This window comes from Agelaius tricolor, unplaced genomic scaffold, assembly GCF_023055355.1.
Source record: "Agelaius tricolor isolate 1412-34295 unplaced genomic scaffold, bAgeTri1.0.p SCAF_6, whole genome shotgun sequence".
Taxonomy (NCBI): Eukaryota; Metazoa; Chordata; class Aves; order Passeriformes; family Icteridae; genus Agelaius; species Agelaius tricolor.
Genome location: NW_027269266.1, coordinates 43,171,004 through 43,747,719, shown reverse-complemented (window position 1 = coordinate 43,747,719; position 576,716 = coordinate 43,171,004). Strand labels below are relative to the sequence as shown.

Sequence of the window (576,716 nt, the reverse complement as noted above, 5' to 3'; positions counted from 1 at the left end):
CAGATCTGAATTTTGCAGTAGAATTGGGCCACCTTTTGTTAAAAAAAAAAAAATTGGGTCAATTTTTATTCTGATTTTACTGAATTTTATTGCAGGGACTTGCAATCTTCAGTTGAATTTTGTCTTCTTCATAAATTCAATAAGCTTTTTAAAGATATATTTCCTATTAGTTCTGCTTCCAGAACAACCTGAGGTTTGGAAAGACAGAGGCAATCAACAATAAATGAGACAAAATAATTGCTTGGATCTTTCCTTTTTTTTTGTTTTTTCACTTTAAAACCTAATTTTAGATCTCAGCTGAGGCTTAAGGTTTGTTAATTTGCCCAAACTGTTTTCTTTCTTCCAGTAGAACAAACCCAGTCAAATTGTGTTTGCCCTTCAAAACTTAGGTCTTAGAAGTGCCCAGTGCAGAGTTACTCAGTGTAATGAATGTAAACACTGGGAAGATTACTTATTTCTTTGTACATGTTCTTTTGAGCTGGAATTTGATTGCACCACTTGAAGAATATCCTCTTACTGTATAAAAACCCAATTATGGAGATCTGATCCTCAGCCTCACTTCAGGGGATGAGTGCTGCAAAGGTGTGTAGCTGTAAAGCGAGCATGTCATGTCTTCTGCGAGGATGCTGTGCTCTTTTGGGGTCACTCTGTGGTGTATGCTTTGAGATGGTGGACCCTGGTCCAGATATTTCTGCTTTTTCGTGAACACAGCTTTTGCATAATCTCAGACACCCTGAGTGGCTGTTGAAGGGCTTGGCCCTGAAGAGATTGTAGCTGCAGCACAGCCAGAAGGTGGATGAACCTCTCTGCTGCCCACCCTGGTGATCCCAAATCAGAGCCCCTTTTTCTGTGAAGGTGCTCATCACCTCCAGCTCTGTCTTTGTGCCCTGCCTACCCTGCAGCCACTGCTTTCCTGTGCAGGGACACCCGGAGGGGACCTGCAGGTGTCTGCACTGGCACTGGGGCAGCATCCAGCCCAGCAACACCCAGCCCAGCTGCTCCCCTGCAGATGTGTTGCTGCAAGCCATTCCCATCCACTGCAGCTGCCTGGCAATTGCAGCCTCTGCCATGATTGATATGGAAATAGGTGAATTAAAGCTATCTGTTTGCTGAACACATGCAGACACATCTCTCTCTCTCAGACACACTCACACACGCAAAGCTAGATAAAGAAGGGACCAGAACTGCAGTGTCATGTCCTGAAAATCCACTGGGGAAAGCTCAGTGCCTGATCTGCCAAAATTCTTCCATTCTCATCTCGACATCCAAGAAAGAGGCTGGTGAAACCAGGTGGTCATTTTTCCAGGAGGCTTGGGTAGAAGACAGATGATGTCTTGGTTGCAGGCTGTTAAGACACTTGGGAAAAACATGGCATGCCCTTCAAGGCTTACCATGCCATGCATGGTAAATACATGCTGCATTTTGGTAAACCCTGTTATCCAGCCTTAAAGTTTCTCTGGCTTTAAATAGTCTCTTACTGAAGCACAGACCCCAGTCCCAGGTACTACAGAAGCTGCAGCCCATGCAGTGTGCCTGGCTGCCTTATCCAGGCTGGAATAGGTGTTGGAAAGATCTCCAGAGCACTGACAGCCTTTCACCGGGGACTGGGCACTGTGCACACACACCATGACTCTGATCTCTTCTGGTCAGAACCTCTGGGCATTTTCATAACTCAGTGGGGAATCCTGTTCTGTTTTCTATCTATCTGCAGAGTAAAGGCTCCTTTTGCTTGCCCTTCCCCCAGCAGTATGGGTGGCTTTGTTTAGAAGAAATTATACAATTGAATAAGAGCCAGTATGAAAGGCCAGATCTTGAATGGATCCATGGGCACGACTGCACTGTGAAGTGAGGACAGGCCTATCTCTGTGAGACTGATCTCCTGAGCATGGAAAACAATAGGAGGGCAGATGTAGCCGTGGGGCTGCAGAGTGAGCTGTCAGAGGGACACACAGAACCAGGGATACACGCTGTGTTTTCCAGCTGCTGGGAAGCTCAGGCTGTGCTGCTGGTATCTCTGCTGATGAAACCACGTCCTGGCCAGATGTCCCTGATTTTGCTGTGAAGCTCTCACTGTTGTGGGAGAAACTCTCTTCTCCCCTCCTGTTTCTTTCACTGCTTTCATTCCCAGTTCACTAAATTAGCCCTGTATCATCTCTTGGTCACGTCGCTCCTTTCTGAATTCACACCAACAGCAAATCAGGATGGATGGAAGCTAGTTCTAAGCACTCACATCAAAGCAGAGGCATGCAGGCACATACCCAGAGCTTGCAATGACCACTGCTCCTATGGGGCCACAGCTGCCAAGAGCAGGATGGATTGGCCTGGTCACTGTCCTGCATGGGATACAGAGCAAAGGCAGCCTCTTGGGTGGAAGGGGAGGGAAGGAGAGATTAGATCCTGCTGTAAGTTTTTTTGTTAACATCTTGCTGAAAGCTGCAGCAGATGTTGGAGTTTAAATTGCTTCTTCACACTCTTTCATTTTTGTGCTCAGTTTTGCTAGAATTTTTGTGAAGTCACAAAAGGCAATTAAGAAAGGCAGAACCAGATCCTGAGCTGGGTATGGCTGTTGCACCAGATTGCCCTCACTGAGGGCGCACAGTCTTCAGTCATGCCAGAAGTACAGCAGACACAAAGTCTGAGCATGCAGAGGGGACACTGTAGATCCCCACCAAAATCAGTATAAATCTTCCTGTCAGAACCAGGGACAGGATCTCACTGAACTTACTCAAAAGATGATAGGGAGAAGAGAAATTGTGTTAACCTAAATCTTCTTGCATTTTTAAGATTAAAAATTTAGTCTTCCTCAAATCCTTTCTGAAGATTTTTGATTTAGTGTTTCTTTTGCCCTCCCACTCAGCTGCTGCTGATGGGACTGTCAGTCTGTCCCCCACATTAGCCAGGCCTTACACAGTTTCTCTGTCAGGGAGGAAGGAATGCTGCTGGGGAGCAGCCTGATAACAAGTCATCCATGATCCCTTCCTATGGGCTGTCCAAAGCCTACTCACTTGCAGATGCATGCTTTGTCTTTGGCATTTCCTGAAGCCTCAGTGAGCCAGAGTTAATCATTCCCTCTCCTGCTTCTTTATCCTCCCCAGAATGGAGAAGCAAGTGAGGTCCAGTCTACCTTGAAATCTTAAAAAGCTTCAGGTGGACTTCAGGAAGAGAGGAGGTCCAGAGCAGAGTTGGGTCCCACAGAGATACAGGATATTTATTGTGGTCCAGTTTTCTTTTCTTGGCAGCTGCTGACTTTTGCATTGATACAAAAGGGAAACAATTTTAAAAAGCCTAGTAAATTTTACACCACTTATTATACCATAATTGTGATGCTAAGTGATTCTAAATTACATAAAGGATCTAGAAAATCAGGTTTTATTTTCTATCAACTTAGTTTTTTTAAATAGAGTTTATTTGATCCTAACTAGGCACTGCCTGACATACCACATTATTTTTAATAAGCCAAAAATCTTCTCCAGGATTGTTGTGACTGAAGAATTAATAAGATAATGTTTCCATTTTAGGAAATCCCCTGAAAACAAAATATAAGAAAGCATAAAGCCACTAGTCTCATTTTTGGGGATCTTTATTGCCCAGGGCTCCCATCAGTCACTGGGACTGGAGGCAGCACAGCTTCTCCCAGATGTCAACTCTACCATGCTGAGGGGTTTTACTGGCGTGGATTGAATGAGAGACTGGCTCATAAAATGAGGGAGAGTTTACCCCAGAAATTCCCATTCCTGTATTAGTTCTGGCCCATGAGATGTCTCTCAGGCTGCCTGGCTCCCTGGTGATGGAATGCCTATGGGGCACATAAATGAGCCTCTCCAGCTGTTTTGCCTATCCCTGATGCTAGAAAAGCCATTTATTTGCTTCTCTGAAGAGGCAGCAGTGGAGACCTGAACCTTCAGCGAATGAGAGAGGAATTTATTAAAAACAAAGGAAGGCTGCAGGTGTAAAATGTTTGTCATGCTAACACCTGAGCAAACATATTGCTGCACCCTTGCTTATCTCCTTCCCACTCACTGCCTTTATTGGCCCCTGTGTCCTGCTAACTGCAGACATATTAATCAGGTGGCCACATTAGAGCAAAGTCACTGCCTCTGGATTGTCTTATCTGGACCATATAGATGTGTCATTATATAGATCAGGGCCAGGCCAAAGCAGTTTTTTATACCTTTGTGATGACAGAGCTGCTCACAGTTTCCTGTTTGCATCAATTTCCTGTGCCTCAGAGGGAAAGCCAGCCTCCTCAGGGACTAGCAAAGTCCTCTGTTGTCCCATCTCTGCAAAAATATGTACAAATACATGGTATTTTAATCCTATTTCAGCTTTATTTCATAATTTGCATTCCTTTCCCCACAAATGTCCATTTTCTTCTCCAAAAACCAGTTTGATAAAGCAAGGTCTGGTTTTTATGCCATACATTTTGCAGTCCACAGTTGCATTGGTGTATTTGCAAATATCTCAGTGATTTCTGCTGTCCTGCACTTGTTTGACCTTGATTTGTTACTGGCTGTCCCTTTCTTTCCCACTTCTGTGCCATGAAGAGGTTCCTGTACTGGAATGAAGCTGCCCACATGCACAGGGAGTGGTTTGCCCAAGGTGGGATCAGGACAGGGTGGAGGAGGAAGGAAGGGAAGGCAGCTGGTGCAGGCAGCACCACATTACTCTCAACACGGGACTGCATGGTGTAAATGCCTCCTTCCTGCTTGTCTTCCCTCCTCTGCCACTGCAGGCAGAAGCCTTGTGGCTGTGACCTCAGTTTTGTTCTTTCTCTCAGGTCCTGGGCTTACCCTCTAGGGCAAGGTTGGACAAGATGGTCTTTGAGATCTTGTCCAACCTTAATGGTTCTGTGATTCTATCCATTGGATTTCGTCTGCCTAGCCCACAGCCCTGGAAGTTGTGTCAGTTTCTCCCTTCATGAACAAAGCATAAAACTGATTTTGCACATACTGAAATCCCCAAATCTCTTCCTGTTCCTGTCCCCTTTTTACATTTTTGATGACAGTAGATAAAAATGGCATGCATACAAGCGCTTTGAGAGTGTCACTATCTGCCTCATGTACTAGAGGCACATCCAAAGCGCTTTTTTGAAATACAAGATGCTTCTGTGCTAAAATGAGTTTTCTGTGCTAAAATGAGTTGCAGGCACCATGACAGCAGCAGACTGCTATGCTCTAGCTGGGTTTCCTAGTCCTCAGCCATCAGAGAACCTCTGGAGAAGCTGACACGGTTTTCAATCACCTTTTTCTGTTCCTTGTTCTGTTTCTGGTTCATTAAAATTAGAGGTGGATTAAAGGTAGATCCTGGGAACTGAGAGTCCTCATGCTTTGGAAATCTCTGAGTCACAGCTGAATGCAGGAGGTGAGTAAAGGGGTCATGGCTGAGTAAAGGGGATGAGGTCACAAATCGATGAAGCAATTTTCTTATTTTTTATAAACAGCCAAGAAAAACACAGCAAAATCCTCACAGCTTAATGCATGGATTAGGACTCGTGTACAACATACATGGTTATGATATTCATAATCAAAATAAATATGTTTACCAGTTCTGTAAATCTCTATAAATTCTTCTTCCTCTTCTGCATGTAATATAATTCTCCAAAGACTTGAAAATGTGCATGGTGAGTCTCTAATGCACATTTTATTTGCTGATTTCCCGTGGCTCCGTACAGACATTTTAACTTCAACAGAACATCTCAGCAGGAACTTTCTTATCAGGATTTCTGAGACTCGCAACTGTATTCAGAACATCCAGTAAAAAGATTCCTATGTCTCTGGAGACATCCCCGCTTAAAACCATATTTGCTTTCCTGGCAGTTTCCTCTGAGAGAGCCTTTGAATACGGGGAACAGTGCCATGAGTGTTAAGCTTTTCTCTCCCCATTGCTACAACTCCAGCAGGCGTCGAGTCTCGTGTGCTTGTACTCGCCACGCTGCCGGGGAATCTGGTGTGCTGCGAAAATGACTGAGATTATCATGACAAAAGGTTCCCTACACCTTTTGTACCAGGACCCTCTTTTGCCCTAGGAAATGTCTGTGTTTCTGAAAAAGGCTTAGCAGTAATCTCGCTGCAAATTGTTCTCTTAAAGGAGCCTCTCCTGTTCACAGCACCCTGCGCTGTCAGAGGGAGTGCACGGAAACAGGTGAATCGTTTCTGGTGAATTTTGTGGTGCTGATTTCTACCACAACAGTGGTTTTCTTTAAGGGCTTTTCTGGGATAAAATAGGATGCGAATATCCGACATAAGCTGCTAAACATAAAAGGAAGCTCTGTCCTTTGTGCAGATATGATGTAGTCTCCTTGCTCCTTTCTGTCACTTGGCTCTCCATATGTGGAAGTCTGATGGCCCCTCACTATTGTGAGTGTCATTACAGCAGTCCACGAAGGCTGCAGGTGTACACAGGACCTTGCACTGTAGGTATTTCATAAAGCTCCCAAATGAGTGGAGAGCCAGAACGCACTTGGGAACTGCTAATGGCTCCATAAACTTTGAGGACATAACTTTGAGTGGCTATTAAGTGACAGGGAGGTCCCCAGAGTGATTTTGGTCATGTATTCATTCCAATGCAATGTGTACATCAGCTATTTTCGGCTTGTTTGCATAATAAACGTCTCTCACAGATTTTTGCCTTTTAAGTTCCCCCCTGAGTGGCATTTATGAAGAGTGAGATTGTCACTGTCCCTGAGAAGCCTGCGAAAGGGTGATGCTGTCACTATTTCAATAATGGCTGTGCACTGAAAGCAGGTTTTAATGCCTTCAGAGAGTTCTTTTTGGAAGGAGGACACCCTGTAGCCTCCACCACACCAAGGCAGGCAAGTCCTGGTTTTCCATGCAGTGGAGGTGGGGGGCTAGAGGGAAACCCTGCATCAGTCTCAGGAGAGAGTAAAGCACCTGCATTCCATCCTTGCAGGTATCTATGAAGCAGAACTCAGGTTTATGAGCCCAGAGCCTCCATCTCTCAGGTAGGAAATCATTCCCTTTAGATAGGTGTCATCTCGAGCTTTCAACTCTACTATTTGCATGAAAAGATCTCATCCTGCTGTCAAAACAGCCAAGTCTTCACAATTTTTACTCCATCACAAACTAGTAAATATGAAATGTATTCAAATGCAGAAGGCATTCTGTTACCTCCTTGCAGAAGCTGATCAATATCTTTTCTCTCAGCTAGTGCTGCTTCAGTTAGCAGCAGACAGGCTGTTGGATTTAGCCTTCCTGGGCTGACTTTATTTTTAGCTGGGAGTGGCATTTTTCCTCTGGAAGCTTTCCCTGCCTCACATCACGCAGTGAAAGCTGCTCGCTGGCATAACACTTTCCCCTCCTTGCTACTACATTCCCTCTGCTGACGTTGTAGCCTTCAAAACATCAGTTTGCTTATTAGATTACCATGCTGCCTGCAGTGAGGGAGAAAAAAGCCCTAGAGCACAGCTTGGGCTGAGCATCGTGCCGGGCACCTGCCTGCAAAGGGGCTGATGGCACTGAGGACATGGCAGGACAGCAGCTGCAAGGGGCTGCCGTGGCATCTTGGCAGTGCTCTTGACCCCACCAGCACCTGGGACCCTGCTCTGTGCTGAGTCAGAAATTTTCCAGTTCAGGTCTGCTGGAGGGAGGTGATGGTGTGCAGTGTATGGGTGCAGACAAATTATTTTTGTTGGAAATCACACGGGAAAAAAGTTTTGCTACTCATCTGAGGATTTTCAGGGGCAACACAGCCAGCTCTGATGAGAACTCAGTTGGTCCTGAAAAAAGCAGTGTGAGGATGTGCTGTGGGGGACCCCCCACAGCTACCATATGTCTGGGATTTTGGCCAAAGTCCCCAGTGGGAGGAGCAGACCCCACAGCCTGAGCTGATGGAGACAGGAGAGAAAAATGGAATTGTCTCGTGGTTTGCTCTCCATGTTGAGACCATGAGCATTCCTCAGCAGGGCTCATGCTGGTTTCTGTTACTCCTCTGATAGAGTTTCCACCAGCTCCACCTCTTGCAATGACTCATAGTTCAAAAAGCACACTTCTATTAAAGAAAAAAACCAAAAAACAATGGGGGAAAACAAGAAGTCATCACAGCTATAAAGAAATATTTAACTCCATTTCAATATCAAATAAATCTTTAGATAGCGCTGAAGTCCCCTCCATCTCTTAAATCTAATGACAGTTTGTGGTGAACTGATTTGTGCACTAACCTATCTGTTCCAAAATTTCTGGCTTTCAATCTGGAAACTCCTCCCTTCCCTTAAGAGCTGTGTCTCCAAGTATTCCCTGCACAGCTGCTGGCGTGTCCAGTGTCCACTGCTGTGATACAATTATGCACAGTAAATATTAGCACTAAGGAGTACTGAATACTCAGGTGCTGGGCAGAATTAATGCAGTTCATGCCTCCTCTGTAGTCCAGGCATGCTTCCTAAGAGAGCAATGATAACATCCTGAGCAGGCAGGTAATAGCAGGCTTGGTATGGAAAGATGCACAGATGATCCTTTGTCCCCACCTCTAAACCCCACCAAATCAGATGCACAAACTGGCTGCTGCTGCTGCCTTCTGGAGGAGCGTGCTGCAAGAGCGAGAGTCTTGGCAAGCAGAGTATAAATCATCCGTGATATTCCAGCCTGTTTGAACTTTGCACTCTCTTTTCCTCACTAGATAACATTATTGAAATCCTAGTGTTAAAGACCTGCAAGGTCATAATGCAAAACTGAAAGGAAATAATTCTCCACATCCCTGACAGTCTCTTTGGCCAGGAGGATCTCCAGCTAGGGTCTGTGAACACATGAGCCTGTGTGTTTTAAAATCTCTGCGTTGTTGTGGCCAGAAATGCCTCTAGGTCCATATTGTTTCCTGCTTCTTCCATAGTGCATGCATGAAAACTGGGGGCTTTCTTTATTATTTGCTTACATGAAATAAGCCCTCTTGAGCCTGAGCTCTCTTTCCAGCTCCGCTCTTCTGAGAGGAGTATTTACTCCTGCTATTTCTCCCTAAGACTCATGCTCCTTTAGTATTTAGAGGAGTGAGAACTGCCTTCTCTGTCACATGGGATGAACTGATGTAGTGGTTCTTCATCTCAGTGTAGGGGGGCAAGTACCCACCCACAGTGGTGAAATGGCAGCCACCACACATGTGTAACATGATATGTTTGGCTATGATTGTATTTTAGCATCTGTGAAAACAAATGCTGCAGGTCAACAAACTCTGAGGCTTGGACACTTGATTCAGGAAGGAACATTAGAGTGGAAAATGTATTTCCTTTTGTGGTTTTCACCAGCTCACAGTTAATTTCTCTTTGTCCCAGTGTCACCGATACTTTTGTCACTTCCCATGTCACTGATATTCCCAAATTATTCTGAGAAACACATGATATTGTGCAAGCACATGCTCCTGCTTACTTAGAGCCAGCCCTGATGATTAGCCAGACTGTGGGCAGCACAAAATGTCCAGCCTGCTGCTGTTTGCTGTATTGCTCCAGAGGGGAGAAAAAAAGCCCTGCTAGACATCATCCTCCCCCCCAAAATAACCCAAACCAAAAATTAAAATAATAATAATTAATTTAACAGCACGCTCCATTAGGAGTATATTTGTGTTCTTAGAGGGCTCCATGATGGAGTGTAAATGCCTCATTAATATTGGATATATCAACCTGGGAGCAGAAGCAAAGTCAGAGAGAATAGTGACTGGCAATACAATGAGTCCACCAGACCCCATGCAGGGACGTTTCCTTTCGTTGCTCAGCTTGCATTCAGATACAGCCTGCTCTCCAAAGACGCCATCTGTGCGGGTTTCCAGCGCCTGGGCTGTACCTCTGAAGCACAGCCTGGCTGGATTCCTAGGGCTTTTCAGGGCTTTTTGAGCAGGGAGAGAAGCTGTGGGCAGGCTGAGTACAAGCCAGACCCCGGCTGACCTTGACGCTCTGTCCCACAAGCTATAAATACTGCTTTCTTCTCGGCATGCTGTGGCAAGAGTTGTCCTGCAAGAAACAGCAATCCCTTGGTCTTCTCAGCTCTCCAGCCCTTCTGATCTCCAGAAGTAACTGCTGGGAAATCTTCAATACCATGCTCTGAGCCAAGCCTGGCAAGTGGACCGTGATGCTTCAGGCTCTTTCATCCCAGCACAGAGCTGAGGTAATTCAACCATCTTGGTGCTGCTGTTTAATGGCACCTTTTCCAAAGAAATGTTGGAGTTTCTGGAGAGGCAGAGGTGGATGAAGATCACAAACTGGGGGTGGTTACAGTGAGCACTAAGAGAGGGACTAACTTATGTAGGGAGCAGAGGAGGATAGATGTTACAAGAACAATCCTTGCTCCCTTCTGGCTCTTCCTGGGTAGTAGGGAGCAGATAATTTCTCTGCCCTCTCCCGGGATTGTCTACTGGAGAAGACTCCATCTGGTATCTCTTTTGGTAGGACTCAGATGGTGGCAGTGGAGGAAATACCCAGATATTATCTGCTGTTTTCAAAAGCTCTTTCCTTCCAACACCTGGAGAAAGACTTTACACAAGTAATATTTCTTTCTTGGGCTCAATCCAAACTTGTGCACTTCAGCTTCTTCTGCACTGGGATCTCTGAGTTCCTTGGAGTGCTCTGTGCTGAATGAAGTATCTAAACTTAATTCTGTTTCTCTCTACACACCTGGATCCTTCAGGAGGAAGAATTAGTGGGAATCTCCTGCAGTATGGCTAAATGATGATGCATCTTCATTGAGTTATTCCTGCTCTTAAACAGGGCACAGAAACATGGCATGCTCAAGGGTAACCATGTTAAGTTTGGAACATCTTGTCCACACCTGTGACCTACTCCCATGTAAGTGGTGATGGTTTTTGTGGGGGTTCACAGAGCCTGGGCAATAATGTCAGTAGGGCTTTCCCAGTGGTGTGGGCAGTCCTGTTTTCTGCCACATGTGAACTTTTCCTGAGCACTGCCACTGCACTTGGCCATAGTCCTCCCCTGTATAAAGCCCTTGTAACAAGGCCTCTGAGGAGGAATCTCTATTCCTTGCAAGATTAGCCCTTTATGAATATGTAACAGGTTACATTACCTTCTTGAATCTGATATGCCTAGCATAACTAAACTTCTGTTGTATATAATGGGAAAGTTTTAGCGGAAAATAGCATTGCTGATGTCTAACATCCTTCTCTAATTAACAAAGATAATTTTCTGCAATGTATGTGCACCTAATTACCATTCCGCGTGATCATTAAGATGTACACGCAGTTAGCAGGAGCCTTGCTGCTCACTCATCTGGAGAAACCTTATACCCCAGAGAGGGAAAGCATGGCACATGGAAAGTGCCTGGAAGTCCAGTATTGTGCTCTGAACATGCTCCCATCCACGAATGAGATTCAGGATGCTGCTTTGCCCTGCCAAGGGGAATGCAGCCATGAGTGATCTTGGGGCTCACCTAATAAACCGAGATACAGATCACCAAGTCACTGATGACTGTAAGCACTCAGTGTTTTTTGCTGAGGTGTTTATGTACCTCTCACTCTGTTTTCTCTGAGGCTTAGAATGACATCCATCCTCTCCTACATTCCTCATGAAGCTGGAAACTTCTATTATCAGGCACACAACGACTCAGGCACAGTCTGTTCCTTCCTTTGCTGAGCTGACTGCTATCTGACTGTCTTGCAATCTCCCCTCTGATTAATTCAGCTCTGGCAGGCAACTGAGTGCTTCTTGCTCGGGCTGAGGTGCTAAGTCTGGGAAGGGGAATGCATTGTGCTAATCATTGCCATATCTGACCCGTGTCTGGTTTCAATAAGGTGATGGGGTGCATGAGAAGGTGACTGTTATGCTCAGAAACGTGGGAAGCATTTGTGGTGAGCAGTGAAACAGTGCCAAGATAATAACTGGGAATGGCTTTATTTCCAGGAGCTTGTAGTGGGTCACAGCACAAATCTATAAGGTTAGGTTTTTCCAGGTACACTGCGTTGGAGTGTGACAACACCTTGTAAATGCTGACTGACAGGACACCACAGCCTCAGTGGGAGGAGGGGTTTAGCGGTGCCAGCCAGCACCATGTCCGAGTGTGACTCTGAGACCACACATGGCACCTCAATCCCTGGGCTGCAGAGCAGCTGGCAGCTCGCTCCTGCCCCATTCACCACTTTTTAATTAGATCTCTGCCATTAGTTGGGAATGGTGAGCCGTGTGAGTTAAAGGTGAAGAATACATTTATTCAGATTCCCACAAAGCAAAAATTTTCACTTTTGGAGAAGACTTATTATGGCAAGCACCTTTTTTGCTGGAGGGAGAGAGTGAGCTAAGGCAAGGAAGGAGATGCTTGTGCCATACTTATTAGTTCAGAAACTCTGGATGGCTGAGACCAGCTTCAAGAGCACATGGGAAAAGCAGATTTGCTGACAAGTAAAGATCACATGCCATTAGTTATTTTCCAAAGCAAAAGAGACAAATGAACATTCAAGGCTTGTTTCAAACCGTGGTGAAGTCCAAAAGAGTATTTTCTCTAGCATCAGCAGGTACAGGAGCAGGTTGCCTGTAGAGTCCAAGAATGACCTGATCTCAGTTCCTCTTTGTTAGCTTATTTATTTATTTATTTATTTATTTATTTATTTTTGCTCAGGAGGTGCAGAGGGCTTTCTGCTCATAACGAGTGCACAGTTTACTCGTCTCACAGTGTGCTTGAGAGCCACAGTGAGTAACTTGAGAGGGTTTGCAGTCACTTCCACCCTCACGAAGGCGGCTGCAAAACCCCTCAGGGAGCTGCTGGAAGAGGCGCTTGTTTCACAGCTGTCTCTCCCTCCTCCTCTTCAGCAACACACAGACTGAAAATCCCACCCTCGGTGATTCAGATCAACAGACGGCCCTGTTATTTCTCAGACTGAAAACTCCTAACATTTCCTGCTGACAGCTATTTTGGGAATATTAAGCCTGAATGTTTTGGTGGAAAGAGAATTCAAAGGGCCACAAGTGCAGGGGAATGAGTGAATGAACCCAAGCAACTCAACAACACTAAAAATTTTGTAACGCTTTTTTTTAAACACAGAGGGAGCTTTGATAGCTCACATGGCAACAAAGACTTTTGTCATGCAGGCTTCTTGGAGTTACTGTGAAAGCATCTCCATTGTGCCAGCATTCCGTTTGCGGCGTGAGATAAAAATATTCGTAAGGCTCATCACTTTTTGACATCTCCACTCCAACATTTCCTCCCCAAAGCGGTGTTTGCAGACAGCTCCGCCGTGACTGCTACTTCTGATCTTCAGCCTCACCCAGCAAACACGCTTGGAGCACATGTGCTGATGCAAGCCCTACCAGGAGGTGGAGGAACTTACAGTGACAGCCTGAAACCAGTGGGGATAGCTCAAGGTGTGTGAAATCTGGCCTCCAGTGAGCAGTCATTACTCCTCACGCTGAAGCACAAAGGAGCTGAGTCTGTCTATGAAACTACATTATGCTACAGCAGTGGAAAAAATTTGGTGTCCTGTGATCACAATTACACAGGTGCTGGGCCGTGCTGGAGACCACTACATGGTTTTGCTTTGATTTTAAAATAGCAGCTGGGCTTTCAAGTCACTCAATTAAACAAAATCTCCGAATTTCAGCAGAGGTAGTACAGGCACTGGATTAGGATCTGTGTGACTAATTTCAAAAGCGTAGTTGTTTTGGAAAAAAAGGACTGTGAAAAATGCCAATCACTTGTTTTTAAAATTTTAAAAGTTTAATAGTAATAAAATGGCTATTAAAATAGTAATACAATTTGAATAATAATAATTTGGACAATTTGAATTAGGACAATATGAGACAATAGCAACAAAGAGTTACAGACATCCAGGTACCTTTTTCTGGGCAGCACAAGCCCAAAAATGGACACACTTTAACAGAGGATTAACCCTTAAAAACAATAACCTGTTGCATATTCATACACTTCATACATGATGCATAAATTCCATTCAAGGACAGTATTCTGTCTGGTCATCCTCAACTTCTTCCTCATAATCCTAACGGTGTCGTCCTGCCTGAGTGAGGCAGGAAGAAGTTCGTTTCTCCTGATAATGGAGCAATAAATTCTTTTTCTCTGAAAGATTAAGGTGTCCTGTGGCTGCTATCTCAGTGCAAGTCCTTTCTTTAGAAAAAAAGTACCCTACATAGCATAGTTTCTATTTTAACATTTTGTTACAACCTAAAACTATATTTAACACACTACTTAAGAGAATAAATACATTACTTTCTAACACAACACATATAATATTCATTTTAATATTTGCGAAAAGCCAATCATAAAATACACATTTTTCACAGTACTACGCTTTATATTTCTCTCTTTTTTCTACCTTCTGCCTCAAGATCTCAAGGCAGAGGAACATTTGTACAAATTACAGCTAACCAAGAACATACAATATTTATCCGCAATAACTGCTTTTACTTCAGGAGTTCTTTGGAGCAAAATGGTGCATATAAATTTGCATTATAGAAGAAGATTCAGCCTTTCTAGGCTCGTGCAGGGAAGATGCTGCCCTGCTAAATATTTCCTTGTAGTTAAAAGGACTTAACATCGCCCTGGTGCCCAATTGTGAGCTTGGGTGGATGACATCGTTCACATGGGAATGTTTGAAATCCAGTGTGCAGTGTAGTAACAGGGAAGTTACAGTGCAAATACAGGAAGGTATCAGGACAGGTGAGAGATAGCTACTCACTTCTCATAGTTTAGGAAGATTTATTAAACCTTATCAAAAATACAACAAAAGACTGAATAAAGAAAAAAGGTTACAGTGCTGGGAGCAAAAGATTTTCCCCACCATGTGCTCAGCCCCTTCTCAATGCAGGTTTTATCCTTTTTACCCTTTAACCCCTCCCAAAGTTCTGCCCATCAACCTCTTCTTCGCTGTCCAGTGGTGGAGATCTCTTCCTCAAATCCTCATTGGAGGTCAGGTGTTGCTGTAGTGACAAGCCAGCCCTCCCAGATGTCCCAACTCCTGTTGTCCCTTGATAACCACGTGAGGGGGTACAACATAACTATAAGTCTATAAACTTTTCTTAACCTATATACATGATATTTGTCCATTAATTGTGAGAGTCAATCATCACATTACTCATCTATCACAGATACATGGGGCTTGCTACTGCCTGAGAGTGCAGAGTATGTCACAACCATCTGGAAAGCCACCGGTTTCCCAAGCTCACTTTCAGCCTGCAGGCATGTCCTTGCACATACCTCATGGTAGGACACATCCATCCTCACAGCAGATAGTGTGGCTTGTGTAGGTGAGCCAGTGGACAGACCACAGTTTGTTGACATGCCTGGAGAGTCTGTAGTCTGGAAAAAATTCATGAGATGATTCTGAACTTGAAGTTGCTGTATGTAGTACTTTCTTTCTACTCAGCAGAGTTGGCTGAGTAGGAAAATGGAAAAAAAGAAAAGTATGTAAAAATTTGAATTTGAAAGTCAGTTTTGATTTGATTGAGTTCAGCAGTCCTTCTGTGTTTGACTTCTGCATTTATTTGTATATTCAAACTCTACAAGAACAGGGGCTTGCCAAGTGAATTTTAAACAGAGATGTTAAAGTACTGACCATCAGTGAATTCCGAATAGTACATATTCTTGTAAAATTTACACTGTTCGGTTTTGTTACCTAACTCCACTTACCAGGGAATAGAAAGGGAAATAGATGGATATAGCAAATATTGCATATTATAATTTATAATGGACTGCTCTACAGGGAAGACACTGTTTGCTGATGTTACTATTGAACCTAAATAATGAATAAATTAGAGAATGATGCAAATTTATAGAGAGTTGTCAGATAAAGGTGAAACTCATCATAAAAAATATTAGTTGCAAATGGCTTGCTGAGCTTTAGCTCTTACTCCTGTGTCTCTGAGGCACCTTGACTACTCGCAGGCCAATAACCTTCAGTTCCAGCACGGCAGACTATAAACTCCTCTACCTGACTCATAGAATCAGAGGAATTTTAATTAAAATATTTGTGAATATTCATGCCCTCCCTCAGCTCCAAAGTGACCTCAGAGCAGGAGGGGGCTTTCATTGTCAAGGTATTTCGGTCATTCTCCTTTCACCTCTCTTGCTGCTGAATATCACGTGAAACTTAATTTTGCATTGTGTCAGAGTAACAGCAAGGGACTTAGTCCATTAAAGGTCCTACATTTTGGATGGTGAAGCTCATTTGTGCCTCTTGACTCTCAGTACAGCATGGGTGGGGTGAAAATAATGTGGAAATGTCTAATGTAGAGTAGTGGTCATTGTCACCTGGAAAAGGGAGGCTTAGATCAGTGATCACTCAGCCAGGGCAGAAGGCTGCAATCTCATGTCAGTGCTGATGGGCTTGCTCATGTAAGCAGGCTGCTGGTAGCATAACATCTTTTGGTTAAGGTCTTTTGGAAATGGGACATCTCTTCTGTGTCAGAGACTTACAGAAAAAATTAAAAAAAGCCATTTTGCCCAGACACTTTGAGTTTTAAAGCACTGGTGTAGGTCCTTAATTTCCTGTCATTTTTCCTCATTATGTTTGTGACACCTAATTATCACATGGATGTGAATTCTGAAGCGGCCCATGCCCTCTCCCTGCCTATTCCTATTTCAATAAAATAAAGATTATAATGTCTGCTGATCTCACAGGGGTTCTGTGAGGGACCATTTTATGGCCTTTTGTCTTTGAAGAGAAGCTATAAAAGTTCATAATGTCTTATTAGTGATGCAGATCAGTTTGGAGTGTCCACAAAGGCTTTTCAAGACATTTTGTATTAAGTGTTTTGAACCAGTGAGGGGTCCCCGTACTGTGTAGTGCTGCAGGTTAAGGGGATTCATTCTACCTCAAGCACCCTGGGATGGGAGACATGGGTTACTTTGTCTTCACAGACACCCAAAAACAGTCTGTTGGAGGAACCAAATCAGGCCACTCATTATTCCCACAGTTACCTTAAACCTGCTTCTCTCCCTGTTCTTATCAAGGCCTGGATTTTGTTTTATTTTATTATTTATTTTAATTTTTAAATTTATTTTAAATTTATTTTTATTTTTTATTTTTAAAATCCCCCTGTCTGTGAACAGTCTCTAAGGGAGGCACTGGGTTATTGTCCTTTTGGCTTTCCCATTTGAGATTGAGCTGAGATTAGCCAGGGCATAACTCCTGCCTCGGTTGCAGTGCCTTTGCTTTGATGTAAATATTTCTGTTTTAAAGTCATCATCTCTCCCCAGCAGCTGCCAACCATATGCCCACCCTCACAGGGTATTGTGTCCTGAGATTCACATGGGCAGAATAAATAGACATTTGCTCAATTTTCTCACATACAGGTTTGGCAAGACCCACCCCACCCTTCCATACCCTCTTTGGTCTGGTTCGCTTTCCCTCTCTGCCTGACTTTCTCCTGTAGGAGCCTGTTGTGATTTCTTCAAGCTCTTCTGTGACCTGTGGCCTAAAAGAAACACAAAAACAAAATCTGAGGGAGAGTTGCTGTTATTGTGTTATAGAGACTGTGATTTCCTTTGCTATGTTTTGCCACTTTCTTGTTTTTCGCTTTCCACCTCTGCTCTGTGTGAGATTACAAGACTTCAAAAGCATTTAGCTATTATCCAGAATATAAAATCTCAGCATGACCTGCTGGTTAAATCATAATCCACTATGATACAATATGTGCCATCTCTTCTCTAGATTAAATCTAACCAGGCAAGAGGAGCCTGTAGCATTTCTTCATCCATCCTGCAAACACCAGCCTGGTGGGAACAACCAGGACCACTGCTGAGAGCATTCTGCTGCCCATCTCTGAACAGGATGTGTGGGAGAGGTGGGATCTAGTACAAACAGCTGAAGTTCTGGTGTGAAGGAGAAAGCAGCCCTGTCTCCTGCTGTTTGCTGCCTTTTTCTGGCCCTACTGCTTTCAATAACTCCATGGAATGCTGCTGTCTGGTGGCCTGTTGCAACCACTGGAAATAGGTGTTTTCTTTGTGAGAATCATCAGGGAGGTGGGGAGCAAACCTTTGTTCTCACCACAGAATAACACTGGGTTGCCTGGATCTAGCTCCTGGCCCTTCTTAACCAAGATAATACCCACCTTCTTTGAGGAGTTTTTTTCCTTTCCCCAAAAGCCAGTTCTCAAAAGGAAAATTGTTCCATCTTTAGTTCTAGCAGGTGTGAAAGCTTGTTTATAAATCAGCAACCCACACAGCATTATGAGGGATCAAACCTTATTCTTTCAAGGTCACTGAAATTGGCCTATCATAGTGCTGGATCTTGTGGTGTGCAGTCATAGCCCATTTTTAAATATTTGGATACTGTCTCTCAGAGCAAGCTTTTGGCTGGCTGTGTGAAATGCTCTGCACGAGCTTTCAGAGAGCATCCCACTGGCAGCATCTGCTACATGTTCCCACATATAGGCCAACCACAGGGGCAACCCTCCCCACCACAAAGAGAAGGCTGAAATCAGGCCTTGGTGAGGTCTGCACGAAAGCTTCTGCCCCTCTCCCAGGGTTTGCCAGGGCACAGTGACAGCAGGGGACTCACCCTTTGCAGGAGCAGCTCTGCAGCTGGAGATGGAGTCAGCCATCCTGCAGGATGCAAGTGCAGCTGCTGAGAGGAGGCAGGTGAGGAAGGATTTATCTTCTGCAATCAACAAAGGGGCTTTGGCTTTAGAAAGGTGTACTGCTTTGGAGAGTACAGGTACTGAGAGCTGGCAAGGAGCATGGAGGTGGAGTCAGTCAGCCTTAAGTAAAATACAGGCTCTTGGGTCCATAGTGGTTCAGCACCATTAGTCATATAACAGGTTTGTTTTCTTCTCTGTCACATTTCCACAGTCTGTTGCATCCAAATACTACTGAAGAAATGACGTGACACAGTATCAGAAAATTTTTCCCTCCTTGTAGCAAGAATATATAATAATCTCTCTGGAAAGCACATCTCAGACTATTTCCAAGAACAATAGATGCTTGTAAGGCATCCAGTGAGGTCAGAATAGCTGGAGGCTGCAAGTCCCATAATAACTTTTTGTGCTTGCATAGTGTTTCATTTTCAGACTGATCTGAGTAGGATACAGGAAATAAACAGATTTTTTTTTTTTTTTATTGACTACTTCTCAAGTCAGTGGGATTTTTTTTGAAAACCAGGACTTGCCATCTTAATTATCACACTGGTAAAAACAGGATCATGCACAGAAACAGGGCTCCTCCTCTTCAGAGCAGACCGTGGGAGCAGAGGGAGAGTACTGGGAGTGGAATGGTCTAAGTGGTGCCCAGCTCATTCTGGGAGTGGAGCCACCAGCAGGTGTGGGCTGTAAAGGTGCTCTGGTCTCTCTACTTAAATGGTGCATGATCATTTCTGGTGCCAGGGAAAAAGAAAAAAAAGATTGTCACAGAAACTCATGAGACCTGACTATTCTTTATTATGACTTGATTAATTGAAAGGGAGGCCCTAATATTTAAGATCCATTTTGCTACCCATCTGTGACAGGAAATCCAGGTTTCACTTAGCCTGGCTTGGGAAATGAGATGATGCTACTAGACATCCTTCAGGCTGGGATTAGGTCCCTAGTGCACTGTGTTGTTTTCAATGGTGTGGACAAAATCACAACAGGCTCAAAATCAGTGCTATTATATATTGCTGCTAATTAAGGTTGCACAGACTTGGATTTGAGGAGGATTTTGAAGAGCTTATTTGTGTTTGCTTTTCTCCTGAAAACCATTTAAAAAATTTCATTAAGCTATATAAAACCAGATCATAATGTACAAAATCATATTTGCTGGAGAGGGTTTTCAGCACTCCCTAGGAAGAAGTCATTTATGATAATCTGAATTACCACAATTTGGCAGGAGGAGAAAGAAATGAAGGAATTTGTACAATTCCAGGAGCTGTTTTCTGACTGTGCCACTGTCACCCACACTCTGGGCAGCTGCCTTGTGCTATCGGGCAGAGAGAACTGGGTGCAACAAGACACTGCTTTGAACAGACGCCAGGTAGCCAGAGTTATGGCACTTAAATCAAAATTGGGGTTGTGCTTTTTCCCTCTACATGATTTTCTAAAGAGGCTGGGTTTCTATGTATGTGCTTTGGGCCAGGGGCCTGGTGCTGTATTCTACGGGGCTGATGTTGAATAATATTTAGTTGAAATATACAGTGCTTCTAGTCTCAGAAAATACTTCTATCAGGAAGTCATTCATTTCAGTGTCAGGACAGGAAAAACAATTCAGCAAATATTTTCAGGAAATACGAAAACATAAAAAGCAGATGTATTTAATGGACCTCACAGTAACATTTTCAGCCCAGAGATTTTTATTTTGCACTTTCTGTGATTTGACAGAATCTTTGACAATTGGAGTATTTATTGGTAAAGAAATCCACTTTTACCTCCTTCTTCCCTCTCCCCTCCAATACATCCTTACATATATCTTTACATGCATACTTGCCATCCAAGTGTGAGGACACATATTAGGGATAAGGGAATGCTGAGCTCCAGGGCCTTCTCTGTCTGATTTGCAGTTCTGAAAGGAAACTTCACTGTTGAGCTTTAGGATATTTTTGGATACTGTCTTTTCTGTTGAAATTCTTTCACTCAAGTTAAAAAGACTTGAATATGCAGAGCAAAATGTGCTTGAATATTTGGACCAAAACCTGACACTCAGCTACCCTTGCTGGAAAAGCACCCAATTCTTCTCACCTTGTCTGAGCCAATGAGTATTTACCCATTTCAGTCTCACTCCACTTTCCAATGCTTTAAATTTCCCCTTTCTTTGTCCCTCCACCACAACCAATTTATAGCCCACTGCCAAAAACTGGGCCCACACCGTCTCTGCCCACACTGTCTTGAGTGTTTCAGATCATCTTGCATCCACTCCATCCCACAGAGTAACCCCACATTTCCCATCTACCTCTCTGGAGCCTGACCTTATGCCAAGGTTCTTCCGCAAGTGCTTCCTCAACCCATGCCCCAACCCCTTCCCCAGGCTTTTCTTCACGTGACTTTTAACCACATCCTGGACCAAAAATCAGGCATCCAAGGATGCCTGCTCTCTGGATCACTTCTCCTTGGTGGTAGTCACCTTGTTCCCCTGTGCATCTCTTCACAGAACTTACAGTACGAGGCAGAAAGAGTGGATGGGGCCTTTCATGTATCTCCTGCTCATTTTCCTTGCTCTGGGGGTCGTTCAGTATGCTCCATCCCTACTGCAGAGAGGGCCTGAACCATAGACCTTTGGAGGTGAAAAGGAGCAGCCTTCTGACCACCTGCATCCTCCTCAGTATGGGGAATAACCCTGGAGCCCAGAGAGGAAACCAGCCCTACACTGACCTTCTCTTTTTTCTTTCTAAAAACAGGTTTTAGACAGCTCAAATGGATTTTTTTGTTTTGTTTTGCTCTGGCCATCTCACTGAAAATATCAATTATTTCCACAGCCACAGGCACTCTTCCAAACTCCCACTCTTCATGACTAGTGCTCCTGTGGAAATTTATGGATTTATTAGCACAGAAGATTCAGCCCCAACTCTTTGGTTTCTATAAACATTTTCCTCTTCTTTATGGCTACTTTCACCTCTTCAGAGCTCAGTGCTAACAGCACTGCTCATTGCACATCTGCACATGTGCTACCTGGGGTTAAAAGCTCTTGACCCAGCCATGACCCAGCCACTCCTCTTTCTGTTGGAGCTGTGCCATTCTCGGCCTTTCTGCTTGATCTTTGTGTAGTCCAAGGTGTAATCCAAGGTGCTCTTTGTGTAGTCCAAGCTGTTGCCACCGTTCCTCAAACACCTAAATTGCTTTTATTTCTTACAGCTGACAGAGGCCAAAATACTTCATGCTACTAACCATCTCTGTGTTTAGCCTAGCACATTGTAGGACTACCTTGCCCTTAAGGCTGCCTTTCCAGGACAGGGCACAGCTGGAGAGTACTTGGCCCTACCTCCTGGTGCACAAAACTGTAGTGGAATGGCTGGGATTAAGCGTGGCACACCTCGCGGTAAATTCCAATGTGTTGGCAAACCCTCCTGTCCAGTTTGCTGCCAGTAGGAAAGGCACAGCCAGCTACCAAGGGAGCAGAACACAACATGGATGTGGGACACCATCCTCAAAGGCTCAAACAACAGATGGATCTTTCAAGGCTTAAAAGACCTTTTTCCTTGGGAGATGAAGGTATGTATTTTAACAAAGTTCCTCTAAAGTGCTATAAAGAGAAGACCAAAGCCATCAGGGAGGTCCTGGAATTCAGAGGCTCCCCAGAGCATGCAGAGCATGTACTATGTGAATTTTGTGCTTACAGCTGGATGAATGCACAATTCTTTCCTTCCAGAGCAGGGGTGGCCTGACATCTTTAAACCTGGACTTGGTATTTTGGTCAGTTTATGCCATTTTTGATCTCTGTGTCTTCAATTTGGACTCCATATGAACCACCCAGGATTTGGGAACGGCATTCCTCAAACACAACCAAGGATCTGGAGCATAATATCCTGATGAAAAAAATTATGTGTTCCCTGATTAGCACATGCTTATTAATGGAATTATTTTTTTCTGTGGTTTAGAAGTCTAGTTGAAGTTTGACTGCAAACTCAGTAGTATGGTTGGTGGCACATCATCTGTGCTGCAGAAGTCCATAAAAGTACCATTTCTGCCACAAAAATTCACCATGAAGTAATGTAAGTTTTTCCAGCACTTTTGTTCATACTACACTTTAATGCATAATGCAGGTTTTTTTATTCATTAGATAATAGATACTTCACGTAATGAAAATTCATTCTGTGTAGCAGAAATACCAAGAAGAAGTGGATTCTTATAGCTGTTCAAGGGCTCAAAAGTGGATACTTGTATGCTTTCATGTTTGATTCTTGTTCCACATCACTTCAGAAGCATAATTTTTGTTGACAGAAAATTGGCTAGGCTTAATAAAACAAGGTATTTCTATATCAGCTTCTGAGTTCTTTCTAATGTGTTGTCATTTTAGGAGCTAATTGACTTCATAGGCAAGTTACATTGGGACCAAATTTTCAAAGGCTTATGGCTCTGTGGAAAGATAATCCATAGGAATAAAATTTAAATAATACTAGCAAAGATTAATCTGTTTTATTTCCCAGGTCTGCAGGATGCAGAGCACCAGTGAATGTTATTTTAGGGAAAGAAAACACATAGTTAAACTCCCAGCTCGTGTGATTCTCCTGGCTGTCACACATGGGTGGCACAGGGGCCATTTTGTCATGTCAGGAGAAGCAGAGACTCTCAAAGCACCTTCTAGCTGGTGCAACAGGAAGCTGGAGAGATGACCCACTAGATGTAATTCCAGATCCCTTTAGAGGTTTACTGCCTCCATCTCCCATTGGCAGCTGCACAGTTTCTGAACCTGCTATCTCCAGAGGGACCTGAGCTCCAAGAGCTGAAGTTGCTCAACTCAGGGGAAATAGATACGCTCATTCCCTTGGATGCTACTGCCTCCCATTTTGTTTTGCAAAGAGAAACAAATCACCCAAGACTTCAGAGTCAGGTTGTCAGAAGATATTATGCAAATTACCAAATCACATGGGCTCATATTTAGAGCAGGCAAGTGAAAAGAGAGAAGTGTTTAGCTGTAACATAGTCTGAATTAACTGCCTGACTTTGAGACACAAGATTGTCAAGTGTCTTGCTCACTCAGATGACATGTAAGGTTGGAGGATACAAATCATGTATCAGAACTGAACTTTTCAGTATAAGCAATTGTATGCTCTATACATATATGTATGTGTAAAGAAATTAGGACACACACACACACATGTATACTGTTCAATTGTGCCCTCTTGTAAGGTCATCCTCATTGAAATTATCATGTATTTCACAAAGTCAGGGATTGTTATCATTTAAAAAACACTCATGCAGTCCTTCCTGTCTCATGACATTCAAACCTGTGGGCCTCAAGAGCATTCCAGCAAAGCTTTGGAATGGGAATTGGCTACATGTACTGTTTTTTCTACTTTCAGCAAGAGACCCCTTAGGCCCCTTGTTTTACAGATTTGGGCAACTTATGTTTTGGATTACATTTCTTGCTAAATGTCAGAGGCAGCACAAGGATGATTATTGAAAGGGCAGTCACTGCTCCCAGGCCAGCACTTCCTCCTTCAGACAAGAAGATCACTGCAAACTCTCCAGGTTTGCAGGTAAAAAACAGAAGTATGAAGTGCATAGGCTCCAATTTGAGATCCTCCGTGCTTCTTCCCTAACTTGCTCAGCAGCTCTGGAAACATGTTTGGACAGAATGGGGAGTCATTTCTGCTCAACCCCTGCTCAGTGTTGGCTACCCAGGGAGGCACTTTTCTCTGTTTATCAAAAACAGAAGTCCCATCTCGCAAAAACTGCAGTGCCTGTGTGAAATGGGAATGAACAGGACTGAAGAGAAGCAGCCTGAGGTCCAGAGAGATCAGGATGAGGCACAGGAAGAAAAGTCACAGTGGCAATTGCCACTACGGTGCAGCAGTTTGGGGTCCTGCTGAACTACTGATCAAAACCACCCTGTAAGGAGAGGCAGCATCTTCTTCTTGCAGCATCACCCTGCCCTGTGAGTATGAGAAAGCTGTCTGTCCCAGGAGGTCACCTGGCAGCAGGTCAGGTTGGGCAGGGGATTCTGAGCATGGTGGTCCCTCATCCACAGGGCTCTCCTCTTCCAGACAGTCACACAATTACTGAGTGTTGTGGCCACAGAGCTGGATCCTGCTTGTGGTCCTGTGTGCTTGGTCACATCTTGAGGGTGCTGTCTTCTAATGGCTGAAACAGAAACAGGATCAAGTCCAAAAGGGAAGGAGTGGGCATGTTTCATTGAAGTTCCACAGGTTCACAGAATAGTAATACTAATAATATTACTAATAAAAGTGTGCTGGAATTACTGGATTTTGCATATCAGATTTTCCCAAAGATTTCCACACATATGTTACAGTGAATTACAGCTTATTTATATGTTCTGTAAGTACTCGAGTTCACAGGCAGGCCCTGACTTCCTGTGAATGATATAAAGCTGCCCACACCCCCAGTGCAACCTCTGAAACAATTTGTCAGTGTCTTCAAATGAAAATGTGGCAAATACTCCCAAAACTCCCATCAGGGACTGTATTCTGCCTCCTGTGCTGCAGTCAAATAGCAAAGACTCCTCAAATGGGTGGAGGAAAATCTCCTTACACAAGCATTGCACATATTGGTGTTGGTCTGTCACTTCCTCACACCATCACATCCCCACCTCCCACCCCTCATTGCTCTCTGTAACCTGGAGTTAAGAAAACAGTTCATCAGATAACTCCAGAAAAGGTCACAGCATTTGGTTTAGCATTTTACTGAAAGAATAAGCAGCCTGGTTCTCTGGAGTGCCAGGAATGATGATCTGGCGGCCTGTGCACAGGAACAGAAGTTATAAATTCCTAAATCTTAATCCCAGCACTGACAATTACTTCTCTGGCATCCTTGAGCAAATTGCTTAACCTTTCTGCTTCTGCCTCTCTCCACTGCAAAACTGTGAATTCTGCCTCACCAGTTTTTTTAGGGAGTTAATTTTTTAATGTGTGGGTTTAATTGTCCATCTGCTAGTGCTGGTTGTGTTCTCTATGTTTGTCTGTGTCTAACACAGTTGATATCTGCTTCATGTGGATGTTCAGAGCCTGATGGAGAAACCTCAGACAGCAGTTTCACCTCACAAAGAGGTCTTCCAGCAGGCTTGGGACAGGAAGAGCAATGATTAGAGGAGGCTAAAGGAGACCATTGACCTGCCAGATTGCCTTTCCTGTAGGAAAATTTCCTGGTTGTTTCAGAGTGGGGGGAGAGGGGCATGGGCATCGCTGTTGATGTTTTAGACCATAAGGATCTCTGCCTCATTGCCTGCTGCAAAAAGTGGGGTGTGGCTTGGAAGGGGAATGATGCTGTAGATGAGCAACATGGTGTGCATGCTGCAGATCTGCTGCCAAATGATAACTCAAAATATTTAACTTTTAAGAAGTGTGGAATCAGGCCCTTCATGACAGTTGTACTCTGAAAAGACGAAGAGTGAGGCAGCGGTGTATGCTCGGACAGTTTCACTTCTCTCCACACTCACCTATCAATGTTACTTTGTGTGCCATTAATTAGACTTTAAAAGTCTATACTCTATCTCCCCTGCCATAACAAATTAAGTGTGAAAGATTCCAACAAAAAAAAATCACTCAAGTGATCTCAACATTAACAAGCTCACTTTTCCTGACAACTTGGATTCAGCAAAGTGCTTCAGCATCTGCCCAAAGTTCAGCATGTGTTTGGGTGTTCTGTAGCTCTGAGGTGTTCTGGGACAGTACCAAGTGAAGGGCAAACCTCCAAGGTTGGGTTGCTCAACCTTCCAAATTGATGTTAGTAGTTCTGCCCTGGGCAAGTTACTGTCTCCATTCCAGTGGCATTGTTTGCCTAAACAAATAGATGGTGGGTGCCTTTCATTTGTCACTGATCTTCAGCTTAAGGGCAAGTCACTCATTTGGAACCCAAATTTTCCAGCTCAGTGGCTACGTTTTTGCTTCCAATCTGGCTGCTTATATATGAATTTTTAGTTAGGCAGGAGATCAGCTCTGAAAACTTTGGCTCCAGGCAGCAACTGCATTTCAAATAAGCTAGCCTGAGCACACATCACAGGAATGTGCTACACTCATAGCTGGGGATGGGGAGAGCTCTCAGAGATGCTACCCAACTATTTTTGGTTCCAACTTGGGTCATTATATACTCGCTCTCACATTCTCAAACTTGAAGGACATGAGCCATGAAAGTGGAAAGCCTAAAAGACCGAAGTGTAGCCTCCATTAAAGCCAGCAGTTCCCCATATCTCACTCAAAGTTCTTAACACCTTGAAGGGTCAAAACTGTATGCTATAGAAATATTATCTGGAGCTTTTAAATATTTTGGCTTCCAAACCTGGCCCAAATATGAAGAACAAATGAGTTCAAAACAGGAAGGAAAAAAAAAAAGATCCCAAACCAAAGTGCTCACATTTTCACTGGATCTGGAGGGGTTTGACTTGAATTTTGTTGGATGGAGATAGTTCAGCTGTGCTTCTGTTTTTATTCCAAGTGTCTTGGTGCACTAATACAAGAAGTAGCATGGCACAAAATAATCTAAATTTCTGCCTTCAGAACAAAGCCCAGGAATATGTGCTGCCATAAAGATTCCTGCTGTGCAGAGGTCCAAGGTCTGCCTATATCTTTATTGGCGAGCTCCTGCAGGAACAAAGAGCAGGCAAAGGCATGACTTGAACCAAGTTGCTTCTCACTGCTACAATGAGAAATCAGTCCCTGCTGCTGCCAATTAGAGGGCTAATTGAGAAGTGGATCCTGAACCCATAGAAAATTGCCATCTGAAGGAAATTTCCTGCTGCTGTCAATGGTGCTGTGATACAGAGCCAGGCAAAGGCTGAGCTAAGAGTTGCTGGGATAAGCATTGTGAGGGAAAGTGCTGCTTGAGAAGAAAAGTATGATACTTCAATATTTATGCAAGGTTTAAAGAGTATTTGAGATTTGGAAGAAAGCAAGAATGCAGGCTTGCTTTCTTGATATTCGGGAGCTCGTGTCCCAAAGACCAGCAGCAGGTTATGTCTAAAATTGCTGGGTATTTGTCATTAAAAATTTCCTGAAATGTGGCATGCTGGACTTTTCCCATAGCCAAAGCATTTCAGGCTCTTTCCTCATGAGGCCTAAGATAATGTTATTTATTTATAAATTCTTCCAGAGTGTCTATTTTGTATTAACCACTGACCTTTGTCACCTTCCCTCTCTATCTACAGCCTCACCCCAAAGCCAGCTGAGCTGATTAATTGTTAAGACCTCACTCAAATTCAGGACTCCCATGTGAAATCAAAAGATTAAATCTAAGTTAAATCTGATTGCCCACTGGTGCAACCTCACAGAAATTGTTTAAGCTTAAACTAGGGATGAATTTGTCTGAGAGTCATTATTGCTTTGGTTACTTGCATTTCTTTGCCTGAAAGACATTTAATAATGTTTATTTGTGGCAAAACAGTTTTACATCACAGCAAATATCTGCCATAGAAGGAAAGACAAGCAAACTATCCCAAATTGCCAGGAAGCTATAATCCTCAGGGAATTTTCTCCTATCTGAATTGGAACTACCTTAGTAACAGAGGGATACTTTAATAGGAAGGAGTGAAACAGATCTTCCATTGTGATCAGCCATGCAACTTCTCTCTGTTCTTGGTAAAGTAGGGTTGAATCTGAACATAGGAATATATCTGGATCACCACCCAACCCTGTACCATCATTGTGCCTTTCAGAAGGGTTCCTTTTTTCCCCAGATGCTTTTCCAAGTTTCTTTGCCAGACTCTGCACTTTCATCCTATGACTGGCAACAGAATCACAGCAAACCAGTATGAAGAAAGAGGATTTTCTCCTAGGATTCCTGACCTGAGCAGAAATAGGCAGTACTGGAAATAGTGCAAACCCCATCTTCCTTGAAAACTTTCCAGCCCATTTTTGCAGACTGTAGACATTTGGGCAGTACAGATGAACTCTGGATAACCACCCAAATTTTTGGGTTTACCCATTGCCTAAAATATCACAGACTGAAGGGCACTGTCCTGAACTGAGTCTCCAGGCATTTTGAAATATACCCAGCCCTGGCTGAAGTGATCATTATAATCTGGCAAGGAAAGCAATCTGGATTCCAAACTGTAGCTATTTTTAAAATCATCTTGCCAAAGCCCTGTTGGAGACTGAAAAAACCCCCATTTTAGCCTGAAAAGGATGATCAGTAATTTTTTACTCCTGATGTAGCATTTGTTTGTAAGAAGCATATAACTCTAGGTAAATTGCATATATCTTAGCAACTGTTAAGATTTGTAATCTTCCTGTAGAGTCCAAAATAATGGAAATAATGTTTTAAAAAGCCTCCAAACTCTGTTACAAATTTTAGCTACCACCTACTCATGGCCTCCCACGCACTCCAGGAAACCAGCTAGATTTCCCAGCTGCTCTGCAGCAAGCTCTTTACAAGCAAGAGTACAATTATACTCTAAACAAGGCTAGAGGTTTCCCTTACAGATGACTTTACTATCTTTTCTCACAATACAATAGGCCAAACATGCCAAGCCATATGGTGGGCACGTGCACCAGTGTGGTCAGGTGAAACAATGGTAAGGAAGTCTGGTTGCATTTAATGCCTTTGGGGATTCCCTTCTCCAAAAAGCTTGTTATCCCTGAAAAGAGACAAAATAAACTGTTCAAGGCCAGGTTGGATGGGGCTTTGAGAAAACTGGTCTAGTGGAAGGTGTCCCGGCCCATGGGGGCTGGGGTTGAAGCTGAATAATCTTTAATGTCCCTCCCACCCCAAATAAATCTGATTATGTGAGCAGCAACATTAGAGAGCAGCTTGCAAAGGTGGTAGTGGGCAGGCTGTTGTCATCAACACCCGTCCTGGGAAAGCCATTTGTGTAAAGAGTGAGAGAGAGCAAGGGTGACAGGAGAGCATGATCAATGCAAAGAGGGGCTTAAACAGAAATAAGTGAGCAGGGTGTGAAATCCAGAGAAAGGACACTGTGAGCCACAGTATAGTGATTGAGAGTAGAAGATGACAGCAGTGTCACCTGTTTTCAAGGGTGCAAAAGGAGGGACTCAGGGGCAGGGGTGGCTTCCTAGCAAATCTTTCACTGTTTTTACCTTCTATTTGCATAAGACAACGATGGATTATCTACATTTAATAGAAATTTATGACCCAATGAGTGATATTTAAAAGACTCAATGATGCATTTAATAACCAAACATTCTTCCTGATTAGTGCTCATTTGATCTCTTGAGGATAGTGCTCCCTCTGACTGAGATTTTTAAAAAATGCTTTTGTCTCCCTATAGTTCATGCCAGAGTCCAGGGAAGCTACAGACATCCCAAAATCTGGGGAATTAATTTTCCCAAGAATGTATGAATGATATACCTTATACTTCTTTCACTGTTCTCTCTCTCTCATAGCATCCTTTTAGAGGGATGCAAAAGTTGGAAAGAAGAAATCCTGCTGATTCTTCATTAAAGTTGTTTTTTTCCTTTCTTTGTCAGTTTTATGAAGACTCTTCGAGCATTAATGCAAATTCTTAGCCATTTGCAAAGGTGAACAAAATTGATCTCAAGTAATCTGCATGAGTTTAGAAATTTAAATAAAACCAAAAAGGAATGAGCTTGTGCCACTTGGCAGAGGCTGTGTTTCTCCTCTTCTCTGACTCACATTTTCAAAAATATGTTAGCTTGGATTCTCAGCTCTCTATCTCAGAGGCAGAGAAGAAACAGAGATGTAGAGAATGGGAAAAGAAACACTATTTTTGACACTGAAAATTCAATTCTAGAGAGACTACACCTTGTCTACTACTTCTAGTCCTGAAGATAATCAGGAATGTGCAGTATCCTAGGAGAATAGGATTGCTGTGTGTCTCTGGTCACATCTCTTCTTGTTATTCCTTATGTTTTTTTGGAATTCCCATTAAGGAGAGGCAATCAGCCTTCCCCTTAATCTTGCAAAGGTTTCTCTTTTCCACTCTAAACCCCTCAAACCCATTTAAATTGGTTTCAGGGAAAGGGGCAGGAGTGTACCCAAGTCATCTATCCCACTGCTGGCCTGAACTTACGGGCAAACACAAAACGTCTGCTGCAGTCCAGGCAGTGCAGCATTTTTAACCTTCTGCTGTAGGAAGTCTGAAAGCAGGATTTGTATCCAGAGGCCACCAGCTGATGAATGGTGGCTGTTTCCTTCTGGTTTACTCTGTGACTACCTTCCAAAGTTAATCACCATTTGACAGACATGGGCAAACAAATCTTTGCCCATCTCAACAGCCTTGTGTTCTCCTTTAGCGTAGGTCACTGTGACTCAGCAGGTGAGGGAAAACACTGAAGTGCTTCTTTAGGTTTTCCTACAAATCACCCCATCACAGAGAGGGATTTGACCACCCACAGCAGAGTGGGAGCTGGTCCCCTCTGCAGAAGGCCCTTGTCTGCATGCTGGCTTCGATCCCTTTAGCTGAATTCCTCAAAGAAGAGTTTTATAGGCAAGTGCATCAATATCGACCAGATCAACCTTGATTTAATAACCATTCCTCAACAGCAAGGAGAAAATGCAACCTCCCTGAATCCCCCCTGCCTTCTCCTCCATCTCCAGTGAGAACCTGCTGGCTGCAGCAGTGTGGGAGCTTTCACCCATTTTATTTAGCAGAGACCAACCTCCAACACCTGCCTTTCCTTTATTCCCTCATAAGAGTCACAAAACTTTTGATGACCTTCCCTTTTGCTCCTGAAGAAAGGTTAACAGCCCTTGGGGCTTTTTGTTTTTCCTTCCCCTTCGAAAGTCAGCTTAGTTTTAATGATAAAAATAAACAAGACCATTGAAACGTCCCCATGGATCCAAGCCTGGTTTAACTCAGCAGAAGGGCACTTCCCCTCCTTTCTTTTGTCCATTAGGCCTGCCACTGAAACCTGTACTTGAATTTCAATGCTTTTTTTATGTGGGCATGGTTTATCTCCAAGTTTATCCTGCTAAGTTTGCTTCTCAAGCTCATTCCTTATTGCATCACAATAAAAGCATTATACAACTCATGGCTCCCTACAAAAAAAGTTTCTCAGAGCAGTTAACATGAGAAGTCATTAATGAATGTTGCAGAAAATACTTGTATTTTCTGTGTATATGCAGTTTATATACTGTGTTATTCTAATGACCTGTAAATAAAAAGCTGTATATTTCTCCACAGCTCGATCTAGAGCTATACATAGTAATGCCCAGTCACAGAACCAGCCCTGTCGAGTGTGTGACAGATTGACACATACACAAATTCATCCTTATTTGAAATACCAAAATAAAAGTGCCTTCTGTACTTTCTGCAAAATATTCTACCTTGAAATGGGTCCAGTTAGTTTCACTGTAGATGCAGATGAATTTTCTGCCATTTGTATTGCTGCTTAAATGTATTATTCATTCAGGATGATTGATTTGGTGTTCTGTCCACGTTACTAAAATGCTACTGTCTGTTTGTCTGTCTGCTAATCTGCTTTGGCATCTTACAGAGACAGACCTATAGAAAACAATTTTTGTTTCTGCTGAAGTAGCGACAAAAAAAAAGAAATAATAAAAAAGTAACTGTTTGATCTTCAAATTCATATGCATAAAAAAATCTATACCACTGAGATGACTGAATAGCCAAAAGGACAGGTTTTATATTCTGCCAGTGGTGTGCTAGAAGCACGGTGCATTTGTTTCTGCCTGATTAGTCGGATGCTGGGGCTGGGGAGCCAGGAGGAGACATGGCAGCAGAGGAAGGAGATGCTCTCTGTAAGATCATGACCTCCATTCCAGTGTCATTTCACACCTCAGGCACTGATCTTGTTACATCTCATAAGCTAAGCAAGGTCAGCCCTGGTCAGGCTAAGCGCTTGAATAGGAAACTTCTAAGGAAAAACTCAGGCACTGTGGAAAGCAGGGCTGGTGGCTGGGTAGGTGACATTATTCTCTTGGAGTTGGTACAAAAGACGTGCTCTTTTAAGAAGCCTCTGTGCATCTGCTGTGGCTCTGCTCCGGCAGCTAAAGGCACTGCCTCTCATGTGAGCCAGACCCAGAGGCTGCAGCAGCTGAAGTTATTAACAGTATTTCTTCCCTTTCCCCCCCGGAGCAGAGGTGCTAACCCCACTGGCTGCCCAAGCTCCACACTGGGTGATTACAAGTGTCCCCAGAGCTCCCCGCTGCAGTTCCCGTATCAGAGGTCACACTTCATCTACTGCTTTGGCAAGCTGGCCCAGGCAGCATTGCTGGCAGGCTCCATCCCCAAGCAACCTGCAGCTCGGGAGAAGGGAAAATGAACATATGTGCTGGGAAAGAAAACTCTGCTGCTTTGGAAGGGTGCTTACTCATGAAAGAGAAATAATGAAAAGCCAAGGAATGCTCACATGAAAATCAGCCTGGTGCCACCAGCTCTCCTGATCTCTTCCCTTGTGCTCCCAGTTGCAGTCTGTCTTCTCTTCTGAGGAGTCTTGACTTATCTGGGACACAAGCCCCTGTGATCCCCACTGTCTGCTGCAAGAAAGAGTGTTACACCCCTCGTGTCCTGGCAGAAAGCTCCTTCTTGCTGTTCTTGGGTGAATGCATCCTATTGCTGTAGTTTTTGACAGCAACATCAGGATTCTGGAAAGAGAGGAGGACAACTGTGTTGTGCTTTCCTCATTGAATGTGATGCAGGACACACTGCTAAGAAAACCAGATGAGAAAAAAACTCTCCCCAAACCCACAACTCCAATGCCAACTACACTTGGAAGTGTGCAGCTATATGGTACCATGTTTAGAGAGATGACTCATTTGGGTATTTAATGAAAATGTAAAACCCTCTTAGCCTTATTACAGTGGTCTACTAATTTACTCTATTTTGATGCTGCATCTCATGCCTGAAAGTGCTCTGCTTAACATTTCAATTGTGAATTTTCTGAAGTGGAAGATGTTTCCTAACCCTACTTTCCATCTCTTGGTTACAAAACAAGTGGTGAGATGAACACTCCATCAAAGTCCTAACAATTAAGAAATTCAGGCTAGCAAAACTAGAACCAGCCAAAATATTTTTGCCTGGTCTTCAGATTTAGTTACCTGTCTTTGTTACCTTGGTTCAGTGTAAAGAAGTGCTTTAGAAGACAAGGGCTCATTGCTGTCTCTCCCCTGTTGGTGTTGGTGGGCACTCCTCTGCTTGTTTGCCCTTTGAATGTGCTCATGTCTGAGCAGTCAGACACAGCCATGGGTGCCTCCAGCTGCAGGCACAGCACAGATGGCAACGTTGCTATTGGTCCTAAATTCTGAAACCCTGAACTTCATGAGCATTTCAGACCTAGTGCAGGCTCCCTGGCTAGTGTCTGGAGTGATTATTCACAGCCCCATTGCTGGCACAACAAACAAACAGTCAAAAACAGCCCAAAATTCCACTTGAGGGTCTTTAGAAATACTCTTTGTATTTGACGTCTGTTTTCCAGGCTGTCTATAACATGCCCTGCCCCAAAATGGCATTGGGGGAGCAATAGTCATTTTCTGTGATAGATACTCTCTCAAATCCCCTACATTTGTGTTTGTTGCTGTTGTGATTCTTCACCTGCTGCCCTTTATCTAGCAAAGAGAGGTGAGTTCAAAGACTGCTCTAGAGGTCTGTTATGGTTTTAATGATGAGGTGAAGTTGGAAGGTCTGGTGTATTATGAACTTAATAGGGCATTCTTCTCATTTACGCTGACATCCTTTACATGGAGTTGTGAAAAGGACAAGGCATGGACAACTGATCACAAGCAATTGATTTATTAAGAAATAAATGCCCCTTAGCTGTAAGTGAAGGTCCAATAAGGGAAACAAATATTTAATAAGCCCATATAATCCCACTGGAGTCACAATGGCCTTACGTCCCCATTGTCTTCTCCCACTTGCTTTATTTTGCTACATGAAGCCATCACATAAAAAATGATAATGACAATAAGTAACAGGGCTGTGTGAATAAGTGAGATTTTTATTTTTCCTGGATATGCTGAGAAATCATGAGAGAAATTAATTTGCAGCTGTCCTGCAATTAAATCTTTCCAACATTTTTTGGCAATCAATTTAAGTTAACTGTAGTGTTTTCTTCAGCCTCAGATTAATTTTTTTCTCTGACTTAAGCATCTACAAGATTTTTTAATTATGAAATAAATTGAAAGAAGTTATCAGAAGTGGCAGAACTTAGTGGAACAGAAGTGGCACTAATTTTTTCTCAATACCAGAATGAAAGCTTTAGATTGTTTTTACTGAATTTTGGTTTGCAGCAGCACAAATCCACTGAAATTTTCAAACTATTTTATTTTCACCAAATCACTTGTTTTCTCTGAGGAAAAGGTATTGCTATGAAGGGATTTGCCACTCAGTACTTGTATTCCCAGTGTTAATGATGTAGCTGTTTATCCCAGGCACTCCATGCTCCTGTAGAAAATCCAGAGTGATATGCATGAGACTGATATATACGCACAGCAAAGAATTTTATTATCAAAAATTTTGGAGAGGTATGGCTCTTCCTTTTGGGGTTTTGGAGTAAATCTGTAGAGATGAAACTGATGCCTGAAGGACCAAAACTACCATATTTTTCTTTTGATGAACTTTTTGTGGTTTTGAGATTAAAGTACCTCACAACTTCCATCGCAGATATTTTCTGCAACAATTCCAAAAAGCTACACATTTTGAGACAGGGGTATAAATCCATCTGTGCCTGCTTTCACAGAGACCAGGACAGACTATTTTAAGACTGTGCTAGAAGACAGACAATGCATTGGGGTTGGTCAGGAAACAGAGTCAAACCTAGAGCTCCAGTTTGCATTGCCAGACAAAAATAAGTAGCTGAGTAGCTACAAGTTTTAGAGGAAACAGTGTAATACATTCATTTTGTTCCAGGAAGTGATGTCCAGCTATTGTAAATGGGAAATGGTTAAACCTAATGGGGAGTGCAACAGGGAGGAGTCTATAAGGGTTTGTACAATTCCCCCAGTGCCTTCTGGATGAACCTGGCAGCTCACCTCCCCTCTGCTTCCACCCTCCCCTATTTATTCCCACAACACCCTTTTGTGTGTGGACCTGAGACACTGAGAAGAAAAACAACCTTGTAACTTTGTGAAAGTCACGCTGAAAACCAGGAATACATCTGTCCCTTAGGCTTTCTCATTGTAGGCTGGCATGCAACCAGGAGACCTGTTCTTTTCACCAAGATTTTGGGTCTGCCACACTGAATAAATAATATTATTTTGGACTGCCTGCTTATTTGTCCTTTTACAAACCAGTAGGGAAAAAAAAAACCATGGCAGTTTGCCTTTTTCTTTCCAGAGGTGCTTCCTGCAATAAGAGCCACCAGGTCTTTGTCTGACTTTCCTTAACTTGACATTTATTTTACCAAAATAGTGGGGCAGCCCACCTACTACAAATAGGAATATGTAAGGGAAGACAGACAGGCAAGTAAATTGAAGGGTTAGTGCCTGAACAGCTGTTTGATAACATTAATGCATTATGACTGCAATAGAGTAACCTTTGAAGAGGGTCATCAGGAGCTCAGCCATATAGGAAAAAACACAGCTGGACCTGGTATACCATACTAATTAAGCTGGAAATGTCTGAAACAGCAGCTACCAAATGAGAAGAGGGAGGCAATGGGAGAATGGGGCTGCTTCTATAGTGAAGATTCCAGCAGCTCTTCTGGAGTAAGAGCTGAGCCAATCCAGGGCTAAGCAGCCACCCATGCAAGGAGAACGGCCATGACAAAATTATTAATTTGCATCCCAAAATAGGCAGATTTGCAAAAAGTGTGTCCATCTCCTCATGGTCACCAGACTCCAAGAGAAAGATGTTTCTGAGCCTGAGGAAGAAGCAGAGCCCTGTGACAAAGTGATGCAGAGCCATGAAGAGAGTGTTCTCTTTCCCTACGGACATTTTTTTAGATGCATTTCTGGGCAAGGAAACCTGGCAGCCAGGCAGGCACTGAAATTGGCCGTAACTTTGTTCACAGTGGGACACGTGCTCGCGCTGACCAGCAGCCGCTGGATCCACCTCTCGGTGTGCCTGAAACAGAGCTTTTCATGTTCAAAGGGGACAGAAGGTTTGAAGGTTTGGAAGCTGGCTCAGGGTATGAAGGTGCCTGTCTCTGATCTTCATATGCCTCAGTTCTTCCAGGAAAACCCAAGCCAATTGCTGTTTTAAAAGGATATTTAATTTTAAAACCTCCCCCATACCCGTTATTAAGCCAGCATGATTTTCAACACAGAAAAGGTTTGTGCCACATGAAGAGAAAGTAAGGAAACACAAGGAGGACCCTTGCATGCACTAAAAATAGCATGGGGGGGGCACCACCAAGGAAGTCACTTCACAGGAGACAGGAATTGAGTGGCTTCCACTCTGTGAGGCTTTGCCGAGCCCAACTAATTAATGTTTGTAAAGCACTTTGAAGATGAAAAGCACCAATTTATCTCTAAGTTTAATTACTTGGATCAAGTTACTTTAGACTTTCGCTAGCTACCTTCAAACACCACTGAACTCTTCGCTCTAAATCGTAAGCAATCTCAAGGCAGAGTTTCAGAAGTCAGAACCACAGCAGTATCTTGCAATGATGGCACTTGTGGATGGAGGGTGGGCTCAATTTATACACCTTGACTTTGACTTTACTGGACCTGGGGTTCTCAGACACACTTAAAGAAGGGTTCCTGTTGAGTTCCTAATGAATTTCAGCCACTTTTAAATTTACAGTGAATAATTAGGGCTTTTTTAAGGCTGGCAATTAGAAGGAAACCAATTTTGGATGGACTGACATTTACACTGCACAATCACGTTTCTAATACATGTGATTAGCACCAGTGATGGAACAGGAACTCTTGATAATAGTGTGCGTGCTAGCTGGTAACAGATATTAAACACATGAATACCAACGCAGATGTAGATGTACCAACTGGAGGAAATGCAAAGAAAATAATCACTTCAACAGCATATTCCATTCTTGAGAAGAGAAGGCTTTAAACAGACAGGAATAAAATCTTTGAGTAGATCATCAGGTGAGATAAATGAACATGATGCGTTAGACTGCATACTTAATTTTGAAATGGACCAATACTGTTCACACTCATATGGCTGATATTCTCTCTTTCCTTTTCCAGATTAAGTAGTTAAAAGATTCCTCATCACATTACTACACCTGTCTTTGCAAGTGAGGCATTTTTCTTCTTCAAATAGCATCCCCAGGGGACATTTAATTCTGAATGATTTTCTCATTAAAAATATGGTTCTACTCATGAGAAACAGAATGTCCTAGTAAAATAGGGCATGTCAGGGCCAGAGATTTATGGGTTCAACACCACTATTGAAATCTTGATTACTGAATAGAAGTATCTACAGAATTAATGATAATTTTGGGATCTCCACTCATCTCAGTAGGATGCTGCTCATCAATTTCTGATGATTAGATAGGAAAGCGTTCCTCATCACTTGTAAACTCTAATCACACGCACAACATTAAGGATGAAAAAACATCATCAGGCATAGATAACTCAGGGGTTTGCCCAAATTGAACTTGGAAATAGTGCAGGAAACACTATTTGCTGCATCCCCTCTGTACCTTCTGATTTAGCTGTTGACTAGAGAGCTGAAACATGGAGGTTTTCGCTAAACCTACCATTTTCTCAGGAATATCCTGAGAGACTTTGCAAGATTTCCAAGCTAGCATTTAGCTCAGCAAGGTTTGCACGCATACAGTACGGAAGCTCTGGAAATTTGGGGACCCTTCTCCTCTCATTTGCAAGAGACAGCACCCAGGAGTGTTTTCCATGAAAGGTGCTTTTAGGGTAAAAGCTGATTGCACCCACAGCACTCACTCACCTGGGAGCAGCTGCTCACTGGCAATGGACAGCCAGATCTGACCTTCTGCTTTTGGGAGGAGATTCAAAGGCTCTGACAGGGAAGCCTCCCTGAAACAAAGAAGGAAATTTGTGCACAGGAGCCAATATTTGTTCTTTTCCTTCTTTAAGGGAGACCCTCTTCTGCAACACTGTGGAGAGAGTTCCAGTTAGGGAACTGAGACTGGATCACTTTTTTAATGCATGCAGACTGTGACTGGGGTCTGCTCCAGCAGCCATGCACTTCTGCCATGGGCAGTGGATCCATACATGTGCATTTTTTTACATCCTTTTTATCTGCAGTGCAGGTTTCCATTACACATTCTGCACTTGTTTCATACACACACAATTCCTGTAGAAATCAATGGAAGTCCTATGTGCAGAAAAGCCACAGAAAGTGCAGCAGAGATTTGCACCATGGATTAAGAGATTTTCAGCCCTGATCAAAGAAGAATTTTGTCCGAGGTTTGTAAAGCACTTTTGAATCCTTCTTGATGAAAGGCTCTATAAAAATGTAAAGCTGCTGTTGTTGTTAATGTTCCCTTGGCACACAACAGGAGGAAAGATGCTGAAATTAAAGTCACATATATTAATATTGATTAAGAAATAAGCAAATTCTTCAAGAATTTGATCTGCCTTTCATTATGTGCACTTGATCTTCCATTTTCAAACAGGGCATAGTTATGTCCTGGAAAATCACAGCCTTGAACTCCACCAAACCAGAAGTACAGATTATATATTATTATATATAATTTTGGAAATCTGTCTGGAATACACCATAAAGCAGGAATAAAAGAAAAACTGTAAGGACATTTGTATTTGTCAGTGTCTCCCCAGACAGAGCCCCGAGGATATGATATTCTTAGAATAAAGCTTTCATTTCACAGTGCATCAGTGGGAAAATTAACAAGCTCTCCTCATGCTGTTCCATAATTCATTTTCTTTGTTTTAGATATTGAGCTGAGCTGGTACAGTAACTTAAATAGATAGGGGAGATTTTAAGCACAGATTTGGATTCTGGCTGGTTTGGGTTGTTTAGTTTTGTTTTGCTTTTCTCCTCCTTTATCCTGCAACTTCCTGGTATCTAAATAAGAAGTTGCCTCAATTTATTTTAGCACTTGCCTTTTAAATGGAAAGTGCCAAATGCTGCTATAATAATTTAAAATACATCAGAGCAGGCTCCCTTCAGTTAGTCTAAGGGGTGTAAGCTGCATCTCCTGCAGCACCAGAAGCAGTGTTCAATCCTCAGAGAGATTCTCCTTGTCTCCACCAGTGGCAATAGGGGCCCAAGATACCCCAGAGCTCAGAGAGAAGTTCCTTGGGATGAGATCAACCACCACTTTTGCTCCACCTGAATCTTAATTAACAACAGACAATTACCTTGAAAGACAGCAATTTTTGCTGCTGTTTTCTGGAAACTTATAGTTACATTTTTGCAGAAAATCACATATACTTCTGAAGCAAAGGTGATATTCCTGACTCTGCTTTCTGCCAAGAAACTCCTTCTGTCCTTAGAATCCTGTGATTCCAGAAACCAAAAGGGGAGGCCATAGCAAAGCTAACTTTTCTCACTGAGAAAACAGCTTGAACAGCAAAAACATCCAAAAATTTGAGAAAAATCTTATTCCTTCCTCCAGCTCTGCTCATTCACGTGTTGAGTAAAAATAAACTCCAGCAGAAAACTCCAGTTTGAATGTTTAAATATGTGTTAATAATAACAGGAAGGGTGGAGAAGGTGCTGTGGTCCCTAAAGCTCCAACACTGCTTCAGTAACATCACTCCTTGCAAGCCCCTCTGCCTTCACAGGAGCAGAGATGATCAGCATGTGGCTTCCCTCAAATATCCCCAGCCAAGTGCTTGCCCACTTGCCAATGGAAGATCTTCTTGTCATGTTAGGAAAAGATTACCTACATCTTTGTCCTGCAACAACAACAGCAACAACAACAAAAAAAAAAAAAAAATTCTGGGGGCAAGTGTGATATGCCTGGTACACAGTAGCCTGCTGGGGACTCATGCAGCTTTGGCTTGGTTCTGACCTTGTTCCTTGGCTATGCCTGTACAGCCTTTCAGAAAATTCAGTCCTCTAAAAGAACTGTTCTGTCCTGCTAGGCCACGAACAGCAACTGAGCTAGAAGAACATAGTCTGAGGTGCTACCTGTCATAAAATAGAATCCAAAACAGAATTGCCATTTCATACTTTTAAATGGTCTGGTAGCTGAAGGGAGGCATTGACCTCAATGCCTTACCACCCTTATGCAAAATTTTGTTAGTCCTTAGTGAAAACTAACATTAGTGGCCAAATGCATAGAAAATATCCTTGTTACTAACAAAAGGTTGAGTTGCAGTTGAGAGAGCTGGCAAAATTAAATGCATTCTCAGGGCATGTGTAGTAGGAAAGCCATCCCTGTTCCCCACAGATAACCCCAAAGACTTCCTTGCTGCATGCCCTTGTCTATCTGCTTGCTGCTGGTAGCACATCCCAGTGTCAGGCTGCTGGGTTTATAAGATGGCAATCTGAAACTGGATGAAGCCCATGTCACTGTGAAGTGAGAAAATTCATTCAGCTGGTAGTTTTCAATAAGAAGAGATGCTATCTGGTCCAGAGAGATCTCTTTGCCTATGCCCATCTATACAGTGGCATTATTGCAACACAAATAATAGTGGAGGCAGTGTGTGGTGAAAATGTATCTTCCCTAGAATAAACTTCCTCCTTATCACAGCTGGTAATACAACTGTATTATTCTGGCTTTTGGAAGTGATAAGCCTGTTCTTGCAAAAGAGCAACTGCCCTCAGTTCCCAATGGCTTCTGGCATCAGCTGGCATTGTTCAGTGCTCCGTAAGAGTGAAGCTCTGTGGGAGCTCTCCCAGGGGAGGATGAGGGTGCTCTGATGATGGTCACCCCCTGGGTATGTGACTGCAATGCTGCTCATTCAGAGGGCCATGACCACAGCTGTGACCCCAGTCCATGGTGGGGTTTGCTGTGTGCTGGATCTGGTTCTTCGCCATCCTGCCTACAATCAATAAGGAGCCCTGCCTCAGTCTGCAGTGCACATTTCTTACTCTGCAGCCATGAATATGACAGACAATACCCTCTAATGTCTGACACCTGTGCTTATATAGCTGCGCATACTTTGAGTGTTTACATAAATGTTGAAGAACCCCATTAAATTACTAAAAACAAACAGGCTCCAAAAGTAAGAGAAAGATGAATAAAAAATACTGTACTGAAATTTTCAAGTTCAATGAATCTGCTTTGTGCAACAATCACAACTAGCCAATCACAACCCCAGTATTCCCTTTGATGCGTATAAAATGTATTTTTAATTTCACCAGGCTGCTGCGCACTCTTATTTGAAAGGATATTCGAAAGACTCTCTGGGAATTACTAGATTCCCTAGTTTTACTACCTCTGTCATGTCACCTCTTAATTTTCTCTTGTGTAAAATGCAGTCTGAACCTCCTGAATCCTTCCTTATAATGACCTTTCCTTGCCTCTGAACATTATCATCACCTTCTAGACATCTCTCTGACAGTCCGATTCTTTTACAGTGCAGGAATGAGTGTTGCCAGACATAAACAATAGTACTGAAGCCAGCATGTCCTTACATTTACAAAAAACATTATAGTGTTTCTGATTACAAAATATTTACTGCAACCTCTACTACAAAGCCATGTCTCTGCCTGTCCTGGCAAGGCTTCATGCCCTACCAGCAGCCTTATTTAAACAGGGGCTATTGGGACTGCCAGTTATTTTTGAGCAGAAGAGATGACAGCACCACAAAGCATCCATGACCTGACTGCTGGAATATCTCCTGTTAGTGAACGGATCTTGTTCGGTGCTGGCTTCTCACTCAGAGCTTTGTGCTCCCCTCACCAGATGGATGTTGGCAGATGGCAACACTGTTTTGCTGTTTAATTATTTAAAATGCTGCATACAAATCTACCTTTGGCATTCAACAATAGAACAGGGTGTTTGTTGCCTATATCCCATCTTTGATAGGCTGTTTCATATTTCCCTCTTTATAAGACTGTGGAGGTAATTCTAGTTTGGGTACTTACACACATACCCTGCTCTGCAGTGGGGCTCCCATGCAGGCGGTTTCACACTTGCTGTTGTGGACTGGGGCTACCTGAGAGACAGTACCTGGCTGTAAACCAAAAGGACAGTACATCATCTTCACTTAGCCACAGAATCCTGCAGGTTGGAGAAGACCTCTGAGGTCATTGATGACCTTTGATCAAACACCATTTTGTGAACCAGACCATGGTACTGAGTGACACGTCCAGTCTTTCCTTAAACACCTCCAGGGACTCCACCACCTCCCTAAATAGCCCATTCCCAAGTCTAGTCACCATTTCTCTGAAGAAAATTTTCCAGATGTCCAGCCTGAATCTCTCCTAGCACTTGAGGCTTCATTCTCCTGTCTCTGGTTGCCTGGGAGAAGATGCTGACTCCCACCTGGCTACACCCTCCTTGCAGGGAGTCGTAGAGAGTGATAAGGTCACCCCTGAGCATCCTTTCTCTAGGTTAAACACCCCCAGCTCCCTCAGATGCTCCTCATGAAACTCTCCAGACCCTTCACCATCTTTGTTGCCCTCCCCTGGACTTGCTCCAGCACCTCAGTGTCTTTCCTGAAGGGGGGGCTCAGAACTGGGTGAAGCACTAGAGGCATGGTCTCACCAGTGCTGAGTAGAGAGGGAAAATGTGTTTGTGTGTTCATCTGAAAGGTCCCTTTGTCTTCAATCACCAAGGGACAGAAATCTGTCTTTTCAAGAAAAACAGGAAACAATTTTTAGTAGTAGAGGTTATTAAAAATGATTGATATTTGAAGCTGTTGGAAGAGTTGGCAATGATGCCAACTTGTCACCAACCTTGGACTGGGGATTGTCCACCCTGTTTCTCAGGACCATCTTCAGTAGAACTGGAGGCATGAGTCTGGACTGTAATCTCTAACAGGAGGAAAGGAGCTTGTCATCAACACTGGAAGTGACGTGCTATGATTTTCTCTGAATCAAGTTACTATTTTTACAAATTTTTGAGCTTCTGTCATCTCCCACTTCATCATCTCCCACTGATGACTCTTCCCTAGTCATCAGCCACTAGCATTGAGTTTTTTCTACTTAAAAAATTGCTATAAGCTTCTTGTTTTCTTGGCTTGAGGGTTCTGTGAGACTGCAGAATGCCAAGTCCATAAAACTTCAGGTCCCAAACCCTTCTCCCACTTACAACAGCCCACAGGGTCACGACCCCTTCTGAACCACACCTTGAATTCATGCAGTCCCTAAACTGCCAACTGCATGATCCAGATCAAGTGTGTCCCAGTGCTTTTTATGTGCTGCTGGCTGTGTGATGGAACTCCCAGGATTCAGGTCTTGCCACACTGGTCTGTGTAGAGGCAGCTCTGTATGGAAGGGCTCAAATCCTTGGGGTGGAGGACCTGTTGTGCTCAGGGTGTTTTGGTTCAGGGAAGGAAGAATGATTGGGGAAATGGGAGGGGAGGAGCATTTCAAAGCACCACATCCCACTAATTGGCCAATGGTCCAGTGGGGAATGAGAAGGGAAGAGAGGCATTAGTGTTGAGGAAAGAACCCCTTGGAACAGCTTTTATGGCAAAACCCCACAGGTTAAGCAGCAGAACTCCAGTTATCCTGCAGATTATTTTAAAAGGAAAAGCAGCAGCAACAAACACATTAATACAACTTAGTGAGATAATAGCTACCCCAAGCTGCACTTATTGGAAACAATTGGCAGAGCCTGGAATATAAGGAATCACTTCCTGCAGCAATTTCCTTTTATTAAAAAAGCATTTAGAGCATTTACAGGCTTTTCATTTCTCAAGGATCTATTTTTAACTCTGTGTTCTCCTTAAAGACACAGCACAGTCCAGCTGAAGCATGGCTAGGCCAGATGGAATTTGCTCAGAGCACAGATGTTTGCCATCCCAGCATCACTGCAGAGGCTTTCACCCAGAAGATGCTACTGAAATCTTCTCAAAGCAGGAAAATTCAGGCAAACCACCGTGTTTTCCAATCTAGGCACAGAATTACAGAATGAGTAAAGATGGAAGGGATCACAGTGGATCATCTGGTCCAAACTCTCTGCTCACATCAGGGTCATCCTAGAGCAATTCAGGTGGAGCTCCTGTGGTACAATTTCTACCCATATGTGCACAGCAAGGTCAATTCAAACACGTAGATATGAAAGTGCAGTCCTTCAAAAAGGCAGTGACTTAAATGTTGCATCCTCATTTCCAACACAATTAGAAATAGTTAAATCTTCAAGATCCATCCAATTTCAAAGCATCACTGAAATAAAAATCACAACCACCTCCACTGAAGGCCTGGTATTCATTCCCTATTGGGGCTATCAGCAGCAATTGTGAGTTTGCTTATTTTATTTGTTTATTTAATAGTACCTCGGTCCAACACAGGGATTTAAAAAATGTTTGTTTCTGAAGTACTTGAAATGAATTTTCATTTCTGTTTTGTTTTCTCATGTGAGAAAAATAAGAGAAAAAAGTGATTTGGGTCAAAATTTGGGTCAACTAAAAATAAAACATTTTCATTGTATAAACAGCAGGCTACGTATATTTTGATTTAAGTAGCCTTCCAGCCTAAGCATGTGTTTGAAACAAAAATAAATTGAACATCCCCTTTAATACGGAGATAAGATATTTGTTCTGGTGTTCCCCCTTTTGTTTTGAAGAGGGACAAACTGAAACACTCTTGATATGTGACACAGTTGCACAAATGTTTTTGCCCAAGCTTTGATTTTTTTGTTATCAAGAGAAACATTTGCCCACATCTAGCTTCAAGACTTTAAAGAACAGAGCTCCCTTCTCTCTCTTTGCTGCATGGATCATCTCCTGTGGGTTTTCTCTCTAAAAAAGCAAGCCTTTGGTTATCAACAGCAGGATGGGATGAGGTGTGCATCATTCCTCTGCAAAGAGACTCCTTTCTGCACCTCCACCTGTCCCCATAAGCATCCCCATGCAGGCTGGGCAGAGAAAGGGCTACCAGGACAAGGAGGTGGTGCTCAGAGGGGACAGAGGAGTGTCCTGTGGAGCTCCTGTGTAACCCAGAGTTCCATGGCCCTGCCACGGCAGCACTGCACCCTCTGCCTCGTCCGTGGTGGGGCTAAGGGGGCTCCATCAACGCTGCACTGGTGAGGAATGAGAGCCCTCAGCCAGCAGGACCTGCCCCTGCCACAGCTGGGACTCTTCCCCACCTGCATCCCTGTCCTGCTCCATGGAGGTCCCAAACCTTCTCTCGTGGTCTCTCCCAGGAGGGAACAGAGGCCAAAGTGCAGCTTAGGCAGGAGAGGCCCAGCAACACACACTGAGTCATTTCCCAGCTATGCTATGAGCCATCATAGGAGCCAGCCCTGCTGTGAGGATGGAAAGAGGAATCAGAGACCACAAGGCACACAAACACAGCACCTGGATAGGGCTGGAACAGCATTGCCAGGTCACTCTTTTAGGGTGTGTGCTACTCCAAAGAAAAGCTTTTTTTCTTCTGGTCAGAGATGACCTTTCCTTTGTGTAAAGTTTTGTTTTAACTTTAAAATTGTTGATTTGGTGTATTGAAAATAGTTGATCTGATATCTATTAGGACAGACAATTTTTAGCTACCCCACTTTAGCTCAAATTGCCTCTCCTACTTCTCAGATCAGTGTAATTTGGAGAGAGAGATTATCCAAATGGTGAAGAAGCGAATGAGAAGTCCAGTAACATGTTCATTTTCTTGGCAACAGCACAACACTGTTCCCATCTTTGCAGTCAGAACTGGTCAGCTTTCCAGTGCGTGTGCCCAATTATAACTTGCAAGAAGCCATGTATCTCATGAAGAATTCAGTTAATTTTCAATATTTTCGGAAGTCCTGTTAATGAACAATGCACTTTTTACAGGTCTTTCATCAAGGAGTTAATAACCAGATGAAGGTTCTCTTTTCATCAGTTTCTAAGTGATGCTCCATTCGATTGAAGAAGATCAAAAATGATGATCAGAAAATAAAAAGGAAGTTTTAAAGGCAGCCTTTGTACAACACTTTAACTGTCTCATTCCTGTTATTTCAGAAGTATTTCACTGGGTTTCTTTCAGGCTTAAAAAAGTATATAAAATTCTTGTGAAGTGCCAGTACTTGCCTTCTTCTTACTTTAATTTTAGAAACACTTGTGTTAATGGTGGCCAGCATACCTCTGCCAGATAGTAGCCCAGGCCTAAGTGAAAGCAACACCAAGGATAGCAAAACTGTTAGGATTCTGCCATTGCCTCCCACACTGCCTGTGGTCCTAATCTTACCTCATACCCCATGCCAGCCTGCAGGGTCCTGTCCCACAGTGACCCTGACCCATCTCACTGGCACTCCATCAGCTGCTGTGTCACTGGGGACTGGGTGCAGGCACCTTCTGGGGCTCTGCACACCAGGGGAGGAGGGGAGAGAGGACAGCCCTCATGCAGAAGTTCCTTTATCTTTAGTGTAGAAGAAGAATATTGTCCTTCTGCATTTAGTTTCACCTGAAAATTTCCTCTTTTCTTCAATGGTCTCTTGAAAGCCCTCTGTGTAAATTTTCCATCCCTGGCTCATTTTGCCTTTTTCCATTTGCTAAGCCCTGATTGATTGCTTTTAATTAGAAATAGGCAAATTTCCTGTGAAGATGTGAGATGCTGCTTCCCTGAACCCAGCTCAAATGTGCACCTGCTTTGCTGAGCTCTTCACAGCACAGCTTCACCCTTTTGTCCCCTCTGCCACTGTTCCCTCTGCATCAGGGGAGCCAGGCACCTCATGCATGCACTCCTCTCTCTTATCCTTCCATCTAACCAGGGTTCACTCCCTTTCTGCATCCCACCCTCACTGCAGCATCCATAGCAAAACCCAGTGCAATCCTCCTGCTGCCACCAAAAGAAGCTCCCTCTCTGAAATTTCCTGCAGTAGTTAAATGTTGGCCCCCTGTCCCCTGGCAGGCATTTGCTTCATAGTGGGTCATTAATCTGTGGCAGCTAATAATGAGTGTTTGATGCAAGCTGGCATAACTAATTGAGACACTGGATGCTGTCATCCAAACAACCAAATTATAATTTCTGTCCAGCCAGAGATGTAGCCCTGCTTCTCCCTTGCAGAGAGGGAAAATGAGGCAGAACAGGACCAAAGACATGTTGCCATCTTGAGCTATTCCATCCTGTGGTTTGAATTGTTCCCCTGAAGTGAGTGCTGACATTTAAGGGAGGTTTGAATCCAGGAGTAATTTGGGTTTCCAGAACTCAGTATCTTATAACTTGTAATCATCCTACATAGTGAAGCCTGCAGAGAATCAGAAAATGATGAATTTAATTTTAGACCAAGTTTATCGAAGCACTGGGCTTTAAGAGAAGCACTGTACTTTTGGGCAAACTCAGAACACTCAAGAAAGGGACATTTTATTGCAGGTGCTTTGCACACTACCTTTGTCAGGATCAAATAAGATGAAAAAGGGGACAGCTAAACAGGGATTGACATTACTACAGATTTTACAAGATGCTTGATCCCACTGTTCTAAGGAGCAGTTATCTTAAGATCTGATTCTTAAAATCAGTTATCTTTTCAGCAGGATGTATAAATAGATCAGCAGAAGAACCAGCTAATGACTCACTGTTGCAAATTAAATGGAATTTGTTACGAATATGATTCATTGTAACTTTCCTAACAAATCAATTTTTTTCAATCACACTGTAATTCAATAATAATATTTAGCATTTGTGTGGTGCTTTCAACAGCTCATGAACTTTCCAAGCATTAATTGTCTGTGTTTCACTATTGTGATATTGTGAGCTGCTGAGTTGGGCTGTCTCTCCTATATAGGTGAGAACACTGACACCCAAAGATCTTAAGTAAATGTTTTAGCCTCTTGAAAGTGTTGAAATTGAAATTACTGTTTTACCTTTTTTGGTATCTATCCTCAGACATGGTGCACAGTGGCTTGGAGTCCTGAGCATCCATGATGGTTTTGTTCTGTCATGGTAGAGCTGGCATTTAAAAATCACCCCCTTCTGTTGCAGAGCTTGACATCCCCTCTTTGGAAGCTTTGCTCACCACCGTGGTGCTTATCCAATATGATTCTTCTTCCTGCCTTCCCCCATTTAAAGGCTGAGCTCTGGAAACCTGGTATCACTGTCTGCACTCAGGGACAGTCTCCCTTGCTGCACCCCATGGACACATCCTGCTCTGGCCCTAACCTGCCCCCTTTGTCCCCTCTTCAATGACAAGTTCACATATTCCTTTGGCAGCTCACATCTGTCCAACTGCTGTGAATTTCAGCTTGAGCTGCTCATCAAATGAATCCTACAGAAAAATGAAGCCTTGCATGCCACAGACGAGCAGGCCAGAATAAGGGCTTAGCTTTCAGGTAGTCTGTGCCTACAAAATGGACATGGATGTCATATAGGGACTTTTAAAAGCACAGAAGCAGAAAAGCTACCTGATGGTTACTCATTTCTACTTCAGAAATCTGAAAATACCTCAAGGGCTTCTCTAGGACCTATGAAACTTTGCTTTAAGCAAGATGACATAAGGTGAGCTACTTCTGGATGTGAAGGCAGAATTAAGACAAGCTTTGTCCCACTCCCATCTCCCATGTTCACCTATGAGATGATGTATGAGAGGTGGATACTGGAGTGCTGGTTGTGGACCCCTGTATCTGACAGCACCAGATGAAGAGGAGCACATGAAGCTGCTTATACACACTGCTGTAGGAATCTGTCATCTGGGTTCCCATCTACTACTGTGCAGCACTGTAAGCCTAGAAGACCTGCAATGCTCCAACTACCTTATCACAAATGAGCCCAATCTCATCTCTTTGAAATCAGGATGTGGTCTTTCACAGAGCACACTATTAAATTACAGAACTCACAATGCTGCAGATGCCAAAAGCAAAATAATCTCCAAGATCTGTTTAAAAAATCATGGAAGAAATGTTCACCAAGGGCAACAATGATGTGGACAGGTTCTATAGCTCAGGGACTCACTGAATCATAGACTTACAGAAGCTGGATCTTGCTGGTGGGAAAAGGTCTTTTGTGTATGCCCATTTACTTATTACATTCTTCAGGTGCTTCCTAGAGGCTGCTGTCACAGACAGAAAGCTGAGGCAGACACACCTCAGGTCTGGCCTTGGACAGCTATTCTTGTGTTATGGTTTCCATAAGGATTTGGGTGGAATCCTGGCTAAAATGGGGCTATGACTCTAAGAAACTGATGGTCATGATGTCTGTGGAGTAGAGAAAGAAAAGCTGTCAGTGTAAAAATAATAATTTATGAATCATCATTCACTGTGTCACATGAGAGGAAGGAAATCCAGGGGTTTGCTGCCTGGTTTGATTTTTTTTAAACTAAATCCCTAGTCCCACCCCCCTAGTTTTCTGCCAATGCATATGATGATCTTCAGTCAATAAATAATAAATAAATAATTTGTGTTTCCATACACAAATACCTGAAGTACCAAAGGACTAAAACCCACATAGAAATTTTCATTACTGTGTTTACCCCCTTACCCAGTATCTACCATTTTGAATTGCAGATGCATTGCTAGCTGCCCTTGGTTTCTTGTCTTCTTGCTCGCATCCTCTGTGCTAAACACAGGATCACTAAGAGCAGAAAAACATGTTTGGCTCCCTGCTTATGGCAAAACACTGAACTGATGTCTGGTGCTTCCCACTGAGACCTTTTCACTATAAACTTCACAGTCAAATAAGTCACCTTGATGCCAATATTTGTCCCTGTTCCCTGATGCAATGCATAAATCATATTGCTGTTCCTTATCAGCTTGTAGCTCTTGCTTAATGGGCAGCTCTGCTGCTTCAGCAGGGAATTAGCTAGAACAACATTACAGTGATAAAGTAAGGAGAGCAAGCATCCATCAGCAGGTCAATTAGTAATGTTAAAAAGGAAGCTCTGAAATAAACAGTACAACATTGGTTCTTGTGCACATGTTCAAAACTGTTGGTTGGTGAGTATGAAATGAGGGAAAGAACAAATAATCAGGGCTATGTTCTTTTTTAGATACATGCCAAAAACCTCCCTTTAATAACAGTATCTCTCATGGCCTTAGCAGCTTTTATCTCTAAACTCCTTAGATGATATCTGCAGTCACTTTCAGTGAAGCTGGATTTGAAGCCTACTCAGTTCTTATCAACCATGGACAAAGCTCGGCGTGCTGACACCAAATAGGCAGAGCTTTGAGTTCAAACCCCCACCCCTAAGTCACTCCTCACACACTCACCAAGAGAAGTCAGACTCCATTTGCACTCCTTGAAGCAGCAAGAAGCTTCCCAGGCAGTGGGACATAGCAGGGCCAGGGCAGGGCAGCCAGGGACAGCTCTTTGCAGAGCTCCTGAGAGCCCATCAGGCCCTGGTGTGCTGCAAATTGGCTGGAGTTCAAAGCCTGTGAAACAATGGCAGCTTTACACAAATCCAGCTAGAGAGCTCTAAATATGCCTAAAATGGTGTTTTATAGTCACTGACGAGGATTTGTCTAATATGGAACCTTCAACATTTTGTTGGAAGGATTCAGAGTGGCAATTTTATTTGGGTACAGGTGACAGCATGCTCTGTCAGTCAGCATCATGGTGATGGAAGGCAAGGGAATGGCCAGCCAAGAGCAGCAACATCCCCTGGAAATGCCCTGCAAAAAGCCATGGACATCACTGACATCAGTGAGGAGCTCAGCCTCTGTGTGTCAGCAGCTATGGGGAGGAGCAGATCGGTGACATAGTTTTGGTTGCAATAACCTTCTGGGGGAAAAGAGGTGACTTACATAAATTTAAAACAAAGAAAATTAGCTGTCACATTGTCACCACAGAGGTACAGATAAGCAGGGGACTCCCTAAACTTTCTCCAGCACCAAAATCATTGGAATTGCCCCTTTGTTGAACAGTTATTTTCCACAACACTGTTCATTAATGTTTTGATTCAGAACTCTCTACACTCCCAGACACTTTAAGTATATAAATGACCTGAAATTTAATTGCTAATTTAGTGGACTATAAGACTAAAATCAGGAGTTTAATTTCCAAGCTAGCCCATGGTTATTACTCATTGCATCATTAACACAGCATCAAGACTGACACAGCAATGCCATGTACATTCCCAAAATATCAAATGCACTTACATTTAAATGGCTGGAAACCAGGAAAGAGTGAGTTATGGCAAAATCAATGCATACTCTGGAAATAAGCTAGATGCACAACTACTGTAAATTAGCATGGCTGCAGTGACCATAACAGAGTTACCCCAGTGTATGCCAGCTGAGGACCTGATGTCTGTTTTTTTATTTCTAGGCATCGATATAAGATGAAAAATACCTGAAACACTATAGTCTCTAAATGTCTAGCAATTTTAAAATCAAATGAATCAAATTGTTGGCTATGTCATAGTGGCAATTACACTGAGTGGTTTGGGATGAGATCTTTGTCAACAAAAGTGAAAATGAGCAAACAAAACCATTGAGTGCTCCTATAAAGAGCTTCAGAAAAAAGAATACAGCATCTTTGTTGAAACATCAACCTTTGAAATACTTAAGAATTGTCAATATTGCTTCTAAAGATGCCAGATGTGCCAGAGATGGAGTCAAGCATCATAAGTCTACTAGAAAAAAATCAAACTGGAAACTAACCTGAGAAAATGTGGACAGCATCTCTGCAAATACAACGTGCAATATATATCACTGCTTGCTGCAGAAAAAAAATATTAAAAAGGCATTTATTACTAAGAGGTTCAAGTAAAAATATATTCAACCAGACATTCTGGACACACAGGCAACACTTTTAGTCATGTCTACCCAGTGAATTACTTGAGCAGGACTGTGAAGATCCAGATTATCCTCATGGACCTCCCCATGGCAGCAGGGCTATCGTGGCCACCAACCTTGCAGATACAGCAGCACACTACCAGCACCAACCACCAGTCCTTGAGGAGATGCAAACTAGTCCTCTCAGAAGCTGAGGGAGTTCATAAAAAATCTGCTAATTCCTGCATGTTCAAAAATGCCTTAGCATTATCTGATATTTTTAATTCATTTTCTTAATAAAATTGCAGGTGGTTTGCTGCAGCACAGAGCTTGAGGAATGTTCCCTAACAAAGCCAGGAGGAAATTATAGGGAAACCATACTTTCTTCCTTGTTTTGAATACATGCATTCATTTTATTGCAAACTTCCTGCTATGGTTTCAGAGCTGCCCTTTGAGTGGCAGTTTTTGGTCCTATCAGCATTTTCCTCTCCCTGTTTTCCTTTTGTCTCTGCTGAGATCAGCACTTTAAAGTCAAGGGCCAGGTTTGGGCAGAGGCTGTGAGGATGGACAAGAGGCTGGGGAGAGCCCTGGAAACCCTGAGGAGCTGGGTTCATGGGTTCATGTGCCTTTGCAAGGGCTCTTTTCACTCCTAGCTTGCTCTGGGACAAGCTAGGCAACTCCTAGTTATCAAAGATAGGATCAAGAAATTGTCCTTTCTCATTCTACAGCCTCTCTTATTTTCTTTTTTCCCCCTTTCATTTAAATTGCTGTTTTCTGCAGTTTCCTTTGGTATGTCTTTAATCTTAATTTTAAATGTCAGCTTTTTTTTTTTTCTTCTTTTTTCCCTGTAACTCCTCACTTTATAGCCTTCCCAAGTCAGTAGCAGCCTAAATTTAATGAATTCCTGAAGGTCAGATGAGCGTTTGGAGACCCATAGTTTGTGATGCAAAGCGAGGACTGGGGAATAGCTTCCATGCTACCCCTGCCACTGCAGTTGGCAGCAATCAGCAAACATCTAATCAATGGGAACAGTAGCACATTCATGGGCAAAAGATATTATCTTGGCATATAAATAATGAAAGCCTCTAAAGTACTCCCAGATGTTGGAAACAAGATTCCTTCTGGGCATGTGAAGAATTTGCTTAGAGGAAAACAGAGCAGCCACACAGAAGTAGAGGGCTGTTTCAGTCTGATGAAGTTCTGTTTATGCGAAAGCACTGCTAAAAAAAAAAGAAAATAAAAGAAATACCTATATGGCTTGAATCAGCCAAAGCTGACCTCTCGTCTGCCAGATACCTGTAAAGCAGACAATTGGTTTTATCTGGGGTAGATCTGCTAGACTGTCTTTCAAACAAAAGACGCCCTGCTTTCTTACTATTGCCAAATATTCAGTTTACAATCAGGTTTTCAATATGTCCTGGAATCCAGGCTTCCCTGAGAAAAATGAGCTTTTTGATCTTTTATAATGACAACTTATTCCATGAGATAAGGCTACAACAAAAGGAGAAAGAACAATTAAAACTAATTATTTCTCATGAGAAAAAGCTTTAATTCACAGCTGAAGCAAGTAAAAATTTTTAACTCTAATAACTTATGTTCTGACTTTTTAAAGAAAGTCAAAATTCACAGAACATTTGCAGAGTTGTGGCACATTATCCTAGCCTTTTGGCTACCAAGGTATAGTTATTTACACAGCTCTCTTTCTTCCTTGCTAGGGACACTGGCCTTCCTGATCCAGTACAGCTGCTCACTGGAGTATATCACTCATGGCAGAATGGACCAACAGCCTCTGAATGGTCTGACCACAAGTGATCCTCGCAAACACAATCCCTGTGTTGCCAGCCAAGTAGTTTTAACAGAACTCATTTAATCTGCAAATGTAGAAATTGTTATCAGTATATACTCAGCTTAAGGTATCAGCAAGAAAAAATGAACTATTGTTTAACCTTGTTGTACAACATAAAAATAAAAACCAGCCAGGGATGTCTCTCCAGGCCTAATGGACAGAGCCTGCCTCAAAGACCTTACCAAGTCAATGATCATTTTACCAAGACCTGCTCAATATCACATGCCAGGATGGGCACAATCCTCAAGCAATGTGATTTAGCTTTAAGAGCCTCTTCATGTTTATCTCTCAACAAAACCACCATAATCTTCAGAAATATAGTGGCAGGGGTTTGCTAAAGCACAACCTTTGTTTCTATAAACTAAAATGTTGCTATACAGCACTGAATATCTATTATTGATTTTTGTCAGTGTCTTTCCATGCTGGAGGACAATGGAACAATGAGAGCTGCCTCTTTTTCTCCCAAAACCATAGAGGAAGGGTTCATCTGGCAGATGAAATACAGAACTGCAACAGAAAACAAGCTCACAGAGCAATGAGTGTGGCAAGGGGCAGGACTCACACTGGCAAAGTGCAGTGCCTAACATGATGGGGACCTGATGGATACCAGGTCTCTGGGCACTGTTACCACAATGAACATGATCCTAATGCCACATTTGAGAGAACTGACTGGAGTCTTTGCAAGTTTTAGAGGCCACTGTGGTTCTTGCACTTCCAGTAGTTGGGGCGTTACAAGGCACATCCTCACACAGAGACTGTGATCAGACCCTGCAGGGATGTATGTACATCCTTTATCTCTTCTGGAAACTTCAGTGGCTCCAGCAAGGCAAACCCTGAATTTTGAAAGATTTTTCTGGATTGGGGTTTCATTTGGAATGGCAACTCCATTTTGTCACCTCCTGGTGTCAATCTCATACATTTCTTAGTAACTAAGGAATCATTAGTAACTACCAAATCTTTGCTTTCTCCCAAGCAGCAGACACATAAAGTAACAGAAAAAATACAATTCTGTCAAATATAAATAAATCCCAAAAATTCAGGCCATTGTGAACAGATGGTTCTGTTCACAGGGCTAATTTCTATGGTAACCTCTGGTAGTGCCTTCCTGTAGGGCTCTGGGCAAGTTACTTAAACCTCTTTGTCCTTGTTTTTTTGACTTCCATAGTCACAATACTTGTCTCATAAAAGAGGCATGTGCTCTAAACAGTATTTAGAAAGTGCCAGGAGGCTCTCTGAAGGAACATAATTGTGAATTAATGAGTGTATTGTCAGCACCTCCTTCAAAATTCTCTGGATCTAAGTCAAGCTTTATATACTCCATCACAGGAGCCTCAATGAATGCTTGCCCCATGGAAGAAATGACTGTCATCAGTACACAGCCAATTATTTGACATGCAGAAGAATAAATACTAGGTAATGGTGTAATGCTTGGGAATGTGTCACAAGCATATTTCCTTTGCTGGAATAATCTGTAGGTGGCAAGAGGGCCTCAAAAATAGTTCAAAGGCACTCAGGAACAAGACTTGGAGTTGTGGTTTGTATTTTTCCCAGCCTGAACTCTCATGACCCAGAGTGCAGAGGACAACTTCTGACAGCAACATGTGGAGTGCCCTGGCCCTGAGGTCACTCACAGCAGACATGAGGGGATTAGATACTGCTTCTGTTTGTGCTTCAGCCTCCACTGGCACACCTGGGGCTCCTCTCTGCCTTTGGGGTGCACAGCCAAGACTCACCCTTGCCATATATCAGTCTGGGTTTGGGGCTTGCCTTAACCATCCTTGTTGCAGTGGACAAGAAGTGGGGGAATTTGTGCTTCCTTTCCAAGGGGCTTCAATCCTGACAACAGGACCCCCTGGCCAGCCTGGCAAGCTGATGAAATATTCCCCGATTCCGTGTCTAATGCTGAAACAACAGTACTTCACTACCACACAGAAAAACAACAATAACAACAGCAAAAAACAAATTAAAAAACTCAGCAGATTGATTTAGCTGTATCAGCCAGTAATTTATTCATTAGAGAAACTGCTATAAGCCATACTGCAAATGAACTTTTGGCTTAGGTAGGAGGATTTAATTGTTCGGCTGTACTAGAAGTCCTTTCCCCACACCTGTGAATACACAGACATTTTGTGCAGCTGGGGACATGTTATGGATCTGAACTGAAAGGACACCAGAGCTGTGGTTCTGAACATAGTTTTGACATAAAAATTGGTCATTTTGAAGGAATTTTCTCTGAAGAGACTGTTCTGTCTATCTCTGCCCCCCACCCAGCACATTGTGCTTCTAAGGAGAAGATACGGGTGAAGCCATTTCAGAAAAAAAAGCCCTGACTTTTGTGTACTTCCATTTCTTTTATATTGCTGGATAATTTGATGTGACACATGGAAAAAAATATAGTGTTTTATCAGCTCTGTGTTCAAGCAGGTGGTGCTGTATTTTGTATAAAGGACAGTGCTTAATTTAAGATTTCTACCATAGCAGCAATTCTAAATGACAGCATTTGTATTAAAAGAGCTGCTCTTCCCAGCAGCAGTGTAATAAAAATACTGAAACAGTAGTGATATTATTATAGATCTGCTCCAGTAACAAAAGTTCTACTGTAAGAAAATCTCTGATTTAGAAAAATTCTTGCCGCCTTTTGTCAGTGATAAATGTCCCCTTGGTTTCCATACCGGCGCAGTTTAATCCTCATGATTTGAAAAGCTTGCAGGAAAGCAGCTGTGTACAGTAAAAGCCCAACACATTGTAAAAGCTTCAGTGGGAGCAAAGGTGACAAAATGGGTCCAGGAGCAGCATTCAGGGTGACAGTGCAGGGAAACCAGCTGGGACCCAGGATGTGCTCTCCAAAGGCCCTTTGTGTGTGAGCACACCTTGTGTGTGTGTGTGTCCAGCAGCAGGAGGGACATCCTCCCACTTCTCCCCGAGCCCCCAGGCAGAGGATGCAGTGCCCTCTGCAGGGCAGGTCCCTTTTGCCTGGGGGAAGAGTTTAATTCACTGCTTGCATGAATCAGAGGGGCACAAACACTCTATTAGCCTGCCCCTGAAGCCAAAAGCTTTCCCATCACCCGTGATTCAGCAGTAAGGACTGGTGTGGCTTCATCCCTTCTCCCCCCATCCACTCCACCCTGCCAGTGGCAGGGTCAAGGACAGGGCTGATATTGACCTCTCTCCAGTAAGATGGCTTGAGAGGTCCTCTGCCCACAGGCTGCATGGAAATGCATTTCAGAAAACCATCCAAGATGGGAAATGACTGACCTCTGTCCCATTCCATCGATGGCAACAGAGTCAGTGCAATTGGAAGCTACAGCAAAGTCATTCATGCTCTGCTATGTGATGCAATAGGACTTAGAGTGGTCCAACCAAAGCGACTCTGTGAGTCCAAGCACGTTTCTGGTGGGCTGGACGAGGGGCTGGGAGAGGCATTTTGTGCCAAAGTTCATTCATCCTTTCTCCTTGTAGTGCATCTAAGTGATTTTTTAATTACACTAATGTTTTTCTCTCATGACATTGCCTCACAGGTCACCTTGCTCTCCAATTACTGCTCATGTAAGGAAGTGCTTCTTGACACTGCCCTCAATTTTTTTCACTTTATTTCCACTTGTACTTAGCTGTGATGGAATGAAAGTACGATCTACAGCTGAAATTAATTTAGAATTCTTTTAAGAAAACCCATTTCTCTCTATTTTTAAATTTTTTTTCATTTGGTTCTTTATATTACCCTCACAAGCTTCATGTCTCAGTTTTCAAATTACCATTCCCAATTATTTCCTGAATCTGTCTGGTGCCACAGTATTTTCCCTATAATATGGTGACCAGAAATTGATGAGTAAATTGTTTCATCTTCCTCTGACGATATTTTGAGCACCAGTCTGTACAGGAAACAGTCTTTCTTTTGAATTAAATGCTGCTGGTGGCCTACCTGAGATCTTCTGTGGCTGAGAGCTAAGTTTAGACACACACTGCAGGGTGGTGAGGAGAACATTTAAACAAAGGCTGCATGACCAGACTCAGAAGTGGGTGCAGGACACCACAGGTCACTCAGCTCTTCTCATCTGTCACCTCGCTCAGTGTTCACCTGGTGCCTGAGAGGGACTTCATGGGGGTAAGAACCAAAATGAATTATTCAGAATTTATCCCTATGGATATTTCATACCTGGCCTATCCCAGAAATTTTATGTTCTGTATTCCCTGATCACCCTAGAGTCCATGTAGGAAGGCAGCTCTGAAGGATATGAGGGCCAGGGCAGGCTGCAGAAGTGGTTGCCATACATGGATATGATTTTGACCCTTCCCTTCCACACCTCAGGGACAAGAGGATAGGGAGGAAGGAGCAGGAACTCTCCATCTCATCTCAGGCCACCTAGGGTTCTTCTCTGAAGGGCACTCTGATGGTCAATTCATTAAATGGCATCCCAAGGAGCTCTCTTATCCTCTTGCTGACTCCTGAGCTGCAGAGCAGGTTAGACTTGCTTTGGCATGGAGGAAAATTGGCCAGCACTAATTAAAAGTGAGTGTCAGCTCACACAGAAGCTCCACATTATTAGTTTAAATGAAAATACTTTCCATGGACAGCCTTGCATGCCATAGCACAAACTACTGCATGCAATTAGCTTGCAGAAAAACCCGTGACATGCCAAAGGAAATATCAGGCAGGAAAACAGCAGCGTCCGTGCCCTTCCTCCATAGGAAGAGGTGTGTCCCATGAACCAGGCTGCCTTTCTGCTGACACAGGAATTGCATGCACAAGCTGGGAAGGCTCTGAGCCCAGGTCAGCCTAGATATACCCAATGGATGTATGCAATCCTGGCTCACCACTCGGAATCTCTCTTCTTGCTGAAAACCTGAAATCACAGCCTTCTTGTTATAAATGGCCCAGCTCCTTCCCAGGTGAATAGCCAAGTTCACTTGTAGTCAATCAGGTGTCTTCAAGGTCAGGTTAGCTATGTCCATGTCATTTCTGATGCATGTTTGTCTGAGCTGCTTGTAAGCATCTTCCACACTACAGACTGCACCCTGTGCCCAGACAATATGCTCCCACACCTAGAGCAGCCCTGCTATAACAAACTGCTTTCTAATACCTAGATTAAACTGTCCTTGCTGCAATTTAAAACCATTTTTTCTTGTTCTACCTGCCATGGCAGTGGAGCACAGTGGTTTTTTTTCCCAGCTTTTCAGCACAAGTCATGTTTTCAAGACCATTGATTATTAAGACTGCCCTCTTTCTCCATTTTTTCACATCTTTCTTGAAGTGCCATGCTTAAACCTGGACATAGTATTTCTTTACTACTGAGGAGAAATGAACTTTGCATTTATTACATCTAATCTAATTGATTGACCATGTTTTGATTTGGGGAAATGTCTTATTTGTGATTTTTTTTAAACCTTGGGCTGGATAGCACTGCTAGCACTGCTAGAAAGAGTACAAGAGTCTGTGAAGAAGAGGCAAGACCTGGGAAGAACAAAACCATATCACATCCACCCATTACCATGCATCTTCTGCAAAGATCAGCTTCCACCCCCAACCTACTGAGCACAAAGGTTGCTCCTTTGTGCAGGGACAACCAGTCATGCCAAGGCAATAGGAAGCAAGCCACAGTGTGAGAGAATTTATCTAAAGCAAATAGCTGCTGTGAGGCCTAAATAAGTAGTATTTGACCCACACTGCTGCCTGTGCTGTACAAGGGATGTACTGTGTAGCTATTGTGGCTGTAGCCTCCCCACATGATAGGCAAGGGCACAGAAATGGTAGCAAAGGGGAGTGTATGAATCCATGGATCTCCCATTCAGCCAAAGCCTGCATCCAAGATCATCTCTAGGTGGAGAGAGCCCTCAGAGAGAAGGCAAATGTCAATTCCAGTTCTGTGCTAGGCTCTTATATGCATGTTCTCATCCCAACACACTGTATCCTTCCTAAACATCTTGATATCAGAAGATATTTCTCCTCCAGTTCACAGACTATTGACTGCCAGTTTATGTGTGTCTGAACAGGGATGTATCTGACTCAGTTTGTCTCCAGAAAACTTCCCTACTTTGATATCAAACTATTGCCCAGTCTCATGGTACATGCGACAACACGAGTGTTAACCTCCTTAGGTGGAACAGCTGACACATACCAAATACCTAGCCATTCTTATATCATGAAGCAGACACCCAGTATTTTCTCTTAAATGCATACAAATACAAATAAATCCATGATACTTTAAAAAACAAAACAAAACCACAACAACAACAACAAAAACCCCAATCAAAACAGCCCTTTCATCCCCAAAAACACCAAACAAAAAAAAAACCAAAAAACCAAAACACCAAAAGCCAACAAGACAAAACAGTGAAGACAATAGTTTTCAGGTCTTTATGTCCTTTTTCTCTGTTTTACATGCCAGTACAATCTGGGGACATAGTCTACAGCAATTAGTAAGGGCATTGGAACAGCTGTTTTATAGCAGTGGATGGTTTATGAGTACTTGTGCAGAGCACTGCAGATAAAATGAATATGGCACTTGACTCACAGATTATCCCCATACCTGGTTAGAGCAAGGTGACCCATGCAGGTTACCATGATCAATATAGAAGCCTTATGGCAAAGTTATGTACGTACAGCAGCTCCCACATAAAACAAATTCTTCCCAAGTTGCCCATGTAATTCAGCTGCCTTTAATTCTAAATTGCCGCTTTTGTGAACAAAATGGAACAGCATTTCTGTGGGTAGTGGATGTTTTTCTGCTTTTCATCACAAATAAAACAACAGGCCACCATTTTTGCTGAGTGAGCTGTTTCCTTGCATAGCCAAGTCTCCGTGTTTTCATTGGCAGGGCTACGTTGCAGATTTTAGGAGCCACAAGGAGCAAACCATGCTTTGGACTCTGTAACATAAGCGTTAAATAGTTCTGTGCTGAAACACACTCTGGGTGCAATTAGATGCCTTTGCCATGCCCCAAAAAAGTAAACACAGATCTTGGCTGTTCACCTAAGCCCATGAGCAAGCCTGCACAGATTGGGGTTATTCATGTGGGGCAGCCCTGGAGCACAAGCCAAGCCAGGAACAATTCAGGGTCTCGCACAAATTTGGCAGGGCAGAAGATGGGTCAGCCCTGCTCCACACCCTCTCAACAACAGGATCAGCAATGGCTTGTGGCCTCATTTCCCAGCCTGAGAAAGGGCTCTTCTTGGCTGGACTGGTGCAAACCCTCATCCTGGTGCAGAACAAGCTCCTGGAGTTGCACTGACGACATGGGAAGTTTGCAGTGATGTGTAGCAGTGGCACCTGCAAAATCAAATGTATTATGTATCACACTGTGGATGTCCTTGCTATCACTTCAGTCAACCTTCTGTATTTACTTGCAGGCACCTCACATGGTTTGATGAATTTGTTTCTTAGGCTGTTTCACAGGCAGCTCAGATGGGAATTATAAAAATTTCCTGAAATGTACTTGTTCAGAGACAATATTTCATGAGCTTTAAATTACTGCCACTGAGATCAGAATTGCTCAAATGTAATCTCAAAATGTAAATTCATGTTTTGAGGATCCTCAGGTTCTTGTGTTCCTGAAACAGGCCTGTTTTCCAGATGTTTGAACTTCCTCCTACCCAAAAGTAGCCCTGCTGCTGGTTGGCAATCCAAAGTTTTCAGGCATCTTAAACTATTTTAGCTGCAATATTGATTTTTCTGGGAAGGCATCTACAAGGATTTTCCCTCAACTCCCCTCCCCCATTCAGGCACTGCCTTCTCTTTTTTGTATGCTTCGTTTTAGAATGAAGCATTCAACAAATGTTTTAGGTGTGTTGTCATAGCTATTCTTATCTCCTTCCTCAGCAGAGGGAAATCACATATAAACATTTCCAGCCTCACTCCCCTTTGCTTAGATTAACGAAGTGACCAGTACGTCACTGCTCTCAGTGATAAGCTTTGCTGCGGTTCAGGGCAGAGTAAAACACTCCTTCCATGACAGCATTATCAGAGCAAGAGCCTGGTGGTGTATTACACAGTTTCTTTGTCTGACTGTAATACTGTTTCGACATGAGTCAGTTTCTGGCACTGAGTCACCTACAAGCAGTGGAGACTCCTACCAAAAAAACCCCACATATATTTTGCTTAACGCTGAAGCTATGCCATGGCTCTTGGGATTTTGTCCCCAGCCTTGCATGGTCTGGGGTGGTTTCAGATTTTTTGGAAAGAGACAGTTATCCCAATTTCTTTTCTTTGGAGCTTGTGACATTTCACCAGTCCAAACAGTCCAAATGGGCTGCTACATTCTGTTGCTTCTATGGAGGTGGAAAAGGTCTTCTGCCAGAGAGCCTGCCTGCTGTGCTGCTGCAGCTTGTGTGCAAACAATACTGCCCGTGGTAGAGAAGCTGAGCATCCCCCCTCCATCCCATGGACACCATGTCTCTTGCTTCCCTACCATCATTAGAGAGGTCTGCTTCACTCTCCTCTTCCACTTCTCTCTTTCCTTTAATTTTGTGCCACAAATTCAGACTTTGGACTGTGAGACAAACTGTGCATTGAGAAGTGTTGGTTATCATTGTCCACAGAAGAGTGTTCTGCCAGGGAAAGTTAAGACTGAAACAGAAACAGGAACAGAAATCTCTCACCCAGGATTATCATATAGGACCCTTCTTCTGTTATTGGTGTTCAGCTCTTCAGCCTGTTATCCATCATCCCCAGCCTAGAGCAACCTTCAACTTATGTTCAGAACTTCGTTGGATGTTTCCCCTTTCATGCCATACCCATATTTACATCTTTATCTCTTTGCACATTCCATGGCAATCACCTCATTGAGCCAGCAGCAGTTTGGCCTCTGGGAATACCTAGCAGTTGCTGGGCAGCCATAAGGGAAGTGGGACACATGTGAATCTCATCGATGCTGCTGGCTGTACTCCTGCTCAGCCTGTAGAGTAATTCATTATCCTTTTCCTCATGTTTCTAAAAAAGACATTTGAATAGTGTCAGGTACTCCTCATGACGGTTCAATTTCCTGAGAATAGGTGCCCAGGTGTGTTTCCACAGCACCCACTTCCTCAAGTGGGGAGATCTCCACATACATTCAGTATCCCCACCTCATTCTCACAAGACCTCTTTGAACAATTAACCTTTCCCCCACCCTCACCTGAGACCCCCAGTGCGAACCATGGGTGCTGAGCCCAGGCCTGGTCAGCATTATCCCACAGAGCAGGGACAAAGCCATGGCTTCCACCATGTCCAAGTGTGAGCCACAGCCTGCAGAAGCCCAGGGATTGGCATCAACATGGTGAAGATGGTGTGCAAAGGTTATCTCACATCTTATGGGCACTGCCATCTGGCACGAATGCACATGTAGGAGATTAAACATGTAAAACCCGGCAGCAGCAGCAGCAAGAACAACCATTTCCATAATAGTTGTCTTTTTTTTTTTTTTTGAAGGAAAATACATTGGCCGTCTAATTTGGATTCATAAAGGAAACCTATTAATGAAAGGCTTCAAAGAACTGTCTCAGAACTTTTAATCAGTAGTTGCGTTTTAGCATGGAAAGAAAAAGCAGAGGGGGCTGGGTGGTGGGCTGTTTTGTTGTTGTTGGTTTTGTAGTTTTTTGTTTAAAGCATCAGACTATTTGAAAGGAGGCTGGGTGAGGGAGCCCAGCGGGGAGCCTCTTCTCGCCCACCTGGAGAAGAGGCCCCCTGAATGCTTGTTTTCATTAGCATGGGCCTCTCTGGCTCTTCAAAACCCTTTCCACCCGTTGCCAAGGCAACCCGGAGCCGTATTGCGGCACATGGGTGTTGTGCATCAACTGGTGTGTTGCACTTAACTGAAATAAATAACCAAATAAACATGGAAAATGGCCAGGGGCCAAATAAGGGCACTGTCTTTTATCATGGACATCTAACATTTATAGGGATTTCAAACACTCTTCTAGGCATATCGGCAGAAAGGTAGTTGATCAAAAAAGGAAAATGCATGTGCACGCACAGACAGTTCGTTTCATCGTTTCATTTTAATGGGTCTTCTGCCTTGAATAAGGTGAAAGGATTCAGGTCTAGAGTGTGCAATCCCACTTGTGAGCCCTCAGTCACATTTTCATGCCATTTGATGGCTCTCAGCTGGGCCTGGCCCTTCCGCAGAGCTTGGCTCCTACTTCAGCATCAGCATCACCATCAGCAGCTGTTTTCCCATCAGGCCCAGACACACATAGGCTACAGGAGGAGCTTCTGAGCACTGCAAAGACAACCTCCACAGCAGGGGCTGTAAGTGCGGCTTTCAGGATCCAGCTGCTCCTGGACGCCCACCCGAGTCATTTATACCACAGTGTTACCCACCACAGCCGTGGGTATGTGAGTAAAAACCACGGGCTTTGGTTTCCAACCAACCTTGTGGAGAAAGAGGGTGCCCAGGGAGACACCACAAACTGCATTTGTGATGGAGGATCAGCCCCCCAAGTCATGCTTTATGGGGTGTGAGGGGAATGGTTTCCACCACTACCTGCATGAGGTCCCTGGCACTGAGGGGTAGCAGCTGCAAAATCCCTTCAGAATATCCCAGAACGGCCAAGGAAAAACCACGTCCCTGGGAATATCTGTAGATACTCCTGCTGAGTATGGCTGCAAAAATAGTTTTCATTTAGACTCAGGAAGGGAGGTGCTGGCTGCAATTTCTCTCAGGGGAACAGGGAAGGGAGTGGGGTGGGAAGTTCTGCAAGGAACAGCATCCATTGCCCAGAACTATGCTGTACCATGCTGTACTGTGCTGTGCCATGCTGTGCTAGCAGCTGTCAGAGCAGGAGCTGGCAGCAGGAGCTTCGCAGAGGCAAGACAGTGAGCTATGTGCAGATCCTACATACTAGAAAGTGCAAGTGTGAGTCAGGGGAAGCAGCAGGGAGGAGATATGAGGGCTGCAATTCCTCAGAGGGGGCAGAGTAGACTCCAGTAGTCTCCCATTGGAAGGAGAACAATGTAGCTGATCAAAGTGTCTGAGAGGTGAAGAATTGCAACCTCTGTGGGCACTAATTGAATGATTTCTGAACATGATCCTGGTGACTGAATGTAGAACCCAGAGCAGATGCACGTCCAGAGTCCTGTCTTTAGCTAACACCTTCTGCCTCACGGTTTTGGAACAGAACAGAGAACATTGTATGATGCCACATCAGCCATTTTCCTTCTTATTGCTTCACCCTGGAAGCCCTGCTTGCAGCTTCTCCAGGGTAAGCCCCTCTTTGCCATCACACAGCCCCTTCAACAGGACCCAAATACCTGTGGTTGCCCTCTTTCCTGAGCACCCTCTGTCCTTTTGCTCCCTTGGAAGGCTTACGGTGCCAAATGCAGTGTGAAGATGTTTGTCCCACCTGGGACCTGCATTTTAAGCATGTGCCCAGGCCATACGATCTAACTGAGGAAATTTTGACTCTGTGTGTGTGTCTGGTGTTTGCCCAACAACTTCCCATGCATCCTTGTGGTGGATAGCAACATACCTCAAAAGGCTTCCTGCAGCCCCTCATCCCTCACTGCAGCCCATGGTTTTTCCCTGCTGCTCTTGCAGCTCCCCTGGCATGCAACAGCATGGCAGCCCTGTTATTGTAAGCTCCCAAGTATTATTACAACACAGATCTTCCAGATGCAAGGATTCAAAAGTATTATGGTACAGAATGTAAGGACATGGATGTACTTGGATGTCTGTGCTTGCACATGTATGTATAGACAGGTGTGTATGCACTTTATATGTTACACTTAATATTTTTCTGTTCAACAGATACAGTTGTATTTATATCTGTTTTACATATTAATGCTCAGTACATAAAATACATTTAAAATGTATATGTAGCAATCAGACATACAAAACATGCCAGGTATATGTTAAGGGCTAAGTTTTCAGATTACTTGATTCTAGTTTATATTTTCATTTAATTTTACTTCTTAAGTGAGCTGCAACATGTTTATTTAGGACTTTCAAATATGTATCTATATATAACTATGATTGCTGAAATAAATGTAAACATCATTAAAAAATGCATCACAATGTATCTCAGTGCAAGCTGTTTAACTGTCACAGTCAAAAATACACAAATGGAAATGATGATCAGTCATGGGTGTATTGCAAAAAAATATTTACTTATACAGCTATGAGAAACTGTCTTGGTGTTCAGATGCACCTGAATCTGACCCTGGGAAATGCATCTCATGTAAGCCAAAGACTGAAAAATGATTTTCCAATGAAGACTCTGACAGTTTTACAAAACTCTCATCACATTTAAAACCTAAGCCTTCAGAAACAGAAGGAGTGCAAGGAAAGTGCTGTGGGAGGAGCTGCAGCATCCACCCTATTTGGTGTCCATTTCGGGTTTGGTTTTGGTATCAGTGTTTCACCCACAACACCTGAATTAGTTCAAAACTGTGTTAGGAAAAATAGGGAAAACCTCCCTCTGACATGTACGATAAGACCTGTTTGGGATTGATACCACAGCCACACATTTGTGGTACACTTCTGGTGTAGTGTCCATTACTGAGTGGAAAAGTTGTGTCATAGTCTCCCATGTACCCTGATTTTCAGGATTTGCCACTGATTTGCTGAGGGCTTCCCAGACCATGCCTGAGGACAGGGAGCAGCCTGCAGCCAAGGACTGTATCCTGAAAGGTAGGAATGTAGACCTGACCCCACAAATGAAGAAGTTTGGGTCACAGCAGTCCCACAGGCAGAGCAGAGAATTAAACCCTACAGGCATTGTTAAAAACAAAAGAGTAAAACTTCTGAGCTGCCACAAGAAGCAGGATTGCCCAGATCCTCAAATGGTGAAAACCGTCGCAAAACCCATTAACTGCACCAGAGTTTCACTGATCTGCACCAGCTGGGGACATGGTACAGTGGAAGAGAATAGACTTATAATATATGTAATGGGGTACACCTCATCCTCTTCCCCAGCTAACATCTATCAGGTGCAGTAAGGCTGTGGTGATACACATTAGAGGATGTCCAGCATGATCTATGGAGTAGTTTAAATTGCATCAGACTTAAGGTGGCCTCTCACATTGCTCTCAATGGGGAAACTCAATAATTCTGAGCTGCTGCGGCTCTGAAAAATTGTGCCCATAAATCTCTTTCTCATATGCTCATCGTGTATCCAAGGATGATCATGGCACAGCTGCACTGAATATGCATCCTACAAAGTGTGTGTGGTTCAAAGAAGCAGACTTTGTTTTTTACACTCACTAGAGAAGCATTTCAGTTCACCGTTAAGGAACAAGCTCCATCTCACCAATCTGTTATTCTGGTAGTACACCTGTTAGGAAGGAAAAGGCATCTGGGTCTGCTCTGAGGAAAAGCAATCTCCTCTTGGTGAGCTCAGGTCCTGGAGCCTGAGAGCACCAATTCCTTCCCAGGTGAGACGAAGCCCAGTTCAGCAGTGAGGAAGAGCAGCAGCCCTATGTGCCACTTCAGCCCTATCTAAACTCGAGTGCGGGAACAGGCAGGGGGAAGAGGAGGAAACCATATGTCAGCTGTCTGTGAAAGTATCAAATTAGGCTGATAAGTAATCTTTGCTCCATGAGGAGTGTGCTGTTGGTCTAATTAAGCCTCATTTTGAGATTAGGCACGAGTGAAGAATTGCAGGGCTTGGCAGTTTATTTGCTGATTGCTCCGTGGTTGTGTTTTCCAGGCATTTTATAGGGGGTAGGATGAGTATTCTCCATTTCACATGGCTGAGGTAGTATTTCCCTGGAATGGGAAAATTAACCTCAAAATCCAGTTAATCTCAATTAGAAGGGGAAAAAAATCCATCAAAAAGCCAAACCCATCAAAACAAATCCAAACCACAGCCTTTGTGGCTCTGAGGAGGGTCCAAGGGGTAAAAAATAGCTTCCTGTGATTTCAGCAAGCCATGGTTGCAGTCCTGCTTTCCTCACCCTGTGATGAAATCAATAACAAGTTTAAGGATTAGGACACTCTGACCAGCAATGTACTTAAATACCCAAACATCCAAACAATCCCTTTGAATTCAATGGCAGCACTCATGGAGTTAAAAATAAGCATGCTGTTAAGTGCCTTCATCAGATCAAGGTCTGATTATTTACTCCATGTGAGCAGTTCCAGAGGAACTCCTGTCTTTGCTGTTGGGGTTGCTAAACTTAAGAAAAATAGCCTACAATTCCAGTTTATGTAGTGGCAAAATGAAGTTCTCTTAAAATCTTTTTGTGCCATAAAACCCATGTCAAACAGATTAAAATAAAACAGCGAAGACAAATTTCCTAAAAGAAAATAAATCTTCTATAGACAAAGAAATTTTGACAGAGACCTTATGGATGATTTCAAGTGATATTTTTAGGCAAGTCTTGTCTTTTGGGGACTTTAATTTACAATGTTTTTGAAAGTCTGTTGCTACTTCTGGATGGATTTGATATGGTGTGTCAATAAGGGGGAAGCAAAAATGAATACAAAATAAAATGTGGAGTCTCCACATTAGTTTCTGAATATTGCTTCTGTCATTTCAGGACAATTTGTCCCCATGCATCAAGTTCTCCAAGGCCTTCTGCTGCATATTATGTCCCTAATTATTTAAAGCAGCTTTAAGGAAAACACATTTGTAACCCCCGTTGCATCTGGTCACCTCTGGCCCAAACTGGCAATCACAGTTGTAAAAAATCTCAGCTAAACAAGTGTGTTAAAGTGCTTCTTTGAGTGTTTAGATCAAGATTCCTGAGTTTGGTTCTGACTGAATGTTTTCCAATATCTTTTGTAGCCTGTGAAATCTGGGGTGAAAACCTCAGAAGGAGGTTCAGAGGAACCTTCAGCAGAACCTCAGAGGAAGCATCAAGCTCCTCCAAGAACCCCAGTACTATTTGCTTCTGGTAGAATTGGACATGCTGTAAGGACAGGGTCTTACCTAATGAACAGTGCTTTCAGTAATGGCCCCAAGCATGTGCCTGAAAGGGAAGGGTGGAGGCAAGAGTGAAATATCCTTTAGAGTTAATGAAATCTTTCCTTTAAGTAACTGAGATGAGCATTTGACTTATGTTTGGTTCTTTCTTGGCTGGAGGCCTCTAACCAAAGCCAGTTTGTCCTACCCTCACATGTCAGGGCCAGGATTCATCTCACAGCACGTCAGGCACTTGCTTTGAGGCAGCTGGGGTGAAACACAGGCTCTCCTGAGGGTGATTCACATCACAGGTGGGCTGAGGTGCCCTCGGGATGTGCCTGCCTTGTCTATAATGGGAACCAAGGGCTGCCAGCACTCCAAACTTAGCCACCTCAGCTACATGCCTACAGCACAATAGGATGAATCTGGGCTTATACATATATTTTCCTCCCTTCAGGTAAAATTTCACTTTGCATTGACCTTCTGCACTGTTCCTCTCTCAAAAGCAGTCTCCAGGGCAGCATCAGGGCTCACAGAGCAAATAGACACTGCGTTGACCCTGCAGACTTTTGCCATTCATGCCCCTCCCTTGGGGGTTTCAGAGGTGTTTCAGGGTTTGCATCCTTTCCTTGAGATGCTGGCACTATTAATATTCCTGATCATAAACTCCAGAGAAACACAAACAAAGCTCCCACACTCCGAGAATAGCTCCAGTGCTAAATATAGGGGATTTTTATGAATCTATTTGCCACTTCCATTAGTCAGGGCAGAAATACATCATTGTAAGACGCCTAAGCATTTTGTCATTGCTCACTGGCTGTATCAAAACCTAGTCTAAGCAGTCATCACTGTATTTCTGATTAATATTATAACAACCACTGGCTAATCACAGAGTCAGCAGTGAAAACTGCTGTAATCGTTATCTTTCTGGCTAAGTAACCTCCCCATTATTAGTTGTATACTGCAGATTTTGGCACGTGGGGGGTTCTTTTTTCTTCTAATGTTAAATGTGAGATTTTATCCTCAAAGGAGTGATTATCTCAGAGCAAAATTGGCAAGGTTAACCACTATCTATAAAAAAACATTCAGCAGTGTGCCATGAAATGAATTACACAATATATCACTCATCTACCTGGCTTTTGAAAAAGTGTGAATATTGTGTTTGTTCAGTCTGGGTGAGTATTTTATATTAGGCTTCTTTTTCATGAAGGTAAAAACGACCTTGGTCATTAGAAAGAGAAGATATATTGAAGCGGATAGAATCAACACAGTTCCATTTCATTTAGTCCCCTCTAAAATGGAAAGAAGAGAAATACAGATTGAATTTATTTTACTATATATTGCCTCATTTGAACTTTACTAAAGCACTAGCCATGAAGGAAAGCCCTTTTCCCACCTCCCTTCCATAATCTCTTACAGATGGCATGTTAAGGAAATTGCCTTGACTTTATTGATTCCTTGCTATAAGGTTCAACTAACAGCTGGTGTGTTACTGGGGAAATATATGCTGTACTATAGTTACAGGAAGGTAGCTCTTTGACCTGGCAGTTCTGTGTACCTGTACAAAAAAGTAAAAAAAAACCCCTTGACATTTTAGAATTCCAAATTGGTACCTTTTTTTCCCTCTTAGACATTAGTAGATCTTATCTTTAGGGCCCTGTTTTAAAAATCAGTATCATACCAATCAGAGTATTTTACAGAATGGAGGAAAACAGTATCCTGCCAAGATGGAAGGGCATAGGCAGAAAACTAGCTGCTATATTCTGCCAGGTCACTATAATTTTCCATTTGTTTCTTTCCAGAAATATTTATTTTGCAGATATTATAAAAAGGCTACTGTGTAATGTAATGCTGCATGCTACTGGCCTCTCTCAGCTCAATAATTCATCATCTGGAGCTTAAGACATCTCCAAATTTAAATTTCCTGTTCAAGTGAAGTGATCAATGTGCACTCTTTTTTCTCTCTATTTTGATTTTAAGATTAATCAGTGTTTTAAAAATTCTGGGGAGTAGTTTCATCTGGCATGAACCACTCTAGCTGTAGTGGAGCCCAAAGTCCACCCATTTCTACCAGTTTAGCAGCTGGCCCTCTGAATGTGAAAATCTACATTATCACCTGTTTTATAGGTGATAATTGCTGCCTAAGTACTGCAAGAGCAGGATATTAGCACTAGTTCTGAGAAACTTCACAGCAGGTCAAATTCATCCCTCCACTGAGGAGCTGGTGGCACATCTTCCAACACATATCATCTCCCAAGGTTTTCCTCAACCATTACTCCTCTCCATTCTTTGTCTCCTCACCATAATGATCCTTTTCCTGCTTCCTGAGCAGCTGCAGGTTGCAACGCAGAAATGAAAACCTGGCTGGGAAGCTATTGATGAAGCAGAATGAAAGCATGAAGCACCCAACCTACAACTCCCACAAGGCTTCTGAAAACCAGTATAAACAGTGTGTCTCTTTTGGCCCAAATATTTCAGACAGAGTGGGTTTTTGTTTGTTTGTTTGCTTTTTTAAGTTGTGAGAAGTGTAGAGTTGCCTACAATTTAATATAACCTTAAAATATTTCTTGTTATCATGATCCTACATTGTCCCCCACAATATTTGCTGGTGTTCCCCTGGAATCTACTCCATCATGGGATATCTCCTCTCCCATTTTAAAAAATACATTATTATATTTCACCACTGGAGGCTTCAAAACTTGAAGTCTCTAAGCTTTTGTGCTTTTTCTGCCTGTCTGTAACACATTACATTTTAAATTATGTTCATCTTCCTGTGGATGCTTGTTTTAGCTCATAGTTTTTCGACACTTTGGCTAAATTTTCAGAAGAGTGCGTAACAGGGATTGATGCAATGCATGGAGATGGTTGTGAGAAAAGGGGTGTAGGGCTGGGAACAGACAAGGCGAGCCACACTCCTATGTGTCAGTAGCTTGGTATTTGTCATATGCTGCTTTGGGGTCCAAACTGTGAGAGATAGCTACTCACTTCTCATAGTTTAGGAAGGTTTATTAAACCTTATCAAAAATACAACAGAAGACTGAATAAAGAAAAAAGGTTACAATGCTGGGAGCAAAAGATTTTCCCCACCATGAGCTCAGCCCCCTCACAATGGAGGTTTTTCCTTTTTAACCCTTTAGCTCCTCCCAAAGTTCTGTCCATCAACATCTTCTTCGCTGTCCAGTGGTGGAGATCTCTTCCTCAAATCCTCATTGGAGGGCAGGTGTTGCCATAGTGACAAGCCAGCTCTCCCAGATGTCCCAACTCCCCTTGTCCCTTGATAACCACGCGAGGGGGTACAACATAACTATAAGTCTATAAACTTTTCTTAACCTATATACATGATATTTGTCCATTAATTGTGAGAGTCAGTCATCACATTACTCATCTATCACAAAAACCACTCCCTGGGAGGATTTCAGTGGGATGGATTACAGTTCAAAGTTGCATAGGTATACTTCTATTGGACTTGTCTCCACAAAATAAATATAATATATTAGTGGTATAAAGTCTCCTAAGGGCCTGATATGAAATTCTTCCATTCATCAGATAAGTTGTGTCGCTAGTAGGGAGCGTGGCTGCCCTAGCCTACTGTCAGGGCCAGATTCAAAGGCAGTATACACAGCAGTGTAATTCCTGGCTTCATTCCTCACCTCTGCAGCAGAGCTCAGCACTGCAGAGCTCACTAGCACCAGCAGGGAGAGGCATCCCATTTTGGATATAAAGCCGTTTTCACCCCCATTAATTCCCTCTACCATGCATTAAGGAAAAGTTTTGCAGCCATTTGATCAGGTGCTCCCTTGCTCCTCCAAGGCAAATCTTGGGTAGTTCCCAAGAACAGTCTGTACTCTGTGACCTTCAGCCATACCTGAAGTTTAAGTTGAGAACTTTTGTTGGCTCTGCTGATTTCTCTAGCAAAATCCAAGATGAGAAAGAAAATCTTCAAGGTCAGCATGTGTCTCTCCTCACTCAAGAACTTCCTTTGCTTCCACCTTTGTCCTCCCCAGTTACTCTAGGGCTTGAGTGCCTCACACTGGTACAGGTTTCTTTTCATCCCTTCCCACTGAGCAAAATGCTATTGCTTTAATTCTGCTGGTTGAGTAACTGATCTGCAGTGAGATTAAACAACTCCCTGCAAGCCCAGTAATAAGTCAGTAGGAGAGCAGGTCCCAGGCTCAGCTCCCATGCTGTCCCTTCCTCCCAGCCTTCTCTACAGACCAGCTGCATACAGCCCTACCAGGCTGCTCCACCACAGCTTCATCTCACTGAAATCTCTGCATATGAGGGCATACCCCAATTAGTTTCCCTTTTCATCTGCCAGCACCAGTGGAAGTCTCTCCATACCATTATAAAAGGAAGAATTCTTTTGAAACACTTTTTAAAGCTGCCTCAGACAATACAATGCTGCCTGGAGATAGGAGAAGGATTCACAGTTTTGTCACCCCAGGGGCCCAGACCCAGAGGCCACTGTGGCACCCTCATGTCACCTTATTGCAAGACCTGTGGTCCCTCTCCAAGCACAGCAAATGCCAAATAGCAGGAGGCTGGTTAAGCTTATATTACATTATAGGCAACTCTACATTTCTCTCAACTTTAAAAAAAAAAAAACACATTTTGCCTTCCACTTTTACTTTATCACTGCCTATTTGTGATGTTTAAATGACATATGACATTGCACCAAAATTCTGCCAGCGTGGCTTTGTTCCCCTCCTTCCACAAACCCCGGCAGACTTTGAAGAACAAGGAACCCAACTCTGAGAGCTGGAGCTGCTGCAGGCTGTGATATTCATGTGGCATTAGATCATGTTAACGTTAGGTATAATCCAGTACAAATCCTCTTAGTGTCACTGGCACTGTAAGGGCTGTTATAATTGCTCATAGCTTAAAACAATTTTGCAGCTTTTCTTCACCTCCGCAAGTCGGTTCCAATTAGAGGAAGGGAACTTTCTGAACCTGCGGAGTTTCTATTTAGGACACAGCCCTGTCCTGACAACACGCTGTCAGACCTGCCGAGCAGACAGGAAAACGGCCACTGTATTACAGAGACGTGACAAAAACAGGGGGAGAAGAGGAACATGTGTGCTCCAGTTTCTTTCAGAGTCTCTCGGAAGCACCTCCTCAGGAGTTTTTATTTTGCCTGACACGGCGCAGGTGGGGCTGCACGGCCTCCTTCTGCACCTCCTGCTTTTCAAATAATGTTCCTTTTTCAGAAAGTTGGAGGAAAGAGAGAAGAGAGAAAGGAGAACAAATCGAGTGGCAGCAAGGCTGTAAAAGTGCCTTTGACTGGAGGGAAGGCAGGATTTTGAGCAGTGTGAGCAAGCTCCATGCCCAGAGGCAAGAGGAGCGTGGTGTGGAGGAGATGATGCCCAGCCACAGTGGGCTTGTGCTCCCCCACACAGTGAGGTGGTGTGGGGTCACCCTAAGGGGAGCCAGGCACCAGGGCTGTGGCCACAAAGGTGCTTGTGTGGGGGATGCACACACTGGTCAGCAAACCCACCACTACAAGGACAAAGACTTGGCCTCTCTGCCCTGTTGGCAACAACATCCCTCCAATGCCACCTCTCTTGTCCCTAGTGCTCACAGCTGCATGTGTCCCATATCCATGGGTGAGCAATGGCAGGAGCAGGATGGTTCACCTGCTCCAGGCTTGCCAGGAACTGGCTGCCTGAGCATTGTAAGCAAAGCAATGTTTCCTACCAGACTGTTTAGCTGCCAGGGTCCCTGATGCCATCAGTGTTTTCCCAGGAGTGAGAAGAAACAAGCACAGGCTTTATGTGAAGGATCAGACAGCTAGAGAGAGCACCTGCCATATCTGGGTGTGCCTCCAGGGTAACAAGGGAAACCTTCTGTTGCCACATCCTTGTTTTCCAAGGAGCTCATCATAACAGCCTCCCATGCTCTTAAAAGAGTTGGCAGAAGGAATGACCATAAACATGACCCCATCACTGGCCAAATATACTCTTTCAGAGAGTTCAATCTGAGGCCAGCTTTGCAGTAGAAAGCTTGAAGTACATGGGAGCTGAAGCTTTGTTCCAGGCTGAAGGGGTGGTGCTTGAAATTGATGTGCCTCCTGAGAGCCTGAAAAACAACAATGTGCCAAGAAATCAGCTGGTTAAGTTATGCACAAGACTGGGAACCAATACAGCAAAATCAAACAGGAAAACTCTCTGTCCTCCTATGGTTCCCCTCACTTTTTGCTGAGATCATCTACTCTCTCTCTCTCTCTCTCTCTCTCTCTCTTTCTCTCTGCTTTGGCTGAAATAGCTGAAATAGCTCTGCACCAATTTGGTCAACACAGAGCAGGAATGCTTCTGCCAAGGTGAGCTGACTCAGTTTGGTGAAAAGTCCTGTGATGGGGGTGACAGAGGAGCTCATGCACCTGGCAGCAGGGATAGAGTGAGGAAGTGGAGTGGTAGAGAGTGGGACAAAACTCCCCATCCAGCAGAAACAAGGGCTGAGAGTGGCTCAGCCAGAACACATGCACAGGACAAGAAATGCACAAGTGAGCAGGTACAAAGTAAATAAATAAAGACTCAGGGGTCTGAGATCCAAGAATAAACCAAAGATTTTTGCTTTCTTTCCTTCCTTCCTTCCTCCCTATCCACCCACCCATAGTAACAGAAGCACATAAGAGGAAATGAATTTCAGGAACCAGGTCTGGAGAGGAAGACGCACTCCTTGCTGCCTCCTGTTATGCTTGGCTCAAGCTGGACGGACACACCTGGCCTTCCAAACAGGCACTATTTATACACCTCCTTCCCCACAGTGCCGTGTTCCTCTCCCCACTGCTCCCCCCAGCCTGTCTGCAGGCAGCCTGCCAGGGCAGGGTGGGGAGGAGACCCCAGTGCTGTGTGGAGCAGGCAGGGCTGGCCTCAGGGAGGCCACTCTCTGCTGCTAGCATGGGAAGCAGTCAGTCCATCACCTCCCAGCACTGGCTGAGCCTTTCCTTCTCCAGCAATCCTGGTGCACAGATATGGCTGCTGTAGCTAAGCTGCACGTTCTTTCCCTCTCTCAGCTGCCCTGGGAACATCAGAAGGGAACCTGATTTGTAGGTGCTTCCTGCTTGCAGCAGCTTTCCCAAAGCACTGATTCTCTCATTTCCCTGGTGCTGGAGTTTGTCCCCAGCCCATGGTACTCTCAGGTGACTTATAGCAAAAGTAAACCTCTCTAGAGGAGCAAAAGTAAATCTCTCTAGAGGAGAGATTGGGATCTGGATACCCCAGATTGAGGGTATCATGCTGGTTTCAATGCTGTGCAGCAAAAATGGAGCAGGTAACTTGACGCAAAAAAAAAAAAAATAGGGGGATTTAGATCTGGAAATACTGGGAAAAACTAGGAAATACTAAATGTGGCCTGTGGGATAGGAGCAGAAGAGAAGCAAGTCAATAGGCATGGTCAGCTTCATTTCTCCTTGCAAAAGAAACTGGCCAAGTGGAAGTAAAATCTAGTTAACCTGTACCAATAAATCTACTTTCCTGATGGTAACAGAAGCCTGGTTTAGAGGCTTTTCATGACTAGCAACTGCAGTGGACACATTCATCAAGAAATGGAGCCAGTCCTCCACACCGAGTTTGTGCCCCATGCTCAGCTTCCCTAAGACTTCAGAACAAAGTTGGCTAAAGCTATTTCAGCCTCTGCATTGCAGCTGGTCCAGCATCAGGACCTTGCTGGTGGATCTGCAAATCCTGCTTGATATAGCAACCAGGAAAATTACCATGGGGGAAATGAAAGTGTAAACCTGCCAAGCCAGCAGCTAGTCAGCAGTATGTGCCCATTCTTGCCCTACAGTACCTGCAAGGTGACCTCTCCATCACTGGAGGAGAGCAGTTCAGTTTAATAAACCAAACTGGATGTTTCAATCACCTTGCCTTCCTTAGCAGTGATATCTAGCAGTAAAATGAGAGCATAAAGAATAAGCCAGTAAATTAAAATGACCCAGCTCTATGATGTTGAGAGAATCTGCAGTGGAGCTCTGACTTGCTGACATGCAGAGTGTCCTCAGCTCCCAGTAGCCTCTCTGGGTGTCTGAAAGCATGCCATGATAGACAACAAATTACTGGCTTCTTTCTGCACATCTCTGGAGATTTTCCAAGAATTCCTGCAGGACTTTGTTGACTTTGCAACAGAAAAGTTCACTGTTCAGGAAACCAGTGATTCGTTCTAGGAAGAGTTTTCTTCCATAAGATTTGTTAGTAAGGGGGAAGGGAGGCTGAAGATGGCCATGTAGGGAGACAGTTACTTGTGTTTGAAACATGTCTGTTTACATGAGCAGGCAGAGTGCCAAGCAAGGATGTCCTCGTATTCTCCTGCAATTGAATCTTTTTCTTCTGAAATGCATCCCTCCCTCCCAGCTCCCAGCACATCCTCAGCCATTGGGTGTGAGACGACCTTAGCCCAGAGGATGCTCCCTCCCCTGGTTTCTCTCAATCTTAGCTCCATCCTCAGCCCCTTTCAGCATATTTTACACAAGGGAGAGTCACACATTAAAAACAATTTTTTAAGCAGCTCTGTCATTTTTACCAAAACAGACATGCTGATAAATGTGGTATGATCCTTTCCCTGTGATGTCACAGGAACATGCATTCAAATTCACTTGATAGAAACAAACGTGCTTAGACTTCTGCAAATGGGAGAAAGCTGCCTCTGAAATTATTTCCATTTTCAAGGTCAGTAAGCAAAGAGTCAGTCCATGTTCCTTGGAGACAGCCTCCAATCAGAGAAAACGGTTCCCCTGTCAGCCAGCTGTTATCTGCATAGTCCTTCTCTGCTATTTGATGTGCCACGGGCTTCTTGTCACTTGGCTGTGAGATATTTTCATCATTCCTCTAGATGACACCCTTTGCGTTCCCTCTTCCCTGGTGCAGAAATCCCAACACCTAACAGCAGCAGGGGATTAGGATGCATCCAAACCAGCTCAGGCTCTTCCTCGCACTGTTACCACAACGCTATTTTCCCAGAACATTTTTCCTATGTATCTTACAGCCTCTTTAGCACTTTTTGCTGCAAATAAATACATTGATTGTAATAGCCACTTGAATTTGACCCAGAGGGGACTGATTAGGTTCTTAATGAGCTGTGCAGGGCACATTCTCTATTGGCTAAATCTTGAGGTGCTTACTCAGGCAAATCACCACAGAGGCTCAGGCTGTGTAAAACACTTCCAGATGTGGCCCCTTCAAATTAACAAGAACACTAAGCATCATTTGTTTCAGCACCAAGAAAGGAAAACCATCCTAGCTCACTGGCTGATTTGCAGCCTCTGATCTCTCTTTCCTGATGCCTCCTGCCCTAATTGTGAAAGGGAAGGTTGAGGAAGCGCAGGCAGAGATTCTAGCACGATGTCCCCCCAGCTGCCAGTGGTCCCACAGCTTAACTCCATGCAGGCTTGAAGGTGATGTGAAGTAGTTTTAAGAAGAGAAACTCCTCCCCATGCATGCCTTGGAAAATCCCAGAGTGAGCAGGGTGCCCACACCAGCCTGTCCTGAGAAGGGTGGCAGAACACGTACTTGGCTGGGAACAAAAAGCTGCATGAGCACCCTGGCCCTGCTGGGGAGAAGAGTGTGTACATGTGTGTGTGTGGTTGGCATGTGGATCCCATGGGAATGAGGCTGTAACTTCCTGGATTGCCAGGCACTGGAACAGGCTGTCCAGGGAAGCAGGTGAGTCAACATCCCTGGAGAGCTTGGGTCTGTTTTCTCCACGCAAAGAGAAGGCTGGATTACAGGGTGGCTCTTATGCTTTCCAGGGCATGATTACACCACGCATTTTCAGTGCACTAGAGGCAACTCCCTGATGTGTTTCTTTAGCCCTGGGTCCCCTGCCAGTTTCTGTGCAGTGAGAATCATCTCCAAAGCCCCCAACACCATGAAGTGACTCACCAAAGGCATCTATCCTCCTTCAGATCAGGGAAACTGTGATATTGCAAGGGACTGTCTCCCTCGTGTATCTGACTCAAGAACCAATGGGAAAGGGAGCTTCTTATATTTACATGCCTGGAAACATATGTAAATATGGAAACAGACTGAAATATCTCACTTCTCTTACAGAACTGTTTTAATATTGATAGATACCAGGGAGAAAGTATTTCTCTTAAGTCAGATCACTCAGTATTTCTATTAATATCATAACATATTTCTATATTATCCACGGCTGGATAACTATAGCTCAATAGCTTGCACATAGAGCAGAAGTAACCTCTCTATATGTCATAATTCTACACATAATATAAACATGACAGATGTACTATAATACAGTATAAATCTGTTTAACACAGTGTATAGCCTGTGCCTGATTGTCATATATAGCAAAGTGTGATCTTCACAGCTAACACAAGTAAAAGTGTCACAGGAAAGAGCAGTGTGAGTAAAGAGGACAAATGTAATATATGAAATATGAAATATATGAATATGGCCATGGGACACCCAATATAATTGGTGTGTTGGGTGCTCCTCACTGTGATAACCACTGCTGATCAAGCCTCAGCATTCCTTGAACTCAATGAGGCTGCTTAAAGCAACCTTAACAGTGCCTCAGAAATGCACAGGAAAGTAGAAGAGATATTAATATATTGTAATGCAACTAGAGACACAAGCGTTACTGTAGTAGCAGTGATCTTACTAATCCTAATACTGTCCCAAATAGAAAACAGAGAGAGAAAGCTCTCTCCTGTCTGATTCTTTTGGTGAACAGAAAGCAATAGCTGGTCTGAAAAGTGTTGATGAGATTGGTTTCTCTAACTTTTTCTTGCATGTTGCAATTTCCAAAGAGTGGCTGCTAAGTCAGCCCCTGCTTTGCAATTTGTTGTATGAAAACAGCAACTGTTTCCTCATGTATTTACTTTCCTCTGTTATTTGGCCAGTTCAACCAAATCCTGCATTACTGAAAATTCAGATGAGTTCTGGTCAAATAATAAAAACAAATAAATGAGTATATAAATAGTATTGTGAGTAAAGGAGCTAAATTTATCTCTCTTGGATTTCTAGGAAGTCACATTTATTACTGGTTTTGAATACTTAGAAACCTGTTAGCATTGATGGGAATGCTCACAAATCCTGATCATCCTGTTGATTTATGCAGGATTGCTGGTTGTGTTTGGTGAATAAACACACTGTGAAAATGCTCAGCCAACCATCCAGTACCAGAAACAGGACTCTGTGAGTTGTGTGCTCACTCGTGGGCTAAGAGGACCATATTTTAGCTCAGCTGTTGAAGGCTTGGGGCAAGTGCTCTGCTGACAGCTTGATGTGTATCCTTATGTGCAGAAATGATCTTGATTTTCTTTGTTTTGGTGCCACATCAGGTGATTGATGCAGTACCAATGTAATCAATGACAATTCAAACAAGTGGGGGAATTAATCCAGAGTCTCCCATGACAGAAATCATGACTGGCTCACGAATGATTTGTGTCAAAATGGAAAAATCCACTCTTAGCCTTAACTAAAAAACAGCATTGCTAGAATTCAAAATTAGTTCCTTCTCTTCAGACTCCAGCAATAAGTAAGTCCCCTTCTCACACCTCAGAAAGACATATCTTTCTCCATCATTCTTGGTTCTAAAGAGTTTGACTCATGAGCTAATGTGACTTCAGGATAAAGATGGAGGATATTTAGCTATGCTTGTTTTTCTCTAGAAAAATTTTCTGTGGGTCACTGCAGCTTTAATTCAGAATTGTATTGACTGATTTCTTTCTGCATCCTAAGGAGTTGCTAAGCAACATGGATTCTCTCTCGCCATGCATTTGTCAAGACAGAGAAAAGTGGGAAGAAATAGGAAAAGATTCACCTCCTCTAATATATCTATCAAACCAGAGAGTATCACCTATCTCAGTATCACCCAGACTTAAAATATTGATATATTATTGAATTCCTGAGTGCTGTAGCTGGTTCTAGAGTCTCAGTTCAAAACCAGTGAAGGTCTGATTTTTTTGTTCTTATTGATAAGACACTGTTGAATGATGACTTTCCCCCATTAGAGCATCTTTTGCCTATGGTTCATAAATCTGCTCATAAATTAGGAATAGGCAGTGGTCTGTCATGCCAAATTCTTAGATTGTACTTCTCATGGGGAGCAAAGGGTTGGGAAATGAAGGCTTGGCTGTACTCAGCCTGAAGGTCTCTGAGATATTCAGAAAAGGCAAGTCATTCCAGGCAGTCAGCACAGCCTGAATGCTACAATTTGGCCCTGACAGACTCTGAACTTATGGCTTGGTAGCCAATGTAATAACATGATCAGTCAGAGAAGGTACAGCAATGCTGTGATGATCACCATGCACTATACCCTATATATTCAACGTAGGCTCACTATGGTTCCATGGCCATGCTGCTGGAAAGGCCAGTCAGAAGCCTTCATGTGGTCACCAAACATACTTGAAAAAAGACCAAATATATTAAATTTTGACATCTCCAAGACAGTGGTCACCAAATTTTAGGGATTTACTTATTTTCCTTGCTCTTTGGCAAAATGATTCTTTGCTGGGTGGATCTTCACTACACTGCATGTTTTGCGTCTACCTCACCTCAGAAAGGAGAGCTGGTATTTGCCACCTAGCTGTCTTGCTCTTTCAGAGGTGTACTGCAAATAGATCTCTACAAGCAATAAAGGCCTAGTTTTGTTGTGGTCGCTGAAATATTCCGATGTAACTTGGACTACAGAGAAGTGAAGCCAAATTTTGCAATGCACTGCACTAAGGACAACTAGGAAAAAATATATTGACCTTTATGTATTGATGTTATGTATAGTCAATGGAACCCTTCCTTATTCACTGAGAACAGAATTTGTGCCTCTTTGCTGCACTTGAAAGCCAGATTTTTTTCCTCAGAAACATCTATTTGTAACTTCAGTTGACAACACATATCTGAGGGCTCTCAAAGTGGGCAGCAGATAAGTGTGATTGATTGACTTTACCCCTGTTGTTTGTTATATAGGAAACTCTGCTACTCCTAAATACCCTTTGGAGGTGCAAGACCAGCAACTCCATTTGCTTATTCTGAAATTAAGATCACAGTAATGTTTGGAATACTATAATGAAAAGTTAAAATCTGCTTGCATTTCAGAAACTTTGTCAAATGGTGTATGTGGCTCAGTCTGTTTTGTGGGACACTTGAACTGTAATATTTGGAGTATGGCTTCAGAAATTCATTTCTATTATTAAATTGGTTTATCTTGAATGTATTTATAGCTCTTAAAGTCTGTCTCCTGTTGCTATTCTCACATTTATTGTCAGACACAGGACTAAAAAACATTTAATTATATACTGTGGGGTTTAATTATATACTGGGAGATGATGGTGTATATAAATGTATGATCACAAAATGTGTACACTGAGTCCCTAACTATAGAAATTAACCTAAAGCAAGTCAAGAAAAGGAAGAATTATATATGACCCCATCTGCAGATTCAAAAGAACTTGAAATGCATTCATTAGCCCACCCCACAGCATGATGAATGAGACAGAGATCCATGTTTCTTTGGTCAATTCAGTGAGGATTTCCAAATTGTCTGGAATTCTTCAAGGTGCGGAAAACCCCACCAAATTTGTCATTTCTGAGTTGAAGGACTGTAGACAGGTTGAGTGGGTCTGCAGTACAAATGCAATCACTGCACAGTGGGAAATTCCTGTCAATCAATAAATAACAAAACTTTTCAGGTCTGAAAATATGAATACAATTTCTACAATCTCAGTTCCTGTTCTTATCTTGAAAAATCAATATGATATGCAACTCCAAACTCTGCTGAATATACAATTCAATTCACAGGTCTGGTGCAAATTTCTGTGCTTATGAGCCGCTCTATTCTCAGTAGGTTTGAATACTCATACTAACAAGCCCTGCAAAAGTGATTTTGGGACCAGGCTCTATTTATTAAAAATTATGAAATCTCATTTTTTCCTTACTTTTTCAATTGTACTGTCTTGGGCTGTAATGTGCTGGTAATGTGACTGAGTCACAGTCTCTGTGTATGTATATGTATTTATATATAGCTCACTGTATTTATAGCTGTGAATCTTGAGTCTGGTACAGCAACACAGTGAACAAAGCAAATTGGAAAAGCACTTTTCTTAAGCAATAAGAAGACATGCTATCAGTGCCTTTCTGCACAATTACTGCCTGCCCCAGGCACTGCTCTAAGGCACAGAGTCAAAGGTTGGCTTTCTCAACCACTCAATAAATACTTTAAATCTCATTCTTATTGCTACTTTGACATGAAAAAGGGAGGGGAGGGGGTAGAATTAATAGGTATGCATTCATTAGAAGTTGTCACTGGAATTCTTTACCTGCTCAGATCATCCTACATTTGAGAACCTCAGAGATATTTACAAATGCTATTGAATCATGTCTCACCACAACCGTGAGACTTACAAGCCTGATCTTTAAGCCAACAGTTTTCTTTCCATGAATGTGCCTGGACTTTGGCTCAGTCACTCATTTTTAAAGGCATCTGCATTTTTACAGACAAAAAATTAGTGGGGAGGTTAATTGACTTTGCCAGGTTCACACAGCAAGTTGTACCAGCTGCGAGGAGTTGTATCCTGACTTCTGGTCTGAACTGCACGGCTGGGTTGATATTTGCCACCTCTCCTAGGAAAACTGACTAGGAAAATAATCTGGTCCAAAATCAAACTGAAAGTCCCTCTTCCCCAAGCTATTTCTTTGAGACCCCCATCTGTTGATGTATTTGAAGAGAACCAATTTTCTGTACTGCAGTTTAAACATATTAGTGGAGATATCTGCACTCCCTATTTCCTGAGACACAAGTCACTGTTATGAGGAGCTGTTGCCAGTCAGTAAGAACAATGCTCTGTTAAGTCATCCTATGTCAAATGTGAAAGCTGAAGTAATTTTACCCATACTTAAAAACAAACAAAAGCACCCAAACTTGGTAGACACAGAATGGAAGATTTCAACTTCAAATGATGTGAAAGAAATGGATGAAACAGTTACCTTTGACAACAAAACAGGGAAAGAGAAACTGCTTTGCAACAATATTGGCAATATCTGGTAGCACTTACACACTAGGAACTGCACACCACACTGAAAAAATAATATCCATTAAAACATTAAACATGCCCTATTCTTTGCACATCATGTTTACTGTCTTCTTTTTTCCTCTCTTCATAAATTCCAGAATATACAATAATGCAATGATCATATCTCATTCCCTATGGATGCAGACTTAAACCCCAACCTCATATTTTCCCCCCAAGCAGAACAACTCTGCATAAAGCTTCCTGGAGCATGGCTATATCCCAGCCAAGTGCATGGTTTTGCATCAGAGTGAGAAAGTGTGGCTGGTATTAAACATTTGTTTCTTTTTCTGCTTCCCAGTGACCAAAGTTGCCCTCTGATAGTTCCCTGAAAACTCAAAGAGAAGTTTCTATCCTGAAAATAAACAGATTGGTAGATTTAAAAAAGAAATCTATTTCATTTTGGAGCTTCAGGACGCTAAGCCAGATTTCTCAGTATAAAACCTGTTATGGAGCTACTGCCACAATACACCCAGAATGAGTATATCTCCCAGTTCAGTTCACTATAATTCTTCCCTTTTAAACCTTTCAAAATCACAGATGTGTGTGTAGCTGATGAATGTGTGCTTTTTGCTTTTTGCAGAGGGGCTTGCAGCAGTTTTAGGATGCAATGCCCTTCGCTGTCACAGAGTAAGGAGCTTTCCTGCATGGAATATATCCTCTAAACAGAGTTAAAGCCAAATCCAGAGGTAAGAGCCCCAAAGCAGCCCCTTTGCAGAGTCTCCACCAGCAGCTGGCAGGCAGTGGTGTGGCTCCATGGCCTCCTGTGCTGCTGGCACAGGGGCAGGGGCTGCCTTTGAATCACCACCCTGCTGTGACGTTCCTCACTGTCTCTGCACCAGCTTGTCATTCCACCAGCTTCTCTGAGCAATGCCACTGTGAAAATGTTATTATGAAGATCCTTCACAAGGCACAGCAGCTGCCTTAGACCTGCATTTTGGTAACATAAATCTCATGATTTGCATAATAGACTGTTTCCAATGCACCAAGACATACACACATGTGTGTATATTTCTATGCATACGTGCATCTGGAGGTACAACACCTGCACCCACGAGGGTGAGTATTTTGGGATGCAGTCCAAGTTGAAATGCATTAGCCATGTGTCTCTACTGTCCTTTATGTGTGCCTGCAGCTGCAGCTGTGTGCAGGAGTTGCTTTGGTTGCTCTGGTATCTTTAGGTTTTGACCACTGTGTGAGGCTGGACCCTAAGTCCTTTGAAGCCAGTGGGAATATTTTCATGGAAAATATGGTCTTCTGGTTTGCTTGATGTGGCTTTGCAATCAGAACTGACATGGAGAAGGGGAGGGCCCCTCCACTGTCACCAGGGTGGATGTCACCTCAGACCACAGCCAACAGCACAGGGAGGCTGAAGGAATGATTGTCATGGAAATTTCCCAAGAGGCAGAGTGGGTTTTTTCCAAAATTTTGGTCTCAGGGATTGACTTTAACAATAACCAGGAAAAAAAAAACCAACAACAAAAAACCCCCCAAAAACCCAAACAAACAAACAACAACAAAAAAAAACCAAACAAAAAAAACCACCAAAAAAAAAAAACCACCAAAAAAGAAAGACAAAATAGTTCCTGCATTTGTGAAGAAGGAAAAAGCTGAGTAAAGAAATGCTGGCTCCTCTTCATCTCTCTCTGTGGTGGAAATAACCTCTGAATTTGCTCTGTGACCTTCCCATGAACTTCTTTTGAAATCATAATTCTCATAATTCACCTGATATCTACAGCGACTGCTGCCTTCCACCTCTGGCCTCTCAGGAGGGGAAAGATGTCAAATTTTTCCTCTCTCTTGGTCTACAGAGATGCATCAATCTTTTTAGGGACTGTGGGTGCTCCTCACCCAACATTTCTGTGCAGCTGGAGCACCTGGTGAAAAGGGTGGGAGAAGACTTCTGGTGTACAGTTCTTCTGCAAGTTGAGCCACCTCCCCAGAGCTCCTCTGCGGGGAGCACCAGGAAATTACTGGCAAAAATCAGTGCAGGTGGTCCTTGCTTCTGCCAATATACAATCTACAGTTCTTCTGTCAGCACTGAAGAACAGAGTGTGCACACTGAAAAAGCACATCGTTATTACAGTTATTTTTTGTTTAAATCACTGCCTTGCTGTCTGGCCAGAGAGCTGCTAGTGCCCACTGGCAGTGGAAGAGATAGAGAAGAAAACATTTCCCCTCTGACTATGGGAATTTCCCTTTGTTTTTATCCAAAATCGTTGTAATAAATTGGAATGTGGAGGGAGGTGGATTCTCATCTCATGCAAAACCGCCTCATCCTTTGGCTTCGTTGAAGTGGCAAGAGTTCACACCCGCCGAGGACGCTGCTCGAGCTTGGCTGAACTTATGGCCAGAGCAGATTCCCTGGCACAGCAGGGGAAAGAGCCTCTGTTAATGGCTGCTGTGGGTGAGCTGCCATGCCCTGCCTCGCCATCTGGGCACGAGCTACAGATGACAATGTCCGTGCCCTGCCCCTCTGACATCAGGAAACCAGACAAGGATTATGTGCAGGAAAATTGTGCTCTACAAATGCGTGTCTCTTGGCTTGTTACACTGATGAGTTACACTTGTGACTTGGTGCAAACCTACACTGTTTGCTCTCAGATTGCCTTGAAATGCTTCAGGCTTCTAATTAACAGCAGCAGCAACAAAATGTTGTCAATACTGGTGGCATTCAGCTGCCATTCTGATGCCAGCTGCTGTGTGTGGATCTCAGTGAGAATATGGAATTCTGGGTGTCTCAGCTTCCCTGAGAAAGTGGTAGGTATATCATGATGGATGATATGTCACAATATTGTGATAGGTGACAATAGCAGCCATACTGCCCACTGTCAGTGTCAATGCAGTGGACAGCAATGATGAGGATAAGCTGTGTCCTTAGGAGAAGTTTGGGCATGTAAGGAATGTAACCTGGGTAAGTCCTTAGTTAGATGCATAAGCTGAGGTCATAGTAGAAGTGTGGAATATTTCAGAAAATAAGAAAATAAAGTTGATAGGAGACGTCCCTCAGCTGCTTCCTTGGCAGCTTTTGAAGCTGGAGAATTTTCATCTGCCCCTGTCTTCCCTCACAGGATGCAACGGGGTCTTACAACAGAAACAAATACAGATTGATCAACACAGTCCTCTGCATTTTCACTCTGTATAGCCTCATTATCTTTTAACCCTGCTGTATTTTTGATTTAACAATGGATCCAGAGAATTGGCTTTCAGTTTGCCCCAATAACTCTGCCAAGCATTCTGGAGCAAAGGGGTACCTATGAGGATCCCAGGAAGGCACATTCCCCCTGGATCTGCAGCACCTGCTTCTGTGGTCAGCCCTCACTCATGCTGGGAGTCTCACCAGCCTTGGTGTGCTCATTCCCATGACTAATTGCAGTTCACTCCATAAGGATTTAGCCTTGTCACCAAATTTACTCCAGTTCTGGAGGGCCAATGACTGAGACAATTGTTTTGTTTTGTGGGTGGCTTCAATAATGCCTTATACTGGCTGCAGAGACTCAGGCTATTAGGAGCTGGCCCTACCTGGTTTGTAATGGTTGGGTGGAAGAGACAGTATGAACTAGCTCACTCCCAGAGTGCATTTAGTGCATCACACCACATTATCTCCCATTTTCAGCTATTTGTTGCTGAAACCTTTTCTCAGGTAGTTCATTAAATATTAATGTGAAAGGTCCCAGAAATCTCTCTTACTCTTCTTTGCTGAAAGAAAGAAATAAAACAAAATTATTAAAGTGCTTCTCTTCAACCAGTGCTTTCTTTTGCAAGAGAAATATTTTATCTAGCCACTGAGACAATAATTTCTGTTTTCAAAAACAGGAAGAAAAGTATAAACAATGTGCAGCCAGAACAAATAATAGAGGGGTTTTGCCAACTACGTTCCAAAATGCACATACACAGTATCTGTGAACAAAACTGCTACAGCTTCTGATTCCTGACATTCAGGACTGTCACACCATTTATTTTAGGCTTAAGATTTATGAAACATTAGTGATGATAAAGACCTACTGCTAGCTCCAAGCAGTCTTGGAATCTCCTGCAATTTGGAAACTGTCCCCAGTGTTTATTGCAGAACAGAAGCCGGAGTGGTGGATGCAGCACATGGGGAAGCAAAACTCTCCTTTCTGTCCTTGCCGATCTTTGTCACACTTCCCACTGTTAAGAGGGTAACTTCTGCATGTGCAGTGCAGTGCAGAGTCTGCAGTGGAAAAAGACAGAAGGATTTCCCTGAAGAAAAGCACTTCAGGCCTCTGGTGCACAGGCTTTAGCAGATCCTGATGCAGGGGTATGGGATGTCTCAGCCCTTGGCTGTCCCCAACCCTCTGCAAGGAGATGCCAGCCCCACAACAGCATCTGCACATCAGCTCCTGTGCCTGGATTGCAGCCACCCAGGTTCAGCCCCAGCATGTGAGAGCAAACTCCTGAGGAGGGCAGTTTGTGGAGCTGAGAGAGTGAGAGCAGCAGTGGGACTGATGTTAACTGTGTCAGGGCAGTGACACTGGCAGAAGGGCAGGCACAAGGGGCAGGGTTGCAGTCTCATCACTGCATGCCAGTCCAGACCCTCATGCACTCTTCCTTCTGCTGAATTTGGCTGTAGTACAGGTTTTTTATTCAGATAGGGCTGCTTACATTTTCTGGGGCATGGCTCACTCTTAGATTTATGGAAAGGGCCAAATGCAGGAGGACAGGTTGGTGGGAAAAGCCAGTGGTGTATAAATCAGGTGCTTGCTGGCCAGTCTCACCAGTGGCGCATGTTGGAGGCTACGAGAACCCTCTCTGTTTACATCAAACTGCTTTAAGTGATGTGCCCTCTCCGGCCCTTCCTTGTGCCCTACACATGAGGCACATTGTACCATATTTGTAGTTACACTGGCTTGAAGCCTACTAACCTGTAAGGGGGCTTGGCATCATAAGGGCATCCCAGCAGGGCTGGCATTGGTTAGACCCAGCCATAAAGGAAAATCACATCTCCACACAAAATGGGCAAGTGCAAAACAGCGTGATGATTCGAGATAAGACCTTGTTCTCATCTCTTCAGTGGGTAATTTTCTTCTTTGTTTTTGTTTACCTGTCCCAGGCTGTCCCAGCAAACCCTAGTCCCACTGGGAGGGAGCAGTGTCTGTGCCCTGCAGATCAGTGCCTGCTGCCACCACACAACATGCAGCCTGTCACCCAGAGGAGATATGTCCTGCCACTGAGTGGGGACATTGGTGCTGGTTTAGGGACATCTCTAATGGAATTTCCTGCCAGGCAGGGCTCAGGGTGGCATTGCCATTAGCTCCTGGGAAGGAGATGGAGGGGTGACCACCAGAGGCACACAAGGCTACTCAGTGGTCACAGCTCAGGGGGAAAATTGAGGCAACTAATTTGAGATGAAGAGGTTTTGGTTTGGTGTAAATGACAGAGAAGGAAAGAAGAGGATATTTGGAAGTAACTGAGAATTAAAAAATAAAAGTGAGGAAAAAGCCCTCATCAGATTATTGTTGAAAGCTGAAGTGATCCTGGAGGCATGAAAACTATGAAAAGGTGAGCTTTTCCTCGCGCTCACTGAAAAATTGAAACTCCTCCCATGCTCACTGGAAAATTGATCCTTGTTCTCAGCTATCAATTATGTATCCATAAGAAATATTGACTCACGCCCTACCTCAGGACTTACGTAAGTGCTCCAAACACATCTGTTTGCAGACATTATGATCTGTGTCTTTGACTCTCTGTACCAGTCTCATTATAAATGATGAGCCAATAAATACTCTTGGAAAAGTTTTTACGATGTTTCGGTTGACATTTGGGAGCTTCAAAGAATCACATAGGGCTGCCTTCAATCTATATGCACTGTTCTTCATTGATTAGGTGAGCTCATTGATTTTGAGCAAGATCAAAGGTAGAAGACGACTACAGGAGAGGTTAAATATGGAGAAGACCTACTAAACCCGTTTGCCGGTTACTTGCTATAGAAGTTGCATTTCCAGTAAAGCAGTCAAAAAAAAAAAAAATATCACTTCCACTTTTACGGGATTCCAGAAATGGTCTGAATGTGTAATGACAGGGTTTCTTCCTCCAGCCCTTGCTGCTCCCAGAGTTAAAAATTTTCTTTTGCAGTTTGTTCTGCTACTGGCCATAGATTACTTCATGTGACGCCACCATCTCTGCTCCTGCTTCTCTCTTGATTTGGGCTGCCCATCTGAGCATCGTTCTACTGATCCCCTACTGAAGAGGAGCCCTCAGCTTGCAGGAAACAGGGATGTTCACAGGGAAATAAAAGCAGTCCTATTGGGCTAAAACAGAAGGGTACCTTATGTTCCTAACAATGGCCAGCGCTAGATGAATTGAAGAAACACATAGAAAGGGTAAATAAAAAAATAAGACCCTTTCCTGATGGCATCTGGCAGTCTGTAGACACCTCCTGACCTGTTGCCCGTGTCAGGAACCTTGAATATGAAAGCCTTTGATGGACATTTATCCGTGAGTTTGTCTGCTTTTTGAAATAATGTGTAGTAATTGTTCAGCCCAAATAGGTGAGATGTATTTTGCCTTTACATTGCACTCCAGACTCCTTTCCAGTCTGTGCCCACTCAGTATCCAATATTTTTTGAGCGCCATCGCTGAGTGGGTTTTTTTTTAGCTAACATCTGCATTTGGGGCTATTTTCTTCAGCTCTATTAGCTAGCATTTTTTTAAATGAACATCCTTAATTGGATCCATTTGAAAGGATATTAATCTTCTGTCCATTTATTCAATCTCCCATTCTCCCCACTGGGGTTCACAGCCCCTCTGAATCTGAGTGCTGTCAATGAATACAAATAATATAGAGTACGCATATGATCTCAGATCATTAGTGAGAATGTTAAATAAGTTCAGGTCTAATACTGATCTCTGGAGCACCTAACTTTTCAGCTATTCCCCATCTAACCATGCTGATGAGTAACAATGCCTTCTACAGCTAGGCAAATGAGGATTTGGCTTACTGCCAATCCCAAAAAATCAGGAGAAAGCAGGAGAGGAGTTGGTTTAAATCATGCTGAAAAGGAAAAAAATAAATCAACACTTTCTCCTGGGTCAAAAAAACACCTATATTCAGTTTGGATCAGATGGGGTTTTTTTTACTTGATTGGCATTGTGGTTTCACTTTTGTTTAAAACATTATCAAGTGTTTTAAAACTTGCTTAGCTGTTTAAGGGGAAGATTCTAAACAAAAAAGAGTTTTGAATAAGAAAATTAAAAAGCTGCTTCCCCAGTAGTCAGATGTTGGATTTTTAAAAGGTGGTTACTTTTGCAAGACCAAACAGCTTAGTTCATCTCAGTCAGAAAGTACAACCTGTATGAGAAATCTACATTTTTCATCTAATCATGGCCTGCTAGAAAAAGAAAATTTTTGTTTAAAAATGTCATCCATTTCTGATCATCTTGCACAGGTTTTTAATTTCTTTTCAGTTTTAATGTTTGTGGCATGTAAATGGGACAGCTAACTACAGTGATTTTTCTGAGTTGTGAACCACTATTGCTTGCTGTTATAATTAATAGCATTTATTGTAGAAATGTCTGAGAGCACTTATGTGTGGACCCAGGACCCTGTGGCTCTGGGCTCAGAAGAGGCACAGGAGAGTGGGCAGATGCATCCACCAAGAGAATGAAGCTGGACACTGGCTACAGCAGGCTGCAACACACAAAAGTTTGAGCACTTGGATGGCAGCAGTTTGGAACCTTTTACTACCTTATTGTTTGTTTCCATTTCATATAGTTAGCAGGGGCAAAGTAGTTGGAAAAAAGTAAAGAATAAAGGATAGTTAGAGTGTCTGTGTCAAGACAGAGGCTGCTAAGAGATGCAGGTATAATCTGAAGATGAGCTCAAAATCCTTGAGGTACTCTGAGTCTCTGCTTATTTTGGTCTGCATGTCTAGTGATATAAAAATATGCACTATTACTACTGTTTTTTTATTAATATGTACTACATATTTTGGATTATCAAAATTATATTATTATATTTAATCATATAATTAAAATTTAAAAAAATATAAAGCTGTTGATATTGACTTACTTTCTGTCCAATCTGTGAATTGATTTTGACTGTATCTTTAGGCTAATGTCCTCTTCTGGCCTGGTGTTAGACAGCTTTATTTTAGCTCTGAGCTTTTGGCCCTTTGGTCCCTGTTCTTAGTGAGAGCCTGAGGATCAGAGCTAAATGAGCTTTCCTCGGCGTGGGAGTTGGCTGTGGGATAGAGAAATCAGTGGTGGCTGTACAGCAGCACTCTGCTCCTCATTATGCAGCACTGCCAGGCTGCTCCAGGCTGCTCTGTCCCCTCTGGGGCAGAACGTGGCTCTGAGCCCCTTCAAGATGAGACTTGAGCTGCTGTCTCCTCTCACCCCCCTCATCCTGCTGCAGTCCCCTGTCTGCCAGCAGTGCAGGACAGCCCTCGTGCACAGGTAAGGCAGCTTACAGACTTGCAGTGTCAGAGCAAACCAAATCTAGGACACCTGTGTCTTTGTGTAAACTCATTCCTCCCTCAGCGGATGTGAGCGAACCCAGTCTTCCCAATTACTCATCCCTTCACATTATCCCTGCCCTCTCTGCAAAGTTTCCTCCTTGTTTTTCTCTGATGCCCCAGTTAAGAGGTAATGGGGTATAAAGCTTCAGGCAGAAAAAAGGAGGAAGGATGCTGGAGCGCTGTCCCAAATGGCAGACCAGAGCCTGCTGATTACATCCAGCCTGAGATCCTTGGTGTGTGTGTGTGGAGGAAGGGGAGAAGGGGGATGCTTATTAGACCGAATGGGAGTTGTGTGCTCTGCGGCCCTGAGGATGTAAGGAAGATTTGCTAACTTTGCTTTATAGTATTCATGCAGATAAGGAAGACTCTCAGTCTCCAATCATAATTCGGTATTATACAGTATACTCCCAAAGGCCATAATTACTTCCAGAAGCAGAAATTTGAATGACCCAGATAATTAGTTCAGTGCAGCTGGTCCAAAAATTATTTACATAAAAGCCAGTTTTACTTGAGGGGGAAGAAAAACAACCTTGCTACCAAAAGCAAATGACCCAGTTAGCTTCATGCTATGAGTATGAGGAGACAGAGCACGAGTGGCAACACAGGGGCCTGTGCCATCACTTCTTCCCTCTTGTTTTCAGAGGATAAACACTGACACAACTAGCCTCTCTATAGACAAACATGCAGGAAGGCAGTGAAGATACAGGAAAACTGCATGAATTTGACCTTATGCTTTCTGTGAGAGTCAGTCTTGGGGACATGTGAAAGTACATGGCATCCAGAGGAAAACATTTCACTTGCAAGAGGCAGGCACTAAGGGGCAAGGAGCAGCACAGCTCTGCTCCAGGCACTGGGGCAGCTGGCATCAGTCCTTCCATGCAGGGTGCTGATGCAACTGGAAACTAATCACTGTGGTTATCTGGGTTAATTTTTAACCAAAACCAGTTCCTCTCTCCAGCTTAGCACACAGCTGGGCAGCAGCGGGGGCGTCCGGGAAGGGAATGCCCAGCAGCAATGTGATTGATTTCTTCAGGGGGCCAGTACTGATATTTCAGAGGTTTCCCTCCGAAGTACTAGGTTAAAAAGCAAAGAAAGGGTATGCTTTTAGAAGGAGTTTCATTTTAAAAGCATGTGAGTGATTCAACCCTTTGCTGGTTACTGTGAGCACTTTCAGCATGTGCTAATGGGCACACAAACCACTGCCGGGTTAACCACTGCCGTTTATTTACACTCCCGTGTGGAGAATCCTGAGTCTTGGCTCTGCAGGGCTCTGACCCCATTCCCAGGGCCAGATCCTCTGTCCCTGACAGCACTGTTACCCTGCAGCCCATGAGGATGGTGGCTAACCCCTGCACAGCTGTCCTGTTGCCACACTGTGGGGGTCAGCCCCAGAAGCCCTTTGGAGTGAGCTGGTTCTGCTTCCCACTGGCTGGGACATCCTCTCCCCTGCCCACCAGTGAATCAACATGTGCTGCTGCAAGCATAGCAGGACACAGAGGTGCAGGTAAGTGTGAAGAAGAGGGAAACCTGAGCTGTAAATCCCCATTTCTTGTGTCCTTGCATCTTTGCCATCTTTTCAATCAGGCTGTGGCCACCACAGAATCCAAATGTTGCTCCGCAATAAAAACATGCCAGGAAAGGTATCTGTTGTGCTCAGTGTGACACAGGCAATCAGCTGGCATCATCACTTCTTAGCACTCTCTCAAGGCCTAAGTGGTTTTGCCCTTGTGGTTCTGGGAAAGTCTGCTCACCCTCAGAACAGAGCTCTTATCTCCCAAAACGAACTAGAAGACAAGCAAAGTCTGTGAGAAACAGAATGGGATGACAGCGATCTTTTGTGTTCAAGAGAGAGCACAAACATGGTTACTTAAAAAAAACAAAAAGACTAAATTGTTCTTCTAAAATGTAGAGTGTAAAAATAATAACAGTAAATTGCTTTGCATCTCACCAGCACCCCATTGCTGTTTGGTATTGCCATGGATAGCACTTGTTACTTAACAGCACAGTAAATAATCAGATAACATCCTCATAACACCACTGGATCCAATTCACCTTCCACTTACACAGCTTTTATGCTCATATGTGCCCATTGCCTTAATGGGGTTAATCTTGATTTACAGTGTAAATTGAAAGGTGAATTAGAGACCACAGAAGGCAAGTTGGAGAGGATATGATTTGCTGCAGGCCGCATTGTGATTGCAGTAACACTCACCTGGGCTGTCAGGATATCTCTACCAACCTTAAGAGCTTCACCATTGCCAGGACAGAGGCAATAGAAATTCAGGCCCTGCTGTTCTTTGTTTACAGTGAATATGCACATCTTGCACAGCACAATGTGCTGGCACGTTTCTTCCCCTTCCCTCATCCCACTCTCTCTCCCATTTGTCTCAGGGACAGTGAGAGCATCCCTCCTACATAGTCTGAACCCCTGGGGATCTTTCATTCTGCCCCTTGCTTAAAGGCAGTGCACACAAAGTTCTGGAGAAACATATTGCAGCACAGAATCCTATGAGCTGGACATGAGCTGACCTTTTGAGGTGGGCACTCAGAAAAGAGTTTACTTGAAGGTTGATGTAAACCCTGGTGCATTCCTTTTTACCCGTGCTGCAAAGTCCAACAGAAGTCAGCCTCATCCATCAAACTGGAGCTTGCTCTGGTTCATGGCTGTCATGCCCCTGACCCCAAAAGGCTGAGCTCAGGCCACCAGTATGGGCACCTTGCACCTCATATAAAAGCCTCGGATCAGCAGATGGCAGATTCTGGAGGAAAAAATATTCATGAACAGAAGGTAGTGTAGCTTCTGGCAGTATCAGGGAATGGATGAGAAAAGGGTCTTCAGGGGCATTTGGGTGAGCAAGCAGTGCCATTCTCCCCAAGCCATCCTGACTGACCCCCAAACTTGCTGCATGGGGGTCTGTTTGTGGAGATCTGCTGGGGTGTGTGTATTTGCATCTGTCTGTCTCTTTCAACACCTGAGAACCAACCAGCTCTTCAGATGCTATCAGGCAACAGCAACTGAGCTCAGCAGAGGCACAGCAGCAGAGCTGGTCCTCTGGGACGTCTCTCCTGGAGAAATAGCACAGCTTGGTCTTTTGGAAGCAGCACTGTTGGTAAATATACCCTTGTTTACATTTCAGACACATGAGGGTTTCCTCTCCTGGCTCCCCCTTGCCCCCTGCAGCAGGGCATGCTCACAGCAGAAGAGGGCATGTGGGACAGGATGCTGGGTGCACTCCTGTACCTCCCACCACACCCTCATCCCATGCCAGGGCTTCTCTCAGTGGGCTAAGCTGGCTCCCAGTCAGGCCAGCAATCCCACTGCTGTAACAGGTATTCCCAAAATGAATCAGTCAATCTGAATTGCACACTAAGCAGGTCAGGTTTGGTGACTGCTGTGTGCCAGGACCCATGCTGGGGGCTGGTGAGTGCAAGGAGCACCCAGAGGGATGTGAGGAGCAGATCTGGACCCTGCATTCACTCTGACTGCAGAGGTAGAGAGCAGTGGGTGCTTCGGGGCAGCTGCTTCCCTGATAAAACTCCTCCTGTCATGCAGCAGAAATAAATTTGCCCCTCTGGGCCAGCTGGTCCCCAGCGTGGGAAGTTCAGGAACCTCCCTGAGGTACAAACAGACATTTCCAGATGCAACAAAAATATACATAAGCATTTTAAAAGCTCACTTTAAAATTCCAGCTCTCCCTCAGCTGCTTGCCATCATCCGATTTCTAAATGAGCAGGATTCCTCTTGTGTTCAGCTTCATCTATATATATATATATATATATATATATATATATATATACCCACATAAGCATGCCCACCTCGTACACAAAGTACTCCTCATCTTCAAGTCAGTCTCACCTGAGTACAGAATTAGATCCTGTCTCCACTTCATAAACTTGCCCTCTCTGTTAGTTTATATAAAGCCATTCAATCCTGAAGGAGCTGGCATCTCACATTCCTGCCTTTTGAAAGTACAGAGCAGAGGAGTAAGGAACAAAACAGTGGGGGTGAGAGGCGATGTTCTGATTCTGCTCAGTAACATGAAACATCATGGAGTTAAATACCAACAAAATATTCAGTGTTAATGTTTAATATTACTGGGAACTTGTCACCTCCACTTACCATCTTGGAGCTGCCATTCTGTCTCAGACTCCCACGTCTGAGCTCTGGGCCTAACATGCTTTCACATTATGTACTAGAAGGGGAAAATAAAAAAAAAGCCAAGAAATAAGGGAGAGTCAGTTACTCTGTTTCAGCTACAAAGCCAGGAAGGGATTTTTTCCCTTTTCTGTTTGCAGGAATAAGATGACTCACATGGCAGAGCTCCTGAACTGCTCCTTTTCAGGGGTTACCTCTTTTATTCACCCCTTCTATAATGTTTGTGAGATGCTCTTGGTTATGTGCAAATTTGCTTTGCTGTGCTGGGTAACCAGTCTCATCCCCATTCTTATCCACCATTACCAGCCAGGACCTACACAGCTGTTCTGCAGACTCAGGAGCACAAAAATTGGGTGATCTGGGGACAGAACAGTTCCTAAAATAATATGAATTAATACTTTGCCTGCCACACTCTAAAAAGGACTTGAGGCTGATTTCCCTCATGAGGGTCCTCTTGAAAAATGCATGGATGCTGTTTCACAGAGCCCGCTTCCAACCCAGGGATTATTTCTTGGTGCAGCTTGGTGTCATCCCAAATGTCTCTCTTTCACCACTGGAAACTCAGGCACCACAAAAACAAGAAGTCAAACCTCTTCATGATCAGTGGAAACACTCTGCATCACACTGCAAACAGAATCAGGCCATCCTGCCTGTCTCTCTGGTTTCTGTAAAATGACTTATTATCCCTCTAGGCTGAGTGGTTAATGAAAATTCAAACTCTCCTAGCTTATTCCAGTTAGGAGGAAAGATGGGTGATGCAATCAGGTATCTTTGCTGCAGTTGTGTTTATTTGGAAGGCTGTACAAAACCCTGCTTCTTTAAGCACAGGAGGAGCCAAAATAACAGCAAAAAATATTATTTTCTCAACCTCTTTGTGTCACAACCTCCACCCAAAGCTGATGCCGATATTCTGCCAAAACCATCAGACTCTGTTCTAAGTTTCTTCTGCTTTTTTTTTTTTTTAGCTCTGTAATTCCCTCTACACCTTTAGCTTTTTTTTCCCTACAGCAACAAGCATGTTCACCACACCCCTGAAAAAACACTCGGCCGAGGCACTGCTGTGCAGAGCAGACAAATCCCTAAAAAACACCTGGGCTGCCTTTTGCAGGGAGCTGGAGAGGGGGGGGTGGCACATGCTTAATGCCTCTTACAGCTGTGTTAAATGAAAGATGCCTCTAGACTGTCTTTCTCACTAAGGCTTAACCCAGCTGTAACATCCCCCACATTTGTTTAATTCTCGCAGCCAAAACTTTTGGTTAAAGAGCAAACAAGCAAACAAAAGCAGGTAAATTTAGATTTTTGTGGCATTTAGTAACCAGGTCCATCAGGTTTATAACCCTCAGCTCAGGGATGTGCTGTCATGGCTCTGAGCCCACAGACAAGCCGTGGTGGCTGCAGGAGGATTGTAAACTACCTTTGCTGTTTCCATGCCTCTCGGCATCACTTTTGTTTTGAGCACAATCCAAGTGCCACTTCACTACTGATCATTTGGATACAAACCTGCAAAACATCCAGAGGGGTCAGACCAAATCACCCAGAAAATTGTCTCTGGCAGCCAGTGAGAGCAGATGCTTCAGGAAATGTGCAAGAAAAGGGCAAATTCAGATTCATCCTGCCTCTGCCATAGGCTTCCAGCCTCTGACAAGCTGAACTGAAGGATGTCTTTGTATTGTTGCATTTAACATCCCTCAAGAGTTTTTTCTGATCTCAATCTGTCCAAGCACTTTTTGATTGCTTTTTGATTTTGGCCTTCATGGCATCCTCTAGCAATCAGCTTCATGGTTTAATTATGTATGTTTGTTAGAAATTTGCTGCCTGGTCACCCAAAACCAAACCCACCCTGAGCTATTGGACACGGAATAAAATACTGGAAAATAGTAAATACCCATTCTTTGTTCATCTTCTCTCTGACATAAATAGTTTATCATTTCTGTTTATCGTGTTTAATCAATCTCACTCTCTCAAATTTATGCAATAAACTTTCAAATCTGTTTAGAGCTTTGCCATCTAAATATCCTGTGGCAATGAGTTCCCAGTGTAAGGCTCTGCTGGTGAATTCTTTCAATTTGTTTTAAATCCACTCCTTAATTCACTGGGTATCCCATTTGCACTGCCAAGAACAGTAAATAATCCCTCTGTTTATACCTTCTCCAGCCATTTGTGCCTTCATAGCAGCATGCTGCTGTAGTCCACCTTGGCCCCAGACATCTTTCTCTAGACTGAAGTGTCCTGGTCTCTTTAATAATAGATTGCTGCTAAACTTAACCATTGCTGCTGGAAGAAGTGGTGAGTGTAAAGGCAGCTTCTGTGGCTGTTCTCAGGGTTTCGTTTTCCTGCCTAGCTGACCTTAGACATAATGTCTTTCTGGAGAGTATTTAGGTCATGGGAATGTAAGATAGAGGAAAAAATGGGAAAGCCTATGTATATTCTAAAGAAGCTATATTCTAAAACATTTTGGGAAGGGGAGGAAGTGAACTTTATTTGCAACTTTAGGAAACAAGATGTGAGAAATGTATTCTTAAATTACGTTCAAAAGTAGCACATACAAGGTTTTGTCAGGCACTTATCTGAAATAATCACCAATCTTTTTTTATTAATGAACTTGGATCAGAGATGGAGCTATACTAAAGGGAGCTGCTGATTGCTCTTCTGCTTGCATATCTTTAAAGCAAGGGAAAAGAAAAGGTGGAAACTATCAATATCACTGGCTTGCAAACAAAAAGGAAGGTCAAGATGGAGTTTGCACAGAAATGTACAGAGAGCATACAATGTAGATGCAGAAGCTATTCATTGTTTCCAGGTAGACAAAGAGACTACATATTAAATATTACACAGTGACTCAAAATATTTTTATATTTATCTGAACTAATTTGGAAGAAAAATCACATAGTGCTATGAGTTTTGATATAAAAGCACTTCCATGGAAGTGTGTACGGAAAACTACTTCTGAAAGGATAAGCAGCACCAAGAGCATTTTGAATGTAATTCCAAAAGTATTTCACTCTTTATTGCTAGAAAGAGTATTTCACTGCAATTTCTTTTCAAATTTTGCCAAAATTTCCAGATCTTGAGATAAAATGTAGAGAAATCTTATTCTGAAAAACTTTAGGAGTCATCTAGGCTAATACATTCTAATTTATGCTAACACACTAGGGAAACTGATGGTGTTTATGGCTGTTTCTGAGTCAGTTGTGACTAAAACATTAATGTTGTACATAGCAGTTTGAAAGAGCAAGGAAATTTCTGCCTTGCTGTAGCCCTATACTCAGATACAACTGATCTATGATTGACTCAAGATTGTCTTGAATTTTTTGGTTTGTAGTTGCCAATTTCACAGTTTTGATGAATATCCGTGAATTCATGTTTTCTTCATGAGCTGCTCAGAGTCATATTCTCTCGAGTATTTGATAATTCAATATTTAGGGCCTGAATTCCTAGGGCAACACTAGGTATGGCTTCCTGGCTGTGTGATGCAATTTTTAGCCAAAGAAATAGAGGCTTGAAGAAGCCACCTAAGCTCCCTCAACAAAGAGAGAGAGACCTCCAAAAGTCACTGTATCCCAATTTAAACCATATATACCTGTGGGAGGTGGCTTAAAGTCCTGTGAGGCTTTGCTTCTCTCAGCTCACTGCAGCTGGACATTATTTAGTTCAGGCAAATCTACTCTATCATTTCACACATGGGATGTGAAGGAGATTTCTCACTTAGATAGTCCCCAAGGGTGTGGGGTTAGGCAGATTTATTTAAAACAGTCCAAAGGGCTGAATGCTTCCCATTTACTTAGGCTTGTTAACTTAGGATGGCTGGGACTTGGCTTACAGTCATGACTCTCCTACTTCAAGTTCAAGGGCAGAGAAGCATAGCTGATGGTCTCAAAACAAAACATATTCATGGAAGAGGTTTGAGCAGATGGTTTTTGTCGGGCATTTGTGTGGTCCACATTGGTTACTAAAACTGGGCTGGCACAGAAAAACTTGGGCTGTGAGCCTGGTGGTTGGGTGGGTTGGGCTAACTGAAAATACACCAATGTTCAATCTGAGCAGCAGAGTTTGTACACAGATATGTCAGCACCGATGTGATGGCACTGGTGGGAATAGAAGCACAAATCAGACCTTTAAACCTGAAGACCCTTAAGACCTTAAAGTTATTTATGCTGTGCATATATTCTTAGTTCAAACTGGGAGGCACTCACTTCATCTCGCTCTGGCCCCTACATTTTCTTTCCCCCTTGAGAAATGTTGAATATTGCCTATAAGAAGCAAACATTTTGGATTTTTGAGGCCTGAATGTACTTGATATCCCATTTTCTGGGGAAAAAAAAAAAAAAAAAAAAAAAAAAAAAGAGGTTTGAACAATTCTAATTGGAAGTCTAAAGAGAAAGCTAAAAGAGATTAAAAGAAGGCCTTACTGAACATTAATGCTGTGCAGGAGGAGAGCTCTGGCACACTCATGGACAGTGACCACCCCTGTCTGTCAATGCTAATATGCCATGAGGAGAGAAATGTGTCCCTTTACAAATCCTAGTGCATCGGTGATGCATTTGGAACATGCTCATCACCAGAGGACACAAGTATGAGAAGCATTTTGTTTTGCAGCCACAAATGAGATAAAACATAGCAGAAGGTTGCCAACAAAGCAAGCTCTGTGGTGAACCATTGCTGCTCCATGGAAGATCTGGGAGAAATATGGGAGCTCTTAAAATAGGAACTAAAGGGGGAAAACCTCTGCCAGGAGGAATTACCATTAATTTGGGAATTGCTGGTAGCACTCTGGAGGGGAACACCTGGAGGAGGATGAGGAAAGGTCTATTGGAGCCATTGAATGGGCAGAGGGGACAGTGTAATGAGGAGAAGATGGGCTGGAGAGCCATGATTTTGCCTCTACTATGGGTCACAGGATGTCCTTGGGGAGGCCAGAGGCACAGGGAAATGTGGTGCTGCACTGTGGGAATGGGATGGGGTAAGTGCATGCCATGGCTGCCCTCTTCTTCCTTCTCCTCTGGGGTGTGCTACCATTGCTCTTGCACACAGGGTTCAAGGATTATGGATCCACTTTTAGGGTGCTTTCCTTCACACGTTAGGCTCACATAGCCTGCTTGAGTGCCCTTCTGTGAGCCTTCCCTGGTAACTGTTGAAGCCTTTTGTTTTCAGGCACATTGACAGAGAGGTGAGTTTTCAGAAATATCTCATCCCTACAGGTTTTGTGAAAATAAAGGACTAAGTAGAGAAGAGAGCCCCTCTTCTCTTATCCTCTGCAGCACTGACTACAAGAGCTTGGCTGCTATTAGGCATCAGAAACCCACATGGATGAGTCCCTTCCTGGGCTTCATTGCTTCTGCTCCACAGGAACTCACTCACGGATTAAGTGAATTTTCTCGTCCTTCCCTTTATAAAGCTAGTGCTCCACTGTAACAGGGATAATGACATATTTCCCCTGAAATGCCATGCTCTTGAGAGCCTAGTTTGAAATAAAGATTATAAAAATGTAATGCCTAGCAATTGTAATATCATGCATGGAGTGGAAGAGAAAGAGACAAACAGATATATGGGCAGGCAGACAGATAGATTTCTTAATTGAACTCTCTGCTTGGCTGTATTTCTGTTAGGCAAGAACCACAGGTGACTAACAATAAAGGACCATAAGGAAGAAGATGTAGATTTTTTAACAAATTTAACTTATCACAGACAGGCTTTTACCCTTGCATCAGCCTATACTGAAAATCCCTAAATAATTCAAAGCATTCAAACGATCTAACATTAGCAAAGTAGTATTCTCCCCACAGGTGCTCGAAAGTAGAAAACAAGGTGGCAATATTTCCCTCTTTTAAAATACTAAGAATATTTCATTCCTCTGCTCCAGAGCACTTAATATCCTATATAAATCAATACCTACCTCACTATCTATCAATAAATGAATAATTACATTTCTGCCTATTCCCAGATGCTCTGAAACCATTTATTCTAGTCATTTAATCACAAAGCTGTTATTGCAGGGGAAATTCATGCAGACATGAATACATAAAGCCAAAAATAGAGAGCTAAGCTGAGAACTTCACCATAATAGCAGCCTCTTCCAAGGCAAGCTGCTGCTCATTTTCCCAGGAGATCTAGTAGGTATCCCTTCACTTTTCAAAACAATAACTGGCACTGTAAAGCTCAGTCAAGCAAAACAAAACTTCACTCACTTTGCTTTTCCACAGCCAACATTTGAATGCAACAGGGAGTTCCCACTGGTCTGATCAGGAACTCTCTCTTTCCCTGTCAAAGGACCTGGGGTCCCAAAATGTCCTCACACTGGAGCCTCCATTTGAAAGGGAATTGTGTAACAAGACCCATCTGTCTCTATAGAAAAACCACATTCATCTCAAATCAGTGCTCTTCTTTTGTGCTTTTTTGAATGACTGTACATCTGGGAAAACTGAAAATATTCATCTTCACCTCATGGAAATTTTGGTTTACCCACAACAACAGCATCACTCGTCCCAGTTTGCTCACTGTCCTTTTGATGTCATGTGCCTGCTGTTTGGAGACCACAGATACACGCATTAGAGGCAGGGGGTGAGGGGGGAAGTGTACACCTACAGACAACATGTAAAATTCAGAGGAAGAGTCTAGATTTGATGTGAGAGTGGTGGTTTCTCATTCACTGACATTAGCACAGTTTTCCTCCAATACTTTGGTGAAAGCCTTGGAGATGACTAAATTAGGCTATGCCCAAGTCAAAACACTTAACAAGTATTGGCTATATGAACCTCCCTCCCCCCTCAATTAAATACGTGCTTTCTGTCTGTGAGAAGCATCAGACAACTTGCCAGAGTTCAGAAAGCACCACATGTTCTCCCAGCTCCCCATCCTATGCAAACCTGCTCTTCCTTCCAGACAGGCTGGGTATGTTTACCATGTCTCTCCCTTTGTTTTTGGCTCACCTTCCATCCCTACAGGGAGCCCTCGAGCATGTATTTATTTGCACTTTGAACCTGTGCTTGCTTGCACGGCTGTGCTTTAGCCCAAGCTGGGACCTGATTGCTTTAGGGGAGCCAGGGACGAGGTTGCCTGAGCCTCAATAAAGCTTCAGTGCCTTTGCCCACAATTCCCCCACTCACCCCAGCACACCAGGCTCTCCTGCAGTTGAGGAAAAGAACCCTCCAGCAGCTCAGAGCAAAGGGTGTGCAGCACAGATGCCCATGGGCAAGTGCAAAAGAGTGTGATCAGACTAATGTGGACTGAACGTAGCTTTCAACAGCAGAAACAGCAAAACCCTTGATTCTAATGTGTACCATGAATGTTTCTGAATGTATAGATGGTTAGTATGCCAAATTTAGCTTTGGGAGGTGTCTTGCATCCTATAAATGCTAGGTTACAAAAAACATTGACAGATGTATTTGTATAAATACAGATGTCTGGGTCTTTGTGAAAAATAACAGCCTAGGATGGCTGGATGGAGAGCTGACTAACTAGCTAGCTATACACATCCTTGAACTGCAAAGAAAAGAAAGAAGAAAAGCCTTTAAGCTACACTCAACTTTTAACACCAGCTTGACTTGTAAACCCCTACGTACGCTGGGAGGGCTGCAGCCATCTCAGGTGTCATCAGGTTCCTTTTCACGGGAAGCGTGGCCCCAGATCCTGCTCTGCAGGTCTCAACTCTCCCAGCAGAGCAGGGGGATGTGCTGGGTCAATTGGATAGCTTGGTCCTCCGTTATTTGGCTTTAACCTGAGCAGCAACAGCAAAGATTTGGTGGGTATGCTTTGAATGGTAGCCAGGTAAAGAGGAACTAATGTTAATGCAAGAGCCAGGAAAGGCTTGGCTATGTCTTTTTCTAGTCTCTGTGGTATCCACATTAACACATATTTTTCAAGGGTGAACCTGAACACATCCTGTTCCTATCACTCAGTATCCAGCCCTCCACAGCTCGCTGGCAGGTCAGCAACAGCCCTTGCATCCTGACAATGTCTGTTCAGACATGATCTCACTCTGAAGATAGAACTGGACCAGAAGGTCCTTTCTGACCTAAGCTATTCACCAGTGCTAAGTTCAGACAAGTGGACATTTGTGGCACATCTCAATCCCAACATGGAGTGTGCCCTGCTAATTTTGAGTCATGGTGGGACTCAGCAGAGAATTAACATCCAATTTGCAAGGAAGGAATACTCCTGATATGAGGAGACTCCTGAAGAGATCAGGCCAGCGCTCTTGCCTGCCATCAGTGTCTACATGGATGGAAAAAGAATAAAGAAAATTTATGAAATATAAGCTTCAGCACAACTGAAGCTTCACTACTCCTCCTTGGGAGCATGTGGCAGCTCCCATCTGTGCCGGGTCCAGGCTACAAGACCAGGAGAGCCACCATAGCTTTGCAAGGCCATGGTGCCACTCCAGCTGCAGAGGGCAGCTTGGCAGGGGAGACACACCTGGCCTGTTGTCAGGAGCTGGGAGTTGATCCCAGTCCAAATCCACTGTTGAGATAGCAGATTAAGGCTAACCCTACTCAGAAATCACCACACTGCACAGATCTGTCTGCTTGTGGGATTTGTGCTAGCTTGATGAAAGGGTTGGCTCCTATCCTCAGCTGAACTCTCATGGTTCAAAGTTGTGCTGGCTTTTTTCTGTATCCTTTGGGGTGAAAAATGTCTTGCAGCTGCTGCTTATAATTCTTTCCCCTATGTTTCAACATTCTCCAGATGAATGTCACCCTAAGCAGTGCTCCAAGAGACTGCAATCATGATTGCCAATAGCCAACATCCAAACTAAAAATAAAAAGCCACAGCATGGGACTGAGACACAAGCAATACATCCTCTGGCAAAAATCACCAGTGGCTGGAAAGAAAAGGACTCGCCCTTCCAGTCCTATCTTCTGTATGCTTAAAGAAGATTCCACCTATAACCATCTTCTTCTGATATCATCAAGAAATCAAGATGGCTTGTAGAAAGCACTAAGTGAGCTGACCTTTCCTGTTGCCAAGTGTCCATGTTTAAGATCCATGAAATTTTTGGCTGGTCAGTAAATGCAGTGGAGGGAAAGAGAAGATTTTCAGTGAAACATATATTTGCCCCTTGGAGGTACCTAGGTGGCTGTTACAAAATACTTATTTTTGGCCCCAGAGCTAACACACCATCCTTCCTCCCCCCCAACCATGCTTTCAACAGCCACCTTTTGTGGCAGTTCATTAGACTGAAAAGATCCCACTACAGAAAGGAAGGAAAATATTTTCTGGGAGAGAGCCACAGTTCCTGCCTTGCTTCCTCCCAGCAGCCACAGCCCAGAAGGGAGGAAGAACTGGATGACAATGTCTGCAGGAGCACTGCTGTGTGGATGAGGAAGGGGGCAGGAAGCAGAGCCCCAGGGCTGCCTTTTCCCTGTGGAGGTGCTCAGTGCAGTGGGAGTTTTGGGGGGCACAGCAGAGCTATGCTGCAGGGGTGGGATCCTCTGGCTGTGCACCTTGGTAGCAGGGGGCATCAGCTCCATGCCTTCAGGCTGCTCTGCCTTACACCACGTGTGCCACCTTGCCAGCCTGGCACAAACAAAGTGTGACAAGCTTGCAAGGCTTCCCAATTAGCTCTCCACTACAGCTCAGGAATTGATACCTCAGGGGTTTGCCTAGTGTATTAAATTTTGCCTATCGTGCCTGAGCAGGGCTATAATATTTATTTCCCTTCTTTTTGATTAGTATTTAACACAAAAGGAGAATCTGTTCATTTGTCAGGCTGACCTTGCTCAGAATGGAGTCTGGAGACCAATCCTTTACATGCTGCCAGTAGCACATACACTTTGGCTAAGTGAAAGAGTTTTGTGGCAGCTGATCCACCAGTTCACTGCAGTGTTAGGGCTGATCTTAGCCCTGAATTTTGCACACAGTAACCTCAAAAGAAAAAGACACTCTAAAAAAAATCATGACACTCTTACCCTTGTGAAAATACATAAAAGGCCACATCTTTGAACAGCAGTGGTGAGATGTTTTGTTTGCACTCATTTACCCCATGCCTGGGAGACATGAATTCTCAATCACTATTGCTACACAGTGTTAAATGTGAAATAAAGTGCTTCATGTGAATAATAGTAATAATTGTTTCAAACCAGACACTAAACCCCCAGTCGAGGAAGGATAGAAACCTGCCTTTGAAATTAAAAAATGGCGCAAGAGGGAAGGAGAAAGATTCTAGCTTGTGTTTTCCATCCTCACAAGTCTCCTGAGCTCTCCATCCCAGTCTGGGCAGTCCTGAGCAGATCATTATCCTGACATCTTGCTCCTTGGGGGAACCACAAATCCTGCCACATTCTCATCCAATTGAAAGGATCCCCAGTTAAAACCATAACACTTGGGCTTGTTCAATGACTCATGGCCCACTGTTTTGTAAGAGGTTTCAGAGCTAGAAATATGATGTTCCAGGGGAGGACTTTTCTGGCAAGAGCAAGTAGCTGATACAATATTATTTGATTCAAGACTAGAAAGAATGGAGTCTTATTAAAGACATTCCCTTAGTAAAAAATCAGAATTTTTACTTAACATTTCCTCTCTGAGCTGCGAAGTGATAAGTACAAGAAATAAGTGTCTAATAGCTCAAGACTCAGTACCACCTTCAACCTTCTGTTCCCTCAGAGGTTTACAAAGGTCGATGCATTTTAAGACATGCCTCTTGGGAAAAACTTAAGATAATATTTACAAAGTCAATAACCGCTTTACAAGGGGCTCCCTTTTCACTTGTGATAAGACAAGGGGATTTCAGGCAGAAGCAGGAGAAGAAAAAAGTTTCAGATGTGAGTTAGGGAAGGAGCAGAAAATCCTTTATTTAGCTGATGTAATGAAAACACCTCTTCTCCTTGATCATTGATGCACAGTACCCACAAAGAGCTTTCCTGCATATACTGCTGGTGAGAAGTACTGAGATTACAAGTTTTCAGGTTGATGGGGCCCATGTGAGCCATAGGAAACCACAGATTCAATTTTTGTTTAAAAAAAGTCATGGTCATTTTCTTGAAGGTGTGGGAATTTCCATTAACTTTGCTGGCCAGATCAACACCATTGCAAGGAGGTAGAAGGGAAATTTTGAGTCCTTTCCCATCGTTCTCATTGGAGGCAGCATCTGAAAAACCCTTCCCTCCCAAGCACAGCACACACAGGATTTGAGAAGATCCCATTTCCAAATAAATCCCAGGAGAAAGAAATGAAAATCAATAAAAAGCAAAAGGAACAATATCCAAGATGCACATCTGACAGGTATTACATGCTCAGACCCAACAGAGCGTTTAGACTTTTATCTCTTGTTTGTGCTCATAGACTGATACAAGCAGAAAGAAATAGAAACTTCTCTGAACCAAAAACACACAGAACAAACTCACAAGAAGCAAAATGGTGTCCATTGTCTCTAGGCCTGCTTATTTAGTGACACTGTAGACAAATATATCATTAGTTCAACCCCCATGAGCACAGCACCTGTGCCCATGGCCCTGCTGAGCCTGCCCCTACCCTCACAAAACAGCATCACACTCGTGTTCCATTGACACAATCCACCCCTCCTGAAATTTCAGGCAAAAACCCTTGTATGAACCATCCCATGAGGCAGGGAAGCATCTTGTACAGCTAATGTGAGTTCTGGCAGACTGTTCAGCTTGGGCTATTCTCATGGGAATCACAGGATAACACATTCTAAAAATCAGATTTGGGTGCATGGTTTTCACAACTAAGATGATGTTGCCCCACAAAAATAGCTTACCATGTATAAATACTCCAAAATAAGGGTCTGTTCAAGATACAACTGCTGCTAATATTTTAGGCAGACTGGCTATGTCCAAATTCACCCTTGCCAGACTATGTGATTATCAAATCTTAACCAGTGTTTCTAGTCATATTTTATCCTAGAACATGGCTATCAGCTCATATCTATGCCTTATTTACCCTAGTATTTGAAATCATGTATGCAAACTCCCCGGCTAAAAACCAGGCGTCAGCATACATTAACACACCTTCATCCTGTCCGGAACATTCTGCAGCACTTTCCCTGCATTCCCCAGGTGCCAGGGCAGCCTCTGACCTGAGAGAGCTGAGTGCTGTGCTTCACACAGCTGCAGCAGGCTTCCCCAGAGATCACCACAGCACACCTTCTGGGCTTCTTTCTCCCATGAGGGCACAATGGAGGGGACAGGTTGTGCTTGTGCCCGCTTTCAGCAGCCCAGCTGAAGCATGGAAGTTCTAGAGGCATGAGGAGGAGCTGCCAGAGTAGCAGGAAATTCCCCTTTTTCCAAGTGACTCCTAATTAGCACCATTTCTGGAGGCAGGGAATGTAATCCCAGGGCGCAGGAGTGAACTGATTATTGAAGGAATACATTGTCTAATCCTGGCTGGCCACTCTTTTCCCTGCTCTGGAAAATATTCATCACATGCTGGCATAATCAGGGTCCGTATTTGTCACTCAGAAATGAACCAGCTGGGGCTCAGAGAAGCACTCCTGCCCAGTTGTGTTGTTTGTTGGGGTGTGTGCACAAATACCAATGTTTAATATAAATACAAATACAGGTGGCACAGGGGAGCACTGCTCTGCTTAGGAAATACACCCCTCCGAGTGCCCCAAATGCCTGCTCGGGATGTGTCTGCAGCCAGGCTGAATACATCTCAAAGCTTGTCAGATAGCATGATTATCACATCTCAGAGATCACGTTTGCCTCCCCAGGCCAGGGATTATCAGCCCAGCGAGCCCATCACTCCCAGGCTTTTAGGGGGCTATTCCCTTTTCCCAAAGCCCTGTATCTCACAGATGCCATCAAGTCCGCGCCTGCAGGAGGGGCAGCGGGAGCTGTTTCCCATGGCCCTTAGAAACACCCTTGCCTTCGCACCCCTCGTAGCTCTGAAATGCTCCCTAACACAGCCCTGATCCCTCCTGTCAGGGCTGCTCCGAGCAGAGCCCCGCCGCGGCCATCCCGGACCCTCCGACCCCACGGGCAGCAAATCCCAGCACGGCGCTTCCAAAGGAAAAGCGCGGCGTGAGCCCTTCTGTCGGGCGGAGAAAGGCTCGGGAGGCTGCAAACGCAACCAAAGGAGGCTGTGTGCATCTTATCTGGCATGCCAGAATGCCGCCTTTATGAGCGGAGCCCTGTATTATCAGAAAAGAGGCTATTTTCGGCTTCTTAGCTCAGCCTCGGGAGCAGTGGGTGAGCTGCAGGAGCTCGTTCGGGAGTCAGCAGATAGAGAGGCACAGCAGAGCAGCCGGGGGTTTCTGGGAACCGGGGTCAGCCTGCATCCGCAGCCGCCTCTCCGCACGCTTCCAGCAGCACAGCAGAGCAGGCGCCCTGGAATAAGGCAGGTGCCATTAAATCACGGTAATTTGAAGCATTTTTTGCCTAACCTGCTAAGTTACTATTTTTCTTTTCCTCCCTGCACCAGAGAAGAGAGTGAATGCAATGGGGATAAATAGACGTAGAAGATATTATTTTAATACCAGGATTATTTTAACAAATTAAATTCCACTCAAAAAGTTTAAAATTTACCTTTTTTCTACACATAATGCACTAATAAATACACTGTTATAGAATATTTTTTTTTTGACAACAGGAAACAGCTGATAAAAGAAAACCTCTTTTGTTTTGGGTTTACAGACCATTTCCCATATGTTATGTTTGCTTTGGCCGTCTCTCTGGCATCCGCTGGTAGAGATGAGAATGAGAGGAAAGCAAGGGTGTTGCTCAAAACACAGGACCCCCAAACTTTTTTACTCCTGTTTTTGCTCCTGTTGTCTCCTTCATAGGTACAGCAAAAATCTTTCTAAACAGTTCTCCTCCTCCACAAAGTGTTTTAAGATAACTGTGTGACAGCTGTCCCAGCAGAGCTCCAGAAACTCTCTGGAAATGCATCACAAACTTCCCAGGAGCACACAGGCTAGGAAGTCCATAGTCTGGAGAGAGAGGGGCAAAAAATAGAGAATAGCCTAAATAAACCAATATGCAATTGCTCCCATGTGATACTGTGCAATCCTTTTGTGCTCAGCTGGTGACTTTATTTCCTGAAGGAAACACTCCTCCATGACTGTCACGCTTGTGTCACTGCCTGTCTAACCCCCCTTTCCCTACCTGAAGAGTGAGCTTCCATGTATTTTGGGCTGTGCACATCCCTGCTCTGCTGCATGGCTGGAGGGGCCTTGCAGATGCCCCTTCACAGCAGCTCAGGTAAGAAACCACCTGCTGTGTGCTGAGGTTGTACCTCTGCCCTCTGCTCCAGCATTGGGCAAACAAGGCAGCCCAGTGCTGGGGACCCTGGAGTCCATCACCTCAGACAGGGCTCAGGAAGGCAAGGAAGAAGGATTTCTTGTGTTTTCTTAATTATGGGCAAAGAGACTTGGAGAGTGCTTTCTGTTTCCTTCTTACCTGAGGAACAGCAGGACTGTGGTGTTGGTTTTGTTCTTTCTTTTCCTCTAGAGAACCTTCCAGAGGTCTCAGAGATGGGAAAAAAGCAGGATATTGAATCATCTCTGCCCAATAATCCTTAGAGCCTGAAAGAAGGGCTCGTGTACCCTAAGCTTTTCTGTGCTTCCTGGCTCTCAAGCAGGTCCTGCAAAATCTTTGACCTTCCCGTGAACGCAGGAACCACCAAAAGGTGATGTCAAAACATTTTTGTTTTCCAGGCTTTAGGGATTTTGAAAATTGTGATGCAGTGATAAAGTAACTGCACCATGTATTTAAAATTGTCTGAGATTTCCATTGTAGACCTTAAACACGGTGCTAAATAGGGCAAGCAAAAATAGCTGTTACTTTGACAAGTGCTTATTTAAAGCTTGTTTTGTCAGCATTGCTGCCCTGGTTATGACAGGGAAGTTGTCTAGAAATTGCATAATTACCAATATTAAAGGAAAAGCAAAACAGCACCACACAATTCAATAATAGAGCAGGTCACGTTTGCCATGGCTGTTGCAGTGTCTATTAAGCTGCAGCAGCTCCATCTCAATCCATGGCCTCAGGAAAATGCTCTGCTGCTGCTCCTTGTCTGCTCTCAGCCCAGGAGACTGCTCTGCTCTGGGCACTCAGATGGCTGCAATTGAGAGTCATTAAGGACCCTCTTTTCTTGCTCATGCTCATGCTGCTGAGAGAGACCAGCATTACTGCCTTGGCTGCTCATTCTCCAGGTGTCCAGCACCTGTCACTGGAATCTCAGTGGACTCCAATATAATAGGATTGGGGACTGGAGATCAAGGGGAGAAAGAGCCCGAAAACATTAGGAGCTCCTTTTTGCACATAAGAAAATTTGCAACAAGTTCAGCACCTGAGCTTTTGTGGAACAAAGAAAATATTCAGTGTTCTTTCCCTCTGTCCCCTCCCTCTTGCTTTGCCTTTCCTCATAGTGGAAAAGAGGTGACAGAAGATGGTGTGCTCAGAGATGCTTTTATAGAGGCTTGATTTCCTATTTTTTGTTGCTTACATAGCACTCATAGTCCTTCTGACCTCCAAGGGCATTTTCAGAGGGCTTTTCCTCCTATTTTCCATGAGCTCAGCAGGTCAATTGAAGGGCCTATCTGTGTGATTGGTGTATCAGTGCAACAGTAGAAGGAAGCTCTGCAGCAAGCTCCACAGCACCTTTTCCCCACCCCCTTTCCTCCCAAGGTTTATTGTGTGCACCAGGGCAGGTTTGTCCCCACCAAAGCGCGTTAGGCCTGTCCCACTTACCTGAACGTGAGCTCAGTATCGACGTGCTCTGCACTTTGGCCCAGCTCATTTGCTTTCAGGAAAAAACACAGGGAAACTGAGCACTGAGCTCTGGCCTGCTGGTGAGGATCCTCTCTCTCAGTGCTGCTTGCCCAGTATTTTAGTGTCTAGTGCCCAGTATTCCCAGTGTCTTGCCTGGAAACAGCAAAAGTAGGCGCCCTGGAAGTGACAGCTTTGTGTTTAACATCCACCAATGAAAAACCTGCTTTAAGTGCCTTAGTCAGTGCCACATCCTGATGCAGCAGTGAGAGCAAATGTGCCATCCCATAGCCAGACTCCTAAGACACCATGTAATCCTCTCCCTTCTTGTAACCTGCTGCCTCATGGGCTGCACGTTTTTGTTTTCCAGCTGCAGGAGCACTTGGGGTGAGGACCCTACAGCCAAGGACTTTCTTTACAATAAAGTCTTCATTAATTTTAACAGCACAGACACCCTCTGCACTACATGAGCATGGGGACTTAGGGAAAAAATTAGCATCATCATTTAATTAAAGATGGATCATAATAATAAAATCTTCTCAAAGGGACTGGTGTGGGATTATGAAGAAAACGTTAATTGTGAAGTTCTTCCTATTTGACTTTGTGTCTCTGATTTTGCAATCTCAACAAAATAGTTTTAACGGTTTTGGCATGTAATTTTTTGTTTAAAAAAACTTAGGGAAGATTGGAGTGTTATCTTCAGCTTCACTGACACCTATATGTGCCATCAGAAGCTGGAATCTCTTCTATTCAAGACTGTTCTCACTTGACCTAAAGGATTAACTGGCTGCAATGACAGATCACATTCTAGCCTGCTCATTGCAGGCCAAATATTGGGGGAGTTTGGCTAAAATACTCTCTCTGTGGTGATCATGTGCAAATAGCAAATGGTAGAAATCAAATTTTAGTAAATTCAAAGTAAATTTTCTTTTCACTGACAATATAGTACCAGACTTTCAGTTCTGCTTCAAATGATGGGCACTGCCAATGCTTTCTAAAGTTGCCAGATTTTTTTTTTTCCCATGGGTGAAAATCCTTTTCTTTCATTAAGTTCAGGAGAGCTAAAATGTTTCAGCTGAAACTACCAATACAAGAAAAACCCAAACAAACAAAACAAACCCCAACAATGACAACAAAACAAATAAAAAACCAGAACCCAACCAAACAAACAAAACAGCCAACAAACCACGCTTCAGAAGAGGTGCTGAGCACTCAAAGCTAAACAAAAGTTACACAAGACTGAAAACAGGACCTTCTCCTCCAAAACACTGTATGCCTTTAATAATCCACAGTGATCCCTGGTTGCTGATGGTGTACCTTGGCAGGCAGAGGACCATCATCCTCACTTCTTTCAGCAAAGCCTTTTAGACCTACTGGTGAAAATGAACAAACTGTCATCATCCCCAGTCCCAGTGACAGTGATTATTAATACCATCTGGAAGAAAAGCAGGGCTTTGTTCGCACACAGGATTTCCTAACAATGAACCTGTGTGCGACATCCCGTACGCAAGAGCAGAGCTTCCCCTTTCTCCTGGGCCAGGCTGCAGCCCAGGCTCTGCCCCACGGGCAGCCCTTGCTGTGCAGCTCAAGGTGCTGCAAAAGGTGCTCCAGCTCTGTCGTGCCAGGCACATGGGCAGGGTTCTGCTCTCCTACTGCCAGCTGCTCTGAGCACCTCTTCGGTGCTGGGTGCAGGCAGGAGGGAGCCAGCTCCCTCTGCCTCTGCTGGCATCCTACAAAGGGATACCAGTGAAGATGTAAAACGCTGCCACTTGCACTTGTCTAGTAAAGAAGCATAAAAGCAGGTGCAAATAATACTCTATTTTTTGGCACAAAGCTCCTGGAGAGCAAACAGTCATTTGTCTGTAAATTATTAACAAACAAGTTAATACATGTTTCCAACAAGTATTTTTATTTTTGTGGCTACACAGATCCCTAGTTTTCTTTCTACAGGGCTTTTAAATTCAACAAAACAGAGGAAAACTGCTCAAGTTCAAAGTTATTGATGTTATTGTCCGTTTATTTCCATGAAGCTGAACACTGAATATTATGAAACAGCTCAGGAATGCTGGACATAAAGGGAGATTTCCTTTTTCCCCCCTTCAGCTGAAATATCTTTTGGCAATAAATCCCCGCCGGAAATGTGCTTTCCCTGATTCCCTGGCTTAATTAGCTCAAACAATGTAAGATATGTAACACTGACCACCATGGGAAACCTGATAACAAAGAGCAGTGATACAATACAAGCCTTTCAAACAGATGCAGCCAGTAGCCTGCTAAGACAAAAGTGGATTCAGTGTGGTGTCAAACCTTTTCTTCCTTCTCTGCTGCAGGAGACACCAGCACTATGGTGAGACAAGTTAATCTTTGCCATGTTTTTTCCCCTGTAATGATCTAAAATTGCCAATTCCTCCATAATATGCAGGTCACACATTAATATTTTCATCTAGAAAGAGACAGCAACTAATGCTGCAGTTCCTTGGCACTCAGGATGCATTTGCTGCTATTGCCATAGGGAAAACTATGAGAAAACTGACCCCAAAACTGGCTGCTCATGTGGAAACGAGCAGAGCTCCTGGTTGGCGTGACTGTGTGCCCTTACATGCTCCTCTCTGAGAGAGCTGAGGCTGCAGCTTCCTCTGGATTTCTTTGCTGGGCTGTGTCCTCAGCAGCCCTACCCCCCATCCTTGCTGAGCATCATCCTTCAGCAGTGGTTTGTGCAGTGGACAGTAAGCAAGAAGGATGTGCTGACTCAGGCTGTGAATATCCTTCTTCCTTGTGCTTTTCCTCACTGCTTTACTGCTAAGGGAGTGAGTTCTCCAGGACCAACCCCTGCCCAGGGTTGGGGTACTGCCGCAGTTGCAAAGCTGAAGGAAAAGTGGAAGATCAGGAGCATGAGCAGTGGGTGAGCAAGGATGATGGCACTGCAAATAGAAATATAACCTCTCCTGCAGACAGGCAGAACTGGAACTCCACCTAGGCCAGAACAAAACTGATGTACAGTTGGGGTCTGCATTGGTGCCCACAGTGTGGATGGTCCCACCATGTGGTAAAGCTCTTCTCCCCTGGTATTGTTAAAAATGCTAGAGGAGAAAAATTGCAATAGCCTTTTGCCTATTTTTCCATTTATAGTTTATAACTTTTGAGTTCAGACTCAAAATAAAAAAATAATCTATAAAATCATTTGTAGATTTCTTTTCTCTTATACTTGCATTAGAAGCTTACCACAGTCTTACCACTTCTGCTCCCCAAAAGACTCGGTGGACATCAGAGCTCTGGCAGTATTACAATGTCACAGAGACACATGTAGGCAAGTGCAGCAAACAGAGGAACAGGGATTTCTTAATCAGAGTGTTTATATTTGCTGCTTTTTTTGGTCTTGTCATTAAGTGTGTAACTCAAATGCCTTCCAGGAGCACAGTGAAATGACTTTGGCCAGGTCCACCCAGCAGAGCTCCACTGACTCAGCAATGTCCATTGGGGACGTGAAACCGGTCAGAGAGACAGCCTCCATCCATGCCCAATGCTCCAGGGCCAGACAGGGCTGTGCTTTACTGGCCCAACTTGTTTCACTCATGCACAGGTCCAGAACTGCACTGCTGCTGAGTGCATGTGCCCTTCCCAAACACACCTAGCTCTTCTGAGCAGCTGAGAAACTCTAAATCCAGAATGATTCTTTCAGGAGGTCTTCTAGACAGAACAGATAAATAGCAAATGCAACCAGTGCAGGACCTAACGGCTTGCATATTCCTAGTATACTATCACATGGAGTTAAGAAAGCCCAACAGCCACCTCTTGATCTTCTTTGTTTGCTGTAAAGAACCAAAGGTCACAGGCTCACTTTTCTTCTGTGGGCTGCCTTTGAAGTGCAGGTGTCACCAGTGCTCTGCAGGCCCCCACGCAGAAGGTCCCATTTGATCTGAGTCCGTAGGTGGCTGGTTCTTTTTGGCCTCTCTGGTTATCACCTTTGTTTCACAAGGCCAGTTGCAATCTGACTGATCTGTTAAACAAATTAGATTCATCCCTCTGGCTCTGCTAAAACTCAAGTGTAGCCCTCAGCTGGGTAAAGCACAGACACTCCAGCTTTATTTATATTAATGTAATTATAGATAGACCTATATTGTAATGGCTAACTTGCACTGTAGGCAGAATAAACAAATGCCTCTTTGGTGATCTGCGCATCATGGAGTTTTTTTAATTATAGCCTGCATGCTCACTCTAGACCATACCTAGAAAATGTGGCACTCTTAATTGTCAGAGACGGTAAATGTTGCTCATTTTCCAATATATCAAAGCAAGAGAGTCCACAGAGTATGAAATTATTTTATACGCCAGGCATGAAAATATTTCATGCAGCTATTATTAAATCTCAGTCCCACAAATGTCATTGGCAAAATTGCCAGTAACCAGGAGAGATAGCACTTTGGTCTAGGAGGCTATGTTTGCATATGTAGTGAGCAAAGTGGAGAAGCCTAAGGCAAGGAAAAGAAATATCAGGAATGTACAGGAGATCATGAAATCTACCATGTCAATGGTGAGTGCTGGGCAGCCACACATGGCCTGCATCTTGTTCTCCAAATGAGTCCCATACACAACTGCAGCATCACTTACAAAAAGATCCCACTTCATGGAGTCTTACTAAATACTACTTACTAGGCACAGCTGTGCTTAATTTCTGCCTATATGGCCCTTAGTTTCAGCAGAGATTTTGAAGATGTTCCCATTATCACCACAACTCTGGAAACAAAACTTACATGAGAAAGCAAAGATGCAGAGCTCCTTCTTCATCAACTTTTCCAGGCAAGCAACCGACTACACTGGCAGGAGGAGAACACCAAAACCCTGTTTTTATGTGGAAGAGCTGGTGTGAACATTTTCTTTGGTTTGCTTCCAGAGGGGATAACAGTCTTCCTGGGATTTGGGCCTGATTGTTCACTGTTTTCTCAAAAAGAGCTCCCCCAAGGCTCTGGCAGAGTTTGGTTTGTAACTTCTGAGACTCTGCCCCTGGAGTTCTGCCAAGCCTCAGCATTTGAGCGATACACGCTCCCATTTAATGGGAATCTACTGCCCCTGTCCCGAACACACACTCAGTTTCAGGCAGGGGGTACTACTCTTTCTTGGAAGATTTCTGCTTCACAGACACACAGCTGCTGCCTGTGAGCAGTCACAGGGCTGTGGGATGCATTGGCATGCGGCAGATGCCTGGATGCCTCTGGCACAGCAGAACCTCTGCATCCTATTGCTCGCGTATGGGGTGGCTCCCAACCTCAGGGTCAGTGAGATCATCTGCACCCAGCCTGCCTGGAACTGGAGAAGCAGCCAACCCTCCAAAACCCTGCACAGCACTCTGCCAGTGTCACCAGGCTTCCCATGCACTTGGCATGATGACTCAATTAAACCAAGATTTTCAGTCTGCTGCCTGGTGCTTCGTTGGCTCAGGCTCACTTAAACAGACATCTCCATAAGGTCAGCTCAGGAAGGGAAGGAAACACGAGCCAGAAAAAAAAGAGTGGTTGCTCAGGGCACTTTTGCCAACCTAATAGAAATGTGCACAGGGCAGAAGCAATCAAGCTTCACCCCTGCTTGTTTCAGCTGGTCACACAAAGCGGAGAAATGTCAAGAAAGGTTTTGGATATCTGTAGATATAAAAGTAAAAAAAAAAAAAAGGCAAGAAATAGGTTCCTAATCTAATAAACACATATCAGTATTTAGTCACTAAATTACATGATGTGATTTTGCATCCAGAGGAATATCAATTGTGTTCTTCTTGAAGATTGCAGCTGGTTAAAGGAAGACAAACACATTGAATCATTTTAACTGACTTACGTTACTGGGGAAAATAGAATATTTCAGTACTCCAGCACTAACGCACTTAAATTTACAGAGGCTAGTCAAGATGAAGATCTGTTGCAGGCTTACAAATAATCTTTCTGGAGATACACACATCTTCACCTGGTATACTTCCAATCTTTATTTACCATGTAGCCAGAAAAAATATTTTGCTGGCTGGAAAAGTGCAGGCAGCACCCAACTTGCACAAAAACTTCCTCTCTGGTGGCACTACCATGGCACTGGTGCTGCAGGAGGCAGTGGCTGGTGTAGTTAGGAAAGAAGGCCTCTCTAAAGCCAAGGTTCCTATCTGAATTTTTTCTTTCTCTCTCATTCCTCCCAAAGGGATTCTTAAGGTTTCATGAGATATAAAATAGCTTGGCTTCTTCTCTGTGAGCAGAAAGCCTCATCCTGTCCCTGTAAGTTTATGATCCATCCCTCAGTATTTGCTAGGCCTAAACTCAAGAGATGGCCAAACACTGACACAACATCAAGGAACATGCTTCACTGATATGCCAAGGAGTCAGTCCAAAGTCTCTGGGCTGAACATCCAAATCTTTCCAAACATCAGGCTACAAATTCTGTGGCTCATGGCTGTGCTATATATACATATATGCTTGTATAGCTATTTTCTGTTCCTGCCAGCTTGCATGTCTTTTAATAATGAAGTCTTCCACTCTGAAGGGCAATCGATTGTCAAAGAAATTATTTTCAATGGGTTCAATTTGTTTGTACCTGTCTCTGGGTAAACCCAGGACTCCATTCATACTGCTACCACTGTATTTTCAAAATTAAGCCGTTTTGCATGAATGTGGCAGAAGGACAAAATCAATCTGCCCCCCATCACACTGTGTGAATAAATCTGGGGCTATAGAATGATGCCAGACTGTGTATTTACAGCAACATTTAAGCATTTTCTTATCTCCCTTGAAATTCAAGCATGTGCTTAAAAACCTTTGCACTATTGCATTTTTCAAGGTCAAAGTATTGAAGGGGAAAGTGGCCAGAGAGCTGTACTCATGTAACAGGTCTTATACACAACTCTAAAAATTTTGGTAGATCAAAAAGCCTTTCACTAATTTGGTTTAACTGATGAACTAAATCTTGGTATTCCTTTTTGTCAGCTGACATTTTGAGTAACTCATGACCCCAAGATAGATGGGATGATCAGAAAAATGAAGAATGCAGTTGATGAGATTTAGGGCCCTCGTTATGCAGGTTGGCCCATGCAAGCAAAATGCTAAACCCTAATGATATTTCAGTATGGACTGTGCAAGCTCCTCTTCCCCAGATCAGGTCTGAAACCAGCACAGGATTCATTCCCTTATGGCATTGTATTGATGTCAGCAGAGAGTAACCTTAAATAAAATTGGGTTCTCATTCTCATTCATTGACTCAATGTTGTTATTACCTTCCAGCTGTTTGTTACCACCCATCTGCCAGGCTACCACCTCCTGACAACAAAGTCGACAGGAGGGAGCTGGTGTCTGAGCCTCAGCCAGTATAATTTAGCCACTGCACAGTCTGGCACCTTAGCATGAACCCTCCCTGCTTGGTGGCTTGAGCTGAATAGACAATGAGGCACAGCCTGGTGTGGCTGAGGGGTGGGTACAGCCTACCCACTATTACTTCTGTCCCAGAGGGGTAATTGATGCCAAAGTCCCCTTCTTATGTAGGGGAACAAACAGGTGCAAAAGGCAAATGGAGGGGTTCAGTGCAGTACTCCCAGCCACGGCCACTCAGATAAATAAACGCAAGTGCGATTGTGGGCCCCACCACAGCTCCCAGTGAGTGACCTCCCATTCCCCCACTCCTCCCACCCAGCCCAGCCCACACCAGTAGAACAAGCAGCTGTGGCTCCCAGCAGAGCTCTGCTACCAGCCACGGCACCAGATTGCTGAAGGCACAGCCAAACTTGCACCAGCAGTGCAGTCTGCACGCAGAGGCTGCTATCCCCGTTCTGCAAGGTCCCACCCACTGCTGCTGTTTTACCCCAAAATCCCTCCATTCCAGATGTGTCTGTTCCCATCAGTCCTTTATCCGTGCTCACCCAGCTGTGACATCCACAGTAGCACTCACCCATATTTTCAGGCCAAGGCTTGCCCTTCAAGGAGACTTCTGCCAATTGCTTAAAAAAATACAAACTCAGACAAAGTTCTACAGTTTTGGAAGCTGCCATACTTTCTGGAGTTATTACTAAAGAGTGGCTTAGAGGATTCTTATTATGGAACCCACATTTGGATTTAAAATGTTCTTTCCATTTTCCCAGCTCAAGTTTGGAGTTTTATTTTATTATTATAATATATTTTTTAATTATTCTTGTTCACTATTACTTAGCTGTATTGGCTACTAGGTTAATCACTGCTTGGAAACGTCTGTGTTAGATCTGGTCTGGATAAATATCAAAAGGTTTTTGGATACTTTTCCAAAAGTTTTGAATATGCAAAATTGTCTATATTCCTGGAAAGGAATGGAAGTTAACATATGAAAGAGGAAGAATCAGACAAAGCAGGGCAAATTAAAGGACAGCCTCTAGTACCTCCCGTCTCTGAGAGAATTTCCCTAAAACTGAGACACAGCATCCCAGTGATTCTGTTCCTGCATAGCTTGTGTTAATTTACAGTGTTTGTGCTGTATCATTCCCCTTTGTTATCAGGCTTTCTGTAATGGTCAGTGTTACATATCTCAAGCCATGTGAGCTAATTAAGTCAGGAACCACAATTTTTGGAGCAGTATAATCATCTCAGACTCTGGCTGTGCTTACAGAAAAAGAAAACTAAATTCGCTTTTGAAACTGGGTCTGATTTAAGTCTTCACCCAGACATCTGTATGAGGCCTCTTCAACAGAAAGATCTGGAGAAGGAGGAAGACCTAAGGTGGAAATCTTAGAATAAAATACCTGTTGGTACTCAACACTTTTCAGCACATCTCAAGTAACTTCCCTGGAAGAAAGCTAAATGGCAGTGTCACAAGTGCTGTAGCCAACAGCCACCAGTGTGTCCCTCCCTGGCCAGTGAGGTGCCTCCATCCCTACCGTGGTGGTCCCCAGTGAGGTCGCACAGGACACCTGCCCAGGGTAGCTGGGGCAAAGGAACAACTCTGCGCTTACCAGCCCACTTGGGCCTGGAATGGACTTGAGTCTGGATCTGGATGGATTTGGCTGTGCCAAGGGCACACCAGGTCCTCTCAAACACAGCATTGTCATGGTAGAGTGGACCCCAGCAGAGCACTTGGCTGAGAATACTGGGTTAGCACATGAAATGCTGAAGACTCTTAAGACAAAGAAAACCAAGTCTGAGAAAATCTTGAACACTTTTGTAAGATTGAGCTTTTGTAAAGATGGGGGTGTGAGATGCACTGGATCAACCCGGAAAGCAGATTTATCTGGAGCAGTGAAAACTCTTACAACCAAATCTCCCTGTCTGTCTGGGGAATACCAACTTTAGCAACAGCTGAAGAAGGAAGGGATGGGTCTCCATGTCATGGAGAGAGAGTCACTCTCTGGAGATCCCCTGTTACAGCTGATGAAGTTACACAGAATTGTTCTGAGAAAATTTATGCCCAATTCTGTCCATTCACTATGGCTACAGAGGAACATTTGGACTTGAATCAACTTTTTGAGGAGCCACTTTTGGAAGTATTCAGATATTGTATCAGTTTTGCTTTCTGTAGAAGAAAAGGATCCATGAGGACTGGCAGTTTAAAATCATTTCACACAAACCCACACTTTTTGGCAAAAAAGTTTGCACCACAAATTTACCAAGGTCTAGCATGATCTAAGTGTAATTGTGCAATTTCCTTGTAAATTCTGGATTTATTTTAGTTATTTCTGCATAGGAATGCCAAGCAATTAACACCACCACCATCCACATCCAAAGTATAAATGTTTATTTCACAAAATGCTCAAGCAGAACTGACATCAATTAACCATATCAAATATTCCATAGCTTTTCTAGCTTTTTTTTTTTTTCCTTACACACACACATATTTGGTTCTTAATGCTGGGAAATGCTCCATACCAAGCAATGTGCATGCAGGGATTATAAACAGTCACGGTGTGATTTGCCTGCTGATACACAGTTAATTCTGCGGCCTCTTTCAAGTGAATTTACACCCTTCCATCTTCATGTAATGCCTTTGCATAAGAACTTAGGACACATATCAGTTTGATTACATTAGAAAATGCAATCCAATCTGATGAATTAATCTGAAGTAAAGGAAATTGTGATGCCAGGAACTCCTCTGCCTTCTAAAACGGAGCTGAAATGTGGATTATTTGTGTTTCAATATACCCAGGCAAAGCAACAAACTGTGTTCAACTTCACAAGGACAACTTTAATGAATTTTCCCTCTAGGTACAACTGAATGGAGAATTTTTCCATATGTAACAGACACTTTCTTTTTCTGCAGCACTTTTGTAACTGACAGCATCTTTGTACATTATTTTAACTTTTTCAAGAACAGGACAGAATTGCTTCACCCATTAGAGAATGTATAGTTCAATTGGATTAATTTTTTAGCTTACATCAGAGGCAAATTGAGTTTAAAATAATTTACATATAGCCAAATAGAGCATTCTGAGTTGAGAATTAATTGTAATTACTAAATTAAAGTTTTCTCCCAGTCAATCTTACACCCATCTTACAGAGTACTCCCATACTTGTTTTCCTTGAGACTTAATTATTGTACACCCTAAATATGTCATCTTCTAATTCTCATTTGGCTATGAATAAAAGTTTAAAGTATTTACTTTCTGGATTACGAAGGAGAAGATTTTCAATTTCTCAGCTGTATATTTGTGAAAATATTTGATCTTAAATAACATATTAGAGATTAAGCTGTAATGAATGAAATTGCCATTATTTCCACTGCTGATGAGAGAGGTGGAATTTAAATTCAGACATGTTGGCAATTTTGAATTCCTTCCTCCCCCTTGAAAATCAATGAAAATGAAATCCATAACTTATAATCCACATTTAGAATTGTACTTAATAGCTGATGACATATGATATGACCTATGGGAAGAAAATAACAGAAGGACTCTCAACTTGAAGAAATTTGAGCATAGACATCTAGGGAAAATAATCCAAAACTCAGTTATTCCTCAGAAGGGAAAATGAGGAAAGTAATGCTGAAAGAAGCCTGAGGGTGATAGTAGAGAGTGTATTAAATGTGACTGAGAAAAAAAAGAGAAAGGGAAATTTTTGGCTGCAAATTCAAAGACATCACCTCCTAGAAAAGGGAAGAAAAGATTCCACTCCATATGGCTTTGGTGTGACCACACTAGGAATACTAAATTCACTCCTGGGTACCTTATTAGCATCTAAAAGGGCAGGTTCAGTGGAGAGCAACAATAGTGTCTAAGGGATTGTCTGGGCTGACTTTATGGAAAGATTAAAATAGTTTAGGGGTGGATAGGGGCACCTTTTATTCCCATGGAGTAGCACTTTAATTTTTATTCCATCCTTTTCCCCTACATTTTAACAGGCCTACTTACAAAGCAAAATATTATGGGCAAGTGTGTAAAAGTCTGGCCCTAAAGGTGTAAATATTGGCTAAGCAATGAATGGGAAGTTCCAATAGACATCTGTGTATGTCAGAAGGGTCGGTAACACCAGTGGGCATAACTTGCAACAGGATGATATTTGTAATGACAAAAATAAAAAAAAAAGAATGAAAATTTATTGACAGTTCTTTTAGGGTATTGATTACTTTCATAAATGAAATGATGCATCTCTTGATACATTTAAAACTGTGCTTGTGGAGCAGAAGTGATTGCACTCAAGAGAGCAATCCTACTCTGGGCAGAAGATGGAGTGGATGGCTTACTGGGTCTGTCTCTTTCTACTTGCACTGGCTTAGAAATCTTAACAAGAGATAGGGTGTTACAAGACACGTAGTAATAAATATGCCCCACTGTCTAATGCAGTATTTGGCCAAAGCCCAGATAATTGCTGAAGTACACCTCAGGGCCTCATAATGACTCTAGAGCTAAATATCTTACAGTCTCACCTCTGCCTGGCTGGAGCAGTGAAACATTACACTGTGCAAACAAGAAATCAGTCAGTATTCCTAAGCTGCAGTCTCTAATTGTAATGTTGGGGAGACTATTTGGATCTGCTAGAAATGGTGTTTAGATCAGTTTTGTGCAGGGTTTAAGTCTACTCCCTGGAACTGCTGCTTTCAGAGAGTTTCCCTGCTGTGCCCTCTTCATCTTCCCCTTCCTTCTTATCCAGGCCCAGGATTTCCATCAGGAGGTGTATCATCACCACTGCAGTCAGGACAAGAAGTTCAGATCCTCTGGCAGACAGACAGACAGACAGATGTGGTCCCCTCTGACTCTGCAGTCACTCAGCAGTGACTGCAGGTGTTGGTCAGAGGGCTCCTGCACCGAGCCCCAGCAGCCCCAGAGCACTCACTGCAGGACACTCATCACCTCCCCCAGAAACCCTCTCTCCTCCAGCACTCAGAAGGCTTTGTTAGCACCTTCTGCTTTTTGGCAGAATGCTTTGTTTTACCTTCATAGATCATTAAATCTCTATCGATTTCAAGCAATTGGTTCTCCACGCTGTGCAGACTTTGTTATAAATTACTGATTGGGGATGTGAGCTGCTTTGGCTCCCCATCTGGTGCATTTAGCAGCGATTTTCAGTGTACACTTCTCACATTACTCTAGTCCAGCCTCCACAAAGCAGCAAAGCTAACTTAAGCACAGAGGTGAGCTTCCACTCTGGGGCATTGGCTGGGGAAGGGGGTGCAGTTGCTGTGTTGCAGGTGGCAACAGATCTCTTGTTATCTTGGGTATTAGACTCTCACAGAGGCGCTTGCCCAGTGCAATGGTCTGATCTTGAAATAGAAAGAGCTTTTCCCTGGAGCTCCTCAGGCAGCTGATCACCCTCTCAGAGAGGCCCACTGGGATTTTTCATCACTATTTAGAAACCAAAATTATGCAGACTGGACCTTAGTTTAATATTGTATTAGGTAAGTGCATTGTCATCCTCCTGTGACAAACATTACATCATCTCTTTAACCAGTAATATTGTTAATGTATATATTTTGCTAGGCAACAGACTGATAAAGTTTTTGGCCTTTTAAAGTCATACAAAATATTTACCAGCTTTGCTATCTGAGCACTACAAAGACAGTCAGCTCCATGAACATGAAATGGTTCACATTCAGTTCAAGTGGTGTTCTGTGTGCCCATTACACACACACATACACACACACATATATATATGATTATGTACAGAAAATTACATACAAAGGCTGCTATAGAGAGGGACTGTATATGTATAAAATCATTATAAGTACTTGTCTCTCACACAGTCCTCAATGTATGTGAGTGCCAGAAACTACATTTGACAAACTACAAATGACATTCCACACTGGAATGATGCAAGGAAGAAATATATTGCATTTATGGAAATCATTCATTTTCCTTGTCTGGGAACCTCTTGAATATAAATAATATTTTCATTTATAAATTTCAAAGTGCTGTCCTAAGAATGGGTAAGAATCATTATCTTCATTTGACAGCTGGAGAAACAAAGAGCAGACTGTTTTAAGCAGCAGTCTAAGGTCACATGGAGCAAATGAAGTCAAACCTCATCTCCTGAGCCTGACTTTCCCTTGAGAGAGCACACCAGAGAGCACACCACTCACAACTTTATCAGCTGAAACTCCTCAGTGGGTATGCTAATAGTATTGGCAACCCTGAGCCTTCACAGATCATGACTGAGTTTTCAAAGGAGCAGGAAATTTGCTTTAAATGCATAAGATTAAAACCTCCAAATAAATAAACTTGTGTTTCGTATATTTGTCTTCTGTTATCTGAGCCTTTGGATTATGCTAAGGAAATAGTTTCCAGGTATTTCTACCACCAGAAGATCCAGATTTCTTTCCTTAAAAAAGGGGTGGGTGTGGGGAGGCTGGGAGGGGGAAGGGCAATAATAAGCAAACAGCTCTTAATACTGTAGATAAAATCTGGAGAGTTCTCAAAACAATGCAGAGATTATACCTATTTCTGGCACATGCTAAAGGCTGCTCTCTTTATTAAGTGATCTAACCTAAAAGAAGATCTTGGTTTCAGATCCCAGTGATGACTCCAGAGAATGATAAACGTCCATCACCACCTCAGTCTGGATCCTCCAGACCTTTTTAAAAGTGCAGCAGCTTGGGGTAGAGCTCAGATTATGCCACAGGAACTGTGGGTTTTTCTGAGTTGTTTTAACCCAGGAGCTGATGTGGCCAGAGCACAGCAACTCAGAGCAGGTCACACACCAGCTTTTGCAATCAGAACCATTCTTCTCCCAGTATAAGACAATTCATGATGTTCAGATTGGTAATGTAGGACCAGAGCTGCCACACAGAAAGTTGGTCTGCCCTGAGCTCATTCCTCCTGCTGAAGTTTGCTGGTGGGTTAATTCCATGCTGTGAGGCTTTACATCAGATACCGTTTATCGGCATCCTTCTTAATTTATGCCAGATGAAATTCACAACTCTGAAGCAGTGATGTTCAGTTTAAGGGTTTTTTTTCCCTCTTAAGACCTGTCTTTTTCAAATGTCTCCAAATTAGACAATCACTAGGGGCACTGATAGTTGTTTTCCTTTCAAGTCAGAGGCACTATTTGCTTTTTCAGTTCCTCAGTTGTTTTATCTCTTATTATGTTGAATCATTTTGAAAGCTATATCTTCCATTTAAAAGTCATATCCCATTATCTAGGAGGGAATTTGAAAAGGTCGGTGTTAAAAGAAAACACAAGCTAAAACAACCCCAACACTCAAGCCTTCAACACTAACTAACCCATACGATATTGAAGGTTAATTAGACTTTAAGAAAATGCGCAGGCAATACATGTGGCATGCTACTGATAAAATGACACTGCTTCTAATGAATTAAATTATTGTAGAACCTCAATGAGGCACTAGTGATGGGCAAGCCACTGGAAAAATTTTAATGTTTCTTCAGGCTGGGACCTCTTTTAGCTAATAAACAAAACAATAAAAGTATTTTTGTGTGTGGTCTTCAACAATTGCAGTTCAGTTTTACTCAGTCTTAATGCACTTGCATATATGTTGCACAAAATAACAGCTGTAGGACATGACAGCCCTGGAGATACTGGGTGGTCTCTGAAGAGTGTGAATTAGCAATGGGGTTGAATTAGTTGTGGGGTTTTTTATGGGAAGCACAAGATATTCCAATTGTTTCTTCATGTCCGCCAGCATGAAGGTATTGAAACAGACGCAGTAAGTACTGGGTAGAAGCACACATGGACATTTGAAAAACTGAAATCAGGTTAAACATATTATTCAGCTTTCATTTCTCTCCCCAAGTGTTAAAATTGCATGCTGGTGCACATTTGCTGGAGCATGAAAAATAAAGCATACGTTGTGACTGGATCTCATTTTTAGCAGAAAAGATCTAAGTGTGTGCCCTGTATATAAAGTGGGCATATAATGTGCTCTGCTAATAAATAAATCAATCTGATCTGAGAACTCAGTTCTTGTTTTTCAGATAACTTGATGACAGACTCTGGTAAATGCAATTGCTCAGATTTCTTCATGCTGCAACCCTTGAAAATGTTACAAACGCTTTTACAACAGTAAGTCTGAAGACACAGCAGCACACAGAATCCATATTGCTAACACATGAATGGCCTCTACCATCTGCAGAGCCTTCAATCAACTCCAGTATATTCCTCTCAAAGACAGACACAAAAAGCATTTGACATTATCACTATTTAATTAGCTAAAATTTCACTATGTGACCTCCCAGACAACCCTCACCTTTAGAGGAAAAACGCAGATCTCATCTATTTGATGAGATCAACAACTTTGCTGTTTCTGACAACCCAGAAATCCAGACAAATGAAAATCTTATATCTGAAATAAGTGGGAGGAGAAGGACTCAGGTAAATAAAGAATAATTAGTTCTACAAACTTTGGTTTGATAGCATTTGGATGCACTAAGACATATGCTTCTTGAGAGCCTGCTGGGGAGCAAAAGTCACAGATACTCACAGATGTGTAATCACAACATGAACACAGTTCTGCAAAATGCTTAATCTAAAGGAGCAGGCAACATGGAGTCATCACAACCTTAATTCAATTTCTTGAAGATAAGGCATTAAAATGCCTTAAACCAGATAATGTTGCCTCCCATTTCAGTTGATCATTAAACTTATTCCATCTGTTTGGGGTTGCAGCCCTGACTGACTCCCTCTGAATAGAAATTGATGCATGAAAGCATCAGAGTCAGTTCTGTCTGTACCATAATTAAAACACACACAGAGATATCTGTTCAGAGTGTTTCACCAAATAAAAACACCTTTTGCACACCTTCGAAACACATCCCTCTTTTAACCCAAGCCCTTAAAAGGGTGCCCTTGTCACTGCAAAACTGAAGGAAACACTGGAAGTTGGAGCACATCTTTAAACAGTTTCCAGGCAGTGTGTTTCAGCCTGGAGCAAAGAAGGGTCTGGTAAGCTGCCTTCCATCTTCTCAACTATTCTTATCTCTAGTTCTGTTTCTAAGGTCAGTAAAAAACATACAGAAGTGATTATGCAGGAACTAGCTCTGAGGGATTACACTATTTGTCAAAGTAGTAACAGTGAATTCAATATGTGTAAATCTCTTCTCCCTGTGCAGTAGAGCTGTGTTCTACTGCACAGGGAGAGGAATACCAGTGGGATACTGATAGGAGTCATTTCCTAGGCAGTTTACCTTTGGGGGAAGTTTGTGGTTGATATAATAAGAAACCCATTTTTTTAAGAACCCATAAGTTGCAAGGGACAGTCCCATGGACGCTTTCTGCCAACAAAACTAGCTGATTTACTTTGCATTTTTATCAGTGACCCGGAAAAAAAAATGAAATCCTTGCTAAGAAATTTGGCAGATGACACAAAGACTGGGGGTTAAGAAAGAAGAGAGGTCACTGATGAGGGCTAAGCTATTAGTAAGCAAACAGCACATTTCCTAATCCACCCCAATACAAAGATGCAAAGCAGCTGTGACTGTAGCAGGTCATTATAGAATATGACTCTGTCCTGGAAAGCAAGGACAGACTGATCATGGAGAATACCCACTCCCTGAGGAGTTGCATTGGCCAAAAGACCGACTCTTTAACACATGGGTGAGAGAATTTTGGGATATGGAGGTTGTCTCCGGGATGTCCAAGAGCACTTTAGAGCTGCCAGAATGTGGGCTCCCAGTGAGGAACACCAGCCTTCCATCCTGTGGTGTTCCAGAGGCTGCCATGTGCGTGTGTGAGTCTGGTCAACAAGCCAAACAGCTTTAGCCCACCACATCACCTTGTAAATGCTTCAGGCCAGTTCCCCCCATCCTGGTGTCTGCGGGCTAGAAGGGTGTTAATAAGCTGTAAAGCAGAGTAGGTGCAGGAAATTTTCCTCGTGCAGTAAAAGGCCAATACTTTATCATGGGGAAAATGAAGGATTGGATTTGTAAGAACAGAACTTCACACTGGGCTGTGTGGTGCAGAAGATGGAGGCTGACGCCACGCAGAAGCTGCAAGTTGAAACTAGGCAAGTTCAGACTAGACTTTGGAAGTGCTGATGTTTGACTACTAGAAGAACCTCCCAAATGTTTTGCTGGATTCCCTGGCCCTAGCAATTTTTTAATTTGAGATTAGATTCCTTTTAGAAGAGCATCAGATATGCTAAGCAGAGCAATATCTTTTCCACAATTTGATGAAGCCTTCTCTGATTTTTCCTTTCTCTTCCCCCAGTCCAGAAAATTTGATCTAGAGGGGGCACTCCCGTAGGAGCATCAGAGATGATTTTGTTGACTTTCTTTCCAAGTGGATGTTTCAGGAGACAATCATAGGCTATGCTAGGTGAGGTGACAAAGGAATTCAGCTCCCATGTCATACTATATTACTGGGCATGATAAGGATTTCAGGCAGGCCTGAATGGAGAAATCAAGCCAGCTTTCTTCCTTCACACAGACCAGGATTAAATCTGGCACTTCCCACTTGAACAAAGATATGTATTTTGCAAATATTTTTTGGATGAGAGCAAGAGTGCAAATATGCAACTATCTGAGGGCCCCTCTAGAATGCAAAATGTCATTTGGGGCTGGGGATCCAACAGAGGCTCACCTAATAAAATCAGGGGATGTTAGTGTATATAGGAATTTAGTTGTCTGTACATGACTATATGAGGCTATAAATAGGCTTTTGGAAAGCTTGAAAGCTTACACAGTTATTGCTTGTTATTTTAAAATGTTAGTGTGGGTTTCAAGCTCATGAAAGAAATGCAATTGCTGGTGAAGACCTGTCTAGCCACACAAAGGAGAAGCAAGAAATTCAGGTTCTTCCATCCCACTCAGCCTTGCCATGGAGGAAAGACCAGCTCCTGGTAAGTTTTGGTTTTTATGAACAATTTAGCCCTCAGGGCCCTCCAATGGTCTGAGCCAACTTGGATGCCTCCTTTGTGATACAGATATATGTTACCAGCCACTCATTTATTTTTCCTTATTTTCCTTCTTATTCTTAAAAAAACCCCAAAACTGCTGTAGCACAGCATTTGTCTGAGATTGTCTAATGCTCCCAGGGACATTTCCAGGACCTTCCACCACACCTGTAGTTATTGTATCTCACTGGAAAGACTCAAGGGAGATACTTTGGCAAAATATGTCTCTTCAAATGTGCCTCTATGCATTGGATGGTGAGATCATCACTTTAGGGCTGGTGGTTTCTAAAGAATTTGACTAATGTTTAATCAAAATCCTAGCAGGTTCACTCAGCATTTGAGTGCCCCCTCCCAGCAGCGCACAACTAGAGCCCAAATGGTTCCAGCCTGGCTCTTTGCAGATTCTGTGTCTTACTGTGAAATGTTTTCACATTAATTCCAGCTAGGAGGAAAAAAATCAAGCTGTTCAGGAAAATATCCTTTATTTTATCTTTTACTTTAGCTTTTATCATTAGAAAAGGGCATATGTTTGGTTCTGGGCTGGATGAGTCAGATGGAGCCGATGACCATTAGCATTCCATTAAAACACTGAAGTAGAAAAAAAAAACAACTTCTTGTAAACATCTGATTTTAAAAAAGTCACACACCAGTGGTTAGCAGCTGACATAAATTATTAGCAATAAGCTCTTTTGCATAGAAATAGGTTTATTACCTATTTATTACCTATCTTTTCCAACCTAAACAATTCTATGATTCTATGCACTTACAGCAGCTGGTGTGAGCCTGGCATGATGTCAGCAAAGACCACCTCTCCACCTGATCCTAGGAAAAATACCAACAAGCCAGAGTGTATTCTCTTCTCAATCCCTGGATAACATATTCCCTTTGGCCCCTGCAGGAGTTTTGTGCGTGTGCATGTGCGCAAAGTATGGTCCCAAAAGTGAAAACCAGTCAATTTTGCATTTTCAGCTGGCAGACCTGTGAGCAAGGATGGGGCTGCCTTCAAAAGACTGGGGTAGAAGGGCTGTATTTTGCTACATCACTGAAAGCTAATAGAGGCTATGCAACAAGGAAATAATAAATTAATCACAAGTCACAGCCATATGAAGTCCTTGGGTAAAATCAGATTTGTTAGAGAGTGTAGTGGTTTCTTTTGGATTTTGTTTGTTTGTTTTTTAAAAACAACAGAAACTTGCTCTCTGCATGATGCATTGCCTGCTCCTGGGTCTGCCCACACGCAGATTTCAAAGCACATTTGTGGCTTGTTGAGCCCTTGTGTTGTTTGGTTGCTTTTTTTGGTCAAGGACTTTTCCGTGTGATTACACTCTAAAAGTGTGCCATAGATTACATGGTCCATAACCAGGTTACAAGGAGAGAACACAGGTCTGCATTTAGGAAAACATCTTTAATCCCAACAGGAGCAGCTTCAAACATTCAGCCTACAAACTTTCACATTATTGACTCGGTTAAATGTAGGGACAATTCTGGCAAATGTCAGGGATGTTCACAGGGGAACAAAATTGCTCATAATTAAATTTAAAAGTAAAATAAGAGAATCTGAAACAGAATCTGAAAGCTTGCAGAATTTGGCTTCAGGTATGAAAAACACAATGCTGGAAGGTTGGTGAAACAAAAAAATCCAGTAATTTTTGCATTTATTCTAAAAAACCAAACCACATCAGATTTTGTCAACTCTTTAGTTAAAAGAGGATGAAAAATACTGACTATAAAGGAGGTGAATGAAATGGCCTGTGAGGCTTTATAGGTAATACAAAAATCATTATTGAAACAATAATCCCCTCACAGTTGAAAATATTGACCTTTGCTGAAGAAATTCACAAGTCCTGAACACAGTGCTTGCTGCTTAGTCCAATTTCAAGTCAATTGAAGGAAGCAAAATACAAAGAGAAAGGTCATATTGACTTAGTATAACAATCTTAATGAATCTTGGCCCTCTGTTTTGCACTTCCAGTGGAAATATGAACTCAGTGGCTCATTCCCTTCCTCTCTGTGCTGATTCCAAAAATACAGGTAGAAGGAATATGCTTTTGCTCAGCTTGATCCCCCAACAGCAATGTCTCTGTTTAAACAGAGCCTAAAAATCAGCCTCCTTATTTAAAAAAAAAAAAAATTACCAAAAGGAGCTGTTGTTGACAAGAAAAGTCACTCATATTTGAATATTAAACATTTCCAGCACTGTATGTATGAGGGGAAAGGTAAGTAACTCGAGACTCACAATCAATAAGGAAGAGACCGTGAAGGATTGCTGTACAGGGAATATTTCTCTGCCTCCCAATAGCATTTGTTCTGTGCTAAACCAGAGTATTTTTGGGGAGTTCTGCTGCTTATAGGTGTACCAGTCATGGACCAGCACTCAGTTGAGTAAGATACTGTATAAATGCAGAACAGAAAGATAAAACCAAGCGAAGAGCTCAGAGATGGATGCAGACAAAAAGCTGGGGGAATAGAAGGAAACAGTGACATAATAATATTTGAGTCCTTATTTCAGATAAACAGTGACAGACACAATGACAAAATTTTTTTGCATTTTTTTTAAACCCGCTGCTTCCTCTGTCAGCCCCAACCTTGCCATTCCCCCAGCCTAAATGAAATAAATCAGTCTGTTAATAATGACTGAGCTGCACTGGCAGCCAAGGTCGGAAGTCTAGTGAAAGACAAATGGTTAAAGTTTACTAAGCAGTTACAAACCACCAAAAACAGGTCTTAAAATGGGAAGTGTCAGGCAAGCCCTTAATAACAGGTAATACTACCAGCCCCACCCATAATTATGGTACTTGTCTCCCCACCCTCTGAATGTCACTCGTTTCCATCAATTGCAGGCTTCTCAGAGCACAGACTGTGCCTTGGCAATGTCTGCACACTGCCTTGCAAAAATGGGGTGATGTTTTTTATCTGAGCTTCTCAAAAGCTGCCACAATACATGTATTAAACAATAACAGCACAAATAATAGCAATAATAACAAAACAGGAGTATCAGCTCTGTGCACATCCAGCTATGCTGATGCTATCATATCCCCTGTACCGTTTCAGGCAACCTTGAAAGACTGTGTGTAGATGTATTGAAAAGAATATATTTACAGAACATCACATAGTCCCCATTAGGAGATTTTTATGATCACATTACTCTGTGCTTTGTCTTCAAACGGAGACTTCACCGGCTTTTCCACCCATAAGCAAGAAAAAATACTTGCCACACTCATTATCAGTCTCTTGGTTCAGATTTTCTCTCTGATGTACAGCTGCTTCATTTTGTTTCTCAGCTCCAACAAGACGTATTATTGTCACCTTTTCTGTAACAATTTCCTTATACTTCGGAAACCAGGCGACAGTCAAGGATTGTACTACGAGCCTGAAACTGGTACATACTAAGAAACGTTTTAGATGTAAAGAGATGGTTAAATATTTTTGTTTAGTTGCTATTTTGCACATTTACTACCATTTGGGTTAGAGGGCTTTTTAAAACTATATCAGATAATTATATTATCTTACTCACAAGCCTTGTAATTTTTTTGCTCTGTTTAGGGGGATTTTGAGTGAATGCAAATCACACTGAAACTTCTATACTTGCTGATTTGATACAGGGTGCTTTTTAAACATCTGACTCAATGTTCAAGAAAGAAAAAAAATATATATGGGATGGATTTTCAAATAAATAGGGGTTTGTGAAGCAAATTAGGGAGGATTTTGAGAGACAGTGCCTCAGTGAACAAGCTCCTGTGTATTTGTAATATTATAACTCACAAGTCACAGTAAATCAAATGTGGTGCTTTGATTTGTGAAAATATGCAAGAATATCCTTTTAACTATCTGATCAGCTCCATACCAAGCCCTCACACTACCAAAAGGTCAGAATCCAAAAGGGTTAAGTATTGACTGACAAGAGGATGAAAGGGAAAGCAACAGAATGTAGGTGTATAAAGGTCTGGAGGGACATTCCTAAAAGTCAGTATCAGTTTTTACACTTCTTGCACAGGACCAGATATGAATTTCAAATAATGAATAGATTTAGATCATCTGTACTTTCCAAAAACGTGAAACTCATATTTATCTGTGCCAATGCCAAAAACTTCTCTTCTTTTTTCTTGCTCAAGTCTCCATTATTTTGAAAATTCATGCCAAACAATCATTATTTTTACTCTTTTTTACCTGTTTTCACCTGTTTAGAACATCATACCCTCTCCTATCTTTGACCATATAATTTGTACAGTCACTTACTGAATTGTGCAACCCAAAAGTTTACAAAACAATACATGGGTGCGATTTGCTAGTCATCCGGTGTGTCAATTTGTTAGAAAGAAATGGATTTGAAAGCAAAAAAATTCTTGAGTGTTGGCTGTTTCCAGCACCACCAAAAATGCTTTGTATCCTAAATGCAACAAGCAGGTTAGTGAGTTACATAAATGGGGAATGTGCCCCTGCCCCTCAGTTCAGCTACAGCAGAGCCTTCAAAGAGACTATTGCCCTGTTAAAGGACCTTCCATGGTGGCAGCGGCAGGATGAGAGACTCACAGGGTGAGGGGTTGCCTAAAAAAGGCCCTTGGCAATTTGTGTTCCACTTTCCTTTTCCTAGGGGCAGGATGTTTTGGTAAGAGAGAGTTTGCTGGCAAGCTGATCCTCCCTGGAGTTATGGAGATCTTCAAAGGAGATGCGCCAGCAACCGATGTCCCCCCTCCCCCTGCTGGGTTTTTTCCCATTCATGCTGTGGATCTCCCCCACAACAGACCTCCTGATCAGCTCCTTCTTCTGTCCACAGCACAAGCTCAGCCATGTTCCAGGCTTTTAGCAGCACACACCACATCAGGAGGCCTCACCATGTTGTTTATGTGGCAGAATGGTTCCACTATGCAGTGGTATTAACCAGCTTCAAAAAAATAATAATTTGGGAAGTTGTGTAGCTTCTAAATGGGAGCAAGAACCTGACAGATGAGAAAGACAACAGCAAACAGAGCAAGACTGGGAAGACAAAGGAAGAAGTTTATGAAGAAATAGCTACTAATCCAGCCTTTTGACTTAGGGCTTCCCAGAAACCATAGAACCTTTTTCTCTGTCCTGCAGGACTTCACATGCACCAGGGATAAATAAATCTGTTGGCAAAGTTGGCAGAGCCCTTTCCCCACTCCTGCTCTAGAGATTTTGGTGCCCAGAGCTAAAAGCTTTACCCAAAGACACTTTCCAAGACATCCCTCTGCACTATAGGAAATCTGATGCAAAGAAAGAGATCCTGATTTGTCCAACCCTGCAGAAGGGTGAAAAAGAGCTCAGGAATTGTAAAGCCATGTCCCAGCTGAAAACCCTCCAGCCATAGAGCACCTGTGGCACAGCCCTCTCTGGACTGGCAAGTGAGCTGGCTCAGGATGGACTGCAGGGACCCCTGGGCACACAAGCAGTACCTCCACATGATGTCTCCCCTCCAGCCCTGTGGATGCTGCCTGACAAATTATAGCCAGTGATGCTGCTGTAAATGGCAGTATCTTTGGGAATAGCTTCATTCAAATCACACTCCTCTGGCAGTGCACAGGGAGAAAGGTGGGTGGAAAAAAAGAAAGGCAGAGCCAGCTCAGTAGCAAATATTGACTCAAAACAATAACAAAACATTATTGTACAAACCTAAACAGTGAACAGGTGAATCTGTGGATGAGTATAGCCCAGGAAAGGGCTTCAGACTCATGCATTCATGTTCATATTTCTAGTGCTAAAGAATATGCTTGCAGAAATGGAACCTGCGTAAGCACAGGTTGCAGAAACTTAAAGGAGGTAACTAAAAAAAAAGTAATTTATAATTATGCAGGAGTGCAGATATTACCAGATATAATAAAGCACTAATGCAATTGCTCAGTTTAGGGCTTGTTTGTTAGTTTTTAATGAGGATACTCCTGCTGGCATTCCTTAACTCTCAACAAATGTTTTCTGGATTGGGTGCTCAGCATCAGCAAGGATTGATCACACTCAACATTCACAGTAAAGCTTAATCTTGAGTCACATTAACTCATAAACAAAAAATAATCTCTAATTTGTTACAGTCACATATACAGCAATACAAAGTTGACAGCCACACTACCTGCATTGTACAGGGTATCCCACAATTAACTACCTGTATTTCTCCTCTTCTTCATTTTTGTTCTTTGCTGAGGGAGGAGTGGTTTATGATGGAAAATCAACAGCTTGTTGCACCTTCTCTCCCCTCCATTTAATTCATCAAGTTGCATGTACTTTCTTAAAGAAGCCAGCCATGATTTCCACCATGTAGTGTTTTGTTGTGCAAAATTGTTCTCCAACACTTGCATTTCTGCTGGATGGGCCTAGGCCAACCATACTTTCTGAGTTTTCCTGCTGAATGCCAAGCAAGCCATCTTACTTGGCAGACAGCAAATTTGCAAAGCACCTGCTAGCTGGAGTGAGAGAGGGTATGGAGTACTCCACTAGCTGCCTGAATAACCCCAAAACCTGTCCCTCAGTCCTGCTTCAGACCTCCAGTTTTGATTTGTATTTTCCTACCCTGTGTGATGTGGTCCTGATAACCTCAGCCAGGAAGTGCTTGGGTACCTCCAGCAGCATGAAGCAGTTAGATGGATGCACAAGTTATGAAATATTGATCCAATTCCCCCACTGAAATCACCTACCAGCAAAATATGGATATCCTTTGAGAACATGAATAGCACCGTGACTCTTAAAAGCAAAATACCAGGAATCAGAGGGAGAGAACCTAAAGAACCACTAATTTGTGGCACCAGCTTTACTCAGGAGAAAGGAGACGCTGACTGCGCTGTGGAAATACCTGCAAGGAAGTTTGCGAAAGCGCATTTTCACCCTGTGCTTCATATGCAGAAATGCTATACTATTTACTTACTTGGATGATGACTGGGAGACACATTAGCATGAACTATTATGGAGATGAATGCCTCAATTTTAGGAATTCATATCCCAGCTGTTACTCTGAGAAAATTGCTATGGACATAGATGGAAGCAGAGCCCAACTAATAACTTAAAAATCAGATCCCTGGAGTAGACATGAAGAAGCTGCAGAAAATGAAACAGGAGTTTGATACAAAAGCAGCCTTAAAACCAGAACCATATTCACTAGTGTGGTGTATACATCTTTGTTTAACTGATTATACGTTTCCTTCATTGGGCAAAAGGGATTTGAGACATGCAAATTCTAGCTTAGGGATGAGTTGTGTAACGTCACATTTGCTCATGAGTAATCCCATTGACCTCCCCAGGCCGCCCCGTGCGGGCAGGCGCTCCTCACCACCGCTGCGGGGTTTCGGTGCATTTATTTCTGCATCGGCACCACCCTGGCGGGCAGCACCGCGCCTGCCCTGCCTCGGCAGCGGCGCTCCCCCGGCTCCTCCGAGCACCACCACAGTGCCGCGCCGAAGCGCTGGGAGAAGTGTCCTGGCTGAGCCATCAGTTTGATTAGTTCTCTTAGGATGCGCACGATAGTTTTTTTTTTTTTTTTCCACGATCGTAGAAAGAAGGTTTCAAGGTTATTCTGTGAGAATAATCAATCTGTTAAAACACACAAGTTCCCTAATTACGTTTGCAAAGAAAACAGGGAAAAAAGCGGCGCGTGTGCTGTGGCAGTGAAAAAAGCTAGTAAAGTCAGCACAGCTGAGCCCCTAATTTTGTCTTTTCACCCAGTTTCAGACAATTAGGTCTGTGAACAGTAAAAAAATAAAGGGGAAAAAAATATAAAGAAGCACGTGGTTAATTTTAACAACACGGTGCCCAAATGAAAAGAGACCACTTGGCTTCATCTAACTTCCCATCTTCATAGTCTGAAGAATGCTGCAACACGCTACTAGTACATGCCAGTGAGGTAACTAGTAACTGGCTTCCATAAACACTACATTTACCAGAAGAAAAAAAACCAGTAAAAATCCCTGCTTAGTTCACCGCTCATTATACAAGCCAAATTGCAAAGAGATTTTTTTTTTCTCTGCAATGAAGTAAATGGAAGAGCCAACACACACAAATATGCATCTGTTACTAATGAGATGTTTACAGCCCCTGCCTTGCCAATTGCACGTATGTAATACCTCGCTGCGTCCTTACCTATAGAGCTCTGGTTAAGAGACAATAGGTGCAAATTAATGTCTAAACAGACATTATCTCTTCAAGCCTGGACATGGCTTGAAGCCTCGTTAAATATTTTTAAATGCCACAGCTTTCTACTAGGGTTTTAAAACCCTTTCTTCCACTCTTTGCTGATGGTAAAAATGTTCGGGGGACAGGACAAGATATTTATAATAACAGGACATTTTGCTCCGCACTTTGTTTTAGCATGCGGGGGGAATAATAATTGTATTCAGACTTGAAATGGCTTGGGTTACGCAGTTCAGAGCACAGGCACCTGCAGCAAATTAATTTGTTGTAGCACATTTATTATCTCATAGCTTCTATTTAGGCTGCAGCTGTTGCTATTATGTTAATAATGTTTTTTATCACCACTGTATACAACAGGTTATGGTAATAGAGAAATTTTGGGGTGTGGGGTGTTGGTTTGGTCTTTTTTAAAATTTTATTTCTCAGAAAGAAAAAAGATGGGGAGAATATAACACATAAGCATTGATCAGGCATTTAGCCTTCTGTTTATTAGCTGATTTGAAAGAGAATGGGCAAGAGAAATTAGAAAAGAGTAACAATAGACAAAGATGGCGCGTGCAGAATTTGTGAAAGCAAAAAAGAAGAAGAGATGGAAAAAAAGAAAGAAAGAAAGAAAGACCGAACACCGCAGTGCTGGGGTGGTGAGTGTTCGGGTGGGGGCGGGGAAAATGCTGCAGTTTTCGTGAAATAATAAGGTGGAAAAAAAGGCATACAAAGAGTAGGTTTTTCATTGTCTGTAAAATATAAACACAGATGAATTCTGTCTTTGGTTTGTTCATGCTTTTCACTCTGCACAGCAGGGATGTTCTTAAGAAGTTGCCCTCTGCGAAATTTCACTAAATGGAAACCGTGGACCCTGCATGATGCGATTATAATCACACCAGCCATTCTTTTTACATAATTTTTTGTTTAAAATCCAGTAATGCTTCTTGTTTTTAAAACATATATCTATATCTATACACGCATCTAAAACAGTGCTGGTTTACGTCCCCCCAGCAAAGTGCAAGCTGAAGCTATAACTGGCTGTATCCCATCCGCAAATCTCCATGGACTCAAAAACAATATGAAAATTTTTAGCTGACAAGAACATGTCTGCTGCCTGCAGTCACTGCAATAGCTCACCATGTTGCCTACTAACCAAAAGATCAAAAATTATCGATTTCATGGCGCTGCGTGCTTGGGATAGAAAAGCTACTTTAAAATTTGCATTATTTAAGAAATGAATTAAGAGAAAAGACTCATGTTTTCGAGCACTTTGGAATGTAAAAAATGGCTTTATGTTTTAATCTTATCAATGATTTACTATAATTCTATTATTTTTAGCAGCTGGGGTCTGGAAATGATTTTTTTTTGCCGATGAATTTAGGATTTTGCCGCAGTATACATCTGCAGTCCCAGAATCCTCTGGTAAGATAATCCCTCCTGCGATGGGGAAACGCCTTTAACCTTTTCGTGAATGAAAAATATGCAACCATTTTGAAATAAAAAGGGGGAAAGAATGATGATTTCTAAGAGCTGGAATGAAATTTACAGCGAATTGAAAGAGCAAGGAAAGGAAAACATACTGTAATCGCGTTGTGGCGTTGGAGTTTCTAGCTGTTGTCTCCATCGCTCCTACCCTTTCTCCAACGGTGTCCGTAAACAAGCCTGGAGTATGGAGTCACCCATAGCTCGCGCGGGTGAGAAATCGAGAACCAAGGTGCTCAGAAACACAGCGCTTCCGCGCCATAACTGCACAAATGTTACAACCACAACCTCCATGCTGCAGGCTTTAAGGAAAATTTAGATTACCGGTCATTGAAATTCATTTGGCCAGTGGATTCGTAAGATGGCCAGGCTGCGTTAGGGGAGCCAAGCCTCTAGAAAGCACGAGGTGTTTACAGCTGCTCGGGGCTTTCAGCTGGAAAGGGAGAGGGAATTTTACTGCGGCATAAGGAAATTCTGAAGCCCTAATCCATGTACAGCCTTGTTGAAATGAAACTACTACCCTGATCGTCTCATATTTTCAGACTGCACGGTAATTAAGAAAGAGTGGTCTGAACAGAAAAATCGTGTCTTAATGATTTACTATCTTATGTTTTAAGATTATATATTAGAGCCAATTACTCGAAATAAGGAAATCTGGCCTAAAGCTACTGAAAGAAAAAGGCAAAATTATAGATCAGCTACCTTCTTAAAGACAGCTTCCTATATGAGTACAGCTATGTATTTAGAGCATTAACAATTAAAGGGTTACAAGTCTCGGAAACCAGGGGTTTCATGTGGACAGAGTTTGATTAGGGAAGCAGGAGGTCAGTGTCACACCTCTGCAACTGGTATTGCTTTTTGCTGTGATTTTGGATGTCTTTTCTGCCAGGGTACCTCAACACAACTACTGCAATTGTTTTAAATGAGTAGTGTGAGACCCATAACCATTAAGAGACAGGCAAACAGAAATTTTAAAGGAAAATTTAGGTGCTGCCATAGATGCGATGATGACAACGTTTTGATCAGTATTGTAGATTTTTTGCTCACATGATCATGCATTAAATTTTGAATATGAAACAATCTTGATATTTGTTTGGCTAGTAGTAATTAAAATATATGTACTGGGAGATGGAATGCTTCATGTTTAGTTTGTTTCACTGCTTAATATGCCAGTAATCAGATATTCTGATGAGTAATGCCTCAGCTACTAAATCAGCTGGAGACTTTAATCTTAGTTTCTGAAACATACCTGATAAATAAACTGTTGTAGGAATTCATGTGTACTGAATTATAGAAGGAAGTTTTAAGGCATATTGCATTTATCCAAAATGAACAGGAAGGGAAAGAACAACTTTTGTTTAAAAAACAAATTGGTGGCCAATGACAATTCTATTTCTGATGCTTGCAGCAACATTTATAGAAAACTATAATTTATGTCATTTGAACCAGTTAACAAGATTTTTTGATCACTATCTTTTGTACTAATTTATTACTAATATGTAGGCTTTTTCTTTCCTTCGAAATCACCCAGATACCTATACATTGTTTTTTGCATAATTTTTGAGAAAGGTAAAATCTCACTATTATTTTTATTTTGAATAATTCTATTTTTCTTTGTCAATAAAGAACAATTTTTTTTCCACTGAAACTGAGTTTGAATGGCATAGCTGTTTACTTTAGCAGAGTAAAGACCTTGATGTGTATTAATAAAACGTAGGTCTCAAGTATGAGGCAGAAGTTACACTGATTAGTCCTGTGTCTCAAAGATTGCTTAAATATCACAAGCATCTCTTTTCCCCTTCACTCCTGTATGACTGTGTGACTTTTTTAACACACTACAACCTCACTTTGCTGGAAGAAGATTATTTTTTTTTTTTTTTTTTCCTTTCCGGTTAAGAGGATCAGAATGATGTATCTTTTTGCTGACGAGTGAATATATATTTAGTCAGTGTCTGAAAAAAAATATCTGTAGTTGATTCTTGAATATATTCCTAGAGCATGCACAGTTAGAAGCCAATTATGCATACATTTTTAAGATCCATATGGGAAATCAAAGATTCAGGCCCAGAGCCCTAGATATTTCTGTAATTGGTAATTTTGCTTTGTCCTCATATTAGTACCATGGCTACTCATTTGTTACTATGTTTCTTACAAACATAGTTAAACACAGGGTTTCTGAAACCCAGGGTTTCAGAAGGAAAGGTGACCATCTAAGTTTACATTTAACTGTTTCCTTTTTTAATTAAGGGGCTTCCTACTTTTTACCATACTAAAAGTTGACTCTCCAAAAGCAGTGCTAAGGATGAAAAAAAAAAAGAGTTAACAAAAAGATTTAAATCACTACCTTTTAAAATTCAACCATGAAGCTCTCCTTTGCACTGAGGATTTCTTACTGCAAGGATACACAATGGACATGTTAGGAGACTGCTTGACCTTTTAAAAAAAAATATGTCTGCAGCATATTCTTCTAGTAAACTGCCACCAAAACAAACCTATTAAAGTATAAAAGAGCTCAGAGGAAACTTCTAAAGCTGCACAGACACACTCTGTGCTTCTTGGGGAGGAAAGGAAAAAAAAGTAGAAGAGGAAGAATAACTGGACTGTTCATGAATTTACTGATGAAGCCCTGCACTATAATTCCATATAACATTTACTCTTCTTGTTTTGATAGTGGAACTTGACACACTGTATTTTAGAAAAATTATTAATATTAAATGTATTTTAGAAACATTTTTATAATTGAGAGAACACCAACAAGTTAATAATCATAATTTCAATTCAGCTATTAAGATACTTGTTTTCCTGAAGTATGGATTTGGGAATTTTTTTAAGGTACAATTTTAGAAAATGTTTAGCTACCCAACAGCTAAAAATTGCAAAGGTGATACGAACCAAATTTCTATAAGCAATGTGTCTAGATGCAAAAAGTATCCTAACCGCTTTGCAGTGAAACAAATAGAGATTAAAATCACAACAACCCACGCAGAAGTAAAGCATCCAAAAATCAACAAGAGTTAATCATTAGGTACTAAAGGCCTTACAAAATTTATATATATATATATATATAAGTTGAATGTTTTAAACCTGTTTTTAAAAGGTCTAGTTCCAGTTGTCCTCGTCAGGCCAAAAAGAAAAGCGGTGCACAGTTGAGGGGCCAGAAGCAGAGACATGGACTGTACCCCTCCTGCTCCTGCAAAATCCCGGCTGCAAAAGCCCCATCCCTGCAGACCTCGGGGGGTGGCATGGCACACAAAGAGGCTCTGAAAGGTATCTGGGACCATGCAATGCATCAAGGGCGTTTGACTGATTCTACTGTTGTTATCAAGTACCCAATGGAATTGCTTAAAGTGAATTTGGCAATAATGCCCTATAGAAACAGCACTTTGAACTTATATAGTACCTTTGATCCAGGGATCTAAAAGGAGGGGTTTGTCAGTATTACTATTCCCGTTTTACAGAGGGTGAAACCGAGGCAGAGCAGATTTTCTCAAGGTTGTAGAAGAGGGCAGCTGAGAAAGGAAGGTGGACAAAGAAATTAACTCTTCCCCCACACCCTTTTCTCTTTTTTATTGCTCAAGACAATCTTCAAGAATACTTTCTCTGGCTCTTATCTTAAATTGGAATCAAATTTCTGGTGTCCAGAACAAAGTCCTTCTGCTCATAGCTGCACCAAATAACTCCCCAGGAAAGTGATGAACACTCACTGTCCACTGGCCTGATCTGGCAGAATTTTCTTTGCCAGCTCTTGCCAACAGCTGCCCTCACTCTTGCCTCTCTTTTGACCATTGTCAAAATGGCCAACTGTCCTAAGAGAAAATAAAAAAGCTCCATTTCTCGATTCTCCTACTTCAGGAGGTAGCATTTTTTTTCCTTACTAGTGTGCACCAAAGGTTGCCCACAGCAGAGGGAGGCTGGAGGGTGCTATGCCCTACAGTGGCAGGGGTAGAGGGGAGGAAAATAGGATTTTTTTTTTCCACCACTGCCTTCCTAATGTCATGTGAGTAGTGACAGCTAACCCACCCTTGGAACCCCTCCTCCTGCACTTGCCCAACTGGATTGTGGCCCCCTGTCACCCATGCCAGTTCCACCTTGTCTCTTGTATGCAGCAAGCCTTACATTATCCTCCCAAAAAACTCCAAGCCCAGGAGAAATCTCGTTTTAAAAAGCTCCAAATTCAAAAGAAAGCAGCTTACGTGAAAATCGAGCAGCACTGTGAAAGAAGTTCCTTTAGTCTAACACTTCATCTGACTGAATAAATCAATGGGAAAAAACCCCAAATCTTTAATTGCAAGTAGAAATTTAGAGCCTGTTTAAAACAGGATTATCAGTGAAAAAAAAAAAAAAAACAACTGGTATAAAGGTAGCCCCTCTGTGAACCGTGCATCTCCCCGCTGCAAGAACTGCAGAAACTGGAGGCTGGTGGGGGACAAGAGACTGCAAGAAGCAAAACAAGAATTCAATCTCCACATCAGCCCGTGCCAAAGCAAATGTGTACTGCGGGGGGAACAAAATAATATCCATCTTTCGCTCTGGCAACGGATGTTTTCCACAACCACGTTGTATATACGGTCCTTGTTTCATGTGGAGGGAGGTGTGAATGTATTTTTCCCTCCTGGTATGCTAAACACAGACTTTGCCATTGCAAGACGGTGCACGCAAAAAGTCTGTAAAACATTCTGCTGTGCAAGCCCGAGCACGCCGAGAAGAGGCCGCCGCGGACGTGCCTTCACACGCCGCGAAAAAACCTTGTGCAATTCGTATTTTCCTGTTTTTTACGAATCGCTAAAGAAGCGAGGGGAAGGCGGGGAGGAGAGGTGGGGGGGGGGGAGGAGGGAGAGGGAAGTTCTCTTCTTCCATTAAAAAAAAAAAAAAAAAATTGCATAACGAGATACTTTCTTTGGCAACTGCTTCCTGACAAATATTTACAAGGGCAGAGCGGGAGCGCGTTTCCGCCGACGTGAGCGGGGCCCGCCGCCACCTTCCCGGGCTCCCCGGGCCTGGGGATGAGCCCCGGGCCGGCCTCGGCGGCTGCCCCCGTCCCAGCGCCGGGGCCGATTCTCCGCAGCGGCCCGAGCGCCTCCCGGACTTGGCGACGCGGACGTTTGGGAAGACGGAGTTTCGCTACAGTTGGTGCCGTGCATTAAAAAAAAAATTTAAAAAAAAATTAAAAAAAAAATTAAAAACCCCAGGCAACGAAACTCCAAAATAAACGGGGGGGGGGGGGGGGGGGGGGGGAAGGGGGAGGGGGGATAGAAGGGAGTAGGAGAGAGAGAGCATCACACTCGCCTTTTGCCCCCCACCCCCCTACTTCCCTTCCCAAAGCGGGACTCCGGGCTGATCCCCTGAGTCGCATCCCCTCCCCCACCGCCTCTACACCCCTCAGGGCAGCAGCAACTTCATTCCCAAGCCGGGAACTCTGATCCTTCCTTCCCACCTCCGGAATAAGGTGTCTCCGCCGCGCTCCCCCTACCCCAGCCAGCCCTGCCCTGCCCAGCCCAACCCAGCCCAGCCCAGCCCTGCCCAACGCCGCCTGGCCCGGCCTTCCCCCTCTCGTGCCTTCCCCCTCTCGTGCCGCTTCCCCGCTCCCTGTCTCCCTCCGCCCTGGGAGCCGGGCACTATTTCTCCTCCTCCCTCTGCCTGCCCTGAGCGCCGGGCGCCTATGGAATGCCGCGCGCGGGGCCCGGCCGCGGCGGCAGGATACACAGCCGGGCCCGGCGCTCGCTATAAGAACCTCCTTGTGAGCGACGCCATTTTAAGCCTCTCGCTCGTTTCGGCGCTGGGAGCAGCGGCGGCGGCGGCGCTCGGGGGACAGAAACACCGCCGCCCCGTACGGTCGCCACCCGGGAGCCAGCGGCGGGGGCACCGCCGTGAGCGAGGAGGAGGAGGCGGCGGGGGGGACGAGGAAGGAAAGACGGACCGGACCGGGGTCGCCCGGGCAGCAGCAGCAGCAGCAGCCGCCGCCGCCAGAGCCTGGGGGGACCCTGCGCTCTCCCTTCCTCCAACGTTAGTGCCGCTTTCTCTGGCGGGAACTTGGGGCAAGCCCAAGCGGGGTACCCCCGCGGCCGTGAGGGGGTCCGGGGTGTGCCCGGCGGGAAGGACGGGGCTGGGGGAGGGGGGGAGCGGGGGTGGGAGAGAGGTGGGGGGGCAGGAAAGGAAGAGAGCGAGGGCTCTTGGTTTTGGGAGGTCCGGACAGCTGCGTGGCTGCAGGAGCGGCAGCTGCGGCTCCCGAGGTGTCTCTTGGGAAGCTCGTCCTGGGGCGAGGGGGTGGCTGCTCTGGGCTGCGGGAGAAGGCGAGTCCATGCTCCCGGCTCCGCTCTCGTTTGCGGCAGAGCCCGGGGTACTTTAATGACCCTTTTTTATTATCATTTTAGAGGTTCTTTCCCCTCCCTTTTAGGGGAGAACTAACTCGCTGGTGGGCTGCAGATCCGCTTTGGCGATAGGAGGGGGATGAGAGCAGGGTACGGGTTTATTTGTACGGAATATAATTAATCACGGTCACTGCAGTCAGCGGGAGATAACTAATCTGCTGCCTTGTGGGGTTTCGCTTTTAGTGGCATTGCATATTTGCTGGAGAGGCTGTGCTGCTGCTTCTGTGTGTCACCGAAATTAAGCTTCCCCGGAGCTGGGAGGCATCACATTAAGTTTTTTAACACCCGCCTTTTCGGGGTGTTGTAGGGGGCGGCGTGGGGGCTCCCACGCTGCGAGGGGAAGCGCCCGCTGCTTCCCGTGGCCGGCCGGGGGGAGCGCGGCGGCTCCAGGCTCCCCAAGTACTGCGTTCCTGAGGTGTGGGGATCAACTCGCGGCTACTCCCTGAACTATCTAGGGCACTTACTTCTCTAGGAACGGTGTGTTGTTTTGTGGTTTGTTGTTCGGTTTGGTTTGTTTAGTTGGGTTTTTTTTTTTTAAACAAAGCTTAGTTCATTTCTAATGTGCATGATTAGCTGCTCCTAGAGCAGCAAGTTTTCTTAAATTTAACAAAACCTTGCATTTTTCCCTAGTTAAAACTCGATGTGGGACGTTGGGCCGTTTCTTTTTGTGTCTCTTTCCAAAAACCTTCTCTGAAAATTATCCTAACTGGAAAGAGAGGACAGACTGTGTGAAGGTACCACGGGCAACTTACTTGTGACTTTAGGAATAGCAGTGTTGATCTTTGTAACCAGCTACTTCTTGATCTCTTTCTCATGGAGCAGCCATTGTTCTGACACTCTGTATATTCCAGACATCTGTGGTCCTCCCATCCCCCAAAGTATGCAAGTGGTGAATGGAAAGAGGCTGGGCTGGTATGCTGAGGTCGACGGACGGAAATCAAGGAGGGGTTTTAGTAAAACAGGATCTTTATGTACTGAGGCTACAGTAAAGGCAAAGACAGAGAAAACTAGCTGAAAGAGTGTCGGGGTTTTCTTGATCTAAGTTCACACACCAGTCAGCAACTTCATAGTTATGATTTTGCTTCTGAATGATAAAAAGATACTACTGCAAGGCTCAAAAAAAAAAAAAGCCTAAACGGCAAAACTTACTGGTGTGTATTGGCCCAAGTTGTAATGTGAGTTTCAGTACCTAACAGTCCAGGAACCTAATGTTGATCTTGCACTTTTGATAAAAAGATGCTGACAGCTGCAGGTATGTGACTGCTGTGTCGTTTGTCTAATGGCTGGTACTGTTGCAAATGAGGCTGCTTAGGTATTCAGGCAAGAGTTTAAAGCTCTCTAAATTCAGCTGTTCAATTCAAAATTACACTGTCTCATTGTTCTGGAATTGTTCTAAAGAAGTGTTATATTTGTTCATCTCTTAGTTCAGATATTTTCTATACAGGTGTAAACTGATATCCAGGGGAATGTTCATTTTCGTCTGTATGGCTGATAATTTCACAAGGTCTAGGGGAGAAATAAGTAAAAACACTATGTTGGAAAGGACAATGCCATGCACGATAGCTTCTAGGAGCAAGGATTTAATACAAAGTAAAGCTTGATTGGAAAAATCAGTTCTTCAAATGCTGTGTTACAGCCTTATCAACCCAAGTTTGCTTTTCCTTGGCTAAGCTATAAATAGAGTGGGCTCTTTGCATGGTGTATGTCTACTCTGGACACCAGTATTTTGCTCTGACTGTGGTGTGTCAGTGAGTGGCTTACCAAACCTTGGCTGTGAAACCAGCTTGCCCTTCAGGCATAATGACTTATTTTCTGAAACATCTGTCCATCTGTAATGACTCTACATCTGAATTAGCATCCTGAAATACCGTGTTCTGAAGAGTTAGACTTGAGGTTTTGGGGATGTTAAGGCAGGAGGTTAGTACTAGTGGTGTTCTGATTTTGCAGTGTTTTCAGGGGTGGAAAGAATGGAGCAGGAAATATGGCTGCTGGAGGCTTCTGTCTCAGAAACTGAAGTCTGAATGTGCTGTCTGAAACTCCTGCATAAGGATGTTTCTGCAGAGTCTTGTCTAGTAGGCAGACTAGTGTGCAAATACAGCAGTAATCAAAATCACTTACCTTAATTCATAGTTAAACTGGTAATGCTGGGGTTGTGGTTATCCTGCAGTTGCCTGCAGCAAAACTTGTTCTGTGACTGTGGTAGCCTGCATACCATGGCAGGAAAATCAGGACTGACCTTACTTATCTTGAACATCATACTTCACAAAGCCTGATAAAACCTGTGAGAAACTGTGCAGGCAGCTGTGACTTGCTCCTGTGTCCTCAAAACGTGCACTTGCAAACTCTGAGCCCAGTGCCTTGCTGGCTGACTGGGTGGGAACCTAGAAATGGTAAACTTGGCAGTAAGTATTGTGTGTGTGATGCTTCTTGTCTCTTTAGATAAAATTATTTTCCTGGAAGGGCAGTATTTCTGATTTTCCAATTAAGCACCGATTGAATTGGCTAGACTTGCCAACATAAGGCAGCCTGACAGTGGTTAACTTCTAATATCCATTTCTGGCACTTGATTCCAAGGTAAAACTTGGTGTAGTCTGTGATCAGGCTTTAGCCCAGGAGGGTAATGTGTTAAACTGTGCTGGTGCTGTGTAGCCTGTGCTGCCTCACATGAGAAGAAAGTAGCCAGAAAGGTTGTTTCAGTTTTTGGGGCTTTGTGCTTTTCTTTCTTTGCTGACGGGTAACTTCAGGTGCAAGGGAGAGAACTAATGGAAGTCTTATTCTGGCATTTCTGTCTGTGTGGCATACCAAGTAGATAAGGTGAGCAGGTGAAACATACCTGTAGCTCAACCTGACCTCCTGAGTCTGTTTACTCCAATGTGGAAGCAAATTCATCCTGTGCTTTCGTTCCCTTGGGAAGTTTGGGTGCACGTGTTAGTTTACAGCAGAATTTTTTGTTCCTATTCCAAGTTAACATTAGGAAATAGTGTACATTGGCTGGATTGGTATTGCAGAAGTGAAGTGCTTGCTCTGTTACTTAATACTAAATTAACTCTGGAGCCTTGTTTGAGGACTGACGTAGAAGAGTGAAAGAGTTAATCTCATATTCTGTGTTGCTGCATTTAAAAAACGGTGTGAGGTAGCTGGATTTTGCTGGAGCTGGCAAATGCACTGTGTGCACTGTACGTGTAGTATTTGCTGGAACCAGCATTTCTGGGCTGACTTACTGTGCTAAATAGACTTGTATAAATTGGAGAAGTTTGCCAACTCTGCAGCAACTGTAGAAAGTAGTTCTGTATTGTCCTGGTAACATTTCAGGTGCCCTCCAGTGGCCAGAAATTTTAACATCCTAAAGGTGCTGCTAAATGCAGCTCCCTTATCAGTTTGCCTAAATTAAGAGTGAGTTGAAGAAACATCTTCTAGTGTCAGAATTCATTAGCATGTTTGTTGTTTGAACAGTCCTTTTTGGAGTGTTGGTGTGCCTTATTGTAAATACAGAGTTACTCTGACAGACAAGCAAAGACAGCTGCTTTCAGATTCATAAGTACTTTGTCAGTGTAATTATGACTGATCACTCTGTTCTTTTAAACTGTAGAGATTAATGTTTAACATCCAAGTTCAGGGCTGACTGTGTGATTGCAGTCTAAGAAGAAACTGGATTATGGGTAGATACTTCCTCGTTTGGGAGAGAGATGGTTTGCTGAGTTGTTCCTGTGTTGGTGTGGAAGTGAGTGTTTCAAGCCATGCACAAGATTGTGTTAAATGACTGCAGAACCATTGTCTTTTTGATACACAAAACCATGTGGGCAGGGCAACTTGAGGGCTGGCAGTGGTTTTGTCCCTGAACTTTGAGTGTTAAATGAAATGTGGTATAATATTTGTCTGAATTATTATATGTTGCCTCTAAATGATCACAATGGCAACTTTTTTTTTTTTTGTGTGTGACTAGGTAAGACTAAAGAATGAATTTTGATCCTGTCTACTGCCAGCTCTCTACTACAGTCACCTTACTCAGTGATAAGTATGGGTACATGGACCAAAAGCTGTAAACCACTGCATATTTATTACTTAAGTCCTGCTGGCAGACTAAACTTGGATAGAAACACTGGCTCATCCCTCACCAAGGAAGGTGGGAGTGTGCATAATGTACATATCTGTGTCTTGCAAATAAAAGGTGGGAGCTCTCTAAGCTGTGATAATAAAACTCCTCTCAATGTTTTGACCAGCCATGAGGATACTCAAACTTAGTGAATGCTGCACAAAGCCCTAGTAGGAAGTGTGTGCCAGTGACCCACAGATCCCAAATCCGTTGCTGAACAGAAGTGATTAGTAACTGTTTCGAGTTTGTTTGTTTGTGGTGCTGGTACTTAGTTGCTCAAAATAATTAAGACATGAGAGTATTTGGGTTGATAATCTTGTTATGACTTAATGCAAGTTCATAAACTTGAAACTGTCATACCAGTCCTCTAATACTGAGCTACAAACTGCTGTTAGGGGATTGATATGTACATTATGTGAGGAAGTTCATTACTTTTGTTCTCAAGTTGGATGTGTAACACCAGAGTTGTGTTTGAAGCAGTTTTCACATCATAACATTTAAGATTATGATCAGCTCCTGTCTTGGACAGTCAGGAAGATACTTAAGTGCTTGAGGTCTATTTTGCCAACTAATAAAGTGAAAGTTTTTGCTAATGCTATGTTATACTTGCTGATGAAAAGCTCTCTTAAATCATTACTTTCAAACATGAACTGCTGATTTGTCAATTTGAAGGCAGCTGCTGCTTATAGCTCTTAGAAGCAACCAGAATTTTCTAGAAAGGACAAATAAATACCTAGGACAGAGAGTGTTTTGTTTGCAGATCCTGTTAGAAGCTCCTGGTATAGTTGTCCGTGATTCTGAATGTAAAGGATTGGGTTGACAGACCCCTTGTAACTCCTGAATGTTCTCTGGGAAAAGGGTGAAATAACTGTGCTGTGGATTCAAACACTTAATTTCTGAAGTGACAAGATCCAGTACTGTGAAATTTCAGCTCCTGCAGTATGGTTTTAATTAAGAGTATGTGACTGAAGAGGTGCTTTCTTTACATTGCATAGGGTGCCCAGCCATGTGCCTCTGGCCAGCATCAAGCAAAATTATGTAGGGGACTGCTGATAAGAAATTATGGTGGTAGGTAAACTTCAACCATTTAGAAGTTACAAGTTTAAAAGTCCATTTAGACATACCTGTGTGTCCATCAGTCTGTAATTCTGCCACAGTTTCTCTAGAATGTCTGTCCTAAAGAGTGAAGTACTGTGCATCTCCTTTCTTTCAAAAGGAAAACGTTTATATGATATTGCTAGCCTCATGTTTGGAGAGGTTTCCTAGCTGGTTCTACAGTTTCAAAGTTCATCTTCTGGAATGATAGTGCAGATTGGTGCCAGGATGAACTTCTATTTCTTTTTTAGTAACTTTCCTGATGTGCTTGTTCTGAATTCTCTTCCAAGTTCTCATCATTTTGTACTTTAGTTTTCTGAGGTATTTGTTGGCTGATAGTGCCTCTCAGACCACTGTTAGCTCTTGCTTTATTGAGAATTCTAATGGGTTGCTTTTAAAAAGGTACTTAAACCTTAGTGCCTGTGAAAACCCCGATGAATTGCACAAGCTGTTAGTGCCTTCATGCTGTGTTAGTTGCTCAGAGCACAGCACTGACAGGGCTGCAGCTGGAAGTGAAATCTCTGACCTCCACTTCTGGTACCTTTTGTTACCTGAACTGTCAGTCCGGGCAAAGTTGCTCTTCAGCAGTTGATTAAAGCTACCCACATTCTGGGTGGCTTTCTGTACTTCAGGTGAGCAAAACAAAATGTGGCTCTTGCTACACTTACATTATAGTCACAAGTGCACTAGAAACTTAGTAGTTGTTGAACGTTGCAAGCTAGGCAGAGGTAGGATTCTTTACTAGCCTGCTTTCACTTTTAGGGGGAAGGGAAAGGTAAAATAGGTGAGTGTCCTGTCATATCGGAACACTCTGTAGTGCTCCAGACCTGAAGTCTGTCAGACTGGAACTTGACAGCTGTTGTAAAGTTCTTGTGGCCCCTTTCCCTCCTCTATCACATTTGCTTAAGACTCTGTTGACTCCAAAACAAGCCTTGAGTTTTTTGGAAGTTGTAACTTAAGTCTTTCCTTCAGTAGACATTTTTTGAGGAACATGTTCTGTTTTTAGATACAGCTAACCCAGTGTTTTAGTCAAGGCTACCAGACTGCCTGCCTTTGAGTTCCATCAAGCAGTTGTAATCAACTTGGAGAAGTATAGCAAGAAGGAAATATTTACATGTGGTTTGCTTCAGCCACTGGGCATTTGAATAGAAACTCTGTACTCTGTACTCTTGGTCTTAGGTTGCTGATATAATGTGTTGCCTCTCTATTTTCAGTTATTTTTTGTGTGGCATGAAGTGAACTCTTATTAAAAAAAAACCCTTACAAAAGCTAGTATAGGGAGGTTTTTCTGCCTTTGTTACAGAAAGGAATTTTTAGATAATTTCTAAGGCAGAAGACAAAGGCTGAGAAGCCAGGACAATTGATGTAATAGCAGTCTGAGATGCCTAGAGGAAAAAGGAAATAATGAATTGGAAATGAAGCAGCAAAGAAGAATGGCTGAAATAGAGGTGACTTGCAGCGAGCGTTGGCAGATCAGCACCCCTCTCCCACTTTAAATCTGTGGGTTTATCTGAGCTAGTTTGTTGCCTCTTCCAGCATGTCTTAAGGATGCTGAAAGCTGAGAAATTGGAGCCTTTTAACCATTGAGATCAGTAAAGCACATATTCAGATTTCTTAATTTCCTGAAGTTTGTTAGGAAAAACAAACCTTAGACTTTCAGTCTTAATAAGAAGAGAATTTAAAGATCATTTTAACACTATTGCATGTTCTGGGTTCAGAGTCTAATTTATTATTATATGATTAGCTAAATCTAAGATAGCATGTATTGCTGTTTGCAAGGCATCTTCTAACTTCCTGCAGGCATCAGTAGAATGTGTTGTCTGAAGTATTCCTGCTTGGGTAAATTTGAGCTGGATGGATTACACAGGATACCGAGCTTATCGCTGGAAAGAAGAGAAATACTTCACTAAGCAAGAATAGCTTAGTGGTTGGAGGGAGTGATGCTAACTAACAAATGTTGCTTGGAGGAGCAACCAGAGCAGTTTTCCCACAAGGTATAGTTATTAATGAGTTTGTTCAGTTGCAGTCTAGGATCAGTAGGATTGATTTCAGTGTGTGGCATTCAGGTCAAGATTACTGGTAGCTCTTAGTTTTCAGTGGAACTTCTGAAATAGTTCAAGTTGCTACACCTTGGCACAACACTTGAATGTAGTAATACTGCTTCATCTCTTGCCATGGCACTTCTTCTGAAGTAGTAATGAAGGCTATAGATGAATGTTTCTACTGTGTAACCAAAACCAAAAAAAAAGTAGAAAAGTTTTAAAGCTGTGAAAGCCTATAGTTTTTTTTTTCTTGTTAGAGGAATAAGACTGCATGGTTTGACTTGTTTCCTTTTGGTATTACATACTGTCCAAGTTTCTTCCACTAGGTTAAGATGTTTTGTCATAAGCCACCTGAAGACATTTTTACATAGTATTAAAAATCACCCTGTTAAAAGCAGAAGATATACTGACATTAATATAAAATACATGAAGTTTTATACTCCTGTTCCTAGTACTGATAATAAAGTAAACCTTAACTTCTCTCTAAAAATATCCAAGTGGTGCGTTGCTTTGTTTAATGTGATAATTTACAGCCCATAATCATTATTCAGGAGCCACTTTGCAGTGAATTTCATAGTAGCTTTTGTCCATTCAAGTCCTTAAACCACTGGTGTGCAAAAGTCAGTATTGGTGGCTGACTAGTTTCCCAATAGTCAAGGCCTTCTAATACTTGCATATAACTAACTTCAAAATAATCTACACTCACTGTATGTGGCTGTTTCTTTTAGAGGGGACAGGGTGGCTGAGGACTGCAGATGCTATTATTGGGGACAGAATATGGGAATGCTCTTCAGTATTTGTTTTCTGGATATGGAAATACATCCCAGGAAAACTGTTGTTTGTAATCCTCTGTGGTATCTTTGTACAAGAAAAATAAATCTTTTAAAAATGCAATTTTCAGAGTGAAATTCAAGCACATTCTGTATCTATTTTCAAATAAAGTATCTTCTGTTATTTTTTTTTTCAAAAAATTGTAAACCCCAGCTGTCATTCCTACCACAAACTTCTAACATTCCTTAAAACACACAGCACCAAAACTGTCCTTCCAGGAATTCTTACCAATCTTACAGAAGAGTCTGGTACGTGAAGGACCTCCAAAATTACCTACAAAGGTACTTTTACCAGAGCTCAATACAGCAGCCAGATAAAAACTCCGTTTTCTTTAGAACCTGTGGGTGGATATGGGAGGAGAGAACTTTATCCACATTTGGATAAGGAATAATTAAAAGCTTTCAGCGGTTTGACTCACGTCTTCGTGAGATGAAGATCAGTAGCAGTAGGTCTGTCTGTTGTGTGTTTGTATCTGGGGCTTAGGGTAGACCAAAAATTGCTTAGAGACAGTTCAGCCACTCCTGCCTAAAGTGCCTTTATACCATGAAAGCTTTTTCCCTGATGTTTCCACTGTCAGTATTATCTTGCTTGAATAATTCCTCCTCCCCCACATTTTGTTTTCTAGAAAACAGGCTAACAGCTTCCAGGGGAAGATTAAAAAGGGTTGTTTTGTTTTGATTTGTTTTTTAATTCCTTAATTGGATGTATTTTCCAAATTCCCGACTTGAAAACTAAGGTTAATTAGGAAGCTTCTGCTACATTAAGAACTGAAATACAAGGACTTGGGTTCTAGAAATGAGTGCTCTGGTGTTACCAGCTGTGGAACTGCTGTTGCCTGTATATTTTGGCTATGGACTTTTGTTAAGCAGATACACAGGCAACATCATTCGCAAGCAGCAAAGACCAGTTATAAAATCAGACCCAAAGGATGCTTTCAGTAACACCTTGGGAATGATTGCAATGACTTCAGAGCACTTGGAGAAAAACAGTTTTTCAGTACAGGTGTTTCTCTTCCCTTGTGTGTAGGTGATACACATTTTTAACTGCTGTGACTGTCAGAAGATGAGCAGCTTGTTCTGTGTAAGCAAATGCTATCATTCAGAACTGGTGGGGAGTTTAAAGGTGCAGTTGCTTGGCCTGTCCCAGGTGAGACAAAGAAAAAGAACAGGATAACATGGTCAGGCAGGGTGTTTGTGTGCAACAGTTCATGGTGTTTGGATGGATCAGTCTGGGTTTCTTGTGCAAGTTTTAGTAACAAACTGCTCTCAAACAAAGGATTTGTGGCAGACTTGCAGACTTTGACTTGCTTCAAGAAGAACTGCTTAGCAGATCAGTCAGGGATAATTTGAGTCAGTCTTAAAGAAGAGAATTGTTCAGATTTCAGAACTACTGTAGGCAACTGTTCTCCAGAATCAGAAATTAATATCTAATAAAAACACATGATCAGAAATAATACCTAATACTTCTTTCATTCCTTTTGAAAATCAAGAAAATTGAATTGTCTTCTGTAGTAGATAGAAATTATTAGCTCGTGTGCCTTCTAAGCTTGCAGATGCCACATAATACAGCCCAGTGCAAGGTCTTGAATTGCTCTTCACATGAGTTGTTTAATACATAGTCTAAAAAACCCTAACCTTCATTTAAACCCAAAGCTGATAATGCTTGCTAAGCAAGTGGATGGTCTCATGGGGCAGGAGGAGCTTTTTGAGTAGAGTCCCTTAACTCCTAGCAGTACATTCATGTGAACTGTATAACGTGATATTTATCAGAATTCCCACTTCTGAGTGCCTGCTAGCCTTCAAAAATTGTGAAGCTTGCAGCCCTGCTGAAGTTTGTTTGTAAAGTATACTGAGGCCTTCTGTCTCTTCCTGATGGTCGAGGTGTGTGTGGCTGACCTTGTACTGATCCATTTTGTCAAGAAAATGAGCAGCACAAATGTTTGTAGCGAGCCTGGTGGTGTTGCTCCCTTTGTAAATGTGTTGGTTCACCTTGAGAGTGACAAACAGGAAGTCAAAGCCAGCAGCTTGCCTGGACTCAGTTTACCCCTTTGTAAAATTTAAAAAGAATGTGAAGCAAAAGATGAGAGAATGTTTACCTGCAGAAAACCTAAAACCAAACCATGGCTACTTTTGTTTGGCACTTACTTTGAACTACTAGGATTAAACCCAATTCCTTATCTAAACAATAATAAAAAAAGCTACCAGGAATTGCTGGGGGGCTGCAGGTGTGTGAAATGCAGATCAGGATGTTGGAACTTGCAGATGCAACTAGCAGGCTGATCTAGGGTCAGCATTCTAAAGATTGAATGTCACTGGAATGCATTTCTGAACACTTCATATTCTTCATTGCTATTTTGTAGATGTTCTTCAGTGTTGTTTTGGAACAATGCTGCTGTTCAGTGGCTACTCTGGTCTGTTGGATTTTGCCTAATGGTAGAGCTGCTCTTTGATCTCTTCAGGCTGCAGAAATTGAAACAGCGATTTCAGAGTGCAGCTGCTATAGGTCAGTTGCCTTCATTGATGCAGAATTCAGCAGTGGAGAAAATTATAAATGTTCTTCCCAAGCCCCCTTACTGTGTATGGAAATCTCAGGTGGTAGTAAATGTCTCAAAGCAGTCACTGCTCTTAACATAGTGGTAGATGAAACAGTCAACCTCAAAACCAGTTTGGTGATCCTTTTTTTAGCACAATTCTGATGGAGGAGATGGGAAAGTTTATGGTAAAAATAAATCTTTTGTGCTAAGCATATTGGAAGTTTCATATAGCAGCTAGAACATGCCAAATTTTTTATTGGAAGTGTCACATCTGACTTAGAGTGTGGACTGCAGGGAGCAAAGATACAAATTTTACTGTTACTGCTATTCCCTTTCTGTTTGGAAGGTGTTAATGGAACTCAAAAAGTAATGCAGAAGACCTGCAAAGAGCTATCAAGCTTTTGTATAGGCGCTTTCTCAACTTAGCTACTCATTAGAATTTTTTAATCAGTGGTGAACTGACAGTGAGACTTAAGTTTTTCTTTGCCACTACCACTCTCAAACTCCTAACAGCATGTTGGAAGAATCTATGGGTAAGGGCCTGGAAAAAGTGTGTGTATTTTCAGCACATCCTCCATGCCCATTGTCAAGAGCAGACTCTGAGTTGGCCAGTCTCTTCCAGGCTGTGGAGAAGGACCAATTTAGAGTTTCCAGCTGCACAGCAGGATGGTTATTGTATGTTGTGTAATGTCTTATATCAGCTTAATGCTGTTTATCTGCTGCAGATGCAGATCTACTACCCATTTTAAAAGAGCCAGGGAAGGGTTGCTGCCAAAAGTTGTGGGAGTGCAGTCAGGACAAACAGCGCTGGCATTTGTACAGCCAAGCAACAAGATTGCTCAGGAGCTGCTGGAGTATCTTGCAGCTGGCTCAGAGTCCGTGAAATATAAGTTTGTCCCACCTACCCTGTGAGACTTTTAAAACTGCAGGCCTGCCCTCTGTTTAATTATGATTTTCTAAAAGGTGCTCCTGAAGGAAACTCTTCAACTGGAAATCTGTCTTTACACAAATCCAGCAAAGTCAGGCGGACTTTGTTCTCCTGACGCAGCGCTGCAGACCTGTCCTTTCAGGGGTTAGTGCACTGCCTTTACTTCATCGTGCAGGAATGTTTGGATCGGCACAGCTCTAACACCTAACAGCACAGTGGAAGCTGACTGCTGCAAGAGATGGTTTTGCTCCCTGCACAAGCTCCCACTACAAATGTCTCTGCTTGGCTGGCTCCCAGAATAGGCTGTCACCAGCTCTGTGTCTGTGCTGGAATCAGTGTGGGACTGTGGGGGGAAGGGGAGCAAATGAAATAAAAAGTGACCTGTTGTGGAGCTGTAGCCTTTCTAGGTTAGTGAAGAGACAGGTACAGATACAAATACTTCCAAACTGTTTGGTGATATTGAATAGAGATTCATAGTGAAAATTTATATAGGGCATTTGATCATATTTCAGCCTCCTTGCCCCAATTATCTTGGTTTTCTGTGCAAACAATAAAAGTGTGTTCAACTGAAGGACAGGATTTTTTTGGTTTTTTTTTTTAATGAGGGTGGTTCAATTTTTAGTTTTAACTTCGATGAAGGTTTTTTTGTAGGAAGAAGCCTTTATTCTTAAGGCACAGGGAGGGAATAAACGAGGAAGTGCAGTTATGACTCTTTAGGTAGTCTTTGTGCAACTTGCCTTACATTGTCATTTCAGCTTTCCCCATGAAAATTCATGTTGTAGCCCTGTATCAGACAGTTTTTCTAGTATTTTCTAAGTAGATTATCTTTGAGGGAAATGAGGAAGTGTGACATTTAGCCATTGTCTTTGTGGCATTTCCAAACTCTGGAATTTAATGTCTGGACTTCATCTTATGCAAAGATGGAGGAGTGAAAAATAGCTCTGTCATGGTCAGTCTTCAGTTCTTGTTCTCTTGTAGCTCTGAGAGAATATCTTACACATAACCTGACAGAAGAAGTCTGGGTGATACATTGAGTTCTTTTGCATGTCTGTCCATGGAGGTTTGCTAATTAGCATTGGAGTATACTCACTGTGATAATGAAATGGCAAGATGTGCCAAGTCTTAGTTTGCAATTCCAGTGTTCTGATGTGAAATCCTGTCTTACTAGCTCTGATTAGTGTTTAATAAGTTCTAACCTTGCTCTTTTTTAGGATCTCTGAAAGGGTGCAAGGAAGAGTTCTGGGAGCATAACAAGGAACATGGCAACTCAAGGTACATAATGCATTACAGTTTCTGTTACTAGAATCTAGAAGACTCCTTATCCCTCTCTTTTCAACTTTTCAAAGGTTGAATAGCATCTGCTCTATTACAGTAATTAATACCTTACACTGGAAATCAAACCTTCAGACAAGTTTCTTGTAAGTTTGTTGTAAGGTCAGGATAGCCACAATAGCAGTGATTGTTCTGCCTGTTCCTCAGGTTTACATGTCTGCCTTGGTTCAACATATAGTCTCAGTTTAAAGTTGCTGCTCACTTGCAGTGCTGGGTTGATGAAATTGTTTATAACAGCTTATTTTAATTTAAAATCTCTGTCATCTCTTGTAGGATTAATACATGCTGCAGCAATTGAACTAAACTTAATTGTTCACCAATGATTTCTTACAGCTGACTTGATGGAGCTGGATATGGCAATGGAGCCAGACAGAAAAGCAGCAGTCAGTCACTGGCAGCAGCAATCATATCTGGACTCTGGTATCCATTCTGGGGCCACAACAACTGCTCCCTCCTTGAGTGGCAAGGGAAATCCTGAAGAAGAAGATGTGGACACAACACAAGTGCTGTATGAGTGGGAACAGGGATTCTCTCAGTCCTTCACCCAGGAGCAAGTTGCAGGTAAGGCCTTTTCTGTCACACCAGTTTGCTTGGACCAGCAGTTTAATAATATAGAAACCTAACTTTATTTATTTACCTAACTACTCAATTACTGCCAGTCTGGATGATGAGCTTTTTATCCCTAGTTTGAGATTATGATGATTTGCCTTGTTTTCAGATATTGATGGCCAGTATGCAATGACTAGAGCTCAGAGGGTGCGTGCAGCTATGTTCCCTGAAACCTTGGATGAAGGAATGCAGATCCCATCCACACAGTTTGATGCAGCTCATCCAACCAACGTGCAGCGCCTGGCTGAGCCATCCCAGATGTTAAAACATGCTGTTGTTAATTTGATAAACTACCAAGATGATGCTGAACTTGCAACTCGTGCAATCCCAGAACTGACCAAACTGTTGAATGATGAGGACCAGGTAAGTATTTTCTTTGCCTGGGTAAAGCTTGCATTTGGGGCACCTTCAATGACCTTAAAACTAAAAGCTTTATTCAAACACTTGTGTTAGGTGGTGGTGAACAAGGCTGCAGTTATGGTTCATCAGCTGTCCAAAAAGGAAGCATCTCGCCACGCCATTATGAGATCTCCTCAGATGGTGTCTGCCATCGTACGTACCATGCAAAACACAAACGATGTGGAGACAGCCCGGTGTACTGCAGGGACACTACACAACCTCTCACATCACCGTGAAGGCTTGTTGGCAATCTTCAAATCAGGAGGCATCCCTGCTTTGGTTAAAATGCTGGGGTATGTGCACTACTGAGGCAATGCTTGTGTTTTGCAGTTGGGTCTGCTAGGAGTAGGTACTCATGAGGATTTTCCCTTCTTCAGGTCCCCAGTGGACTCTGTGCTGTTCTATGCCATTACAACTCTTCACAATCTCCTGTTACATCAGGAAGGAGCCAAGATGGCTGTCCGTCTCGCTGGTGGGCTGCAGAAAATGGTGGCCTTGCTCAACAAGACAAACGTCAAATTCTTGGCCATCACAACAGACTGCCTTCAGATTTTAGCATATGGCAATCAAGAAAGTAAGGTGGGTACCTCTGGTGCTGAAGTAGTTAAAATGAGCAAGCTTGTGATGAATGGCCTGACAGTTCTTGTGTACTGACCTCCTGACTCTGAATCTTCAGTCACATGCCACTGGCTTTTGCCAGTCATTCCTGACCTTGCAAGAGGGGAGGGATACAGGAATTATCTTGCAGAAATGCTGCTGTTCTTATAGTGAGACTATAAAACTTACAGTCCACATAAGCAGATGGGAATGTTTTTTTAGGGAACTGTAACCACAAGGGGTGTAAGCCAGCAACGTTTACTACCTGCTGACATGTGTAGGAAGTGACAGACAAATATTATTTTTGCTGTCTTTCAGCTGATTATTCTGGCAAGTGGCGGACCCCAGGCTTTAGTAAACATAATGAGGACCTATACTTACGAGAAACTATTGTGGACCACAAGTAGGGTGCTGAAGGTGTTGTCAGTCTGCTCCAGCAACAAACCTGCTATTGTTGAGGCTGGTAAGTACATTGTACTCATTCTAACTTAAAAATCTATGTAGTGCTTTGGGATTAGTTCATTCCACCAAAAACAGAAACTGCCAGCATCTAAAAATGAACTTGGGTTGGTCCTTAAGGCCATAACCAGGTTTGGAGGCCTTTAGTATGCAGAAGTATTAAAGGGTGGCTGTTTTTAGTAACTCCACTGGTTGTTAACTATTAGTGGCTGAGCTGAGTTGTTGTCAGGATGCCTCCCTGAGAATATGCACACATTTAAAAGGCTCAGCGTCACACAGGGAGTTTCAGGGGGTTGTTATTTTCCTATGAAGAAGGGCTAGGGCCCCAGCCATATTGTGATATTGACAAGAAGGATCCAAAAGCTTGTGAGATTTTGCACTTAGATGTCAAGGAAGAGAAGGACCTGACTGCTCATAAGGTGAGCATCAGAGGATGGTGTCAAATCTGAGTAATGGTGTCAAATCTGTACCATCTTCCAGGTGGGATGCAAGCTTTGGGGCTCCACCTCACAGATCCAAGCCAGCGTCTTGTCCAGAACTGTCTCTGGACTCTGAGAAATCTGTCAGATGCTGCAACAAAGCAGGTAAAGGGCTTGTCTGAGGGATCAAGAGCAAAAGTCAACGTAGCGAAAAAGAAGACTTAACTTTTTCTTCCCTCTTTTTCTGCAGGAGGGCATGGAAGGCCTTCTAGGAACTCTAGTTCAGCTTTTAGGATCAGATGATATTAACGTTGTGACTTGTGCCGCTGGCATCCTTTCTAACCTTACATGTAACAATTACAAGAACAAGATGATGGTGTGCCAGGTTGGTGGCATCGAGGCTCTGGTGCGTACAGTCCTCCGGGCTGGGGACAGGGAAGACATCACGGAACCTGCGATCTGTGCGCTCCGTCACCTCACCAGCAGACACCAAGAAGCAGAGATGGCTCAAAATGCAGTACGTCTCCATTACGGGCTCCCAGTGGTGGTGAAGCTGTTGCACCCACCCTCACACTGGCCTTTGATCAAGGTAAATAATGGTTAAAAGCTGCCAGAGCTGAAACTGAAAACTGTTCTCTTTAAAACATAACTTTAAAAGTGAAAAATTCTTTGTCCCCACGGTGTTGGGGATACAATTTATTTGCTGGAGAAGTTGCTTCACTTGAGCAACTTAGTGTTTACTCTTAGAGATTTAAACATTTGAGATGAACTGATTAAAAAAAGAAGTCACTAACAGCAAGCACACCTGTCCTGCTCTTTTATTCCCCACCTGCTCCTTACCTGCAGGCTACTGTTGGCTTGATCCGCAACCTGGCTCTGTGTCCTGCGAACCACGCCCCGCTGCGTGAACAAGGTGCTATCCCAAGGCTAGTGCAGTTGCTGGTTAGAGCACACCAGGATACCCAGCGACGCACTTCCATGGGCGGGACACAACAGCAGTTTGTGGTGAGTGCCCTCCTTCACACTGCACCTCTCAAAGTTCTCTCCAGCTCCCCATTGTCAGTGCACCTCAGTCCTGTAGTGCTTGGGCTAAAGAACTGTTGTCCCATTTGCTCTAGTTCACATTATTATCTGTGTGCTGATAGCTCTGTCTTGGCAAACCTGAGATTTTTCTTAAATCATGGTACCAAAACAAACCTTGGTTCTTATTTTAATAACCTCTTGAGCATTCAATTCTGAATGTTAGTGCTCACAGAAATTCTAGTACTGCCTACTCTGGCAAGGCAAATAATTGTCTACCAAGAAACCAGAAGTCCCTCCTCCTTCTCAGAAGAATAGGTTTAAGAATGCTGTCACAGCTTATTGCATACTTGCAAGGGTGCTTAGACCTGTAAAAGTACTGAGAAGTTGTTCAGGCTCCGTAATTGTTACTTCTTTGGCTTCCAGGTCAGTGTGACAAGATCAGACTCAATTGGATTTTTTTTATCCTGTTAAACATATTAACAAAGGAGGGGTTTGCTTAGCACAGCAAATGGAAGCAGCATCTCCTAGTACAGGAGTTTAGTTAATTCATGCAGAGGCAAGAAGGGACCATTTTGCTACTGGTAACTGCTGTTTCCAGCTTAGTAACTGCAGGGCTAATCCAGGTTGTAGGAAAAGAGACGGTGTTTTCAGAGGGAAAGTTCATAATAAAAGCTACTGAGGCATCCCACTGGGATGCTTCACTACTGAATTTGGGTGGGTACTCTGGGTTGACTTGTAGCAGGGATGTTAAGTTTGAAGGCCAGTGCTCAGGGGAAGAGGGGGTAAATGCGGGGGATGAGTTTAAATGATTAGTTGGAACTGCTGGTTGGATTTTTGATAGTCACTTAAGAAGAGAGTATGCAATATGTCAAATTCAAAAATGCCTTTTCTCTCCTAACCAGGAGGGTGTGCGTATGGAAGAAATTGTCGAGGGCTGCACTGGAGCCCTGCACATTCTTGCACGTGATGTTCATAATCGAATCGTAATCAGGGGTCTAAATACCATTCCACTATTTGTGCAGGTAAGTGAGAACTCAGGACAGCACTATAATACATATTAGGAAAAGAAATAAAACAGCTCTTGTTGCACTTCCTGGATAGAGCTGCTAAGTCAGAGTGTGCTGAAGAGCTCGTTTCAAGTGGAAGAGCTAAAAGAACCCTTGTGTTTTGGTTGCAGTTGTTGTACTCTCCCATAGAGAATATCCAGAGAGTGGCTGCTGGTGTACTTTGTGAACTGGCTCAAGACAAGGAGGCAGCTGAAGCAATCGAAGCTGAAGGTGCAACTGCTCCTTTAACAGAACTGCTTCATTCTAGGAATGAGGGTGTTGGTAAGTGAACTTAAGGCTGGTTTCATACTTGTGTTAGAAGAGTTGATAGAAGTCTTGACCTCTACTAAAATCACTCTTCCTTTTGGCAGCAACCTACGCAGCTGCAGTGCTGTTCAGAATGTCCGAGGACAAACCACAGGACTACAAGAAGCGACTTTCTGTTGAGTTGACAAGCTCCCTGTTCCGGACTGAGCCAATGGCTTGGAACGAGGTGAGTTCTGTGATCTGTATTAGAACTTCTGTGTTCTCCGTCCTTCCACCAGTGAAGTGTAGATGCAGGCCTAGCTTTACACAGTGTGTGGTGGCTGTACCTTCTTCACTTGCTCTCTGTGTTCAGGTGCTGTGAACCTGTGGTAAGCAGCCTTCAAGCTGCTTTTTCCCTGGCAGACAGGAAGAGTCAGTTCTCTGCTGCTGCTGCTGAAGTGTGTAATGCTCATTATGCTTGCTATTGTGCAAAGCTGGCTGTATACAAGAACTTTGTACTTTTCTGTGTTGCTTGTCAAAACCTGATGAACTCTGGATGCAAAAATAGAAACATGAGTGATATGAAGGAAGCATAAATATAAAACATATCCTGTGAGGCTTCTATCAAGCCAACAATATCTGAAACAACCTTGGGCTGGGAATTCAGCTTGTCCTGAGACCTCAATACATTTGAGATTTCAGACTTGAATACGTTTGCAGGCTCATTATCATGGCATTTTTTCATTTTTAATGGACTACACAGTAAATTGAGACTGAAGTCAATCTGTGTGGATGGGACACAGAGAAGGCTTCACTCATTCTTTGTCTTCCCACAGATTCTTAAAATTCAGGAGCCTAGCTTGTCTTGTATGTATCTACTACACAAGGGGCAGTAGCCTTTAATTTGTACTATTTCAGTGCTTACTTTTCTGTTTTCCTAAAATCTCTGTGTACCACAAGAACAGATGGGGTGGGAAGCTAAAATGGATTATCTCTTTGAGACGAGTTAGACAATTGCTCTGCAAGCAGGCAATTACTTCTGTAATTGAACAAATGGAAGAGGTTCCTTCAGAACTCTTAAAGGCTCTGTTGCTGGCTTGGGAATATCTGACTTGCAGGATCTGGACAGGTGTACCTGAGGAATGTTCCTAGACCTACCCCATCTTTTTCACTCCCAGACAGAACCCTCCTTCCAGTGATCTGTGAATTCCTAAATCTGGCTATTACATGTTGGATGCAGATACTTAGCTAAAAAGGCATTTCATGTTGACAGCAGTGCTGCAGTGCTCACTGCAGAGCAGTGGTTCAAAGGGATTTAGGGCAAGCTTTACAGCTTTTTAAACTCAGAACTACTGCTGCTGGCTGAAAGAGCCGATGATAAAACTGTTTTGTAATTCTTTGTGTACACATAGACAGCGGATCTCGGACTGGATATCGGTGCCCAGGGAGAGCCTCTTGGATACCGCCCAGATGGTACGTGTCTTCTGTTCCCCCTGACTAAACTTTCAATTGGATGAAGTCAAGTCATAGGTTTTAAAGGAGAACTGCAAATGAGTGAAGAGTGAATTTACTCTTCAGCAAGGTATTGCAAACTGACAGGCAGATGGGGAACTGCCAGTTCAAATAACCCGTTTCTGCAACACCACTGGCAGCACTGAAATGGGAGCCGTATGAACATGCAAAACCAGTGTCTCTTGTCTGAGTCCTGTGGGAACACCTCCTGCTGAGCTGTTGTTTCCAGAAATCTTTTCCATTCCTTACAAATGGACTTGACAATTCCAATAGTGCAGTTTTTCTTTAAAACAACAAAGCTGGTATTGAATGCGTTAGTCTGTGAGTGTCTATAGATTTGAACACAAGCCTATCCCTAAGGATTCTGAGCTATTTTTGACTAGTCTTTCAGAAGCAAGTCTACAGTCTTGGAGCCTGGTTTTGCTGCAGTATTGTTGAATTTTAGTACTGTTGATTGTGCAGACTAATGGCTTGGCTGGAATCTGCTCGTGCTTCTGACTGCAGTGTGCTTTGTCTGCAGAATCCTACTGGAAGGCCTTTCCGAACAATGGAATAGCTGTTAAGGGCAGGCACCAGATTGTGTTGAACTTGGCTGAACTAGAAAACAATTAGATGGCTACACGATCTCCTCACACACTGATACTTGCAGCTTCTGATGCATCTAACATCTGTTAACATTATGCTTTTTTTCCCTCTGCCACCTTTAACTTTCTTAGATCCTAGCTACCGTTCTTTCCACTCTGGCGGATACGGTCAGGATGCCTTGGGTATGGACCCTATGATGGAACATGAAATGGGTGGCCACCACCCTGGTGCTGACTACCCAGTTGATGGTCTGCCAGATCTTGGCCATGCCCAGGACCTTATGGATGGGCTGCCTCCAGGTGACAGTAATCAGTTGGCCTGGTTCGATACTGACCTGTAAATCATCCTTTAGGTAAGAAGCTCCAAACTTGAATTTAAAAACAAAACAAAAAGAGAAAAACAGCTGACTGGACTGAGGACTTGGTTGGCAGGGAGGGATTGGCTCGACTGGGTCCTAGTGTGCCACAATAATGAATAAATGCTCTGGAAATACACAATGAGCACACTCCAAACTGACTTCTGCCGTGAAGTGTGGAAGTAATTAACTGTAACGTCTTGTGCACCGGCTTCATGCAGTCTTGATGTGTTACAACAGCCCTTTACGACTCAGGAGCACTGACACCTGTGTTTTTTCTCTTTGCAGCTGTATCATCTGAGTGAACTTGCATTGATTGGCCTGTAGAGTTGCTGAGAGGGCTCGAGGGGTGGGCTAGTATCTCAGAAAGTGCCTGACACACTAACCAAGCTGAGTTTCCTATGGGAACAATTGAAGTAAACTTTTTGTTCTGGTCCTTTTTGGTCGAGGAGTAATAATACAAATGGATTTTGGGAGTGATTCAAGAAACGAAGAATGCATAAGAATGAGTTGCAAGATGGAATTTATCAAACCCTAGCCTTGCTTGTTAAAAATTTATTATTTTTTTTAAATCTCTGTAATGGTACTGACCTTGCTTGCTTTGGAAGTAGCCTTTCTTTTTGCAGTAATTGTTGTTAGTTTTTTTTAAAGTCTCTCGTAGTATTAAGTTATAGTGAATATGCTACAGCAGTTTCTAATTTTTAAGGATTGAGTAAAGGTGTAGAACACTAATTCATAATCGCTCTAACTGTATTCTGAATAAAGTGTAACATTGTGTAGCCTTTTTGTATAAAAAACTAGACAAATAGAAATGGTCCAATTAGTTTCCTTTTTAATATGCTTAAAATAAGCAGGTGGATCTATTTCATGTTTTTGATCAAAAACTTTATCTGGGATATGTCTGGGTAGGGGCCAGTAAAAACTGTTTATTTGGAACCTTGTATTGGACAGTTTACCAGTTGCCTTTTATCCCAAAGTTATTGTAGCCTGCTGTGATACAGATGCTTCATGAGAAAAATGCAGTTATAAAATGGTTCAAAATTAAAGTAAACTTTTAATTCATTCTGTGTCAAATTATTTCAGATCACAAAATACATTTATGTGTTCAGAAATAGTCCTGGACTTGCACAACCACTTTAGTGGAGGGAGACAAGAATAGTTTACTAAACCCCTTTGATCCCACTCTGGCATAGTTACCCCTCATAGCCTGGAGGTTTCCTGCTGCAGTCCTCCAAGGCACCAGTCTGCCCCTGCTTTGCCTTGGCAGGGTCCTCAGCGTGGGGCAGGCATAGCCAGATGTGAGGCAACTCCACTGGTGCCAGGCCTGCCAGCCCCACTTCTCAGGGCTTCACTAAGGGTGAGCAGCCTCAGCTCCCCTCAGCACTAAGGGACAGGGAAAGATCCTTTGCCCACAAGCTCTCAGCTGGTTCAAAGCCCTTCTCAGGTGTCCTCAGTGTTCAGCTGCTGTGCAAGACAAGACCTGTGTGTGACTGGCTTCCCTTGAGGCAGCACCTGTGTGACTGCAAGGGGACAAAGTGGTTCTGAGGCTGCCGGCTCAGCCGCAGGCTGCACGTGTGCACCGTGCAGCTGTCACCAGCTCTGGGAGCAGCACTCCAGGCTCATCCACTGCAGGTAGCAGTTTGCGAGCAGGAGATCAGAGCAGGCTTTGCTGCAGAGGCTCCTGGCTCAAGATGCTGAGAGCTGAAGGCAGCCACACCAGCCTGCTTCCCCTTCTGCTGCAGAGGGAGAGGGCTCACACAAGGAATTCAGCTTTGTTCCTCTCAGCCACACTTGGCTCTTTCTTTGACTCTTACTGTAAAACACTACCCCAAATAATAGCCAGCACTTCACTCTTCCCTCTTTCTAGTAACTCCAGCTGAAAGATAGCAGTATTTGAAGTAATGTAAGAAAACAATTCCTGTAAGACACAAGGTGAAATCTGTTTACCATGGGGCTGTTTACTTGCATCCACATACTCTGGGTAATGGGGCTGTCCGAGAGTAGGGGTGTAGCAGCAGCTGTCACAGGCACCTGAGCTTGGTGGGTGCACTGACAAACTGACAGACATCAGCCACAGCACATGTGGAGAAGAATTTAACTCTAGGCACACTGAGGACCTTTCCTAGGGTACCAGCTTTTACTGGGGGATTGACAAACTGCCAGGGTCATCATCACACCTGTTCCCAACTGCAGCCAGGAGCGTTGGCAGCTGAGAACAACAGTCCACCCTTGTAGCTTAAGCTGAGCAGTGCTAGACTAAGGAGGGGCTAGCGAGTACAAACTGTGAGTAGAAACCTGGGTAACATCTATCCTTACATGCCCCACACACAGGCTCTGTGTGATCACAGTGGTTGCTACTGGTTGCTTGAGGTGAACAATATTGTCTGTCTTGATAAAAAGGTATTTTCTAGTGCCAGTCACAAGCATGAGGTGACCCCTTAATATGAACAGCCAAGGCAGTCGCCTGGTCCAAAAGATAAATGAGCATTTCTAACTAGCTTGAAATAGTGAAACACTTTATATTGTGAACTAACTCTACTATTCATTTAATTTACACTTTCAAACTGTCAAATACTTGAGCCTACATCATGTAATGCCAGCAAAGCAAAGTAGTAACCAAGAATTCATCCTTACAGGGATTTAAAAAACAAACCACCCCTTCCCCACCCCTGAACCAGCTTCCCTCCCTTCCTGAGCCAGCTCAAATTCTGCAAATGCTGCAGGATTTGCTGCTGCTGGATTGCTAAATGCTCAGCACATCTGAAGGTGTTCCTGCAGGACCAAGGTGCTGAGCAAGGTACACAACCTGCACATTTCAGAAGGATGGTCAAAAATTGTTCACTTGGGAGTCTTGATATTTTCATGTCCTACTGCTCTCAGAATTTCAAATGCCAAGGGAGCAACAGCACTGTCAACGTCAGAGCTAGAAATGAAAAACAGTAACATTCATTAGATGTCCTCAGGAGAAAAAAATGTTTTCTTCAAATTCCACATTTGCCTTTACCTATGCTAGAAAATTCTGAGTAGCCATAAACTGCACTCTCCACCTGCTTTTCTGTTAAGCAGTAACTTTTAACCAGTGATTCTGCCCTGTAGCACATCTTGAGTAGAAATGAATCTCAGCTCCAACTCCCAGTAACTGCTGCCTCACTCAACCTCCTCTGCGAAAAAAGGCAGATAGAATTTATCACACACCCCATGACTCCTCACATGCACAAATCCAGCTTGGCAGAAAGATGTATTTTCACACACACACAGAGCCCTCTGCCTGCAGTGCTGCTCTGCACAGGCAGGCACTTCCACTCCAGGTGTTGCCCACCTCCTGCAAGGAGGAGCCACTGCCCCTCCAACCACAGCCCTGCACTGGGGCCCTTTGCTTCCTCACCGGAGGTTTTATTATATATATTTTGCCTAATTTTTTCTTCTGGAAACACGTTTCTTTCCTAGCATTGGAACAGAGGCTCTAACACATTACTCCTAGTTCACAGAATCAAGGTTTTTTATGGACTACCATCCCTCATCTATAGCTTAGAAAGGACATCAGCAGATCAATCTGCAACTTCCTTTATTGTTGCTAATGACAATATCTACCGGTACTCCACACTCTGGGGAACACAGAGCTAACCAGAAAATCCAAATGATCAGTTCACATTACATAAGTCAATGTTGTAATATGCAGCAGTTTAAATCAGTTATCTGAAACAAATTCATCTTATCAACCACCTTTACTGAGAAATAAATGTCCATGATCCCTCATTTTAAGCATGGATTTGATTCCAGGTCGTTACTAAGCAAAATGGGTTGGTCATGTCATTCTTAAAACTGCCTGTTCCAACGAGCTCAGGAAGCATCACTGAGACAGAATTTGGCAATCCATAGCTGCTACAGGGCAGCAGAGGAGCAGTGAAAGCAGCTTTCAATCCAACCAGCACCCTTCTCTTAGCACTCAACTGCTTGGCTGGACACACTTCCCTTCTGACACACAGGGAGAGGGAGAAATTAGAAACCTGTCTGTAAGAAATGAGCAAAGCAAAAACACTCCTCAATTCAAACCAGTGGTAATATGTGCGTGGAAGGGCCTGGAGTTTAGACTATCCCGAGGATGTCTTAGATCCAGGACCTTGGCTGTAGCTGCCTCTAAAATATTTCCAGTTCTGCAGGAGATACAGAGAGGCTCCTTAACCGGGTTCAAAGCATAGGTGAGGAGACAAAGTTTATCAGGTCACAAGGAATATTTTGGGAAAAATGCCACATAAGGAAATGTGAGGAGAAGGTAGAATATCTATACCTTCCATAAAAAAATGTCCATTCAGCTAAGTCTGATAAAGCTTCCTAACTCCAGGCTTCCTCTGCTTGCCTGTTGCCAATTTATGCATGTCTGAGTCCATTATAGTCCCAAGAACCAGACTCAGTCCCTCTCAGCCTCCTCTGGAGGCAAATGGATAGGGACATTATTCCCTAAAGAAGGGGAGGAGGGGAAATGAAAATCCAGGAGTTCTCAGGGGCTCTCTTGTTGCTGTTACAGTGCAGGAGCTTGGCACAGCAGAGGGACCTGGCTCACCTTACTGTATTGTAACAGTCCTCAATGGCATCAGCTGGAATTTGATCTACTGAGCATCTTGTGTTAAATTAGGGTGAGTGCTCTTGATCTGGGCTCTGTACCATGTGTTTTTCTGCATACAGAAACATACAGACTGCAACAGACTACTGAGGAAGTCAGAAAAGCAGAGCTCAAAGACAATGACTGGGCTGTCTGGTGCATCTAATGCTGAAATGCTACAAACAGAGTGAAAGTTGTTTCTAAGAGAGGAAAACCCTGTCTTCCCCCACTCTCATTTTCAGTGGTGGTGCCTGTAGTATATGGTAGAGATAATTCATGTTATATATGTGTATAAAATATTGTAGAATCTAAGGTATGTCTGTAATCACCCTGGCTGGGAGCAGAGTCTCATTTTTATTCAATTAGCTCCTGGACAACATTAAGATAATACCAAGTCTGTTAACATATGAAAGAAACCTTCCTGGGCCACGATTGCTAGTTTCCTTGGAATGTTTAAACCACTCACAAGGACCTGGGCACCTGGGCAGATTGCATCTACTGTACTCAAGCACAGCGTCACTCTGCTACATGCAAATACAGGCTCTGCCGAGGTGCTCAGACATCCGTCTGGACACCTGGACCTACCTTTGTCTATTCCTGCACATGTATGGATCCAGTTGTTCGATCATCCCTGCCTCAGGCAGAATAAACTGTATATAAGCTGGCTGCTTGAAGCATTCGGGGTGAACCACTGGGGAAATGCTGGTACTCTGTCAGTCGGATCTCGGTTCACCCAGCGCCTGCACCCGGGGCTGACGCTGTCTTGGCTGTGGTGGTCTTTCAAAATTCTAATTTTTGTTATCGATCTAATAAATCTTTGTTAAATTTTTTTATAAATTTGGCTACCAATTTGATCATTTATAACAGTGCCTGTGTCTCCCTTGGGGAGAGCTGACATTTTATTTTAGTGAGATAATTTAATGTGTCATACAAAACCCTGTGAGTCAGCAGCTGAGTGTGCAAGAGGGATGCTGACTGCTCTCTACAGGTTTGGCTGGTCCTCAGGGTGCATCTCCTTGCACTTGCCACATCCCAGCATTTCCTCTCCATGTCTGCCCACATCCCCCCTTCCTTCCAAAACATGGTACTCTGCCATAATGCTGAGTAGCCAGTTTTCCCAAAAGCCTTCATTTGGGAGGCAAAGAGCACTGAAAAGATTTCCAAGATCAGTGTTTCAAATACTGACCTTGGAAATACAATTTCTCTATGAATTTTATTTCATCCAGAAGTGAAAGCCCAACAGCCCACAGCAGAAGCATAAAATTTGTTTGAGAGGCAGAGAACAGCCATTCATTCATTGAATGTCCAAGGGGGATTAGATAAGGGAAAGTCTATGGGAGATGAGCTAAGCTTTGGCCCATTTGTTGGGACTAGCACCTCTGTTCTTGCAGAGAAGGCCATGGCATTCCCCTAAGTCTTGTGCCTTCTGCCAAAGCTACAGGTATTCTTAAACAAAAGCAGTTCTGTTCTTCAGCCGAACTTTTGAAAGGAATCAGATTTCAAATGCATCACCACAGCCACCTTAACACGGGGCACAAATGTTGCATTGTGCATGCAGCCCACTCTGCCAAGAACCCCTGACAGAGGGACCAAGGTTTGGAATAAAATAATAAATTAAGAAAAAAAGAATCCACAGAATCGACACACGCACGGAGCTGGACTGCAGCAGCTGGGGATCAAAGCATGCCGCAGGCTCTGACAGAGAGGACTTTGGAGGAGAGCAGTGCAGGGAGGGGGGCCAGGGACAGAAACCTGAGAAGCTCTTACTGCACAGAATTACAGAAGACCGTTGCAGACAAAAGAGGAGGCAAGTGCTCTCAGCCCCGGAAATTCCTGAAAGCCTGAGGGAACTCACCTGGCAGTTTGGACCAGGCTCTCCAGAGCCTGGATAAGAGCATCGCCATCATTCTTCAGGCTCTCCAAGTGCTTCTTGTTTGAAGTTATCTGGAACAAAAAGAAAGGACCTTTACCAAAGCAAAAGATTCTTCTCTGTCATTTTTGTGGGATAAGAGAGAAGGAAACAAGTTACAGCATTTATTACAATTGTAAATGGAATGTGACATTGAAGAGACTGATGAGAAAGTCCCTTTTACTGAATTTTTGGCAGAGAACATCTAAAATATCTTGGTTTAGTTAACAATATTCACTCACGTTCTGAGTCCCTGTATGTGTGCAAATTCACATACCACAGTCTGACAATCCTGATTTCATCCTTAGTACCAATGCAAATACAAGCCCCATTTAGTCTGAATCCCAGGGATATCTTGGGGAAACAGTTATTTTCATTTCTCACTTCAGGGAAAAAATAACCAAGCTTCTACCAGCCTTCAGATCAGGACATGTGAGGTTTCTCTGAGAGAAACCAGGTTAAAATCACTGCAAAGCTGGAAACTGCATATGGAAATTTTTCTCGCCCTTAATCAGTCATTAGGAGTGTTACCTGCACAGGACTGTCACCTACAGAGCAGGGGGTGGAGTGACCAAAGCTATTTGCCCTTTTGTGTCAAATGAATCCTGATTATAGCTGATTTTGCTGCTGGTGTGGTTTATTACATGAATCCACAAAGACTGGTTTATTGTTTCTCCATCCTTAAGTAGCACAACTACAGAGCTCCAAACAGCCACAAGTTTCCTGGTGGTTAAGCAGGTGAACAGGAAGATCACAGGGAACACAACATGAAGCCTCATGCACTGTAGCTTGAAGAGACACCGAATACTTGGCAACTTGCTGAAAAGCTCTTGTATCTCAAATAAATTACTAAAAAACTGGTTTGCGTGTCAGTTCCTGCTTGCAAAGGTAAATAAATCTTGGCTGAAGAGAAAGGAAAAGGGGAGGACCAAACCAGCTGATTATTTTGATACTGGAGGAGTTAACGCTAGAAATGATGACTTCTAATCCCAAAATCTGGCAAGGACTTGTAAGCTGTAGCATGCTGTGGCTGGCCCTATTTACCATTGATCCAGCATCTGGGCAGCACGCCTTCACATCTCCCTCTTAAATCACAACAGAAGCTGTATTTACAGCTGCCATCCCACCATAATTTATCAGCAGTGATTCTGCAGCAAGTGCGTCCCTACATCTATAATCGTAACATCCTGTAGTTAGCACTTACAGGGAACAGGGACCTGCCTGAAATAAACCAAAACATATCTTGTGTGTTGGAAAAAAAACAGTGATGCCATTACCTAAGCACAAATCATTGGTAAATCCTGATTACAGGTAGTTAAACCTTTTTACTCTCTTGAGGTTCATATCTGATTCTCTCAGTTTGTATTTCAGAAATCCAGTCTTCTCTATATGCTACCTACTAGACACAGAAAATGTTTTGGAATCTGGGTTCTGAATGTAAGAACACTACCATGTATAATAGGAGCAACACAGAGAGAAAAGTACTTTCACCACAAGACATTGCTTTCAGTTCCTAAAGAATGGTTATGCCTCAACCAAACACTTCCCTGCAACTCCTGCAGCTCACCAGTTACTGTCACATTCCTTGCGCTTTCCACATTCATGCCCTTTGTTTATCCTGTACACTTCAAAAAGCCAAGATGTCACAGGGAGGGAAGGTCACTAGGACTGAGTCTTGCTCCATAAAACCATCAGGTCAAATAAAGGTTACAGATATCCCTTACTCTACTACATCTTAACTTTTGGGTGCTGACATTTGTACAACCTTCACGGTCTCTTCACAAAACAGCCAATGACATCATACAGAGAACATTCAAAATATGCTCAACTATAAAAGAAGAAAGAGGTTTAATTCTAAAATTATCTATTTCAAGCAATAACTTAGTCCAACTGTGTCACAGGGTCTGACTACAAGCCTGCCCATGCTGCAGCATGCCTTGTGTCACTGTTAAGAACAAACACATTTCTGTGCATACAACGCATTTTAATAGAAAGGATTAAAATGGCTTTATATGCACAGAAATTGTAAAAGACTGAAACAGAAACACCCATGAGATCATCTCATCACCTCCCTGTTAGACTTCACTGTGCAGAGCAACTTTCAGCCACAAGCAATGGGCTCCCATGGTATCCATCCACAGGGGCTACACCCCGAGCTAAGAAAATGCTTCAATTAGATCCTTTCAGCAGTAAAAGTAGAAGCACAAGGAGGGAAAGGATCAGCATGAGCTGCCTCCTGTCCATTTAAATTAAGTATAACTCAAATTTACAACACATTTTCTTGAGAGTGCCAGCTACCAGCTTCATCCAAGCCAAGGGGTGCTGGAGAAGAACCAATCTGTCCAGTTGGCAGTGCCACCTATGCCCACAGAAAACTCACCCAGACCAAACAGGGTTGCACAGATTTACGTGGGCGGCTGGGGCTTCCCCAGCTCTTCCTCACCAGTGCCCACAGAAATGCTTCCTTATCCACCAGCAGGAACGCATTCCATGGGCCTGGGAGGGGACCAACTCTGTGCTAGCAGGAAAACTGCAGATTGAATACAGGGTGAGCTACCAGCACCGAGGAGCCAGCTCATCCACAGCTACCTATGGGTTTTGTCAGCACTCCCATGCTCTGATCACTGGCTCTTATTTGCTCTTTATCTCAGTCTGAGTAGATCTGATTGCTCCCTGAGCAATTTGAAGGTCTCTTGCACACAACAGATTACATCCTGCTTCACAGGAGCTTGTGAGAAATAATACCTGAATCACTGTTCACTTTCAAGATGAAACTTTACTCATGTTTCTTACTTAAAAACTTCCAGTTTCATCTTCCTTTTGTTCCATAGGTTATAATAAATTATGACAGGACATAAAACCACCATTCACCAAAATTTGAGAAATTAATGTATTCTACCCTTGGTTATATTTTTCTTCTACCCACCATTGCTGCATTTTATATCCACACCAGTTCTAGTTCTCCTTAATTTGGAATTTTAACAACTAGTTTAATGATCTCTTGTAATATTGCAGTTTGTTAGGGCTGGCTGCAACATAGATTCAATGACATAATCGATAGTTATTCCTTTAATTAAAAATGTAATTAAATCTCAGTTTAGTTGTACACTCACTGCAATTTAACAAGAATTTCAAAATTACTTTTCTATATTATGCCTACAACCATTCAGCACCTCTCCTCTATCCAGTTAAACAAGGGTGAGCCATCAGGAATATCATGGTTGATACATAATGATCAATATTTCCAAAAAATTCCAGAAAACTATTCAGAGATTATGGTGCTGCTAAAGATGAATGCAGGAAAAGTTATTATATAAAACATTTCCACTGGAATATCTACTTCACTAATAAATGGAGGAGTTTTGCATTCTTACTCTAAGAAGGGATTTTTGCAATTCAAATTTCAGGAAAGCATAGAAACTTAAGGGCAAATTATTTCTGTTAAGGTTGGTTTCATAATGCTGAACTCTGATCAGTCATAAGTCACATTTTGTATTTTACAATGGAGAGAATTACCTCAGCAGTACACTACTCTCTCACCATTTTTAAGAGAAAGAAACTCTTCTTTGGTGAGGTTTCAAGTGAACCATAAACTTGATGTCTGTGAAGTAAACTGGAAAATAATGCAAAAATAAGAAGCTTTATATTTGAAGCTTTTTCTTGGTTGAAGAAAGGTCTTGGAAGCACATTCACCTTTCAAGTATCATCTTCTTAAAGAAACAACTGCTGGGGATGTTCACCATTTGCTCAACAAGCTACTACCTTGCCTGTATACACAGATACAAGGAAGACACCTCAAAACATACCTCTTTCTCACAAACTGTTTCTTTTTCTTTCCCAAACACACATATCTTAACCTCATAAAATGATGCTTCCCCACATTTTCATCAAAATTTAATATAATTAAGCTAATTACAGGTACTCAGTTCTTGCTCAACTTTACTGGCACAGGCTGAGAGCAGCCACATGGGTAAGGCAGAAGCTGCTGTGGGCTGGTTTATCAGAACTACCAGATACTCACAGGTCCAATGTCAGCATCACCTGAATATTGACACATGCTGTGAATAGAGTATCATTTATCCCTTGTTGGAAGCTTTTCTGTGAACGGAACTTGTACCTTCAGCTAATACTGCAGTAAAAACAATCAGCAAAACGTTTTTTTTATGGACTAAAATGGGGACCCTATGTAGGACATGAAATATAATACTAAAAATTAAGTTTCCAGACTAAAAAAACATTAAAGAATTGAGAACACTCTTATTGCCCTCTAGACACTCTTTCAAATAATGTCTTCATAGTAAGTGCTGTTCCTGCAATTTTAAATATGCATCTCAGACTTCTTATTCCTACTTGCATCTTTGACTGGCTGAAGGCACTGTCAGTAGGACACAGAGCCTTTCATCCCCAACCAAAGCTACTGTTTCAAATGTCATCCAGGCTGGTGGTGACTGAAAGTTGATGGCTATTCACAGCTGCTTAGTGTGACCTTATTCCCATTTTTTAAGGAACAAATGTCAAGAAATATAGTGGTGTTAAAAACATTGCTATAGTTGATGTGACAGCCCAGCAAATAAGTCAATGGGATAGTAACTTCAGAAATGAGGCACAATGCCTGGGCTGGAGGGGAAAACCTTCTAGTGTTGTGACCCATTTTATGCCTATCCCAGGGCATTCAGTGGTACTTTTCCTCCCAGGCTGTCAATGCTGAACTATTCACAAGCACTGCAGTAATCAAATAAATCATGTCACTTGGTTTATTATTCACTACTCATGATGATGTGGCCAAGAAATATGCAGCCATTCCTTCTCAACAGAGGAGTACAATAACCCAGCAATACTGCAACCAGGGACTCATGCAGGTGAACTAAACCAACAGATCCATTGGCTGTGACTTATTAAATATAAGCATTTATTTAATTATAAATTGCTCTCCAAACATACGCACTAAGCTGGCAGTGCCCTGAGGAATTATAATAAATGAACTCATCATTTCTCATGACAGATCAGGTGGATCTCTCACTTCTGGAGGCCTGCACACTCTTACAAAGTAACATAGCCTTACCTTTGTGTACTGAAGTCCCAGACCCAATAAAGCATTTGGAGCCTATCAAGTGGAGGCTGTGATGATGACATTTAATTATTAGCAGCCAAAGAGGAATCCCAGGCAGGGACTCAGACACCTGCACAGTGCATGGGGAGTGCTGCTTCCAAATGGCATGGAAACCTTGTGTTGAGAATGAAGTTATCCAAATTCACTCTTCTCTCTGGAGTTCAGGTTGCTAACACAGCCAGTGAAAGCTCCCAGTCCAGACAGCACAGACCACAATACCTTTTCTCAGTGCCCCCACAGCAGGCTGCTGGGGTCCTGGGCTCTCCTGAAGTCCTCTCCCCTTTTCTAAGTAAGTGAGCATCACATTTTGTTGCTGCAGCAGGGTTTCCACTGAATGGGGAGAGCCAGGGAGGTTTGGATGGCTCCCACACAGGGAGTGAATAACATGGGCATTTGGCAGGGAGGCAATTGGCAACATGGCTCTCCAGGTAGGAGAAGTTAAACATGAACTCCCATTTACCAGTGAAGCACTCTAGCTATTAGGGCAATTTTACATCTGGGGCAGCAACTTTCTAAAATACAAAAGCAAAACAACTAAAACTAGCAATGAAAATCCCAGATATATAGACTGGTCTTTTGTGAGGTGTTTATTCTGACATTAGTTACATGTCCTCCCAGCAGGTCTGTGGGAGAGGACCTTGTAAAGCACCAGTTTACAGGTTGTTTAATGAAAATTCATGGTTACTCTAGTCAGGATGTGCTGGTGTAGCAGAGGAACATTCAAAAGCAGTGTGCTTATATGGATATCATACGCTCACTAGGATGGCCACAAGTTATTTTTGGTCTCCATAGTGTTGGAGAGCTCATTCTAAAAGGACAAAAACCTTCATAGCATTGCTTCCTTGCTACTCCTCTCTCTACACATGGTTCCAGCTGGAGAGAGACACAGAATGTGTGTGTGGGAAGAACAAATCAAGTCGGACAAGTTATATTTATGTTACTAATTGCCAAGTCACTTGAACAGGCCTGAGCAATGCTGCTGGACCATAAAAACAAGAAATGAAACTTACAAAAGCATGAGTGTTCCAGGTGTGCTTTGGCAAGCACATTGCAGTCAGGGATTGCAGACACACCATTACAAAGACTTTGTGGCCTTCAGATCCTGCAAATACATGTGAAAACAAGCAGGTATCTGTGACCAAAAAAAAAAAACAACCCCACGCTACATCAGACAGCTTAGCTCTGATTTTAGAGTTCAAGAATGTTTTTTTCCTCTTTATGGATAAAATTCTTGTTCCACTGAAGTCAACAAACACCTTTTGATTTTGATAAGGCCACGATTTCATTTGAGGTGTTTTGTTTTCTTCTAATTTGTATATGTGTGTGGAGGTTTATTCTAAGTTCAAAGCCATTCCTGCGGGTGACTTGGAACCGTCCCAGTTTCCCGGCAGTCTGAGCGCCACACTGGCTCGAGGACAATTCACAGACAGACAAGGAATGTCTCCCACACGATAGATAACTGTTAATTGATTTTGGATGTTTCTTGACACCTATTCACTTTGAGGCTATTCTCTGCCCTTCAGCACATACATTTTGCACAGAGAGGCATGCTCTGTGATTGTTGTAAAATTATCAACTCTAAGGGGCATTGTCTGAACATAAGATTCATAAACTGCAGGGTAATTATTGAACAGAAGGTGCTCTCTGTCTTGTTTGATTTTTAAGGTTTGATTTTATTGCAAGTGCTGTTCTCAGCTCGCTTTCAGAAATGTCTCTATAATCCAGAAAATATCCATTATTGCAGTTTACACCCTCTTTAATGAGTAAGTTTAAAGTATTTGACTTAACAGAACTGGATAGGGCAACCTCTTTACATCCATTATACAACCAGCTGACCACAACAGCTTTATTAGGAAAAGTAAACTGCAGTTCTGTCTGGCAAAAGATGGCTCAAAGGTGCTACAGGAGACTTCCACACAGGGCTGCAGTGTTGATAAGTTATGCATGCTCAGAAGCCAGCCCAACATCTATATGGCATCGGAAATAAGCACTTGCCATCCTGCTGCTGATGATCTCATCTGCAAACACAGGTTCATCTGTCCCTGCATGCCAACAACTCCCTGAGGTACTACTTCAGATCAGTTTCGCTTTGTCCAAACAATGATCCCAGCTGGCCTCAAATATCAGCTTTAGCCAAATTGGGCCACATACTAAGCTTACACAAAACTTGAAAGCCCTTGATCCCTCTTCCTGCAGCTTCCCAGCAGCTCCCTGTCCTCACCTTGCTGGAACAGGTGAGACCACCACCTCCTAGGTACACCTTACCCTGGTAGTCTCTTGTAACTTCCTCCTTATAAAAGAGACAGGGAAATCCACTGGAAGAATTTTTTATTACCACAGTTCAGATCCTACATTTATGCTCTTTTAGGAGCTGTTATAGAGGCTCCTGGTTGTGGTGGAGCAAAGCAAACTAAAAATAGTTATGAACAAACACTAAAACAACACAGAGATTCACTGCACATCTAGATTTCCCCTCAAGTTAATCATTCTCTGAATCTCTCACGTTGAAATATCCTTCATAGTCTTTCTCTAATCAGATTTTCTCCTAAAATAGCTTCTGACAAGTAACTTACAATACTTCTTAAATGTTGATTCCCATAACTCTTTTTCCAGTGATACTGTCTTTTATGGCCTAATAACTCAATCTGTGAATAAGATCCTCAAATTTCAACATCTGTCAACCCTTACGTCTCCCCGTAAAATCACAAAATAGTCTAACTGCAGAAGTTTTTTGGAGTTCTATCAAACTTTCATTGACATGCTCCGTGGGTTAGGGATGACCTTCTTTACTTTCACATACATGTTCTTTTCATGTTCATCTAGTACAGCTAAATCAAGATCTTTCACTCACAGACTCATGTGCATGTAAACCTTCACTTTTGCTTCAGTGAACTGCCTTATCTCAAACCACGACTGGTTTTCCATCTTATTTTCTCTCCCCTCTCCAGCTGGGGAGTGATAAAGCAGCATGGTGGGCCCCTGGCATCCAACCAAGGTCAGCCCACCACACATGCCTTGACAATTCAAATAATTTCAATCATTTACACTCTTGCAAGGGTAAGAATCATTACCACTGATAACTCATCTTCTTGCTATTAGGAGAACCAGTGACATATTGGAAAGGGCTGACCTTTAAATGGCAATTACGATACAGGAAAAGTATGCAAGCAACCAAGCAATTGCCAATTTAATAAATGCTGTTGTGTCTAAGAACACAAACCCTTGAACAGCCATGCAGTGATGCTCAGGTGAACTGGGCAAACCCCTAGGAACAGCCAAGAAGTCTCAGTTAGGAACTTGACGTTTAATGTATACAGCCTCCAAAAAATGATACCTACAGCCTGACATTGTTCCTTGTCCTGCTTTAAAATGCTCCTCATAAAGATAAAAGCCCACTATGCCTTTATGAAGGCAGAATGATATGAACAGAGCTGTCCAAGTCGTCTGTGCAATTCAAATCTGATCTAGTATGTGAAATCCCTAACTGCCCCTGAGCAGAACCTCTATATAGCATTGATCAACTTACATGGAGGATGAAACTAAATTAGATGGCTCATGATCACATTTGTCATAATCTGGACTTAAACAAGACTCCAACAATTACACATCTCTACAACTTGGCTTGATAAGTTAGATTTATTATTCCAAGAAAAGCAGGAATAGGATGAGTTAAATTAAGAATTAACACAGATTACAAAAAACTCCTTTGTAAATAATAAAAAGAGTAGCAAAGTCACGTTAGAAAACTCATTCTGAACTATGATTTTGAGCTAAATATTAAAGCACCAAACATTAGTTCCTTTGTAGCCCCATCAGACGATTTCCAGGGACACATAAAACTCGGACACCTTGAGGTTTTCCTTAAGTACCAAACACGGACAGTCTTGCATATACAGGATAAAAACAAAACCACCCCTCCTCCTGCCAAAATCCAGAAAAATGCTCTGAAGAATTTTTTATTGGGGGAAAAAAGGATCAGTGTATTTATGCTTCATGTAAAATGCAACTAGGAATTTAAATGACTGAACAGGGATGTAAGTCTATAAAACACCAATTTCTGAGGAAAATTATGCTTTATATAATGGTTCAATTTCCATAAAATTGTAAAAACTGTCACAAAAACAAATGGACTTCTGAAATTGATGCTTGCTTATTGTCATGTGACAGATGGCTCTGGCTGCCTGGCAGAGAGCAAACAGCTACCTTGTTGGCTTGCACTGGCCTCGGAGAGAATAATTTTAGTCTGTTTTTCATTTAACAAGTCCAGTTGCATTTATGTATCTTTACAGCGGCAAGTCAGTGATCCATGTGTAATTACACAGAGGAGGTCAAAAGGAAGTAATAGTGATGAGCCCAACAGATGACACAGCTTGGCAATCTCAACAGTATTGCACTATGTAAAATTACAGTGCGCTGAAACACCAAATGAGTCCAGCAATACTTTTGTGCCCACAGAAACAATGAATTAGGACTCCATAATGAAACAACAGTGATAGTCATTGGGAATTACGCTGGCCTCGAATTTTGAATTGAATAAACAGGTTGCAGGTTTCAGAACTGCCGGTTTCACCACACAACCCAAAGTCAAACAGCTGTCTGTGTGAAAAGATCCTATTTCTCATTGCTGACCATGGCAGTATTGCTTTTCAGACAGTTCCTGTACCTATTCATAACCATACTGGGCTCCCAGCACCCAAATAAGCACAGTGATAATTGCTGCAGGGGTATCTCAGAAAGTGAACATGTTCTGAACAAATGGGTAAGTAGCTTCCTCCAGGGAGCTGAGTCTGCAATATGCCAGCCATTGGAATAGAGACTTCTCATTCTTGGTGCTCTCCACAATTAAAAACAGATCCCATTTTTGATTTTCCCATCACCATCAGTGTCATTAAAGAGCACCTGTTGTAAACTGACTGAAAAATGTCAGTTGTGAAAACAACTATCAACCAAAGTGCAAGTCCAAATGTGCACTTAACACAGACACATATATACTTACAGACTTAGACTACTTATTCCAAATAAACATAATAATACTTAACACAGAGTGAATGGTTCTCTAGGCCAAGTTGTGAGTAAGCATTCACAGCTACTTCAGAGGTCATCCTCCCTCACTGCACCTCACACTGCAGATAACCACAAGTCATCAGTACATTTGGGTTTTGGGTTTTGTCAACACTTGCCTGTTCATTAAGTTGTGTTTAGACTTCATACACTTCATCATTTATGAGCCCTGCTGTTTTAGTGACATCAAGAAACAACTGATTTAATGAGTTCACATTAAATCAGTGAGCCAACTCACTCTTGGCTGACTGTCAGTTTCATCAAGGACTGGCAGGAAAAGGTTCCTGGGGGAGCTTTCTTAAGCTTTTCTCAATTTGTTGAGATTTAGGTCCTGTGCATTAGAGAAATTCTTGAAGATATCTCCAACATAATACCATCCTATTGTCCTTTATAATTATATTTCAAAATAGAGATGAATATAAACACAGTGGAGTTTCTTTGCTGCAACTGCAAAAACAAATGGGCTTTAAGACAAGGTTAAATGATTTCCAGCAGAAACTTGCAAAGAGAAGATAAATCAGCCTTTTCTTTCAGCACAGTGCTGTGCAGTCACCTTCATCTTTTCTTATCAACTGCCATTTCCACACATGCATGAAGTGCTCCTATTATGTTACGATCACAATCTTTAACCTGGCAGTCGTCTATCAACAATAGAAGAAAAAGACGCAAAGGCCATGAGTCCAACATGATGTCTCTAACTACTGGCATGAATGGAAACATAATGCTTTACTGTTAATTATAGAAGTCAGACAAGATAAAAATACTCATAATTAAAATTAGAAGATAAATACTCATAATTAATAAAATACTCATTTTATTTAAGGGTAAAACTCAAGTAGCTGGTAACTTGTCCCTGGCAGTGTAAGAAGGGTGATGCAGGACAATTCTGCATAATACTTGACAGGAGATGGAATGAGGGGAATAAGACTGGGTCTCTGTGCAGGCCGTGGCCATGACCAGGACAATTTTGTCCCAATGCAAATGCCTAGCTGTAATTGCAAAGTGGGACAAGGCAAGGAGGCATATACCACAGTGTCAAGAAATGGGTGCAGAAGTTATAAAATATCTGTTTAAATTGTTCATCCTCTCCACATAGAAAGCTTTGTCTGGCACTGTTACCACAGATACTCCAGCTTATCTCCTCCATTGTGTAGTTAAACAAATTTAAGCTAAATTAAAATAATGCAATTAAGAGTCAAGCAATCACAAGCACTTCAGCTAAAGCAGGTCAAGAGATTACCAACTACTTAGCCAGAATGTGAAACCTATGTATAGATGCACTCACTACATGGCAGTGTTAAGTAGGCTGGCTTGAACCACCTCTGTTGGTGATTTACAGTGATCTATTTTAGTCTGTGCTGCAAAAGATGAGGGGAGCCCATACAGGGCTGTGTTGTCTCAGCAAAGGTAGCATTAATTTCCAACTGAACAAGCAACAGCTTCTTCAACTCCTTTGCCCTGATGGCACCATGATGGATTATTTTTTAATGTATCCTTATTTTTATAAAACATATTTTAATTGAGACTAGTTCTGTCATCAGTTATGTTGTCCAAAGGGGTTTTGTTTGGTTTAGTTGCTACAGTAAAAATTTTTTTAAAAAAAAATCCATGTTCCAACTGTCTGCCCCATTTTTTTGTCAGTGGTTCCTGTCCCCAAAGCATGAAGGGGAGAATAAGATCCCTGTTTTAATCTCACTTGCTCTGGTTCCCAATTTAGCTGGAACACCCATTGAAGGTCTGAGTGCATAAATGCTGGCCTGAGAAAGGTTTCCAGGTCTGTGGAGTAGGGACAGCAGAGAGGCAGCACAGTGAAGCAGAGGTAGTGGTGGACCACGCAGGGCAAACTCCACTGCTGCCACCATCTCAGAGTCTTAAGCATGAGCTCACAGACTTTGTCATTAAAAGGTGGAGATAAAGAGGTAGAAAGATGAAAAGAAAACTTTCAGCAAAGTACACAGTAAAGGCAGTCAGTCCTGTAAACACAAAATCTGCTGAATTTCCAAAGAAAACCCTTATCCTAAAGGAAGTAATTTAATTTGGATTGGAAAGCATTCTCTGGAAGACAAACTGACCGTTTCTCTTTGTAACTCTCTAATACAGCCGAGATTGACCTTTGCATTCTCATTTTGATGCTTATCTTGAACAAATAGCCTAGAAGTCAATGTCTACTGAGAAAAAATTAGGGAAGTGCTTTTTCTCTAAAAGCGCAGAGCAAGTCCTAGGGAAATAAATTAATAAATATAGGGCCAGCAGCTGTGGCTGAATGTTAACCAGCTTTGTGATGCTGTGTTTATTTTGCCATGAAATGCTTGCTGCGACAAGTTAAACTTCAATCTTGAATTACATGATTAAGTTTTTCAGGGAGAAAACTTTTGTTATCTCAAAATCTATTTCAGTATGTGCAGAGGAACAAACATTTTCTTATTTTAAACATTTTTGCTTTTATCTCATAGGTTAATGTAGTGTTCAAGGAATGGATAGCACTGACCAAAGGCAACCCTATTGACTGCAAAGGTTCTGACAAACTTTGCCCACACAGATTGGGCTGTGAACCTCACACCTGGCTTGCAGCACCGTCACATTGGCAGTCTTGGCTTCAGCTGAAAAGACAGTCCTATCGAGCTGTGTAAAAACCAGCTACCCACAATCCAGCTTTCAGCTGTGATCTAATCAGGCTGTGAACTGGGTACTTTTCTCTCTCATTTTCACTTTGACTATGGAAAAAAAATCACAAAGCACTATTATCACACAAAGGTACTCATAATAAATATGCACAGGTTACAAATAAAACATTTCTAACTTAATAAAGCAATTTGTTTTCTTTTAGAGGTTTCAAGTGAAAATTCCTGACATTTTTGCTGATATGCAGCTAATTACACCAGTGTTTTGCATTTGCCCTTGCACAATTACCACTAACAAGGTGTGCCTTAAAATTAGATGTTGCAGCCCTTACACTTAACCTGATTAGGTCAATAATTTAAATATTAACAGTTACAGAAATGCAGGCAGAGAGATTCTTGTTAAACAAGAAGTCATTACATACTCTTACACTGTACTCTTTTAAAAGCACAGTGGTTTCAGATGCAGAATGAGCACCTGGATGCCTGCCACAAGATCCTGCCTTTTGCTCCTATGCCCACCAATCTTACAACTTTGTCCTCCAGGACAAGGTAACTGAGTCACAGTGCAAACTTAGTCATGTCACAAAACAAAGCTGATGTGATGATCTCATTACTGTTCCAGGAAAAGGAATAAACTCAATTCCTGTTGACACCAGCAAATCCAGCTTTCAGCAAAGACCCACAAAGGCCCTGACCACATAACAGAGAGAACAAGTAACATGAGTGGCACTCTATTAAGGAAACCATTATCATAACGAGATAGTGACAATGAGACTTTTAAAGAAAGTCTCAGTGCTTTGTCAGAGAATTTTGTCAGGATTTTAAAGGAGATTTTGAAGGATTGCTGATTCAACCAAGTTCGTGATCTTTTTTTGGTAACTTTAAGGTACCTGGAGATTACCTTTATGTGAGGATAAAAATAGTTTTGTACATTAAAAAATAGATTTATTGCACTTTTTCAAGCACTCAAGCCAAACTAAAGTGGCTAAGAGGTTCATTTTGAAGCTCTGTAACCTTTTTTTAATATTATATTTGGATGACTGCCTAGCATAGTATAAAACATGTAGAAACAAAATCTAAAATGACTAAATCTGACTTAAAAAGAATACCTGTCTGATCAAAGCCCCTAGCTCACCTGTGTTGCTTTTTTTAGTTTGGGATGTTCTGTTGTTTTTTTTTTTTCTTGTAAAACTAACTAGCAGGAAGTCTTATCTTCTGAGAGTTGTACTTAAAACTGATTGCTTATAAAGATTTGAAGAATGATTTGGATTATCATTATAAAACAGCACCCAGGGGAACTGGGTGGATCAAGGGATTGCTAATGAGATATTGAGTCTTTCACATCTAAACTGCTGATTTAAATTCAACCCAACACAAAGTTCCCTCAACTGGTGGACATCTGATGATCTGTAAAAAATGAGGTGATGTTCTTACTCTATTCTTAGAAAATACATGTTGAACTGCCAAGAAAATCATCACTCTTTGCAGTGAAACCAAGAAGCGAATTGACAATGAAAGACTAAAATAATTTTTATCCCTCAATACAGTAATATAACACAAGGCTTTGGCTTTCTGGATCAGGTTTACTTTCCCCAACCTGCTCAAAATAAGTTTCAGCCTCTAAGACTACTAAAGTAAAATCAAGTAAAACATTTTAGTAAGGTAAAAATTATTATTTAAGTTCCAGAGTAGCTATATTGGGCTTTAATGACTTATAATTTACAGAAAGGGCAGTGGTGGATGTTAATGAGTGACTCAGATGACTTTCTATTATGCTTTTCTGCAGGAGCAGTCATTATCACATGTCAGTTGCTCAGAACATAGCACTCTCTAGTCCTCCCTCTCATTTAATAAAAGCCAATTAATCATTTCCAATCATTTACGTACTCAGTGAATTCAGAATCTGGTTTCATTCACTCATAAATTACAGTAAATCTATCATTTTAATTAACTAACTAGTCATAGCTGTTCTACAGACATTTTGTTTGTATGAACATACTTTAGCCTATGAACTATTTGCAACTCTTATTACTGTGATTCTTGGTTTACTAATTGGATTTGTGACAGACCAGCTGTATGACATATTACCTTTTCTCTACGCTGACTGCTGGGTCAGATTGAGTCTCCACCTCCTTGGCCTCAAGTTCTTTGCTCTTGGTACATGACAGGATTTTCAATCTCAAATGGCTACAGTGCAAACCAAGCCCACAGGCTGCACAGGCAGATGGACTGATCTTACCTGTATATGAATCAGTGGGTTGGGCACACATTAATTGACACATGACCACAACCTGTTCCACTCACACAGCCTTCTTCCCTCTTTCCTTCCTCCCCAAAAGTGCTCTTCCCCCCCCATAATCCAAGCCTCTTCCCCCTGCAAGAACTTCCCTCATCACCCATATGCACAAGGGGAACTGACCAGTTCTCAGAGCAAGACCCAGCCATGTGCTGGTGGTACTGGGGAATGGAATGGGGAAGACTAGGTAAGTTCTTTGTTGTGTTTTTCAAATGATCCCCCTATAAAGTTCATGTCTTACCAGGGAAAAAACCAGCTTCTTCCTGTGCTAGGTCCCAGGACAAATCTAAAGAGATTGTCCCTCAGACCAGGAAGGAGGAATGTGGTCCTTCTAAATAATGGAAGTTGCTGATTATCCAAAGAAGTTTCCCTCCACAGTACCATCAAAAATCTCCAGTAGGTTCTAAGATGCTGCTTACAGCAGATATGCTTACAGCTGGCCAAAGCCACCAAACACAAGAAATGTTCCTTAGCAGGGATAAAGAGAGACATCTTGAGAGAAGATACCATTTCCTCTCCTGCTAATCCTTTCCTACTTTCTTCCCCTTCTGCCTTATGTATCCTGATCACTCCACACCCAGTTTTCCCAGCCATCCTTCCACAGACACCTATGAGCTGGTGCTGGAAATTTGTCCTAGGGAACAAAATCAGCAAACTTAATTCATGACAGGGGCAGGTTCCTTCACATCATTAGAAGAGGCCACTGCTGCACTCATTGCCTATGTGTAAAGACAGTGATATAAGAAGGTAACCACCAGCATCAGCACTCTTGAGTCCTTGAGAAAGCCCTGGATATGGTCCTCTGGAATACAGCTGGTGAGAAGGAAAAGATCACCTTAGAAGATGCCAGAAAAAAATCCATACAAGTACTAGACTACCACCTTTCAATAAAATCAAGGTATTGGGTCTGATTTCTGTCATCTGAGGAAGGCAAGATTCCCTCCCTTCCAATTAGGTTCTTCACCTAGATGATGAAATGATGCCAACACTCAGTGATATCTTCCGTGCCTAAACCTCCTCTTACAGCTCCAGCTGTTCCCAGTCTCTGTTAATGGTCAATCCCACAAGGCTTGGCAAGAGCTAGAATGAACTGGATCCAGAGAGAAAAGGTGTACATAGAGAGCCCTTTCTTCTTGCATTGCAAGTGGAACTGTTGGAGGTGTGTAATTCTCTGCCAGGAGGCTGCTAAGAAGCTTCCTTGTTCCCTTTGACTTTTTCAAGGAGTAGATGTGTGCACAGGCTCCAATCTCCTCCCAAAGAAGTTGACGTGTGATCAACATGCCTCTTTGATCACTAAAGCTACTATTAATCTGTGAGAAGAACTTCTCAGTCTCATGGCTTCTCATAGCTGCTTTTGAAAGTTCTACTGAGAAGCTTTAAGAAATGCCTTTTCAAGCTCCCAGTCCACTGTATCACACAGGTTACAATTCTTCACACATTATTGACTCATTTGGAGGAACTGGATAAATATGACTTCCCTCCACAGACATCATATTGACTCTTATGTAATCCACTGTATTTATCTTTCTGTTTACCCATCCCTTCCCTATTATCATGCCTAATAGTTCAGCCTTACAGAAGTCAGAGTTAATTGCCAGAATGATCCCTGGAGCCCTTTAAAAAAATGTTAGTCTAGATAATGGTTTACCTGATAGGCTGCATATCAGAACTATAGGCTCAACAATTTCTTGGACAATTACCATTGGGACCAGCTGACCTGTTATTACTCAATTAGTCAAATCGTTCTAAAAGATCTTTTTGTAACACCTTAATTTTTTTCAGACAATTCTATGTACTGAAAAACCAGATTGATATGATCAAACTGTGTGACAGGCAAAAATCAGAAGTCTGAAAAGTGATCTTTGTGGTGTAAGTCCAAGACTTTCCCTCTTCTTCAGAAGAATACTTCTTGTGTCAGTCTAGAAAGTGAATTCTTACGCAAAGTTACAGTAATTTCTCAAAATCTTTGTAAATAGTGATGAATTACTACCTCCATTGCAGACGATGTATGTTCATTTGAGCTATTAATGAGAACTACCCCTAAACATGAAGAGTGGCATCTTTGTCTCTTATGTGACATTTTTGAGAAGTACACACTTCAGAGTATAACCTGGCTGACTGACTTTGCTAAATAGCACATACTAATCAACTTGGTACAACAACACGGACAATAATCTAAATTACCACCACACAGTTCCCACAAGTTTTTTTTAGCACCTTAATATTTATGGACATAAACATTCTAAGACAGATAGAAGATTGCAGACAGTAGTCTGCAATTGTCCTCTGATGAACACCCCATATAAAGGAAGGTTATTTAATCAGCTTGAAATTATTTTTTATCTTTTCCCTTGAAACGTTTCCTGGATAAAGCTCCTGGAGATGGGACACCTTCTAATTGTGTCCATCCTTTAACACATTTCCATCCAAAAATTTCGTACACCAGAGGGACTCCCCTCAAAACTGACACTCAGAGTGACATTTCTTGTATGGGGCCATTTCTGAATTTGCTCAGGCAAACAGAAATGAGAGAAGTTTTTGAACAGCATGTTCCCATGTATTTGTAGCATATCTCTGACAAGGACACAAATATATCATAACAGCATATCTAGCTTTTGACTCTGAGAACAAATTATAAGCATATTTGCTCTTTAATGTGAGCACCACTGGGAAGCACTTTTTGAAAGGATAATGAGGCAGTGGAAAGGACTAAGATACACAAAACTATGAGAAGAGGATAATTTTGTAATGGGTGTATACTGTGGGAGTCCTCTGAATGGATGCCCAGAGCCAAGAAAAGCAGAACCTTTCTTCATTTTCTAAATGAAATAAAAACTTCTAATAAAGACTATAGATTAAAGAATATTATTGCCATAGGACATGCCAGTGAAGTAAAAGTAGAATATGATAGCTTTTCAATGAGAAACAGAAATCACAGGATTAGAGTTGAGAGAATAAAATATAGGAAGCTAAAATCAGAAAATGTTGCAAACACATCTGAGAACATAACCAAAATAGTCTTGAGTACAGTGTGCTTACCAGATTAATGGGGGGGAAATTTGCATAATTAAAAGGCATTAACAATTAACGTAATGCAAGTGAAGGAGCAAGAACCTCATTGCGTTATAATTAGGAGAACTATTTGCCAGTCTCACTTTAAATTTGACTCAGAAGCTTCTGACACATCAGTGGCATTTATATGAGTAAAAGTTACTGGAATGACCATATTTAAAACACATTAGGGCCACTAACTTGTAGGTTATCAGTTAACCAAAGACTTGTTGAGTACATCACCAACCAGCATTGGGGGAGAAAATGAGGGTAAGTTCTCTAAGCAGTCTTAAAGGCTGTGGTACAGAAAACATTAAATTAGGGGAAATGTCAAAGAGTGGTTAGGGTATGGAAATAGATAGCTGATGGGTATATAACAAAAAGTGCAAATATCAGATTGCTAACAAGGAAGTCTCCTGGGTGAGACTTCCATAAGAACAAGCTGGAAGCTGGCAAGTGGGGAGGGCACAGAGAGATAAGCAAATGGAGGTTATGGCCTTTCTCTTCCTAGATCACAGAAGAGGATTTAATTAGTGGTTAGGGTTATCCACAGAGCAGCTTCTCCCATGGAGAGCAGGGGGATTTGAAAATAGGACAATGGCATTTCAGTAGGGCACAACAGCTGAGAAAGGATTCTCCAGTGAATAGGGAGCACTCGTTCACAGCTTCTCCTCTCCCTCCTTATTTTGAATGAACTCAGATCTTGGAAACTGAGCCGATGCCTGTGTTCAATGTTCAAGTTGTTTACATGGCTGACTGACAGGAGATAATATTTCTTTACATCTCTCTTTACAGAAGCCTGCAGCAACAGATGGATTTTGCAGCATAATCTAAAGGTCAACAACTTCTGACCAGCAAAGTAATGGAGAACAGACCAGGCTGCAGCAAGTTCAGCACAGGGGAAACCTAATTAAAAATTATGTTCATATTTAACCCGTGTTTCAGAATTGCAAAATCACAGAGGGACTACCTGAGGCACCTAGAATATCCTCAAACCAATCAATATTTTTCCTAGGAAGAAAAGCTATGCATAAATGTAAATCACATGCCAAATTCACAAGTGGATTTTATAGTGGTGAGTCTGAAATGGCTGAAAATTATTTTCATGAGTTATAGATTTGGAATAAAACCCCCAAACTAAATCCAAAACCCCCTCAAAAACCCCCAAACAAACAAAGCACTGTTAACATGACATTCAGAAGGCCTTATGTTTAATTAAGACTTCCATGCCATAAACTTGAAAAGTTCTACTTCTCTTCCAATGAGAAAACTGGTTCAACCCTGCCATACTGCTCAGCTGCCCTCACTTGCACTGAAATTTCTTCAGCTGTCCAAGGTTGTATCCCTCAGCTCCTGAATATCAGTCAGACTTGGGCACTAAACAAATATGAGCTATGCCTAACAGTAATGCATGCAACCACAGCATCCCATCTAAAATAACTGAATGATCAATCAGATAACATTTTTATAGGCTTTTAGTAAGAAATCCGTTTTTAAGACTGATTAAAACATCAAGAAAAGTTTTCAGCTACAGACTTTTAAACCAAGCACAGAAAATACACATATAAGAAATGAAATGCACATTTTAAAAGAGCTGGCTAAAACACAGACTTTGCTCCAGTTGTTGCTTTGATTCCATGAGACCATGAAGAAGACCAACCAGTGGGAATTCAAACATTAGATCACAATAAATCAACAGGCATGAAAACATTAGCTCAGGCATTAAATTTACATTTTCCAGACCATTGGCTCTTGTGACCCAGAATATACTGGGAAATTTCAAGTTCTACTGTCAGTTCTGTAGCTCTGTTTCACTTTAGCCCAAAGCAAGAATCATGAAGTGCAGGCTCTTGCTTCACTCCCTTGCCCTATACTGGAACATATTTATTTTTAGGTATGGCACACTTACAATCTTACTACACTGAGGAGTGGGGAAGATAAGGTGCAGGCTCAGGCTCAGACTGGGATGGTGCACACAGTGTTTAAATGGAAGCAGCAGCTGTTGGGGGACCATACAACCAGCTGCTTACTGCAAGAAGCTTTAACATACTCAGGGAGAACAGAACTTCCAGATACTTTTTTCTAATATGGAAGAAATTGTTAATGAGCACGTAAGAAGCTGCCACTTTTTTTTAAGGGTTTCAAGCTTTTAAAACATTTCAAATAGGGAAAAATTTCAAGAGATGGCAAACCCACAGTTTCAAAACAGAAGTCAAATTCTTGCCACAGGCAGCAAGCTCTCAGAAAAGCAGAGTTAAACAAAAGGCACAAGAATTTTTAAAACAACCAGATAATAATAACAACATAACACCTCTTTGTAATCTTCCAGAAAACTGAAAATTTCATAAAGAATAGCTTATGAAAGTTTCAACCTGAGGACAACACCTTTTATGAAAAATCACAGATGAAACACCCTAAAGTTACAGGCAATTGTTGCTCAACAGAAAAAAAGTCAGAAAATCCCAATAATAAGCAACCACCCATGCCATATTAATCCCTGGCTATGTCACAAAACAAAAGAAAAAAAATCACTATTTCGCTGTCTTTGTGGCTAACATGCTTTTAAGCATGCTCTGTCTCAATAGCATCACCACAATGTTTCTCCTAAGCATTGTGCTGCTGTAAAGACTTTCCAGCACAGCTGTTTGTCTTCCCTGTCCCTCTATTATTTTAGAAATCAAACTAGAATAAGACTGATGACAGATGTTTAAATATGTCTGTTGCTACCACAGTTTCAATAGCATTGCACAAAGACTATAAAGCACCTCCTGCCCACTACCATTCAGCCTACTCAGCTGCACTGAGCAGACCCAAAGGACACACTCAGAAATGTTCCCCTTCTTCTATTCCAGTTGAACAATGGTTCTCCTGGATTTAACTTTACTTCTCTTGTAGGAAATTCAGATAAATAAAAATCAACATAATTTGCAAGGTTGTGATGGGAGTACTGCCCAAGTACACTGTTTCATACTCTCAAGCAATATTGAATCAGTTATGGAATACTTATAGTAATAAAAACAGAACACAATAAAAATGCAGATTCTAAATTTTCTCATAATAAATTCCCAACTATATGTGATACAACATCTCTAATGCAAAAAATATTCTGCAGATACAGCCTCAAACCCACACACACCTCTTCATTTCAACTTTCCATGATGAGCCTGTGCTGATTTGATTTGCTGGTATAATGCTGCTGAGAGTTAAGGGTTTCTCTATGGTAGCCTCACCTCAGCTGGGACTAAGGAGCAGAAGAGCCTGTCACTGATGCACACCATGTGTGGTTATCCTTCACCTATCTGTCCAAGCAAAACTCAGACATATGATGTTTGGCCTCCACAAATTTCTCAAATTAAATTATTTTCCTTTGGATCAAGTTACTCATGTTGTTAATAGCTGGCTCATCAACAAAAAGTAGTTACTACAGTTATTTGGATGTTAGGTAACTTCTAAAGGTTGTGGAATAAGCTGGAATTAATACAGAAACTTTCTGCAGGAAATTTACTTATTTTTAGAGATAAAATTAAATCCACGGGGGTCTTATCAAGTCAATATAAATTATTTTTTTTCTGTGAAATCATATCCATTAATACTACTGTCACATACAGGAGAACTGATTAAGACATGTAATAACTTTGGTTGAGGATTCACACCTACACTGGGCAGGAAAAATATACCCATGTCAGTGGCTTGTTCTATACTATGTAAATTACCATAATGATAGCAAGCAATTTTTTTAGTCATTCATTCATTCTCCTAAACACCAACTTTCCAATTTATCAAGATAAATGAAGGAGCTGAACTACAATTATTGGTGGGAAATTTAATAACCTCTTTTAAGTAAATGTTGATTTTGAACCATAGTGCCATACCAGACAGATAATGGCATTCTGCACCATGTTTAAATGAGCTCCAATTAACATAGGCTGTAATTTATTTTCCAGTTCTAAAGCTGCAGAGGTAGATGCTAACTACTCCTCTTTTATATCTGCTTACAATAATTTTGCCATGACTGAAGATAAATAATTGAGATAACTTTCCACCTTCTGTCACTGAAATACAGTTTTTGTGACTTACCAAAATTGATTGCTTCTAACACTGCTATCAAATTGCTTAGGGAAATTATTCATTCATTGGATGTTAAGTTTTTATTTTTTGTCCTGTTAAGGACGCTTAACTAAGGACAACAGATCATAAAAGACAATATTCTGAAAGATACAATTTTCTTTAATTGTGGTTTCCAGGAAGACTTCTAAAACACCAAACACCTTCACATATTACAACCTCCTGCTGTAAGTAGTAAAGGTGGTGCTTTCCAAAGCACGAGGTTCACAGTAAGAAAACAGCTTACCTACTATCATACTTAAGGTAACTGGGAAAGAAAAAAGTTACTGTGCAACCAAACCAGTTAAATACTGCATTAGTAGAAGCAGAAAGTGGGCAGATACTTAGGGTCATGGTTTACTGGTGGACTTGGTGGTCTGGGGTTCATAGCTGGACTTGATTATCTCAATGGTTTTTTCCAACCTAAATGATGCCATGATTCACAGATATAACAGCCACTTATATTATTCATTTGAACTCTGAACAGTGGTCAAAGGTCAGGCTTACAAGAACTAAGAACTAGGCCAAAGCATGCAGGGCCAAGTATAGGTCTGGCAAATTCTATAGAACCTAGACAAGGCCCAAGGTACAGAGGGGAAAAAAAATACTGAACCAGCCAGCTATAGAGAGGAGAAGCAAAATGTTGAGTTAACTGTATCAAAATAGTAATTAGGCTAAGAACATGTTTGAATTGTCAGCTGCAGAGGTAAACTAAGGGAGATTAAACATTGTGCCTTACGTGGTGGTGAAACTTCTTTTGTTTTTGTGCACAGGCGTATCCTTACCACACAAGATACAATACCTGATTGCACCTGGGCACTTTTACTGGAAAAATATATTCCTGACTATCCTGATATGAGCTTTGACATCAGCAGAATAATTCTCAGTTTTCTCTAGTCAAAGGAGGGACAAAGTCTATATAATAATATGTTTTAAAGTTGATTTGTTTTAATAAATAGGTAAATAAAATTTTGGAAGAACTTTTAGGGTGATTTTGGAGGAATGGAAGATTATTGTTTGGGTTTTTTTTATTTTCTAAGACAATATTAATAGTGGAATTAATATACCCAGGCATCCTTGATACATTGAAAAGTGGGTGGCTAACAGATAGCAATCATTTTAGCATCAGGTCAACAGTGAATGTCCAATAGGTGTTCTTTTAGCCAAAGAAAATTCCCCAGTTACAGAGTTGAACAAAAGCAGGTGTATCATAAATATTAGCTTTAAGAACTAAAATCCTTAAACTGCAAAAGGAATGAAAACCCAACAAACCAGTACTTTTTAAAATAGCCAATAATAGGTTAATTCTTGCTCAGAGAAGGAAACATTGCAGAGATGGAAACTGAATGCTGTCTATGGGCATGCTGAAAAATACAGTGCAGAAACATCTGAGATAAAAGTGCAGACTCCCAAAAAGCTGAGAGCACTAACCCCAACAGAATTGTATCACTTTCTGTGCATCTGTGTCACTCACAACTTATACCTCTCCTTCAATGAACTGAAAATGGCACATCAATGAGACCTAATCTAACAAAATCACCTGCACATGATGCAGGTAACTACTAATTCAATTTTAAATTATTGATCATTCTGAAATTTCAAGGTCCAAATATGAAGGCAAAAATGTTTCTTTCCTAAGATACATGGGAAAAAACCTCAGAAAAATGGATATAAGATAGAATATACAGAAAATTAGTTTCCATTAATCTTTTCCCCTTATAGATAGGTTGCAGTTTAAGAGTTGAGACTCAGACCAGGACAACTTCACCAAGGTTAATGGCAGCATCTGAGGGAGTAATGGCTCAGTAAACATGGACTGGCTGTTTCCACAGCCAAATCAACCACAACCCGTCTGCTACCTTTGAGGAAGACAAACAAAAAGGGAAGTTTCAATGGGAGAAGCAGCCCTGCAGTTTCGGTTACTTCTTTGAGAGGTTTTTGCTCACTTCCATTTACACAGCAGGTTGATTCTTCATAATTCAGATACTAATTAACTTCGAAATTTTTCCCTTCAATGTATTTAATAAGCACAGTAACACTACAAAATGTGGATTAGTCAGCTAATACACCCACACCCTGGGTGTGTTATGGCCCTTAGCAACACTGCTGCCCCAGTACATCCAAGATGAATTCACACTGGCTGAGTAAAAACACACCTTGTTGTGTGTTATTGCTTACATAAGACAGGACTTAGCATATGTAACTGTATATTAATGACACACCTTGATACATTGTTAAACTGGAAACTATGGCTGCGCTCCATCAGAGGCTTAGGTGTGTGCTGTATTACGCGGAGCAAAATTAATTAAGAAATCCTGCGTTCCTGCCGGCAGTAGCTGCAGTGATATGCTGGGAACAGGAGACCGCACTCCTCACTGACCTACATGGAGCCGGAGCGGGGCCAGCCTCCAAAGCATCCAACGCCTCCCAGGCAGAATCTCGATCCTGAAATGTGCTACAATGATATGACTCATTTAGAATAACAACAATAAAAAAATCCCCACCCCCTGCCTCAGCCTGTGTGCCCTCCATCGCTGTCAAACAGCCCGAGCCAGAGCTGCAGCTGAAGAGCCTCTCTCTCCTCCGCCCCGCAGCCAGCCTCCCCAGCGCCAGCGCTGGCACTTGTGCAATCAGATGGTGAGAAATCAGGGATGCGATCTGGCCAACCCCTCCCATGCTTTTTTCCCTAGGTTAGTTTTACAGTTTACCACTCACGCTCACACTGGCACCAGAGAGGCGGCAGAAACACATGGCTGGGACCTCCCTTTTTGACGCCAGCCCACACACAGGCTGGCTTACAGCAATCCTGAAACTGTATCATTAACAATGTTGGCAAGAACTTTCCCACAGACACAGTTGTCCCTACAAAAGTTGCCTTGCCCCAGTGACTATTTCCATTTGAATATGGAGTGAAGGCGGCTCTCTGCTGTGGAGCTGAGGAGGAGGCTCCCCCCAAGGAGCTCTGCTGGCAAACCTCCTTCCAGCCTGCAGTGCGGCAGTACTGCCTCCAACAAACGCACGCCAAGCGATAGCAGCAGTGATCCAGCCGCTGCTATTTTAATATTGATTTTTATTCATTGCCCTATTTCAATATCTTACACTTTCTCTTTTCAGGACATTAACCAAGCTCGGTCTTTATGATTTTCCCCCCTCCCCGCTTTCATGCTGCTTACTCGCCAAGAAAGTTTTGCCTCCAGCTGCTACAGCTCCATCAACTCTCCTACCAACTCATTTGAAAGAAGAGTAAGGTGTTAATTAGAGTGTTAATGGTTACAGAAACGCCTTTTTTTTTTTTTCTTCCATTTCAAGGAAAAAACACAGGGAAGCTCAGCATTCCTTGCAGAAGTGTTAGACTGCATAAAAAATTTAACAAACAAAAATTCCTTTACTAGGCACACAGTGTAGATATTCTGTGGCTCCCAACACCTCCAAACCCCAGTTCTATTTATTCTCTTTCACCTTTGATTTAGGAACATCTAATGGGGGGGGGGGGGGGGGGGGGGAAATGCATATATTTTCTTAGTATTTTAGAATGATTGAAGATTTTTTTTTTTTACTCTTCAAAATGAATTCCATACCAGAGTGCATCTTCACAATGAGAAAACGGTTGTGTTACTGTGTGAAGTTACATGGTTTCACAAGCCAGCTGAGCCAACCCTGCATTCCTGTGCTGCTGAAAGAGGTTTCCCTCCTCTCCTCTTCCCTGCTGAGTCTACCCAGTGCCAGTCCACAGCCACGCTGGCTCTGGCACTTGTCTGATACCTCCCAGTTCAGTTCACTGAACTGACATAAAGCTGTTCACACTTTTGCTGGGTTCATTTTCTGCCAGTTGAGTGAGCTGAGCCAGCTGAAAAAGGGGGCAGCACCAAATACAGGGAAAGCAGTAGGAAACATGTACCTGGGGGAATTCTCCTTTTTGACAGCAGCAAGCTGCAAAAACGGCTCAGGCACCCTGTGAAACCTCACCCTAAGGGCCCAGCTTTACTAAATTGCTTGATATAAATTATGACTTTGCTATTAAAAAAAAGAGATGGGCTCCAGTAGTCACCCAATTTCACACTGAACTCAATAAGCTTGCTAAAGTGGCAGAAAACTACCTAGGGTGGCAGCTGTTCTTTGCCAGGTCAGCAAGCGGAACTGGCACATCTTCTGGTCCATGAGCACAGAAGCTGATGCAAGGCAAAGACAGAACTGTGTGGCAGGGGCAGGAAGGAAGAGAAGAGCCAGAGAGAAGAGTCAGCCCACTCCCTTTCGGCAGCTGTGATATCTGAAATCTTGTGAAATCACACTCTGGTTTATGAAAACTCCTAGCATTTAAAAACCTCTTATTTTCCACTCCTGTTAACATATAACTGTGAAGCAACTGTTCCCGCAATGTCTTTATATAAACTTGTTGACTTGTGTGGAAGCTAAAACTGTTTCTTTTTAAATCAAAATTTTAATTTCATGTAATATTCAGTCTAACAGTCACTGCAAAAATAGATGCAGTGATTTGAGATACTGCTGTACACCAGACTGTGTGTTACCATTCTCCCAGCCTGATGATTTAATCATGACTGTTCTTCATTCACTGCAGTACAAAATCAGCACAGCAAGTTCAAATTAGCCTCAAAAGCAGGTTATATTAAGCAGAGGAGGAAATTCTGGTTGTAATCTGAAAATAATTTTTGGAGATATCAGATGGATAGGGAACCTTTACTTCCAACTCTGCACATAGGTCCCCTCAAAGTCATGGCAGCACACCAATATTCTGCTAGGTATACAGCACCATTTGTCTTTTTAAGCCAGCATCTTTCCAAATGCTGATTTGTTTTTAATTTCCACTAGCTGTTGTTTCAAAACATTTGTCTCTCTTGGGTGGGACTTCTGGGATTTGGTTGTTTGCTTGTTTTTCATGGAGCAGATTATTTGGATCCTTATGCTTTATGTTACAGCTAGACTGAGATAAGAGTGCATTTGTCAGGTGGCTTATGTCACTCAGAGATTTGAGGCAGCTGCTACCTTTGCCAACAAAACCAGGTTTTTCTCTCAGCATATGCTACATCAGTACTTGGGGGGTTTGCACCACAACTCTGCCAACCCAGTTACAGTGGAACATTTGTAAGTCTGGCATGACAAGACCTCAGAGTAGTGATTTTTATACCCTGCTCTGACATGAATTATGCTTGTGGGACAGAGGGGTATTTTCCAATACGTCTATTCAAACATACTCATATCTTTGGCTCTTGGTTACTCATAACTATTTTCTGATCTGTTCTGATAAAAACCTATTAGAAAAGACATTACACAGAAACTTCAGATCCAATTTGTAGAAATATCTGCAGTGATAAATAAACAATGGAGTTAATGAAATCTGATCTGTTACAAATACAAACTTGTAACTTGTTTCTGGTTCTGGCAGATGACTTCTCCTAAGAAAAGCTGTTGAAATTCTGAATATTTACATCTGAACCCCACTCCAAACTTAATTTAAACTTCAGCTTTAATAAATCTGGATCATTACCTCATCATTACTTTTAACTACTAATAACAAGTAACTTTATGGATTGCTACACCTGACAAATTGTTAAATATTTCAGCTATTTTCCAAGTGAAATGAAACCTACATGTGTTTCTTTAGTCTCCATGTCCTTTCAGAGAAATAAATACAATTCCCTGTACAAGTCTTACTTTCATTAAATAACCAGATAGCTCATCCTTTCTTATCTTCTCAGGATACAAAATAAATCAGGACAGTCTCTTAGTCTACTCTTTCCTAAGGAATACAGTTCTCATAGATTGAATTCTTTTAAGTAGCTAAAATCCTTGAGTCTGAATAATTCTGTTTTTATAATGCTTCTCTGTAGTAAGAAAACCAGGATGCAGGCACTACCTCCCCTAATTCATATTTTGCCACTTGTATTGGTGCAGGAAAGCCTGCAGTACTGTATTTGGACTAGGTTGTTCATAGACTTGCAAGTATTTATCTTCTGAAGTTACAGTTTTGTTGTCTTGCATAAAAAAAACATTGTTCACTGAAGCACTAAGTTAAGAAAAGATACTGAGGGGAAAGGAATGAAAATAAATTATTTCTCCAAAGCAGGTAATTACATAGCTAAGCATTATCTATGGAGAGAATGAACAGCCTAAGTACCAACAGGCCTTGTCAGAGTTACTTCCATGTGCCGGACTTCTTACGAACACTAACCTACAATTTCCTGACATCTTTAATTACATGTTTCTGAGAAGAGTAAAGTTTGGCTACAGTGTGTCATACATACAAAATCCTTGCTGACTGAACAAAAGTATGTAGTAATGCTATTATGACGGGCAGGAAAAAATCCTTACAAAATAAGTCCTCTAAAAAACCCCCAAAGTTAACTTTCTGGTCTAAAGAAAGTACTTGGCACAATCTCAGATTCAAGCCTAGTTCTCAATCTCCATTATTACCTCTACCAGAAAGACCTAAATAATCAGTTAAAAAAAAAGGCAAGAGCAGGGGAAAAGCTTTCAGATGTCAGAGGCCTGCAAAAGACCCAACTGCAATCCTAGAGGATGGAAAATAACCAAACCAAATATTTTGACCAGAATTAAAAAATACCAGAATTAAGAATTAATGCTTTGGCAGTTTCCAGAAAGAACTGCAACTAAATGGAGTTAAAAACCAAATACTAGAGAAGAAAATAGTTTTCAAGTTATTATGCAAACCAGACATTTTCTATGCAAATTCAGGCACTGAACTTGTATAATCTGAATTTTAAAACATAGGTCGATGTCTTGATTGTAAATGGTGTTTGTTTCTTCTTTCTGAATGTCATGTTAAATTACTGTGTGCATATGCAGGGTGTGTGGGTGGAAGGGACTGACACAAGGAGGAATTAATTCTTGTAAAAAAAAGGTTTGGTTTTTCTAAGAGCATGGTTGAGAAGAATATTTCACATTCAATAAAAATGGAACTAATTACTGTTTGTAAGCACATCACTGTGCAAATGAAGAAACATTGCTTCTTAAGTCTGACAATATTTGATTCAGCCCATGCATATCCCAGCTGGTCTCCCTGGCCTCAGTCCCAACCTTCTCACCTCTCCAAGTGGTTATGTGCTCTCCATGGGAATAGCAGGGGGCTTCACACATCAATATGGGCTATCTTCAGATTGGTCTTCTGAACACATCTCTGCTAATGTAATCCATTATTAGAGTGCAACGTAGACATATTGACCAAAATGTTTGGCTTCTGTAATTCCCATTTGCTTTATCAACCACAGTAGTGCAATGGTTGTTAAAAGCCTTTTATATTTAAAACACTGTTGTAGACCTACTGCATATTTTCAATTTACAAATCCATGATAAAGAAAAATGAGAAGTAGATGGAAAGTCACAACACACTTCTAAACACAGCCAACTCTACTGGCAGCTCTATATTTGCAGTCAGAGCTTTCTCTCATTATCACAAAGTAGCAGGTGGTCTGTAGAGCTGAAAACAGGAACACTGAACTTGTGGGCCTCATCAGGCAAGGCAGTAAACAAGCTCAAAGTCTACTAACTTCAGCAGGATGTAGAAGTTCCCCACTGCTGGAATTTTTTTACTAATATAGCAGAACCTTTTAGCTTGTACAAGCTGGGGCAGCTCTGCTGTGTTACTAACTGTTTATACAGGTTTGGCCTTAATCTAGTGAACATGAAAAGTACTTAAATAAATAAGGAAGCCTATTTCTTGCAGCATCTGTGCCTTGGAAGATTATTAAGTGGTTAATTGTACAAAAAACCCAACAGAGCCGTGCTACCAAAAAAAAAAAGATGAACAAGTTTCTCATATTTGTGCAACAACCTATCAAAATACAAATTAATCTCTAGTTTGCATCTCAATTGTCAGACTAAGATGAAGGATATCTCAGCATGAAATCTGTAAGAGATAGAATATTATTGTTCTGTAGTGCACATAATTTGATGAATGTCTTCACTGGAATAATTTTTAAATCTCCACCCACCAGAAAATGCATTAAAATCTCTTCCCTGCAAAACTCATACTGTTTTGTGCAAAGATACCAAAATGGTATAAACATAAGAGAATATGGAGGACTGTATTAATATTTGCTGATCTTTTCAGGTTTATTGAAATCACATGATTTCAATTTTGCTTGAGATAATGACACTTTGGATTGACATGTGTGTTTGATCTCAATTACTTGTAATTTCCTATTGAAAGTAAACAAAAATTTAGTTCTGCTAAGTTTCATCTTCTTGCATGCCAATTCTTCCAATAATTGAATGGAGAACACATAGTGTTCAACAGTATCTGTAAAGATTAGTACTCTATATCCAAATGTTTAACACCAGTTTTATATGCCTTTCCTCCCCTCCCCTTATTCCAAATTGGTCTAAATTTCTTTTTATTATAGCATTATTTTCTGTGGTCACATTATAGGACTAAGAATCAGGAATTTTTTTTCTGATTCTATCAATAGTCACCTTGGCTAATGCAACTAAAAATGAAAGAGTAAAATACTCTGACACTATCAAAACAATTGACAGAAGCCTCAGTGTGAAATATAGTTTAAATAATTTTGTTGCTTGAAATTGGTGGTGTCTTTTGAAAAACAAAAGCTCCAAAAGTAGGGATAAAGGAAAAAAAAAAAAAGCTTGGAGATAAGATAAACAGAAACCAAATTAGTTTTACTTTTCTGAATGGAAAATTGAGCAAGTTAAAGTAATCAAGAACAAAAATAACCTTTCAGATGAGTATGTTTTCACTAGACAGGACTGACTGTTTCCAGCAAAGAAGAATGGGTCCTTAGATGGGTTAGAAGTCAATGATGGTTTGGGACTTACTCAATCTGAAATCTTACAAATAAAAATCCAAAATCTTGAATATGACTCTAATTGTCACCCAGAAGCAATACAGGGTGAATCAGCAGGCAACCACTATTTTCTATCCTCTCCATACACTAATCAAGTTGCTTCATTCTGTGCCAGTGACAACCCAACACTGTGACAGTGGGAACTTAAGCATCTGGACTGGACTTTTTCCTTAGGATTGTGGTCAGATTTGGAATTGTACAAGTAGTCTCTGTATTGCCTAAGGAAAAGCTGTGCAGCTGAAGGCGAGTTTTTTCGTGTGTGCATGTTGAATGAGCAATGAGATACTGATACACACAATTCAATGCCTCTGTTCTCAAAGATGTGCTGTTCTTACAGCCTGCGTTTGCAGGCAGGGGCTAAAAATGGCTCACATATTCCTGTTACAATTGCCTTGACCAAGTCTAGAAAAGTTCATTTTTCTTTCCTCAAGGGTAACATGATGTAGTATTTGCCATAAAGTGCAGTTTCTGCTCAAAATGCACACAGTAGTATTCTGGCCAACTTAACTCCTCTAGAACTTTATGCAGCAAATACCCAACTTCAGCAGTCTGAAAAAAAAGATTTGCAGCAACTGCAGCCCAGCTTAAACGCATCACTTCACAAAAACATCATGTGGAAGCTGATGGCCCTAGAGGAGAGCTGAGCCCCGTTCCTTGAACAATGAACCGCGGATCGCCCTCTGTTGTTCAGATTAGTCAGCTCGTATGCAGGGAGCTGGAAGAGGCTTAAGGCTACAATAAATACTTCAGTATCTTATATTAAAAGGCAAGAAGAAACCTTCTTTACTGATGTACAAAAGGGTGAAATAGCTAAATTAACAGACAGGTGGTTTCAAATGGTTACTTCAATTAAAAACAGATATTTTACAGAGAGATGGTTCTCTGATATTTTTTCAGATGAATGATTTTCATGGGCAAACCACTGTTTGGTTTCCGTGGGGGAAATTATTTGTTTTTCATCCTATCAGAAACTCAATGTCTTCTCCAGTTACTACTTGCAGTAATATCCACACATACACAATAACACACTTTGGTTAGAATCTACTAGTTGAAGGCCGAAAATGGTCATACAGAAACAAGTAGCCTTCATTTGACTAATGCTAGAAATAGGAGTTTGAAAGTTATTGAAGATCCATCCAATTATTAATGCAGATCCATATACTTGTTAGCACAGATTAGTTGGTAAAATGTGCTACCTCCTTGATATAAGAGCCACAATAATACTAATGGAACAAAATCGAGCTTTGAAAGTCTCAAAGTCATTTGCATTGCAATCTTTTCTATGAGGTGTCTCAGTATACTATTTATTTATAAAACCAATTTTTGTTTAAAATTTGACTGAATTTCATAAAGGACAAGTGTTTAAAATAATTATAAAAACAAACCAAAACTTTCATTTAGGATTAAAACTTTCTCTTTTCTGTTAAAACTTTTTTCCTCTAATGATATTTCATTTGGCTTGATCACCTTCTCTCCCCAGTCTTTTCTTCAATCAACCAATACTGGTTAAACATACATTAAAAAACAGGATCAGAAAGGCAGACTTGCAAAATTCAAATACGTACACTAAATATTTCTTTCCCAAAAAGTTGTGTTCAGCTTTAGAGGTACATCAAGGCTGAAAACTTCAGAGGAGAAGTACATATATTAGGTATGTAAAGGGAATGTTTTTTGTCTTAAATATTTTTAAAGTACTACAACTACTATTCTGCCATTCAAAATTAAAAAGAAAATTAATTGCTAAAAACATAAGCTGTGACACATTCATTTTTTTCTTGAAACTTTTCTTACTTGCATGAAAACATTCTGCCTAACAGACATCAGCTTCAGTAAAGAGAAACACTGTTTTATTAACGGCCAATGCAAAAGATTAATTTGACTCACATTGCATCCTATTAATATTCACTGCTGTTTCCACAAGCACTGAAAGAAAATTAACGTTGGCTTTGGGTTTTGTTGCCACTTCCCAAGTTTTAACCAAATCTATTTATCTGCATCTTCAATAAGCCAAAACATTTTACTTTGATATGATTGTTCCTCCAGATGGAAAAAGCAAGAAATCAAAAGGATTAAAACTATGAGACTCCCTCCTCAGTGGCACTGCAAACATGCCCATAAGTGGAGGACGCATTTCTTGAGAAAAGAACACGAAACCTCTCATAACACCATCTCATGTTGCTCTCTTATCTGCATTTCTGGGCCATTTGAGTGTAAGCACACCAATCAATACCAGCTACATTGACGAGAAGTGGATTTTGAGGAGTTAAAAAAAAAAATCTCTGTCATAGAATAAAAACATGAAAGAAAAAATATGAATTCAAATGAGAAGTAAAAGACAGTAGGTCACATTTTAATTAACACTATTTAAAATTCAGGCTTCCAAGAACTACATCTAATTCTCCCAGGGTTCAATGACACTATCAAATTCATTTTGTTTTTTGAAAACTGCAGGATATGACTGCACTTTTTGAGTATCATACCTATCTCATTTCTGTATGCAGAAAGGATAGTACAAATCCCTGCCAGGAAATTCTGCTATTCAAGGTTAAGCTCAGATGCTCTTGTACAGGGATACTTCTATCTGTATTCTATCTTGCACCTCCTCTTCCTTCCTTCTTTGCTTTAGACCACAGCCAGTTTTAAATCTATGATTAAACTTTCACAAGTGGTGATTTCTACAATGTTAAAACTATGGGTTTTATAAACCTCAGTTTTCAAACATGAGAATATTAAAACATTTGTGGATTTTTTACTCTGGGACTTCACAGTGTGTAATGATCATTATGGGACGCTCCACACTTTAAAATTAATAATCAGATTTGAGCTAAAGCTGCAATGGTAAAAACACCACTAAAGTGTCACAGAGAAGAGTCTGCCCACATATTCAGCTCAATGGTTTTGAGATAAAAATTAGGAAAGTACTGTAAGGAGATTATTGTGTGGTGTTATATTCTAGAAAATTATTGACACCTCTAATTATTTAACTAGAAGCACCATAATTTTTGCATTAGAATATCAAGATATTCTTCCATAAATTATTTTATGTAAATGAAACAATAATTTATGACACCATAATTCATTTAAACCAATGTCAATGATTTTACATTTAGATAAAAAGAAATAGCAGAAATATGACATTAAAATCAGAAGTGAATCTAGACCACAGTCGTAAATGCTGCTTGGCATTTAAACTGAATTTAAAAGTTCATACAGGGCAGCAAGACTTCATGGGGCTTGGGAAAATTTTCTCCAAAGGAAATTGCAGCAGAAGTAACAGCAAGGAAAGATAAATCCCTTTCCTCAGAAACTCCCCCCCAAAAATACCAGTAATTGAAGCAGTGCATCCGGAAGCAGCAGGAAGCATTCAATTGCAGAACATGCTGGGCTGCCTACAATCATAACTCTAGCAGTATCTGAACACTTCCCAAACAAGTAAGAGTTTGCTACATTTCCACCTGAAGCAAAAGTAACAAATGAGGTGGTAGGGATGCAAAGAAACTAACAAGCTGAAGAGAGGAAATTTGTTTCCCATAAGAAAAGTCAGAAGAAAATACTTAAGCACAGTTCTTTCTGTTCACATTAATGAACTTGAAGTATATGCTTAAAGTCTTAATTTTGTTAGTAGCCTAAGTGTTTGTTTATTTATTCATCCTGCTTCTGCTCCAGAAGATTCTGGTCAAAACCATGGACTATGACTTTGTGTCTATACACAGTTCTAAGTATGAGAAATAAAACCCTCTAAACAGAAATAACATTGTCAGCTCTAAGAGACATACAGCAAGCATGAAAGCTGAGCAAGTTGATACCTATCTTCTCAGAAAGTTCATACAGTAGCTAGACTTGCACATAGTGACAGAAAACAAAACGGTGAAATTAATAGGACCAATATTTTGTCTGACTGGATAACAGTGTGAACCATTCAGCACAAGTTAACAATGCTGGTATATCAGCCCCTAGGTACAGCCAAGACATGATGACCCTATTTTGCTCCCACAAGCATAAAACTTTTCAGCATAGAAAGGTTTCTAGAACTTGCTTTTAAAACTTCTTACTGGGACTTGCTAACAGGTCCTCTATGCTTGATCACATCTCCTCCTGGCCAGAAAGAAGTATCTTGCTTTGCTTTCCTTCAGGACATTATGTGTCAGCAGGGTACTAATGGCAGACAAAACTTTTGCTTTCCATTTTGTAGACTCTCAAATATCACCCATCATCCAGTTACAGGAGCTGGAAAAGTGTCTTTTGCTGTGACCTCCCATCACAGCTTATCTATGCCAAGGAATATAATGTTGATACTCCCAACAATGGGATTACAAGTCCCAAAGATCCTAAAATAAATAAACTAATACCAACTGTTATACAGCAGAAATCACTTTACATAATGACAGAATTAGGAAAAAAAAAAGTGTCTGCTTTCTTTCTGACAGGTTTCAAGTTGTTTATTTGCAGATGCACTGAAGTTGTGCAAATAAACCAGCAAAATAATCTACATAAATCACCCTGGGTGCTATGTATAAACAACACTTACTGCAAGGAGTCAATTAAAAAAAAACAAACCCAAACAAAGCCAAAACAATAAAGAGATGAAACAATAATGTACTTTTTTCCTGTTGGTATATAATCTTACTTCCAGATCTAATTCTTTAACAAAGATTATATCAGATATAGTTTTGCTTTGTATATTGTGTAATCAAACTGGTTTAGACATCTCCAATAATGAACACGTTGCTATTACTATAAAGTCATATAAAAGTAGGTGAGCAGTTGTAGCCTGATAAAGACACAGCTGAACAAAGGAAACTGCTGACAAGCTGCAATCTTGTTTTAATGTAAATTATCATGTGTTCACATCATATTTTAATTGTACACAACAATAAATAAGTTTCTGTCACTAGCAGTTTCTCTTAAATGGGCTAATGCTAATTATCCCTCTATTTTCAACCACATAGTTTTAGTGAAAAGATTAATGTCAGGAAAATAATGAGCTTTGCAAGCCATTTGAGTGGCAGTAAATATTATACTTTTCTTGATTTGATTTTCCTATTTTTATATGAAAGCTGTGACAACTCTTTCACAAGTTACCTCAATATTTCAAACATTACATCCAGCAATATATTAATTATGGAAGAAATATATAACCTGCTTCCCTGGATTTTTTTTCAGGTTTGTTGTAGTGTGAACTGAAAGCCAAAATTTGCAACTTCAGCACCACTACTGAATTTAAGGGCTGGTCTTTCTTACACCTGGAAATATATAATTAAGTATGGACAAGTTTCCCTTCTCTCCTGGCCTTTTTTCTGCACTTGGTATTAGTGCAGAAAAAAATGTTTGTTTAGTCTGAAATAACTTTTACTAGTCTGACAAATTATTTAGCTCTGACTAATGGTAAGATACAGCATCAAAAAGGAATGGTTGTCCAGGGAACAATTAAAAATATAGAGCACTTTGAGCCAACTAAGTGATGCAAACTCCCTTTTTTTATCAGATTGCTCCTCCTAGTTACATGTTTTAAGTTTCCAGACAAAACCAAGACCACAGCTTGAGACACAAAGGTGATGCTTGCATTCTGCAGTGGTCCCTAGAGCAGACACACATATTTTCTGTACTGCAAGTGTGGTCTCAGGTCTGGCTGGAGCTCAGGCTCTCCTGCATGGAGGAACCTGGATGCTGGAGCACACTGCACGGGTGAGTGCACCTGCACTTGGCAGTCTTGCAGAGCAGTTGGGCTCAGGGAAGACTGGGGGGTGCAGAGGCCTCTGCACCTACAGCTGCATTATTAGTGCAGGACCAACAGCTGTCCAGCTGTTTAATGTACATTGTTTTGGTTTCTGTTTGAAACAGAAACTCTCCTTTTGCTTTCCTTAAAACAAATTGATGGGCTACAGCATTTGTGTCCCACATGACATTAGCACAATACTCCTAAATATTGTATTATTGAGTCTTTTGGATCAGGGTTCAAGCAACTTGCTATTCTCACTATTAATGTGATTGTGGCTAGAAAACATCCCTAGAATACCTCATCCAGTGATGACCCTATAATTCATGGTGGGTTTGATGCCCCTTCTCATTCTTTATAGTGTTTCTGAATACACACTGCTTCACTGAAGTGCATTCCCCACTTTGGTCATCATAACATAAAAGCCCAGCTCTGGTCCATTTTCTTTGCAGCAGAGTGGGAGATACATCCCTATTCATCAGGGAGAGAAAAGAAAGCTACATGAGAGGTACCACAACCTCCAACCTCTTTTCATCCTTTCTTCTGGAATAGACAGGCTGCAAGCTGAACCCCAGTAGGGTGGGTGGGGAGCTGGATCAAAGCAGCACTATAGAGGAGACAGGCTGTACAGAGTAGGACATGAGATTCTTATCACACTCAAATCATTATATCCAGTAGTCTCAAAATCTAACGTGCTCCATATTGTTTGGGAATTACATTCAGAACTGCAATGCTGCCGAGACATTAACAGAGCGTTCATCACTCCTTTATATTTCTCACCTCCACGCATTTCAAGACATCATTATTTTTCTTTCTTACAGGTATTAAGCAGTAGTCAGTGCGGCTCCTTTCACATTCCAGTCCACATCCTGCCACTGCTCTCTGCACCTGGCTTTACTCCCAGATGTTCCAGGGTCACTAAATCACTGTCAGAGTGATTACATTTGTATTCCACCATCTCATCCAAGTTCAAGTAGAAATACCATAATTTTTAAAGTTCTTGAAGTACTCTACAAGGTATTAGGCAAAAGTTGAATGAAACAATCTTGGCAGATTGATGTTTGGCTGCTTTCATTTTCTAGTAGGGATAGACAAATCTGGTTCACCTCATTTCAAAGCCATTTGAACTTAACAGGTCAAAAGCTTGATTACATTGTTACTGGGTTTACCTCCCATTTAAAATAATTTGTTAAAAGGGAAATGAGGAAAAAAGACATACAAGCTTCACAACCCAAAAGCTGACTCATTCTAGTTTTGGTTTTAGGAAGACTATCAGGCTTCCCATATAACTTAGTCTCATATCACAGCACCCTACTTCATTATATTTCATCTTCTTGAAATGTACAACTGAGGGAACTTTAATATAATTAAAATTGTTAAACAAAATGTTTTATATCCCATGGTATTTCTGGTTCCTCCTAAGTTCTTTGGTCTCTTCTTTCAATCCTTTTATAAGAGAAATAAAGGACTAGGACTTAGAATACCTAATGATTGTGGCAGCCAAATCAGAGAAACTTTTGTAGGTCTGACATTCATAAATAAGTAATTAGTACTTCCAGGAAATTAAATTTCCTTAGGAATCTCTATGACTAAATTTGGAAAATTAAGCTATTTTAAATCCTTGCAATTTCAAAAACTTTTAGCCATTATGTAGACATAAATATAAAAAAAGGATAAATTATTATTTAATGAGAAAATTTAAAAGGATTACAGAAGAGTATATAAGCCTAATAGATGCACACACACACAAAAGCACATAACACTATGTTAATGCAATTGTGTGCTCTTGAGATCATAAATAGCTATGCAAAACTGAAGTATGAAGCTGCAAGAGGGAAAATGAGATTTTATTGAAATCTGCAGTGGTCAAAATGTAAGATGAGAGAAAGCATTTTAACACTAAAATTGATCCTCCAATCTCCAACATCCATTCCTTTCAGCTTCATTAAAAAAAAAAAAAAAAGTTTCAAGAAAAAAAGCCAGGAGCATCTGGAGCTGAGGAATGGAGTGAAGAACCAAAACCATATAACTAGAGATGGAAATGTAGAATAAGACATGTCAAAAAAAAAGATCCTATCAAATATAATGGTGATACAGAGACTAGAAGATTCTATAAAATCAATCATGATTAAATAACATCACTTCCAAAATGTAACATATATTTCATCTTGGAACTACAATTACATGAATAAATTGTATGAGCATCTTTCTGATGCCATCAGAGCTCCTCAGTGGAGCAACAGTCCACTCCAGCAATTCTGAGGGCAGATTATTTAGGTCTTTCAATGACACCTGCAATTTCTTTCTCAGCAATAAGAATTTTCCTCACCAAAGGAAAAGAAATATTGCTATATTAGGAGGATCAATGTCTCACATAACTGACTGATATGTGTTGCACAAACTACTCCTAGCTGTCTTAGAGTTATGGACTTTGGAAATAAATATTGTGTGCCATTTTGTGCATACACCCCCATTTATATTGCAAATACTAAACTGTACTAATGACTTAAAATGACAAGAGCCCTGATCTTTATAAACCACAATTCCTTTTATGCTTTATGCACACCTGCTGTTTTATCACATATGCTAGAAATTACCTTCTTTTAGTATTTAAATACTGGTAGTACCTTGCAGAAAAGTAGCAGTATGAGGATGTGTTAACATATTCATTTACATGGGAATTATTTGATTGTAAATGATTAATGTTACATTGATTTTAACTCTAACCTGCTTTGTGCAGACTGCTGCTCTAATGAAAATAAGTGACACACAGCTACTCAGTAAGGACTCTAACTTAAAATTTTACAGCTGACAAAATGCTGCTTTACTTGTAAGCTCTGCAGAGCTTTTCTGCTCCAGCACTCAGGACAAGCAGCACTGTGCCCAAGCTCCCTTGGGAAATTCTGCCTTTCTATCTCCCCAAGCCCATTGCAGGGAAACCTCTGCCCAGAGCACACACTGAGAGCCCTGTGCTGGCATTCTCTGTAAACACTGGCCTCTTGCATGAAAAGCCACAAAGGAAGCACTCAGTCAGAATGAGCAAAGGGATTCTACCTTGACTCTTTCATCTATTTTTAAGTGATGAAATGGGACAACAGTAAATTGCAGTTACAAATAACGGGGGTTTTTGTTTAAATTATTAGTCTGGTAGATTCCACTGTTTAGCATACCCCCCTCACATCACAAATATATGCATTACATCCAGTATACATGGCCGATTTTTATATGTGCATTTTGTTTAGCACAGGCAGGGCAGGTTTTGCTTTAAATTATCTTTTTCTGATGTGATTCTAACATGCAGTAACTCTATACATTACAATTTCCAAGGATTTACAGCACAAAAAATCAGAGTTTTATCCATGAGTTAAAATATGCACTATGGAACATACCATTTTGACTTTTCAATGAATACTGGGATTATGCTCTACAGCAGTTCTCTGGCAATTAAGTACACCAATATAATTCCTTTAAAAAATTCTTTTAAATCATTTGAGCTATTGGATGATAGGAAATCACATGCACCTCTTGACTCATTACTAATGAACGCTCCATATTTCTGGAAGAAGTACGATTTTACTGATACTAAAGAATTTAGGTAATCATGAACTTTTGACAAGACTGGGAATTGTGTGTCAACTTCAACACTCAAAATGCCCCCTGAGTGGTCTAAAAAAGCAAGCTGTATAAGCAGAGTAGTGCTGGAATGCAAATAGTGAGATATTCTTATGCTGCATCATATGAACTCATCAACTGGGCACTGCATCCCAGAGAAAGCATCTGCTGTGTGAAATTTAGGGCAGTAATTCGCAGCCCATAGAACACTGCATCACCACAAATTACATTTGTTATAAATTTATAATGATATTCATATAAAAACATTACATTTTAATAGTTTAAAGAATGACAACATTGGGTACTTTATAAATGTTTAACTAGTAGAGTCTTCATAATTTAAAATGTTGATGTTACATCACTGATGATTCTGGATTGAAACACTTTGAACTTGGAGAGGAGGGTCAGTTACTGTAGAAATCTACTGAAAACCTCATCTCAATGCACACAAATGCTATTTTTAAACACAACCTTGTCTCACTTACACGGACCACAGTCATCTGAAATTGGGCAGCACCATGTTCATAAAGCACAGATGTGATTATCACTGCAGAGATTAGCCTGTGAGCATGGCCTCTCTGTTGGGGAACCTTAGAAGTAGGTATTTGTTGTTAACAAATGCCTTAACCAACCATTAGATACATGAGATATCCAGGAAAAAAACTAAGTATTTTGCTTTCTTCCATGGTACTTGTTTGAGTGATGCTTCTAAGTAATTTTCCTCTTTGATCTTTGCAACAATCTCAAACATCGTAAACAGTGACTTCATTTTGCTCTAAATGGTCATATTGCCTGCTCTTATTGCCATGAGCAACATACCTTTGTTCTGCTTCTATATTTTTACTCATAATTTCCATCAGACAGATATCCTACATCTGAAGTTCCCTGTCAGGCTTTTTGTCTCCTTTGCCTAATTTACATGCCTCAGAGTCCCCTATCTTCATAGCCTGATGGCCAAGGACTGTCTCCCTCTCCAATAAAAACACTCCAACTATATTCTCTGTTTATCTGCATCCATACACTGCTTTTAAAGATCAAGCTCTGTATGACCTGCAAATTTGCTCATGGCAAGATTTTGGAAAGCACCAGCTTTTCAGCAATGCTCCAGCCTTATAAGATGAAGAAAGCAAGGATACAGTCAAGCGAAACACAGGTCATGTTTGTTGGATGCCTTGTAAAAGTGCATAAATTGAAATATATTTTAAAAATCAACAGATTTTTTCATTAGTTTATTATTTTAATAGTTTTTTTCAATAGAAAGCAAGGAAAATAAGGGAGCAATGAGGATTAACAAAGAGGTTACGTCAAGACCTTTTACTCTGATTGTCCGCTACCAGGTAATTTAGAAGCCAAAGGAAGTAGCACTCCTTTACAGCAGGGAATCTAATTCCTATATTAGATTTCATTCTGGTATACCGTATTTAAAAATTTCCTGACACAATGTAACAGACTATTTCACCTTTAGTAAACCAGTCAGCAAGAAGATGGAGCAAGAGAACGGATGTAATGAAAAAGGGAGGTCTTGTTGAAGGGTTTGCAATATAAGTTTGCAAAATGTAACAGCAAGCCATTTTACATGTAACTGTATCTCATCTTCAACACTGGCAACGAAAGTCTTACAAAGCTCTTCTGGTAATAACTTCACATGTAGACTAAGGATTTTAAAATATTCCTGTGACCATAAGAATTTAAATTTTTAACAAAATGAAGAATCTTTTATGTTTGTAATGAACTAGTCAAACATTCATACTTGCTTGCACAGAACTGATCATTGCTCAATGATCTGTTTTACCCAGAAATGGTGATTTTGAGTCAAAATATTTCCTATTAGGAAGAGTCATTTTCAGGCCATTTCTTGATCCTATTTTGAACACTGGAAACAAGCTGGATTGTTCTCTGGAGCAAGAAATTATTTTTACTATGCTTGGATTGAGATAATCACAATGAGGTCCCAGTCCATAGACTAATGAAATTCAGTTATAATAATAATGAAAGCAGCACCTACAGCTCATATGCTCCCATTAATGCTACAGAACACGGAAATATGTGCAACTTGGTATTAAAATTCAGGCTGAGAGAAGATTTTTAATAATTCAGTCCTATTTGATTGGTGTTAATAGATTCTCTTCAGCAAAATGTTATGTAAGTACCATGATTTTAGTACAGGTTCCATGAAGCCTAGTATTTTTGATACAACAGGCTTTGGGGCTTCAATAATCAGCAGGGAAAAAAAAATTCACCTTAGATCCAATTAAAATAAAATTTTGATTTTTACAGTTCCTAAAAATTTCTCAACACTTTGAGTTAAGAGTATCCCAAGACACATACAAAAAAGAAGATACACTGTGTTTGTAGTTAGAGATACATAGGGATATAAACCATAAAATGAATTAGTAGCCCTACCATTCACCATCACAGCCTTCTCAGCCACAGAACTGATATTATTCTACATCTCATTGGATGCAGCAATCATAGTCAGAGACGTACCCCAAATTCACTCAGCAGAACAGGATTCTGACGTAGGCAGAAATAAGTGATCCCATAACCCTGGACAATCTTATAAAGATGTAAATATTTTCTTTTTTTATGAGGAGGAAATAAAAGAAAAAAAATAAGCAGAGCATTCCTGTACCATCTAGTACTTGGGGTCAAAAAATAGCAAAGTTTTTTCCAATCTGGTAAGAGCTACAGATCTTCTGGACTGGATCCAAAGTGACAAGATGGAGTAAAATAAGAATTCCAGGGACTGCATCATTCACTGAGATGTATTCATGGATACTCTGTTTCATTTCATAAAATCAAAAGATAAACACTGGAATAAAACCCATCAGTATTTAACTTTAGAATGTCATGCTTAAGAATTCTGGCCAACTGTAAGAAGGTTATTGTAAAAATCAAGAAGGTAAATTAAAAGGAAGGCCATCAGAAATGGAAAAGGCCTATTAAAATTATATCAGTGCTCTAACCAAATGTATAAATCTAAATATCAAACTATTCTTCCCTCTCCTCCAGCAGAAAGCATAGAAAGCCAATGTCAAAAAAAGAGTAAGTCAAGGACAGTGTTAGCATATTGTCCCACTACTCAGCATCCTGAAAACACGCCATAAATTTCTCAAAGTATAAGTGAGCCTGAATTCAGCCCTTCACAAATTCCATAAGCCAGGCACACAGATGAAACACGCACATGTCCCTAAGGTGAAACAGTAGCTAATCATTTCAGATTAAAAATGAAAATTCTTATCAGACCTATAGTGAAAAACAGTGTCTGGGATTTCAATACTCAGAATCTAGTTAGGTCAGGTAAAATTAACCATGTATAGTACAATAAACAATGCCAAGGGATCTCAAATGTAAATCAACTTCAGGATCCCTCTCACATCTGGACATCCTAAGTATTACCACACACACAAATAACATTTTCATGCAGGACTTTAAAAAGTGTTTTTTGAAAAGCTGTGTTATCTTTAATAGCAAGTATATAATTATAGATGAAATAATACATAACTTAGGACCTGGTATTGCTTGCAAAATGCATGACAACAAACTGGATAATTCAGTTTGATTATACAAAAATCACACTGATAAATTGTTTTCTTCCCAGCTACTGAAAATGCTTTACTAAGCTTAAAAAAATCGAAAAAACAAACAAACTTCTATCAGGTTTAAATGGTGGAAGTACAATATGTCATTTCCATGAGCATTTGGTAGAGCTCATATGACATTAGAAACTAAGAAAGTTCAAAGTTTCAGTAAGACATACACAACAAAAAAATCCAAATTACTCAGATAAATTAATCAATATTGGCTCAATTTTCATTCTGGTAAACAATGAAGTGCTGCACAGGGGCTGTGCCACAAGAGAATTATGAATTTATTTAAATTACACTAGTTATACTCTTTCTATTTAAATAATTGTTTATTTTTTGTTTAAATTGTATTAGAGTAGTTGTGATTAGCTGCACACATCTTCTGAGTAATTGAAACCAAATTTTTTTAAACCTTTGCTGTAAAATTGAATGTACTGCTTCCTGAACAATGGCAATGGCCTGGCCTAGCAATCTAACTCACAAATATATCTGCAGACTATTCATATTCATCAGGAACACTGCAGCACTTTTTATTTAAAAAGTATTATTAGATTCTATTTTGGTGAAACCATAGACAAAACTCAAAAAGCCATACTGAGAAGCTTTCTTTGCAAATAGATGAAAACCCAGTGGAGGAGGAGGGGAGAACAGTCTCACTTGCCTCTGGAGATAGGGCAATTTCCCCACTGTGCTTGCTGCCCCCATGTCAGGGTATGGCAAGGCCTGAAAGCACCATGGCAGAAGTCTGCCAAGTCACAGTGGGAGCTGCTGCAGACCCTCTCCAATTTTATTAAAACTACTAAAAAAACCCCTGCCTGAGTGTGCAAACAGAAGGAGCTTTGCCACACAGCAGGAAGGGTGAAGGTGCATTTTCCTTCCCATGTATTTATTTCAATGGATTTTGAGCAACACATCCTGTTATCATCTGCATACTGTATCCTAATGCTGATTAGCTTCTTCCTATTTGGGAGAATCTAAGTTGTTTGTAGCTAATGAAATGCTCCCTTTTAAAATATATAAAAGGTAATGTCTTAAGGATGTTACACTTGTAGACTGAAGCCAACAAAAGATGGTCAGTGAAGAAGGGATGCAGGCTTGGTAACAACTTGAAAATAGGAGATTAACACTAATGAAGGATGGGAATTGTTCCTGTAAGAGTCACCCAAATTTTAAAAATATGTATGATTTTAAAAAAACTTGTTTGTTTTTAATGAGTATACCAATACATGGCAGCAACCCACAAGTGAGTATTGTGTTCACAGTCTAACAACCATAGCTGTCATAAAATTATTCCTTAGAACAATGGAATATTATGGATTATCTTAGCAACTAATTAAATTAATTATGGGCCACTTAAAAGATTCAGATCAGGAGTAAAATGCATAAAAAGTTTTCTCCAGCTAGTTTGAGATTATTTGAGTGCTGTGCTCCCTCAGCAGGAGATTTGCCAACAGGCTTCTGTAGCCTTTTAAGACCATGGGAAAACAGACACCTCTGGAAATTGCTGCACAAGCACCTCCCCCTGGCACTGAGTCCTTGGAGCTGAAGCTGCAAAAGGGATGCTATCTGAGAAACTCTTGGGATTTTACTTCACTTTCTTTGAGGGAAGGTCCCTATAGATGTACTAGTGGGAATCTACTGAGAAGCAAACCTCCAACAGGAAGTTCAACTTGCTGAGGGATTGCAGAACTGCTACTCTAAATCAAACATTTGTGTACTGGGACTGTGTATCTCTCAAGCTCTAAAAGTCCTCATAATGCATGATCAGGGATTAATGTAAAAAGGATCTAATCTGGGACCTATTGCAGTCAAAATATACACATATATTTTTATAGACAAACACTAAGCTACCTATTCAAGAGAAGCAAATGCAGCAGAATTTTGTATAAAACTGAGGATGATATAATTGCTAATGTACATGTCAGAAACACTTAAGGACTGCATGATTTGAATGACATCTTAGACACAGTGATCAGTGGTTCCCCAAGCTTTGGTACATTTGAAACAGGGTAGTAAATTTGCCTGCAGGTAGATAGTGATGCTCTTGCTGTGACTCAAATTGGCAGGGAAATGAAATTAGAGTTCAATAGTCCTACAATGAAGTTAATGAATATTATGGAATTTTGCCATAGTTCATGTATTATCATTTCAGCCTTAATGTCTTTATAACATCAGCCTAAAATGATTTGAGAAATCCTTATACATATCCCCATGGGGTATAGGACATGCAGATGACATCCTAAATGTCTTAGCTACTCACAGGAAAAAAAAAAGGAAAAACTTTTTGACATTTATGAAACACAAATTAGTGAAAATGAGATTCTAGAAAGACAATCAGTAGAAAAAGGTGTGATTGAAAAGGTAGAACTCAATATCCTTTCTGACAAGTATATAAGGGAAAAGTCACGGAACAAAAATTCCCTCTTCACTCACTGTGAGTGCAGAAAGCCTAATATTTACTCATTTTTCTCAGAGGAATTTTTCCTTATTACTACATGGAAGTAAAAAAAGAGTGTTCTCTTGTTCTGAAAGCTGAAATAATTTATTTGTGAGTACTGAGCTGTAATCCCACAGTGATTATGTGTCCAGTAGAAAGATATTGGCTAGTTCTATAAAAAATGCCTTTACATTACATACATGATAAATTGGGATGGCAGGGAAATTTTTTCCCTCTGGGGAAAAAAAGAAATTAAAAATTTCTCTGTAAAGCAGGCAAACCCCAACTATTTGCTTCTCAAATGAAAATTTCTTCTGCTTCATAAAAAAAAAAATATAAATATATTTTTATCTAGGTAATTTACTGGACTCATAATAAGATGCACTTTATCTTCACTGAAGAGATGAAATTATGAGATAGTGATTTCCATGACAAGTGGCAGAAGAGGCTTCCAGAACAAAAAAAGCAAGAGATCACTCTTCTGATGTCATCAATCAGTTACAAAAATGCTTCTAAAAAAGATGAAGTATATCTGAATAGCAGCATTGTCTAACCCAAGATGAAGCAATCAGAACAAGAGATTTAGTGGAGAGGTTGAAAGAAAAAAAACCTCCAAACCTGTTCCTCAATTCAATAATTTTATGCAGTTTCTGTTCATTTTATCCATGGCAGTGAGAGAACATTCTTGTGAAAAAATGGGTTAACCTGTGCTTGACAGAGCCCAAAGCTTTGAAATCTAAGAGGTAATTACAAAGACAACAGAAAGAAGACAGTCAATGCTGCCTCTTTAGAGCTTTTAGATGATCTTTACTTACACAATTACAGAAGTTAGCTCAAAGCATATTTTCTCTCCTAATGATTCCTTTTTACAGCAAAATAAAGCTTCTGAAAGGGTGTGTTCATAGTGATTTCAGTATTAGTCTGTACAAAGTCTGGACTATACTTCTGTTTTAGAAATACATGCAACAAAATTCTAGGAAAACAATTAGTGAAGAAAAGTGCTGCAAGAAATTTGTAGTCAATTTGCTGGTCAAATTTGACAATGATCATTTAAAAACCTGAACAAAACAATATAAAAAACTCAAATCTCCAACTTTTTCAAAAAACCTTCCACCCACTGGAGATAAAACACAGTGGTTTAATCATTAAGTCATAACAACATATAGATATGAGATTCCATTTCATCAAGGTAAGGTCATCTTGTACATCAACAAATCCTCTGATATGCCTTAAACTGAAGGCTCTGAAATTGTTCTATCTGCCTCCACTGGCTCACTGCAGTCATGTAAAACACTTGAATCAAGGTTAAGGAGTCACACTGCTATGCCCTTCCATATTTCCAGAAATACATGCTATAAAGGCATCTGTAGCATAACCACATGGAGCTCTTTTTGTACATTCCTGTCTTACATAAGCAATACCTGTGCCTGTACCAGCAAAGTCAATGTAACCACAAACTGAAGAGCTGCTCTGTATCAGCACTGATTTGCAACTATGAAAATTGGTGCATATACTGATCTCTCTATTAAAATATTGCTCAGATATATAAAAAGAAAAACACTGCTCTAGGCTTCAAAATTCAGCTGATGTGGGCTGAATCCTTCTTAAATGGATATGATTATATTTCAATGTCTTTTGTCATTATGACAATTTTGACAAGATAATAATCTCCTCTGAACAGGACTTTTTAAGGTTTAGAGAAATAACATATGATTTATTAAATAATATGTCAAATTATCTATGAACCCTGCTTTCAAAAGAAATCGCATGATCTCATTACAATAATTACTGAAAATCTATGCCTGATGTTATAAATAACAAGTACCAGGTATACAAAGGAGAGAACTGGAACCTAAAGTACAGGAACTTGCAAGGTTCAAAAGGTGACTGCAGAGCTTTGTTCTCTTAAAATAGTCAATAGAAGCTTCCGTGTTAAGTATCCTGCACATTAGGTTAACTTTTGAACCCTAGGCTTCAAAATGGAGACAAATAAACAAGTCTGTAGCTATTTTAAACTGAAATAATCTAGATATGTATATTGCAGCCTCACTTCCCTTCTCTCTCACTTCGTTGCCTTTTTACTCATATTGCTTCTGGAGAAAAGCAAAAGCCAGTTCTATACATCACAACAATTATTCAGAAAGAGTAGCAGAGGTACAAGCTAAAATCAATAGAAAGTATCTTTAGAATTTTAAACATCATATCAACTTTAATTTTATATATTCATGCTTCTTTCAGGGCAAGATAGGGCTGGGCAAAACAGGGAAGAAGGGTATGTATGGTGTTTACTTTCCTGTGATGTAAATGCAGCCAGCCAGGAGAAAGAGGACAAGATCTCTGAAATCTCTACAAGGGAGTTGCTCCCTTTTAATTCCTGCTGCCATGGATTACAGTCTTACTCTAGTAGCCAGCACTGCACTTGCAAAATTGAGTGAACTCCTACCTCTTGAAATTGAGGGAACTACTGGCCTCTCTAGAGGCAGTTATCCTATTTTAACTGAAAGCCCCTGCTTTTGGAGAGTAAAGGATGAAGTACACAAACAACGCAAGGCTGCTGGCAATGCAGGCAAAGCTTCTTATTAAGAACACTTCAAGATAAAAGCCTATTGTATTATCTGAGAGAATGCCACAGATACCAAAAGATTTCCTTCCTAAACTACCTGAAAGACATCAGCTGCTGTCATTCCACTGTTTTGGAGCAAGACAGAAGTGAACCTTCTACATGTCAACATTATCACCAGAAGCCCCTGTATGATTGCCACAGCCTGGCTCTCTACATTACAGCCACTCCAGCACAAGTGGTCCCTATAGCTCCGTGAGAATGAAGACTCAACAGCCCATGCACAAACCTATTCCAAGTATAAAATAGCCTTTTATTCACTGTGAAATAAACCACTCTGTGTCTGAACAGATATTTAATGCTACAAGGTTAGTTCTTTCAGAAGGCATTCAGAAAATGGTTTCAATACCTTATAGACCTGAATTACTAAACAAGTGGAAAAATAGCAAGAGTTATTTAAACTGCTGAATGGCTAACTGAAATAGGAGAATTCCTGCATCATTTTCATAGGAGGTTTTAAGTGTAGAAAGCTATCTTCTCCAGAAAAGTGGAATTTAAAGACATGATATTCAACTTAGCACATTTTGGTTTTAAAATTATTTTAAAATATTTTTCCATTGAGAGGGAAAAAAACTAGTCCAAAATTTTATCAAATTATATAAAAGAAACACGCAGACTTTGGAAAAGGTTAGATGTCAACTCACCAGTCTCTTAACAATTTTCAACAAAAGCTTAAGTTCTCGTGGATCTTCTTTGGACTTCAGTACTTCAGCAAAGCTGTCCATGTTTTCTGGAGACATACTCTCCTCATTGCTCCCTCCATACAGCTGAACCAGCAATAATAAGCTCTGCGATGCACTCAAAAATATTTCAGTATCTTCACTGGGAAGCTAAAAAATAAATGAAAAATAAACAAACAAAAATCAAATTCCAGTTTCAGAAAAGTTGCATTTCACTGGGGATTTGGAAGAGTGTTAACATTTGCATTGTGACAGGAAAGAATAATTTCTAGTTGATTGACTCAGAATTGCACTAAAATAAGCTTAACAAAGTGATGAAAACATAATTAAAATATATCTACTCTTAAGCAGCAGTATAACAATATCTGCACTTTAATTCTGTCAAGTGGTCTATCTAGAGCAACATCATAACAGCACCAGAAATGTTGCTCCCAACCATGTTATTTTATTCTACTTTAAACAGAAGCAGTAATAGGAAAAAGTACCATTACAGCCACGATGTCTAATCTTCTACATCATGCACACCATAAAATTTCATTTAATTATTACTAAAGCAAGCCTCTTGAGGTAGAGCACAGGCTATCTAGTTATTGAATGTATTGTAAGTAGTCACATTAGGAGGTACATTTTGAAGATTTTAAATATTTTCCTGAATTCTAACTTTTCTACACTCCTTTGAAGATCAGACACTTCAGCAGGCCCTAGCATTAGGATGGAAAATTATTTCCTGGGAAGCAAAATTACAAAAAAGATTTAGGGACATGACTAGAGATCATTAAATGGGCTTCTGATAATATGACACCATAATCAAAATGATTTATATATTTCCTGAAAGTACAATCTGGAAATAACAAGTAAAGATATTATATTAGGGCTGTATTTGGTACTGACAATGACATTTTGGAATGACAACAGGAATGCAGTGCCTAGTGTCAGCACAGAGAGTTCACAAACACTAGTGAAAAAAAATCATAGAGGTTTCTTGGTAACAGGCAAGAGGATGACAGATTGGAAAGCATAATAGCCAAGGATTGAAGGAATTTAGTGTCTATAGCATATCAGAGGGAGAGTTAAAGTGGATTTGATCATAACCTCTCAATCATATGTGGGAAAATGCAGGCTGAGGTAGATTAATTCCTTTACCTGAAAAAGGACTGATAAGAGATGATAGCTCAAAACTTTAGACAAAGCAATTCAGATTAGAAGAAAGATAATACTTCCATTTCCTTTTTTCTTTCTCTCTTTAATAATAACAATTAACTGCTGAAATAACTTCCTTAGAGTTGAGACACATTCTCCATCAAAGACAATTCAAATATCACAAGAATTTTTTTTTTCTAAAAAAAATAACAAAACCATTTACTCTAATGAGGAATTAATTTAGGAAAGTCCTGTCTATATATATCCCTCAACGAAATCATTGTAATAGTTTTTTCTCACCTTTTAGTCTATGACCTGAACAAAATGTCAGTGGTATATTTAACCAATTAGGTATAGAAGTGTAAAAACACCTCATCACGCTCATTCATTTTTTTCATTCCAAAAGTATTATTTACACCAAATAAGCCAGATAAAAGTACAGTAAACAGACTATTCTTACAGACAGTAAAAGGGAAAAAACCCCCAATTTGTCCAAACACTTATGTAATATGCCAAATCATTTCAATAATGATTGCTTATTTAATCTGCAGTATGAAATTCCTAAATTTTTTCATGTTGAGGAAAACCCACACAGTTACTTTAAAGCAATCTGAACATATCATCCGACACACATCTCTCAAATATTCAAGCAGCAATTCCCAAGGGATCTGCATGCAAATACAATCCTGTTTTCTACTAGCTTCATAGAGTTGCTGTTTAAAACAGACTGAACTGAGATGAAATCTCTGAATATATAGCCCCAAGACATATCACATTCTATTTGACCTAATACTATGCAAGTGACAGGACCACAACAGCTATTTCTTCCTCAGTTTTGCTATATGTTTTTTCTTCATTCCAATCTAAATGCCACTTTTTTGATTATTTCCTTCTCTAATAACATCAGTGCAATTAGCAAACCCAAAAAGCAGGAAAAGCTACAAAAAGTAACAAGGTTTAGAAGTCCATTTATATCTTTAATCCTTAACTAATTGAAAAAAAAATCCTATTGATTTCACTTAGGGCTTTGAGACAACTTTCATTTCCTTCATTAAAACAAAATGCCATTAGAGAAAGGAAGAACAGCTACTTTTTTTTTTTAATGTGCCACTCACACCTTCTAAAAGCAGCATTCCTTGTTAATTTGTTACTAGATCAGTGTAGGCACCTACATCAACAACCCCCTGAAGAAAATCACAGAACAAAGATTATGTTCAAGTTTCAAATATTTGTTGGCTAAGCAAAGATAAAAAATGAAAAATCAGTAAAAGTTTTGGTCATTCATACATCCTTGCCTGGGTACTGAAGTAGAGGCTAATTCCCTGGGCTCCACAGGCACAAAAATCTCATGTTCAGTCAGTATCACAACAGCTATACTTGGAAGCGAGACTGATCTCAAGGTTTTTTTCAAAGATATTCACTAAATATCAGAGGAGTGGAAAGCTGTCAGACTGCTCCTACAACAAACGTATGTGAAGAAATCCATAAAGCACCACAAACCTCAGTGGATCTTTCCAACACCATGACTGTCAAGGAAGCAAACAAGCAAGTCCAGCTGGCTAACATTATTCCCCAGGGAGGCTTACTGCAGCAGGAACACCCAGCTAGTGAGGCAGTGCTACACTTTGCCCTAGGAGGAAGAGCTGTACTTGGACCAATGGCCTTGCTTGGGCCTTGATTCTCTCCTCCTGGCAAGCCCAGCCTTTTAACCTCGTTGTTGTTCTTTGTCCCCCAACAAGAGAAAGGAAAAATCCTTTCAACCCCATCAAAGGAAACTTTGCATCCAATCTGTCTTGGCATCATATAGTCCTGCTCTTCAGAGGCCTTCAGTGACCATGTTCCAAGTATCACACCACAGTTCCCAACACCTGCCAGTTATGACATCACATTACTCAATCATTACCAATGCCAGTTAAGCCTTTCACCCCCTGTTGTACTTCAGGCTCTTCTGCTCCTCTGCTTTCCCAGAGTCCCTTTGAGCTTTGGTATTAACTAGACTTTGGGGAGCAAGTTGCTGTTACCCTGGGAAAACTCAGGGCAAAACAATAGCAGTACTGGTCTTGTATGAAGAGAAAAACAAGCTTGGAATAGGACAGGCCATATTTACTCTGAAGGGAATGAGAATCATTGGCCTACAGTCATCAATAATTAAGGTGGAAGAGGAACTCTCAGCAATGTCCCTATTTAAGTATGTCCACATCAGCATTTTTCTCTGTAACTCTCACCATTTTGCCATTTCACTTCTGACAAGTAGTGATTTAGATGTCAAAAGTTGTAAGCTGGTAACCTGAAATTTAGCACTGGCTGCCAGTCAGTGTTAGTACTGGTTATAAAGAGTAGGGGACCTGAAGAACATTATAAAACAAAAGCAATGCCTGAAAATATAATAAATATCTGTAAAGACAGAAAATCAAGAATGAAAATCCAGATTTCAAGTAAATATCTCATGTTTAATAAGAACAGGAAAAAAATAATCATGTTGTTTAACAATTAAAATAGATGGATGGTTCATCTCCTAATTAGATGGAACAGCATTCTGATTATTTTTCTAATCAGAACAATCCAATTTGGTATGAAGTACATTTGCTTGAAATGCATTTATAGTTTTCATTCTTTCAGGTGAGTAGAAACCCATGAAGAAACCAATTCTAACACTTTAAAAGAGTATCTGCCCCTTAATATTTCATAATTACATGAAGTTTCCTTTTCCTTTCTCAGCCTTAGTGGGGATTATGGATTCAGCCCTTCAGCAAGGCAGAAAAGTCACCAGTACTTCTTTTGCTGCTGTTAATATTCTTGGCTAGTACATAGCTTGAAGAGAATCCAGCACCTTAAAATAAATTACTGAAGAGCTAAGGTCATAAATTCTGCCATTCTCTAACTGAAAACTGTCGATCTATTTTTCACTTACTTTAAAATAATACCTCATACAAGACTTCTGTGCAATGAAAGCAGTGTATTACTCTTTGCTTAATTTTTATGGCCACGTTATAACTTCTGGTAAACAAGCTTATAACACAAAGTTCTCTTTTCTTTTCCTTTCTAGATGGAACCTGCTCTGTGTATTTTAGAGTTAATGTGGTAAAGAGATGGAAGTTTCCTGTGGTTGCACATCTATATTTCTGCAGTCTGTTCTCAAAAATTCCATCATTTTAAACTGAGTTGCAGTGTGTTCATGAATTGCAAACCACTGCAAGAAACGTGTGATCATTTGAGCTGAAGTGGCAGTTTTCACACCGTTGGAATTGTTACAGCGTCTAATTTTAGAGCGACAATGAAACTGCCTGGATTACCCTGAGGGAACACTATTTCTGTGCATTAATGAGGTTATACACATAGAGAGTTTATTACAATAAGAGATAGATATTCATTAGGTCACTAATGTGATTACAGAACATTCTGTAAAGGAAGCACCATGGGGATCTATAGGGAAGATGATTTTGCAAACATTTTACAAAATGTAAAAGCAAAACATCATTATTGATCTGCTAGCTTTACTATGCTATTCTTATTAGTAAATAGGCACAGTTTTAAATTTTAAAAAAATTATATTTTTACTTCGCAGCATTCTCCTGCCTAAGGGAAAAAATATTTATATATTCACTTAATTTTAATCTAGGCTAATTGTTGAGAAACTAAATCCCCATTCTGAAATTCTGTGCATGTAACAACATTTTCTTCTTTCCTCTGGTGTGTTTGTTAGGAGCTTTTGGTTTTTAGGATAGCTCTGTATAAGAGAATACTTCAAATATAGCATATAAACATATGACTCTCCACTCTGACCACAAAACAGTCTGTATTCCTAGAGAAAGACATGTGAAATAAAATTCTCCAGTAATCATTCTTCTGCAGTTATTTTCATTACTCATTAGCAAATAACTTCATGCACTCTGAAAATGAAGTCTGGGCACAGCCTTACCATCAGTGCAATACAGAGATAAAAAATACCTAAAAAAGACCATCTCAATCATCCATGTGCTTCATATTTGTGAGGCTTCATATTTGTCCTCTTCACATTTGGACACGACTAACTGGATGTTCAATGGTAACACAGAGCATGGTAATCAAGTAGAAATTTTCCTGGTAATATTATAATGGGGAAGCCTCCCACCAGCAGTCAAAAAAAGTTCTCTCCCAGAGTCTAGTAGGCTTCAGAAATGACTGGAAGATCTACACCTAGGAACTGAATCTAGGACCTACAGAAAACAAAATTCCTTTTTATAGGTACTGGCATGGTTTCTGAAACTTTGTGAAAATCCACACTGAAGCGATTTCAAAAGTAATTTTTTCAGTATAATGGGCACATCAAAAATTAGAAGGTGTTGTGTATGCTCTACAATTGCTGCAGGTTTCAGAATAATATGCAAATTAAATTTACGTTAAGCAAAGAAACATTACCCAACAAAGCTAAGTGTAATTAACTTTTAAACACAAAACTGCCAAGGAGAAGACTAAATGCTCAATTTTTTTCCTCTTATTGATCAATTATGGTCATAATGATCTTGGGATTAAATACTGAATTCTCTATTTTTGCAGTGTTTCCTGACATAGTTTGTAATTATTTATTCTTTTGCATTGTTAAATGGCTGAAGTTTCATTTAAATGCAATCTAGGCTTCCAGAACTTGCTTTTTTATGCCTTTAGTGACAGACTAAATAACAACCACACAAGGGAAAAATTGATTCAAAGTTTTTGACATTTTGAAGTTTTACTCACATTGATTTTTGAGGGATTATTGAGAAAGAAAAACATATAGAACTTGAGCAAAATAAAAAGACAAGTAAATGAGACGCAGAATAATAATCTACTTGAGGGATACACATTTCAATAAGGGAAAACAATATGTCTAGGAAACTAGGAAATAGGAAACAATGTGACTAGGAAACTATGTAAGTGACTATAAGAAACTATAAATATGCTAAGATAGGCAGAAATAGCAAAGCAGAGAAAATAATTTTAACTCAATATTTTAAAGTCATTTTTAGTTCAAAATGTAAGTTCTCCATTATCTCCAGAAAATCAAGTTCACAAAGAACTGAATGCCTCAAAACAGCAATAAGGGGTTATGTTCCCACACAGCTCAATGAATATAGAGAACAACCACTGGCAGCTTCACAGAATTTCAGTTTAGGTAGGCCTGAGGCATTTTGAGGAGTAGGGAGCACACATATCTTGAGACATGCTCTAGACTTCACAAATAATCTATTTCTATTTAAAGAGATTAGAGCATAAACCATTTCAAACAAGTGATTCCTAAATACTAAAATGATTATTCCATTGCTCAAACTCTTCCAAGCTTAACAGGAAATGTTGAATAGAGCAGTGGGAAAAAAATATTTGAAAAATCAAATTTAACAAATCTAGCTGAAATAACTTCCACAGATCCAAACAAGAGAAAAATCCCTCATTCACAGAACCTTTAAAAAACTGAAACCAAAACAAAACAAGACAATATGCATGTATGTATGTATGTGTCTGTCTACCTGAAGAAGTGGAAGTGGTGCTCATTATCTTTTACCTGTATGTTAAAATCAGAAGATTTAAAATAAGCATTTGAAAAAAAACAGAATCTGCAGAAGTACAGAACAAAGCAAAACCTACTGGTAATTTACAGCCATGCTTCTGAAATACAAAGACAAGTCACAATCTAATCAGTACATGCTAACTATACAATTATCCTATCCTTTAATTAAAAACTTATACAAGACTTCCAGGTGGTATAGGCTGAGTTAAAGCTTGGCCTCTAATTTTCTGTTCTTTAAAAAGTTAATATAATTTAAAATTATTACTAGTTTAATTTTAAATGAATGTTTGCATTTCTTCATTTCATGCTATTTATCATACATAGCAGTTTTAAAAAAATCAATAAAAAATAAATTAACACAATTTATAAAGATGAAATATTAAATAGTTGAAATTCAGTCCCTTTGTTTCAGGTCATTCAGAGAACATTTCCAAAAAGCCTTTGTCAATAGCTGGTTTAAATAAATCCATCAAAGGAGGACTTAGCACCAAGTATAATGCCAAAAATTAATAAAAAAGGAATCACACACTTCCTAAAATAGATGACAGGCAGTGCTAAAGATAATAGAAGGATTGCAGTACTGATATCACAAAAACCCTGAAATCCTCTATTTAAATGAAAAAAAAAAAAAAGGGTCTGGAAGAGAACACAGTGAATCTGAAACACCTCTAAGTGAAATATCCTGGAAAGGATACCGTGATACACTGAAATTCTCACATACCATTTTAACGGCTTTATGTTGACTTACAGGCTCATGCAGCCTCTAAAAGCACTGTCCAGCTCAAGAAGCATTCCTCTACTACAAACCATTATACACAGAGTAAATATAGATCTCTGTATGACAGAGGTTGAGCTGATGGGATGCATTAGGGCATAATGTGGCCCTCTGCGGAGATTTCAATGCAGTACATTTAGTAAACCCTGGAAAGGACTGCCTTTAAACAGACACACTTCAAAGATGTTTACAGATCACAGGGACCATTCCCACTCATAAATCCTTCAGGATAATGTTGAAATAAAACCCTTGAGAAAACTCAGAAGGCTCAAACCCTAGAAAATAATATTAAAATGCATCACTCTCTACAAACCAATTTTGCATTTACTGACTTCTCTAAAGGAAGTAGTACTACTAGATTCAAATTTTGAATGCCATCTTTTCCCTATGCAGTGGTGACTATTCCATTTTGAAGGACAAATGTTGGCATATATATATATATATATATATATATATATATATGTATGTATCCAAACTGAGAACCTGCAGTCTGCCCCCCATCCCACTTCTATGCTCTGGACAAACAGACTTTGACATCACTGGTAACCTGCAAGTCACTGTGACTGTAACTTACAAAGTGCTAGAGTACTAGGTGGGAGCTTGTAAACAATTAAAAACTGGTAAAGAGAGCTCTAATATGTTCAATTCAATTGCATAATTCCAACTTCAGCAACATTCCATAAGGTTACAAACAAGCAAACTCTCACCAGTTGAATAAGCTGGCTAATCAGGTCCGTCAGGGGTTTATTGATAAGCAGAAGGTCTTCGGCAGCCTGCGTGTCTCCTCCTGCCCCAGATTTCTGTGCCTTAACAAGAGAGAAAAGAAATCAAAAGCAACCCTGGTGATTGTTCTGTTATGAAGAACAAATTAGGTCCATTAAGTGGTCCAAGTGTGAATGGAACTTTGAAGAGAACTTATGCATCATTTCTAGTTAAGAATTCCTGGGCTCCCAATGAGCAGTTATGGTCCCTCTGTGACAATAAGCACAAAGCAAAGGGACCCATGCTGTCGTGCCATTCTGTACAGGCTGAATATACTGACCTGCATGACATTGCTTCAGCAAAACTCAATAAAATGTACCTGCAAAAGACCCCTCAAACCAAGATAATCAAGGTGACTGAAAATTTAGGATTCTCAGCAATATTGTCCAATTTTGCCTGCCTGCCTTACTCTGTGTATCCTGAAATATTCACAATACATTATAATTTAAATTATTTCTGAAATAGAAAAAATAAAGTTTTCAAGTAATAAGATTAGTTACTACTTGTAATCCTGACCACTGTAATCCCCACATCATCAAGACATACTACTATCCTATGCAGTGCTATTTATGACCCCAGGGCTCCTGAAAGATTGGCTTGCAGGATTTTTTCATTTAATGTCATTACCTTGCACCAGCTTTGAACCATGACCCTATACAGTCAATCTGCTAGAGAAAAAATAAACATTTTGTCTAAAGAACACATTTAAGAATAATTTGTATTGTGTTTCATTTATAGCTTAATCCTAAAAATCACTGTCCAAGTGTAACACTTGGAGGTTTTAATTTGGTTAAGTGAACAGGGGAACAAGTTCCCTGAGACAGGTGCCACTACTGCTCAAACTCCACTGTTGATACTTATGAGTTGAAAGGATAATGCCTTTCTTCTGGAAAGGATTTCTAAATAAAAGAGAACTGAAAAGCTGTTTCTCCAGGCAATAAGTCACATTGGTATGACCGTCTCTGAGACTCACCACAATGACCTGAAATGCTGAAGTTCAAGAAGGACAAAAAGTGCAGAGAAGACAAAAAATGGAATGTTTATATTAATGAAGGAAGGGAAGTAAGCCACCTTCATTCAGCAAAATTTAAAACAGCTTTTTCTCATTAGTACATGGATGAGAAGATAGACACCTTCCATCAGGAATCTTTGACTACTTTCTTTAACTTATATATATTAGTGTCTCCGGAAAGAAAATGAACAACAGCACTAAAGAAATTACATATTTTTATGAAGGATACACACTATACCATTGTTAAACCTACTTTAAGTTGTAGAATCATATAATCACAGAATGTTGAAGGGTTCGAATGGACCTTAATGATCATCTAGTCACACCCAGATGCGCTCCCAGGAGGGGACACATCTCACCAGACCAGGTTGCTCCTGGTCTTATCTACCCTAGCTTTGAACACTGCCAGAGCTGGGGCATCCACAGCCTGTGCCAGAGTCACAAAATAGAGCCAATATATCAAATTGAAATTTCAAATTCTTTTCAGCTAATGTGGATCACCTCTGGGACATATGACAAAACAGACATGCAAATTAATATGAAAGTACTTGGACCACAAAGAGTGAACTCTTATCCTGAACCTGGATACAGTTATCAGCACCATCCAGCATAAAGTACTTTAGTGCAATGGAAAAGTGATGATAAGTATTGCCTATGCAGCTGGATAAGGTTATCACTTTACACATAAAATAGTAAAATAAAAAGGATTCAAGTGAAGGTACTACCATCTGTAAAAGACAACTTAGGCCTCAGAAATGGATAATACAAGAAGATTTGATTCTGTTTTACAAGTTCTGATTTAAATGGTATCTTACTCAGAACATCTCTATAAAAACAGTCCAAGAATAATATTTGTGATGCATTTAGTGACACGTGAATAGTGGAAAACGATGTAGTCAATAACTAATGGCCACCATTCAATACAGTATGTGTACTTATGTAGAGCTCTCAGGGATCTTGTGATGAGTAGTGTCAGGACACGAAACACTACTGTAAAATTAATATATGGACACAGAATAGACCTGTGCTTCAAAACTCGATTTTGCAGCTGCTCCTTGTTACTCATTAAACTTAAAGAGCAAAGCAGACTACTGTGATGAGAGATAAACAAAACTGGAGCTGGAGTTTCAGTGCATCAATCAACTGTTGTATTCAAGTAAAGCCAGAACAGAATTTGGCTTTGAACAAACAGATTTAATTTTAAATCTAAATAAAACCCATCAATTTGATATTACCAATTCATGTGCAAGATCCTCTCTCTTCATGTGTCCTCCAGAATAATTTGCCTCACCACTGCTGTATGGAGCATAAGTACAGAATTCAGCTCTTTATGATTACATGGAGTGATGCCAAAAATATGACAACAAGCAATTAGCCTACAAAATTTGATCTATGAAGTGATTCTTAGATGAAAATATCATTACAGAACCTGCTTATAGAGGACTTAAAAAAGACAAGATATTGTACCATCACACATCTAAACCAAACCAAAAACCTCGCAGTGAAATGTGGTTGATAACATAGCTGCTTGTGTAAATCAATGTAGAAAGAAGAAAAAAAGCTCAATTTTCAAAAGCAACTCTTTACATTAAGACTACTTAATAAACCACTCCCATAAAAACCCAATTCCCCAACCACAAAACCCTGCAAACCAAAAAATACAGATCCAAAACAAAAAAAACCAAAACCAACCAACCAACCCACAGAAGAGGGACTCTGGGAATTAAAGAAGCCATATCTTGCAAGGTATTACAACCAATCTGCAATCTTTTGAATCTCTGTCCTTTAGAGATATTTCACCTGACAAATATCTGTTCTTCAGTGAATAATACCAAGAACATTAAAAACCTAACATGAAGAGTACGTGTTGTTTGCAGTGTAAATACAAAAATCACTTCCACTTGATTAACTTCAAAATTTGGTAGACGATCTAAAAAGAAAAGTAATATTTGATAGATTTATATCATGTCCAAAAATTATTAATGCTTTTCCATCATATCCTACTATGAGAGTTATTTGAAATTTCTTTGAACTGTATTTTGTGCTCCATTTTTAAGGAGGAGGATGTCATTGTTGGAGTAGGAAGTCCCACCAATGCCATGACTTGCAGTGGTTCAAACACTAACTTGGAAAACAAATTGAGTTTTCACTACACTAAAAGTTCCATAAAATCAGAATAGCAGGAGTCTTGTTATTAAGGATAATAGGAAGTTATCTAAAAAATTGTTTAAAACAGTCAAGTTCCCATGAGTAAGTCCCATACCTGCAAAGTCTGGCGCACAATGTTTGCTGTATATGTCAGCATGTATTGCAAAATGTCAAGTAAGGACCCTAGCAGCACATTTGCTGTCTTGGTGTTTCTTTTATCATCTGCCTCCAAGTACAGGGCCACAGCTTCTGTTAGGAGATTACAGACGTGATGAGTCAGTCCTATGTAGAAAGTAAGGAAAAAAGAAATAGAAAAAATAAATAGGCTATCAGGACAAGAACAATGTGGAAGGTGACCTAGACAAAATAGATTATGACAAAAACAAATTTTACATACTTTATGAATATTTATTACATTTCCTCTTTTTCTCCATTACTATAATTACCTCCTCTCCTATTTTGTTTGGACTGGCTCATAAAGAGAGTAAAATAGATACAATCAAATTTGCTAACTGCATGGATTCATTAAATTAAAACCTACTTTGAATCCTAAACTTTTCTGTAGCATGGTCACAAGTCTCTTTCACAAAAACCCTAGTCAGAAGAATTTAGCAATTTCTACAGGCTGTTACAAAGTGACACTTCAAGATGTAACCCAGAGCTTCTTAACTGAACCTAAAGTTTCTCCACTGGTCTGTATATTAGAACTGACCCATATGCTTTAATTATAGAATTAAACAGTGTTGTGCTTAACAAAGAATATATTCAGAAGAGCATTATAAATGCAATACTGCATACAACATTAAAATGTTATTAAGATTTGTTTTACTGATGGTAGTAAAAAGTTTCCTGAAAATATCTCCTTGTTTTGAAGGAGATTTTTTAAGCGCCTTTAGAATTCAATAGCATCAGCTCCTGTAGCTTGCCTAACCACAAATCAATTGACATAGCAGAAAAATATAATCCAAGACAATATTGATTCAATTCAGAATCTTTCTTACTTTCAAATACAAAGTGATTGAGTTCATTAGGTGTGATCTTACTCTATGTCTTTCAGATTTTCATAAGTGATGAAACATACTTTGTTTCTTAACAAAACCATAATATCTTTGCAAACCATCTTTTAAACTTGCCGTTCATTTGGCTGCACATATCTAGTAACACTGCAGTGTATCAGTATATTAGCTTCTAGTCTCCATGGCATCAAAAAAGGACCTCACTGATTTCAATGAAGTAAAAAGTGTTCTTATACAAGTTATCTTTTCAAAGGTCATTGTATATATTTCTACAAACATCAACACATGATTTATATGAGACACTGTAGAACACATTTTGTGCTTGCACCAGTTTTTGAGAACAGTCAAATTTTTGGGGATTTGAACTATTTTATCTTTGAAAGATACTCTATCAATTAAACTTCCTACAAAATATTTTCTTCTCCTATTCCTCACTGTTAATACTTTCCTCAGGAAATTAAATAAATTTCATTTAGAATACAGTTATGGTTCTAGGTCATTAAGATTCTTACTCTGCTTCTATCTCACATCTTCTGTAGTTTTATGATTACTAGCATTATTCTTTTACAACAGCTTATTGGACTTTCACAACAGTTTATTCAGGACAAGCTTTGAATTTCCTGAAATTTTGTCTAAATAAACCAAGCTCTCAAAATGAAATAATTCTAATCTCACATATTAATTTCCTTCTCCCTTTTTAGAGTCAAATTTCTGCTGCATTTCTGAACACCTCATACAAAAATCAGATAGTGTGCATCTGACAATGACACATTTAAATGATGTCACCAATACCCACAAAGAGGAAAAAAAACATGTCTACCCAACACAAAACTTGTGGTTAGTCCATGACTATTTTCCATAGACTAAATCAGAATAAACCTAAAGAAACAGTCCAGTAAGACTTGGTCCTTATGAAAGTGAAGTCTGAAAAATTGCCTGCAGGGATATGACCAAGTACACATTGTTTCTCTCTGTCTATGGCCACAAAACCCATAGCCACATCAAAATGAATGAGTCATCCCATTCTTTCCAGATGGCTTACAAATAACCCAAAGGACAGTGACTTGGAGATGATTGCTGAGAAGGCCACTTTCATAAGCAGGCATTGCATTGCATGGATGGATCATCACTAAGAATTTTTCAGGCAGTAGTCACAACCTAATAGGGTTGTCTAGGGAGTGAACAATGGGATTGACTAGTAGTGAACCAAATACCAGGATCCATGACTGTGATCTGCAATCCTTTCACTTTCAGCTTTGAACAGAACCACTTGCTTATTCCCTTGGCTGTACCAGCCTGAGTGTCAGAACTGACTCATTTCTGTTGTTTGGTGAATAAGGAGGTGAAGCAAACACTCAATCTTCTCCCATCCATTGAGATATGAATAATATAATCACCTAGATTTTATTTTCTTGAAGTACTTACATTCTAAGGGTATGTGTATTAGCATCCCTGCCTCCAAACACCTGAGATATTCGTGTTTACCTCCTAGTTAACTAAAACATCAGAACTAATGAATTTCATTTAGGTAGATACATGCTCACACAGAGCTATACGTACAAAGATATGCAAGTCAAATTTGAAAATTTTGTGGGGAAAAAATGTCTTGAACTTAAAATACTTTTGGAAAATTTAGCACATCCAAACTTTATTATAAAGATGTCTAGAACTGGTACACTGGTACACCTAATGTGCTGTGTGATTCATAAAGAAACCTGATAAACACTTGGTCCCACAGACAAAAGCAACAGACTGACCTCTTGGCCAAGTAAATAAAGGTCCAGGCATACTCTTAAAAATACTTCATCATGTCAGAAAATGAAAATTAGAGGTCACAGTTGTAGACATATAAATATACTCTTTGCTTACACTACAAAACAAAATACACACACTTTGTGCTCAGAACAGAAATTTGGGAAGCTGTTATAATTTACAGTGACCATGACAAAACTCCATAGAAGTCTAATGCCTTGACCACTGGCACTGTAACCAGTTTGCTCAAAAGGCACTTATAAAGATCAAGACAGACATGTTTCAGCATTCAAAACATTGAATTGCAAAACAGATAATTTGAAAAAAAAAATACAATTTTATAAAAAGGAAATTGAATTCATAACTCAGTAAATCATAATACAAAAATCATATACATATCTCAAAGTTTCAGAAGATACCTTGAAGGTTTTCTCCCAAATTTTACAACAGATTAAAGAATGACAATTTCCTAAATAAAGCCTCAACCAGTATGCATCTTTAAAAATTTCAGACACTATATTTCAGAGTCATATATACCAGACATAGGTTTCTTATGCATAAATTCTCAACTCTTGATTGGAAAGTGAAATAGGCTCTGATTGAAAAGGCCCACACTTCATGCACTCCTGAACTTCACAAGTGATGGATCTGAATACAAAATCTGTATCATAGAGGAGACTTAAATCCAGTTGAGGAAGGTTGTTCTACCTGGACAAGCAACCTGCAATCAAGTATTCTGGTGCTTCCAAGTATGTTGGCAATAGCTCACCCTCTCAAGAGAAAGCAGTCAGTGACAGTTTACATGGGTGAAAATAATGCACTATAATTTATTTCAGCTAGGTATTTCCTAGCAAGAGAACTAAATAAAATCTTATAATTTAACCAGAGTTTTTTTGGTTACTCTATTAATTTGCATATTTCTGCAAACAAAATATATCACACTGTACTGTTTGTAGCTTTAGTTATAATCTGAATTTAGTAAAAGACTTCATAGTGCATTAGTCATGTCATCTGTAAAAGGAGGACATTGAAACTATCAAGCCTCTGCAGTTCTCTGCTATTCAAATTTTGCTGAAAAATAAGGTGAAACTTGCATATTGTATTAGAATTATTGTGTTTAAAAATTAACATAATTAGAATTATACAAAGAACCTTTTCTAACTGTGGTCCAAAATTTATAATACGTATTAAAAGGATTGTATCCAAAATTTCTAGCCATGGATTTACAGCACTTGACAAACCTAGTGTTCACAGCAGACTATTTCTCCTGCCCAGAGACCCCTGCAATGAATTGAACATGTAGCTAATAGTGCTTTATGAATGTGGACTGTGATGACTATGCTGGTGTTTTACACACCTTTCAAAAGATAAAAGGAGTCTTTTGGCCCATGATACAGCTAATCACACTGAATGCACCATGATACCTTTGGAATGAAAGCTGAAAGGAGATTTTTTTATTCTCACCTATTAGTAAGATGGATAAAGGAAAAGAAATCTTCACTTCCAAATCATATGAAACATCAAAGCACAGCCTAGGAAGCAATCTTCTAGGCAATCCTTTCATGCCTACCAGCAATTAGAGCATTCAACAAACCTGTCAGCTTCCAGCTGAAGAAAACGTTAGAGCAGGTGCACTTCCTCCGAACAATGCTACCGTGCAGCCAAGCAGCCAGCAGCAAAACCCTCAGTCCAGCAAAAAGCTTTCTCTTTGTTCCTCTCTGCACATTGCTCTCTGGAGTGCCTCTTTTTCCATTAGTACCACACCTACACAACTGACTCCCCAGGGATATTACCAAATGTACATGCATTAGACCTTTCTTCCTTATTTTATTTACAGAGTGGACCAATATTGACAGATTAAATAGAAACCATATGTTATAATATTTTAAATTTTAATGCTGAAACTCAAAAATATTGCTAAGTAGAAACACAGGATCGATTCCTTCACACAGGAATGAGTGAACGTACCTGAGCAGTTAAGATACTCCATGATGACAAAGACTCTTCATAAAACCTTATTTACCTACATAAGTCTGGGACGTAGTTTGCATTCTTTGCATCACAGCCTTACTACCTAAGTTTTCTTGTTTTGAAGAACTAAAAATAGGGGACATAAAGCAAATGGTATTTTTAGGGTAATGGCATTTTTAAAAAAGGTTCATTGCTTTTAATGTTATTATTTGTCACTGTTTATGCTTTAGGAACTATTTGTGTTACCACTATAATAGTATTGAGGTAAGAATAAGCTGGAATAGAAAATTAGATCACCAATGTTTTCAAAATTTGGTGAGTTATGAATGTTACATCAAGTGGAAAAACAATTATTTGGCTGTTGAGCAAATCAATTTCATGGCTCCTGCCCTGAAAATTATTTTATATTCTGATCTTAAAAATGAATAGTATCTAAAGAAGAAAATTTTACATATAGTCTATTTACAAAATAGACTCTTTTTGGCCAGTCTATTCCTAGCCCTGGTAGAATGACTGGACATTTTATGACTGAAGAAAGAATCATTAGGTTTAAGGGACAAAATTTGAATTTATCATATTGAAGTGGTCAAGGCTCTCCAGAGCTTCCCTTTGTGGGAAGAGTGGCTCAGCTTTTTCTACACACATGGAATGTAGGGCATTCACCAATGGTGCCCAAGCAGGCAGTCCTTCTCTCACATACAAGAAAATAGATGTGGAAAGGATTATGACAACCAGGGAAGAAAAGCCAGTTATCACCTTCACTACAGCTTGGTCAAAAGCAGACTGGGAAGTTCTATGTTATCTTGAGTATGACTGCCTGAGAGGAATAAAGACCTGACATTCTCAGAAGCAACATGATTCTGCTTCAAGTCAAAGCACAACATAACTCTAATTTTTCCTGGACTGGCAGTGTTTACCTGCTATTGTTAGAAGGCAGTTTAGAGGTGGAAACTTTCTCTTGTGAAAAAAGACTGCACAATTGGAGACTCCCCAGGGAGTCAAACTCTTCTGAACCTACGAGAACCCCACCAACACAGAAATCTGTTTTTTTCTATAATTGAATCTATGAATCAAACACGGAGTTGATTAAGACCAACAGGTGTATAGATTAGCCAACTAAAAGATAGAAAACCAGGGGGATTCTCTCATAAGTATCCGAGTGTAAAAAAGGATAGTGAAAATGCAACTTGAACAATTTAGAAATAATAAAATCACGTACCGCTGAATATGCTTTACTGGGCAATATAAAAATAATAGAATATAAGAAATTAGTTAAACTAGGCTGGACTGTGGTTGCTCTCTGTGAAAAGACAGGGTTAGGATGACATACACAGAGGAAGAGTATTTCTGAAAGTATAATCACTGATACCTCGAGAGTTCCTGATTTGTTGCTGCTTTTGAAAATGAAAAAATAAAAAAGAAAAAGGGAAAAAGAAAAAAAGGAGTTTCCCATCTGGGACAAAATTTCAATTTTTTTCAAGCATTATACAATTCATTCAGAAAAGGTATCCAAGATGTTTGAAATTCAGTTCACAGCACATATGGGTACATAGCCCCAAAGTTCTGAAGGTGGGGGGCTTTGTTCTAGTCAAGACTTACCAAGATAGTCCTCATTCCTAGGAGTAAAATTCATTGAACATGAACTTGTTCAACAGGGATGGAATGAAAGATCAGAAAGTAACTTCCCTTGGAAAATAATATAAAAACATTCAAATGTTTTCTAGTTACAACAGAACAGATATAAATATTTTCTACAATTTTTATGAGTAACTACTACATAATTATAGACTGTAATAATATTCAGGGAATCTATTTACAGAGTTGATAAGACATTAAGAGTGTCTTATGTGAACAGACAATTTGATTTGTTTGGATGCCATGCTGCTGACACCCAGGTTTGCCTGAAGTAAATTCACACACCCAAATGACCCTTTTAGTTGGGAAACCTGAGGAGGAAAAGAGGTGGAGGTAATACAGTGGCTTCCCAGGGCATACATTTAAAATACTTCTGTCACCAACTGTGCATATATTAAACACCTAACTTGCATTCTTTTCGTGTGGATTCAAGTATTTTTGTTGCTACCGTTTAATTTGTCAATTGTGCAGTATTTGCAAACACAACCTTGCATCATAAAATACTAAAAATTAAATAAACCAAGACTTCAGTAAGATGAAATTATGTTGTTTGGATTGACTGTCATTTTGTTGTTATTAAGCAAACTTTATAGGAACTTTTCAGTTAGATATCTCCCCACATGTCAGAGATACATTAGAGCTTGTGGTTCATTTTATAAATCACAGCAATTCTACAGCATGATGTACTTCAAGTCAAAACCCAATACACCCTATTCCATTCCTACAAGGTGTCAACTAAAGCAAGGTCCCCTGGTTTTGTCAGACAGAAGGTAGATGATGCTTAGAAGATTTTCCAAACAGCAGGTTTTAATTATCTGCATGAGGAACAAGACTATCTAACAGGACACTTAACTCTTAGAAAGACAACAGCCTTTAAAACCTCCTTTAAAGCCAGTCTGAGATATTAGCAGTTGCTGCTTCACACCTACATGGAAGAATTTCTGCTTGCACATTGTGAGTTTATATATAGTGTCTATTTTTTAGAAAAACAAAGAGAGCATGAGGTCCTAAAATTAATGGCAAAAGCTAGGCAAAGTTCTTCACTAAATTAAATGTGTTATTTGTGTAAAGTTAGGAATGCTGTGCATTCAGCAAGATTTGAAGTCAGTTAAGATTCAGTAAAGACTTTTGAGTTACTGCTCTGAATGATCATGTCTTCAACAATTACCATGTGATAAAATACAGAGGCATTTATATCCTGGGCTTAATTTAGAACTAGAAACTCTTCTAAAGATATTTCTATTTTAATAATAGACTTCCTGTCACACAAGCTTAAACCCTATTTATCTCTTTCAAATACCTTAACACACTTCTGCTTTGACATCAACTTTCTCTTCTACCAAAATCCTTGAGAGACCAAATTCAAACTTAGAGAGCGGTCTTTTTAACAAAACCCATACAGACCAGATGTGAACAGCTTCAGAATACAGATAGAACCCTGAACTGTTGTCACAAACTGACAGCACTCAACAGCTTTAATTGCTCTAGTTTGGCCTTCATGAGGCCCTGGGCTGGGAGTGATAAGGACCAATGAACCTTGGCTTCAGAAAATTCTCTGAAGTTTTTAGTTCTAAGTTGCCAAAATAACCCATGGTTGAATACTGTTCCCACATATACTCAGTAAAGGATAAGGGTAAAAGCTTCACACATTTCTCTATTGAAAAGTCACGCTCTGTAAGAAAAGATATTAAGCACTTATTTATATTCTTATTGGACTATTTACATCAGTCTGCCATAAGATGAAAACATGAGTAGAAGTACTTGGATTTTTAAGTGAGTCTTTTACTGTTCTTACAACTGCACCAAAGAACAAGAGCAAAGACTAGACTATCCCCCAAATGGAATTTGCTGCTGGTTATTACAACAGAATTGGATCTATGCCACAGTTTCCTGTTACATCCTGTGTTATTGATCAATTACATTTTCAACAGAAATGAAAACAGACAACTAGTAATTGCAACTGTCCAAGGTGGCCTTCACGTATTTGCACTTAAATGATCAAAAGGCTTAAACAGAGGTCAGGATGTTACATGATAGCACATCTGCTTTAGCCCTTATGACCAGATTATATTTTATAGCCCCAAATTATATTTGCCTTAAGCCTACTCTTTTTACATCAACTGTTTTCCAAATAAGTGTTGGGATAACTTTGACCAGCAGACCCCTTTATTTGCTACCATATGACCATACCAATGACACACCTGATTAAACCTCTAAAATCCAACCACTGACTATTCACTTCAGGTTATGCTATCCTCCTTGTTAACTGGCTCAGACATATGTCTTGTATTGTTTGCATAGTATGCTTTTTCTACTCTGACCTATCCATGATTTTCAACCTTACCACTAGGATCTTTGAGCTGGAACCCATCACACTGTGATCATGCTGCCACTAGCTATATGCTAGCTATAGTGCCCTACCTAATATATATTAGAATAACCTAGGTCAATAGATCCTTCATCTTCTGTCAGCACAGCTACCTGATCCCATCTATCTCAACTTCAAAAGATTACATTGAATTAGGTCAGCTGGTACCAGAGCTCAGCAATCAAGAGGCTCTGAAAGAACTGTAGGAGGCAGTCTTGGCGCTGAAAGAACTGCAAGCCTGCAGGTGTTTGATTCTGTGCTCCATACCTCTTTCCCCTATTTCAAGAGGATCCACACAATGGGAACATGGCTGTAAATGACACTGTGTGGTGGATAACCCTTTTTTATGTGGGTAGCTGTTGCTGGGAGTAGTGAAGCCTGTGTCCATATGTTAACGGACTGGCTCAGACTCCTGGCAAAACTTCTGCAAAAACTCTGGAAGGAGATCACACAGAATGGTTTGGCCTATTAGGCTGTCTTGATCCAAACCACCCAGCTGTAAAACAAAAACAGTGAACTATACTGCCCTCCCCAGCAATAAACCAAAATGAATCCTGTGCTAACGTGATGCTTTAATTGAGAATCTGGACACTGGTTTGTTTGAGGGCAACAAATTTCTTCCCAAGTGAAAAAGAGGTTAAGAACATTGATAAAACTACAGTGAGAGAGATGGCCACAGAAAAAGGTGATTTAGGCAGCCAGGATCTCAGTGTGTGTCTCGTGAAGATGTGCAACAGAATAGCAGGTGAAACTTCATATGCAAGTACTGGTTTAGTACCTGCACTGGTTTTGACTTGGGTGGAGTTAAATTTCTTCACATTAGCCCACATGGGGCTCTGGTTTGGTTTTGTGCTGAATACACAGGGATGTTTTGGTTATAGTTGAGCAGCACCTAGAGTGGAGGCCTTTTCTACTCCTCACCCCACCCATTAACAAACAGGTTGGAGGGGCACAGAAGCTGGGAGGGGACACAGCTGACCAGAGGGATATTCCACACCATTTGTCATCACGCTCAGCGACAGAACTGAGGAGGAGAGGTTGGCAGGGTGGATGCTGCTCCAGGATGTCTGGGCATTGTTTAGTTGGTGTTGAGCAGTTGTTTTCATTTGTATCACCTGTCCTTCTCGCATTTATTTTTCTCTCCATGGTTTGGGTTTTTTTTCTCCCTTTTCCTTAGAATTTTTAAAATTCTTCTTATGATATCTTTTTAACTATTAAACTACTTTTATGCCTATACTATTAAACTACTTTTTACCTACAAGTTTTTTCTCACTTTTTTATGCCTACAATTCTGTCCCCTCACTGGGGGAGAGCTGATTGAGTGGCTGTGTGGTGCTCAGTCACCAGCCATGGCTAAACCATGACAATACCTTTTCCTTTACCATGCCTGCTCTACTGGGCACAGGTGTTTTTTTAGGCATTAATGTACTTACACAATCACAGCAGGTTTACCAACCTGCTCCAACACAAGGAGCGTTCACCATCCTGCCCCAGGTTGTGCTTCATGTTTCACTTCTTATGTGCCCTGGACAGTACCACTATGCACCTCCATCTAACTACATGCCTATATTTGTCTTTCAGCCTGCTTATGCCCAGACCACTGATTCTAGAAAGCAAGTTCAGACAAAGAAATTCAGCTTGACAAGATAATGGGGGTGGGGAGAAAAGGGGAGCTTGCAATGAAGGACTCATGTTTCTCTGTTTCTCCCCTCCATGTTATCACAAGTGAAGAGACAAACATTAAGGATGATAAAATTTAACTGTAGCTTGAAACAATGAAGTAATATCCACAGCATTTTCTAAGACAATATATTCTGCAACAAGTTCAACATAGGTCACTGCTTCCCATCTAGGATTCAGGATTGTAATAGATAGTGGTATCATGGCACATTTAATACACTTTATGTGAATAAAGACTTCTGTTTCAGAGAGACAGCATGTCAAACAGATATAGGGATGCCCAATGTGTTTCATTACAGGACTGCACACTTTTCCAGAAGGAAGCAATACGCAGTTCCTACCAGTAAATAGATGAGACGTGTTCAAAATTTCCTCTCCTGTGTTCAAACTAGCTTGTCCTTTGCCTTTGTTCATCAACATTTTTAGAAAGAAAGAACTGACTACCCTTAATGCATAAGCCCTGTATTTTTAGGGACAGGGACTTACGAAGTAGGCTAGAAAAAATAAAGCCTGTACCTAGTGTATCTGGATTTACATCAAGTAAATGCAGCTCTGTTAGGAAAACTGGAGGACTCTCTGGAACTAGACTGTCAACAAATCATGCAGGAACTGGAGAGAAGCTGCAGCAAGTAAACACCAGAAATAAGAGGTATGTGTAGTTAAATTTCCAGGACAAGCAATTTCAGGGCACGTAGAGTTCAAACATTTTGTACAATTTGGCCTGCTAGAATACTGCACCGAACTGGGAGAGTGACTACAATTCAGCCTGGGATCCTGGATGTCACAGGGAGCACCCACACTGGCCAGGTCCATGGAACCAAATGAGGAAGTTATTGCCAGGAGTTGTCATTTTAGGCTTTCTGGATGTGTTGCTGTAGCACTGCATGCACACCTTTCATGAACGCAGATTTTCTTTCTGAGTGCACAACAGAGCCCTGCAATCAGTTCTTGCACTCAGCCCAGACTGGGCTCTCCAGAGACTGATCCCATAACGCACAGACTTGGTCTCAGTTACTGCCTGACCCATAGCCTAGGCAAGCAAAACCCTGTAAGCAATGCTGTTCTTCCTATGTCTTCTGTCTAAACCTGTAAACCTGCCTTGAAATTCTGTTCCTTTGGGTATTCTGTCTTCCTTTTCCTTATCTTGCTTATGACTTTTCCTCACAATACAGACAAAATACTACCTCTAAATTAATCTTTTAGTGTTGCTGTTTGAACGACACGTTCTCTTAGCAACATTCAATGTAATTTCAGAAGAAAACGCAAAGTAACAGTTTGAGCCTTTTTCTTCTAGTGAGATAAATAATGGCATAAACCCACAATTCACATCATTCTGGGTTGAATGATGGGATCAAAATACATGATATCTGTCTGTGCTTATTCAGCAATAATATGTATTGGAAAACCTGTTCAGCCATCATGGATAATTTTACTGTTCTTTCAGTCTTTACATAATACATATAGTAGCATTAGTTCTGCTGTCATCCAGAGAAATAAGTTGTATTTCATGGATACATCATCGGATAAAAACTTTATGTCACAATATGGACATGTTAGCTAGGAAATATGATCTTTTAAAAATGTGAATAAATCCATTAACAACACTTTACTGGATTTTTTCCATGACTCAGTGGAATAGGGATTGGAGATTTTTGACAAAGCAATCTGAAATATGATAAGTAAGGAAAGAATGGCCCTCAGGAAAGACTAAACAAGTTGAAACTGGATGAATGCAGGTGAACAAGAAGTTTCTTATCTTTTTCAAAGGTGGGTGGTAGAGGGGAAAAAAATCTTCCCAGTTTTTCTATTCTCTTAAAAGACAGAAGACAGCTTCAGACTTTACATAATTATCCTATTTCTTCTCCCCTTGATCTGAAAAATTCAAAGGGAAACACTTTCCTCGACCAAAACAAAGGAACAACCAGCTGATGCAATATCTTCTAACAACATGGAGACATCTATGGAAACATTTAAACCTTATTTATAAAACAAAACTCCCCAGTGTTTATCAAGTGAGGGCCTCTTTAAGAGAAAAGTAAAACTGATTTGCTTAAAGCTCAGATCAGAAACCCATGACATGTCCTCAAACAAATACCTTTGCTGAAAGATTTGTCTTCATAAACCCATCTTACAGAAATACCATCTTGGTTCAATTAGGAAAAAGCTTAAACTAAGATAAAATTTTTTTAAAGGATGGATAAGCAAGTTTGGATTACATTTATGCAATGCATTTTATTTAAAAAATAAATAGCATCATTAGGTAGACATTTTTGTCACAGCAGTTTAAATAACCTCTGTCCCTCAGCTGGAGGTTTCAACGGCACCTCAAACAGGTTCTCCCACCAGCTGACTTACAAAAACTGACCACATGCAGATACATTGCTATAAAATGTAAATGATCGTGTGTAACTACACACAAAATTAGTTACCCTCTCAGATTTACAAGGTATTGATCAAATGCCACAGGAAAAATCTACCAGTTGGAGAGTGGTAACTTTTTAAATAACTTGTATGAGAACACACTCACCTGAATATATACTACCTTAACACAGTATAAAATCCATATGTAAAGACTTCAAAAGAAATTTAACTATAGAAATGAGTTATTGAATATAAAATGCACATTAAAATGTAACTTGTTTGGAAAAGCTAAGCTAAACAATATTATAAAATTGGATCCTGAAGAGCAAAAGAAAGCATCATCCTAAAAAGATTATATCTAAACGATATTTTAGGCAACAGTCTGAAAAATAAAAAATATTTAGGTGGAAGAGGAAGAACATCACAAGAAAAGTCTCAAGTAATATAGGCTACTGCTTTATATTTGCGTAAAAATTGGGAATTTCAAAAGGCTTTAAAAATATATATAACTTCAGTTTATCCATTATGATGTAATTCCCTTTCTGATTTAAAGAGGAAATTATTTTCAAGTTAGTTGTCCACAAATGGCTTAAACATCCCTATTCAGTACGTAGCTTTCCTGAAAATAACTTAGAAAACAAACACATCTGGCTGCATAGGAGCTATAACAACCGCTGAAGACATTTAAAACAAAACAAATAAAAACCCCAAACCATTCTTCAAAGCAGTGAAAAACCTCAGATTTCATTTATCTGTCCACTAGATAGATCTGGTTCTGCCAAAAAGAACTTCTTTCAGTAGGATGATACAATTGCATCTGATGTATGACAGAATGATTGATGTAGTTTAATTTTGTGTATAGTACTTTGTACTTTTGTGACTTTACACTTACCTCAAATTGGCAGTGGTACATTGCTTTCATACTGAGACTGTTCTAACTGCTAGAATAGAACATATGTAATAGCTCTACAACCTATGGCTGTAGTAATACTGTATTTAAAATATGTCTATTTTCAAATATACAATTAAATTTTTAATTTCATGTCCTAAAATGAGCTTTCAGCTTACTAATTATATCTGACAAGATAGACAAGGATATCATCATAATTAGACTTAATTTATTTTCTTTAACAAATAGTTTGCATCAGCAATATTTAACCAGTAGCTAATATGATAGGCACATGCCTACCTAGTTATTAATTTTTCCTCAAATTATTAATTAGTTATTAATTTTTCCTCCAATCCACTAGTGCTAATACATATTATTTCAATTGCAGTTCATGGGAATAGTACCATAATGTCAAATGACAATGATTGAATCAAACTGCAGGAAAAGCAGCACATAGAGTAAAAATGCAAAGACCACAGTCTCTAAAGAGGAGGTAAAAAAAGGTCATTTTCATGACTAAGTAGGTGAGAAGGAGCATAAGACTTTGAAGACTTTCCTGATTTATAGTCCTGAGTTTGTTATCAGGAAACCTTTGGATACCTACAACCTCAACCTGATGGGAAATTTATGCCTTTCATTTTAACAAAAAATTTTACTTTCTCCATTTAGGTTTCTGCCTCCAAGTAGTATCAGAGTATTCACTCAGTCAAAACCTTAAATCTTAAATTTGTCTAGGTGTTGGAGAGGTACAGGAAATGTCTATTATGGTTGGCATCTCAGAAATTTAAAGACAGTCTAGGCTTTGACATTGATATATTTATTGAACTAACCTCCCACCATTAAACTAAGCTGATCAGTTGTAAAATCAGATGTCTGCATAAAGCCTCTCAGACAAGAATATATTGGAATTCCAGGACTTGGAATATTTTTTGTCATTATTCTGTTCTTTTCCATCAATTAGGCGATAAAAGGAGACATCTTAGGTAGCTCAAGCAGGCAGCTATGCTGCAAGATGATCTGCTTGGCTGGTCACAGGTATAGAAAGCATCAGGACACCTACCCCAGCCACAGAAATGCCAGTTCTCTTTCACAGTACAGCACTAGAGAGACAAGATGTAACAACTTGTTGAGCCCTTACTCACTTATTTTATCCTTTGAAGTTCTAGCAAGCATGCTGTGACATTTTGTACCTTATGGGTATGACTCTCAATAACAACAGGCTTGGTTCTGCTTGAATGGCATAACTGTTCCTCACAGCAATTACAATTTCTATTTTCATCCTTTTCAGATGGCTGCATTGATGAATATCACCGGATGGCACAGGTTTTTTTTTTCCCCTCAAAGACTTCACTACAACCATGCTATTTTGACATGATTCCCACGTATCTTTTCTGATACTAGGCTTCTAAGTTTACCCATGTGATGTTACACACTTCCATCTGAGTGACTGGCATTTTAGGTCAGAAAAATATGTCTTAATACTGCTAAAAAGCATTCTGAGCTTCATAACATCACAGAAGAAACTTCTTCAGGCTCAGCCCCCATTGAATTCTCATATAAACTGTAACTCAAATGAACACAAGACACATAACACAGGAGTACTATTTTTAGATGTTCACAGAGACACTTCTGTACTCAAGAGCTGAACTAACCAATACAGTACTGGCAAGGAGGTGTAAAAGGCTTACATCCTGCATGGCAGAGGCTGCAAGGTGTACTACTGGAACTACTCAGACAAGATGAAACATTTATTTTTTCTATTTTAAAATGATTTCTTATCTTACATTGATTTAATTAAGAGCATTTTGTTTCTAAACATTGAATAAACACAGAAAAAATGCTTTTAGGTTCTCACTCTTACTGATTTCCCTGATTTATTCTCCCTGTCAATCTCTCAATTCAAAATCACAATAAATTGCATGTGAACTAAGTTTTACAGCAAGCAGATATAAAGCACTACCATAAAACACCTTTTCTATCTTCAGTCACTAAACAAATACTTTGTTGTAGCACTTGTCACAGTTGAGACAGCCACAATACACAGAGCATCACCATACAACTTCAGCAGGCTTTAAGCATTCAACCAGAGTAACACCATACCATATCAGAAGGCTGCAAGCATCTGCCCATACAGAGTAACTTCACTTCAGAACACTGCACACATCTGCTCTTTCTTGTTCTTCAGCAGAACCTTTTATACCATTATCTTTCATACATTGCACCTGTGTGCCCTCTGCTCCCTTTAGTGGTTGGTCAGTGCACCTGGGCACACCATGGCTCATTGCTGTCAATGCTGCTCACCTGACCTACACAGCTGTAGCCCATTGGGGATGAGGCTCGGCCACAGCCCCACTCCCAATTACCACAAACTGTGTACGTACAATACTTCTATATTGTATCATGTAAAACTTCTGCAGGAGACTCCTAAGAAAAAACAGAAGCTATAAGGAATTAGTAAATTACTTCAGAATCAGGCTGAATGTGTATCTGATTTCTTCCCAGACCAAGTCTGTTGGTGTTATTTGTTGTTGCTTTTTTTTTTTAAAGGGCATATTACTTTAAGCAATGTATTCTGCAGAAGTTTTAAGTACTGCCTTTTCCTTGCAAGCAGACTTCTGTATGACTAATCCATGTTCCTCTTCTTGATTATCACCTTAAGAGTTAGTTAAATTCTCACACCCTGGAAGAAAATGATGCGACTTTGAAGTCAGCTACTCCAAAAACTCCATTTTACCCCTAAAATCCAAGTCACATGTAATGACACACCAATGCCTTCTCAGTGTTGCATTGTAGTTCAGACTACTGCATAGGTGGATGCAGCAGGGAGAAAGATCTGGGTTATCAACTTACTGCAGTCTATTGTCTAATTTCATGAATACTGGTGAATGTATTACGTGACAAGAGCTGGCTAAGAAGCTACAAACTGTTCTTTACAAGTGTGCTATGGGCACCATGATCAAACGTCTTCTGGAGACTGAAGCTGAAATCAAATTATCTCTGAGGAAATGAAAGGTAGAAGAATATCCTCCTAAGGTTTAGGTAAGTTAGAAGTGTTTGGGGTCTATCTAGAGAGCTCAGAATTCATAGTCATCATTATGGTAGTAATAACTATTACTTTGTAAAGATCTGTGAATTCAAAAGACATTTTTTTCCTTTGTTTTTCAAGAAAAAGGTTGAAATTGGATGTTGGTCTCATGAGTGTCATTTCTTGGATATGCAGGTATTTAACAGACTTTAACAATACAATACACAAAGACATCTGAAATCTAGTTAGTCCCTTGACATTTGACTAAAAGTCAAAGCAGTGGACCACAAGATGAATAAGGATACTTCAGCATGAAAGCTGATCTTTCTTTCATGAGATGCAAATGAGTTATGATCATCTGACTACAAACTTTATTGCAGATCTGTTCTTTTTAATAACTGTCCCTGCTTTAAGCACCTAGCATGCTTTCTTAGTATGATATTGAATATTATGACCTGCTGTAGCTGACATTCTACACTTCCACCAAAGGTCCTTAGGAATTCCAGGTTTTACACAAACTGCTTAAAGAGCCACATACTACTAAGAGTGGTCACATTTTCACACAACTCAAAGACTATTTTTATTGCACTAAACCTCATAATAACCTTTTTATTTTAGTTTTTGAAATTCAACATCATTAAGACATATAGTTTAGGATTTTCTCTATCATATAATGGAAACTTGTTTTTAACATTCAGATAAACATCTCTGCTTGTACTCTGCTAGTGGTAGTTACTTCAGTATGGTAGCCAAACACAAGATCACAGCGGTGCAGTCTGGGAAAGGCAATTCAATTCAACATGACTGTATTGAACTTTTTATATAAATCATCTCTTTACACAACCATCATAAAAAAAATTGGTGACTCATTTATGGAGTATAATGGGATTCAGAAAAGCTAAAAATGTAAACTCACTCATAAGCAATACTGGGCTGAAAACAGTTTACTAGATTAGCCTTGAATAACAGTGGAAACTTGGAATTACTTTTGAAACATGCTGAAAATAGCTTTTTATATAAACATAATAAATTTGATGCATTATCAGGAATAAATAGCTGCACAAGAATAAATACAGACTATCAGAAGTTATCCACTGCAGCCTACAAGATCTATTTTCTAACAAGATGTTTTGTTCATTTCTTCAGCATGAACATCCTTGCAAAGCAATTAAAGTCTTTCAAAGACATTTCTCTACAATCATGTATATCAATCTACAATGATATACTCAAACTCTTCCTATAAACAAAATGATGCAACAGTTAGAATGAAGACATTTCTTTCCTTTGAATACTACCCATGGATAAACCATACTCAGAGTTGGAAAGCACTGCTAACTAGACAACAATTCAACTTTTTCTGGTTTTAATTTGTACAAACTATGTGAAAAACAAACCAAAACCCCCCCAAAAGTCACTAGTAAAGAAAAAAAGCAACAAAGAGACTGAACTGAAAGCAAAATAAAAGGTTTATACATCTGTTAATTGTACTTGAGTATAAGAATTTCACTACATTAAGTACTGTGGTGCACTTGGCTATTTATTAATCATCACATCCACATAATGAAGCAGCCTTTCATGCTCACACCACTCACTTATCAAGCAGCCAACCCTGACTTCATGGTTTGTCTTATGTATAAATTTGTCAGTATGTCAGTACTTATCACTAGACACACATCTAAGAGAGACAATGTCTTTTCAGTAGACTGCTCTAGTGCCTGTCTATAGAAACAGATGATCAACCATTGTACTCCTACAACACCTGCTTAGGAATCTTAGCATCTAGAACAGGGTTTTCATTTTGGAGTCAACCAATGTCAACCCTTTTAATATGACAGGCACAAAGTGATGAATGGCTGTTTTTTTCATGACCAGTAAAACTAAAAATACCTGTCTTCATATAGATCTGCATCCTATATCTCTGCTTACCTCTGTGCCAGTTAAGTCACCATCCTCCTCACTGATGACTCCCTGCCCCTATTTCTGGAACCTTGGTGCTGTTTTGTCCTATGTCACCCAACTATAAGCACACCCTCCAGTGTGAGCGGCTCCCATGGACTGACTGAGCCTGTGGGATCATTTCATGGGTACCCTCCTCAGACATTGACCAACACACCATTAAACTCAGTGGTTACAAACCCAAAACAGAGACTGCAGGCATCCTAGAAAGAAAATGAGAAGTGAATACTGAAAAGGTCACAGAGACATATTAATTAATAGATCTTTACAGTACATAATGTATAAGTACATATCTATATTTTGTACATGTCATGTATAGCACTATTCTATTTGCTGGATGCTAGTGAAGAATATTTAATTGATAAGGCTTGTCTTTCTCTAAATTATGGCATTAACTTGGGTTTCTGTCATCAGATACTGATTATTATAGATTGAATACATATTTGGACCTCTGTGCTCTCTCAAGTGTACGTAAAATTGCCCAATATCAAAAGATGGGGAAAGGGAAAAAAGAAGGATTGGCAGCCAGAAGCCAAGACAGGAAGAGAGGGTAAGTGTCACTCTCTTAGAAGACTTTCCTGAAAATGATCACAATTGTCTTGGCTTTTTAATATCTTTCCTTAACTATTTACAAGGGACCCTATATTAAACCTACTCTCCTTATTGAATTCCAGTCTCAGTAATTAAACAGAATCATAGTATTCCCCTCTGATTATTAAGTAGAAATTATCATTAATGTTAACAGAACAAATGTTTAATAGCTGATAACACAAGTACAGGCCATTTTAAATTCCCTCTGTGACTTCAATTGCATATGTTATTCTCCATTTCACCTTTAAACATTTTAAGTGGTTATCAGTACATGTCTGATGTATTTTAACACAAAAGAACACAGTTCAGGGAAGAAAGAAATTAATACCAGGCAATCTACCTTCTGTGAAAGTTGCTGAAATACACAACCATATCATTTTTAATAACAGGAAATCACAGAAGCAGTAATGCAGAAAGTGCCATCATGCAAGATTTCCTTGAGAAAGAGGCAAGTTCAACATGTAAGCTACAGCCCTTTAAAAAAATCTATCACCTCATACAACTCCTTTGAGCAAGGGAGAGTTCTGAAGGCTAAGAGGCACAAAAAGAAACAGTGATGTGGGTCTCTAAATGATCTGCCTGCAAAAATACAGCTTCTTGGTAGCTGAAGAAGGGCATGTACAAAATTGGAAGGAAATCTTCATTGCTAATGCCTTGACTCTTAGATACAAAAATCTCGACAGGACTGACCATCTAACCTGAGTTTCTTCTGATGTTCAGCAAGTATCTATGGTTTTTAATTTCTGATGCTCCATATATACATGAATTAATTCATCACACTGTAAAGGGGAAATAAGGGAAAGTAATGAAATTATGAAATTGACCATAATACTCTGTCTTCAGCCTTTTTTTTTTAACACAGGAAAATAGCTCATGAATGTTGAATACCTTCATTAACAGCACAGACACAGTGTTAATAGGATGTATTAACATCCATGTTCAGCAAGTTTACAGATGACATTGAAGAAAGCAGCTGACGCGATGAAGGATTGATGGATTCAGAAAGAATTCAAGAAGCCAAAGAGCTCCAAAAAAAGGCTGCCAGAAACCTTTCAAAGTTTAACAAAGGCAAATACAAAGCCCTGCACCTGGAAAGGAATACATTCATATAATAGTACAGGCAGAGTCTGAAAATACACACATCATGTGGTCCACTCTCCTAAACATCTTGGTTGCCGTTCTTTGGACTTGTTACTGCTTGTCAATGTCTTTCTTATAGTTTGGAGCACAAACTAGATACTACAATAAATGGAGGAGAATAGTCACTTTCCTCAATCTTTCAGTTTTTCTTTCTCATCGCAGAGCTCTTTTTCCTTGATGCTGCAAATGCACACTACTGACTCATGTTCAACTTTTCTACTTGGACTCCAGGATATTTTTCTGCAAGAGGAAGCTCACTTTTCAATTTACTAGATTGCATTCTTCTCCATCCATTCTTCTCCATGACACAAAAGTCATTCAAAAATTAGAAGACAAATAATAAAGATATGGCAGCAGAAGTTTAAGGTATTTTCCTGATGTGTACACTATATATTTACAGACAGTAATGCAAAGGATATAAAGCCCTTCAGTTTGCACAGAATAACTTCTCTCCCCTTTCAATTCAAAGAAAATCTAACAGTCTGCAATTAAAGGATCAATACTCTCACAACATCTTTGGCAAACCAAATTTTAGAAGTTCTTTACTTGACAATTAGGCCCTAAATCAATAAAGCACTGGCCAAAATCCAGGTTTCCAGTACTCTGAAGATTAGACAGTGGGGAAAAGGGATGAGAGAAGATGGGGACATTTGACTTGAGATAAATTATTTTTGGCTTCTGTGCTGCTTTCTCTAGTGTGGTTGCTGAAGTTCAGTGAGCCCAAGTTAGTGTTATCTAATCAGTATCAGTCTGAAAATATTACTGGAGTCATTAGGACATAGCAAAAGAAAAAGACTTTAATAATATTTCTATCCTGCTTCCTTAATTTGGAAACTAGCATGACTGAAGAGATGCGTTTTATTTTTGGAGCAGATGAGAAGTGAAAGAGCACAGACATACTACCAGCAGCATAAAAAGCACACAGGAGTTTGCTCTGTAGGACAATAAAGAAGAGATATTTAGGGAATGGAGTCATTTCTGCCATGCTGTTAAACAGTTTTGCACCTAATTTGCCACACAGAAAGGCAGAGGTGTATTACTTAAAGCAAGGCATGCCAATTATGTGGTTACAGTGCTTGTGGGACTTGAACAAACTTCGCATTATGCAGTTTTAACAAGTTACCCTGCTGCAGCTCAGGTCAATGCCAACTTAGGATTTTGCCTGACAGAGAGCAGCCGTGCCTAAAGATAGTAAGAGCAGCACATACATCTAAATCCCAAGAAACCCCAAGCAGTTCTAAGTGTGATAGGCAGTCTGGTGAGAAATAACCAAAGAATCAGAACCCTATGAACCAGCCCTTTCCAAATTAGTCATTCTATTCCTTTTTTTTTTTTTCATGGCTCTGTTCTCCACTTAATACACCACTAACTTCAGAGTAGATCTGTTGGCAACAGAGAAGAGGAACATGTTATTTAGCAACAATGTCAAGTTCCAGTTTGTCTCCTGGATAATGGCATTGCCTATTCAATGCCTTAAGACTAGAAAGGTTCAGGAATTCATCTCTCCTGCTTTCTGGATCAGTGTTTAAACTACTATGTTAATTATGAAAATGTGGATGATTCTGACTACCTACCTTGATGGATTCATAGGCTGGTATGTGTACCAACTAACAGTACAAATGGTAGCATATACCTGTATTGCTAGATGTCACTCACCCATTCATGATAAACAGAAGAAATGCTACAAAATGCCTGTCTCTAAACAAGTTAGTAATTGATATAGATTTCCAATAGCAGAAACCTCTTCTTCAGAACCAATTTCTAAATAAAAGGAGCCCAAATAATAAAACACAGTGAAACAAATCATGGAATCATAGAACAGTTTGGGTTGGAAAGGACCTTTAAATGTCATCTAGTCCAAACATCTTGTAATGAGCAGGGACATCTTCAGCTTGATTAGGTTGCTCCAAGCCCTGTCCAACTTGACCTTGAATGCTCTCACGGATGGGGCATCCAACCACTCTCCAGGAAACTTGTGCCAGTGTTTTATTACCCAACTTAGGTGGAAAGCAATTCACGAAGACATGCAATAGTTTGTAAACTAAGACTCTATAGTCAGCTTGGGTTCCACCCCATTAGTCTACATCATTGGACTGGAACCAAAGCTATTTCTAAAAAGTGTGCACAGATATTGTACAACTTATCCTTTCACAGGTTTAACTAGTGAGAAAAGGAAGAATTTGCAGAAGTCTCTCTACACTCTGCACTGTTATGGTCAGTACTCTAGTCCATGACCTCCTTCCCTAGCCATTCTTCACAGGCATAATGCAATTTTCAGTTAGTAATTCTTTTGTAAGCACATTTTCCTGGAAGAACAACTTTCTAAAAGTTAAATTTGTAATCAAATCGGTAAGGAAGGAAGAGGAAGTGATGATGAGGACATCAGGTACAATGTGATTAGCTAACAACCGCTACAAAATCTAAATAGATAGGAGTTAGTTTCACACAGTGCCAGATACTACACACTGGGAAACATCTGGGAATAAAGGAGAATAAAGATAAAGATGACATACCTTCTTGAAAGAGTGGCATCATGTTCACACTTTTGTTAGCAACAATATTATTCAGTAAGACAATTACAGTTTGCATTGTGTTCCCAAGAATACTGTCCTGGTATCTCTGCAAAAACAAAACAAAACAGTTAAAAAAATATAAAAATCTAGTATTCCTTTTGCAAGATTAGAAGACTATTACCTTAAAAAATGTGGTAATACAAAAGCAGTACTTCCTCAATCTGTTAAAATTCAATATTTAAATACCATAAAACAAGCCAAATATCTTAGTAGATAACATTCATTTCAGGGACCCTGCTCTACAACATTAGACCAAAATTTCTCCTATGTTCTTTTAAACTAAGCCAATTTTTATCTAGGTCTAAAATGTTAGGACTTTTTTAAATGGCATAGAACTTTATCAGCCTCATCTCTGTATATTCAGAACGAGAAATATTTCCTTTTGTATATTTCTTTTATTAATGGCATTATTGTTACTCTTTTCAGTCTCAGGCTGATAATCCCACCATAAGTTTATTTGTTGTTTTTCTTTGTATACATTCATAATTTCACAGACATTAAAGACCTATGACTGTATTGAATTGCACCACTTTCTTAATGTCTTTCTTATGTTTGAAGTTTGCTTCAGTGATTTTTCACAATTGTTGAGACTACACTGAGAAGAGTAAGGCACCAAGGTGTTTAAAGAATTCTGTTATATTCACTACACTTGCACACTCAGGCTGAAAAGGGTGGATAAGGCAATGCAACCAATATGCATTTATATACACACGAAGGAGAGTAATAACTCAGATAACTTCCAAGAACCCAAAATAGGAAAAAGCCTTGACAAATCTGAGTTTATTTGTAAATATAAGCCTGAGTACTTTTCAAATCTCCCTAGAAGGTTCAGGAAATATTTTGTTCAATTTTCAGACTCAAAGCCAAATACATACATACATCCAAAGTGAAAATAACAACTAAGAAAAAATTGTCATTGGTCTCTCACATGCACTTAGGTAACTTCCATGCATCCCTTTCCCACCAAATCTCTCAGTATATTGGTATTGCTCAACTACTTCACTGCCACAGAATACACCATTTATTAGGGTCCACCTCCTGTCTGACAATTGAAAAAAATTTAAAGTTGAACATGATGAAATTTGTCTGAAGTTAAGCATTTCAGATGGCAAAAATCACTTCAGCTCTTGAATACAGCCAAAGGAATACTTCCTGTTTCTGCACTGAAAAAATAAAATGCATTATTTCCTACAAATACCAGGAAATATATATGTAAAAGTATAATACATTAACAGAAATTAAATACATAAACATACACAGACTTCTATTCAACGTCACGTTATATGAATTTCCTATTCACAATAAGTGCTCTAAAATACATCATAAGAACAGACTAGGAAGAGTGCCTCACAGCCTTTTAAAGGACTTCAGTTTCTTACCCAAGCCTTAAAAAAAAAATATATATCTCCAAGAGCTCTTAAATTCTATTTACTTTATATAGCATTTTGAGATGTTATTTATGATTTCCATAAAGAACACAATAAATATCTGTTGCTCTGAAGGTTTGAAATACAGCCTGATAAATTCAAAAGCAAAGTTGGAAAGTATAAACAACAGATTCCTCAAAGGTAAGGTAACCAATACAGAAAACAGACACCATAAAGCCAGGTACTAAAAGTAAATTTGAACTTATTTTTCTACAGATATCTGAAACATAAGAAAAACATTCTTTTCAAAAGATAATGTGTTTATCTGGTAGTCTATCATCACAATATCTTCTTAATTCTCCTAAAGAACGCCTAAAAAGCAAGACATTAAATAGCAAGAATTACTATTTCCACTACTGAGGATAGTGACACATACACTAAAAACATAAAATTAACAAAAGCAAAAAATATCCCCAGATGTCAAAACAAGATCTCACTCAAATATTTTCTTTGCAGATACAAAATTTCTATTACTGCTTCATATATTTGAAGCAAACACCTTCTAGTAAAATTCCCCTTTCAGATATGCAGTTAGAAGAGAAGCTGTTAGTTGCTTATGATAACAATCTTTCACATTTACCAGGTTAGTAACATTTCAATGAAGCCATTTTTGCTTTTAATGGACATCAATTGTGCTTTGCAACCCTCTGCTGAACAACCAGCACTGATGTTTTCTACTTATATCAAAGCATAAATAACAAAACTTATCCTAAATACATACAAATTAGAATTTAAGGTGCAATGTAGACATCTTGAGGAAGGAAAATGGTATCTTAATGAATTAAATAATCATACAAATGGTATACTCAGCTGGACTACTAGTGATTTAACATATGTTCCATGATGGATTTTGACAAGATACTAGGTTCCAAGAAGCTACAGGTATGCTTTACTTATCTAAGCCATCACTGATTGCTGTTAGACTCAGTTTTAGAGGTTTATATAAAAATATTTAACTTCATAATCTATCAAGGAGTAAAGCTGATCTAATTTGTGTGCGCAGCACCACTGACTGTGGACATTTAATGAACAGTGCACTTGACAGCTTTAATAAAACATAGCATTTGCCAGCAGAGATAATTAGAACTGAAGCAGTAAAATTCTAGTGTTTGGCAACACAGATGAAACAACTTCATTAAAATGTACAGCTTTGGCGAATGAAAGGCAGGAAAGCACTGGACCCTGAAGAATCAGCCTTCTTAAAAATAATTGCTTCAGTGCTTAAAAAGGACAGCTATGAAATACCAAGGGCATAACAAGGAAATACTAGTATTAAAAAAAAAAAGAAACCACAGAAGATAAATCAAGCTTTTCTAATAGGACTGAACTGTATTTAGGCCATTAAACTTTTCATTCCAATTTTGAAGGGTTGTATTTTCACAGAAGAAATCAGTTGAAGTATTTATTTAAACCAGTTAGGTAAAAAGGTGTGAATTAGCAAAGAGGGAGTAGAAATCTTGGCAAGATACTATGGCTAAAGCTGCCTTTTCTCTTCCTTTAAGGGCATTAGATCTTAGAACAGTACTAGGCAAACTACAGTATTTTAATTACATTTTAGATAACAAAAGGGATTGCACTTGTGATAAGAGGTTTGCAATTTGGGAGACTTCACATACATATCTGCTACTAATGTATCTAAAAACCCAGAAGAGAAAGCCCTAAATGCTACGTTTACAGATGTACTGTAATTAAATCTTACACAACATACCACAGTACTTCTGCTCATTCAATATAATTACACTACCCTTCTCAAGCTTATATATGATCTATGAATACATGTTAGGTAAGGAAGGGAACATAAGAATATAGAGGCTTGATTTTTCATACACTAAATCCACTGAAAGAAGAAAATTACAGAAATTAACCATATTCAAATAAAGTTATTAAAATATGCCATTCTTATCTAATGATTCTTTGTCACAGTATAATTGAGAAGAAATAAACCAAAACATTGATGCTTACAAGGACCAATTTACAGGAACATAGTTTAACATTGCCTTCAATCTAGTTTATTTTGATTTGCTATTTATGAAACAGAAAATTAGAAACTTTGGTTAATTTAATCTCTAACATTTTTGTGGCCTTTGATTCGTAAGACCAGTTATGCACAAACTGAAAGCATATAAATATGGACCTCTAACATTAAGGTAATCTTATTTTCCTTATTAATTAACTAAATCAGAAGTAAGAACAGTCATATCTCTTGCTACTCTGCTTTTCAAAAAACAGACTTTTTCACAAGTACAGTTCTACCGGAACTAATATTTCCAAATATTTCCCTCTGGGTATGGTCACACAAAAAGGAGCAACTAATCTGACAACCAATTTCTAGAATGATCATGCTTTTCAGATGTATCACAATGGTGAGATATTCAGTTCACATACAAAGATTTTAAGTCTTGCAACTTTTCCAGAAATTCCTGCTGGAATATTGAAAACTAAAGAGAATGTGCATTCTTAGTCAATATGTGCTTAGGCAAAGTCAATTGATTATAGGGGGAAAAGTAGTGATTTTGAAGGATTAAATAAGGAGAAAGGAAATCATTAATAAAAAACCTAGAATGTCAAGCATCAACCAACAGAAAACAGTAGAATTAGTCTTACATTTTGTTCTAATATCCACTGCAGGAGGCAATGCAAAATTTCACAATCTTACATTCACTGTTACATTTCCTCTTTGTACAAAATTGCACCTAAATTTCTAGCAGCAATGAAACCTCAAAGCCTATCCTTTTGCATTTAAAAACCTTAATGAAAGAACTCAACTCTCATGAAAAATTTCCTTTACTGTCAACAGAGGAAGTCTGAGTAGGCTCCTCTCAAGCAGAGTCAGGCTTCTTCACTTCAGAGAGGACACTCAGAAGCAATTTCATATGAAAACAAACTTCCCCATTACCTAGAAAAAAGTAGCCAAACAAATAAGCTTTCCAAGGATTAAAGCTATTCATTCTGATTAACACTGAGGTTTCATAAAAAGAAAAATTTGCATACAACTGAACAGACAGTATGGAGAAAAAAAATCTATACAGATATCTTACTCTGGAGAATTCCAGTATTCTGGAAGAATTCATGCTGGTATGCTCTGAAGCAATGAAACTCTACAAGTAACAGATATTACCACAGCAGTAACTTCATATTTAGACTCATAAATATGGACATGCTATGGAAAGTCTCAAGTAGCAGTGAAGCATTTGAACTGCAAACTCACTTGGGAGCTGCAATCAAACATTATGCCAAAAATTACCATACCAAAATATTCACTTATCAGACTTGAATTTTCAGCATTCATGAAAAGCTACTTCTTCAAGAACTCAGAATGACAGATAACAATCAGTGGACATCTTTTTTTCTGCATGGATTTTGCTTTGATGCAAAAGACACTTTGTGACCACAAGGAAAGAAGTCTCCTATACTCTGTTCATTAATCCATCATCAGCTGTTAAGAAATGGGTCTCTGTCTCTTCTCCCTCAGAACCTGCTCCCATATTCATAGCTAACTAGTTGCTAAAGCAGTATTTAAAAGCAAAAACTGATACTGACTCAGTTTCTGCTGCCTACTGAGGAGTGCAAGATTAGGATTGCAAAGCCTTTCCTGACATTTTCCATAACTGAAAAAAAAATCCTGACCAAAAAAAAAAAAAAAAAAAAAAAAAAAAAAAAAAAAAAAAACAAACAACAGAGGAAAAGCCATGCTTTTACAAGGAAGTAAAAGGGATAGAAAAAAATATCCATTGTGCCTCTTAATCTCAAATTGAATGTTCTATTCTTTGCACACAGACTTGCTTAAAATCCAGTGGTGTTGGTGAAAAAGATGTTGAATGAGAAGCCACAGGCTGACAAAAAAGTACAGGGAAATTGAACCTGTCTGAATGAGGAAAGGATGCTTTTCTCTACCGCAATTTAGTTGGATTGAGAGATATATTAAAGCTGCTAAAAGGGGCAGGAAAAACACATTTACATGTTAAATATTTTTGACTATATGCCTTGCTTTATGTGTTCTACCCTTAAAATACTATTTAGTTTGAAGAACATTGTTTTTTCCCACACACTCACATTTATTCAATCCGTAATTACAACAGAGAAAGTTGATAACAAATTTATCAAGTTACATTAAAGTTGAAAACAATGAAGGGCTGTTAAATCAAAAGGACATGTCTGCTGAATCTTCTGTTGCTAGAATCATGGTATAGTCTGATTACATTTGGCACCTTCAAAATACATCATTCCTTAATTTCTATTATTACTTATTTTAGGGATTATTTAAGTAGCTGATTACTCATCTGAAAGACATTAGGAAATTCTCTTTATATTTTATATCTTTTTTTTTTTTTAAAGTCAGTCTGTACATTTCTTTTGTAGACACCTGTTCATAGAGATTTTGCATGTTCCCAAGAGACGTATTTAGAAAACAAGCATACTCAACAACCAGGCTCTACCAGCTATCAATCTACTCAGCTCAAAGTGCGCATCCCACTGTGCACGGATGTCCTAGGAAATTCATCTTCCAGCCTTTCCCCACTCAAGGTACTCCTAGAGTAGCTACATCTGTTAGTTGAGACCAAGGCACCAAACCACATTGCAGGAAACAGGGGAGCACTAACAATATTACTCAGTGAACAGACTGGCAGAAATGCTGGAAAGTAACACAGCCAGCATTATTATCCCATGAGAGAGAGGGCATTTCTTTCATGTTTCTGTCCTGGGCTTAGGCAGACAAGCAATTATGCTCTACACAAACTATACTCCTACTAGGACACTACGCAGTCAAGGCAAGAGAAACTATGAACTGATTGCTGCAAACAAAAACTCTACATTGCAAAACACTGTGTTTATTAGGTGTAAAAAATTATTAAATAAGTATATTAATGACTACAGTGGTTTTTTGTGGTGCTATATTCAATAAATATTATCTCTTAAACTATAGTTTGATACTTTTTGTATCAAACTTATTGTTTACAAATAAAACCATAAGTTTGTTTGCTTAGTAGTGAAATTCATGTGTACTCTAAAGAAATATTATAGGGAGATTTTACTTGGTATGATTTTTCTGTGATTAATATCCAGGGTCAGGATGAGACAATTCATGATTGATTCAACACTTAAATTTCAACAACTTTCAAATCACTAGTCTTGTCCCTTCCTTCTGACACTGAAGAAGATTACAGAATTGGGTATCTCCTCCATTTTAGCATTTTTATTTCCAGATGACTAAACACTGAAAAAAAGTAGAATGCATAGTAGACTAATGTATGTGTTGGGTTTGTTGGTTTGGGGGTTTTTTGATCAGTTAATTAAGGACCATGGACACGAATAAATCTTTACCATAATCACATTATTAAATACTTAAAAACCCAGGAAACAAAAAACATTTTTAGTCTGTCACAGTATCTTTGTGAACTAGAGGAATGGACTTTATGAGCAAACTATCTCTATAAAGTTTCTTCTTCCATAAATTAGTGGTATATAATCTTTATTCTCAATTCTATCTCCAGTTAATGTTCCTGATAAACAGTATGTGTATTACACAAACACACTTTCATACCCATGCATCACAGTGTTATCTTGGCATTTATTCAAGAACTTGAAGATGAATGCATTTTCTTCTTGTGCCAGGCTATGGATATGAATTCCAAGAATAAAAGGAGCTGAGGTGGATTCAGTGGTCTGAACAGAACTGAACTATGATAGTGGAGCAAGGTTAGAACTCAAAGTAGTCCTAAATCTGCGTGTGCACCACAGTGATTAAAACTCTCCTGAGTGTAAGTGGATTTGATACACATATTAAAGCTAAGTAAGACTTGAAGAATTTGCTATCTCTCTTAATGTCGGCTTACAAACATAAGTATTTTTACAGTCCAGGCCTAAAAAAGGCAGTGTTTATATAGCCATCAAAAGCGTAATCACTTTCAGAGGAAATAGGAAATGAGTCTGGTATTAAGAGTCATGTTTGTACATTTGGAAGGAGCAGTTTGTATTCACAGCCAGAGAACTTCTCAACTGGAACAAACAATGATAAAGAAAAGATAGCAAAAGGAAGTACAGTTTCTTATTCTGTGTAAATACTAGAAACACTCTTTCTCTTGTAGACACAACAGGAAGGAAATTTACTGTTATCCAAAATTCTCCCACAGACATAAAAACCACTGATGAGCTTAACTTGGTGTCCAACAAACAAGCCACCAACCCCATTCCCTAATTAAATTCTGTGCATGATTAACATAATTTTGCTTTATTACTGTTTACCAGAAGGAACAGGAGGTAGTCAAGATGAAAAATTAAAAAGAACAAGTAAATTAATCTAGAGACTAGAAAGAGAGAATTTCAAGGTTAAATGACAATACTTTCTCCTTGCTTAAATTTTTCCAGGATATTGCTGCAGTTTCTAGACTCTACAGAGTTTGCTTTTATATTAGCTATGCCTGCGGCACCAGAACCAAAGACAGCATATGAGTCTTGGTTATGTTGGTCTGGGACAGAAATAGCATTTTTTCATTACATTGTGATTTTTATTTTTTTATTTGTTTTCTTCCTGCTTTGCATTTAATTCTTATTTTATCTCTACCTGTGACTTTAGAAAAAGTGAACACAAAGTTCACTTTAGTAGGTCATATTTCAGGTACATATATTTCAGAAATATACTTATGAAGTGACAACCCCATTTTATCTCTATAAAATACAAACAGCATAATGCAATGTCAGTCACAGGAATTAGTATCTTCCAGCCACTGGAATTCACTGATATTGAAAGACAGCTGTTCCTTTAGCCAGCAACAGACTGATGATGCTAGGCCACAGAACAGCATCTGAAAGAGAACTGATGAGAAAGAAGTAAAATGGAGAAAGAAATGACAGCTAACAAGAATAGCAATAATAGTAATTATTATTACTCAAAATTTACTTGCAATATGAGTTTTAGAATTAATTTTTATGTGCTAATAGATTATTATTATTGAATTTAAGATGGGATCTAAGTAAAAGAGAATAGATATAGATAGCATTTAAGGAAGAAATTATTTGCAGCAAGGGTGCTGAGATACTGGCAGAGGCTTCCTAGAAAAGGTATAGATGCCCCATCCCTCTAACTGTTCCTGGCCTGGCTGGACAGGGCTTTGAGCAAACTGGTCCAGTGAATGACATCCCTGCCCAGGGCAGGGAGGTTGGAACTAGATGATAGTTAAAGATTCCTTCCAACTCAAACTATTCTATGGTTCTTTGATTTAGTTCTTACCATTCAGAATATTAAACTAAGAAAAGACAAAAAATAGTAATTGCTTCACTGAGTATATAAACAAGAATATATTAATTTTGGACTAGCCTGAGCCTTGCTCCCATAGTGGCAGTCTCAATAGCACCAGGCAGTAGACAGCTTGAAAAATTTACAGTCACTCAGCACTATAGGGTCACCTGATACCCCACTGATACTCCCTGAAGCACTCTGTCCACTTGCCTGGCACAAACCAAGCACCACTTCTGAAAACTATTACTCTCACCTGTTCTAAAGTCAATTCTTACATTGCAAAGAAGAGCAATGGCACAAATTACAGTTTAAAAGCTTAACTAACGTCTAGAAGAATGCAAGGAAAGGAAACCAATTCTGCTTCTCATAAGCATTTGTGAAACAGTATCAGATGCTATGACTTCAAAAAAGTATTCCTCTTGCTGTTAAATATGATATCACATTTAATTTATTCCATTTTCATCAAAGAGTAACAGATGGTTCAAAGACAGAATCAGAAATGGCTAAGTTCAGCAAAATAGGAGGCTCTCCTAAGCAAGTTCTACGTCTTTCTCAAAGACAGAGGAAGTTAACACTGCATTTTGTTATTACAATTATTAAGAATATATTGAACAGCATTTTTCTTTTTTCACATCTTTGCAGGATAATCTTCAAATAATTTATTATAGTTTTCTTCATGGTCTCACCCCATCTCTTTCCCCAAGTCATTTCTATTTAAATCATACTGATTCAAGAAATCATCTTTAGGAATACAGGTTTGAAAATTGCTATAGTTTATGAAAATAGATTCCACGTAATGACAGAGATATATTTCAGTCACCAATATGTAAGGCATAGGCTCAATTCAAATCTTCCTGATTTTCCTCACTGTCAAGGCAATTATTGCCTGGAAACACAGAAGTTTCCAATGCCTTCAGAGTGTAACAAAGTGCCTTCAACCCCCTAAAGAGTGAGGGTTTTTTATCCTTCATATACCTTCATTTCAGTGGTAAAAAGGCACTAAATGATTATAGGAGAACTTATATCTATTGCTTTATAAGGAAGACAGGATCCATTAAATATGCATATACAGACACATGAACATACACATATATTTTCTTATAAAGTATTTCAACTATGACATATGAAATGCAAATGAAACTATTCTAGCAATGCTGAAAAATCGATGACTTGAGACTCTATGCTGTTTCAGAATGGAGCTAAACTTCCAATTTCCTTAAATATTTAAGACTTCAAACAAACATTCCCAGTGTGCACTGACACACTCACTAGGTTATCACACTGCCTGTATCCCACAGTAGTTTGCTATCTTACAAGAAATGTAGAGGACTTCAATTCTTTCATTTCTCCTCATTTTTACTGAAAGTCCAGATCATCAGTAGGCTCTGTGACAAGGAAAATTTAATATATACAAACTGAAGCAACTTCAGTAAGAGATGGTGAAAGATGTTAGTAAAACATCTTGCTTAGTAGTCAAAATATTTATTTTGAGCTTCAGAAACCCAGAGTCAGCCGTTTCCTCTAGGGTGATTGTGAACTTGGATCTGTACATGGGCCCTTCCCCTAAAGTATTCCTGACTGACGTGCTACTGGCTACCCTGAAATCTGCCTTTCTCCTCTACCTCCAGTGCAACTGTGGGCAGAAAATTCATCCTGAACAAAAGACGCCTTTCTCAGTGAAACATGCGTCCAACTTGGAATAACATGAAACCCTGAAAGAACCCCTATATTTCCTCCCCTGGACAACAGACTGGAATCCTGAAAAGAAATGGGCGATGATCACAGAATATTCAGAGGTGAAAAAGACCCACCCACCCCCAAGGATCATTGAGTCCAAATCTGAAGTGAATGGCCCATATAGGGTTCAGCCCCACAACCTTGGTTCTTGAGAGGCAGTCTCTCAGTGGCTCTTACCCACTGAGCAAGGTTCTGCTGCTCTACCCAAGTTGTCTACAAGCAAAGAGCAGCTTTATTCTCATATGAATTGATAACCTGAAAAGGAGTTGGATATTTTTAGATCAAAGTAGCATTTTGATGCTAAGAGAGAGTCATAAAATATCATTGAGAACTAAATTTAATAACACTAGAGGCTAGACAGAAATTTAGCCCATAAGTGGTGGCACACAATGTGTCATTGCACTGTAAAAAGAAAGAATAAAGAAAAATAATAAAAAAGAAACCAAAACCCAACTAAAAATCCCCCCCCAAAACCCAACCAAAAAAAGCCAACAAAAACCCAAAGAATTGTACCACTGGATTAAGACAGCACAGAAACATATTTTATATGAAGAAATTAAAATATGAACTTTGTTAGAACATAGAATCTTAGTAATAATTAAATTAACATTTTTTAATTACTTATAATAGGCCACCCCACAATTATTAGGTAGCTATATTAGTCTTTTACTTCATTCCATTCAATCTATACTCCCTGAACAGTTATTCATACTGAAAAATGTGTACAATAGATGTGAGGGAATAAAAGGATCAAAGAGGAAAACAGCTAAAATATATCTGAAAAGCTGGTAACAGAAATTTTACAAAAGCCAGAGAGAAGAGACTAAAGTATCATTAGCCATTTCCATATCCTAATGGAACACGCAAGTTTCAGTCTGTTACTAAGAGTAGGTCCATGGCAAAGAGCCCAAATGAGGTCTGAGAAAGCATAATGTACCTTTAATGATTGAAATAGCAAGAAAATTAAATCTAATCATGTTTCATTAAGCATACTTTAGCTCCCATTTTTACTAAATTATTCTATTATGATTTCCCAACTGTCTGTTGAAATAACCTTTTACAGCAATCTAATTCACCATCATAAACAAGTCTCATTTCTCACAATGAAGCCCCCTGGGATTAGTGAGAGGAGATGGAAAATCTAAACCTTGCCAATCCTGCAGCCACTAAGGTAACCACTCAGGGAGACAAAGATTTTTGTTTTCCTATTTGTGGCTGAGATCATTAAGATATAATTAGAAATGTATTCATGAGTATCAGAGCGTCTGTTATGGAGATACCATTCGCCCAACAAGCATCCTCTATACTAGTCTTTAAAAAGCACAGGAGCAGGCATAATCCCCACTTCACTCTCTGGAGAGTTCTGCATTAAATGGACTGCATTAGACATCCCTCTCACTGCTTTTTAATGGAACCTTATACATGCATGCAGTATTTTCTCAGACTCCATTGTTACCATCAGAACTGCTGGTCTGTTTGCTTTCAGCAATATGCTCCTGCAGTGCCATCCAGATGTGAGCCCTAAAGATAGTTACGTGCAGGGAATTTAAATCCTGCTCCAGAACTTGACACAGGGCAAGTAAATGTAGAACTTGAGAATATACAGTCAGAAATGGATTGTATACAGAATAATCCCTGGCTCTCTGCAGCAGTGAAAGGGGCGAATGCCCTCATACACGTCCTTTCTGCTTTAGTCAAATGAATGAAATATGCACCAAGGAGAAAAATCACACTTTACTCCAATAAGTAACTGAAAGAAATATGTTTTTCCTTTATAAAGACCCTAATTATTGCTAAACTTCATATCAAATAACATGACAGCAACAGAAAATTAAAAGAGATGTCACCCACCAAACACTGCTTAAGTATCTGCCTCAGGGATCAATTTGGGGCCCCCAGTTAAACTGCAGAACATAAATTGTCAGTCACCATATTTAGCATCACAACATTTGAATAGGTTATTCTTTTATTTGGTAGTCAGGATTTTGAAAGGAACCCAATATATGAAATAGAAAGAAAAGGAGGTGTAGGGCACAAATTTGCTTCCTGTACCCATAGGATCAGTAAGAAATACTTGATCAAAACATCCAATGGGGAGAAACTGAATCTTGTAATATAAACAGGGGACTCAAAAGAGAAATCCGAGAGGAAAGAAAAAAATTACCAAAATTTCAGCTGAGCCTTTGAGATGACACTCTATTATAATTGTAATTATAAAGTTACCGTGGGTAAACTAAGATTGTGTCATGGTAGGCTTAATCTTTTTGCATACATATGGCTAATGAATCTACCTTAGCAAATGATTTTAGCAATGATTTTTAAGCTTGCCTATAAAACCGTTTTTCAAAACAAAATATATTTCAATCCTAAACATTTACCACAATGAGTAAATGACTACAGGTAAAAACAGAAAGTAAAAAGTAGAATATTAAGATTTAAATTGTTTTGCTTTGTGGAAGACTGACATTCTAAAATCTAATTATCACCCTGCAATACAAACTTCTCAGGAAGACATTAACACAAGGAATGCATAAAGAATACATGACTGAGGCCAAATCAGACAAATTCCTAGATAAATGATCAGAGTTCAGATGCATAATGCGGAAACCTCTGCCAGCCAGAAACCATTCATAGATGTTCAATATTCTTTTACAAACTATGCTGTGAAGCACACAATAGCCAGTACCTTACTCATCAGAATGCAGCTGGTCAATAAAGGTACAGTCAGCAACCGCCACATTCCTATGCCAATATTTATTTAGATGAGATTAGGAGATGTACCTCAGCTGTTTGACAGAACTGTGATAATATCACAATAAAATTCTGGTCACAAGATCAATAAATCTTACTCAGAAAAGCATTCATCCCAGATTTACTTCAATATATATTTTTCCTTAAATGCCTTCTCTTTGCCTTGACATTTACATTAGCAGGAACAATAAATTAGCAATTTGCTCTTAATCAGCCTGACAAACACGAAGTGTGGAAGAAGTGAGATTTTGCATTAATATTGCTTCTACAGAAAAAATAAATTAATTTTTAAATGTAGACAATAATTTCCTTAGGTAAACATTGATAGTGATTCCTTTCTGTATCACCCATTTAAAATTTTTCATAAAATTCAAAGAAACTATGGTAAGGTCATGATTTCTCCCTATAACTTGCTAGTTAGAGGTAATAGAGAACACACTTTGGTAGTAGACTTGTGAAGTCTCACGTTAGAAATAATCTGTCTTTTTGTAGCATCTGCCTTTCACACATTTGCATCGTGGTGCTACAGCCCCTCCTCTTCCATAGGTCTCCATGTGCCCTTCAGCACCAGCCGTGATGCAGGAGCGGGGTGGGAGTGAGGGAATGCTGCAGGGCTGCACTCCAGCCAGCAATTACAGACAAAGCAGCCCTGCCAGCTTCCCCAGGCTGTTCTCCTACTCCCTCTTCTGCTGCTCACAATCAGCTGTCACAGAACTTTTGGGACCAAGCACATTTCTTATTTTTTACATCCCACAATACAGTATAGAGAACACTTACAAGGTCACAAAGACTTCGAGATTGCTAACAGAAATAATTTGAGATTGTCACACACACATGTATATATATGGACATATTTATCACACCCATGCACACATATATATATATGAATATTACAAAACTACAATCTCACTATGGGAAAAGAACTAAATAAACAAAATTAAATGTGTCCAAGGTGTGGGCACTACAAGACTGAGAATAGGAAAAAAGCTTAAAGAATGGGAGGTGAGATTTATCAGTTACTGATAAAAGTAGGGTAGGATGAACAATGAAAGATAAAGAATTTAATTTGTTTAATCTTATTCACAGCAGAACCAGTCACCAGTCTAGAAGATTAACTGCTTTAGTTGCATTGCTTAAATTAAAATGTAGGAGAAAGGCAGTAAATGCTATGAACTGTTGGAGGAAAGGGGTGTGACAGAAGTAAGATGGATTCTGAAGATGATGATGCCAGTTAAATCTCTAATTAAAAAAAGAGCACAATAATCTCTTTACCCATCCCAAACGACCTCCCAAATATTTTCCCTAAGTGGGAAAATTGTCTAATTATAATGACTGAGTGATGTTTTGATGTAATAAAAATTCTGCAAAAATGTGCTACATTAAACATTGACAACTCTGAAACTTGTTCATAAACAATGGCTAAATATTAATTCTTAAAGAAAACCCAAACTTCTTTGTGAATTCCACAAATTAGTATTAATTTTTAACTCCACAGCCAGCCAAACAAACAGCACAGACGGAAAATTAACCTCATAACTCAAAGCTGTGTATTTTTAACTAGCTAATTTCTCTAAGAAACAACTTGCTTCAGAAAACAAGTCAATCTTTTTAAGTCATAAAAATTTAACTGGTTTCTCAAATAAAAATTGGAGTTTTAAGACAAATTTCTGCAGCTAGTAACTAAAATCTCACAATACAGAAAGGTTCCTGAGCATTAATTTTTAGTATATAAAGCAGAATCTGACTCAGTTCAAATACAAGGTCTACCTACCCTAACAACCTATCTAAAACACTCAAAAACAGAAGCAGCCCTACATGACAGGTATACTGAACACTTTCCTTAGCCTCCAGGAATTCACAGCCCACGGACTTTGAGCTAGATGCGGTTTATACACATAACAGCTCTCAATGGATTTTTGGTCCATTAACTTGTCCAGTCTATTTTTTAATTCAAGTAAACTGAGGATGCCATGGAGCAGAGCTGAAAGCTGAACATAACCCTACAGGAAAAAGATATTGACCTTTTGTCAATTTTTCAGATCCCAACTGCAAGTTTTCTTTAGTTCTTATAATACAGATCTTGTGTGAGTGGAGACAGTGAGCAGCAATACTGTTTTCTATTCACCTGACTCTGGTACATACGTATCAACCACTACCCTTCAGACTAAAGCATACAGAAGGATAATCTCTTTCACAGTAGCCATTCCAGACCTTTAACCATCTCTGTTTTTTTTTTCTTTACACTATTTGCAGTTCTACTGTAAACATTTCGAGATGGGGAACCCAAAATCCACACATGGAGTAACACACATGATGTTTCTCTGCCTACCATTGCAATACTTCATCTTACATTTAGTGTGTTTTCCAGACCAGGACAAAGGATTAAACAGATGTTTTTATTAGACTGTGTTTTTATCTAACTACAATATCTCATTCCTGAGCGCGGTGGTTTGACAGGAAATATGTTTTCTGGGATGCTGTGGTCAGGCCAATGGATGCTCAGATTTTAATATTGGCACCTAAGGTGGCCATTGGAACATTGGATCCGCCTCTGAGAACACGGGGTTAAAAGCAGGGCTCTCCCCTGGGAGGCTCTCTTGGGTTCCGGTCAGTGAAAGGTGCAGACCTCCCCAGCTGCGGGCTGGGCGGGGCAGGGGCAGCCATGCAGCCGGGTGAGATAGGCCGGGCCCTGGACAGAAGGGAGGGGAAGGCCCCTGCTGGATGGAAGAGTGGAGGAGCACTGAGAGGCATCGGGCAGCACCCCCCCCGGGAGAGACAGAGAGAGAGCCTGTGCCTGTGCTTGTGCCACCTTGAAATTTAATAGTGGCCGGCCGAGAAGGAGAAGGGGGGGTGCGGCGAGAAGGTGCCCGGCTGGGCAGCCGTGGGAGTTCCGGACAGACAGAGCCTCAGATTTTTAACCCTTTTCTTGGATGATGGAAACCTTACAAATGCTAATCCTCCTGGAGATGAATGAGAAGAGAGATAGAGATGAGATAAGAGGAAATGGGCCACGAGAGAAACAGAGAAGAACTCAGGTGGAAGAGATGATGGAATAGCTTATGCTGGACTCTTTTTGTGTAGCCATGGACAGAGCCATGTTTCCTTGTGCTACAGCGACTGCATTCTAGGGGGAGGCAATGACTCAGGACCAAGAGGGTTCAGTGTGGGTACCCCTCGGCCCCAGGGGGTGAAAAATATTGGGGGGACAGATGTCCCAAAGTTGAGACTGTGCCTTTTTGGAGTGGGACGAGGCATCCTTAAAAGTCGACCCTAGAAGCAGCTCTGGTCCGTGTTCAGTGGTGAGAGCACTGGACATGAAAGGAAGAGGTCACCATTGGCACAAGAAGGACTCCTCCTCTTGATGAACTGAGGATTGAGTATTCTAAAGGGTGGTGCCGGACTGAGAGTTGATGATTTGGGGGATGTATTGTATTGGGAATTTGGTGGGGAGGAGGAGGAGATGTATTTGTGAAATTTTCATTTTCCTTGTGTGTTTCTTTTTTTTTCCCTTTCCCTTGTCGCTTAGTTAATAAATTTTGTTTTCCTAAGTGGGAGCCTGCTTTGCTTATTCCTGGTCACATCTCACAGCAGAAACTAGGGAGAGAGCATTCTCATGGAGGCGCTGGCATTGTGCCAGTGTCAAACCATGACACTGAGTAATAATGGCAACACATCTTGCATGACTGCAAGATAGAGCTTATAGAGCTGTGGCCCTAGACAGCAGTCTCACATCATGCAGTACTTTAGAACACATACAGGTTTCATATCTGCTTTGAAATGGGGTGCAAAGGAAACTGAAAAAGAGTAGTACTAGGTGTCAAAAAAACTAGAGAGGATTTTAATTACATGAATAATCACAAGATCCTGGAGGTTATCCACAAAACTTCTATCAAAAAAGGCACAAATCAAGTGTGATAAAACAACATGTCAATGCTGAACAGGTTTATGACTCCAAAAAAAAACCTAACCAAAACCAACCAAACCAAATACTGTTTAAGAGGGAGAAAACCCTGCTTTAGAACCTTTGCACTGTGAACTTTGTAAGTTCTTAAAAGACTGTGTTAGCTGAAAAGTGAGAGGGAGAGAACATGAGCACCAATTGTGTTTCTATCCAAGCCTCAAGGCTGTCTGTAGTGATGGTCAGTCCAGAACTCTCATTCATGGTGCTGTCGGTGAAATCCGTCGCTAAGGAACATAAGCTCAATACCCTTCTGCCTTAAGTTCCCAAGACTGACAGACTGATCTGTCATCTAAAATGAAATTCCTGATAAAATGTTCAGTGAGCATGGAAAAAGGTTATAAACTCTTCCTTCAGGCTGGACTGGGGGAACAATAACAGCATCATTCCTGATAGAAGGGGCCAGATAGAACAAAGTACTATAAAATGAATGATTGAAGCATTTTTATTAAAGTTTTCTATCAATTTAAAGTGACAAATAAAAGAAAAATTATTTCCCTATCAGTACAGAAAGTCCTGTATTTTCCATACTTTTAGATGTCTGGGGGATTTTTCACATATAATTCTTCACCTAAATACTATAAAAGTCTTCTTACTACATAATTCAAATATTCTACAAATTTTAACTGTCCTAAAGCTCATAGAGTTAAAAAAAAAGGTCTTAGTTAACATTTAAGTAAACTTGTTTTCCAATAAATAAAATCCAATATCATCAGCTTTAACTGTCATGTGGAAAGCTGAAGTTAGCATGTTACCTTAAAGGTCAGAGCGGCACTGTTTCTAAGTAAAAATATAATCACTAGGAAAATGTCTCCACAGTAATATTCAAACTACTCAATCCCAAAATTAAAAAAAAAAAAACCTGTTTAAAACACTGTTAAAAACCCACAAGACTCATATTTCAGGTAACCTTGCATAAATGTCTGAGTGTATTGAGAGACAAAACAAGTTGGCAGAAACACTCAGTGACTTTATACACCCATCCATTCAACCCTGACCTACAGTCTGCCTTGGATTTGGTTCATAAAACAACACCCTCATGCAGTATGTCTCAGATAAAGAAGAAATGGGAGGGGAGCCAAGCTAGCTGAATAAGCATTGCCATTTCAGTCCATCCACTTTGCTTACTTAAAGGTCAAACCATGCAAGTTATTAGGAAGCAGGAAAAAGATGAAGAGCTCAGAAACCCAAAATCACCTGAAAGACCACTGACCCGGATCCTAGTCTAGAGGAGTTAATGTCTACGTTCAATAAGGCTCAGAATATGGCAGCTACAATGCTAGGACATAACCTGTGGGGTATTTTTTTTTCCAGTTGGTTGATTTTTTAGGAAGGCATACTGGACTAGGACAATCAAATCACAGAATAACATATGGTTGAAGGTGCCTCTGGAGCTCTCCAGTCTAGCTGGCTGCTTGGCTCAGTCTGCACAGAGTCTCCAAGCATGGAGATGTTACAACCTCTCTCACCTCTCATTCCAGTGTTTGACCACCCACCCCATAGCAAAAAGTTTCTTTCTATATCAAGCTGGTATTTCCAATCTTCCAGCTTGTGTTCATCCTGTCATGCCTCCATTGTGCACTGCTGAGTCAAGTGTGGCTGCATCTTCTCTGCACTGTCCCATAAGGCAGCTGCAGGTAGGAAAAAGATCCCCCCAAGATTTCTTTGAAAAGGTTGTATGAAGTTTGTTCTCTCATCCTCTCCATGTGTGCCATGTGCTCCAGACCCCCTGATCACCAGGGTGGGCTTTCTCCAATATGTCAAAGGTTCAGGGAAAGCACTGTTACGTCTTTTACAATATAAACAGTATTTGAACACAGTATTTGAAAACCAGATATTCCAAAGAAGTTTAGTGTTCCAAGAAAAACTAACTTCTAAGAGTTGTTCAAATGACCACTATGACTGCATTTGTAACTGGGAGGGGTTTAAGGGAAGTGCCAACTACCAGCATCCAGTAAGGTCCAAAGGACAACAGGCAATCCTCTCAATACAGGAAAAACCTAGTGGATTTTGAGCAACAGCCAAGGGCCAGCACACAGTAACAAGCAGAAGCTCTGCCCTTTGTAGGTGCAGAGACCTCAAAAACAACTGTTGTGTTGGATCTTAAGTCATCCCTGAAGGGATCATGCAGTACTTCATACCATAACTCTGGATAAATATTAGAGTTATAGTTACTCATTAATTGCTTTGAACAGAGCTTAAACTGCATCATCAGCATACATCCCTGCAGCATCCTGTTTGTCCCAATCAAGAGAAGATGCAAAAAGACCAGAGACCCCAGCTGAGTCTAGGTCACTTTAGAGCAACAGTGTGGAATGTTCTTGAGATGGTGAGAGCAATGATGTGATAAATACATGGATTTGCCATGCAAGGAACAACAGCGATCATTACTTCGTAACAGCTTTTTCTTTGAAACTGTGAATATATTTTCTTTCAAAAGACAACTTGTAAGATATTATACCATAATACACAAAATAACTATCCACTCTGGACTACTGCAGAAACATTTATGAAAAAACCCACCTTCACAAAACCAGTATGTTTGACTGCTTATTGAAGACCAGTAATATATAACATGAAGAGCAGGATCAAAGAAATGGAAAACAGTCACAACATCACAAAACACAGAAACGTGTTCTACTATCAGCAGTAATCATAGTCACTATTTTTGCAAAATACAGATACCTATGCACTTCACTACCTGTGATTTTCTTACCCACTATGTTATAGCTAGCTTTAAAACCTTGCTACAGTCTTTTAGATTCCTATTTATTACCTGTACAATTTTCAACTTTTAGGACAGGATAAATAAAGAACTACTAACAAACACATAAGAATATTGTTTATACAAGAGTTTTCTTATGTCCCTTAGCACTGCATATAAAATAGAAAAAAAATAGCTGGATAGCATACATACTAAAATATTAGTGTCTAGCATAAGAAAGCAATTCCTTTAAGATGTAAATAGCTGAATTTTCTTCCTATACAAGAACATAATGTTGTCACAAATGCTGTGTACTCAATTTTTCTCTCAGAAGTGGAGCTCCAGGTGATTTAGTGATTTTAGGTAATTTTATTCCCTCCCCTAACAGGAGCACTGGTTCAAAGTAATTTTGCAGATAAGAAAGAGAATGATAGAAGGATATGCTTTATCAATACTTCTTTTTTTAAAATCCATTTTATTATACAGACTATCAATTTATACTATTAAAATTATTTAAAGGATGGCTCTGCTTCCTCTCACTTCTTTCTCCATCAGCAATCTTACTGGGGATAGATCTACAGACACACAGCCATAAAATAGGCTGCCCATATTTACTTAGTGCTTCTCATAAAAAAACCCTGAATACCTTCTAAATATTAATGAATTCATCTTCCCTACATTCTTGTGATGCACATTTATAGTTTAGACATTACTGTACTGTAAGAAAAAAATAATTTAAGAATTTTGTTTGAATAAGGTCCAGCTGGGACCCTCAACAAGCTTAATTTCAGGATGATGAGAACCAATTGCTGAGTTTTCTCAGACTAAAGGTGTTCATTGGAAACCCAAAGGACAGAAGCATAACAAGCATATGGTGAAAAAGAGGGGTTATACAATTTTCCCAGAGTCAAGAATAAATGTGAATCAGCAGCAGGAATAGGAAGCAGTTCTCTCAATTCTCTCACTACTCTCTCAACAAGCCTATTTTTCATCTCAAAAATCATGTACTTCAAATTTTCAGTTTTTTCATAACCTGTTCTAAAATATTTGTAACAAATACACATTTAACTACTTCAAAAAGGAAGTTATATTAAAGACAGACAAAATTATTTAACTCAAGCAACTCTACAAGAAAGGCTGAAAAACAGCCTATTAATACCATTCAAAAAACCAGTATCAAAACCCAACAACAATAATTATCTCAATGTGATGGATGGAAAGTAAGTAATTCCAGCTCTGTTTAAAGCTGGCAGCTGTTAGCTCAGAGTTAGGTGGAGACATCTTCATGAATTGCTGCCATACACTGACTGCAGCACAGACAACTCTTAAGCTCTGTGGTTGTAGCAAATGCTGAAAATCTAGCATACATCATGATATTGAAACGATATTGAAAAAGCAAAATGTTTCTTCCATTGACGGCAGGAAAATGCCTCTGCAAAAGGGAACTTTTGTTGACCTTATCACTGGGAAACAAAGGGCTGGAGAACAGTGCTATGGAAAGGGACCTGGGGTCCTGGTTGATGGCAAGTTCAACATGAGTCAGCAGTGCCCTGGCAGCCAGGAGGGCCAAGCATGTCCTGGGGGGCATGAGGGAAGCATCACCAGCCGGGCAAGGGAAGGGATTGTCGTGCCCTGCTCTGCACTGGGGCAGGCTAACCTCAAGTGCTGGGGCAGGTTTGGGCATTACAATGTAAGAGGACATCAAATATTAGAGTGTGTCCAGAGAAGGGTGAATAAGTGTAACAGCCCATGAACACTCTCCCTTTGGTCAATCCCCAAGCCCTCAGCCCTGGAAACATTACCTACCATAGAGTTAGACCTCCCAAAGGGAAAAACAGACTCTCCCATTGACTTGATGTCACAACTTCCTCTGGTTTCTCCTTCCCATGTCACTGGCTTAGCATCCCTGGTGGCCACCCCCTTCCCCTGGAGGCCAGGCCCCTCTGCCCAGCCCTTAGCTCTGCCCCCTTCCCCTTTATAAGCTGACTGAACCCCTTGAAGCACTCTCTTTCCCGGGGTTTGCCCTTCACCTACTATGTTACTCTGCTGGAATAAAACCTTGCAAAAGAGCCTCTCTTACCTCTATCTCTGAGCCAGTTGCAGTGAGTGTTGGGTGGAGGTTTGACTGTGTTACCTGAATGTTAACTCAGCTTGCTTTTTGACAGGAGAGGTTTGTTGGGGATAAGATATAGGTAGCAGCACCTACCACTTTAACATCCGCATTTTTAAGTAAGATGGTGCAAGGTCTCAAGAGAAGACCTACAAGGAGCAGATGAGGTGACTTAGCTTGTTCAGCTTGGAGGAGAAAAGACTGAGGGGAGACACCATCACAGTCTATGACTTCCTCAAGTGAAGCAGCAGAGGCGAGATGCTGATCTCTCTCTGGTCACCATCAATAAGACAGGAGGAAATGGAATGGAGCTGCATCAGGGGAAGCTCAGATTGGACATTAGGAAGATTCTTCACTGAAAGGGTGGCTGGGCACTGGAAGAAGCTCCCCAGGGAAGTGGTTGCAGCACAACACCTGACATAGTACAAGGAGCATCTGAACAACACTCTTAGTTATATGATGACTAAGGTAGTTCTGAATGTAGCAGGAGTTGGACACTATGATCCTTACTAGTTCCTTCCAACTGCAGACAATCTATGGTTCTGCTATTGCTCTATCCATATGCAAAACCACCACGCATCACATGACAACATCTGGGGAACAAAATCAAATGTCATGGATTCTTGTTATTAATCACAATCAGAAATTGTGTTTATACCAAGAATTTTGGCTTCTAATAATTTTGTTGTCATCTGTTAAGAACACAATAGTTACACATGAATAACTGTTAAGAATTCATTCCATGTACAGAGTTAATAATTGGAGAGGTCAGTTGACCGTAACAGATTAACAACCCAATTCAGCAGTAATCCAACATTTATATGTATAAAAACTTCCTCAGAAAGTCCTGACTTAAAGATCACTAAAACAAAAGAAAAAAAACTGTTTCTGAAAATAAAGCTTTCTATTAGCAGGATTCCTCTTCCTGCTAAAACATTCTCAGGAGAGCTCCACTTAGAAATGTTTATTTCCAGGAGTACAAATTCAGATGTGCAGGCTTATCCCTTTAAAGTATGCACTATTTTCAAGTCAGCAATTTAGAAGAGATAAGTAGTCTCAGGAATCTCATCCTAAAACTGAAAGTGCTTAAGCTTTACCAGAGTAATGAAAAATCCTAACATTCCTACCAAAGGAGCCATACTTTATTCCTGGAAAATTGGAAATTAACATACTGTACTTTTACAGTGCCTTTTAAAGTGTCTTTTTTGGTCTATAGAAGCGCTCCTATTAATTTGATTCTACATTAAAAAAAGAATAAATATAATACCTTACTGAATGTTGACACAAGACTTCAATGCATTGGTAAGAAATTTGTCAGTTTGGAAAGGATTTAAAACATTCTCACTGGTGAAGTATTCTTCTCATAGTAAATTTTACACTTGCAATACATTTATCTTCTTTAAATGATATCTTGATTTTTTTCTCATTCCAAAGACATAAATTCTAAGATAGTTCAACACTTTTTCACTAGTTTCTCCTAAACCCATCTTTGAATATTAAATGCCTTTCAAAAACTAGCAATTATTTTGCTTTATAAACTACCCATTAAAATAGGGTCTTGGCATTTTCACTTTCAGAAATCCTCATAGATTACACTCCTAATCTGTCACAGCAGTTTTAAATACATAGTAATTGTATGCCACAGCATATATTTTGACTATTAAGTATAATAGATTTGAGAAAATATGCATAATTCAGAGAAACACAAAAATATAGATATTCATTATGGTTTCATATACCATATACATTTAAGGTTTCTAACTAATGTCCATCCTGTAGAAGCCATAAAAATCACTCCTAGAATCTAGTTTCAGTTACCTTCTAGATGCAGGTTTTCCCTAACAGCAGTCATGAACTGGTGAAATACACCAAAAAGAGCCATTGCATTGAACGCCTTTGTAACAGCATCAAAAATACAGAGAGGAATAGGAATGCCCCAAACAAAGGTATTTAGATAAATAGCATTTCCTGTTCTTTAAAACACATGTAGACTAAGCATTCCCAGATACCTTTGTGTTGATTTTTCTACTAGAGAGCTGATTCTAAATTAAGGATTGAGTATGCCTACAGCGAGATGTCCAGAGCAATCAATCAGCATCAATCTTCTCATGCAAGCACTGAGCTGACTTTAGGTCAAAGCTCATTTACAGCATAGAAGACCAAGGCCCATTCACAATAAATGCTAGAGCTTTTATTATTTGCCAAATTTACCATCCTAATTTTCTCCAGCAGATGAGTTCCACAGCATAAACTTGTACTCTTTACAGAATATAGGAAAAAGAGTCTCCTAGTCTTCTGTTTCAAGTACATACCCTGGATGGCTTAGGAATACTTGCAAGAGTTAGAAACATTCTTCCCATTCTTTCAGACAACCAACAAGATATGCACCCCACTGGACTAGGAGGTGCTTTCCTTAACAGACACAAGTAAACTAATGCTTCAAAAGCTTCAATAACCTCTGATCCATGTTCTTCTATACTTATCATCCATGTGGCTGCTAGACAGCAAAATACCTCTATCTCTTCCCTCAAATGATTCATGGCTGTAATCTCTCACCAGAAAATAGAAACCAAGTAAAAGAGGAATGATGAGGCTCTTCTTTTGCCTCTCAGTGTTCTTTTTCTCCATTTTTATAGTATTTTCACAGGTAAGACTGGCCATAAAACAACTATTATTTTTAAAACATTTTAAGTGGATGGCTTTGTTACTTTAACTGAATCACAAGGAGTGGCATCTCTGACCATAATAATTTTTTTCCCTATTAAAATTCAAAATGAAATATAGAATCCAACCATTGCTTCCACTTGGATGCTATACAACTTTTTTTTTTTACTTGAAGTACTTAGGTTAGAATTATTTTAAATTTAAAACAGAAAAAGGCAATCTAACTATACCAAAGGAATCTAGTTATACATGGCTATGCATCCTCTACTCAGATAAAATTTCCACAAAATTGTTAGCTTTCTTGAAGAGAAGTTGTTACATAAAGCTGGCATGGCCTGTTTCTTCTTTTAAAGTGCACGTTTATCTATTTCTTATGTAACTATTAGAATTTTTCTTTTAATTATGCTTAGCTCATATTCACTCCCTTAGTGATAATATTGAACTCTATTTTCAACTGCAATTACAACAAAGTGAGGAAAGCACACCTTCTAAAAGGACCAGTAACTGCCACTATAACATGATTTTGAAGTATTTTTTAGTGCCCAAGCATAGGTTGACTGCAGTCTATCAAAAATATGAATAGTATATAATCCTCTAATTTAAGATGTCCAATACAGCCATCCCAAGATACACAGGAACAGCATAAAACTTTCAAACCTATACACAACTAGGAAAAATAGACAAAAACATATGAACAGGACTGCAAAGGGAAATCTATTTGGTATTTTCATACAAAGAGCTTTCCACTATATTTGAAGAAAATAATTTAAAATACATAATTTTCAAATTAATTTTAATTATTTCACTAATGCAAACAGAAGAGGAGGACTTGCTTGTGTTAAGAATAGAATAACAATATAAATAAAACAACCACTGTATTTGAGTAGCCTGTGCAGTTTAGACATGAACACACTATTTACTATAGATCATATTTAATAAGAAGATATCATTTTTAAACTGTAATATTCAATCTTACTATAAAGTAATTTTTATTGAAAGAATATGCCTTAAACTTTTAACTGGCTGCTAAGATACAGAAATATGCAAAAAAAAAAAAAAAGATTACAGCAAAAACTGATGGCTGTGATAATATGCTGGTGTGACTAAAAGCTACACCAGAAATTTTAATAGGATAAGCACAGAATTGACTACTGGGCTTTAAAAACAGAGTAGCACTGAGCTCCTAATCACAAGCATCATTAACTTTAGTTTTAAAATTTAGCAGCAGAAAAAAATAGAATTTCACGAACTACACAGAATTTCTTTTCCATGCAAGAGCTTATATTCAGGCAACACTAAATGAAGATCAGGTAATATTTATGATGTTACCCTTTTAAAAGTAACATAAAACAGAAAACAACATTTATGTCAACTTCATTGCTTGCTACTCAGCAAAATCTTGGTAGCAATCTAAAATACAATAGCCATAATTTACAAGAATGGCACTTTTTGTAAACACCTCCAAATCCTTTATCAACCTCATTCCACCATTATAACATAATAATCAAAATCAATACTTTGTAAATTATAAACTAATATTGAAGGCAGATGGCATAGGTTTGACATTGCAAAATATATCAGAAACAAAATACTGAGGATGTAGCAATAAAAGGCAGCAAGAAAGGACAACATTAAATATATCCTACAGTAACTTTTCCTGCTACAATCCCTTCTTAATCAACAGCAGCATTTCATATTTATACCTTATATCAACCCAAGTTTTGGCATTATTTACATAACCATGGAATTTAGCTCACCATATTTCATCTTGCTACCAAGGGGAGTTTACACTTCTGAATTTTTTCACATTATGATGTCAGCTTTCTTTCTGATTTTCAGTCCTTTACTGTCCTGAAAATACTTGTAAATTGACAATGTCTCAATTTTTCCACAGATACACACTACTACCTTTTCACTGACCACATAAGACATTATTGCAAGATTGATGTCTACTCTTATGGCAGTCACACCTTCATATTGCTTTGTAGGACTACTTATAATCTACATAACCTCTAGCACCAGGATCTGGGATCATGGCACTATGAAATTAATTTGCATTCAGGTAAACCACGAAATTCACCCTGAAGTTCTGTAAAGAAGAACTGTATTCAGGTTTTTCACATACTCACAAACCACATCATTAATGTGCACTTCCTAAATGCAACTCAGTGTTGAGAGATGAACGAGTGCAGAGGGTTTCCAGGGGAACCGGAAGTCTATTTAAAGCCTCTTACTAATTAAATCAAATTAAACCCTGGTTCAGGTGAACATAAATTATGGCTATTCTCTTAGAACAACTTTTTAGGTAGACAGTAACAGATTTTTTCACTGATCCAGTTCTTTTGCTGGGCAGCTATAACATTTACAAAATTGTAGTCATAAGTGACATGAAAGGGTACTTTTCATATGCTTTGACTGAATTCAGAGATCTAACTGGTCCAGAAAGATGATAGAGGACAAAAAAAAAAAAACCCTTGCCAAATCTCAGTGTTACTGCTTAGACCACAACATTGGGTAGTGTGCAGTATAAGAGATAATACAACTCTACACTGACGAGCAGTGAAAACCAGTCATATTAAAACTTATTTCTTATGAACTGCTCAGTATCTGCAAGCCATCATGTCCTTGCTACTGTGCTAGCTAGATTAAAGCTAGTACATTCAATCCCACTTGGATTGCAGCACAGCCTAGAAACAAGACTGCTCGTGGAACTGCTTTTCAATTTTAAGCCCACAGTATTTCCCTTCAGAGTCTAACAGAGTCAATGTACTGTCAGTTGCATTGCAGAAAATAACATGAACTATGTTTAATAATACATAGAAAATACACATTGGATATTAAGTCTTGGCATAGAAATTATTAAGTAGTAGTAATAAACCATGGACTAGATAGTAATAGCTCTACATTAAATTACTGTCAGAATAAAATGGAGTATTGACCCTGAAGCATAATTCAATAGTTTAGGGTCTGGTAAAGGACTAGGTATAATAACATAGATCTCAACCATTTGTGTTGATCCTTGAAACCCATAAAAGTATAAACCTAGACAAAGACTAATCTAGAGAGAATAATGGGAATCAAATTACATGCAACTGCCTTCACCCATATGACTGAAAATTATTTCAGAAACATGTAATGAAGAAGTTTGTTACTCTGTCCTGTTCAATCTATTCTGTTCAAAAGAAAAGCAGCCAAATGATTAATCCTTCCAGTCTGATTTAGTCCTGGCTCCTGAGTTTTCCCAACTGCCTACTACTCATTGCTGAACTCCGTTTTCTGTAGGGAAAACAGAGGAAGGGGCTGCCACCCTCCTTTGCTGTTTCTGGTGTTACATCTCTCATCCCTTGACCACAGCTCACAGCCAGTGCACTGTTAAACCTCAAATGCTGTATATGGCAACTGAAGAAATTAATTACAGGTGTCCTCTCTGAACAAAGCATGTTGAAAGGGGAAATTTTTTTTCTCCCTAAAAGCTAAACAATTTTCCCCCAACTCCAACCATTGGCTCAAAGATAGCCATAGAGGGTCAAGAGAGCTCTGAAACCTTGAGAGACCACTAGTCATGCAGACAATTTAGAGCTAAACTGCTACTCCCTAAAAAACCATGGAACTATTTCTGGAACTCCTGAGGTCAAACTGTATGTGGGGAGGTAAGGAGGGAGCATTTATGACTGACTACAGCTTGTCCTACTTACATGGTATGACATAAACACATTTTAAATTCCATGACTACAGATATATTATACAAAAATTTTCAATACCTGTGAATATTTTGAGAGATCATAACCATATTCAAATGCTCATCGCTATAAACTAACATATATATATAAATTTCAAGACTCCAGCGCCTGAAGACATTTCAAATATTGACTAAATATTTAAGGCTATTAATATGAAACTTTTGACTTCCATATTTTACTGAGTTCTTCTTTTATTAATACCTAAATATAGTACCCATCCTATGTCCAAACTATCTATGAACTACAGTAAAATGTATGGTTTTATTCTCAATACTTATCACAAAAAAGATTGGTAGATATATGTACAAAAATATCATAAAGCCTGTGTTCTGTAGGCTGCTGGAAATAATCTATCATCACTAACAAGGTTACTTTAATAAAAATGGCTTATCTAGGTCTGCAGTATTAAAGAGATTCAAAATGATAGTAAAATAAATCACTGCAAAGGAAGAGTGAAGATTAAAATACTGAAACTTAAGAAAGGAATATCAAAGTTGATTCAGAATCCCATTTATGAACCTCATCTACCCTGAATAAGACAATTTCAAGAACGATACAAAAGCAAGTATGCAATCTGCCTGCACTGCAGAAATCATGTGTATTTACTCATAATGCATATTTAGTATTCATCAGGAGTATGCTTACAAGAGAGGACACTTACCTGATACAACTTCATGAACTTAGAAATTTAAAAAAATTAACAAGAGCCTGGAATTTAACAATGAGAAGGCTAATGGATAGCTTAGTACCCAGCTTCCAAACTAGCCTAAAGATCTCTCTTCTTCATTAACATATATTTGTTTTGCAACATTTCAGAGAAACAAACCGGACAGTTTTCATGACCTTTTAAGCGGCAGATTCTATTTAGGGGTAGAAGTTCCACATGTGACTATCCCAAAATCATATCTTGATACTTTATATTGAAAGAAATTCTAAAAGCAAATAGTTGGATTTGAGACTACCATGCCAACAGTATCAAATTTTAATTTGATGTTATTAAATAAAATGTAACTTCCTCAGCATTTCTTGTATGCCCTTAGGATATATAGCACTCTAATTAAGAATCAAGCTCATTAATTCTATTTTTAGGGGATTTTTTTGATTCAAGAAAGAAAAAAGTACTTATCTTGAAGAAACTTCTTGTACAGGTGGACTAGATGGCAAGAACTTCCTAAATGTCTGCTTACTCTAGATTCTTTTGTTTTTTTAGACTGTCATTTGATTTTACAAACATATTATTTTACCAACGTTACTAATGAAAGTTACTAGTTAGATATTATTTGGGAGACAGGTTCTATTAGATCTATTATCTATTAGATATCTATTAAATCTATTATCTATTCAAATATATATCTATATTAAAAATTATTCTTACCAAGATGACTTGAAAAAGAACTGGAATAAGATGGTTTTCTTCCATGAGGCTGCAAAAACATATTTTAAGATTTATTTAATAACAGAGGAAGTGAATTGTTATTTAACACACTAAGCTCACAAGAGGAACAGAGCAGTAGAATAGCTGTTGCCAAGATCCATGACCCAGAACCTTAGCCTTTGACTAGCTCTCAACAAAAATGACCTCCATTTCAGATATTAAACAGAAACAGCAATGTTATACACTGCTTTGGAAATTACTTCTAGGTCTGCTTCACTGATGCAATTCAAGTGAGTAGAACAGTAATTAATTTAGCATTTTTTAATGGCAGTAATTAATAAAATGCTGCAACTATACCACTACACATACTATGAAACAGAGTGCACCATTAACTGTTTGAATTAATAGACTTAGCACACATAATGAAATTATAAATATGCTGTGCTTTTTTTAAGAATGCCATGTTAACTAACTTCTTGGGTTTAACATACTTCTTTCTATATGATACATTTGTCAGATACTTGACAATGCTGAGCAGTAGTGGCCCAAAAGGAGTCACCTAGATTCTTCTGCATTTCAAAATCAGACAAAACCCAGCATATATATGCTTAAAGAAAGAATATTCTCAAAAATCAGCAATATTTTACATCAATACAGTGTTTTCTATTGCTGGAGCACAAGATACTGTATTAGTAAAGCATGTGTGTCTCACACACTACAATGACATAAGAGTCACATGATTAACTGCATTATATTTTACTGCTTTTTCTGTATTATATTGTCTAATTGGAATAATGATTGTCACCTTTTCTTACACACTATACTAAATGCCAATTCACCAAACACCACAGAGAACACCCAATTGTGTGTCTCAAAATTTTTTCTTGTGTCACCATAATGTCACAGAAGTGTTTCATAAACAATTAGTAGGTTTGGCTTTGTGACACAGCAAAGATAAGACTGCATTAAGAAGCCCATGTGATAAATGTAGAATTCAAACACAGAGAGCATGTCTGGGATCTCAGTGAACAACACTCTACAAAGTTGTCTTGCCAGTAGTATGCCAGCTAAAAATACCAAGTTATATTACACAGCTCACTGTGAATAAACAGCAGCAGTTATTTTTGACTAAAATAAGTATTTAATTTCACGTTTGAAGCTTTACTGTGTAAAACTCTATATTGGCTTCTGGTAAAACAATAATCAGTTTAATTCTGTTTGGTAAGTTATTTGTTAAAAAGATCTCATATATACCTAGAATCACATAGTTCCATTTAATAGTTTTTATTCATGTCCAATAAGATAAGGGGAGAAGGTGTTATTTTTATGGATAGTATAAGCTAAAATACTACACTGTAAACTGAAGCACTTAAAAGGAATTTCGCATTCTCCTCTATAAATTTAATGGAAAAAATCAGAGGGGGCTAGAACAAACATCCAAAGGTTATAAAAGAAATGCTTCATTTAGATTAATGTCACCTGCAAGAGCCCTGCTTGTTCATATTTACTGGAATCCCGTCTTGTAAAGAAAATATAATAAGGAATGAAAGCCATGCTTAGAGAAGAACAGTAACTATGAACAATTCAGAATTACTTCTAAGTAATGTAAATATATGCATCATGTATGAAAAATGGTTTACTTTTTCATACTGTTTTTCTATTTCTCTGCTCCTTGCCTTTGCCTAAATGTAATAATGATTTTATGACATAGAATCCATATGAGTTAAGGGTGGGAATAAGATCTGCTGCATTGTACAGTACTGGCATGTAGACCTAGAGAAAAGTAAAACACACCCACTAAACTGTTCAAAACAACAAAACAGTATCCTTTTATGCACCCACATATAGACATTTAACAAAACTAAGTAATAGTCTTGTTCAAACAAATGTATTAATTTTTTCTTGCATACAGAAATGTTACATTCAACAGAGGGAAAAGAGTTTAGGTAAGGAAAGAAACTCATTATTTCTAAGTTTAGAAGCCTATTTTTAAGGACATTTTCTCTTCTTATTAAATTGAACTAAAATTTTTTCCATATGCAATGGAAACAAATTAATAGGTCAAGGGAACATGAAAGCTAATCTCCTCTGGGCCATCTAATAACCCTTAAATAGACAGTTACGGCAGCTTGGGCACAGCCAGGTCATAAGAGTGCCAGCATTACAGATAGGAGGACTTATTATATTTGAGGTTCATTTCCAGAGTCAAATCTACCAGTTAAATTAAAAGCCTAGTCCATGCCTGCAAAACAGAATTTTGCTGATGTAGATATAACAATACTGAATGTAAAGAAAGTCATTTAAACACCACAGACTCCCAAAAAGAACAGATACTGTAACAGCAATCATACTGACAAAATGAAGTTTTGCCAGCACAAGCCTACTTATGCTTAGAGCCTATTGGAACTACTTACCCCAGCAAAGCTGCTCACTTTGCTACTTAAGAAGCATTTAAACTGTGAACACATTAGCAGTAAAATACAATCAAATACCAAGAATAGCTAAGCAATCCTAGTTTAGGCAGAACCTAGAAAAATGCTTTTGTGGTAGAGGGTAAATTATGAAACAATTGTTTTCAAACAGTGGAAATGGTCCCAACTGTTAGAGCACTACAACGTCAGCTATACTTTCTGCTGAGATAAGCTAAGACAAAACTAGAGCCAATAGGTCTGTTCTTTAAGGTCACCTGCCAACCTTTATGATTGAAACAATAAAAAGCTGCAGCCTTGAAAGAAAATTATACACAGAACTTAGCTAAAGCATAAAGTCACATAAAGCATGGCATTAAGACAAAGCTTAAAGCTGATTTATCCCAACTTTGCATATATGTGCTCAAGCAAGAGAGTGACTTTATCACACTCGTTGTCTTACATAGTTTTACAAAGGAATTGTTTTAAACCTGGTGAAAGAGGAGTTTAGCTATGGGATTTATTTCATAGAATGTTATTCTAAAGCAAAAGTATTTTGGTTCTTCATAGACTGTTACATAATTTATATTCAATTAGGTCCCACCCAGTTTATAAAACATACAGAATCATCATGATACACATATGCAAATCATAATACTAAATAACAACACTATTTCCATCTCATTTAAAATTATATATAAATAAACAGTGCTGGCTCAAAATAACTGGTGATCTGATTTTAAAAGACTTGCTATCAGTACAATCTGAATTTTTAATATAGTAACAATTTTCAGAACGAAATTGTGCCTCCAATTTTGCTTTCTAACAATATGAAAAATCTGTTTTTCTAAGAAATCCTATATTACTTTATTGCAAAACAAAAGCCTACTCCAGGACACTAAACACAAAAGGCTTTTTGTTACAGGTTTGATACCTTAAAAAGATAGAAAATGTGTTATCAGAGAGAATCTTTAGAGAAAAGTTGGATGGGAGGGTGTGGAAATAGGGGTACTACACACATTCTAAGCTGAACAAATGAGTAGAAATGATTCTGCAGAACAGAACTGGTGGACATGCACAGAGCAAGAACCAAGACATTAATTTTAAAGGGATGAAATGTCAAATCCATGATAGATTTTTGAACCCTACTAAGGACTCTTTAAAAATAGGCATGTCTGTTCACATTACAAAGGCTGGGGGAGACAGCTAAAGGAGAAAATATTCTAGAAATTTATGAAGTAGTGTACTTCTTAACTGTAACATCATGGCATAAAATTAAATGACAAGATCAAACAAAGAAATACAAAGAAAATACCTGAAGATGATAAATCTTTATACACATGTGGTTATGTTATAGAATAACTATTTATGCTGAAAGTGACTTGTGAAATATCTCTTTTAGTCCACATAAATGAAATGAAGATTACTCCTCAATGGCTACCATCTACAGAACACAACACCATCTTACATGGGTTCTGAAAAAAACCCTCGGAGGTGGCTGAGAAAGCCTCCAGAAAGTATTCACACACACTTGACTCCTTCCTGTAGTCTTCTCTGGCACCTACTATTGAACACAAGAGAATGGACTGGGCAGTGGTTTAGATTTGTTTCATGCTGAACAGATGATTCATGGCAGAACTGAATTCACTCAAGTCTGCAGCTCCAGCTGTAGCAACCCAACCAGCTGACTCTTCTTCATTTGGTACTTATATATTTACAAAGCAAAAAATTCACTACTGAAAGTAAAAAAAAACAAGAATGAATGGTATTTGTTCCTTTTTAATGCTTTACATCATTTGAGCCTTCCAACATGACTCTTTTCAAAAATTTACTTAACAGTAATATCAAATATTTCTCTCACATTTTTACAAGTTAGACATTCAGTAATTGATCAGCAACACGAAAGAGGAAACAAAATTACAGTGTGGGAATCTACAAAATTAGAGGGTTTTAGGAAAACTGCAGAAGACAGGCTTCAGATACAGCAGAATTGTGAACAGTGCTAAAGCAGTGGTTTTGAAATATGTCAGCAGAAAAAAATATTTAAACTGTAGAAAAGATAAGGGCAAATAGAACAATAAATCTATGTATTAGTGTTTGTCTGAATAGCTTTCTAAGTTGCAGAAAGTTTATCTAGCAAGATATTAAGAAAGTTAAGCTTATGAATGGAGCTCTGTGTGTTGTCTCTTACAAACGAGTACTGTATTCGAAATAAGCAAGCACTGTTTTAACTAAAACTATGTGTGCTTATGGTGATTAGATAGCACTACTGTCAATATGCTTTTGCTTTGTGTGATTGGTCGAGAAGCCTATAAAGTATGTTGTAACAGTAAGTTTTCTGGCTTGCTGCTGAGATTGTGAGCATCTTTCCATTGTCATAACTATGTAATGAGACTAATGCTGAAAAAATAAACAGCTCGAGACACTCTCTTAGCAGCCCCGCCTTGTTCGCGTCTGTAAATAAATTGCTGGCCTCATACAGGTTTAAGGTTAATAGCTTATTTCTTTACTAAAGGGGAGCTTTTATAAAATGCAACACTAAGGAGCTGTGTTTTACACTAAAAATGGTGATTAGTATTACAGTCTGTACATGACCAGACTATGAGAACTCCCTTGCAATAATGAACTCTGACCACTGCCTTTGATATGAATTACAATGATGTGCAACTTGACAACAGTGTTATTAGCTGACACAAAATATTTCAAGAGTCTGTTTCTGGGCAAGTCTTCCTGCCTGATCGTTTTTGATAAAGCAGCATATATGCAAACATTACACCCAACAACAGGAACAGCAAGATCATAAAAATTCTCTGCTGTTTTATATTGGCATTACTTCTCTAAAAGGAAAATCTGGGTTTTTACAACTCAATTTCCATAGATGTGAAACTAGCATAATCAAAACCAAAATCAGGTTCTAAATCTACATAAACATTCCCTAAAGTTCTAATAAAACAGTTTAATCCTCTGGAAATCTCTCTCAATCCATCTGGATTGTGATTTTCTCACTAATGTTGTACACCTCTAATATGTAGTTCTACAGCTCAGTTCAGCTGGACTAGGCCCTAAGGCTTACCTGTTATCAGAACTACTCCATTTTATTTTATTCATATTCATTATAGAAAGTAAAACAACACATAAAAAGAGAGAAGTAATATAGAAGGAAATAGACCTCATTTTTTAAAATGAGCATCTCAACCATAAACTAGGAAATTAAAATGACTAATGAGCAGAACAAAGTATTTTAAAGCAATTAACATAAGCCCATATTAATCAAGGGAAGGACTAAAGCACTAGACCTCTAGTATAGTGGCAAAGAAACTACATCAAAGACAATCTATGCGTAACATCAACAAATTATTAAAAGGAACGCATTGAAATCCAAAGAGTTTGGTTTTGGTTTTGGGTTTGTTTGGGGTTTTTTACTGTTTGTTTTTTGAAATCAAGAGCAAAGATTTTAAACCATTTCAGAATATAGTGGAATGTCACTAAATTGATCCACTGATGTAGATCATAATAGTGTATGAAAAAACTATCAACTTATTCCTAACAGCAACCCTAAAATGTGCCTTTAATGGTCTTTAAGAGATGATGCATAGGTACAAAAAGTAGCATTGACGATGTTTGAAAATTGGACAATTCTTGGATGATTCCAAAGACACTACAACGGTTACTTTGATTAGTCAGGACAATTTGCTGCAACGTATAAGGTTGATCCATCTATCATCTTCACAGGTACTTGATCTGTGGTGTTTAGAAGCAGGAGATTTTTTTGTTGTTGCTCTTCAGCACCTTCCTGGTTTGGTTTCTGATGCCTTTTCCTCTTTTTTAGTGCAGCCTAATATTTATCTGGAAGACTTTTTTTTAAAGACAGGAGGTGAGAAAGGTTTCTTAATTTGGTTCCCTGTCCTTCATCATACATCTAAGAAGGGTGCCTTACTATTAGTTTTTAGTTAGGTGTTTCTCCCTCAGGAAATGCCCTTAATAGAATACTGGAATGTGTCCCACTTCCATGATCATTATCTGATGCAGTATCTGACATTCCTCCCTCCACTTCTATTCTATTACCTTTACTGTCTCTCTTCCTTGAAACCAAAATTGTCTATTTTAGCAACCCCTAAAATTCAGACTCCATAGTTCAGAAGGTTTAGCTTTCAGACACATTAATGTCACAAATGCTATGATTTTCCGACTAAAGGTAGGCCAAGTAGCTGCCTAAGAGAGCACACAGCTACATTCCGTAAGGTTCTTTGTAAGGCAAAAAGGCAGCTTAAGAATCATGATCCAGTAAAAGTTACCTGAAGTAGCACAGTATAGATTCTATTACAACAGTCAAAACATTTAAGAGCATCATACAGTTATAGGTATACCATAGTTATAAGAGAAACTAAGAAATTCACAAAAAACCCTCACTACTAGGAAAAAACCTAGCAATCTGATTGGTACAGACCACAGCAAAGAGCATAAAAGACTCAAAGCAGGAACCAAAAAAAACTCCTAACCGGTTATAGATTATGTCTGACTTCTTATCCATGCATATAACCTATATATTAAGTTGGCAAACACACAGAAGAACAAGCTACCTATGATACTGTTCTTTCTGAATGCAGACTTGGCATGGTTAAATCACACCTCAGCCTGCTGCAGACATTTGCTCCCACTGTGAGAAGTTCTATTCCTCCAAAAACTGTTTACACACAGGTACAATTCATCAAGAACAATTAATGCAAAGGGGAAAAAAATAATGCAAATTCAGGGTAGTCCAGAAATTAATCATTAACTAAAGCTTAACTTTCTTTAACTATCCTTAATCTCAGGGATTTCTTTTGAAATCAGCAGTCTCAATATAGCTAAATATCAACTCTGCTATTAAATCTCACACTGGTTTTAATGTTCACAATTTTTCTTGTCACAAACCACCAAAAATTCTTGAAGAAGACAAGGCAACAAGTATTTAGGAGAGCCACAATAGAATATTACCAGAAGGTTTAAAGCCAGACTATTTACTTTGAGCCAAGTATAAAACAGGCAACTGATGGACAAATTTGGTTCAAAGCTCACTCTTCCAACATCTACTATTTTCTTAGTAAACAAACTCTAAATGAGGTTGTATTAGACAGCAATGGTTGTGTGATCTAAAAGGGTACCTGATTCAATTATACTCTAACCCACTCAGGTCAAAACAGACAAGAAAACACTCATCCTTTTCTGAAACTGGATTTTCTTCCAGTGGATGATCATATGATTAGATGTCCAAATAATTAAAAGTGTCCACAGAAACATATTAAAGTTGGGGTTTTTTACAGCTACCATCTTACACAGGAGAGAACTCACACTGGTGAGAAATCTAATTCAGCAACACACTAATGGGATATGACTAGAGTTTTTCACTGCTAAATGGAAAAGCAATGGAGTGGAAGAGCTCCTACAACAGAGAATATTAAAAATTTCCTCAACAGTGGAGCAATGGCAAAGAGTGCAAAGTATTTTTTGTATTCTTATAAAATGCTAATTAAAGGAATTCAAAACATGTAACTACAGTATTTTATCATAAGCTTAAAAAACATCAAAACCATAACTTGAGTATCTGTATCTATGCCATATATAACAAACAACCTGTAAGAGAAAACAGAAATGCCCAAAAATAGTAGGAGGAAGATGAAATCTCTTTCCTCTGATATCACAATTTAGCTAATTTACAGTATCAGCTATGAAAAAAAGGAAACAAAAAAAAATTGAGTTTATCTGTCTCCTTTCAAGTGCAAAAATAAGAACTGCTCGAATGCAGATGCCTCTATCAGGGAGCACACAGGTAAATCCTGAGCTGATGGTAAGAAGAAATGAGATGCAAGAAAATTGGTAGAATGATTAAAGAGAGAGCAAGAAAGCAAGAATCTGTTAGGTGAACATGTCTGAGAACAAGCTATCATATGGAACAAAGTAAATAAAAGTACAGACTATTCCTTGTCCTCCTCCCAATTCACTCTTTACATCAAAATAATAATATTATTAACTATTTTCAAGAGACATTGCAACAGCACGGTAAATACTAATTTGTCACTTGACATTTTTCAATCTTTTTGCTACTACTGCTTTCATTCATTTAAAATTGCAGGAGAAATCATCCATCCTTGAAAGCTAAGCATTGGGGTAAAAATGTAAGCTTGAAGAAGCCACAGAGACTCAATGCAGTGACTCACATCACTCTCATCAGTACTAAAATGCAGTAGAGTTTTTCCACCAGAACAAATTAAATCCCACAGGATTTGTGTCTAGTGTTATTTATTTACTCTCCATCACAATTTTTGCAGATACTTTCCATCTGTCTAATGAAAGGAGCAAAAGAAAGCATATGCCTTGAGTAATTTTGAGCTTCATGAATACTGATTAATTACTCATTGAACCAAAACACAACCAATTGCCATATAGTGTTCACCATAGCATGTACCTGGTTTCCATTTTGTTCACCAGCAATTTGTATGAATATGAATATATTATTCACCTTTCTCGTGCTTTTGAAGCATTGGCTACTTCCTGCAAAATTTATTGGGAAGCCAAAGAATAAGGAAAAAAATAGACCAAGGGAATTGCCTAAACTGTGCTCATTTAGAAACCCAGCCAAACACATGATTTAGTGAAAGTAAAAGAGGACTTGTAAAGTATTTGAGAAACACAACAATTACAGATGAGTTAGAATCTGGAATCTGATAGCCAATCCTTAAAGAATAGTGCTGGACATACTGGTATTTCAAATTATTAATAGTTCATTGATTATTCACAGCTTCTCTTTAATAATATTAAGAAAAAATTTCCTGTTTGGTGCCAGATGACCATGAGGATCAATGAACCAGCATTATGGTTATACAAGTATTCTTCATAACTCTTACAGTACTAGAATATCTGTGGGTTAAATCTAAAAATGAAAAGCTGTTCTACTTGTTTCTAGAATACATAAAATCCTACAGCAGTATAAGCAGCTTCTTTACAATGAAAACTGTTTTATACAATTCAAAACATTTAAAATCTCAAGCCTCCCTATTTCCTAGTTAATTTGTAGTCTACTAGTATAGTAAAGCACCATTCCCAGAAGCATCATAAAAGATTAAAAGAGGATGTTTCATCTTTTGTAATAAAAAGTGGGAAAACAAATTAAATTTCCTTGTGTTTTTTTTTTTTTTTCCTTGTGCTCATTTCAATCAATCAAAGCAAGACAGTACAATGCTTATCAACCTCTGAGCCATAACATTATCAGACATCACAAAGAGACAATAGCCAATGACAAGAATAACCACATTTTTCGGGCATATCCAGGAAGACAGAGAGATCCCTCCTTATTACTATCAACTCACACAGTTTAAGTTGTATGTATGACACAGTTTTTTATTTTTTTCCTGTCCATCACAGTCTAAATTTTGAAACAAGAAGGAAGAGATATTAAGATATGTCTAAATATACTGAGTCTACCTATATCAAAAGTTAAAATTTGTATTCAGGAATTTTAAGGGTAGATATATTTGCAGGAGAATTGACCAGTTTTCAAGTGAATTGATTGGTGTAAACATTTAGAAACACACCATCTTTGTCCTAGTCACAAATATGTTTAGTTGAACAACAATTTTGATAATGTTTTAGGTTTGCTTTGGGATTTTTTTACATTTTTAAAGATAATTTTTAACATTAAAATTCTTCAGATATTGTCTCTAGTGTTTCATTGGCTAAATCCAGATTAAAATAACCAAGATCATATAAACGGACACAAAAGATGTAAGATGTGTTCTATAACAAAAACTCTCCAATGATTTTTCTAAATCATAGTGCTAGTCAAAGAAGTACAATAGTGAGATCTGTTATTGCTGATCCCTAATAGGAAAGGAGAAACTGAAAGAGAAGTAACCAAGAGAAACAGAGAATGTGTAGTTGTATCACCTCACAGAAGCAGGGCTGCGGTCAGTCAGGGCCACCAGCAGTTTCAGAGCATACATTGGTATTGGGTCTGGAGCCAGCAGAATGTGCTCATACCTGAAAGGCAAGGGGGGAAAGGGGCAGAAAGAGAGGGGGGAAAAGAAGTCAAGAGATACACATCAAAAATTGATACTAAAAATTCATCATTTCCCATTTCCAAACTTTATAACTACAATGGAAATACAAGGCTGTTTCAAATTGTACAAAGCAACAAACAAGACTCACTTAGAAACAGTATTTTAAAACCAGCATCAGATTAAATTTAAAAGCAGCATTAATAAGAGAATATGTTTTTAGAGAGAGAGATATAACTATAAAATAGGTATACACATGCTTCTGTGTATATATGTGTACATATATAGATTTTCAGGTTATATATAGAAAACATTCATGTTTTATAACTATAAATTATAGTAAAACATATTTATAAAATATTCACCTTGTCTAGAGGTGCAAGACCTATTTATTGATCTATATTATTTTACACATAAAAAATCTATTCTTCAAGAGACAAGTAGTAAATGAGCCTCAAAATATCAGGTAGAAGATTTATTGAGTGCTTAGGAACATGATCAACCAAATTATATATGATTAAGTTCTATATTTTGTATACATAGTCATTTTTCTCAAAATTGAGAGAAGCTCACATTGAGGTTTATATTTTATCTCAAATTTCCAAAAATATTGCTTTCACTGCAGCATACTTTCATTCTCCAAGTCATATAGACCAGAAGAATATAAAAGTACTCCAAACCACTGTTTCTTGAGAGCTGTGGCAGAAAATAAACCAAGATAAACCTCTTCAAAACATTTCCAAGTATCACTTCATGGAAATCTTGGTAAGGGAAGAAAACAAAATGGACTGTTGAAAAACAAAATGGACTTTGTTGCTGCTACTAACATTCTAGTGATGCCCACCCAACACACAGGGCTGATTTTACTGTATTTAAACAAAAATGTATATGGATGGCAGTAGGATACAATGATGCAAGTGAGAAAGATGCAAGCGAGAAAGATGCAAGCATAGAAAACCACAGACTCAGGACTCAGTTATATCAAAACACAACTAATCCTACTCCAAATACATGGAAGTAATAGAACAGGAAGTGTAAATCTCTTCATTTGCAAAAAAAAAAAGAAGCAAAACCCATGAAGAATAAATCAAGAACAAATGAAAGGATTAATTATAAGAAATCACGGTATGCATGTTACCATGCTATGAGCAACAAAATGCTTCCACAAAATAAAAAACTGTAGTATTCTGATAAGAGGAAGGGGCAATCATGCAAATCACTGAAAATTTTACTTCACATCTTGAGATCCCTAGTGCTGTGTGAACTGAGGAATCTGGATCACTTCCCACCACCTTCATGCTAGCATGTACCTACCGTGTGTTAGCTCTTCCCCTCTATATAGACACTACACCTCAGCACTCTGACATGTGCAGGAAGGAAATCTAGAGGGAGAGGTTTGCTTGCCTATGACAAGGAGGGACAAGCACACCAGTCACACAGTCTTGATGTATCCTGTGAGAGTTGCTCACAAGGGCTAACACTCCTACACAAGCACACAGCCTACGGGCAATGTGTCATGGCTACTACATACTTCAATGTGCCACTGTAGGGTTGCAAACCACATTAGAGTATCTACAAAACTATCAGTTACAAGTCAGTGTTGGCTTCAGGTCTTTAGTGATTAAATTCTCTTTTACAAAGAACAGATTCCAGTTTCTCAAAAAAAAACCCTTTCTCACTGGTCAATAAAAAGTTTCTTAATAAAAGAAGAAAATACTGTAATACGTTAGTAGACACTGATCCTAAAAGCCCTACATATGAGCAATATATATTCCTACCAAACATAATGGGACTTGAAAATTTTTTTTTCAGAGCCCATAACTAAATCTTCTGAGGCAATCAAAAATGCTATCAGGTGACTCAGATAACAGGAGTCATCTTTCACTGCATAAGATGTGGATTTAAGTCTCCAAAACTGTAATTCCTAACAGCAGTTATAAATTAATCAGCCATGCTAGCTTAAAAATCAGACACTTGGCAATATACTTGTTTACATTAACACATCAATATGTTCCCTAAACAAGGTCCACCTTAAGAGTTTTAAGCTTTCTATGTATTACACTTGAGAGATACTGTTATTACTTAGCACACTTAGCAAGCTAATTTCTTGAGGATCAATAAAAGAGTCTCACTTCACTTCCTTTTCCTTGAAACTCTCTTCTCTCCTCCCCCAAAGCAATACTAGGAAAAGATATTTCTAAGGGAAGGTGCAGCGATCCATCAAACCAAATACCACATGAGAAAACACAGATAACTAGAGTCAATGTCTTAGCAATTAATATAAACACATTGACTAAATAAGGGCCATTAGGAGCTATGAATATATGAATCTTCTCAAAAGGGAAAATATACTACACTTGAGATACTTTCTTAAATGAATGAGTCATCAAATGATTTCACTGCCACTTAACACAGAACACTTTAGTAACAGTAGCTGTTGTTATCTTACTGAAAAAGCTTCATACTTTTTTGGTTATTTCTCATGGGCATCTCTTTACAGCACCAACTCCTCCCTCCTCACAGCACAGCCAACAAACTCCAACTCTCTTCTCACCCAGCTAACCCACTCTTCTATAGCACTCATCCTTATTGGACACACCTGTGGCCTATTAAGGGCAGCTTGTTCTTAATCTTTGGCAATTAGCACAGCTGTAACGCCTCAGGGGTGAGATTGCCTTCTACACTATCTTTATTCTCTTACATTCTATGCCCCCACAAATAGCTGTAGGGGGCATTTTATAAGGGTTTTGTGAACTTCAGGTACTACATTATACGGAGTTATTTTGTCAATCTTTTCTATAAACAACCTTGGCAAAAGGAACTAAAGATTTAGGGATGTAGACCCTCTTAAGCTCTTAAAAAAAGAATATTATGTCAAGCATCCTGGATTTCATACTTGCAGAACTGGCTTGGTAGTCTACTGAGAATAAGCTACACAAGCCTTCAAATGAAATATAACTTTATTTACACACTTCTCTTTTTCTGCTGATTCTGGTTCAATTTTTAATGATAGATAACTAGAAATGTTAGAAATTAAAATAGAGCTGATGTTTCCATTTTTGATTTAAAAATCTGGATATAAAGCATTTGCCATCTATTCACTGTCTATAGCTGCAGGTTTCATCTTGGTTATGAAACGTTCAGGAAGATAATCTTTCAATGAACTGAAATTTAATGACACTGTTTCATTCAATTCAATCAAAACCCTATGAAGAAGCTAACTTTGTAATCTATAAATGCACAAATATTTAATGAAATTACCATTTTATTGATGATGCAGAAGATGAGAGAAAAGTAGTTATCACTGCACTCCTGCATTTATCTCAAAATGAAATCTACTTATATTTTATTCATAGTGACCCACATTCTATTTCAAGGGTCAGTTTTACAGTTAAACAAATTAATTTGAGAAGTATATTTATAGGAATAAAATATACACACAAATGTTGAATATTACAATCTTCCCTGAAAAGAACATCCCATATTAAAACGAGATGTCACTCCCTTCCATTTTCAACAGCTCTCAGCAGATTCAAAAGGGGTGGGAATATCTACTTAGCTCCGCAGAGTGCCCACGAAAAGTAACCATTACATATCTCCCCTGTTTTGACAGTCCTCCAGCTGAGTTGGATTCTTTCCCATCCCTTACCTCACGACAGAAAGACTAAACAGTATCAGCAAAAAGCTCTTCAGCCTCCAATGTTCTATCTCAGTTTCAAGAGATTTCAAGTTTTCAAGTAACTCATATTTCTTGGGATAGAGCTCTACATTATCTTCACAAGTAGATTACTCTGACTCTTAGAACCTCTCTCTTCTCATCTCTATTAATGAGATGGGGAAACTGATTGAGAAATTACTTAAACCCTGGATTCAAGATCCTGAGCTGCTGTTAAGACCCTTTTTCATACATCTGCCATACAGTGCATGCTAAGATGGCACAGCTGAAGTCCCCAACATAGGATCTATATTTAGTCTCAGGCCAAAAAGCCCTTCCACTCCAGTGAGCTAGTAAGCTTGAAGACAAAAGTTAATTGGCTGTTTTCCTTCTAGTTTGTAATTAGCATGACACTTCCCTCCAAACACACATTCCCCTGTTCAATGAGAAACATTGTCTAAGATGGACGTGTCTACAAAGGGCAAGCTTCAGAGCAAGCACAGAACTCTCTCCTTTGACTTCAGGCCTCTTCCCCTATCTGAAGAAAATTATCTGACAGCTTTTAATAATGCTTTTAATAATAAAATATACTCTCTTTTAAAAATAATATTTCCAGTTGCCATTTTAATTTGTACTGATACCCCCTACATTGCTCAGAGGAAAAAATTTTGAAGAAAGGTGTTGAAGTTTCTCTACAGAACTGTTAGATTTCCATCCAATTCTCTGTCAGAGAGAAAAGTCTACGCACCTTACATGGATAAAACATTGATCCTCAAACTGTAAGAACATTACTCAATTAGCAGAGAAAGTCTCATATTTGGAAAAGACACTGGGTTTCTGATCATAATCCAGCATTCACTCCTCCAGCCTTTTTCCACTTTTTTAGTGTAGGGGTGGTGAACAATTTTCTCACTTGGGGCAGCTGAGTATTGACCATTATTAACTTTTGAGGCCAACATAGAAAAATACACTGCAGCATTATGAGAATAATGTAAAATACGACTGATGTAAAATACTGTACTTGTCTTGTGTTCCTTCCCTCTACTCACAGATGTTACCAGCTCACAGTCAATGTGTGCATAACACAGAGAGCTCTCTTTATGCTCTCCTGCAAGTTGGCATGAAAAGAGAGACCTCATTTGACCATAAACCATGTGAAGGATGGCTAAAACAAATACATTGTCAAAATGGTTGGTGTATCAAGTTAATCCCCATTACTGGAGCAATATTATACTTACTGAGGCAGCAGTAAATCTCTAATGAGAGACAGAAGCTTGTTGTTCGAGTTGAGACTCGCCTCTTTCTCCTCACCCATGACTTCGTGGCTTAAAAGCACTGATGTGGTTTCTGAGAGCAACCGCAAGCTCAAGAGTCTCCATTCCACTTGAAAATAAAGGTGCCAAGAATGTGACCACACTGAAATATAATTAAAACAAACTGTGGAATTCATAGAAACTGTTGCTGATATGTCTGTACTTACCATTCTGACTGTGGACCAAAGAAACAAGTGGTGGGACAATAGAGTCTTCAACCTAAAACAGAGAATTAGAAAGATGTGGCTTAGATCATTCACAGAGGAAAAAGATAGAACAGAGATACACTATCATCTATGTTTATTTTGCTGCTAGAGCCCTTAAACAAAGAAGTGAATAATCATGGAAATTCAGCCATAATCACTCTTATAAAGCCACCAAGTTAATTTTTCTCTGGTAAACTGCCATAAAAATTACAGATATTAATGTACTTTTATATAGAAAAAAACAGTAACTTTGGTATAATTCATTGACAGGGACTTTTAACTTAAAGTACAGAATTCAGTGCAGATGTAAGATATTAAGAAAAAAGAGTATTAGAGTATCTTAATCCTGATGTTTTAATCCATACACTAATCATTGAATAGAGTTCAGATGAAAAACAGAATGGCACAGAATTAAAATACATCAGAAAAGATGTATTACCTCTAAGAAAACATCCCTAAGCTTAATATGGACTATTGAAAATATTTTAACTTCTTCCCTTCTGGTAACACACAGTCTTCCACTAAAATGTAAATTTACATTACTAAAGACTTGCACAATGAAAAATATAATCCAGTCAACTTTTTGTTGTCCATGAGGGTATTGTTACAAATCTATCCTCTGTCACAGGACTAGTCAGCTCAGGTCCATTTGAAATCAACTGATGATAAACTAGGCTACAGCTCAGTTACAAAACAGTGTATTATTAGTCATCTCTGTAAGAGAGTTTCTAATTCTTAAATCACTGGTAAAATATAATTTATTTAGACAGGTCATGCTTGGGTTTTGGGAAGAGGATGGATGAACAGCCCTGCAATTTTTAAGCATGTATCATCGATGCACACCTCCTAAGATTTACTTATACAAAGAAAATTGCTGTGTAGATTTTCACTGCACCATGGACAGGATTTGGTGTAACAAGACTGCGTTATACTCTCCCATGTGTTTTGTTTCAGTAATTAATATGAGAAGATAAAATTTCCCTAGATACATGCAGCTACTAATAAGAAACATCTATAGAAGTTGAAAGTACATATGAAAAGGGTCACTAACTGAAGTTAGCCTCTAGCCAGCAATAACTGCAGTTAGCAACTCTTTCACTGCTGGTTGGTGGACTCTGTTAAATCAATCTCTGACATTAAGGGACTCATTTACTTTAGCTTTTTTCATTTCTGAAAAAAAACTACTACAAAATGCTTTTGTTACAGACTTTCAATAAAAGAAGTAAAAGGATTCTGCTTGGGGTATGGAAGCCAAACTAGTACAAGTTTGCAAGTACAAATAGCCTTTACACCTATATAGATAATGCTATATACCATAGATGCAGTGACTTTTGTAACATTTCATAATTTTGAAATACATATTTCAAAATTATATCTTTGAAAATCATATTTGAAAAACATATTTCATTGTATTTTTGATTAAATAATAAAATTGCACTGCATTCCAACAACTCCATTAGTGCAGGTTTCTAAACTGTTCTGCACATGGTAATGTATCAGCTATAACATAACAGTGAGGTAGGAAAAAAATTGTGTGAACTTGAGACCTTTCAGTCGAAGAAACCAGTTCAACTACTACAAAGCTTCTCAAATGAAGAAGCACATGTAAGTGGTAAATTAAAGGTGTGAAACAGAAAAGAGGAAAAGAAGCAGCTCTCGATTATCTGAACCAACCTAGAGTCCCTGGATATTATGAATCACTCAACAGCAGAAGCATTGACTCAGACTTATACCGATTAAGATGGCAGTATACAACAGTACGATGCAATTTCAATTTCTAAAACTTAAAATCTTCTATCACTTTAATCTAGCATTAACAGTAGTCTTTCCACATTAGTGAATGTAGTTAAGCCAGTCGTAAGTGTTTTCTATGAGAAATATATTTTCAACTGTCATCGTAAAGAAGATTCTTTAGGTCTTAAATGACTGTAGTAGTTTAGTCTGAACTTTTCCTAACAAAAACCTCAGTTTTAGTAAACAAACTGTTCAGAAAGGAATTCTCCATAAAAGGTGTTTGCCTCATGTCAGTTCAGTGTGGTGGGGAAATCAACTAAATGAAGCACTAATCCTATGGAAAATTATTTTATTATGAAAAAGTATATCAGAAAGCATACGCTGGAGGGGGAAGCATATATTAAATTTTATATGAACCTTAAATTAGATACTTCCTAACTCCATAGCCCTAATCTTCTCTCCATGCTATTTGGGTCACTGTTTTTCACTAATGTGTATATAAATTTGTAAATAAGGTATGAACTTTGCATATGAATATTAAGGTGAAATAAACTGAAGTACAACAACACATAAAATATTTTAACAAATTCACCAGTAAATTGCAAACGTGTCTGTCATTGATGTACAGAGAAGAATGGTACTAGTATTTTGGCACTGAAATAAATAGAAGAATATTCAGACAAGGATTTATTTATTCCTCTTTTGAATGGCTGCTGATATGTGTGGAATCAAATCTCCATATATGCATGAAAATAAATCAGATACAGGTTTTTTGTCTCAGTCTTTATCACTGAGATTGCGCAACAAAAAAAGGAAATTATTCTTCTTTAAGCCTAAACAGACTAAATAGGTTGAACATGATTATAGCTCTAGATGAGTTCCTACCACCTTTTAAATAGACTGATATTCAGTTCATGATACATCCTTAGCTGCACAAAACCACCACTACATAATTCTGTAATGATGGCATTCCAAGGTGGTGCTGCCATAACTGTGCTGTTATCTACCCAAAACAGCAATGAAATTCTAGAAACTTCCATACACACTACATTCACATCTCCTAACTATAATATATATGTACAGGACCAAAAAAAAAAAAACCAGCCATAGCTCAAACCTGGTAATCCTGTTTCTGACAGCTGGAATGGAGTTGAAGAAGAGCATGAGAAACAGACCAAGCATAAAACACACATCTAGTTTCTAGAAAAGTACCTCTTGAATTAAGAAACTTCCTAAGCTGATGATGTATCTGTATTTTTGCATTTAGCCTTTTCTCCCATATATTTGTCCCATCCTATCTTAAATGTATTTATACTGTTAGCATGTGCAATACTTACAGCACTGCATTTTACACTTCAGTTATGCCTTATGAAGACATATCCTTGCTTATTTTAAACCAGCTGATTTGATACCCACATATTATTACTTTTAAAAAAGCATGAATGATTATTTCCAATTCATCCTTCCCATGGCATTCATGCCATACACTACAGAGTATTTTGTTTCCAAGATGTTCTTTTCTACACAGACCCTTCTTGCATGATCAAGCTGTACTTTTTCTTGGTAAACTTAATTCCCTTTGAGACTGAATGACCACTGCATTCAGTATTTGAGACCTGAGTGCACCATGGCACAACATTTTCTGCTTTTTTGTCTGATCATTCACTAGTAATTTCTAATAATCTAGTTGTCTTTCTGTTTACTGCTTAGTATAAAGCTATCATTTCCATAGAAAAATAATGCCGAAAGACTTACAGAAGTTACAAGTAGTTTAGGGTTTGACACTGCATATGTACAGTAGAAATTACTTTCCCCATGTCCATTACTTGTCATTTATCAGTATTGAATTGCATGTCATTATTTTCCTTTCAGTCAAATCTAAAACCCTTCTGCAACTTCTCTGTCAGTTTTAATTTTCACTACTGTGAATAATTTAGTGTCATCAGTCAGTTCTGTCACCTCCCTATTCATTTCCTTTTCTGGATTAGCAGCACATTTTGCAACAAACCTTTCTAAGGCACCTCTCTTAAAACACCTAAATTTTTAAAAACTAATCTCTATTCTCCACTTAGTAAATTTTAACTAGTTAGAAGTTGATTAGCCTGTGGGTAAGAGGGCAGGGACACTAATGAATTTGAAGTCTTTGGTGCACGACTTTGTCAAAACCTTTTTGGAAATACAAGTATACTATTCAGAGCCAGAACATCTGTCTCCATAATGCTGAGTAATTTCTGCAAAGAAAACTTGACTAGTGAGGTATGAGCATCACTGAGAAGAGCCTGGCTCCATCCTCTTGACAGCGCCCCCACCCCGCCGCCTTTAGATATTTATACTTATTAATGATGTGCCCTCTCAATTGTCTTCTTCAGGCTGGACAGGTCCAACTCCCCCAGCCTTTCCTCATGAGAGATATGCTCCAACCCCAAATCATCTTTCTTCCTGCCTTCACACTTCTCAAAGCATTTGCTCAAAGCACAGCACACTCCTCAATGTTTTAATATCATCAGTAATCTTTCAGAATGTAGCAGAAAAAATAACCTAATGCATGTTAGAATGGGTTGGGAAGAAAGATGACACTTCTGTAATTTTTATTTAAAATTCTTCAGAATCTTCATTGAGGATTTGGTTTTTTTCTTATTTCTGGGAAGAGACAGCATTGATTGACTGACTCAATATGCCAATTAGTAGAGAACTGGTTTCATGAAGAAGTCTCATGTCATCTGGATTAGCTTAATAGACAGAAAGCCACATGCAGTGTAGTATTTTAATCTACTTGAAAAGGGAATGTGATTGAAAAACTTCTGTACAATATGTTCATATAGTCACATCCTACACTGACAAAATTAAGATGTCAGTGGTTAGATAAGAATAGCCTGTGGATGAGGAACACTCATGCTGAACCAAGAAAAAAGCACTTGCAGAAGTTTCTAAACCTTGTGTTGTCATCTTTATTGAAACTAATAACTCCCATATTGTCAAACAGTAGGTTTCACTGTCATATGACTTTTCCCTTGACTTCCCATCAAGCAACTTATCATGTTTTAGTTGCTTTCATTTTAGTCTGATTTTTAAAAGTAAGTTTTAAAACCTTGAGGAAGAGAATCACTGCTGACAACTTTGGCCTTAACCAGAGAACAACTTCAATGTTTTGTGTAGAAGATTATATGTGTAGTACACAGATCATTTCTGGGAGCTAGTTGGAGCATAGAAAGGACTCCCACAGGAATCGTCTGCCATCATGAGCTTCTTCACTGTTTTAAGTGCTCTGAATTTGAGCATGTCCCTTTTTCAGGCAAATAAATATACTTAACACAAAATAGAAAAATGCGAATTATAGTCAGCATGTCTTCTTCCACTTAATTATATCTAAATCTTATACCTAAATCTTATATCTTATATCTAAATCTTTCAAAATTGGAAAATCAATATTATTATAACACTTAGTATCTGAATTTAGTAAGTACGTTCACATTTTAGATAGGTGGAAAAAACAAGTAGTTGGACTTGTACCAGTTTGAGAAACTGAGGTTAATATTTCACTCCAGTCTATACAGACTCTTCCTAATCATCTTCAACATCATACTTGCATACCTGAAAATCTGGTTTTGTAAAAATTTACCAAGTCACTTTTACTGTAATTCTTTACTTTAATCTGCATGCAAAATGAAATTACTGCTCACTGCTGGCTTTCATTTAAGCACTGTCAATTAATTTCCATTGACTTTATCACACTTTGCAATATCTAACACAGTCAGTCTCCACAGAAATTAATCTCCTCAATAATTGACTTCAGGTTGATGGTAATCAGAAATTTAACCAAAGAAACCCACAATTTATTTTATTTTCTTTGTTAAAAGTATGAATACAAAAGTAAATCAAACATAAAGTAAACCCCAGAACAAGTAATTCTCCAAGTGGGAATGAAACTGAGATGTTGCTATTAAATTCCTATTAGTTTAAACAATTTTCACTTTAGTTAAACTAAAAACAGAACTCAAATGAAAAACTTTCTGGTTCTGCTTGCTCATTACAGCCCCACTTTTTATTACATTAATTAAACTTTATTAGAAATGCATTTCATTTCTGGTTAGAGACTTTGGAGCATTATCACAGTAAGAGCAGAAAAAAATTGCATCCTCTTAAGAAGGTTTTGGCCTTCACCCAGCCTCACTCCCTAAAATCCTGCTTGTAAACAACTTGGCCTAAATGAGCAGCCCAGGCTCATCCTTCTGAGCTCAGCCTAGGATTTCAATTTCTCTCCAGTAAAAGTGTGTCCTATTAACAACTGTAATACTAAAATATTGATCTGGAAACTTGAACATGTCTTGCTTCAACATTTTAAAAAAGCACAACATTCTGCTGTGTGCTGGAATTTATATTCATAGATTCCAGTCATGCTCAGCCAGCAGCAATTAGAAGATATCCCTCGAGCAACAGCAATTCCAAAAATAGTCTGTATGCATCATAGAAGATGAAGTACCACTTTCCTCTAAAGTAATGTATGCTGTACATTCAAGTATAATTAGCACACTAGACTTCGTAAATAGTATTAAACTAATTACTGTTTGCACCACTAGTGGCAGATGTGGTTAGAGATTATTAATTACAATGGACAATTTCTTGAATTTAACATAAAAAATGCAAGGCAATTTCTCCACTTTATTTTATGTCTGAATGACTATTTGCTGAGTGTCAAGAGGGCTCTTTTAAATTAGCAAGAACTGTTATTTATGAAAATCAGCATATGAAGTAACAGATTTTCTTAAAAAAAAAAAAAAGAGAAAAAAAAGGCAAAAAAAAAAAAAAAAAAAAAAAAGCTGTAAAAGCTGTTCATTGACAAGGATACAATTTTATACCCAAACAGGGAAACTACAAAAGAATTACTGGACAATCATGGTTAGAAAGGAAGTTTTATCTCTAACTACATAACTGATATGTGGAGATGGATTTTAAATAAACATCTAAAATCTCCTGCACATGAACTGAAGTAAACTGCTCCCCAGAAATCTAGATACTTTAAAACTCCCCTACTGTGACCCACGGGTTACTTAACAGAGACTAGGATAGTCACTCCCTTGCTTCAGGAAAAAGTTCTGCTAAATGTGGAGATGGGCATAGGGGAAGAAGAGTTGTAAAGAGGAATTGTCTCTTCCACAGAAAATCCCCAGACCATTAAAGTTGAAACAGGTAGAGGAATTTCATTTCATGTGCTGACACAAGGTATCACAATTTCAGCCAGTGCTGATGGACCCCCATAAAAAATGGTACATATATCTGTCAATATAAGACACAGTGGTAACTCACAAAAGTAAAGCAATTATTTTTTAAAACTGAGGTGATTCTAGAGGGATACAGATATAGTGAGAAGCAGGGTGACAGGAATGTAGGGAGTTATCAGTAGGCATTCATACTTCACCTACACTTAACATTTCATTTCTAGGTCACTGTTGCCATATTAAAGTAAATTGAACAGTACTATTTCCCCTCTGACTACTAATTGGTTAGGTTTTTTTGCATAAGGATAATTTTCTTGAATATCACTCTTGTGAGAATCCATGAAAAAAATCATATTAAACGTTTTAAAATTCCAATTCATATTTTGGATTCATTTTACTATTTTCACATGTTAAGACTTTATAATCTAAATCCTCAAATAACACACACACCAATTAGGATTCAAATTCTAAAAACACTTGATTTATAAAATCACCCATTCATATCTAGCACAATCCCTAACATCCCTCATTCTTATTTATTTGCTGGTGTCTTTCTTCATGTAAGTGCTATATTGAGTGTGTGCCCTTAAATAATTCCAATACAAACACATAAGATTCAATTTGAATCAAATGGTCATCTCAGCAAGTATGGTGGATTGTAATTTGGTGAAAGTCCAAGCACAAAAATGCATTGGTATAGGTTATGATGATTTGTCAAACATTGATTCAACCATTCAGACCTCCTGATTTGCTGACAACCATTTCACAACTTAATTGTTCTGCCTTCAACTAGCTTAGCTCACAGTAGAATGTTTTAACCAAGAATTTCAAAGAAAACAAAACTCAGTGATGTAAGAAGCTTACAGTATGTTTGGTAATTCTAATGAAATTTTTAAGTAAGAAAACTGTTAGACTTCAAAAGCAAGTAAACAAACAACAGAAAAACCCCAACACCATAACTGCTACTGATGACCTTATCAGTAGATATGATATCTACTGATATCTACTACCCCCTCATATGATAGAATGGAATCAATTCTCTCAGAGGTGGTGTTTCCAAGCCATGTTGTTGTTAAAAGCATATGTTTATGTAAAAAGCATAAATAGTGGTGAAAGTTTCACTAATATATAGCAACATATTTGCATTGAAGCTGAAGAAACATTTACAGAATCAAGAACCACTATTTCTAAACTCTAAGTTCTTATCATTCTCCCTCTGATTTCTCAACAAAATACAGTAAACTGAATGTCTTGCTGCTTTTTTGAAAATTCTGTATAAACAATAAGTATTTTTCCTGTCAAATAGAACCACAACATATTTTAAACTATATTTTAAACAGTTTCTAAATCTTCAAAACTTTCTATTTATAAATGGAATTAGGCCTATCAGCCTGCAACTATTTAAATTGCTGTCAGACTTACAGTCAAGCGATGGGTCATCAGTAAGCTGGGATGCTCTGTTACTGCTCCAAAGGTCATTAAAGTAGTCTTAATCAATTCTTCTGATGCAGCTTGCCCTGTTGGTCAAAGTAATCATATTCCTTCATAAAATTCAATAGTTAGAATATCTATGTCTAAAAGTACTGCAATATCATAGTTTACCCCACCTATTGCTCTATCCAAGATTGTTTCTCCTGAATCTATTGATCGGATGAACTCCTGCAAAAGAAGTAGCATTTTTGTCAAAACTCTTCAGGGAAAAAATATTAAAAAGCAAAATCACTGAATAATTACAACAAGAAATTCTTTGAAAACTGCGTAAATACAAAATATTATTGCACCTACATTCATAATAATTAACTAAAACTGAAAGTACCAATGATCTAGCTGATCTAATTTTGCAAGTCTGTAATGCTCTTGGAACCTTGAATGCGGAGTACAGTAAGGATCATTGCTCTGACTAGTATCAGAAATCATAACATTTCTAGCTAAATAGACAGTAATTAAATGTTTTCACTGTTAACAGAGAACCATAATTTCTTAGAAGACTTTGAACAACCTTGGATGTGGCTATGTCAAAATAACTCACTAAAATGACCAAAGACCCTTCAGAAAACACAATCTTCTTTTATTGTACCATCTTTTTCATCTCCATGCATGCTATACATGCTATGGATGCAGTTACACTCAGGAAAGCATGCAAAAATGCATATATAACTTTCCATTAAAACTCACCTAAATTAGTCATCATATTAAGGAACAGGGTCAATAAAATATTAATAATCTGGATTAAGTAAATATTGTACAATTAGACTCACTGTTCTTATGCTTTCATTTCTATGCATAGCTGTTTATTTCATTTGGATGCAAAAGATGTTATTAAGACTCACTAAGGAAAGAAAATTCTCAGCAGAATATGTAGTATGCTTTTTTTTAACTAATGTAGTATTTAGGAATATGGCATTCTTTTATATTTCACTACAAATTAAATTTTCCTTATTACATATTAAAATGGAAGAAGTTTCTACATGGGTTATCTTTATCACAATATGTAAGTAACATCTGAAGGATTCTTCTCTAATTAAAAATACACTTAGAAACCAATTATATATTTCATTATTTGAGAGCACCTTGGAAAGAGTCATAAAAAACAAGTGCTTCTATTAAAAAAAGTTATCCTCCTGATCATTTGAAGAAAATTACTAGGTATTATCTAATTAACTTGATTTGGAAGAGAGCAAATTATTTTCTTTGCTCATTTTTAAACAGTTTCACACAACCATAGTGTCAAGACTGATTTGAAAACATCAAAATATGTTGGTGCAAAAATTGTTCTGGCTACTAATGCTTATTAATTGTATATTAGAAACACAGGGAAAACATGTGTGATTTAAAGAAATGCAACTATCTGGGGTTTTTCAAGCAATGGAGAGAAATGGTATATGTGTATTTTGCTACAGGTGAGTCTGTGCCCTGTGCACACTAGCAGGAGCCTGTTATTAGCTGTGCCTTTGGGGCATGGTGTGTACTTCTGTTCACAGCAGAAAACATGAAAGGACTGTCCCGACTCCCTCTCAATTTCTTTGCTCAACACTACTGAAAATTACAGTGATGATGGAAGTAACTTCAAAGCAGCATGAAAAAAAATTCTCAATGAACAACCACTACAGGAAAATAACTCTTCTTTTCCATCCAGATCCCAAGCACACATCTTTCCACTCCGCATAATTTCTTACTGTTAAGAACAAGACTATTGAATAAATCAGGGGAAAAAAAAGAACAAAACAAACAAAAAGACTGCCTTGCTAAAGTCTTAGGGGCCTCAGTTATAGCACAGTATTTTGAAAAAGTACAGGGTGATGACTGAATGTCCCTTTATAGGTGTCAGTAGGAATGTTGCTAAACTCAAAATTTCCAGAGTAGATTATTGCCTGATAGAATGCTTAGTTACTCTTCCAGATGTAATTATATTAGTTATATCATAACACAGTTGCATAAAATGGATTAAATTTGATATTAATTTTTTTGATATAGTGCTGTCCCTCCATTTTTCATGTGTACATTTAAACAGTATATGTAAGTTCCTGAATTGCCTTTTTCAAAGGAGACAGGACAAGACATAGGAAACATTGAGTAATGTGCTCCTCCTTGATTTCAGAGGAAAGCTGTACTACTATAACTAGCCTGACTTCCTCAGTCAGTAGTTCAAACAACCTGGAGTAACATCAAAAGGAAACTTTCATTGTACCTAAATTGTTGACAGAAGAATTTCACCTTCTAGAAGGTTGATTGAAAACTACTAATAAATCTACTGCCTAGTTAGAAATGCTTCAAAGGGAGAAAGGGCTTTGTAATTCAACATCTACAGTTTCAAATCTTTTTTCATCATTCTAATGCTAATTTTTACACAAATATTTTAGTAGAGCTAAATTACACCCCATTTTCTTGGAATAAAGAGTCAAAGGAGAAAGAGAAGTGAATCTGAACGCATAACTTGAATCTAATTGTTTGTAGCAAACCATTTCTTCATGCTATCTGGAGATCAATATCTATTTGTCATTTAGGACCTCATGCACTTAAAAGTACTGGCTTAACTCTGATATGCAATTTAAAATATCCCCTTTTTTCTCATTTAACATAAACAATTGTTTTCATATGAGGAAATCAAATTCGAACTGTACTACTTCATTTCTCTTGTACTATCCAGTGGCACACCTAAAAAGTTCATTTTCTATGGGTAATGTCAGAAATAGGTTGTAAATGTCAAGTGAGTTCACTATCTTAGCTCCATAGATTTCCATAAACTAAACACAGTTTAGAAGTACTGGCAAGAAGAAAAAGGTGACAAGAAGAAACAATACCTTAAATACAGATTAATTATAATTCCCCTTTCATTTCTCCTCATAAAATACTAGTAGGAAATTCCAGAGAGAATATTTTATGCAATTTAGAACTAAACTTTGCTATTCAGAAATAAAGCCCACAGGAAATTCTCAGTTTATCAAATATGTACAGAGTTTCCCTTTGAATAAATAGATTACTACAGAAAATATTTTTTGATTATATAGAAAGTTTTGAATACAACCAAAGCTTAAAATATACATTCAGAATAAACTTCTCTCTCCAATTTAGAAATTTAATGAAATTTTATTTAATTAAAGTAACTTCCAAAATTTTATGCATAGGTATATCTTGTAAAAATATTTATCTTGTATTTTATACTCACAAGTAAGATGCCATAGTTGAAAAGAAATTCCTTTGTGACTACCTGGGGACGAAATACCTATTTGAAATTAGCCAAAGGAAAAAAAATTACATTAAATGCATATCTTATGACCTGAAAAAGTAAAAAAAAGTATTGCACATGTTAAAAAACAAAAAGAGATGACAAAATATGTATTTGTTTCTGTCATTACTATTGTTAACAGAATGCACATTTATCAAATGCTGCTTCATAGCTGGAATATTCATCAACATATTTATGCATTAAGAAAACCTTTATTTTACTCTTTCTGATAATGATTGACAGAAATTAGATTTTGGGAAACTGTAAGAGATTGTCCTCTGTGTAACAAATTTTGGGGGAGAAGAATCTACCTGGGATGTCACAAGATGAAGCACTACAGGCATCATAGGAAGGCACATCTTCAGCTGTTTGGCCTGAACTGTTGATGGATGTTTACGCCCAGAGACGTTAGTCAGGGCACTGAGAATGTCACCTACAGAAAACAGCATTTCAGGCTAATCCAACATAAAAACATCACTAAACAACAGCAAATGACATATAAAACGTCTCTGTTCCAGTAGCCTCTGTTCACTCCTGTCTTCTCTGTCTGACAGAAGTAGTGTTCATGATGAATCCAGCACTACTTTCCTAGCTCTGTCTTCAACCAGATCAATTCCCTACTCTGGCTACAGGCAAAGGTGACCTCTGGCAAAACAGTGAGGATAGAAGTATAAAGTGACTGTTGAAGTAAAGGTGGAATTACCCCTTCTTGGCAGAGTGGACTTATACTGGCTAAATTATGTGCACGAAGTTTTATTTCCAGTGAAGTAAAAAGTGAAATTCTCACAGCTTTTGGTTAACCAAGAACTGAATGAACTAAGATTAGTGGGTGACATAATGCTGAAGCAGTACGTTTCCCCTGCAGCACAGTTCAGCAGGAAGAAAAACCCCAAACATCCTTCCCCTCCAAAAAAAGAGATCCTTCCACCAGCCATGCACACACACGTTCTCATGCACTGATTTAACTGTGACACAAGTGACCTAAAGCTACAGGAATTCTCATAAAAGAGATAGCAACTGATCAATGAGAGAACTTAGTGGCCTCCATTACAAACGTCAGACATAAGCTAACAAAATTTTAATGGTAATAGTAAAAATTATACTTCAGACTCAGAAGAGACAAATAAAAATCAAGGAACGTTATGCTAACTTTGTGGTACGTTTCCTATTGTCTACAAAAAGCAAGACCTCTTCTGCATGGCATTAAGAACAGTAGAGGCATGAGAAAGGTTAGCACATATCAAAAGAAGGAAGATTCTGTCCCTATAACCTTAAAATACCAGAAGCCAAATCCTGTCTTGAAATAGCACCAGTTATATTTTTTCTCCCCTAAAAAGATAGCTGCTCGAAACTGTAAAAGGGAACTCAAATATACATAAAGCAAACAAAGAATGGAACTCCATATTTTATATTTTTTCAAGCCAGCAAAGGCCTTTCCTCTCACAGTAAGTCAGAATTTAATCATTTTGAATAATACCAATGCTTTTCTTCTGTTCCCATGGAGTTCAGTTTTCAATATAAGCAGAAATGACAGAGCCTGGCACTAAAGCAGGCCTTGAAGATTTGACTCATTCACTGGTAAAGAAAAGAAAGTGTTGCTTAAAACTCTTCAAATGTATAAAACACAATACTTTTTTCATTAATATCTTTTTGTTTTGAATTACACACAATATTGTAATTCAACAAGACCTCTCTTTGTTTAGGGACTGATTTAGTGAATAATCTCTCTTTTTATATTTTAAAGAATACATAATGATCACATTTGGCAATTTTGCCTTTGATAAATAGATAGATAGGCTATCTTTAATTTTAGAATGATCTAAATAATTTATATATAGTTCCTAAAAATAGGTTAAATATTATAAATGCAGAAATAAAATTAATTTCTTATTTACAACAACAAAAAACTTTAAATTAACAAGAAGATTAAAAATGTATTTCTTTTGTTCAAATGTATCTTTAAGGTCAATTTCTACAGTTTGTTAATCTATTTGGTTTATAGCTACATCTGGTGGAAGAAGATGGGATCAGTAAGGAGCTTACGTGAATGCATATTAAAGAAGCCAGGTAGGATTAATTCTAAATTAATAGCTAAACTGCTTTTCACTGTCCCAATTTTCAAATCTGATTATTATTCTTAGGTGCCCATAGCTTTCACCACCTTGAGCAGTACATGCTCCTTCATCATATAGCAATGAAAAAAAAAGACTTCTGACAAATATGGACAAATACAGAAATAACTTCAGGTTACAGAAAACAATCAACACACAGATCCAGCTTGGAAAAGAAAACAAAATGTAAAAAATATGCTTGATATCAGTTCTCAAAAATATATTCTAATTATAAATCAGTAGTAATTACATGTCTAAGTAATTGATGTACTATGTTTCATTATGGTAACTATGCATTTGAAACTTTCAGATTCTGAGGAAATACCAGAGCCTAATATATCAGTTGCATATAGTATATATAAACAGCAGGAGGTGAATTTGTGCTTCAAACATTTATAGTCTGAGACTTCTATCCTGAAAGATAGCCAATATGCAAACCTGATATTTAGTTAGAAAAAAAGGGATCAGGTGTTTGCAGCAAGGCAAAAATTTGCATTAGCAGAGGAAGTAAAGTTTCTTTTAAAATAACAGCATGACATTTAGGTCTACTAACCTTTGCAGTGCTACCATTACATTTTCAATATCCTAGTGATAATGTAGAAAAGATGAAAAATACATCAGGTATCATCTTATCAGAAAATAATTTTATGAAAATAAACCTCGTGTGCATGAGCAAATTGGTTTCAGGCATCTAAAACAACTGAACTATCTAAGCTGAAATTTTCCAGAAATATTGCCTGTAGCAAATACTCAATATATAAATTTCAGTGTGAGTGATTAACATGTACTGTTCAGGCCTCTGCTTTATGGGGGAAATTTGCTCTCAGATTGTAAAATGTTTATAGATTTACAATATCTTTAGAACATTGATAAGACTTCTTGTACCTCTGGGCTTCATTCCTGACTGAGCTGGTGAGGCTTACCATTCCACAAGCACAAAACATTCATATAGGAAATCATGCATTCCAATACAAAATACCGGATCACGACACATCTAAAAAATTTCAGGAAGTTGATATCATGCAAACTTTATGCAATCAGAAAATAGACTCTTTCCACCTGTATATATATAAGGAGATATCTGTTGCTTGACAGAGTAAGCAAAGGGAAGATCTGTTTGGTTAACAAACTGAATTTACCTAGAATTCCTGGCAGCTCCTGCACAATGTGATAGATGAGAAGATCCAGGCATTTTGACAGGTATTCACTGCCACCTTGCTGCTCTTTTCCTGGCATGGTCTTTCTGCTGTCTCTTTCAATATACATCAGGAGTCTACATTTAAACAAGTGCAAAACATTAACTCTCACACCAAAGAAAATAACACTATATCTCAAAAAAACTATCGAACCAGACATTTCTGGTATCCTTGGTTACAATGAAAATGATACATTAGTTTTGGCTCTGTAATTTTGTGGAAATTTTAGACTTTTCTTTTAATCAACTCTAAAACCAAAACAAATTACTGAGTCAAGGAAAGAAATCCTTAAGCTACTTTAAGTAAGCACAACTCAACTAGTTTAAATGAATATGTGATGTTAAGATAAGGAGTAAATCTTTCTGCAAACTTAGAGAGAGACTAATTTTACAATCCACTTTATTTTGAAATAGGTAATCGATACATGCAATATAAGTGAAAGACTACAGACACTAATTTTCAACTCATAAGAATTCCACAAGAAAGCATAATTAAAGTCAACATAATAAGAGATCAATCTTTCAGTCCAGAAAAAACATACTACATAGATCACATTGCAGCCTATTAAAATGTTAGCACTAGCTAGAGTGGCCATATTGAAAGGCATAAAAGCCCAAACTAGTCTTACATCCTTTCTCTAGGAATCTGGTGTTCACAATTTTTGAATACAAGCTCAGCGCAGGCATTCCATCTGGTAAGTGCTCTGTGGTTGCGCCATTCTGAAGAATGACATTTCTCGCAGTGAAATGGTAACTGATTTATTAGCCACTGGCTAACTTACAAGAGATTGCTTTAATAATACACCTGTAACAGAATGCTTCAGGCAAAATTTTAAAATGCTTATTTGAATAGACAGAAGGGCCAGACTTCCCTTTAGGGCCATACTATTGACATCTTTGTTTCACATTCGAACTCCCTCCGGGTCCTGTGCAAAGAACCATCAATCAGTGGTGAGGGAAATCCATGATCTGGATTTTAAGTATGTACTTCAGTACTATCTCTTTAAATACTCTTCTGATAATCAATGCTCTTTTACAGAACTACGAAAATTACTTATTTACCTCAAGTGTTTCTAACAAGACTACTAGGAAATACATCTTCCTATCAAAAAGATTATTTACTCAACAAAGTAAAAACTACCTAAGAATATATTTTACAGGATTATGTCTCTAAACAATACATGATTATGACTGAATACTGCACTCTTATCCTTCCTAACCTATTCTACAGAGACAAAGAGAGAAATCAAAAGACCCGCTGAGTAACTACTTTTCACTTATGCAACAGCCCAGATCCAACATATTCAGCTGCACTTCTCAGAGACCATGAGGACATCTTTAATTCTTGTAATGTCCGGAAATTGCATTATTTTACAGGAATTTTGATTTGTCTGCTAGAAAAGTACTACTTAAAAATCTGACATTGTGCTACAAATAGAATTTTACTTTTATAAGCTTTACACTTTTTAATATAAAAATTTGAATGTTTTAAATAAAATGGCCTTCTAGCCTTTCCAGACAATCAAGTAATTTTTACTCAAAAATATGTAGCTCTAAAAAAAATGACAAAATATCAAAGCTTGAATAATTTTTTTTTAAAGAAAATCCTTCCATGATTTAATAATCAACTGATTCTGTATGGGTATGCACTTAGATCTGTTTGAGTTTTACTTAAAATGGGCCAAATAGACTTCAACATGAGTGGTTTTATTTCTTTGGGTGAAGGAGGTTCTTTTATTTTATAAAAGCATGTTTTATTACTTAATCACATTTGAGAAGGATACAAAGTAGGTTTGTTTATTCTGAGAAAGGAAAGATAAATGAGTTTTCTCCTTTATGCTGTTCTTCCATTCACAAAATTGTCTTTCACATAGATTTTCTAAAAACATGCACAATTATTTTTTCCCTGATAGTTCAGTTCAACTAAACATTGTCTCGAGAAAACTGTACAGATATAAATTCTGTAGGCAGTATAGTATTAGCATCTCTATTTTCCTTTAACAAATTCCTCAGTCATATGTACAACAATTCATCCGTTACTTTTATTCCCTGATGAATCTCCGTGTTCTCTCTAGTGGACAAAGCCAGGCCTATAGAAATACATTTATTCAATTCATTTAGTGGCATGTTTGTCTTGCACTCAGCAATACATGATAAAACATGTAGATGTTAGTATAAATTAGCTAAATATGATGAGGAGTAAACCACTGTCTATGAAGCAAAGGTTTGGTTTTAAAAAAAATAAATTCAAGTGTCTGTATTGTAAGATATGGTCATCAGTGAGCTTTTACACTAAATCAAAACAACTGAAGTTTTGTGTAAAAAAAAGTGAAAGAGTGGAGCAAAAAAGGGAAAATTCCAGAGTTAACAGTCTGGAGTGATAGAAACAGGGATGAGGTCTACTACTTAAAAGAATAAGAACTGTTCTCTTAACAGGATGAACAATATGAAGAAAAGAGACTAGTCACAGACAATGACCTGCATGAAATTAAAGAAGATTGTGCATACTCTGAGGACATATACAGTCCATTTACCCCAAGAAATCAAGGACTACTTCTTAGTTCTATTATTATTTATTATTGTTATTAATCAATCTCTGCTAACAGAAAATGAGGAAGATTTTAAAGGATACTTAATATAGACATAGTGCTTATTTTACAGAGATGTATCAGATGGCATATCATACTAATAGGAGGGTCAATCTCTACTTCTTGTCTTCCACCACTTTTTTCTATTTTTTAATTTGATACCAACTTGCTGGGTTTTTTTCCTGAAATCGCTGACTTACATCATTGTTCTCTCCTCCATTCCATTTCCATGTTTTCCCATCTGACTGAGCACCAAGCTTTTCAGTTCTTTTCCTCACTACTTTTCTAGATCAATCTTAAGATGTAGAAGGCAAACAGGCTATGCTAGATGTGAGACTGTAGTAGGTTTCCAGGCAACCTTTTACTTTCAGGGCACATATAAGATTTGAAAATTTAATAAATATGGGAGGTGGCCACAGGAAACAGAAAGATTTTGCTCAAGGTTATGCCGTGTGCACAGCTACATTTCTGTAGGCTGTAAAATGTGTTGGGAATACTACCCTGTAGATGATGGACACTTCCACAAGTGTCCATCTCTGCAGACAGTAGAAAACAAGAGGTTCGAATAAATTCCTTTGGGAGGATAAGTTCAATCTCCAAGTCATTCTCTGTTTACCCAGGAAGTTTTCTGAAACCATCTAGATACAAAAAGAACAATTCAGTGAGACTAATCAGAAATTACTGCTAGTTCAGAAAAGGGTGAAATGAAAAGTCTCAATTAAAGTTCAGGATGTGTCCTTCCCCTGAAGAACAGGTAGCCTGCCTCTGAAAATCAAGGAGAAATGAAGGAGACTAGAAAACTCAGTGTGATTAGCAAAATAAATTAATTTGCACAGTGTAAATAAACAAGTGCTGCTTAAGCCTAAAGGATCCTACATATCTTCTATAGCTGTATCACATGTGGAAGAACTAAAGATATGTAATCAACTACCATGAAACAGGTAGGAAAAAAGAGTAACAGGTGAATTGTCTCAATGTTGTGGAACAATGAATTCACTTGAAAATTACATTTCATACTAAATATCAATACTTTTCATCCACAGAATTCAAAAATCAGCACAAGCAAAGCAAAACAAGGAATTCATTCACCACTTCCCATAGGCTGACAGGTATTCAGCCATCCCTTTGCAGGAACAAAGGGCTCCATCATATGTAATGGTTACTTGGGAAGACAAGAGCCATCACTCCTAATGTCTTCCCTGCCAATCCTTTCTTCTTTCCCCTATGAGGCCACGTGATACTGAATATCCCTTCGATCAGTTGGGATCAGCAGTTTCTCCACTCTTTTTTGGAATTATAAAGGTGTTTCTATACTTTTTGAGTAAGTAGAGACTTTCAAAAAGAGGTACAAAAAGAAACTTGCAACCAGATTGTGTAAACTCAGCTAATCGATAGGCATTACAGGGACATGCATGGCAGATTGTGTGTACAAATACTCCAAAAGTGAATGGCAACTGCTGATATCATGGCCAAAGCCAGTAAGTTCTGTAAACAGTAAAAAGAAATAGGCAGGTAGTCTTAAGATTGCATTCCAGGAATCAGGACTTGCAACACTGGATACTTCTCATGTTCCCAGCCCTTGCAATAAAAAGGGGTTTTAGCAAGTGCCTACTTCTGCTGCCTTTTATTCCCTGGTACTTGTACACAAACTGGAAGAAAAACACGAGGAAATCCATTTTGGTAACACCAGCAGAGCTAAAATAAGCTTGCCATTACCCTTCCCTTCCACATCCTCTTTCCCTACTCATTCCATTTCTCTTTCTCTCTCCTCCTTTCCTTGTCCCACGCCCTTTCCTCCCAATGAGATGAATGAAAACAGATTAAACTGTTATTTTCCTCACATGCCACAGTTTTTTCAGCTCCAAAATCACTTCCAAGGACAGATATCACAAAGGTTACCAGTGGGACCAGGATTTTATTGTCTGAATTATCAGCGAAAAAGTTTTTCCTGATATAAAATCTAAATCTCCAATGTCACAACTTAAGACCATTTCCTCTTGCCCTATCACTCATTACTTGGGAAAAAAAAGACCAACCCCTGCCTTGCTACAGCCTCCTTTCAGGTGGTTACAAAGAGTGATAAGGTCACCCCTGAGCCTCCTTTCCTCCAGGCTAAACAACCTCAGTTCTCTCAGCTCCTCCTCATAAGACTTGCACTCCAGACCCTGCCCCAACTTTGCTGCCAAATAAAGGAAGAACTGCTCTCCAGAGCAAGGCCTTTGGGATGCTGGCCCTGAGGCAGTCCCCATGCTCATGAGGCCCAGGGGGCTGTTTTCAGCACAAACAGCCTCATAGTAGCTGCCATGAAGAAAATTAACACTAACCCAGCCAAAGCCAGCATAATTACCAAAGTAAGCAAAAGCATTTTTCAGTGCAGTGTTGCCATGAAACAGTTATTATTGTTTTATCATCTGCATCATCCTTTAAGTGATACACACTGAAAAATTGCCTTATATTGATTATCATTATCATAAACAGATTTTATCTTCTAAAGCAATATAAATCCTATTATAGGCTGTAGCTGCAGCTGCTGAAGACAAACCGTTAACCAGGAATTATTTACATTTTACTACAGAGTCTTTATATTTCTCAAATCAAACCCCTCAAGAAGGAGAATTTAAGTATATCAAATATTTTCAATAGTTATCCAATTGATTTCTGATTCCTGTGCTAGCAATTTCGAATTTTTGAGTCTTAATTTTGAAGAAACTTTTCTGTCAGACAACTGAAGACATCTAACTAAATTCCACACTATAAGTCAATAAGTATCCAGTATCTCTGCTGTGTTTAAGATTATTCCGGAGTTATATAGCAATATTTTGAATGCAACTGTCTCCAGATTTAATGGGTCATTTCTCCTCTCTGTAGCTATCTTACCTTCTGGATGTAAGAGAAAGGTTTTAGATGATCTATTCTGATAAGAAATATGCTGTTCACTAAAGAATAATTATAAAGAAAACTCAGCAAATGAAGAAGAACCATTTATCAGCTCAATAAAGCTGCTGTAAGCCTTGCCTACTGTTTCACCTAACATATTACAGTATGTATTGGTCTCTAATCAGCCCTGTCTGAAGCATGACAATAAAACAGCAGGATTAAGCCAAAAGTCATAATACAAAATCATATTCCAAATTCACTCCACATTCTCTTCAAAAAGACAGCTAGTTGGACAGCATTACAAATCAAGAAAATTGTTGATAAAATTATTATTATTCTCCTTCACATAATATCTTAGGTATACATATAAACAAACACTAACTCTACAGGATTTCTGTCAGACCTTTCTTCAAACACACAGGAGAGTCCTATGTGGTATATCAGGCACATGAATAGCAGGAATTACTAAAAATGTAGCCATTCAAAAAGTCACTTACAAATCATTAGAACCATTTTTCACTAATCTGAATAAATAATCTGATAGAACATAACTGGAAGTGTAAAAGGTACACAGAAAAAAGCCCCTTGGATTCATTACTTATTCTCTGGGATTCTACAAATATTGGGATACCTACAGCTTTGCAAGTGGAGGAATATATATATAATGCTATCACCCCACAAGGTTTTCTTTCACAGTGGCTTCACGGTATAACTCATCTGCCCCTTCCTTTAATCCTAATGTATACATCCTAATTCTTCTGAAACATGAATATAAGATATAATGTTCCATTTGCTATATAGTTAGATTTACAGCTACCCACAAGCCTCATCCTTTCTTAAACTTTCAGTTCCAAACCTGCTCTATTTCAATATTGTAAAAACTATGTTTACACTTCATTTTACTCTTCTTCTTACAGAACAGTAGAAGATATAAATCCCAACTAAAATTTCTCTAATCTCCCTTCTCCGATCACCTCGAAACATGGTAACAATTCATATTCTAACACAGTCTAATTTGCTCCTCTTTGATAGAGGATTGCTTCCATCCCAACAGAAGACAAAAAATTTCAAATATCAGTTCCCTGGTGATTCAGGAATTTATTACAAAGTGTTCAAAAACATAGAAGAATTAAATACTTCATGTAAAAGTCACAGGAATTTATTGGTCATTATGTAAATCACTCCCACAACACATATAGCTAAAAAATATTATTTTACCTTGAAGGTGACTATCTGGAAGAGAATACGGACTATATCAAACCCCAAGATGAGGGAGGTACATAACAGAACCTTTTATTTTGCTTTCCCACCATACCAACAACTCACTGTTGTAGTATATTTTTTGCCCTACCCAAAAATGCAAATGCTCACTGGGACCATGAGTTACTTTAAAAGATATCCTCCTTGCAAGACAGTGGTTTCCCTTTTGAATAATTGTCACCTGTTGATCCCAGACAAAATATTCTCATGAATAGAAGGATTACTATTACACACAAAACAATTAAATTCTACAACACTGGCTCAAAAATACCACACATTTTCAAGTACTTCAGGTACAACTTTAAAGACTGTATCTTTGATTATCTTCCATTATCACCTTACCTTGTTTGACAACTGAGGAGCAACATCTCCCTGTTATTGATTAAAACTTGTAGCAAGACCAGAAAGGCTTTTGCTCGAATAAAAGTTGAAGGACTTTCAAGCAGACGAGTAATTGTAGTCACAAAATCCTTGGTGGAAATAAGCACAAGGACATGAAGGTTACTTGCACTGTAATGTAAGACTGTATACACTTAAAGCTTGCTCATTTTCATGTCACTCATAGGAAAAAAAAATCCATAGAATACTACCAAATAAGTTCTGTCCAAGACTGACTGGCCCAGTGTAAAGATGCTTTGAACATCTTCAGAAGTAGTAAAAAGTCAACGCTATTTAATGTACTACATCCAAAATAGTATGAAATCAATTACAAAAGATGATTAAATTTATATTTTTAAAGGGCTCATCATAAGCATAAACATAGGTTATTTTAATACATTTATTTTAAAACAAAGCTGAACTATTTTCAGAATACATATGTATTTAAGCACAAACATGATTAAAAATTTTAGCTATTCATTCCCTTATATTCAGGAATATTAAAAACTACATGGTAGTTGAATAAAATCTTATCTACATCAGATACCAAATTATACACCAGGTGCTCCAAATACATGGTAAAATTGTTTCCACCTTCTCTGATTGTTCTTATCTAATCTAGTCTTATTTTGAGTTCAGAAAGTGAACAACACCTTTTCAAGGAAGAAATAAAATCAGGACATGAAAAGAAAGAAGAAGGATAAACAAAATCAGAACTAAAAATTGAATCAGAATTTACAAACTGTGTCAACTGGCTCTGTGCAAAAATTAGACTGAGCACAAATGGCCTCATTAATAGAACCTGCCTTCAAAGAGCAGAGCTGGATTCTCAAGGGAATGATACTGTAGGATAGATGAGTAGTGTATGCATGTTATGTACAAATTTAAAAATCCCACTCTGTGATGCACATTTAACATATATATTAATGTTCAAATTCATCATTTGCTGACTGAATAAGTGCAAATCAGCACTGACTGTAATTTCTTAGAGACATCCTTTGCAACAATTAACTATATATCTTTACCGAGAATGGAGAAAGAGCAGGAGTAAAACAGTTGGCCAAGAAACCATTAGATTTTATTCTGACACGATTTTAACCCTGTCTTCAAAAGCAGTCATCAGTCAGGAACTACAGAAATCCCAGAAAAACAAATTGCTATTAATCATTCTAGAACAGTCCTGCTGTACTTCAGTAATTTATTTCATAAATAGAAGAATTTCTCAGTCTTGGGATTTAAAAGTTTACTGCTTTAAACACTTCAGCAGCTCACAGAGCCTGACTTGTAGCACCTCCAGTATGAACTTGCACCAGTCAAGTTCTTAAATAACAATCTAATAAATGCAAAGGTTGGATTTTAATTCTGGTTTCATTTTTCAAGGCTTTTTTTTAGTTAAAAAACCAAATCAACAAACAACAACAACAAAGTTTTTATGTTTAGAAACCCCATAAAACGTCAGACATAGGCAAAAAGAGTTTATACAATGCAACACTAACTGTGCTAACAGACTTGATAGACCATGCAAAAGGACACCATGACAAAGACACATGCAACTACAAGCCGAAGCACATCTATTTTTAGTCCTCATACTTTGGAAAGCAAGAATGTCTCAATGCTACATGTGGGGGATAACATGGGTTAAGACAATTAAAATTAGTTACGTCAGATTTATCTGGGAACGTTCTAATAATCAGGTTTAAGAAATAAATGTGACCTGTTGGAATTTGCTTTTCTGGCTGGTTTGAGGACTGCAAAACAGTATCCAAAGAAAATCTCAAGCACATCTTTGCTGACCTGCAGGACTTGGTGTATCAGAAAAGCCAAAAATCACTCAAATACTGCCAAATACATTATTTATCATTTCTCTGTTCTATAGTTCCTCCCTCCCCCGCAAATGTTTGATGTATCCATTGAGACTCTGCAGAATAGGACACTCTCTTCACTTCAAGTGAACACATTGCAACAAGATTATGACTTTATATTGGATACACTGAGTAATACTGCAAAGCAAGTTTAAAACAAAAGCAATGATGTTTTTGAATTGGTTACACAAGAGGGAAACAGCTAGACCACTATCTCACTATACAAGAACAGGAATTACAATAGCAAACACTTGTTGCATTGTTATGTATTTTCAAATTTCCCTTCTATGCTTTGCAAATATCTCCGTATTATAAGTTTAGAGTTACAAAGATTTTGCTAAAGATATTTTTATCTTTTTATTCATTCATACTGATATGGACAAAACTATCCTCTACAGTGGTAGTTACTTGTCCACATTCAGGTAAAAGACAAAGAATTGAAAATAATTACTGAAATATGAGGACAATGTTTATAATGTATTCACAATGAGTTGTGACAATATATTGCTGTAAGTATTTGAATAATTTTACTTATGACTAGTTGAGGAAGAAAGAAACCAAATAAAAAATGCCCTACTACATTATCTGATCTTTGGAAGAACCTAATTGCATTCAAAAAGCTGTGACTGATTTTCACTAATCCAAAGGTGATTCTTGACAGCCAGATGAAAGTAATTAGCAGTGGGTTTTTTTTAATCTACTGCTATAATGCATTCAACATTCTTGATTTTGAGTTCTTTTTCCATGCTTTACTTTAAAAACATAATTTCAACTATTTTGTTTCTAAAACAGGAAAGTAAAATGGAAAGTCTCTGTACCAGAGAGGGACAAAACCCAGTCCCTTCTGGCTACTGTAGTTCTCTAAAATTTTGTATTAGTGTAGATGATCACAGAACTGCAATTCTGGCTTTTGTTTTGTACCTGGTTTTTACTACTGTTCTTGAAGACTGAAGAAAACAAGGGCAGTCCTAATTCTTACAAGCTAAGGGTGTTTCCAGATAACATACAAAAAGCTAAATTATCTCTGTCTTGAATTTGTATCTTTTAATATGTTGCTTGCACCTATATTAAACAGAGAGTCACTTATTTGTCACTACCTTCTGTGTGACAGTGAGGTCCTTCTGCCTCTTAAGTTGAGCTACACAAGAATTTTACAGAATGCAAAATAATCTGTAGGCTAACACTACTCACTCCTCCCTTCTCTCATTAAGGTGGAATACTGAAAAGTGCATGGACTATTAAATTTGATTTTCAGAGCTAAAATAATATCACTCCATGTGATGTGACAGCACCTGGCAGTTCAATACAGGAGCATGTTTGTATTTTTAGATTCTATTCAAGAAAAATAGAAATTTAGTTTCAGCTTCCAAAATCCTACAATCTAATTTCCAGATCACAGAACATACTGAGATGGAAGTGATCATCAAGCCCAACTCTTAAGTGAATGGCTCACACAGGGATTGAACCAACAACTTGGGTGTTATTACCACCAGACTCTAATCAACTGAGCTAATCTCAATTAAAAAAAAAAAACATTCTATGAGATTTAAGTCTTTCTGAGCTGTAATGTAGGTACAGTTACTAAATGCGGGCACATGCAGTAGAACCAGACCTACTTTATCAGTTTTTACAGTAGACTGTTTTTTACATATAGCTTTGGGCACTATTCCCACTTCTATCATTAGTTTGATATATGGTCTTAAAAGAATGTCTGCGTTTGTCTGTATTTCAATTTTCTAATCTGCAAAATTTTATTAGAATTGCTCATAAGAACTGCAGTATCAGTTCTACAGTACTGCTCATTAGAACTACAGTATCAGAGAGGGAATTCTAGCCATTCTGTCTATAAGAAACTCAGTATCAGTATGGGAGTTCTTTTAGCAATGTAAGTCATATATAAAAAAGAAATTTTTCACAGAAAACATCATGCTGTAGCCACAGGCTAGCTGCACATTGTATTCTTTTGCTGAATGTTCAAGTGAATGATTTTTGACCATGCTCCTCTGACTATACCAGCAACTCACAGTAATGCGCACTGTTAGCACAGCATTACAGCACAACTTGCCACCTGTTAGTGCCACTGTTGTGGGATCTGGAAAAGTTTAAGGCCAGCTGACATGCACTCACTGGCAATTCTGACATGGTACAGAAATTAATTTTAGGAAGAGAATGAGTAATTTCAGGCCACATGGGTGGGATAATGTTTTAATTTAAATATAATTGTTAAAACAATACCTAGGGAAATAAAACTCTCTCAACTAATGCCCAACAGATTATTATAGCCAAGGTGATTGTCAGATTACAACACACATTACAACAGAGTATCTGAGGAAAACAAGAACTTCTTTCCTTCTTTCTTTGTGGCTTTCATCCTTTCCAAACAGAGGGAGACTACTACTTTCATTTATGAAATATGCAGATACACTGCCAAAAAAGAAACACTTTTTCTCTAAACACAAAATAATTTTGGGCTCAAAACAGAAAACTTTTAACCACTTCTACCAAAAATTATATTACACATAAACCAAAACCAGTTGTTTTATTCAGTGACACTAAAAAGAAAAACCTAAGGTATTAAAATGCTAATTCCTGCAAGATATTTCACTTACAAATTGACTTAAGGTCCTTTAAGAAGAGCATAAAGTACAGGTTCAGATTTAATCAGGACACTCCTTATTTTCTATTTTAAATGTCTAAGAGAGCTATGTCAAATAGCTGTCCTTACTGATTCATTACTGATTTTCCTTAGGGCCCAGTTTTGGTCAGGCTAGGGTATTCTGGACCGATTGAATCCTAGCTGCAGGAACAACTTATACACCCATTAGTACCATTTCTCGAAGATCCATGAGAGAAAGAAAAACTATACACCTTGTAATTTAGATTTGAAGCAAACAGAAACAAAAGAAACACATTCCTCATTTCCTGCTATTCAGATATGCAAATGTCACTGAGACATATTTTGAAAATCCAAAACCACTCGCAGTGTCAATTTTAACTTTTCCTTTCATTAAATTCCATGCCAGTGAAATATTAATCTGAACTCAAACCTTTTCCTGAATTAGCCTCTGTAGATGAATCCCACATGACAACATTGCTGAAAACATAGTAAGCATGTACTGCTGAATTTTGCACATTCCATTTGCCAAGGAATTTAGTACAGCTGTTAATCCCACTTTTTCAATGACACTCTGGAAAGCATTAGGTGAGGTACGAGTAATTCTGCACAAAGCCTACAAAAGTGAAAAAAAAAAGAAATTAATGAGATTAATATCTCAAGAAAAATACTGGAAAATAAAAGCATGTGGTGAGTTCTCCAATAGTTTAGGAATAAAAGGAATGCATACAGATTCATTTTTAAGACAAATATTAGGGGGAAAGACCACTTATTTTTAGAGACCTGGAATTCTTCTAAATACATTGCTATACACTCTGTGCAGCTGAAATTCAAATATTTCATCCACATCAAAAAAGTCACATTACTCTTTTCCTCTAGAGAACAATAATGATGGAGCATCACAACCCATGCTTGAGTCTTTTGTCAAGCATGGAATATAAACAGCATCAGATAACACTGTACTAGAAAGGAGAACAGGGAGAGAAAATACAGACATAGCATACACCACAGAATTTATGGACACCCATAAAGGTAGGCATCTTCTCTCTCCCTGCTCATGGACAATAATGAGGTATACAGTAGTATTTCAGTGTCTAAAGTCTATCCTTAGCTCTCGATACTACTTCAGATCTAGGTGCTTATTAGGAAACAGTGATTAGTATAATAAACTTGCAAACTATTCTCCAAATGGTTGATTTTCAAGCATCAGTGATTAAAATAATTTTAGTAGAAAATGTAGGTACTGACCATGCTCCAGTAAAGTGAGCACAAACCTGTTCAATGTCTACTAACTTAGCTATTTCCTAGCAAACATTACCAAACAATCTTCAGGGTGGCCTCATCTCCAAATCAATCTCCTTTTGATACCTGTAAAAATGCAACCTTCAAGATACTATAACTGCATTTTTTCTCTCCAGATAAAGAAAATAAGACTCTTTAAACATTAGTTTTTTCTCCTTTGGCCTGAATATACTATTAGCATAGAAGAAGAGCTGATGTCAAATATTGGATTCACATGAAAATCTGAACTGGTTTTCAGGAAAAACTTTGAAGGTGACTTCCTTTTGTGAAATGTAAGTAATATTTACAATTTCTTTGTTCTCTTCAGACCAGCTACATTTAGAAATTGCTGTTTACTTGGTGTGTACTCAATAGTAAGGTCTCATTTAAGAGAAACTATAGTCAATTACACAGAATTCTACCACCAGAGAAAAGCTTTCCATGTAAGAACACCAGAAACCATCCAGTTCACCAGTGCCCTTAGTAACCAGGGCAAAATCAGCTCAAAAAGAAGGAAAAAAGAAGAAAAAAGGCATAAAAGACAGTAAATCATGAACTTGACAGACATTTTATTGATGCTGTTCATCTACTCTGCTCCTGTTCTTCCTTGTCCTTTCTGGTCCAGGAACCACATCGATTGCAGCCTTTTACTTTTCTTCTTTTATTATTTTTTAACTTTCTTTTTAAACACAGACACTCAATCTCAGTTCCTTGGTACAGAATGCTCTATTTCCTCCAGGATACAATCCAGCTCTTCACCTCTATTCAGAGTTTTCAAAATGAGTGGGCAGGAGGTTTGTGTATTCACTAAAAACATCCTTGAGGGTCATACTACCAATGAACTGCTGGGACCTAGGGACAGGCTGTGCCAAAGCAACATGGAGCTAACTTGGTGCGCAGACTTGGTCTGCAAACACCCTCTGCATGGTGTTTGCAGATTTTCCACTGCCTTAGATCTCTGCTACACACCTTGCCAAACGAGGGCAGCCATCACATTACTTCCAGGCAAACCTCATAGGAAACACATCATAGGCAGTCTTCTAGTATAATACTGCAGTTTTGGAGGTAGCAGAAAAGCTCCAGTCCACCAATAGCCAAGGGCAGAAGCTTTAAATTCCCATTAGTTTGTACATCACAGAATGCTCTGCTGTATGAATGAACATAACACTTCAGCAGAAAAGCAGAAGATAGGATTTAAATGTGGGGTAGAGTACAAGCACTCTAAATCACTTCAGTAGATCCAATATTGGGAGAAAACAGATGGAGATAGGTCAAAAGGTGGTGGAGCACGAACTGGAAATGGATGATGATAGATGCAAGAGTAGAGCTTACACCATCATCTCCAGGCAGCAGTTGGAACATGAAATCTTCTTAGTGAGAGTAAGGCTTCAGCAGAACTTCTCCTGGAACTGACTTCTCCACCCCTACTCTCTGCTGGAGCCTTAACCAGCACCTCTTCTCTCAGCAGCTCCAACCTTTGCCTCATGATTCTTCTTGGTCACTTCCAACTTGAGATACTCCAGGGTTCTAGGATCATCTCTGCCATATCCTTCTAGACTTGCAGGCTACATGTGACTGGGTAACATTCACCCTTTCAGGATATCTTCCATGATTCTCAAGTTTGAGAATGAATGCACTACAGTATCTACAATACACAAGTCTCTGAAATAAACTATTCAGTACCAATTACTTAAGAAAATAACAAAGGAACCAAATCCTCAAAAAAAGATTGTGTGAGCTTTCCCAAATTAGTTTCCATTAAAGTGGCTTATGCTTTATTACTTCCCTTCCAGCAGAAAAAGTTATCTCCTAGAAAAAAAATTTCAAGTTATTTTTTTAAAAATTAAAAAAATTTCAGCATACTGGAAAGAAATATTCTTCCTGCTGTTGAGCTTGTCAGAATATCACTGTGACATCTTACAGATTTTTTTTTCTGAGTCTAGCAAAATGATAAAAAGACACAGCTTTCCTACAGGCAAAATCTGTGATATTTACCTGAGGCATGTTGGACTCCAAAGTGAGAAAAAGATACTGAGACACAATCCCCATTTGCCGCCTCTGATAGGCAGGACAAAGTGAAGTGTCATTTCTTGACTCCAGAGACTAAAGACAGAGAATCTTCTTGATATATTTTTATTATTGATTGCAATAATCATAAATGGAATTCCATAGTCCTTTACTGCTGATACACTTTGCAGACAGACTGCTAACTCTAAGTAAAGATATGACAGACATATTTCTTAACAGAAATGTATTTTTACATTCTAATATAGATGTCAGTTAAGAATAAATTCTTCAGGATATATTCAAATAAGGCAGGAATGACTGCATAACAAAATTAAATAGGACACTGATGATGTCAGTTTTTGTGGTCATGCAGGATAAAAATGCCTACCTATCTGTAGCAACAATTTAATGGATGTAGAAATTATACAGTACACTATAACTGGAGAATACATTAGTATTTTATTTGTTAAATTAGCATACCACTAAAATCTCCATAAACTTTAGCTGGGAAAAGATCTTCCTGCACTAGATTTCAATATCAATTGATTGTTATCAGATGAAGTTAAGATTATATATCTAAATGCCACAGCAGCATTAATACATAACCCTGAATTATATCAGGCAATAAGTAATAAGTTTATCTATTTCTTGCTTTTAGTGTATCACTACAAAGCAGCAAAAAGATTAAAGTATCACCTTAGTGCACCCTACTTTAGAAGTTTCCTTGTTCAATTCACTTCATATAAAAGTATTAAACTTCAGTTTTCTGATAAAGGAAACAATCCCCAAAACTGTGGAGGAGAAAATCCAGGAGCTCATTCAGACCCAAGAACACTTGTGTAAAATGATCTGACTGAAAAAAGGAGATGGATTCAGCTACATGGATAGCAATAATTTTCATAAAGACCAGAAAAAACAGAAGAAAGCAGTTTCACCAAGGATATAAACCAGTAAACATATCTTACTCTTGCAATTCTCCTCACAGCTGCTTTCATTCAAAGCTCTCCAATATGTGAATTTGGAACAAACCCTACTTCCAGCACGACTGAAACTTCAGTAAGTACACAAAGGAAAAGCATGATCTCCAGTAAGCCTATTGCCTTCACAGGAAACAAACTTTAGTTGGGAACAGTTAAGGTTTTGTTTCTATTGTCCATATCTACATTTATACCACAGATATGCATAAAATGTTGAAGAAATTTTTACCTTAGCAGATCTCAGTGTGCACACTCAATTTGGTTGTCTTTTTTAAATGCTGGCCTCAACACCCAAGCACACATTGCTAAGCAACTTTGAGAAAGAAAAGGTAACAGAATGATAAAAAAACATCTTTCTTACTTAGATTGTCAATTGCCATTGAAAGGATGTTCCACAAATCAGATGAGTTTCTCTAGGAAATTCCAGTAATTGCAGCTATCATGACCTCCCAAAACACACTGCTTCATCCTAACAGATGTCATCTGTAAGAAAGCTTCTAGAGTAGCTTCTGAAGACTAATATATTTTATAATACAAAGATTTCAAACACAAGAAAAAGAATCGGGAAGTAACAGCTTGGAAAACCAATGTCATTCCAAGTCCTAGTGTCAACCGATGACTGCCAGATGATTCAACTTTGGAGTATAAATATTGCAGTAAAACTCATTGCACTTAACAGGCCCAGCTGAACAAGAAGCCCATAAAGATCAGGCTACTCTATCACACCTACAGGAACAAGAGGTGAAGGAACTGAGGAACTCACAATCTGTGATACTTTCAGTCTACTCACTTGGAAGAGATCACACAAACACCAGCACTGTCCAACTGAACCGAGCAATTAATAAAGCCTCACTGGACTAGTACATAGTGGTAGCTATCAGTGGACATAAAAAGAAAAAAAAAAAAGGAAAAAAAAAGAAAAAAAAAAAAGGGAGCAAACTAGGCTAAACCAAGCTTTTCAGGTTTTAATTTCCTCTTATGCATTTTTTGCAACCTTCCAGTTTTTCTAGCAGGAAAGTTTTCTTCTCACTGGTAGTGCTTAAAAGAGGCTAGATGCCTATAGCATAAACACTAGGACGAAGAAAAGGTTTCTTAGTGATTCACCTGAACCTGAGAGGATCCAGTGAACAGGGTTCTCAAAAGAAGCAAAGGATACAGAGGGACAAACAACCCACTCCTCTCATAGTCTCTTGATACTCATCCGAGGGCAAGGTGAGCAAACCATATGGTATTGATGACAGCTACAAAAAGCTGTAGTGAATCTCCACTGATGACAAGTTTATTCTTGACAATCAGATATGTAACTTCTGCATATTACTGAGCAGGGAAAAAAGCTCTGCCCCCCTCAGGCATGCTGCATTGTCCAAGAAGAAATTGAGTTTTCATGAGGGCAAAAAAAAAAAAGAAAAAGCACAATGATAGTTCCTCCTGTGATCTCTTTTAGCTCAGTGTCCGAATGCCATTGAGACAGACAGGTTCTCCAGAATATGCTGTTTGCTGTGGTACACAATGCAGGCATAACGGGCCAACTGGCCCCTGCAAATGGAGCAGCCCTGGGAGTCTGCTGTAGGAATCAAGGGAATGGAAAATGACAAAGCAAACTTCTCCAAGCAGACAGCAGAGAAACAAGAGGGAATTTTCAGCATGAGTTGAAAGAGATTTAAAAAAGTAAAATACTATGACCTAGTAGCAAACAAATAACAACTGCCCAGTCTAATGATTTGCAAGAATAGAAAGTACATGATACAAAACAACCATTATAGCAAAAGTAGTGCTAGAAGAGAGGATTGAGCAGGCTATTTAAAAACTCAGTAAGGAAGTCATAGCTGTTATCTCCAATCTTTTCCCATGCATGCAGTTGTGATCTAAGCATAAAACTCACAGATCAAATGGGTGAAGTCTCAAAAAGACCCTTTCTAAAAAAGCAGCCTAATAGCAAGACACACATATACTTTACATATTTAGAGACAGACTATTCTGTACCCATGGAAGTTCTAAGACTGTTTTTGCCAAGAATTTCAGATGCTACAGAGCAAAGGTTTTTATGTTACTAAATAGGTTTTCTGTTCTAAAATGTCAAGACATTTTCCCAATATTTGAGCAGTTTATATTGCAGGCAAGACTCTGCCACAATATACACTAAGACAAAAAAAATGAATAAATAGATATATTTTTAATCATAAATTTATTATACCACTTACCTCTTCAGCCACACTTCAAATGATTTTTTACTCCTCTCTCTTTTATTACCTTTATGCTAGATGTGTCTGTGTGTATGCTGCTGCAGCTGTGACACTACCATTTTCCATTTGGAAAGCAAGAGCTCCATCCAACCTGGCTGTGAACACTGCCAAGGAATGGGGCAGCCACAGGTTTTCTGGGGAACATTGGTACTGTGCCAATGCCTCACCATCCTCACAATAAAGAATTTTTTCCCTATATCTAATCTAAACCTATTTACTTTTAGTTTGAATCCATCCCCCCAAGTCCTGTCACTACATGCTCTTGGGTTAAACTTACAGTCCTGCTACGTATTTTCTACCTCATAAATCCTTTTGTTCCAAACCTTCTGCTTGCATGTCATTACTCTATTTGTCTTGTTATCATTCTATATTGCTTAAAAATGGGCAAAGACTAGGCCCTAACAATTTTATAGAAAGAAATTTGATTAATTCAACTAAGTCTTCTAAACAAGTCTTTGACAAAGAGAATAAACAATTCTCATTTGAAAAACAATCAAAAAAGAGAAATTTCAATTTTGCAAGAATTTAATAGATTCTTTGAAAGGTTAAACTTTTTAAACATAACTCAGTATTACCAGCATAAGGAAATATATGTTCTGGAAAATGATGAATCACAAGAACAATTCATAAGCACTGAACTGCAATAAATGCATTTTTCAATTTCAGAAATTTTTCAAATCTATTTTAACGTGTCTGAAATATAAAAAACCACAAACCTACCACAAACATGCTCAAATACATTTCAGTTCCAATTCAGAAGGTTTTTCAGACTACAGGCCAAAGCATTACTCTACCACATAAGGAAATTCCTTACCGAAATAGGAGTTATCTTCAAAGAATCTCCTGTAGAATGTGTGAAAAGGTACCACAAGACAGGTCCAATTTCTCCTGTAATAAAGCCTTGTGCGTGGCATGAACGAGTAGTACAAACATTTTCAATTATCTTTGCTGCTATATGGTTCACTACCCGCTCTTCCTATAGGAAGGAGAAGAAGGAAAACACATTTGCAAATGTTTGTAATTTCTTTGTAAATTAGTGCCTATGTCCACATTTTATTCAATGTATATTGTCTTGGCGTTGTTCTTAATTCTTTTTGATACTTGCAAAAGTAAGTTTTCAAGAAACCTCACCTGAGGACAAACTTATGTTCACAGATCCTACTTCCCCCCACTTTCTCTTCTACCGCAAAGACAATTTGATACAAGCATAATTTAATACAAAATATTTTTTTTCTTTAATCTCCAAATAATCACCCCAAAGTAAATGTAATTATTACAAATGAAAAGCTTTTGTTTTGTTAAAGGTGTTCCATGATCAGTGCTTTATAAATGAATGAATTTCTGTCAACACTCATTACTAGAACATGCTCTAAATTGTACAATTATGAGATATTCGGTTCCATTAGAAAAGAAAATTTACATTAAACCCTCTTTGTCTTTATCCCATGATTTGTTGACTCTTCTGAATAAAGACTTCTTGCAAATTAAATTGTTCCATAACTCCCTTCTAGGCAGACAATCCTGACCACAGCTTAAGAATTAAATCATTAGGTCCCATTTACTACAAGAAGTCCTAAATTTCCATATGAGATTCTGAATCCTTCATATTTTTAGTACTAACCCAATAATTTTCACTTAAAATCAGAGTCTTTAACTGGAAAATACATCACTGGTGTTATTTTAGCTGTGCATTGCCCCACGTCATCTCAGTCTTGAACTACAAAAAAGTGAAGTCTCTCCACAATGTCTTTAATAGCATCTTGAATTTAGCAAGAATGAATTTTAATATAATTTTTATAATTCAATTTATCCTTATAGTCTGGCTTCACAAATAATTCATCATAATGTCTAATTGATTTCTTTCTTAAACCAATCTCAATTTTAGCCTACTAAGCTTTGGATTTCTGAGAGTTATCTTTACAATCAGAGCCACCAACAACTGTGAGCAAGATAATGAAACCTTTCAAAAAGTAGTACAAAAGGGGAGAACTTGCAGAAGGGGAGAACTTATGCTTCATTAAAATATATTCAATATCCACTTTTCCTTCTACTGACTTAGTAGTTCTAAAATATAGATTTTAGATGTAGAAATATTTGAAAATTCTTAATATAATGATGTCAAAAAAAAAAAAAAAAAAGAACGGCCGTATTCATTTTCATTATAATCCTTCCTGTTCTTCCAAAGAACTGCAGCTCTACTCAAAATATTTAACAGAAATACCAAAGTCAATTTCCATCTAAAATGGTTACACTCTTAAAAAAAAAATCCACTGAATTCTGTGGTCTTTCTTCTTATTTGCAGCCATAAACCAAAGAGAACTTAGGCTTCTCTCTTTTTACAGTTTCGATTACTGCAAAATATTGCATTATTTTGACCTACTAAAGACCTAAATAGACAGATACTCATACACATTTACTAAAATTTAAATTCTGAAAACATTTTATAAAAAATGTCCAGTTCTAATGTTTTTTCTGTGAATTATACTTCTGCATTTCAGTCTTTTTTTGGGAGGGGTACAATTACAGTAAAAATACATGCATTTATCAAATTGACTAAATTGATGCATTTAACAATCAAATCCCTAACTGAAACATAATTGCCAAGTTAAGTCTCTCTAACATATGAAGTGATTATTATGACTGCCAATTGGGACTCCACTCCTAATTTAAGCAGGCATAAACACTTAATAAACAAACTATAATCCCATTAATTAATCATAATCAAAGCAATATATAGTGGATTAATAATGTTAACAAATTTCCAGATACAATTGCAGTTTTTCTTTGTAAAATTCAGTCCTGAAGATGTGCTTTATTTCCTTTCAGACACTGATGGGATGAGTTATGCCCTGTTCCAGATTGTCCAGCTACTTTGACTAGAAAATGGTCATGCATCATCACTGTGCTTTAAAAGCTAAAAGTAATTATATTTGCTGCCACCTGAGACCTTCCATTTCAGCTCCTCTTGTATCTGTTTCTGAGCACTATCTAAGCAACAAGACTTGTATGTACCATTTTCTGCTTAATTAGCTGTCTGCAAGGGAAACCTGATCTAAACTAATATTTGGTCTCTTAACTAAGGGAGTCATCCAGTGATGTTACCAGAAAATAAGGTATTTTAGTGAACAGAAATAGATATCCAAGATATGAGTAAAGCAGTTCCATATATCAGTAATTCTATGTCCACATCATGAACTGCATGAAATCTGAAACTATGAATAGAACTGTCTAAAAGAAGCACATACTTTATTTTCAATGAGTTTAGGTTTCAACTAGTTTTATAAAGTACACTTAAAGCTCCTAATTTTCAGTCAAGTTGAACACTTGCAGATATATCTGTTTCCAGTGAAGTCAGGGACAGTTAATGAAAAAGAGCCCTGAGTGAAAATGCAAATACCAGATGGATAAAAAATTGCAAACTACTGAAAGAAAACTTCTTTTAATCAAGTCTTTACATTTTAATTGGAGGGGGGGGGGGGGAAGAATCAACATCATAAAAAAACCTACTTCCATGTTTTTGAAATAACTGAATCTACTGGATATTTTTATTTTTACTGACTGTTATAAAGGTAACAGTGCAGCAAAAATTTTGGAAGCACTGAAGTTACAGCCACTATGATAACAAAAATGCTGCCAAAAAATAGCATAACTTCATTTTATTAGAAGTTAGGATAAAATATTTTATGATCCTTTTAAAGTAGGTTTACTGATGGAACTAAGCTGTGAGCAGCTGTTGACCCCACTGAAAGCAGAGAGGCCCTGCAGAGAGACCTCAACAAATTAAGAGGTCTGGGTAATCACCAACCATATGAAGTTTGAGAAGGGCAAGTCCCAGATTCTGCACCTGGGTTGGGACAACTCTGGGTGTATGGACAGGGTTTTGAATAAATGAAGCATTTTTTCAATAAATGAAGCAAAATACACAAAAGGAAAATGGTTTTCACATTAGCATTAGGTACTCCATATTAAATAGGAATATCCTTTCTGAAACAGAAAGTATCTTCCATGACTGGATAACATAGGAACTCTAACAGTTATACACTTTATCAGGAGAAATCTTCCTATCTTAGAGATTGAACACAAACATTTAGAAGTTGAACTTAAACAAATACAGATGCCTGGAACAGGCATTTTGTTTCCCTGTTGGAAACCGTTGCTGGAAAGGATTAGCAAATAAATATTGGAATGTTTACTACATCCATTCTGACAGACTACAACATGTCAAATCAAGCTTATCATTTACTTATTTATTAATGTACCAATTCCCTTATTTTGACACATAATTGAACTCAACTGTTCTTTGAGTTGAAAATCAGCTTCTGTCTCGAGTTAACACTGAAATGCAGGAAGTTTGAACTTGTGTTCCCCTTCAGATAAAAGACTTTCCCAATCTTCTACTTCCATCACCCTAAAACTCCTTTCACTGACCCACACACTTTTTTTATCACTGTTAGATTTTCAGGCACAGAATGTATGTGAAAATGACACTACCTGCATTTTCTGAACATTTTGTTCCTTTATAGGCAAATAAAAGGGATACACACATATTTCAAACTTCTTCCTGTTCTACTGTTCTGTTTCAGAGGGCAATTCTGCTTTGATAATGACAAATCTTACAAAACTTCAGAAGTCCAAGAACACTTCAGAGTAGTTCATAATAAAACTCAGGAACAGTGAACTTAGCTTACAAAAATCAAAACTATATAAACCATAGTACCGAATGACATTAACTGGTTTTACTTTCTTGAATTTTTATTAAATATATAAAATAAAGCTTCTTAACTGGAAAGTAAAACTAGAAGTGAGTATTTATAAGGCAGATACAATGCACTGTGGTAGTTCAGACCTTATTACAAAAAGTTAGTTTGCCATTTTCATAAATACTGAGACAATATGTCCATAATCACTTCAGAAAACATCCTGATGTAAATTTTCTTAACTCACAACTGGGCTTAAAACAATTACAATTAATTCATTATGTAATTATGTATAATTTTTAAAAATTATTAATATAAGAATGAAAAACTTATGTACTTTTAATAGAGAAAAGCTGGTGTCAAATGTTTTCAGAGCTGCATAGCCACAGGACAAGAGGCAATGGCCAGGAGTGAAAACTCCAAGCATAAACAAGTAAAAACCTTTTCCTATGAAGGAGGTGCAGGCATTGCTGACAGAGATTGTGGGACCATAGTTATTAGAAACATTCAAGACATAAATAGACATGTTCCTGAGCAACCTGATTTATTTAGACCTATTGTGAACAGGAGGTTGAATTAGATGACCTCCGGAGGTCCATTCCATCCTCAAGTCTTGCATAGTTTTACAGCTTCAAACATGTTTTAAAACTATATATATCTACATTAAAAATGAGCATACTCACAAACAGAAAGTATAGAAGTGCACAGATGGCTAGCCTTGACATAATTTTAAATTTATGCTTAATTAAATTTAATTTGAACTACTGCATGGAAAATGTACTTCTATTTTGTGTCATTTTTTCAAGAAAAAATATATCAAGATAAATTATTAAGAAAAATTTGACATGTTTCAGGACTAAGAAGTGATTTTATTTTATAGGAATAAATTAGTGTCTTATGGATGTCTTGATTTAGTTTCTGCACACTGTATATTCAGAATCAGCAAGTCTTCCATTACTAAATTTATAATTAAATAGCATCTCACCACTGTGCCTTAGAGTGACATCTTACTCTAATTATGAGCTGGAAATTGTGCACAACACAAACTCAGTTTTGTGTTCGTGGTCACATGAAGGTTTGAAGATATTAAAATGCATGTAGGCTCCTCCTTTATTAATCACAATCTGTAGGCAATAAAGAGCTCAAAAAGGAGGGAAAAAAGGTATTTCCTCTTGCTTTCCACCTTCTAGCAACCTCTGACATGTTTTTTGCCTTGAGCTTTGCCTTGGGCAAAAATAAAGTAACATGGTCTCATACAAACAGTGAATGTAAACTCTCCACTCAATTCTTTTTCATTTTCAAAATGGAACTATATGCATATTTTTCTTCCCTTTTTGTAGCACAGCTAAGCCATCACCAAAAACAATGAAGAACACAGTAAAGCACACATATGAGAATAAATCTAATTGCTTTTTTGCTTCCAAAGAATAAATCTAATTGCTTTTTTGCCTTCAAAGAATGCTGACAAGTGAGTAGGATAACAATGCAGTTTTTAAAAACTGTATATCATCCACTTCAAGAAAGAAACTTAAATCTTGCTCAAAGATTTACAAACATGTATGAAAATCAAATTGCAAGAGGACAGCACAAACTGTCAGAACATTTCTCAAAAGATGCCTACATCATTAATAAATTTCACATTTATTAACAGTAATTTATATTTACTATCCCATTTCCCCCAACACAAGCAGCAATACATAAATGTTGAATGTACAGAGAACATTCAGAACTGCATTAATCTCCAACTTAGGTCATGGTCTTATGATTATTTAAATTCAAGAGCAATGCTTGGTTGACAAGGTACTGCAATGCTGCAGGCTACAATCCTCATACAATGCCTAAAGGGTTATTACTGTGGAGAAATTCTACTGAGGACCATGAAAGAGCCTTACCCCTTCCCGAAGACACCTCATTAGCACAGTGTAAGCAGCTGAGGGAACAGCCCAGCATTCCCTGGGGTGCTCCCCTTTTTCCTCCTGAAATGAAGCCAACGGCACAACTGATTAAATCAAAAAATCGCAACCATCTCAGTCACATAAAAAATGGGTAGCATGTTCTTAATAAGGTTCATATCATACACATTTCAAATTAACATATGCAATCAAATATATTAAATTTCAGGACATTATTACTATTTCATGTTATTTCATGTGCAGCACAGAGATTGATACTTTATTAGCTTATTTAAGTAGTCTCCAAAATCCATAACAGAGTTTGTCCTAATATTTCTGCATTTCATCAATTCATTCTAATTCATACAGACACAAAAAAGTGTCTGTTCTTTCATTCCTCTCAACCATTTCAAGTAGTTCAGAGAGATAACTGGCTATTAAGAGCAGAAATGATTGTCTTTAAAATCAAAATTATTTTTTTGGTAGGTAAAAAGAAAAATGTCAACTTTCTTTTGAAAAAAAATGCTCAAAGTCATACAAAGAGATACCAAGTGTTTAAGAAAATTTACTGTATGGTATAGCCTTTAGTACACATGAACACTCTTTTAAGATCTGACTGTGTATTTCCTTGAAATCACCCTGTTAGGCTAATTCACTATTAGTTTAATAAGGGCTTAATTCTTCCAAGTGAACTTCACATCCATCTGTCTCTGCAATAACCTATTGTAAAATTTTAAATTTAAAAGGGAACACTTGGATATCACTGAGATTTAACTGCAACAACTTCCATATCCAGGGTAGTAACACAGAGCTAGTAGTAAGAGGAAAAAATATAGCCTCTATTGGGAAAGAAAGCGAGAAATAATAGGCATTAGATTGTGTGAAAATGACAGGCCATGAAATCATGAGAAACTTGTTTTAGTAAGTAGACAAAGGATGGCAAACAGTAATTTCTTCAGAAATTACACAATTATGAACTCTACTAATTATTTTTAGCATTCTAATAAACTGGTTTCAATAAAAGGGATAGGATAGTTAATGATGCAGAAATAAATGATACTTTCTAAATTTGCTGATTTCTGCATGGCTTACAGTAATTCAACATGTATACGATATGAGCATTTCAGGCCTTTAATTAAAGCATGGCACATTAGCATGAATGACTATTACTGAATTGTCTAGTAAAATTAATTTTCCTTCTTTATTGAAAATAAAACTTTATTTGCCACATGCAACATAGAGAAAATGGGTCTGTTAAATATCCCATTTGTAAGCCTTTTTTCTGCTAACTTTGTATTAGGATGTATGGGACAATATAAACAGTAATAACAAGAGTGGCTGGACATCCAACAGACATATGAAATCCACTTAATTCTATCTTCTCCATCTTATCTGAGTAAGAATGTGCTGACAAGTAATCAACATTTGCCTTCCAAGGCGTTGTGTGTAAGTTGAAGAAAACACAGCCCAAGTTCCAAGAAAGTAAAGGTAGGTTACTTTCAAACAGGCAAAAGTGGAATCTTTTCTACCTGGAAGAGGCAGGACAAGACTAAAAGTCAAAACAGAGTTAAAATGACAATCTATTGTGGAACTGGCATGTGTCTGTTTCTGATTGTATTCACCTAATTTAACCAGAAATTCTTTCAAGGTCTTTTGTAACGATACATATTAAATGTGATATAAAATAAAAATACTTAAGAAATTGTGCAATCCTAAAACATTAATAGCTCTTCCATTCTTCAAACTGATTAAAGACTTTCTGCAAGGTTTAATCTCTATTTAGAAATTTTAAAAGGCAAAAGGAGTATGAACCTTAGTACCATTCTTAATTACATAAACATAACGCACAGCATTTAACACTTAATAAACCTAAATATATCACCAAACACTGGGGAATCTTCCTACTTTTTGCTCACAGCCCATGTTGATTTTGATTAAACTTTAGGTTCTGCACCCTAATAACACAAACAACACAAAATTAATAAAAATATTACATAGAACTTGAAAGTTTTTCCCCAAGGCAATCCACTCAAGAGTATGAGAACATGCTCCCTGGAGTTTGCTCACGCTCCTTGTGAATTGCTCTTGGCTTCTGTTTGGAATAAAAATGCAGAGATGGAATGCAAGATCTTACTTACAAGATCTCATAAGCAAGTACCCACACAATATCAGAGTTTAGGAATGCACAGGACTGTTACAATTATCTGGACATTTCCCAGTATTTTCTAAGCCATAGAAGTGCAAACAGTGATCTTGTATTTTACCTCATTAATCATCCTGAACCTAAACAGCTGAACTTGATTTGAAGTATTTGATAATTTATGATTTACCAAATGTTCACATGAAAAAGAAATAATCTTTACCATTATTTCATATAAAAATTGTGGCTGGATCTAGAAACACTTCACAAAACCCCAGAGGGAATAAATGAATAAATAAAATCAGACATGCCCTCAAAAACTTACAGCTTAAATACAAATATTTAGCAGTTTGATAAACAATCAAACAGGACAAAGAAAGCACAAAATTGATGGAAACAAAAAAAAAAAAACCAAGAGCATAGTCCTTAATGAATTAGATGCAGTTATAATTTATTTTTCTTTATCAGTCAAATGATAAGTCTTTGCTGTTTAAAGATATAAGTTGGCAATAAACTTTTTGGTTTCATTTATTATATTACCCCTGACTTGCTATATGATCTTGGCAAGGTCATTCAGCACTACTGTTCATCACTTTAATGAGCAACAAAATACCTACAACACTACAGTATTCTGAAGTTAAATACATTTAGAATAGAAAAATGAAAAGTGCTTTTCTTTAAAAAAATTGAATGGTTAGTATTTCCAAGCATACAAATCACGGTGATATTTTTTAAATTTTACCAAGACATAGTGTCTTGAGCTCATATGTGTCCAAATATTTGTTCCTACACTCTATTCATTTCTTAGTTATACAATAATGCAATGAATTAATATTTGTGTGTGTGTGTGTATATATAACCAACCTTGAAACATGACAGAGTTGCCACTTCCATGCAAGTTGTAATGCTTCAAACATTGTAAAATTCATACACAGAAAAATTTGTCAGGCCACATTTTCAGATGGAAAAAATCTGTGCAAATCATTCTGGTGTTATATAACGAGTGTTAACAGAATTGTTTAAACTATCAGAGTTTAGTTTCAAAATAAAATCAAGCCATGCAAAATATTCCTGCCAAATATAATTTTCAAGTTGGAGTTTTAAGTTCATTTGTTTGATGATAGCAGGTACAAATCTTTCCTCCTGAGGAAACTGAGCAAGTATTAAAACAAACTGTGACTGTGGGTGCATTTTTCAGAACATAATTTCACATTATAAGTTGTGACCATGTATTTGACAAATAATTTGGCAATTGTCCAACAAAAATAGGACAATGCTTGTTCTTCTGCAAAAACCAAGGCAACCACTACATCTTGTAGAACATGCAAAGGAGCTAGAGGATAAAGAAAATAAAACCTGGAAATTTAGCAGAAAGCCATTACTAAAGCCAGAGTAATGATTCATTTGCCACATTTGCTCCATTACCAACTGCCTTAAACTAGTTAAACTAATGTCTCAGCATTCAGAGCTATTAGATGATACTGATTATACAAAGGCTTCAGAGAAGCCAAGCTTAGACTTTTTCTGCTTGAAGACACTTTTGTTTCTCTTAAGTAAAAGAGTATTTTATTCTTAGAATAAGGAAAAAAAAATTTGTGATGGTTTAAAGGATCTGTCAACTCCAATTCTTAGTATTGACAGTATTTCTTTTCTACAAATAACCTCCAATTATTTTTAATGCAAACCTATTATTTTTAGGCTGACGGTTTAAATCAGTTTTAATCAGGAACAAACACAAGTCCATTTGAAGTTAGTCAGGATAATTTCATTTCCTTTCCCACTGTGCTGTGAATCCAACTATGCTACAGTAAGATTTAATATGGACTAGATACATAGATACATGAATATATTAATTTATTGATGTTATGGACTGTCCTCATACATCCTATTTAATCAACATTGCTAGCTTAGATCTTTGAACCCTTAGATCTGCCACTTGGAGGCCAGCAGTGTTTATGGTGGTTGATTAAATCCTTCTATGAAGTTAAAATTCTACACTTGAAGAATGCTGTTTAATTAATCTCAGATGAAGTAAATGATTACCATGTTTCTTAAAGTAGAATAAGGATTAGAGAAGACAGGACAAGAAACTGTTGACTATACAAATAACTAACTAATTTGATTTTTTGGTCTAGTTTTCCATGGCAAATTTTTTCACATTTGCCAAATTTGTAAGGATAACTTGCAGTCTTACCTTGCTGGCTATGAGGAAAAGCAGCTCCCCAAGTGCTGGTAGAAAGCATTGCTTCAATTTGCTGTTTCTGAAGTTCTCTCTGATTAGCTCAGTTAAAACTGTAATTGCCTAAATTAAAAAAAAAATCAATCAATAGATCAACTCATGTATTTTGTCAAGCAAAATGTACTGCTAAAAGGAAAAAGCTTTATCTCAAATGTCATCTTACTTTTGGACTCTTCACTTATGTTGAAGAGCCGTTTGCAAGGGATTTAGTAAGCATTGAAGGAAAGAAAAATAATTATTACAAAACATTACATATGCAATATGGAGAAAAATGCAATAAGGAATTAGTCAAGGTGAAAAATTATCAGCTATCTGTTCTTTCAGTTCCCTCAGGACAATAGAAATAGATCTGCCAGGAAAAGAAAAGCCTACTGCAGTTCCTGTGTTTCTGTCAGGAGATCTGGGAGTTCTCACCACCTCGTTACAAAAAGAACAAACAACAAGAAACCCCTAATGATGTCCTTTGTGTAGACATCATATCATAGCATAAGAACTATTTAAGTTTTGTCTTCTGATCTCTAAGTTTACAGGTGACTTAGTGTGTAAGAACTGGACATATAATTTTAGTTTTTTGTATTTCATGAACTTCTGTATGCAAAGCATTTATACATATACACGTGTGTGTCTACATAGATAGATAGATATGTTATTTATAAAGATGAGGTGGAAGGAAATTAGAAAATTTGATTCATCTTGTGCAGGTGACCTAGTAAGAAATCACTTTCCCATGCAAAAGTATTTGGCAGTAAAGGACTTTTTCTTCTTTGGAGCACCATGGAGTTTTTATCCTCAACTTCCCTTGTTTTACTTCACCTTCTGACCTTAGCAGCTTCATAACTCCAATCTTTGTACAGCAAAATCATATCAAAACTGGAAATGCAGTCTTCAAATCAAAGAAAAAAGATCTACTAAACAAACTTTGACCTTCTGCCCATTTTTTTAAAGTAGTGCTATGCTCATTAACTGGTTTTTTAAACTGCTTTCAGAGCATTTCTACAAATTTTATTCAGGAACTTTAATTAGCCTGCCATTCCAGAGAGAGCTTTACTTTCATATTTAAGAAACAAATGTATCAGTAGGTCTCAAAGATTCTAATATGTCAGCTTGAGAAAGTAGTAGTCAAGTTGATTCAAGTGCAATTCTGCACCAAATGATGAACACATAATGACAGCATTTTCACCTTTATTATATTTCCTTTCTGCAGCTATGCAGAATTACTCTTCCTTTTGTGATGAAATGTATTTTGAGAACTACTTTGACTGTGAAACAAATACTATCAAAAGTACCTTGTCAATGTGGTATAAACAGAGATTACACATAGCCATTAACATCCCTCAACTTCACCCCTTTAGACTGAGGGTGAACCCACCATGACATAGTATTTACACAAAATTGATGAACTATATGATAACACAAGCTGCGGACATATTTCTAGCTAGGCTCTATCTAAGGACATCAAATCATCATGACACCTAATTACACTTGTTCATTTGCAGGCAGAACTTGAAGAAAACACAAATCAATTTGTACATCTGCTGTACAAATCAAGGCAGGATCAAGGCAGTCTACTCAAAATTATCAGTTTTAATGGTAAATCTCAACCAGCCGATAACCCTATATCAATGCAAAAATTGGTTTGCACCTGCAATATTTGTTTTCTCAATGCATGGTTAATATATTTGAAAAATTTGATGACATTATCTAAATACATTTATGTGTGCAGTCCTACAATCCTCTAAAAACTATATTCTATTAAATAGAACCATGAATTAAGATTTATGTGTAGTAAATTATATATTCACTCTATTCACTTGTACTAAGTTCTGTTTGGCTGCCTTACCGCTCAATCAAAATTAAACAAAAGAGTCATTAACATTAAATATACTGGGTAGATTATCCATCTTGTGTTTTGGGTTTTTTTGTTTGTTCGTCATTAAAATTAAGAATTCAAGATTTAAAATGAATGAAGATTAACTCCAAGAACAATATTTCATATTGGGGAACAGAAATTGTTTTTCACTCTCCCTCTCCTTCAAGATTCTAGGACAAGTTATTTTTATTCTGAAGAGATTCTAATTATTATTTTTATGCTAAAGTGATAAGAAAAGGAAGTAGTCATAATCCAATTCCTACTCTTTCCTCAAATATGACTGGAAAAAAGGTAAAACTGAGTAAACAAAATTCAAATTAAAAAGTAATTTCCCTTCTTGAACACTAAAAAATAATTGCCAAAAATGTAGTCAACACTGCATAAATTCAAGTTTTTATTTGAAGAAAACCTTTTATTAAACAAGAGGGAAGATACGTCTGAAGAAATCTGAGCTGTTAGTGACTGACTTGTGCTAAAATTCTTACATCTTTGACACAAGTTGTATGAAATCCTATTGTTCTAATCTTCATATATTTCTCCATTAAGTGTTAATTTTGGTAATTGTAAGAAGATCCATAAGAATTAAGTACTATAGCAGAAGACACTGAACATGAAATAGTCACCACACATTACAGACAACACTCATAATCTCTTATGTACAAGTCTTTATTTACCACACTCAAATAATGGCCTCATTTTCTCTAGAGAGCACACAGAGTACAGAATTGCCCTGTGATTTCCCTCCCTTCGCTGAACACAATTAAATAATCAAATATTTTACAAGTGCAGGACATGGGGTTCACTGACTATGTCACACACTGAACTGGCAGAGTGTCTGTGCCAATAACCTATTTAAGATCTTCTTGTGTCCTCTGCAATGGAAGCTATGGAACAGGAAGCTGTGATTCATTGTCTGTATTATAAGCACATTTATGCAGAAATACAAATATTTTTATAAAATAAATTTAATGTTATATAATCTAAAGTGTTCATAATTTCACATTTTAAATTACCTAAAATTAGGAAGACAAACTATTTCCTGCTCTTGACAGGACATTTCTAATCTTGAAAAGACTGATTTGCACAAGATTTAAAATATTCTTTCATCCTTTCATAAGGAAAACTATAAGTCTTGAAAAAAAAAATCTGCTTGGACACTTTGATTCAATATTAAAGGGTGATATAAGTTTTAGGTAAAGAAAGTACCAAAGTTTGTGCAGGAAAGTGCACAACAGAAAAATCAGATTTATTTTAACTATGGACCGACAAAGTCTCCTTCTTACCTAGAGTACATGCTTTTTCTTTTCAACCTGCCTATATTTTCCCTTTCACAGAAGTAAAAAGTAATGAACTGTAAGTCCTACGCTGTCTATTAAAAGCATCTTAAATTTAATAAATTACCTACACCTTTTACCCTAGCTGTCAAACTGAGTAGATATAGTATAGTCATAAAAAGAAAAGAAAGAAGAAAATGTCATATCTGGACAGTCATTGCCTTAATTTACAACAATAGTGTGTGGAATTGATCTATTACCTGTGGCAGATTCTCAATCTATTTCAAGCTGTATCCAGAAGGTTCCCTGCTGTTTTGAGAGTCCAGAAGTGAAAATTACAGCATATTCAAAAAAGAAGGTATTTTATACCCTAAGTAGTACAGTGGCAATGTACAGATTTCCAACATTTCTACATCTTTGATCTATTAATATGATTGTCTGCAAGTATTAGTGGAAATTAAAATATCTCCGTAATTCTGCAAACCCTTACAGTGTTAAAAGCTGTCTATGTCTCAAGCATAATGGAAATTTTAGCTCATTTTCTTGTGAGTACACACGCATAATGTAATGTGGGCAAATAATGGCAAAGCAATCCGACTTTCCTCTGAGAAAAGCACCCTCACCAGGATGAGAAAGTATGCCATGGTTTTAGTGCCACTAACCAGAATAGAATCTAGAGTAGTATTCAAGCACTCATCTTTAAAAGGGTATATGAAAAAAACCAAAACCTCCCAGCTTTCTCGGAACATCTTGACTCAAACTAGGTCATGAAGTAAGGAGGACTGAAGAGAAATCTGACTGCCAGACTATGGATGTGGCATTAATGCTGTCCAGAATGTAGGGAGAAAAGAACACCCAAAACAAACAAACCCCCCAAAACCAACATATTGCAACTCCTCTAGGTAAAAATAGAAGACAGAAGTGTAACATTTTTCCAGGTGGATACAATGCAAATTTGACTCATTATAAAAACTCTTATCTTTTCAATTATTCTGTAACTGCTGGAGGAAGAGGTCTTAGTAGATGAGTAGTCAAATCAGATGTCATTAACTCAAAAGGAGATTCAGCTTGCTTTGGAATCAATTCAAGGTCCCAAAGGGATAAAATCAGAAACAAATAGAAGCAATTAACTTATAAATCAGGTACATTTACTAACAAATCAAAAACAGACATAAAAGTACTTTTAACAAGCTTTGGAGTTTGTTTGTCTGGGTGCTGGATTTTATTTTCAAGGAAAAAAAATGTTATTACTTCTCCCAGTCTGTCAAGACAGTCATATGAGCACATGAGCTCAGTAGCAGATGTTCATGAATACATCTGATTTCTACCCCAGCCCTTAAGTTTGAAGCTTTTTAATCACAGGAAGGACCAGATAAAAATATTTGCCTCTAACAGCAAGAGATTCTGTTTTCATTTTCGTCCAAGGCAAGCAAAGAAAATGATTGCTTAGGAGCCCAAAAAGCAAAGATTCCTCCCTTCAAAACACGTCAGTGGCAACCAACTGAAGCTGGTTTACATCTAAAAATGCAAACTAAAATTGGAAATCAGTCCCCACAGAATAAGGGTTAGCAGGACCATCCAAGGAAGTGCTATTTTTCTTTTTTTTTCTCTTCTCTTCCTTGCTTTTACGCTATTCATAAATTGATTTGAAGTTACTCTAAGTCATCTTCTTCCAAGCAGTAGGCCTTTTAATCCCCTTTTTAGAAGCCTTGCTGATGACCCTCAAAGACAAACGCCCATTGATAAAATATACATGTAGAATATTTTAGATTTATTATTTCTGCATAGAATATCTCATATTTAAAAAAAATTAGAGGGAATTTCCCACTAATTTTCTTTGAAATTAGCTCCCTTTGAGCACTGCAAATTATTTCATTCTGCTCAGTGAAGATGCAAACTGGACAAAACAACAATTCTTCTCTAAAGAATTCTTTCTTAAAAGTGTTTCAGACTAAAATAACTTTTTTCCCCCCAGATGATGGCTAAAAGGTCTTAGAAGAAAAGCTAGGACTACAACTCATATACGAGTGATCTTGCCTAACAATGGGCCTGGCTTGAGTGTCTTTTAATGCAGTAATCAGAAGGCAGAAGGAAATTAGGCTTTTCAGCCACTACCAGTGTGCAATTTCTATCACAAAAACATGCTGTAGCCTAATAGTGTCAATCAAGCAAATGCTTTAGAGGAAAAGGCTGGATTATTTTCTTTGGTTCCTAGCCTATGATAGGATCAATTCACAAGTGCAAGACAAACGGAGGTGGAAGAAGGGCTCTCTTTCAGTTTAATTCTTTAAGAAATGCACTTTGTTGTAAGAACTAAATAGTTCAGTGTGCAAATTGTACAACAACATCCATAGACCCAAAGTTGCTTGGTGTAAAAGAAAATTAAGGTACCAAAAATATATTAAAACCAAATTCTCAGCTATATTTTATAAAAAAATCTAATTAAAAAAAAAAGAATTTACAGTATGCCACAAAGAATTGCAATATTGTATGATGCAGCTTTGCAAATATCACATAAACAATATCAGAATAATGTCAGGAAATACTTAAGGCCTTACACAGATACGTGTCTTCCAAAGCTAATGGAAAAAATAATTTGTTTCATGTCAAGAAGCTTAGGCACAAAATTTTTTTCCATGTAGTCTCTCTTGCTCATGAACAGAATGACAACTGCACATTTCTGTTGTTGTTCTATTTCTGCAGTCCCATACTGTTGTTATCAGACTTCTAAAGTCCATACCTCCTTGGCGTATTCTCATGGCTGCAGATCTTCACAGCACAGACTCCTTCTTCTGCATGTTGTTCTTTCTTAGTTCAGGGCTCCTTCAAAGCTCTCCCTGACTGGCTAACTCACCCCCTTTTATCCCAGTTATCTTCATTCGTCACAGCTGCAGCCCATCAAGGACAACCAGGACCTCCGGGGGCAAAGCCTATGTACAGATATTCAAGTACAATACATGCATTTTGCTAGGACTCAAAGGCCACCTCTACTATACGTTTCTTTTTCTGTTTGTATTTGATGCTTCTGCTGACACTGTAGCAGTGTACAGAAAGCAAATATTTCATGCCTTCCACAGGAAAAAAATGTTCCTGCTAAGTTATTTTAACTACAGAAACTCTATTCCATCTAGTTCACCCAGCCTTTCACACCCCAAATGTATCATCAGTGTATATGACAAATATGACATATATATATATATAACTTCCAGAGACATAAATATCTTTTGCTGAAGGAAAGGGTCCTAGAGGCACAGGTCATCATCCCAAAAAATAACAGAATTGTAGAAAAAACTAAAAACAACACAGCAGTTTTATTGTCGTAAGAATTAAACTGAAAATAACTACAAACATATCTACTGGCAGCACCACTGATATAATTTTAATGGAAAAATGTACTATTTCACCCATCAAAGAAAATAGAGTAAATTTAATGGACTATTGAAACAGTGTCAATTAAATATCTTTTAGAATGGCAGAGTCTTTGCTTCAGTCAGGCAATTTAATTAAGAAAATTGCAAAAAGTGATTTAATCCTGCAGTAAGCAATGTATGTTTTCTCCTTCCTAGGTGAAAATTTCCTTGTTTTCTACTACCAGCCTGCTTTGGACTTCAAATATAAAGCAAGCGCAATTAATTGGATTGATAAAAATATTTTTTTGAGAGAAGAAAAAGAAGGATCTTCAGTTATGACAAAAGGTCTTAGTATTTTCTCCAATAATCCAGAATTGCCATGCTTGATATATTCACTGTTAATTTAATTATATTTCCATTTTATATTTATTAATTCAGAAGGACTTTTCTCAAACACACCATGAGTTTCTGTTAATTTACCTGATAAATGTCAATTTCTCATTTGTTTTCCTTCCACGTGCCCCAGGCAAGTATGCAAGTTATAATTCAATGAACCAGGTTGTTGAAAATAAATTGCATAAATTTATTGTATAGGTTGAAAGTTTACTAGAAGTCACTAAAAACTTAAATGGAACCCCTCTCACTGTTATGAAAGTTTTAAGTGACAGTCCTGATCATGTCAGAAAGATAACTGCAAAGTTTTAATCAAGTCACAAAATATGTGTGTATATGAACATGTGTAAAGTCTCACACACATTGTCCTACAGATTTTATCTCCTGACTACGGATTTTTTTAATTCCGGTGGGTTTTGTTCCGTGTTGGTTTTTTTTCCATGTAAGACATATCAGATCAAAACAAGGAAAGGGCCCTTGGAGAAAACAAGGATACACTAAAATTATAATAATATTTGAGAATAATTATAAGGTCATTTTACAATAAAACAACATTAAAACTAAATAGGAACAAATGGCCGAATCAAACCATTTTTATTTGAAATCACTATAATATGAGCAGACACGACAGGCCTAGAAACAGGAGTTATCAGAGAGGTAAGCTAGGAAATGGACTTAAAATTGGCATTCTGTAAGAATCTGAACGACAACAAACTGTAGACCTTGAGCAATGTAGACACAATGAGCTGGCTAGAATATATATGAGAGTTACAGGTCATAAAACTACACCTGTAACCATACAGCTGCTTTCCAGCTGTGGAAAACAACCACTCAATTGTACTTTAATAAAAAGTCAGAAATTAAAAGGCTCAAATTATATGGAGTTTCAGTTCAGATGAAAACAGAAATCTGGATATTTCACCACTTTGACAAAGGAATCAAAGCTCAGCATTATGGAGATATTCTGATATGCTGTCATCCTTCATGGGCTATGCAATTTATTAATTTGTCCGTGAAATACATTAAACCAAAGGCTTTGCAAAGAAGCTTGCAGCGTGAAGGCTGCACCAGGTTCTCTGAACCCTTTAAATACTCAGTAGAGCAGTGGATTGAGGTCTGTTAAAAAACAGGCACAACTGCCTAGGCCATAGGGTGACATTGATATTCCCATTTAGCAAATTTGAGAAAGGTAAGGAAAAGGACTAGATTTTGCCACCAGAAAGGCCAGACAAAGAACAACTCTAGGGTCGTGTCCTTCCAGACAGAGAAGGACACTGCTCCCTGACATGGAGGCAAACTGTTAAGTTGCTGTACCATCTCTCAGTAAAATAATAGACTGAGTCTGAAATGTCACATCAGAGTGGCTGCATCCTAGGTGGCAGAGGGCCAGTATATTCACAGAAAAAAAAGGACAATAGCTTCTGTTAATAAATACACCAAATTAGATATACATCAAAACAAGCCTTCTGAACTATGGAAGAATTTTTTTCCTGTAAGATGAAGAACAGAATCCTAAAAAGAATGGGTTTTTTTCACTGAATTTTAATAACCAGTTTCAAAATCTAAATACAAGAATAAAACTTTAAAGTTCAGGTGTTTTCCTAAGATAACTAGCAATAAATAAGAGGAAATTATGTTTCAGATTTATAAAGGGCAATTCTATGGGGGAAAAATTATATTAAGTCAGGAAAAAACATATGACCTATTAAAATCTTTTATTGCAGCTGCACAATAGAAGAAATTGCACATAAAATGTCTTCATCTGCAGTTATACAAGAGATCAATTCCCCTACTGTATTCTAAGAACAGTTTCATTTTTTCTAATCAATGCAATATACTTCTTAAAAATACTTAAATGGAAATAGATCAACTGCAATTGAATTTACAGATATAAATATTCATTTATTCTAATTTTTTCTAATATGACCTATATACTCGAATACATCAGCAGAATAAAGATAGAACACAGTTCCCTGCTTCGCTAGTCTGTAAAACAGTAGTTTACTTGCATTTTATTTTGTGTTTTAGTGACCTCTGGTGGTTATATTCAAAGGAAACTGCTGTTCCCTGCTTGCTTGAAAAAAAAAAAATTAAAAAATTTTAAAACCCCAAAACATTAATTTTTCAAAGACAAACAAATTAAAGGCTTTTTGCGTGTATTATGTGAAAGTTTACTTTAGCCTGTAAAGTCTTCTTTTCTTTCCTAAAGTTTTTCTGCCTCTTTAGGGATTAATGCTACTACTATTTATAATACCATTTTAACAACAACAACAACAACAACAAAAATGTAATGTTACTGATTCAAGCTCAAGGATAGAGGAACTATCCTTAAATAAATGTCTAAGTGGGTAGAAGGCAGTAGGGGGTGGAAATAAAGAGTTAGCTTTTTAATATGTAAGGGCCAGCACTGGCAACCTGCACAAGTCTCTACCAGGTTCTGTGCTGCTTTGAAAGTACAAAAGAAATCACAAGTGATGACTGTATAATGAGGTAACAAAAAAAAAAAAACTGCAAAGGGGCCATGACTGAGTGATAACAACCGGAAAGAAAGCTTGATGTAAATAGCACACTACACATATGGGGCAAAAATGATTCCAGAATCATATGTTCACAAGCTCTCAATTGACTTTTCACACTTGGGAACAAATTTAGGAGCTAAAGGAGATTACTTCTGTTTAACAGGTCAAAAAATCAGTTATCAAATCAAATTAGGAAATACTAGGAATGGAAGAGGAAGGAAAACACAAAAAATCCTACCAAGAGACAGATCTCCTATATCTTCAGACTGTAAGACCTGGATCACAGAGTGTCATTTTAGATTATGTTGTTCAGCTCAAGACACTTGATTCTGACATTTCCTAAATCCCAACAGCCACGAATAAACTTCACTTGGAGCATCAGATGGTTCATATGAGAGGATAAATTATACCATTATATTTAATTCTGTATATAATGCTGATAACATGTTTTGCTTTGCGGTGGGGTCTTTTAAGCATCATACAACATAAAACAGCTGACGGTTAACAAGAATGTTCAACCAACTCACAGATTCCTCTGAAGGGAGCAGAGAGGAATACATCCCTAGGTGAGAAATTCATAAATGACTCCTTCCTATTTTTCCTATAAATTAACTACTGAATTTTGTGTACTGCCTACAGTTATTTGATTTTACATTATATATGCACAAATAAATTTGAACACATGAAAATATTAGAATTCAATGGCTTTTTTCCTCATTCTAATTTTTTGTAAGCACTAAAATATTTTTTAGTTCAGAGATATTACTTTGAGAGAAAAAAAATTTGGAATGAATGTCATTAAATAAAGCACAGTAGATGCATTTTTAACTCAGACCTGTTAATTTTTAAAAAATTCCTTATTTTCTCAATGAATGTATATAAAAACTAATTTTAATTAACATAAGAATGGGGCCAGAAAGTTACTTTTTCATTCTAGTCCTTCAGTTTAAATGTCACTGGTCTTGGGCTTAACTTGGTTCCTGACATATATGAATACTTCTAAAAATGCTAAATTCCATTTGTGAATGACTCGTATGTTCAAATAAAAAAAAGCACTGGAAACATTTTGAGCAAAATAATATTACAGGTCAATGCATAACTGTGGCAGCAGCTCTCTGACCACAGAGAGAAATGCACAACTTTCCTAGGCATTGTCCTGGGAAAGGCTGTGAGAAGATCAGAGAAAAGAATGATAAACAATTCTTATCTTCACTTGCTGCACCTGTTGTTGTGAACATGTGGAATGTGTTATGGAGATTTGTTTACCAAAGGGTGGTTTCTTAATTGGCCAATGGTGATGGTGTTTAGATGGAAGGACCAATTGGGTCCACCTGTATGGTGACGGTAAGGGCGATGGGTTCCTTAATAAGTATAGAATAACAAAGTGATTGATCAGCCTGCTGAGAATCATGGAGTCAATGCTAATTATTACCCAGCTGGGGGCCTGCAGCAACATATAACTACTCCTGTCTATTGCTTTTAAACACAAATGCTGACTCGGATATGTGTTTACTGATGTAAACAAGGAAGCGAGGGAAATATGTTTAGCTACTGCTAAACATATTACTGCTAAGCACCTGAACAAACACCTGAAGCCAAAAGCCATATGGGCATCTCAAAATTACTTTTGAGTATTTTAACTTTAAGAAGTTAAATACCAGAAAAAAGTCTGCCATGTAAAAGAGCACACTTAAATTGTGACCTGGAATTCAATTGCTGTGAAACTATCAGTATTGAAAGACTTTTACTAAACTTCAGTGACTGTAACTATAAGTACGTTTGCCCCACTTTGGAACTCCACAAAACAAACAGCAAACATTAGACAACAACAATAGTGTTTTGAGTTCAGTTTTCACTACAGAATGGCAACGTTAATGGCAACATAGCAAGATATTCACAATAATCTCTAATATTCATTAAGAAGAAACCAGAGGTACCTAAACCAGCAAAAACTTCCTTAGCTGCATTTCCAAATAGTCAGGTATTAACCACTAATTGTATTTTCCTACACCAGATCTGCACAGCACGCAGGCCTATTTACAGCTTGTGTTTAGCAGTTGGGTCTTACACTCAAACATCCACTAAACTGAAGTTCTGGCTTTACCTCATGAAGAAGAAATTATGTCACTCTCACACTTGAAACAGACATTAAATAGCACATTCTGTCAAGATTTCACAATTTATGTGCATGTGTCACATGCAAGAAAAGGACAATAAGACAATCTAATCAGTCTCCTGTTTAAGTCAACTACTGACCATGTATAATACCAAACAAGAACTAAAAATGCTTTTCTTCTCCAAAGAAAATTACTTCCCCTTCATTACACACATTCTTCAAGAACTGTAAGAAACCTCAAATTAGTCCCATCTCAATAAATTCTTTTTTGAAAAAAATTCTCTAAGAATCAGTTGTACTATTTTATACTAATTACAATAATTACATTTCAGGATAGCCAAATGTGTCAAAGTTTCTTCTTCCACATGCACAAAAGTATGACTGTGACTACTTGACTTTATGAAAAGGAGGGAAAAATGCTAGTTTTATCATTGGTGGCCACAGGTTAGTAAAGATCAGAGCTACAACTACATAGAATAAGCTCATAAATTTATACATTTAATTAATTGATTATATTACGCTTTACATATATGAGTTAAAAATAAAGCAAGGGTCGAAAAAAAAAATACTGTGAAAGCTTCTGACATAAAGAGAAAAAAAAAGCCCTGCTGGAAAAAAAAAAAAAAGAAAGAAAGGAAAGTTACCTCAGAAACAGGTACATTTTCTTCAAGTTCAGATGTGTGTAATGCCAGTAAACCAATCACTCGAGCAATGTTAGCACGTCTGTGTATCAAATAAATATTTTGTAGGTGCAGGAAATATATTTACAAAGTACTACAAAAACAATTATATCTTGTTTATAGTCTACACAGGTTGCTAAGGGCAGAAAAATTTGACATCTTATTTACTGCTCAGATTTTCTTCTTATTTCTCTTTTCTTTGTATCAACAAGTTATTCCAGCCCAATTTAGCAGTAATTATATGCATACAGACATGTCTTTCCTCTAGCTCTGAAGTGTGAAAGTTCTTTAGTTTGTTAGGATTACTAATAGTCATGCTCATGTTCAGTTTTTATATAATACAGAAAACTCCTACAGATAATTTAGACTTTTCAGGATAGCTGACAAAAGAGAAATTAAATCTGTATCAGCAAATCAGTTTTTAATGGTTCATTAAAAGAAAAGATTGGAATAATAAAATCAACTTTTATGAAAGAAACAGCAGAGGGCACTATCACATTGAACTATTCCTGACAGGTTTGGGGGCAAGGGGGGGGGTGGGGGGAAGAGAGTTGCCATTATAGTTATTTTACTGTATTGTGGCATGGAGTTATTTTATTTTGTGATTTTAACTAACTCTACTTGATGCACTAACTTTTACATTATCTACATAAAATTTTAGAGTTTTTCTATAATCTTTGGTCCTCTAGAATTAGCATATTAATTCAATGCTGAAAAAATTCCATTTTATATCATCATACTCCCAGTCAGATACCACAGCAGTCTGACAGGCTAAAAAACTCTTCAAATAACCTGTTAACATATATCTTTAATAAAATTCAGCAACAATTCTGTATTTGAAAATATTAATTTAAAATAGTTGTTACTTACACATCCCAGTTGGCAGCTGCACGCAACTGCTGTATCAATATAGGAAACTATAGTTTAAAGAAGACCAATAAACATCAGTGAATTTCAATGATATGATAGTTCCAAATGATAAACAAGAAATCAAAAGATCAGTAATTTCATAAAAATGTATCTGGATAACATTTGCTAAGAGAATTATCACAGACAAATACTGCAGATACTGTGCACTGATTAAAGAAATAAAAAGCCTAAATGGAAAAATATGAATATTTTTTGCCTTAAAGTAAACTACTATATTTTTGCCTTAAAGTAAACTACTAAACATATATCTGAATGTAAGAATTTTTTTTCATTCTGAATAACACTATTTAGAGAAAAAAGGTCTGACTCTTTCACCTACAAGCGCAGAGATAATCATATAGTATTATAAAACAAGTATTTAATGATTTTGTGAGTCTCTATCAAAATAGTTGGCAGATACCAGAATAATGAATGTTAACATATATAATCAGCCATTTAAGAATCAAACTGCATAATTACTAACTAATTTCTAAAACATTCTGTTAATTGGCTATTCAGTTACTGGATTATTGTTCCCCCTGCTCCAAATTCTCCAGTGATAATAGAATACATCTTCCAGCAATTCTGTTTCTGGTTTTCACAAGAATGTTATGGCATAAGACCTATCACTGCTTCCAACCTAAATGCTCTTCATCCAGTTTTTTGGTAGTGCAATTTTGCCTTTAGTATCTTACATCCAACAATAACAGATTTCACCTTTTAACTTAGGTACCTTATTACAAATGTAGGAGAGCAAAGTAATTTACTTCGTATTAAATAAAATGAAAAGTGCTCATCTTAGGATAGCTTCTGTAATATCTTTACATAAGAGGGTGGAAAATAAGTCTCTTTCTCTTCTGCACATGCAAGACTTGAAGAAATATGTTAAATGACCATAGAGCGTACTAATAAAACTGTTTGTCTGGTAGAAAATGGTTTTTGAAACGTGAAATCCCAAAACAGATTCATCAGAGAGCATGGTCATTCTATGAAGGCCTGTTTACTGAAACTTTTACTGCCTGTTCTTTAGAAAGCTTTTTTGCTATTCTTTATGGATATATGACCAAATAAAATTAATTTAGTAATTCATACATGAACTCTTTACAGTACCATCTGCACTTAATGATTTACAAAGACTAACTTTTCATCATGAATTATTTTACATTCTTTGTAAAGGTTAATTTTTACCCCAACATTTTCCCTAACACAACAAAACTATATGTAAATACATTTGAAATCTAAGACAATGAATTAGTTTTACTCAGCCCTTTTAAAAAACCTAACATGGAATTTAATATTTTTTGTTGGTTTTTTACTTTATCAACATCATATTTTTTCCAGTAGACCATTGATTTTTTCAAGTAAAACCAAAAGCAGCTAATTTTTGATACAATGGCAAATATGTAAACCATGTTGATTCCTTCAATGCTTTATTACTTACCAGCTGAGAGCTAATTAGCCTGTTTGCAATCTCCTTGTGGACAACCAAAGTGCACAGATAGTACAGTAAGTTCAGTTTAGAACGTGCTGCTCCTGTATTCTTCTCGCTGGATTCAACCAGGGAACACACTCTTTTCACAAAGTTATTCCAGTCCACGTCTTTCATAGAGGACAGCTTCTCAACTAACCATGAGAGGAAAACAAACAGTTAAAGATAATGGATCTTTGATGTAGCTTTAACACACTGCTAAGTAAGATCATCATGAATAAGTAAGTTTCAAAGTTTGCATCTAATTATAATTTTAGGACTTAAACTACTAAAGAAGCATGTTAGAATTCATGTCTGAAGACAACAGAAATCAAAAAGGAAGCAAGAAGAGAAACAAAGGATAAAAATTCAGCAATGAAGCCTCAAAATATTTTTGAAAGTGCAAACCTGCTAAGTCCTTCATTTAAGGGAACATTTATTGGCATTATATTTAGGAAAGGTAGCAGCTGTCCTTCATCATTACTAATTCTTAATAAGTAAGTGCAGTTTCCTGTAAGTAAATTTGAGACAAAACCTAAAAAAAAATCAGTGAAATCTGCTCACAATAAATAAACTGAAAACATGTATAATCACTCCTACAGGTAGGTATCCACCTAGCTAAGCTTCAGCAAATCAGGACATGGATGACTTCAAAAGAGCAACAAAGAAATTAAGTCACATGGACAATTCACATATATCCTGTGGTTCAATTCATTGACTACTGCACATGAATTGAGATTTTTTCAGACTTCCTTATCAGTCTAAACAGTTAATTTCAATCTAGAAGCCATATATTCCCTCTGCTTTGGTAGTTATTAATTAATAACTTACCTGCCACCTGATATGCTCTAGTATAGACTATTTAAAAGCATATTTTCTGTCTTCTAGCCCAATTTACACCTAAGTAATGACACCTTCTAATGCAGGCAAATATACATTGGTAGAGGTGAAAACAGGTTTGGCTTTCAGGTACTCATTGAAATTTTTCCATATTATCTTTAATCATTACTGATGAGCAGCATCAAGTTCAGTATCTTCAAAACCAATCAGAAAGTTGTCCAGAAGAAAGCTACAACTCTGAAAACATTACAACCATAAAAACCACTGTCTCATAATAAATAAATACTGACAAGAGTTAGACATATCAGAACATCAGTGTGATAACTACTTAAATGTAATATAAAACATAATATTTCCCTTATGCACTGGAATCCAAAAATGATAATTTTTGGATGAATCAAATTAAAAATATTTTTGATTACAGTCTTGACTGGGAGATTGAGTTGTGTTCTTTCCAAACATAAAATTTCTTCTACAAATTAATTCTTCAAAATACATACTTTGTAGAAAGGAAAGATGAACTCTTATGCCTAGGAAGAGGTGCTATGTGAATTCTAGAAGGACTACATATCTGGCTGATATCCCTCTTCAAGCACAGTCCAGTATTTTTCTTAAAAAGACTAGAGCAAATGTTCCACAGGAAGAATTGTTACACTCAGGACAATGAGCTGACTTTAGTTTTCAGAAATATTTCTAGACATTGAAAATTAACAACAAAAAGACAAACCCCAAACAACTTCACGTTATCTTTTTGGACATGAGTGCCTTAACATTTCATGATTAAAGGTGAGGCTGGAAAATCTGTCTAGTATTGTGGCTGATCAACGCTGCACATTTTAAGATCTTGTTGCCACTTGCTCACCTGCATTTGTCAAATTATAATACATTTGGTTGAATATTTCAGTTTAAATCTCTCAGTTGGAAAAAAAAAATTTGCTGGTTTTCCCACACTAAAAACTGATGACTGCCTCATGGCAAAAGTTTTGAGCACAGGCTTGTAACTCAAGAAAGCAGAAGAGAAAGGACTATCATTTAAGTGTTTGTACTTGCAAAGGCGACTCAAAATTGGTCTAGCTATTTCAGAATAATTAAGAGTTCTGAAACTGTGACCATGTATAATCTACAAGGGGAGGCTACAGGTCTTGCAAGAATGAGTTACAGCAGCACGTGCAGAACTTGTTGGAATATTCAGCAGATCCATACCTGAATATGCTGGTATATGTAAAGTTTTCGGGTCAAATCTAACTGGTACTTGCTTCATTATCTGGAAAAAAAAAACACATTACAACTAGTTTTAATGGATTCCTAGAAAATCTCTAAGTAGTTGAACATGAGAATACAATGCAAAATTTGTACAGGATGGGTGTACATGCTACTGCTCATTACTGAGGAATTTTCCATTGTTTTCTGGTATGTATTTCTTCCAAGAAAATATCTGAGATTTAACTCTATGGTTTTTATATAAATATATTGCTAGTATTTCCATTTAAGTGATTTTTAAAATGGGATTACAAAATCACATGATTTTTTCAGTTTACATTTTTATCTTGCTTGTAGGCAGAAAAATACCTGCATTTGGGTTTCAAAAGCTAATGAAAGGACCTATGGAGGTCACAGCTCACAAAATGTTTTAGCAATTCATTGCCATATGGTAAATACATGTATACACTAGACCACTCCTGAATATAAAAAGTCACATTATCAACAGCTAATCATTCATAAGGTATAGAGATTTTTTTTTCCCTGCAAAACCATCGTTTTCTTGTAGATCACAAAATTGGATAACTGCTCAGTAACTGAGCATTTGAGTGTGATTTTCAGTAAAGAACTTTTAAAAAGGCAACTGTGTAATGGAATTTAGCCTTTGACAGAAGAAGTCTAAGCTTAAGTAGAGAGCTATTTTCTTAAAAAGGTCTTCAATTCCACAGATCTGCAGAACACAGGGAAACTTTACAATTTAAGCTGACATTTCAGCTTTTAAAATTCTGCCAGCATCTAGCAAATCCCTTTCCAGGAGATTAAATTGCAAGCTCTTCAGATTTACCAGGTGTCAGTATCATCCTTAAGTCTGAAAAGCAGACTAAAGTGTCATCACCAAGAGGCAGTGACTCTGATTACATGTCCCTGGAACTTAGCAGGCTATTTTGCATTAATTCTGAGTCTGGCATTGCATGGTAAGGAGATTAGTCTAGATGTGCACATCAGTATGCGCACCTACCCCTAATCTCATCTCTTATACTTGTAGTAAGAAGAGAAGCAGTGAAGGACTAAGGCTTTGTGTCAGAGTCTTGAGACAGAACTGAGAAATTAACAGTGGTAGCATTCAAACATATAATTACCTTTCAAAGTCTCCACTAGGAAGGATGTGTCTCAACCCAAACATATTAAAAGAGTATTATTTGGTAGTTACTTATCTAGCTGTGTAAGATTTTTAGTTTTTGAAAGTGTTAAGAAATCCATTAAAACAAACCAAAAGAATTGTTAATACTAAAGCAATACAGCAACTAAAAGCTGTAAGACATTCCTAATGAGTTTAGATGCTCACTTCCAAGGAAAAATCTTGCATTCCCCACATCAGCAATTTACTGAGTAAAGTTGCTAAGACTGCTTAATTTTTTCTGGCACAGAAGCAAAAGGAAGACTAAAGGGACCCTTGCCTACCATTCTTTCTACCAATACATCTGCCTATAAATGCACATTACATTGTCATTGCAGTGCCAAGCACTGATTCTTTTTTGATTTGCTCTTCACAGTCAAACTTAAGTGTGAATTCCCTGCTCAGGAGACTCCTTACAAACTGTTAGCACATTAGAATCCATACAACAGAAATAAAATGGACATTTCCTGCAGCCTCAGGTGTTCTTTAAGAGGGAAAATAATTTTATGTTGAATAGAAACATTATCACACTAAAGAGTAACAAATGTTATTCTGTAAATGTCTAACTCCTAATCTAGAAGGCTTCATAGATGGCTTTGCTTTGAGTATAACAAACCAAAGTTTTGTGTTCATTTAAGTAACAGATATCAAGGCAAGTTATCAGAAAACAAATCTACAAAAGCACTGAACACAGCATTTAGCAGCTTCTATTTCTTGTAAATATTATTTAATACTATTATTCAATCCCAAAATAACTCATTCCTCCAAATAAGCAACACAATAGGATTGTAAAGACTGCCAAAAAACTGTATGAAATCTTGCCAGATAGCTGGGTGGAACTGCTTTAAAATGTGAACTATAAAATACAGGAAGGAGTTTCACCCTGATTAAAAATTTATCTGCAAAAATAGTCTCAACCACAAGTTCCTGAATCATAAATTTTATTTTGCTATACCTTTGGATTGTCAATGATTGGTGTCACAGTAAGATCAGATTCAGTGTAAATGAGCTCTTTCAATTTTGACTCCATATCCTGCTGACTTGAGCACACATTTTCAGCCTAGAAGAAGAACAATGTACCACAAAAGAGTTAATCATGTTTATTCACAAAATATTTCATTTCAACATTATACCAACATATTGGAAGAAAAAGCATTAGGTCAAAATGTAGATTGAGACGAAAGAAACAACTTGTCTTTTATGCACTAGGGCAAAAAAAAGGGAGACTAAGAATCTTTCTTATCTCCTACATCTGAAGTTCTGCAAGTATTTTATTCAAAGAACTTGCACACTTAATTATGGAAGGATGCAAAAGAAAGTTAACGTTGCCACAGACTTCAGGCTAATATTCTAACTAGACATACCATCACCCCTCAATATAAACTTTTTACTCACTTTTTTCAACCATGAATCTCCTTGTGAAGAATTTTTGATTGGGACAGTAGTAGCATCGCATACTTCGACTGCAGAGTTAGTTCTAGGTGTGGGACGAGAACTTCAGCAAAAGAAATGAAAAAAAAATTAAAAATCAATGAAGACTACAGATTAAGCTTCATTGCAAACTACTTTTTTGTTGCTCTTTTGGAACTTTCATGTTGTACAGCAAACTTTCAAAGCTGACTAACACAATTTACACTATGTTCTACCTGATCCATTAACTAAACATGACTTTTCTGTCTTTAAATATGTTCTGACAAGGTTAGGACTTCTCTGCTGGTTAGAAAAGGGAAGATGGTATTTTATTGTAGTTATAAAATGAATGTAATTTGTTTATTTTCTCAGCCAAAATGACTCTACAAACTGGAGGCTAAACCATTCTTATCTTAACTCCTAATAAAAGAAACATACAAAGCAAATTAACTTGACAAAAAATTGCAATTTATTTTATGATATTCTTTTCTGACACCCAAGTTTTGGCCAAGTAATGGAAATAAAAAACTTCCTAATTTTTTTGTATCATTTAGAACTGGGTTTAAGTTTTGCTTTTCCTTTTTAAAATCTTGTCAGCTAATTAGAAAATGAAGAAAGGAGAGACTAGAACACTGCCAAGTTGCAATTGTCATAATGCTTCTAGTGAACTTGGAGTTTATAGTACACAATAAATTAAAACATTTTAAATCAACTTTGGAATTATCATGATTGGCAGGCCAGGAAACTAGTTAAATCAACAACTTTGAATGAACATGTTTTCTTGATTAGCTGAAAGTAATAGACACATTGAGTTGCAAATCAGATTTATTAGAAAAAAAAATTAAATTAAAAATACAAACAGCAAACAAAATTAAAGACACTCAGGAAATCGGTGATCAAATGATTAACATAACTATTTTCATCCTCCATCTATTTTCAACAGAAATTTAAATTTAAAGGGCACGATGAAGGAATGCCAAAATATTACCTACATAAAAACATATTAAATATTTGGTAAACATATGACACTTATGGTAAAAAAAAATGTATCAGGATGTGCTTGGAATTTTAGTTCCTAAACCAAAAACTTCTATGATTTTTAGCTAGGAAGCTGGACAAATGATTCCAAACATGTAGATTTGTTAAATATATTTTTTTTCAATCAATTCAACTAATTTGCTTTCATATATGTTTGAGATACAGATTCAATTCTCAGACGGTTTCTCAGTTTAAAACAAGACAAGAGATTGCTGAATTAAACTAGTTAAAATGAATGAGATCTACTCCATCTGCACAAGCAGAAGAAGCCACTGCTGTTAAAAGCTTATTAACTGCTCCAGCAGATAATTAAATTCTGATGCCAAGTGCCAGGTAAGCAAGTTTCTTTCACTTCAATGTTTTAATACTTTACTAGACATCATATACACTGCTTTCAGAAGTTATATCATTGATGCAAAGAGAATTTCAGAACAGATTTTTTTAGCTGTTTGCATTAAATTTCAAATTTTGCATTTAACTTACTTTTAAATAAAGTTTAAAATATTATCTTTTTATCTATTGCTAAAAAGATAATATTTGCATTCCCGTTGTAGCCTTTCTTTTGAGCAGCTTGTTAAATCAAATGCTACTTGAAATTACTAATAACATATGTTTAACTGTGATGATAAAAATTGTAAGTGAGATGAGAATTAATACTTTAATAAAACCAACTAAAATAACTTCTGTACACAGTATGATGTACAAAAGCCCTATTTCAGGTTATGCAAGAAGCTTAAAAGAGGATTTTCAAACTGGAATATTTCTGCTTGATGTTGACAAGAAAAGTATTTCACTAGACAATCTTCTTGGCTTGAAAGCTAGTACAAAGTTTCAGAATCAGGCCTCAACTAAAACAAATCACTGTTAAATCAATCACTATCTTTTAACTTAATACACATGTAGTACTTAATAGACTCTTACCAATACCTTGCAATGAAAAGCTGCAGGGAGAATTTATTAACAGATCATACGCTGAATGCTTACTCTTATGTATTTAAAGGAATCGTACTCCAAGGGAGAAAAGAGAGAGAGAGAGAGAGAGAGAGATCGATCTAAACAAATTTTAGCTTTCTGTTTAGACAGACAGTTAAGTAATCAAAAGTTTACTTTCAAAAATGAGAGTAATAAAGTCATATAAGCTTTAACTGCACACTGTTTTCACAGCTCTTCAAATGTGTTTTAGTATATATTAACTGGTAATAGAAAATTCAAAAGGCAATGCAGACACAGCGTTATAGTCATATAATAAAATGTTTGAAGAGACAAAAACCAACACCAAATATGCAAGATTACAAGGAGGTTTTCATACCTGAGAAGAAATATGGATTCATTTGATTCACCATCAGCTGCACTTTTGGGCCGCAATTCAGTCTGAGTTTCTACCAAAAAGAGAACATGAACTTGCATTCAGAGGTTAAAATCAAATAAAACATAGGGAATAATATGTTGGTAGGATTGATAAAACAGCTAAAAAATAACATAATGAGCAATATTACCTATTTTTAAAGAATTGCTTGGTGATTTAAGACCTTCTCGTGAGGATGACAGGTTATCTAGATTTTCATGATCATCCACTGACTCTTTGGCACTACAAGAAACTGGTAAATCTCTGTCTTCTTTGCTGTTTAATAAATGATATTAATTACAGATTTTTTAAAAAGAGGATTGATTATATAAAAAGAATTATTATATCCATTATCTGTTGCAACTGTTAGCACACAGTTTAGCTGTCATTCTCTAGAACAATACACTCTTTAAATATGTGTTGTACTTACTTTTTATATTGGAAATGGCAATGATGAAAAATAAGTTTATAGCAAGTAATTTGGAGAACATTAAAAATTCTATCATTAGAACTTAAATGAAAGACACTAAAAAAGTTAAATTATTACCCCATGATACAAGAGATACTAAAGAAATACTAAAAGCATTACAGACATTTTGAACTTCACAGGAAAAAGTCACAAGAAATCTATCTCCTAATGAATAATGAAGTTTGTAGCCGAGATTAAAACCACATTTTTGTGTGTGTAATCATTTACAGTCACACTTGAATGCAATTTTATTGGTTTTGGTTGTTTGGGCATTTTTTAACATGTCCTTGTATTATTTACATGGGACTGGGTCATAAAACCTTAATGAAGGCTCTCCAGGATATCAAATATTAATCCAACCCACACTGTGAAGAAAAGAGATTCATAGGCCTCACAGTTGGAAAAGAGAGAGTATTGAGCTTCCTTTGCATGTCAAGCCAATGTTTTACATTTGTCATATTAGTCAGTGCATTCATCAGCAGATATTTTAGACGCCTTAGAAAAACCTCAAGAGTATGGCCAAATAGCCCAATATTGTGTAGGAGATTAAGGTTCCTCTGGTTCTCTGGAAATTCCCCAAAATTAGCACTATCAGGATGTTGATGTGAGTCTTGCTAAAATCTTGAATAAAATCTTAGTTCACAGTATAAACTTTAAATACTAATTTTTTTGCAGGTGAAATCAGGAATAAAATTAGAAGACAAAGAGCTGTATCTCAAACTATAACAAACATTAATAAAACAAATACCTATTTCTGTGACCAGAAATAGGTATTAAAAAACATGAGAGAAATTTTTGGAGTAGATATAACAAAAAACACTCAGCATTCTAAAACTATCTTGACATTAGGTCCCCAGATTGGAAGCTGAATTATCTTTCAAACTTTTATAACAAAGTAACATAAAAAACAATGCTAAATGTCCTAATTCAAAATTAGAAACACAAAAACCAGCAAGGTAACAGGAATCTTGAAGAAAACTAACTTTTTTAATACATAAAAACCATTTGCGCAACAGGTTTGGGCATTTCTGCTTATGTAGCGCTGTAGAGTATTAAATATTTAGAAAAAATCTCTACTATTAGATTAATGCATCATGTCATAAACAAAGAATATGGGTCAGCTGCATTTGCAAGATTATAAGGCTGAACCACAGCTCTAAGATGCTGCATTGATAGGCTTTGTGAGGCTCTAAACCTAATGCATAAAAACAAACAAAAAACTTACCAAAGATAAAACAGACCCATATTTATAAGATTCTACAAAAGTGTTAAAAAAATTGCAAGTCAGGTTCATACAACAATATTATATAATATATAAATAAAAATGAGAGCATTTAGCTTGGAAGTGAATTTCGACACATTCTACAGCCAGCAGGAAGGAGTCATTTGAAAGTGAATCAACAGTACAACACACTAAGAGGATAATACAATTCCTATACACCCAAAACCACTTACAGAATGGTGTAAAACTTCATTTATTATTTCATGAAAATTCTAAGGAAAGTTCAAAAGTTATAAAATGTACAGACAATAAGATACTTTTTATCTTTGCTTATATTTACTAAAAGAAACCTTCCTCGAACTTCCAGTACCTCAAGCTTGTGCCTGGTCTGTCTGCAGAACCACCACCACAATGGCTAAAGGATCCTTTCCAGAATGGATGCTGCAATAGGTCTGTCCAATTCAGCCTTTGGAAAAGCAACATAAAAACATAAAAGCAGTGGCTAAGTACAACTGCACAGACACATTCTAGACTAGGTTTTGAACACAGTGACACCACAGAGCAGTTAATCCTGTTGTTTGCTTTTATTTGGACAACAAGCTGGTTTTCTTACAGGACAAACTCTTGCCTTAGAACAGAAAATTCACACAACAGAGATATGAGAATGAAGGAAACTGCAGAGTTAATCCCACATGTAAATTGTCTGACATACCCTACAACGTACAGGTCTAAATTATTTAACAACAGGACTGTACCAGGTGTAAGTTAAAGCCTAATGAAATACAGGTGCCCATTGCTCTGGAAAAGCAAAGCCATCCAATTCCAAACTGCCTATCATTCTGTTACAAAGTTATCTATTTAGCACCAGGTACAAAACAAACAAAAAAATGCACTTAATGAAAACATTAATTCTATATGTCTTCATCTAAGAAAAAGCATAGTTTGCTCTTTTATACAAGGGATGATTTTTTTTCATTCTTTTTCAGCTACAAAATAGGATACATACAGTATTACAATAATTATTTTCTCCAGAGGTGACAATATAAACAGCTGTCATGGATTAGGCAGTTTACCTTTTCTGAGGATCCTTTTGAAGTAACCCATCAAGCAAACTTATGAACTCAGCAGAAGGTTTGTGAAAAGCAGAACCTGTAAAGAGAAGCACTTAAGATCAGTATTGGATAGCAAAAACAATCATCACCCAATGTACACCATAGTATTCTACAGATCATGCTAAAAAACTTTCTTGATAGTAATCTCTGAAAAAAAATCTCAATGTATAAAGGATCTTAAATACACACTCTTTGCATGTCAAAGAATCCTCAAAAAAAACCCCCAAAACAAACAGACTACTAATGCTTGGATGTCAAACGAATAATATTTTTTTTTTATTTGTAACTTTAAAAAAAAAAAAAAGCACCCTCCAATTATCAGATAGCTACCAGGAAGAAATTAAGCACAGTTCAAATCTGCTTAAATTGAAAAAGAGCCACTAATATATTAGGATATCTGTGAATAACACTGATGCCCAGAATGACCAAGATAAAAAATTCCACCCCAGTAAGTAGATATAGTGTTAACAATTAAAGTAAATTATATATGTCGCTGTCAAAAGGGAAACAAACATTCATCACTAACAGGGAATTATCACAGGAAAGTATTGCTAACATTCACTTTGGGTAACTAACTGATTCCTGCAACCAGCCTCAAAAGAAAAAGGGCAAACCAAAGCTTTGTAGTATTACTGTGACTTGATCCATTGAAGAACAACAGAATCCTACTCTCTGGTCCTGGTCGCAATGGATCTTCAGATAAAATCTTTTCAATTAATTCAGAACGGCTTTCTGACAGGAATGGTGGTTTTCCTACAAACAAACAGATTAGGCAAACTTCAAAATGGTTGTAAGGTACAATGATTTATCATGAGCTCATTTTCCTGAGAAAGCATCCAAAGAAATAAACAACCTCAGTCTGAGTAATATTTATCAAGTTTTCTTGTCAATTTAAATTCCAAATCTTTGATTAAATTCTTTCATCATAAACAGCAAAAGAAACCATAGCCAGAAGAGGCATCAAAGACATCTTGATGGAGGAAACCATGATAGCCCTGTAAGAATCATACATAAGACAACAGCAAAAGACAGAAATCCCTGTATCTGTGTTACTGTGTTGATCCAACAGATCAGTGTTTTGCTTAAGGTTTAAGAAGGCTGCAGTGTAATTCTCTTCTGTGATGAAGCTTCCTTCTAGCTGAAGCTATGGGTACTTTATGTGCAGGGAACCAAATTACTCTAGTTTTACAATAGTGAGGCAGTTTTCTCTTTCAAAGGTTAAAATAATGCACACAGAATTTAATACCAAGGAGATAAAAAACACTATACTGTCAGAATTTGAGGGCTGCCATAATTTTAAATAATAGTATTTAAACCCTACGTGTTGGTTAGTATTGCTGTCAATAGGAGCACTTAAAAGTATTGTTTCACCTGATTATTGGATAAAGACACATTTTTTTTGTCTTTTAAGCACAGTTAGTATGTTCTTCAAGAAATCTTCAAAACCTGTCTCAAGTTTTCCTATGTTCTAACTTCCCTTGACAGTTCATAAGAATTTACTCTGGGACTATAAACTATGTTTCCATTATCACAGATACTAAATAGATACACAAACTTACAACCTGAGAACATTTCATAGAGTAAACACCCCAGGGACCACAGATCACTGGCTTTGCAGAAGTTGTCTCCCTTTATTACTTCAGGAGCTGTGTATAATGGAAAGCCTACAAAATACAGAATATATAATTAATGCACTTTGATTATTCATTCAGCATTCACCTTTTTCAACACTTCAAACTTTGTCTCCGAACATCACCCAGCTATAGATTATCTTCACTCCACATAAAAGAAAACTGAAATAGCAAATATAAGTAGTTTCCAAGGAACTTCCCTGCTATACTTTCACTGTATTATGTAGGATTAAATATGCTACTTTGTTGTTTATTTCACTTCAATTACTATACTGACTTGTGCTGCACTTTTCAAACAGAGTGATTAATGCAAAGAATGTTTTGATTTGCTTTAACAGCTTTAAGAGACAAGCAATTTGAGCAGAATGGTAAATCATTCTCATGTGAGTAACAGAAATAATTACATTACATTAGATTTGGGATTTCTTTTTTTTAAAGCTATGCCAAGAAATAAACCTTCACAAATTTAATAAACTCTATTATAAAAAACAAGGTAGCTATCCAATGAAATCACTGTTACAGTAAACAGTTACGGCTCTTTTCCCATTAAAACACTATTAAAACATCACATATCAAATTATAGCAGCTTATTCACAAACCTCTTTTGTTTGATACAGGAATAAAATTTACAGTTCCTATTTCTACAGTAGTTCCCAGCACTTCTCAAAAATCTCTAAAGAATTTATAATAACTCAGTAAAAGTGCCAACTCCATAGTCCCTTAAAAAGTTTACTTTGGGTTCTTTTCTTCTTGGGTTTTATTTTTTTAAGTGACAAAAGCTCATTAACACACATATCAAAACAGTTCCGAAGAGCAACAGGAAAGAGATTAGATTTGTATTTCTTCCTGAATAAAGACCTGATCTTGGTCTTATTATTTCCAGTGTGGACTTTCAGAAAGAGACAGCAAGGAGAGCTCTCCTTGTTCTCATAAAATATTACGAAGAATTCTGTGGTTTCCAATAAAAGGAAGTGATATATGGGACATCATTATCTTAGAAATAGAGGTCTATGAGATGTTCCGAGATTATGACTAGTAAAAGATTCAGGAGATTAAAAACAAGTTTCTGAAGTTTTCATATTTAATACCATGAAATACACCCATGGTATTTGCAGTCTACTACATTTGCGTGGATTTGCCTGTTGAAACTGAAGCACAGTAACTTTCTCAGACTTTAAAATGAAATTATCATTCTTTAAGGTAGTGAAAGAATTGACCTCAAACTAGAAATAACCTAGAGCAGGTGCACCAAAAAGGACAATGAAAGTACAGCAGTGCAGTGGCCAATGAAAGAAGCGGTAGTTCTGTGTAGTACTTCCTGAATTTTCTGTCTACTTTTAACTCTAACCTAGTGGAATTTAGTTCCAGATCTTACAGAGAGCACCTGCAGCACAAACTTTTTAGAAGTCCATAAATAATTCCATAGCTCACTTTTTTTCTGAGACAAAACAGGATTAATTCTAAATCATTTCTCTTTATCATAATCACTGGGGTTCCAACTTCCATTCAGTCTCTTTGGTGTAAGTTAATTCTGGCTAGTAAAAATCTCATACCTTGAACTATATTTTTAAAGTATATTTGCACAGTGTTTTCATTAATATCTTCACCTTCTTCAGCTCCAGCTAAAGCAAAAACTTTTTCCAAGTCTTCACCATCTGCTCTAGCCCGGCAAAAACTACTGAATTTCAAAGTGCCAGCCCCTTCCAGTAGAATCTATTAGAACAAACAAAATCCAATATGCTAGCATATATACTAAAATTGAAATTTCCAACATGAAATAATTTATTATAAAAATAATCACAATCTCAAACCATTTAAGTACATAGAAAGGATCACTACAACCAAAAACACTGAAGTTTTTCTTTAAGTCAATACCAATAGTATCTTTTTTCTTATAACCAAAAGTACCCCAATAGAACTCTTAAGAGGTTCAATATGCACTTTTCTTTACTCATTATTAAATCTAAATAAACAATGATGCTACTAGAGAAAAGATAGCTAAAGTAGAGTAAAACTTCATAGGAAAATATAAGTCTAGTAAAACCAAACAGGGCTTCATTTGAGAAAAAAAAAGAATTTTTCTCATTTTACACAGCAGAAACTTCCACAGATTTTGTCTGATGATGATGAGAGTTTTCTCTGGCCAGTCACTGCCTATTCTTTCAACTAAAAACTTCATAATCCCAAAAACCTTGTTTAGAGAAATAGCCCATTCAACCAGAAGCAGGGGGCAGGGCACAGAAGAAGCATTAACTTTAGTATTTTACTTTCTGTTGAAATGAGCACTTTACAGCAGCATTCTTCTTTGGAAGACTACTGAGTTATCTACACGATGTATTTTTAGGTCCACAAATGACAGGAACTGAGTAGAATTGTGGAAGATTTTACCAAATATTAAGAGAATGGCAACTTGATCATTTATAGATCAAGATCAGAACCAATTACTATTAAGCAAAAAATTTTTATTATACATGAATTAAAAACAAACAGACTTTAGCAAAACTCTACATAAATTACAGACATACACAAAATGAGAAACTACATAAAGACTTGTATTTTTATACAGGAATAAGATTATTATTTCCATGGTATGTGCAAATAATATAGAAAGCTATTAACAAAGAAACTTTAGTTAAATTTACTCTGTCATTAGCATTTTCCATGACTGCAAAATATTCTGCAGCACCATAGAATAATAACAAATTTATGTCTCCAAGGATAGAGAACTAAAATCTTTCAATAAATTAAATCAGTACACCAAGTCAAAAGGAATACATCACATTTTATCAGCTATATATCAAGTAAAGAAATCAATTATATCATAAAATATTCAAGCTACAGACTTGTCTCTGATTGTCTTCACATATTTTATAAAACAACCTCACAAGTGAGGTAAGCTTCTTCCAAATGGTAAAATACAAATAATAAAATAAATGCTGATAGCATGAAAAGTAACATCCAGTGTCCCTATAGATGACATCATTCCTCACCTTTCCAGGCTTCAATTCACAATAGATAATTCCATGCTTATGAATATGGTATAAACCAGTAACCAGATCAATACCAAATTCTCTCACCACATCTTCTGGTAGACATTCATCCTGAGCAATGACAGATTCTAGAGAACCACCTGAAATACATATAATCAGCAAGTGGATATAAAGAAGAGGTCACATAAGTAATGCCCAAATACATAAACTTCAAAATATGTCAATCAAAAACCAGTATCAGTAGATATTAAAAAATATTTCTTGATATCTAATAGTTACAAAATCTAAGATGTACAAAAAAATTTATTTTTAATACTGTGACAAAATCTGAATGTTATCTGGAATAAAACTGACTGCGTGACTTCAAAACTACTTCAATATTATTTTACAAAGGAAACAGAAAGAAAAAAAGAAATCCAGAAACTGTGTCACTTCACAGTGTAATAGTACTTCATGCTTTTATTAAAATTCCTTAACTAGATTCCTGCTGCACAAGTTAAGAATAAATCATACCAACAGCAGGCTATCAACTTCTAAGAACAAAGAAACTAAGGGCAGGCCATTTTCCAGTTAAATTGTTTCCATAATATGGCCAAACATGCAAAGAATAAAAGCAGGGAAACCAGCAACACAGAAATATTTTGCATCTGATAACAGAAATTATCTTTGAGACAAGTGAGAGAAATCTTCCATATTTCAAAAGTATTTTTCAAGTCTCAACAAAATTAAGAATAAATCCACATCTTATTCTAAGTAAGTTAGCTCCAAGACACTCACCTTACAGCAAACCATAAAACTGCAAGGTAAAACACCTGATAATTGTTCAACAATAAAAGGCTGCCTGTCTAATAATTGAAATATGTAACCCAAAGTTAGACTAAGCAAGTAGACCAAAGCCTCCCTATGAGCCAATAAAATCACTTTTAATCACTGAAAGAATGACCTGACTTTTTTTCTCAGAACTCATAAGTTCTCTTTTTCAGTAATTTTTCAAACAGAATTCTGGATAAATAAAAAGGCTGAGTGTAACGTGGATTTTTACTATTAAACAAACTCCAAAATCTTAACATGCATCACATGCATATTGGCTCTCTTTCCTTTCCATATGGAGGAAAGCATGCTGTCAGAAGTTTAAAACATGTAGCCATCACAATTAAAGAAAGCTTTACAAGATTCCTTTAATAGATTGATAAGAACTTATCAAAACTAAGTGAACAACAATGCAGTTCTGGGTTCTCGGAATTTCCAAATTATAATTTTAACATGGAAATCAAAATACTTATACTGAATAGGAAAACAATTTAAATCATTCTCTTTAGCTGCCGAATTGCCCTTTGAATAAAAATTAATTTGAACAATATTAAGTCATTAGAACTGATTTGCTCCTTGATGTCTCTTAAAGGAGAATGCCAAAGCAGCCAGTCCTTAGAAAATTTCTCAAGTAATTTTTACTGACCTACCTTCTGACTATTCACAGAAGTATAATTTGCTTTTATGTTCCCTGATTGGCCTTCTCTCTTCAGCTCTTAAAAACCAGCATTATGTAACTCAACTAACTTTTCAAAGAGGCATACAGTGAAGCAGAGAACTGGGATTTCAATTGATTTCTAAAAATGTTTCCAAGAGCAAAACCACTTTTATATATAAACAGGATTCTCAAGTTAATAATCAGAGAAGTACACTTTTTTCAAAGATCTGAGCATTTGTAGTGGAGAAGCTGCAAGAAATCTCTTATAAATACTCATTCTATAAATGTTTACCTTTGAGCTCATCTTACCTGTGCATAAATCTACTACAAGCCAGAGATGGTTGCTTGTTTCATACCATTCATAAAACGTCACTATATTCTTATGTGTGAGTCCCTGAGTCAGACGAACCTAGAGTGACATTTTTAACATACTTAAGTTGGGGAAAGACATAAATGTATATATATGGACTTGAGGCATGGCAACAAGAAACAATACAATCTACTATAGATTAGCTACTTGTTCTCTTGCCTTTTCTAGTGCACTAGCATTATTCTTCAAATATTTTATGTTACATGTATGTTGAGAAAAGATAACTTTCCTCACAGACCCTGCCCAACTCACCTGTTTTTAAAATACAGAAAAAAAACCTAGTAAGTTCCCAACTCAAAATTTTAAATATTATTTAACTTTCCTGCACCACTAAATAATAAACTGGAAATTAGAATTTGGAGTCAAACTTCCACTCCTACATTTTTTTTTCAATAAGAATACAAATGAGAGATAATACAGCAAGAAGAAGTGAAAAGAAGCTTTACCATAATTCTTAATCTTATCAGACAAAGAAAACTACTCAAAAGACCCCAAAATTTGTATTTCTATAAAAGCTACATGGCCTAATCTCTACAGAAGCCTTTTGCTTGCTAGAGTGGTGTGTAAGGTATCCCCAAGAGATTTGTAAGGCCAATACAGTCCTAAGAACAAGAAGTTACCAAGAAATGATCTTTGAAACAATGAGAAGGAATATGAAACTGTGTAGTGGTGTTCGCAGGGGTCCCAGGACAAGGGAAGAGACAAGAATCTTGACTCCATGTTTCAGAAGGCTGATTTATTATTTTATTATATATATTATATTTAAATAAAATGATATATTAAAACTATACTAAAAGAATAGAAGAAAGGAATGGAATGATAATAAAATCTTATGACTGACCAGAGAGTCTGAGACAGCTGGACTGTGATTGGCCATTAATTAAAAACAACCACATGAGACCAATCAAAGATGCACCTGTTGCATTCCACAGCAGCAGATAATTATTATTTACATTTAGTTTCTGAGGCTTCTCAGTTTCTCAGGAGAAAAGATCCTAATGAAAGGATTTTTCATAAAATATATCCGTGACAAAACTGTATCCATTTTGCATGGCAAGGTTTCAGTATCCAGGTGGGGAGGTCTGCAAGACTGGCTTCTGTGAGAAGCTGCTGGAAGCTTCCCCTGTGTCTGACAGAGCCAATCTCAGCCAGCTCCAAGACAGACCCACTGCTGGCCAACGCCAACCCATCAGTGATGGTGGCAGCACTTCCAGAATAACATTTATAAAGGGGAAAAAACACTCTTGTATAACAGCAGCGGGGGAGAAGAGTGAGAATGTGTGATAGAAACAACCCTGCAGACACCAAGGTCAGGGCAGAACAAGGGGCAGAAGGTGCTCCAGGAGCTGGAGCAGAAATTCCCCTGCAGCCCCTGGTGAAGGCCAGTGAGGCAAAGCTGTCCCTCTGCAGCCCAGGGAGGTCCATGGCAGAGCAGAGATCCATCTGCAGCCTGTGGTGGACCCCACTCTAGAGCAGGTGGAAACCTGAGGGAGGCTGTGACTCTCTCAGATGTCTGCGCTGGAGCAGGCTCCTGGCAGGACCTGCAGACCCATGGAGAGAGGAGCCCATGCTGGTTGCTAGCAGGATGTGTAACCTGTGGGAACTCACACTGGAATAGCGTGGTCCTGAGGGACTGCACCCATGGAAAGAACCTACATTGGAACAGTGCATGAAGAACTGCAGGCTGTGGGAAGGACCAACACTGAAGAAGGTTGTGGAAGACTGTCTCCCATGGGAGGGACCCTCGCTGGAGCAGGGGAAGAGCATGAGGAGAAAGGAGCAACAATGTCTGATGAACTGACCCCACTCACCATCTCCCTGCATCTCTGGCAAGGGAGGAGAGAGAGAAAATTGGGAGTAAAGCTGAGCCCAGGAAAAAGGAGGGGTAGAAGAAAGGTGTTTTAAGATTTGGTTTTATTTACCATTATCCTACTCTGGCAATAAATTCAATTACTTTCCCTAAACTGAGTTTGTTTTTCCTGTGAAGGCAAGTGGAGAGTGATCTCTCCGTACCCTTATCTTGACCCATTCGTTGTATTTTCTGACTCCTGTCCAGTTGAAGAAGGGAGTGATAGAGCGGATTTGGCGGGAACCTGGCATCCAGCCAAGGTTAACCCACTACAGAAACAAAATGTACCTACTGGAAAAATAAAATATTTGAACTGTACAACTGTATCAGTTTCCTTTCCAGACAGTATCATATTTAAAGCTTTGCCGAGGTTTTACAAACCAGAATTGATTCAGCTTAAATGATATTCTTTCATCAAAAAAAATTTCTTCTTGCTAAGCAAAAAATAGATTGTTTACTAGAAGTTATTGCTACCACTGGATTTGCACAACTAATAACAAAATAAAGCAAACCACCACATGTAACTATTTTTACAAGTTCACTAACACATCACAGAAACAGTAAGACTGTAAACATGTGTTCATCCATGCAATCTAAAAACCAATAAAATCATATGAAGAAATATATACATTAAAAAAAGACTGTATCTCACGAATAAGAACTTGAAATCTTGAGAAGCTGGTCTAAATGTGACAAACTCCATCTTAAAGAAGAACATGACACTTTTCTATAACTTGTGCAACCAGAATTTTTAGGCTGTATTTTTTTCCAGATTTAGCAGGAAAAGAAACCCCATTACTTACCCAGTTTGTTACTCCAGCTCTCTTGCATTTATCAGTGCAAATAATGGCAACAAAATTAATTGTCCCTTTTCTTCTACCTTTATAAACAATTGTCGTATTTCCTCTTCCAATCTCTTCATACAAAACAAAGTTCTCCATGCTTTAGGACACTTCACAGGCAACAGACTGGAAACACGGCATTAATCTCATAAACAAATAAACCTAAAGAAAGGAGGAGAAAGGGGAAGCCTTCAAATTTAATGACCACCTATAGTAGTCACCCTCCCCATTACCATGAATAGGGATTCCACACTTCAGAAAGATTGAATACAATTGCTTTGCAGAACACCTCCTCTCAGGAAATGTGATCAAAATTTTGAAAAGGTGAATTTTACACTTCCAAAGATCATATTCAAAACATAATAGACTGGCTAGTAGATACAAATTCTAAATGGTATTATCTGTAAAAATGCAACAGGCCACAGGGGAAAGAGTATAGTCTCTGATTCTCAAGAGTAATGGCTATGCCTTTATTCCAGCACAGAAACCAACGGAGCATAGAATCATAAAATCATAGAATGGCTTGGGTTGGAATGGACCTTAAAGATCATCTCGCTCCAACGCCCCTGCTGTGGGCAGGAACACACGCCACCAGAACACTGTACTCAATGTCCCGTTCAAGCAGGCCTTGCACACTGCCAGGGATGGGACACCCACAGCTTCTCTGACACACAAAACAGATATTCAACAGATGGATTTTGAGACAAAGTAAAATGAGATCAATTAAACTGATACAAAAGGTGAAAAGATGAGGCAAGAAGGCCATCATGGAAGCTTCCTAAGCCACCACCTGTAACGAAGCAGGAGTGAACCCCCACAGAAGCACTCAAAGCGGCAGCCTCCAGGCATCGAGGGAACTGATTTGCTCTGGGCTGGATACAGGACCAGCACGCCAAGGAGATGCGGTTCCCTCTCTTTACGGGGGAATGGCCAAACCGCTCCGAGCGGAGCAGCCCGAGCACGACCCACTATCTCCTGCGCTCCCAGCTCCGTCGGGGTCGGTCAGGCCTGAGGCGCTGCACGGCGGCCCCGGAGACGCAGCCGCCTCCCGAGCCTCTTGCAGCACAGGGGAGCGGGCCAGGGGGTCTCAGGAGCACTCCAGCCGCGGGTTCCAGCCCCGTCCCAGGTCCGCTCCGGCACTCGGACCGAGGGACGGCGGCGGAGGGAACGAGAGGGCGGGGAGGGATGGGAGGGAGTGGTGAGGGATGGGGTGAGGGGGGCAGTGAGGGATGGGAGGGGAGCGTGAGGGGCCGCTGGGCGCGCGCGCTCCGCGGGGTAACGGCCGCGAACGTGCGCGGGAAAGGGGGAGAGGTGCGAGAGCCGTACCTGGTGCGGAATGGACCCAGAGGGAAAGGGGGAAAGGTGAGAGAGCCGCACCTGTGTGCGAGGATGGACCCAGAGGGAAAGGGGGAAAGGTGCGAGAGCCGTACCTGGGTGCGGGGATGGAGCCGGGGGTAGCCGGCGGGAAAGGTACGAGATCCGTACCTGGGTGCGGGGATGCAGCCGGGGGGAATGGGGGAAAGGTACGAGAGCCGTACCTGGGTGCGGGGATGGAGCCGGCGGGAAAGCATCGGAACGACAGCCGTACCTTTGTGCGGGGGATGCAACCGCTGGGAAAGGAGGGGAACGACAACCGCACCTGTGCCAGGGATGGACCCGGCGGGAAAGCAGGAGAGGAACGACAGCCGTAGCTGCGCCCGTGATGGACCCGGCGGGAAAAGAGGGGAACGACAGCCGTATCTGTGTGCGGAGGATGGACCCGGCGGGAAAGGATGGGAACGACAGCCGTAGTGCGGCGCGGGATGGATCACCGCCACGCCGCCGCCATCAACCGAAACAGCGGAGCCCCGCCCCCGGGACGGAGTCTCCCATGCCCCGGTGCACTGTCCGGACGGGACACTGGTCCCTGCGCACCACAAAATACAGGCAAGGGGGAAAGGCACCGGCTCAGCAGGCAGGGTGACTCCGGGAATCGGAGAGTTTTGCTGTCCTTTATTCCCGCTGGAACGCACAGCCAGATCCCACCGGGCTGCGTCCCTGCACCCCCCGCACGCTACTCGGATGGTCGCCACCGCAGCCCCGTTTCCAGGAGACGGCGCCGGACGCCGGAAGCAGAGTGGAGCCCCATTGGGCCCGGGGTGCCTACGTCAGGGCGGGACCACCGGGCGGCGAGCGGGGAGGGTCCCGGATGTTGGTGTGGGGAGCACCGGGGGCTGGCGCGTCCGTCGGGAAAGGCCGGGTGGTGGTGGTCCGCCGGCAGCCTGTGGTGGTGGGGCTGCTCTGTGCAACCTCCGCAATCAAAGCGGCAGATAGCGTCCTCAGCCCTGCCATGGCCTTCTGCAAGCGCCTAATTGAGGGACACTTTTCTTGTGGCAAAATTTAGTCCTTGAAACAAGCGTTTTCTATGTTTAGGAACAGTGTGGAGTTTTCACTTCTTTTTTCATTTCATGGGGATCTGGAGATTTTTTTTTCTTTTTCTTTTTTTTTTTCTTTTTTTTCTTGTTTTGTTTTTGTAAGGCCCTTGAAAAATCCCTTTTCTTTTGGACAACACCTGGAACTGTGGTCACAGGACAAGGGCCTTCAAATTGAAAGGAAGTAGATTTGGGTTGGATATTAGGCAAAAAAAATCTTTGCTGTGAGGGTGGTGAGGTGCTGTCACAGGTTGCCTAAAGAAGCTGTGGATGTCCCATCCTTGGAATTGTTCAAGGCCAGGTTGGATGGGGCTTTGAGCAACCCGGTCTAGTGAAAGGTTGGGCACAGAAGGAGGTTGGAATTAGATGGTCTTTGAGGTCCCTTCCAATTCAAACCATTCTGTGATTCTAACAAAACATTTAAAAGCATTTGCTCTAGAGCAAGATGTAAAGAATTCAGGTTTTTTTCTCATCGTCTCACCTTTATTTTGACCTCCTAACAGGTTTGAACCCATTGATGTATTTCAACCAATATTGAAAAAAGAAATAGTACACTTACAGGAAGGATTCAATGTTTCTTCTAGGTAGCATGATAACAGATTGTCAGTTTTGTTACTCCCACTCTCGAGAAGACTTCAGCATGATTTTAAACCCCTGTAATATCGAAAAGGAAAAAAAAAAAACAACAACAACAACAACAAAACCAAACATGAAACCCCTCTTTATTGCTGACAAAAAGGTCAACATGAGCCAGCACTGTGGGCTGGCAGCCCAGAAAGCCAGAGGTATCCTGGATTGCATCAAAAGGAGCATGGCCAGCAGGGCAAGGGAGGTGATTCATTTTGTCCCTGTACTCTCTGTTCTTGTGAGACCCTACCTGGAGTGCTGCATCCAGCTCTGGTGCCTTCAGAATAAGAAAGGCATGGAAGTGTTGGAGCAAGTGCAGAGGAGGCAATAAAGGGATAAGGAGACTGGAACACCTCTTCTATGAAGACAGGCTGGGAAAATTGGTGCTCTGTCCCATTTTACTCTGTAAGTTTTCAGCAATTGCAGAGGTGACTTGTAATTATCAATGAAGGTGCAGCTTTGAAGCTGCACAAGTAAGATAATTTTTCCATTCTGTTTTTAATGTAAATGAGTAGTTGACTAGATATAAATAAACCAAATGCATAAGTAGACATCACTTTCTATTAATAAGCACAAGAAAAGTATGCTTTGAAGACGAATTTTTTAGATTTCAGAAAAATGTGTATTTTATCTGTGGTTGTGATAAGAATGACTGATATAAAGAAGAAGGAATGGAGTATTAGCTCATTTGCACACAAGTCCTGGCAGCAGTTCAATGGCACATCTTAGAATAAGTCAATTTCATTGTCCCTGTCCAAGAAGATAAAACTAAGCCACAATAACTATCAAGTTACTGTCTTTTCTTCCAGATTTCTCATTTTTTGTCCTATGTACACTTTCTGTTAAACTAGTCCAGGTTAGGGGTTGGTTTTATGCAAAGGAGGTAAATACCCCATTTTGGGGGAGTGAGATTGTATGAACTTTAATGAAGTCTGCTGAAATCTTCATATAATAATGGCAATAGCACTACAAAATAGAGCGAGAGAAATACACTAAAATAAACATTTTAAAAAGTTTAGTAACACTTGCACCATAGATTTATAGCTTTTGAAATTAAATGTCTCCATGATAAAAAATTTTCAGTATAATTAAAGGCAGACATAGGGAGATATGTTGAGTCATACCACCTTTTTTTCCAACCCTCCTTATTAGGAACTATGGGCACTTTTTTATTGTTGATACACATTTCATTACATGTCTGTATGTTTTTTACAATCTGGGTGCACATTTTCAATATACTCCAGATGGGAAATTTTCTCTTTGATTTGGTGTAAGAGTGGAGGAGTCTCTTTTCAAACATGTTGCTTCAGGTATGAGAGTAATCTTGCAGAAATGAAATATTACAAATACAGATCAGGGCAGTAATTAAAAGACTCTTATCTTTGGCCTTTTACTTGCTGTTTCAGTCTGTCACTCCTGAGTTTATCCTGTTACTTAACATGACTTCAAGCATTGTGCTCAACTGCAGTGAACTTTTCTATGGAAATATTTTCAGCATTCAAGAACGGAATGCAAAATATTCTCTGTCTTGTTTGCACCATTTCAATACTCCTAGCAATCTGTGCAGCAAATTCAGCCTTGCTATTTGCCTGGCTATTAGACGGGACAGTCAGATGTAATCAAATTCTTGTTCTCAAATAAATATATGATCTAATTTAAGGCAAACTGAGATCTCATGATTGCAAGCACATAGTTCAGGCATGCTTAAACACTTCACTGCTCTTCCCTCAATGGGTACTGAGTAAGCCTCTGACATTTTGCCTGGTTCTCAAAAGTCTGACCAGTAGCCTTTAATTTTGAGGTGTGTTTCCATGTTTTGTAAGATGTGTTCTTCAGTGTGCTCTAATGCCCATTGAAAATGCTATACAATTATTTTGTCATATGTACTAGCTTTTCTTTCTTTTTTTTTTTTTTCCAAATATCATGATTACTCATGCTATATCCCATCTTGTTAGTACATGGTGTTTATTTCTATTCCAGACTGACCCCATTCTCAAGAGAATTTCTATTCTCGGCATCTAGGGTATGATGATTCAGTTGCTCAAATAAAATACTCTTATGTTCCATTTGCCTTGACAGTACTGTCATTCCTGGGAAGTGCATAAAGCCACTTTTCTGGTGTTTGACCTTTTTGGCAGATTGGTGGACATGGGCACATCTTAATCTCGTGCTTTTTATTTTCAGATTATTTTTAAAACGTCCTCTTGAAATTGACACATATTTTCATTGTTTGAGTGAAACTTTGTTCTTTATTTTTGTATTTCTGTGGTAACAGCAATATGTGATTATGATATTATCATTTTGATATGATAATATGATTTTATTACCTTGGTTTTCTGGTACAACTCTGCTGTACTTACTGGTCCATCTCAAATTCATGAAATAAATTCAAATGTTACTGGTTTAGTATCATATATTTCTGATATTTGAAAATAGCAATGACTTTTCAAATTCTTAGGTGCTTTCTGGGGTTCTTGTTTGAAAAATTTTTTCCCAATCAAAGAGTTGTCCTCTACACTTTTGAGTAGTGTAAACAGTTTGTGTTTTGCAATAATGTTTCAAAATTTGTCTCACTGGTGAGGCGGTGGTTCAAAGTTTTGCCTCACTGGTGAGGCAAAAAAATTACTAGTGGTTTCTTGTAAGATAACAAGGCTCCAAATCTCAGCTCACTGGATCAACTTGCAAGGTCACCAATACTACATGTATGCCAGGCTTGTGTTTCCTCTTCCTCTGTTATGGTCTCAGTGCTTTGCATATGCCTAAGGGTGGAAAGAGATGTGGTGAGATATGCTGAAAATTTTAATACTCTCTGAGTTAATACCTTTAAAGGTTGGCATATTACAAGGTATTTTTACCTTCCCAAAATAATTGGGTTTCCCTGGGAAATCAGCAACTGCTCTGTATGTGATACTGCAGTCAGGACCAACTTCCTTTTTGTTTGTTTATTTGTTTGTTTGTATTAACTGCTATGGAGATGGGGTTAATTGTAATGGATTAGTACAGTTTCTGCCAGGCATTTCTCATATCACATTCCTGAGTATAATCAGCTCTGATAGTGGCTTTGTGAGCCTGGCTGGCAGAGCTGATACTCATCTGCTGTAAGGTTCACTACTAACAGCATTCTCCACACCTAAGCCTACTTGCTGGCTTCCAAAATATGATGATGACTGTCTTGCTGAGACAGAAGAGCTGAATAGGCCTTGACAATATTTTGCTTTTTCAGTCACTACCATTCTGCTTATGTAATTTTGAGATTATGTAAAATTATTTATTTTTGTGTGTATTTCAGTGATCAAACCACTCCTTGTTTTAATGCAGTACATAGTGTGTAAAGCATGCCTTGCTGGTTGAATTACTTTCATCTGTTCTAGGTATAGCATGGCAGGAGAACATCCTGTTTTCTTCAATTACATCCAGCAGTTTGTACTCACACAAGAGTCATGCTTCTTTATCACATATACAAATTGATTGTTCCAGCAGCAAGCAGTGGCTTTTATGTTGCATATTCTGAAGATCCAGACTGTATACTCAGAATATCTTTTGGTTTCTGATTAAAATTCACAATGTCAGAAGTATTATCATCATTCCATGGTGTAATTTTCATTTGACTTTTCTTGATTACATGGGTTTTTTCATTTTCTTGCAAAATGCATGCCTGGCACATTTATTATTACTCCACTATCTAGCATTTCATTTCCTCTTTGTTTGTGTACTTGACTTCACTTATAATGCTAATCTGAGCTTTACAAACTATTTATTCCAACTTGCATCTCATTAATGCAAAATATGTACAAAACCCCATCCTCTGAGTCACTGTTTGCCTCCATTTGTTTTTTGGGTTTTTTTTTTTCTCAAGCTGTAAGATCTGGAATAATGCTCTTTTGCCATAATTATTATTTATGATCCACTGTGAAGAAAATTTTTTATGAGTTTTCTCCTTAAAATCTTTTCATCTTCATTTTATTTCTCTCCTCAGCTTATGTTTATGCTTTAGCTGGTCCATAAAGTTACTTATTTATTTTATTTTTATTTAGCCTCTCATTTCCATGTGGTTTTGCTCAAATCAGCATCAGCTCTCCTTAGGTCATAGTCACAATAACACTTCAGGCCAATTCCATAATTGCAGAGATGCAGTTGTAGAAGGGGAAGGCATTGGTGCTGCCTGATGCTAGCTGAGAGAAGCACAAAGCTCTGAAAGGAAAGCTTTTCTGCTGATTTGATTCTTCCAGCAAAGGTAGCATTGAATAACGTCCTGTAAAATGAAACAAATAAATAAACAAAAAAAAAAACCTTCAAAACAAACAAAACCCCCAAACATCAAACAAGAAAAAATCAGTCAAAAGTACTTATGTTTTTAATTTTCATGTGCTCTGTGAGACAACTTGCAAGAATCTGTGTGTTTTGATAGAGATTCAGCTAAAAGCAATGACAGCTTTACAATAAACCATTTAAACAAGAAACGATGTTGTACAGGCAGTGTTATGCAGACACTTCATAGATATTTTTAAAGAATTTGCAGCATTACTTAGTTCACCCTGATATAAAAGTGTGAGAAATGGGGCCAGCAACACCAGGTACCAGCAGGAAGAACAAAAAGAGAAAGCACTGCAACTCCTTTCTTCTTAACTCCATGGCAGCTATTCAGAAACAGAGTATGTTTTAGAGATTTTTTTTTCTCTCCTAACACTTGTTAATGCCCACTGGAATTATTGTTCTCTGAGATTAAAATCGTTTACCCCACAATTGCAGCTGCAGTTGGAGTCTTCAGCTGGCAAACTAATCAGAGATTTCTTAAACTGGTTTCAAATGCTTTTAAAGCTTTTATTGTATTCTTTGATTACTCTACAGGGCCTATAAAAGAGGTTCTACAGACAGCAAATGGTGAGGATTAGAAGAAAAACATCAGCACACTCACTGAACAGTACATTTGAAAGGTCCTGTATTTTAGCAGGGTGGAAATAAAGTCTCTTCTAGACATGTAATCAAGAAAGCAAAATTGAGAATGAATCTGAAAATATCATGTGATGATAATATCATATATATGATAAAATCTAGAAGAGAGAGGAAATGGAAAAGATAATGAAAACAGAAGGAGAGCAGAGAAACCTAGGAAACTTTTTGCAAGTAATTGGTTACCCCATCAATTGCCAGCTTTGGAATTATTAGGTGGATAAATTGAGCTGGTGATAGAAATGCAGAGGAGTATGCTTACGTGCACTATAGCACCACATGACCAAAAAGTCATCAGGGGAGGATTTGGCACAGCACTACCAAACAATTGCTACCATGTCATATGGCCAGTGTACAGATGCACATCTAGCATGCAAGGGCCTGGCAATTCCATAGCCCTGAATTCTCTTTTCTACATACTGTGTTTGAGTGTAAATAGTGTGTGTCATTGCCATTTCTCCCACTGTGAAGGACTTCTGCTCACTTTAACAAGAGTCTTTTCAGTCTCAGCAGTACATCTCAAATCCTGTTCCTTACAGACGTGACAGGTCAATTGGTTCTTCTCAATAAGAAACCTACAACCATGCACACTTGTTTCTTGCTGTGTTTGGTGTGAATATTCACTTTTCTACTTCCTGGTTTTCCCTCTGCCTTCTCTTTTTTTTTTCCTCAGCATTTCTTCCTGGGCTGGATTCCAAGGTGCTTCTGTTCTGTGTCTTCCTCTGTTTTCCTGAAACTGAAAGCTTTTTTTTTTTTTTTTTTACCCCTCTGCTTCTCATTTTTAGTATGTAAAGCACAGAGCAAACTTTTGTTCCTCATAATTATTTCTCCTTCACTGTACAGACCATTAGTCCTCACTGCTGTCTCACTGGCCTTATGTTACACATTATAACGAGTTCCCAGCTGCTGCTTTGGGGCTCCATCCATCTTTTGCAACCTCTCAGTCTTGTTTCCTCTCTTGTGCAACCTCTGTCACTCATCTGAGTTCAGAGTTAGCTGTTTCAGTATTAATCAGAAAAGAACCCTTTTTTAAAGCTTCCTGATTTAGTGTGCTCACTGGCAAGGGTCACATGTATTCAAGATTTAGCACAAAGGGAGCAGTGGGAGGACTCAGCTAAGGGTGAGAAGTGGAAGGCACCAACCTTTTTGTTAGACTTCTTAGCAGTAACATGGACTTTCTATTTTAGGGAGGATTTAGATGAGACTACTGAGATGATTTAAGAGTGCAAGGTTACCAGAGGGGTGTGTCCCTTTCCTCCCAGACTAATGGTTTCAACTCATCTTTTGTGCTCACTCCATATTTCTATGATGTTAGGGTGAATCAGTTCAGTAACGGGGCAGAAAACCAACAAGGAAAAAATACAGTTAGTTCTGTGTGAGGTTCGTTAACTGAGTCACTCACTGAGGAATCCTAAGAAGGAGAACCAGTCCTTGGGAAAACCAGGAGTGCCTTGGTCCTCCACAGGAGAAGTGGGGAGAGCAGCCTGTTCCTTTTGGCAGCAGCACCAAGCTTTTAGGTTGACTCACATGCCCTATTTAAATCACTAGCAGGGGATTTGCTCTGTAGACATGCCTGCTCAGAAGGCTGCTGCCTGAGAATCTTGTTGCCCTCGCAATATTTCTCCTCTCTTTTCTGCCACCCAAAAGCATGCATCCCCATCTGGGATTCTCTTTGTTTGCATCTGTGAAGGGTTGGATCATTTCTTTTTATGGATTATTCGGGGTCAAGCCCTGAATTCATTTCCACTCTCTGGAGGTTATTCCATGCTTCTGGAATCCTGTCACCACCAGCACGACTGCAACTTTTTTTTTTTTTGGTCTTACCAGCTGTAACCTTGAACTCAGTTCTATTCCTCTCTTGCCGGCAGACAAAAACAGTCAAACCTTTCTCCAATAAATAGTTCTGTGAGTTGCAAATATATAACGTCCTGATTTGTTCTGGGTTTGTCACTTTTTTTCCCCTTCATAATTATTACATTTTTCACAGGATAGGTTTGGAAGGGACCCCTGTAGATCATCTTGTCCAACCCCCCTGCCAAGCTAGGGTGAACGAGAGCAGGTTACACAGGAACGCATCCAGGAGGGTTTTGAATGTATCCAGAGAGGGAGATTCCACGACCTCCCTGGGCAGCCTGTTCAGTGCTCTGCCACCCTCAATGTAAAGTTCTTCCTCATGTTCAGTTGAAACTTCCTGTGATTTAGTTTATGGCCATTGCTCCTTGTCCTGTTACGGGGCACCACCAAAAAGAGTGGAAAAGAACTTGGACTTGAGACATTTCTCTGTATATGGCACATTCATAGTAATATTTCCTTTGAGGATTTTCTGCTGTTTAACACATCCCTGTAATCATTCTTGCCCTCTCCGCCTCCCAAACCAACCAGCGTCCCGGGAGCGGTGGGAGCAGTGCCGGGCAGCTGCCCGCGGCCGCGCTCGGGCTGCTCCGCACGGCCACGACCCCTCCCGCCCTCCGCGGGCATCCTGGTCCCCGGCTTGCCCAGCCCGTCCCGCGGCAGGGGGCCGGTTGCCGGGCGACGCTCGGCCCCTCCTCCGCGGCAGGGCTGGGCCATGAGGTAATGGCCTCCGGGGGGCGGGAAAGGGAGCGCTGCGACTACCGAGCCAGCGGCCGCCGAGGTGGCCGCCGGCGGCGTTCCCTGCCTCCCGCCCCTTCCTGCTGCCCCGCCGGCGGCGGGCGGTGCCGCACCCCCGAGGTGTCCGCGCCGCCCCGCCTCCTGAGGAGGCTGCAGGGCCGCAGGAGCCCCGCGCCCGGCAGCGGCGGCGGAGAGCGCCCGGCGGCCGCCCCACGTGCGCTGCCGCCCGGCCGGAGGGGTTCGCAGCGGTCCCCGGGCGCCGCTGGAGAGCGAGGAGCTGGAGCGGCGGCGGCCTGGCGGCAGAGACCCGGGAGGAGGAGGGCACATGAGGCGCCGGCAGGAGGAGGGAGAAGCAGCAGCAGCCAGCCGGCCACTGCAGCCCCTGCGCTCTGCCCGCCCCGCACGCCGCGGCCTCTCAGCGGCGCGGGCCGGGGGCGAGCCGTGAGGGGGGAAGCAGCCCGGAGGTGGCCGCCGCCGGCAGCGAGGCTCCCCCGGCCCGCGGGGGCGCCGCCGCCCGCGCCCCGCCGCCCGGGGGGCCCGGAGCGGGGTGAGTGCGGCGGAGGGACGGTGCGGGGCGGGCGGGGATGCGCGGCGGCACCGGCGCGGCCGCCTCTGGCCCCGCTCGCCCCCAGAGGAGCGAGCGGGCGCGGGGGGTCCTGCCGGGGCTGCGGTGCGCGGGCGAGGCCTGCAGCGCTCGGCGAGCTGCGGAACGGGGGTGAGCAAGGTGCAGTCGCTCTTCCTTCTCCTCGGGCCCCTCGACCTTCACAGCCGGCTGGCTCGGGGGCGGGCGCTGCGCCTGGCTCTGCTGCCTGTGCTCTTTTGTCCCTTCCGCGCCCTGAAAGGAAAGAAGCACATGAGTGAATTGCGTACCGAAGGTCAAGAATCGCTCTCAGAATTGTGCCTCTGCATTACTTGCAGCTAAACTGCTGCTGTTCTCAGATACAAGGGCCCCTGCATGCAGAAGTAGTTTTCTAGCCATTGCAAGAGGGACTTGCAAATACTGACTCTGTTTCTTCAGCGTTGGGGATTATGGATAGCTTTTGGCAGCATTCCACTGTTTAAAATGACTAAAATATTCCATTATGGATTTTTAGCGAGTTTGAGATCTTGGTGGCTCTTTTGGTTTGCATCTGACGATTTTGAAACTTCATCTATAGGGGAGTTTTTTTTCAGGTAAAATTAGGGAAGAGTTAGGAAATTTCCAAAGAAACGGAACATCTGTTAAAAAGTGGGAGCCAGGTTCATGTTCTCCCTCTCTCTGACTTCAGGAGAAGTCTCCGTGTGGACACTTTTTTCTGCTTTGCAATCTGTAACCTTATTTGAACCTTTCAGTCCGCTGAGATTAAGTCGTGGGTGTAATGGTTTTTGCAATCAGGAAAGCAGCAGCAAAAAAAAAACAAAAACAAAAAAAGCAAACAACAACAAAAAGTTAAAACAAAACCAAACAGCAGTTATGATGACCAGTTTGCCATATGTGCCTGTTTTACTGCTGTGTGGATACGCAGTTGCATGTACTGTCTGTAGTGCCCTGCCTTCTACCTGTGCTGGAATTACTCTGGGTTTAAACGTGTTTGTCCTAGTAGGGCTCTTTTGGAGTCACCAGAAGAAGCTTGGAGGAGGGAAGGAGTGTTCTCTCCAAGCCCAGGGACTGTATTCACAAAACCGTGTCTTCTCTGAGGCGCTGTAACCTGTTTTGACTGAGTCAGAGCAACCTGTGATGACAATAAGAAAATTATATTAAGCCATTAAGCTTACTTCACTGTTTTTCAATGAGCATCATTGCAAGCGAGGAAAACCAGGATGGTAAAAATCCTAGTGGAAGGCAAGAGTTTTCAGCTTTTAATGTGAACTACTGAGTGAAGACCAGACGGCTGTATGAACAGATAGAATGGATAGAATGTAAATTTCTGTTGAAGTAAAACAAAAGTTTCTGTCAGTTGCATGAATGAACTCGCACTTGCCAGCAGATTGAACTGAATGATGGATGACAGTAGTGGAAAGAAGTAGGATCTCTGGCTCTAGTGCAAAAAAATCCCATACCAGACAAAAATCATCTCTTTGTCTTTTGTTCAATTATGAATAAAAAAATCATACTGCAACTTGGTGCCTGTTCTAGAGCACTGGGCAGCACAACAATATGCCAGGGAAGCATTAATGTGATTAGGCACATGCATTTATATATGTGATGCCCCATGTTTGATATGTGGGTGCTTAAAATCCCAGTGAAATATCCAGCTGCTGCAGCAGCCTCTGAGCGTCTGACTAGTTTAATCCAGAGTCCTGACTAATGAGGCAGGACCAGGATGTGATACAGAAGTTTTGCCTGGATGTTAATGGTTGTTAACTTGGCACTCTCACAGTTTGTGGAACACAGGTGTGAGCTGGTGGGAGTAAGCGAACTTGCACGTACCAGAGAGCAAGATCAGATCAGAAGGATTTGCCTGGAACTGGTGGGAACTTCTGTTGTTCCTCTCTGCTGCAGTTCACGCCTGAGCTCCTTGCTGCTTCACACATTCTGTCTCCTGTAACAGATTATCAGCTGCTTTTGTAGAAGTAATTCGATCCTAATCTTTCAGTGTGCTCTGAGGATTTTATTTATGCTCTAGCCAATCTGCTTTGGGATAGAATAATGAGATTAGTACTGCAGAAATTAGTGCAGGTTAAATATTTTTGTTTTAAATGCGTACTTGATCAATATTATTGTTTCTTACTGTTGTTGCTATAATACTGAAAAGGGAAAATGCTAAAACTTGTCACTGTATCTGCTGTGATAGACAGTAAACTGAATGCAAGATACTTTTTTTTAAAAAATAGTTCTGTAGAAAGGATTCTCAGAAGGAATATTGAATATTGAAAGGAAGAGGTTAAAACCAAACCCATTGCCCTTTCTAAAAGCTGTACACATTTTTCTTCAAAGCAGTTTCCTATGTTATTTAAAATTTTCCTTGGGAGAGGAGAGATAACTAAGCACAAAGGCAGTGTATGAGTTACATTTGTTGGAAATATATTTCTTCCCTAAATCTTTAAATTTTGTTGATTTCCAGGGTTGGGGTTGGTTTAAGTGCTCCTTCTGCCAGGACCAGAAATGCATTTGTAGGACATAATTTGTTTTGGGTTGTCTAGGTGTTGTATGTTGTGATACTCAAGTCAAGATTGGTGGTTTCTTGTTAATTTGCAGAGAATTGTGTATTCTTTGTTTAAAATTTTGAACCATATAGCTTTCCCTCTGCCTCAGTAAAAATGAGTGCCTGCTCTAATAAGTCTCCAATATTAGGCTGGGTACTTAATTGGTGTATTTTTGAGTAACACTGTTTTAACTCTTACAAAACTGTCATTTGACTTCACACACTACTTATTTCCCAATACTTCCATATTAATGCAAGAATAGCCAAACCGGTAGAGCTGGTCTGTACTGTCGGGAATCATGATAACCACACTATGGACATAGTAGCTGTGCTTTTTCCTCTTGGTCAGAAAAATGTATTGATAGGTAGGTTTTTACAGCTAGCTCTGTTTTCCTTTTTGAACTATTCCTTTTCTCCAGATGTACCTGGCAGTTCTGCCTCCATAAGAAGCTTAGTGATGCCACCAAGATCAACATTTAAGAGTAAATATGCTTAAATTGCATGTAAAATGACCAAAGGCATACTGGCATCATGCCCTAAGATGCTCATATTGTTCTTTGATTCTGCTGGGAATGAGATTGTCACTTGTATTCTTCATAAAGTCTTTGAAAAGGAGCAGGTTCTGGGTAGTGACTGCACACCAAGTGGCTTTCAGAGTTATCACAAAAACATAGTAAGTAAGAGAACTACTTTCTAGTCACTAAATGACAGCAATGGCATGTCAGTTGTAGGCAGCTCAGTTATTGTATGAAGCTGGAATTGTAAAACTGGTGTGTGGTCTGCAGTGCCTGTGCTGTAAAGGTATGTTACCCTGGTCATTTACGTATCATTAAAACTCCACAGGCAATGCCACTGACACCTTGGAATGCTGCACCTGTATGGAGGCCTCAGTTTTGTGTATTCAGTTGTGGGATCAGTGCTACTTGGAGAGATAAAAATCTTGAGAATGAACTTCCTGTTAACATAGGCTTTCCAAGATACCAGTTGGTGTCTGATTCAAAGTCTTCCTGCTTACTCTGTGGTTCAACTGAGATAGCTGTGAGTTTACAAGCACTTTTATTTTACTTTGTAGTGAATAGCATGATGTTTCCTAAGTTAATTTCAGGAGTTCACTGATACTATTCTTTGTCTAAAACTGTCCTCTATTTGAACTTTGAATCATCAATAATTCTGTTTTTATTGGAGCCTATTGATTAGGGTGCAAAAAGTCATGCCATGTAGTCATCCTGCTTATGGTTGACCAGCTAAGAGGCTTATTGATAGTACAAACAGATTAGCTGAGAGATAATTCTTAGATTCAATTATGTTGGCAGATTTGCTTTAGTTAAATCAGTGAGTGGCTGTGCTGAAGCTGATTCTTTGCCTTATCTTGCAGCTTCTCTGGACAGGATTGTCTAACCTTGCTGTCCATTAGATGCTGAAAACCCAAATGAGACTGATGGTCTATAACTGTCATGTTTTATTGTGTGCATATTTGGGGGTTTTTTTGGTAATGATAGTGATAGATTAATATGGTAGAGCCCTGTTGGTTTTGCTTGAGTTTATAGCAAAAGTTCAGAGCACTATAGCAGAATATTAGAAAGAAGGAAGGAAATGTGGGAAGAGCTTGGTTTAAAAGCCCTTGCAAAGTGTCATTTTAGCTTGTTTTGACATTGCACCATGATGCTGCCCAGCAAAGCAAATTTTCCCATGGCTGTGGATTCCCTCCTCTATCCCCTTCCATATTATCGTGCTTGGAATCAAGTCCTTGATGCAGGCAAGAGCTGGTTTTGAGGTTAATTTTCAGACTGTCCATCCTGGGCAGCTGAGCAGCTGTTAGCAAGGAGCAAAGGAAGCAATAGTAGAAACTGGATGGGACTTTGGTGTCAGGAGAGAGTAGTCTTTAGTGAATATGAGCTGATTTTGAAACTGCTACACTCCAAGCTCTGATATAACCAAGGCTAGTTGCATGTTGGTAGATGAGATGCTGAAGCTGACAATAACTTGCTGCATATTTTTGTGCTTATGTCATGTTCTTGGTTCTAAGTACCTGTATGAATAGAAGAGAGAAATACTGAGCTCTGTAGAAAGGTTGCTTCTTTGGTGGATCACAGCATGGTTAAGGTTGGAAGGGATTTCTGGAGGTCATGAGGTCCAACCTGCCTGCTCAAGCAGGGTCATCCTAGAGCACTTGGCACAGGTCTGTGTTACAACAGCATCTGAATATCTCCAAGGCTGGAGACTCCATTGCCTCCCTGAGCAACCTCAGACAGTGCCTGGTCACTCCCAAAGGGAAAAAATGTTCCTGGATGTTCAGAGGGAGCTAGTCATGTTTCAGTCTGTGCCCATCACTCTGGTCATGTCTAGGAACCCCTGAAAGAAAGAGCCTGGCTCTGTCCTCCTTCCTTGCAGGTATTTATACCCATTGATGAGATCTCCCTGAACCTTCTGATCTCCCACTGACAGTCACAGCTCTTTCAGCCTCTCGTCATAGGCGAAATGCCCTGATCTTCTTTCTCTTAGTGGCCAGGCACTGTCCTCTTTCCAGTATGTTCATCTCTTTCTTGTTCTGGAGAACCCAGAACTGGACACAGTACCGAGGGTGTGGCTTCACCAGTGCCCACTAGAGGGGAGAGATCATCTCTCATCTGGTTTCCCGGTTTAAGGAAAAAATGTGTGAACCCCCTGCTCTGCTATTTAATAATTCCATGCTTCAAACAAAACACAGAAAAACTGCTCATTGTTAGTTTTCAATGAAGTTTAATGCTGAGTTGACTCGTTCCATCTTTTAATAGAAACCAAAGGTTAGGAAAATGTTCATACAGTGGAAACTTTTATAGCCTAGAGAGGAAGAATGAAAACTATGGAGACATTGAATTAGTTACATGTGCCTCTTTGAAGAGCTTAGTTGGCTACTGCAAATTGGAATCAATCAGTGCATTTTTGCATTGTATGTTTGCATAAATTCTAAATTTCATCTTTTTAAAGTCAGCTGCTGGTAATGTCATATTGGAATCTAATTTCAAGCAAATCAGGACCCTATATGAATTATGGTCTGACAGCAGCCACAATTTGGTGTCCTAGGGGGACTGAAGTGCAGTTTTGTTTCAATAGAGGGGTATTTTTTTTTTTAATCTCATCAATGTCAGCTATGGGAAATGAAGACTTAGACTGTCCTTTTTAATGTTTATGTAAGTGGAGCTTGTGTTACTAACAACATTGCCTGTCCCAGAAGGCCTAATTTCACTATCAGATACTGCACAGTTGCATACTTTGCAGGGGAGCAGCAGGCACTCCTCTGCAGTAAGCAGAAACCTTGCAGCTCAAATCTATGCAAACCTATTGCCACAGTGAAACCTGTAAAATTAGCAGAATTGGAAGGCATTGGAACAATGTCAAAATCCTTAGACTGTCCTTTAAACTTGTTTTAAATGGAATTTCTTTCTCTGCAGCTGTCTGCTCATAATGGCTATTTCTGAGGAAGTATTAAGCACTGCTGATGTAAAGCGATGAGGTGGGAATCAATCTTTTAACATGTGTTTTTGTGGTAGATCTTCTGCTGTAGTCACAAATGGCAGTGATGTCAGAAAAAAATTGGGGGCTTCTGTTGTGTTCAGGTAATACTGCAGTAATAATCACATCCAGGTATTTGTGGAGGGGGTGGAGACCAGGATAACCAAAAGTATTATCCTCTTGGAGCTTTTGGTCTTGTAATGAATTCTGCAAACCTGCACATGTGAAAGCCATATTAAGATCAGTCCTTTATGACTGTATTTCCCGAGGGTCATGTAATGTTATCAGATGATAAGCATGTAATGTCTTCACCCAGTGAGTTGTGACTGACCTGAGAGCCATGTTTCCAATATAAGGCAATCTCAACTGAAAATGCTTTTTCTGATTGTCTGAAATGTTTATAACCTTTAATTACTCTTGTATTAGCTCACAAGAATTTTACCTTCTAGTGGCTTCCTCAAAAACTGTGATTTTGCAAGACATCAAAAGCCATTAGAATGAAGAGGCTGAGAAAGGTTAAATATTGCATTTATCTGGCTGAGTCCTTTGTCCCAAAGTCCAGAGATGTATGTACTGTCAAATTATTGGATGTATGTTTTTCTATTTTTTTCTATAGAGATCATTGATTTCTCCATGACATTCACTTGTACTGCTTTTATCTATTAAATGAGGTTTTGTTTAGGAAGTGTTGTACCTCAGGCAAATGCAGCTTTCCTAGATACTGTGCTCTTTGCAAAAGCTGCAAAATATTCAATGTGAACTTCTAATGAACCAAGTTTGTTTTATGAATCACGAAAACCAATTTTCTCTTACTGTGCAATGGATGAAGTGGGGCAGCAAGATATTTGAGGTAATTCAGGAGTTCTTGCCAGTACTAGAATTAAATCCAGTTCTTGTGAATCTCTGTTTAAAGGCTGTCAGTCTCTGGGGGTCAGTGGATTGGCACATTCTGTAGCTATTTAGGGCCTGACAGGGTATGTGAAACAGGCAGCAACCTCAGTAGACATGTGTGCTGCACCTGCACTTTTTTTTCCTACACTACTAAGGTTGATAGTGTGCATTACTAATTCTCTGACAAAAGAAAAATTCCAGGTGGCCCAGAAGACTTTCCTTGAGGAGTGGACAACTTGCTCAAGTAATTTGAGTGCGTTTTACAGAAGTTAAGTGCATGTCAAGCAGATGGGTTGTGCAGAATAAGATGGTGCTACTTTCGCAGTAGTTATTTTAGTAAGATAGGTGGACTGTTAAGCTGACAATGGGATATTGCTATGAAAAATATCAGTGTTCAGAATGGGAGCCTGGGATTCCACAGGCTGGAATCAGAGCACTTGCAAGACACACAGTTATCTCACTTTGCTCACTGATGAATGTTCAAGGTAAGGCAGTCTCAGTTTCTTGAGCCTGACTTACTAACATCCGCCCTCCAAAAGTAAACACTGCACCCATTTTGTACTATTTATCAGCTTTCAGAGGACATCTGCTGTATGTTGACATAAAGGAAGAAAATTGAAAGGTTTTCTTATTGATGTCCCTCTGTACTATTATACTGAATAGCAGGAAAGAGAGGAGGGAAGTACGATTTTTGACTTGGAAAAAAGGGCAATAACCTAATTTTTTGTTTTGTTCATGGGAGTATTACTGTCTTTAAAAATAAATACAGATCATTTTATGGAATGAGTAATGTATTAAATCTAGAAATGTTGGTATGTAAAGGCAAAGATCATAAGCAAGTGTAATTTGGAGATGATAAACATAGAATTAACAGTTCACAGTGGTTACCTAACTGATGAAGAGCTGCTGAGCCCTGGTGGAAAAGGCAGACAGATGTCACTGCATGTTGGATGTATATCCTGAATACGAGAATGGATATCTTAATACAGTGTGCATGATTTATTATGATCTTATTTCTTCTTAGAGGAATATTTTGTGTCTTATTCTGGCTCCCAAGTGGTTGTTGAATAGACCTCATGAGAGGAAACTTATCATAATGATAGGACCTTAAATGATACACACAGAGAAGCTCTGGATGCCCCATTCCTGCAAGTGATCAAGGCCCAGTTGGATGGGGCTTTGAGCAACCTGGTCTAGTGAAAGATATCCCCATGCATTTTAGGGGTTTGGACAAGTTGACCTTTAAGATCCCTTCCAACTCAAAATATAGCTATGACTATGAATGTTTTTGGGTTTTTATCAAAAAGTACTGTGAAATGCATTATCTGATCTATGTGGATATTTACAGTAGGAAGTAAGAACTGAAATAAATGTATTTTATTTGTTAAAGTAAAGTTGATGCTCCCTTAAAATTCACATGGCTTGTCAACTGGTCTTTGGATAGAGGTTTCAATTCAAGTGGACAAAACTGTACTTTTAAATACTCCTTATGGTTCATCATAGTTAATTTTTTTCCTTTTAAAAATCTTGGGATTAAAGCTGACCTTTCTTCCTTTCTACCAACTAATAATGGATTACTTGAATTTGTAAATTTAGCAGAGCTGCTCTTCCAATGGGTATGAATACAAGAAGAACAAAGATGTTTCTTGGCTCTTCTGTTGTCAGTCAGCTTGTCAGCATCAGTTTCATATGGCTGTGGGATTCATCTGGGCAACCAAACCTTATCTGTCTGTAACTGCAGAGGAGGCCTTTGCTATTAAGTCTTGAGTTGACTGATACTTGTGTAAGATCTGTATATTCTGGCTCTGGGTGTTCACCTAGTGGTGTGCCTCAGCCCTGTGGTGTCATGGTTAAGCACACACACCACGTAGCGCACCGACGGTTTGAGTCCCACCAGGGATTGCTATTTTCGTGGCAGTGAAGCTTGGAAGAATTCATTGCAACACGAGCATTTGAAAACCCACACAGCTGAAGCCCACAGAGTACCTGTGAATGGTTTGACTCCCCCATCCCCTTGGCTTAGCCTTTCCAGCCAGGCTGCATTTCTGATCACATTGATGTGGAGTGGTAGAAGCACCAATGTCTCTGTGAGGAAAAAGGAGCAAGAGGGATATATGGCTCCAGGGTAAGTGTGCTACTAGTAGGGTGGCAGTGTGCTTTAAAGGCAGCCTACACTAATAATAGCTAGAGGTGCCTGGGAAGGCATGTGCCTGAAGGCTGTGTCTGTGTAACCAGATTAGCTGGGCTCACAATTTGCCATCTCTGCTGGGGATAGTCCTGCCCTGTCTTGCCAGCTGTGTGTTGTACCCCTTAGTCCACATAGCTTTCATACTGACTTGTTACCCCTGGGAAATAAGCCAGGGAGGCAAATTGAAAAACATGGCTTGAAAATTTGGCTTGATTTCCTTAGTTTTAGTTTTATTGCTAGCTTGTCTTTCTTAGGGAGTTAGATGAACGGTGGAGATGGCAGAAAGGCAACACAGGAATGTGCTGGCAAGGCCAGTTAGTGTTTAGTTTGCTTTAGGTGTACAATACCACAGCTTGTATTCAACCTATGGGCATTAAGTTATAGAGTTCTCTTTAAAAATGAGAATTAATTATGTAGGTCTCCTTAAGAATGTGAGTTAATGCCATCAAAATGGAATGATTTGTTAGTTATGTGGAAGTTTTTGTTTTGTGGTTTGTTGGGGCATTTTTGTTTTGGATTTTTGTTTGCTTGTTTTCTTTTTTAATAAAAGAAAGCCAACAACATCATTTTAGTACTCTTGGTTATCAGATTTGCCCGGGAAGGGTTGAATACCCAGTACTGTCTCTCTTATCTATTTAATTAGCACTAATTAGTTTGTCAAGAAGGCTGAGAGGAAATTCCTAAATGCACCTAGGAGCAAGCCTATTGTTTTGATCCTATGACCAACAGGAATAACTTGAAGATAAAACATGATATAATGTAACAGCAGGAGAAGTGAGTAAGAGGAAATAGGAGGGGCTGCATAAGTCAGGAAAATGATCAGTTTGTAACATGACATGTTACAGCAGATGTAATACTGTTTTCTCTTCTTTGTTCCTCAGACCTCTCCCTGGAAAAGGTAAGAAAGCAGTTGATACAATGTGGGTAATAAAAGTTTTTTGTGTGTAGTTGTTGTCTTTTTTTTTAATTAGTGAACCCTTAAACTGAACAGCTCTAAAATACTTAGTTTGAACTTCAGATATTGAGGAAGTAGGAACAAGGCTTCAGGCTATTATTGCTCTGATGTAAATCCTACAATAGACAATTAATTTCTCTTCTGAATGGGAACTGGTGGTTCCTGATTGCCCTGATTTGGAAGGTGTTTGCTTTGTGATAGAAGACCTATAATCCAGCAGTATGCCAGCTTGGAACTGAGTATATGTGAAGCTGAAGAACAGATTTTGGTAAAGGAGTGCTTTGGACATTTGGTTGTTTAGTGCTGTAGTCCAGTACCACCAGAGAAGTGAAAGGAGTTTGGGATCTCAGAATGTCAAAGCATTGATCTTTCTTTAAGGGTGCTGAGAACATTTGCAAGTATCTTTTAAGAATTCTTATATTTTGGCTGATCTACTTTTTCTCTCTATTTTTGTTTCTTCCCCTCTCCCCCCCCCCCCCCCGGTACTTTTTCTCTGGCTTTGTTTTGTATATAAAGTGTTACAGAGTTTTCTCTATCTCCTCATTTAAGAGAGCTCCAACAGAGAAACTGGCAATCCATTTTTTTTTTCTCCTTCTTTCTCTTCAGGATTCTATTAATGGTTTCTAAAGCTCTTGGAAGTAGCAGACTTTGAGCATGAGCAAACAAGGTTAAATGGAACTCATAATATGCATATAAATTCTTATTTAAGAGTTAGCTCTTTAAAGAAAGCCCAAACCCAAATAACTATTTTATAAATTTCTTTTCTAAATACCATTTCACAAAAGATACCAAGAAGTTGTGGTGGTAGCCAGAAGAAGTTGTGCTACTTGTACTACCCGTCTAGCAAAATCTTTATGAAGTGCCTGCTAGAACTGACCTAAACAAAAGCATTTCTGAAGAAGTGGATTAGGTAAAGTTTTGGAGAATAGATTTTAATAGAAGTTGGAAACTTCTATTAAATAGAATATTTAATATTTATATTAAATAAATAATTTACATTTACAGATGTAAATGCTTATCATTTAGGAGAAGCAGAATATGGCCCTGTAACTCAGAAATGATTCCTTGAGTAAAGTTCAGGATATAAAGATGTGAATTATTGGTTTTAAAGAGGTTGCTTGCTTCCTTGCTTGCTTTTTGTGGCTTGAGGGTTATCTTTGAGAAATAATTGCCGGAGACAACAAAGTGAGTGTAGATTCAGCATAGTTTGCCACTTACGCTCTGTAATGCCAAACCCAGGCTTGAGTCACAAGGGTTAAACAGATTGTTACTTGCTTCTTTTTGTGTGAAGATCCCTCTTATGCTGCCTGAAGTGAAAAACATGGACAAGGAGAAAGGAATACAGTGACTGGGTGGGTGGATGTGTTTTGAGGGAGGGGGAGTAGGATTTTGAAGGATATATCACAGTACAAGACATGATGTTTGGTCCAAATTGGCCAGTATTTTGCTTATGTTGACCTCTGAGCTTCTTGCTTTTTAATTGAAAACAAAACAAAGAATCCCAAATAACTCTTACTGGATACAGGAGGGCAACCAGGTTGAGTATACATAGGATATACAGTATCTCAGCTGTGGAGGTAAAAGAGTGGAATCCTTGACAGAGTCTGGAATCTCTGACACCTCCAATGTGTCTCTGAATTACAGATCTTGCATGGTGCAGTTTAGGGACCATGTCAAAATGTCAGCAGCTGCTTCCACATTTGTAGTGTTGACAATATGACCTTCAGGTTAAGAGATCTCTGCTGACGTGAGCTGCACCCAGTGTATGTTTGTTTTACTCTATTTGGAGCTTTTGTAGTTGCATACTTCCAAATGACCATAAAGCAAAGCAGAGCATGAAATAACTGTCTTTTGCACTTGCAAAAGGCTTTTCTAATACTTAAGCACTGATGCTTCCACTTTTTTATTGTGCCCTGGGGTATTATATTTTGTGGTAAAGCACATGCAGCTTTAATGAGAAGAAGGTAAGAAAGGAGAAAATGTATTTCTTGGCAACACTGTATTTGTACTAGTTGACATTTGTACCTGGAATGGTAGGTTTGCAAATGGGGGGAGTTTGATGGGAGGTGTTCTAAACAAGAAGTCAGATTTAGTCTCTTAACCTGTCTCAGCTCAGTGCTGGTAAATGCAGCTCAGCATAGTGATACTGCCTTGGGTCTTTTGTCCAGGTTTTGCTTCCTGTATGCAGAGCATGTTCAAGTTAGTACAAAGTTGCAGTAATGTGAGTGTGCTATCCACTTCTGTTAACTCTTTTTTTTGGGTACTTACTGGAGATGGGGATAGCAACTGGCACGAGATTCAGACATAGTGATATAAGTAATTATTGCGTGGTGTGTGCTTCAAGGGCTTATTATGCACTGAGCTAAGTTTAGCCTAGTCACTTTCACTGGAGTCTATCACCTCTTTATATAAAATGATAGCTGATATGAATCAAACCGTAATTCTGAATATTAAGGCTGTTTAAAGTAGGGGTCTGTCTCATTAACCAAGTTAAGTTGTAGCTTGGAAGGCCTCTAGTCTTCTTCATAACTGCACTACAATCTGATATTATTTGTGAGCTTTGTGTGAACAGCTCCGCCATCTACTCTCTGGATTTTGGGCAGACAGTGTGCAGCATTACTGTCAGACATACTTCTAGGGAGATGGGAATCAGGCCAGGCAGGAATTATTACAGGTCGTGGTAGCTGTGTCTACCAGTGACTGCACTTTGCAGTTATACAATGTTTGCATTGTTTCTGTCTTTGTCCTATGACAGACTTATTTGTCTTGCACCCCAGCCTGCAGTTTCCTGATTAGAAAAATACAGGTTCTGTCAGGACAGCTGCTTAATAAAGGCACATGTTGAAATACTCAGGAAGAGAAAACTGTTTTCTTGGAAAATTACAAATTGCTGAGAGGAAGGGCATAGCATGCTGATGGGCTAGAAAGTGTGCAGGTTTGATTGCTGTCCTTTTCCTAATCAGTAGCCTGATCTTGTGAGTAAAGCAAGGCTGAGCACCTGGAAACTTAATGCAGATATAATTGTATTGGCTGAAATAGTGCAGATAGCCAGGGTCAGTCTCTTTGAAGTGTGGAAGTACTAGCCCACTTATAAGGACTCCTTGTCTCTACCTGCCTTCTGTCACAGCAGACTTGTAGCTACAGCGTGTAGCCCTAGAAATAAAAAGGGGAAAAAATTTGGCTTGTAGCAAGTGAGGAAAAAAAATCTGGAGACAGCAGTAGATATGTGCCTGCTCCAAGCCAGCAGTTACAGGCTGGCTTACACAGGAGAACTTTGTTAGTTAGTTCTGCAAATTGTTTGTGCCTCTGAGAGATTGTGCTTTTTTTTGTGAACAGTGGCCCTTTCTGCCAAGTTGAAGGACATCATGTGTCTTATATGGCTACTGTATCTGTTACACAAGCGACAGCACAGCAACAGTAGACTTATTTAATGTGTCTGATGTCAAATTTATTTTTAAAAAGCAGTGTAATTCATTACTGGTGCCAGCCCAGATATTTGCTATGACCACAGTCAACACTTGTGATACAGCTGTTGCTGCCATTGCACAGTGAGCTCCCCAGTTGGAGTGTAGGGTAAAATTGAAGCAGGTTTTTCTTATTTGCAGTCAGAAGTCTACAGCATAACCACATACTTACAGCCTTCTGTTGGTACTTATGCTGTATAGTTGTTGGGATTAAGAATTTATGGTCAAACTGATGTTGTTTGAGGCTGTATCTTTTCTTTCTATAGATACTCTTCTGCAGATTTTTGTTTCTGCATTGATGTAGTTTTTGCTGATGTTTAGACTTTGAACAGGTGGGACAATTCACCTAGTTCCTTAAGATGCTCTTTTTTCATAGTCAAGTCAGAAATAGGAGCATATGTGTAGTTTAATGGCTCAATTATGGTCCTGATTTAAAAATACTACTTAGAATGTGTCTTTATCTTACAGCTCTAAGAGGAGTTGCAGATCAGATAGAAGGTAGTAGAAGGAGTAAATCATATAACTGATGCATGACTGTAAGTATGTTTGTCACAGCCAAATTGTAGCTGTGCTCATCTAGTGTTTTGCCCTTTCTCAGACTTTGGTGCTTTTATATTAAACTAACAAGTATCTCGCTCTGTATTTTCTCTTTTCCTTTGTTGTTCAGTGATGTGGTACAAATTAAGAGCAATTATCTGCTAAATGTCTCTTCTTTTACAAGGGCGAATATTGTTGGATAGTGTGGGAATTTACAAAACGTTTCCTTTCTCTGCTTTTGGGATTTTTCTCCCCTCTCTCCCTCATGAGAAACAGGAAAAAAACCATTTTCTGATGACGACATTAGTGTCACATTGGCATTTTAGAGTAGTTACATTAAATGGGCTGTTCTTGGAATTTGGATATCAGTAGTCTGTCTTTTTACTGTGGGTACAGCAATTTGCTAAAGTAGGTACCTCTTCGTGCTTTGCCAGTGACTAAATGTGCCTTTCACAGGTCCACCTGCACACCTTCTGTTAAACTGAACTCATGCCCATTGACTGCTGGAACCTACCTACATTTTATTTATAGATGAAAGAGTAAGGGGGGCAGAGTGTGGACTGAAGAGACTGAAAGTCTCAGAAACCTCACTCCCACCAAAACAGTGCTTTCTTTATTCCCACCTTCACAGAGTTGCATCCTTTGGGCATGGAAAATCATAGACATTTTCCTAAAACATCTGGGTGATAAATACCTGTTAGAGCCCAATGCTGACTCTGTGAGCTTAAACATAGTTTCATATTCTGAGTTCTGTGCTCTTCTGTCTTCCTTTCCTTCTTTGGAATTTCCATATTCTTTGGAATATGGGTTTTCTTGTTGATAAACCAGCACTTTTGAACACATTTAAAAGCAAGCTAATGGAAACATTTGTTTGTAAGTAAACTAAATGGACAAGAATGAAGACAGTCCATGAGTTTAGTGGAAGAAAAAAATCAAAAATCTCCTCTGTAGTATAGTTAAATGCAGTTAAACATTTGAGGTTTCTAACCCTGGATCCCTGACATTTGCAGTTATTTTGTTGAGGAGCTTCATTTTATGGAATACTGCAAAATGAAAGGAGTGTGGGGAAATCCTATGGAAATAGTGACTGTTGAACTGCTCAAAATGTAAGGATTTCAACTTGCTTTCTGTGTTGGTTCTTTAGTGAAATGCAAATTGAGTTAAGAATGAATGAACAGTGTCCAACCCTTGAGGGTTTCTATGCTTTGCCTGGATTGGGGGCCAGAGTCAGGAGTGGCCACATGAGTCTGTGCTGAGTTCATTAAGCTGAGGACACCAGCTGTGCTATTATTAGGGGTTTTTACAACAACATGGCAGATGTTCTTAGGCTCTGTTCCAGCCTCCACATATGGTGCAGTGGAATACATGGAAAAAGAAATTCTGACAAATTGTTTTCCCATTCAACAAACAGATTTTTAAATTTTTTTTCCGCCTGTGTAACTGGACAAGATTTTTGTTAAATTGATTGTATTAAAAACCAGTTTGAAGTATTTGAAACAAGAACAAAAAATGTGCTCGTATGAGAGCAAATACAAGTGCTTTATTTGAAAAGGAGGACTTGAGGGTCTAGCCAGAACTCAAGTTTGGAAGCGCATGTGTTTTGCCATTTAAGTATTCATTTTCTATTTTCCTTATCACTGACATTTAGACAGGATCCGTGCTGGATTACTTTTTGTGTCGGTATATAGTGCAGAGCTGTACCTGCAAAGATTTTGAATGATGGTGATGAGACACAAGAGAAGATGTAATATACACCGAGCAAAGAGGTATTAATAATGAGATTAAAGTCTTTGAACAGAAGTTCTGCTTATTATGTTACAGTGATACAGCACATAGCATGAAGAAAAGCATGTTTTTTCTTTCTTTTTGTTGTCATAAGAGTATGTGTGTGTCTTGTTTTAAATGTGTAATTATTTTCTCTCTGGAAGTCACTTAACCAGTTTAAATACTCTGAATGTATAAATCACAAGCTGCTCTGTGGAGTTCTGATATCCTCTGTGTTGTACAAAATGCAAAAAGGAGGTATCTGCCAGGAAGATTCAAGTCTGACTTAATGGCAGACCAAAAGTACATAAAGAGCCGAAGAATGCAAACTATTTATAATAGGTAACAAATATGTCTCTATATCTCATGTGTTAGAGGTTTTTTAGCCATGGTTTTTTAGTGTTGTTGCTAAGCAGAACAACAAATGTTTAAACAATTCCCTGTACATCATCCTTTCCTTTCTGTCATCAAAGTATGTAGTGTTTTTTGAGTTAAAGCAGCTGAGATGGTGCATGAGTTGTTGCCCTGTGCTGAGCACAAAGGGAAGAAAATTGAACACTTGAGAAGTTTATTTATGAATTTTTATGTGTCCATCTCTCAGCTTCTGAACTCTACAAGGCAGCTCTCTCATACAGCTCTCTCATTTTAGTATGGTTAAAGTGAGAAGTACCCAAATTAAGCAATCTAACACATAGTTCCTATTGAGGCTCTTGTGAATGCATTTTCTCTATGCATGTTTCTTGCTGGATGTTAGAAGAACAGACCATACCATTAATCAGAAGATCTGAGTACTCATCCTCTGCATTGTTTTATCTGACACCAAGGAAACAGTGTGGATGACCTAATGTTTTTTGGTTTTTTTCATTCTTAAGTCAGTGAACTGATTTTAATCAAAATGCTCTGATGCACTTGTAGGTGTATATTGCTGATAAGGGATATGTCTTTAAATCTAGTCTGAATGTGATTTCTCCTTTTGATTTTCCTATCCCCAAACTGTTAATCTTTCTACCTTCTGGTAAGGGTGCTATTTTAAACCATTGGAGAGCCAGGAAGTTCTTCAGGCTGTTTCCACAACATGGTCTAAAAGAGCTAAGTGCATCTGTGTACTGCACTGTGGGGAGCAATGAGATGTGACCCTAGAATTCTGTGGTGGTTGATGTGAGTGCTGTTCTACAGCTCATATCTGGTCATTTGAGAGCACCCCAAGTAAGCAGGACTGTGTGCTGAAACTTGTGTGTTGGTAACTCAGGTTGATAGCAGTGAGTAATCACTTGCTATTTGAGTAAGATTGTGACAGTTCACAGAGTCACGTAGCTCCTATGAAAAGAACAGTTTCTCCTGTGTTACTGAGATTACAGTGTGGGACCCAGAGAAAATTTAAGAGGATTAGTCATGGCATGCTGCATTAAGCCTGACTGCTTAATCAGAAGGTTTTTTTCCTGAAGATATTTTGTTGGCAAACCTGGGAAAATTGGGATCTTGATGAGCTCCAGAGGCTTGTTTTGAGGCCTGGAGCAAGCAAAGTCCTCAAATGTGCTTACATGACTGGTTAGAACATGTTTTTCTCAGGTAAGAGGTGAACGATCACATCTGCTTGATGGGAGAAGACTGAGCTCAATGTGCTTGTGGTATTAAGCTTGCCTTCTAGAATTGAGTATTGGCTAGAATAGCTTCTTACTGTATCAACTACTTTCTAACTGGAAAATAATTGCTTGGATTAAAGTGGTTGAGTCTTGCACAGCCTTGCACTGAAACTATTAAGCTTGGGTCATCTCCCCCCTCTTCCCCCAGTTCTGAACTTTAGCACCCTGTTCACTTCTCTGTGCATGTGGTGGGAGCAGAAATGCATTTTCCTTTTCCAAGGATGTGCTTAGAGGAAGCAGTTGTGCTTGTTAAGTCTTGACTTTCAGGATGCCATGCAACTCCAGCGATGCCATCAATGATGTTGGTTCACATACCTCTTTTGGTAGAAAATGCTTGCATGCAATGGGTTTGAGCTGAACAGTTGACAGTTATTTTAATTTCTCTGTAACTCTAGATTGCTTTAGACATATAGGTGCTCATGTGGGTGCATATCTTTGTGGGTATGTGGAGCAAAACTCATCCTCTCACTGAACATATGCTCTAAGTCTCTGTGAGAGCCTACTAGTACAGGAGCCTCCTAGTCAGTTTCACTCCTTCTTCAGCCTTAATCAGTATGTTGTAAATAGTGTGGAAAATACCATGTTAGGGGTATGTGTGTAATTTGTTTTATGAAGGTTCATTTTGCTAATTGATAGGCTGATAGATTATTGCATACTCGTTGGATATATTGAAAATGGAGTGTGGGTTTGTTTGTTTACTTAGTAATTTATTTTTTAAATAGCCCTCCCTTCCACAAGCTTGATATTTCCTTTTTATTGCTATCTTACAGGACTGAGCATGTTTCTGCTTCAAGTCAGCAGCAGGAAGATAAATCTGTGTTCTAAAATGAGTGAAGTTCTGAAGAAGCAGATCTCCCACTCTCTCTCCCTTGTCCTAGTTTAAAATTAGATCTGCTGGCCTAACAGGAAGGGGCTTGCATTTCTTGCTCATTTTCCAACTGTCAAGCAGAGCATGTAGTCATGCTGAACAAAGCAGCAGCATTCCTGGATCCTTTTAATGATGTATTCAGAACTCCAGTGCCTCCTGATTTAATGAGTACAGTGAATGTATTCACAACTAACAAGAGCATGCTCATTAAACAGCAGTAAGTTAACTGTCCTATTCTCTTGTAGCAATCCAGTTCATAATTAAATGGTGCCATATCTGAATACAACACTGGGCTGCCAAATGGAGAGGTTAAATGTTCTGTGGATATGTGTGGTTAGAAGGGGTTGTTGGAGTATAAGTAATTTAGCTTAGCTTGTCTCACTGATAAGGATACTTTTCTTGGTGGAGACTTTGTGTTTACAGCTCCTAACCAACTAAAAAGTTTAAACTTAAGCAGTCATAGTTTTAATTTAAGTTGTCTTTTAGCTGGTAACTTTCAGTTCTATATTCTGCTCCACTGCACTACTACTGTTGTGTAAATCCAAAGAGTCACAGCTATACTAACTGGATTTACTAGACTGTAACTAAAGGCAGAGTTGGACTTTTGGTTGACTTTATTGCTACATAAACTTAGTCTTGACAATCCTGGTGAATAAGTGGTGACATTTGAAAAATGAAGAGATGTGTTTTGGATTGGGAGATGCAGGCTGAACAAAGGTTAGGCTGTGTGGAGACAGGAGTTTGTTAGAATTGTCTTCACTAATGTTGAGGTGAAAGTAGCAGCTGAGTTCTCACCTAAGTTATCTATGCCCTAATTTTTTTGCAGAATTGTTGGTGAAAATCTAAATATTGAATTCTTATGTTTGCTTTTATTCTAAGGTCTGTTCTGAAATATTTTGGTTTTAATAGTTACTGCCAATATTTAATAATGGATTTGGAGGCAGAGGGAATTAGAGCCTGAGGGAGGGACAGCATATGCACACGGTCTGCTTTTCTACTGGGAACCTCCTGACACTGTCTTGGGGCCTTTTAGCATAATCGGGATGACACCAAGCCGGTTCTTGTTTCAAACCAGCTGACAATCTATTCAGTTTGTGCTGTCTGCCTTTCTTTAAACTAATTCCAGAAAAAAGCCACACAGTCTTTGGTACCTGTTTGCCATCTGGAGAACGAGGCTCCCACGTGGGTGGGGACAGATGTACAGAATGTTTGATGCAGCCCTCTGCAGCTGCTGTCTCTTACTGCAGGCTGGCTGTACCTGGCTCTGATCTCTGCTCCTCAGCCAGTCCCTCCAGTTCCCTGGCATGTGCTCCTGTGAAAATCTGTCAAATGGATGCTGAACTCTCTAATAATTCCTCTTTTCCCCAAGAGCCATTTTCATTCAGATATCCCATGTAAGCATCACTGCTTGTCTTCTCCTCTGCCCTTTGATGCTAACACTGAATGGTAAGGTGTTAGCATTCCTTTTAAACGCGAACTTCCTGCTTCAGTCATGCTAGTATATGTTGTAAAACCCAGGCAAAAATTGGTGTAATTCAAAGGAAGAAAATTTGCACACTCCAAAGTAAGGAAGAACCTGTTCTTCCCATCTTTAAGAAGAATGACCCACAGTGGTTGATTCAAACTAGAAATCACTTGTTTACTTGACACATCCCATGGAGACACACTTGCAGCTACAAGTGTCTTGTGTAGTGTGGGTATGTGGAGTGAGCCCACTGTGTGGAGAGAAGGAGGACAGAGGCTGGGAGGAGATCTCAGCATGTCTTTGGTTTGTTTTAATCCTCAGTAAAACTTTCTCTGCTGGTTATCTGGAAGAGGTGAATTCAGCTGGTTGACATTTTTGTGTAATTCACTGATGGAGGTGAGTTCGGTACTGCCATAGGAGTACCACACAAACTGAGGCAGGGAATAATCTCTTGCTTGCTCCTGCCCACAGGTTTTTTTTTTTTCTCTCTGTTTGGTGCAGATTGGCAAAAGGCCTCTGTGTTTTTCTTCAGTTGTGTGTTTGATAGAGGGGAATGAAGATGGTGGTTGCTTTGGTTTTTGCTTTTTGGGGTGCAGGACTGCCAGGACAGAAAAGTAGTATTTGGGGAAAATGGTGCTTTTGTTTAAGTCTTATTTCTGAGGTTGAGTTTCTTTTAACTTACTTTGATACTAGACCATAAATGTGCATTAGATGAGGAAGAAAGGGGAGAGTTCCCATGTTCCTCAAGCCTATTTTTGCAAGGTCTTAAATCTGTCTAAATTAATTCTGAACTTCATCTGTATTTAGCTTAAATGTTTTTATATAAATTCTGAACTTTGTATTTGGTTTACAGCTTTCTTATAGTAGCCGTATAAATTATTTTATACTTTTAATATTAAGATAGTCTACAACTCTGCCCACTTGCTCAGGGAACAATCTTCCTCTTTACTGACTATATCTGGGTATCAGAAAAGCTGAGACACATTCCAAATGTTCTAGTTCTGAGTAATAATTTGTCCTGCCTACATACAGTGTTTTCAGAGAAGCTGCAGGGGGCGGATTTTGCACTGAGCACATAGTTGCTTGTGTGGGTATGAAAGGGCAGTGTAGGTGATATCTTTTACCAGAAAAATGATCCACAGTTTTCTCTGTAAACTCTCTTGGTTCATTACTTCAATTTACATCTTAACACTCACTGGGCCCAATACCAGGTGCTACAAAGGACAAACTTTTATTACCTTGCATTAGTAAAACAACACTAGTTATTAACACAAGTGACTCCTTCCTCCAGTCTCTCTGGATTATTTTTAAAGACTAATCTTTTCACTCCTTACCACCAAGCTAAGATGGTAGTGAAAGTTATATTGCAAGCTATTTATATTGCAAAAATAAAATAATCTGGAAACATTTAATTGAAATACATTGTAGGTAAAGGAAATCAAGAAGTTTTTTGTGCTTTGCATATAGGCTTATTATAAAGGTGGGTTGTTTTTTTTTTTTGGTTGGGGTGTTTTTTCCCATAGCAAATGGACTATCAAAGAATAAATGTGCCAGACAGTAGATTAAATTACTTGAAATAACTTTGCTGTACTATCACAAAGGAGGTAGTCTTGAGGATGTGCAGTGTGAGTAGATGGATGGTATAGGTCATGTAGTGCTGAACTGGTGCTACTCTGTTGACACAATGTTTTATGGGTAGGCAGGAGACACCTGGTTAATGTCTTGAGGCTTTCAAGGTTCTATTGTGTCAGCAAGGTGACCTCATAAAAATCTGTGTATAAATAGCCTTTATCTGTCTATATCTATACAAGATTTAGTTGCCAGTCAACTAGAGTTAAATTCTAATTTATCTCCCTCAGTATTTAACAGTGGCACAGTCTGGCAGAGGATAAATAATTTTACTGCCAGTTCATTCTTGATTATAGTGTCAGCAAATGTTCCTGCTGCTGAAGATATGTGGGCAAGACAGATGGGAGATGGTAATTAAATGGACTCTGGGAAACCTAAAAGAAAAGTGTTGGTTGAAAAATTCTTAGTTATTAGAAAAACTGTTTTGCAACTTAAAAATAATGAAAACAAAAAATAGATTTTCACAATATACTTTATTACCTCCTGTGATATTGGGGAAACATCTCTTGAAATCCCAACTTGTACAGAAAGGCTATGAACAGGAAATCTCTCTTAGTTCTGCATGTTGCTGGAAAGAAAAAGTTTTCTCTGCAATTTCAGCCTTTAAAAGAGCATTTTATTCCTTTCCTTGACCAGTGAAAGTGCCGTATTTGCATATTGCTGTAAATGTTTGTTCTGGGTTGTCTTTAACTGATTGCTGAAGGTCTACTGCTGCATTTCTTTCCTTTCTTTTTTTTTTTTTTTTTTTTTTGCATTCTTTGGGAAGAAAGGAGAAAATTTTTCTGTTTGAAAATTTTTTATTTGTTTTTACTTTAGATCTTCTTGTTTCACTATCAGGCTCAAATTTAATTTCTTTTACTGCAGGTGTTTCAGTTCATATTTATGATGAAGTATAGGAATGCACATGGGAATACAATTATATTCGCAAATGTAAATCACCTCATCAAATCAACCATTCACCATATGGTGAATTTCAGTCTGCTGTAACCATAGCCTGATGCTTGGAACAGTTCTGCACTTTAGTATGTTAAAACTTGGAGTCAGGACTGTTTGAAGCAGGAAAACAGTGGTGTGAAAAGGCACTGGGAATACCTGCAGCTTCACTGATCAAGTAAATGACAGTTCATGTATCCTCAAGGCTGGATGTTATCCAGTCATACAGTTATGCTCAGTTTGGAATTGAGAAATAATCACAGAATCAGAATGGTTTGGGTTAGAAGAGACTTTTAAAAGGATATTTTTTATTAGAGTTGCCAGGAGCCAAAAGCTTGATGCAATAGGAAGCACTGTAAGGAACCATTGATGTAAGTGTGAGTCTTTTGGTTAATTACAATCAAACTTTAAAAAATCTGTTTAGTTAGACATGATCAGACACATGACTTCTAATAAGCAAAATCAGATGAGAAATGCTTAAAGTTGTGTTATTTTTTCTTACGTCTGAAGGAGCATCTGGTTTGGAATACTTTTTTCACAAAGGGAGTTGCATTTCATATCTATAAAGATTCAAAAGTTTATCCTTGGTGCAGGCTTGTCCCTGGAAGACAATGTTTACACATCCTTTGTTTTGGCATTATGTTTTCAGTTGGATCAGTCCACAAAAAATACTGGGTGCTTGGAGAAGAGGTGGCTGCAATGCCAAACTTGTTCTTAATGTGTGGGAATAGGAGGCTGGCTGGAAGAACTGTTGTGGCTTGTTTTGGAAGAGAAGTTAGGAAACGAAATTGCTCACACTTTTCTTGAGGAATGATAAAATATTTCCAAATTCTTAGAAGTCTGTTGAAGTGACAGGTCATACCCTACACAAAAATGCCATTTTGAGAAGGGCAGAGTTTGTGACTGGCTTTAACTTGAAGGGTAATTTCAGGAAAAAGGAGTTTGATTTGTTGGAGTACACGTGTGATTGCCAGATGAGCTCGTAGCTCTGTTCTCTCATGAGTGTTTCAACACATGCACCAGAAAGCCTTAGTCTTTTGAGATGTATGCAATTTTAAAGTATGGCTTTGTTTTGCCCTGTAGACAAATCTTACTGCTTTTGTGAAGACTCTGGAAACACTCTGCAGTGTTTTCCTGATGTTTAGAAGGAAAAGATTTGCTCTGTTCTCTCCAGAGGATTTTTGTGTATGGTTGTCCATACAGCTTTGTTCTCAAATTAAAAATTTTGGATGTGGTTACGAATGTAGATATTGTAATATGCATTTAAAAGATCAAGGTTTTAATGCAGCAGACTGAAAAGAGGAGTAGGCTAACCCTGTTTGATTCAGTTTGGTAGTTTGTATAACTGCTCTGCCAAGAGAGGGTGAGGAAACTTGTGCGGGAGCCAAAGTTACAATTGCATTCAAATGGCCTTACGGCATCAAGAACTGTTCATGTGCAGGAAACACAAATAGAAGCAACACTTAAAGCAAGCCTGCTGGCCAAATGGTGAGATTCTGGTGGGGAAAAGGAGACACAAAAAAGGAAGAATGCTATGCAGATGATCAGGAGCAAAAGGAGTTGAAAACCAGGTACAGCAGGGGCTGTTTTGGAGCCGTAATCCCCCAGTACTGTTTGTTGCTCTTAGAGCTGAGCTTTGACTGTAGTGCGTATGCAGAGGCATCGCTGGCCATGCTTTAAATTAACTCAGACAAAAGAAAGAAACATGGCAAACGCTGCTTTAGTACTTTGCATTTTCCCTTACTCAGCAGTTTAGTTGAATGCTGTGTTTTGGCTATTGCACTGCATAACGCTGCCCTGCGTCTTTCTCAAATACTGCTGAGCTGAGCTGCTCTTGCGTTCCCAGATGCAGCTTTAGACTGATGGGGCAGGAGCACAGACTTATGCTTTGGTGTTCAAAAGTAGGTTAGTGACAGTGTACTCTGCTTCAGTGGGTCAAGGATCACTGTTTATTGTGGTTGCCTCCCTCCCTGCCTCCACATCTAACGTTAAACTGACATGTTGTTTACCACCATGAGATTTTTTTGAGAATAAGCCAGAAGGAATCTGAGCTAATATTTTAAGTTACAGATAAAACTGCTTTGGGCATCAGGTCTCTTAAGTTGTAGTATTATTGTTAAATATGTGCTATGTTGGAAGCAGACAGATTGGTGCAAGAGGAATTGCTTGCACGCTTTTGCAGGCTTTCAGTTGCAAAGAAATTGCAGTTGTTTGAGGTACTCGTATTGTCCTGTATCTGTAGGACAATAGGACAATTAATTTGTCACCAATTTCTGTTGGCACTCCTGGTGTTAATATTTAGATACTATGTGTATTAATCTTTGCATATGCTGATAGGTAATTTGGTCTTAGCCCATTTATTGAAGCATTGAAGCTCTTAGCCCATTTATTGAAGCATGCCATTAGTGATGCCTGTCTAATTGATGTCCTCAACTTCATTTTGTTGAATTAAAATTATTACAGTATAAGGAGCTTAGACATGAGTGTTTCCTTTGAAATGTGAGGACTTGGACTAAGGTTATTGTCATTTTATTAGGCTTATTTTCTGGATGTGATTTGAGTTTGCTTTTCTTATTTGTATTTAAATTCAAAACCAGAACTTTAAAACAGAAAATAAAAATAAACCAGTTCAAAATTATTCATGAATTATGAGCAATATAAACTGTTTTCTTTGTAGAACATTTTTTTTAAAACAGTTTTTATTTTTAAATCCAATGGCTTTGGAATATTAGATTGCTGTTGGAGAGTTACATTCTTATATTCTGATTGCTGGAAGTCAGGAAAGCTCTTTAGATTTTTCCTCCCCAAATTGATCTTCATTGCTATAATCAAACAAGGAGCAACTTGTTATAATTTGCTAGTTCTTTTTGCTACTGCACAACTTGGCTGAGTCTGAACTCCATGAAAAGAATGAATATCCTTGGTGGATTTGTAAAAAAACCTTGCAACTGCTTCTAATCAGGTTTAACTTAATTTTTTGCATGTTCTTTGTTACAAAACCCATTTTAACTTCCAAAGTTGTTTAAAGGGCCTTTTTATTGTTGGGAGCTTTTGAGCTTTGGAACAATGCCCATAATAGCTGTTCCTTGCTCTGTGATTGAAGGAAGGACTGACTGACTTGAAGGAAGCTGACATTTCTTAATGAAAACTTTGCATTTTAAAACTTTATAAAAATACTTTGAATGTATACTACCTACAATACCTAAAATCTTTAACACACTCAAAAATCTCAGTGCTACAATTGTTTTCAGACAATTGTAGGAAAGCAAAGATAAGGAAATGAAATGTTTTTTAGAGCTTTTAGCATCTCTGACATGACATTGTACAGGAATGTAATTGTAGTTGGGCAGAGATGGAGCTCATATCTCCTGTCAGGCAGAAAGAATACCCTTAGCGTTGGTTCTTTTAAATCTCCCTTCTGTCCCCACTGGCTCAGGTAGGATTATATTGCAACAGAATTGCACTTAAATTCTAGTAGAAGTCATGTCCTTATGGAGTAGACTAAAAAAAACTCTGAAGTGTTTGTGAGTGAAATGCATCTGATGGATTCTTGTTCATTTCTGTATGGCTCACTTTTTTTTCCTCTTGTAAATTCACATTTCACTTCCTGATAAAGAACATACAGGTACAGTGAATACAATGAATTTTTCTCCCTATTTAATTAACTTACCCACATTTGTTTTTTCTTTAAGATAAGTCTACTTCCAGTAAGGTGCTTGCATTCATCAGAGTGACTCAGGATTTGTCCCCACTGTTTTTTGTTATCTTTAAAATACAGAGGAGCAGCTGCCTTGCATAGGTGTTAAGCAATTTTCAGTTTGTAGAGAGAAAGTCTTTTTGAAGGAATGTCTTAAAAGAAATACTTTCAACAGACTTACTTTTTCTCAAACCCTAAACCCCTGCCCACACCCCTCTTTGTGTATCCCAGCTGTTGCTGTTAAATGTATGAAATGTAATGTTCAGTGTATGTGAGATGAAATGGAGTGCAATGGAAAGAAATTTTGTTTTTTTCTGGTTAACTGTGTACTAGGAAGGAAAGTTGAACACATATGAAATTTATGTCAAAGGTGCTGTAAGAAACAGGAGGTCTCGTCCACCAAGCAGTTGGGTTGTACACGTGTGAAGGGAGCTTGGATGAAAGCAAACATTAGGTCTATACTAAAACTTGCAGTCTGTACACACTAGCAAGGAAATAGAATAACTTAAATGTTTAAACAGAACTGAAAGTTTAGGGAGTGATGTATAATACATTTACTAGGCTTCCTAACTAGGACAACTCAAATATGAAGTTAAAGACTGAGGATGTATGAGCAGTACAGTTTGCCTTCAAGTCATCATGAGGCTGTTAGAGGAATTACTGGAAAAACCTGAGAATTAGAAGTGATAGGAGTGCATTTCACCTTTTGGATTCCATGTTGTTAGATTAAGTACTGAAACTGTTTTCTTATCAGCTATGATAATTTTTTGGTCTTTGATCCCACTTCATTCTGAAATCCTTTTTTTCTAAAGGAGTTGAAATGTGCTTCCTGATGTCATGTGACTTCTCACATACAAGGTTTCATCAGAGAACTGGAACTGAAGGTGAAAAAGGTAGCTGACAAAGAAACTTTCAATAGAGGAGATGCAGAAAGAATAGCTGCCTAGATAGGCTCTAAAAATCATGTGAACTTTAAGCCACTCAAGAGCTTAATTTAGTGGGAGACTGGCCTGAGAGGCTTAATATAGACAGCTCAGATATCATGTGGAAACTCTAATATAGACATGTATTGATATAAGAGACCTTGAGCTTATTTTTATTTGTTCCTGATCAGATAATTTGTTTGCTTCCCTCCCTTAACCCCATTCTTTATTCTCAGGAAATGCAGTAAAATGGCGGCCGTTACTGCACAACTACACCTGACTGTACCAGGGAGAGTGAAGGAAAAATGGCCTTTTGGTACTGGCACTTGTTTTGATTTGCTCAGCTTTCAGTGGAGTCTTCAGTAAACTATTTTGGTGCTCCTCCTAATAACTTTGACTGGGAATAAGTGAAATAAGTAGTGACTCTGGTCAGGATGTCCTTCTGCTTGCTGAGAAGTGTTAGTGACTTCTGAAAGATGCAAGGTCACTGGGATTTTTATTCTTTTTCCTTTCTTTCTTTCTCTTTGTGTCTTAGAACTAGTTTATTTGTATGTTTCCCAATATTGTACCTTCAAGTTATAGCTATTACATCAACAGTACACTGATTTTTCACTCTGTTCAGAAAACTCCTTGTTTCTTGCCTGGTCATTAGCAAAACATCAGTAGGAAGGTCACAGTGTAACTGATGTGACTTGCCCTTTGATGGAAGTGTCATGGGAAAAACAAATAGATGAGTGGATTCCCTCTGTGTTTACAGTAGCCATGGAAAGTTGTACTTTGTTAAAATCTCCATCAGGCTTAGGAAAAAAAGCTACCCATACTCTTAAATCTTTACTTCAAAAAAAAAAAAAAAATAAAACTAACCAAAAAACCCAGGATTTCAAGTATCACTTCAGCTCTTACCAGAAAGTTATTTGGAATAAAATCATACTGTTAGTTTGGAAGGAGCTGGGAATTTTAACTGTACAAGAAGAAAATTTATCTGGTGTAGGTGGTGTTGATATTATTCTGAGTCTTCCTAAAAATATAGTCCTTAATGCAATCACCATTTATGACATGTAATTGTACTTACAGATCTGTAATTTCATAACTGGCAAATTTAGTTTGGGAAGTAATGTTATGAAAGCAAGAGTGTTGTCCTCCATGTGAACAGCTGAAATACCTCAACATCCTGACAAAACCAGAGTAAGAAGGACACCTTCTTGTTCAAAAACTTCCTTAAACTGATGGTGAATGTTTCACTACTTAAGTTCTCAGTGAACAAAGAACTGCTTTGAACCATGTAGATTAAGGGAGGAATGAGAGTCAGACCAAGACTTTTAGTGGTTGGTTGCAGAGTTTTTGCTGTCACAACACAAGAACCATGTTAATCCTTTTTAAATAAGTCACAGTATTCTTCTGTGGTAGCACTGAGTGGTAGAAGTTGCAGAAGTTTGTGATCTTCACAGGGAGGACAGTTTTGTGTATGAAGTTTTTAAGTCTTGCTTTTTCTGTGTCTTTCTGAGAGACAGCAAGTTCTTTTGAATTATAAAATCACAAATACAGAGTTTGTAAGTGACTGGGTAGTTTTGGTGTTCAAGCACTCTTTCTACTTCATAAAGTGCCATTAAAATTATTCTCCCTTCTCAAGACTTGATGGAAACATGCTTTGCATGTTTTTGGTGACCAACTGGCCTTTGATTCTGTAGCTCAGGGCTTTGGGTAATAAAGGATTTCATGTGCATTTTTCTCCAGTGATCACAGCATGCAGTGAAGCAGCAAAACCCACAATGCAGGTATCCATACAGATGTGACCTGGGCAAGTCTGAAACCTGTCTGCTTTAATCCCCTGTCTGCTTTATTACTGTTTTATAGCAGGAAAAAAACCTTGAATGTGGAGAGCCTTCTACTTGCTTACAGAATGTTACATGTGCTATTACATGTTCATTCTGAAGACTTCCACAGAAACAATCATTGAAGACTGCTGAATTGCAAAGCAGTATACATTTAAGTGTGTAAGTTCAAATTATCAATATGATTCTAACACATTTAGATTTTACAGTATGTATTGCTTATAATGCAAAACCCTCAGCTTTCTGCAATTGCTTGTAAAATGTCTGTCACCTGGGGAAAAAAAAAGTGTTCTGTCTGTGGTGGTAATGGATGGGCATGCAGTAAAGGCTTCCCTACCTCAGCAATCATTCTTTAGTCTGCCTTTTCAGTCTCTCTTTTAATCAGCCTGAGCTGTGGAGCTGTTACTAAGCTTGCAGAAATGTTTTCCGCTGATAATGTGCATGTCTTGTAGTTGGGAAGTTATTTTTAGCAGTCTGGTGAGACTCTGAGAGTCACTGAGGGACAGAGCCCTGGCAGAGATCTGGAAAAGGGAGCTGCTTGCCAATGGATTGGAATGGGAGAGGGGAAAATAGTACCTTTCATTCCCAATCATCTTTTTCTGGTTTTGACTACATTGTTCTTTCCTGGTAACTTGCAAAGAAAAGGCACGTTTCCCAGGTTTGTGTTTGGCTGGGAATAATCTCTGTGTTACTGAGGTAAAATTGGTAGAATTGCATGAGTGGAAACTTCCATTTTCACTATGATGATTTTCAAGGGCTGCCTGAATCTCAACAGACACCTTCTAACTAGAGTGAATCTGAGAGGTGCTGCTCATCACTCTGCCATAGTGGAAAGGCTCTGAACTGAGACAGTTTGTATGAAGTCAGAGTTATATTAATCTGTTCACTGCATTTGCTAATGTACTGGACTTTTCCTGACTGTGTACTTATAGTACCCAAGAAAAGTTAATCCAGACAACAGTGCCACTGAAAAAGCAAATTATTTTAAGTCATGGAACCTTTAATTTGACCATAATACTCAGCTACAAGCAGCTTTTTAATGTTTAAAATTTAGTAAAAGTCCTGAGAGGCTCAATTTGACCTATTTTATTCATAGAACTATTATGTAAAAAGATTGCTAAGGAAGAAAAAATAGCAGAAAGCACAAGAGGGTCCACCAGTTTACATGCTTATGTGCTGAAAGCTGCTGTTTTTTTCCAGATGGCAGAATAGCTAGTGGGACTCACCTAAGTAAATTGCTGTGCTTTTCCTCCCTTCCAGCTTTTTCTTACTTTTAATGTGTGTTTTGTTTTAGTGCCATAATCAAAGGTCACTCCCAGTCTTTCAGTCTCCACATGCATGGCTGAGTGAATGCGTTTTTCTTTCATGTTTATCTTTGCAAAGAAAATCTGTGGGTGGAGAATTTAACATGGGATTCTGAGTGCTTTGGGACTTCTCTAAATGACATACCTGGGAATGCTGCCACATAGCAGACATGTTTCAGTGATGTGTATTTCACTGGTGTAGGACACCAAAGATGAAGTAAGGTAGGCTGTGACAATTGCTACTGAAAGTGTTCATAAAGTAACACTTCATGCAAGAGAAGGTCTGCAGGCATGCTGAAGAGCATCCTTCTTTCTTATTACTATTTTGGGGTAGGTTTTACATGTTCCACCATACTATTTCTTTATACCGGAGTAGTATCATTTACCTGATATGAAAAAACTTCACCCTTTCTTATTGGAAAATAACTTTGAAAGACAGATATTTGTCTGTGTTTCTTCAGACCAGTCAGGATGGGTTCATGCTGAATGTCATCTCTCTTTGTTTTGACTGGTAGGCATTGGTTTTGCTTACAGTATTGTGTGATGGCCAACTTCTATGCTATATGTGCAGTTGTGTGGATTTTTTGAGGCTTCATCCAGTCGTGTACTAGAGTGTCTATATTGTCTGTATAGGATGTTTGTGGGAAAGTTTTGCATATGGCACTTCAGTTTTGTTGAGTTGGATATTTTCTGCCCACTGTCAGTTAGAACATGTGATGTACTCTGGATAATTTGCAAACTTGCTTAGCTGAAGTTCAGTTTTGTTTTTACAGCTATTTGTAATTCGTCTGAAGAGCACAGGCCATAATGGTTAAAACCTGGTGCCTATGCCCTTGTCTTGTAGCAAAAGGGATTGATGATGAATCCAAACTGTACTATGGTAGCTAAACATGAAATATTTGGTTTTAAAGACTTTTTGGCATGTGTGTCCCTGCTGCGGCTGATGATTGTGCTGAATAACATAAAAATGATGTGGTCAGTGTCCTCTCTAGTTGCCTTTAATTTTGTGTGAATGTCCAAGCAGCACTGTGCAGCTCTATTACCTGCACGCATGTTTGGACCAAGGGTAGAGCATGCTCAAATTCCCTTCCTGCTTTCATTTGTAGGAATATACACTGCCACTGTGCACTAATGCACATTCTGCATTATTTTGACCTGATTTGTAAATAGATGTATAAATTCAAAGAACTGAGCACAATAGATTCATATCTCTTCAGTGACGTAGTTGTGACGCTTGACTGCAAAATCAAGCTTCTTATTGAATGAGAATAAACTTGTACAAGGAGAAAGAGGAAGAATCTGTGAGAACTGAGAAACCTTCACCTAAACACCCTCCAGTAAGTCACAAATGCACTGCAGCAGCAAGAAAATAGTAGGCTTTGTTCTAGCTGTGTGTTTGAGGTTTGTGTGGTTTCTTAATTGCGCTATAAATTGATATCTCTGTACATGGCCCTTTGAAAATTAACAGCTTTGTTATTCAGTGCATTCAGGAATAAACGCAACATAAAGATTGAGGACGAATGGAAATGGCATTATTATGGAAAAGTTTTTTGAGAACTTGAGAAAAAAACGAAACCCACCAAAAACCCCAAAGTGTACTGCCAGTTCTTAAGTGATCTGTTGTCTGTGTCTGGACTTGTTTTACATTGTTCTTTCCTACCTCACTGTAGATTTAGCATAAATTATCAGAAATCAGTGGGAGCTGTAAAACACCCTTCTATTCCGTATCAACATGACTGTATGAACACTAATTTAGCAGTAGGATTCTGTGGGAGACCATATTGGGTGTATGCTGTGGTGTTTGCTTGGAGTTTCACGGTCTGTTCTGGCAGAACCGGTCTCTTCTCTGACCCATCTGGCATACTGTGCAAGTGATCTTAGCCTAGAAAGTTGTGGATCCAAGTCAAGCTGCTGACCTTTTCCTCCTGCTTATTAATAAACTTCCCTGTTTCTCCTGCAGTCAATGTATGGAGCGAGGCTGGGGAAGAGCATTTCAGCAGCGTCTGGCCCTGCCAAGGAGGCGGCAGCATGCCTTTCTCGGGTTGCACAGAGACACTTGGGGCTGGGGCTGTGCCGGCAGCTGCTGTGGGTGTCGGTGCCTGGGGAGTCTGCACGGAGCAGCAGCTTTGAAGAAAGGGCACAAGTGGTGGAACTGCAAACCTACCACAGAAATCTGTTAAAAGAGAGAGAGGTCAAGGAAGGTTCTGGTGCAACTTGTTGCTGCCAACACATTCACCCCAGAGGGGCTGTGCTAGACTGACTGCTCCTTGAAAGCTGGCTGCCTTTCTAAACTGCAGGACAGTGGCTTATTTTGGCCTTGACCTGTCAGTTGCTGGTGTTGGCGATGATGGAAGTTTACAAGGGTATTACTGCTAGGCTTCAGTCATGGGAAACTTGTCTGTGCTTCCTGTTTTGGCCATGGAGATTCCAACCTAATGATGAATATCAATAGAGTGTTTTTATTCAATAATGTAAATGAGGTATATACATTCTATTTATTCTTCCTCTTCTGTTTCCATGGCGAGGGACAGGTGTGTGAAAACTGAGTCATGGGACCTTACAGAGACATTAAAGTGCAGAAAAGAGAAATGTAATACTGTAAAGAGAAGGTTTTATAGTGATGGCAGAATGTTTCACTGAGAAAAACAGAAAATGGTTTGTGGTAAAAATTGAGGGTCTTGCTGAGCCCTGTGTTTGGTGCAGGTGAATAAACAGTGCATTTCTGAAAAGCAGAAGTGCATTTCTGGATCCAGAACAGCAAGGGATGTAAGGATGGTCTAGTGTAGCCACATCTCTACCATACACTAGGAATAGCTACAATATTTAATTCCATGTATCCTGGTAAAGGAAATACTGCAATTTTCACTTTAGAACACAGTCTTGTCTTTTGCTTGAACTGCTGCATGAAATGTCTAGACTGCTATGTTCTTCTGACCAAAGACATGACCAAGACTTTGTTAAACAAAAGCTGAAACTTATTTGCATGGGGCAAGTGATAGCTCAGAGATCTTTGCCATCATTTGGCATACTTTTTGATGTTATTTCAGCATTTCTTACTGAAAATTATGTTGAGCCTAAACCCCCAGGCAGATAGACTATAATATTTCACCTTGCTTATGCTTAAAGCATGACTAAATTTAAATCAAAAGCTTTTCTACATGAACTGTAAAACAGGTTAAGTAGATTGAGTTCATTTCAGGGAAGTCAATGCCTACACAGAATATAAAAGTATTTTTCTAAAATTTCTCTCTTTTATTAATGTGATATGCAGTCCTTTCTACACAAGTTCATTTTTTTCTTCTGCCACATTAAGTTTCAAGGAATTGCTCTCCAGGCCTTCTTCAATAGCAAGGAAAGCTTCATATTCTCTCTTGACAGTAAAAGAGATGTGATAAAGCTTTGAGGTCTGCTGTAAGCACATACTGGACAGAGAACTGAAAATTAATGAAGGCTTAAGTAATGAAATTGAGGGTGTGCTGTCTCCAAGCACTTTTTAATGTTACTGGCTTCAGTTGTCAAATCTTGGCTTGTTTTTAACTTTTTTAACTCAAATAAGAGTTTATATATCAAACCAGCAACATACACAGGGAATTTAAGAGTAGGTAGAGAGATCTGTTCCTTTCAGGAAATCATGTGTTTATATTAAGCATTGTACTTGTAGGCCTTGCTTTCCATTCTACCTGTTGCTCTTGAAATCTGAATCTTCCACAACTCCATTAGCAGAAGCTCATTTCTTCATGCACAAACAAAAAATGAGTCTTTCAAGTAGACAGACTATTACTTTGACTTTAGTGATACTTTCCTATGATCTCAAAATGTATCATCATCTTCAAATATAACCATGGGTACTTAAAACTCATGTTCCGGTCTTATTACAGTTATTTTGTAAAAACTGGCTATCGGGAATGATAACTTCCCTTGTGCTAGAGTATGTATGAGTCAAGGGAAATGAATTCTAATTGTGGTTCTGAGGCTGATAGGACCACTGCTCTGCCAAGTTAGGTCATGAAAAAACATTTTGAAGGAAGACATTTCTAGGCATCATAATACTTGTTTTGAGAGAGGCTTTCTTTTAAACTGCAGACGGGCAACATTAGTGATTTTTAAAATATTTTTCAACTGAATAAAGAAGTGCTTCAAATGCTGAGCTTTCCAACCTTGTAAAGCTACATGTTGTTCTCTGCACTTTTACATTGAGCAGGGCTCTATAATATTTCACTGAATTAGTTCAATTCCTTTTATTGCCCAAGCAAGGGTTGCTTTTGATACTGTAGTGAAAAGTTCCACTTTCAGAGAAATTCTTGCATACAAAGAATAAAATCCTTAACATACAGGAAAAAGGTTTATCTAAGAACTGTTCTCCTCATGGAAAGCTGGCTGGGTTGCTTGCCTGAAGCGGTTGGTAGACTCTGAATGCTTTCTGACTGGGTGCTAAGATACAAATAAGTCAGAAGGTATGCTGATAAGTGGGGAACTGAGTTGGCTGATGGTAGAGCCGGTCAGCTTGTCTAGTCCACTTACAGTAGTTTTCAGTCTCAACATAGAATTCCAGTTGAGCAGGAGCTGCCAGGGGCAGTTTGGTTCAGTGCTCTCTTACTGCCTGTGCCATGAATCTGCTAAGTGAGGTTCAGTGTCCAGGACTGTCTATTGTGTGTTTTGGAGAACATGTACATGCACACAGGAATTTATCTAAGGACAGCTTCAGAAAGTGCCTTGTCTAATGGTTATCACAACTATTTTCCAAAGTCAGTTTCCAAATGGTCTGGAACCATTTGATCCATCTGCACTGAGTGAATCCAGATTTCTGTTTTTGTGGTTCTTTGGGGAAAGCCACACTGCAGGATTTCAGCTTCAGTCTGTTTTTAAGTAAGATAGTCTGCAAATGAAGCAAAAACTGAGCTTGTATTGTATTTAATTTGTATTTATACTCCCTAGCTTAAGCTCTTGTGTAGTTCTCCCCTGTAAGGAGACTTTTTTTCTCTTTTGTTTTGTTTGGGGTTGGTGTTTTTGTGTGTGTGTGTGTGTGTGTATAAAGACTGTTTCACAGCTTTGCCCTTACCATCTTCATGTTAATGCCCTTGAATTCTAAAAAACTCTGTTTTAAAATCTTCGCTTGTATGACTTTGACTTTAATGGCACTAAGCCATGGATAATTGGCTCAGTTTCCTAAAATTCCACAGCCTGTTGTTAGGATAAACATTTCTAGGTTCCCAGGAACACAGACACATGTATATGGTAATATACCGATTATACAGAGCAACTTTAAAACAACAAAATCTTACTTTCCTATTTTATTCTTGGTGCTTTCACACAAGCATCAGAAGCAGAAAAATGAGTTGACAGAAGTAATTTAAGATTTTTAAACTACAATGTAGCCTTTTGAGAAGGGCTGTGAAATTTTTTTTTTTTTTTTTTTTGCTGTAGCCATTAGCCCCAAGAGGAGCTGGAGGGAAGCAGTCCTGCATGGAATGGTGTGTGTTGAGATGCACCCTCATTAGTCAGGGACACGTCTCAGTTGCTGGGAAGGCCATGTGACCAAGGCTTTGGTATAAGGCCCTGGATTGCTGGTTGTTCAGGAACTTGTGGTCTTCTTGTGTCACTCCCCAACAATGGTACATAAAGGGGCTTGTAAGGTTCAGGTATCACCAAGTGTTGGAGCTGTGGCTTTCTCTGGGCTGAAAAGGGCTGTGATCTGCATTCCCCCCAGCCCAGAGCTTTACGGAGGGGCTATAATTACAGAGCTTGTGACAGAGCTGTGTTCAGCTCACTCATGTCCTCTCAAACATAACAGTGTATGGTTGAAAGCATCGTTCCATACACACCTCATCAGAGATGGCAAAAGATAATGGATATGAGGCCCAGGGATATTAACAGCCAGTTAAGAAATTGTGGAATAGGCTCTGAGAAACTTTGCACGTTCAGGATTGTAAAGCAACCTTGAGGAATGGTGGAGGCTCTCACTGGATTGTGCCAGTTGCTCAAGCACGTGGGGAGGTTTGCTGCCAGGGAGTGAGGCAGGGCCAGTGATGCTAGTGAGCCAAAGCAGATCGACTTAGCATCTTACTCAGAGCAGGAATTGGTGGTCTGACTGTTCTTGGAGGTAAGCTTCCCAGTAGTTGTCTCTGAAATTGCTTATAGCAGCAACAGGATATTTAAATGTCCTAATTTCTGGGAACAAAAAAAAAAAAAAAAGAAAAGGATGTTCCTACTCAGCAGGTGGGGGTTTGATTGTTTGATTTGTTTGTTGGTCTTATTTTTTAATCATCTTTTAATACAAAAATTCAACTCCAAAGCAATCAAATCAATTTGAAAATAAATGGATAAGGACACAGGAGTTACAGTGTGTGGGTTTTGAGTTTTTTGAGTTCTGTGCTTGTTTTGTTGGGGTTTTTATAGGACAGTTTGCAAAGAATTTAATTCTTCTTATCCCTGCTCTCACTGACTGTGTGCAATAAGAAACAGTAAAGAAAAGCAGCAGTCTTGTGTTATATGAGATTGTGCAAATATTTTCCAAAGGTCAGCTATTGAAATTTGGAATAATGGCACTTTTTTCCAATCCTGTAAATCGGTATTTTTTAAAATTTAAAGTGTACCAAGTCCATGTAGACTCTTCAAAGTCATTGCAGAGGGTGAGAAATGAGAAATTCTTCCTGTAACAGGAGAAGAACAATAGTAATGCAAAACAAGATTAAAATTTCCCCCTCTCCCCCAGGTTTTAAACCATGATAAATATTTGGTTTGAGCCAGTCTATTCTTTTGTTTAGAGTTACTTGACTAAAACTCTTGGCCCTGACTTGCTGGCAATTAGTTGTATTGTGTTTTTGATTAAACAGTAGTGTAGTGGTGGTGGGAAACCAACATACTAGCATGGTCTTTTGGCTATTTTCCCCTGCTCTTTAGTGTTGCCCTGAGGAACAGAGTATGGCTGGGCTGGCTCATCAGGGATTTAGCTTGGAATGGGAACAGATTTTAATTCGAATATCTTCACCTACTGCCTGCTGTCTTAGGCCCAGCCATTTTTCAGTGAGTTCTTCGGGGGTTTGGATTTGTTTCCCCTGTACAAGTAGCTAGTTCATGTTTGTGTAGTGCATTTGTGACTCCCTGCACTGCTTCTGGGCAAGTGCTCCCACTGCTCCTTGCTCTGGATGGGAAGTGAGCTCAGCACTCAGGGACAGGGACAGTGGTGTTACCTCTGCAGTTCAGAATTTGTGGTGATCAACAGCTCTCCCCAACTATCAGAAAAGCTGTACCCAAAACTCTTATTTGAAAGCCTTTGAGGTTTGTGGAGAAGTAAAGAAGTAGGGAGTTCCATTCTCTTGTGTTGCTTAAATAAAGAAAACTTTTCATATTTTTGTTATCACTGTTCCCACCCATATTATTTGAGGACCTGGTTTGCTGTTGATGTAGTCATTCTCCCCATACCTGACCTCTGACAAGTCTTTGATACCTGCCTTTTTTGAAGTGGTACAAGGAGATACGCTGGCAGAGATGGTATTTATGTACCAAAACTGATGGTCTTGTATTCTAGCTTGTGTGTTCACTGTTTTGAGTCTGGAGTCCATGCTAAATATACCACAGCTAATCCAAAATTATTAGGTGGGGTTTTTTTGTTTTGTTTTGCTTCTTTTTAAGTCATAAAATCTTATTCTTATCTTCAGCAAATATTGGTCCATGCCTTTTGCACCCATCTCGTAGTGATCTACCTCACTGAGCACCTTGCACACGCGTGTGTGTGAAAAGAAAGTACATGTTTGGGGTGTTTATACTTTGCATTGCCATACCTCTGAGCTTTGTTTTCTTTTTCCTGAATTCCTTGTTTGCTGCACCTGCAGTTCTCATACACTGTGCCTTAGTGGTGGGGGTGGTTGAACAGCTTTCCCTTTGCAAGGCAGGTACACAGCTGAAGATCTCCCAGCCAGGAGCACGAGGTGTTGCAGGAAAGGGAATGCACCATTTACATTTTTGCAGTTTTGTTTGTTCACTGACAGAGGGGTATGGTGGGGAGAGCATGGTTTTTGGCCTATATTTAATAAAAGGAGAAAGAGCTGTAAAAAGCTCCCGGTGTAATGTGAGCCTTACAGAAGGAAGAGCTATTTATAGATCCCTGCAATATTTGCCTGAAGGAACTTGAGAGCAGAGTGGGGCAGTGTTACATAAAGCTGGGTGAAAGCACACTTGTGCCCTCACAGCTGTGAAGGTCAAACCCAGGGCTTGTCTTACAGTAGGCTTCTACTCTCCCTTGCCCTGAGGGGAGAAGAGACTGATGGGCTTCTTCTGAAGGCCAAATCCTAGTGGTGAGAAACTTTGGTTTGTGGAGAGCAGTGGTGTGGTTTTCTTTTAAGAGGCTTATTATTTGTGATGTTTTCATTTCCTTGTTTTTTGAGAAAATATGACTGACTCGATTGATAACTTAATTGTCAAAGCTAAACAAGGTCACAGCAGCAGCTCTGGGTGCCTTGAGAGTGAGATTTCAAGCTGTACATGGTTATATTATGGTTAAAGGAGCTTTTTGGTTATTGCTGCTGCTATTCTGTCTTTTATTCTCATTGGGTGACTTTTTTATTCTAAATGACATTACCATGCCACTGGCAGTTAATCAGGTATTGTTCTGGTTTTGGATGTCTTCATCAGCTTAGTACTTGATCGTTAAGAGGCTTTATAAAAATGATTTTAGAAACCCTTCAGATCTTTGACTTGAGAACATTTTTTTATAGTTTCACAGGCAGAAAAGCCTTTCTTCAGGAGGTATATACCTTGAGAAGATCCTTCATAGCGTGTGACATTAACATTGGGTGTTGATACTTTTCTGAAAGATTGCATTTGGCTAGGTCAAAGCATTCCTAACTCCACTATGAAGAAGAAAAAACTCCAAAACTAACAAAAACTGTGGAATATGATCTGAAGGTACTATAAAGCTAGGAAACTTAAGCAAGAAGTTTGATTAAAAGGACCTTGACTGCCTTTAAAACATTGGATAAGGGTGTAGTCTGGACTTGTCCAAGATGTTTGTCCCTTTAGTTTTTACTGTAAAATTATTTGAGCTCTTGTAACATAAGAAATGCAGAATTATGTCAAGTGTTTGAAAGTAAATAAGGTGCTTCTCACATTCTATCACTCATCTATGATGCCTAGACTCTTTATGTCCCTTGAGTTAGGGGTTTTAACTAAGCAGTCAGCATTCTGCATGTTCAAAAGGCAGCTTCTGAGCAGAAGCTAACCCCCATGGTTTATAAGAGAGTATATAGCACATAATTAAAACAACTCAGTAAATAATTTGGGACCATATTCAGTCTTTATCTAAAAGTTAAACAGTGAATGTTTATGTGTGTGTGTGTAAAAGCCAGACCTTCTACAAAGGGTTATTTCTTCAAGGTCTGGCAACATGTATTTAAATGGAAGAAGGCATTTTGACTGGCTTTTGAACCCACCCACTTAGTGAAGAAATTTTTTTAAATTAAAAAAGGCAAAATTTACAGATTCAAAATGTGCGTTATGAAAGAAATAAGAATTTGGATACTTTTAGCAATTCTAAGTTGCTTCAGTCGATTATTTTCCCAAACAAGGGTAGGTGAGCATATTAATCTTGTTACATATGAGTCAGACATATAAAGACATACAGAGCTTTGATTTGCTTCAGTGTCTACATGGAGCATTTTGCATCTGAAACATTTTTTAGGTGGGAGGTAGATAAGAACCTTGAGGATTCTTTTTAAACAGCTTAGTAAAACTTACCAGACTTAGTTTAAAACAGAGGTGCTTAGTAGATTTATAGTGTGATGCACAAAACAAGGAAGGATATTTCTGGTGGGACTCTTTCAAGTACATAAAAGGGTGGAATTTGCACATTCTAAAACCCTCTGATGCATTTAAACATCAGTTAGTACTTAGTAAATGAGAATTAGTGAATTAGTAAATGAGAATACAGGATCAGGGCTCTGAAGCTCCAGGTGGATGTGAAGAGTAGAAAGCTCTCTCAATCCCTTGATATCTTGTGGTTCTGTCTAAATTAGCTAATACTTTGGTCAGTAGGGGTGAGCAACTAGATCAAAACCCTGAACCTTCATAAATCTTCATTGCTGATTTGAAGGGGTTACTTTAAATTACCTTGGGCTGAATGTCCCCTCTTACCTGTGCAGTTTGAAGCTTCTTGAAGGATAAAATTTAATAGGTACATGCCAGATGACTTGTCAGTGATGTAGCCCATGGGGCTACCTGAAGTTTCATGTCCCTGTGAGAGCGCAAGTACCATTTGAAGTGCATCTTGCAGCAGAGTTTTCAGATTCTTACTCAAAGGGAATTGATTGTTCATATGTACCAGAGCTGTCATGCAAAACCAGCCAGCTCACAGAAAATGGTTTTGCTTCTTCTCTAAACCCAACAGCATAGCTGAATTACATATGAGAGTATGCATAGCAAAAGGATGACCTGGAAGATTTTAGTCAGATGTTCTGGAAAGATATTTTTTCCCTCTGTTAAGGAAGTATTTCTTTAAATTGGCAGATGTTCAGAGTGTCCCAGTTGCCATTTTAAACTATTGAATAAAAGTAGTATTGAATCACAAAATCTGAGCTGGATAATTAAACGTGGTTCAAAGCTTAATAATCACCAAAGGGTGCAGCATGTGGCTCTGGAGTAGCACATTTCCAGATGTTTTGTGACTACAGTAAATTGCTGTTGCTACAACCCAAGATGGTGGTAAGAATAATGTTGCAAAGTTATGGATAACTTACTCAGCTTTGCTGGGCTCTAGGTAAGCACATATCTCTATGGCTGAATATCTCTGTATCTTTTTCTGCTTTTGATGGAGGAAGAAAGATTACTTAAAGTCATTTGAGTGTTTATATTCAGAGCTAAGTTGTGTTTAGTGCTGAATGCAGAAAAGCTTCATCTCAAATGGCAGTGAAAAAGCAAGTGGTTTATTTTATTTGCTTGTATGTGAAATTTGTAATGTATGAAACTCAGCCTTTTCACCACAAAACAAACTGCAAAGAAAATGTGCGAACTGCTTTGCCTAGATAACTGGCAAAGCTGGATTTTTTTTTATTTTATTTTTTTTTATGTGGTACACATTGCTGACTAATCACAGCTCAGTTCCTGACTTGCCTTTTGGAATCTGGGCTGCCACAGGTACACTGCAGTCAGTACCCCCCAGTGAACTTCTTCATCAAGTTTTGGTTACGTTGCAGCGTTGCAGTCATAGTCTGATCTATTGTGTGGATGTACTATTAGATTGCAGAGGTGTTGGCTGTATGTAGAATTTAAGGTCTTGATATAGTAATCATGCCAGTACTCTGTTTTAGGCATTCATTGTGTTAGACCAAAATCTGGGCATTCTTCAGAGGTGGTGTGCAGGAGCAAGTCTTTGTGCTTGTTGATCCCTCTAACAAAGTGCAAGGTTGGAATGATTGCCTTTCAACAAACAACTGACATATTAGTTTTTTTTTCAGAGTAGAATGACCTTTGTTAAAAAGATATAGATGATAAACTTTAGGCAATCTTGCTCTTTCAGCAAACAGTTTTACACTGAAGGATTTTGTTCAAATATTCCAAATTAAATATTTCTTTAGTTCCACATCTGTCTATTGGCCTCAAACTTTCATTGTATTTAGACTGGGAGAAATGGCACAATACAGCCAATGGTCCAATATAGCTTTTACCGTACTGAGGCAAAAGCTGAATTATGTCATATTAGGTAGGAGTTACTTAAATCCTATATGCAGGCTTCTGTTGAAAAGAAATTTGTTGAATTTTTATTAAGAACAGTTATAATCTGATTTACAAAGTCTGCACTTGTTTGGATGTCAGATTAGGTACAAAACTACAATTATTATTTCTATCCTCATTTGTGTCTCAGAAGGAGTGAATACCAAGGAGTTCAATAACAATTTGTACCATTACCTTTACAAATATTGTATGTGCAGGTGACACTCACTAAAGAATAATATTAATATTATGTATTTTCTGGGGACAGTAACTACCATGTTCATTTCTCTTTATAGCTGTTTTGACAATCTGGTAAATAGTGTTCAGTTGCAGTTTGTTTTTATTTTCTGCAATAGGAAGACTTCTATATAAGTTTAAAGGACAAGTGTGTGCTGCCTGGATTAGGTGGCAACATTTGCCTTGCAAGGGATGCCATGCAAACAGTGCCTTTGTAGGTTTTAGTAAGGAAACTGAGGATATTAAATAAGTGTGAAAGGAAGCAGACACGCACATTTATGCTGGCTTCTTTCCTCCATGATACAAGGTTTTAAGATCAAGGCAAATTCTCTTCCTTAAACCTGAACTTGACTTTCTCAAGTAGATGCTCCATGTGTTTCTGTCGTAGACCAGGCAGACTGTTGTGAATTTTGGGAGGTTTAGCTTTTGCTCCTTCCTTGTACTTTCAAGCTTATTTTCCTTAAGTTTCCATAATTGCCAGCAGTGAAACTGTTTGTGTGAAGGAAGAGCATTGATGACTTTTGTTTCTGGATGTGTATCTTTATTTACTCTTAACAGAGCCGAGGGTTGGGGTGGAGCTTACAGGAGGTGGAGAACTGGTTCCATGGTACATCAGTGGAGTGAATGTTAAGAGGTGAAACTCATTCAACACAAACTTCTTATGCAAATTGGAATGTTATGTTCTGGCCAAAAGTTTTTTGATGAGGATTGTGTGGGAGAGAGTCAGAAATGGTAGTCAGGTATGTCAGATGTTGGATGTCATTTGTTCAGAAAAGTTACAAGATCTTAAATTCCCGGAACTCACTAGAAGGCTGCAGACAAATCACACCTTGGTTATCAGTGTTATTTCATTCAGGAGTGCTGTTTTCTTACTGGCTTCCTGAGGTTGCTAAGGCAGGGCCTGGGAAGGAGGGGAGAGGAGGGCAAGGAAAGCTGAAAAGTGCTGTTGGAGCTTTTAGTTATTTAATCCTAGTCAAGGCCTTGTTCATAACAACAGACTTATCTAACAGTTTCCCAAAACAAATGTAATTCACAGATGTGTGGCAGCAGCTAGGGCAAAATTGAGCCCATCTAATCAGTCAGTCTGTGCATTTCCAGTACTTTTTCTTGTTTATAGCTTAAACTGTTTCTATCTTCAGTGCAGAGGGGAAAAATAAGATTTGCATTTTGGTTCCAACTTCATTTGAGCAACTGATTTTTAATATCAGTAATCTCCCTCTAGTTATTTCTAAGGAGCCACTTGAAAGGGGACCATTTGCAAAGTAATCAGTACAAGTAACCCCATTGTTCTTTTCAGTATGTACTGTGATAGTGCAGGAATAATGGATGCTCTGCAGGGGAACCATAACACTTTCTGTTAAAGCACTCGAGTGAAATTTTCTCTTCCTGCAGCTGCCACACTAGAGTATAATTTTTATTAGTGTATGGTATAAATTTATCATGTGATTTAGTGTGTTCCCTTAGCTGTTACGGTCCTTACACAATACGATTTTTGAGTCTTTGAGTGTGAGAAATATTTCCAGATTAAATAATACCATGCAGGAATATAAATGTATGTAATTGAGGAAAACTTAATGTTTTAATAATCTGTTAATAACACAGAAATGTTATTCTGTGTGTAGGGTTTTTTTTCCCAAGACTTAATATTGCCCATCTGTTTACTAATTACGGTGTTCTGATGTCAGTACAAATGTATCCTTGTTTAGACCCTCTGACAGGGGGAGAGAATTTTGCTTTTTTGTTCTTATACCCATGCTGAAGGTGAAAAACAGGTAGAGAAAAACGGTGCTGGTGCAGTGTTCCAGCTTTGTTGCGAGACTTTTCTGGAGCTTATTTCCAGAAGGTCTAAATACCTGATCTTTGTCTTGACAGTTTAAAGACTGGTATTTGAGTCTTGCAGGGAGTTTCTAGAAATACTGTCATGTTTTGTTGGAGCAATAATGTTATTGGCTAGGAATGCCAGAAAACAAGTTGCCGAAATACTGAGTGTAACTTTAACAGCAAAATACGATTATCTGGACATGTTCCAGAGATTAGAGAGAGCCTTTTTCACATAGAAATTTCAAGACAAGTGTTGTTCTGGTTCTCAGTGAAGCACCGAACATAGCACGTTGCTGCACTTGCATATGGACTTACATCACACCTGCTCTTGCGTTTTCTTGCTGTCTTCCTGTTTTTCTTATGTTGTCTGGGTGTTGCTGTGTGGCTTGTTCTTCAGCAGCTGCTTATGTGTTGTAGCTATTATATATATATATAAAGTCTTTCAAGTCTTTTCCCAAGTTTGTTTTTCTGCAATCCCATGATAATATTTTCTTTTCCTAGTAGGGAGAATTTGCATCTTTCCTTACACTGCTGATAACCAAAAGCAGTACCATGTGCCTTTAGCTCCTTACACAAAATGTTTGCTTAAGTTTTGGGAGAAATGTGCTCTTCTTCATTCCTTCTGTGGCCAATTCCATCTTGCTGGGAACATCAGTATCCAGCGTGGAGGGACTTTGTTCCCAGTTTGAGGCTGAGGCACTGGGGAGCAGCAGTGTGGTCAGTCCTTTAACCCAGGGTACCTTGAGTTTTGTTTTCTGTGTTTTCTGTAAAGGGCGCTAGAGGTGCCAGCTGCCAGTCTGTCAGTGAGGGGCTGGGTGTACAGTGGAGATGAAAGTCTAGTACAGTTATAGTATAAACTTCTAATAATTGCTGTTTTGTTTGCTATCAGTTGATTTCAAATTATGGTGTTATTAAAGTTCCAGGTGTTATTAAGTCAACCAGGGATGTGCAGCCTGTCTGTATGACCTGGCTCATACAGATGCTGGGTTACACAAAACTTTGACCTGGCTGACATGAGAGAAAGTTGGTGAATGAGCCAAGGTGAATGGACTGTGCTTACTGCAAGCTGGGATTGGCAAAAATACGGATGTTCAATCAGCTGTTAGTAAAAAACACAGTACAAGGACTGACACTTTGGTACTGAGCAAGGTGCAGAGTGCACACCACTGGGCAAAGTGCAGAGATAGGCAGCTGCTCTGTGAAGAGTGTAGGGGTTTCAGTATTTGCTGAATTTGTCAGGTTAAACTAATGTTTAAGAAAAAAGAAAACCATCTGTCCTGGTATACACTGTTTGGAATGGCTTGAATTGACCATTTGTTCCTTTTGTGTTCTGCAGACTTCTTGAAGCCAGCTCTAGCGAAGACAAGGAGTTCCATCTGTGCCAGCCAGCCCCGGTCTCCAGTGCTGGTCCCCCTGATGGCACATTGTACGAGCCTGTGAAACCTGCCAAGCTGGACGCCACAGCTTTGCACGACTGCACTTTGGCCGCCACCGTGCCTCCCTCGGAGCTGTCGAGCCATGCAGTCCTAGCCCGCGACACAGGCATTCACGAGGAGCACTATGTAAGCGAAGGCGTGGAAGATGATGTGCCAGACTGCAGAGAGTACAGAGATGCCTGCACCATTACTGGTAAGCAATCAAATCCTTTACCTTGGTGAGCATGTATGTGGTGGTGTAGAGTTAAGCTTCTGTTCTTAAGCTCTTGGTAGGGTATCTGCTTCATGGATGGTGTTATCACTGTTCTGCACAATTTTTCTTCTTTAAGTGATTTCCTGGGCACCAGGATTTTCAGTGACAGCACTTTGTAATATTTAAGGTCCTTGCGAATAGGCCAGACCAATGACAGCTGTGAAACCAGGTTTGCAATGCAATTTTTTGTATTTATGTACTAAGGAAATTGAACCATTTGAAATTTTGTTTGGAAAATAACAAAAGTCAGAGATGAGGAGAAGGAAACACTGCACCTTAAAGTTTATGGAATGCTTGTCCTAATGTTCAGCATAATTTAGAATTCTATCTTTGTATGAAAATTGCTTTCTCATATGAAGAATGTGAGAAATAGGGATGGGAGAAATAGGATCTAACAATTTTACTGTACATATTTTTGCTTTTCAAACCCATTTCATTTTTTCGCATTCGTTCTGGAACAGTAGAAGTTAATGTATATGGAATAGCTTCTTCTGCATGCTTTATGAAAGGTTGAACACCCTGTTATAGATTCACACAAATAAATGGAATATGTGTTGAAGTATGGTATTTTAAACAGAACTGGAATCTTAGTGCTGTGGTCAGCTGACCCATTTTTTTGTGTTTGAATAATCACTGTAACTCAGTTTAGTCATGGTTATGGCCATGAAATGACAGGCAGCTTTCATTCCAAGTCTGTGATTTGTTGGCTGAGCTGTGAGGCTTCTCTTAGCCTAATGTGACCTTGTGAGTTCTAAGTCCTTTTGGGAATGTTTGAGGACTTAGCTGAGTTTTTGGAAGGGAGAAATGAGATGTCTGAGAAAAACAGCAATAAGACTAAGACCATTCTAATTGGCAGCCAGATACTTTTATCCTGAGTTACTGTCAGCCCTTTATAGAATTGTCCTTAAATCAGAGAACTAGCTAATGGTGACTGTCAGCAGCTGCTTTAGTAGCATGCCTTAGCTTAGATCAGCCCAACAGCTGTGTAGTTACTAAGGGCTGATATTCTGGAAAAAAAAAAAAGAAAATAGAAAGAAGGGCAGAGGTGCTCTCAAGTGCACCCTGATTTCTGTGGGAAGGCAAGCAGCAGTATTAACACTGGAGTCACTTTGTCAGGTATGCATCTACATAAAATAAGTATTTTGTTTAAATAAACAAACTTACTTGCCATCCTTCCTTCCTTGTTTTCATGGATTTAGAGCTCCTTAACTGCTTAGTTCAAAAATGGTCATCCTTTTGACTTCCATGTAGTTAGGTAGACTAGAAACTGTTCATTACATAAATGCATTCTGGGTAATATAATTCTGTTTTCCAGGCTCCTTGTAGAAAGATCTTGCAATCTGTTCTGCTGGTTGTGGCTCGTCTCCCCTTCAGCCCCTCTCCCCCCTCCCCTGTTAACCTTGTTTTTCTGTTTCTGACAACAAGCCAGGACAACCAACTTCTTTCATGAATCAAGATGCCTTCTTGATTATGGTTTCTTGAAAGGCAAGACAAACTCACTTTTTAACATTTAAAAAGTTTTTATTAAATGGAGGCCAGCACATGTTCTTGCTACTTCACATTCCTTCAAGCCTGATGTGGTTTCTGAATCTCTTTCTTCTTGCTTATCTGTCAGCCAAGTGTTGTTTACAGATTGGTCCTCAATTGCTTTTTAAAATGGATTTGCTATTCTGCGGTGTCAGATTTGTACTATTTGTGACCTGAGGAGAACATGATGTGGCTTACAGTAGAAATAGCAGTGGTTTTCTTGATTGTTTGGTTATCCAGGGGCTTTTTTTGTTGTTTATGGATTTTTTGAGTTTCAGCTTTTTGTTGTGCATTTTGAAGGTGTTGGAGGGCATAGGCTGGAAGTAAGGAAGCACATTCTGATTGTGCTAAGCGTGTATTCTTGGATATAGGGTTGGCTTAAACATTTCTTGTCTCCAAACCATCTCAGAATTGGGCTTGAACAGATTGAAGAGATTTCTGTGGGAGTGCAACTAGAGGTGTTTTAGGCAACTGGTCTGGATAGAATCCTTGCTGTGGTTTTGTGTCAGAGAGGAGATGAGGGTTACTTTTTAGTTAGGTCACACCTCTCTAATTGTCCTACTGTGCAATTCTGTTGGCATAACAGAGGCAATAAGCACTATATGGCTGGGTCCAGGTGACAAAAGCAGTGTGGTGAAAAATTTCCTTGAGCCAGTGTCTGAGAGAGAACAGCACCACTGAATTTTATACTAAAGCACAATCCAAAGCTCATAGGTGCTCTAAGTGAAGCTTTATGCAGGTAAATGCATTTGAATCTGTGCTGACTTCAGCACAGAAGGGCAGATGAAATAGGATAGCTAATCCTTGAAAAAATTTGTTTGTGAATGTTTTAAGAGTATTCATAATTTTTATTATGAAAAATAATAACACATACTTTGTGTATAGTGGAGCACATACTCTTTAAACACTAAACCTGAAAATTGACTCAGTAGAGGTTGTAATAGATTTTTTGTTTTGTAATATTTCATTCTAGGTTTTGTTAGCAAGATTTAGGAGAAAAGTTCAATGTCATCTGACTTCAAATTTTCTATTGATTATGGAGCTTCTGCAGGTAAATGGGCAGGAGACTCAAGCCCTGAGGTTGGTGGACAGTAGGGCAGCACTGTATGGAAGTGGCATGGTGCTGCTACATGTGGGAGGCACCTTTCATGTCCTAGTTGGTTTTTTTTTTTTCCTTTTAACTTTTCTTTTTCTTGCTGCTCTCATCTTATGAGAGTGTAGAGATAGGAATACGGATGTAGCACCATCTAGTGTTCTTTTTGCTAGAAAGGGAGTGGAAATGCTTTTCAAGGTCTGTCTTGTCTTTTCTGTAATTGTAGTGCAGATCTAAATACTGTCAGTCAGATGTTCATGAAAACAGCAACTGGAGTTGGGGGCTTTCTTCTCTAACACCACTACCACAAACACCACCATCCCCATCCCATTTTTTGTAGAGCAGGAAGGGCTGTAATCTTGACATGAAAAAGCAGAGTATCTCTGAAGTGGTCAGCAGTCCCAATTTTATGAATTACAAAAGCCTCTTAGTCTGATTGCCTTTTTCTTATCTGTTACCTACTGTCTGACAAATCCTGTCCCTTTGGAAATGGGGAGTACAGTGGGGACGGAAGTCAAATATCACTGGATATTACTCTTGTGATAGCTGTCTGACTGCCAGAATATTTTTGTGAGGCTTTTTGATTTTTTTTTTTTTTCTCTTAAAATATGCTTAACACAGAATCCTTAGACATCTTCAGTAAGTTAACTTTGTCTGGTTTTGCATGTCTGAATACTCACAATTTGCATTGATTTTGGTATGCTGTACTTTGTAATTCAATAGCTAACTGCTTAATATGCCATGTAGGTTTCCTTCATCCTTCTCTGGAAACAGAGAGAATGAATGGACTGTAATTTAAATTTCCCAGCTCCTTCATTAGTTTGCATAATTCATTTGTTCATTGTACTAATTACTCTTACAAAACACATGTAGGAATGTGTTTTCTGGCTGTTCAGGACAATTTCCTGAGGGCTGTTGAGTTATTGGGAAATGCTCTGTGGTAATAACCTGTTCTGTGTCTTTGTTTGCAAGTAGCACAAGTAAGTTTTGGTTTGGTTTTTTTTTTAATTCCTAAAAACAAAGTTACATTACTGGAGGGGTCAAACAAAATGTTTTTTTTTTTTTTTCTCAGCAGGAAGATGTCAGTGAGAAGAGTTGGTATTGTTTGGCCTTCCTTGTGGGTTGTGTAACTTGCACGTTACTGCAGTGACTGCAGTGGAAGGAGTCATAACACCCAGTGAAACCAACTTTCTCTTACTGCCAAGTCTCATTCACACAATCTCCTAGCAATGTTTAGGTGCAGAAAGTTTTCTCTGGGTTTTCATCCTATCTCTATCCTTATTCAGACTTTAAATATGTTCCTATATGAAAGAGATTCTGTTCTCTTACACTAAATTACCATCTTCATGGCAGCATCAGTCCATTTTGATAACTGACTGATCCTACAGATAACTGGTCTTGTTCTGACCATTTCTTTATGTAATCACTTTATTTTAAAAGATATACTTAGGGCCCACAGAATTTCCATTCCACTGTATGTGTGTCCGCCCCCAAGATAGGTGTTTTTGTGTTGAAAGGCTGAATTTCTATTCCTTCTGTTTCAAGTGTGATAAAGCATGAATACTCTAAATTAACTCCATAGGGGTTTAGATATTACAGGTTGTTGTGAGACTGCTTTACTGTTGTTATGCAGGTGATGGGGAGAATGCTGTACCTGTGGCTGTCCTGTTCTGGGTATGTGAGTTACCACCAGGCACAATGTGCTTGCTATTCTGAGACTGTTCAACAGGGTGCTCTGGTTGATTTTGGTACCTGTTACAGGCCTGCTGGTTGACTTCTAAGCTTTAAATGGTTTAAAAAGTATTGATAAAATATTAACAGTTTTGAGTTGCTTCCTGTTATTTGAATCTCTCTGAGTTCTGTTGGGGTTATCTTTCCTTTTACTGTTGTGGTTACATTTCTCTTTTAGTGGAGCATAACTTGCTCTAGAATTTGCTTCTTTTTCTGCTCCTGGTTTGGGGTGGGACTTCCACATTTTTCTCAGTTTTATCAATATGAGAGGTGTTAAATGCTGCTTGATGGAGCTGGAACTCAAGCAGAGAGTATAAGAAAGGATCTGCTGTGTTGGACCAGCCAGCCCAGGACTGTGTTTCTGACTCCAGAAACTGCAGGTACTGGTATGGAGATCACGTACTCAGCCACTCTCAGTAGTCTACTCTCAGCATAAGTACCCCCGTCATGCAGAACTATTTAGTGTTGGAACCTGTCCATAGCTTTTTCTTATCTGGATCTGCTGATTGTTTTACCCTGGAAGTTCATGGCTGCTACTCCTGTGTGCAGTGACACTGATCTTGCAGTTTCTCTCAGTATTTGTCCTAGTTGTGCAGGATTTTGGTGAATATCAGTTCTTCTTTCACCTTATGAAGTTATCTTCATGATTTTGAAAAACCTTCATCATTTTTACACCCCTGTCTACTCCTCTCTCAGCTGTCTTGGTTTCTCATTTAAATAAAACTATGAGAATGTTGGTCCTTTCCTCAGCCCATTTACTTGATTGTAAGTTATTGTCATCAGTCTCATCCTGTAAGCTTGGTCTAGTTTTAGTTTTTTCTCCCTCTTTCCTGACGCTTCTCTAAGCAGCAATTTCTAAATTCTGAACAATCTTCCTTTCTCTAAAGCATTCTGAAAATGCCAGTCCTGTTAACATGAGATAGCTCCTTTGGCATTACTAGAACAATTTTATGAGTCTGACTATTACTGTCTAGCATACTCTGACAAAATGATCTTATTCTCTGTGCATGCTACATCATTGCCTCTATTTTGAATTTTATGTCTGGCTTTTGATAGGTTCTCAGTCAACTCCATGCAGATTCTTCCCCCCCCCACCCCCCCAAATATCCTCCCACAGTTGCTTTCCAGCTCTTATCCTTTTCAAGTTACCTGGGGTTTTTTTCTGATTCCTCTCCTGTGTCAGGTTGTCACACTACCTCTTAATCTGTATCTTGGTCATATGTTTTTATTTTATCAAGGATTGTCTTTTTGTGGTTTGATGGCATTTCGTTCGTTGGTATTCCCTTAAGCAGAATTCTGCTGTGCTGTCTTACTTATTTATGCTTTCTAATATGATCCATGTTTTTTAGTGTAAACTGTCAATTCTGAAGTCACTATGAAAGCAACTGTTGGAATTACAAGTCCAGTGTGACATTTTTAAAGGCATTCTTCTTAGATTTCCCTTGTTTTGACAAGCACTTATCGTTCCTAAATAAGTACTTTATTCAAGGTAGGGGTGCATGAAAGCAGTAAATGTTGATCATTGTTCTGGGTTTGTTCTTTGGAGAAAGTACTGAAGGCAAGTGCCTAGTAGATTTTGTTGTTGTTGTTGTTTTTTGTTGTTGTTGTTTGCATTTTTTGTTTTCCTGTTGTGGTGCAATGAATAGTGAGGAAGACTAAATAGCTACATTTGATTATTGGTGCGTTTAGATATGTGAAAATAGCTTTCATTCCATAATTAAGTTCCATAACACATGAAGTCCATAACACATGAAGTTCAGCTTTACCTTTCTCCCTCAATGTATGTGTGTGTGTCCATAATGAAGCAACACATTTTTCACATTTGAAAGTAAGCATCTGTAAAGAGCAAGCTACATAAGATTTAATTCTCATGTTTTGCTTGTGATGCTGTGAAAGCTTTGTTGATAGCCATTGTTTAGTGGCTGGCACATTTTGTAGCTGGGCTGAACAACAAGGAAAAGCAGGACAATTGCTTTTCAGGGTTTTCGTACTCAGTGATTTATCAATGGGTTTTTGAGACATTTGCAGTCTCTCTTGGCAGCTGGAAGATCCTAATGGTTAATGAATGTGTTTATTCTTACTGCTGCTGAACAGTGCGTTGCCAGCATGCCTTTGGTATGTGAATAGCTTTTGTTCTTAGTCTAAAAGAATAGCCATGGTGGCAGAGTTTCCTTTTATTTTCTGTTTAATGTAAAAATCATGACTATGGGTGCATTTATCTACAGGGAGAAATATTTCCATACCTTAATTTAAAGCAAAGTTCATTTAAATTTATGACATTGTGTACTGTAGGGTCCTAATACTTTAATGGACCAAACCACCAAATCTGTCTCAGGTTTTATTTGTAACAGGAATGTGTATGTAGGATGGAACCAAAGCAGGAAGACTTCAGCCTGATAAACAATGGCATTCCTCACATTGGAACTGTGGAGTTTCATCTTCATTAGCTTTGACATACATTCTCAACTTTATCCTAGTCTTTAGCTGGTGTGTTTGGCCAAGCCAAAAAGAGGTTGGCATGGAGTCTTTTGTTTTCCTGTGGAAGCCAGGATTTTGTGCAGTTTTTTCTATGTTCAGAGGCAGAAGAACCACTGCTTAAACACCTTTGGTTAAAAGTGTGCCAGAACTTGCAATTTCAAATCATGTCATGCCATACAAGTCAAGTTAAAGAAGCTGCTATGGCTGTTTGAGGAGTCTGAGTTTGAGGTATGAGACAGCTTTCATGTTGAAGGGCTTTACTTCCAGATGTTTGGCTTTGCAGCCAGTAGTGAGACTTCAGATGTGTAAGGATGCTAAAGGTATCTTTCCCTTTGGACAAGTCAGTGAATTGGATTTTATTTTTTTTTCTTTGCCCGAGAAGCTAACTACTTGGTTTACATTGAAACACATGTCTTGAATTCAGCAGTATTATTTGAAAGACTTCAGTACAGTTTCAGTACATTCTGGACATCCTAGAACTGACATTGAATAGGAATATGGTAAGTCCTGGGGTTTTGCCTATTGCTCTGTACATATACATGTAATTGTTAAATAATGCTCAAGAAATACTTGTAATTGTAGACCTCAGTCAATACATAATGACTGTGTCTTTGTGGGCCTATAAGAACTCAAATAATGGATGACTACAGGCCATGTTTTCCTCTTCAATAGTGTAGGTAGCAGCCTAATTGTGTGGTAGAACTTTCTTCCCTCTGCTTTTAATTTTTATGTGGATCTGTTTGTAGTGATAATGACGAGTTCATTCCATCACTGTCTAAATAGACAGAAAGCATGGGGAAGATGAGGCTATTGGGCTGTTACAAGCAGCCAGGAAATATCTGCTGGAAAAAACATTTATAGAGAGACCATCCTTCTTGCTTCCATCATTGGAATATGGTTAGGCTTGTAGGTCTTCTGAAAAAGGAGACTGCTAATGTTGATCTAGATTAGGTGGCTAATCTCAGTGTCACAGGGAGCAAAATTAGGAGTCAAAATCTTCTGGTATTTGGCATGGAATAGCCTCAAGTTGATGAACTTCAATTTCTTGTGTTACATGTGGCTGGACTTTAGCCTCCATGCTGTAGCCCTTGTCTGCAGAGAACCTTACTTTTACTTAACTAGGATGGAGCCAGCACTGGAAGTGACCCTATGCAGGTATTGTGTGCTTTTTGTTCTTTGGGATTGTTATTTATTGACTGTCCATTCTCAAAGATTTAAAACAGAGGAACTTAAAAAACTCAGAGCTAAGTGTCAAGGGTGAGTGTAATATATGTGTGGGAAATAGGATAGGACTGAAAACCAAAGAGAGGAGTATGTGGTCCCACGAAGTAACCTAGTAGATTTCTTTATTCTTCCAGCTTTCTTCAGAGTTTCCTTGTTTCTCTTGTCTCTTTTTGTTACTGTGCTTGTATCTACTTTTGTTTCCTCAGCTGCCTCAAAAGGTAGTGACAAGTTCCGATGTTTTAGTTCTTTTAAAAGAAGATCAAGATTTGCCTGAGAATGCTACTGAGGCATATTTTGTTTTTTTCTTTTGTTTGTTTGCTTTGTTTGTGTTTAAGAAGGAGAGGATATTTAGGCTGCCCCTTTCTGGCTATAGGCTGAGCACCAGCTCAGTGGTGGAGTTTCCTGGAAGATACTCGGGGTAGGCATGTGATACAACCCGATGACCAAAGCTTGTGTTTTGAAGGTTGCCGAGCAGCCCAGCACTTCCCTTAGGTCATACCCAGAGTGGAGTTGTTTTGCTGCACACCCTACTTTTGTTCAGCAGTTGTTTCCCTCTGCTCAGAGGAGGCATTTCTGGGTAGCACAGCCACTTAGTGCTGTTTGCAAGGTGTTGGCTTCCATCAGAACTGCAATTCAGGGGCACTGTGCTGTGGTAATGATACTCTCTCTGGGTGGTTTTCTTGTGGTCTTTTCTGTCATGACTTGTGTGTTCTGGCACACCCCTTCTTGATCAGAGCCCTGACCCTAGCATGGTTCCTGGCAGGGCTGGGTTTGTGAGTGATTGTTTTTTCCACTTGCAGGAGTGGACTGAAAGCAGGAAACTGGCTGGCAAATTGTCCTGTGGGATTTGAGGGTTCGGGTAGTAAGGCAGTCCTGCCGGCAGGTGGCAGTTTGTCCTGCCGGCAGGTTCTCTGGAGACCTGGGAGTGCTTTTAACCTTGGGGGGGGAGCTCTGCTCACAAGCAAAGCAGTAAAACCATGGAGATAGGGATAGTTTGAAGCAGAATGCAGACAGGCAGAAACTATACCTTTTGTGTTCTTTGTGAGGACTGTACTGATAGGCTGTTTACATTGTTAGCCCTGCAGTAAAGGCTCCTGCAGACACCAGGCTCTGAGGTTTGTATAGTTCCTTTTCTCTTCATGTTTTCTGTATGTTTTAGGGTGTTCTTTGTTGGCCACCACACTCCTCACACCCTTGTCCCTTCTCATTGTTCTAGCTTCATTCTCTGAATTTATCATTAGTTCTAATGTAAAGCTTATCCTGAAATTGAGCAAGTGCTCCTTCTTTATCAGTCACACTAGGTTTTCCTTTCCTACCTCTATAGCCATGAACAGGTGAAACCCAAAAGCCTGGTAGGGAATAGAGTTTGACAGATGAGATGATTTTAGGTGACCACGTTAATAGGAATGAGATTTTCAAAGCTGTCTACCTGTGGTTCATGTTGAACTTAGCTGAAGTTGAAGTTAGTTTGACTGAGGCTGACTTGCTTGTTTGTGAGATGCTGGCATAGTTCCACCCCTCCAAGTAACGCTGACAGCTAAGTACATATGTAACTTTATGGGAAGTGACCTAATGTATGAGTGCAGGATGCAAAGGACTGTGGGTGACCACCCTACACAATGCCTTGTGATCTCCGTGTTGTCATGTGCAGAGGGGGAAGGCATTCCTTGAGGAGTTGTGCTGTCTCCATACCGTCAGCTCCCATTGTTTTAGACTTTTCACTTCATTTTCTCTATGATCAACTCCTTGCTCACTTGTCAGCAGAGGAAGGATGGAAGTATGCATCTGAAAATAAGCAAGTGTACTCTTATCCTCATATGAACATGGTTGTCCTGCAAATTCTTTCTTTCTCTCCATGTGAAAAATTAAAAAAAAATGGGGGAAGGAAGAAGCCATCCTCCCACCCTCACTTCAGTTCCCACAGTGAAGAGTTAGTTTACTATATTTAGAGTATTTAGTATATTTAGAGTATTTAGTATGGGCAGAGATGTGCCTAGAAGAAAAAGAACTGATGAAATACTCAAAGGTACCTAAATCAGCAAGCATAATAAAACTTCCTTTAAAGAAATGCTTCCTTGCTTCCTTTAAGCAAGCTGAAATAACCAGTGAAACTTGAGTGGCTGTCTTGAGAGGCATGGGTTAGGGGTTTAGTATGTCCAGAAGGGGAAAGACACACCAGCCAGTCAAATGTCATTGTATGAAAAGATATGAAACATGTTAGTAGGTAATCCTTTAAAAACTACCCAAGGGATCCTGAAGTGGAAGAAATACGCAGAAGAGAGCTCAGCTGGAGTGTTCTGCCTGTTTTGCATCTTCTTATGGAAAGAGAAGATTAGAAACTGTAACAAGAAATTAAGCAGGACAAAAGTCTTTGGAAACATTTGTTTTAATCTCATTTAGAAAACAGAGAGCATGAAGAGGAATGTTGTAAAAAATTACTGCAAAGCAGACTGAGCACCTTTTTCATTTCCTGAGGAACAGGGCATGGAGAAATATATATTTGCACAAAACAAGTGAGGTGGGGTGTTCATACATTTAAGCTAAGAAGAAACTAAAGCAGTAGAACATGTTACTTTCAAAACTAGTATGAAAAAGACTGAAATTTATTCATTTTTAAAATATTTAATTATTTCTATGAAGTGCTGAAAGATCTGGAGTTGCAAGAGCATAAGCAAAACCTTTAATGATCCATTTTACTGAGAATTTACTAAGAATCATGAGTTTACTAAGAATCATGAGTTCATAACTTATTAACTGTTTAATCTGCTTATTAACTGCTTTTTATCTGCTTGTAGAAATTTGTTTGCCAAATGTATTTTCCAAAAAAATGAAAGTCGACAATTGCTTAGATTACAAACCCCAGAATCCATAACAGCAACTCAAAAGTATATGGTTCAGCTATATTTTGTTGTATCACTTTAAAATTAATTATCAGTTAATTGTTTTAAGTGTAAGGTGTTACATTTTTCTCAACAAAATGGAGGTACCACCTAGGAGAAGAAGAAGTACTTTTATATCTGTTGGATATCAGTTAACTTAATCATAGTTCACAATCACAGATGACTTCTTGGGTGTTCTTACTAGAGAAGTTACTTAATTGTTTATCTTTGCAGTTCTAATCAGAAATAATTTAAAAACCTCTGTGGCAGCACAATCAGGGTCTCATAAAAAATATACCTGGTGTTTGAGGATGGGGGGTAGTGTTAATCTGCATATCTTCTCAATACAAATATGTGCATCTCAGAAAAGGGAGGGGAGGAAAAGTGAAGGGGGGAGAGATTGTGTAACTGTAGCACTGAGAATATTGCCATGATTTAAGTGGTGAACCAATGTCTAGTCATGAACAAGTATAATTATGGTGTTCTGTTTTTCTAAATAGGCAATTGCATCAGAGCCTGTTCGTATTTCCTGCTGGTGCACAGATTTTAAACTTGCAGTAGAAGTTAATGGCAATAGCATCAGAACAGCGTCATAAAAAGTTGCCTTGCCAATTACTCATTAACATCTTTTCCGGTTATTAGCCTTTTGAATTGCTTAGAAATGCTCAGGATTTATTATATGGTAGCGTAGAAGAATTTTCTTGGTTGACTTGTTTTCCATGATAATTCTTATTTCTTTACTGCCTGGCCTTCATATTCTAGTAAATTTCTTTTCCATAATAAAGCTGTATGGGGTTTTTTTCTGTGTGTGCATGAATGAGGGGTCTTTTTTTCTCCTCACATTTTATTGGGCACTTCCTTTGCATTCAGTTTTCACTAGTTTTTGGGATAAAATAAGCCAATTTACTTATCTGTACAACTGAAACTTTCTCATCTCATCTATAAAGTCTGTTTCTTTTGGAATCCCAATAAAAAAGAGAAAGATACTAAAAGTTTGAACTTTTCAAAGTTTTTATTTCTTTGTTCCCAAGACCATCATCTTGGGCTGTGTAGATTCTTGCATTTTTCTGAAGAGAAAAACTAACATTTCAGCCAGGAAAACTCTTCCAAAACAACCCCAATGAAAACATTATTATCTATTTTCTTGAGATTGAGAGCAATTAGGTAATCCAAAGAGAGATGTATACAAGAAAATTATTTTGTGTGTACATATACACAGAGAGATTTTTTATTGTCTAGTAGATGTCAGCAGGTGTTTTTCAGAAGATCAGTTGTCTTTTTGCACTCAGATGATTTTAGGCACTGAGATGATGCTGTCAACCATTAAAAAGATAGCCAGGGAAAAAGAAAGTCTGTAGTTACAGGCTGGCTGTCATCTTTCAAAGCATGGGGAGCAGATCTTGTTTCTCTGTGTAAGCCAGTAATCCCTCTGAGAAGGTTGCAAGAACCTCTTAAAATGATGTGTGATTCTCGCGTTGCAGAGAGCTCTATAAAAACAGATGCGCTTGTGGGCATCTAAGTGCAGGGAGGCTTGGAAGACACTCACATATGCACAACAGCTAGCAGAGCAGTGTGGATGAAGGCAGAGGAGAATAGCTCCTGGTAGGTAATAGCAGACTCCTTGAACCATAAAGTACAATGCAACTTTCCCAAGTGGGTTATAGTTCTAGTTATCAGGGTTTTGTGAAGTTTGTAGGCAGGAGATTGACAGTATGAGTTCATCTTGGTATTGTCTGCCCTGTTGTCTGATAGAATAGTAATGTTCTTGCAATTTTTAGTGCTTAGGATGCTTTTGGCAATGTAATTTCTGGCTTAGAAAGGTAAAAACCAGGTAATTAATGATGTATAGAGAGAAGTATGTGTTACTTCCCCGTTCTCTCCTTCCTCCCTTTCTTTGACAGAGGGAAGCTCCACTAAGTTATGGTGGAATTGCAGGTCTACCTCAATCCAGCAAGAATAAGTTTCTCTTACAAAAATCGGTGCCTTCATCAGGAAGCAGCAAGAGCAGGGCTGCCTTATAGGCAGCTGACAGGATGGGAAGGGCACAATCCTTGTTGGCACAGCCCAGTCCCTTTGTTCCCAAGCAGAACAAGGGTCCTGGCAGCAACAGTTCAAATTGACTCCCCAGGGGTCGATCATCAGACAAATGCCAGCAATCCAGGAAGCCTGGACAATGAGTCAGTGTCAGCAGGGAGCAGAGCTGGGCACAGGCCTGCTCACAGCACTGCACAGGGCAGGACCAGGGGCTGGGGTGTACATGGGGCTCCTGGCAAAATGTGCTGTCTGGGGACCATGATGAGCCTGGTCATGGCAGTGTAAAGGTACATGGCAGTACTCAGGGTCTTGATAGTCTTTGCTGTTTACTCTTGAGTGAGTCTAAGCAAGAATTGCAAGAGCTATGACACTGGTTAAAGTGGGAGCTCTGGTGTATTGCTCTTCCAAAAAAGGCTTAGATAGCTCTTCCTTACTTGGTGTGTGGGGGTAGGGGTTGTGCTGGACGGCGGTGTTTTCTCTTCGTACTGGTGTGGAAATGGAAAATGTGCAGATTGATGCACTAAGTATTTACTGAAAACATATCACGGGTTGGTCAGTTTCTTAATAAATATTTAGCATGACCTTGTATTTAATGGTATATGATAATTAAACATATATTTAGAAGTATCGTGACTGTTTTGGGTGTTGACACTCTCTCAAAATTTTTCAATACAATAGAATACAACACGAAGGTGCCTCAGGAGATAATCTATTCTGACTGCTACTAAAGGCAGGTCTTTTAGAGTAAATGCTCATGACATTGTTTACTTGACTTCTAGTCTCCCTGTGCCCCTATTTGATCGTCCTCAAGGTAAAAAAGTTTCTATCTTCAATCGGGTTTTTTGTGTTAAAACTTCTCAGCTACCTCTTGGCCTAAATTTAAAGCTCTAATTTAATTTGTAACATTTTTGCAGTTGTTGTTGGCTGTTAGTATCCATTTTTAGAACTGTATGCAAACTTGATATGTTTGTGAGCATGAGGGGCCGCAGCACAGAATGCAAGTCAAGATAGTGTCAAAAGGTGCCCTGGAAGTTCTGTAATCATCCTTACCAGTATGTCTTAGGTGTGAACTGTGACAGTTTGCTATTGCAGTCCTGGATTTCTGTTTCTTGAGAGAAATCTGCTAGCAGCAAAGGCCAAAAAATAAAGTGGTACTAAATTGTAGTCCAAGATCAAGTTAAGGAGATATGTAAGGCTTGCAAGCTAAAAATTACCTGGGAAATAGAACATCAAAAATGTACATTCCTCTGTACACTAATGCTTTCTTCATACTCCAGTTGAAACTGGCTCTCTATTCCCCGCCCTACCCCACTTAGTCTTCAATAAATGTCCCTGCTTCTAGAGGTGAGGCTTTTTGTCACTAAGAGAGCATGCCCTTTTATTACTAGTAAATATGATATTTTGGGATAATGTGTTCTAGGCATATCTTCTAAACTTATTCGTCTTGAGCTGTTCTTTACATGCAGCAAAATCTTGTTGATATCAAAACAAACTGAAGTTTTTGAAAGCTTGTATGTATAGTACTCAAGGTAACTAATAGAGATTGTTCCCTTTCCCTTAACAGATGTGTGCAATAGTACCAATCTTCCTGAAGTTGAAATCATCAGTCTCCTGGAAGAGCAGCTGCCTCATTATAAGTTAAGAGCAGATACAATCTACGGTTATGACCACGACGACTGGCTTCACACACCTCTCATTTCCCCTGATGCGAATATTGACTTAACAACTGAGCAAATAGAAGAGACCTTGAAATACTTCCGTAAGTCAAAAACTCAGAAATTGTACTGAGAAACAAATAAAATAGGGCTATTTTTGTTACCTTCTTTGAAGTATCTGTGCAATTCTTTGAAAACTGTGGAGAGCACGAGAACTGTTTGTGATTTACTGCTTTGGTCTCCAAGATTGTGGTAGACAGAAAATGAAGGGAGCATTTAATCAAGAATAGTCATTGCATTTGTGATTTGTGCATGCACCTTTCCACATTATCAAATACTGGTACTTCTTTTTGCTTGTGATCTCTGTCAAAAAGACTGAAGTTTCTGTATCTATGCAGTTTAGAAAGCTTAGACCTCTTTCCATATCCACTTTTTTTGACTGTGTTCTCTGACACGTGCTATTGTCTGGTGGCATTATGTGCCAGCATCACAGAATGACATGAAATGATTTTGCTGCAACTTGAGCTTCTAGAAAAGCCTTTTGAAGAACCAAACTCTGACCATTTGGTTGAGATGGTTTGTCCCCTCATTCTTTCTTCTGTTCATATTCATACTATCAGACAAAAAAATATTTGTGCCTAGAGGGAACATGACTGCAGTTGTAACCTTTGTTGTTATTCATTCCTTTGTTTGAGCCTGTAGATACTTTATCATGGTGAATGGACTTATGTGTCTGGTTTCTACCACTGTGGATATTGACTTAGATGTGCAATTAGAGAAGACTTCTGTGATTCATCTCCATGACTGCTATGGTAAAGCAATAGCAGTGGATTTACATGGGTTATAGTAGTCACTAGATTTAGGTAGACCTACTGAGGAACTGTAGAGCTTCAGGAGAGATGAGTTACAGGGCTCAGCACAAACCCGGGCTTCATTGCATTTTGAAGCAATTGAACAATCTTTTTGTAAGGAGCATAGCTAGTAAAGAAAAGCATGAATAATATGAAGAACTGAGTTTCTGATGTTTATGCTTCAATTAAGGGCTCGAAGTATTTTAGTAAAAAACTTACATATGCTTTCCACCTACCCCCAATCACACAAAAATACTGGGAAGGGTGAGGAGACAAGCTGAAGCTGATCTGTGGAATCTAGTGTACTACTGCTGCTTTTGTAGCAGCCTATTAGTGCTGTTACAGTGATGGCAGAAGCTGGCTTAAATAAATATTTTGAAACATAAGGTTTCCAAGGTCTTTAGTTAACCTGATTAGGCCTGTCTCACAAGTAATGTTTGTCTATGTGGGTGGACTGTTGCAATAACCGTGGGAAAATGTTTTGCTAGTGGGACAAGGAACTCAAAAATCCCCATGGCAGCATCCTTCCTTCTACCAACTGAGATGATGGTAGGTGTACTTTGTATCCATCCCCCAGGACTGCTGGGGATGGATACAAAGTTAAACCTGTGCGGAGGATCAATTGTGAGCAGTCCTAAGGAAAGGACTTGGGAGTGTTGGCTGACAGCTCAACCTGATCCAGAAATCACTTGTAGCCAAGAGAGCCAAATGTGTCCTGGGCTGCATCGAAAGAAACATAGTCAACAGGTCCAGGGAGGTCAAGATCAAGGGCAGTGATTCTTCCCATCTACTCTGTCCTTGTGAGACTCCCACCTGGAGTATGTGTCCAGCTCTGGGGCCTCCAGTGTAAGAAGGACATGGACCTGTTGGAGCTCGTTCAGAGGGGCACGAAAATGATCAAAGGGCTGGAGCACGTCTGCTCTGAAGACAGGCCAACAGGGTTGGAGCTGTTCAGCCTGGAGAAGAGAAGGCTTTGGGGAGACTTCAGAGCACCTTTCAGTACCTAAGGAGGGATACAGGAAAACGAGAGAGAGAGACTTTTAAGCAGGCCCTGTAGTGATAGGACAAGGAATGATGACTTTAAACTGAAAGAGTGTCAGTTTAAATTAGTTATATGGAAGAAAGTCTTTACTGTGAGTGTGGTGAGGCACTGGAACAGCTTGCCCAAAGAAATTGTGGATGTCCCATCCCTAGAAATTTTCAAGGTGAGGTTGAATGAGGCTTTGAGCAACCCAGTCTAGTTGAAGATTCCTTGCCTATGGCAGGGTGTTTGGAACTAGGTGACTTCTAAAGGTCCTTTCCAGCCCAAACCCTTCTATTACTCTCTGAAAAGGAAGCTGTGAACAGCAGAGAAATTGGATATCATAGCTGCCTGAAACTCTGAATACTTAACAATTTTATCTAGCTTTTAGCTTTCAAGCATAATGACTGCAACTTCACCATGTTGCTGTGGTTGTAGATTCCTTCCAATCAAGTGGCTTGAATGAAAAAAAGCCTGAGTATAATTCCTGTCACAGTGTATATTTTATGCTTTTATTAGGAAATAACTGCTTAAAAAAGAGGAAGCAAGCAAAGAGATTTTCGATAAAGAAACGTTTATTTCTTACTGCTTACAGACAGGCACTTGTGTACAGATAGTAGTTCAGGAAGTTTAAGCAAATTTGTGTCTAGCCTTAGACTGATATCATGGCAACTGACACCTGACTTTACCCTTGTTCAGTTACTCTGAACAAGTCACAGACTCCACCTATACATGAGAGTGCGAGAACATAATAAATTTGCATGTTTTCAAAATTATTGCATTGATTGCAAACATTGGTTTATGGCACAATGAACTATGAAAGTAAAAAAAACTGTTTTAAGTAAGTTGGCAGAAAGGTTCTGTGAATTATGCCACCACCACTTTGGGGAGTGTTCCAGGGTGTGACTTCTTGCACAATTTTCAGTGCTGCAATTAAGCTAGTCCTCTTGTACCTGTTTAGTTTGTTTCAAAAACCTCGATGAGGGTGTTCGCAACTACTGTAGCTTGTCTCTTTGAAAGTTTGATTTTTCAAATGACTTATGGAAATTTCCTTGCATGTTGAGGTTGATAGTGATTTATAACCTGTTGGTGGAAATGTGATGAGTTTCACACTGTGTTGATCCATATAGCAGAAGAATCAGCAATGACCCTTAGGCATACTGTTGTGGCTTGTTAGAGAAGATTTTTCTGCCTTCCTGTGGCTTTTCTGAGTTTCTCAGTCCAATTCACCACCACAAAGGCTCAGAAATCAGTAAGAATCTTCTGGGCCATGTAACACTAGAGGGTGGACATAAGGCTACTTAGCTCTCATTTTTAATTTTTGAAGATACTGGTAGAGAAATGAACAGTCAAATTTCCAAGCATTTTAATTTATTCAGTGCTTTTTGTGGGGATTTAAGCTATAACACAGGATAGGTAATGTAGAGAATTAGTTCTTAAAATTTAGTTTTCCATTGGGTAAGAAGGCAGTTGGGAGGAATTGAATAGTATTAGGCCTGCAACTGTTCTTTTACATTCTGGAACTCCAAAGCACATCTTGATATTATTTTCTTCAGATGGAAGGCTGAGCCAGTTTTTGCCAAATGAATTAAATAAAACTGATCCTATCCTAAAGCATAATCATATAAATTCAATGTCATCTTACCAGTCTGGTTGAGGCAGAGTGTAGTTTAAGTAAGCCTAAATGAAAGTATGATACAGCAAAATGGCATTCCTTTCCCTGCCCCCAGATTAGGGGCAGTCAAGCTCACTTTTAGCTGAAGGCTGTGGGGAGGTCTGTGTGAGAGCCAGGCCTAGAGCACAGATCTGTGAGCAGAGCTACCGGAGGCAGTGAGCAGGCACAGCAGTCTGAGTTTTTCCTTGGCCACTTAGGGAGGCTTAGGGCCCACCTGGGAAGTCTCTGAGAAACAGGGAGCCTGCTGCTGTGTGTAAGGTGAAGGTAAGGTGAGCCACAGGCATGTGGGCCTCAGGAAGTCCTAGTGGCTTCTGAGAAGCTGTCAGCTGCTCTTCACCCAAGGGTATCCCTAGCCTTCTTTGGAGCTGCTGCTCATTAGGGATGGCCAGACACAGCCAACAGATGTAGTAGTTTCTTTGGAAAGGTGCAAAGAAGGGATCTTCATCTGAGTTCAGAATAACCTAGGTCTTCAGATGTGGTGGCAGTGTGCCACAGGGTGCATTCTCCAGGTTTTGGAGTACCTGTCTCTCAGAGCCGAGACTTTAGCCCAGACAGAGCTTCAGATTGGAAAGTCAGCCCTGCAACAGTCAGGTTGCTGGAAGTGCCCAGAGCTGCTCCCTACCCTGAGGTAGAGAGAGATGGCCTCCTTTCATGCAGGAGGTGTGCTGCTGTGGAAAAGCTGTCACCAGCTGGAGAAGTTGAGAGGAAGTCAGCAGGCTGTGCAGCATCAGGGAGGGTGAGACATAGGCAGTATCTAGGCGTGGCTGAGACACCAAAGGATTGTGCTCCCATTCAGAGGGACTTTGACAGGCTGGAGCCATGAGTCAAGAGCAGCCTTGTGCTGTTCATCAGAGGGACGTGCGCAGTCCTGCAGCTGGGAGGAACAACCCATGCACCAGTAGATGCTGGGGTCCAGCTGTTGGAATGCAACCTTGCAGAAAAGGACCTGGGGCATCCTGGTGGACACCAAGGTGGACATGAGCCAGAAGTATGCCTCTGCTGAAAAGTAGACTGATGGTATCCTGAGCTGTATTAGGAAGATTGGTGCCAGCAGTTTGAGGAAGTTGTACTCAATGCTGATCAGGCCATGCCTGGAGTGCTTGGTCCCATTCTGGGCTCCGTTATTCTATATTCCTTCAGTGTAGTGCATTCCTTTCCTCTCCCAGGAAGCTGTAATCACGTCTCTCAGTGGGTTTTTTGCCTTGTTAGAAAAATAGGTCATAACCATGCAGCTGTAATATTTTTGTCTAGCTGATTGAGCATGGTATTAAGCTCAACTTCATTTTACAAATGTTTTTGCTGTCTCCATGAAAAATATAACAAAAAAAAAAAAAAAGAGGAGATAGTAATGTACATTATTTCCAGCTGGTGAACAGTTTGCAAATTTTGTTTCTTTAAAGTTTTATTCTTGATTTTCTGAATTGTTGTTAGGTGCATTCACCTAAATGTCTGGCTCTTGCTATTATGGTCTTAGAGTGTTTAAGTGTGCTCAGTGATACCTTAATTGAACTAGGCAGCTGGTTTTGCAGGAAGGTTGCTGAAGACATCAATTTTGATTTCATACAAATGCAAAAATAGTGCTCTTCAGTAATTATCTGAAGGGAGGGAGAAATAATCCTTTCATGTGGAAAATAGCTTTTTGTCATTGAGTACTTTAATTTCATCCAACTGCCCCTGTCTTATGTTAAATAATTCTGTTTCAGTGGGAGAGCAGTTTGACCCTCTGCTGAATTAGAAGAGTCTTTTTCTTGTATCAGGTGAGGTCACTGTGCCCTTAGGGTGTGAAGCCATGAGCTCTGTCCCATCTGGAGGAAACACTTTTACGATTTTGAAGCCCTGGATTGTCATCCTGGTTTGATGAAGAAGAGTCAGTCAAATCTGAAGCACCCATTTTTCTAAATACCAGTTCTGAAAGCTGCTGGTAATAATGCCCTCAGTGCTCTAGATTTTACTCTGGGTTCTACTCTTTCCAAGTAAAGCAAGACTTCTTGATAAGTAAAAGACTACACTGGAAGAGCTCACTGTCCTAAGTTGCAGAGTTTTTTGTCCTTAATAAATGTGTAGTTACAGGATGACTCCTATTCAGTGTTCTTTTAGAAGGTGAAAACACCAGTTACTCTTCACTTCAGTAAATTATTACAGTTTAGAAATACGTGTGACAGCCCCTCCTTGAAAATCAGTTGGGCTTTTAAATATGCCTGCTTTGTCAGTTTGCAAAGTATGTATTGTGGCAAACCTTGACTGTGATTAATATGCATTACATAGTGGTGGCCTGTATAGCTACTGCTCTGTTAAAAAAGGACTCCAGACGGTGTTAATGGGATGGGCAACTTTATCCTGAGTGGTGGTGACTGTACTGGTGACTGTAGAAGATGATGATGTGATATGGTGTTTAATTATCTGAACCATCCTGAGCCTGTAGCCAAGAGAAGAAATGTGACCCAGAGGTAATCAAATGGGAGGTAATCCATTGCAGCTTTCTTGGAAATACTCCATCCAACTCCAGTGTTCAGTTTCAAAAAGCATCCTTACAGAACTGTAAAGGTTTGGAGAAAAAAGCTGAGAATGACTAAGCATGAAAAGACAGGATTTTTAGTGGCATGCTATGTAATGACTTTCTTTTAAGACTTTATTTGTCAGCAGAGATGACTTGCTGCTGCTTTGCCCCTTAGCAGTGCAGTGCACTATGGTCTTGAGTGTGCTGCTGGGGTAGGTGAAAGTACCTTTGTCAAAAATTCTCTTCCAACAAAGGGATGGATTTGTGTGGTTTTTACAACTGGGTAATTTGGGCACGTCAGTTTAATGTTGACCTATAGCATGGATTTACTTCAGCAAAAAGGAAGGAGAGGACTCTTGAGCTTTTCAAGCCATCTTTTCTTACTAATGAAACCCCTTTGTAACCACAAACTTAAGAAATGTTCACAGTTGGCTGCCAGAATTCTTTTTCAATCTGTATGCTTTGCCCTGTGGAGAACAGATAAAGGGAAGGGTTTGTTTAGTTAGAAGTAAACATTAAAAAATAGAACATAATTTAGCAGCTGAAAGGGAATGCCAAACAAATGTGAATAATTGTATTTAGATTTGAATAGGAAAACGCAGCTTCCTTATAGTCACAGACTTATTACCCTAAGTCTTTTTTCTGCCCCATTGTATATGAACTTTTAAGTAAGTAACACTATTATATCCCAACCAAATGTAGTGTTGCAATCTCCAATATGGATATTGGAATACACAGAGGTTCAAAGTTTGTAGAATCAGTCCACCTGGAAAATGTACTGTTCTAATGAGTTTACTATAAAATTAATCTGATTCACCCCGGTAGGAAGGAAAAGTAGGGCTGCAAAGGTTGAAAGTAGTTGCTGAAAGTGTGCAGCTGCTTTTTCAGCTTTGTCACAAATTCCCATTCAACTTGACAACCCTTCCAGCTTTATAGGGTACAATTCCTCATGTAATTGAAGGGATGCTTGGGAGTGGATACCTAGATATATAGTATTCCATCTGCCCAGGGTTTCTGAATTCATGCTGGGGAGATAATATACTTATTTCATATTTTCAAGTCTCTTGAGGAGTTCTAAAATCGTTTGGCCACACAAGTGATTTTCTCCTCAGAAAAGTAATGCCTTTCTGAATTACACCAGTATGTTTCCAATCAGATCTGTAAAAAAAAAAAATCAATAAAACAAAAAGCTCTAAGCCCCTACCTTGAACTATTTTTATCCTGTCTCATTGAAAGGGATTGTGTGTGCTGTGGGAAGGACAGAGAGAAGAAAATTCTAGCATGTTGAAGATTTCCTTTGTTTAAAATGTCAGCAAATAAAAAAAGGAGATTGTCCCTGCAGCAATTTAAGGTGGTAGCTAGTGTTAATTCTTTCTATTTTAAATGCTTATTTAATAACATTAGCCAGACTGAAATTACCTTTTGGACAAAAATAATACAAGTGGAACAAATAGATTATATGCAGAGCAATTGAGTTGATGTTGCCATAGGAACCTTTCTTTTTCTCTGGAAGTATTTTAACAGTGTAGCCTTAATTGCATTTAATAGCATGTATAGCTTTTTCCTTGTGTGTATGCATAACTGAAACTCTGCAAGACTCAAAGCTACTGCAGTGATAATTTCTTATACCAGGAAAGTTGAATACTGCTATGGTCAAGAAACCAAAGCATTTTCCTCTGCATAGCTTGACTAGGCATTACCTATTTCTGTTACAGTAAAGCAAAGTGGTAGCAGTTGGGGAGTAGAATAAGTGATAACAACCTAGAAGAGACATGAATGAGGGTGAATTAATAGATACCTGCAGAATCATGAGTGATTGAAAAGGAGAGATGGACTGAGCATACAGATTTCCACAGCTAGAAGCTTCAAATTAGGTTAGTAGATGTGAGTTACAAAGCAAAAGGTATGGGGTTTGTATATAATGAGCAGTAGATGTAATGCTTTGCAAGAGAATGTTGGAGATGATAAAAATGTATGTGGGCTCAAGAGAGGGTAAGGCATTCAAGAATTGCTAAAAGTAGCTGTATCTGTCTCAGGCTGTCTCTGAAGATGAAGAAATTAGAGGTTGGGAGGGCAGTTGTGGGAAATATTGGACAGTTCTCTATTGCCTGCTCATGGCTACTCTTGTGGATGGAGTCTTTGGCTAGACTGACACCAAAGACTTCCCTGGTGCAAACCCAATATGGCCTCCTACCTTAACAAATGTGAATAATGGGAATATATCTATTGGGATATATTAAGTCACAACTTAATCTGTCCCAGTGCTTCTACTGGTGTTTGCAAAAAATTAGCATTTCCTAAAAGAGGGGGAGAAATGGGTGAAGACTATGTGCTGGTTTTGAACAAAATGGATGTCAGTCCACTTGGTATCTGTACCTGCACATATTCAGACATGATTTTGTATTGTGGTGTTTGATGATTTAATGCCATCTGTTCCTCAGACAGGTTCTCTCCTAATAGCTTAAACACAATTTTATTGGGGGCTGCAAAAGTATTTTCTTCCGTTTCCAAAACACTTAACACAAACATGATGTTATTCTGGATGATGACTTCAGCAATTTTAGGAATAGAGTAGTGAAAAATTGGCCTAACCTCCTGTCTTCATGAAACTTGGATGCTTGGGGAAAAAAAAAAGAGAGGGCGAAGTGGTTCATGGAGAGGGCAAAAAGTAGGAACAGATTAGCTTTTTTTTTTCAAGGAGAAATTTATTGCTGTCCTGATTTTGCTGATTCTTTCTTCTTTTTTTCGTTTGGCATTTCTCAACATCAGGATGCAGAAAGGGTTCTATTACATCAGACCAGAATAGTGTAACAAAGCAGTAACATAGTTTAATTTTCCATGGGGAAGTCAGGCTTTTATCAAACTGTGTGGAGGACAGTAGTAATGGACTAGATTTTCATTATTAATGTACCACATGTCCCCAGTGAATTGCAGCAGTGTGATGCTGTTGTTCTGTGAGCAGTAGCAATGTGTTGTATCATCTTTCTTAGCAACGATTTTTGTTTCCAGTATGGAGGACTCCTTCTAGCCTGTAAAGCCAGAAGCAGCAAAATGCTTTTTCTTCATCTCTGCATCGCTTTTGGAGCCAGCTAGTCTCCATGGCAACACATTAGCCTGAAAGAGATGTGGAGACTGGAGAGGAAAGGAATGAGTTAGAAGCAGCCGGGTGGTGGTGTGTGTCCCCAGCGTCAGCGCATCAGCCTTTTGATAGGAGGATTTTGTTAACACCCATCCAAGGCTCCTGTGCAGAGCTTCTTTATTAGAGGAGCCGCCAGGGCATCTATCTGCTTCCTTTCTGCATCCTTCTTCTTTTTTTTTTTTTTTTCCTTCCAAATACACCCTCCACACCCCCTCTCTTTTATTTTAGTTGTGGCCTCAGTGAAGATGTGCAGCTCATTTTCAGCTTCCCGTGAGCTGCCTTGTGCTCTGGCATTTTGCAAAGGCAGGAAGGCATGGCTGCATTTCACTTGACCTTAGCAGCGAAGTGAAATCTCCTGCATGTCACTGAAGGATACTGACTATGCAGAAATTTATTGAAGCAGATTATTATGAACTGGACTGGTATTATGAAGAATGCACGGATGGTAAATATTTCTTTCTAGTCTCTTGTTGCAGAATTCGGAGCTTGTAAGACCGGAGCATCATTATTCAATGGTTTTAAAAAGGAAATACTCAGAAAAAGGCAACACCCAGGTGTAGCAGAGATGCCTGCACCTCTTTTGCACCTCGGCATCTCTTGTGAGTGTGCTGCAAGAGACTGCTGTATAGCTTTTTCCTCTCTGAAGGGAGTGGCAGAGCAACATATGCTGTGTATGAGCTGCCTTTGGGCAGGGGAAAGAATATTCGAAAAGCTAACTGTATCTACAATAATTGAGGTGATTTTAAATATACTGATGGTAATATTGATTATTGGTTCAAGTTTGAAGTCTGTGTTTTTTTCTGCGTTAGCAATATCCTGTAATATGTATATATTTGATGTGTTAGTAGGTAATCCATGTTTTCTCTCTGGTTATTTGTCTGTGAAAGACATTAAAAATGTAGATTTTTAGAAGTGAGCAGGATAACTTTTTGAATTGGAAGAATTACAAACTCTGGCAATCATTATCTTTTGTGCTATTTGCAATTATTATGTAATGTTTGCTAGGGTGATTATTTCTGTATCAGGACACCGAACGTTTTCACCAGGCTTCTGATAGAAGGCACGCAAGAAAGGGTAAGAAATTGCTAAAACTGTATTCTCAGCAGGAAGAAAAAAATCAAGATCCCTTTTTGATGGCACTCTGAAGCAAGATGCAGCCTTTGGGAATGCAGAAGTTTTAGACGAATTTTATTCTGGCTGGAGAGCTTAGCTTAAACAAGGCAAGTCCAAGATCACAGTGAAGCAAAGCACAGAATCAGGAAGGAGCTTAGGCCCAGGGGATACTGTACATATGTAATACACAGAGATATTTCTATGGTAGTGCTCTGCAATACCAGAGGGGAATGTGAAGCATCAAGATAAGTGTGACAAAATTAGAATGTTTTTTTTATGGTTCTTTTGAGTGTCATATGCCTCCATTTCAGAACTGAATGCAGTTTCAGAAGCTTGCTACTCTTGAACTTCTATTATGTTTAATTGATTACTTCTGTCCAGGTGTTCAGAGAAAGAGGTGCATATTTATTTGAGAGATCTGACCACTTTAAGTTGGATTGAATCCATTATGTAACCTTTATCCTCTCAGTTTAACCCTAGTAAATAGTGTAGCATCTGATTAATCTGCATGATGTAACAGCCTGAGTTGGCCTGCTTTTAGAAGCTTAAGAAACAGACCAGTTGTATGGTCCATAGAAGCTGTAGCTTTCCCCAGGTTAAAGCTCCCACAGGTGGCTTTTTTTTTTTTTCAGTTGTTCATTTTTATGATCTTTTTTTCTGTCTGGTCAAAGTGTCATATGGAAGGCTGGTGTGCCTGAATGTCTGACCTAAGAGCTGATCTGCTTATCCATTTTGTCTTAAGCTATGTGCTGCAGTGGAGGAACTGTGGGAGTTCCATGGTAATGGAATAAGCAACAGGTGTTGGGCAAACATTTAAATACCTTGTGGGATGAGGGCCTCAGGTGCACAGTAGTGGTTGGTTGGATTCTGGGCTTACAGGTTTTCCTGTCATTGCTGAGCCCCTGCCCAGGATACTTCTTCCATGAGCTGAGAGCTGTAGAGTCAGCTGGAGTATGTTCTGGCAGTCTGCTTGAAGTATTTGGAAAGTTCTTCCCTAAGAGAAAGAAGGGTTTAATGTCTGATAGGGAAATAATCTCTCCAGCAGGTAAGGCATAATGGTTTTTTGCAGTTTTTTTAATTGCTGTTATTTTTTAAATTAAAGTATTAATTTTTACTTGCTGAAGGGCAGTGCTGTCAGTCCTGTCTCTGCCTCTCAGGTGAAGAGCGGTCTCAGGGTTCATTGAATTTTATGGGGTTTAGCTTTCTTTTGCTTCTTGGAGTTCAGGTGTGTGAGAGAGAGGAAGATTTGAGAGATGCAGTGGAAGGCACAGTCTTTGGCCTTAGATACTGGAATGTTCACTGGGTTTAAAATAGTGTTGGCATTTACCCTTGACAGAGAAAGTTATTGTAATTGTCGTAGCAGACAAAAGGCATCATTATAGTAGAAAACAGAGTTTTTCTGAAAACCTGAAGCAGATGACATATTAAAAGAGATGCCTGCCTCTTGATTAGCTTTTTATTTTTCTGCCATGTGTTTTTTGATACCAGAGTAATTTTCCTGAGATTCTTTTTACATTCAGTATAGTGAGATAGGCAGTTGCAGCTCAGCTGACCTGTTTTGAATATCTATTTTAAGACAAATTGAGGCACAGTTAGAGAGCCAATTTCTCTGCCATACGTGGACTCTCCAGATGTATGTGTGCATTCACTTTTGAATCCCACCCAGTTCACTCTTTGTTATAAATATAACATTGGAAAATAGTGGATGGTACATTAAAACTAATAGGAATCTTCACAGGGTAATATCGTACAGAATTATTTTTCTGATTAAATTGTTCATACATTGTTTGTCAGAGCCTCTGGGACTCAGATTTCTATGACTTTATTTGGTTTCCTTTATTTAATAATTAACAGCAAATGGTTTCTTGTTCTTCAAAGAAAAAAAAAGGCAGTCTAAAATTATATCAGGATGTAAACTATTAATGCTATTATTGAAATTAATAAGTGAAGCAGCAACTCACTGTTGCCTCAGATGTAATGAATTTCTGTACTGATTGACAGTAATGATGTCTTCAACTTGCATACTTGCATTTGGTAGTGGTATTTTTTTAATATCTTGCAGAAGAAAAAATGCTCAAAATTTACAATTTATAAGTCTTTACAAAGATTTTCCAGGGTTGGAATAATTAATTAATTCTTTTACATAAGGTACTTCACAGAGTTTATTTTTGGTAGGAGTAGGTGGAAATAGACAATAAAATGTCACACTCTAATTGAATTACTGATGTTAACTAACATTACAATAAATTGAAACTTCTATAAATAACTACTACACTATGCTTTTTACATACATTTCCAAGTGTAATATTTTATAATATGAGTGACACTTGTCACCTTACTTGGTGTTAACAAAGTATATTGTGTAGGTGGACTGGGGAAAGAGCTGGGCCTGTACTTGAGTGGGAAAGTAGCTATTTTTATAGCAGACTTGGACAGAATCAGTGATAAAGAGGAAAAGCTGAAACTTTTCTACTCTTATTACGAAAGATAACAGTATAAAAGTCTAGGTTCATCTAAGTTTTTTTTAATAGAAAAAAAATACATTCTTAAAAATCTTGCGTGCAACTTGGGTGAAAAAAGCATTATACTAAACTCCCACACACTACCAAACAAGTAAACAAAAAGATGAGTGTATATTCACAGAAATTTTTCTGAATATGGTTGTTCCCTGCCTCTCTCTTAGTGCAATATTTTTCTAATGAACAATGCTTTCTACAGAAATCCAGACTGATTTTAGAGAAAATTACTTTTCTTTGGTTTCTTCCATTACTTGTTTATTTCTAGCTCAACAGTTTATAACAATGCATGAGTTCAGTTGCCTACAATTCCAGATGACTTTGTGAATGTGCAATTGGATCTTTCCTCCTCCTTTCATTGGCCCTGAGTTTTTGCAATTTCTTGTGGAGGAAATGGTGTCTTTCCCTTTTTTTCCCTTGCCAGACCCATGGTGTGCCTGGTTTGTTACACATGCTGAACCTTCTGACCAGATGGAGTTTGCCTGAGCCACTCCATCTTGTTCCAGCACCCCTTCCTGTATTTTCTTCCCACTCACATTGAAATGTTTTTACCACCTGTTATGTTTGCAGTTATTGTTTAGAGCTTCTCTCCTCTTTTCTGTTTTCCACTCCACTGATGTAATTACCAGCAAGCTCACTAACTTTCTTTTTACAATAGTAGACAATGCTATCTTGTTAACTTGATCTCTTACAAGTGATTACTTATTATTGCCTTGCTTATGTTAGTGTGGTGACCATCATCTCCCTCATACATTGGCCTCTTTTGTGTCCATCCCTGGTGTTACTCTGAATCTCAGTGGATGCTGGCTCTGGGTATGCTACTGAAGTCTGGGAGAATCTTATGAATGCCTTTAGCATGCAGTTTCTGAAACAGCCCTTGCTCTATAGGTATGCAGCTAAAATGCTCATTCAGGTTGATCTCATTGTGCTCCCATGTCTTTTATATCTATACATGACAAATATAGTTGAACCTTGCTTATATGCACAGAATTGTGATACCATTTTCCTGGTTTTCTGCTTTTTGCCCTGCCACTTCTTTCTCTTTACTCCTTCATTGACTCCCTGTTCTTCTTCAAGTCACATAAGCTACATAAGGCAACACACATTGCAGCATAGAGATATTTTTTGGTTTTATTCTGTTCAACTGCTAAGTATCTAGATAAGTGTTTTCCCAGTAATTCAATTTCTTTCCCTTTCTACAAAAGTCACATGCTGTCCTTTTGGCTGAGTGACAGAAGATATTTTGTGGGGGATTTTGAAAGAGTGGGAAACATGAAACCTCTAAAAGTTTGAACAAACTAACTTTGCTTGACTGTACAAATTAACAGAAAGCACACATTCAATAACCAATTTATCTCCCTCCCTGAAGAGCCCATCCCAAAACACCACATTTCTTCATCAGCATATTTAAATCCAAGTGCTCCCATTTCATCTGCTGTTTTTAGACTTGTTGGCTTACAGAGAATCTCTTTGTTCTAGAGGCAGCATTGTTAGTAACAGTTAATTGTGCAGAAGTTAGATATTTTTATTGATAAAGGAAAGTTAAAATGATTTGAATACATTGGAGTTCCTTGGAAATAATGAGTCAGGATAGGAGGGCTTGTTTGTATTGTGTCCAGCCTCGCCCTTCTTCAAACTAGCTCCTGGTTTGTGTGTTTCCTGTTTCATGGCAGAGCTGCTGAATATTCTCTGTACCTCAGTGCAGTTGTTGTACTGGGAGTGTGTTCGGAGCACTGCAGCCCCCTTAACAAGCTTCCTGATGGGAGGTTAAGCCTCCTCTTTCAGAGTGGGGATTGCAGCAAATGCAGCAAATTTACTTCCCAGTGACAACACATTAAACAGAATCTTCATTCTAGTATACCATCAGAGTCCTTGGGTATGTGTTTACAGGAAATATTAAAAATCTCTTTTGAATCTTTCCAGTTTAGATTGTATATTTTCAGAATGAAATACAACATAGCTGCCTTTTTTTTTTTTTAATCCATAGCTGCTTATTGTTTGGTGTTGGTTGGAAACCTCCCTCGTAATCTTTAGCAAGTAAATGTTCCTGCACTGCTAAGGGGGTGTAATGCAAAATATATGAAAAATGTGTTGATAGTGTGAGGGTGGGGCATACATTCCTTCTCCACCCATTATAAATTTGCTCCAGCATTTATCGTGTGCTGATATCAAAATAGGAATTACAACACTTTCTCTCAGCTTTTGAACGTCAGAGTCCTCCTGTGTGGTACAAGTTGATATTAGTCACAGTTCAGAAGCCAGCTTGTGGGAATATTCAATTACTCTCCTTATATTGTTATGTATTTTGAACAGCAACATGCCTCCTCTCAGTGTGTCCCTCATAAACTGGATACTTAGCTGTAGTTGTCTGCTTGGCAGGATTATTAAAACCAAAGCATGTTTGACAGGGGTGGACTTTTCTTTCCCTAGGCTTTAAAAGGTGCTTCCTGCATTCTTTTAATATGACTTACGGTTTTGGTTACTCTCTCAATTTCCATTTTCTAGCTATTACTAAAATGTGATAAATGGTCACTGAATGGCAAGTAGGTATTTAAGGCCCTTACTGTCTGATTTTAAGTATTTTTTAAAGAGTTGATTCACTGTTACAGGTAAGAACTGAAGACACAAAAGCTCTAAGCGTCAGAAACTAGAAGCAGTCCTCATTATTATTAGAATTACATATTTTAATGTAATGATGTGGGGAGAAAGAGACAATCCTATTTTCTCCCCTGAGTTCTTGAGGTTATTGCTGTTGCTGAATATTGCAGTAAATTTTGGCAGTCAAAGATCAAGTTGCTTTGGGTGGCAAAATCTTTGTTCAGTAATCAGTGTTTCTTCCCTCAGCAACCACTTACATGTATTTCATATCCTTTGGGTGTTATTTATATAATCATTATTGCATTGTTTGCATGTAAATATCAAGAGTTTAAAACAGAACAGAATAATTTATCATTATTGTGTAGAAGTAGTTGCTTCCCATCTCATACTACCCCACCACTGGTTTGCCTCACCACTAGAGAGATGGTAATAGTGAAATTGTTCCTACATGACCCAAACTGTTACGTTCTGCTGGCTTGTAGTGTAATGTTTGTCTGTCTGTTCCTATCTGTTATGTCCCCTCTGAGGATGGTGAGGTGCCTTTGCCTTGCAATGCCCCCACTTTGCCTGCAAATGCTTTGCCCCGTGACATGGATAGGAATGCTTTAGCAGCACAGGGCACCTGCTTTCCACTGCAAGTAAGGGAGGCAACCTAGCAAACATTAAGTATCTATGGCTACAAAAATTAAATAAGAAAGTTAGCCTGCCCTGTGTGTGTAGTCAAGATTAGCAAACACAGCCTGTTGGAAACAAAGAGGTCTGAACACAGGAGATTTGTTTCTTGTTGAACAAAGAAGAGATGCATGAACCCCTGAAAATTCACTTCGGGTGCCATATGTGGACTTGTGAGGTATTTCTCATCCCACAGCAGACTGAAGAGAAAAATGAATGTGAAAACCACAATATTTGACAGCTAATGGGATATGTCATTTAAGTTCTTTCTACCAGTGTAATCTCTCCTTGCTATAAGCAATAAAAAAGCTCCTTTCCTAGCCCAATTCTTCACTTAATCCATTAATTCTTCACTTAATGGATTCTTCACCAATCCATTCTTCACTTAATGGTTCTAGTGTGTGGTGGGTGCTGCAGTCAGACTGTACTGCACAATAGCCCTGGGTATGAAGATCTCCCTCCTGGGTGGGATTGGCTGTGTGTGCACAGGCTCAGGCTGTTCGCAGCTCCAGTGAGGTCTTGCTGCATTGGGCAAGGTGAGAGGTGATTTATGACTCTGTGTGGTGCACACCCTTCTCCAGGTGTGACAGACAGAGGCTGGGTCAGACTTCCGTGTTGAGACACTTGTGGGAAGCTACCACTTCACTCATAAGAGCAGGGGCAGAGGAGAGGGAGCCTTGTTCATGTGAGGAGTGTCAGGGAGGGTCTTTCAGCCCACTGACTTTGTTTGAAATATGTTAGTGGGGCTTTTGAGCAAAAACTGGCTACTGTCAGAGCTGGTCTGAGGAGCAACATAAACCTTCTAGTAATTAATAGACAGATGGTCTCTTCCCTCCTCCACCCCATCTGTACAACTCAAAGCTGTTGCACTAAGGACAAGTACTCAGTCTCTCCAGAGTTCCCTGGCTGAGCATGTGAGTGAGGAAAGATGGTATCCTGCTTTGTGGAGACCTTGCTCTGTTCTCTCCAAAGATACAGCCTCCGAGGGAATGACTTCCCATCGCCTGTGAGACTCAGGCATCGTTTCATGTCTATCTGGGATAATTGCAGCAATGTCAGTAAACGAAGAAGAAAGTTATGAATATGACTATGAAAAGGAAAATGAGAGGAAATGCACTTTTAGCAGGCAGAGCCTTGATATCTTGGAAGAAGGTACTTTTTACCTTTTCTTTTTAATCTTTCATGGTAGCACTTGGCAACCTGCAAGTGATTTGAGTGATATTTGTGGATTAAATAGACAAAATTCTGTGTTTTACATGTGTAGCCAGTATGTCTGGATGAAGTATTTGTCTAATATCTAAATAAGATAAATCTTAATTTTTGTATACTTCTTTAAATAAGAAAGGCATGATCAACAGATGAAGGCTGTGCAATACCTATTTTATAATGAAACAGAAATTGGGAAATCTTCTCTCTCTGGAATTGTAGTGCATTTTTTATATGCACAAAATGTGTGTCTTATGAAACTGTATATTTTAGGTTGTCATTCCCAGCAGGTCCTTCTAGAACAGAGCAGTAATTTGGTGCTTATCCATGAATTTGAAAGCGCATAGACAGAAATAATCCAAGTGTGGTGTCTTATGACTTAAATTTTCAATATAAAAAACAGCGCAAAATTGTTGTTGTACTTTCTGGAAATAATGGGCAACTGGCCCATTCAGATGGAAATGGGAATGTGCAGGCATTGAAAATCCTCCTGTGCACCTGCTGAATAGAGAGGGTATCTATCCTAGGGCTGCTTCCAGCCAATCTGGTAACCTTCTTCAGGGTTTCAGGTAGCAAAAGCTGAATGCCCCATTCCTGTTATTTCATGTGCTGTAAATTGTTCTCTGAAGTAGTAGTTTTATGGTAGAGAATTGTTACTTCCAAATGAACTATTGTAAAGCTGATGTAGGGATGGTTTGAAGGATTGTTAGCACAGAAAATGCGACGTGCTGTGAATTTACATCCTTGTTCATCTCATGGTTAACAGTTCCTGTGTCCAGAGTTCTTGGTGAATGAACCATGCTCTTTGAATGCCATTGCATAGGATTTTCCTGTAAAAACTCCTTCACAATCAAATATCCCACCTGGTTTTCCAATTTGTGTATCTATGTAAAAAAGAAAGGTGCTGAAGAAAATACTGATAAAAAGAAAATTTAAAAGTGGGGATTGGGATGGAGAGGAAGCTTATCAAGAGAGGCCAGCTGACATTTTTTGTATTTTATTCCTATTATTTTAACAATTGAATCATTACTGAGGCATACATCATGCTCTTCTTGTTCTTTCTGCTGACTTTACCTTTCATCCAGATCTAACAGTCTGAAGCAGCTCTTGTTGATTTTGGAGGGGGGAAGAAAAATTTGAATTCTATCTGGGATAAATTTAGCCCTGTCTTTCTACACTGCCTTCCTCTCAAAAGCTCAGTATGTGTTTGAAATGTCTTCTAAAGATGCCTTTTCTTCTCCACCTATGTGTTCATATCGCCTACACACTCTAGTGTAGCAGAGATACAGGTGCACAAACCTATATATGGTATTTCTATGTATCTTTGCACGGGGGAGTACTTGCAAAGGGTAGTATTTCTCTAGAAGAATGGGTGAGTCAATCCATTCTGTAAGTAAAGCAGATGGAAACACCGGCATGTAGCCTTTTCATCCTGAACAAAGGAAACATTTTAGCTATATCTGGCTGCAAATCTGGTACCAGAAACAACAAATCAGAGGATATGCTCCACTTCAACCATTTATAGTTATTGAAAAGAAGAGGATAAAAACTGTATCATTAAGACTCCTTAACTGTTTGGCCTATTCCATATGCAGGATGTGTACTCACTTCTTGACTGTTATTTCCGTAGTAATTTTGCTGTAGTGAGGTTTGTCTCTGTGCCGACGTTTAGATGCTGTAACTCCCCTGAGTGCTGTTTCTGGAGCTTGTCATGGAACTAACGTTATGCCTGGCAGCATTGCAGTCAGCTCTCTTGATGACAGTGGAAAGCACCTTTGGAATTGGCATTGCTTTGGAATTGTAAAGTTGCCTGACAGCAATATGTTTACTTTTCATTTGATAAGCTGGCCTTGGGGCTGACTGCAGTGAAACTTTGCTCAGGGATATCTGTTGATAGTGTCTTCTCAGATTTTCCTCATAAAGGAACCTGAGCTGTGAAAGGACAACCTGGCAGCTTCCTTTGATTAGTGATTTGTTGAGTCAGCTGTTTCTGAAAGGGAGCTATGTTTTGATTCTTGCTTTTGCAGCTGGGACAGGAAAAGACTCTTACCTACATAGGACTGATGATGGCAGCCATATCCATTTACTAATGTAGTAGTTTAAAAGTCCTATTTATCTAAAGCACTTAGTAAGTGCAGGAGAAGAATCTGTCTCCAGTTGAATAAAAAAAAGTCTTGGGATCACAATTAAAATCTTAAATCAGACGCTCCAGGCATCTGATTCGAGGGATCTGCCTTCTGGATCTGACTGAAAATGTAGAATACAATACAATGGAGACCATTCAGAACTCTGGAATCTGTGAAAGTTAGAGCAAAAAAGATAGAGAGGAGCCATTCTTGAAAGCTTTGGCACAACCATTCCCTCCCAAAGAACTGGAATAGGAAAAGACCACATATTTCAGAAAGGAGACAGCTGACAATGTGTGACTTATAGGCATGTAACTTCATTTTAGATGTACAATCCAGATCCTGATTTAAGTCTTTCACACATTTATTAGTTACATTGACTGCATTCTAGACATTTATTGACAAAAAAACGAATGGAAGAGAATGTCAAGACAGTAACTCAGTGGCTAGTAGTAATAAATCTTGCAAAAAAAGTTTTAACTTTTAAGAGAAGAGCTATCCTGAGCTATGTCTGTAAATGATATATGCATTAAGGAAATTAAGAGAATTAAGGTGTTCTCTCCAGAGACATTTTTTCTTATTTTCCTAGTTTCACTTTGTGTCTGCATTTTCCAAGTTACCACGTTTGATCTGTTTATGCTAATAGAATGTCTGATGCTCTTTTTGAAATTTCTTTTAACTTGATTTTTCATTCATCACTAGAAAAGTTGATGAAGTTTGTGTCCTACTTAAAGGAAGTACTTTGAAATTATTCCCTACCTGAGGTTTCAGGCAGAGGCTTTAGAAAAGAAGTAAAAGCTGTGGTTTCTTGTTTTTTGGGGATTTTTTTGCAAACCTGTGTTCAAGTAAAAACAAAGGTTTGTATGTAAGGCTTTAATATTGGATTTGCTAAGCTATTTGAGTACCCTATGAAAGAAATGGCAGTAAACAAACACTCCTTAAACCATAGCCTTAAACAGCAAGATAAAATCTCTTCTTCCAGAAGAATCAGTAGCTGTAGCTTAATATTAAAAGATTATTTTGCAAACAGTGCCCTTGAGATTACAGTGAGCCATGCTGTAGCATTTGAATAAGACAAAAAACAAATCTATTGGATTGTCTGAGTGTGTATCTCTCATAGCATCATGTTCATCCAGACTCCTGCACAGATCTCGCTCACAGTGTGACCTGACAGTTGTGAAGCAGCTGGCACGCTGTGACCACTCCTTATCCCTTTAACCTGGGTCATGCCACCGCTGACCTCCCCGTCTGCCTTCTGGAGCGACTGGCCTGCTCCCTGCTTTGGGACTGCTGGGGGAGGCTGGGGGAACTGCTGGGCTCTTCCATTAGGATTTGGATTTCTAGTAAGGTGTGGCTCAGAAGCACATTCTTCAAGCTCTGGTGACGGTAGTATCTTAAAATTTTTAGATGTGAGTATTATCTTAGGGCTGTCTCAAATGTGGCAGGCAATAGCAGATCTGAAACCTCTGCCCTGGCTTAGCCAGGGCTGTCAAAAACACCTCTGCATTGGAGGAGAAGATACCATATTTATCTTTAACTGTGAAAAATCAGTAACAGCTGACAGCATATTTCAGGTCTAATTTTCCTGAGTTTACTTGAAAGGTGATATACCTAATATGGCACAGTTTCAGAATTCCACATGTGCTTGGCTCAAGTTGATGTAGTGCTCACAGTAACCTGTGCCAGAGCATAACTATCAGTGGTTCTGGAACTGAAACTGTAATTTTTAATGGGTGCTTTGTCCTTTGAGCGTAAAAATAGCCTTTGAGGAATGAATCCATCGAGAGCTGAGGAGTCTGAGTCTGCCAGGGTCTTTGATGGCTCCCTTGTGCCAAGTGGCAGCAGGGAGCACGGCTCAGTCAGATTTGCCATGTGTGTTCTGTCCATGTGCAACCTTCAGGATGCAATGCCCTTGCCATTGTATCTTTGGTGTATGTTTGGACAGAGCTGTGAGCAGAGGGGGGCGAGACAGAAGCTGTTTGTGAGGCAGGGCTTGTCATGACTGAGCAAGAATATAGCAGGCCTTGCCATAGTTAAAGGCTTTGGGTAGGGAACTGTTACGGAAAAAAAATCACTGTCCCCTACCGCCACCTTGCCAATAAGAAGCGTGGATGTTTAAATGGCAAGAGATCAGTGGTTTGTGAAAAGTATTAATTTCCCCTGATGGAGTTTCTGATGAAGTAAATTTTGGTAGTGGGGAAATCTTCATGCACTAGAGCCTTCCCTGTTAGACTCTATAATTATACAGGTCAATATTATCTGCCCCAAAAGTGAAACTTTACAGTGGCATGTTAGCCCTCTTATGTTTCCCAGTAGTTAGAAATATACGTGAAGAGGAGCAGCGAGAGCTGGGCTTTCCTTTTCAGCAGCTGCAGCTCTTTTATTTCATTAGTTTATCCTTGGTTGATAGGTCTCAAAAATGAAGAGGGACTATGTGTTGAGGGATGCAGGGAACAGGAGCTGAGGATACCTGTGACTACTGGCACTGGTGATGTATGTTTTTTCCTCCTTCTATCTGAATTCTTTGTTTGGCAGGTGATGGCCCATTACAGAAGCTGCCAATAGTGGTATTCTTGTTCCCCTTTCCTTCTATGGCTGTCTCCTGTTCCTGCAAACATCCTTTACTCTAAGTAGCATACGTGTTGAATAGGTGACTTTCAGGGAGCAATCCAGAAAAGTGCATGTGTTCCTCCATGTCCTGGTGCATCTTCAGCTTGGGAATCAGTGCTCGTTAATTAGATGACAAGAACTAAATGCAGGGTACATCCTTTCAGCTGTACTTACTTTGGGAAACACGGGAATGTCGTTACCAATAAATTTGCAGGCTTTAGGATGGTGCTAGGTACTTTAAGGCAGAGGAAATATTTGCTCTGTGTAGTGTTTGTCCATTTGTGTGTTTGGCTTTAAAAAAAACCCAAATACTTTGAACTGTGTGTCCCCAGTATCATGTATTTAGCGCTGTCATGAAAATAATGTGAAGGGAGCTTTCTCTGTTCTTTGTTTCCTGTTTTGGATCTGTGACATTAGCTTCAAAGCACTTATCAAAATGTGAATTTTAAAAATTATTCTTTCTTTCTGTGTTGTCTATCAGCCTTCTCCATAAGCTGAGAAGTGCAAAGTATATTTGATTTTGCTGCCTGCATGCATCCATGCACTTAGACACAGTGCTCCCTCTCACCCTCAAGCAAAAAACTACTGATGTGTGAGTGAGCAAAAAGAGGTCAGTAATTTGGCACTGCAGGTTTTGCATTACAAGGCACTGTCCTTCATTTGCTCTTGTTTTATCTTTACAGCAGCATTACCAGGCTCTCATACTCATCAGAAACTCCATCAGGCTAGAAACCTACTATACAGGATCCATTACATATGTGACGTGGGGGGGGGGGTATTTTTCCACTGCATACTTCACTGATAACACCTCTAAATATTTTTTCAAAATAGTCTGTCTTTTTCGCTGATCGATTTTTTTGATCACTAAAGAAATAAAAACTGCTGTACTATGAATTGGCCAAATGTTATCTCAGTCTGTGGAGGCTGAATAACTAGATATTTAGACACTTTTTGGAATTTTTTTTTTTTAATTATGCTTCTGGATTCCACTCTCCCCTTACTTTTCACCTTCTCTTTCCCACAAGCCTTGATTTCTGAGTAATTGAAAGCAACACCTTTTTGCAAGTTTGCCCTCCTTCCAAAAGGAAAATCCTTCCTTTTAGCTAGCAGCTCCGTGTTTCCACAGTATTGTATGTAAGTAGTAGTAGTATGGACAGTAGTTCACTGACAGATTTTATTGTATGTGGTCTACTGAAATTTATTTCTATTTGGATGTAGAGGATCATAAAAGGAAACTTCTGCTTTGAAACCCTTTTACTCTGGCAGAGTAGTGTACAAATATCTGTTTTGACAATCACCAACAGAACTTTGATGGAAATTTCTAGATATAAAAGCTGTTGGTGACCAGATTCTACTTTGCTGCTGGTAATGTCTGTTGTTATAATGCTGTGGTATTGCCTTGCCAGGTTAAAGATTAAATGGTAAATTCTGAAGGAATAACCAAGGGAGTATCCATACAATCACCCTTATCTCTCTCCCAGCTGAGTGACTTTATTCTGTCTGAGGGAACACCATCCTTTATGAGCCTGGCTGTTAGGAAGGTTATACATTTACCTGAATCAGGATGGTGTGAGGTTGCCATAGTCCTGCTCATTGGCGATTGTTAGTGCTAGGTACAGAATTTAAATGAGCTTCTAATGACAATGTCAAATATTATTTTATAGCAGTGATGGAATGTTGTAACCAGGGGAACTATTTAGTGTGCAATTGTATTGGAAACCTGCTGGCGTCAGGGTTTCTGATAGATGTTTTATAGCATGACTTATGAACTTTCTATGTTTAAAACAAAGTTGAGTTTACAGTGATGTCAGTTTGTGTGTGTGGATGAATAGTCTTCTGAACATTATACCTTCTGTTTTTATGTGAAGTTTTTATGGAAAACTTCTGTTAAACCCCTTTCTGCAAGTCACTGCATTTTTTCCCTGTGGAATCCTTATTAGTCTGCTTTTGGGTAATATAGCTTGTAGTTTACAGATGTACTGTGTTTTTACTTCTGCACTGGTAGAGTTATTCTTTCTATTGATATGTCATGTTTGTCAGGTTATTACTTTGAAGCATAAACTTTTTACTGTTGCCACTTGCAGATTTACTATTTGGATGAATGCAATTATATTTTGAATACTTTTGTATAGCATTCTTTGGAGTTCACTGGCACTACTCATGTCAATAAATATAAATATTTTTAGGATGTGATCTGCAAAGGTAGAATTAGAGAAATAGGAAAATAAATGAAGAAATTCAACTTCTTGCCATAATTTAAGCAATTTTCTGATATTTAAATTGGGAAAAATATCCTCCAACATTTCAAGAGATATCTAAGTAATGTTGCATTTGATGTATTATCAATGTACCTTAATGGTGATCAGCTGTATATTTATTTATATGCAGATTGTGCATTTATGAATTAGGTAGTGTTGTTTCCTTAGTGTGACAAACTGTCTCCTGCCAATATTACTGTACAGTTCTGCTTTTTTTTTCTCCTCACTATATAAATCCTATTAGGCCTGATCTGTCTCTTCCCCCGCCTTAGTGTGCACTAGAACAACATTAGCTTATCTGCCAGACAGAGCCTTAAGTGACATTGCCAAGGGTAAATCCCCTGAAGAGCAGTTCAGGCTACAGCAGCTAACTCATAGTCCGTGTGATCCACTGAATTTAATTAACAGTCCTTTTTTCCCAGAATTACAGGGTTTGAGGAAAAAATGTAGTTGAAAAAAAAAAAAAAGAAGGGTAGAGCAGAAAGTGCTGTTGTTTGCTGTGACTGTTGGTGAATTTTTTAAAAACTTGTTGACTTCTAGATAAGTCAGTGTAGCTTCTTAAAGGATCACCTATGGTGATAGACTGAACTTCCTCATACTTTCTTCAGTCTGACAAAACTCCTGGTTCCACCTTAATGATTAACAATCTCAACCAGTCTAAGTAAACATTTGTTATGAGTGATACTGTAATCACTGTGGTGTGGCTGGGTATTACCAAAACCATTTCTTATTTTGCATGCATACTTTGCTGTCTTGTACCATAAACCCCAGTTCTTGTCAACTTATTATGACATAGTCACTTTCTGATGAACAGTGCCCCTAACAGTATTGGAGTTGCTTATTCGTGGAGTAATGCTACTGCATGTCATGCAATGAGTAGGTGACAGATGGAATCCTAATCATATATCTAAGAACATCTGTTTTGACTTCCTGATTATTTTTTTAATACACTCAAGATACTGTTCTTCAGAGACGAAAGTTTTAACATTTTAAGTTTGTTCTGCTGCTGACAAAAGCAAGTACTTACAACAAGAGGAGCGTTTGTATTACCAGTATCACATGAATCTTGGATTTTTTGAGGGTAGGGGGGTGGGGAGTGTGTTGAGTTTTGCTTGTTTGTTGTTTTGTTTGGTTTGAGTTTTTAGCTCTTGATGTGCTCATCCAAAAGTTGACATAAGCAGTTCTTTAGATGAAAACTTAAGCACATCTAAACTTAGAAAGATATTTCTTGCAATGGATTGGAGTTGAACTTCAGTGATCCTAGTGGGTGGTTTCCAGTTCAGAATATTCTCTGATCCTCCCCCAATGGTACTGCCTATCTGATTAATGTTTTGCTTTATTTCTTTGCAGTTTTATGTGCTGAAAGAGTGGGCCAGATGACTAAAACATACAATGACATAGATGCTGTAACACGTCTTCTTGAAGAGGCAAGTACTACATCTGTTTAAGGACCCGTACACAGTATGACAAAGTAGTACTGAAATTACATGGTACCACTAATAAACATTGTTGGTAGGTTGTCCTTCAGTGTGGAAGAATAAGGGCTCTAAGTGTATGTACACTTTATCTCATTGGTAAGCTAAATATTCTTTCTAAATAAAGATCATTTGTTTACCTCAGTCAAATGGATTCATTACTTCTGGTTATTTTTCAGTTGAGGCCATGTAACTTGTTTTTGGCCAAATGTTTGCTCTAATGAAGGAGGAGGAGAAGGAATCATCTTAAAATTACACTTATTTTTACAGTACATGTAAAACTGAGAGTATCATTATTGATGAATATATTCTCTTCAGAAAATAATTTAAAAAAGCTCACAGACTTCTTTTCATAATAATTTGTTCAGATAATTTCTTTCCAGAGAAGTACATAGGCACAAAATTAGAAAATACCTAGTACTGCATTTGCCTTCTTTCCCTTATGTTTGGTTGATTTGATTGTTGTTTGTGGGGTTTTTATACAATTATTATGGAAATTGGTCTTCCTGTAATCCTTAGCACTCAAGAAACGTCAAAAAGCAACTGTCATGGTGCTATGCTTATGTTCAATAAAAATCATGATAAATTGTTGGACTAAAATCAGCTGTATTTCTGCAGTAAAATTGAGCAATGATTTTCTGAAGAATGCTTATGAGTAATTCTTTAGGTGAAAGCTGTTACAATTGTATTATTTCGTGGCTGACTGCAATTTAGTCCTTTATACTCAATTGCTTGCTTATTGCAATAGCAGTGTCAAAAATGATGTCTTTCTAGCCAGTTGGGTGGTCTGTTATTCCTCTAATTCTGCAAGAAAACAAGCATGGGAATGAATGCTCACATCTCCCACCTGTTCTGGATACCCCTCAGTGCAGTACAATCTTGTATTTTGTGCTTTGAGCCAAACCCATTCAAACACCTCTGTACAAATTACCTGTTAAAACTGATGTGTTACCCAAAAGACTTCTCTTGGAATAATTCAACACCTTGTAGTAACAGTCTATTAACTTGTTTGTGCCCTGTTCCCTTTGCCTTGTTTGGCTGAGATTTACTGCATTTGGTCTGTGGCTCCTTCTAGTAATGATGGCAGCATTCTGCCAAACTGTTTCCTCCCCTGAGTCCCTGTAGCCAAATGTCTGTAGGTCCAGGCATCACAGTCACGGGAGCAATGCTTGAAGGACTTGCTGAGCCAGTGTTTTAAAGTTTCTTGTGTACTTTCCTACCTGGATATTTGGAAGGGAAAAATAAGGGCGTGTATAACATGTCAAACTTTATTAAAACAAATACTTTCAGTGAGCCTTTTTGTTTTGTTTGACCATCATTTCCAATGCAATTACTCTGTTCATTGGGATAGGTGCACTTACAGCACCTTTCTTTGTTCTCCACATGATGGTTATCATAAGAGATTACAGCCATTTACAGAATTTAACTCCTTCTATTGCTTTCACACATATGAGTGAGAGAAAAAGCAAAAGCCATCCCTTGTCTGTCCTTCCTGTTTGCAAGCTTCAGGTGCTTGCATTACAACATTGAAAGGTGCAGCATAGGAAAGAGAAGATCTTGAAACAGCATGTGTGCAGATATTTCAGAAATCTGTGCCTATAGCCCTGAAACTAAGGAAAGGAAGTGGCACCAGGCCTGCCTGGGTATGTGGTAAAAATTGGAGCAGGTTTCATCATGAATCTGCTTTCTCATCTTTTTCTAATAATAGTGTAAATGTGTCTTACTTCTCAGTATTATTTCTTTAAATATAGCTGTAATAAATTGGTTCCTTAGCATTGCGTTAGTAAGAGACCTGTCCCCAAACTGAAATTTAGAGCTGAATTGCTAAAAATTGGGTAGGAAGACTGGGGAGGTTATTTGAAGAGCCTGACATGGACTTATATTCCTCAAATTGGAAGTCAAAAAACAATGCTGCTAGATAGTTCCTCCTCTGTGAAGTCAAAACCGCAGCAATATATTTTTTCCACTCAGTATTTATGAAGTGAGCCAAATTAGTGAACAATAAGTTGGCTTAAAATATGTCCAAACATGTTTTGGATAACTTAGTGGCATCTATTGTTCTGAAAGATTGTACGTAAGATTACATAAAGATTTTATGGCTTGATAATGCCCGTAGCTTTTAGTGCAAATATAAGTCTGACCTTCAGAAACCATTTGGAAAATGCTGGTTGCAGATACAGCATTGATCAGTCACCTCTCTTTTTATTTACTGATTATTATATAATTTTTTTTTTCCATTATGAAAGCCTCTTCATTCAAATTCATTGACTTCAAATCCATGTGAACTGTAGCTGTACGTTTTGTAGGCTTTGTCATTAACGTACACATGACAGAAGGTAGCATTTAGTCATAAAATCTGGGTGGTAGTCAGGGGCAGTAAGTAAGCTCCAAACAGTATTTTCACTGACAGGGAGAAAATTCTTCCTCAAATGGTGTTGAACTAAGGGTATACTAGGGAGTTAACCACAGCACCATTATACCACTATTAAAAAAAATCTAGTAGTTAAATAAGAAAATGATAAATAGAAATGCTTAATGAACAGTGCAAAATTTTATGCAGTTTGTCATCCTCTCCCAAGCAGATTACAGTCCCATGTACCAGCTTCTGCAAGGCTGAGACATCCTTATGTACCCGTCATCAACAGGACAACCTCCTAGGTTTTTTTTGTACTTGTGAATTGTCAAGACAGGTGATTTCCAGTACTATGCTCATAGAGGAGGGGGAGGAAGAGGCCAAGCATGACATGAGAGTAACCACTTAATGTAGTTTGGGACATCTGCAAAAAGGAAAGAGTTAGGATTTGTTTTTATACAAAAGCACTAATGGTTGGCATACACAAAAATAGGAGCTGAACGTTCGTTGTGGTGGAACTGGCTTCTACTCCTGCATAGCTCGTTGCCTTTTATTTGTAGGTGGACCAAGTGGAAACTGAAGAATGCTTTGAGAGAGGGTCAGTCATTTCTGAATAATGCTGTTGTGTGCAAGATACATATGCACGATATGCATACAATATATGTGAGAGTAGAAAAGGAAAATCAGCAAAACCCCCCGAACAAATAAACCCTCACAGAAGGAAAAACTCTTTTTATTGTTAAGTGCTTGTTTCTTCCATTTCAAGGCAATTTTACCCTCCCTTTGATCCTTTGGTAATTAAAAAAATATAAATTGAAGTTGGCTTTCTGTTCTTAATGCTTCACAGAAAGAACGGGACTTAGAATTAGCTGCTCGGATTGGCCAGTCACTGTTAAAGAAGAATAAATCACTGACAGAAAGAAATGATTTCCTGGAGGAGCAAGTAGAACACATCAGAGAAGAGGTAAGATTTTTGTGCCTGAATGCTGTATATGCAGTGATGTGGGGAATTTCCTTCTAGCTTCACCTTGTCCATGCATTTGGCTGTGGGCAACCTGCTCCTGTGTCTGACCACCCTCCCTGCAAAAAATGACTTCCTTATATCTAGTCTAAATCTGCTCTCCTTTGGTTTAAAACCATTGCACTTTATCCTATCACACCAGACCTTGCTAAAAGGTCTGTTCCCATCTCCCTTATAAACCCCCTTGAAAGCACTGAAAGGCAATATGGTCTCCCTAGAGCATTATCTTCTCCATGCTGAACAACCCCAACACTCTCAGCCATCTCTTATAGGAGAAGGAATATTTTTGTGGCCCTCCTCTAGACCTGCTTGAACAGGTCCATGTCTGTCTTATCCTGAGGACTCCAGAGCTGGGTGCTCACCAGAGAACAGCTGAGGAGGGAAATCACCTCCCTCAACTTGTTGGCCATGATACTTTTGATGCATTCCAGGGGATGATTGACTTTTTGGGCTGGGAGTGCACACATTGGTGTGATCAATAAAACACACCAGAAGGCTTATATCATTTCAAGTAGCACCTGTGCTTTAAAACAGGTCTTTAGCTGTAAGTACAACTGTCGTTAAACTCCAACTTAATAAATGAGCTAGGAGTCAATGTCATTTCTCCTATTCTGAGGCAGTAGCCTTGCTTTTTGAATCCCACCTGTATGTGGTTTTGAGCAAGACAGAGAGCAAGAGAACGATGAACCACAGTGGAGTAAAAAGTTTTAAAATGGTTCATAATTAACACTGCTCAGGGGTGTGAGATGTTGCATTATGAACATCTCACATAAAGGATAAAGTGCAGATGGAGTGATCAGTGATGTGTGATAAATAGTGGTGGAGCACACACAATGAAATAATATCCTTTGATGTGGCCCCCCCATTTTTGGCATAGAAAACTAGTTCTGTTTTCTCCCAAAGGAGTGCTGTTGCTTGCTGCCCAAGTCCCATCATGAGGCAGACCAATTTATTTGTGTGTGGGTCAGTATGACATGTACTAGGTATGTGCAAGGTGACTGAGCAGGACTGTGCATTCATATCATCCATCCAGAGTGGAAAATTTGATTGTGGAAGGTTGAGGACAGGGACAGGCTGCCTCTGTCCACGTCTGTTTTTATTTAGAGGGACTGAGGAGCAGCATTAGGAAATGTGCCACCAAAAATAAGCCTCTTACCAGGTGGCTTGGTATGTTGGCCATATGTTCTGTCAACACCCCTCTTTCACACTGTTATTTTGATTCCTTCAGAAACTGATGCTTTTGAGGCAGAGCTCATCAGACCTTAAAGTCATGACACTTCTGTGTATTGAAAATCTGCCTTTAATAGGTTGCAGATTTTCTATTAAAACTGAATTTTGAATATTTGAACAGAACAGTTATAACTAAGACAACTGTCTTTAAGGGCAAAAGATAAGAGAAACAAAATTAATTGATACTTCTAAAATTCTGTAAAAATTGCCTAAAAATGGTTTTTCTGGGAGATTTGTGTTTTCTGTTATACAGGGACAAATTATTTCTGATGTGTGGTGTAAAATTAAGGTTTTATTAGTATATGTATCACAGCATGAATTATTTAGCTTTATATCTGTATTTGTCTCATGGCAAGAATAATTTAGCTTTATATCTCTTTGACCTTTGTCATGACAAAACCTTCTTTCTATTCCATTAAGCAGGCAGAGTTTTCCCTTTGTGCTGGTAACATGCCACGTTGATAGATACACGTTGAAGTTATAAAGACCTGTTCAAAGTGCATCAGATTCTTGGGTTTGTCTTTTGAGCTTGTGTTGTTAGGCACTGCTAAGTTCAAGAAGGGGCTGTGATCATGTTCAGTAAAAACTGTTGTAACTGAGATTTTTTGTTGTACTAGAGGAGAAAAGGTGAGTGGACTGAAGCAAGCCCTTTAGTGTGGGCACAGACACTTCAGTCTCAGCTTACTGTTTCACTACTATATTCTAGAAGCATAAACATACTGAGAAAAGTTCTTAATTGGGAAGTATTTTGCTTTACAGAGATGGGTGTCTGCTTTTTCAGCAGCAGAGTGTAGTTCCCCGGTTACAATGTGTCTATCTGCTGCTCAGTAAGAATGCTGCAGCTCCATGTTCCTTTTCTCTGAGATGGTGCTGCCTACATTTCGGTATTGTCTTCTTTGACATTAGAGCTCAATATCAAAGAAAAGTAAACTGTAAATCTGCACAATGTGAATTGTATTCAGGATGGAGTAGCTCACCAGGTTTCAGCTTCTCCTAATCTTTCTAAATTGCATAGTTTCTACTTCTTTTTCCTCTGTTTATTTTGGCCTATGCTTCTGAAGCTAAAATGGCAGCACTTCCAATGCAGTCAGTCCTCAAATAACACCACCTCAAACCTGTGTTAACCTCTGGGTAATGCAGCCCTCTAGACGTGTTATTCAAGTTCCAGGTCACCTGTCAGGGTTTGTGTTTTGATGATAGCAGGTTTCAAAGTCCAGGTTTGATTTTGTTCTGTGTAAAGTGAGAGGAAAGGACAAAGTTTAATTATAATCTGGAACAATGGCTTAAAAAATGGAAATTGCTTTTGGTCTATTAAGAGTAGAAAGTAATGTTGTAAAGACAGAAATGCTCTTTGACTTGGTACTTGTATGTGTGCTTTTTGCATACAGTGTAACAGGGTGTCTTTCTTTTGAGTAATTCTAACCTGTTAAGTACTTAGTTGCTGTCAGGAAAAGCAAATCAGCTCTGCTCTTGAAACAGTTGTTCATGATTCAGTAAATATTGATTCTTTGAATTAGGTTCCAGGTCTTTAAACTGTTGTTCTCTGGGTGAAGATAGTTTTATCTTCTAATTAAATTATTTTAAGATAGGTACAGCTATTTCATTAATTAGTTCTGAAGCTGAGTAAAGCTGTCAGGCCAGCAGAGGCAATTAGAAGCCTGAAGAGATGAGCTATCACCATGCTTGGTTTGTGGATGTCATGGGCCTTGTCCCATGCACAGCGAGGGCTCAGTCCCTATTGCTGGATAACAATACCAAGATTGTGCAACAGTAACGTGGCAGCCTTAGCTCCAGAGGGTACATGTGGTAGTGACTTGTGAAAATGTAGAACAGGCTATTTCTGTTCATAAAACAAATTCAGTGTTTTGCAGTGTGAAAATATGTACTGTGTCAGTTTGGGATGCTGATAATACTCTTCACCAGCCTACCTGGTGCTGTGCTTTGGACTTGGGACTAAACCAGTGTTGATAACAATGTTTTGGCTATTGCCGAGTGATGCTTGCACAGCATCCACCAGGTTCTTTTCTTTTTCCCTTGTGCCCCTGCCAGCCTCCCCAGCTTTTTTTTTTTTCTCTCTTCTCTCTGTCCACCATCTGCACAAGATGCTGAGAAGCTGACCCAAACTGACCAAAGGGATGTTATATACCATATATTATTATGTTCAACAATAGAAGGTCAGGGAAAGGAGGAAGAATCTAGGATATTCATGGTTATGGTGTTTGTCTTCACAAGTGACAGTTCTGTGTGCCAAGGTCCCACTTTCCAGTAAGTGGCTGAACATGCACCTGCTGATAGAAAATGGTGAATAAATTCCTTATTTTACTTTGCTTGCATGGGAAGCTTTGCTTCACTTATTAAACTGTCTCAGCAAGAAGCTTTTATTGCTCCCGAGCTTCTGAGTCTCTCCTTCATCCTATGGGGATTATGGGGCAGACAGTGTGCTCAGCAGGTGGGTGCTTAGCTGCTCACCAAAGTTAACACACCACAAAATGCTGCATTGTAGGGAGGGGTTGCTGGAAGTTACTGTGAATGTTTCACAGTTTCACAGCCTGATTGAGATTGGAAATGAGCTTTGGAGGTCATCTTGTCCAAACCTGCTTCTCAAGCAGGACCCCCTGCAGTCCATTGCTGAGGACCATGTCCAGATGGTGTTTGACTATCTCCAAGGATGGAGACCCCATCAGCTCTCTGGACAACCTATGTCAGTGCTCAGTCACCCTCACAATTAAACAGTTGCACCCGATGTTTGGGAGGAACCACCCATGTTTCAGTTTATGCCTATTGTTTCAGGTCCTGTTCCATTAAAAGATCAACCTTTCTGACTGTTCGCCCTTTTGGAGGTTTGGAATGCTCAGAAATGGCAGTAAAAATAGTATCCTCAGTCTTTTTAATTCATAGAAAAAAAAAAACAGTAGCAAGAGCTGGAGATGATCTAGTGTACACCCACAGACAGCATCTGAATTCTTGCTTCTTAAAGAGGCTGAGTTATAATGTGCCGAAGGGAAGTAAATCATTATTTTTGGTTCAGCATTTTCGCTCTTCCTGAAATGGAGAAAGCAAGCCTCCAAAAATTAATGCACAAATTTTGTTTAATAGCTTTCTAAAATGTGGTTGGATGGGGATGGTTTTTTCCCCCTTGCTATTTAGAACCCATGTCTCAGGAGGACTTGGTGCCTTAGCACTTCTCATTATGCAGAACAGTCATAGTTAAGTAAATGACCTTGTTTGCCTCAAATTCTGAACAATTAAAGTGCTTTTTTGGATTGCATCTGCTCTTTTGTTCGATGAAAATGGAGTTCAAATCTATGTAATTGATATTCTCTGGTTTTTTTCCTAATAATAACTACAAAGAAAAGTATGCTTACAATATGAAAAGCAGAAGTTTATTAAAAAGAAACATACTGTTCATTTTTTACATGGGAAAGTGCAAACTGAGGGCCAAGTCTTGCAGTGCAAGTGGAAGGAAATGGATGTGTCTGATCAGTTATGCTGTCTGTAGTTGTGCAAGGCAAATAAAAGTAATCTCCTGCTGCTGGCATCTTAAGTCACAGCTGTGAAGTTGTGTAAATGCTACTGTCTAATTGGGCTTTTAACCCTTTTCTTGGAGAATTGCAATATAAAGTAACAAAGATTACATTGGTAGAGTTCACAATTACAAGGAATCTTAATCACCTACATTGGATGTTTCATTAATTTTTCATGTATGTATATGCTAAGTATGGGAATCCCACAAACTACTTTACTGGAGCAAAAAAATCCCGGAAACTGACTGCAACTTTCACTGTTGGAACAGCCTCAGAACAGCAGCCTCCCACTCTGTGGTGGTGTTCTGCAGCTCAACCCGCACTTGAGTCACAATTGTACCCTTACTACACAAGCATTTCAGTAATTTTATGTAAAGCCTTTTGGAGAGGAGGAAATGTCAGCCTCTGAGACCTGCAAGGTCAGCATCCATGCCAGAAGGTGACAGTCATCACACAAAATGAATAAATGCAATGTTTGGCTTGAGTGTGCCACATTAATTTCTTGCTGTATCATTGCAATATATCCATTACTGTGCATGTGAATCTAGACTAATGCAACAGTGAGTCAGGATTGCTCATCTTAAAGAAGGTAAAAAATAAACATGTCTAATAGCAGTGAATAATTGTATATTTGGACCAGTAAAAAATCATTTAGTGGCTACTTTAAAAGGTACACTTTCCCTTCTTTCTAAGAATAAAAGAAATGGTTCTGGTCTGTTTCAGTCTTTGACTCTTGATTTAGTCCCAGATGATGCCTGGAGAGTGAATAACAGGCTAATTTGTGGTGAGTTTGCTTAAAAATGTGTCTGGAAAATCAGCTTACTGATCTGGGAGCTGTTTCTTTGTGTAGGTTTCTCAGCTGCGGCATGAGCTGTCCATGAAAGATGAACTGCTCCAGTTCTACACCAGTGCTGCTGAAGAGAGCGAACCGGAGTCCGTCTGTTCCACCCCGTAAGTTAGTTGATCTGCAGCGCTGAACTGTCATCTGTTGGATGATTTCCTAACTGAAAAGTGGTAAAATTGCCCCTGTATTGGCTAGTACTATAAATGGGCCTAGAATTTGGTGCAAGGTCCAGCTGGAAGGATTTGCACTGAGCCAGCTGGCTATCCAGGTGCCTACAGGAGCCAGGAGGGGAGAGTACACAGGGAGGCTGCTGGCACGATGCTGCAACTTTCAGAGGAACTGGGTCACTGTTGTGCTGGGTCAGCTGTGGGTCTCACTGACAGCAGCCCAGTGCACCACACACATTTGCATGTGCTAGGACATGCTACATGAGTGACCTTTGTGCTTGAAGGACCTCTGAAGGCACTATGGAAAAATTCCAAGCCAAGGGAATGAAATAAAGCATGGCTTACAGCGTGAGTTCCAGGCACTTAGCTGGCTGAGCAGCATTGCAGGCTCTGAGGAGCTGTCTGCCCTTGCAGAGTTATTGCTGCATTCTGATGGAGCATGTGCAGCATTAATCAGGAGCTATTGGATTGCTCCCTGTAGTAACATGGTTTCTTTTCTCATAGCCTTGGCTGAACAACTTTTCCATAGGAAATGTGCAAAATAATAAATAACATTTTTAAATGTTCTCTTATGAAATTCACTGCAAATTTATTGCTGCCCAAAAGTAATGGCATGAATAAGCTCATAATAATAAGTATTTCATGTGGCTCTGTTTGCTTTTGGGGCCTGTGTTCAGTCTGTGCTTCTGTAAGATTGGCCATAATATATGTAAAAATTATTTTAAATTGTTGCTTTTTCCTACAAGGCTGAAGAGGAATGAATCTTCTTCCTCCGTCCAGAACTACTTTCATTTGGACTCTCTTCAAAAGAAACTCAAGGACCTTGAAGAGGAAAATGTTGTGCTTAGATCTGAGGTGAAATTGCTCTCTTTGTTTTGATTAATATAGTTGTTTGTCTAAATGCCAGAACACAGGTATTGAGAAGCTTGTATTAAAAGCTGAGAGTCTAACTAAGACTGTAATTCTACATATAACATATCCTTTATCCTTTTAAATGAAGGAAAGGCTGAAATGTGGAAGCTACATAGAATCACAGAATTTTTAGGTTGGAAAAGAGTTCTAATCTCATCGAGGCCAACCTTTGACCAATCAATACCTTATCAACTAGACCAGAGCCCTGAGTATGATGTCCAGTCCTTTCTTGAACACCTCCTGGCACAGTGACTCCAGCCCATTCCAATGTCCTATCACATTTCCTGTGAAGAAATTCTTCCCAAATGAAGTTACATGCAAAGCAGTAAGAATGTGCAGGAACATGGGCAGATTTTGGAGTCCAGGATTGCATTTTGAAACAGGTTGTAAAGGGCTGACCTGGCAGATATATGTGACTTGAGCTGCAGATCTCAAGGCTGGTGTAGCCTCTGATACCAATTCAGTGTTTGTCAAAATGCAATTTTCTAGCCTAAATTTGCATTACATTTCTTCATTTTGTGTTTCAAGTCAAGGCAGTTAATATTTTAAATTGAATGTGCTTTTCTTCTCTTTATTTCTTATAATATTCTTTTTGTTTCACAGATGACACAGTTTTTTAAGCTTTATTAATTGAATATGAAGTGAATAATTTCATATTTTCAATCCAACTTTTAAACATGGGAGTGTGTTACCACTTTGCAAACATGTAGCAGAGTATAGCAGGAGAGATACTTTTGGTCTAAGAGTGAATATATGACAACAACAGAATGTTACTACCATTTTCCACTGCAAATGCAGGGCCCATTGTAAATAGGTAGTGCCACATCTTTGCACAAGACACCAGGTAATGGAGACTGCTGTGCTCTTAAGAGAGAAGGTACACAAGGAAGATGAGCAATAGATGGTCTGAGAATAATGAACATTAGAACTGAGAGAGCCACTGCATCAGGAGCTCTGGAGTAGGAAACCCCATGCAGCACTGCCTTCTCATCCAGGGAGATGAAGTCTGTGCCAGCAAGACACAGGGTGAAGCCAAATCTGAAACCTGTGAGCTGTGCAGTTCTCTGTTGATGCAGTCCCTGGGTGTCTGTGCATGCCCCCAGCTTTGGGAATAGATTACAGACCCACCGAGGTGGTGCCAGACAGAACCAGCTGGCTGCAGCCATGCTGCTCTTGGCACTCCCAGAGTCAGAGTGGAAAAGACAAACCAGGCAAGGAGGTTGCATTAAGGTTTTTTATGGGTTACAGTGCCAGAACTTTTCAAATAGGATCAAATAGCATGTTTTTTAAATACCTGAATGTTTAATTTAGTTATTTAAACCAAGCATTTATTTAGTTTTTGATGATACCTAGCTTTGCTCAGTGACTGGATCAAGTTCTGCATGCTAGTGTTTTGTATGTCCAAGCCTTTCTTTTTCTTTTTACTTTTAGTGCAAAATACACAAGTGACATCTAGTGGGGATATGGTGATAATGATGCAAGTTTTTCCATACAGTAATGTCTCAGCTGAATGTTCACCTGGCCTCTTTTTCCAGAACATGTGGGAGGACAGGCAAAAACTGTAGTTTCTCACTGTCTTCCTGAAGGAGTGATTAGAATAGCTTGTCTTTCTGAAGCAGATGGAAGTGCAACAACAGACTGGCAAAGAACAAATGTGCTAATGTAGCATATTTGATGTGGATTTCTTGAACAGGCCTGTCAGCTGAAGACTGAAACAATTACTTATGAAGAGAAAGAACAACAACTTGTCAATGACTGTGTAAAAGAGCTAAGTATGTGCCTACTTCTTTATACTTTTTTGAGATAGGTCAGTAAAAATCTGAAACAGATCAGTCAGTTATGTTTTTCTGTGGTAATTATTTTCCTTTTACAAATGGTTATGAGGAGAAAACTTCTGGGCTGAAATTTCACAGCAGAAAATGTTGGCTGAAAGCTAAATTTTTCTCATTTAAAAATAGTTTTGCATTGAAAGTATTCGGTCTTCTTTGCAGCATGAGCACTTGATGCCTTTCTGGTTGTGTCCTACTGTGTTTTTCAAAAATACCTAACTGTGAATTGGGAGTAGGATTCTGCTGAAGCAAGTGATGTTCCAAAAGAACATCTTTATGCTTACTTTTCTGATTTTGGGTTTGTGATGTTAATTGTAATTACTTATCTTAAAGGGGATGCAAACATCCAGATTGCCAATATCTCTGAAGAGCTAGCAAAGAAAACTGAAGATGCTGCCCGGCAGCAAGAAGAAATCACTCATCTTCTCTCTCAGATAGTCGACCTGCAGAAAAAGGCAAAAGCTGTAAGCAATCCAGTTGAGAGACTACTGTTGTTATTTGCTACTAATGTAACTGGAGGACAGATTAAAATCCTCTCTGTACTAGAGCCTTAAGGAAATATTCCACCTTCCTTATGTGGATGACCTTGTTTGGTGTTTAATATCTGGAATACTTGACTAGAAAGCATCAATTTATTAAAAGATGCATAGATGGTTTCTTAAATGCAATAGTTTCAATTATTTTAAATATTAGATACAAAACTGCTCTGAGTTATGTCAGTGAGACAAGAATGTTAGTGCAAGTATTTCAGTGGGCACATACTTGTTTGGAGGTTCTTTCAGCAAGGTGCATTCTAATGCTGTGTGTTCTTGTGTTAACATTATAAATGTTTTTAAGCTAATGTGTAGATTATTGTTTCTGTGGAGGAGAGGTGAGAAAAGGTACAATGTTCCTACTGTAGTATATGATACAAATATCACAGGACAAAACATCACAGTATTTCTAACATTTTTTCGCATGTTTTAGTGTGCAGTTGAAAATGAGGAACTTGTCCAGCATCTGGGAGCAGCTAAAGATGCCCAGAGACAGCTCACAGCAGAGGTGAGTACATTACTTAGTAATACAATAATTTAGTAGCTGAGCAATGGCTGTTCACTTTGCCATGAGAGGTTCAGTTGGATCAGAAATATTAAATAGTTTTGCCTGTGTATATGGAATGAAGGAAAATTTATGGTCCTAGTAGAGTTCAAACCCTTTCCTTTCCTATTCTCTGCTCCTTCAAGTGGCACATGTTTTGAAACACAGAGACTTATGGGCTGTACAGGAACACCTTTAGAGGTTGACTTCTCTAGGCTGGTAATTTCTGCCTATTTTAACTAGTGAGATAAATGGAAGAGTTCATTGATGCTCTGTTTGTTCAGTGTATAAACATAAGGCCGTCCAGTATTTCGGGTTGTCTTATGGGTGCTACATTTGCATGAAAAAAAATGGACAAGATGGAATTAATAGAGCTTGATCCCTTTGGGATGTGTTTTGCACTTGCAGTACTTGGTAATGAAGGTGGGAATGGCCAGAGAAGCTTTTCCAGTTGGTGGACCTTTTTTATCTGTGGTGCTCAACAAAGGTTGGGCTCATGCCTCACCATTGCTTTCTTAGGAAAGAAAATGAACTGGATCTCTTTTTCTAAACCAAATAGCTTATTTTTATGAAAGTTGTAGGAATGTGGTGTTTCAGACTTCTGCCCCTTTGCCAAACTTAGTTGAAGTGGCTGATGAACCCAGAAGCTGTGAGGGCACACAGACATCTGTAGACAGGGTGATTATAAAAGGTGTATTTCCTGAGAAAGCTAAAAATAAGTCTTAGACTGTTGAAAGCTATACGTGTATATGTATGTTTGCATGGAAGTCCTGGCTTTAAAATTCCTAAGTCCTTTGGACCATTGTGGAATGTTTTGTCCTCAGAGACCATGGTGTTTGCCACTGTGGTCATCATGGCAGTGATTAAGCACTAAAACCTGGTCAGACTAAAGATACTTTTTTAGCTCTGTATCTTCACCTTGACAATGGCTTCACATGGAAGGAAAGAAAAGAAATGGAGCAAAGAGTTCCTTCCACATTGTTACCCTCCCTGCCTGCCTTCCCATCACTAATCCATGTTATTAATGATCCTTCAGTGATACTCAGTTGTTGGAGATCGATTCCTTTAAAGTGGGATATTCTTCCCAACACCATTATTGCTTACCAGTATTAAAAATATTAGCAGGATTTTTGTGGTAATAGTGCACCCCATAAGGTCTTGGGCTGTTTTCTGTATATTACAGTTGCGAGAGCTGGAAGACAAATATGCAGAGTGCATGGAAATGCTTCATGAGGCTCAAGAAGAGCTGAAAAACCTTAGGAACAAGACAATGCCAAATGCTATATCACGTCGGTACCACTCCCTTGGTCTCTTCCCTATGGTAAGCAGATTTAGGGGAAACCTGCACACACCAAGCAAAGGAAATGTGTTTGCATCTGACTTACAGCTTCAGGGATAGGATGCTGGGTCTGAGATAAGCATGGGTGAAATCTGTATTTGCATAGTCTTAAAGGCTACCTGAGCAATCAGTTTTGCAAACGTGGTTCTGAAACAGTGGTGCTGTGCAGCTCTGCCTGCAGCTGTGTGTGCTTATACTGTGAAACCTGGTTAACAGGTTAAGCATTAACAGGTTCTTACACACTTCTGTACATCTTTGTTAGGCATCTCCTGTACTGTGGAGGCTGATGTTCATTAGGACCTTGCTGTTTGTCTTCAATATCCTTGGAGATAAAACTTTTTAATAACATAACTATGGTTTCCAGACCTGGCATCTTTCGCATAATTTATGATATACATTTTAATTCTTCAGTCTAAACCTCTGAACAGGGTTAAAAGCACAACTTCTTGTTTTATAGTGACTGAAAATTCAGTGGTTCATTAAAAGAATGTTAGTTGTGAATCTGTACTATGGCAACAAGTTATGGTGGTTTCTCTGGTGTTACCAACTTTCTTTACCTGATTTCATGTGATTATGACATTTAAAACTCAGGAAATATGCAGTACCCTCAATGAAATGAAAAAAAAGAGTGGATAAGAATGTGTGCAGTGACTTGCTCTGCTTGCCTGAAAGTAGTTAGACATTGCCTCTAGAGTAGTTAGATTACTTCTGAAGGCAATGGTATCAATGGCTTCTTTTGAAATACATTAATGTAATCATGCAGCAAAATCTGGCCTGCCTTGTCTTACTGCTGAAGAACACATTTTATTTGTGCTCACAAGTAAATTGCCAACAAAGGCTTAGCCTGCCTTTTTGTGCTCCCTTCTGAGACTGAATGCCGGCCAAATTAAAGTGCAGACATTTAATAATACAAGTTGTGGTTGCAAAAATAATACAAATTGTGCTTGCACAAATACAGCTGAAAGCTGTGAAAAGTATGCTTGTGCTGAGATAGGTTTATATTTTTTGTGTGAAAATGATTTTCAAACATTGAATCATGGGACAAAAGATCATTTGGATTTGTTAATGTTTGATAGTAAGACCCTGCACCCAGCAGTAAAACTTAGTGACCAGCTATGGAAAATTGATGGCCTGTTGCCTCTAACCTTATGGAGAAAGTATATAGTGCTTTATGCCAAGAATCACGTCGTTTTTGTGGATGGGTGGATAATGCTGTGGGTTTTATGTTTATTCTAAATGAGAACATAAAGAGCAAAACTTTATACATGAAAGATGAGTGTTACTGAGTATGGAATTCAGTCTGGGTACAAATGTTGTTGCCTACAATGCCTTTTTAAGGTTCTTTGGCAGATATTATGTATCATCCGAACATACATACTGCAGGAAAATGAAGCTAAGCCATATTTTGTCAGTGCTTTAAATACCTACATTTTCTAGTAATTTTTCATATTTAAACCTTCCTTTTTTTCTACTAGAAATACTCTTCATTATCTATTATTTTGTATAAGGAATTTATTATTTTCTGTCATGCCAACCTATTAATGCTATGATATTTGTTTCTCTTTTGTGCTTATTTTTAACAGGATTCTTTGGCAGCAGAGATAGAAGGGTCAATGAGGAAAGAACTGCATTTGGATGAACCCGACTCTCCTGACTTGGCGTACGACTGAAAAGAATTGGTTCCTAATTGATTGGTTATATCTGAATTTAATTATTTGATGAGAAGAGAAAAAACAGAAAAGAGTTGAGCTAGATATTTAGAAAGAAATATTTCTAGCTGAATGTGAATAATAGAGAGAAAGGAAAACAAATTGCCTAGTTTTTGGGGTGTTTTTAATTTCTCCTAAAGCTGCTAAAAGAAAACACCTATATACTGGCTTTGCTTTGTCTTGTAAACTTCTTTCCTCATTGATGAGTGCTGAGAATGAGAAAAGGTTTGTTTTCTTGTGTGTTACCATGCTAGTTTCTTCAGCTACCAGTTAGAGGAGGAGTTCAAGTTCTTGGTGAGTTTTATAACATAACAGGTTGATCTAATCCAGTTTTTACAGGAAGAACATCAGGGCAGTAAGGGATTTGGAATGGCTGGGTACTTAGTGTGATGCCCATTATACCTGTGCTGAAGTTCTGTTGAATTAAACAAGAGAGTAGTTTGAAACCAGTTAAGTGCTTGCGACAGCCCCAAAGCTATAGATAGATACAGCTTGGCAGAAATGGCCTCCCTGATGCCAGTTGCACGTGTACTCCAATAGGTTTATCTCACAGATTTGCACAAAGCATGGATTGTTTAATTTGAAATAAGTTAATCCAGTTTACAGGGTCTGTTACAGAAACAGAGTTTACAAAACAGGACAGTCAGGGAAGGTACAGAAACCTTCTAATTGCATTTACAAAATGCCTGACATTGACCTTTTCTGAGCCTGAGCCAAGAACTGCAAATGAGGTTTTGACAGAGTGAAATGTTGGTTAGAAAAATGTAAGATCAGAAAGTTGTGAGCATGCTCAAACCCCATAGGATCTGTTCATCCTTTCAGTATAATCTAACTTAAAGCTAGTTTAACTTCATTAGAATATCTTATTTACTTTGCCTGTACCAGAGGAGGATACTTTTTTTTTGTTACGTGACTTGTCTTGGTTTTATTTATTTGTGCAGTGGTAGTAACTGCAAGCTCCATGGGACTATTTATTGATAAATACTCTTAGATTCAGCCTCATAAAGATATACTACTCTAGACCTAGAGCCTCCACACAAAGGGTGCAACTGTTGAGCACCCATGGACAGAAGGAAAGAAATTTAAATGACATTAAATAGCCTAAGGCATGCAGTCACTGTTACAACCTGGTAGTGTTACCTTTCAGATAGAAGGAATGTGCTATCCTTGTGTTCAGCCATTGTTGAACTGTAAAATAAAGCAGTGGTGGCATTGCTACAGCATGATGTAGGGTGATTTTATTTTATCAAGAAATTTCTGCAGAAGTGTCATCTGATGTCAGTCTTGAACCAGGTGAATGATGTTTCTTATGGTATAAAGACAATGCTGATAAAGAATAAACTGTAGAAGTAGGTCAAATATTAGGTTTCCAGCCTTGGCAGCCTCTCTCTCAAGTCCTGGTCCATTATATTTCTGGGATATTTTTCCTTTTTTTTAAGTACTGTTTAAGGGGACTGGAAATTGGGTTCAGAGAGAAAAGATACAGGACTTGCTTGCATGGAGACACTCAGGAGAGTAAATTCAAACTCTCTTTTAAAATGGATTAGTCAGTTTATAGTTAAGAGTTGAATGGAGATCAATTCTGGTTTTTAAAATGTCATTTTTACATAATGACTTTATGGCACTTTTAGCTGATGTACTGAAATGCTCTTTCACTTATTTTTTGTTGCTATTTGAAAGGGTCCATGCACATGATTGTCAAGTGTTCTGTCAAAAATATTCTAAGGTTATGGAAGAATTATGTTGATGGATTGAATGTAATGGCCAGACTGTAGCTAGTATGGGACCTTATGCATGCTACTTTACAGAACTATGTATAAAACCAAAGTGTTTGATAGACCTGTGAATAGGAAGGGCTGTTAATAAGCTGTTACCTGTTTCTCTGTTCCTTTTCATGGTAATAAGTTATTGAGTGATTATTAACTGTGTGTGTGTGTTTTACAGCCATCAGAAGCGGGTCTTTGAGACGGTGAGAAATGTCAATCAAGTTGTCAAGCAGAGATCCATGACTCCGTCACCAATGAATATCCCAGGCTCTAACCAGTCCTCTGCTATGAACTCAGTCATTTCTAGCTGCGTCAGCACTCCACGTTCCAGTTTCTATGGGGGAGACATCTCTAACATTATGATAGACAACAAGACCAATAGCATCATCTTAGAGACAGAGTCCTCGGACAATGGGTCAGTACCAGAGCACTGGAATTTGCTTTTGCTTTCTTTCTGACATAAAGGTAGTGTTCCTGTTTTCCTCCTTTTGTCTTATGTAGTGCAGTAATCACAGTGGCATACGTCCTCAAAATTTATTTTGTGCTTATAGTTTTTGGGCACTCAAGTTTATTTAAAAAATAAAGCTTTTAGAAAGTACTGTGTATTGATCAGTGTCTGCAACTCAGACCCGTTCTGAGATGCAACATCACCAGATGATGTCAAACCACCCTTTGTTTTTATGTGTCAACACTTAAAAATAATTAAATTTTCACCATGTTACATAAATGCCAGGGAATTCTGATTCCAGATGCAGCTACAGTTAATTGTTTTGATCCTAAAACTGAATAAAGTATGCATCTGTAGGTTACCTAATATGAAAACTTAGAAATTAAACTAATTGGAACTCTGCTTTTTTAGCTACTTGTCTCTTCCCCCAGTACAGCTCCACACTATATGCTGTATATACTTTTCATTAAAATGGCTTCATTTTTCAAAATAATATATGTTTGTCAGTATAATATACTCTTGTGACTCACTGTGGTGTTCTTACAGCATTGGCCCCTTAACATGGAGCCTGCTTACCTGAGTTTACATAACTGTGAGAGACACACAACAAGTAGACAACTCTCACCTCTTTGTAGGAGGAAGCTCTTAAGTAAAGTGCAGGTTTCCAGGCAGGAACTAGGACTCAAAATTTTTACTATGGAAGAGAAACAAAAGACTGGTATTTGCCTTTGAGCTCTTCAGATGAGGAGCAAGTTGTTCCCAGACACAGTAATGTAAAGGTATTGGTGAGTGTCTCAAAACTGTCATATGGAAGTCTAAAACATTTCTAAGAATGTGTTTTTTCCCTCCCACCTTTTTTTTTTTTATTATTTTTCTGTGTCCCCCTTTATGTTTTAGAAATGAAGACAGGATGAAGAAGCCTGGAACTCCAGGGACTCCAGGCTCCAGTGACCTAGAGACTGCCCTGCGTAGGCTCTCCCTCAGGCGCGAGAATTACCTCTCAGAGCGCAAGTTCTTTGAGGAGGAGCAGGAAAGGAAGTTGCGGGAACTGGCAGAAAAGGGAGAGCTCCACAGTGGTTCCGTTACCCCCACAGAGAGCATCATGTCACTGGGAACTCACTCCAGATTTTCAGAATTCACTGGATATTCAGGAATGTCTATCAGCAGTCGCTCCTACCTGCCAGAAAAGCTTCAGATTGTGAAACCACTAGAAGGTGATAACAAAGGGCCTCGGCCTTTATCTGTTGTTATTAGTGACTCTTTGTGGTCCCTAATCCATCACCAGAAAGCAGGAAATCTTTGCAATACATACTCTTTTTACTTTAGAGACAGTACTCCACGCTGTTGGTTTGAGATCTTCTAACTAATATATTCTTCCACAAGCCTTAAAAGTGTTAGGAAACAATCCCAGCCAAAGCAGTAAAATCAATATTACAGGCTACACGTGCACATCATCAGTGCAGCTTTACATCCAACCTAAATGTTACCATTTCATAATTGGAAAAGGAAGGTGGATAAGTCTGTGAAATCTAAACAGCAAGAGTTCTGTAAATTAGTATCTGGAAAGGCTGTTACCTACTTCAGTTAGTCCAGTTGGTCTAATAAGACTGTTACAGTGATTCAAAATTATCTCTGGACTTGATGGGTTGTTTGAGTGCTCACATGATTCAGTATGGCTTTGTGTTTCATGTGGGAAATAGGTGGGGATTTTTAAAGTCAAATTTCCTTCATACATTGTCTCAGAAAAAGGCAAGATAGAGATAGATGATAGTCAGGGCTAGAGCTGTATTTCAAAGTTCATTTCAATAGACTCTTTTAAAAAAAGCTGTTAAAGCAAATGTAGTATAGTCTGCCTGGCTTTCTTCAGTTGTTTCAGGTTGTAGCTGGAAGTTAGTTGAGTCAATTCCTTCAGATTTTAAACCAACTTAAGTTTCCCTATAGTACTTCACAGATACACTAGGTAACATCACTTAGCTTTGGCCTCTGTCTCTCTCTCTCTTTTTTCCTTTAACAGAACTCTTGTATTACATTGCATTGTGTGTGTTTTAATTGCAGAACTTCCTTTTTTTTTCATCTGTTTAGAACAAATTTATTTCATTTATAAGGAGCATAGAGCATGACACGTACTCAGAAGCAAACATAAGCATTCTTATGTCCTGAAGAAAGTGATGTACTGTATCAACCTATTCAAATGAAACTATAGCCATAGCACACAGACCCATACTGTTGAGCAGATTTGAATAGTTTGTTTTCATGGCTGCTTTTCAATGGTCATAAAAGTTCTTGTACCAGATAAAGGAAAGGATGATCCCACTTTGTTTCAGTTTCCGGTTGCTACCACTGTAATAGATTTCTGTCACCATCCCATTATATCTGCTTTTGTCTTCCAATAAACTCTTAAAGTCTTTATCATCTTTCTATCTGTCTGGGTTTTTTTTTCCCCTTGATTTTGTTCAATGTTTTCACTGGGTCATCATTTCTCTCTTGAAATTATTGCACCTTTCAAAGTACTTCCCATGTTTGGTTTTAGATCTTATTTGTAGCATGTTTGTGTCTGCCTGTTTCATAAGTTTTGTGTTTGTTAACTTGTATTAACTAAATATCTTCATGATTTTGTTTTTCATTTCAGCTTGGTTTATTTTCTGAATATTTTTCATAAAAAAAAAAAACCTTAGTTTTTTTTTCAACTTCATGGACGCCTTCAGACTACTGGGGAAAAACAGTCTGCTGTACCTGCAGACTGCTATAAGTAGTTGTGTCTTTGGTTTTATTACTGTTTTGGGTGCTCATGTCAAAAAACAGAAAAAAAATTAGTTCAATAATAAATTTACTATATGTTAATGACTTCTGCTCCTTTAAATCAATCTTTTAAATCCCCCAGGAAAAAAAGTGGCAGTAGAACAAAGAAATTTATCTTTTGCACCTTTAAAAATCAACACATGCTATCTTTTAGTCAAACAGGAGGATTGCTTGATGTGACTTGTTTTAATTATAGTCCAGTGAGATTTGTTTGTTTGTTTTGGTTTTTTTTTTAACTATGCACCTGTGACTCGTGTCATAAGAACAAAATAGCACTATCTGTAGGAAACTAAAAACTGGGACTGACTGTGTCTTCATCCACTTCACTGCAGTTGTGGGAGCAACACACTGAATTTCTAAGCTTTCTCTGATCCTCAAAGCCTATGTGCAATCATGCAGAGATACCAGGAATATAGGAAAAAAGTTTGCTTTGTTCATATACTTATTTTGTTTATATATTCCTTCTTCCTTCAGTGGCATGTCCCACTGTTATTCAGTAATTCCCTCATGCCAACTGTTTCTGATAATTTACAAAACCATCTGCTAGGAACCCGGGACTGAATGTAGGCAAAAGAACTGTTGTATTTCCCTCTTTTTTGACTTCTGCAACTTTCTCTTTTTTTCTTTTTATTGGGGATTTACAATTGTTGGATTCCCTTGTACACTTGTGTTCATTTTCTCTATAGGAAATTAAAGCTCCCTTGCACACATTTTATGAGATCAAGACTAAGCTCATGTATACTCTTGTTTATGATGGAGCTAAGGCCATTTTGATTTCTGTAGATTTTCAATAGAAATGTTAAAGCTCAAAATGCAGATATTTTGGTGAATATATTTCCTATGGAAAAATATGAGATATATATTGAAAATGAAGCGCTTGTATCTGCTGAGTTTATTTTAAGTTTTGGTGTGCTTTAAGGTGAAAAAGATTACATCTCCAGAAGCTAGCATGTAGAAGTTAATTAACTTTTTTATACTTGCATGCAGTGCAGAAAGAAATTTTTATTTCCTTTGTTCTTTAATTCTTGGAGTAGACTGACAGAAAACCTCTGCTCCTAGGTTAAGGCTTGACAATATTTATCACTTCTTCACATTCTGGGGTATTTCTTCTATATAAAAGGAAAAACTTGGCCTTTGTGACAGTTGAGAAATAAATACAAGTTATAAAGCTGTCTCTTCTCTAATTTTGGGGTTGTAAATAGTTTCTACTTCTTGAGCCTCGAGGGTGCAAATTTTCTCTAATCCCTCTAGATTTATTTAAATAAAAGCAAAAAAAATAGGGTAATTAGCCAAAGTAATCTAGCAGATCCATTTATTCTGAGCTAAAAAATTACAGATCTTAAAAAGTGATATAGGCTTAATTAAAATGCCACCCATTGTTCCCATTCTAGAGAAAGAGTTTTTTCCCTCTTCCCTTCCCATTTACCGTAAGCTTCCTCAAGTGCAGTATTTGAAATGACAATTTTTCTCATTCCATAGGATTTTTTTCAGATTGAAAATGTATATGAGAGCCACCCCTCCTCTAGTTATTGCAGTTGTTTAAGCTTTTACATACACCATGTAATTAATTGAATATTCTTGGACTTTGAATATGGGTGAGACATTTGTGTGCCTGTTGAACGAGTGGGTATTTCACTTTGCAGAGAGGGAACAGGAAAAAGACTGCAAAAAGTAGTCTGATTTGCAGGCAGAGGTGAAAAGAAGGATGTTTTGTTTGTGTCATAGGACATGTGTGCTTTTAAGTCATATTTTTCAACACAGTGATGGTGGGCACACAGGAAAATGCAGGCCCCAGTGTTTAATTGCTACTTGAGGAATCAAATTCTCCCTTGATTTCACTGGGTCCATCTCGGTGTATATATGAATTTTTCCTGATCCATTGCTGTTTCTGACTGTCTCTTATTAAACCTTGAATATTGAATGCTCTTCTCTGTAAAATGCACCTCCCTTTTCAAAACATTTCTCTGCCAAGGATGAAGCTACAGGTACAGTAGCATTTAGTTATGTAGTAGTTGAATTCCTGTAGCATAGGGCCCACACAGGTATTTAGCCTCGACGTGTAGTTCAGAGCTGTGTATCTGCTTACACGTGCCTGAAGTTGGTGGGCTTTTCTAACGGATGGTAAAAGCTAAAATTGCTGTGCAGTCTGTGTGACTACTGTCCTCCTGTTAGCCACTGGCAGAAAATTCTGGCATGTTTTCAGCACTTGTCTTAGTTTGAGCTTAATGTGGGAATATGTGGTATATGTTCCTCTTAGAGCTTTCTGTGATGGTGCTCAGATCAACTGCTACAATGTAAATTCTTTCTACTCCTGCTTAATCCTGTGAATTGAAGTGGATGAGGATATTTACAGGGAGGGGATGTGCATGTGCACAAGTGTGCTGCTTCTCACCGCCAGGCTTTGCATAAGTGCTGATGTGATCAGTTTATTACACACTGGTGTGGAAATGCCGAAGCATAGGTGAAGCAGTTTTGTGCTGTAGCATGTCTCCCTAGACACATTAAACCCAGAAACATTACAGGTTTGGAGCTCCCAAACCTTTGGTCTTCTGGATAAATTAAGTGGGACTTTGTGTTTTAGGTCCTGGATTGCTTACTAATTGATTTTGGTTGTCTTTCTGTTCCCTTTCAAGGTTCTGCCACTTTGCACCACTGGCAGCAGCTGGCTCAGCCTCACTTGGGTGGGATTCTGGACCCGAGGCCCGGGGTTGTCACTAAGGGCTTCAGGACCCTAGACCTGGACCTGGATGAAGTGTACTGCCTTAATGACTATGAGGAAGATGAGACAGGTGACATTTCTTACAAGGGCCTAACTACCTCGACGCCAGTTCAGCACACAGAGACCTCAGGTGAGAGGTCACAAGCACAAGTGACTGTTTCAGAGAACAAGAATAACCCCCGCCAATCTCAGGCTTTCACAGAGGAGATGCAGGAGCCCGCGACTGACGATGATGAGGGGTCTGGTGAGGGAAACTCATTAAGTCCAGTAAAACTGACATCTTTACAGGATTTTGATTACTGGGCCATTCTCACGTCTCTTCAGAACAGCATCCATAATATTGCTTTGTGTGTAGCATCTGCACGATAGTGCGTGCAGTGGTTAGAACATAACCATTCTAACATTGGCTCAAAAATCGTTTCTTTGATAATCTTTTAATTTGTTTTTCAGTAACAGCATCTGTGGTCAATATTTTACTCTATTTTGATAAGAGAAGGCTGCTAAAAGGAAGTGGTTCATTCACAAAACTTTGTGTGGCATGTATTCAACTTGTGTGTGTATTTAGTGCGCACTCTTAAGTGTCTGTAATGTACAGATTACATATATTTTGTATTGCTGCAGTGCAGATACTCTTCTGACAGTTTGTAAGAGGTGATGCCATATTTTAGATGTTTGTACTTTGGGGAAAAAAACAAAGACTAAATGATTGGTGCACTAAAGGTTCCTCCATCTTGCCTTTGCTGGAACAAATGGAGGGCCTTGAAAACCACCAAAGAAATTTTGAAAGTTTAATTCACTTACCTCAGAGACAGTTACCTGTTTTTAAAGTCCTTCTGAGATAAAGAATTAAGGGAATGTTTTTATTGCAGTGACTAATAACATTTCCCTTACTCTTTCTCCACCACACTATTAAACCCTGTTCTTCCTATTTATACCATATTAAGACATAAACATTTCTAAGTGACACAGTACTGCACAAGTTATTAGAGACTCTGACACTAGAAGTCTGACACTGACACTAGAAGTCTGTTATTGCACATGATTACAGAATCTCAAGACTATAGAAGTGTTTTGAGTTTGTGTGATTTCTCTCTTGCTCTTGGGATTTGGGGGTTTTTGTTTTAATAAGCTATATAGTCTTCATTAAGATTTGCCTCTGGTAAAGAATTATATTTAGTCCAGAATCAGAAAATTGCCAGAACTCCTTTTTTTCCCCAGACTTCTTGTGTTTGTATAACTACTTTAAATGAAGACACTTCCTTCCCTCTCCTTTTTCTGGGATAAATCATAATTTAATATTTGGCTGGTCTTTGGAAGATTAGATTGTCTCAGGGCGAAACAATAATATTTCTGTTATTATCATGACATGCAGAGTATCTTCAGCTCTCACTGCAGTGGCAGTTCAGTGCTTTCAGCTATTGAATATAAGCTACTTTCTACAGTCAGTTGTATTAAGGTTAAACTTTGAATCATGGAATCATTAATGCTGGGAAAGACCTCTAAGATCATTGAGTCCAGGCATTAATCCAGCTCTGCCAAGTCCACCACTAAACCATGTCCCCAGGTGCCATATCTACAGATCTTTTAAATACCTCCTGGTGACACAACCACTTCCCTGGGCAGCCTGTTCCAGTGTTTCAACATCCAAACCCTTCAACTTCCCTTTCCATTGGCAAAAGTTGTCCTTGTTCCATGAGATCCCAGAAAGAAAGTTTATATTATTTTTTATATTAATATGAAAATAAATAATGCCTCTTCAGGCAGTTGTGTGGCATTTTGGATATTATCCAGGTTTTTATAATTTTGAAGAGTCTGAGTAACAACAGCAAGACAAGCTGGAGATATAAGAAACATGGACTGAAATAATCAAAGACTGAAATAACTGGCCTTTTTAGGATCTAGGGAATAAAAGATTCAACAAAATATATGTTTAATTTTAAAATGTGTCACTGTAGAGAGGAAGGGAACAAGCAGTTCTTCATGAACTCAGAGCAGAGTAAATGTGAAAAAAATGTTGCTTGGGCTACGTTTTAAAGACTTTTATAATTTTAAGAGTGTTCAACACAGGAACATGTCAAAAAAGTAGAAGACTCATTGTCATGGGCTAAACATAGATAAGGATATAGTTTAGTTCGTTGTTGGTTTTTTTTAAAGAACAAATTAGTCTTAACATTTCTGGGTAATAATTTGAAAGACTTCTTTCTTTCAAGTAGAGCAATAAAAGTAGGCCTGCTCCATGTTTACAAACTGGTAAGAAAGCCTAGTATTTCCTTCCATTTTCTGTCTCCATTATGATTTGAATAAAGGTCACTGTTTATGAACAGGTTATTTACTGGTTACTGCTGACTTTTCCTGGGAAAAGTCTATTTAGACAGGGGTTTTAAGCAAATTCCCCACCTTATACATTGACAAAGTAGAAAAAAATCAATGAAATAGCTCTAGCAATCTTATTTTACCTTGTATTGTTTGCTGAGTCATTTTAATACATTACAGAAATAAATGGGTCAAAATTAATAACTTTGTGTAGAATGAACAACTGCACTGAAAACTTTAATTTCCCATTCTTTTGCCTTCTTTCAAATTGTCCTCTTGTGTAGGATTTAGGAGTATCCATGAGCTATCATATCATTATTGGTTGTGTTGCTCAAATGGAGTAAAGACACTGTGTCTGCTTTTTGTTGAAGCAATTTGTTAGACATTGTACAAGGAGGAGATGATTGTGGATTTTTTCAGAATAGGCACTTACTAATGGAGCAATACTTCTTAGGATCCACAATCTGCCCACTGAAGAATATCTTCTGGGAGAAGGAGGTGCACGCTTAGCTTCTGAGGTTTTTTTGTATTTAAATATTGTGCAGCCATTGCTTCTCATTGCTTCTCCTCAGCATTCTTTCTTCTAGATTTCTGTGTAGGAAATTCAAGGTAGGTAGGGGTGTGTATGGACATGTGGCACCTCATCATTAGCCCATCATGAGTACAAGGTTACAACATCATTGCTTGCCTGATTCCAGTTGGAAATTGCTTCCAGTTGGCAAGATACAGAACAAACTCCTGCTAGAGAATGTGGAAGTAAAATAAAAAGGGAAGGAAAGAAAAATCTTGCACACAGTCTCTAGCAATAGTGCCTTTGCTTGTAATCCAGGATAGCACCATTGTGGAAAAATCTCATTCAAGAGGTCTGTAAAAGCCAGAAGTTGTCTTCTTACACTTGCTGTTGGCAGGCCATAAAGTGTGCCAGTCTAGAGCTACAGGTCTTCTAGCCTCAGATCAAAATGTCTTTAGTAATACAGTGCCTACAAGGACCTTCCCAGCAGGTGTAGATCATCTTAGTCTGTTGGACAGGTTTCTGCTTCAGTTGATTGTATGCTCTGAGGTTTGTATCTTGCCTTTTTTGCACTGGATATGTTCTCTGTTACAGTACTTACAAGTACTATTCATATTGCCATTCTCTGTGTGCAGAGTGCTGCTCTAAATGAGCCCAAGCACTTACTTTAACTTCACGGCTCAGGACAGCAAACACTGCTGGTGCCAAAAATATCTTGTAGCCAAAACAAGTGTATTCAGAACAATTGTGAGATGTTCTATTCTTGGGATAGTTAGAGTCAGAGATCATTCTGATTAAAAAAGGAAAAGTTATGTTCCTTGTGTTTTCTTGTCCATATGTTGAAACCTGTAGTACCCATTGATCTATAAAACAGCTTCTTCACCATAAATGCATATTCTATCCCAATTATGGCACTGAACTTTTCAGGAGAAGTTAGCACACATGTGACATATGGTCTGCAGTTAGTCTGTTGGAGCCACATACTGTGTGTGAGTAGAGTTAACTTTATGGAGGATTGCAAATTCCAAAATTGCAGTTCTAGCCTAATACACAGGAGTAGGTTGAGTTTTGTGTATCACTTGTGTAGACTCTCAGCGTAAGTGGAATTGTAGAGAAGTTACAGGACACCGTGTTCTTAAAATCATCTGGGACAAGTAACTTTTGTTACAAATTTTTTGTAACCTCAATATGTTTTTTTTGTTCTGTGAAAGAAACTAGTATGTTATAACGCTGTACAGAATCTGTTCTGGAGGGATGGGTTGTTTGGGCTGGCTTTTTGTTTGGTTTGTTGTGGTTTTTTAATTCGCCGGCTGTTATGTTTCCCTTAAAGGAACAAACAAAACACCAGCCATTCAAAGCACTTAATAATGTTATGAATTTTCTAATTTTGAAGTTGGAAGGGCTACACTTGATGCAGTGTCTGCTTAATTGCCTGCTAGTATTGGATGCATAAAATGGTCTTTCAGGACTTGCGTTTGTTAGTTCTGCTGACTGATTGCTTTCAATAGACATGTGCACAGCACCACAGCATCAGCACTCTTGTACTTCATGCTTAGACCTTAACCATGACATGGAGGGCTTTCCAAATAGAGGCCCAAAATCACAAGAACACATAATGAATGTATTATGTTTGAGTTGTTTTTAGCAGCATTACTACACATGCTTCTAAAAAGTGATCATTGTACAAAAAAGCAATAAATTTTGTAACTCTTCTTAGAACTAAGGTATTGATGCATATTTAAATATATTTTATTTTCAAATGGCATGAGTATTTTCACAGTAATTATTTTTTTAAGAAAAGCTGTCAGCAGTTGCTTTCTATGCTGTTAAAATGTTGAATTTTAATTTCAGGACCCTAGCCTGCATAAACTTATGTTGAAGCTACATTAAACACTTTGAAGTCTTTTTCCATCTATGCTCAATGGTCATAAACATATGAGAAAGTTATCTCAGCCAGAAGAACACCCTGTCCAAAGAATACCTGCCTTTGTTCAGTTTTTCCACTCTTTCTGTTTCCAAAGGCAAAATAAATGAAAATTTTGGAAAATCAGGTATTCAGAAAATAATTTTGTTGTTTAAGAAACATAACAAAAGCCATGCTCCTGGTGCAGACATGAGTTCCTGGAGGTTTTGAGTATCCATGGTTGCACCTTTAGGAAAGCACCATGTTCACATTTTACAGCTGTTGTTTTTATCACTTGCCTTCTAGTAGTGGTTCACCCAGGTATCAGATCCAGCTTAATCTATATTCCCCCTATTCTCTCAGCCAGGCATTTTCAGAACAGGTAGCAGTGGATATCAGAGCTCTCACTTGTAGCCACCTAAAGGGGATGAACTCTGCTAAATCTAGACACTGCATGAAGACACCGTCTTGTCCCATGGATCCTAGTGGGGTTTTGTGACCTAGTTTCCTAGTAATTTCACCTCACCCAAGGATGGAATTAGTGGCACAAACTGGCAAAAGTGAAGTCCATAACCTGTATTCTAGATGATCACACAGTAGAAAAAAAAGAGTATCCTAATTGTCCTTCGTTATCCTCTTTTAAAGTAGGCAGAAGTTTTCTATTCAGCAATAAAATCCTAATGCTTTAAAACACCATCTGTTGCTCTAAGGATGCCTCAGTCTGATTGTCATTCTATCCTTGTTTCCACAGCCTGTGCTAAAGAGATGCCCTAATTCCATTGCACTCCCTGCTCAAATAGTAGGGAACCAGGTTCCCCTCCTTTTCTTGAAACATGCCAAAAAAATGATGGTGTAGAGTGGCTTGCTTCACTGTTGTACTAAAGCATTAACTTTGTGCCAGTCTGGATCAAGCCATACTCTATAAAGATTTCCCAGCTTTTTTGAAGTTAATTTCCTAATAAATCTCTATGTGCCAGAATATGTGTCTGTATAAAATGCAAAGATTTATTGGTCACCTTGAGCTCTCTGCTTCATCACTGTTATTTCGGCATAACAACCAATTTGAATTTTGATCCAATGGTACAAAAGTTAATGGTATCTTAGTATAGCTGCTTCTTACAAGTCTTCCTCAAACTTAATTTGTCTTGACGTCTTCTTGTGGGTGGGGCAGGCCACTTGTTTACCTACTGTAACTTTGTACCTTCCTCTGCACAAGCTTGTTGAAAATCCAGTTAAAATGGCCTTTTGAGAGTTCCCTGGGCAGAAGTCAAGTCCTGAACATACCTATTTTGCTGTTTACACCTAGCAGAATGGCCCACAGGCTCTTAGTCCTGCAGCTGGATCTGAGACATAAAATCAGTTTTGATTTTTGTGAGGAAAGTCCTGTTTGTTCTACCAGAAGATGGAGCTCTCTGCGCTCAGTTTGACTGGAACCTGCCTTTTTTTTTTTCTCAGTATTTTAAAAGGTGTTTTTACAATAGCGTTTGTACTTACAGAAGAGCCCCTTTCAGCTATGATGGTTTACATTTTTCCATAATGCCTGTGAATTTTTTGAGAAAACTTAATAAGATGAAGAATCATTAATTCCTGAGTGCTAAAGAAGCAGAAATTTTAGGTTTAGATTTAATTTTAATTTATGGGGAAAATGCACTAACAGTTTGCACTGGGTTCTTGATGGATGAAATTACATGATGTTTTTGTAAATTTTGTTAAGCACTGAATTATGCATAGATTCTTTTTCATTCAGATATGAAACCTTGTTGGTAAACTACGACTACTTTGGAAAAGAGGTATAAGAAAGAAATTTGTTTCAGACAGTTACATGCAGCAGATGTTTATATTCAAGAGAATACTTTGACATATGTAAATGGGAAGATAGTCTTTCTTATTAGAAAAATGCATTGCTTCGTCATGAACTTACACCATCTCAGGAGATGACCATTCCTATGTAAAATTACTAAGTTAGAAATTAATAATTTTGTTTCTATTTGATAAACTTTGTTCATTTACAGCAACAGGTTCTCACTCTTTTTACTGTGTCCAAAGGATGGAAAATGCTACAGCAATATGATACAACCCATTGTTGACTGATGAAGGATGAAGCTGGTACAGGACTTTCTTAGTGGTATTTGAAGGGTGAAATATATCTTTGGAAATTGATAGATTTTTTTCATCACTTCAGTTTGTCTCCTCTGATTAGAGCTAGTGACTTCTCTACTTTTAGCAGCCTTCTCCTATCTTTGACTCATTAATAGCAATGAGTCTTGCTTTTGCTAATGCAGCTGTTTCTTCAATGTGCCTGTCTCCAATCTGAGGGGATGCCCAGTGGGTATTAGAAATGGGGAAAATGCACTGATTGTATTACAGCTATGTGCTTTGGGTTGAGCTTGCAATCTTAAACCAGCATTGCTTTATTCTGTTCTCTATTCATCATCCAGGGATAATTGCTTTGTTTCTAATTGATTTATGTTAAAGTCCTGTGTTTCTCTAAATAACCAATCTTTTCATGTCCAGTTATTTGAGTTCTTTCTCCAGATTTTCTTATAACTCTCTACAATATGGAGAGAATCATGATTGCTAGGCTGTGCTCCCTTGTAATAGCTTTTGTAGTGCTCACACTAATCTCTAAAGCAACTGGATTCCTGAAGCATCCTAATTACCATCTCTGGAGGTGAAGTAGAGCTTGTTGTTATGTTATGCCGTGCTAACATTTGAGTGTGTTAACATGACACTCCAGTGGTCCTCAGAAATATCCTTCTCTAATGTACAGCCCTACATTCCAGCGCTGACTAGAAGTTACCTCACACTGTATGCTCAGCCACTTCTGCTTCCACTGTCCACACTGCCCATGCTCTACCCTTCCCACACTGCTTATCTGTGTTCTTAAAGGGCTACCTAACCACACACACTGTTTTGGAGCTGTGATACTTTATATGCGGAAAAGGGAACACAGCCACAATTAAGACTTGCCTTGCTTCTGCTGAGCTGCTCTGGGAGTTCAGAATGGTGTCTGGTCCAGCTGGTCAATCTGTCTGTCTTTTGCAATGTGTTCAATAGTTGTGTACTGTGGTATTAAAATGTGGCTTAATCAGGGAATGGCTCAGAGGGTTGGATGGGACTGGTGGGGAGGGAGCTGCACATGGTTTTTATTGTGCATGTCTTTTGACCACTGCTAAGTTTGGTTACTAAGTAAGAGAACCTATGCAATCATGATATCTTTGATGTAATATTTAACTCTGGGTGTTTTTCAACCAGCTTTTCAGATGCATGGCTCTTAAATTCTGTAGTTATTTTGCAGTGACCACAGCTGCATTATATAGCAGGTTAACACAGCCACAGAAGTATTCCTACTAAGAAGAAAGTAGTTGGCCTAAGTCCTTCATTTTCAAAACTAAGCTGTATTGCTTCTTTCCCAAATCACTGATCTATCACCAGAGTGGCAGTTTTACAGCCACATTTATTAGGAAATTTGCTTACTACACTGTCTACAAATATTCAAAAACTGCTATACTATGCAGCTGAGGACATACATTTTTAAAGAACCTAATCACACGCACAAGAGAAATGTCACAGATGTACAGTAGTGGATCCAAAAAACTACCACTTTCCATATTGTGGATATGAAAAGTCAGAGTAACAGCAATTAATGTGTGTCCCTCCCCTCCCCACCTCAGCAATCTGCATTCCTGTAGCATTAGCCAGATGGATCCATTACTGAGAAGTAATGGGGATACCTTTTTGTGGATCAATCTAAAAGCTGAAAGGTGTAAGGATTTAGAAAATCCTGGTGCTCCTGAGCTGGTACTAGAAAATTTTGCTTGTAATTTCCCACTGATGCAAGTTGCTAGTTTAGATAAGGACTAGCATTTCAAGCACTGCCTGGCCTAAATTTGGTTTGAACAAGACTTAATCTGCAGTGTTTGTGATCATGGGTAAGTTTCAGCAGACCTTTTTAGCACTGGCCTTGGGAGTCCTAGAAGTGTTTCTTTTGGGGAACAAGTGTCTGTTTAACACTGTAGTACTTGGCCATTTCACTTTTCTTGCATTGATCCCATCAAGGTGCCTCATCACTTTTTGCATCTGTCTTATCAGCACACAGAAGTTTGGTTTTCCCCTTTTCTGTGTAAAATGCAAAGAATTTGCTTTTTTTTAATTTAGTACCTCATCCTGGGAAGTGCATGTCACAAACCAACTCCACCTTCACCTTCACCACCTGCCGCATTCTGCACCCCTCCGATGAACTCACACGAGTCACGCCAAGGTAAGGGATTCCCATGATGGCAAAGCCTTCAGCTCTATCAGAGTTTCCCCTCTAAGCAAATGCAAAATAATACCATAAGCATAGGCATTGACTGCAGTGGTGAATTACAACACATCCACCAATTATTCCTCCTGTTTTGAGTTACTGCAGCCTGAATTTGGGAGGCATGTGTGATGTTTTAAAAAGCCAATCAAAGTTTCTTAAATTTTGTTGTCTCTGGTTAAGATATTGCAGGATCAGACGTAACTATATTGGCTTCTGATATCCAAACTGAGCTACTCCTCATCTTAGACTAGTTGTAGTTGTCATATGTAAATGCACAGAATGTAATCTCTTACCAAAAAAAAGATGAGAGGTTTTTCCAGGGAGGAAGTCTAAATATTTCCTCTCAGAAAAAAAAAGGGATGTGCAGGTTAAGAAATCCGGGAACTACGTGAGGAATGGAGAAGGACAAGTGCCTTAACTGGAAACAGGGAGAGATCTACTTTGTTTCTTGGTGTAATTGTTGGAAATGAATTCATAGCTGCCAGACTGAAAGTAACAAGCTGGTGATGCAATAGCAATTGGCAGTATAGACACTGCATGCCCACAATAGGCGGTTCTGTGGCCTTATGGAAGGTGAAGATCTGAGAACCAGAGGTGGGTGGTACGAATTTCATACCTAAAGAGGAAACTTTCCTCCCATTGCAAATCAGGATTTACAGAATGTTCTTTTCTGTTTATAAGGACAGTGTCTCATTTCTTTCTGTGCCCTTCCAGCTCCTCTGTGGGAGCATACAACTGTGTAGGTCCCCATGCAGAGGCGTTGTGCCGACATTTGTTTAGACATGAGATAGGCACTGACTGCCTGTGAAGGGCATGAAAAATAAGAGTATTGAATATGAAAACCTGTTAGGTGGAAAGGAAATATATGATGTTTAAATGTAACTTTTTTGCTTCACTTTCTGAACTAAGTTAGTTTTTAGTGGCCTAGCTGGTTTTTCTTTACTCTTTTCTGTCTTTCCTTTGGCACAATTACTGAAGAGATCCTCTTATATGGCTGCAGTTCTGTTTTAATTTTCTTGTTATTGTTGAATTGCTGTCAGTTGTGATCATAATAAACTCTTTGGGTACTACATCTAACACATCAGTCAGAAAAGACAGCTAAATTCAGTGCATTTTCAGCTGCCTTAGTTAAATGGAAGTTCATCATTTGTTCAGGAGAACAAAGAGCAAAACAAACAAAATTATGTTTTCAGTAGATGTTTAAGGAGCTCCTCCTTACCAACTATAAATGATTCTTCACAGGTCATGTGAGGAGGACGAGAAACTGCGTTATGTCTCGTTGTGATGAGAGGAGGTATAGGGCAGACACTGTGACCCAGCGTGGTCGGGGGTGAGCAGCACTGCCAGCAGCATCTGTGTTGGCAGGGTCATGTACAAGGAATGCTAGTGTGTGTGGCACCAGCTAACCCCAAGAGGTTTGGCATTTACCTGCCTGGTTGCATTTTAACCTGTGCTACCCCAGGTGTTGCTCTAACCTGACTAAATTTCATCCAGCTAAATGAAATGCTCCTTTATTTGTTTCTTTTCTCAATCTAACTCTGAGACCATCACTGGGCTGAGCTGCTGAGGCCACTTTGAGTCTGTTTCTGCAATGGTGTCCAGGGCACCCTGCGGTGTTGGTCAGTTTGATGGGAAAAATATTTCCCAGTTAAAGCAATGCCAAAATGATCAAATGGAAAAAAAGGCAACATCTGCAACTGCTTTCTTGCAGGGATTGCTTGTTTTTTAAATTGCACTGTAGTGTATAACTGTGCTGAAAAATTACTAGAAATACTAATCTACATGCCTGTGCAACTGAAATCTGTATCTGGAAAGAGTGAAGCTCTCAAAACTGTTGGAGTGCTATAATTTTCATCTTGTGACTAGGATATCTTGAAAGCCTGGTAATTAACAGCATATGTCTGGACTTCTGAAATGTATATGGTCATACCTTGTAGAAAGTCAGTTCATGCAGTAACTTCTCTTTCTTTTCTCTACCTCATGCTTCTCAAGACTTCTGTATTCTGTATTTAGCTGTTTGTGAGATGCACCACAGTGGCTGTCACTGCTTTTTAGTTCCACTGGAATCAAAACTATGAGGGACCAGCTTCAATCAGTGCTTAAGAGAAGAATTGTGAACTAACTTCTTTCCACTCAGCCTTGCCTTCAGAGTGTGTGTGCTGCTGCAGTGGGTGTGCGTGGACTCCTTAGCTGTGCTGGGAGAGATCCTTCTCCTTGCTGCTGCCTCAGCCAGGCAGAAAGACAGGACATGAGGATGTGCCTTAGCACATCTGCCACCTGCACTGACAGCCACAGCACACACGGGGGTGCAAGGAGACTGAGTCCAGAGCCACCATGCAAGGCTGCATTTCTAATTCATCTGCCAGTTTTCTCAAATAAGTGTTTCACTACAGTATACCAGGAGGAATATATGGGATTCCTCTTGCTGAATTGCAACTGCAATTCAACTTCCTCAGTTTCACTTGCTTATGGTAAAGGTTGGTACAGTTCCAAATCATTGTTATAGATCATGTTGGTTAGATCCTATTTAGCCTTGGAAAGAAGACATGACTTGACATTTCACTGTATCAGGCTAATATTTTCTTAATTAAGAAGTGCCTTAAAGATATGCTGATTTTTAGACCAAGGGACTAGACTTTCCAGTGTTACGTGAATTCATATCACCTGCTCACTGTAAGCCATGGATCCAGTTGATGTTCTAAGCTCATCAGAAGCTGCAGCTCAAAGCATTCCAGGGTGTCTAACCTGATGTGCACAGTAGTGTTGGCTACGCAGAGCTCATTAATGTAAGGTGAAATGAGACTGAAAATTCCAGCCAAGACACCATCTCAGCCCCTTTTGTTCATATGGGCAAAAAAGATGTAATTTAGTCACTGGCCAGAATCTTCTCTTGGCAATCCAACCAGATTATCTCAAAGTGGCTCTTGGAAATGCTTTTCTTGGTGCAGAGAACCCCACTTAAATTTGAGTCGCACATTATGGCTGAGCCAATCCAACAGCATGGCTCTGCTGAAAAGGGAAGATCCCACCCTCTCCCCTGTTCCTTCCCCTCCCAGCTGCTTAGTTTTCCCACTGTCTTGCCCTGTCTCTTTGCTGAGTGTCTTCTACTTGCTAACCTGGCAAGGTGAGGGAGTAGGTTTCCTTCTTTGAACAGTGGTGAAGTCACATCAATGAATCCTTTGTTAGCATCAAGTGTTGCATTACTCAAGACGCTTTAAATGTCATTAGAGGGGATGAACTCATGTTTAGGAGATATTACTGTGGAATTCTTTTTAAATTTTTTTTTATTTGTGTGTGTGTCTACTTGTGGCAAAGACCATAATTTGCCTGTGGTTAGAAAAAGTTGGATTTTTTTTTCTGAAGGTGCATGGAGCTCTTGGGATTCTCTCAAACAGACATGAATTTGGAGTGTCATAGGTATCCCACATGCCTTGTTTTGGAATAACTAAGTAAACCATGCTTTGGTGAATGAGTGTTCAGTTCTGTGTGCTCAGAAGTGGCACTAAAAAGTAAATGTCTTGCTTACACCATTGGTCCAGTCTCCTGCATTTCCTTGTCTCTTAGAAGCAACTTGTTGTGAACAGGAAGGAAAGGTGAAGGTGTTGATCACAAACCTGTAAATAGTTTATCAGGAGAAATGTGGTGCTGGGTGTTGGCAGTGGCATTAATACTGTGAGACTGGGCTCTGAAGTGTGCAAAGTGGAGATGTGTTTTGTGAGATCTGATGGTTTTGCACTTGTAATCACATTTGTGGGCAGCTGGGAACTGTCAGTGTCCTGTTCACTCTCCAAATGGATAAAAGGCCCTGCTCAGAGTTAAAAATCTTGCTTGTAGTAAATTTTAATTTTCTAGTGGAGAGAATAATTTGAATGCTCCTTTGCTTTCAGCCTTAACGCAGCACCTACTCCAGCTTGTGGCAGCATTAGCAGTCTGAAAGGCACCCCGGTGGCCACTCCCTGCACTCCTCGGCGTCTGAGTTTGGCCGAATCCTTCACCAACCTCCGGGAATCCACGACAACGATGAGCACGTCCCTGGGGCTGGTGTGGCTGCTGAAGGAAAGGGGCATCTCAGCAGCAGTGTACAATCCACAGAGCTGGGACAGAGCCAGCAGGAGCACCCTGCTGAACACGTACTCCCCAAAAATGGCAATCATTCCTTCCACTCCACCAAACTCACCCATGCAGACACCTTCTTCTTCCCCTCCATCTTTTGAGTTCAAGTGCACCAGCCCACCTTATGACAACTTCTTGGCTTCGAAGCCTGCTAGTTCAATCTTGAAGGAGGTGAGGAATAAGAAGAACATCAGGAACAGCGAGAGCCAAACTGACGTGTCTGTTTCCAACCTTAATCTCGTGGACAAAGTCAGGAGGTTTGGTATTGCCAAAGTGGTGAGTTCAGGGCAAACGTCAGCTGCTCCTTTAACTGAGGACCAGGGACCTCTTCTCTGTGGGGCACAGGGACCAGTGAGGGCCCTTGTTCCTGGAGGCCTGGCACCTGACGGCCTCCCCTTGGGCTGCCCTGCCATGACCAGTGCCATTGGGGGCATCCAGCTGAACACTGGCATCCGAAGGAATCGGAGCTTCCCCACCATGGTGGGTTCCAGCATGCAGATGAAAGGCCCAACGTCCCTCACTTCGGGGATCCTCATGGGAACCAAGCTCCCCAAGCAAACTAGCTTACGATGAAGGACTTTATTTTTACAGCTAGTCTTTTTAAATGAAAATACTCTGATTCTTTCTCCAATCTCCTTTTCCTTTCCCGACCACCCCTTCATTGCCTCTTGAGTTTGACAAATCAACTTTGTGCCTAATGGGAGAAATGTGTAAACTTTGTATAAAATGTGTAAATATGTACCAGATCTATTGTAACTAATTGGATTATTTTACTGTTCAATCGAGTGCAAAAGGCTCTATGTTATGATTGCTGTATTAAGGTTAACTTGCTAACCTTTTGAAAAGGTTTTTTTTTTAAGATGCACTGAAAAAAAGAGAAGGAGCAAAACCAACAAAAAATAACTTGACTAGAAAAACGTGAATTCTGTAGCTAGCCTAACTTGAGTCAAAGGTGCATGGGAAGCTATTGAATGTGTTATGTGAGACCTCTCATTACATCACTTGAAGCATGGGAGCATTTGTGCTTCGTTAAATACTGAAAAAAGCACTCAGTTTAACATATGGTAGTTTTAATTTTGCCTCTGTAGATGAGTTGAGCTGAGTTATTGGAGTGCCTGGCTATTATGCCTGAATGGATGAAACCTTATTTTTTTTTTTCCTGTTCTGTATTTGCCTCCTTCCCAGGATTTATAAACTTGAACTAATACTGTGTTGAGGTCAGCAGGCCTACTGGGTACCTGGGACATTGACATATTCCTACCACAGCTGTTTCCTTTGGCACACCTACACTTTGTGCAACTTCTTTCTTTGTTGTTCTTTTGTTCTGTTTTGTTTTGTTCTTCAATGCTGCACTGGATTGTGGAAGGGAAAATGCTTTATTATGTGTTGCTGCCACTGAAACATGCTTTGTCAGTGCGCCCAAAGAAAACAGTTTTCACAACTCGCGATGTAAACATGGCAGTGACTTCCTAGAATTCCCAGTTGCGGAACAGATCGACAGATAAGAATGTTATAAAAGAACATGTAGCAAAACCAGTGTTAGGAAAAGGTGAGTTCTTGAACCTCAGCAGAGAACCACAGAAAACACTTAGTAATGGAATGGTACAGGCGGGAAAGAGAAGCTTGCAACCCTCGTGCTGATCTTCATGTTTCATGCATGTCAGAGACCATGGCCTTGTGAGCAGGGTGAGAATATTCTCCACCCATTTTCTGGTTTATTTTTTCAGAGAAACCTTCTTCATCTAAAGTCAGACCCTAGTATAGGTAAAAGTAGGGGAAATGCTTTATTTTCGCAGTGTTTTTAAGATGAGGAAAATTCCTGCCATACAAACATATAAACCCCTACTTTTCAGAAAGGAAACATAAGACCTCACGCAACCTTTAGTTGCCAGGCAATCCTAATTATATCACAATTTTTTCTCTGTTTCTCCCAACCTTCTGCTGGGTGCTTGTAGAAAGAGTTGCAATACCTTGGAACTGGAACAGACTGGAGGGAGCTTGTTTCTAGAGTGGAGCTCACACATAAGTATTTTTTGGAAGAGGGGATGGAGAGGAGCAAAGCAGGGAGGGTTTAGCATCCACTTTCTTTTCCTTGCACTTCTTGTGGCATCTAAAATCAAGCTCCCCGTTTGTTACCATTGTCACACTACACGTAATTGCCGTGAATTGCCATTTGTAACAGACTGTTACTAAATTATTAGCACTGATAATTTCTTGTATAAATGAAACTGTCTTTTAGTCTTTGTGACAAGAGATAGGTGGGTGGTTTGTTTCTTTCTGAATGAAGTAGTTATTGCAGTAGTGCTATGGACACTAAGGATATTTTTTGAGAAAGAAAAAAAAAACACATCGGTCAGTTACAGCATGTGTTTGAAGACTTCTATTTATTCTATGAACTTACAATGTTTTAGTAAAATGCCATCAGCTCTGTTTGCTGTTGTATGTGTGCACTTATTGCAAGTAAATTTAAGTATCTTTTTATTTGAATGTATCTTAAACCAGTAGATAGAATAACAGTTGATTCTGAAAAAAGTCATGGACTTAATGGACCATTTTATATACCCAGAGGAAGAAAGCAATACCATAAGAGAACTTAAAGTGTAGAAGGTAATCATGCAATTGGGAAGTATTATTTAGCCTTTAAATAAGCTGTAGGAGCTGTCCACCCACCAGAGAAAGCAATTGTAACACATCAGAATGATGGAATTTAATTTTTTCTTCACTAATATCAATAAAAACCAGAAAAGTTGCATTGTTGTGTGTTATTCAACTTTTTCCTGTTCTTTTAAGGTGATAAATCTTCCACCTTGATCCCTTGCTCTTATCTTAGTTAAAGCAAAATAGGAGACCATCCTTTGATTTTTTAAAATTCTTAGACCCAGAACTGGTTGCAAAGTTTTCAGATTTTAGGTTTGCTGAAATCAGTGAAACTTGAGTCAAAAGAAAGAAGAGAAGCAAATGTACCTTTTGATTTTTTAATTTGAATTGCGAGAATGCAGAATTGGATGTTGTATGTTTTCTGTATTTTTGAGGAGGAGAGGAGTTTGCACTCTCCTGCCTAGTGCAAAACCTGTAGTAATAAAACATGAAAGTACGGAATAAGAAGGAAATAGCCTGTGTTTTTCAAAAGAGACTGGAGTGAGTGAGGTCTGCTGTTAGCCAATTCATTACTGAGGGAGGCAACATTACGGTAATGAAACATCAGGTAGTGAGGAACTCAAAACACATGTGCACATGGTGAAAGCTAAGTAATGGAAAAAGCTCCCTGGAAGAGGGAATGATCAGGCAGTAACTCCTAGAAAGGTTAGACAGCCTCATTGAGGAGAAGGATATGTGTGTGTGTGTGCGTGCGTATGAGGTGGAGAGGGAAAGTATAGCATTTATATCACATAATTGCTGCAGAGAGAAAATGGGACAGCAGTAATGCCAAATAAACTCGTGGAGGGCTTGCATTAGTGTGACGCAGTGCCCTACGCCAGCTGCGAGAGAGGCTGATGCCAGGGGCACAGCCAGGGACTGTCAGGGAGTACAGACACTCATCCTTCCTCTCTGCACAGCTCTGAGCCTCAGGGAAGCTTGTGGCCAGAAAGTTAATGGTTAACTGGAGGGATCCAGGGAGGAGAAGCACTGTGCATCCAGCCCTGCTGGCCTGGGAACAGGAGGAGCTAAGCAAGTGCCAAACCGGGGAAGGTGAGAGCTGGTTCTGAGATGCACAGAAGAGGGAGTGTTGAAACTGTCCTGCACCCTGGCAATATTCAAGTATCTCAGAAACTTTTCTGGATGCATCTTCACTTCTGGTAATCCTCATATTAAAGCTGGGTTGGAGGGGAGAGGAAGAGGAGGTGCTGAGGATTGTGTCTAAGACTGGGCTGTAGATGGATCCTGAAAGACAGGACGTTCTTCGTAGAGCCAAGACTGGCTAAAAATGCCTTTTGAGACTTCTCTTTCTATTGCATGTATCCTAGGCATTGGATGGCCCCAAAACATACTGCTATTGTGCACAGAGGTTTAAGAGTTCCTCCCAACTCCCTGAACACATTTACTGGCAGCTCTCTGCATTGAATTGAAAAGTCCAGCAATGCCGGTGGGATGTGTCCTGCCTTCCTTTGGTACAGACAGCAGCTGCTGCCTGTGGCTTGTATTCACAGTGAAGAATTAGCCTCGTTCAGCTGTGCTACCACATCTCACTGGGTGCTGCTCAGACCTGCTTTAATTCACTTAACAAGCCAATTGAACCACAGAATGCTAGGGAAAATAAAAGGCCTGAAAGTTACCGGTGCTAAGCAATGTCCTCGGCTATAATGTAGGCAGTGGGCTTTCATGTGAGAACTGCATACACTTGAGGAGCCAGTAATGTTTGTGTTTAAAAGATGACAGAAATCTTTATCCTGCTGAAATAGGTTTCAAGCTGTGCTGAATCCAATTGCTGTTCAATTGACACAGGTACTTAGAAATTATTAGAGCTTTAACAAGCCCACAGCACACAGTCTTTTTCTTTCTTTAAGGGAATTTTAATGAACGTAGGTGATACAAAAATTGAACACACAGAGAAGCCTTTTGCTGCTCTGCTGGGACGTTGAAATGTTCATCTTGTTTGACTTGCAAATTCCTCTGCTCAGGCCTTGGAGAGGGGAGTGCCTGGTCTGCTGTCAGACTTGCTAAAACGTGCACAGCTGGGCTGCAGCTGGGAACATCTGGGTGGGGGCATGTTGCCAGCCCACACACAGCAAGGATGGAGCAGCTGGGGATGCATCAAAGCCAGGGAAAAGAGAGCAGGATCCACACATGTTCCTGTATGAAATACCAGGGGAGATGAGACTGCTCAGGGTCAGGTGCACTGGTGCAGCTGAGGTTTCCCTCACATGCTGCCCCAGCTCCCAGGGAGAGCTGCCCCCTCCCCAGGCAGGGGTGCTCCCTCTCTCTTGCCTGGGTTTCCCTTCATTCCCACAAGGAGCACTTGCTGTTTGCACCCTTTTCACAGCTGTTGTATGCACAACTCTGCAAAAGAAGAACCACAAGATTCTCCCAAATAATTTATGTGGAGTTTGCAGCAAGCTGCTCCATTCATGGAGATTTGCCCAGCACCTGTTTTGAAATAAAGTTAATAAAGCTGGAACAGAACTAATTGAATCAAGCTCATTGAGAAAATAAACTGCAATTAAACACAAAAAGGTATTGATTTGCTATTTTGCCAGTTTAAATTTAGCACCTATGCACATGCTTTCATAAAGATAAATTTGGATAAAGCTAAATTAAATGTCAAGAGAGATGGCAGTGCCAGAAATCTCACATCCCAGACAGCACCAGGAGGTTGTGTCAATGCACTGCTGTGTATGCTGGAATCTGTGGGGCACTTCTTGGCCCAAAGCCTTTTCTGGATGCAAGGAACTCCTACCCAGCTGCAGAGCCTCCATTCTAAGGCTGCTGATTCCCTTGGGTTAGAACAGGGCAGCTGAAGAGTGGCTTTGCTAATGCCTCTAGGCAGGGTTGCAGCCACCAGGGCTGCGTCACTTTCCCAGGTTTGCTGGCTCCCCTGTTTAGCTCAAATTAGCACCTCCAGGTCACCTGGCAGTTGAATGGTGTCTCAGCAGCCTTTACAGCCCTTTCCCATCTGGGGAATTTCCTCTGTTCCCAGAGGAGCAGGTGATGGATATTTTTATGACAATGAGGATTATGTTGCTGAGCTGCCAACAGCCAGTGGCTAACAGCCAGCTCCCCTTGCCTCGAGGAACAGCACAGTGTCCCAGAGCCACAGTCCCTCTTCATAACTACTGAAATTGCCCCTGTAATTCTTTATTCTCGACCCTCACTCGTGTCAGTCAGATTCTGAAACCATTTTTGTGTGTCAGGCAAAGACAGCCCTGTCATGGGGGAGTGGCATGTAAAAGCTGCCAAACCCATCACCTGACTGCACTGGGGGCTATGCACTTTCATAGGCATCTTCTGAGCCCTTCAGAAGAGAGGAATGGGAAAGAACATCTTTGTCTCTCCATCCATCTGCCTGTAAGAAGTGAAACAAGTGAGAAAAAAGAAAATGTTTGGTGTTTTTTCCTAATGATAACATTCTGCAGTAGTAAGGCTTGATTTGTAACATTACCCACTCCCAGCCCCCCTGCAATATATTGTAATATTACATCCTTCATCAATTTAAGCCAGGAATGGAAACATTTAAAAATATTGCTTGAATGTTCCTGGCATTAATTTAAAAAGACAGCAAAGCAGAAACTGAGTTTTCTCTCAAGTTATTTTTGAAGAAACATCCCTTTGGTGGCCAATGTATAAAGAAATGCATTTTTAGATTTATTTGTATTTTCCTGAGTTTAAAAAAAATAGATTAATTGGTTTTAATCTCTTATTTGAAAGTTTTGGAAAAAATGGGCACTTTGCACTATTTTGCTGTGAGCAATAGCCAAAACCAAGGAGAGAATTCAGGTGATTTAGGACTCATTATGCTTGGAAAGGAACCTAAAAAACCCAGGCTAGATGGCTTGGAAACTGGTTAACTGGGAGGAGCTTGAGAGGAAGAAACACAGAAAAGCTGGTCTGCTGTCAGGCTTATTCCATGTTTTCTGTATGAGATGCACCAAAAAAAAAAAAATTGGTGTTACTAGAGAAGAAAACTCCCTGTTTGCTTGTTTGGTGAATTCTTCCTTTCACTGCAGATTCTGCAGTGCTGTTTGCTCTTCCAGCTGCTGCTAGGAGCAGCTCCTCAAAATGTTTTTGTGCTCAACCCTTGGCACAACCATTTTGGTTTTTTTCCCAATGTTGGTTTTAGAAGAATTTTGGTTTAGTGCAAGTATTTTCTATGTATTGTTTTCTACACTTTGTCTTTGCCTATCAAGTGCTGTAGAATTTGCTGCTTCTTTCCTTTGGCAAGCACCTGCTTTCCCACGTGTGACAAATATATTCCTTTTTGTATTAGTGCATACGTTCGGGAGAAACTCTGTGAATTACGCAATGCAAAAATCACCTCCTGTACAATTTAGGGCATTCCTCAGATGTGAGATCCAGCTACTGAAGGAGACCCAGGAGCTGCAGGGAGGTTGGTTACCTGTGGTGGAGGAGGAGCATGCAGGTAAAACACTTTTTTTGCAGCCTGCCCACGGGCAGAAGGGAATGACTGCAGCAATTCCAGGGTGCTGACTTTGCACAATCTGGGCTCACTGCCCAGCTCTGAACTTGAGGCCCTCTGCCTTGCTCTGAGCCTGGTAAGAGCTGGGCAGAACCTCCCTCCTTCTCTCCACATCAATGGGCAATGGCCAGCTCAGCCTCTGTGATACTTGGGAGCCACCTCTTTCCTGTGAGGATACTGTGACCAGACTGCTCCAACCCCTCTCCCTCTCAGGATCACCTTCTGCTCTGTTCAGGAAGCTGTCTTCACCCCCTCCCAAATGAATGCTTAGCTCACCATACAGCAGGGAATGCTCTGTTTATTCTGTGATTTGCAGCCATCAGCAGAACTTTCACATTGAATTCACAACATAAAACAAATAAGCCAGGACGATGAAGCATGTTGGTGTCATCCCTCTTTTTCACTGTTTTAGCACTGTTGGCTGTTCACTGGAAACATGTGGGCTCAGTGTAAAACTCAGTCCTTTGCAAACAGGGTCACCATGAAAATAGCTGGTCTTTTCTGGCAGTATTGTGCTGCTGAGTTTATATTTAGACAAGTTCCCTAGAGTTCAAAGATTTTGGGATTGACACAAGATTTCTCTGAAAAATAATCTGACTATTCAACCCATCGATTATATTTACAGTGCCAAATAAAGGCATTATGCTATCTCTCTTTTATAGTAAGACACCCAGCAACATGCAGTGACAGGACAAGGAGGGATAAGTGAAATAATTTTAATATAGTATCAATGTATGAGAAACCACAAAAGAGAGAAAATGTTTTCTGGAAAATTCTGCATATGTATATATTGCATTGTATAGTCTTACAGACAAACTTATGTCAAATACATGATTTTAAATACTTTAAAACACTGATTTGAAGAGGACAACAAATTGATTTATCTTTTTTTTGTACAGACATGGGAGTGTGATTTTTTTTTTCCTCATTGGTATAGTTTGGTGTTCTTCAGGAAGAATACTCGTATTCTTCAGCACTGCGGCGTCCAAAATCCATCCAGCCCATGTAGTCTCTGTCATTTATCCTGTGAGTAGGATCAATGCTCTGTACCCTGTTTCCCATAACTGAGAATCTTCCAGTGGAACCTAAGGAAAAAGCATTTGGGAGAGCAGAGAGTAAGAGGACACATTTTCCAGGTTCACCCACGTTCTGATCTGGCTTGTGCTCATTAGCAGATGTCTGCAATAGTTGAAATGGACCTGATACAGGTCATGCAACACCACTGTCATGTCACTGGGGAAACATCAATAGGAACCTTACAGGTAATGTCCTGGAAGTGGCTTGGATTTTTTCAGTGCAAAATGAACAGATCATTTTCCACTTCCTGCTGCAGGAACATTCTGCTTCTGTCGTACAAAAAGGAATATAGATAGATTTTTCCTTTTTTCTTCCTATTTTACAGGAGAAAGAGACTCAGAATAATTTCTCAATATTCCTATAAAGCCCCACGTTTGCTTTCTCATACTGGGAGAGCTGCTCTACATGCAAAACAACTCTTGAGAGCAGGCTCAAGCCTGAGACACCGCAGCCCTGTGTTGCTTAAAAAGACACAAACATAAGTACAGGACCTCTTACAGTGCAAATTTGGCAACAAGCAGGGTAGAGTTATGAATCCTAGGTTTTGTGGAAAAGTGGGAATAGTCCTGAAATGGAGAAAGTTGTATCTGGAATTCACAGTTAGAGATACCTATTGCTGGAATTATGCAGGCCTTTTTACTATGTCAGGGATTTTTTCATTGCTTATCCAAAGCCTTCGTAATTCTTTTCACAGCAGGGCTGGATGCTCAGTTCTGATCTTGCCTTATCCTTTCTGTATGCCTGGCTTAAGGCATCAAAGAGACACAAACTATTTGCAAGGAGAATTTATGCTTTAAAAAAATGGGCTGCAATCCTCTGTTTTCACAGCATCACACGATGTAACTAAAAAAATACAGGGACAGGTAAATTACTTCTCTCTGTACTCCCTGCAAACAGACAAAATTGATATATAACAATAATTAGATGGAGTTAAGCTTTGAGTGAGGAAGGGACAGATTTAATATATTAGTGTTCAATGCAGACTGAGACTTGAGGAATACTTGAATTGATCAAAAAGGAAAAGGAGCCCAAATTAAATCCCATATATCCAAATCTACACAATTGCTTTGCTTTCAGTTTCTTGTGTTTTGAAGAAACCTCTGTTGACTCTCTGCTTTTATATTTCAAGGTCCTCCTCATGTAGTGCTTTATAATGAGCATGACCCAATGAAACAAAAAGCAACTGCATTGCTTTGTTAGTGGTTGCAGGGAGCTGAAGGTACACACATGCACAAAAAAGCCATTAAGAGATGTTGTAGCTCTCTACAACAAAATGACAAAAAGAAATTAATTTTCTGTAGAATAGAATGTCTATCATTAAATGCTCATGAAGTTCATGCCATTAAATGCCAAGAAGTTCACATTCATAATTCAGGAAGTGTAATTAAGGCCATGACAATGGCTCCTTAGCACAGTAACCAGGCAGGGCTGAGGCAGTGCAGAACCATCACTCACATGTTGGTGCTTAAGAGACTTCTGAGCCTGCCATGACCTGAGGGCTGTAAAGGCTCCCCTGGTGCCAGTCCTGTCTGGCCAGTCAAGGTCTCCTCCTTAGAGGACATTAAATGTGCCTGTCACTGGCTTGAGAGCTACAACATCTCTTCTACACAGTACCAGATCCAAGCTGAAAGGTGGCAGATGAACATAATTGAAAGCCTGGGTCACAAATTTCCTAACAGCTCCTTAATTACCTCTCCTCAACCCACTAGAGATGTCACGTGGGTATTGCAGAGTCAGTGTATGACAAACATATTCAAAGTTGTAGCAGTTCAGCTACAGGGCTGCCATCAATCCCTAAGCTCCTGAGAGAACTTAGCTCTATCACTGTTTTAACTAGAAATACTTTACAAAACCAGCCCTTCTATTAATCATGAGGGCAAACGCCACTACTGGTGACTGCTAACACTAACAAAAGCCCTGACTCTCTCTGGAATTTTCTAGTGATTATTATAGTTTTGACAGGTGTCTAATACAGTAGATATGAGTGTTCTGCAGAGATTTCTGAAGTACTGCTCAGAGTCTTCACATTAAATGAGAATATAATGTTTTGATGGGAACACTGTATGTATGTTATAAATTAAGTAAATACTGTTTTTCTTGTGAATTTTCTCTCCTGTAATGAGCAACTACAAACTAGAGTCTAACTAGCCTAGTCACATCACAAGAATCTCATCATCTGTTTCCAGACTCTTTTTAGAATTAATTATATATGCCAATAACACATATGCAGGAAATTGTCCCTCATATTAATATTTACAGAAAAAGATATCTTAAATCCAAAGGTTTTTTAACTTTATCTGGTTAATCTATTTGGAAGTGTCAGCCACATATTTAAGAGAATATCATGGATACATAAACTAGAATGAGGAGCTCAGTTTCCATGTGGGTGGGTAACAATGACTATGCTGAAGAAAGGTAATGAGGATTCTGCTTTGCAGACTGCTGCAGTAACATTCTTATTCAATAACAGCCTTAAGTGTAGCACTGAACTGTGGAATTTCATACCTGAATTATCTTTCCACTAAATTGCACGAACAGCTAGAAGTTGTTCCTTAATGGATATCGTGCAAACTGCTGACATGAGATGAAATCTTTCAGGCACTATTGGAAGTGATTCATTTTTCTGTTGTTTCTAGTTTGGCTGTGCTCTGAGTACACAGAGGAGTGTGTATGGCTGCATATGTAATGCACAAAACCAGATGTGGCATCTCTTAATTGCAGACCACCACCACAGACAAGCATAGGACTTTGCCTAGCATAGAGGTCAGCAGGGAAGCTGTCAAGTGGGGAGGGTTAAATGATCTGCATTATGTGGGGAAAACTCTTAGTTATATCAAGTGAACTTTATCCTAAGCACAGTCTGGCGCTGGGTGTGAATTAATTTCTCAATGTCTGTATGTCCAGGTAATCCTAATCCTAATTACTGGCTTCTCTTGAAACCCTCTTTCCTTCTTAGATGTCTTTTCTGTGTAGAAAAGGGCAAAGGCTGAAGTGAAGCTTTCATGAGTAAACAAAATTTCTCTAGTGGCTCTCACTGAGGTTGGCAGCTAGAAGGCCACAGCAATTAGGCTGCCCATGGTGTTACTCTATTGAGACACCAAGCAGCACAGAGATGTACAGCTCAAAAGGAAAAATGAGATGAGACAGCTCAAAAGGAGAAATGTTTCCTTGGGGAAGTTTCAGTGGTCAATGATTTTGAGCCATCATTTTTACTGGTAGCACCAATGGCATGCTTTTCTGCCTATGTAAAATACATTCTGTAAGGTGTCAACAGGGATAGCTTTACTCTTATGAAATACAATTGTTTCCTCAAGTGACTAATAAATCTCATTATAAGAATGCTCTGTAATCCCACTGCTCTACTGATTCTTCATGTCCTTGTTACACAGTGCCATGGAGGTTTTAGATAACTGCCAGATTGTGTTCCCAGGCTGCTCAAAAGAGACAGAAACCTACCAAGAATCAATTTGTGTGGAAGCAAATATGCTTTTACTTATCATTGATTTTAATTATTGCACTAATAAAAATGAATTCTGTGTTTTGAAAGCTTTTATGTTACCATAATTTCCTCTGGGAACAAATATATGACAGATCCAATACTCAGAATATTTCCTTGGTACAGGGACTTCTGACTGAGGTGAGGCTGGCCATTTGGTCTGCATTTATCCTCAGAAAAGTCTTCCTGCTCTTCTAACTTTAAAAGAGGGAGGGAGGGAGGACTTTAACTAAATTGAAAGACTTCAAGGAAAACATAATTGTTTTATCTGAGATACAACATACTGAAAAGAGCACCAAAATAAAAAGGCAATGAAAATAGTTAAAAATAAAAGCTGGACTATAACCTAAGAGGTCGGTGACATTTTCTCCAGTTATCTTTATATAACTCTCAGTCAGAGAGTCATGTAAAGATGAAATAAACCCATTTTTTGGCAAGGGGGGTTTGAGAGACAGCATATGGAATGCTGTCTACTTCAGGGACAAGCAGGCAAAATCTAAATCCTATCTTCTTGAGGAATTCACGTTAGGTGATGTCAAGGCTATCTCAACTCCCAGGAACCCCGCAGGAGATGCCAGTGGCCCAGAAGCAGGCTGTAAGCAGTACCTTTTCTGGCTTGCTGGAGATACTTGGCCAGCAGGGCGCCGATGTTGGCTCTCTGGTCACCGCTGACCTCCAGCCGCTGCAGGGACTTCAGGGGCCCGGCGGCGGGAGCGCGGGAATGCCGCTGCTGTTCTGTCAGGCTCTGCTCCAGCTCGGCAGGCACAGCATTCCCACCGTGCGAGCCCAGAGGGTGCTGTCCCAGGCAGCTCACCGAGAGCACGGCGAGGAACACGCAGATGCACAGCCCGCTGGACATGGCTGGGGAGAAAAGGGACAGGGGGCTCCTGCATGACCAGATTTACTACATTTTGTGCAGTCCCTAACCCTATCTTCCACTGGAGATTCTGAGCTGGATTCTGAGCAAACCAGGTCGTGGGGTATTTTTGTGGGGTTTTTTTGTGGTTTTTTTTTTTATTATTTATTTATTTATTTATTTATTTTTAATGTAGGTAACTGCGGGATCTGTCTTAAGTTGGAAAACATGAATAGCTAAATATCCTTGCTAAAGAGGAAGGTACAGGTAATTAATTTTGTTTCTTCCCACCTAGTATGTGCTGTATCTCCCTGATCTACTCAATTCTTATTTGCTTTTTTTTCTTTGGAAGCTGTATTGCATAAAAACGTAAGGGACTTGAGTCCATCTCTGTGAAAAAACTCGTGATTCAAACATTTCAGTATTTTGGCCGTTGCATTAAAACCCTGCTGTTGTTACAGATACTCAGTTTTGACAAGTTCTATGAAGAGCCTTGATTCTACCAACCTTCATTGATTTGAACTTCAGTGTTCAAGAGGTTTAATCTCATCATACACAAAAAGAAAAAAACCAAAATCTTGCCCCAGTGAAAGAAAACCCAACATCTAATACTCCTGCCCCAAAACATTTGATCTAATAGCTGGAGTGATAAAAGCTGTATAGTTAAAAGATGTAAGAAATAAAGTGCAATTTAACAATTTTCTTCATATTAAACAAATAATTTAGATTTCTACTCTTTCCTTACATGTGTACGAAGCAAAACAATGTTGGTTTACTAAATTGTTTTAAGACATAAGGTGAAATGGTATTTTTTCCTGGAAACAGAGAAATTACTCTCAGTTTTTAGAAGACACAAACTACCTAGTACTTCATGTTATAGGGGTCATTTTCACTTATAAATACACATGGATTATCTAAGTTATATGAGATTTTTTTTAACTGCTTCAGTTTTTTAACAGTACACAACACAAACCTTTAAATTTTAAAGGGGGATAAAATTAAGTTTATTTACCCAACACATATACTAGACCAAAATAATTCACAGTATATAAAACATGAGGGTTTTAAAATAGTCCCAGGAGATGAGTGAAGAAAGTTGAAATGTCAAAATGTCACTCCAACGTGGTTATTTAGTGATGTACCCATCTAGGTTTAGGTATTCAGAGACCGAGGGTGCATTGCACCTTTGAGCTGTCCCGAGCCCTGTATTTTTACACACGTACATGTAAATATATATATATATATATACACACACATGTAAAAAAATGTATATATATTTATAACACCCACATATCTACGTATTAATGTCTTTGCTGTGGTCTCCACACCCCACATCTCACCACTGCTGGCCGGTTCCCTTCCCAGCTGCCCAGGGTGGGAAGCCCCGCTCGCCGCTCCCCGCACCCCGCGCTGGGATCCACCCGGCTGCCCGCGCTCGTCGGGAGCGGCCGCAATTCTTCTTCCCCGCCGGGAAGCGTTTCCTGCGGCACAGAGCGGGATGCCCTGCGAGCCGCGGCACAGGTGAGCGCCAGGCATCCCCATTCCCTCTGCCTCCCCGCCCTCAGCCGTGGTGCCGTCAGAAGAGGCACTCCCTACCTTTCCGCTGCGCTTTTCCAAGGTCCCGCTCGAGTTGGGAGCACTGAGTGCGGAGTGTGCCCAAGCAGGGAAGTCGGGGGAGACTCAGCCTCGGCCCCTTAAATAGCGGCGGGCACCGAGGCGGTGTTTGCACACTTCTGACGCAGCCGGGGCGCCCGCCCGCTCAGCCCCCTGCTGCCGCCTCTCCCCGCCCCGGGCACCGGCTCCGGGGCTGTGTGCGCTCCAGGGGGGACAGGGGCTCCTTCCCCGCCTCCTTCCCCGCCGGCGCCGCGGTGCTGCTGGGAGCGGAGGAGCGCGGAGGAGTGTGGACTCCGCGGGGGTGCCCTGCTCCACGGGCCGGCCCCCGACGCCGCTCCCGGCTCCCCCCGCAGGGAAGTGCCTGGGCACGAAGGAGTTGGAAACCCCGGCTGGCTTGCAATTAAAATGCTCCTGACTGGCGGTATGCCCACACCTCCCTCCCCGGCCGGAGGCTCCAGGTGGGGCTCATGCCCTCAAGTCCGGCAGCTCCGGCAGTCGGGAGGGCTGCGATGAAGGGAGCAGAGTGTCCTACGGCTCCTTCGCGGTGGCTGGAGGACAAACCCATCTGGGAGAAGCAGTGGCCTCTCCCTTCAGACAAATTACCGGCGGTGGCAGGTGCGGAGTCTGGGGCGTTGGGCCCCATTCTCTGAAGCCTCCGGGGTAACAAATACCTCCCCCCCCCCCCCCCTTCCTCTTCTAAACCTCTGGTCGGGAAGACGGGACACTATTTTATTTAAAAGGTAAAGCAAAGCATAAAGCCCCGGACGGTTCCCGCAGAAAGCCGTGGACGGAGATGCCTTCGGCGTGGGTTCTCCCTCACTGACCACAGAACTACTAGAGTCTCCCCCGGCCGCTTCAGGGACCACTGTCTCTCCCTGCGCCCTCGGCTGGGCCGGTGCTGCCCTGAGGGCAGCAGCCTCGAACACTCTCCCGCCCTCCCGCCTCCTGCTTTTGGGGGGATGGAGGAAGTGCCCTCAAGCTCGGGCTGCCCGGGCTGCCAAGCCGAGGCCGCAGAGGGACGGGCAGGGCCGGTGGGACAGCCGTGCTGGAAGCTCCGCAGCCCAACGCCCGGGAGCAGACGCTCCTCGGACCCAGCGCTGGGCTCATGCGTCATTGTGCCGAATCTGTGCCTTAAAGTTTACAGCGTGGAGGCAAGCGAGCGGGGGGATTGCTTTTCCCTCTTCGGGAAGGGAGCGGGGCAGCCCAGAGACACCGAGTCTCCCCGGGGAGCCGCCTGCACTGCGCGGACCGTGCGGGGGTGCGGAGCGCCGGCCGGGCCGTGCCCAAGCGGCAGCTGACAGGGCTCCAGCCCGCCCAGGTACGGCACGGGGGGGCGTGTGTGCTGCTAACCTCTTAACCCAGGGCTCCTGGGGGGAAACTGCCCTGCTCCCCGTGCTTCCCTCACGCCGGTCCCGCCTCAGCTCGCCCGCGCAGCCCCGCGCCCTTCCCGCCGCGGCCCGCAGGGGGCGCCGCGGCCCCGCGCGCCCGGGCAGATCCAGCGGCACGAGGGATCCACAGAGATCCAGGGAAAAGCGATCCCGCGGCAGGACGGTGCCACGTGGCGTGCAAGAGGGGAAAAGCCGAGCTGCCGCCACCTCCTCAGCGCGGGGAGCCCTGGCTGCCGATGCCCAGCCGCGCCCGAGCTGAGGCGCCGGTGATGATGGAGCGGGACAGATGGGAGAGGGATGCCGCGGCTCCCGTGGGCTCCCGTGTCCCGTCACCCTGGCGGTGCGAGGCTCGGAGGTGGCGGGGATGGCGATGGACCAGCTCTCTCACCGCCTCCCAGCTGCTGACAGGGTGCTGCCGAGCTGGATACGGCACCTGAGCTGCGGGCTGCCTTTCATCTCCCGCATCGGCCCTGGCATCGGGCAGAATTGCCATCTCGAAGTGCTTTTTAAAAAAGCAAAATCAAAACCTCCTTTGAAAAGGGAAAAGTTAGTCGAAGCAGATTGCCAGGGAAAGGAAGAGCCCTAAAATTATTTCAGCAGTACCTGTCCAATGCCTCTGTCTGTCTCTGGAAAAAAAACCCGGTAATATTCCAGATAATTCAATTTCACTCCTTTGGCTCAGTGGGAAAAATACTCACTGCTATTAGACAATTAAATAGTCGACTCTGAATTGAACTGTAGGTGTCTGGGAAGAGTATCACAGTCTTTCTGGGAAGGTACAATAACAATTCTGGTAGAGTCACATCAAGCCCTTGTGAAGCCCACTGTAGATAATGAGCTCCCAAGGGACCAGCTCAAAGCTTAACAGAAGAGAAAGAGAGAGCGCTGGCTAATATGTGCTCATGAATAATTCACATCAGACAGATATAAATGCAGGCCTTTAAGTCTGACATATTAGCCTGGTTGAACAAATACACATTACATTTACGTTGAGCTGATCTGAAATATCAGTTCACTTATAAATATATCTGAGATTGGACAAATGGAGTGAGAGGGAGTGTGTGTGTGTGTGTGTGTGTGTGTGCATAGTGTGAACACCAAACTCCGTAGCTATGCTCATGAACAGACAGAAAGGCAGTGCTATATGAAATGGAATAAAGGAAACAGGAATAATGTCAGATTATTAAAGTCAGCAGTGCTGCATGATCTATAGCCTGGCTAATTGACTTTTGAACGCTGGGTTTTCCTAATTGAATTCCTTAATACCTGTATGTACAGTCCTTGGTGATTATTTTCTGACTTATTTTTTCTTCAGTAAAAATTTGCAAATTGTAGGAAAGTTTCAGTCCTCGGTAAATATATGTTAATTAATGGCATTTCAGAATTGTTTTGAGCAGAGACAGAAGACCAGAAAGCCTGTTTGGCGTGAGCAAATACGACAGCAGGACTCCGAGGTGAGTTGCCTGCAGAAACTCAGACTATGTATTACGTTACTTATTGATGTGGTACGAAAGGTAGGAATTGGGATTTAATTTGCAGCGACCTCTAGGTTGCAGGTGCAGTGTTTTTGTCAGGGGCTGGGCCTAGGTGTGCACCAGGGATTGGAGAGTGTCAGCCACAGGAGGGCCCTGTGCCACCATCACGGTGGGGTGAGACAGAGGCTGCCCTCTGCACAAGGCTTCAGCCTTGGAGCACCAGGAGGGAAAGTGCTTTGACTGCACCAGAGCTTGAGTGGTATTGAAAGAACCCAAGTATATATGCAAAACAAATTTAAACCTAAAGTGAACTCTGCAATGCAGTAAATGCTAATATAGATACATCCCTGAGGAGGAAGCTGAAAGATGCCATAGTTTAGATACTGCAGGCTTTTAAAGATTTGTCTTCTGGCAAGAGTCTCTTGAAGGATTTGAGTTTCTCTAGCTTTTCCCCCTGACAATTAAGACACCTGTATCCTCAATTGCTTTCTCTATTTATCTGCCAAAGGTTTTCTCCTGTTTAGCTGAGATGGCAAAAGAGTGTGTGTATGGTTAAGCACACATTTTGTGCTGTGCCAGCACAAAGCTGGGAGTTTTGGAGCAAGAAGGCAGCATGAGAACAGAGGGATGGAGAGATTTCCTTATGTCTGTCCAGCAATGGGGATGGCTGGCACCAACAGTTAGGGCACAAGCCATGGTGCTCATGTCCCTGTCCCTCTGCTGAGAGCTGGAGCAAAGCCTGCCTGTGAGTGTGGGAGTGGCAGCAAGCTTGGAGATGCAGCCTTGGAGATATCCTGTGGCACCAGGGGGCTCCATGTCCAGGTGCATGACAAGAAATAGATTATTTTGCTTCTAAGTATTGCATTTTTTTTCTGATTACCACTATGCAGAGTTTTTTACTTCCATCTGAACCCTGACACTTATAGGTAATATTCTGTGCTGTGTTCAGTCAAATTAATGTTTGGGGTTTTTTTGTTGTTGTTTTGGTTTGGTTTTATTTTTTTTTAATGTGAAGATGATGGTGTGTCACTCTGGAGGATTACAATGAAGTAGGAATAATTGGCAGAGTATAGCAGGGAAGGGAATGGTATGGTTTTCTGGAATTGACAGGCAAATTAGGGAACAGATTATTACGACCAACAGCATTAATTTTAGATTTAAAATAGAGAATATATTTTAATTCAGCACAATGTTCTGCTATTTTTTGGGTGCTGATTCAGACATTAAACTTGTGGTACTTTGTTTTTCCAAATATTTTTAATTTTAATTCAGTAATTTCTATTTAAATGCTTTCATGGTAGTCTTTTTTCTCCCACTTGAGATGAAGGTAAAATCTGCTTAGACCCAACCCAAAAACTAAGTGAGAAATTTTGGTTTTGGGCAAGTGACCAGCAGTAAGGAATCTGGGTCCTCTGCCTGAAGATTTCTGACCTCCTTTCACAGAGCAGTGCCTCAAACTAATACATTAGTCCCTGACTAATATACCTAAAGAAGGCTCCCATAGAAGTAGATCAGCAGAGCTGGTGCTGAGGATGTTTGAAAACTCACAGACTGCTCTGCAATGGAAACAAAAGAACATCAAGTGGGAATAATCATAGTAAAAGAAACTGGCTTGGGTTGGAAGGGAGCTTGAAGACCATCTTGTTCCAACCCTCCTGCCAGAGGAAAGGACACCTCCCACTAGACCAGGTTGCTCAGAGCCCCTCTGCCTGGCCTTGACCACCTTCAGGAGTGGGGCAGCCACAGCTTCTCTGGGCAGCCTGTGCCAGTGCCTCACCAGCCTCACAGGAAGGTCTGTTTCAAAAGTGTACTCCTGGTGTGAATTATGTGCAGTAATGCCAATTTACGGATTGTAATTAGAATTACCCACATCCTGCAGTTGTGTGAAGAAGGAAAATGAGAGGAAAAATCCCTTTTCCAAGGAGAAGGGTTGGATTTTTAAGAAGATCAGATTTTAACCTGTGTCCCATGAAATTCAGGCAGTTGGTATGCAAGCTTCCTATAGATCAACTGGAAGAGTTACTTGTGTGATGTCTTCAAATTTTGTTCCCTGTAGCTTCCAGAAGATATGGCAAAGTGGAGCAGAAAAAACCACATCACTTTCTATGAGACCACCCAATCCTAAATCACTTGCTTTTTAATATGTTTTTTGTGTGTTTGTTTGTTTTCCTCTCTGAAAGACCAAACTGATTTTCTGTGGGGACTTGCTATATGTATCTTCCAAACTGACCACAGTACAGGGGCTTTTGTGCAAGCTGAAAACTGGAAATGGAAATCAATGTGCTAGATAAAAATAGCAAAGATATGTGACGTGCCTGTTGCTGGCAAATTCTCTGTGCTTTCAGCAGTACTTTAATGGTTATGTTGGAGCTTCTCTTGCTTGTTGATACTGCAGATAAATGTCATGCATCTCAGGAGAGCCTTTGGCCTTCTTCAGAGAAGTTTCTAACAGACCTTGAGTCCTCTGCCATTCAGACTTGAAGTACCTGCTTCATCAGATGGGGTTTTTTTTGTGCAAGAAGCTGTGATAGTGCTATTATTTATGAAACTAAAATACATATTCACAGGTACTGGAATCTGATGGCATTGTTTATGGTTTAGATAATTATACTTTATTCCATAATTAATATTTCCTTTTATGACTGTGTAGGAGAAGCCAGTCCAGCACACTCCAATATACATATTAGTTAATTTATTATAAAAATAGACTACTACAGAAAGGAAATACATTGTATCTTTTGTATCTTTCAAAATACTTAGTGCTTTTCCTATGTGCTCTCCACCTCTCTGCCTGGACCAGGACAAAATTGTCTTTTCCATTGTGTGGAATTAACAGAATGCTGTAGGAGACACTGTTTGCTCCCCACTACTCTCCTTAGAAAGGGGAATATTTCACTAATCAAGTTTGTCAAACAATTGAAAACCTAAAAAAGGAAGTTCTATAAATAACAAGTACAATGTTTTAGCATTTTGTCTTCCAAACATTTGCATGCTTTCATATATGCTAAAACTAGAATCAGGACGTAAGAATAGCTAAGTAATTTGACATTGGACAGACCAGACAGCCAATAAGGGCTTTTTAGTGTCCTTCAGAGGAGACAGTGTTTCTGTTTGATGTGTAAGTGGATAGGACAGCTAGAGTCTTATTATTTCACTTCTGCTGTTAAATTATACCTCATAATATGAAGAAAATTGAATTAACCTGGATGCCAAATATGAATTGTTATTCTGAGAATTCCTATTTAAATAGAAGTGCCAGAAATGTCCATGGAAAGTGTAAGTGCTACACAGTTGTTTGGATTGGCTAGAATGGAATAAAGAAATAACAGTGTTCTTTGGACACCAACCCTGATTGCCTTGCAGTGAGCTGAAGAAATGAATTTGATTTAAGAGTGCTGTAAAGGAGATACTTAGAAGTCCTGGAAATTGCCCACTGGATGAACCCAATACCCCCACTTTTGACAAGGCTGCTCTAACACTGATTGCCCAGCAATATCTCTTCAGTGTAGTGAGGGGGGTTATGTGTTGTGTGCCATGTCCAACACTTACTTGTGCCCTAGTATTACCATGTTCAGAAACACCTACCTCTGTGGCCACCATATCATAGTCATAACCTCCAGGAGGTGAAATTGTTTCAACCTGTCCAACATCTTCAAACTCTGAGGAAAAGGAAGCAGTTAACTCAGAGCTCTTTAAAATCTCCCTCCTCTCCCTTAGTGAGTGAGCCTTCCCGAAAAAAGCAGACGAAACACTTCTAAACTGAGATTTTTTTTTTTCTGAATTATTGGGAATAAATGTATTTTGAAAGCACTGGGGACTAAGAACACATATTGATCTATACCTTGGTGATCTTAGAGGTCTTTTTTGACCTTAATGATCCTATGAATTTACAACAGACAAGAATTATCACCCAGACAGAACAACTAAAGCTAAGGGGAATGATTCTTTGGAAGCAGCCAAACCTTGATGTACACTGTTTACTGTTAGGAGCAGCCTGCTGGAGCTGAGCTGAACTAAGGGTGTCAGGCACCTGCTCCAATTTGTGTTTAAGAGGAGCAGACTGGGTGTCCCCTTGTGAAGGCATCAGGCCCTTGTCCTGATCTGACTGACAGTGGTGGTTGCCCGCACGGTGACACATGTTCCATATTTTTTGGGATGCAGTGACAGGATCTAACTGCTTACATAACTGCTGGGGCTCTGTGTGAGGACACAGTTCTTTGGGAGAGCATGCCAGTGGGAGGACAGCAGTGCAGATGCTATATAACCATCAGCCTCCTAAGAGCTGTACACATCGTCCTCTTGTTCTGGCAGTACAACAGAGTATCCATGGTTTGGATGTATGCAGGCTCTGTTAAGTGGCTGTTGGCTACTTGGTCAGGATAACCCAGACATGAAATGCTCATCCATGCTGGTGTAATACTGGATCTGATGATGCTCTTGTTGGACATGCCACTGACTGGCATTGTTGGGCTGGCATTGTTTGATGTCCTCGTAAAAGAGTTCAGGTCATGAGCAACGTGGTTTCAGATCCTTATTTCCAGGAAACTTGTGTCAAATCTCTTCAGGCTTGGTGAGGGGCAAAGATTTCAAGTGGGTTACAGGTCTATCAGAAAATAGTCTGTCGTCTCCAGCCATAAATAATACAATGATAAACTGCTGTTCAAAACATTTTGAAGTGAAATCGGTCACCACATCCTAGGACACTACCGAACAAAAAGCCCACACTTCACTTTAATGAAAGTCTAATGCTTCAGATTATGTGCTTTTAACATAACAAAGAGATAAGGTCAGGTTGGTTTGTTGGTTTTGTCTAAAAAACCTCTTCACTCTTATGAGCTTGAGTCACTATCCTGAATAGTTTCAAAGACAATCATTTAATCTTTAAAAAATGCTATTAATATAATTACTAGAACTGCAACATTAAAATTGAAATGTAGATCTTCATGTATTTATATTTTGTATTTGTTAGCAGGAATAATTCCTGAATACTTATTTATCTGGTGAATTTTTATTCACCTGTCCATATTTTTGTTGCTAACCAAAATAAAGAGCCAAGAACTTTTCATAAGACTAAAAGAAATTCAGTTGATCATGTTTTATGACAGTCATGCTCTTGCTAGAAGGATAAAGCTTAGATTTTTTTGGTACAAATTAATTATGTATGATTTACCCTGATTTTCATTATTTTAAAATTGCTTTCCTTGACTGTGATATTCAACAGTGAACAGTGTTTCTGTCCAAGCCCCCAAGCAGGGCTCAGACATATTGCAGTTCTTCAGTGATGCTACAGTTCAGGTGAGTTCAGGTGAGTATACTTCTCTTATCTCTGTGAAATATGTCCACAAGAGATTTCCACCAGGAAAGGAAAAAGAGACTGGAAAAATCTGGAATTGGCTGTTCCTCGATGGAGTTGATGACCAGAGCAACATGACTGATGTCTTCTGCACCTCCTGCCTTGTCAGGACAGCAGCAAACACAGATCCTTCCAGACTGTGCTCTGCAGTGTGGAGTAGTCAGATTTCATGCTACACTCTTTTTTTGGCATTTCTAACATAATTTGCATACAAGATTTGACCATATTTTGATTAACGGCCAAATCCTGCTCCTTTAGAACACTGGCAAATTGCAATTGTTCATTAAGGCTAAGTGATGTGTAGATATATATATATGTATGTGTGTGTGTGTGTGTGAGGTCAGGAAGGAGATAATGGAGTTTTCCTTGGCACCCTCTTTCTTCCCAGTCCATGAAATTAGTCTTGTTGCTGATTGTTTTCCCATCCTTTTCTTTTTCCATCTTAAGCTGAACACTTGTATATGTGTTTTTTCCAAGCCAAAATTGATTTTCATTTTTGGTTGATTTTCATTTTCATAGATGGTACAAGATATTTCAAATTAAGATGCACTGGGAAAGGGTTATAGAATTGAGAGCTTTGCAAGAGCTTTTGTTGCTATGTCACAGAATTGTTAAGGTTGGAAAGGGACTTGTGCAGATATTTGATCCAGCCCCCTGCCAAGGCAGGGTCACCTCGAGCAGGTGTCGCAGGAACAGGTCCAGGAGGGTTCTGAGTGTCTCCAGAGAGGGAGATTCCATGCCCTCCCTGGGCAGCCTGTTCAGTGCTCAATGTAAAGAAGTTTTGCCTCATGTTGAGGGGGAGCTTCTTGTGGTTTAGTTCATGTCCACTGTTTCTTGTCCTGATGCTGGGCACCACTGAAAAAAGTCTGACACCCTCTTCTTGGCACTTACCTTTAAGGTATTTATATACATGAATGAGATCCCTTCTCACTCTGCTCTTCTCCAGACTGAACAGGCCCAGCTCCTGCAGTCTCTCATCATAAGAGAGATGCTTCAGTCCCCTAATTATCCTTGTGGACATTCACTGGACCCTCTCCAGGAGTTCCTTGTTTTTCTTGTACTGAGGAGCCCAGAACTGGACACTGCTCCAGATGAGGCCTCACTAGGGCTGAGTAGAGAGCCTTTGCACTGTCTGGCATTAAACATTTTATTCAAAACAAAATGAAAAGAAAGATCCTCAGCTGGACTTTATTGCTAATAGGAGTTTGCCTTGTTGAGCCTGCTGCAATGTGGCTGGAGTAAGATATTTTAAAAAATGCCCTAATGAAGCATAGGCCACAAGCCATTTGTTGCAGTGATGTAGACATGTCGAAGCTTTGATGCTGATGGTTAAGTAAAGATGGATCTGAGGCTTCTGAATGTTCATTCTTGAAAATTTTTGCCTGATTGGGTTCATAAAATTGTAAAAAAATGCAAATAGATCTAACCTAAATCACTACCTTTGTAGGCATTCTTAAATTTGGAGGTGTTTTAAAGGCTGGCAAGGTTTCACATGCTTTATGAGAAGTTGCACAAAAACCTTGAGTGTGAATAACAGGTAGTCCAAAAGTGAGTAAGATTTTTGCAGTGTGGCTACATTGTCTCTGAAGTGGTTTACACAGTGGAATAGTAGATTTAGTGTTGAAAATAGTGTTGGCTCTTCTTTATGTCTTAGTCAGAAAACCAGAATACTAGGAAAAGTGTAGGACATTATTAACCTTGTTGTGTGCTTATCCTAGAGATAATACTGCAGTTCATCAATGTTTGCAATTGCAAAAGTTTTGCTGGGCTTTTAGCTGTATTTGTTCTTCCCTCTCCCTGGGGACACTTATTGTTAGGATGGACTTCGGATGTTTTCTTCCAAGTACAATATTGTTCAAGAAAACAAGCATTCAATATTCATGAGCCAGACCCATAGACTAAAGAAACTGAAAAACACCCTCCTAACAATAACTCCTTGGGAAGATAGATACAGTGCACATAGTATCATGCATTATGCATTTTGCCTAATATACTGCTGAATAATGGGGCAGAGAATCCATAGGTATTTTTGTTATACCCTTTTAGGGACATACAGGATCGTATGTCCTAGCCAACGACTTGTCTGTAGGACCTTACACTGCAATGCATGTCCACTCATATGCATTTCTCATAAGGCCACTGAAAGCTGTAACTCTTTCAGGAGTCCCTGAAAAGATTTGAGCACCTCTAAATACAGGGCTGTGAGCCACAGGAGAGAATCTGAATTGTCCATGCTCACAGTGGCTCTAGTGCATTTTCAGACAGATCTTTTCTGGAGAGCTCTTATTTTCCTCTTTCCTTTCCTACAATCTAATATCCTGTTTGTGGGTTTTTTAAAAACATTTTTTGTAGTTCATTGACGTGCTTCTTAACTTCATTAAAAGCAGGCTAATTAGAGGGAAAATGTCACATTGATATCATTACCTAACACAGTGGAATTTACTAAGTGGAGAGAAATGGAAGGAAGATCTTTATAGATGAGTTTGGTATTTCTTGCTAGCCCAAGGATGATGAAGCTCATCTTTTTTTTTCATGGAAAAGTAATTAATTATCTTCTTTTGATCTTGCATAGTTATTTTCTGTCAATCATGAATAATCTGCTTTGTCCCTGGTACAGACTACTGAACATAATGCCAGACTGTGCTCCCTATCCTTATCTTAATATGTCTGGAATTACTTGTTAGTCAAAGTTTAAGAAGAATGGGTATCACTGCCACATCCAGGCTGTACACAACTTCTGCACATATAAATTAGTACAATTTCTGCCATTTGAATTTCCATCGCCTACTCTGCTTCAAAATGTGATCTTGGCTTCTTGGCTTTGAGATGAAGTCCATACATAGGAGCTGGGTAAGGACTGTAGATGCCAAACTACAGAAGACATCTGTCTGTCACTTCTGAGAAGGAAAAAATGTAAAAGGCACCCTTGTCTTTTTGAATTGCATTGTTCATATGCTCAAAAGAATGCAATGCTGACTTCACGTGGTTCTCTAGTCCTTCTGGTTGCTGCAGACTTCTCTTTTTGCAATCTCCATATGGAAGATAACCATCTCACTGAGAATTTTATCTTCTTTTCTAGAAACCAGTAACATTTTATCAGTGTTCTGAGGCATCATTTTGAGTTACCCAAGTCAGTTGTTACTGGATCAAATACTCTGCACTACGCTGGGGTCAACAGATGATACCAGGGTAAGTTTAAAGTTCAGCTAAAACAAGATTTGTTGCTTGCCCTTCTACACAAGCATTTTGCTCTGTTTAATTTGGGATTTGCCTGGATTAGATTGTAAAATTATTATTTTTGCTGTAACAGGATATGAATGACTGGACATGATGCATAATGAAATATCTTTGTAATTGTATCTACATTAATATTTCATATTCTTAGAGCTGTGAATTTATGCCATGTCTGAGAATGCTCTGAGGTATCTGACAAAACTTAATTGTTTGTATTTGCTCCATCCCCCTCATACTGATGTCACAAGTCCTTGGCTGCTGGAGATCACACCATTTTTCAAAAGTTCAGAGTGACTACAAGTGCCTGGAAAGCTGAGGAACAGGCTGTGAATCTTCACCCTTTACTTGCAAATCCTGTAACAGTGGAAGTGGCAGGAAGTGAGTTAAATTGGTCTTGTTTTTCACTTTGGAAGTCTGCTTTCCTCTTTTCTAGTATTCATGTAGGGATTGGCTGCAACAGAGGCTAAATGTGAATCCCAGCAGGTAAGCAATGTGCCAGGAATTTCACAGTGTAGACATACTCTGAGACTGAGAGATGAGGAGCCAGTGCTAGGTATGTTTTCAACCCAAAATGGGTAAGAGCACTTTTTTCAGTAGTTACTTTTTGAGTAACTGGAAATTAATAGATAGATCAAATGTATGGATTTGATCATGAAATGACAGTATTTCTTGTCTTCAATGAAGGGATAAAGGAGAAACAGGAAATTCAAAATGGTGTTTGAGAAGGTGGATTTCAGTTATCTTTGGGAGTTCATGGGATGTTGCATAAGGCTCAGATCTGAAAGAAAAACAAGATGAAGTTAGCTCACAACTCTTTGGTGAATTAATATTAAGGGTACAGTGGTAAAATAAGAGTGGAAATAGACCAACTTGGATAAATTGTAAGTTCTTCATTGAACTTTAACACCAGGAATAAAAATAGAGAAGTTGGAATGCAGGTCAGAGAGCTAGGACAAGTCTCAAAGTACAATGTGGGTAGGCAGAGATAGAGGTATCAGAGGGATCAGTGAACATAATGCCATGCATTTAATGAGGGGCCTGAAAAGTAACTGGAAACCACTTGAAAAGTACATTAATGATAAGACAAAGAGCAAGAAAAGTTTATGCACTATTGATTCTGCAGATAAATATGCAAAAAAGTTAAAATATGTTAAAATGTTTCTTTTGTATCAGTTTTCACTTGTAGCTCAATAGCAATCTTTCACAATTAATACTAATGACAACCGAAGACAATCTAGGCCTTTAAGGGGGTACACCAGGCCAGATCATCTTAGATGTGCCCTGATATTTTAAGGCTATGGCAAGATTTTTCTCTGTTGAACAACTGACCAAAGCTGTTTTTTCAGTAATCTTGCAGGTTCATGAGTGACAGAGGACACACCAGATGACTGAAACAAAACTAAACAGTAGTGCTTCTCTTCCTGGAGGACAAGAAGAGTTGGGGATTTATAACTTAACTAATTCCCAGAACAACTACTACTTCTGATAAAGTTTTGTAATAACCTAGACAATAATGAGGCAAATAAAAGCCTCCCCCCTCCTCTTGCCATCCCTTCGACTCCCCGCAAATGCAAGAAAAGTAAGTTGCAATTTAAGATGTGAAGACATGATCTGACTCTGCACAAGTTAACACTTGCTTATAGCAAGCCATGTAATTCTGCTTTCTAGCAGAAAAGCAGAATTACAGTTCATAAGCATCGGGAAAAGTTTCTGTAGTTTCAGATATGGAAATTACTAGCATCTTATCCAACATGAATACCCAGCTGGCACTTCAAACAATCTTCCTGGACTGTCTTGTGTAAGATCATGGTAGTAGTTTCTTGGTGGAGGATGTCTTCCTTTCTTTGATTTTTATGTCTATTTCATACTAAGTATTGCCAGCCTGGTTTTAAATGCAGAAAGAGTTCCACACTCAGGAGCATGTGTTCAGGTGTGTGTGTGTGTGTGTGTGCAAAGAATACTGAAGCATACATAAAGAGGAAATCTGCATTCAGGTATTATCTACTATCGAACAGAGGATGTGCCACCAAGCCTATAATCGATGTTTATTGAAGGAAGGAATAAATATTGCATGATGTTCCAGTCATTGATAGAGCTGCCTCATTCTATTTAATAAGCAGAGGAGGCTGATAGTGTTTGCCCAGCCATTTCCCAAGATACCTTTTTTTTTACTGGGCTTTGTCACAGCGTTACTTTATTGCTTCTTGATGTGTTAAGGTCCTACCTTGTCTTGCCTATTCTCTGACTGGAATGCATTCATCAGAAGATCAACTGCTATGAATCAATGGACCTGCAGGGAAACTGCTGCAGGAACATTGATTTACAACAGCTGAATATTGGCTCTTATTCCTCACAAATTGCCAACATCATAAACTCTTAGGAAGTCAAGTTCAAAAAAAATTATCCACGACACAGACTGGAAAACCACACTAATTTTATTTAATAGAAAGTGTGGGAAAAAAAGTTTTAGCATGAAATGAAGTCAAGACATATAAAAGGAGACAAGGTGATTATTTTAGGAGAGTGAGTATTCTAGGAGAATGAGTATTCCAAATGAAAAGAATAGTGAACAATGCCATGATTTGGTCATTTACATGAGATTTGAGAAACCTCTGGGTTTTGGCTTGTGTTTCAAACGAAACACAATGTGTTTGGAACTTTCTATCCATTCTCACTGAATGACCTGGCTGCAGACGTATTTTGTAACTTTGTCCTTCTCCAGATTCCACCCTGGATCTCAAGCATTTTAATTCAAAGAATTGTTTCCATAAGGGTCATTTTTGACTAAACAGCATTTTTCAGTGGAAAGCAACTAACTTGGAAAGTAGGAAGTAATTATGTCTACAGTGTAGTCATTATTTTTTTGTGAACTGTAATTGTATCCAAATTAAAGCTCATGTAAATCTGGTTTGAAGCAGTGTATTTTTGCTCCAAAACAAGGGAAAATTTGCACAAATCACCAAAACCCCTCATTAGACTTCAGTCTCTTGCCCAAATATCAAAATTAATTGTGAAAAGATTGATTAGATCTCTGTGCGCTGAACTCTTTTTGTCTACCACTGAAAAATAAAGCAGGATTTGTATCTTTCCTGTGTTGATACAAATACAGATCTTCCCCTAGCCTGGTTTAATAAATACAGCTGAGAAAGGAATTTTCAAGGACATCTTTCCTGTTTGTGTCTCAACTCAGTAATTTTCTTCCCCCTGTTTTTTGCAAGTAAAACTAAAGGTAACTTGAAAAAATTTATGTTGTATTTTATTAGTATTTTACTGTATTAGTATTGTATTGTATTCTATTAGTGAGAAGATGCTGTTTGAGTACCAGATAAATGAAGGACAACAAGAGGGGGAAATCTGGTGTTCTCTAAGGGCTGCAGTTTGTGGGCACTTTTCACTGGACTGATGTAGTACAGAAATGGGAATGTATTCCCACTTACCTGTAATGAGAGGTAAGTGGAACTTGCTTTCTCACTCTCTTATTGAAAGAAGCTGCTTAGCTTATCAATCCTGGTCTAAAGTACCAGGCTTTGCCTGTTGGTTTCATTTCTCATTTGCTTTTCAATTCATTCACAATCAAGATGAAAGTCAGGATTAAACAAAATGCAGTCCTGCCCTTTTCACAGGCGTCTCGCTGTTTTAAATCTGCTGCCACCCACTTTTAGTCTTTTTTTCCTGGAGAAGTAAGAATTTGGTTCCTATCTAGTCAAATAATAAAGAAAAGCATCTCTGTTTTGGGGGGTTTTTAGGACTTTATAAATTGGGTTATTTATCAGAAAAATCAATGTCGTAGAGAAGAGGCCTCCCTTTCTTAGTTAATAATACATCTTTTAGGGTTGACTGTGGACCCAATATGTTTGCAAGCAAAAACAAAAACACATACATGTCCACACAGAACTTCCTTTGAAATAAAAGGAGATTATGAAGGTGGAGAATTTGGGAATCAGATAGATAAGGGGTTCATAGCTAGACCTTTTTGATGGGTGGAATGAATTCTGGTTTTGTTTGAATGCTGAAGGTTTAGTTTATTTGTCCAATAAAATGGTGATGGTATTAGGTGGGTAATTTAGAGATCCCTTGCTGAGATTAGAGTGCTTTTTTGTTAAGTTCTGATAAAACACATGCAAGAGAGAAGATAAATGTCGTAGAGACCTCAAAACAAGGCTATGAAGAAAATCTATGTTACTTCAGGGGTTCAGGAATTGAACAGAGACCTGAATAATATGTGAAGTTCACATGCTGAATGAGATAGGTTCTATGGGATTAAACAAAAAACAATCACTGAACAGAAAAAGGAAAATTGCTTTTAAAAGATTTAAAATAAATCAGAAAGTGAAAACAAATCTACCATCATCAAAAACAAATCTCTTAAGATCACGAAGCTGAAGAAAAAACCCACCTTGTCAGCATAAACTCTGCCTTTAGCCATAACTGCAAATACCTGAGCCTTTGCCCTTGCGGTGGTGGTGGTGACCATGTTAGTCTAAAGACCTCAATTGAAAACCAGATTTTGGCAATAGAGTGTTCTTTCAGTCCCCTGAGATGAAACAAGCTAGAAACAGAGAGTTCCTGACAAAACTCCCACTGGGGCAATTTCTGTTCTCATCGCTGTTTATTGTATTTTTTCACCTTGTAGAAGTGACTGGGGAAATGAAAAAAAGACAGATTTGGTGCCATTGAAAGGGATGACTGCACACCTTAAAGTGAGGCCTATCCTCACATGCTGTTTGGTGTATATTGTTATTTTGCCTCATTAATCTACTGTGCTGTAGATTGCAGACCACAATGGGACAGTGTCTGAGTAATTTTGAAAGCCAAATGTTTTCCTGCAGAAGTGGGAATCTACTTTACATGTATCTGCATATGCTGATCTTCCAGTAATTGTAAGCCAAAGCACAAATCTTTTGATGACTTTAGTTCTGTATCATGACATTCCTTTACAGGATTTACTGGATTATCCCAATTTACTGGCTGAGAGTGCAAGTATTGCAGTACTAATGCTGCTATAACCATTTCTGGAACACTCGAGTAGTTCTGCTCTCGAAATCATTGAGTGTATAATTCATTCCATCGTGTGGTAAGTATGCTTTAGTTACTGTGTACCATACTGCACCCAAGAAAAAGACAAGTGTTTTGAAATGTAGCATGTGTAGAGAATGTAAAATTTTTATTAATCATGTTTTCTTCATGTGCTAAATGGTATGTTTGATATACTTAATTCTATACTCTAAGTATAAAGGCATGCAAGGAAAACAGATGCTTATTTCTGCATCTACAGCCTGATCCATCACCTAACAGCATGAAGAAAAGGTTAGTTTCAGTGCTTCTTTGCTGTTGCACTGGTCTGAGTTTTACATTCTGCCCATCTTAAAGGAGAAAGATTGGATGCCACAGTGGGGTGCATACTCTTGATTACCTTCTCCCTTACCATTTTTCACTAGCTTTGTCTCCATGACTGCCATTGCAATACCAGAACACAAGGCCAGATCTCAGTTCTGCTGCTGTTGCATGCTGTATGATATCATCCACCTTTTATCACTCTAAACTTACTGTTTTCTGAGTCAAAAACTTCATAATGTTTAGTTTCAACTATCTTTTTATTTCCCTTAGGACATGACCTGTTTTAGAGTTGTTTTCTTAAAACCAGCTTGACCTAGCTGCTTCTATGGCCCTGTTGCCCAGGGAATTCTGAGCGCCATATTGGTATTATTTATTTCTTTCTTTTTCTTTTTTTTTCTTCTTTCTCTTTGATATTTTGGAATATCCTAGGAAAAAGAAACACTTTTGTATTTTCCAGTCTTATCACACCAATACAGTGTTGCAGCTGAAGTGAAGCTGCATCTTCTGAGTGGCAGCAGCACCATGTTGGTGTGGGGACTACTGGAAAACCCAAGCCCCCTGTTAGGAATGTTATTCTTTGGGGTGGCTCCAGGAGACAATGCCCTCATATTGCCTTGGGTCCACTCTGCTGGCCCAGTTGGCTGCAAAATTACTTCCAAGGACACCAGGGTTTTATGATGATGAAAATCTGCTCCTGGACTTCCCCTCTCATAAATTCACTGGGCCGCGTCCTGGAGAATCTTTACTAATTGAAGATTTTGATTAGTGGTCTGTAGTATTGCAAATGTTTATCTCTCATTGAGATGGATTCTTTCTTTTGGGTCTTATGTCTGAGTTAAGGACAAGGATTTGGAAGGTTCCTTCTTTGGGGTTATTGCTGATCCTCTAAAAGTGAAATTGTCCCAGGTGACCTCCCCCACCACCATGCTGTCCTCCATTTTATTTTATAGGCCCTCAAAGGAGAAAAGAATTCTTTATGAATATTCTCAGTGAGGAATAAGCAGGAGGAGACAGTAACCTGGAAAAGTTGATAAAGTCTTATATGATAAAAGCATTAAAGAACAGTGAAAGAGGTATCTGCCTTTACAGGAAATTACATAGTGACAGAGTTTTCCATTAGTTAACAGCTTCTAGCACTAAATGCCTTAAACCAGCTCTTAAAGTAGCAAACAGTTGAGTGTTTTTTAAAATTTAACTTTAATCACCAGATCTTGGCTCTATTCCCAGCAAAGAAACAAACAAAATAACTTGATTGTGGGCTTTAAAAAAATTCAGATTTGCTTTCTGATGTTTGATTTCTACTTGGAGAAAAATAATAATTCCTCAAGTCATCAGCTTCATTCTGAGATTAAATGGAATAGAACTGAATCCTCTCTGGGCCTAATGGGATGCTTCTCTGCCCTTGCTTTTCCTTGTTTTCTGCAGGGTATGTGGATATTGGAGATGTGGGCTGGAACCCTCACAGTCGTGTTTCTAAGCATGAAACAGGATTTGTTTTATGTGCCTGCAAGGCAACACAAAGGCTAAGGATGGTGAGTAGTGTGACAGTCTGGGAGGACTGGGGAGGGCACAGCCTGGTGCAATCTTGCCCCTCGAGCCTACTGGCTGGACTAAGGAATGAAGGAATTTTCATGCTACATATCCATGTACCAGTACCTGGTGGCCTTTCAGATGGATTCCAGCTATGGGCTCTCCAGTACAAGATGGATGTACTGGAGATAATCCACTGAAGGACAATTGAGAGGATTAGGGGACAAGAGCATTTCTCCTAATAAGAAAGTCTGAGAGACTGGGGATTGCTTAGGCTGAAAAGATGGCTTGAGGGGATTTTAATGATCTATGAGTACCTGAAAGAAGAGCACACAGAGAACGGAGACAGGCTTTTTTCAGTGGTGCCCAGGGGCAGGACTAGTGCAGTGGGCATAAACTGAAACACTCTTTTTGCTACTGGGGTGACTGGGCACAGGTTGCCTGGAGATCCTGTGGATGGTTCAGTCTTGAACATAATCAAAAGTCCTCTAGACATGGACCTGGGCAGCTGGCTCTAGGCAGCCTTGCTTGAGCAGGGAGATTGGACCAAATGACCTCCACAGGCCCTTTCCAATGTCAACTATTCTGTAATTCTGGGATTTGTACTAGTAAATAAAAATATCCATGTCAGTTCTTTGGCTCTTAGGCAAGTGGTATGTCATAGGTCATGCCCATACCAGCTGAATTCTCTTTTCCCTGCTGAACACAGTGCCTTCATCTATGCTGTGTCCTGGAGTAATGTGGACCTCCTGAGAGGTCAGAGCGGCTGATACATGGCCAGAGCCAAAACTTTGCCTGGCAAAGTGCTAATGAGCTGGACTGCATCCATGACTAAGGACTGTGTTGAGCCTAAGGCCAGTGTATGTTCTATTTGCTAATAGAAACACTGCCTATCAAACCTATTCTCCATAGTCCAACCACATTAAAGGAAATCCTCATAATCACATTTAATGTACAGGTTTCTACCCTCTGCATTTGTTCCTCATTCATAGACATTGAAAGCATCCTCCACTCTGCCTTGCCTTATGACTCTCTTGACTCTCACCATAGCCTGTGCTTCCTAGAGCTGTCCTGATCCTGATCCTGATCCTGTCTAGGGGTTTTTCCTGTGCTTTCAGAAATCATCATTCGGTTCAAGGGATTTTACTGGAAATTTGGTGCTGAGGCACCTGTTTTCCTTAACAGGTACTTGAGGCTGCGTAGCTCTACCCCTGGACTTAGTACCTGGTTTGTGTTGCATGGGGAATTGATTGCAAAGGTGTGAAGCAAGTCAATTACATTCCTAATGGATACTTACTGTGGAGGCTAATGCTGGCACAGCTTCCCAGCTGCTGCCTCCACTGCAGGGAGAGGGGAGGAATCCAGGAAGAGAAGGGCAATGAAGAGAAACCATGGAAAAAAAGAGACAAATACAAAAGTAGGAGGAGCACAACAAAGAATAAAAAAAAAAAAAAAGGAAATATTATAAAAAAGGAAGTAGTTCTTGTAGTTCTAGTAGTCTAGTTTCTTCTAGAAAGAAACCTGTGCCTAGCAGAACAGAGAAAGGAAACAGAGCAATGTGATGGAATAAACAGAAAAATAGAAGGAAAAGGGAAAAAGAAAAATGTGTTCTTTCTTGACATTCTTTTTCCTATTAGCACTGCTCTAAGAACTGTATAAATAGTCACATTCCTATATTTGTGTTTTGCAGTAGTTCTACTACAAATTTTATAGCTTTCAACAGTATTTTAGATGAAGCAGAAGGAGCTTGTGGCATTTTTCTTCCTTTGTGTCCCCCAGAGCCCTCTCAACATTTCCTATGTTCTGCTGACAGAAGGCAGTAGGGTTACTTGGCACCCTTCACCCACTAGATTAAGTACAAATGCATTTTGGCAGTGATTCCTGGTAAACTGCATATGTTTTGCACATGGCCCCTTCCCTGTCAAGTTTTGGGTAATATTCTGCTAGTTTTCTCTCTCATTTATGTTTCCTTTCCCTGTGCAGCTGGAACGTGTGAGCATGAGTATTGGTATAGTGCTTATCTTTTGTTAGTTTACTGTGTGTTTAAAGCTCATCCATGCTGGTATTTTTGCCTTCCTCTTCTTTGCCTTATCTGAAGAATCCTTTTTTCCTGTGTTACACAGGAAAAAAGTTAGAAGCTTCTGCACAAGGCAACATGTTTTACGAGGCACCAGCCAGGCACTGAGAAAATGTTTATTTTGTTATGTTTATTGAGTGCACCGATTCTGTGCTATTTGCACCCAGGCTGTGTACCCTTTTCCTCATTCTTGAAGAGTGTGTGAGATTTTGTTTTTTCTGAAGAAAGGGGAAAACAAAGAGATTATGTATTTGCTTACGATTCCAAACCTCTCATGCAGCTTGTGTTGTGCACAAGCTCTTCTTTCAGTGTTGATCCAGTCTGTTTCTGGAGCTTGGTTTTCAGTCTTTGTGATATTTTAGTTTTTGTGGTATCTTCTTCTCTCTCCATTTTTCACTGCTTGCTTGGCCAAAGAACAATTAACTCAACATCTTTGTGCAGATAGTTCAAATCCAGAGGATCTGTAGAATAAGGAAGTCCTTCAGAGAGTGTCTTCCTTGTACCATTTCAAACACTGCTACTGTGGTAAAAAAATCTTACGAGTTACAAAGTGATGTCTTTTAGTCCTGAGAGATGTAGGCATTCTGACTGATAGTTTCTGTCCCTTTAATGAAGAGTTCTTCTCTCTATATCTCACTTTTAGTACAAAGATTTAAGGAATCCATGCTTTGACAAGATATTTCACTCTTACCATCTTTATTGTTCATTTGAACTTTGAGTGGTACAGCAACACAAAAAATAATTAAAGCTTCTCACTTCCCAAGCTATTCTTTATGTAACTTTTAAGAGCACTAAATGAATATCGGGTAGCTCATCATATCTGAGCTTTTATTAAAGGAAGGGGACTATTTCATTAACTGTCTAGCTCTAAGATTTTTTGCTGGCATTGTTAGACCAAAAATCTTGCATGGTTACACAAAATCTTCCATATACAATGTTGTTGTTCCTGAAGAATCTTTGAGTGCCTAATTGGATTATTTTCTTATGTGCATGCTTCTTTGAAAGGATTGCCAGCAGTCACCTCCAGTGTGGTGATTAGCAATGCATAGGCTTTTTCTGTTTTCCTGTCCTGGTTGTGTTAATTGGGAAATGCAACAACAGCATGGGAATACAGGAAATCTGTCACGCCAGCAGAGATGCAAAGGTGCTTACACTGGCACAGCCTGAGAATATGTATGGGATGGAATGCATGTGTGGGACTGCTCTTCCTGCCCAAGTAGTGGGAAGGGAAGGAGCTGACCAGGACACCTCTGGTCTTACTTGTGTAGCTGTGGACACTGTGGCCCGTTCTGCTGATGTGGCCAAAGACAATGTGGGAGTGACTTGGCAGGTGAGTACACACTCCAGACCTGCTCCAAGAGGTGCTGAGCTGTAGTTAGAGGGTCACAAATGCCACAGAGTACCTTTGAGAGTTTGGGGTTTATTTATCTTTGGACCATATTATATTTATTAGTTTTATTAAATAAATAATAACCTAGTGGAAAAATATAGATATTTGGCTAGGAAACAGTTGTTGAAAGCATATGAGCATTTTAACCTCACTCCCTTTGGGACAAAAATGGACCCCCAAATCCTGCATTTTTTAACTCTCCTACTCAAAACCTGACAAAGTGTTTGCTCCTGCTGTATTTAAATATAAAGGAATGAGAATTCATACAGAATATAGTTGCTGCTGCAAATAATTTCCCTTTAATTTTTCCACCATTCTTAGTGGGAATTATACCAAACCTTTTTCAGGCACATAGCAGATTGTGGGACCTATCACTCTTGATATTTGAATTTATTTTGTTTCTACCAAGTGTGTATGTTGCTATGAAAAAAGATCTGTTAGTTGTGTCCTTCCTAGAAAATGCAGTTCTGATGAGGCCTGTACATAGTTCTTGGTTGTATTACTTTTTAAGTCAAAACCTTTATGGAAATAACACTTTGAAGATTTGAAGTAAATAGATGTACTGGACAAGAGCTGAAGGCAGTTAGAAATGTGGTGGTGTGACCAGCCATTAATGTATTGTAGATCTCTGGGTAAATTTGATGCTACAGGCTAATTGCAGTAGCTGTACCACTTTGTTTTCAAATGAGAGTCCTCTTCTATACTGCTGGAGGTTTTACTTCATTCTCTTTTATTTGTTAGCTGGTGTTTTGTTGTTTGTTTTTTTTTTTAACTGAAACAATTTACATTGCTAGTGTATTGAAAATGACTTGAAGCCAAGTAACAAGCATTTTATGGCTTCTTTTTTTTTGTATTTACTTTCACAGCATTAAAACATAAGGACATGCCTGAATAATTCATATTTATTTTACTGAGGCATTCTCACAAGCAATCAAAAGCTTTCTTAATGGTTTGCTTAGACAGTGATTGGATTGCCTAGACAGTCTCTGCTTGGAACCTTTGATTTGCAGTGCCCTACCAATGTGCTAATGTGGTTTTCTTTCTAGCTGTCTCCGTCATACCAAATCATTTCCCTACCTATAAACTCATAAATACTTTTTCTTCTTTGGCTCTGTCAATTCCTATGAATATTTCTTGCTGCTGCAAGTTGATCCACATGGTTGTGTTTGAGAGCATCCTTTTCTCTTTGACTTTGCCACAGATATGCAATCATCTAAAGAAAAACTCTACTTAATTTGCATGTGTTTCTCTGCAGGAGATGAGCCATATCTACATGATATTATGCATCTTATTCTAGCTGTATCTTCCTACCTGCACTGTCTGACCATACTGGATTTATGAGGGAAGATTTTGGTATCAGAGTGGCTACAGGGTTGAATTCTGTGAGAAGGGACCAGGGGCTGCACCTGTATTGGACAGAGGCAGTTCCAGCCAGCTCTTAAATGGACCCACTGCTGCCCAAAGGTGAGCCCATCACTGATAGCACTGGAGTGATACATGTTGAAGAAAGGGTAAAAACCACTGTGCAGCAGCTGTGAGAGAGGAGTGAGTTAAATGGAAGGGGAACAGTCCTGCAGCACCAAGGTCAAGTAAGGAGAGGGAGGAGGTGTTCCAGCCACCAGAGCAGAAGTTTCTCTGCTCCCTGTGGCAAGACCATAGCAAAGCAGGTCGTGTCCCTGCAGCCCACAAAGCTGATGGATGTGTCCTGAAGAAAGCTGCAGCCCATGTAGAGGCCACATTCTTCTGGCAGGAGGTGAAACTCATGCAGAGGAACACACACAGGGCCTGTGACCCATGGGGGACACATGCTGGAACACTCTGCTCCTGAAGTGCTGTACCCCATAGAAAAGACCCATGATGAAGCAGTTCCTGAAGAGCTGCAGGTCATGAGAGAGACCCACACTGGAGCACTTAGTGAAGGACTGTATCCTGTGGGAGGATCTCATGCTGGAGTAGGGAACAGTGTGAGGATAGAAGAGGCAACAGAAATGAAGTGTCATCAACTGATGGTAACCCCCCCTTCTTCATCCACTGGCATCTCTCAGAACAGGGTGAGCAGTAGAAGAGTTAGGAGTGAAGTTGAGCCTGGGAGTGGAAGGAAAATGGGTTTTATTTTGTTCTAGTTTATTTTTTGGAGGGAGGGGGGGTGTGGGGTGATATTCTTTTCACCATCCCACTCTATTTTTAATTATCAATGAAGTAAATTAATCTTCCCAAGCCCAATCTGTTTTGACTGTGATGTAATTGTCGAGTTATCTCACTGTTCTTAACTCGTAAGATTTTTAATCTTGTTTTCTCCTGATCAGGCTACAGAGGGGGTGTGAGAGAGTGGCTTGGTGGACACCTCTCACTCAACCAAGGTTAACCAATCACCTCTACCTGAAAGTGTCCTTTGTGGTCTTTTGGGCAGACCCTAATTAGGGTTTTACTTTACTGAGCATTTACAAAGAAATGTAGCCAGATGTCAAGAAGGTACGAATTCTTCCTCACTCCCTAGTTTGCACTTTGTATTTGAATACACAGAGAAGATGAACAAAACTCGTGGGTTCTGGCACCCAATTTGAACTTGTGTAAAATCTGACTCCTAACTTCCAGCTGTTTTCTTGAGCAATAAGCAGAACAGTGTGGCTATGAAAGGGCTTCTTCCTAAATAATTTATATCTGTTTTAGCCAGAAGTCTGCCTTTGTCTACCTACTGAAACTAATTGTCCGGGCTAAAATCTCAGCTTATTCTGATGCATTTCTTAAATCCTCCATCTCAGTGAGTGTCTCACGTCTCAATGAATGACATTCTTTTCACTTTGACATTCTCATACTGGGCAACGAGCAGTGGTGGTGCAATGTTTGTTGACACATTAACTGCTAATAGTAACATTTACTTTAGGCTGAGACAGCCATGAAATTTCTTAGATAAGATGAGATAAGATGAAATGAAAACCATCTTTTAAAAGGGGTCTCTGTTCCCAATAAGATATATTTCTTGCAACAGAAATATAGGCAGTGTGCCAAAATACTGTCTGAAACAAAAATATTCTGGTATTGCTTGGTGGGGGAAGAGTTGCTATTCCAGGCAAACAAATTGCTATTGTTGAGTATCTGAATCACAGCCTTTTTCTGCTGAAAAATAAGCTTTGTATATGTACGTAATTAATGAAGCCTGAAAAGTCTGCTTCTTCCCTTGCAAGTCTTGGAATGGAATGGGAGGATACCCACTGCCTTTCTCCTATTCCCACTAGCTCAACCTAGGCTGATGGCTTGTAAAACCAAACATCTCCATTTGCTGCTCAAATTGCAGAGCAAGGGATTCCATTCAGTGGACAGTCTGAGCAGCAGAGACAAAAAACACCTAAATGCCTCTGTCTCTAATTTGGTGTGAGTTCTCGAGTTCCTAGTAAAGGCTGAGCCAAACGTTTTCGGTAGGAAGAGCTAAAAATCAAGCTCAAATGAGTCTGCAGAACAGGTCTGCACCTGGCTTATTTTCCCCTCAGTGAAAGCCAGTCCCTCAATGACATGTCCATGGTCTTTCCACAGTATCAAGGTAGAATGAAGTGCTTTAGCTGAGATAATTTCTTGCTGTGCCATAATGTAGTCTAGTTGGCTGTTGCCTACTGTCAAATGCTGAAAACAGAAGCTCCTTTTTGGAATGGAAGTACCTTATTTGTGTGTACTAGCAAGTCTTTCCATGTCTGAAAGCTACCAGCAGGAAATTACTGCTGCTGCTGAATGGAGGGAGATTGAGCATACGGCAGGTGAAGCAGTTTGTTTCAGGGTTCAGTCTAATTTAATTGCACAACTACATGCAAGAATGAGGCATTAAATCTGAGGCTCTAACATCATCAAAAAATTTCCACTTGTGATGTTGATGTGATACAATGGCTTCAGTTGCTTGAAACTGAGCATATTTTGATAAAAAGTGAAGGAATGAGGGGAAGGTAAAGTGGGTTGTTTTGTGTGAAAGTACTAATATGCTCCAGAAGACATAGTGGAGACTTTTAAATCTCCAGTTCACTCCCAAGTGACTTGATTTTAATAGCCTGTCCAAACCAAATTGATATTCCTTTCATATTCTGAAGTCCTTCAGAGTATTCAGATTCCACAGGCATTTGTTATGCAACCTAATTAATATGGCTGTACTTAATCCAAAGAATAAATTGATGAAGTTTTACAAAGGCTCATACTTGATAGCAAAACTATTGGTTTTTCAAATAAAGCAAGTACAGAAAGTCACAAACAAATTAATTTTCTAAGAGAATCATTGTAAAAGACATGAGCAGTGCTCAGTGACCTTTATATTGTATCCGACCATTGTTTAGAGTAGAAACTGTTTGAGTTTGTTCGTTCTGAGTATGGTGCAGCCACTGGCCTCCTGTCTAACTTTCTCAGGCAGATGTTCCAGAGGAGCAAGGGAGCTTAATTCCCTTTCCCAATTAGTACTACCCTATGCAGCATGGGAAAGCTCCCCACACAACTTTCTGTCTCAGCCAGCAGGTATGGAGTGACTACATCAGTGGATGAGGAAGAGTTAAGGGTGTCATCTATCTGGATGACATACTGCTGGATGAAGAGATTGAGAGCAGCCCTGGGGAGAAGGACTTAGGGGTGCTGGTTGATGAGAGGCTGGACATAAGCTGGCAGTGTGAACTTGCAGCCAAAAAGCCAAACATGAGCTAGGCTGCATCCAAAGCAGCATAGCCAGCAGGGTGAGAGAGGGGATTCTGCCCCTCTGCTCTGCTCTGGTGAGACCTCACCTGGAGTGCTGTGTCCAGCTCTTGGGTACTCAGTACAGGAAAGACATGGACTAGTTAGAGCAGATCTAGAGGAGGACAACAAAAATTATCGGAGGGATAGAATAGCTTTCCTATGAGGAAAGACTGAGAGCACTGGGGTTGTTCAGCCTGGAGAAGAGATGGCTCTGGGGAGCCATTACTGGGGCCTTTCAGTACTTAGATGGGGACAAACTTCTTAGCTGGGCCTGTTGCAATACAAGGGGTAATGGTTTGAAAGTATCAGAGGGTAGATTTAGAGTAGATATAAGAATTCATTCATGATGAGGGTGGTGAAAATGCAACAGGTTGCCCAGAGACAGTGTAGATGCTCCGTTCCTGGGACAATTTAAATCCAATTGGGTGAAACTGAGCAACCTGATCTAGTTGAAGATGTTCATTGCAGAGAAGCTGGACTAAATGCCAGCCCAAGTGATTCTGTGATTCTAGTCTATATTTTATCTTTGACTATGTCTGGAGTATTTTCTCTAAACAGTTATTTGAACATTTTACTATGTGTTTACTGTGACTTGTCTCAGTGGTTCTACATCAGCTATGGAGCATTATATTTTGTGGGGTGCTGTTCTGCTTGCCACACAGGTGAGAGACATGGTGGAGTGCATCACACAGCTTCCTTCTGCTGTCTGCCTCTTTAAATCATGAATGCAGAAAGGGAAGGTGATATGGTGTCAATGTGGGTCCTGCCCCACATAAGATCAAGGCCTACTTAAATCCTGAAGATGGGAAGCATGGCCATGCTCTGCTATTTAGCCATAATCTGTGAGAGCTGTATATTGTCCAGTGAAACACTCTTCAGATTCCATGACACAATGTCTGTGACACTCACTGGACAAGCAGTAAGTGCCATAGACACTGGCAACCACGACAATCAAGAATTAAGTTGGCCTTGAGTCTCCCAGGACATGTTCATGTGTCATGGTTTGACGCTGGCGCAATGTTAGTGTTTTTAGGAAAAAATATTCTTTTTAGTGTCTACTGTGAGATGTGACTAGAAAGAGAGCAAAGCAGGCTTTAGCTTAGGAATAAAGGAAGAAAAAACTTTATTAATTTACAATATATAAAAGAAACACACAGAACTCATGAAATGAAGTTTCACGAATGAAAACTTTCTAAAAACATTCTTCTTTCCCCCACTAAATTTTTAACACATCACAGTAAGACAAAACTTAGGATTTTCAATTCAGTTACTACTCTTCAGATAATGAACTTCTAGTTCATTAAGACTTTTCAGATAATTAACTCTCAGTTTATCAAGAAGAGAGGAGTCTTTCTTGTATTATAGGCTTCCTTAGGAAACACAGTTGAAACTTTTGGTGTTTTTATGTTACATGTGGCACTGCTTGGAGAACATTTGCTATCGTGACTACTTCTTTCTATGTCTAGTGCTCTTACTACTGCACATGGACCAGGGCTGCTTCTAGGGCTCTTTTTTAAGGATGCTTTGCTTAGTTCTAAAAAAGCTACAGTCTCTTACTTTTGGGACACTAGTCTCTTTTAAATTCACTTTCTGGGGCTGAGGGATCTTGAGAACAGAGATCTTCACTGAAGATTGAGGGCTTTACTACCTCCTCACCCATCATCTCTGTCTGTTCACGCTATTCTTTTCCATAACATCACTGCACTCTCTTGGCTTTAAGCCATTGCCTTTCTCTAAATGCAGTCTCTGTGTCACAGGAAAAAAAAAAAAGGTTCTGTCCATGGCTATACAAGAAAAATCTAGCCAAAGGCCACTCCATCATCTCCTCTTAGGATTCTTCTCTACTTCTTTGGACATCTTTCACTTGCACAGACTTTCATCACACTTGCTTATTTCTTCTTATTTCATCTCTATCTCATTTCTTATTCAGATCTAGGAGAATTAGTATTTGTAAGGTTTCCATCATCCAAGAAAAGGGTTAAAATCTCGGGCTCTGCCTGCTCAGAACTCTCCCAAGGCTGCCAGGCACCTCCTCACTGCACCCCACTCCACCCTTCTCCTTGTCCGCCGGCCTTGCTGCCAGCACAAGATATCAAGTTTCAAGGTGGCACAAGCACAGGCACAGGCCTCTCTGTCTCTCCTGAGGGCGGGCTGCCCGATGCTTCTCAGTGTTCCTCCCCCTTCCATCCTGCAGGGGCCTTCACCTCCCTTATCTGTCCAAGGCCCTGGCCTACCTCACCCAGCCGCATGGCTTCCCCTTGCCCACCCAGCCCGCAGCTGGGCCGCGGAGGTCTGATCTCTGACACCCACCTGAACCAAGAGACTTTCCCCTGGGAGTTCTCTGCTTTTAACCCCTTCTGTTCTCAGAGGTGTATCCATGTTCTCAGGGGCCACACCCGGTCAATATTCAAATCTGAGCACCTATTGGTTTGACTACTAAACTCTTAAAAAACTTACTTCCTTTTCAAATTAGGACATCATGGTAAGACTGGGATTTCTGCTGGTGAGCAGAAATAAGCTCCTAAGCAGCAGGATCTTATGCTTTTCCATAAAGGAGAAAAAGATGGGAGCAAGCACAACTGTAGCACAGGTAGGGGCAGGAGCCTTGAGATAAAGCTCAGCAGAGCTTCTACTCAAACTCCTTGCAGCTGAGCTCCAAGGCTGACCGAGGCTTCTCAAACAGCTCTGTCTTCTCAGGATAATGGAGTTCAGTGCAGGCAGCTCATTCCCAGGATGAGTAACGTGGTGTGCTTCAGACACTGGACTTTGCAAGCAGATGCTTACAACTTCAGCCTGGGGTAACAGTGCTGCTTCAAGGGACTAGCACGTACCCAAACTGCTTTGAAATATTTTCTGAGGCTGTATGTTGTTGCATGATTTAAGTTGTTGGGGAAGAAGCTGGGTATTAACAGCAGTGATAATCTGGCATTGAGCCATGGCTGGAACATGGGGGCACTACCAGCCCTTAGTGTCCCTGACTAGCCTCACCTGTGGCCTCCACCCATGCCTTCTGCTTGTAACCCCAGGAGCTCCATTTGAGCTGGGGCTTGGCACTCACTCCTACTCTGAGCTACGTAACAGGTATACCTAGCTCTAGTCTTGTCTCTGGTCATGCTTCTTAGAGCATTTCTGGGTCAGTGTTTTAGGTGCCTTTGTCCCTAGTCCTTTTGGGTTTTTTTGATGAATATTGGGCCCACTCTGCAACATTATCTCTAGCCCTGTTTGGCCTGATCTGCTGTATGTGTTCCCAGGTCATACCCTGGACTGGTTCACTACCTTGCTTTGTCTGAGACTATAAATAGACTCTGTTATTATCACCGTGCCTGCCTGCTCTGTTCAACCCCTCTGGGAACATGTCTTGATGAGTGAGGGCACTTCCAGTGTTGTGGTCACCTTTGGTTCCTGGCTTATTATGCCTTGTGGAGCTGCTCACTGCTCTCATACAAATAAAATGAAATTGCAGGGCTGTCAGTTTTATTCTCCTTTTTTTTTCCTGTGAGTACACAGTCCAAATAATTTAGGATGTCCTTTTATATAAAATTAACAAGAAAATCTACAATGACTCTAAGTGAAGAATAAAGGATAACACTAAAGAAGAGTAACAAACAGTTCCAATTGTTACATACCTACCACTCTGAATATAGTCTGATATTCATATCTAAATATGATATATGCTTTTATATACTTGTGAAAAATCTTTGGCAGTAGGTTTTTGACAGTGCTGTGTACTCCAACAGTCCCTTTCAAGCAATTTTTTTCTTTTATTCTATTCAGCTGTGAAGATTCCCTTCAGGGAGCCTCTCTGAACTACGGTAGCTATGGTCCAGAAGGAAAAAGAGCCCTTCAAGAATAAAATAAGGGATACTTCATTCTACTTCTGTAAAAGGTAATGATAATTATTATGGAAAGAACTTGTACTATACTGAAGGAGATGAGTTTTTTTAATTTAAGAAAAAAAGGCTAAAGCTGACAGATTCTGGATCCTGCAAGGTAAGGAGGAAAAGAAGGATGAGTCTGTGGTGCAGGCTCACAGGGGAGGCTGACCATACAGCAGATCACACTGTGAACACACAGTACACTCCTTTAATTTTTGGCTGTTGTGTTTGTTTGTGTTTTATTTTTTAATGCTGAAAATTTTTCAATTATTTTTTTAAATGGTTTCCTACTGTGCAAAACTTGCTTATTTCTCAGTCGTTCAAAGCAATAACCCAATTTATGCCTTCAGTTTTGGGCTTTGACTGTAAGCTGTGATGGACAGAATAATGGTGGTAAAGCTTGTTTCTGAAGTAACCTCTAGTCTTCAAGTGCTAAAAGAGAAGCAAGAAGATATACCAAAGATTTTAAAATGCTGTTTCCATGACATTAAGCTCAAGTAGAATTAACTGAAAAAAAATGACCACGTGCTGCATGAGAATGTGCTCAGAAGGGCAGTTGCTTTGTACCAAGAATTGCCCTGAGAGGTTTGCAAAGATAATTAGCATTAGCTTAATTGCATTACTAAAGCTGAGGTGTAAAGCAGAGTCAGGCTATGTGCAGCTTATCACATGTAAGAACCTGTAGTGATACAGGAATGTTGTTGTTTTCCACTGCAAAAGGTTTTTACTGGACTTTGAGATCCTGACAACAACCGTACTCTCAGTATAGCTTAAGCTCTACAACCCAGTCCCTGTGATTTTTTTGCCAGTAAAACTCACACTGTGTGAGGAAATTGTGCAGCTCATCATGTCTCTAGGCTAATGTCTATATTAGCTTCTCTACTGCAAATTTTCAGGGAGTGATTAGTGTCTAACAAATTTGCTTTACAGAAAAAGGTGGGAAATTCTAGTGATGGTGAAGGACCCAGGTGTCTTCCAAACATTTGCTTTAGCAACCTCAAATACACTTTAATGCTCTAGAGAAGCAAGGGCCAGGAGTACTGCAGAAATTCAGAACCTTAGTATGTTGACAGGAAATCCTTGGTGAGGCTGAGTATGGAGCCCTCACAGGGCCTTCCCTTGGGCAGGAGAAGGAGATTACAAGGAGATAACTTGTATGGAATGCAAGGGGAAAGGGCGCTTATGGAAAGGACATAAAGTAGGGTAGAGCAAAGATGGGTTTGGGGAATACTGCAGGACTTTGAAGTCAGAAGTTCCCAAAGTTCTGGGAATGTGAGCTTTATGTGGGAAAGATTTAGAGAGTTTCTGAGAGAGACATAGGGGTATAACTGGTGAAGGGGAGAAGTTGGTATATAGCAAATGGGCTTCCACAGGGGCATCCCTCCACGAGAGGCAGGAGGGGGAGATAAGGGAATCTTGTTGGGGAGAGGTAGAAAAAGGTTTGTTACAGGAGAGGACTGGGGCATAAGCAAGGCTTTTTCTGGGAAAGCTAGAGGGACCAAATGCTCAGTCTAACTTGAGGGACAAAAAATTATTTTGGTGTGAAGTGCATGAGCACAGGGAATCTTGATATCAGAAACTGGATTTGAAACAGGAGTCTGGTCTGGTCATGCTTCTCCACTGCTGAGGACACATCTGGAGTGCTGTACCACAGTCCTGGGTTCCATGGCCCAAGAGACAAAAAGCCACATTGGAACAAGTCTAGTGAAGGACCAGGGGTATGAATCAGGGCTTGGAGCACCTGTCATCCAAGGAGAGGCTGAGAGCTGGAACTGTTTAGCCTGGGGAAAAGAAGGCTCAAGGGTAACTTACCATGTTTTTTATAAACATTTGATGGGAGAACGAAATATGGAGGCAGACTCTTTCCAGTGCTTTAAAGGACAAGAAAACAGGACAAGGGGAAATGGCTGAAAAATGAAATAGAGGGAATTGCATTTGAACGTAAGAATAGTCTATTTTGCTTTTAATTTGTAATCAAACACTGAAATAAGTTGCTCAGAGGTTGTGGAGTCTCTGTCCTTAGAGATCCTCAGAGCCTGAGCAATCAGCTGCAGTCCACCCTGCTTTGTGTAGGATGTTTGGGGCTTCTAACCTCAGCTGTGCTCTGACTCTGCAAGTGTGTTGTGCATATCTGTTTTCTACACTTGAGCATTTTAAAGCCTCTTGGGAAGGACCTAGACAAAATACAGTGAACAAGAAGACAACCTCAAACTTTAACAATATGAATGGGAGCTTTCCCCCTGAATGAATACATTTATTTCCTTCATTAATAAAATCATACTTAAATTATAGATAAACAAATGGCAACATCCTGCTCTGATAGGGAATGGAAAATGGTTTGGGAAATGGATATTACTGTGTTCTTATGAATCCTTTATTCACCTAAGTGAATTTGTGAGTGTTACTCCCAGTAAATTGCTCATGAGCAAATCTGATATCGTAAAGTCAATGTCTGCAGAATCTGGGTATTGGAAGATACATTCCTGTCTCTGATTTACTCATCAACCTCCCTTGGGCTTAGCAAGAGTGACATTTCAGTCATGATTTTTCTGACTAATAGCACACTTTAAGGAACACACTGAACAAATTAATAACATAATACAAAAGTAATTCAGAGTTCAGTTTACCTTCATGGTCACTAAGGCATCACATTTGGACTTGGATAAATAAGGGAAATTCACTATATTTGTTGGAGGAGGATGAGAATTTTTCTCTTAAGGAGCTAATCTACGCTATATTTATGAATATCAAAGAACTGCTGAAAACACAGGAATTAAGAGTGGTGCAATTGTGGATTAGAATGTAGGTGAAGCCTTTCAGTGGGACAAGTCAGATGACAGCATCACCCATGTAAATTTTAAATTAGTCCAGTGTACTCTGGGCCCTAAATTTTATGTGATTGATTTGAACAGAGCCTGATTGTTTGAGGGTTTTTTGAGTTTCTTCTTTATCTTTTTACCTGCCTACAAGTCCTGCTTTAATATTATGCAATTAGAAGTGCACACAGCATGAATAAAATTAGTTCTGATTTACAAAATTCCTGTGTTAGTTATTGCTTAAGAATCCTGATGAGCTGTAGCAAGCCAGCTTTTAGATGGATGGCAGTTGTACTGAAAAAGAACTAATTGGCAAGATAGAGAAATTCTTTAGCAAAATTAGTGACAAGTAGAGTTCTCCACCAGGGATCCTTAGCTTTGTTTCTTTATTGGAAAACATCAATAATAATTCTCTTCAATAAAGAAGTATTTCAGTGGATTTTTTTCTGATACATTCCAGAGTCCTTTGATGGCAAAGATGTTCATAACAGCTGGGTCACTTGAAAAAAAAAAAAAAAGTAAAAGCATGGGAAAACAAATGTGTTTGTATTGATACCTGTGGTTCATATCATACATGGTTTATATAACTACTTGTTGCTCACATGAACCTTTAAAACAATGCATCCCATACCCATTGTATAACATCCTTTTCATAGAATTCTTAAATTCTCAGTTTCCATTTATATCACCCAAAGATAAGAATGTGAGATTTGATGTCCAGCCAGTATTTCCAGAGATGAGTCTCTCCTAAAGCTCCAAAGTTGGTTTTTGGTTTCTTTTTCCATTAAAACTCATCTAAATTTGGTGAATCAGTAATTCCATGCTTTCCAGATGTGCAGCTCTTCATAAAAGCACTGTTCAGCCCTTGTGTCAGTGACAGCTTTTGGCCGGATGTGAGAGTTGCTGAATTTTCAGGATTCTGTGATCACCACCATACATGGAGGACAGATCTATCAGAGGAAATGGTGAACACAACTCTGAGCACACAGTGCAAAGGCCTAGGCTAAGAGGAATTTTCTTTCCAAATATCCATCTTGACAAATATTTCAGTTCAATAATGGCTGTTGTCTTTCTTAACTCTCCTGCACTATTTTGCTCAAGAAATTTTAAGGAGGAAAGGCTGATTTTCCTCACCTTGAGATGTAAAGCCTTCACACAAAGTTAAAAGCATGGCAAACTCTCGGTAGGGTGTTCAAAATGTTCCTGCTCTGCAAGCTTTAGTGACAGCGTTTGGCCTAATTTTAAACTATGAGTTTTGTAAGAATGGATCTATCAGCTCTTACAGGATTTCAGTCTTAAAGCATTTTAGTGTTACTTTGACATCTATTTAATTTTGCTGCTGTGTTAATGAGAGTTGCAGGAACTGGGCTACAGGAAGACTGAAGCATTTAAAAAAATAATTAGGCTCCATTACGATATTAGTTTAATTTGTTTGCTGTGGTTGACTTCCTGTCCCAATTACTTGTGTTCTACTTAAAGATTGATGTGAGCATGAAGCTGACATCCACATGTATTCCAACCCAAAAATCTCACAAAGATCAAGAAATTTTTAAAGTCATGCATTAAAAACTGAAGACTGGAAACAACAGTTGTTTAATCAAAACTGGAGTTCCATAAGAATAATCATAGAAAATAATCCACAGACATTTAAAGCAATTGAACAAGAACTTAAATATATTTTTCAATTGATTTTCAATAGAAATATCTAATTTTATTTTTTTTAAAATATTGCTATTTTATCCTTGCCATCTCTCCTTGGGTTTTGTGGGTTTTGTTCTTGTTACTTTTGAGTTTGTTTTCATCAGTGAAAGAGACAGAAAATATTATTTAAATAATTTTGATAATATTTCTGTGCTTTTTTTTCCCTCTCAATTTTTTTTTTACCTAGGAGGTGGAAAATGGAGATAAATTAAAGCCTTTGCAAATTAAACTGTGGGTCAATAGGGGAGCACTAGCCTAAGTGCATGTCTAAGCCATTGTATTAGTGTATAAAGAAATGCCTTCAGTATCCTGTCATGTTTATTTGACAACTGGGAGTGAATATTTGTTTATTTTCTGTAATTATAACTGCCAGGAAAACATTCTGATAATCTAATGTGGTGGCTTCAGTCATTAGTGTGCTCTAAATGGTGAGAAATCTCATAATTACTCATAAGACTCTTACAGGATCCGTGACTGTATCTTCAACTCAGCTTCAGGCACTTCAGAAATGCAGCTCTTGGAACTTTTGCAGAGCACTCTTGCTGAAATTTAAATACCCAGGCTGAGTCCATTTGTTCCAGAGCTGTGCAGAGTGTTCAGCACCTCAGAGCATGGAGCTCTAGGAGTGTGGGGTCATTGTACATAACCCTCTGGAGCACCTGAAATGGTGTGTATGGTTTGTGAAAGCACAATCCTTAGAAGAGAAAGTGCATCTGAGTCACTGCTGGAGTGCTGTCTGCTTGAAGGGTGTTTTCCTGCCTTGAGCCCAAATTCCTCTTCCATCAGTGGAGAGAAGTCTTACAGCTTCCTGTGACTGTCTTCATCCAGACTTGCACAAGTGGGAAAAGCAGCTGGAACATTTTTCTCTTTTCATTATAGCAAGAGAGAGGCAGTTTATTCCTCTACCAGATTAAGACTTATTGCAGCTATGAGGAGTTAGAGATGGGGCTATTTATCCTTGTACAAATACATAAGGACTGTGACAGTCTTATGCACTGGCATTTTAATCTTTGAAACCATTCTTCTTGATGTAAAAAAGAACAGGAAGGATTCAAGGTGAGATGGACCCATTAGACTATTTATTCCACCCTCCTCAGTATATTAGTCCATAAATCATCACCAATTCAACTGAGTTGAAGTGCTTACCAATAGTGTATCATCTGAGCAGCATCTACTTCTGAAATATAGAGTCTGAGTCTTTTAGTTTATTCCATGTGTTAATACTCTTCATAGAGAGGGATTTGGTCTTAGGCTTCATTTTGTATTCATTTCTGTCAGAGCCAAAAGTTGACAAAATCATACAAAAGCACAGAATATTCTGTATAGCACAGGTTTTTCCGTGCAAGTTATTTCCCTTGGTTTATGAATAGATTTCTGAAATTATTCTATGATTTTATTATTTTTTTACATCCTACAAGAGAAAAATTAAGGGAAAGAACGCAATAGTTTAATGCTGATCATCACACTGATATTGTACAGAAAGATAAAACAGTTACTTGGACCCCAGGGTGACCCTTAAAGGTCACAATAAGCCATTTCTGCCCACAACTGCAGTAAGAGCTCTGCTCAGTTACTGGTCTGAGTCTCTCCCCTCAGTGCAGCACTTCATGGAACTCTGTTAAACTTTGCCATCTGCATGGTTTTAGTAGATGTGCTTTTTAGATCTGTACTAAAGAATCAGTCAGATCCTCACCTCTGTTGGCTTGGTAGCTGTCTTCCTAACTTTTTTCCTCCATTAACCAGTTCATTCTTCATTAGCACAGGCTTCATATTGCTGATTTTTTTTTGGTTTTACGTGAGGCTGTGATACAATACCAGCAATTCTTCACAATGGCCGTTATGTGTGTACCAACTCCTAGAATCTGTTTCTTTTGATTTATGAGTGCTTAACTACTAGAGGTGAGGCTTGACCAAAGTCCCAGACTGAAGTGTCAGTATTACCTTATTTCTGTGATGAGGAAGTTAATGGGAGTAAATTTATCATGCCTATTATAAAAAATTCAGAGTTGCCAACTGTTTTAGCTTGTATGTAAACATCAGTTTCCCAGTGGGACCTGTGTCTGCATATGTTCTGTCAGAATTCATCTCATGCTTAAGAGTAGCAACAGATCATGGTGTTCTAAGGACAGCACTTCTACCTTGATGTGGATTTCCACAGGCATAAAAATTATAAGGAGCAGATTGATACAGAAAGAGCAAATTTCTCTCTCTTAAATGGTCTTTAAGATTTGCATGAGAGAAAATGAATCAATTCTTTTTGAAAACCAAAATGCTGTACTGATCAACATTCTTCCTCCAAGAAGGAAGAGACAGTGAAGGCAATATGAGGCCTTAAGTGGTAGGACTTTGATAATGGTGTAATAAAGATGTGGTAGAGGAAGCTCTATAGGGTAGAACAGCTTCTGAGCTTTAATATTGTATCCATGTTTCATTTCTAAATGCTTTATCAATGACAAACATTGAAACAATAGATATTACAAACCTAAGCACTGCACATTGTGTCAGTTGTAAATAGAGAGTAACAAAGTGATAGATTTTTTGTACCTTAGAACGACAATAAAAAATTGATTGATCATTAAATTGTATATTAAGCATTTGTCAATGCTTAATTAAAAGTATTTATAATTAGGACTTTATGATGAAGCCTGTTTCCTCTTTACTGTATTGCAGCACAGTGTGTCTGTTGTAGAAGGCATATAGTTTTAATGGGTTATTTATTCTTCAGTATATTCTGTGAACCTGACTTTCTGAAATGGCAGTGTCATAGTGTATGATCTTGATAGAAAGCACTGATCTGAAGTTTTTTTACATCTGGGGATGTTTAAGTCTAGGGTCAGATACAGATAAGCCTTTGATAAGCACAGGTGGAACTAAACTGAGTTCTGACATGGCAACAATGCTAGCAGTCAAGCCTGATTATTTTCCACAGTGAACTTGGGAGAGTGGATAATTATTCTGTGTATAAGTTCCTGGAGATATAAAAGACTCTTCAGGCACATTTAGAGTGATCCTATTTGTAACAGAACAAAAATTAGCTAATCCAAAAGCAGACATGACCTCAATATAGAGGGAAAAGGAGACATATAGACAGCAGCATTGGTACTTGGTGACAATAGGGCTCCAGTATAACCTCATTCCAGATTCCAGTAAATTTCTGTCAAACCAAGATAATCGCTATTGTTAAAATAGAAACAATACCACTCATCATTTAAGTCCTAAACACCTCATTAGAAATTTTAAGCATAAATACTGCTTGCTGGCAGGATTCAAATGCAGAGTCAAATCCTAAAAATGCAGAGGACCTCTCATATTTTGAAGTGCAGGGATCCTTGTCTGCATAACGTTACCAAAGTAGGAAAAAAAGTTATAAACACCAGCTTTAGACTGTAGCTAATTTAATGTTAGGGCAGCTGATTTGCAGTTTCACAATTGCTCTGCAGTAGAGATACCCTTTATCATTAGATTGTGGTAGTTTTCAAAAGAGAAAACAGCACCAGTAATGACAACCCAGCACCAACACAATCAATGTGGTGCACTGCAACTGAATGCTGGTTTGCTATATCATCTTTTATTCAATCTCAGCTGTGAGTATTCTGGCTACCATAAAATTCTCCCTCCTGGTCTTAGGAATGTAGGAGTTGATAGATTGAAACATCCTTCACTGCACAGAAAGGAGCAGCAGGAGTGAGGAGGCACCTTTGCCCTGACAGGTGACCAGGGCCAGCCTTCTTTAACATGTCTGACTGTGTGCAGATTGGGTTAGCAATGAAATTACCTAAAGGGAAATGCTGTGCATAGTGCTGAGAATTTTCTCAGTCAAAAGAGACATCTGCCCAGTGTGAGATTTTGTAGAATCCCTTTATAAAACTGCATGTGAATGAATACTATTGAATGTACTTAACATTCCTCATGTTCTGTGTGAATTTGACCAAAATGAGAGTAAAATCTCTCCTATATAAAAGATTAGAAAACAACTCCAGGAAGCCATTTGCTGCTGGTGTAGTAAATTGCCATTATTACACCACTTTGTGAACTAAGAACAAAGTTCTTTTGCTGGTAGGACAACCCTGCTGTGTGTAGCTCTGAAGAACATTACTGATATGCTGCAGCAAGTAATGATATTCATCAAGACAGTCTTTGCTACTCCTTCCAATTAACGCTTGGGAATAGAAATAATTGCTTTTTGTATTATTTGTTTGAAGATGCTGAGTGAGTCATTGAGCCTAGTAAGAGCACTAAAAACAATGCTTTATTCCTTGTCCAGTTCAGACCACCTTATAACCACAAGCAGGTTTCTTTAACATTGCTGCAGCCCTGTGGGAAATCTGATATTTTTCACAGAACTGCTCTATAGCAGCATTTGGGTGGCAAAAAAATCATGAAAAATAAAGCCTACTTAAGAAGGACTTCACATATTTATGTGGGTCTTTTTACTGCTACATGAGTTTGCATTAGTCCTCACCGAGCCTTTCCTGAGGTCTGGAATGTTCATTCATTTGATGATAGAGACTCAGGAGGTGAGATCACGTTCTCTGAGTCTCTGTTGGATAAATCAAATAGTGGTCTGTATTTAATCACCAAATCAGACAAGTTTTATGAACAGGGGATTGAAGGAAACCTGGTTTCTTGTGGCTCGTGAGGTGATGAACTTTTGAGGTTTGCACTGCACTGTGGGTTTTGATCAGAGCTACACAATTTGTCCAGGCAGAGAAATGGACACACCCAGATATATATATCAATGTAAATAAGCCCTGAGTATTAGTTACCTGTAAATTCATTTGTCTCTAAGAGAATCTCTGTTTCATTCAGCTAAAAAAATTTGTGTTGCCATGAGAGAATGAAGGGAGCTAGTCAAGGGATGAGTCTGTCAGAATTAAAACTTATTGGATGTTGTCTGTCCATTTGAACCACTGACACTCACATCCTTTATTGAAACTGGAATTCTTATCTTAGAAGGTACCTCTCCTGTTTTAATTACCTGAGCGGCCTCATGTACCTTCCTCTCATTCTGAGAAATAGAGAAGCACTGGTATCTTTGTGCTTTTTAATCTACACTGACAAGAACCATTCTTGTTTTTATATGGAATGTTCTTGTTCGTGCAGGATTTTGCTTTCTTGGTTCTAGTTATTAGGTATAAAACATCACAAAATCTCATAAGGAATTGTGGATTCCTATTCTCTTCATGCCTAACATTTCTTGATTTAAGTATTTAAATTATTCTGCCAGTCCTGGCTTGAATCTGGCTTCACAGTCATTGTCAGACCTTGCAGTAAGCTTTAGAACTACATGTCCAAAAAATAACAGACAGGCACAATCTCACTTTCATTTCTCTGAGTGACACATAGTGACCCTACGGGATATGTGAGCATGACAAAACACGGATTTTTGGTTGGGATGCCTTGAATCTACCTCACAACTTCTTATGTCTAGAGGAATCCCTTTTGCTGTTTCCCTGACCTGAAATACAGTTCCCTCCTCAATGTTTGTATCAACACAACATACCTTTTTTCACAGAACACTTTTGCCAACAGATTATAGCAGAACATTATTGCGACAGGATAATAACAATGTTGATCTGAATCAGCTTTTTTTCCCAAATAATTCTAGAAATTGTTAGAGGAAAACAAAGCACTTATCTTTTCTGAACCAGCCTTTGACACAGAAACCGATGACTTGTCTTGGAAATTGAAAAGTTCTCGGGTCGGCTGTCTGTTCTTTGCCCCAAGATGCGTGGGATGGTTCTGCAGCAGCCCGTGCTCTGAAGAATGAGTCTGGACTCCACTTTTCAGTCTTCATATTGTTTATTATTTCTTATCTACAAGATTTTCTTTCTGCCCAGCCAAGGTCCGCTCAGCACGGCAGCCACAAGCACTCTAACCGCCCCCGAGGCGGTGTCGTCCTTTTATACTACGAACTACGTATATCCTATTTACTTTTAATTCCCAATACCTATCACCTATGTTAGACAGTGCATTTCTACTCTAAACCAATCCCCAAGTGCCAACATCACAGCAGAAAATGGAGAACAAGAAGAAGAAAGAAGGACTAGACACACCCTGATTCCTCCATCTTGTCCCCATAATCCCCACACCAAAAATCCTAAAATCTACATTTTCACCCTGTGAACACCTTGTTATTACACCATTCAAACCTGTGTGGCTTTCACATCCCCATGCCAAGCTGGCAATTTGCTGGAAGGATCAAAATCAAGCCACCAGGTGTTCCGGGCAGCCTGCCAGGGTCTCCGAGCTGCCCAACGGGGTTCTCGGCAACTCTGGACATCCAGAGGGATGTGCTGAGTTCCCACAAAAAGTAAAACACAAGGCTCGTTATGTGAAAAATATTTAGAGTGTATTAAAAGCAGCCTCAGTTTAGTGATAATAATTTGAATTATTGGACAGCAAAAATACTTATAATACAAAGTTAATAAGATAATGTGTGTCAGTTTAGTGAAAAATTAAGCAGGATATCTTAAGACCCTCTAATAAGTGGGAAAAAAGTATATGATCCCTTTTATAGGGTATATGATGAATTATTATGACTAAAAGATGAAGGTGCATCATACATGTGTACATAGGGACAATAGGAAGTTTGCCTGGTGGATCAGCTTGTGTGTATAGAAAAGGTGCTGAGACAGAGGCCTATGCAATGAACTTCCCTGGCTTCATGCATGCCTTTAGGAAACCTCTGGAGAGGAGGTGGGAATGAGACACAGCTGAAATCTCATGACTGTTTGCAGGTGGTGTTTAGAGACAAGCATTGTGGACCCATCAAAGATAATAATAAGTTTTCCATTGGTTTCTTTGGGATGTCAGTTCTTTGTTAAATATAGCTTTGATCTGGGTTCTGAAGTCCAATTTGCCTTGGCTTCACTGTCAGAAGGTTCTAAAAAGGTGTTAATTTGAAAGGTTCTGCTGGATTTGCCTTTTAAATGTTCTTTCTAGAAGATACAAGATGACATTGCCATTGCTAATGATGTGTTTGATTGTGATTTTTCCATGTCTTTCTCATCATTGTAAGTTAGGAGCTGCAGAACCTGAGTACTCTGGAGTTTTAGTAGTTTCTAGCTGACAACTCAAGAAAAAAGGGCTGTGATATTCTGTTTACACACAGCAGAAATGTATTCATTCTGACACATAAATTGTGTTCTGAATAGGTTAAAATGGCATTATTTTACTTCAATGTGGGATTGTTTCTATAATTAGAAGACTGGATGTGTTTTGGCTTGAAATATGACTACTGGTTGGTGAAAAGGCACTCCTGATCTTAATCTTCCAGCAGAACATTGTTCTGGTCATTAACTTGAACAACCTTTCAGCAAGGCATTTTACCTCCATATGAGGGCTAACAGACTCCTTAGATGTTGGTGGAAGTGAATCAGAATGCAATCTCAGGAAAATTATGCCCAGATTACCAGAAGAGCAACACAGAGATATGTAAGTTTTTCTGTACTGTCCTGCTCATCTCTGCCTACTGTGGGCAGTTCTGTGTAGCCTCAGTCCTCTCAGAAAAGCATGTGTGTATTTTGTAGGTGTAGATGGATGGCGCTTAGATGAGCTGCTCTGCTTTCTGAATATCTTTCCAACCTCAACAATTCTGCAAGTCTGTATGCACCAATATTGGCCACTCACTTTGCAAGGAAAGCAATGTCTTCCTTCCTGCCAGTTGCTTCTTTCATGTACCAGTTTTATACTTGGAGATGTCAGCACCTTTTACTTACATAGTTTTTGGACACTTCCTATTTCTCTAGGTTTGCTAAAACTTACCTTGTAGCTGCTGCCCTACTCTATAGAAAGAATAGTAGATGTCTGAATACAAGTTTAATATTGCTTTTCGGTCTTATGGAGTTCTTCAGACTCTCCAGTGACATCTTGGTTGGAGAATGAGACTGTCTCTATCATCTCATCTGTCAGAACTGAGTAACAACATGATTTCAAAAAGCCAAGGGGAAAAATACCCTTGTGGGTTTGTTTTGTTTTTTTTGTTTTGTTTTTGTTTTCTGTGATGGGAGTGTGGTCCTGTGTCCTGTGGGTCCTTCCAGTCTTCTGTTTGCCATTGCTCTGGACTCTTATTCATGGCAGAGTAGTTGTGGATGCCCCATCCCTGGAAGTGTTCAGGAATGGGTTGGATGGAGCTCTGAGTCACCTGGTCTAGTGAAAAGTGTTCCTGCCCATGGCAGGGAGATTGGAGCTAGATAATCTTTAAGGTTGCCGCCAACCTTAAAGATTGGAACCACAGAGCCTTATTCTGTGGTTCTATGACTTCATCCTTCTTCCCTCTTTAATTTTTCTACCAGACACACAACATTCTTGACTGATAAATAAAAGGAAACAGCCTAAAATGCTTCAGAATAGCTTGTGAGTGAGAAGGCTTAAGTATGGCCAAAATGTTAAAACCACAATATATTCTGTTAATTTCTATTTTTATTCCATACATTGTGGATCATAATATCTATTTGAGCAACCTGTTTAATTATTTAGTTCTTTACTATGTACATTATGGCCAGACTTGTTCCAGTGGCTAGCACATTGCCTGAAGAACCAGGATACACGGAAGGAACTCGACTGACAGTTCTCTGTAATTATTTCAGTGCTGTTCTAAAGAATCACACACTGTTAACCTTTGAAATAGTTCTAATGAAATCAAACAAGCTTGCATTTCGCTTGGTGTCTGCCTGGGCTCAAAGGCAGTGCAAGGCACCCCATAGCTGAATGTGATGTAGACTATGCAGGCTGGAATGTGATTTTCTCTTGCTGTGCTCCAATAAGCAGTCCTTTAAACCAGTACAAGGACAACACTGGTGCTCACAAAAGACCTGTCTCATAACTAGCACTGTAACTGGCTTCTACAACCTGAAGTGCAAAATGCCATAAAAGTGTTTTTTCCCTTTAATTAAAGTTTGAACAGAAGGATAAGCTGTCTGGCAGGGCTTGTTCTTGCCCCAGTTTAACTAAATTATCGCGTTAGCAGGTACTGTTGGAGAGTTTGGTAACTTAAATGGACACAGGATTTTTTCTAACTTTCTGAAGAAATGTTCCAAAAATAAGAATGTATTCACTATCTGCCTATTTCATTTGAAATGCATCAAAGAGCTGGGAGTTCATATCTGCGTCTGTTGGCTTCAAAGGCAAGGTTTTGGTACAGCTGAACCAATTTAAGAACTGTTTTCTCCTTGAAAGAGCATAGAACCTACCAGTCCATCTTTCAACCAGGATTAATTCTCCGTGTCTTTACAGCACATTTGTTACTGTGGGAATATTTGTTCAAGAATGGGGCAGAAGAAGGCAACCTCATTACCTGACCACCATGAGACATTAGATAAATCTTTTCTGCCTTTATCTGTGTTGATCAATATAGCAAAAATTCTTCCAGATAGAATTTTCTCATGAAAGACTATTTTGATTAGCCAGAGAACTGAGTAAATCTGTAACTATGTGTAGGTGTTTGAGAAAAGCACAGTTTGCATGTCTGGCAGACTGTCTCACTGGGGTGCAGTGAGAGCAATTGGCTTTGCTTTTTATTAATCAAGGCAACATTCTTGCTCAAAATGCCAAGGGCCAATTTTTCCCCCGGAACAGCCTTAATGTTGAAGTCTCATTGCTGGAAGCAATGAGAGAGCAGCTACTGAAAGTATGGTCCCAGTACTACAATACCCCATTCTGAAGAGAGAAATAACAGCTTACCAAGGCAGAGTCACATTTACTTGGCAGATGGTTCTGGTGGCTAAAGATGTAATCCTCATCAAAAAAAAAAAAAAAAATTCTAGCTGTCCTTTTATTGGAATTTTTTTTGCCTCTTTTGGCCTATCAACAGAAGAGAATTTCCAAGTCTTCCTTGTGTGATTCAGTGTAGACTTAACCAGTTTATTTTAGATGGTTGTGAGCTCTGATACTTGCGTGGCTTAAGTTGCTGCAAACATTTGCTGACCAAATATCCGCCTGCATCTAACTTAGTGATGCTTAAGAATATGAGTGGTGCCAATCACAACCTCTTCTAAGGCACTCTGGGTTTAAATAACAAAGGTAACCCTCAATGTTCCTGGAAATGTATTTATCCTGCAAGAAACTTCAACTTGAACTCTCTGTTCAAATATAGAATTATCTTTCAGAATGTTAAACAATTGTTCTCTTGAAGATAGCTCAGGCAAGAGCAAAGTGTCATGTAGGAAACAGACTGAGTCAAGAAAGGCAGTTGACTTATTCCAAATGGTCCCTTGAAGATAGAATTTTGTTAAAAAGAGTCTGTTGAGGATGTTTGGAGATATTTGGTGCTTCAAGGACTATAACTAGGGAAAGAATGATGATATGTCATCAAAAGTATTCTTTCCTGTCTCTAGACAAATTTCTGCACGTTATTATTATTGAGATATTGAAAGAAAAATCTCTCTAAATTAAGCTCTTACAGGAAAGTGCTCACCCCAGCTGAATTTCTGTTGTAATCAAGAATTGTCCAAAATAGGAGTCTAGTAGTTGGATAAATTTTTTATGTTGAGCATCTAGTAGAATCCTTTGAAGAAAATAGAAGCAGACTCTCATAGCTTTGGAAATCACTTACGCGTATGTGTGTTGGGAGCCACCATTTCACAAAAATGTCACACTTCTCAGAGTTTTGATCTAAATTCTGAAGCCCTGCTTGTGACCTTTATTTTGTGGATGCCTCCATAAACTATTTCTGGCTTTTCCCAGAAAACCTCTGCAAAAAAGACACTTTTATGGCATTTTGCACTATGTCAAAGACGTAATCTGTATTGGTTTTATATACTCACTAGTGACCCCTGTGAATGTGTGCATAAAGTCCAAGTGAAGCATAATAAACCCCATCTGTATTCTAAATGTGAGTGTACATGACAGAAGGAAACCAACACAAGAACATATTGCTGGCTGTTGATTCTGACACTCTTCCCACACAGTGATTTAGTGAGAAGAGCAACCTTGTAAGACTGTGTCACTGTCAGTCTGCTCTCATCGTGGAAAGACAAGTAACCAATCATAAAGGGTCTTAGGCAGAGACATTTATCATCTCCAAGGCAAGTAAATGTCATGACAAAAGGTATAGGACTTCCAAGTAAGTTAAAAAAACCAAACATGCATCCTAGTATACAATGTAGTAGAAACCACAAGAGAGGGAGGAATCATTCTCATTGTGCTGACCCAGCTTGCAAAGATAAACAAGGAGAATCCTGAAACTTTGGCTTGTAGGCATCTTTATCCAATTTTATTGATCAACCATACAAGAAAGGGCCAAGAGTCCCTGTGTTTTAAATGTTGTCTGACCACCAGCCTTATCAGATGTTAACTGAAACTGTTTTGCCTATTTCAAGCACAAAGTTTTCATAGAATCTAAGAGCATGGAGTCCAGCCACCAACCTAACACTGCCAAGTCCACCCCTAATGTATGGATAAGTGCCACATCTAGATGTCTTTTGAATATCTCCGGGTATGATGTCTCAACCACTTCCTTGGGGAAGCCTGTTCCAATGCTGGACAACCCTTTTGGTGAACAAATTTTTTCCTTGTATCAGATCCAAACCTTCCCTGGCACATCTTGAGGCCATTTTGTCTTGTCCTGTTGATTGTTACCTGGGAGAGGACACTGCCTCCCACCTCACTACACGCTCCTTTCAGGTAATGGATAAGGTCTCCCCTCAGCCTCCTTTTCTCCAGGCTAAACACACCCAGCTCCCTCAAATGCTTATCAGACTTGTGCTCCAGAACTTTCCCCAGCTCTGTTGCCCTTCTCTGGACATTCTCCAGCACCTTAATCTCCTTCTTGTCGGGAGGGGCTGAAAACTGAACACAGCACTCACCAGCTCTGAGTACAGAGGGACAATCGCTTCCCCAGTCCTGCTGGCCACACTGTTGCTGCCTTGGCTGCCTTGGCCTCCTGGGCACACCCTGGCTCATTTCCAGTGGCTGTTGAGCAGCACCCCCAGGTCCTCTTCTGCTGGGCATCTTTCCAGCCACTCTGCCCCCAGCCTGTAGTACTGCATGGGGTTGTTGTGACCCAAGTGCCAGACACAGCACTTCACCTTGCTGAAGTTCATGTAATTGGCTTCAGCCCATTGAACTAGCCTGTTCTGATCCCTCTGTAGTGCCTTCCTCCCCTCCAGCCAATCAACACTCCCATCAAACTTTATGTGTTGCCTGCAAACCGACTCACAGTGCACTTGATCACCTTGTCCAGATCGTGGATAAAGCCCAGGGGACAGGCCGCCAACAGGATTTTGCTCCATGCACCATCAGCTCTAGGCTTGGTCATTCAGCTGGTGTTTTTTTTACGCAGCAAAAAGTGGAACTGACCAAGCCATAAGCAGCCAGTTCCCCCTGGAGAATTCTGTAGGAAAGTTTAAGGCTTTTCTGAAGTCTAGGTAAGCAACATTCACAATTTGTTCCTTGTCCACTAAGCTGGTCATCCCAACATAGATGGAGATCAGGATGGCCAAACAGAACCTGCACTTCATAAATGCTTCCTGGCTGGGTTTGATCCCCTGGTTGTCCCATACAAGCTGCGTGATGGCACTCAAGATGATATGCTCCATGACTTTCCCTGCCACTGAGGTCAGACTGACTGATCTGTAGGTCTCCAGATCCTCCTTCCAACATTTCTTACAGATGGGTGTCACATTTGCTAGCTGCCAGTCAACTGGGAGCTCCCTGGTCAGCCAGGACTGATGATAATTGTTTGCTGAGCACTTCTACCAGCAACCTTAGGTGGATCCAGCCCCATCTGACTTGCAATCTTTGGAAAATAAAAATAGCTAGAAATAGCAGTTCAATGCCATGGAAACAGAGAAATCGACATATTTTCTTTCATCCTATTATAGAGTGAAATTAATTTTTAAAAAACCTTTTCCCTCTCCTTCTGTGTTTTTCTGAGACTCCACATACGCAGCAGTCACAGTGATTTGGGCTGATTATCTGTGTGTGGAAGGCTCATGCTCCCCTGGGTTCAGTAAGTTTTCAAAACCTTACCTAAGCTATCCTCCTTTGGCAAAGTGGAATGAGAACTGAGGCTGCTTAGTGTGACAGCTATAGCTGGTCTGTAGCTGCACAAACAATTTGGCCATGACAGACACTTACTGGACCAGCCCAGTTCCTTAGGTAGTAGAAGTAAACCAGTCCCTGGGTGTGTTACTGATAAGGTCAAACAAGGGGACCCCAGCCAATCCCTTTAAACCAAGGATGCGCCCACATCATTGGCCAGAGAGCTGGGTGGAGTCAGGACCTTTGTCCAATCTTGTGTGTGAACCTGGGAATTCGAAGCTCCTATTAAAGGGGGAGCCCGACAATAAAATATGGCTGTTGCTGATGGACTTGGTGTGTTTGGCTGTTGCATTCCTGTCTCTGTCAACAGTGACAGCTTACCTGTCACTTGGCCAAATTGCTTGAGCCTGCAGAATGGAGTGTGTGGCACAGTGGTTGAAGGTCTAGCATTGTGGGGAGAAGGCTGCTGTTGACCAGAAATCCTGCCATGTACCACAGAAACCATCCTGACAACGCTGTCAGTACAGCTTTAGCACACCTCTCCGAAACATTTCTGCAAAAGGTAAATGTGTCAGGAGTGTTTTTTTAAATTTTGTTTTGACTTGATGGAAAGTTATGCTGTCGCTCAATTTTTTTTTATCACTTTTATGTCTTAGTAATCCTGAATGCTAAAAAATTGAAACTAAAAGTAGCACCCTGTACTTTCCTGTGCCTTCCATATGCTGAAGTTACAATTGCTTCTAATCTTGTGTTTAAAAACAGCTCCCAAATGCAAAGTTGGCTAAGTGCAGACACATCGTTAAAGTGTTTTTGAAGTTTGAGGTCAATGCTGTTTAGGAAAAACCAGAATTAGACTAATCATCACCTCTGTTAACGA

General features: G+C 39.5%; 4 protein-coding genes and 1 long non-coding RNA gene across 12 annotated transcripts; 3 read left to right on the top strand and 2 right to left on the bottom strand.

Moving 5' to 3' along the window:
• Positions 1 to 145,574: 145,574 nt before the first annotated feature.
• Positions 145,575 to 167,411, top strand: CTNNB1 (catenin beta 1). Its single transcript, XM_071429591.1, has 16 exons — positions 145,575 to 145,880; positions 158,979 to 159,039; positions 159,433 to 159,660; positions 159,818 to 160,071; positions 160,162 to 160,400; positions 160,485 to 160,686; positions 161,023 to 161,167; positions 161,644 to 161,747; positions 161,833 to 162,171; positions 162,429 to 162,587; positions 163,508 to 163,627; positions 163,783 to 163,933; positions 164,023 to 164,144; positions 165,310 to 165,370; positions 166,126 to 166,346; positions 166,638 to 167,411. The coding sequence occupies exons 2-15, from the start codon at positions 159,027 to 159,029 to the stop codon at positions 166,332 to 166,334; spliced, it is 2,346 nt and encodes a 781-aa protein (XP_071285692.1). The 5' UTR covers positions 145,575 to 145,880; positions 158,979 to 159,026; the 3' UTR covers positions 166,335 to 166,346; positions 166,638 to 167,411.
• On the bottom strand, positions 167,379 to 381,530 carry ULK4 (unc-51 like kinase 4). Of its 5 annotated transcripts, none has more exons than XM_071429586.1 (37): positions 381,394 to 381,530; positions 379,767 to 379,967; positions 377,054 to 377,153; positions 375,277 to 375,416; positions 373,840 to 373,999; positions 372,218 to 372,319; positions 371,289 to 371,408; positions 370,617 to 370,692; positions 369,914 to 370,009; positions 368,004 to 368,128; positions 367,817 to 367,886; positions 365,455 to 365,554; positions 365,015 to 365,119; positions 362,886 to 362,946; positions 360,816 to 360,997; positions 359,336 to 359,382; positions 358,430 to 358,508; positions 346,219 to 346,326; positions 341,885 to 341,968; positions 336,110 to 336,271; positions 329,221 to 329,403; positions 324,276 to 324,403; positions 317,153 to 317,286; positions 314,214 to 314,335; positions 313,843 to 313,899; positions 310,784 to 310,835; positions 310,599 to 310,693; positions 302,188 to 302,239; positions 301,946 to 302,090; positions 296,943 to 297,035; positions 286,612 to 286,660; positions 256,849 to 256,954; positions 234,067 to 234,233; positions 230,737 to 230,835; positions 222,555 to 222,740; positions 172,805 to 172,893; positions 167,379 to 169,272 (listed from the first exon to the last, which is right to left on the bottom strand). In XM_071429586.1, the coding sequence occupies exons 2-37, from the start codon at positions 379,902 to 379,904 to the stop codon at positions 169,188 to 169,190; spliced, it is 3,897 nt and encodes a 1,298-aa protein (XP_071285687.1). In that variant the 5' UTR covers positions 379,905 to 379,967; positions 381,394 to 381,530; the 3' UTR covers positions 167,379 to 169,187. The 5 variants fall into 5 exon arrangements, 4 of the variants coding, with proteins under 4 accessions (XP_071285687.1, XP_071285689.1, XP_071285688.1 ...); XM_071429588.1 differs by having other exon boundaries at positions 371,325 to 371,408; XM_071429587.1 differs by having other exon boundaries at positions 381,344 to 381,458.
• A 9,253-nt stretch (positions 381,531 to 390,783) lies between these two features.
• Positions 390,784 to 516,555, top strand: TRAK1 (trafficking kinesin protein 1). 4 transcript variants are annotated; one of them, XM_071429583.1, is made up of 17 exons: positions 390,784 to 390,929; positions 436,190 to 436,482; positions 451,073 to 451,267; positions 476,796 to 476,872; positions 480,121 to 480,237; positions 485,899 to 485,999; positions 486,806 to 486,914; positions 488,665 to 488,743; positions 489,134 to 489,264; positions 489,767 to 489,841; positions 491,061 to 491,198; positions 492,800 to 492,876; positions 494,870 to 495,106; positions 496,037 to 496,353; positions 500,572 to 500,901; positions 509,543 to 509,645; positions 513,578 to 516,555. In XM_071429583.1, the coding sequence occupies exons 4-17, from the start codon at positions 476,822 to 476,824 to the stop codon at positions 514,374 to 514,376; spliced, it is 2,664 nt and encodes an 887-aa protein (XP_071285684.1). In that variant the 5' UTR covers positions 390,784 to 390,929; positions 436,190 to 436,482; positions 451,073 to 451,267; positions 476,796 to 476,821; the 3' UTR covers positions 514,377 to 516,555. The 4 variants fall into 4 exon arrangements, with proteins under 4 accessions (XP_071285684.1, XP_071285683.1, XP_071285686.1 ...); XM_071429582.1 differs by lacking the exon at positions 390,784 to 390,929 and having other exon boundaries at positions 500,572 to 500,787; XM_071429585.1 differs by lacking the exons at positions 390,784 to 390,929; positions 436,190 to 436,482; positions 451,073 to 451,267 and adding an exon at positions 460,429 to 460,791 and having other exon boundaries at positions 500,572 to 500,787.
• A 4,662-nt stretch (positions 516,556 to 521,217) lies between these two features.
• On the bottom strand, positions 521,218 to 528,145 carry CCK (cholecystokinin). Its single transcript, XM_071429581.1, has 3 exons — positions 527,961 to 528,145; positions 526,115 to 526,369; positions 521,218 to 522,020 (listed from the first exon to the last, which is right to left on the bottom strand). The coding sequence occupies exons 2-3, from the start codon at positions 526,365 to 526,367 to the stop codon at positions 521,884 to 521,886; spliced, it is 390 nt and encodes a 129-aa protein (XP_071285682.1). The 5' UTR covers positions 526,368 to 526,369; positions 527,961 to 528,145; the 3' UTR covers positions 521,218 to 521,883.
• A 16,224-nt stretch (positions 528,146 to 544,369) lies between these two features.
• On the top strand, positions 544,370 to 558,350 carry LOC139591401 (uncharacterized). The gene is made up of 5 exons (XR_011679634.1): positions 544,370 to 544,502; positions 545,036 to 545,128; positions 546,191 to 546,297; positions 551,018 to 551,226; positions 558,238 to 558,350. It is a non-coding gene; the product is annotated as an uncharacterized lncRNA (long non-coding RNA).
• Positions 558,351 to 576,716: the final 18,366 nt, after the last annotated feature.

Coding starts and splice junctions, on each gene's coding strand:
- CTNNB1 (XM_071429591.1), top strand. Junction 159,661..159,817: donor CACCCAGGAGCAAGTTGCAG/GTAAGGCCTTTT, acceptor CCTTGTTTTCAG/ATATTGATGGCCAGTATGCA. Junction 162,172..162,428: donor CACACTGGCCTTTGATCAAG/GTAAATAATGGT, acceptor CCTTACCTGCAG/GCTACTGTTGGCTTGATCCG.
- ULK4 (XM_071429586.1), bottom strand. CDS start 379,904: ATGGAGAACTTTGTTTTGTATGAAGAGATTGGAAGAGGAAATACGACA. Junction 368,129..369,913: donor AGACCAGGCACAAGCTTGAG/GTACTGGAAGTT, acceptor TTTATTAAACAG/CAAAGAAGACAGAGATTTAC. Junction 362,947..365,014: donor CAATCATTGACAATCCAAAG/GTATAGCAAAAT, acceptor TTTTTTTTCCAG/ATAATGAAGCAAGTACCAGT.
- TRAK1 (XM_071429584.1), top strand. CDS start 460,728: ATGCAGAAATTTATTGAAGCAGATTATTATGAACTGGACTGGTATTAT. Junction 486,000..486,805: donor GAGTCCGTCTGTTCCACCCC/GTAAGTTAGTTG, acceptor TTTTCCTACAAG/GCTGAAGAGGAATGAATCTT. Junction 488,744..489,133: donor TGACTGTGTAAAAGAGCTAA/GTATGTGCCTAC, acceptor CTTATCTTAAAG/GGGATGCAAACATCCAGATT.
- CCK (XM_071429581.1), bottom strand. CDS start 526,367: ATGTCCAGCGGGCTGTGCATCTGCGTGTTCCTCGCCGTGCTCTCGGTG. Junction 522,021..526,114: donor TCTCCAGCAAGCCAGAAAAG/GTACTGCTTACA, acceptor CTTTTTCCTTAG/GTTCCACTGGAAGATTCTCA.